At 37.1% G+C, this 480,258-nt stretch overlaps 27 protein-coding genes and 2 long non-coding RNA genes across 59 annotated transcripts; 15 read left to right on the top strand and 14 right to left on the bottom strand.

The window, feature by feature from the left end:
* Positions 1-850: 850 nt before the first annotated feature.
* On the top strand, positions 851-1,198 carry LOC119628824 (uncharacterized). Its single transcript, XM_038012577.1, has one exon. The coding sequence runs from the start codon at positions 851-853 to the stop codon at positions 1,196-1,198; it is 348 nt and encodes a 115-aa protein (XP_037868505.1).
* Positions 1,199-5,319: 4,121 nt separating this feature from the next.
* LOC101744049 (fibrosin-1-like protein) lies at positions 5,320-57,685 on the top strand. 7 transcript variants are annotated; one of them, XM_012695486.4, is made up of 17 exons: positions 5,320-5,987; positions 18,548-18,670; positions 25,741-25,860; positions 26,428-26,463; positions 27,416-27,442; positions 44,796-44,999; positions 49,229-49,288; positions 49,365-50,993; positions 51,072-51,220; positions 51,301-51,454; positions 52,451-52,665; positions 52,958-53,070; positions 53,777-53,967; positions 54,729-54,860; positions 55,181-55,240; positions 55,359-55,545; positions 55,928-57,685. In XM_012695486.4, the coding sequence occupies exons 1-17, from the start codon at positions 5,748-5,750 to the stop codon at positions 56,641-56,643; spliced, it is 4,356 nt and encodes a 1,451-aa protein (XP_012550940.1). In that variant the 5' UTR covers positions 5,320-5,747; the 3' UTR covers positions 56,644-57,685. The 7 variants fall into 7 exon arrangements, with proteins under 7 accessions (XP_012550940.1, XP_012550939.1, XP_012550941.1 ...); XM_012695485.4 differs by having other exon boundaries at positions 5,321-5,987; positions 52,955-53,070; XM_012695487.4 differs by lacking the exon at positions 26,428-26,463 and having other exon boundaries at positions 5,321-5,987; positions 52,955-53,070.
* A 4,569-nt stretch (positions 57,686-62,254) lies between these two features.
* Positions 62,255-64,549, bottom strand: LOC732995 (NADH-ubiquinone oxidoreductase Fe-S protein 7). Of its 2 annotated transcripts, none has more exon segments than NM_001046991.2 (4): positions 62,255-62,557; positions 63,035-63,223; positions 63,798-64,106; positions 64,275-64,355. In NM_001046991.2, coding segments are annotated over 3 exon segments (633 nt in total). In that variant the 5' UTR covers positions 64,103-64,106; positions 64,275-64,355; the 3' UTR covers positions 62,255-62,418.
* A 1,280-nt stretch (positions 64,550-65,829) lies between these two features.
* On the top strand, positions 65,830-75,415 carry LOC101746448 (cell cycle checkpoint protein RAD17). 3 transcript variants are annotated; one of them, XM_012695563.4, is made up of 10 exons: positions 65,830-66,213; positions 66,305-66,409; positions 67,100-67,391; positions 67,511-67,676; positions 67,869-67,997; positions 69,652-69,833; positions 73,915-74,067; positions 74,336-74,526; positions 74,677-74,798; positions 75,266-75,415. In XM_012695563.4, exons 1-10 carry the CDS (start codon positions 66,202-66,204, stop codon positions 75,372-75,374), a joined length of 1,461 nt encoding a protein of 486 aa, XP_012551017.1. In that variant the 5' UTR covers positions 65,830-66,201; the 3' UTR covers positions 75,375-75,415. The 3 variants fall into 3 exon arrangements, with proteins under 3 accessions (XP_012551017.1, XP_004932109.1, XP_021207569.1); XM_004932052.5 differs by having other exon boundaries at positions 74,333-74,526; XM_021351894.3 differs by lacking the exon at positions 65,830-66,213 and having other exon boundaries at positions 66,303-66,389; positions 74,333-74,526.
* On the top strand, positions 68,979-249,040 carry LOC101745690 (LDLR chaperone boca). 2 transcript variants are annotated; one of them, XM_062669716.1, is made up of 4 exons: positions 68,979-68,989; positions 246,787-246,986; positions 247,152-247,406; positions 248,528-249,040. In XM_062669716.1, exons 2-4 carry the CDS (start codon positions 246,862-246,864, stop codon positions 248,700-248,702), a joined length of 555 nt encoding a protein of 184 aa, XP_062525700.1. In that variant the 5' UTR covers positions 68,979-68,989; positions 246,787-246,861; the 3' UTR covers positions 248,703-249,040. The 2 variants fall into 2 exon arrangements, with proteins under 2 accessions (XP_062525700.1, XP_004932103.1); XM_004932046.5 differs by lacking the exon at positions 68,979-68,989 and adding an exon at positions 246,177-246,443 and having other exon boundaries at positions 246,718-246,986.
* LOC692840 (ribonucleic acid binding protein S1) lies at positions 75,403-80,046 on the bottom strand. Of its 2 annotated transcripts, XM_062669553.1 has the most exons (8): positions 79,875-80,046; positions 79,679-79,789; positions 79,278-79,412; positions 77,887-78,033; positions 77,551-77,792; positions 76,926-77,043; positions 76,146-76,247; positions 75,403-75,552 (listed from the first exon to the last, which is right to left on the bottom strand). In XM_062669553.1, coding segments are annotated over exons 1-8 (903 nt in total). In that variant the 5' UTR covers positions 79,877-80,046; the 3' UTR covers positions 75,403-75,506.
* On the top strand, positions 99,507-107,474 carry LOC101746311 (uncharacterized). Of its 2 annotated transcripts, none has more exons than XM_004932051.5 (4): positions 99,507-99,751; positions 104,034-104,139; positions 105,648-105,809; positions 106,649-107,474. In XM_004932051.5, the coding sequence occupies exons 2-4, from the start codon at positions 104,062-104,064 to the stop codon at positions 106,730-106,732; spliced, it is 324 nt and encodes a 107-aa protein (XP_004932108.1). In that variant the 5' UTR covers positions 99,507-99,751; positions 104,034-104,061; the 3' UTR covers positions 106,733-107,474. The 2 variants fall into 2 exon arrangements, with proteins under 2 accessions (XP_004932108.1, XP_012550909.1); XM_012695455.4 differs by having other exon boundaries at positions 99,595-99,751; positions 104,020-104,139.
* AST-C (allatostatin C) lies at positions 128,359-159,196 on the top strand. The gene is made up of 4 exons (NM_001130884.2): positions 128,359-128,448; positions 145,730-145,827; positions 146,935-147,068; positions 158,647-159,196. The coding sequence occupies exons 2-4, from the start codon at positions 145,744-145,746 to the stop codon at positions 158,804-158,806; spliced, it is 378 nt and encodes a 125-aa protein (NP_001124356.1). The 5' UTR covers positions 128,359-128,448; positions 145,730-145,743; the 3' UTR covers positions 158,807-159,196.
* On the bottom strand, positions 170,506-171,948 carry LOC134199252 (uncharacterized). Its single transcript, XR_009973668.1, has 2 exons — positions 171,784-171,948; positions 170,506-171,125 (listed from the first exon to the last, which is right to left on the bottom strand). It is a non-coding gene; the product is annotated as an uncharacterized LOC134199252 (long non-coding RNA).
* Chk2 (cell cycle checkpoint kinase 2) lies at positions 172,635-178,661 on the top strand (the record flags this gene model as incomplete). Its single annotated transcript, NM_001043471.1, is given in 10 exon segments — positions 172,635-172,955; positions 173,082-173,211; positions 173,330-173,466; positions 173,596-173,723; positions 174,424-174,549; positions 175,348-175,551; positions 175,848-176,059; positions 177,258-177,459; positions 178,323-178,420; positions 178,422-178,661. Coding segments are annotated over 10 exon segments (1,449 nt in total). The 3' UTR covers positions 178,450-178,661.
* LOC101746070 (protein spinster) lies at positions 179,070-216,828 on the bottom strand. Of its 4 annotated transcripts, XM_021351969.3 has the most exons (10): positions 216,317-216,809; positions 188,770-188,966; positions 188,432-188,583; positions 185,661-185,861; positions 185,054-185,185; positions 183,534-183,795; positions 181,747-181,845; positions 181,405-181,594; positions 181,041-181,068; positions 179,934-180,067 (listed from the first exon to the last, which is right to left on the bottom strand). In XM_021351969.3, the coding sequence occupies exons 1-9, from the start codon at positions 216,519-216,521 to the stop codon at positions 181,049-181,051; spliced, it is 1,458 nt and encodes a 485-aa protein (XP_021207644.1). In that variant the 5' UTR covers positions 216,522-216,809; the 3' UTR covers positions 179,934-180,067; positions 181,041-181,048. The 4 variants fall into 4 exon arrangements, with proteins under 4 accessions (XP_004932106.1, XP_004932107.1, XP_021207645.1 ...); XM_004932049.3 differs by lacking the exon at positions 181,041-181,068 and having other exon boundaries at positions 179,070-180,067; positions 216,317-216,828; XM_004932050.2 differs by lacking the exons at positions 181,041-181,068; positions 183,534-183,795 and adding an exon at positions 184,260-184,521 and having other exon boundaries at positions 179,070-180,067.
* On the bottom strand, positions 222,058-243,015 carry LOC101745923 (spindle assembly abnormal protein 6 homolog). Of its 2 annotated transcripts, none has more exons than XM_004932048.5 (12): positions 239,953-243,015; positions 239,507-239,670; positions 238,809-238,965; positions 238,533-238,718; positions 229,151-229,308; positions 228,703-228,862; positions 226,239-226,307; positions 225,403-225,546; positions 224,677-224,884; positions 223,667-223,850; positions 223,203-223,306; positions 222,058-222,488 (listed from the first exon to the last, which is right to left on the bottom strand). In XM_004932048.5, exons 1-12 carry the CDS (start codon positions 240,055-240,057, stop codon positions 222,349-222,351), a joined length of 1,779 nt encoding a protein of 592 aa, XP_004932105.1. In that variant the 5' UTR covers positions 240,058-243,015; the 3' UTR covers positions 222,058-222,348. The 2 variants fall into 2 exon arrangements, with proteins under 2 accessions (XP_004932105.1, XP_021207617.1); XM_021351942.3 differs by lacking the exon at positions 239,953-243,015 and adding an exon at positions 239,785-239,920.
* A 1,604-nt stretch (positions 249,041-250,644) lies between the features above and the next one.
* Rpa2 (replication protein A2) lies at positions 250,645-253,948 on the bottom strand (the record flags this gene model as incomplete). The annotated part of the gene is given in 7 exon segments (NM_001043474.1): positions 250,645-250,761; positions 251,335-251,540; positions 252,125-252,310; positions 252,564-252,785; positions 252,857-252,927; positions 253,000-253,177; positions 253,813-253,948. Coding segments are annotated over 6 exon segments (780 nt in total). The 3' UTR covers positions 250,645-250,676.
* Positions 253,949-256,136: 2,188 nt separating this feature from the next.
* Positions 256,137-262,227, top strand: LOC101745542 (protein lap1). The gene has a single exon (XM_038012508.2). It carries the CDS (start codon positions 256,394-256,396, stop codon positions 259,130-259,132), a length of 2,739 nt encoding a protein of 912 aa, XP_037868436.1. The 5' UTR covers positions 256,137-256,393; the 3' UTR covers positions 259,133-262,227.
* Positions 262,228-265,284: 3,057 nt separating this feature from the next.
* On the top strand, positions 265,285-274,637 carry LOC101745401 (cationic amino acid transporter 4). 2 transcript variants are annotated; one of them, XM_004932044.5, is made up of 7 exons: positions 265,285-265,593; positions 266,907-267,053; positions 267,615-267,863; positions 267,938-268,917; positions 268,991-269,207; positions 269,541-269,702; positions 270,186-274,637. In XM_004932044.5, exons 2-7 carry the CDS (start codon positions 266,912-266,914, stop codon positions 270,392-270,394), a joined length of 1,959 nt encoding a protein of 652 aa, XP_004932101.1. In that variant the 5' UTR covers positions 265,285-265,593; positions 266,907-266,911; the 3' UTR covers positions 270,395-274,637. The 2 variants fall into 2 exon arrangements, with proteins under 2 accessions (XP_004932101.1, XP_037868428.1); XM_038012500.2 differs by having other exon boundaries at positions 265,286-265,593; positions 266,904-267,053.
* A 2,344-nt stretch (positions 274,638-276,981) lies between these two features.
* LOC101745155 (acetyl-coenzyme A transporter 1) lies at positions 276,982-284,419 on the bottom strand. Of its 5 annotated transcripts, none has more exons than XM_062669713.1 (9): positions 283,956-284,419; positions 283,774-283,805; positions 283,473-283,700; positions 283,104-283,393; positions 282,640-282,991; positions 282,322-282,441; positions 281,590-281,772; positions 279,052-279,273; positions 276,982-277,919 (listed from the first exon to the last, which is right to left on the bottom strand). In XM_062669713.1, the coding sequence occupies exons 3-9, from the start codon at positions 283,680-283,682 to the stop codon at positions 277,749-277,751; spliced, it is 1,548 nt and encodes a 515-aa protein (XP_062525697.1). In that variant the 5' UTR covers positions 283,683-283,700; positions 283,774-283,805; positions 283,956-284,419; the 3' UTR covers positions 276,982-277,748. The 5 variants fall into 5 exon arrangements, with proteins under 5 accessions (XP_062525697.1, XP_062525696.1, XP_062525698.1 ...); XM_062669712.1 differs by having other exon boundaries at positions 283,938-283,963; XM_062669714.1 differs by having other exon boundaries at positions 283,931-283,958.
* Positions 284,420-285,219: 800 nt separating this feature from the next.
* On the top strand, positions 285,220-290,705 carry LOC101745006 (uncharacterized protein F21D5.5). Its single transcript, XM_004932041.5, has 6 exons — positions 285,220-285,630; positions 285,894-286,597; positions 286,814-287,083; positions 288,191-288,340; positions 289,570-289,775; positions 290,567-290,705. Exons 1-6 carry the CDS (start codon positions 285,498-285,500, stop codon positions 290,688-290,690), a joined length of 1,587 nt encoding a protein of 528 aa, XP_004932098.1. The 5' UTR covers positions 285,220-285,497; the 3' UTR covers positions 290,691-290,705.
* A 195-nt stretch (positions 290,706-290,900) lies between these two features.
* Positions 290,901-304,770, bottom strand: LOC105842449 (uncharacterized). Of its 4 annotated transcripts, none has more exons than XR_009973665.1 (15): positions 304,555-304,764; positions 304,102-304,310; positions 303,170-303,326; positions 302,858-303,011; positions 302,603-302,731; positions 302,363-302,514; positions 301,528-301,769; positions 301,304-301,453; positions 300,570-300,719; positions 300,286-300,497; positions 295,989-296,154; positions 295,478-295,642; positions 294,717-294,873; positions 292,355-294,087; positions 290,901-292,189 (listed from the first exon to the last, which is right to left on the bottom strand). XR_009973665.1 is itself a non-coding variant. In XM_012695595.4 (14 exons), the coding sequence occupies exons 2-14, from the start codon at positions 304,283-304,285 to the stop codon at positions 294,084-294,086; spliced, it is 2,022 nt and encodes a 673-aa protein (XP_012551049.1). In that variant the 5' UTR covers positions 304,286-304,310; positions 304,555-304,770; the 3' UTR covers positions 290,901-294,083. The 4 variants fall into 4 exon arrangements, 1 of the variants encoding a protein (XP_012551049.1); XR_009973666.1 differs by having other exon boundaries at positions 292,371-294,087; XR_009973667.1 differs by having other exon boundaries at positions 292,593-294,087.
* A 6,938-nt stretch (positions 304,771-311,708) lies between these two features.
* Positions 311,709-330,182, bottom strand: LOC101743753 (sodium channel protein Nach). Its single transcript, XM_038012534.2, has 11 exons — positions 329,278-330,182; positions 328,258-328,452; positions 327,484-327,771; positions 327,302-327,383; positions 327,131-327,216; positions 326,312-326,511; positions 325,375-325,540; positions 324,781-324,890; positions 322,155-324,705; positions 312,119-313,923; positions 311,709-311,848 (listed from the first exon to the last, which is right to left on the bottom strand). The coding sequence occupies exons 1-9, from the start codon at positions 329,379-329,381 to the stop codon at positions 324,494-324,496; spliced, it is 1,443 nt and encodes a 480-aa protein (XP_037868462.2). The 5' UTR covers positions 329,382-330,182; the 3' UTR covers positions 311,709-311,848; positions 312,119-313,923; positions 322,155-324,493.
* Positions 330,183-340,421: 10,239 nt separating this feature from the next.
* On the top strand, positions 340,422-357,821 carry LOC101743612 (sodium channel protein Nach). Its single transcript, XM_038012672.2, has 9 exons — positions 340,422-340,638; positions 340,892-341,057; positions 341,751-341,899; positions 343,024-343,165; positions 343,600-343,680; positions 344,643-344,895; positions 345,302-345,497; positions 346,386-346,492; positions 355,553-357,821. Exons 1-9 carry the CDS (start codon positions 340,535-340,537, stop codon positions 355,816-355,818), a joined length of 1,464 nt encoding a protein of 487 aa, XP_037868600.2. The 5' UTR covers positions 340,422-340,534; the 3' UTR covers positions 355,819-357,821.
* Positions 345,602-346,072, bottom strand: LOC101743474 (acylphosphatase-1). Its single transcript, XM_012695431.4, has one exon. The coding sequence runs from the start codon at positions 345,987-345,989 to the stop codon at positions 345,684-345,686; it is 306 nt and encodes a 101-aa protein (XP_012550885.3). The 5' UTR covers positions 345,990-346,072; the 3' UTR covers positions 345,602-345,683.
* A 7,828-nt stretch (positions 357,822-365,649) lies between the features above and the next one.
* Positions 365,650-370,535, top strand: LOC101743332 (sodium channel protein Nach). The gene is made up of 8 exons (XM_012695430.4): positions 365,650-365,777; positions 366,560-366,754; positions 367,018-367,177; positions 367,577-367,707; positions 368,290-368,463; positions 368,769-369,033; positions 369,595-369,793; positions 370,137-370,535. Exons 1-8 carry the CDS (start codon positions 365,650-365,652, stop codon positions 370,412-370,414), a joined length of 1,530 nt encoding a protein of 509 aa, XP_012550884.1. The 3' UTR covers positions 370,415-370,535.
* On the bottom strand, positions 370,524-388,367 carry LOC101744580 (uncharacterized). Of its 7 annotated transcripts, none has more exons than XM_004932039.5 (21): positions 387,914-388,367; positions 387,402-387,499; positions 387,190-387,323; positions 386,465-386,659; positions 385,737-385,826; positions 385,419-385,526; positions 384,482-384,669; positions 383,957-384,089; positions 380,078-380,157; positions 379,207-379,349; positions 378,568-378,717; positions 377,799-377,917; positions 377,003-377,059; positions 376,414-376,569; positions 375,872-376,006; positions 375,518-375,736; positions 374,951-375,040; positions 374,530-374,670; positions 373,543-373,665; positions 372,900-373,050; positions 370,524-372,560 (listed from the first exon to the last, which is right to left on the bottom strand). In XM_004932039.5, the coding sequence occupies exons 2-21, from the start codon at positions 387,487-387,489 to the stop codon at positions 372,451-372,453; spliced, it is 2,610 nt and encodes an 869-aa protein (XP_004932096.2). In that variant the 5' UTR covers positions 387,490-387,499; positions 387,914-388,367; the 3' UTR covers positions 370,524-372,450. The 7 variants fall into 7 exon arrangements, with proteins under 7 accessions (XP_004932096.2, XP_037868599.1, XP_037868598.1 ...); XM_038012671.2 differs by having other exon boundaries at positions 386,501-386,659; positions 387,914-388,167; XM_038012670.2 differs by having other exon boundaries at positions 380,078-380,127; positions 387,914-388,139.
* Positions 388,368-393,332: 4,965 nt separating this feature from the next.
* LOC732943 (ubiquitin-conjugating enzyme E2) lies at positions 393,333-394,909 on the bottom strand. The gene is given in 4 exon segments (NM_001046942.1): positions 393,333-393,910; positions 394,135-394,397; positions 394,522-394,605; positions 394,677-394,909. Coding segments are annotated over 4 exon segments (480 nt in total). The 5' UTR covers positions 394,743-394,909; the 3' UTR covers positions 393,333-393,843.
* Positions 394,910-397,175: 2,266 nt separating this feature from the next.
* LOC101744339 (general transcription factor IIH subunit 2) lies at positions 397,176-403,850 on the top strand. The gene is made up of 9 exons (XM_004932037.4): positions 397,176-397,721; positions 398,698-398,899; positions 399,540-399,679; positions 399,844-400,006; positions 400,378-400,476; positions 401,243-401,418; positions 402,695-402,826; positions 403,370-403,478; positions 403,681-403,850. The coding sequence occupies exons 1-9, from the start codon at positions 397,663-397,665 to the stop codon at positions 403,816-403,818; spliced, it is 1,218 nt and encodes a 405-aa protein (XP_004932094.1). The 5' UTR covers positions 397,176-397,662; the 3' UTR covers positions 403,819-403,850.
* A 2,063-nt stretch (positions 403,851-405,913) lies between these two features.
* On the bottom strand, positions 405,914-444,744 carry LOC101744194 (facilitated trehalose transporter Tret1). The gene is made up of 7 exons (XM_004932036.5): positions 444,199-444,744; positions 435,946-436,138; positions 421,993-422,128; positions 415,422-415,630; positions 414,765-415,031; positions 411,613-411,834; positions 405,914-407,866 (listed from the first exon to the last, which is right to left on the bottom strand). Exons 1-7 carry the CDS (start codon positions 444,204-444,206, stop codon positions 407,333-407,335), a joined length of 1,569 nt encoding a protein of 522 aa, XP_004932093.1. The 5' UTR covers positions 444,207-444,744; the 3' UTR covers positions 405,914-407,332.
* LOC134199249 (uncharacterized) lies at positions 423,083-424,804 on the top strand. Its single transcript, XR_009973664.1, has 2 exons — positions 423,083-423,949; positions 424,232-424,804. It is a non-coding gene; the product is annotated as an uncharacterized LOC134199249 (long non-coding RNA).
* A 4,537-nt stretch (positions 444,745-449,281) lies between the features above and the next one.
* On the top strand, positions 449,282-452,086 carry LOC101744048 (uncharacterized). Its single transcript, XM_021351982.3, has 2 exons — positions 449,282-450,836; positions 451,188-452,086. Exons 1-2 carry the CDS (start codon positions 450,766-450,768, stop codon positions 451,753-451,755), a joined length of 639 nt encoding a protein of 212 aa, XP_021207657.1. The 5' UTR covers positions 449,282-450,765; the 3' UTR covers positions 451,756-452,086.
* On the bottom strand, positions 451,874-469,664 carry LOC101743196 (mediator of RNA polymerase II transcription subunit 1). The gene is made up of 13 exons (XM_004932207.5): positions 469,236-469,664; positions 468,885-469,018; positions 467,520-467,643; positions 467,334-467,450; positions 466,524-466,662; positions 465,657-465,903; positions 462,417-462,546; positions 461,836-461,958; positions 460,886-461,066; positions 459,354-459,588; positions 458,358-458,533; positions 455,060-455,459; positions 451,874-454,972 (listed from the first exon to the last, which is right to left on the bottom strand). Exons 1-13 carry the CDS (start codon positions 469,386-469,388, stop codon positions 452,410-452,412), a joined length of 4,722 nt encoding a protein of 1,573 aa, XP_004932264.1. The 5' UTR covers positions 469,389-469,664; the 3' UTR covers positions 451,874-452,409.
* Between the last annotated feature and the right edge of the window lie 10,594 nt (positions 469,665-480,258).

The following is a 480,258-nucleotide window of genomic DNA, read 5'->3' as shown; positions in this document are numbered from 1 at the left end:
CTAAGTAACAAAATACCTGAGCTGAAATACAAGCATGTTCATAATAATAAAATTAACTTACAAATTAAACAGAACGTAATTCGTATAAAACTGCCAACTTCTCTAGTACAACAGCTTTATCAAGTACTATTTATAAAAATCAATTCACACGGTCCTTTGTATTTTTATTTTTTTTAATAACTTGTATACGAGGGGAGCTGGTTCGGCGAACGCAAAAAAATAAAAATAAAAAGCGTAGTCGTTTAGTCCCACTTCGTTTCGCCACCCCTCGACACACATGAGGCATTACGGCGGCACGTAAAATGGAACGAAAACAAACAACTCCGAGCATCATGGTGGTCCCGCGTAAAATATTCATTCACTAAACTGTAATCTCATTAAACATTGTTTGATCTTTATTTATTTATTAATACTTTAAAGTTAATGTTGAGAACCAAATTTACAGGCATGAACGCACACAGTATATTCAATTATTTCTTTATTTTATAACCACAATGAAAATAAGTGGTTTGGATCTCGAACAACGCAATTAAAAGGTAGTGAACAAAAAAATACATTTTCAGTACAAATAGCAGATCATTGTTTTATTTATGGTTCTCTCGCCTGAAACTAAAGGAGGATGATTAGGAGTACCTATTCCAACCTTCAGACGCTTTAATACTAGAATTAATTCCGAGTTAATAATGGGCATTTACCTTTTTTTTATTTCTTTGAAAGAAAAACCATTTCCAGGAATACATAGTCTAGCTGAATAGAGATTATCATTTTTTTGTGAAATAATTAATTATCAATATTTTTAATCAAATATGATTAACCTGATACCACATTAGTGGCGTCATTAGAAGAGGAAATGGTGGAGCTGCTGCGACGTCTGGTTATAGTTAGCGAGGAAATGGGACTAAAGATCAACCAGTCCAAAACAAACATCATGATCGTGGATAAATACGGCACCCTTAACGAGAATAATATTCTTGGCCAATACGACATCGTCAAGACTTTCGTGTACCTCGGCTCGATTATTTCCAATAGAGGTGGATCGGAAACCGAAATAAGGCGACGCATCGGAATGGCCAAATCCGCTATGAGCCAGCTAAACAAAATATGGAGAGATCGAAAAATACTCAAGAAGACGAAAGTGCAAATTGTTGAGACGCTCGTTTTCTTAACCTTTTTGTATGGGGCGAGACCTGGATCTTGAAAGAGTCTGACAGGCGACGCATAGACGCGTTTGAGATGTGGTGCTGGCGGCGCATTTTGCGCATCCCTTGGACGGCTTTCCGGACCAACGCTTCCATCCTCAACGAGTTAAAAGTTGACCAGAGGCTATCCACCAAATTTCTATATAGAGTACTCCAATACTTTGGTCATATAGCAAGAAAACCCTCTGACAACCTGGAGAGACTCATAGTGACGGGTAAAGTGGATGGAAGACGATCCAGAGGTCGTAGCCGAAAAAGATGGAGTGACCAAGTGTCTGAGTATCTGGACATGAGACTGAGCCACGCACTTCACTGTGCCACTGACCGACATAAGTGGCTAAAAATTACAAAAAAAGGTCACAGGCGGGCGCATCACGATGCTCAGCAATGAGCGATCGACTGAAGGAGGAGGAGGAGGATGATTAACCTTTGTTTATCCTCCAATGTCGTCATGATTGGCGTTATTTACATTATAAAGCGAATATTCGCATATTCGGAATATTCGCATTAAAGCTATATTGACTAACTTGTCATGCGACGGGAGCGACTAATTTTGTATGTAATTTTTTATTTTATTTCTTTCGTTTATTCACATTTTGCATCCATATTGCATTCATTAACACTTCATATAGTATATAAAAACAATTAAATAATACTAAATTAATCGCATTACATGCATAAATATAGAATGCATTAAATGTTTTTTTTATTCTATAAATGGGCCCTGAATTTAATATGTTTTATACGTTATATAATAAGTTTTTGTCTCTAAGCAGTAAAAATATTCTGTGAAAAATATTCGTCAAGCACTGAAATTGATAAAATTTATCTTTATTTACTTTATTATCGCAATTATTTAGCAATCGAATTATTGCAAACACTGCATATCATTTAAAAATATGTGTTATGTCAAGTGTGTATACGTGCTGATTCAGAATACAAAGATACATTATACAAAATTATGTTATTCTATAAATAAAGAAATTGATATTCCAAATTCAGACTGTGAAATTTATGTTTTTAAAATACTTCATTAACTGCAACCGACATTAAAAATAAGGACAAAAACTATTTTTCTTCTGCAACGTTTTATTAACAAAGACATTTTTTTATTAGTCTCATAGTCCCTCTACGATAGTGACTTATGTCTTTAATGAATCTGCCCACTGAGTTTTTCGCCGGATCTTCTCAGTGGGTCGCGTTTCCGATCCGGTGGTAGATTCTGCGAGGCACTGTTCTTGCTAGGGCCAGTGTTTTACCAACACACTCGGTTTGAGCCCGTGAGCTCACCTACACGTTAAGGAGAAGCTGAAATAGCCGCTCAAGACTATCAGCATAGGTAAGAAAAATAAATGAATCTCTTGAATAATGCAGAGCTTGCTTTGCAAAAGTTATAAAAGGTGTTAAAATACGAGGGGCATCGATTTTAGAATTGATAAAGAATATTGCCTAAAGAAAACGTCATACCTGTTAAGTTGTTCAATCAATATTGATATGACTAGCGATAACGTAAATCAACGGTAGCTGTTAAATAATTTGTTGCCTCACATGAATGGAGAACGCTCGATAAATCTTCAATGATTCGATTGCAGGGCACTTGTTGACTACATAGCGATTTCCGGACGACTGTATCATTCTTATTTTTTCACCCATCTTCTTGGATTGATTGTCTCCTCGAACTAACTTAAATTAATAGTCATCACTATATATTGGAATTAATCCGATTACTAGAGGTAAGTTTTTTGATATATCGGAATACATTGCTTATATACATATATTGTATATCTATATCTGTTAAAATCGTCAGCTACTATAACCCAAAAGGCTTCAAGGTCTCTTAAGGTAATATGAATTTAGCACGTGTTCACGAAATACTTCTGCAGGCGAGAAGGAAAAAGGTCGTGTAATAAAAATTAAGGCCGCTACATATATTTATAAATTTTGCGTCATTATTGGTTTTAGTATACTTCACTTTTTCTCGAATAAAGAGATCGGTCACAGTACATAGGCCTTCCAGTCTTGACCAAGACGGGTAAGCAAGCTCCAATTCGGCCACGTTGGTATATTCTAATAACTGCCTCAGTACCTCACGAAGGATATCTAACAATTTAAGGGCAACTACTTGGCGAGGGCATCTACCACTGGATCATAATCACAACCCACTGTAAACATCCGCGATAAACTTAGCAGAAGATACATTTCATAAAGCTGAAGTAAGTATTCAGCTACAACTTGCTTCGATGACCTATCTATAGCGGATGAAATGTGTGATATGATGGTGACTCTTATGGCTTGAAAAGTGCCGACCATTTTGTTCGCATTTCTAAGGTGAGTTATGATGTGATTCTTATGGGCTCTCGTAAAATATACAAAGTAACAAATCTTATGTGTGTGTATGTATGTATGTGTACGTAAATACATATATCTTATGTTAAACAGAAGTTTCAGAACGCTTGAGAGAGATAAAGAGAGAGTGCTTTATTGTATACAAAATAAATAAAAATGTAAAACATTAAATACCAAAAAGTACAACGGGCGGTCTTATCGCAAAGAGATATAATATATCACTTTCAGAAAACCATCAGGTGGACAAGAATCACTTTAGGAAACAAATTAAGCGCGGCGTACCTATCGATTGAAAAAATTTTTTATAGCTAAATGTATGGACGTGCTCACAGCCCACCTGGTGCTAAGTGGTTACTGGAGCCCATAGACATCTACAACGTAAATGTGCCACCCACCTTGAGATATGTTCTAAGATCTCAGTATAGTTACAACAGCTGCTCCACCCTTCAGACCGAAACGCATTACTGCCTCACGGCAGAAATAGGCAGGGCGGTGGTACCTACCCGCGCGGACTCACAAGAGGTCCTACCACCAGTAATTACGCAAATTATAATTTTGCGGGTTTGATTTTCATTTCCTACCTAGCTGAGAGCCTTGAGAGGCTATTTCAGCGTAACTTTAACTAGTAGGTGAGCTCACGGGGCTCAAACCTGACGACGTCGCTAACACGAACCCTAGCAAGAGCCGTGCTTCGCAGAATCTACCACCGGATCGGAAAAGCGACCCACTGAGAAGATCCGGCGAGAAACGCAATGGGCTGTGTCTGAGCGTTAATTTACTCGTCGAGCCCTTCGTCGCAAGCGACGGGTTCGACGAGAACGATGACCGGTGCTTAAGGTACCTAAAAGCACCGTTAGTGGATCGGGAGGATCTGAAATGACGTGTTTGGTCGCCCCAAACCTTTGATTCTCGTTAGTTTGTAATGTGCACTTTGGCTAATCCGTAAATGTTTAATAGGTACGTACGATCAGTATCATGTAATTATTACGTAGCGAATCCTTGAACAATAGGCTGTAAAAATACTATATTCGGTGATTTTATTACATACTTATTTAATATTTATATTAAAAGACCTCCAACCGGGCAAAAATTATACAACTTAAATAGGTACGGAAACGTGGTAATAATAAAATTATGTTATCCTATTTTCAATTTAAAATACACTAGTGATACGGTTTAGTTTTGACGATAGATGTAATAAGACTATTAAGTACCTAAATATTTAGTCAATACTCTATTTAATTTATTGTTACACAATATCATTTGTGTTTTAAAAGTATAATGTTTTTAGGAATCTTTCTGAACGAAAACGTCAAATGCGTACGAACTTCACTCACATTTTCGTTTTCAATTCAATTTAACCTCATTTCATAGCACTAGATAACTGTGCCCTATCAGTAGAAGAATTTGTACCTAACGCACTCATGTTTCCTTGTAAATTCTTACACAGTGTGTGCAGCTGGAAACATCTGTGTGTTAAACGACACTGCTTACGACAAAGATTACCAACATAACAACTTTGCAAAAACATTTTATCAAGTTTTACAATTATTTAAACCTTTTAAATATTTAGTGCTATTATGCACATGACCGACAAAATAAGATAATTTCATGTAATTCACATATTAAACTACAAACCTTACAAGAATAGAACAGTTCTGAATTCACGAAATTCACTTTTAGAAAGAGATAACTATATTTGAAAGAACAGTATTCCCGACTGAACGCCACATTACCAATGACGCTCAGTATCACGCAACATCTAAATGTTGGTAGCACTGCTTTAGTTCACCATCGCGACCGCAACGCAGCGTTAGCGTCGTGAAACACCTTTCATTGTATTGACTATTGACTGATTCTGAACACAGAGAATAATGTATAAAGTTAATTTACCATAATATTGTCTTAGTTGTTATTGAAATATGTTGTAAGATACCTTAGTTAAGTGAAATTATGTCTCCGTTTACGTGAATGTGAAAGGAATCAGCCTGTGGAGTGCTACGCGGCCATTTTACTTGCAATGCGGCAACGGTGTACGGTCCGCCATTGGAAACGTCCTGTGTCTTTTTCATGAGTGTAAGATTCGTATTTTGTATAAAATCTTGGTATATAATCAAGGAATAACCATGTGTGATAAAAGTGTAGTGCGGACTTTAGTGTAGTGAAACATGGTGGTCGGGTGATACGAATAATGTGCGAACGATGGAAAACGAAGTGAAGCAGCGCAATCAAAGAAATAGACGAAGGGAGCGGGCACAGCGCATGCAAGCACAGCGAGAGAGTAAAGTTAAGGATGGAGACAGCGGCGAGGATGAGTCTCCGGCACGAGAAAAGCCGCCTCGTCCTCCCGCCAGGAGAAAAAAGTCGAGGGAGCCGCTGGGAGAAGAAGATATCATTGACGGCTTCGCCATAATGGCATTTCGTACCTATGAAGATCTGGAGGTAAGCACTTGACAATCTCAGTAGCCTTGCGACTAATTGTTATGGGTGATTGTCTAAAGTGGGTGAATAATATCCTACCTGGCTTAAATCAGAAAAAATACCAATTTCGATTTGGCAGTGCCCTAGACGTCTGTACTGCACGATTCACACTTTGTTTACATTTCTATACTTAATGACAAATAGTGATAAAATACTAATGTTTGGTCAAATGTAAACTTTAATATACATTGGAGTAATGTAAATGTAAACATACTACTACAGGTATGCATAGCTAATCAGTTAGTAAATAACCTCTTAGTTATTTCGTACAAATCAAGTTTTATATATGTAAATTATCTATCGATAAGGTTAGATTTGATGTAGATTACTTTTTTATTAATATCTCTTTTACAAAAACGTTGGCTCGTAAACGTATAATCGCTTTAAAACGTAGTCTCGGAAGTGCATTGACCCAGTGGATGAACCCTATGAGAAAAAGATACTTGTAAGTGCACGGCTCCTTTATTCCCAATTAAAATTAAAAATACTTTGTATAACGGACAATGTCTTAGCAGTTGATTGCACGATCGTTATGTATAAAGCTTATATGTATATGTATTTATTTTAGTATGTATTGAGCAGCTGACTAGCGACATGAAACGGCGCGCTCTCGGCGAGCGAGACGAAGTCGCGGTCTCCCACAAAGTGTAAATTTGGTCTAAGTGGCTTTCGCTCGTTTGTACTCATTTATCGCGCTGTACTCAAGTGACAATATGTGTAAAGTATGTATCCACGCTGAATCGTGTAATAAAACTACATTCGTAGCTATCAGTGGAGTTATGGCGACAACTTTCCGTTTGTCGCTCGTTAAAGCGGCTCGCGTGTATTAGCCCCAAACAGGTTCCTTGCTCCTATTTAATTTACCACATGCGGTGTGCAACAACACTCATATAATTCCGCCGACAATGGTATATCCAGAATGAATAATTTTGAAAATTACACGTTACCACAAAGATTGCGAAACATATGGCGAATAAGACGAAACATTTTACCTTCAAAATGAACATACGACTACCGGCGGTATTTTGTATGAGAGCATAACAAACAGTAAAACAATAAAAAGTAAATTTAAAAATTACGATCGTGATGCGTCATCAATATGCTATTCCTTAGCTCTTACTAATCGTAACCCAATTTCGTTAGTATTATTATCTAAACTAATTCCGAAAATACACGACGATATTTTCGTTAAGAATAAAAGCAAACAAATTGCTCTGTTGAAATATTAGTTCCACGGTTTATTTGTCTTAGCTGTATTTCAATGTGCCTGCCTAGTTTGTTCAAATAAATTTTTACTGTTGTGCCCAATTCCCACAATCTAAAGTAATAATTTATAACCATAAGAGCTTACATGAAAGTAAATATATTATTCTGGACAAATGTTTAAAAAAGACGAAAGTTTCTCATGTTTGCAGAAGCGAGAATATTGGGAAATACACCTGACTCCTATGAAGATAATCCTATGAACAATAGAAATAACATAATCATGAATCAGTCAATCTCTCTTGCAATTTAACAAAAATGTTCTTATACAAATTAGTCTACTCAAACATTAATATTGAGAGGGTAGTTTCAAAGTACTTAAATATAAATTGTAGTACTTAAATACATGTATTTAAATACAAAATGATCTGGCGCATGCATAAGGTAATGTGTTAAATAGTAATTTTAAAACTAGTTATCTCTTTAATAATTTTAAATTCTACTAAGAAAATATTCAAGTATACATATTTATACCACTCGAGCGTGACGATTTGTCATTTGACGCCTGTGGATTACCGATTACCTCACAGATTACAGCTAAGCTATAACTTTCCCACGGTAAATCGAGTAAAACTACGCGTACAGACGAATTCCAATGCACTGACACATTTCAATACATTGAAGATGTATACTTAAACACTTTATGATTAAAAAATAAAGTTTTGTTTTCTTTAACGCCAATTTAAACTTTAATTCTAATAACCCAACTTTTCTTTCTTTGAGAACTCCTATGACGAAGAAAAACGAGTTCCTAACTTTGTTTATTAAAATAAATAAAAATGAAGCATGCTCAAAACTAATTTGAAAAGTTTGGCAAGGACGTCTACCTACCTGATAGGCGGTCGAGAAAAATTGGTAGTGGCATAAAGAACTTTGAGAAGTTAAAAATATTCTTGAACATTTACGTAGTGAATTCTCGCTATAAATTTTCTTAACGTGATCGCATTGAAACAGCTACTTACTGAAGTATTGAAAGGTTTATAGGTAGTTGAAAAGAGTACTTTACGTATCCGCATTGGTAAAAGTAAGAAATTTAATGGATATTGTATGTTTATCTTCCTGTTTTATACTAACATTGTAAAACAGTAGAACACACGGGTTTGATAAATTATTATGTTTTCGTTACTTTAAAAAATATGTAAAATGTAAAAAGCAAACTTCGCACACAGTAAATATATTTCGCAAATTAAATGCGTCGAAATAATTGAAAAAGCGATTCTATAGCTAAGACAAAAGCATATAAAATTATGTTAAAAATTACTTTTGCACAAATATATCTTCAAATTTCCAAAAATAACACGAAATTCGAAATCACTCGGTTTCGTTGTAAGTGTATTTATCGTTTATACAAAAATCAATATGTCTAGTTTACAACAGGCCGCAAGATAGCCGCCGAGAGCACCGACCTAAAGTCTCGACTATCCCTTATATCCCGACCCCTCGTACCGATCCCTGGAGCTCGATGTTAGCACGTTGTGACATAAATACTTACCAGGGTAAAGTTTAAACCTTGTTTCTCTTTTATTAACACTTGCAGTCCACGCTCCTCGACTTCTAAGCTACTTAAGTTTTCAACACCTGTATTCGAATCTCTACGCTCTCAGCGCTGTACAACGATTGCACCTAACCAATGTTTATCTTGGAATTTGTCGAGAAATTCCTTATTGATTGTTAATGTATGGCTTGGTTTTGAAAGTAATCTTGTGTTTATTGTGTAAAAATAAATTTGTTTAATCGCGGCCAAGAAGTTGTTTTAATAGAACTCGTACTTTTCAACATAAAGTTAATTTCAATAAATTATTAATCTTAAAAACGTAAACTTAAATTAAATACTAAACATGTTTAAATTTATCAATTATGTTCGTTGCTTTATCGTAAAACCAGGGTTGGAAAAATCACGATTTTTATCAAATTAGTTATGATTGTTTCATATGTCTGTGTTGTTTTATATGAATTTTGCATGTTTTGCAATAATATTTCCTTGGTCACGGTCACAAAATGGGAATTTCCGTTTGATTTTCGTACAATTCTAATATTTAACTAGTTGAAAAAAAAACGGATAACCCTGCTTATCACATAATATAAGATTATTATACAAATATTGACACGAAATTATCATTCCGACTTATTAACAGTAATTATTTAATAAACACAACCACAGAAAAAAACTGATATTAAAATCTCAGTCTTAAGTTTTGTTGACCTTACGTTTATTGCGGTAACTGGCTTGATCTTTGATTGTGGCTTGTAACAAATTATTGCGGATCGTAGGTGTTCCGTAAATTGCTGAAATTACCACTGACCGGGAGGACAACCAACAGATACCGTGTACAATAATTGGTCGAATGACGACGACAGAAAATGTTACGTTACTCCAACAATTCGTATATTTTTTTCAATATCATATAGCCGAAAGACGTATGGTTTTTGTTTAAAAAATCCTATAGTTTTAACGAATTTGAAAATTCGTTATAATAACAAAGTTAAATTAACTGGAAAAGTTTACGACCGAGTTCCCGGACGTGATACGACGTAAAGTGGACGAAATATGGAAATATGGCTCTTTTCAGCACCACATAATAGTTTTTATTCATAAAAGTGAACCTAAACAATAACTACTTACACGTTTTTGAAATAACAGTAGGTACTGTATAAGAATTTTGCCTGCCGTTTCTTCTACTTGCCGCCCGGTTTATAATTAATACATAATACAATATCTAAGCTAACATTATATTAATTGTTATTGCCCTTATATTAAAACTTGTTAAAAATAAATACAATAACATCAGAGACTAGCTACTTTGTTTAAATACTAAAATGAACTTTCGATCCAACAAACCCGTGCATTTTATTCTAGTCAATATAAATACTGATTTATATTTAGTATAAAGTAGGTAGTTCGGTATATACTCGGGCATGCGTTCCCTGCCCACTTTCTACCCCACCGTGTACTCAAGTCTAGCCTCTGCATCTGGCATCAATATTTACTTGCCATGTACCTACACTTTACTAACGCAATTCAACCATTGATAAGTCCACAGTAAATGTAGTTATTTAACTTGTAAGTGCGTACTTAACTTAATTGAAAACAATCTTGGTATGCCAAAATTTTTTCCGATTATTGCGACGCATTTCATTTAGTATTTGTAAAATTTTAAAATATAATGATAAGCTATTAGACTAAAGATTTGTTAAAGAACATTTTTTTAGTTTTGAATATTATAAGTAATACAAGAATCACCATACAAACCGTCGTTTCTATAACATGAAGTGTAAAACATAAAACAGATAAAAGAAATAAAATTTGATTCGCATTTTAATGTAAACGTATTATCCGCTCGAGGGGCTCGTTTAAGCGATGTGCCAAGTGTCCCCAAGTGGCAAGAATCGCGACAATCGTCTACGTAAGGGAATATTCGGGCGTCTGTCCGGGTGGCTGTAGGTCGCGGCATATCTCGGCGATCTGCCCACGATCGAACGAGAACTCTCCAACATCGCCATCTAATACTCTAGAGAGGCAAAAGACCTCGCGACTCTCATTCGTAACAGCCGCGCCTACTTTGTCCGCTCTTCAACTCGGTCGAGTGCCACTCTCATCCCTCTTATCAGATTTGTCGTTTTATATCGAAAACTAATACGTATATGTTTAACATACAAGATGCTGACACAATATTTATTGTTTTTTTTTTAATTGAAATTTTCAACGTGAATTACAAATTAATTTAAATTTAAAAGACTTAGAAACAAATAACCAACCTGTAATTAATTATCACTTAACCGACCTCAAGTTTAACTATATACAAAAATTGTAACCATATATGTATTACTGGAATTATTATTTGTTTCTACAAGTCCTTCTCTATATGAAACATATTTGTCTTGATCGTTTATAGATTATCGTCATGAACAAACCGGCTATTAACGTTCACTTCACGATATAATATAAACATTTGTAACGTATTACTCTATTATCGCTAAACACAACACGTCAAGTCAGAACAAATATTTGCTCAGAAGTTGTTTGTACTGCGACGCTGTCGGTTAAACTGAGCCATCATTTATCATAATGGTAGATTTTCGCAGATTTAATTCAGAACTGTTATTACTTTATTAAAGAGGTTGAATTTGCAGTATAACTAATAGTTTTAAACGTGTTTTTTACTTTAAGTTATTAAATAATGATTTCGTCTAGCAAAATAACTGATTAATAATAAATGATTGTGATGTCTGAAATAGATCGGATATATTATTAGAGAGACAGATAATATTATTTAACTAAAATTTTCATCAAATCCCCATACTATATTTTAACAAAAAGTCATGAGCAAAATTTATATTACGGTAGTCTCTCATATTGTTAAATTCAATGAAAGTTTCCGTCGCGCTCCTGCTTCGACGAAATTAAGTACTGTTTGCAAATAATGACCTCGTTACGAGCGCTGCAAGCAAATTAGAAATTATTTCGATTACGCGTTTATTGGTCACGATTTATTCATTACTTCATTCATTTCATTTTATCGCGTAAATCATTCTTGCTGTGTTTGTTTGAGTTACAACAGCCTGCTTTAATGTCTACATATTATTGTTAATCTAAATATAACTTATTGCCGTCTGTTCTGTCTTTATTAAATTTACAAAGGATGAAATTAATCTACACGACTTGTTAGTTAATTCTTACCATTAATACTAAATAGAAGCAAACCATCTATTAATACCAAATATAAATTTTAACTAATATTATAAAATAGATATAAGTGGCGCTTACTTACACCGTGTTTTCATTTGAAATCATGCTTAAGGCTTTCTCTCTCAATGTAAAAAACAACGCAATCCTGCATCCGTTCCTACATTACATGACGTCTAATAAAAAGACTGTAAAGACATAAATTGACGAATAACAAGAAGCCGTATAATCCAAGAGGTAAATTTTTACAAGGAAATCCATCGTTCCAGCGGTGTAGGGGGCGGTACAGGGCGGCTAGGTAATCGTTTTGTGACACGCGACACCCGTTTACAAACATTTCGATTACGTCCCTCATATTTATTTCCATGCACCGCTTTTTTCCACTCAATTACGGTCCGACTCGATGAGAAAAATTGAGTTTTTAGTTTTTTTTTATATATTGCCTAGATGGGTGGACGAGCTCACAGCCCACCTGGTGTTAAGTGGTTACTGGAGCCCATAGACATCTGCGACGTAAATGCGCCGCCCACCTTGAGATATAAGTTCTAAGGTCTCAGTATAGTTACAACGGCTACCCCACCCTTCGAACCGAAACGCATTACTGCTTCACGGCGGAAATAGGCGGGGTGGTGGTACCTACCCGTGCGGACTCCCAAGAGGTCCTACCACCAGTGATTTGCTTAAAACTGATTTACCGCGACTTAACAGAAAGTAATTATATTAAATTGAACAGCTATCCACTTTTATTAAGGTGTTTTATTATTATCACTCCTACGTGGCTCTGCTTTACCTTTTTGCTTTTCTATGAGACCATTGACAACAAAGTATCAGTAGCAAAAAATGAGTACAATAGTCTGTATGATTATTTGTTGTAGGTTTTCTGGCTTACCTGTGTAACAATTAACTACCTATTGGTTACGGGTCTTTGTTAGAGTTTTTGCCATATTTTTTCTACGTGTTTTTTTGTCATACTGTGTATTTTTTTACAAATTTGTGAAGGAACGAAAAAAAAAATTAATATTAAAAAAAAAACCGAACAAAGGTAAAACTCATACTCACTCATTGTGCATTGGAATATCTAAATACTTTGAATAATATTTTTAAGTACCAGCAACATCATACTGTTGTCGATTATTCACTAATTATCCGCCAGTTTATCAACGCTACTAAATTACCCAATATCACTGACCACTTATTACAAAAAAAAGTTTACTGCAGAGATAACGTCCGTCGGTCATATTTGAAGTTAATGTATTGTTCTTATAAATAAACTCGGACTGTTTGATAATATAGTTGCGATGAATAAATAAATTAACTAATATAGCGTTCGTTTGTGTTCGGGTGATTGTATCGTCGTTCTTGCTTTGATACCAGTTTTTTGCTTAATTATTAGTGCCATGAAACACCGTACGAAGGAAAAATATCTAGTATAATAATACTAACAAATAATATTTATTCTGTGAAATTACTGACATTATAATATTCCTATTTCAGTTGAGACGTTATCTGTAGCGAAACACTTATCCTTTCATTTGAAGAGTAGAATAGTTGTTACTCTATTGAAATTGAAACTATTGCCTCATGTATCATGGTAGGTAGGGACAATCATGTTTTTAATTCTATGAGGTACGAGCTTCTCGGATCTACGCTACAAGAAAAGGGAAACCCTTTGATTTTAAGCTATTACATAGCTTTTATCGCGGGCCTTGAGCGCGGCGACCAAATCATGAAATTCCGTAACGAAAAAAACCGTACACCCCTCATTCCGCCTACTATGTAGCTCGCGTTCAACACATTCACACGTTGCGCTTGTGTAGTGTTTGTGAATAAGCGCGTGGCGTGACGTCACACTGCATGCGCATCATGAAAAGTCTGCCCATCTCTCTCTCGCGCGGTCTAGCTTATGAGTGTGAAGGGGACAGTTAAGGTTTTGCTTTTATTAATGTTTAATATAGCGTGGTCTTGATTTATTATTGTTTTAATATTAAATTATCATTGTCTAATTATAATTGCATAAGTTGATAAAAAATGCTATGCAATAGCTTTACCGCGGCAGTTCCCGAGAAATGCTATGCAATAGCTTTACCACGGCAGTTCCCGAGTGCCACACGTTTTTTTTAAATTTGGTTAAGGAATGAATTATCCGAAAACACTGACATTTTCGTTTATTATAATCTAGTTCACTATGCAATCCCGAGAGCGGTAACCCGCTTTAGCTTGTCTGATGACTTAATTAATGACCTACCGTGTCTCCGATAATTAAACAGCTCAGGCAAATTGGAAGTTCACGCTGAAGCCGCTTCTGTCAGATTGAAAACAAAATGCAATTTCGTGAAATCCATCCGTAAGGTTGATTTAAAGTATTTAATTACATTTAAATTGTTTAATGTGTAGCTAACCGTTTGGGTTAAATTCATTTCAATAGAATTAAATTTAAGACTTAATACACGCTTGACAAGAACTCCATTTGGCTTAAAATGAGAGTACTTAAACGAATGAACAACAATCGAAAAAGAATAAAATTTTAGTATCTCTTTTTAGATATTAATAAATAAATAAACCCTTAATCCGAATACTCAGTCGGGTGAGAAGGATAGAGTGAAGAGATTTCGCTACACTTTAGTTACAATGCTGACAAATCGATAGAAATTTGAGCTAAGTTCGATGAGACAACGCACGATCGTATTGTCGAATATTATTATATATTTGCGTATCAATGATTAGGTCAAATCTTTTTATACTCGTATTATGTTAGATTATAAATTAAATGCCTAAAATTTAAAGTTTAATAATTTACTACCGTAATTAAAGTTAAAGTAGTAAAGTAGGTAGCATCGACCAAAGCATCAGCATAATAGAAGTCGTGGCGATGAAGAAATATTTTAACAACTAACTGCAACGTCGAGGGCCTTCTGTTTAACGAGGTAATTGAGCGTGCAGAGAACACGGCTCTTTAGCTTCCATTCTCATTTGCGTACAGCGAATTCGAATTTACTCACCAAAAACATTTTCTTAAATTAGATAACATTTGTGATTGCGCGTGACACGCTGTTTGCAGGTTAACGAGCTCTTGTAAATTTAAAATAAACAAAGCTCAATGATAAATTTATAGTGCTCTACAGTTAATAACATAATTTTAATAACGAACAATATTTTAAGATAATCAGTATTTTTATATAGCTTCAAACAACGGGAACAGAAATTCTGGTTAAATACACATAGCACTAAATCATATTGCATCGAAAAATAATGATAACACGAAAATACGAAATAGATTAAATATTTTGATCTTAAAGTAATTTATTATTCAATTAAGTGCTCAGACAACAGTTCCCTGAGAGAAAACCCGAGACATTAAATAGCTGACAGATTTAGAAGTGACGTCCAAGATAAGCAGTAACCTAGAGGTATAATTAAATAATAAGTTAATCCAACTATACGTTGATGTAAATCCTGAAAAATAAATGACCAGCTTTAAAATAATATTAATGTTAAAAACTAGCCTTTGTAAAAAAAACTGATCCGTTGTTTATATTAAATAATTATCAATCGATCGATGAAAGCAAAGCTCAATAATAAATTCATCATTAAACCAAGTGCACGTTCTCATAACGATAGGTATATAGTAATAAATCATGAGTCTAGTTTAATTGGATACAGTAAAGTAAACAGTTTGTGTTGATTTTGCTTCGATTGCCTATTAATGATGCTTCCAATTAAACTTAAACGGTATCAATGTTGTACTGTTATAAATTAGTACGTTCAACGTAACGCGATTACATTAAATGATCGAGGTTGATCGGTAGCGCTGACTGGCCATCGTTTTGCGCCCTGCCGAGTTGTTGTCCGGTCCTAATTGTTTAATGATGTTTTTGTGTATAAAATTTGAATTTACTGAACGGTTTATTCATCAATGTGATAATTAATTCACCGTCTAAAGCGAGGCCAACATACATTTTAGATAATATCTTAATTTATGCACCAGAATATTTTAACAGATTTGCTTAACTTTTAACTATGACATCGCAATAAAATATTATAAAGAAACAAACGATAATAATGTTGCTATGTTTAGAAAAATATATATTAAAGACTTAAAAAAAAAAAAAAAAGACAAGAATGTGGTAAAATTAAGCCGATTTTACCCTCAGGGACGAATGCTCTTAGAAATATATCTCGCACAATTTCTGTGAATCCACGATAACTTTTTTATGAGACTGAAATGAATTGTATAAAATCTTTTGTGGCAGTCACATAAAGTTCTCGAGAGAATTTTGCTTTCGTCGCAGTTCAGAAGTGATTTGTTCCGTAGAAAATGGAGTTGGCTTTTCGTTTTGACTTTTATTAACCGCTCATAACGAAGAGAAAAAGTAAGTGCTTGTAAGTTTGCGTTACTAAATAAGTTTTATAGCATGCGTTGCATTCTCAAAGAAAATGGACGACACACATTTAAAATTAATTGTAATAAGTAAATAAATGCTTAATAGAATTCCCTAATTTATCGCCTAAATATAAACGTTTTTATTTTGCGTGGTAATCGTGTTTGTATGTAAATTAACTAAGCAGAATTTGAGACTTGATGCATAGTGTTCAAAGAAACAAAAAATACCTTACGATTTTCTGAAGACTGATTTGAAAAAAGTTTTCTTTTTTATTGCCCGTGTAGGCAGACGAGCATACGAACCACCTGATGGTGAGTGGTTACCGTCGCTCGTCGATATCAAAAATGCCAGGGGCAGAGCCAAGCCGCTGCCATTTAACTTGTCAACCCTAAAACGTACAGTTTGTTAACTTGTCAAACCTATAACTTGAAGGGTCCTATGTTCTTCTGCCTAAAATATCAATAATATTTAAGTGAACTTGAAATTTGATTAAATATGTACCAAGATTATACAAAAATATTAGTACCCAATTTTTGTTATCGTTAAAGTCAGAGCTTAGCTTTTTGTCTGGCCCTATCGTAAATGGTTAACATCACACAAGGTACCTACGTGTCTTATTTAAAATTTAATTTATTATAAAGGAACGCTTATGTAACACAGAAAATGAATTAGTTCTAGTGCCCAAATATTAGTTGGTCGCATTGGTTTTTGAAAATGCTCTGTAGATAAACACAGCTGTTCTAGATTGTAGCTATTAAATCGGTTTCGCTGCTGGTTAGTGAGAGGAACGCGGAATGATTCCGTATAATAAATTCCGCAAAGCAGTTCCGGTCCCAAAGGTAAAATAACGCTACGCTCTGTTGAGAGCTCCCAAAATTATAAAGCGAACCAGATTTTACTTTCCAAGTGATTCCATTATACGCTCAAACATTGCTCGAAATACCATCCTCGAGTTTAAAAAAAAACTCGGTAGCTTGCAGAGAAACTCAATGCCAAGATTATAAAAGTCTTTTTACAATAAAAGCTTCAATGTGAAGCAAAATTGGGTTGTGCATTACAGTTGAATTTCTAAAATTGTTGACGGAATGGTGTGATATATCAGCTGTGTACTAAACGTTGTATTTTATTGTAATTCACATTGGGCTTCGGTCACAGTGGCACGTGTACAAGGCACAAGCCGTTATATATTTGATAATGCTAATATTTATCATTTGTTGTTAACTCTGAATGGGCAGCAGTCAAAATAACGGAATGAAATAGGTTTATGTCCACAATCTTTAAAAATTTACAATTCAATATATTGTTCGCGGAAAAGCACTTTATAAAACAAGATATGACCTTATATTACACGTGGCTTTAATGGTCGTACGATTTGTAAAATGGTAAGAAATCACTTGTCGGTTCTAGCGTATGTAAACACTGGATAATTACGTAAGTAGTCCAAATAGAAAGAAATTTAAATTAACATTTAACACATGAAGTCGTGTTTATATTTATGAACAAAAGGTCTTTATGATCGTTGTTAAATCCAACAATTTATTACTTATTGTGTATCCGTGCAGTTGTCAGTGGCAGAGATCGCATAACAGTTATGGTAATTTCCCCACACCCGTCCCGTAGTGCGACAACCCCACAACCATTGTACGCCCCTTCGCACCGGACTGATGAGCTTATTTATGAGTTCATACAAAAATTGTGTCACTAGAATATGCCATTCACGCAATCAAATACAATATAACGCGAAATGACAACGTTTATCGTTTATTTTTTATTTTTAATATGATTCGGTTTTCATTTAATGACGACACTAATTCATTATATATTGTACATGCGCAAAATTACATCCTGAAGGCACGTTAGTAGTAAGTATCAAAGAAAACTCAAAGCTCGTCAGTCGTAAAGCGAAGTAGATTACTTAGGGACTTGTTCAACACATTCTCGACTCTGACGAGTTTCCGAGCACTGTCGGCTAAACGAAGCGCGAAAGTCGGGACTAAGCATGATTAAGTGCCGCCACCGTATCACTAACTTGAACGTGGAAATTTGTGCGCTGTTAATTTCCTTTTGACATTCTATTTAATTATCTAAAACTTAATTCAATCTAACGTTTAATAATTGTCCTCGGGATCTCTTATCGTAATGTTTTAGTATATGAGAAAATAAACTTTTTAAATTATTATTTCTTATCGCAGGCTGCTGTAAAATGTGCTTCCTCGCCTCGTACCAATGCATTGTCGGCGAAGTCTCGATTACCATTGGCAGCCCTGGCGGCAGACACGACTCGTAATCATCCACCAAACAACGTCAACTCTCATGTAAGTAACTTTAAGATTATGTATCTATATGAAGTAGAAATACATAGAAATGTTAATACATTTGCATGTTACTTTGTAATATTAATGGTATAATATATCTCCGAACTTATATCACTCACGCGTATTAAAGGAGTGATATATTAAGGAGAAATAATTTGGATTCTGTTTAATCTAAACGATACACGTTCTGTAAAGTACTAATACAAAGGTAATAATTAACCATAAATATAAATCAATGAAAGTTGCTGTAAATAAATCTTTGTACATATTTAATTCCAATGCTGCAATGTTCAATTCGAGATCTGTTTAAAATTTGTAGCACGGTCTCGCAAATCGAAATTTAATTTATTCAAGCAGTCAAGCCGCGGACGTTTCTGTCCAATGTTTAAACTGTTTAATTGACCGCCATGAAAGCTTTATTTGCTTAAATGCCATTGACTGCTGCCATTTCAGTCTGGAATGTCTAATGGTGATTTTAACGTTCCAGAAATAGTTTCCTGGTTATTTTCAGCTTAATTGTAAAACGATATTTAACTTATACAAGAACACTAGAATGTTTTAGTAACTAATAGTATCTTCTATCCGTCTACTATAAAATATTTTCAAGTATTTTCTATCTGTTCACTATAAATAAGTTTACTATTCCGGTTAAAAAGGAATGTGAGCAGTTTACCCTCTGCGGTCCCCCGAGCATTTCGACAGTTCACCGCCAGCCAAGATATGTCGCAATCCCATCCAATTTGCCTCCTGTTCTCTGTGCTTTTGCTCGGATAAAGCGAAAAATCTTATTCCACTTGCTCCGGACAAAAAGTAAATACTGCCGACTTCAACGTAAATAAAACATTCGGACCGGAAGACAGCAGTTTATATGAACCAGCCGAAATCTAGGATTTCTCTTTGGTCGATATATTATTTAATTCGCGTACATGGAATGTCTAAACTATATCTGTCTTTAATTGAAATTGTCAAATAAAACTTTTAGAACATCGCGCTAAGTGTAGTCTAATAATTGAATAAAAATAAGTTTGTTTGCGAATAGAAGAAATAGTATCTCGAAGTCTATTACGAAGTCATTTGTTTGACTTAGGGTTTTATACTTGCAATCAATCATCTTCTTTATTGAAATTTGAATATTTAATATCCTTCGATTTATGGAAATTTAATTTCATGAATCTCTTCTCGTGGGTATCGTAAAAGACGAAAGGTAGAGCGTATTGAAAGTCAGCACATATTCACCAGTCAGTACCACCATCCTACCCTATTATGCCCCGAAGCAGTCATACATTCCGTATTGAAGGGTGAGTCAGCCGTTGTACAATACAATTGAGACTTCGACTTCATGTCTCAAGGTGATATTTCACGGCTCCTGTGACCGCTTTACACCGACTAGATTGAGCTCATTCACCCATCTACGCAATAATAATAAAACATTTCATTGTAGTAGTTCTTTATATAAACTATCTTTGAAAATCTAGTTTATGAAAGACTTCATAAAAATCGTAAACTTTATTAATGTTGTTTTTGTATCCTTGTTCACAACTATATACGAACTTTATCAACTATAAAGTTAAAACGCTAACTGGATAGTTGAGAGAGTAGTAAGCACGACCGTTGGCACACACTAGCTATGTTCTGAACGATGAAGCACGTCTGTGGTGTAGGCTAATAGCTCCTCGCAGATTCAATTTAGCGTCGAATAGAATATAGTCTCCCGGTGCGACGTGCACGATCATTAAGTTACGCCCTCGTCTCCCACTAGGAACCAGTAAAATTTACTTCAAACTCCTGTCGCCTTTAAGCTTCTAACATGAATTAATTTAATTACTTTTCAATTATAATAGTAATGGAGAAATGCCAAGCTTACCTTTAGTGACGTAATATCTCTCCGAAATGGTTTTTACGATTGCTTGGGTAAATAAGAGTATATTGGTAACCGATGAAAAAATATCATTTCTGTTGTCATTCAAAACCTGCACTAAAGTTCATGCTAGGAACTATGAAATTATAGTTGGTGAATGTAATTCCTTTCGATAATAATAGTATGTATTCTTATTGTGTTGCCTTTGGCAAACCTGGCGTATCGCCACCGAAATGACAAGCCGCATTGTCACTGCCAAATATTTTTTACCTGTCCGTTTCACCCGATATTGCACTTTGCTTACGTTCGAACGGCTGTCCCGCCCTACTTCATGTTGATTCGGAAAAACAGATTGTTTTATTTACGTTTATATGACAGCTACTATTTACTGGTGGTAGGACCTCTTGTGAGTCCGCGCGAGTAGGTACCACCGCCCTGCCTATTTCCGCGTGAAGCAGTAATGCGTTTCGGTCTGAAGGGTAGGGCAGCCGTTGTAACTATACTGAGATCTTAGAACTTATATCTCCAGGTGGGTGGCGCATTTATGTTGTAGGTGTCTATGGGCTCCAGTGACCACTTAATACCAGGTGGGCTGTGAGCTCGTCCACCCATTTAAGCAATAAAAAAACAGCTAATTTCACAACTCCAAATTATACATTATATATACAAGGGGATGTGACATAATTCAGTGTTTAGAAAGTTTGAGAGGGAAATGGATTTAAAAAAAATTAAAACATAATTGAGTTATTTTACGAACTAGAGGGCGTTCTGGAACAACGGAGTCTTTTGTTCATAAAATAAAATTTTCAATAAATTTTCTTCATATAAAAATAAATAAGAAGCCGGTTAGGTTTAATTTCATATTTTAATTTTAACATGTTTTAGATCCTTGATTGAGGGTTACTATTTAAAGCTATTAGTTATATTGAAAACATTTTATTTTGATGTTAAATTAATCGTAAATAATTTATATTTAAAAATAAAGATTTTCACCCAAAAAACTGGCATATTTGGTACAAATAATTTCGAATTGAAGATATCGTTTTACCAATATTTGGATATTTATTTTTAAAATGAATTGGCAACCTGTCACTAAATTATTAAATTATTATCGTTATTATAAAAACCCACATAATATCAGAATCATGTGACAGACACATGTTTTGCAAAATGTGATACAAACTTTTCTGTTTATATGAAATCTCAACTCAAACGTTCACAAAGTTTATCTTAGTTGAATAAAATATCAAATAGTTTCATAGACATTATGAGATATGTTAATTTTAAACTCGCCATTAAAATATTGCCTAACTTATAATTTAACGAAAAAGCTTATAGCTAAGATAATTAATTAAAGTATTACACGATTCAATTTTAATATAAAAAAAGAGTAAGTAAATCGAAACGTATAAAAAACGAAATGAAATGAACATTTTATTTCGGTTGGATACACACAGCTCGTTCGGCGGGATTTCTTTTCCCATTATCCGTTGTTTATTGAGAAGTCTGTATACTTTACGCCGACACGTTCGTACCGAAAGTAAATATAATATCAAACAAGTTTATTATAAGAATATTGTTTTCCTGATAAATATGCGAGAATAATAAGTGTTCCGACAATAATCATAATTTTGTAAACTTCAGTGGACCGCGTTTGTTGTAACTACAAGCAGGGTTTCGGGATAATGAAATATAAATATGCTTATTACGTGTATAAACAGTTACACATAATATTTTGACTATTATAAATAGATGTATTCAATGGGATTGCATTACTAAACCACTTTAATGAAAAAACTGATAATACCGGTAGTAGATTCTGTTGCGATTCCGCCCATTCCCGTTTCTGCCGCGAAGCTACCGTGAGTTCCAGTTTGATGTGCTAATACACTATTACATTGCAACTGAAGCTTTGATCCATTATTAAGGTACCTACCTACCTGAGCGGGCTCGCAAGCCACCTTATGACTAGTAGTTACGTAAATTATAATTTATTACATTTTTGAAGCGTTTCATAAAAAATATTAGTACCTGTCCGCGGCATTCGAACACCAGCGCAATTACTTCGCTGGGTACGAATGCACCAAGTGCCTTATCTTTTAGACCACGTCGACTTCAAACAACCATAAAAAAACATATTAAGGGTAAAAACCATTCTCCATTTTACTGCCATGGGAAACCCCATAAAATCGGGTGAAAATCGTGCAAACACCGACGGAAAAACATTTTCGCTGTAAACGTTATCTCTAAGTAAATCGTATTGTTTTTCAATAACGTGTTGTACTAACAGCTGCCTTTCATGAAAAACCGTGACCGTGTTATTAAAATGACAATTAACAACGTTGCAAAAGTTAAGTGTTATTGGAATCCAAACAATGTAGTACAAAAATGAATAATTTTATATTCAACTTACCGTTTTTAAAATATCTTTAAGTCGATATATTAGTTTGGTAGTTTACATAATATAGGTACATATAATACTTTATTATGATAAGTAACGATTGACTAATAAGTGGATTCGGTGAAAATTATGATTTAATTTTTCTGTAATCTGTATATATAACCTGTTATTCAAACGAGTATAATAGCGAGGATAAAAATAAAACAATTTTAACCGTAGTAGTGAAAATATATTTAAAGCAATCGGCTATTTTAAATCAATATTAATATGTTAATGCGAATAGATTGATATCTTAATAATCGAATCAAATAGATATTAATACGTCGATTTGACAGAATTAATTGGACTCGAGAATGGTTGTTGCGAAATAAAATTTATAAATACTGTCGAGGAACTTAAGAACGCAACTCGATCGTCAATAAAATACGTGTTTGACGTGTCAAGTATCATTACAAATTATTATCGCACAGCATTCAAAGACAATTTGTTGGACAGCAGAATATACTAATAATATAACCGTCGAATAAATTGTAAATGAGAGCAAATAATTAATTTTAATTATGATAAAACTTGCGTGCTGTAATTGGAACGTTGACGCCATATGCTGTCGGCGACTAACAAGTGCTGCGGCGTGCTGCCACATAAATTATGTAACACGTCACTTAACGACATCGCATCGGTCTATGTTGCTGTTTGCGATACACATCAGACGTTACATTTTCATAATCATGAATCCAAATTAAATTACCCTTATTTCTATAGTAATAGTCAAGTTGCAATATAAATTATAAAACGAATTATTTTTAGTATCCATTACAAAAAAAAAAGAACAATCCGTGCACAATACAGAGCGACTGGTCATGAAAAATGTAATTGAATAATTTAGGTGGTCGGTCACGTTTCGCCGCCATATGGACTTCTCATGAATAAGTGATGTTCGGCTCGCGGTCGTTGTATCAATTAGCGGTTGTGTCGCTGGTCGAGAATGGCCGCCTCCCACCCACCAATGTATAGCGACGGTCGACCGGAACAATTCAATACGTTAACCATAAAGAAGCCACTCAGCTCCGTAGTACATATTTGTAAACGAAAAATATAACGATAGATGACATAATTATTTAAAAATAGAATAAGTACAAAACAAGAATTGGTATATAGACACCTGATGCTTTGAAGAAATGGTCTGCTGATTTAACGAACTGAGGGACTAAACATAGCGCAGGTAGACTAAGAAATAATTGAATTTCGCAACGGACCCTAACTGGAGGTGATTGACTCATGGCCGAGTGTGATGAAAGGATATAAGAGGGACCATTGCCGAGAATTACCCTGAATTCAAGAATATACTCGTAACAGCAGACTAATTTAGAATTAAAGGACCGAATTAATCTTATTTGTAAAGCAATCTCAAAATTTAATCATACAATCATAGTTTAATTTATAATTAACCACAACTCAAAGTCTTATACCCTTGTTCACGTGTCAACAATGTAAACATCATTAAAGTAAATGAAACTAGTTGAGCGTAAATAGACGTGAACTAATTATGTGGCAACATAACTTAGTACAACCCGTAAAGACAATATATCCAGGGATTACAAGGATCTCGTTCGCCTACGCGCCGCGGATTAAATTGATATGTGCGACTCCGCTTGACTCGTTTATTCACGTAAAGGGTCGGAAAGCAATCCCCTTTATTAGAATGGGGACATAATCGCGTGCGTATGTTTTATTGTCTATTGCGGGGAACGAAACCATTCAAACTTTCATTGTTTTCCTCAAGACGACTACTTAAGATGCTGTTAAAGAGGGGTTGGCGTAATATTTGAATAATATTATTGTAATGATCCCTTTACGGAGTTCCCAAATAAAATAAAATGTGATCGTTTGGTAGCAAAAATACGAATGACCATTATTTCCAAGATTTTACAGAAGCTAACGACTATTTAAAGATCTGAGAATCAAATAGAACTGAAACTCTGATTTACTTTGTGATTTAAAGAAGTATATTATTTTCTGTTTGATTAACTAAATGCAATCTAAATTATTTAATCAAGGCATGTTAGTAAAATCGTGTTTTTTTAATGATTAAAGACAGTTATGTAAAAACTGTGGCGCCGAGAGCCTACATATACTATGTATCTGTAATGTCATTTTTCTGGCTCGAAAAACCGAGGAATAGGGTAAACCATATTCCAACGTAATCAAGATTTCGACCTCATGAGAGACTTCGATTACAATCGTTTAAACATATTGTGGGCTGCCAGTTAGTCCACTCAGCTACATCAAAAAAGGAACGTATAATCTGTTCCATAAAAAGCAATAACAATATGGAAGTTCATTGGACAAGGGCGGCCGGGAGTTATCCATTTATACAAAGTTTAGGTACTCGTTTTATATTCTTTTAGCCTCTCGAAAAATCGTTTCTCTCCGAATATCACGGTTGCTTCAGCGCGCCTCTTTCGAACCTTGCCGTAAAATAGACGCGAAATGTGATAAATGGAAAACTCTTTTTATTGTTAGGGCCCCGGGTACGTTGTGTTACGGGTCGGGTCTTCTCGTCAATCGCGCCCTCGCTTTTGGCCCGTCTTATCAAGTTTTCTTACATTCTAGTTACCGCTCAATTTTGTGATCCTCACGTAAAAGCTTTCCATTTACTCTTACTCTTTAACAATAGATTTATGTTTAGCCTTTAAAATCGTTAAAAACTTATTTCCACATTCTGGTTCTTGGAAGTTTTTTTTTTTACTGCCATCGTAATTAAAAGACGTAAGTATCCATTGTTATTTGACTTTTAAAATAATCACGCAGGGCATTACGCTGCTTCAAGACGCTGGAACGTCTGACGACAGTGGACGAGCATCAGAGAGACTCACTGGTAGTTCAGTGGCACCACGAGACCCCGATTCGTCTCGTGATCGTCTGAGTGACGTAAGTAATTGTGTTAAGAAACTCAAAAATATTCGTTTAATATAATCCAATATTTGTACTAACGTAAAGTATTCTATATAATTATTATTTTTCTGTAGAAGTGAACGCTGAACTGTTAAACTAAATTATTTTGATTATTGTACAACGATTCGAAAGTATCTTACCATGTTATTACGTGAAAGTCTCGCGCAGAGTACTTGACAAGCTTGTTCCATAGCATTGAACGTACTTTGTTTGCAAACGACATCGCAGTTCAGACCTCAAACGATGCATGTACGAAACGATTTCACTCAATGTTGTGGTTGTACTGAATGTTAGATTGTGAAACCAATACTATATGTGGTCTTCTGTTGCGTTGCAAAATCCGTTTCCCATTTTTCTTATTCATAAGTTTCCCGTTATTTATACTCAGTAATAAATAATATAATGCATTATAATCGTTTTAAATTCATGATTGTCTTCTGAATACTTCAAAAAGATTGATTGATAGAGAAAAATGGGAGACACCTCACCTGCCCTTATCACTGTCGTCCACTCATATGTTCGCTTTCTTTCTCCTGCCTACAGGCCAGTAGCCGCTGTAGTTCCGGAAAAGGCTATATCGTGAGTATTATTGCTTTACCTACCTTACATACCTTAGGTTCTTTGCCAACACGCTTATCTTTGTTGTTTTATAGTCTTTCCGTACACTTAAAACAAAGTAAACCAAATAAAATCATAGAATACATATTATTAATATTGAACTGACTGAAAATTTCGTGTAAATACATAAATGTAAATACTGTAAAAAATATTTTCTGATTAGATTAGAATGCAATCATAGATATGAATCTTAAACTGTACCAAATGATAATTTGTATCATGAACGGTTATATTTCTGTAATGCGGTGTGCAAATTTACCCAGATCACGCAGCACACATACAGGCTGCTCGATATTCGGGTCGTATCGCGGCTAAATCACGAGATTTGTCGAAGCGGTGCCGCTCTGTACTACATAACATTACCTGAGCCCGCCCTGAATACTTCATGCTCTGTATTTATTTGAAATTGTAATATCTCAACCTGATCCCCTGTTGTTTCCCCAGGCGCGAACTTACCTCGTAAATAACCTGTAACGTATTCGTCGATTTATGTTACGATAATAGTCTCCTTCTCCCGTATGAATTGAACTTTCACGAGGCTGACGCACATATCACTGTCGAATGTTATTTTATCATGGGATTTCTTCTGTTTTCAATTTCATTTATATTAAAATATGTCGATTGCTGTCATAAATTCTAAAATTAGCTGTCATCATTTAATAAGGACTAATTATAGTTTACGTTGATAATAATTATCATCACATGAAGCTGCCACATGATAAAAGGAATATTTTGGGATGGCATGTATTTTAAACGGAAATGAAAAGTAAACTCATATTTTTTGTCATTAAATTATACATAAATAATAAACTAATAAACTCATTATATTAAATGTAGTGGATGATACCTTGTGCATGTGATTTAAATGGTATTTGCGAAAAGTTACTAATATCTGTATTTTCTTCTTTCACAGTGTGATAGTGAAGGCGAGGATGACAAGGCAAGTACATTAGTTATTTATTTATCTTTTAATTCTTCAAACTCCCAAAGATGCGGATTATTATGATTATAAATTAATAACTGCCTAAATGAATTTCACCAATAGTCTCATAAATTTAGTGACCTCCAGAAGTTTCGGATTCAGGAAAACATTTGACTCTTTATTAATGTATTTCATCTGTTTAAATAAATAACATCGAAAAGACTTCGGTCCTTAATTAACTTAGTATTATGAATTTCTTACTGCTTCGTAGCTCAATCGTAGCGACATATAACACTACCGTATATATACTGTGATCCAGTGGGGGTTTGCCTTTGTATTCATATTGTACACGCTCTAGGGGCTCAACTAACCCGTCAACAGGTTGTGAAATGTGAGTTAAAAGGGGCCTGAATTTGAGCGTACAACTCTCTGACGCGTGACGAGGTGGCAAAGGGCGCTGATTACGAGGCCTCGCTCTGTTACCGTAATTACTAGATTGGCGCAGTCGGGAAGTGCCCATAATTAAACGCATTACGCCGTCTTTAACCTAACTACGGTGTGCTTAAAACGACCAAAGGTCGCTGTAAATTATTATAATAAACAACAAACACGTTTATTTGCTTACTTAAAAATATTGTTTTTCGATTTAAAATATAGAAAACCAGTGCTATGTTGAAGCAAAATGAAAAATAAACAAAATTGATTATCAAAAAATATCTAAATGTTTATATAATGACAATTAATGCGAACCTTTACAACATAGATGGAAAGGATGTATAAAATGAACTCGAAAACATTTAATGGTAAAAATCGTACAAATCCTACAGATAAAACACTGATAGTATTGTTCGTAGCCCGTAGCCTCACTCTTCCACGTTCCCCCTAATCTAATTATATGACCGTTTCGCTGCCGACTTGGTCTGAAACAGCCCGCCCTCAATTCTACTCAATTTTCTTCACTGAGAGCGAACTAACGTAAAACAATTTTACTAAACGATCCGTGCTTTGAAAAGAATTTGAGAATAAGTGTGATATACATTATAAAAGTAGTACTTCATGGTCGAATATTTTAGGATTATAGTTCCATTTATCCTATAGAGCAGAAGGAATGGTGACGTTATATTTTGTGATTTTATTGATTGATAATTTGATGATCTTTTGTAATAATTAAGTAGTAACTTTACTTGATAATGACAAAAAGCATAAACTGGTTTAGTCACAATGATTCAAACAGATTATGTTAACTAAGATTACACGATAAAAACTTTTACCCCGTTGAGTTAAAGATGATAAACGAATTATACTATGCGTTCATGTTAAACGTAATCAAATAGGAAGTTAAGCGGCACAATAATGTCGGTTAATGGATATCTGAAAAGGAAATCAGTCTGAGCTTGATGTTGTGCCGTTGTCGATTAATTAAATTATCCCGAGAGAAGTTAGCTCCCGCTCGAGTCGTATCGCTCTATATGAAGCTCTGGCGGGAGTGTGAGCGGTAGTAGTGTCTGCCAAAGCTCGCTACACTTAGCAAGAGAACGCCACTAACTCGATCTGATTCCACTTAAGCTATTTGCACTCCGAGTTCAATTATACCTCCACTTTGATATGCAAATCCTATCGCTTCGGGATAATTACATAGACGCTTCCGTAGAATCATTTCGAATGTCAACTAACTCTGCTTTATGTTAATTATTGTAACGTTTAACAAAATCTTGTTTTGCTTCATGTTTTGAAGTAGAACTTTGAATAACATATAACCTTTAAATATTAGATGAGAACAATTTTAGCTAGGTTTTTTGTTTATTGCTTAGATGGGTGGACGAGCTCACAGCCCACCTGGTTTTAAGTGGTTACTGGAGCCCATAAACATCCACAATGTAAATGCGCCACCCACCTTGAGATATAAGTTCTAAGGTCTCAGTATAGTTACAACGGCTGCCCCACCCTTCAAACCGAAACGCATTACTGCTTCACGGCAGAAATAGGCAGGGCGGTGGTACCTACCCGTGTGGACTCACAAGAGGTCCTACCACCAGTAATTACGCAAATTATAATTTTGCGGGTTTCATTTTTATTACACGATGTCATTCCTTCACCGTGGAAGTCAATCGTGAACATTTGTTGAGTACGTATTTCATTAGAAAAATTGGTACCCGCCTGAGATTCGAACATCGCTCAACACGAATGCACCGGACGTCTTATCCGTTAGGCCACGACGACTTCAATTGATGTAAATATTCAAAGATACCATTCTAATAATGTTTGCGTGCAACTTTAATAAAGTACCTAATTAATTCCGTTCCATTTTTATCGATGGACGATAGAAACTAAACAATGGAAAAAAGCTAATTCAATACAGATATTAAGGTTTTCACGCGTTTTATTTTATGACATTGACCTGCAGTTGTGTCATATGATTGTTTGATTAACTTTCAGGCTCATTTTCAAACCGTTCTCGAATCTTGTTAGCTTATAATGATTATTGTATAATTATTATTTCTCGAATCATGTAAGCGAAACTACGAATAGACAGGAGAACAGGTTCGGCACGCCTCCAATCACTCCATAAAGCCTATTGAGATCTACAGACGTTGTTACTTAAATTTACGACCAATGCTTTCTGAATACTATAAAACTTTAAAATTATTATGAATCAACGTTTCCATAGCAATGCTCATAATGTGATACAAATTTGATTATTCAAAGCAGATAAAACAATAAAACTTGTCAGTCGTAATTTGTCTGCACGGACAGCGACGAATAGAAACGTAACATTAGTATTCTCGTATTTAATGATTCAATAAATATCATTCATGACCGTTTCAATGTAAATGCAATTAATTAAAATTACGGTCACAAATTAAACGTGACCTGACTCGAAACTCTCGTCTGAATAACCAACCGCATAATATTTATGAAAAAATCGTATACGAATCACGATTTAATTATGTGAATGAAAATAGATATTAAAAGTACGTTAACGTTCTCACAGTATAACGGTGATTAACGAAGATATTTTATTACTGTACATTTGTAAACGATTGAATAATTTTTCAAACAAATATATGTGTAATTTCATTGTTGATTACGTCAGAACATGAAACACGAATGTACTTTTCCCGAATAGTTTCATCGATTTAGACACTTCATAAATTACACGAATTACGCAACACGATCAGCAGGGTCGTATTATACAAATTGCTCGTGTATACTCATCATCATTCATCAGGTGGGCATATCACTTCTGGTCGATTTGAGCGGGCGCGGGTGGTGCCTCCAAACCGGAGGTGGCTCGCAATCTGTGCCCAGAAGGGAGATCTGCCACATTAATAAGTTCATGAATACAAATCACATTTTTATTTCCATTAATACGTTCAAAAGTGATTATAATACTGCCTTGGTATCGTAAAACCGGTAATCTTTATCATTTTATCAATCAAATCTGGTCTTTTGATTTTATCTTTAGATTAAATATGAATTAATATGCATCCCGTAGTGTCACGATATTTATTAAAGAAACATGGTCCTTAAAAGGCATTTAAATTGTTAGTCTTTATGTAGGCTAAGGTAGAATGAAATGAATAAAATATTTTCCGTAGCTGCATTGGCGAGCGCCGCTTTGCGGAATTTACCTTACGCAAACCTGACTCGCTTAATTGAAAGAGCTTCTTTCGTTTACTGTAATATTTTATGGCAGAGAGTCAAGCCGCAACAGTTTTAAGAAAAATCGAATCCTTGCTTGCATCTTTTCAAATTGAGTTTAATCTATTTTGTTCGTATACAATTTCAACATTATTTTTTAAATTGAAGTAGAATAACAGTAACTATAAATATCAAAGTATTATTTGTTGACATATTTGTCTATTTTACTTTTTAATGTACCAATTAGCTTGTAATAAAGACCAACATCATCTTTGTTGCGAATTTTAATGGAACTATCCTCATTGATACATTACAGCTATAAATAGATGACAAAAATATCTATTTCCATTTAAACTTTAAACCATGCTGACTAATTTCGAAATACGAAAGCTAAGCGTTTCTCTTTATTTTCATTTGAATTTTTTTTGGAAAAGATAATTAAGTGAACACACCGGAAATTGAATAAAAATCTCCTTAGGTGAAATGAGTTGAATAATATTTTTGTTCAATAAATCTCTACGTGCTGATATAGTATCATGAACTACCGAAGCCATCATAAACACTTGGCTAAATATATTTTCATGTTGTATTTACTTAATACTTGTACATTTTTGTGTTACTATTAAAATTCAAATATACAACATAACTTCGTGATTAACATAATGTTTCTGAAATGCTCTACTTTTGTCTTGTAAACGAGCATAAAGTGAAAGAACAAATTGCGAGTTTCCCCAGTATTTTCCTCGCTCGGAAAAATATATGTTTTATTAAAGCTCGGCATTTCCGAGAGCAGAGCAACCCTCGGGCCGGGGGTGGTTCGTGGAGGAGTGGGATGAGTTCGGCGGCGCGCCAGTGTATAACAGACAGTAGAGGGATATAAAACATATTTACGCGCCTATAAAGTACTCTCGTACGCTCGCTCTCCACCATTTTCTTTTGTTCCTCGCTAGCAGCCAATGATAATGCTTTCTCCCGTTTGGTTAAACTTATTTCGGTGTCGTCTTATCTGGCTTTTCTTCGGCACTTTTATTTATAACCGAAGCGAAGTGGTGAGACGTTACGACCTTAACTAAATGATTTTGGTATTACTTTTTATACTGTGTCATTTTCTTGTTTTGAACAATTTCGTAGACTATGTAGGATTTTATGTGATTTATAATAAAACAGATTCGCAAGATAAGCTTTTTTGTATAGATAGAATTTCGTATTTTATTTCACTCGAGATTCAGATTTGTTGTATCCGTACATTTTAAAAGTACACATATTAGCAATTTCAAGATACAATTTATGAAGAATATACCCCTCTTCGAACTCATTTTCTATTCAACTCACAAGTGCTTTAGAAAGGCGGCGTGACAGTCGTTTGTTAATGTATCTTTACAGCTTTATACCTTAAACGGCCACAAACAAGGATTATCTTCTGTTTTATAAGCGCCGGAGAAATACGTATACGAAACAGAAACACGTACGCCCAACTACAAATGCTCAATATGAAACAAAGATACTGATTCAGACCAGGAATCAAACCCGGACCCCAGACAGTAGCAACTAGACCAACGGGGCGATCTGACTCACAACCACCAAGAAACAATTTTAAATGTATGTTTCGCTTAGATATCACCTCTAGATTTATGGTTTTGAAATTGCAATCGAAATGCAGAAAACTGGTTATTGGAAGAACGTGAAATAGAGATAACTGTAAACATTCAACATTCTTGAGCAAATTCTGTTACAGTTAGCCGACAAAAGGTAAAGGACACACTCAAAGCTTTTCAGAACGAGTACCAAGAAGCTAAAGCGTTAACAGTAAAGCGTCTTAATCTTACGGACTGTAAGGCTCTAAGCACAACCCGTGCGTAGGTGAGAGGGTGTAATAACAAGAGCTCCCTCACTCCGGTACCTCGCCCGCAGGCTTACCCGCTTGCAAACTTCCACGGAGATTCCTATTACGCTGACGCGCTGTGTTCTAACCGGCTTGACTCTGATAAGATCTGAACTATACCGTTGTAAACTGAACCTTAAACACGCCGCTTAAAACTTCGCTGCTTTTTTGTACCAGTTACACATTACCTACTGTTTTGTTTGAAATATTTTCGAATTGTTCATTGGCTTCAACGTTGTTTTTTTTTTCATATCTTTTGTCAAGTTTATCTTCGAAAAGGTAACTTTTGTAAAAATTTGTTACTCAAAAGTCAAGTCTACAAGCTTGCCAGTTTCAGAGCGCTCATGAACAAGAAGACGTCTCGTCAAAGGGCTGTAATTATCCGTAGGTAGACGAGTGTTAGCACTCAACACGAGGTCGAGATATCTCTCGACAGATCAGCAGCTCACTCGGCACTGCACTCTGCGATTCCGTTTGTCGCTGCACCCGACTGCGGTTTAAGCTCTCGCTCTGATAAACGCGTGTCAACGTGCTTTGAATGGATAGCACATTTAACCACTGTAGAGCACTAGTGAGTCGGGATCACTGCGACTTAGTGCCAACATTCATTCCTAAAAGAGCCTGTTTTCAATGATTCATTAACATTTCTATTGTCCAAAAGTAAATAATATGCACCGAATTAAATAAATTCATATCCAATTACTTAAAATATTTTTCTTCAAATGTAAATCTATATTCTGGTTTTAAATGCCAATTAATAAATATCATGTTAAATATTGTGGTTTTTATAAGTTACAAAAAAATGTCGATAAAAATAATATCTATTTGGCATGATTTAGTCATTATCACGACGGCGGCGTCTTTGATATCATCATCACCTTTCGCATTAGTGAGATACGCAGTTATTTACACACATTAAGCGTTTTATATCAGGCATCATACGAAAAACCTGCATCCGTTTACTCAACAAAGATAAGTATTAAAAGTTCAAGTCTTGGAGTCGTTTTTCTTGTAAAATGTTACCGGCACCATAGAACAAGGAAAACAAACAAGCGCCCGACAATTTGATAAAGTCCGTTGAAATCAACGTGATTTCAAACATTAATAATTTGCTAACTTTACGACAACAGCCAATTTATGTATTATATTCCGTCTTGAGTGGAATTTCAGGGAATTATTATAAAGTAATCTAAGTTAGTCGACCCGTGCCGAGATGAGGGGGTTGACAGGTGTTTAAATATACCACAGCCGCTTCACCCGCTCGCCTTGGAAATTCATTGTAATACAAGACGCCAGCTTCGGGTACCGGCCGTGTGAGCTTTCTAAACTTGTCATTCACTACGCGGAAACCGTATACACACGTTCATGTTACGTAATCCAAACAGTAATAGTACAAGTCGTATTGATCTATAGTTTGAACGTCGGGCCAGGTCAGGGCTTAATAATAAGATTCTCTTGGTGTTTTTGTCTATAAAAGGTCCAATGAACTCACGATTTAGGTACCTTGTTACGTATTTTTTTGTTTGTATGGTTACCGGAGCCGATGGGGATCACATGAGGTCTAAGCTTCAATTGTATTGTATGACAACGATTTTTCAAATTAGATTTCATTAGTGCTTCGCGACAAGAAGGCAGACTGATGTCATCCAACTATACAAACTACTACCACCAGTATCACAGTTTTACAAATTGCTTACATGAATAAAACAGACATCAAATATTGCACATTAATAATTATCGTACTGCTAAACGTAAGAAAAATACGTTATCCAGTTCAGAAATAACAATCCAATATCATGTTACTGTGATTAAAGTATAATTCAAAACGTTTAACAGACAATAAAACGAATTTTTAATGGATACCGGAACAGAACCGGTCGTACAGAATCGAGCTCTCGTGTAATATCGCAACTGAACATTCTCTAGAGCTCATTTAAGGTTTTTATCCTCACCTTATGTTTATTTTTTCACTTCCCTTCCTTTATATCGCAATCCCTATCAGTTACATCATCGGTAAAGGGCTCGAATAATCATTGTCATGTATAATATTTGTGTAATCTTTGTTAATCGATGCGGTCAGTGGTATACGGATATTTTGCACACGACTTTCTTTATTGCCCTTGTAGGCAGACGATCATACGGCCCACCTGATGGTGAGTGGTTACCGTCGCCCATGGACTTCAACAATGCCAGGAGCAGAGCTAAACCGCTGTCTACCAACGCTGCCTACAGTTTATACCATGTAATAAGTTAACTTTATTAATAGATTCAATTCTAAGTTTGCGTTTATAAACAAGAAAGGACAGAACCTCGTAAGTAAACACAAAAAAGTTTTAACAAATAAAAGTGTTCCCTTAGTTTGTTAAGGTGTTAAATTACACGGAACATTTTTCGTCGACATAAGAACATAAATAACTTTCGTTATCGACGCCGACACGCCGCTATCGCCCCATCTCCCTGCCCCCGCGCCCGCAGCTACCATTTAAAGTAATTTGTCCTCAGGAAAACATTAATAAACCAATTATTTTTTATTCGTGATTAATGTCGGTTTTTCTAATAAATTAAATAACCATAATCGTACTTGTACGGTTTTCGTTCATAATACGATTTTATGAGGCGCCATAAAAGTCGGCACTGTAAGATAACGTCTAAGAAGACAGATCGTTATTATAATATGGACCCTAAAGCTGTATTCTGAGGCACTTTAGTCTCAAGTCGCGACTCACGTGCTATTATTATTTGTATATTATGTCGTTGGGATGCGTCGACTACTTTGTTGTTTTACGCTTCGTCTCGAAGCAACTTTATGCATCGCGTCATTACTCCTCGCCGTTTTACTTAGTTTCTCCTTTATATTTTCAACTCACGTTACCATGTAAATTTATTTTAAAACTAGCATTTGACCGTTGATTTTTGCAAGCTAGCGCTCAATATGTTTTCGTGGTTCTTTTTTTCTTACTGGTCTGTGTAACTAATTATGTTGATGTAAACAAGGATTAAATGCAAAGAAAAATAATACAAACCTTAAAAAAAAGTACAATTCACTAATATTTGAAATAATAATTTCACATAGACATACACAATTTAACAACACAATTCAAACTACATTTAAATATTGTGCTAAATGTCGATAAATAAAACCATAGTTGTCCGTGACCTATTATAAAAAAAAACTGTAAAGTAAACGAAACGTGGGGAATTATATATTATTTATTTACATGTATATATTATTTGTCTAAATTCGTTGTTCCCTTATTATGTTTATACCTTCATAAAACAAATTCTTAACAGCTCTCTCATCATAAAGTAATATAACTTTGAATTGGCCGTAAAAAGGAAACCATTTGTCAATTAAGCTCTTCATTTGATAGCTTTACAAACGAGTGAGTATTGCTGAAAAGTTTAAACAAAACAATTCGCCCCAACTGGAATTGTCAGCGTGTTGACGACAAACGTTTCAAAATAAACTACAATTTTATACGGAGAGCAAACAAAATAAGTTAGTGGTTCCGTTGCCTCGTATTTTCCTGTACTAGCGCTGAACGTCGGGCGAGGTTGGAAATTCGTTTTAATACTTTGTTTCTGCACAGCTTTACAGTTCCGTGTTCTGAACAAATATTTGCCCGGTTTCAAGTTTATATAATATTTTTATATTTTATTTTTTATAAAAGGAGATTCATATTCTGTGAGGTTACAGATTAAGTGAGAACAGTAACAATATAATAAACGAACTTATAACACTAAGCCTCATTACTAAAGTGTAATATTTTTCTTTTAATCTTGTTATTAGAATGTTTTCATTAATTCAACTTAACTTAAATAAGTCGAGATCATCAAAGTTTCTGTTGTAACGTAAACATGTCATTTTTATGGGAGAACTTGGGCCAGCATTAGTTTGCCAAACGGAAGGAATAAAAGAGTATGTGGCCAATTTGCGATTATATTATAAGAATTTCATTAACAAATATACAACACTAGTTTATAACGAAAAGTAGCTCCATTTTGTAACCGACGTTACCCTCAGTCTATACAATTAAACTTTTACGTAAATCCTTTAAGTTAAATTGGTTCTTGTCATAATCTAAAGCTTAGTGTTCAAAAAGTTTTTTTTTTATACTTTTTCTTTTTATAATTATTGTACAGAAAATCCAAATAATAATAGCGACTCCTGTTACAAAACCAAATAATATTAAAACTTAACGTATTACGTTTGAGATGAGACGTTTCTCCACCAAGACTTTTTCAGTCGGGGATTTTTTTGTGGTACTATTTTGCGGTCTTTTTCGCTTGATTTGTTATTCATTGGGTAATTAAATTTTAATTAAATCGTTTTTAGATACATATAACAGTAAACATAAAAGTTTTACCGATGAAACCGTCTACATTGATTAAATTGATTGATGATACTATTCAGTTCAAAATAGTTTATATCCTAAAATAAAACATATCAGCAATCAATGTCAGACATCAGAATTAACCTAAATTAAAATATCTAAACGAGAATGATAATATAAATAATAATTAAATATGAATTGAGGAAATACATAAATTAAATAACATCAAAAGATTTTAATAATAAATCACTTCTAAGAATCAGCTAAGTGTTGAGAGCACGACGTAGTATTGCGGTATTAAATAAAATGACAAAACCACCACGGTCGAGTTTATTCATTACATGCCGCCGCGAGCGCGGGGTGGTCGACCCACCCTCGTCCTACTTCCCTTATGGTATAACCTCGACAAAATACCGCTAAAATTGGACTGTTTTTATTAAGTTCTTTCTTTATCTCTTTTGGTCTGTTGCATGTTTTTGTTCATTCTTTATTACAACTTCAAAAAGGAAAAGTCGGTGCAAAACACAAAAACGTTACATTATTATAGTATTATATGTACATACGTTAAGTGACTTGTGCATACAAAGATATTTAAGTGATTATTTTCGGATACATAAATTAATATTAATTAAATAAATTAAAAAATATATATCAATCTGGAGTATAAACACAGGCACAAACTGTAATTTGTATTCCGAACGCTTACAGAACATAATTTAACACGATTGTTATATTTTAATATGATAAAACCAGATTCCTGCTAATATATTAAAAATGAAATTTAGGCTATAAACTGAACTCAACATACTAAAACATTACTTTCGAAAATATAAGCTGTACCTTTTTTTAAGCAATTTCGAGTACATAATGACATTACCATCCATACCATAGAGTAGGTCGTCGAATGTTCAAAATTACTATCTACAAAAACTATTAATTTAACAGATGTGAGAAACGACTTGCGATGACACTTTGATAAATCTGGTATGATTTTTCTGTATCATTAAATAAAAAAGTTGTTAAGATGCCAAATAGTTGGCGAGAGTGATAAAACAAAACGGCTGGCAAACGACCAAGTCGCGCACAACGACACGAGTGGATGAGCGTACGATTTGTGTCGCTGAACTGAGCACTCTATACTCAGCAGTACCGTGACGCCTCCTGTCTCATACGGATACTGTGCATAGCGCAGATTCGCTTGGATACATTTTAAATAGAGCTGCCTGTTCGCAATTACACTCCCTTTGAACGTACGGTATGCGCCGTATATGACATTCAATTCAATTTAGCGCACAAAGGCCGAGCTGAAATTCTCTTTCCCTTTGACGGTCCTCCAGTATTATGTTCCTTTGTTGACAAAATAGGCTTAGGTTTAATGGTGACGTATTAACGCATTAACATAAACAAAGACGATCTATAATTATTGTCCATTTATATAACGTAATTGTCTAAAAAAATTTTTTTTTAACTGTAAAAATATGCAAAGATAAATAATCACTAGTGGACTTTACATTGTGGGTGTGGGGTATTCACGTTGTGATGTCTATGGACTCCAGTCACCTATTTACACCAGGCGCTCTGAGCTCGTTGACCCATCTACGTCATACTTTATTTATGCATTGCTAAAATAGGCAGACAAAGGCAATGGTTCATTTTCTGTTAAATGTTTACCGAAAACCATAGGATAATCCACAATATTACCTATACAGTCATGACTAACCTTGAAACATGCGTCTTGATGACTGATGATCTAGACAAGCAAAAAAAGGCAGGATGGGTCCGAGCGAGTTGTAACATGGCCTACCACAATTACAAAACATATGACATATAATTAAGATATTATAATTTTAGCAAAATATCTCTAAATACATAAGAGATGTAAGGTACGCCTTCTTAAAAGAAGTTTATTTTCGGGTACGCTAGCGAAATGACTGACGACCTTGTCTATGTGCTTTAACATCCAACGCGTAATAAAAACGACAGAATTGAATTATCGTTCTAATTAATTTGGTTCATAAGCGTTTGACATATTTTTACATAGTATCTCAATATAGCTCAAATTGTCAATTGAACTTGATCATAAACACAAAATAATTCCTTAGTAGATTTGCTAAAATGGCTACGGTTCGTTTGTATGCAAAATTTTATATGTGGTAGAGTTAAGTCGTTGTTAATTAATTTAAGTCGAGCGAGGTGAGCCTCGATTAGCGGAATAAATTGGGCTTGCGGCGGGCGCAATCCCCGGCGCGCAGTAAACACCGTCGACAACAAAGGCAACTCAGTACTCGCCCCTGCACGACCTTAATGCTTACTCATTATTTATTCACATCTATAACGAGATTGCCAGTGCTCCCGGTTCCCTTCTGTTGTACACCACTCTCGTCCGGGCTTATTTGTTGTATCTTACGCGTCTTTTTTGTCGCAACGTGTGTGCAAGCAACGGTTTGCTCTTTTCACTTCGATAATTCTCTTTATTCTCACTTATAAACCAATAAAGAATTCGTTTCTTTGTAGAATGATACAGACGAGCATGCAGTCGAACCATATACATACGTATAGTAAAGTTTTAAAGGAATTCAAATGTTTATTTTTATTTTATTCATTAGCGGGAAACTGCTCGTTATTGCGAACTTTGTGACGGAGGTCTATTTACAGCAGTTGACGTCTTCCGGCGAATTATAACAACCACGATGATTTCTTATACAAAGTAGAATAAATTATGGAACATACATACTATATGTAAGTCTTTATGGATCACGTAACATACTTTAAAGATAATAAATAAATAAACTTATTCCGTATTTTGATATCATTTCTAAAGTTACAGCAGTCGTTAATTTAGATTTAGAACAGTGAGTTTATTTTGTTTTATTGACACTTGTTAGGCGTATAAGTACCTGCTTAATGTAATGAACAAGATTCAGAAGTTCATATAATTTACGCAACGTCCATGCAAATTCTATAAAACACATAATAAAATTGCTAACAGAGAAAGCAACGTAAATTATCAGTTTCCATTCAAAAGAATCACACAAAGTACACTGAAGAAATTTTATTCAAAAGATATGAAAAGCGGTAGAGCACTTGCAAACGGCTAGATAATGCCGGCAGATACTCGGCGTGCTCGTTGAAAATTTTATGTCGCTTCGCGCTGCATTCTCGACTGCACCTCTCCCCGTCTACACTGTGTAATTCGAGTTCCTCTCTAATGTTCTCACTATCACAATTACTTTGTGGTTTTAAGGCCTTGTAAGTTTTCAAAATGCTTATAAAAGGCATGGAAAAATCTAGTTTCAAATGTTCACTCAAACTTTGATTTGCTTTAGGAATTCAAAGCAATTTATAATACAACTTAAAGTAAAAGTAGAAACAGACTACATTACATTTAAAGTCTAGTCGTATCCTTACGGCTCTTGTATTGTAAATGTACAGCACATGCCGTGTGAGATTACTACGTCTGTAGAGAAATCCGGAGCGCGAGAGCATTCCTTTGTGTTGTTGACGCTGCCTCGTTTTTCCTGTCTCTAAGCTGCAAATAAAAGCTGTGAATTCAGCACGGGTGCTTCATTCTTTCACTGAAACTGACGCACTGAAACAAGAATTTTCATTTATCAATTATATCACGTGGCCAACTAATATCATTCAACTTATTAAGCTTTGAAGGCAGCAAAAAGTATACATAATGGAACAAATAAATTACACTAAATCAAATGCGTTACTATTGTCATCCAATTGATTAGAAGTATGTATTACTAAATATATTAACTGTGAAATTTCAAATAATCCAGTCAATTTCAAATTACAGAATTCAAACTGAAGAATTTGAAATTCCTGTGTTTATTTTCAAAATATACAACTAAATAAATGTAAAAAAACTATTTGACCATAAAAACACACACAATAGAAATAACAAATTATGTAAATGACCATTAAGCTGATAATTCGAACCGAACTGATTTTTCGTTTCTCCTAGTTTTACCGTAGGTATACATATCCTGTAAAGCTCAAAAACTGAAACAATACCGTTCCGCCCTAGGGTGGGTATGTTACTCATAAATGAATACTGTCAGAAACAACAGACTTAATAGCCACAAAATTTAAACGTCAGAATATAAAAGAAACAAAAATTCGATCCTACAACGCGGTTACCGCAAATTGAATGAAGCTCGAAATAAATTCTGCGGTCGTTGTCTGACTTCCAATATTTCCCATTCGTATATCACACCCCTCTTTGTCATTGCTCACGTTTTATTTGACCAGAAATATTTGAGTGTTCACGTTATTTTACGTCTTTTCTGATACAAGAAGTCGAACAAAATGTGTCTATGAAAAATACACGTTAAGACGTTGAGTGATAAAAGTAAATCTCACCTCGATTGCCATCCACAAGGGTCCGGTTTACTTCTCTCATTAGACTAAAGCCAAATCGTCGAACCCGAGGGGCGAGCGTCGTAAACCACGCACTCTTGTGTATCGTAAGTGTTAATTACTTTTGTCAGTCTGCTGCCGACTGGTTTACAAATCTCGCCGCAACATTACTACACTACTGAGTACTGTAATTTACATTGACTGACGCAATGCTGTTTGGATAATAAATTGTTATGCCTTAGAGCTTTCTTAACGGGCGGCTGAATCGATAAGTGTCGTTTTTATTGCACCATTAACGAGTGACGCCGAGGGGAGATGCGATTTCAATCTATATGACACAATTCAAAAGGATTGATTTTAATTGCGTTTTTAAATAACTCAGATTATATGCATAGTACTGTTTTAACAAACAGAGTGATTGAACGATCACATATTGCAATTGCTTTATTCAACACATTTGAATATTGCAGGCTTTTGCTCCATATAAGAAGAACTTCGTGTTATTTAAATGCAATTCATTCGACAGATAGTTTCGATAAACTTTATACTTAAAAAACTCTGTCGTTTTACCGCTGCCGAAAGAGGGGAAACGTGGAGGAAAATAAACAGCACAGTGATGTTACTCTCGAACGAATTTCCGGCTCACTGCCGCTCGGGACGTTTCAATTTTACAAAATATAAAGTTTGCCCTCTGGCACGTAACCATCGCTTGACTTCAATTTATGGAATTTATATTAATTTACCGTAAAATGGGTTCAACTGAAAATTACGATGGTTTGAATCAATGAATAAATGAATGGAATATTCAGTGTACAATCGAATCTTTCTATATGAGCATGGTTTATTTTTTATAGCGATATATTAAGAAATATTAAAAGGGATATAATAGAAAATTTGGCAAGTATCTATCTACGCAACTATAGCATTAGAAGAGAGTTCAAACTGTAATTAAAGCCTTTCTTGTTTTTATTTTAATTTTAATATAAATCTACGCATATAACTTACATCTAAAACACACGACTGAAATATAAACAATAACCGTTTGAACTTAACGAAGGAATCGGATAATAGAAGTAAAAACACGAGAACGGCAATAAATTAAACAATAAAGAACCAAAAGAAAATGTTTACAATAACGAAATTCATGAACAATCTCGTAAAAATTTGACTCGCTTTGATCCTGATTTTCCTCAGTTTACACAAAGAGATTCATATCGTTTTAATTTCCCTTCGGCATCATACCTTAATATTTTACGTGAGAGATCACAATTTCGAATGAGAATAACTTGGTCCTCGTTTCCCAAGCCTCTCGAAATCGCTTCAGTATTATCTATACGTGTATACATTTTTTTTATTTAGATAGACGCGCACCGAAGACAAGTCGAGATTTATCTCCGTTATCCGAGCCGCTTCACTGTTTCCCTCCGTACTAAGGGATGTTTTATAAGATTTTTTGTGCTTGCGAATAAATGACTTCGAATTAATATTTAGGTAAGGGATCGTTTTATTGCTTTTTTTTGTTATTCAACGTTTCTATAGATACAGTTAAAGTAAAGACAAGGATACGTACCACCGTCCTGCTTATTTCTGTCGTGAAGCAATTAAGCCTTGTGATTTAAAGAGAAGGATAGCTATTATACAATACCATTGATAATTGGACCTCATGTCTCAAGATGAGAGGCAGAAAATGTGTTGTTAAGTCTACGGGCTCCGGCAGATCCATGAGCTAGTTCACGTATCTAGGCAATAAAAAATACCCTTTCATGTAAATAGATTTATCATTAAACTGGTTTAAAAGAAAACAGTATTTAAAATAAATAAAAACTGAAAAAACACACCTCAATAGCCAGCCAAATTATAAATTAAAATACCTTTTTTATCTCGGCGACCCGGGTCAAGATATTACGCTGAACTAATAAAATTATTATATTGTCTTCGACCGTTGATACGTTTCAAATTAATCGAAAATATTGAAACTGGTGTAATTTACGTTGAAAGATTTCTTAACAGAGATAAAACTAAGTAATAAAAACATATTAAAAACATCTCATTTTTAAAGCTTAAATGACATCAGTATTGAAATAATAAGTTCAATGTAATATCGTAAAAGTTTGTAATTAATGTAATTTTTTCCCAATAGTTAACGCAGAGAGTCTTTATTAATAACAGTCGTAAACGAATGACTTACTGCCAATAAGTTATAAAAGGAACATAAATATAGACATCTAATATCCGTTTTACAGCATTACGCGAGTAGTAACGTTATTGCTTCGAATGAATATGCTGTTCAAATTCCTAGTATAAGTATAATTATGGGAAATAAACGTAATTTGCTTTAACCCGCGTATGATTAAAAACTAAACAATACGTTCGTCGAGTCTTATGAGTGAGTATTTTGTAATTTATAACTCAATTATTGGCTCGAATTCAGTTTATCTCGTTACACAATTAATTCCAACGTCGTAACAACAGTAAAATCGAAAGGCAATTACAAAATTAGCACAGAATAGTCTTTTAGCCTTTAAGAAGCTTCCATTCCTCTTTAAAATGCCTAGGAAAAATATCAGTATTTCATTTCAGTGAGCTTAACACGATAAGCGATGACGGATTGTTTGTTTTCTCTTGAATATTTTTTGTCCGCGATATTAGCTTCGGCTGGCATTTTACATGTGTGACAAGAAATGTTGAACGAGACGGTGTGATGGGCGGCGCGTGCGCGGAGCGAGGGGCGCGGGCCGCAGCGGGCGACGACCGCGGGCCGCGCCACTCTCGCCCCGGCCACTGGGCCAACCGTGTGTTTGTTGTCACTTTGCCTCCGTTACATATATTTTACGCGATTGTAATAAACGTATCTGTGTGAACACGTAAACAATTTTTTTTTTTAAACGTGTCGGATAATTACAACACGGATTACAGTGTCCAAGGATTGCAGTGTCAGTTTCTCTGGATTTTCACACAATTACTAGATTTGCGCAACAATAACAAACTTTTGTGTCGTCACCGCGAAGTGAAACTCAAAATGTTTCTCTGTCGTTAAAAAGTACTGATTATGTTTTGTTAATAAGTTGAAAGTGATTGAATGCGCATAAGATTTTTTTTGGTGGATTCAAGTAATTATAAAGTGACGAATTATTTAACTTTCTAGTTCAAAAAAGTTACCATAGTGAGGATTAAAGATTCTCCTAAGAGCAATGCGGAGGGTGGCACCAAAAAGGAAGGCAAGAAAAAAGTTAGCAAACAGAAAACTGAAAACATCGGTTCGGTGACAAAGAAAAACGAGAAGCCGGCCATCAAAATTGAGAAAGAGGAACCAAAACAATCTCCGCCTAAAGATGAACCACCAGCAAAGGTAGTACCCGAGTGCACCCTTGGCATAAAGGAAAATCTATTATTAATTCATAAAAACCAAAAGTTAAAAATGGTTGTACTACGATTAATCGTAATGTAAAACCATTATAACTATATTAAAACTTCTTTCACAATGAATACTCCAAACGTAAACTTAAAAAAAAAAACAAAGCTATCGTGTTAAATCTTATAGGGGGGAAAGATACATGTTCTTTTTTATTGTCATTGTTCGTATAATTCCAACAGACCAGCGGCGCGGCATCATGATCATAATTACACGTTACTACACAGTGCGGCTCAGCTGTTTGTTTGTTTTTTTGTTTGTTAATATTACCCGTCTATCGGTATGTAGGTTAACAAGTCTGCCTTATAGATTACGTAAAGAGAGGTTTATGATAATGCTGCCTTTGCCAATTTTCACAAGACATTAAAGAATTTAAGCATGCGTATTTCCAAAATCATATTTGTGCATTACGTAATAAAATACATATTTAAAGTGATTTATTATGATTGTATAATAACATAATTGCATACAAAATGAAATCAGCGAGAGCATAATATAATGATGTTATCAAGTCAGAGTACCAAGTATGCAAAACATTGACACAGTGTCAATAGGTTATACGTATTCCAATACAGCTCCAATTAAACAAATACGCAAGATCATTATCCATTAATCATTAAGAATGGTGCGTATTTGATTTATAATACATAATTTAAAATTAATAAATTCATATAAAACTAGATGTAATAAAACTATTCCATTAAAAAGTAATATATCTAGATATAAAGATGTAAATTTCAATTATATAAATACACATTGTACATTAATTTACTTAATTATGATGAATCTTAAGTTGTTCATTAATTTATTACAAAAGCGGGAAGCCCACTGGGTGAGGTCAAATACATAATTCGATATCCGATTTTAATTTATTACGATAGAACCAGTTTTTGTCTCTTAATTATAAATTTAATGGTATTAAATTGACCGCTTCGTTAATCCGCATAATCATTAGTTAGCCCAATTAAGTTATTAAATGCCATGTCGAACAAATTGTCAGTCACAATATACATAATTAGGCTTAAGTACTATCTATGCTATTCTAGATACAATATTAACGTTGAAAAAGCTGTCTGCGTTCAGTTGGTGCTCCATTTTTCCATATAGGTATATTAGTGTAATACAATAACCAAATAACCAGACAAATTAAGATGTACTTAAACTTTGATATTCAAGGCATTTTTTTTGCAAAAATAGTTAGAAAACTGGTTTTGTTTAATAAGTGGTTTTTTTTTTCTCGAAATGTATTTCTGAATTGAACTCAAGTATAATATACACATTAGTAATCTTAGCACATCGTTCTGCGTGATGACTCTTGCGCCACGCACGAAACGCCTGCGACCGAATTTAGTATGCAGTATTAAATTGAGGTCATGAACAGACGTCTCTCAGATAAATACTCATAGATAAATCAACACATATCCTCGTCGTATAATCGTAACTGCAAATCAATAATGAAATAAATTGAAACGTATTAAAATTCAGTTAAGTTTGAAACCATTCTTTGAAATCCTTTCATTTGCACGCTAAACGAAACTTAATTTTGTGACAAGAACACAGTGGTCTTACATCAATATATGTTTTCTAAAAAAAAATGTCTCTTGCTATAATATGTCTCCTAACCCCATTGTAAACATATGTATGTTATAGAGAAATACATGGCATTAAAGAAGTTACAGCAAAACACAAGTAACTAAACCACTCACACATTTATCTTCAATAAAATTCCGCAGTCCACATCGCCGAACCCCTGTATGAACTTTAGCCTAACTTGAAATTCTCTTTGAATTTTAAGTCCCATCCTATTAAAAGTTTGCGAAAGTATTAGAATTTCGAATGAGGGGCGAAAAGCTATCACGCCATTTTTTCCGGCTCCCCCTTCCGCAATATGGGTGTTGAGGAGGGAAGGCGGCCCCGGCGAATCACGAGATTATGCTTCGCTATCTGTTTTGAATTCGAAATTGGTACATAATTAATTCGGAGAATTTAAGATTATTCCCATTAAAAGTTAGCCCCAAGATATAACAATTATTATTATTATTATATTGAACATATTGTATTACATAAATTACATAATTAAATGTTTACGTAATATTTATTTGAAATAAATAATTTCCGGATTAAAAGCATCTCATTAAAAATACATTAAAAACAATTATCTTTTCATATTATGTATTCGTAGGAAGGTCTTGTAGTTTTATTTTGACAACGTTGAATAATGCGCTCATTTATTTTTATAGCAGACTTAAAAATAGAGCCGCGTGTGTTTCGCCTCCGAGGTGGGTTCAGCTAGTCTATTATTATTTGCCGATACCACATCATTCATCGCGTTAATCACTCAAAAATATAGTCTTTTCGTGTTAAATTATTGAACGTATGCCAACTCTTACTAGATTCGTAGTTAACAGAATAATTTAACACAATTCTCGACACGGAGTACAGTAATTTGTAAATATGTTATGATCGCTATTCACTCTAGAGCCAGCTTTAATAAACGTGTAAATTCGAAAGTAAAACAATACTATGAGGATTTGCGGCATCTTTGGATCTTATTGCGGAGACCAGACGCGGTGCCATCGTGAGCTGGCTGCCGGTTGGCACGCGCGACCTATACCTACTTGATTTATCACTCCATTGTTGCGGAGCGACGACCCACCCCCACCGGATAAGGCTAAACATTCAATTGCCGGAACGCTCCCAAAGCGATTTGTTCCCTTATACTCGATCGATTGACTATTTCTTCCTGACACTTCGCCTTTTAAGTGGATACTAATTCGAATTATTTTATTATAAAATGATGTGCGCAACACAGCTCTAGGAACATCTTTTCACAAATAATTGTAATGAAGAAAAAAGGTTATCTGCAAATAAATTAATTTTATTGATAAACAGCACAGTTCTTTTAATTTACTTGGCATTTGACATTCAGATATTTTACCTCTAATATGCTGATAAACCCGTGTTTATTTTTATTAAATGATATACTCGTAATTGTCATCGAATTTAATAAAAGTAATTGATAAACTGTATCGCATTTTAAAGTTCATATTTGAAACGGAAGTTTTTAAAAGTCTATCGCCATAAAAGTTGTGGGCTGTTTCACTACTTATTATAATGCAGCTTTATCGTAGTTTACTCTCGGGAGCTCATAAATATCTTTCAATAACTCGATGATAAATAACTTCCTATTCATTTTTTAAATACTCCACAGTTTACTTAGACTTACGCCATGAACTTATGTGAAAATAGGTGATGAAAAACATAAACCCAACTCCGAATGGAACCACGTCATAATTACAGGATTAGACCAAGCGGTAACTTTTAAATCACTAACATTAAATAATCGCCTACCATATACTTTTAATAATAGCTGTGAAATATAATATCATTAAAGATAACATGAAGTATTTATATGTTCGACTATACGTTTTAGGCCTCTTATCATTCATGAACTTAGTTTTCATTCATAGACAAACGAACATAAAAACCCTCCTAATTATAAGTGATCTCACCCTCGCTCATAGGCAGTAGCAATGCCAGACAGACATACAGCATCAACCTGCGACGTACCAATATTAACCAACGTTTTAATAACTCTAAGTAAATGTAATAAAGATATTGAATGCATCACTCGAAGATCCGGTCTCCAGTTTTAAACATACGTTTTACTTCTAGATCACGTAGTACCTACTCAAAGAAATGTAAAAAAGAATCGCGTCCTGTTAATTTTGAAACAACATTACCGTGTAACTCTCATATTGTTCTGGTTTTGCCTCATTATCATTTGCCTATTATTTGTGAGATGTGATTGCATCTTGAATACAAAAAAACTCGTAGGCGGTCTTTGTGTTCGAAATTGAACAATAGATAGAGACATGCATACTCTGAATACTAACGAAGTGCATAATACAAACGTGCTGACGTGAATATTTAGAAATTTGAGACATACGATCATGTTTGAAGCGAAGTTGATTCGGTGTTTTTTACTAAAATGGACTATGATACTGCTGCTCCCAACTTTTATAAAGAAGGCCAAAGGTGCAAGCCTGGCTCGCCGGTAGCCAAACTCTTTATTATTATTAATATCTTCTAATATTTTTACTTTACAATTGTTGAACCTTAAAAAATACATCATTTTTTCACAATGTTTTTTCAAATTGTTACAGGCCAGTCCAGAAAATAGTCGAAACGCTTCACCGAGATATCATGACGTTTCCATGGATGATGTTAGTAGTTTTTTATATTGTTTTAACTTTTTAATTCTCGAAGTCTTTGATGTATAAAATATTTTATATTTTACAGGCATCCGATGCGGGCTCTCTATTACGTGTGGCTGGTACAAATCCTGTAAGTGCAGGTGCAGGCGGCGGTTGTGGCGCTGGGAAAAATGAGCTAGTTGCAAGAGGTGGAAGCGGTGGTGCGCTGGCTCTGTCCCGAGCACCTGTCGGGGGCAGTGCTAGCCCGGCGCCGGCACCGCTGCCGCAACCTGCCCCATCTCCCGCACCTGCCGCGCTGCCTCCACCGGCCTTACCGCCGCCGCCTTTCAGGGCAGATACACCTCATAGGCCTAACGGGGCGCATATTCCGACACTCGATGGACATGCCGCAACTCAAATCCCTGCGAGACCAGTAGGAGCCGCCGGTCCCGATACACCAGAGCGTCCAGCCAGCAATAATAACAAACTACAACCATGTGCTCGCACATCCACGGACAGCCCGACGCCTGCACCGCCCGCGCCACCAGCGCCGTCGCCGCTCTTCCCGTCGCATACAGCCTACCAGTCGCAGTCACATGCGGCTGCAGCACTGCCAGACTATCGACACACAAACCACGAGACGCGGACAGATTCTCAAGACTCGCAAGCTCAAGCACCTCTTGATCTTCAAGCGCATCACGCGCCACGTCCTCCTCATATTGCATCGATTGCAACACAACCTTCTCATCCTAATTTGTCGAGCCGTATTCCACATTCACAGCCTTATCCAGTTATACCAGGTCACGAAGTTCGCAACCCTCCCACTGGAGCACAGACCAATACCCCTGTTCCTACCTCTTATCCGAATCGCATCAGCGGCGTATCGCAGAGCGTAACGCCACTTTCGATGACAACAACTAATACAAACAATTGTCTTCCGAGTCAAACTCTACCCACGCGACCTGCGTCTCCGGCAACCCCCCATTCTCGTCCTTATCACGTCCCGTCTATTGGGTCTAGTCATGTAAGCTCCAGTTTGAGTTCCAGTATTCATTCAATGCCGTATCAGAATCAACCGAGCTTACAGAAACATTCCGTTCAACCAGTATTTGCGAGTCGGCCGTCTCATCTCGCTCCTTTCAGTGTTGCAAATCACATATCGTCTAGTAATGTTCAACAACCAGTGTCGAACCTAACGACTGCCACACACATGAGCCATCCCATTAATAGTCATTCCATCACAAATCATATTCCTGTAAGCAACACTGGCTTACTTCCTACGTCTACCCCGAGCCATAGCATGGCCCAACCGATGTCTATAACGCCGACGTCTAGTTCGATTCCAAACTACTCTAGTCTTAGGCATCATGGATTAAGTCTCCCTCAACATATTTCTCCTATCATACCTACGTCTGCTCCAATAGCAATGAACCACATCGATTCTTTATCAACGACCAGTACATCACACCCTGTTGTAACACCCGTCACCACCACTAGTGGTCATTTACCTCTTCCGGTCATAGATTCTAGGCAGGCTCCTATACCCTCTACTGAATTACCGTCGCGCTCTGAGAGTGCTTCAATTAGTTCCTCTATTCCAATGAATGGGTACCCACCACCAGCGATTTATTCGGGTGGTACATATCCACCCCTGTATGCGCCTTACGCTACATCCTTACAACACAGTCCATATCTACCACCGACGGCGGCGTCTCCCAGGAATTCTGCAGATACAGTGAGTCCCATTTCATTACAATGAAATGTTTTACCACATAATTTAGTAGGCAAACTAACTCCCACTTGTCGGTTACAGAGAACAAATTTGTCGGCGTCACCATTGGTAGCACCTAAAACACCAAAAGGCGTAAGACCGCACACGCCGGGCTCTACGGGGGCAGCAGGCGCATCACATTCATATTCACCGCGCGGAATCAGTCCAACGCGGGAACGTGAGAGTTATAGGTGTGTAAAGGAATTATATTACTTTAGTATAAGTTGTAATTACGGAACAATAATAAACAATACTTTTTTTAATCGGACAGCAACATCAGTAGTTTATCACGCAGCACACCAGCGTCAGTCGCCTGTTCAGTGTCTGCGCCTTCCCTGGTTCCACCGCTGGTCGCGCCGCTCGCCGCTCCGCTCGCCGCCCCGCTCGCCGCTCCGCTTGCGGCACCACTCGCCGCCCCGCTCCCGGTAAAATAGTTTTATTAACCAGTAATATTTGTCCTTATTTTTATTGCCCGGGCAGGCAGACGAGCATACGGCCCACCTGATGGCAAGTGGTTACCGTTGCTCATGGACGTCAGCAATGCCAGGGGCAGAGCCAAGCCGCTACCTACCGCTGCCTTTTCTGACTAATAAATATTTACTAAAGGGCAGGCAAACCTTATGTTATTAGCTATCTCAAGAAATTTTCCTTAACAATTAAGGAGTTTTCATATTTGCTCTATGAGTCCAGATAAATTAACGGCTTACCTGTTTGTTAAGGATTTACTAGAGTCTATAAATATCACACCATGAATATGAAACATGAGGCCGTAGTCTCAATTTTATTAAATAATAGCTGTTGCATCCTTCAAACCAGAATATATGGTACTTTGTGTTAAAAACTGGCAAGATGATGGACCTGTGCAGGGACACAATACGTCGCAATCTTATATATTATAAATTTATATTATAAATCTTGCATGTGTGTGCGAACACGGGCTAGGTGATCGTAGTTCTACCAGGGATGGTATTGCTCTTATAACTAACTCGATATGAATACGCACGTGAAAATTGACGTCACTATTCAACATAGTTCAATCTGGCTAGTGTTAACTAAGTGTTTTATAATTTCCTTATTTATATCTTTAGGGTTAGCTTTTTCTGAGAATAAAAATATTGACTAAACACTGGGATTTCCGAACGGATATGATAGGACGGCAAACACTTCAGTTTGTGTCTATATTTGTTACTACAAAATTGTTGGATAGCGATTCTGTTTATTTGTCTATCCATTTATTCACTTCAAAATACTTTTTCTTATGGATTCACGTTATTGGATATATTTTACTATATTATTTCTAATTACTTCACAAAATAAACCACAACATTTTTTGTTTTATTTTATTTAGGCATTATAATGTTGACCTATAGACAATTTTGCTGATCACTAGTCTAACCTATGCTCAATCGTATACGTTCCAGGGTCCCTTACCGTCTGCCTTGGGAGCATCTTTGGTCGGTCCGATGGGAGGTCCGCTGTCGAACCCACTAGCGGGCGGTCTGGGCGCCCCGCTGGCGACGCCCACCCCCACGCCTGCTGCGCCCGCCGCTCCGCACCTCACGCACTCGTTGGCGCCCGTGCCCACTGTGCCTAGCATCAGCTCTAGCGCCAAACCACCGGCCCACTGGGGTGTCACGTAAGTACCAATCGAAGTCCATGTACATTTAACACTATTATTATTAATCAGTGTCATTTTCTGTTGATTCGAACACATAAATTAACAATTTTTTTTTAAGAATTTCAACCTAAAGTATACTTAATAATAGACCTTTCTAGATATTGTTTTCACATATAAATTTTCCACTAGTCGTATCATTAATAAAGGGGAAAATAGGCCTTATAGAAAAAGAGCTAATTTACTATGACATAGTTTTGAATGAACTTGTTTTGTTGAATGCTTATTTACCAATAATTGTACATTCCAGCAGGGCAACCGGCGCCGATCGTGGTCCAGGCTTCGCGAGCGCTCCTGCTTTATTCGGCGCACCACTTCCGACGCCCAATCCTAACCCTTTCTCAGCAGAGTCACTATTTCAATCGAGTTCGTATATTTTTGTCAAAATCTATTCTCTAAAATGCGTAACGAGCTTGTCGCCTTTTTGGTTCCCAGTGTTTACCAGACTCCACGCTGCTCACGGCGCGCTATGGTCGCTATCTATGTTGACACACGAGGTTGAAGTCTGAAATTGTATTATAGTACCTAACAGCTAATTTTACACGGTAGAATTATTCAGGACAGTGGTACTGATAGTGATCTGCCACCAATTGTCTGTCTATAACTGACGGCTGATTTATACAAGGACTTCTTTGTCGAACAAGCTGACAATATGGCATGCGAGAACATGATGCTTAGTGTTATTAAGGTTTTATAAATTACTAGCCGTACTCGCCCGCTTCGCTGGGTATTTAAAATTAACATTATTATTTATTGTCATTATTATTAGGAAGTCCAACACTCATATAAATGTTAGCCTATCCATTAAGTGCATGTATTTTCTACATGGAAGTTTCAAATAATCGGATGCATGGTTCAGTAGTTATAACGGAACATCCGTAAAAACCACTGTAGACTTATATATTAGTATAGAAGATACATTTTACATCATTTGAGCTGTGTGTTATTTATTCATGTTGATTTGTATCAAGAAGACCGAAATATTTTAGATTCTTGAAGAAATACTTTCGTATTCGACCGCCCTTAAGTTAGCCGTACGAGACATAAAAGTTAGTGTGTCGGACATTGTTAGGTCCCGGTGCAGACCTGCTGCGTCGCGAGCTCGACAGTCGGTTCCTGGCGGTGGCGGGCGCGGTGGGCGCGCGCACTGAGCTGCACCACCACCAGCACCAGCACCAGCACACGCACGTGCACCAGCACGCCGCGCACCACGCGCCGCACCCGCCGCACCACCCGCAGCTCCTCGTGCCGCACGCGCCTCTCGTTAGTACAACCATACATACTATACTACAGATTACCAGTGGGCCAATATTGCCTGAAAGGTTTCTCTAGGCAAAATTACTGTCTATATAGCATTAGATTAGAAATCGTGAAAATATATCACAGTATAGTTGTTAAGCCAATTGTCATTTGTACATAATAATATCATAAAATGTCTAATAATTATGACTTTAGGGTCCTAATCTTTAGCTTGTTTCTTCAAATGCTACTCTGGAATAGCTAATTAAAATTTTTAGTATCAAACCATTAGCCGAAACGATCAAGGCACGCTTACTAAAGTCTTTCAATTAAAACGACTACATAATATACAAAGCTACGTTGTAGTTTATAAATCAAATATCGATATTTATGACTTCATAAGATTATAAGTTAAGGACATTCGTAATACATCTAGTTGAAGTTATACTTCTTTAGACGCGCTATGAAAAATTGATGAGAGTGAAATTTTATGATGCGCACCGTGACACAAAATTATCAGAAATGAAGTTAGTTGCCCACTAAATCGCTCATTACGATACGATCGACGTAACTTGGCGAGTCTGAATATAGCCGCAGGTGAACTTTCGCGCATGTACACTCGTAAAAAAATGTGTTATTAGCATTCATTTTTTAACGTTAAATATTAATTATTTGATATTTAAAAAAAAAAAATTTTTTAATAAGAATAAAGTATAACTTCTTACGCGCGTACATAATAACTACACGCACCCTTTTTTTTACGATGAATTTGTTTTAAATTACAGTTCAAAGACGTCGGAAAAATGTCTTCACTATACCGCACCGGTCTTGGACTTGGCTATCCATATTCATCGAGTTTGTTACATCCTGCACCGCCTTACGTGCCGCCGGCCCCTCTCACTTCCTACACACCTAAGGTAAGAAAAATAAAAAACTTCATCACATTTCAAAATTAAATCATCAAATTACAACTTTTACTTCAATTGTAATTCTGTGTTTAACCTTCATGAATCATGAACGTTTTTCATAGTACATAAGTAGTTCGACTTTTAAAATTAAAAACTAGTTTATTATTTTGCTTATCCTAATTTCACAATCTTGTATTATATTGAATATACATATACATTCTTCTTTCCATAATCGGACTCCACTAGTTTTAGGTAGCTTTTATATGTAACGCTTGTTTCAAATTTTATGTTGCTGTCACCATTAACCCTGCATCACATCATGTTAACAGCCCGTAGTGTCCGCCGCAACAGACTCCGCCTCTAAACCGACACCGCGCCCCGTCCTCGCGGTACGTCACTTTCCTCGCACAAACACTTCTTGCATGCTCTTTTCTATGTATTATATATGATATTGTATTTTTTTGTTCTATGAATAATAAGGCTAATAACTGATATTATGACCCGCAGAAAACTGGAAAATGGAACGCGATGCATGTAAGAATCGCATGGGAGATATACAACCATCAGCAGAAGGAGAAGGCTGGTGCAGGCGGAGATAATAAAGATAAGCTCAGATCGCTACCGCCGCCTCCCGCCCCGTATCGGTCACCGTATGAGCTGCCCTCTCCGTATTTGCCACATCATCCGCACCTTGGTAACTAACTATTGATTATTAAACAGTTTTGAAATTGCTATCCTGTTTAGTTTGGTTTTTACTGGTGGTAGGACCTCTTGTGAGTCCACACGGGTAGGTACCACCACCCCGCCTATTTCTGCCGTGAAGTAGTAATGCGTTTCGGTTTGAAGGGTGGGGCAGCCGTTGTAACTATACTAAGACTTTAGAACTTATATCACAAGGTGGGTGGCGCATTTACGTTGTAGATGTCTATGGACTCCAGTAACCACTTAACAATCAGGTGGGCTGTGGGCCCGTACACCCATCTAAGCAATAAAAAAAAGAAAATTTTCGGTTTTTCAATTCATTTAGTTACATTTTAAATAAAGGTTTATTAAAGTTTTTTTCTTGAATATTGCAGGAATGTCTCCGTTCAGTCGTTACGGTCCGGGGCCATATCCACCGACGGCACCTGGTTTCGGTCTATCTGCCTATGGCCGAGAGCTGGCACTGTCGTCATCCTTACATGGCGTACATCACGCGCCGCCTCTGGGAGCGCTGCACGATGCGTGGCGAGCCCGACCGCCGCCGGTGTCCGCCACCGCCGCCGCTGAAGCACGACGAGATCACGAGGAACGAGAACGAGCCCGACGCGAGCGGGAAGAACGAGAGCGACGCGACCGAGACGAACGAGAGCGACGGAAAGCTCGAGAACAACGAGAGCAACGTGACAGAGAACTGGAGAGAGTGAGGACGCGATCTCCACTTCGCAACGGTACACTCGAGACTCTTAAAGAAGAACGCAAGGAGCCTCCTCGGCATTCAAGCGGCCCCCTACCCGGATACCCACCGCCTCACTGGGACCCGTATCGCGGATTTGACCCGCTCCAACATATGCGGTTCGCGCCACTCGTCGAAGCTGCTATTCGAGCGGAAGAAGATCGCGCTAAGATGTTGAGTGCGTATGCTCACCACCAGCAAATGAAAGCGAGTCCGCTTTTACATCGAGCGCTGCCTCCGGGCGCGCAACTGGGTCCCCTGGGCGGGCACGGGTCGCTGGCACCGTTGGCCCCCCTCGCGCCGCCCCTAGCCCCTCTGGCGCCACTCGACCTGCTCAAGAAGGAGGAGCCGCGATGATAGTGTCTCCGCTCTGTACATAGGATAGCGTAATCGACGTTTCGAAGGACGACTTGTTCGTTATCGATACACGTGCTCGTCCGGAGTAGAGAATGATTGAGAGCGAGGACTGTGGTCGACAGAGGGCGACGCAGGCGAGGCTGCTCTCGACTTGTGCAATATAGGAGGCGAACACTGGCCGCGCGCCTGCATGTACACAGCTGCTTGTTTATTTACGTGAAAATATCTATCGAGTTGTTATCGTGACCATTATTAGTTAATTATACATAAAATCGCTGATTACGTGAATGAGAATAGGATTATCGAAACACCTATCGATATAATTATACATATTTATATATACCTATAAATAAAATGTAAATATTAGGCTGTAAATTAGTGTTAAAATATAGAATTGGTTTATTTAATGTCATACAAAGGAAAATCCCATAAATTATTATTGTACCGGGAGTTCAGTTTCACTTCCGTTAAAAATCTCAATGGTTTTTCGATTGTACCAGTGTATTTTTATTTATTTATTCTATTAACAATCCTAGAGATTGATGAAGTAGAACAATTTCAGTTATTTAGCGAATGATATAATTGTTTTATTGCATTTAAACATATGTGATATTATTACATAATACTGTGAAATACATTTTGTCTGACATCAATGTAGTGTCATTACCAGGTATTTAGATCCAGTGGTAATTGAGGTAACGTTCAAATTTAATACATTTCAAATATATATAGTAAAAACTCATTTGTCAACCACATTAACTAAACAGTGAACTAATTAATTAATTGTATTTGATTTTTGTCTTTGTACCAACAATGTTTGTGAATGTAACGTGCCACATAACAATATCAGATCGCAGGGCACTTGTCAGACAAAATTAAACTCAGCAAGTTTTAAGGCACATAAAACGGATTGCGTTCCAGTTTCAGAAAAAAATCGCAAATTGAATGTAGTTTATACAAAACTATACCGTATACTAAAAGTAATTGAAAGCTTGGTGCGATTCGGAAAATACCATTAAAACTTTTGATTTTTATACCAAAAGCTTATTTCTATACCCATTCCTTTTATCCTGTTACTTCATCAAAAAAATACAACACAATCTTCTGTGACCACCAAAAAATTGTGTACGAAATGGAATTCCAAATTAGAATACTTACGAAGTTATTTTATTCCAAAACTACTCCACATACGCCAAATTCCAAGTAATCTTTATTGGAAAAAAAATTCCTAAGAATTTTTTGACTAAAGTTTTTTTTATAAATGAGGTATATAATGGTGGCCCAGAGACCTTTCCAGTTTCATATGGGGAGGCTTAAGACAGTTTTATTACTTTACAAGCGTCAATCTTGCCAAATATGAACTGTTGATAGTTAAATAAATTAAAAAAACTTAAGAGCATTCCATATTGTAAAATTAATGAATAATACACACATTCGATTACTCAAAAAATATTTCTTCCTTGACGTACGTATGTGAGAGCCAACATTGTGTAACGTTTCATACAATACATATTACTTTAAAACATTTACATTACGCCACTTATTCACCGCCAATCTTCTCCTGGTAAATTGTTTAGAATCGAAATTATAAAAAATAAAAACCGGTATACATTAGAAGGAATGGCAAAGGGAATTTGGAAGTATACGACATAGGGAAGATCTTCCACCGAGCGGGTGATATTATTGCTCGGTAGATCGACGGTCCGATTTTTTTTTTATTGCCCTTGTAGGCAGACGAGTACACGGCCCACCTGATGGTGAGTGGTTACCGTCGCCCATGGACTTCAGCAATGCCAGGAGCAGAGTCAATCCGCTGTCTACCAATTTGTTGTTCGGAACTTGTTTCTTTATGCAAACGTATCTTGAAAATGCTGAAAGCAAGATTCGGGCATCTGTCAAATGTCTTAGGAATGTTGTTTTTTTTTTTTATGATTGAAGGATTACTGTTGGCCCGGAGGCCTTTCCAGTTTCACCAGGACAGGTGGGCGAGCAAAGGCTCAGCCAGGACGGGTGGGATTTGCTAACAGCTACCCGAGCGCCTCCGAAGGAGACCTAACAGCTCAAGAGTAGCTGCTTCGCGAATGAATCTACTACCGGATCGGAACCGCGACCCGCTGAGAAGATCCGGCGAGAAACTCAGCGAGCTGATTCATGGGTTAGGTTGCGCGGCGAACTCTTTGTCGAGTTCGACGAGTACGGTTACAGGGGTCCCTAAGCCTACTCCTAGTGTTAGAGCTGAAGGCGTCTAATGCAAAGGTTATTGGATCTGATGGATCCGTAAGGACGTGTCTAGGGCGTCGACGGTGACTGGCTCCTGCGTGATCAGGATTCGGGGAGGTATGTTGTATGATGGCTACCCGCCAAAGGAATATCCTCCATCGAACAGATGTCGTTTTCGCGTAGGCCGACGAACGGAATGCATTTTTTGATATGGAAAGGATTGCGGTTGCTCCGGATGCTTTGCCGCTTAGCTAGAACGGATGTGTGAACTCTAGAGCATAGTCGGGCAGGGTTTGTTAACAGCTGTCCGAAGACTAACAAGCTCAAAGCCAGCAGTTTGGGATCTACCATCGGATCCAATTCGCACCAACAGGGAAATTCTAGCAAAAAAACTGCGAGCCGATACTAGAGACTAGTGTTACGTCGAACTCTTCAGCGAGCTCGATGACCTGAGATTTTCAAGCTGCTATTGTTAGTACTATTAGCGTCCAACAAACAGCACAGAGTGTAGCGAAAAGATTCACAAAGATTATCCGAATGCTACGGTTCAGTACTTGTACATATATGCAAACTTATAAATTTCGTTAGTGAATCAGGTTTTTACAAAATTTATTCTATTCTATGATAAATAAAACTACATTAACAAGCCAACTAAAATAAAGTTAATATTTTAGTTTACGGTACATAATTACCCAAGTCATAATATTAGGCCAAGGTAATAAAAATATGGAATGGTCAGGAGCCACCTGGCGTTAAGTGGTTACCGAAGGGCGGATGCCATAGATGACAACAACGTCAATGCCGCCACCCACATTGAAAAATGAATTCTAAATCTCAGTTTTTACAGTATATTATTTATTATAAATTCTTAATTTTAATTTTTTTAAAAACCACCCTTCCAACCGAACCGCTTTACTGATTCACGGCAGAATTAGCGGGATGAAGGTACCTACCCGTGCAGACTCAGAAGACGTCCTACCACCAATAAAATAAAAACTTCAAACACTTCTCAAAGAGGATAGTGACATTTAAAAGTTATGAAATGTGCTATCAGTTAGATTCTGTTAGATCCTTGTAAATATTTAACACTGGTAACCATTAAAAAACTATCCTTTTACGGATAATTACAACATCGAAATTTTTAAAGGCCTTCGGGCATCGACCTTTATCGGTCGTTGAAGTAGTAAATGTGCTAGGGTTGTCACCAAAAATGGTACAAGTATTTTAATTTCGCCGATAACAGCTATCGTTCTTTAAAACTAAATCAATAGAGTTGCACATACAAATAAAACAAAAGATAGGTTGTCTACGTTTTATCAGGTTGACAGGTGTTTAGTAAACAAGTAAGTTAAAACAACAAAATTACCATGGTGGATTTTCCATAACACATTTGCCGACTACCTGTATCGATTGATCACAATTACGACTATGCTGGTATTCAAACCAACCTATTTTCTTAGGTGATTACAGACGACATTACAGGTGGTAGGACCTCTTGTGAGTCCACGCGGGTAGGTACCACCACTCTGCCTGTTTCTGCCGTGAAGCAGTAATGCGTTTCGATTTAAGGGTGGGGAGGCCGTTGTAATTATACTTGAAACCTTAGAACTTATATCTCAAGGTGGGTGGCGCGTGCGAGAGGCCGCCGCTCAGCCCTCGTAGGGACTATCGAGTGCCGGGTGCGGGGGCTCCCGGCACTCGACTGTTGGTCCGGTGGTGAAGCGGTGCAAGGTGGCTCCTGTGCGCCGCTCACGGTGTGTCGCCCGAGACGAGGTTCTACGGGATTTTCCCGGGGATGAAATCCCGTCTTAACATTGGTACGGGTACCGCCTAAGGCGAGACTTTCGGCGCGCATCGCGGTACCGTAAGTTTCGTGTAGTCGGTGTGGTGGAGCTCGATGGGGTTTAGTCGGTAGTCGTTCTGCGGGGCAAGTGCTTCGCGCGCCTTTTTCAAGGCGTAGTCTCCTGTGAGAAATTGGGGGAGGTGAAGGACCTCGGCCCTTCTCTTCTCCCCTTCTTCCTCTCAGGAGGCGCCGGAGTCCGACATAACCCGGTTCGTTACCCCCCTCGACCGGGTATCCGTAAATGGATTCCCCAGCGTTAAAAAAAAAAAAAAAAAAAAAAAAAAAAAAAAAAAAAAAAAAAAAAAAAAAAAAAAAAAAAAAAAAAAAAAAAAAAAAAAAAAAAAGGTGGGTGGCGTGGCGATCTCGTCGTTTTTTTTTTTATTGCTTAGATGTGTGGACGAGCTCACAGCCCACCTGGTGTTAAGTGGTTACAAGAGCCCATAGATATCTACAACGTAAATGCGCCACCCACATTGAGATATAAGTTCTACGGTCTCAGTATAGTCACAACGGCTGCCCCACCCTTCAAACCGAAACGCATTACTGCTTCACGCCAGAAATAGGCAAGGTGGTAGTACCCACCAACGCAGATTCACAAGAGGTCCTACCACCAGTAATTACGCAAATTATAATTTTGCGGGTTTGATTTTTATTACACGATGTTATTCCTTCACCGTGGAAGTCAATCGTGAACATTTGTTAAGTACGTATTTCATTAGAAAAATTGGTATCCGCCTGCGGGATTCGAGCACCGGTGCATCGCTAGATACGAATGCACCGGACGTCTTATCCTTTAGGCCACGACGACTTCAAAAAAGGCGTTTCGTTCAAAGGCGAAATAATAACATTGTTACGAAAATAAAAAAATTTAAATTTGCGTAATTTATGGTGAGATGTAACGATCGAACGATAAGGCTTGGAACGATCCTTACTGATGCTGTCACAAAACAGTCACCTTGCACTGCCCTTGGAAAGATTAGACAGCCGTTAACAAAACAACGGAACATTCGATCTGATGCTCAAGGTGAGTTGGCGGGGGCATACTGTATTGTCCAAGTTCGGGGAACCACTTAACACCAGATGGATTGTTCGCTATTATAAGCTTGAGTAATAATTCAGTGTGTCAGAAAAGATGTAGAGTGAACGTTTTTCAAAAATAAGTATCACTTAATTCCTCCAAATTCATAAATTCATTAAAAAGGTTTTTATGGAATTTAGGGATTGCTGCAGACTAGATGTATCCAGCTTACCAGGACACAGGGCATTACAACTATAATCCTGTTTATACTATATTAATTAGTTAATTTAAGGGAATTTTCTATCTAGTCTTAAATTTTATACAATTGCCAACCTACCATTAGGCAAAAATTTACTTGGATTACCAAGTAAAATTGTTACTTAATGGTAGATTGGCAATTTTACTTGGTAATCCAAGTAAATTGTTATCTAATGCTAAATTATCTGTAACTGTAATTATGGTAAAAAATTATTACATTTTTACTTCAATAATCTTAACACTTATTATAATAAAATTATAGAAAAGACTGTCAGTACCATATTGTATTCGGTAAAAACAACTAACACCACTACAATAAAAAAGATTTAATGCTTGTACTATGAGTATACCTAATAATTTATTATTAAACTGAAATTAACTAACAACATATATGTAATTAACATGATTTTATTCACATAAACTATAATCGGATCAATTAGTTCCTATACCACACTTGAATAGTTTTCATTCTCTTGATTTTTTTTTGTAGTTGCAGTACACCATATAGTAAAGCTTCAGCTGTAGGTGGACATCCGGGTACATATATGTCAACTGGTACAATACGATCGCATCCTCTGAAAATAAGATTTTGAATCATATTTCATATTTCAAATTACAAACTGCAAAAAAAAACACTAAGCACAGCAAAAACACTTTTTAAGATTTAAAAGCAGCTATTCTTCTTTTTGCTTTTTCTGAAAGTCATTATTTCATTATTTTCTTCTATCAGCAAAGTCAAAATCATTATTTTCTTCTGTCAGTAAGAAATTTCATAAATATCAAGCCATAATCAAAAGCTTTTAAATAAAAATTTAAATGCACTTTACAGGTAACATTTTATTTAGATAAGGAGATTGACAAGACACTGATACTACTCAAACTGACAAACAATTTTCTAACAACGAATGAAAGACACTCGATAAAGGTATCTTCCACAGACTGATCCATCACACATGTATAATGTATAATATTGATACAAACCTGGTTATTTGAAATTATATTCAAATATTGGTTGTAAATTTAAAAATAGGTTTTTTTTATAATGCACATACCTTACGACAGAGTATGAATAGTGGTAATAGCCACCTCCATTAGCACAACTACCCATTGAAATAACCCATCTAGGATCAGGCATTTGGTCGTACACTTTCCTCAAAGCTGGAGCCATTTTGTTTGTTAAAGTTCCTGCTACAATCATTACATCAGACTGACGGGGAGATGCTCGGAATACTACGCCATATCTGTGAAGCAGAAGCATTTTCAAATGTAAAAAAAATGAATTTCACATAGTTGGTTACTTTAAGAGACATGTCAATGTCTAAAATTCATTGCAGAGAATTATGAGCAATATTAGTTGTATCATAAATTGCTTAAAAACTACTTGCAGGGTAGAACCATTAACTATATTGGATATGTAAAGAAATCATCAATTAACTTGACTAGAAAGAGGCTTTTCACCTTCTTACAAATAAATCCATACCATATAACATTGCATTCACTTGATTACTTTTAAACTACACAATTGTGCAAAAAGTTTTTACTTTTGTCGCCACAGGTAAATTAAAACCATATGATTTATATATATAAAATTTGAAAAACAAATATGTAGGTAGGTGATGTTTTTTATCTTTTTTTAAATAAGTGGCCACAATAATTGTGAGTAGTGACAGTAGTATGTAGAGAAAATTTTAAACATGTAACTATCTAAAATCCTTGGAATTTTACGAACATATTTTAGTGATATGTTCAATTTTCTTGATGAATATAAGTTTTTGAAGAATATTTAGAGAATAATTCATAAATTTAAATAATTACCGGTCCATATCATAGCGAGGTGCAGCAATATGCATCATCTCTACAGCGCAGCAAGCTAGACCAAAGGTCATGGGCCAAAGGGAACCTTTCCTCCCCCAATTCAATAAGTCATCAAGTCGAGCCACAGCCATCTCTGCCATATTACTAGCATCTTGGAAGGGTGAGTATGGTCGTTTCTCAGTAGGATTCGGTGCAGGTAAATGAGTATCACGTATTTGACTAACAACAGGTGTAAAGACACCCTTTTTCATAAATGAAAGCACTGTATTAGGAGAAGTGGCCCCCAAAGCCTTGATAGCTTGCATTATGCTGAAAATTAAAACAAATTTTGTCACAACAATAATATTCGCGATTACAGATTGAACAGCTGATGGTTAGGTTTTTTGTAGTTTTACGAAGATTTATGCAACACAAGAAACACAGTTACTTATTTAAATACTAATTATAATAAAGGACATAAGTACGCAGTTTATTCACCTCAACAATATAAATATTATTTAATTTTAATTATTTTACGTAACTTAAAAATGAACTAGGCATAGATTATTCTTACTTGATTCTTGGTGAACCGGCAAAGGGAACATAGTTCATACCACCAAGTTTTTATAAAATTTCAAAGCTATGAAACAATTACATGATACAAACATAATTAGATGTAATTGAATCAGAAAAGATGAAAACAAAATTACATCTTAAATAAAAAAATAAAAATAAAATACATCTTAGTAATATTGAAGGAATAGCTGATGTATTAAAAATCTTAGTAGCCTTTTCGACAAAATATAAAAAAATATTTAAGATGTCTATGATTGTCTGAAACGAGCCGTGTCCATCCGTTCAGTTCTATTTCATCAAACTTGTACTTTCAGGACGTTTTGGCGGGAACGCGAGGAGTGAACTTGTGTGATTTGTTTTATTTTGTCTAATTAGAGTTTCTTCAGGTTTAAATGTGTAGTAAACCACCGTTACTAACAAGAACAGCAATAGAAGCCTATGGAATTGGGAATAAGTGTTTAGTTGAAATAGCGAAACAATTTAATATAGTCGGTTTTGCACAGACATGTAACAAGAACAATGAAATCTCAAGGTGGACAAAAATGGCTAAGTAATACATAATAAAATATATTAATATTTATTCAGAGTGGGGGTATCCACTTCATTAATCCATGGAATAACCGACACACCTAATCTCTTAACCCAGATAAAAAATATCAGCCCCTAAGTACTTACCAAGAACGAAGAAATATAAATCGTTTATAAGAAAGCCCGCTCGTTCGATTAGGTGCTTACTCTCCTTTAAACAGAATCTTTTGAGACTACAATAATGTCCACGATATACGCGGTAGTGCGGTCTCCGTCAATGTTCATTAGGAGTTGTCCAATTGCGCTGAACTAATTTTAATTAATGAAATAGATGTTTTCTAATTGTCTCACAACTTACAGGAAAAATCTGTCACGGGTCATTTCCCAAGTAAATATAAATTAATCATAAGTGATTAAATGTAATCCAGTTATATATATATATATATATATATAACTATATATATATATATATAATAATATATATTAATTATTATTATTGTCAATGCACTGTCGATTGCAATTTGCACCTATAATTGAGGTAACATCTGCCATATACTTTTGTCAGTTTTTCAATGTTTTTTACTGACGATCACTTTGTTGGTGCAACTAAATAAATTAATTAATTAATTAAAGCCAAGTAGTGCCATCCAGTAGTCTCTATTATCACAAATTTCGTCCCCATTAACCGCAATTTTTGGGTAAATAGGGAGAACACCTATTTTTGCTTTTTTTGCTTAAACTGGAATACTAGTTGCATAGTTTTAAAATTGGATAACAAAGATACCCTCAAGACTCAATTATTTTTATCCTTTATAGTATTTTATACATCAACAACTACCTTAAAATTGTTCATCAATTTGTAATTTGTCCCTAATCACCCCCTTATTTCCTACCTAAGCTGGTAGCCTTGAGAGGCTATTCCGGCGTAACCTTAACTAGTAGGTGAGCTCACGGGGCTCAAACCTGATGACGTTGCTAACACGAACCCTAGCAAGAGCCGTGCTTCGCAGAATCTACCACCGGATCGGAAACGCGATCCACTCAGAAGATCCGGCGAGAAACTCAGTGGGCTGTGTCCGAGGGTAATCACCCCGTTTTACCGGGACCTATAAAGTCTAAAGTCTCAAATATTAAGTGTATAGTCTATGATAGCTGTACGGGCCGAGATCCCTTTTCTTTTCCTAAAAAGGATAAATTGTACCAAAAAAAGTCTATGATAAAGTGTGCTATCTATGGCTGTACCGACCTACTGACAGAAAGGAAGGAACACGCATTAAATTCAAATTGATTCAAAATATTATCATTGAGTAGGAGAATTAAAATGCTAAAAAAGGTACATAACCTTTTTTTAAATCATAAATGTTATAGTATTAATTAAATTTTATGGCAAGGGATAATTTACAATTCTTAAAATTATATTGCAGCATAAGACCTGGTTTAAACCAATGTTTGATTTTGATGAAACTGAGCCTCCACCGCAGAAGCTTAAAAGTGATGTAAACAAACAAGGTACGAGTTCACCAGCCAAGGTAAATTTTGAATATTGTTTTTAATTTAATTATCATTTAGTATTTAAAAAAAAAAAAATTATATTTACAGATTATAAGTCTATTTTTAATCTACTAATTTTATAGGCAGATAGTACCTATGTACCTGATAAATACAGGATAATATATAATTACAGGATAATATATAATTAGGAATCCTAACGTTATTGGAATGTGCTCATCATTCTATCAGATTTAAAAAACTGCAAGGACAAAAGAGAATAATATTGTAAGGCATTAATTTTCGTCTTGGTATAAAATTTGTACAACTGGATATTCTCAAACCAACAACAAAGCTTATTTTCATAACATTATCACATATGGTGCTCTAGGACTAGAAAAATGGATTTTGCATTGTTCTCCTGTAATTACCATTGACACAGGTACGCACGACTGTCTATTTCTGTGGTGAAGAGATGCGTTTCAGTTTTAGGTATTAGACGTTGCAATTGAGACTTAGACCTCATTTCTCAAGGTTGCTGGCATAGACACACAATGATGCCTATTGGTTCAGGTAACCACTTAACACCACTGAGGCCACGAGATCAAACACCTGTCTCTACAAAAAAATCTAGACACTTTATGGACTGGTAAAATACTTAAAACTATACAGTATAATAATGAAAATGAATTGTGTTAGAATGTTGATTAAAAAAATATCAAATATTTCAGTTTTCAAAATCGAACACTATTAAACCAATGATTTTTAATATCATTGATCAAAACCACATTCGGAATTTTGATCCGGTCAATATCAATGACTTGGCCATACACAATAAAAAGGTTCAAGAAGTTGAAGATTGGATATTAGGTAACATAAAGAAGAATACAAGTGAAATGTTGCTCCTTACTGGACCAGTCGGCTGCGGCAAGAGTGTTACAGTGCTGATTATAGCTAAAAAACATAATGTAAAAATTACAGAGTGGATTACACCTATTGATATTGAATTCCCTAATGATAATGGTATGCAAATATCAATATTTTATAAAGCTTTCTCTTACTGCTTTGACCAATAAATGCATAACAGAAACTTTGAAGTTACCTGTTACTATCTGCTTTATCACAAAGTAATTAAATTCCAGGAGAGTTTGAATTTAAAGTTAAACAATCTACTCAATTTTTGGATTTTATTTTAAATGCAGCCAACTTTACTTCACTGCTTGATAATAATGACAGAAAACTGGTGTTAGTAGAAGATTTCCCAAACACCTTTATGAGAACCCCTTCAGAATTAGTTTATGTATTACAGTAAGTGAAATTTACTATTTGCAGATTGCCCTTAACAATGAAATATTTTTATAGATGTTCTTATTTATGGATATTGTTCATGAAAGATGTTATGTCAAGATTTTTGCAAAGTATTATAGCAATACTCAATTTACATTAGTCTGAAATAATATTACTATACTTACTTAATTGTTTAATTAAAACAACTTTCAGACAATACAAACAGAGGGCAAAATCGCCAATTGTTTTCATTTGTTCTGAATCAAGTACAGACAAAAAGACCACCAGTGGAAACTTATTTAGTGATCAACTGAAGAGCCAACTGAATATTCATCATATTAGGTAATTACCAAACATGCAACTTATTAGGAAATTCAAATTAAAAAAAAAGTTATACAGAACTAAAAAAAAAGGAAGGTATATTATTTTAAAGATCGGTGTTTCATCCAATTTATGAAGCTGTTTTTAAAAAAGATATGTTAGAGGTGGCCTTTGCCAGTTAGCAATTTGAGCATACTATATTGTAGGAATATAATAATTGACGTATTGTTTGAAATTTTAACAATCACAATCATAGGTCATAATTAAAAGAGTTTATTTGTATTGAATCTACTGAGTGTTTCGACGGATCCTCTCAGTGAGTCGCAGTTCTGATATGGGTGGTCGATTCTGCGAAACAGTGCTCTTGGTACGGCAAGTGTTAGCAAATATAGTCAGGCGGAACCCGTAAATTTTTATTATTGCGTTATTTGGTCATTTAATTTGTATACTTACTATAATTAAATAATTGTTTGATTTATACCTTGACAATATATTCTTTGAAAAGATACTTCAACGATTTTTGGACAATTCTTGATATATTGGTGCGGCCCAAGGGGAAATGTATGCTGTGGACACATGATGTCCGTCATGGCGTTCAACGAGTTATTAACAAATGGGAGTTATAATATAAAGTTGCCTGTTTTAATGGAGTGACATCTATAATGAAATCTAGATCAGACCATAATTATTAAATTGTTTTCTGAGAAATATTATAAATAAAAATAATGTATTTCGACGTGAATCTAACGAGGTAATAGTGCGTTCGGACGGACTAAATAACGCACTGCCCTTAATCGATTTTACGAAAAAGACCAACCACTAATTTACAACAAATTGAGGAAAGAGATATGGCCCAAATGATTTCACTGATGTGCACAGACAAACTTTCGGCAGCGACTTGGTAGTGTCTCTGGTATTACCGACGTCCACGAGTAACACAGTAACCACTTAACGTCAGTTGGGGCCTATGTTTCTCTGTCTACAAAGACAATAAACAAAATGGAAGCGTTTAAATTTGTTTGCCTTTGTAATTCGAAGTAAGTACAGAAACAAGGATTTGGAACCCAAAAGAGAGAAATAGTAGCTTGTCTATACACTGACAAGATAGCGCACTGGTTCCCAGAACAATCACTGGAACAATACTATGTGGCGAAACTGACGAAAAGTTATGGTTATTATATACCTATTTATTTTGTGTTGTAATCCATCTATTTGACATCAATAACACAATATTTTTGTCAAGAACTTTGCATAATTAAATTGCGTTTAGGACATAAAATACAAATACAAACTTATTGTTAACTAGCGACCCGCGCCCGCTTCGCTTCGGAAACATTAAATTTTATTATTGATAGCCGAGTCCCGCGATGTTACCTGCGGTTATTGTCGTACCGCGGGTGAAGCCGCGGGGCGAAGCTAGTCTAAAAAAGTAGCCTAAGTTACTCCTTATATCATCAGCTACCTATCAGTGAAAGTCCTGTCAAAATCGGTCCAGCCATTCCAGAAATTAGCCGGAACAAACAGACAGACAGACAAAAATTGTAAAGAATGTTATTTTGGTGTATGTACCGTATATATATTCATATGCATCTATTAAATAGAGGCTATTTCAATATTACAAACAGACTCCAATTTTATTTACATGTATAGATAATATATTTTTATTTTTTATTAGTTTTAATGGTGTTTCGACAACCGGCTTACGGTCTGCATTAAAACGAATGGCAGAGATAATAAGTAAAAAGTACAAATCAATGTACAATGCTCCTACAAGTGACCTGATTGAATGTGTTGTCAACTCTTCAGCAGGCGACGTCAGGTCAGCCGTAACAAATTTGCATTTTGCATGTTTAAAAGGTATGATTATAAATCAAATTTATTTTAGCATCAAGTAATTTATATGATCTGACATAACATACAGGACTGTCTGACAGGACATACGTCCTGGCTCGACTGTACATGGCACAGATTAACCTCACATACTTACCAGGTATACCTTTCTCATTCAATGCCCACCACAAAACTGCTCTAGGTACTCGGTCGTACGCTTTCTCTAGATCAACGAACACCATATGCAGATTCCTGTGCACGTCGCGATGTTTTTCGCACACTTGGCGGAGTGCAAATATGGCGTCCGTTGTCCCGCGACCAGGCATGAACCCGAACTGGTTTTGGGTGATCTCACTTTCATCTCGCAATCGCTTTTCTATCACTTTCTCCCAAACTTTCATACTATGAGACATAAGCTTTATTCCCCGATAGCTGCCACAATCTTGCACATCCCCTTTATTTTTGTATATGGGCACCAGCGTACTGATGCTCCATTCCGTAGGGATCACTTCTTCTTGCAGCAGCTTATTGAAGAATAAAGTCAGCCACTTATATCCGTCTTCTCCCAGTATCTTCCATACTTCCACTGGTATACCGTCTGGTCCTTCCGATTTTCCGCTTTTCATACTTCTCACTGCTTCTCTAACTTCATACATACTAATCTCATTCACAAGTCCGACGTTCTCTGGCTTCCTATTAATCACTCTATTCCAGTCGTTCTCCTCATTCATTAATTTTTCAAAATATATCTTCCAGCGCTCTTTTATTTCGTCATCTCTCATTAAAACTTTACCTGTCTCATTTTTCATACATCTGACATGCTTAATATCTTTCGCTCTTTCTTCTCTAGCTCTTGTAATACGGTAAAGTTCCTTTTGTCCACGAGGTCCATCTAAAGCGGCATACAACCGTTTCTGAGCGTCAGACCTGGCTATAGCAACTGCTTTAGTGGCCTTTTTCTTACATTCTCTATACTCATTCTTCCTAGCTTGCCTCTCACTTTCATTACCTCTTTCTAGTTGCCACTTTTTGAATGCATTCTTCTTTTCTTTCAATTCTCTCTGTACATTCTCATTCCACCACCATGTATCCTTATCAATTATACCTTTCCCTTTTGATTCGCCGAGCACAGCCTTAGCTGTCTTCCTGACACTATTTGCCATTTCATCCCAACAATCATTCGCAGATTTCTCTTTCATATCCTTCATTTCCAAGATGTTTTCTATCATTATTTCCCTAAATCGACCAGCATACTCATCTGTCTCTAGCATACGCCATCTAATTTTTGGCGAGAGACGGTTTTTCCTCCTTAGGTACTTATAACTGATTGTAATATCCATTAGTAACAGTCTATGCTGCGTCACCAATGCTTCACCCGGCAGTACTTTGCAGTTTTTGACACATACCAACTTACTTCTCTTAATCAGAAAGTAGTCGATCTGTGTCGCGTGTTTACCACTCTTATAGGTGATAAGGTGTTCAGGCCGTTTCTGGAACCACGTATTCGCCACTGCCAGGTTAAAGGTGGTCGTAGCTTGGAGCAACTGGTCTCCATCATCATTACGATTGCCATACCCCCACCCTCCATGCACCCTTTCATAGCCCTCATTTGTAGCTCCTACATGTCCATTAAAATCACCTCCTATACAAATCTCTTCACTCTCTGGAATGCGAATCATAACACTATCAAAATCCTGCCAAAATTTCTCTTTCACGTCCTCCTTGCACCCGGACTGAGGCGCGTACACACTTATAACATTCAAAATAACACTTTCACAAACTATTTTTAGGGTTATTATCCTATCACTCGTTCTTATGACATGCGCCACACAATCTTTCAAATCCTTATCTAACACTACTCCCACGCCATTCCTTCTTCCATCACTTCCACTATAATACAGCTTATATCCTTCACCAATTTCTCTAGCTTTCGCTCCTTTCCACCTGGGTCTGTTATCCAAAGCGACGGTGAACTGGATCGTACTGTCAGGCACAGAATTGACGCAGGATGGATGAAATGGCGGCAGGTCACGGGCACCATATGTGACTCGCACATCCCTCTTCCCCTAAAAGGGAAGATATATAAGACCTTAATAAGGCCTGCCGTCTTGTATGGATCAGCGTGTTGGACAACGAAAGTGGCGGATGAAAGGCGATTGCACGCAGCAGAGATGCGAATGTTGCGATGGATGTGTGGAGTAACGAGAATGGATAGAATACGGAATGAATATGTTAGAGGAAGTCTGAAAGTGGCACCTGTGACTGAGAAGCTGAGGAGTGCACGTTTGGGATGGTATGGACATGTGATGAGACGGAATGAAAATGAGGTTGTTAAGAGAGTGTTAACTATGAATGTGGAAGGATTTAGAGGAAGAGGTAGACCTAAGAAGAAATGGATGGATTGTGTGAAAGACGATATGGGTAGGAGGGGAGTGAGCGAAGAAATGGTATATGATAGAAGAGTATGGAAGGAGAAAACATGTTGCGCCGACCCCAGGTGACTGGGAGAAGGGCAGGATAATGATGATAATTTATATGATCTAATTTCATCATAAATCTAACTTTATATTATATTGATAGTTATTATAAGCATACAATAATATGTATAATAACCGGCAAACTTCTTGAGCATTTGTTGACGTAGTGGGGGTAAGTTTGCGCATGGTACACTCACGTGCAAAAACATTACTTACTCTGCGTCATAATGCTATTAAATTATTAAAATCAACATATGTATTTATTTATATATTTATTAGAACATCAACAAAACCTATAGGTTAATAATTGTAATAATTTAATCTTGGGGTAAAATAGATATTCCTTCTATTAAGTCAAAACTAGAGCTGTTGCCAGGTCTTGGTTCAGTTAAAGCGAAGCTGGTATTTGTAATTTTTTTTTCGTTATCATAATCTTGACCATCATCATCATCACTGTTTTCATCACCCGAGTCGCTATCATCGTGATGAGTCGACATAGGGCTCATCGGCGTAGTTTACAACTCGGTCGATTCGGTCTTCTTTTTTGTCTATAATTAATTATTTTTTGAAGATATTCGATTCGTAGTAATCGAATGTTACTTTTTTCATTTACCAGCTTCCGATTATTTTCTGTTCTTTTTTTCCATCTGAAGCCTAGCTCTTTCATAATTCGTCGTAAGCTTCGTTCCGAGCCATTAAAATTTATATCTTCTTTAAATTCTTCGAAGCCTTTCTACGGTACGGAGTTTCGCTGCTTGTTATGTAGTTATTATGATTACATCTTTTTATTACAGATTGAACGAAACTATCCATTCCGGTAACTTTCTTCTTCCCTGATCTTTTCTTACCCGGAGTCCGAAACACGGCGAGCAAGCCAGAGCCTTTAGCTTCGTTAATAATGCACCTAACAGTACTCACTGATGTTTTTGTTGCTTCCGAAGTCTGTTTTAATTTTTCCATATCATTCTTCCCCTCTTTTATAATGAAGCAATATACGTCGTACACAAATTTTCTACCCTTTCTTTTAAGTACTACACCAGTTTGTCACGGCATAGTGTATGTTTTATAAAAAATCAACAAACACTCAACAAATAGCAATGGCAACAAAGTCCACAAGCAATTATAACAAATAACTTAACGATTAATAACGATAGACTTTCCACTGTACGCAAGCGTACTTTTGGGAGCAAGCGGAATGAGGGCGCGGTGCGGGACGCAAGGTTCGACTGATCTACCAATAACGCGCTCGATACGATTTCCCCTGCCGTCGCGCCTCACCCTCACCACCAAAGTGACCTAAAATTCGGTTCTGCGCAGTCAAGGTCATTTGCTCAAGAAGTTTGCCGATTACTATACAACTTACTCATTACGGATCCTCCCGATCCATTCACGAAGGGCTCGACGAGTGAATTAACACATAGACATAGCCCATTGAGATTCTCGCCGGATCTTCTCAGTGGGTCGCGTTTCCGATCTGGTGGTAGATTCTGCGAAGCACTGCTCTTGCTAGGGCCAGTGTTAGCAACACTCCCGATTAGAGCCCCGTAAGCTCACCTACACGTCAAGGAAAGCTGAAATAGCCTCTCAAGGCTATCAGCATAGGTAACAACTTAGCTTTAATATTCTTTTAGGTACTGATCAAAGTTTAGAAACCAGTATAATAACGGAAAAATACCAGAAAACTAAAACTAAGAAGAAAAAACCAAGTAGCAAATTTACTTCAATAGGAAAAGATCAAAGTATCAATATTCTTCATGGAGTTGGAAGAGTTTTAAATCCTAGAGGTAACAGATTTATTAATATTTAAAAGTTTAATGTAAGTGACACTAAAAGTTACCTGAAGCTCCTGTGTTGTAAAATATATACTGTGATGTTATTTAGTTATTTTAAAATTATAAATGTATATTTATTAAACACCTATAACATTTCAATTAAGGTTATGACACCTGTTGCAGAAACTGGGTTTTTGTATAATACATTTTATTCAAGCCCAACAAATATAAGACTAATGAGATAAAAATGAATGCTTTAAATACAAAACTTTTACAGTAGTTGTTGATGTTAACGGAAGAAGTCAATTTACACACTCTCCAAGAGAAATAGTAGAACAATTTATTTCTCAACCAAGCTCTTTTGTGAATTTTATTGAAGAAAACTACATGCCACATTTCTCAAATTCAGCTCAAATAGATAGAGCTGCTTCTACTCTTAGCGACGCTGTCTTCATGCTTGCGGAATGGAGGGTAGGTATCAATTTCATCATCATAATTCACGATGTGTTCGAAAATATTTTACTACCAACAATGATTTATTACATAATATTTACTTCTAAAACAAAGTATAAGAATTCTAAATGCAAAATTTTTATTTCAATTTTAAAATTATATTTATAGGAAAAAGTGTGTCAAGAATATGGGTTATATTGCGCAGTAGCTGGTCTAATGCTGGCTAACAAAGACCCTGTCTCAGCTTGGAATCCTGTACGTGGGCCTAAAAATATGAAAATCACTTACCCGTAAGTATTATAATACATTTCTTAGACGACTTACAAGCTTAATCAGTGGTGCAAAACCCGAAAATAATAATTTATTAAACATATTTATAGCTTATATTTTTTAAAAACTACTAAAAGTATTAAAATAAATTTACATAATAATAATAAATTATGTATATATTTTTTTATATTTTTCCCTAAACCTATCCCTAACCTTATTTAAGCTTTAGTACATGGATGGAGTTAGCATATGGATTCTTTCTATACGACGAACTTCATTAAACTTTCAACCTAATGCACCTTACGGGTAAAATTTTGAAAAACGTCATTAAAGATTGATTTATTATATTTTTAGATAGTACCAGGCATATCAAATTTTGTTCTAAATCTATTTCTGTAATGTGCTTACAATGGCAGTTAGGTTAGGTTACTCTTATATTCTATGTATTGTATTGTTTTTGTTAGTTTTTCATTAAATATTATTACAGGGTCCCTTCAGAATTGCAACTTTTAGAAGAAAATTATTTGTACAAAGGAAAAACTCTTGTTTCTGATTACCAAACCTTTTGTAAAATTATTAACAGTAATTATGATTAATGGTAAGAAAGGTATAATAAAGAAATGATTTAACATTAAAATACTGCTTTTCTTTATTAAAATAGACAACATAATGGCTTCTGTAATTTTTTTCTTAAATTGTATGATTTGTCTTCATTATAATTATGAATTTTAAAGATTTTGGGAATCCTTGGATTTAGGAGCAGGATCATTGGATCTGGTGATTAATGAAAGCAAATAATTAGAATATTGTTACAATTTATTAACAGAGGCAAATATGTCCTTTACAAATTCATCACACCACTTAGTCTACAGTTTATCTGCACCAAATCTCGCACTCAGTTCCATTTTTAAACTTTCATAACAAATTGTTTATCAGACTTTAAATAAATGTACATGCAACTTTAATACTTACCCGTTATCAACACATCTCTAAAATGTATTATTAGTTTTCTCATGAATTAGTACTTACCTGATACTTGAGAGACGTTACTTTTGTGTGTTTGCCTTTAATTTTTAGACAAAATGATAACATTTTGTGGTACTCCTGATACTTTACGATAGGGAAATGTGTAAACAACTATGTTTATACATTTTATGTTTTAGGATAGAGTTAGGTCATTACGAAAACTTGTTAGGGTATTCAAAGTAGGGGGAATTATAAACTGAACAAAATAAAAGCGAAATTAATACGTTAAGGTGTTTTAAAATTCAGTAATATGTCAGAGTGTGTGTGTATGTGCAATGATCGAGTGTTAAGATTGTGTGTCTATGAAAGTTGTGTCCTATCGTGAAGAGGATGAAGAAGACCTGGAGCGGCGTCGGCGGGTGGCAGGGCGCGGTGACCGGGACCGAGAGCGGCGCCGGCGCGGCGGTGAACGACGACGGACCGGAGGACTGCGTCGGCGATACCTACAGCCAACATACTTTATTGTTACACAACACATAACTTTATTGTTTCGTAGATGTGCCCTTCCTAGTTTTAATTTAACAACTCTCCGTTTTGAAAAGAACATATCGAGGATTGAAAGGCTATTTGGTTTAAGCAACATTTATCTTTATCTGGTATTAGTATTAACAGATCGATATTTTTAATTCATCTTCTATTATGTTTACTGAAATGGCTATCCTGTAAAGTTGCAGAAAACCAAAGTCTTGCATCCTTCGATGTTTCGTACTAGTAAAAAAAAGCAGCCGTACTCTTGCTATTTACAGGCTATTGCAGAATAGGTATATAAAAATTCAGTAAAAAAGCTTGTGCGCCGCGTCACATTTACTTTGATGGTGCTGTCTAGTTTTATTAAGGTTCTCACAATTGCACAAATACTTAATCATCAAACACATAACAAATATGACTGAGGATTAAAATGATTTAAGGCAACCTTTCGGAAAAACAAGTTGTGGTATTATATACATTGAAACGCAATCACGAATTTTCGTTTTGAAGGATAGAATAGCCAATCGACGAATGTAATTGACACTTCGATCTCGTATGTCAAACTGAAAAAAGGCATTCGTGTCGTGATATTTCGATGTGCTTCAATAGCCGCATAATATCGCCATGAGCTGGTTAACTAGTATAAATTGTACCTCGGTGGGGAATGACGGCGAGGTCCATGTCGAGGTGGTAGCGGTCGAGGCGACGATCTGCGCGGTCGTGACGGAACCAGCACAGGCGCCGCCGTTATCTCTTGTCCGTCGATCTGACCTAATATAGAAAAATTGCCTAATGTAGAAACAAGTCCTTCGCGAAAAACCTCTAAGCCGCAACAGGTACCTAGTTCAGTGATTCCGTAAGTGGCGCATGAAACTAAACTCTGCGCAGAGCCTTGTCTATAAAAAGAGAGTTCGACGAGAATCTTCTGCGTTTAGTGAAAATACTTTATCAGCCCCTATCGCCCCCTATCACCCTCTTGGGCCAAGGTCTAGAATCTGGGAGACATTTGTTATCTCCTGCCGCCATGTAGTCCGTTTGCGACCATGCCATGCTAATTTTCGTCACATCTTTACCGGTTTGTGCAAGTCAGACTGAATTTTTTTGGTGACCAATAAAGAATTAAAATCAACAAAAGCTCCATGGTAAAGATTTGAATTTGCAGACATAAAATAGAGAATTTGTTCCAGTGCATCCCCAACACATACTTAATATTAAACTTCCCTACAGGGAGAAAAATATTAAGGGTTAAAGTTAAAAGATAAGTGTTAAGTTGGTTACCCCCGTCCATGTGCTTCATAGCATTTTCTGCTTCATCAGCATTATTAAACTCAACATATGCGTATCCTCTTCCATTATGTGGGTGAAGTCGGTCCATAGGAAACTCAATTGATTTCACAGTACCATATGTCGAAAATATTTCATGGATGTGATCACGCGTTACATTTAAAGTCAGTCGTCCAATGTGGATACGAGTTGGTCGTGGTGGTGGTGAGCGTTCTCGCTTCTTACGTCCTGGAGATCTGAAGAGAAAAAAAGAAATTCTTATTATTATTTTACCAGGGGCCATAATATGGCGTATTAAGGCTATAATTTAAAATAATAACTGTTTTGTACCGTTCCTGTTTTTCCTTAATTTTAGCTTTGTCATTTGATAAAGGTAACACAGATTTTTTTTTTTCTCCTGTTGGTGATCTATCTCTAATCTTCTCCCGATCAGCATCACGACGATCTTTAAGTGGACTCTTGTTTGGTGAAATTGTTCTAAAAATAAAGAAAATGTATGGTCAGGTTAGCAATCTTAACATGCATGATGCCCAAACATAAAAAAAAAACATTTTAAAAGCTTTGATCAATTTCATTGACTTCAAATTATTATTTTATCAAATAGTGTTTCAATTCTGATTGTATTTTTTTCTCTTTTAATTAGTACTGTAATGATCATGAAATAAATTAATAATTTACTTGTGGCTTTCCGTCCCTGCATTATAAAGAAAACTATATATGAGTCAACTATTATCAAAGCCGGCAATGTGACTTTTGGATAATTATTGGTAAATCAGAAAACAAATTATTGACTTTGTATTCCATTGGCAGTCACAAAACTCTTCCGATCGACATCTTAGATAAATAACAGGTTAAGTATTAACCTTTATTTAATGCAGGTTTTGAACCGTATTCTTTGAAGAAGACGATTATATTCAAATCAATCTGTATTGACATATCAATAATTTTTTTTTGTCCAAATGCACAGATTGCCGCCTTTGATAATAGACGACTCATATATCAGGTTATTACATGAATATTATATTTCCTGAATCAGATATCATATTGTAGAAAAAAGAAGACCTATTATGGGCTTAGGAGTAATCACTTTCAGATTTCTACTAAATTATAGAAAATTAAATATTGTTTTAGTTAAATTAAGTACTGTTTAAATACCTACTGTTCAATATTGTTATTGATTGTTTCAATAACAACCTACCAGTGCAATATTTTTCCATTAGATGTGGATAGGATTGTGGCCATCTAGTGTTAATGGAGCCCTTACATATCACAATATTGATGCAGTCATTCACCTCGAAACATGAGATTGAAGAACTATAACTACGCCCTATTCCTTCAGTACAGAATGTATCATAACATATTTAGCTAACATATAAAGCAGATGGCTTTTTCTAAAAACCTGATTTGCTCTACATTTTGATGGTCTACTCAGCATATACTGTAACTTATTAAAGATCTATCTGACCTTCAACCTTATTGCAGGATTGTATGGAGTGCCCCCCATAATATTATCAAAATTTAACAAAATATGAACATCTATAATGAATTGGTGTTCGTTAGTCTCGCTAAAACTCGAGAACAGTTGGACTGATTTGGCTAATTTTGGTTTACGATGTCTGCCGGTTCAGCTAGTACTGAATAAAAACTTCGCTTTGGCTTAAGAAATTGCAGATTGTTTAATAATAATTATATTAATCCTTATCTTATAATTTTAAGCTTACTTTTTCTTAGGCCTTGAACGGCCATTGTTACTGCTGCTACTGCTAGATGAGCTGGATGATGAAGATGAACGTGATGAACTTCCTGAGCTACTGGATGATGACCGAGAGGATGACCTTGAAGAACTACTTGATGAACTGAAAATAGATTTAAATTATATTGGTTGAGAAAGTAACTCCCAGGATAAGGCTTATGTACTTTCATTATTTAGTTTGTACCAATAATCACTTCAGCAAGATATTAACAATTTGCGTGGGTTTTTTGTATCTATTTGGTTTTTCTAGTAGTGTATAGTAAGTTGACTATTTCTTATTATAACTTCCGTTGAAGAAAGAAAGCCCGCTTTTAACATAACCTCCAAAGAATTGTGTTACAAATCTTAATAATACATTAGTTGGGATACCTTCCACTACTATCACTGCTGCTGGAGCCTGAGTCACCTTTCTTTTTCTTGCTTTCTTTGGGTTTCTTCTTCTCTTTCTCAGCTGCAGGCAAAGGCGATTTATTTCTAGCCCTGGTATTGAAATGAAACATGTTAACGGGCCTCTCTAAATGTACAATAGTAGAATTTTTATAGAATAAGTTGAGGAAACACTTACATTTTCAACCTACTATGTTTTTATTTACGTTTCATGAATGTAAAACCTTAGTAAAACAATGTCGTCTTCGAAATCCGATAGCGTCATTTGCCGACCACGATCAGTTCATAGATAATATTAAGTGTATAATCTATGCATAGATATTATCTATGTTAATACAGATCAGTTGTCAATTACAGATTGTGTAGAAATTATTTAGTTTTTAAGGGATTTTATGACCTGGTAACTGAGACCTTTAAGGCATGTCTTATTTTAATTTATATTCATATTTTTATGAAAAATGATATTATGAAGTGAAATGAAATGAAGATGATTAATTTGACATTGACATCAATCAACTGGGATGAAATTAAATGAAATGAAATGAGATGATATGGGATGAAATATAATCTCAGTAAAATGGTGGTCATTTACTAAGACTTTTTCCGTGGACTTTTTGGAGGATCCTGAGAAGTTACGTCCAGCGGCTTTCTTTTATTTTCCCTCATTTATATTATGAGGGAAAATGAAAGATATTAAACAGTTAATAAACCACCATTATTACACATTTAAACCCGAAAAAACATTAAATAGACAAAATAAAATAAATCACACAACTTCACTCCTCGCGTTCCCGCCAAAAAGTCCTGTAGAAATTATATTTTTAGAGATTTTATGACCTGGTAACTGAGACCTTTAAGTCATATCTTATTTTAATGTATATTCTTAATTTTATGAAAAATGATATTATGGAGTGAAATGAAATGAAAATGATTAATTTGAGACATTAATCAACTGGGATGAAATTAAATGAGATGATATGAGATGAAATCTAATCTCAGTAAAATGGTGGTCATTTACTAAGATTTTTTCAATGGACTTTTTGGAGGATCCCGAGAAGTTACGTCCAGCGGCTTTGTTTCATTTTCCCACATTTGTGCACTTTCACAGATATTAAACGGTTAATAAACCACCATTATTACACATTTAAACCCGAAGAAACACTAAATAGACAAAATAAAACAAATCACACAACTTCACTCCTCGCATTCCCGCCAAAAAGTCCGTAGAAATTATAGAAAAATCCATAGAACAGTATGTACTGGTAAAACGGGGTGGTTAGGGACAAATTCCAACTTGATGAACAATTTTAAGGTAGTTGTTGATGTTTAAAATGCTATATCAGGATCAAAATGATTGAGTCTTGGGGGTATCTTTGTTATCCAATTTAAAGCTATGCAATTAGCATTCGAGTTTAAGCTAAGAAAGCAAAAATAGGTGCTATCCCTATTTACCCAGAAATTAGCTAGAGCTTGCACTCCTTGATTTTAATCAATTATTTTATTTAGTTGCAATAACAAAGTGATCATCAATAAAAACATTGAAAAACTGACAAAAGTACACGGCAGATGGCATGAATTTAGGTGCAATCGATAATGCATTGACAAAAAAAAAAAAAAAAAATAACTAAAACTTGATTACATTTAATTACTTATGATTAATTTATATTTGCTTGGGAAATTATCTGTGACAGATTTTTGAAGTTGTAAGACAATTAGAAAAAAAACATCTATTTCATCACTTAAAATTAGTTCAGCACAATCGGACAACTCCGAATGAACATTGACGGAGACCGCGCTGCCCGTGGACATTATTGTAGTCCCAAAGGAATCTGTTTAAGGGAGAGTAAGCACCTAAATTTGAACAAGCGGGCTTTCTTATAAGCGGTTTATATTTCTTCGTTCTTAGGAAGTACTTAGGGGCTGATATTTTTATCTGGGTTAAGAGATTAGGTGTGTCCGTTATTCCATGAATTAATCAGGTGGATACCCCAACTCTGAACAAATATTAATATATTTTATTATGTATTACTTACACATTTTTGTCCACCTTGAGATTTCATCGTTCTTGTTTACATGTCTATGCAAAACCGACTTACTTTTGCTTAAATTGCTTTGCTTAATTAGCTATTTCAACTAAAGACTTATATCCAATTTCATAGGTTTTCTATTGCTGTTTTTAATATTAAGGGACCATATCTCTTATAAGGATTTGCACTCTTTGATACGTACACGCGAGGCATATCTAAAAATAGAAAACAATACATAACTGATAATATATGTAAATATTTGCCAAATAATAAAATAACACATTGATAATTTTGAATAAAAGTTCTAAACAAAAACATCATGAATAAACCAGACTCTTACCAACAAATTAAAAAAATATTGTTATAACTACATAGACAACCCTACAAACCTGTACCTATTTATACTTAGGTCGTTTCCAGTTCACTTCTTCTCATCCCAATGGACTCCTTTTTCGTTATTTGTTCCTGAGACGTCCCCAATATCCCCCAAAACCACAGATTTTTACATGTATTTTTATTTTATCAAAAACATTAAAACCAATAACAACTGAGACTTACCTTTAATATATATGATGGTTCAGACACTATCAAATAAATTAAAGATAACAAAATTTCTAGCACTAAAATAATTACCACCACAGGAAGTTAATTTGAAACGCGATTTTTTATAAGTTAGCAGCTATTATCATGCATATTCAGAGTTGTGAACTTTCAACATTCTACTATTAAACTACAAAAAATGGAAGATTTTGCAACGAATATAAAACTAATATTGAGCGTCGAAAGATTTTCTTGGTTTTTTCCCCAATCACCTCTCAATTCCTTAATCACCCCATTTTACACATTTTACATTTTACAGAGGTACCTGTATTCGTCCATCTCATTATCTCATGTTCTATGTAAGTAAATATTAACTCCATTTATAAATGTAGCCTGTGACTTGTTTGTCACAGAGTCACAAATCCCAAATTAATGAACATTTTCCAAATAATATAAGACCTAAAGGTCTATGTTATCAGGTCATAAAAAAAAGAGTCACAAAATATAGACTTTATAACGGAAACGCAAGGAGTGAGGTTGTGTTCATTCCGATAGAGGCACCCGTCACGTGCGGACGTGCTCATCGTCTACTCGATCGCCCGGTCTTTGTTCGCCCGGCTTTTGTTAGCCCGGCCATTGTTCGCGCGGCCTGTGTTTGTGGTATATCTGCCGACTAAGTGCTCTTTCTGGAAGTTTTTATTTGTTTTGTTTCCTTTTGTTGTTTCTGTGTTCGTGGTACATCTGCCGACAAAGTGGTTTCCTGCAAGTATTTATTTGTTTTGTTTCTTTTCGTAATTTCTGTTTTGTTGTGCTTTTTCTTTGTCCTGTAGTAATCGCGCCGCATTGCCACCTGTGTTCAATAGAACCGCTCAGGTCCGAGAAGTTGGGGCCTCGCCGCAAGGCGAGTGTTTTCAAGACCCGGGGCCGCCCCACCTGGGTACTCAGCGATCATGGACGCTGTATTCGCGGAATTCCTCCGACTTCGCCACCCACAGCTCGCCTCGGAGTTTTTGGCCTTCAAGGCCAATCACACTGCGAGCCCTCTCGAGGACTCCGCCGCGCTCGCTGCTCCTGCGTCGCCTGTACCTGCGTGCAGAGCTTCTGCATTGAGCACCGCAGCCTCTGTCGTGCCTGCCGCTCCCGTGTCGCCTATACTGGCGAGAAAAGCTGCTGCGTCGTCCGCCGTGACCATCGTTTCAGCTGAGCGATCATCCGCGGCCTCCGTCGCGCCCTCTAAAACACCTACACTTGCTCGTAGGTCGCCTGCACCGGCCTCCTCGTGCTCCGACTCTGACTCGGACATGGAGGTCGACCTCGCCCCCGCCTCATCGACGTATGGATTCACCCTGGTACAGAAGGGTAAGAAGCGTGCCGCGGAGTCTCGAGCTCCCGCGGCCGCTAAAATTAGCAAAGCCGTGAACGCGTCGCGCCCCCGCCCTCAGACTCCCGTTGCGCCCCCAGCCCGTGCCACTCCGTCGCCGCGTCCGGTGGCACAAAATAAAACCCAGACCCCTCCCCCGGTTATCCTTCAGGAGAAGGCAGCTTGGGATCGAGTTTGCCTGGCCCTTAAGGCCAAAAATATAAATTTCACGAATGCCCGTAACCTCGCGAACGGCATTCAAATTAAGGTTCAAACACCCGACGACCATAGGGCCCTCTCTTCTTACCTCCGTAAGGAGCGTATAAGTTTCCATACGTATACGCTCCAGGAGGAGCGCGAACTCCGCGTTGTAATACGCGGAATCCCTAAAGAGTTAGATGTAGAGCTCGTAAAAGCCGACCTGTTAGAACAAGGCCTACCAGTGAATTCTGTGCACCGTATGCACACCGGTCGCGGTAGGGAGCCATATAATATGGTTCTAGTCGCTCTCCAGCCTACCCCCGAGGGTAAGAAAATCTTTAACACACAGACCGTCTGTAGGCTCTCTGGTATCGCTGTCGAAGCCCCCCATAAAAAAGGCACTCCTAGCCAGTGCCATAACTGTCAATTGTACGGGCACTCTTCCCGTAACTGTCACGCGCGCCCCCGATGTGTTAAGTGTTTGGGCGATCACGCCACGGCCCTCTGCGCTCGCGACCAAAAAACCGCGACGGAACCGCCTAGCTGCGTCCTGTGTCGAACACAGGGTCACCCCGCGAATTACCGTGGTTGCCCCCGAGCCCCTAAAATAAATCGCCGCGTCGCCCGCCAAAACCGCCTCCGAGCTTCCGGCCCAGACATCAAAGCCTCGGCACCCTCTGCGTCGCAGGCTAAGCCAGCGTTCGTTCCGGCGGCGGTGCCCAGTGTCTCGGCCTGGGCAAAACCGCTGCCGTACACGAACACGGCTACAACTCCCTCCTCCGCGATTCGTCCCGCCCCCGCGACTCGTCCCTCTCCCGCGACTTGCCCTCCGACCGCGTCCGACAATCTCGCTTTAGCGATCGACTTCTTTCAGTCGATCAACTTTGAGCGCGTTAACGCTTTGGGCGACGCCATTCGCGCTGCCTCCACTGCACAACACTTTATCGCCGTTGTGCAGGAATACGCCGACGTATACGCGTCATTAAATACGTACGTCCTCCCCTCACTCCGCCGGTAATCAATGGCGTATATAAGTAGAATAAAGCCCCTATCCGTAACGATAGGACTTTTTAACGCTTACGGTCTCGCAAATCAACGTGATCAGGTTTCTGACTTTTTGCGTGACCACCAAATTGATATCTTTTTAGTGCAGGAGACCCTACTTAAGCCCGCGCGCCGTGACCCTAAAATCGCGAACTATAACATGGTCAGGAACGACAGGCTCTCTGCCCGTGGTGGTGGTACCGTCATTTACTATAGAAGAGCCCTGCATTGCGTCCCGCTCGATCCTCCCGCGCTCGCTAATATCGAAGCATCAGTGTGCCGAATCTCACTGACGGGACACGCGCCGATCGTTATCGCGTCCGTTTATCTTCCACCGGATAAGATCGTTCTAAGCAGTGATATCGAGGCGCTGCTCGGTATGGGGAGCTCTGTCATTCTGGCGGGCGACCTAAATTGTAAACACATCAGGTGGAACTCACACACCACAACCCCGAATGGCAGGCGGCTTGACGCGTTAGTCGATGATCTCGCCTTCGATATCGTCGCTCCGCTAACCCCGACTCACTACCCGCTAAATATCGCGCATCGCCCGGATATACTCGACATAGCGTTATTAAAAAACGTAACTCTGCGCTTACACTCGATCGAAGTAGTTTCAGAGTTAGATTCAGACCACCGTCCCGTCGTTATGAAGCTCGGTCGCGCTCCCGATTCCGTTCCCGTCACGAGGACTGTGGTGGATTGGCACACGCTGGGCATCAGCCTGGCTGAATCTGATCCACCATCGCTTCCGTTTAGTCCGGACTCTATCCCGTCTCCTCAGGATACCGCTGAAGCCATAGACATCGTAACGTCACACATCACCTCGACATTAGATAGGTCATCGAAGCAAGTTGTAGCGGAGGACTTCCTTCACCGCTTCAAATTGCCTGACGATATTAGGGAACTCCTTAGAGCTAAGAACGCCTCGATCCGTGCGTACGATAGGTATCCTACCGCGGAAAATCGTATTCGAATGCGTGCCCTACAACGCGACGTAAAGTCTCGCATCACCGAAGTCCGAGATGCCAGATGGTCTGATTTCTTAGAAGGACTCGCGCCCTCTCAAAGGTCTTACTACCGCTTAGCTCGTACTCTCAAATCGGATACGGTAGTAACTATGCCCCCCCTCGTAGGCCCCTCAGGCCGACTCGCGGCGTTCGATGATGACGAAAAAGCAGAGCTGCTGGCCGATACATTGCAAACCCAGTGCACGCCCAGCACTCAATCCGTGGACCCTGTTCATGTAGAATTAGTAGACAGTGAGGTAGAACGCAGAGCCTCCTTGCCACCCTCTGATGCGTTACCACCCGTCACCCCGATGGAAGTTAAAGACTTGATCAAAGACCTACGTCCTCGCAAGGCTCCCGGTTCCGACGGTATATCCAACCGCGTTATTAAACTTCTACCCGTCCAACTCATCGTGATGTTGGCATCTATTTTCAATGCCGCTATGGCGAACTGTATCTTTCCCGCGGTGTGGAAAGAAGCGGACGTTATCGGCATACATAAACCCGGTAAACCAAAAAATCATCCGACGAGCTACCGCCCGATTAGCCTCCTCATGTCTCTAGGCAAACTGTATGAGCGTCTGCTCTACAAACGCCTCAGAGACTTCGTCTCATCCAAGGGCATTCTTATCGATGAACAATTCGGATTCCGTACAAATCACTCATGCGTTCAACAGGTGCACCGCCTCACGGAGCACATTCTTGTGGGGCTTAATCGACCAAAACCGTTATACACGGGAGCTCTCTTCTTCGACGTCGCAAAAGCGTTCGACAAAGTCTGGCACAATGGTTTGATTTTCAAACTATTCAACATGGGCGTGCCGGATAGTCTCGTGCTCATCATACGGGACTTCTTGTCGAACCGCTCTTTTCGATATCGAGTCGAGGGAACCCGCTCCTCCCCACGACCTCTCACAGCTGGAGTCCCGCAAGGCTCTGTCCTCTCACCCCTCCTATTTAGCTTATTCGTAAACGATATTCCCCGGTCGCCGCCGACCCATTTAGCTTTATTCGCCGACGACACGACTGTTTACTATTCTAGTAGAAATAAGTCCCTAATCGCGAAGAAGCTTCAGAGCGCAGCCCTAGCCCTAGGACAGTGGTTCCGAAAATGGCGCATAGACATCAACCCAGCGAAAAGTACTGCGGTGCTATTTCAGAGGGGAAGCTCCACACGGATTTCCTCCCGGATTAGGAGGAGGAATCTCACACCCCCGATTACTCTCTTTAGACAACCCATACCCTGGGCCAGGAAGGTCAAGTACCTGGGCGTTACCCTGGATGCATCGATGACATTCCGCCCGCATATAAAATCAGTCCGTGACCGTGCCGCGTTTATTCTCGGTAGACTCTACCCCATGATCTGTAAGCGGAGTAAAATGTCCCTTCGGAACAAGGTGACACTTTACAAAACTTGCATAAGGCCCGTCATGACTTACGCGAGTGTGGTGTTCGCTCACGCGGCCCGCACACACATAGACACCCTCCAATCCCTACAATCCCGCTTTTGCAGGTTAGCTGTCGGGGCTCCGTGGTTCGTGAGGAACGTTGACCTACACGACGACCTGGGCCTCGAATCAATTCGGAAATACATGAAGTCAGCGTCGGAACGATACTTCGATAAGGCTATGCGTCATGATAATCGCCTTATCGTTGCCGCCGCTGACTACTCCCCGAATCCTGATCATGCAGGAGCCAGTCACCGTCGACGCCCTAGACACGTCCTTACGGATCCATCAGATCCAATAACCTTTGCATTAGATGCCTTCAGCTCTAATACTAGGGGCAGGCTTAGGGATCCCGGTAACCGTACTCGTCGAACTCGACAAAGAGGTCGACGTGCAACCTAACCCATGCATCAGCCCGCTGAGTTTCTCGCCGGATCTTCTCAGCGGGTCGCGATTCCGATCCGGTAGTAGATTCATTCGCGAAACAATTGCTCTTGAGTTGTTAGGTCTCCTTCGGAGGCGCTCGGGCAGTTGTTAGCAAATCCCACCCCTCTTGGCTGAGCCTTTGCTCGCCCACCTGTCCTGGTGAAACTGGAAAGGCCTTCGGGCCACCAGTAAACTTTCAATCATAAAAAAAAAAAAAAAAAAAAAAAAAAAAGGTTGTGTTAATTATTGTATTTAGGTAGTCGATTTATTGTATCCTCAGGTTTAAGCAGTGAAAGTTCACTTTATGATAAAATATATATACTTTATTGCCTATATAGCCTATATACATATCGAAGCTTGAAAAGCAAACGTGACTAAGCGACAATAACTGCTTTATACATATTCAATAACCATATTCGATACGCAAAAAAATATATTTCTAGGTCTATTAAAATCATTTCAATCCTACAGCTAGATTCGTTAAAATATATTTTTTTTCAGGTATTTCTACTTTAAATTAGTCTACTGTAAAGTTAACGCATTGTCGCTTAGTCACGTTTGCCTTTCAAGCGTCGATATATATTATTGACCTTTTTTTTTTCCGCGGGGCATGTGGTGATCCGCGACTGCGAACCGCTTGCCCAAGGATGTTTTCAGGATTTTATCCACTAAACGACTCCCCTGCATTTTACGCCCAAGCGTCCGATCCCCTCCGAGGTCAGAACCCGGATGAGGTAAGGGCGTTACCGCGGTCAGCACTTCAACCAGACAGTGCAGCTCACCCCAAGGTCGTCTTGCCGACGGAGCCTTCACGGAGAATCGAAGGTTCTGAAACGTCGGCCGTCTCGGTACAGCAGCCCGTCGGGCCGCCCTGACGGTATCGCTGATGTCTCGGAATACCCCGGTGGACTAGAACCAGCCTGTCGAGTTGAAACGCGATGCATCGCCAACCGGTTGCTCTTTTATTATTTCTCCTTGGCAGCGCGCTAGAGTGCTGATAGCGCGCCAGGCAGCGGGAACCCCCTCAGGTCGCCCTTTGACCTTCACCTTCATCAGGGGGATATACATATTCTTGTCCTAGACGTTATTTTTTTATCATCATCATCAGCCTGTATCTCTCCACTGCTGGATGTAGGCCTCTCCCATAGTCCGCCACAATGAACGATCCTCCGCCTTCCGCATCCAATCATTCCCAGCATATCGCCGCAAGTCATCGGTCCACCGGGCAGGGGGACGTCCTTTTTTATGAATGAGGGATTCCTGGTGGTTCGGAGGCCTTTCCAGTTTCACCAGGACAGGTGGGCAAGCAAAGGCTCAGCCAGGAGGGGTGGGATTTGCTAACAGCTGCCTGAGCGCCTCCAAAGGAGACCTAACAATTCAAGAGCAGCTGCTTCACGAATGAATCTACCGAATTGGAATCGCGACGCGCTGAGAAGACCCGACGAGAAACTCAGCGGACTTTTTTTTATATCCTACCTAAGCTGATAGCATTGAGAGGCTATGTCAGCGTAACCAGGCGAGGAGGTGAGCTCACGGGGCTTAAGTTGGGACTGTTGCTAACACTGGCTCTAGCAAGAGCAGTGCTTCGCCACCGGAACGGAAACGCGACCCACTGAGAAGATCCGGTGAGAAACTCAGTGGGCTGTGTCTATGGGTTAAATTACTCGTCGAGCTCTTCGTCGTAAGTGACGGGCTCGGCGAGGACGGTGACTGGTGCTTGGGGTACCTAAAAGCACCGTTAGTGGATTGGGAGGACCCGTAATGACGTGCTTACAGCGACGTCGAATGTTTACCATTCGGTCCACAGGATCGGGTATGCCAGTGGGCTGATGCATGGGTTAGATTGCACTTTTGGGTTACCGAGGTCCCTAAGCCTGAGCCTAGCTTTAGAGCTGAAGGCGTCTAATGCAAATGTTATTAGATCTGATGGATCCATAAAGACGTGTGGTTTGAAGGATGGGACAGCTGTGATACTGTATTACTATTATTTAGAAATTATTTATTTAGAACTCGTGTCTCGAGATAGAATTGTCGCATTGTTAACTGATGGGTGGGTTCCGGTAAATACAACACCAGATGAGCCATGACCCCGTTCATCGGCATAGAGTATTTTTTAAGCGTTGTTTCAATTTAATTTATGCAAGATATAAAGTAAGTTAAGGAAGGTGAACATTCATGTTGATGTTTATGCGCTTTAGTAACTTACAACTTTGAACCCTTCTGAAGTATTCAGGTTCACAAAATATTCACGCATGACGGTCGTCGACGGTGACTAGCTCCTGCGTGATTAGGATTCGGGGAGTAGTCAATGGCGGCAACAATAAGGCGATTTTCATGACGTAAACGTTCAGTGAAACTAATGTAACCCCCCTCAGGATTACTAGAAATAGGAAGGTAAATTTTTTTTATCTTCGTGTAAAGTAGTTATTGGAGCTAACAGAGCACACAACACCAATGCCACAAAAACTCCATGGAAGTCCCTGAATTATAGATATAATTAGATATAGAATAGAACAATCTTTCAACAATCGTGAAATTTTATTGAACGGTTTGTTTATTTAATTTTAGCTCAAATTATTGGATTCCACTTCAAAGTTAACAGTAATTAGTAGTAGATGTTCATAAATTTAATACAGGGCTAATATTATTTAGCAAGAGAGATATTATTTAGGGAAAAAGAGGAGTTATTTTAAATATACAAGATCAAAAAAAATAGTTTGAAATTTTACGTGTAAAATTTCATAGCATTTTGTTAGTAGGTACGATTCTTCTTTTATCGGTATGGAAAATGGCTTCTTGGGATGCCATTGCTGCCATTGTCGAGCTTATAAAAATATTACATTATTGTAAAAATATTTCGATCAACAATAGTGATCGAATATCTTAATATTTAGCTATAATTTCTTATCGGTTTTGTAACAAAAGGTTTTTTTACATGAAGGGGTTGTCAGCCCCATAACCACCACAATGCAGGAGGACCATACCCTACTTTGGTCAGCGAGTGCATCGGACTTAGCCGGCAACTAATTAGGCAGTAGGTACTAGCGACCACTCCCCCATCCGCCATCCGGGGGACGCTCCCTATACGCCGTGAGGGCTAGCGAAATTTACGTGAGCTCCAAGTGTCGGACTAAGAAGGTGTTGCACAGCGCCGGGATCAATGGCGAAGTTTATTGTCCGGGGCCAAGACCCACTTCGAGGTCATAGCGCCAGCGCAATAGTAGTAGTAGTCTATTCAGTTATATGAAAAATGATGTGGATGAAAATTGAATGAGGCGATACGATGAGATGAAATGAAAAGGTATCATTGTCAGTTAAGCAGTGAGAGTTTGTTTAGAATTCAGTGTACTTTTTAATGAAACCCGAGAAGTCATGTCCAGCGACTTTGTTTCTTTTTTCAATACTTTTGCATTTTCATAGATGCTAATCGGTTAATAAATCACCATTGTTACACGTTTAAGCCTGAAAACACACTAAACTAATTTAATAAATCAATTCACACTACTTTGCTCCTCGTGTTCTCGCCATAGAGTCCGTTACCAGTATAGTTCAGATTGGATTTTTTTTCCAATATGAACCTTATGAATGACATGCCAAGATTAAAAAGATATAACCACGAAGGTCTACTGTTTATCCTACCTTTACTGGTGGTAGGACCTCTTGTGAGTCCGCGCGGGTAGGTACCACCACCCTGCCTATTTCTGCCGTGAAGCAATAATGCGTTTCGGTTTGAAGGGTGGGACAGCCGTTTTAACTATACTGAGATCTTAGAATTTATATCTCAAGGTGGGTGGCGCATTTACGTTGTAGATGTCTATGGGCTGCAGTTACCACTTAACGCCAGGTGGGCTGTGAGCTCGTCCACCCATTTAAGCAATAAAAAAATAAAAAATAAACTTCCCAAAAATACATGAAAACTGTTTTTACTGAACAGTTTTCGTGATCACGTACGACTAAGATCCTCGGTATTTGTGATTATTATAGTGTTGACTGCCATCAAAGTTCACGTTATGTTTTGTCACAAAAACTGTAAAACATTCGAAGGGTCGAAAACAATAACATTAAAAATACTAATGCGATCTTAAGCCGTGAACACAGTTTTAATTATGTTTACGACTCGCGATACCGAATAAAATATCTAATTAAACCTATTTTGTTTTTAAACAATTCTTTAAATAAAGTCGTTGACTGCAATAAGATAAAAAAAAATACAAATATAGTTTTTATAGTATTTTGAAAATGAATCTGAATAATATTTTATTGTAATAGCACTCTTAATGTACCTACGTGAATGTATTTTATCTTGTAGGTATATAGGTTATAGGTAGGTAAATAGGTTCAACAAAAGAAATCTTTATCCAATTATACTATTTTAAATCATTTTTTTTTCTTTTCTAAACACGTCATACTGTCGTAGCATCAATGGTCTTTATCGACAGTAAATAGGTCTAAATGAGGTACGAAGATTATTTCGCAAGATTAAAGCGTAAAGGTAATTATATAACCACTACTGATACACTTAACGGTTCTTGTAACGTCTGATTGATGGTTTATTTCTTATATAACGAAAACAAACTTCGTGATTGTTGTACCCTGTAGTAATCCTTCAGTGTTATTGGCAGTTAAGTGACCGAAATGATCAACTATAGACGGCACGCTGAGCAACATGGCAGACACATTAGCGCAATGGGAAGCTAGTGTTGCATTTATGTGACTCGCCCACCACTTTATCCTTTGTTTTATACCCTATACAATAGTTCTCAACTAGAGTGCGCTTAAAAATATTGAACTTTTTGTTTGTTTTGTATGCACTTATTATATGGGAGCTCCTTTAATTTTTTTCATTTTAAATTTTATTCTCAGTTTGTGCCACATTCAAATTTGAAAATATTTATTTATTTACTCAATTTCTGTTTTTATATTGATTAGTTAAAAAACAAAGTCAAACAAAAAAAAATTTATTTCTTTCTTTTCCTTATTTCTTATTTCTCCTTTCCTTATTTCTCATATCCTATACATATTTCTTATAATTTTTATTATTACTTTTAGACGGATGAACGACTTCATGACCTTCCTGATACTAGGCATTCGCCGTTAACCACTTAAGGCCATCAAGGAAGTCAACAATGTAAATGTCGCACACCCACGTTGAGTCATGACTTCTAAGTCTTAATTCTTTAGTGCAACGGCTGCACCACCCTTAAAACCGAAACGCATTACTGCTTCACGGCAGAAATAGGCAGGGTGGTGGTACCTAGCCGGACGGACTCACGAGAGGTCCTACGTCCTACCACCAGTAATTACGCAAATTATTAATTTGCGGGTTTGATTTTTATTACACGATGTTATTCCTTCACCGTGGAAGTCAATCGTGAACATTTGTTGAGGACATAGGTATTTCATTAAAAAAATTTGTACCCGCCTCCGCCGTAAACCGCCGTAAACCGGCGCATCGCTCAACACGAATGCACCGGACATCTTATTCTTTAGGCCACGATGACTTTTATATTACTGACTTCTATATACATTAATTCCTATTAATATAGCGCAACGGTTTTTATGTAAACTGTGGTTTTTAAACTGTAGTACATTTTTTGCTGTTTCATAAAACTTTCTGATTGCGTCACGTTATAGCTAATATAACATTGTAAGAATATAACATCAAGGAGATTTCAAACACAAAGTTTCTGTGACGACAGGGAAAAAACCATTTATGAAGCAAGTTTTGTTTATTAATTTGTTTAATGGGAAATCTCTAGACTAGTTAAAGAAAATAAATGAAAATGTTTAACCATATTAGAATATTATTTCACAAGTTTCTTTTTGTAACTGTTGAATTCCTGTTGCTATTTTTAAAAAGGTTGGTTTAATACACCGACAATATTTTAAATTTAAAATGAGTATTATTCAATTAAATTATATATATTTTATTAACTGTTGTGGTTCACCACTTCGTGTGGTTGGTTGGATTGCCGTGTGTAATATAGAAAAAATATCTATTATTATCTTGGCTTATTTAGATAGCGGTCCTTTGTCGGACTCAAAGTATTTGATACTTTTATCCGTAGGCTATAAAGTATAATGGTATTCACAACAACATTCCGTTATAATATTGAAACTATTATTACGGAATATTTACATAAGTACGATCATTATTAATCTGACAAAAAAGAGTTCCGAACATTTGACAAAACACTTTTCTTTTTTGTTCTGGAGCAAACGATGGACTTTCACCCCATTGGAGCGAAAACCGAGACAAGGCCGCAACAACATGTGTCCAATCCTCGGATGAGAGAAAATTCAATCGTGTCGATATTAGGTAATAATTTAGAAAGTACCAACAGATTAAATCAAATAGCAAAAAAACAGCAAATTTGCCCTGTTTTAGTTACTGACTTGACCTTTTTCACTATATAGTTAACACTTGAAACAGATTAATCCCGCGAAGAGGATATCATAATGTATTTTCTTGTATCATAAATTTGACTTGACCTTTTAACTACCGCTGCTAAGCCTTGAGCCATAAACAAAGATATACTACAATTCATATTTTGCTCCTGACTCTAACAGTTTCCAATATTTTATTTATAATTGATTATGAGTAGGTACAGACTTATCGAGTATTTAAGCAAAACAATTCCTTTTTTCGATGGACGTGGTCTTAAAATTTCTTCGGAAAACGTCAAAGTTCTTCCACGGAACCGAATCTTTGCTCGGTAGATCGACGATCCGAATATCTAATTATCGTTAAGAACCTGAATGTATGTATGTAAGGTTATATTGAAGATGTCGTTTACGGGATTCAATTTTTTATCGTATTTCTTCTATTCGATGATATGTACTGATGCCAGTAATAGTGCATTATATTATAAGTAATTAGGTTATATAAAGAAGACTCTCTTTTTTCCGGCTGATGGCCAAACTTCGTACGAGGTTAGCGCGTCCGCAAGGGCGTGCGGAGTATTGGGACTCGGTGGTCGGAGATCTTAAAGGCCGGGTTGAAGATGATAGGCCCACCTACTAAACCACTCCCGAGGCAGACCTTGGGCAAGGGGGAATATGTATAAGACCCTTATATATAATCCCCCGACCCCTTATGTGTGTAGACAGACCCTTTGTCGAACCACTACTCCCCTATCATCCGTCCCTGCTAGTAGAATCCTCATCTATTTTTTACTTAACTGCCAAATTATTTTTCTTTAGTACTGCAAGGAGTGATGCTAGTGCACCTGAGTGGATAATCTGTTTCTTTCTTCGAAGTAATCCATTCCATATCTTTTGCCTAGACAGCAGTTTGGTTGTAACTGTATCACAGGATTGTTTGATAGTGAGTTTTGACCAATGCTCACGGACCTCAGCAGTGGCAGGATCCGCTGCCAACTGATAAAACATTAGTTTTTATTTTATTTTAGTACGTACTAATATTTGTGTTAAAAATTCAAACAAATTTAATTGTTGTTTATAATGTTTTCTGTATATTCTATTATTCCGCGAAGTTTAAAGTTGTGTTGCATTTGATGAATAAAGTGAAACTAGATGTTATTTGTCTTTCTGAATTAAGATAATATTTAATTGTATTGCCTGGGGTTTTTATACGAAAAATTCTGGAGTCAGAGCTATTATTTCAGTAACATTTATTTTTATTTTGGATCAAACATCCGTTTTATCAATAACTAACAGCCCGCTCCGGCTCCGCTCGGGTCTTTATCAAAAAACGATATTTGACGTTGTTTTATTTTTTTAAACAAAAGCACACTTATTGCGGCATAATATATGCTGTCGCGACACTTTTTGTAAATAATAATGTGTTCTACAAAGTCGTAGTACATTATTTTATTCTATCATCAATAGTTTTCGCAGGGCACGCGATGTAAAGAATATTTTAGGTAACTTTTTTACACCTTCGGTTACATTATTGAAGTTTTAGTAAGAATCCCTAATTTTTTTCAAAAAAGATTATAGCCTATGTCCCTCGGGAATAGTGTAGCTTCCAAATAGTGAAAGAATTTTTCAAATCGGTTCAGTAGTTTCGGAGCCTATTCAATACAAACAAACAAACAAATCTTTCCTCTTTATAATATTAAGTATAGATAACTGTACATATTAGTGTCAAGTAAAGCTTTAGACAGAAGTCTAACGTTCTGTTGCATTTGATGAATAAAGTTAGACTAGATGTTATTTGTCTTTCTGAATTATGATAAGATTTAATTGTATCGCCTGGGGTTTTTTGTACGAAACATACTGGAGTCCGAGTTTTTATTTTAGTAACATTTATTTTTATTTTTGTAGTGGATCAAACATTTTATCAATAAAAACTGTACATATTAGTGTCAAGTAAAGCTTTAGACTTAAAATATCTTGACACATAAAATCGAAAGATATTCCATTACGTAGAATTCTATGTTTAAATATGTCTAAATATAAGGTAATTGTAGAAGATTTCATAACCTTTACGGTTTAAAATTGAGACTTTGACCTCATGTCTCAAGGTGGGCAGCAGCATTCACGTTGAGGTGTTTATGTGCTCCGGTAACCACTTTAGGCTAGATGGTCGGGCGACGTTCACCAACGCAAACAATTTTTAAATAAATTAAAATTTTCACTATTTCGAATAAGCCGTTCGGGAAAATATCACGGACTTAGGAGATATTTTATAAGGAATATCCTTTCAAAAATAATTAAGGTAAAGCGGTATTTAAAGTTCAGATTCTGTATGAACATCCCACATGGTGTAGGTGTGAATTTCAGAATAACGATATTACTTATATTGTGTGACACTTCTATTGTATGCATAAAAAATGATATTATAATCGCCACTAACATTAGTAACACATTTGTGTGGGTTCGATTTTTATCTCATACCTGTAGCACACAGATTAATAATGGCATTTTTGAAATTTTAAAACCATTTCAATCTATATATAGGTATATTGAATTTGAATTAAGCAAACAAATAGTGTTCCAAAGAGAATTCGTATCGATTTAGTTAATTCATTTGAAAATTACTCGTATCGTTCTTGTACTTCGAGTAGAATATTGATCATTTATTAATTAAGGTATTTTTACTTGGTTTTAATTTTAATTAAGAAACCAAATAAACAGTTTATATAATAATATTCTAGTTTATCAAATTCATGAGTAAAAATCGAATGAGTTTTTTAGTGCAAAGAACTAAAACAGAAAAAAAAGAAACTCATAGCGAGGTGCCGTGAAATAAGCGACATCAAATCCTTTTTTTTAACGCTCGGTCGAGGCGGGTAAGAGACCGGGCTTTGTCAGACTCCGGTGACCCAGAGAAGAGAAAGACCGAGGTTCTTCTTTTCTTCCAATTTTTTTACGTGACTTCGCTTTGAGAGAGCCGCGCAAAACTCGCCCCACAGAACCGACTATCGACTAAGCCCCATTGAGCTCCATCACACCGGCTAGATGAAACCTATGGTACCGTATAGTGAGCATTGAAAGTCCGCCTTTGCCCGGTACCCGTCCTAATGATAGGATCGGATTTCTACCGATCCCGAGAAGATCCGTGAAGATCGTCGTCTCGAGAGACACACTGTGGGCGGCGCACAGGGGCTAACTTACACTGCCTCACCACCGAACTGACAGCCGAGCACCGGGCGCTCCCGCACTCTGTACCTGGATACCGTAGGACCCTACGGAAGCCGTGCGGGGTCTTCGCGCCTGCGCTGCGTATTCTACCTTCTGCGCTGAGGAGCCGAAGAAGTATATCACTCACTATCGCGCTTCTCAGCCTCATGACGCCCCATGACCAGGTCGCAAAACCCGGCCATGGCCTCCCACAAACTCTGATCCCCTACCATGCGGGCGACCATAGCCCGCAAGGAGAGGTCCTGCCCCAGCAGCGCCATGGGATCTCGCCCGCGGGCACGCTTCGAGTGCGTACTGGACGAAATCAACCCCTACAAATACTTAATGAGGACAACGAACATTCCCAAAGATATGATGATATGATGAATATATGATGTGAAGTGACAAAAAAATTGAGAGAAAACATGCGAGAGCAATGAATACGGGTCATCTAAAGAAACCTATAAATCTTCGAAACTAAGATTGCAAGCTTAATAAAATAAACGCTGTTTAATAGACAATGTAATACACCTTAAATGAAACTAATAAAATTTATAAGTCACTACATTATAATTCTTAAAAATTACATAAAGAAAAAAAAATGCTGAATTCCCATTAAACCAAAAATAGGAAACATGAAATTTTTGTACAACAATATGATTTTCTTGAATTTTAATACTTTGCATACATTACTGCGTTTACGCGGTTTGGAATGCTGTACACCAAGTTTCTTATGCGATTTTGGTAAATATTCTCCTATTCCTCTGTAAGAGAAATTTTAAGCTCATGAAGCGTGATTGGGGGAGGTTTTCCTTGTTTTACGCATCTCCCTAGCTCATCCCTTGCATGCTCAGCCGGGCTGATATCCGGGCTGCGTGCTGGCTACTTCATACAAGTAAAGTTCATCTCTTGTAGGTACTCACTCACAATGAAACCTGTATGAGGTCGGGCATTATCATGTATAAAAATAGCATTCTCACCCACATTGACTATAAATGGCCCAAAGTGTTCAGTATCGTGGATTTCTTCAACATATCTTACGCTAGTTAAAGAGCCGTTTTCTATGAACACCAGTTCTGTATGACTCTCAGATGAAATTCCGACCCAACAAGTACAGACCCCCCACCGTAGGCTACTTTTTACTACTACATATGTAGAAGACGCATGTTTGCTTGAATCTTTCCCCTGGTCTTCTATACACTCTGTGTCTTCCATCGTGCTTCTAGAGTATACATTTTGATTCGTTGGAGAACATAACCTTCGACCAATCTTCAATAGTCCAATTTAAATGGTTTTGGGCATATCTTAGTCTCGAAATACGATCACCACGCTCTAGTTTAGGATCATTTGCAGGTTTAGGTAGTTTCAAGTTAGCTTCAGCGAGTCGTCATCTTCCATGCGCTTGAGTTACTTCCTCCGAGGCGTTGAAACTGATTTTTAAGTTCAGTTACTGTAAGAAAGCGATTACAAAGCATGGTGTTCAACCATTATCGATCTCGTGTGGTGGTTTACTTAGTTCTGCCTGTTCCTGGTCTAGGTAGGTTAGAGTCTGTTTCCTCGTAACGTCGGAGAGCTCTTTGTATTGTTGACAGTGACACACCGACAGTCCTGGCAGTATCGCGCTGACTCCGGCCGGTTTCCAGCATTGTGAGGATTCTGGTGCATTCTTCAGTTGCAGGTGACATGATTACAGGTTGAATAATAAATATTGAATACTATCAATATGGTTTCCATACCCACTTAAATGACAGATTAGAAACAAAAGCAAAATCAAATGCAGTAATTCGTAGTTCCATCTTCGAAAGTCTCCCTCTTTCAAATATGTTTTTTTTATGACATAGCCTAGAAGTAACTAAGAAGTTTTAATAAATTTATTTAAGGAGCACTTAATTGTCTACTTAACACAATTTATTTCATTAAGCTAGCATTATTATTTAGTTTCCGAGATTTATAGGTTTTTTAAGTGACCCGGATTCATCGCTATCGAGTGTATTTTAAAACCCTCTAAACTATAATTAAGTTTTCTAAAATTAATTTATTTTAGTAATCATTGAACTGAAAGCATCATTATTAGATTCTAGATTTAAATTTTATACGAATAATGTTTTGTACAAGTATTTTCCTCACGACAATATAAAAATGTGTCGTAAAGGTATGAATGTAATCCAAATATTGTGTCACAAAATAATGAACTGTTTGGTACACACACAGCAGAACGGGGCGTTGTTATAAAGGCTCACGCGGGCGGCTATCGCCCTATATAATCTTTGCAGTTCACACGGGACGCAACGCCTCATACTAACGGACTAACTGAATTACGATACAATTACTGTTTGAAATCCTTTCATAATTAGGAAGTGTTTTGTAAAGGTTCCACAACAAGCTGCAATTTATATTTTTTGGATTTATTGGTAAGTTAGTAATTATCATTTTAAATAGCTTTTCGACAAAAGTCTAGTTTCATTTGAATTATACATTGTAATAAATTAATAATTTAATGAAATAACATTTATTTATATTTGTCGTTATTTGTCCGCTTTGTTTTTTTTTTTAATTATTTATCTTGAAAAGTACGGATGAATAACTTGCGAACAAGTCCTTTTCGTAAAAGGACTAGTCAAAATACGTGCAGACGAAATATGGACCTGGGAAAAAAACATCTCCAACCAGTTTCGAGATCTACTTGATCCACTTAAATACCAACGAAAATTATCACTAAAATCGTTTCAAGCACTTAGAAAGAGTTCTGTGGTAATCATACGATGAATTCTAAACTTATGTTTATTATGTATTGCTATTATAGAAATATATAGGTACATACACTACGACTTTTACTTAGAGCTACCATTTTATTGACGTAGTCAACGACAATCAGGTGTAATGTTGTTACCGTAACATATAAACACAGCAACGTGAATGTTGTCGGCAATCTAGAGTCACGATGTTGAAGTTTCAATAACTTTGGAATAAGGGCTAGTGCTTAATAGGCGAGATGATGATACTAATATATGAGGGTTCTTAATACCCACTGCAATAAGATCATCACGATGATAAGCAAGTGGATGTGTAAAACGTATCGTGAGAAATGAATTAAAGTTTCACATTGATTTTTCACTGCTTATTTAGATTGACTACTGTAAAGAACTTTTCATTTAACTTATTATTGAATAAGAATAACGAAACTAAAGCAGTGAAAAGATGGAGAGGTATTCACCAGACTATAAACGTATAACTGGTCCCTTTTTAATAAATTTTTTTTAACCAGAACAAAAACTGTCATTCTCTTTTTCAACCCAATGCTGAGTATAGGTTTCTTCGAATGCACCCCATTCTCTTCGGTCTCTTGCCTTTCCCATTCAGTCTCTACCAACTACTTTGACCAAGTCATCGGTCACCTCGTTGGCTGTTTGCCCACGTTACGACTTCCAGTACGAGGTCTCCACTCCAGTACTGTTGTGCCCCACCGATTGTCAGTGTGACGGCATATGGTGGCTAGCCCACTTCCACTTTTTCCGAGCAATCACTTTGGCTATGTCAGTCAAACCAGTTCTTCTGCGGATTTCGGTATTGTGCATAATATCCCGTAGAGAAAACCTAACATAGCCCGTTCCATGGCTCTTTGCGTGACTTGCATTTTGGTCATAATTTGCTTTGTGAGTGTCCATGTCTCAGTCCCATACACCATGACAGGGAGTACACATTGCTCGTATGTCCGATGCTTCAATTTCATAGTCCTCTTTAGTATGTCAACCAGCTTACTGAAAGCAGCCCATCCTAGCTGTGTGCGGCGCTTTATCTCTCGTTCCTGACTGGTTCTATCGAGACTGATATTCTGTCCTAGGTAAACATACTTCTCCACTCTCTCTATTTTTTAGTCTCTAACTTGATGTGATCCACTCCATCACCACAGCATATCATTTTGGTTTTGGAGATGTTCATTTTAAGGCCTATACGTAGAGAAACGTCGTAAAGCTTTTCCACCATCACTCTCAAGTGTTCTACACTTCTGCGAAGAGGATGATATCATCTGCAAAACGAAGGTGAGTTAGATGGTCCCGGCTATGTTAATACCACTATCAGACCATGCAATAAGCTTGAAGATGTCTTCCAAACGAGACGTAAACAATTTCAGTGATATAGTATCTCCCTGCCGCATTCCTCTCTACACTTTCACCGGATTAGTCAATTTATGCATCTTTACTTGTAAAGTAGCATCCTTGTGGGCAGATTTTATGCCTCCACATATCTTGTGTCGATGAATGATCTCTGTAGAGAATTTATTACCGCCCAGTGCTCAACTGTGTCAAAAGCCTTTTCATAATCTACAAAGGCCACTGCCAGAGGACGATTGTATTCGGTGCATTTTTCTACAACTTGTCATACAGTGTGGATATGATCGATTGTGGAAAATCCGCCGCGAAATCCAGCCTGTTCTACTGATTGTGCCAAGTTTAATTTGTTAGAAAGGCGCAAAGGTGGTAAATAATTTGTAAACATGACTCAGCAAGGATATCGGTCGGTAGTTAGTGAGTTTGGTGGTATCGTCTTTCTTATGCAGTAGCATAACTATGGCATTTTTCCAAGCCTCTGGAATCACACCTTCACACCTTCAAATCACACCTTCGAACTGTCTAGTAAAAACTATCATTAAACAGTATCAAAAACTAAGTAATAAGTCTTAATTGACGTGTGTCTTAGTTTTAGCAAGCGGTTACAAAAGTGTTTAATGCTGATAGTTTGGTTCATAGTGAAACTTTTGGAACCCACTTTCCGACACCAGCGAAATCAGTACAACTTATCGAGTTCATAAGGCATCGTTTACATCTTCGACTATTACGGAAATAATTTCACGTGCAACGTGTGCCGACAGAATCAACACACGTGATGCTTTGCCGTATAAAGGAAACACACTGAAACTGCACTGTTTCAAATTTCTAAGAAATATTATTCAAGTATCTTTAGTTTCTCTTTTATTAACAACCCGACTGTCGAGGTAGTAAAGAGTGAATAATTTCATATGTAAAATGATCACTGAGTAATTAATTTCATTTACGACTAGGTAACTGAGTAAATTAGCTGGTGCCTCAATAATTGCAGACTGGCTTTATTTTAAGTTTAATACCGTATAGATATGGCGAATAGAATATAAAAGAACTCAATTGTGGGATAATTTAGTTCCTGGGTCCATGAACCTTAACTTTAAAAACTCATATAAGTACAGAAATTTGATAAGAAAAAGATTGCTATCCGTGAGCAATCCTAAACACACTTCGCAATGTATACTAATGACTTATCTTCATATCTGCTGTTAAGAGATTCCTAGAAGCCGAATCACAACGTGAATCTCTAATTGTCCAATAATCTCAGTATTACAGCTGCAAACGAAACCGCTGACCTTCGAGTGCTACAACAATAAGATATTCAGAATGTGAACATAAAATATAAACTTACCCATTAAAAATAATAAAGATGTAAAATAAACATTCTACAATACAAAGTACATATTATTATTATCGAAAGAAATCGACATAGATCATAGAAAAATAGGTTGTCAGTTGTTTGTCAAGTGAGATATAACAGAATGACAAGGGTCATATTTTGATGGTTCTCTGCGCTTATTGATACAATTTTATATTATCGACATTCATTAATAGATAATAGATATGTTAATGCTTGGAAATAAATTGGCCTGGCACACGAAATGAATTTATTAATTTAAACTTTTATATATATATGTATTTAAGAACACGCTTTAACAGCGAATCGAACTAAAAGTAATTTTTATATTTATGTCGGTGAACCTATAGGTTATAATGCAAAGTAATAGTAATAGTAAGTATAATGCCAATGCAAGTAAAAATACTGTAATATTATCGGTTTATGTGTGTGTATGTGTCAAATTTTTCAAGGCCATCGGACATCTAGAATTTGGGAAGAATTACTTTGTTATTTGTAATATTCCTTTAGTTAGATAGGTAAAATGAATAATAATAATTGAATAAATAATAATAATAGTAAAATGAAGTCGTCGTGGCTTAAAGGATAAGACGTCCGGTGCATTCGTGTTGAGCGATGCACCGGTGTTCGAATCCCAGGCGGGGTTCAATTTCTCTAATGAAATACGTACTCAACAAATGTTCACGATTGACTTCCACGATGAAGGAATAACATCGTGTAATAAAAATTAAATCTGCAAAACTATAATTTGCGCAATTACTGGTGGTAGGACCTCTTGTGAGTCCGCGTAGTACCTACCCGCATCACCTATATCTAGTGAAGCAGTAATGCGTTTCGGTCTGAAAAGTAGGGCAGCCGTTGTAACTATACTGAGATCTTAGAACTTATATCTCAAGGTGGGTGGTGCATTTACGTTGTAGATGTCTATGGGCTCCAGTAACCACTTAACATCAGGTGGGGTGTGAGTTCGTCCACCCGTTTTTTATTATCAAATTTAAATAAACGGTTACAAAATTGTTTTGTTATTTTTGTTATTAATTTTTATTTATTAATTAACTTAAAATGGAACTTCTACTAAATCTTATTATAATTCCCCAATAATCCTTAAATTCCCAATGCACAGTACACTTTTCCTTTTTTGAATTAAAAACTAAAGTTTACATTTCATTGACGAAAACGTTCCTTAACTATTTTTTTATTTAGTTCAGTATTCAATTTGCAGATTGATTTTTACAGAGTTTAGTTGTGTGATGCCTGAAGCTCGATGATGTATACCTCAGTCCTACTGGTTTTGTTCGCCTTCGCGACGGTATTCGCCGCTCCTGCTCTATATAACGATTATGTAAGTAAATAAGGCGCTTAGATTGTTTAGAATACTTAAAAACATAATACGACAGCCTCGCAAAAAACGCAAAGAAAGATCCAATTTTATGGAAACTAAAGTATGCGAATATGTGTGTATACTTTTTTTTAAATCGTAAGTTTATCCTCACGGTCCTGCATTCATTTAAGAATAAGGTATACTAATGTGTTTCACACCATTGTTGGATTACTTATTAAAGTTTTGAAAGTAATGATATACTGCACAGATCAATAAGTAATAATAGCTTACAATAACCCTACAATTGGTCGCGGACTTACTATAACAAAAAGATATCAACTGCAAATAGGTTAATGCTATACTTAGAATAATGGAAAGAAGCAATACAGTGTAACATGGCTAATGTCATGGAAAAGTAACTAATATTGCTCATTTATACGATGTTCACTCGTTGGGGACTTGGTAAAGTTCCCGTTAAGATAAAACTGTTGGTATGAGTGTGATCGATCGCAGGATTACATACTTACTTCAATATTGAACACATTGACAGGTAGTGTTTCGGAAAATTTATTGAATGTTGTAATATTATTATTTAAGATGCTATCACTTTCTTAACTAATCTTGTAAAAATCAAACCTGGTCTCATCGAGTCGAGAGGTAATCTGGAAAATTTACTCGAACCATTTTTATAAAGTCTGTTTTAAAAAAACATCTGTCTAAGTCTTTACCTTATTGAGAATTTTTGCTTATTGTTGGTGACAAGGTGTAACATGATTATATGGACAGGATAGCAACATTCGGAAATATTTAATAAAAAAAAAAAAAAAAACGTGACTCACTGGTAGCTCTGTAAATGGGAATATAAGAAACCTTGAAAAACAGAGAAATGTGGATATCCACTTGCCGATATAACACTCAATATAAATGCACATTTATAGTTACTTATTACAGGTTTAGTAGTTTTCTTGAGAAATGGTTCGATGAAAAAATTTGATACATTTGGAGAAAACGATAAAGTAGTTCTATATTTTCACTCCGCACTAGAAATCAATATAAAAATGAATTGCCGTCGTTAGTCTCGCTAAAACTCGAGAACGGCTGGATCGATTTGGCTAATTTTGGTCTTGAATTATTTGTGGAAGTCCAGGGAAGGTTTAAAAGGTAGATAAATATGAAAATTCTCGGAATTAAATAAAGTTTAGGTCTGTTATTTATATATTTAGGCACTTCAGCGGCTTGGCTCTGCCCCTGACATTGCTGAAGTCCATGAGCGACGGTAACCACTCACCATCAGGTGGGCCGTATGCTCGTCTGCCTACAAGGGCAATAAAAAAACTACGAAGTCTGCCGGGTCACCTAGTATTTAATAAATAATAATATACGAATATTTACACTATTAAGACTATATCGAAAGCACGCCTATTAAAAATATAGCGTGATAAGTAAAATTTGTAACAAATTTTAAGTTACATTGTCACTAAAACAGTTTGAAGGGAAATTTCGTATCTTGATATTTTTGTTTTATACAGGAACGATTACCGCAAAAGCGAGCTGCTCTAGTTCTAGACCGGCTGCTAGTGGCACTTCAAAAGGCTTTGCACGAAGAAAATGTAGCACCTCGGTACGATAGAACTGAATACGAAGGTCCGAGAACTGCGCCTTTACGAATACCCATGGATGATTCTGATATGGTAAAATATATTTTTTCTAATAATTCTTAAATAAATTTAAATTTCTTAGTTTTTTTTTTTTCATAGTTTCGTGCACTATATTTAGTACAAAAATTTAAAATTAACGAACATTTCGAGGAAGACGTCCGTCAGTAAATCTCATTTTTTATTGTGTAATAAGAATTCTCTGAGACAAACATGCTTCATACTTGCAAATTTGGCAAAAATAGTCTTATCAACGATATTCTGTACGATGTAAGCAAAACCTTCATGAAGGAACGATAAACACGCTGAAAGCTTTACTAGAAATTTAAGTTCACAAGCACTCAAGTAATTAAATTTTATTGGGACAGCAATAAAATTAAACGAATATGTAATCCTAATGATTAAATATACCTACATATTATTAAAAAACAAACACAAAAACACAGTATAAAACAATGTTATAATGGGTTTAATAGTCCTACGCTACGCCGTAGCAGTACGTAGCTTGTGATATTACAATGTATTTGAGTAGTGAATATATAGTTACATATGGATATAGTAACTGCATAAAGCTAAGATAAAATTTAAAGTTTTGAAATGGTTCCAGATACGATACGTTATAGTTCGTAATTATTTTTTTTGTGAATCGTTGGTTTTTTTTTCAACATAATGTGGAAACATTCGTTTCCAATTTTACTATACTTGAAACATGTAACTATACTTGAGACCTTAGAACTTATATATGTGGCGCATTTACGTTGTAGATGTCTATGGGCTCCAGTAACCACTTAACACCAGGTGGGCTGTGAGTTCGTCCACCCATATAAGCAATAAAAAAAACCACAAGAATTCACTTTTATAATATTTGTCTGCAGAGTGCTTTGGAGCGTCGGGGCCAGTCTAATAACAACAGGGGGCGAGTTCTCCGATGTTTCTTCAACGCAGTCACGTGCTTCTAACAAATATGTCATTTGCGCACTAAGTAGTATATTAAAATTAAATAATCATAGATAATTACAGCGAACATATATTCTATTCTATGTATCGCTAATATATGTATGTTTCGGTAAATTGCTGCGTTCGATCACAGATTCTACCCTTGTTTTAGGTTTTCAATTATATTAAGATACTTCGTGTATGAATGAAGAAAATTAAACAAAGAAATTACTATTATAATAGAAATTAAGATTCTTTGAATATAGAATAATTACGAACCTTATCTCCATTTGGAAGCTAACTGTTATAATACGAGTATTGCTAGGTTACAATTTTAATTTTTAAAAAAGAAACTACTTTTTATTATTATTGTGAATTAATAAATTTATTATTTAGTAATAATGAGTAATAAATATATCACAACATATTTTATTGAGTTATTTTAACTGAACGTAAAAAATGAGAATAGTTTCTTTGAAACTCATTTATTTCATATATTTAATTAGCATCTTTATAATACGGTGGTAATATTTACTATGTTATAGACTTTTCTTGAAGTGCCAACAAATACTGTACCAATTATTTAAATAATCGCATAAGTGACGCTCGATGCTTAAAATAATCATACAAATATTAATTTTTATCAATATTTTAGAAGATACTGTAGTCTTTAAATTTATCTATACGTACCTTACTTTTCTAGTTATCTTGTTTAGGTATCCTTTGCACCCTTTTATATACGAAATAAAAATTTGTAGCAACGTATTCTTTTTATTAATGATAAAACCCCAAGAAGCAGGAAAAGGTGAAGAAACATTGTAAAATGAGCAAGGTCTGATACAAAGACCACAATTGCCTTATCAAGAGTGAATCGACTGACATGATAACAAGTAATATAATTAAAAAATATCATGCACTTAATATATTTGTTCAATGATTTCATCTATACTAATATTATAAAGAGGAAAGATTTGTTTTTTTGTTTGTATTGAATAGGCTCCGAAACTACTGAACCGATTTTAAAAATTCTTTCACTGTTTGGAAGCTGCTCTATCCCTCAGTGACATAGGCTATAATTATTTTTTATAATTAGAGATCCTTACTAAAACTCCAATAATGTAACGCAAGGTGTAAAAAAATTAACTTAAAATATTTCTTACATCGCGTGCGCTGCGAAAACTATTGACGATAGAATAAAGTAATCAATACTAATATTATAAAGAGGAAAGATTTGTTTGTTTATTTGTATTGAATAGGCTCCAAAGCTACCGAACCGATTTAAAAATTCTTTCACTGTTTGGAAGCTGCACTATCCCTCAGTGACATAGGCTTTAATCTTTTTTTTTTTTATTAGGGATCTTTACTAAAACTCCAATAACGTGACGCAAGGTGTAAAAAAATACCTAAAATATTCTTTATATCGCGTGCGCTACGAAAACTATTGACGATAGAATTAAGTAATCTATCTATACTATCTATACTAATATTATAAAGAGGAAAGATTTCTTTGTTTGTTTGTTTGTATTGAATAGGCTCCGAAACTACTGAACCTATTTAAAAAATTCTTTCACTGTTTGGAAGCTACACTATTCCCGAGTCACTAGTTATGAAATAACTATAACGGTAATTATTTCACTCTATAGTACTCGATCATTATCACTTCACTAAACGAAAGTATTCCTGTGATTAATGATTTTACTAATTTACGTACCACGGACGCTAGGGCTAATTTCGTAATTTTTTTAGTATCCATAACTTACTTTAGAGTTTTGTATGTAAGATTATTATGTTAATTACTATAATGATATGTGATTTCATTAACGTTTAAAATAAAGGTGGCCATTAAACTCTGTCGGGTATATAACGTACTTAGAATACTGTTTCTGTTGATAAACAAACAGTATTGTTGTGTTAGGATAACCTAATTACAATATTATTATTTTACAATAATTTACGCCTCGATTATTTTTGTTTTGTTTATCTTTATACAATCAAAAAAGTTTTAGGACGCAGCACCTGTCTATATGGGTAAACATGTATACGAAATTTACAAGTTAATAGTTAATTTAATTTATTTTCAAAAACTGTGCTAATTGAATTAGAAAGAACTCAATGTTCAGTGTTAAAGGTGATACTAAATAAACCTATAAGGTACTCCACAGAGCGCGTTTACAGGGAAAGTTAAGTTCGTAAACGTGCGTCAGTTATTCATTTTAAAAATATTTTTATTGATACACGAAGCGGTTCTCTCTTCTGAAATATACGATTAATTGATTAAACGCAGGGTTTACAAATTACCTGTAACTTTGACCGCTACAAAATTTCCATCTATCCAAAAACATTTATTTCAAGATGTTGCTAAGATCTATATTTATGACGCGGTTATTAGATATTGTAATGAAAAGCTAAAACACAAAACGGTCAGGCAAGCTAAACCACTAGTAAAAAATGGTTGTTAACATTGAACTAGGACACAGAGAACTTAATTAAAAGCAAGAAGTAGCAGTAGATTTATTAGTTTTGTGTCATCGTGTTAGTAGTGTGTCATCAGCATCGTGTTATGCTGTTTTTTTTTTTTTTTATTGCTTAGATCGGTGGACGAGCTCACAGACCACCCGGTGTTAAGTGGTTACTGGAGCCCATAGACATCCACAACGTAAATGTGCCACCCACCTTGAATTTGTGAGCTTCGTTCCACCAACAGAAACGCCACCATTAAATCGTCGCACACTCGTCGCATGATATAGTCGCCAGATGTTGAACAAAATAAGAGATAATGAACGGCCCTATCTTACACGCTTTTTAAATCTCAATTTTTATTTTAAGTTTTATGTGAAGCTTCACTCTATTTTGAAAGGAGCTACGATACTCCGAGAAACGAAGGCCGGCAGAGCGGGTTTGACATTCATCTTTTTTTTAGTTTTACTTTATATAGATGTACGAAACTTTATATAGATAAACGAAAGGAATCTGTTCCAACTCAATAAAAAATTGAGTTAATTTTTAGGCGATCGAGAAGTGAAAAAACTAACGCTAAGCACACAGGTGAGCCCAATAACTTGGTATAAATTAGTCCACAAATAAATAAGTGGATATCATCACCCACTTCAAACATGGGATTGAAGACTTAACTGTATTGTATAGCGGCTGTCCCCGCTATATACCAAAACGCTTAATCACGTACGGAAATGTTAGCTAGTGATATTTATGTGTATTATCTATGCTAATGATCGCAGTATGTTTACTTAATACTGATAAAAAGGCATCTACCGGTGTTCAACAGCCGCCGGACGGCTTTTACTATCAGGAGGAGGTGTTTTTGGGCAGATACCATGTGTCAGTTGTAGTGGCTTTATCAAAGATATTCTGTGAGGTTTTTAATTTGTTGTAGTTGTTAGACATTTACCTTGTAATAATACAACACTGGAAAATACATTTAAGCTTTGTACTTGTTTGACAAACAATTTTACAAATTTTAATTACCCAAACCTGTATTGTGAACATATAAATTATGCTTAAAGTTTACGAAAAAACACTTTCCCCATATTTTTTCCTTTTGTACACATTTAGTAGCTCCATCTAGTGGATTTTTCGCGAATTTTCACGAATTTAACCTAAATCTGTTTTCTTACGTTTGACAACATGTAAAGTGTTGTCGGTGAAAAGGAGATGGCGGTAACCACTCTGAAGTTCGAATTTCGTAAAGTTTGTATCTTTGTTTTGGTCGCATAAATAATATTTAGTTAATTTTAGATAAATCTAGAAATTTAAAGCCTTTTTGTCTATAATCACCGACAACATCGTTTTTAAAGGAACTATGATTTTTTTTAATAAAATCTGGTTGCTTCTACCTACGTGATCTGAGTATCACGTTATCTGCCTGAGTATTACGTAGGGGCACCGCGTTACCAACTCAAACCCTGCAATATTTCACTGGGTCAGAACCAGCATGGCTCGGAGAGTGTGAACACTTGTCATTCGGTTTCTCTTTTGCAAGCCGCGTGTTGCTCTACGCAGCTTCTATTTTCTTAATCATCTGCCAGCACACGAAGAGTGCCCAAAACACTAAGAAGGCCAGGATTCGCAGGTTCCCAGCTCGATTGCGACGATTTGAGGCAGAGAGAAAGGAGCTCATTCTCACGCGCCGCCATTACCTTCTCCATGATGGCCCATGTGCAGAAAATCATTACACTTGACAAATGCACATAATAGTTTTGTTTATTTGATTATTTTTACTACGTTTGCAATAACAGAAATTTATATATTACTCGTATATATTATACTTTAAAAAAACAACATAACGTCATATAAATAAAAAGTATATCTTATGACCCTCTTAATACTAGCATTGGGATTGGCGAAGGAGCCAGTGAATACAACGCTTTCTTGTAATCTACGTTGTCTCATGCAACCAACCGAACAATTTACTGACAACAACATGTGCTCTAACGATGATTAGGCTACGTACTATCCCGCCTCCTTCCTACACTTCACAAGCTTTGTCGCAGCGAGAATCCCACGCTTATGTTGAAAAGCGACAGAATTGTCTAGTAGCTTCGTTTTCTGCATAACAAGCCCCACCTCACACCTACAATAACTAGGGCAATGATCCAGTGATTCCTGACCTGATTTATTTCCTTTTTTTTTTTCTCTAACAATATTTGGTATGTGTATGTTGCATTACTATAATTCTCATGTTTTATTTGTTATTTTAGCTGTTCTACACACACTCATCACTTTTAATTATTATCCTCGTAATCCTCTCGCAGGTCTGCTGGAAGAGATTTCATAAAGAAATAAGCAGGGCCTTTGTACATAATTTTCCTATTACTCTGTACTATGTCTTCTTTTTTGTGTGTACATAAATAAATAAATAATAAATAAAATAAATAAATACCTTGTGCTGTCTGAAATATTTACCATAATATGTCTATTAAATATTCTGAAATATATTATAATATAAATATAAAAATGTGTTTTTTAAATAATAAACATTAACTTTATAAATTTATTTTAATTGTAAACATATTATAATAAGTATGTGACGTATTTCTCATCCCATTAGTTAAAAGTTGAATTCGAAACATTGTTTCCTTGCATTCAATCTAAATCAGACGTACCATTCACTTAGATTCTAATCTCGATTCAAAATCTTTTTCATCACACTCAACACGTAATATACGTTGTATTGTATGTTTCTGAAATGCAAAGTAAACATGCCACATGTACAATTTTGTTTTTTTTTTTTTTTTTTTATGATTGAGAGATTACTGGTGGCCCGAAGGCCTTTCCAGTTTCACCAGGACAGGTGGGCGAGCAAAGGCTCAGCCAGGAGGGGTGGGATTTGCTAACAGCTGCCCGAGCGCCTCCGAAGGAGACCTAACAACTCAAGAGCAATTGCTTCGCGAATGAATCTACTACCGGATCGGAATCGCGACCCGCTGAGAAGATCCGGCGAGAAACTCAGCGGGCTGATGCATGGGCTAGGTTGCACGTCGACCTCTTTGTCGAGTTCGACGAGTACGGTTACTGGGGTCCCTAAGCCTGCTCCTAGTATTAGAGCTGAAGGCATCTAATGCAAAGGTTATTGGATCTGATGGATCCGTAAGGACGTGTCTAGGGCGTCGACGGTGACTGGCTCCTGCATGATCAGGATTCGGTGAGTAGTCAGCGGCGGCAACGATAAGGCGATTATCATGACGCATAGCCTTATCGAAGTACCGTTCCGACGCTGACTTCATGTATTTCTGGATTGATTCAAGGCCCAGGTCGTCGTGTAGGTCAACGTTCCTCACGAACCACGGAGCCCCGACGGCTAACCTGCAAAAGCGGGATTGTAGGGATTGGAGGGTGTCTATGTGTGTGCGGGCCGCGTGAGCGAACACCACACTCGCGTAAGTCATGATGGGCCTTATGCAAGTTTTGTAAAGTGTCACCTTGTTCCGAAGGGACATTTTACTCCGCTTACAGATCATGGGATAGAGTCTGCCGAGAATGAATGCGGCACGGTCGCGGACTGTTTTTATGTGTGGGCGGAATGTCATGGATGCATCCAGGGTGACTCCCAGGTACTTAACCTTCCTGACCCAGGGTATAGGTTGGCCGAAGAGGGTGATCGGGGGAGTGATATTTCTCCTCCTAATGCGGGAGGAAATAAGCGGTGAGTTTCCCCTTTGAAATAACACTGCTGTGCTTTTCGCCGGGTTGATGTCTATGCGCCATTTTCGGAACCACTGTCCGAGGGCTAACGCTGCGCTCTGGAGTTTACTCGCGATTAGGGACTTGTTTCTACTTGAGTAGTAAACGGTTGTGTCGTCAGCGAATAAGGCTAGCTGGGTCGGCGGCGACCGGGGAATATCATTAATAAATAAACTAAATAGGAGCGGTGAGAGAACGGAGCCTTGCGGCACTCCAGCCGTGAGTGGTCGCGGGGAGGAGCGGGTTCCCTCTACTCGATATCGAAAAGAGCGGTTCGACAAGAAGTCCCGTATGATGAGCACGAGACTATCCGGCACGCCCATGTTGAATAGTTTGAAAATCAAACCGTTGTGCCAGACTTTGTCGAACGCTTTTGCGACGTCGAAGAAGAGAGCTCCCGTGTATAACGGTTTTGGTCGATTAAGTCCCACAAGAATGTGCTCCGTGAGGCGGTGCACCTGTTGTACGCATGAGTGATTTGCACGGAATCCGAATTGTTCATCGATGAGAATGCCCTTGGATGAGACGAAGTCTCTGAGGCGTTTGTAGAGCAGACGCTCATACAGTTTGCCTAGAGACATGAGGAGGCTAATCGGGCGGTAACTGGTCGGATTGTTTTTTGGTTTACCGGGTTTGTGTATGCCGATAACGTCCGCTTCTTTCCATACCGTGGGAAAGATACAGTTAGCCATAGCGGCATTGAAAATAGATGCCAACATCACGATGAGTTGGACGGGTAAAAGTTTAATAACGCGGTTAGATATACCGTCGGAACCGGGAGCCTTGCGAGGACGTAGGTCTTTGATCAGGTCTTTAACTTCCATTGAGGTGACGGGCGGTAACGCGTCCAAGGGTGGCAAGGAGGCTCTGCGTTCTACCTCACTGTCTACTAATTCTACATGAACAGGGTCCGCGGATTGAATGCTGGGCATGCACTGGGCTTGCAATGTATCGGCCAGCAGCTCTGCTTTTTCGTCATCATCGAACGCCGCGAGTCGGCCTGAGGGGCCTACGAGGGGGGGCATAGTTACTACCGTATCCGATTTGAGAGTACGAGCTAAGCGGTAGTAAGACCTTTGAGAGGGCGCGAGTCCTTCTAAGAAATCAGACCATCTAGCATCTCGGACTTCGGTGATGCGAGACTTTACGTCGCGTTGTAGGGCACGCATTCGAATACGATTTTCCGCGGTAGGATACCTATCGTACGCACGGATCGAGGCGTTCTTAGCTCTAAGGAGTTCCCTAATATCGTCGGACAATTTGAAGCGGTGAAGGAAGTCCTCCGCTACAACTTGCTTCGATGACCTATCTAATGTCGAGGTGATGTGTGACGTTACGATGTCTATGGCTTCAGCGGTATCCTGAGGAGACGGGATAGAGTCCAGACTAAACGGAAGCGATGGTGGATCAGATTCAGCCAGGCTGATGCCCAGCGTGTGCCAATCCACCACAGTCCTCGTGACGGGAACGGAATCGGGAACGCGACCGAGCTTCATAATGACGGGACGATGGTCTGAATCTAACTCTGAAACTACTTCAATCGAATGTAAGCGCAGAGTTACGTTTTTTAATAACGCTATGTCGAGTATATCCGGGCGATGCGCGATATTTAGCGGGTAGTGAGTCGGGGTCAGCGGAGCGACGATATCGAAGGCGAGATCATCGACTAACGCGTCGAGGCGCCTGCCATTAGGGGTTGAGGTGTGAGAGTTCCACCTGACGTGTTTACAATTTAGGTCACCCGCCAGAATGACAGAGCTTCCCATGCCGAGCAGCGCCTCAATATCACTACTTAGAACAATTTTATCCGGTGGAAGATAAACGGACGCGATAACGATCGGCGCGTGTCCAGTCAGTGAGATTCGGCATACTGATGCTTCGATGTTAGAAAGCGCGGGGGGGTCGAGTGGGACGCAATGCAGGGCTCTTCTATAGTAAATGACGGTACCACCACCACGAGCAGTGAGCCTGTCGTTCCTAACCATGTTGTAGTTCGCGATTTTAGGGTCGCGGCGCGCGGGCTTAAGCAGGGTCTCCTGCACCAAAAAGATGTCAATTTGATGGTCACGCAAAAAATCACAAACCTGATCACGTTGATTTGCGAGACCGTAAGCGTTAAAAAATCCTATCGTTACGGATAGGGGCTTGATTCTACTTATGTACGCCATTGATTACCGGCGGAGTGAGGGGAGGACGTACGTATTTAAAGACGCGTATACGTCGGCGTATTCTTGCACAACGGCGATAAAGTGTTGTGCAGTGGAGGCGGCGCGAATGGCGTCGCCCAAAGCATTAACGCGATCAAAGTTGATCGACTGAAAAAAGTCGATCGCTAGAGCGAGATTGTCGGACGCGGTCGGAGGGCAGGTCGCGGGGGAGGGACGAGTCGCGGGGGAGGGACGTATCGCGGGGGTGGGACGAGTCGCGGGGGAGAGAGTTGTAGCCGTGTTCGTGTACGGCAACGGTTTAGCCCAGGCCGAGACGCTGGGCACCGACGCCGGCACAAAAGCAGGCTTAGCCTTCGGCACAGAGGGTGCCGTGGCTTTGATGTCTGGGCCGAAAGCTCGGAGGCGGTTTTGGCGGGCGACGCGGCGATTTATTTTAGGGGCTCGGGGGCAACCACGGTAGTTCGCGGGGTGACCCTGTGTTCGGCACAGGACGCAGCTAGGCGGTTCCGTAGCGGTTTTTTGATCGCGAGTGCAAAGGCTCGTGGCGTGATCGCCCAAACACTTGACGCATCGGGAGCGCGCGTGACAATTACGGGAAGAGTGCCCGTACAACTGACAGTTATGGCACTGGCTCGGAGTGCCTTTTTTATGGGGGGTTTCGACGGTTATTCCGGAAAGCCTACAGACTGTTCGTACGTTGAAAATTTGCTTGCCCTCGGGGGTAGGCTGGAGAGCGACGAGAACCATATTGTATGGCTCCCTCCCGCGTCCTGTGTGCATGCGGTGCACGGAATTGACCGGCAGACCTTGTTCTAGAAGGTCGGCCTTGACGAGATCGGCATCTAATTCCTTTGGGATGCCGCGTATGACCGCGCGAAGTTCACGCTCCTCCTGAAGCGTATAAGTGTGGAAACTTATACGCTCCTTTCGGAGGTAGCTTGAGAGGGCCCTATGGTCGTCGGGTGTCGTTACCTTAATTTGAATCCCGTTCGCGAGGTTACGGGCGCTGATAAAATTAATTTTTTTGGCCTGAAGGGCCAGGGAAACTCGGTCCCAAGCTGCCTTCTCTTGAAGGATTACCGGGGGAGGGGTCTGAGTTTTATTTTGTGCCACTGGACGCGGCGACGGTGTGGCACGGGCAGGGGGAGCGACGGGAGTCGGAGGGCGAGGGCGCGACGCGTTCGCGGCTTTACTAATTTTAGCGGCCGCGGGAGCTCGGGACTCCGCAGCGCGCTTCTTACCCTTTTGTACCAGGGTGAATCCATCCGTCGATGAGGCGGCGGCGAGGTCGACCTCCATGTCCGAGTCAGAGTCGGAGGACGAGGAGGCAGCAGGCTCGGGAGCAGGCGACCTACGGGCAGATGCAGGACGTCCGTCGGACCCTACTGAACCCGCGGATGATCGCGCCAGGGGAGCGGCGATCACGGCGGACGACGCAGCAGTTTTACCCACTAGTATAGGCGACGCGGGAGCGGCAGGCATGGCGGACGCTGCGGTGTACGACGCGGGAGCGACGAGCACGGCGGAATCCGCGAGAGGGCTCACGGCGTGATCGGCCTTGAAAGCCAGAAACTCAGAAGTGAGCTTTGGGTGGCGAAGTCGGAGGAATTCTGTAAATAAAGCTTCCATGATGTCTGACCCAGGTGGGGCTGTCCCGGGTCTTAAACACACTCGCCTAGCGGCGAGGCCCCAACTTCTCGGTACTTAGCGGTTCGATTGAACACAGGTGGCGATGCGGCACAATTACTGCAGGAAAAAGAAAGAACAACAAAAAAAGGAAACAACAAAAATAAACCAAAACAAAACAAACACTTCCAGGAACACACTTTGTCGGCAGATGTGCCACGAACAAAAGCCGGGTGAACAAAGGCCGGGCTAACAATAAAACCAGGCGAACAATGGCCGGGCGATCGAGTGGTCGATGAGCACGTCCGCAGGCGGCGGGTGCTTCTGTCGGACTGTACAAGTTTGTATTGACAGATCAGATACTTTCTTTATGTTTCTAACAAAAGTGTTAGACAACAATGTAGTGATGCGTCGATGCGCGCTATGTCTGATGCACTTCAAATAGTTTTTTTTTTTTAGAATACAAACCTTTTGCAATTCTTAATCATACAAATCAATGTTTTAAACGATTCAGTAATAATCATCTTTACGTAGATTCTTATCAATCTTCGTGTTTTATTATTATTGTGTGAAACGATTAAATACAGTCTATAATACTTACATTTAACAAAAATGGGGTTTACTCATACGACTGTAAATTCATTTTCATCACCTGGCAGATTGTAACCTAGTTTGATGCCATCTGAAAACAGAGAAGTCAGTAAGGGTAATATTTTTTATTTATTTTTTATATTGCTTACATTTTATATTTTGGGTGGACGAGCTCACAGCCCACCTGGTTGTTAAATGGTTACTGGAGCTCATAGACATCTACAACGTAAATGCGTCACCTACCTTGAGATATGAGCTGTAAGGTCTCAGTATAGTTACAACTGCTGCCCCACCCTACAAACCGAAATGCATTATTGCAGAAATATCAGAAATAGGCAGGGTGGTGGTACCTCATGACTCAAGATGGTTGATAGCATTTAAGTTGTAATGTCTATGTCCTCAGAAATCACTAAATTCTAAATGGGTCGTGAAATCGGTCAACCATATATTTAAGTGGAATAGATTTAAACAAAAATAGCTAAAACGAACAAGAAGAAACATTTTTCCGCTTATTTTACTATTAATTAACGCCCACACTATTAATTTCATAAACGATCATTGGCCTGTATAAGTTTCGCGAGCCGTCAGAACTCCCAGTCACGATCCCAGTACTGAAAGCTAAATACTTTTAAACTATTGCGATTATGTCTTTTAGCGACGTGTTTTAACTTGTTTTAATTCATAATAATTGTTTTAGTTAAGGTTAAAAATACGTGGCTGTATGTAAAGAAAGGAGGTTATTTATTATTATATTCTTTGCATTAACCGTTTTTGTTAGTCATATTTTACCTTCAGTAATTCCCGTTAACAAAAAGAAAGTTAATACGACTTTTACAGTTTAATCTCACGTATTGCTCTGTGACTCGTGACAACAGGTTCAGGATAGAAATAAAATCCTAAGACTGGTTCTTTTTCTTAGAATTCCATATTCAAATGGCAAAGACGTCATGTCCTTCCGAAAAAAAGAATAAGGCATGTCATTCCACATATTAAACTACTAACGAAATAACATATGCAGTACACATTTAGCGTTTAAGGTTCTTATGACTAACATTCTATTTCTGCCGTGAAGCAGTAATGCGTTTCGGTTTGAAGGATGAGGCAGCCGTTGTAACTATACTGAGACCTTAGAACTTATGTCTCAAGGTGTGTGGCGCATTTACGATGTATTTAGATATCTATGGGCTCCAGTAACCACTTAACACACACAGGTGGGCTGTGAGAACGTTCACACATGTAAGCAATAAAAAAAAAACATAATCCTTAGAAATTATTTAAGTCCCACATAACTTTTAATGAAGTCTAATTTTATTCTTTCGATGTCAAAGGGGGATACGTTACTCATAGTTTTGCAAAAAAAATTGTAAAACATACAAAGAAGTAATCAAAAATCGGTTTGAACCAGATATTATATTGGTCAGTATCATTTAGAGTCTTGCTGGAGCAAACGAAGAGTAGGATAAAAATTAAACAGTGATGATTAAATTATGCCAACTGAAAATCATTACTATTTTTTTCACAGAGGAACACCAACACCAGAAAGTGTTTATCCGAGATTTACGATACTTTTCTGATGCGAAATAAGTATTTTCACGTAAAACAGTAAATTCTGACCCGGTGACGGGCAGAGCGATGATCAATTGAGCTAATAAGGCAAGAAAAATGGACATGTAAGGTTAAGTAACGTTCCGTGCAGTAAATAAGAGTATTTATTTCCTCATGGCTCCGCAGACGAATGGCCACAGAGTCGTAATTTTCTAAATGCCTTATTTATTTCAGTGTATGGAAATAATATTTATGTTCATCTGTTTTATTACGCGAAAAAAAAAACGGGTGTTGCTCTTTGCTGTTCTATGTGTTCAATAAGATATGTACATGTTTTCATAATTTGTAAAACATTTAACATGGTTTTCTGAGAACAGAAGTTTTGCTACCGAAAATTCTATATTAAAGAATTGAGATTTTCTACTTAAACAGGTTCAGACTCTAAATTTAGGAGGTTCAACTTAGGAGATGTCTACAGCCTACTCCAGGCCAGCAGACACACCGACACTAAGCCGTTACCGCGCTATTAAAAAAATCGTCGTCTTCGTAGCCTAAAGGATAAGACATCCGGTGCATTGGTATCTTGCGATGCAAAGGTGTTCGAATCCCACAGGCAGGTACCAATTTTTGTAATGAAATGCGTACTTAACAATTGTTCGCGATTGACTTCCACGGTGAAGGAATAACATCGTGTAATAAAAATCAAACTTGCATAATTATAATTTGCGTAATTACTAGTGGTAGGACGTCTTGTGTGTCCGCACGGGTAGGTTTGACCACACTGCGTATTTCTGCCGTAAAGCAGTAATGTGTTTTGGTTTGAAGAGAGAGGCAGCCGTTGTACTGTAAAAACTGAGACCTTAGAACCCATGTCTCAGAGTAGGTGGCGGCATTTACGTTGCAGATGTCTATGGGCTCCGGTAACTTAACACCAGGGGACCGTGAGCTTGTCCACCCATCAAAACTGCAATAAAAAACAAAAGAATATCTAAAAGTGAGTTTTTCCAATTATCCAGGTGTAAGAAGAGGCGTCATTCGATAGCAGCGAACTGATTGATCAGATTATACACCCTGCAACCTTGTCCCTGCAACGTGGGACGGACTGCTGTGACCACATTCAACCGTAAAATAAAAAAAAATATTATAAAATATCTATGTGTAACTGTAAATCTTCATTGGAACATTCATGCCTTGTGATGTCTGCGATGTGGGACTGCTAATGAACGCACCGTGCGATTTTGGTTTAAACCCTTTCGTGATGGAAATTTTAATTTGAAGAACGAACCACGTGGAAGACATGTGAATAACAATGAATTGAAAGAAATGGTGGAAGCCGAGCCGAGCCAAACTACCTAAGAATTAGCGGCATGGTTTAATGTTACCTTACCAACAATATTCACGTATTCGCCAGATCTTGCTTCAACGGCCTACCATTTTTTTCGTGATTCGGACAATTTTCTACGTGACAAAAAGTTTTCTTCCCAGGAGGCAGTACAACATGCTTTCACACAGTTTGTAGAATCTAGATCACCAGAGTTCTATCGCAAAGGCATAAATTACCTTTCTATTAGATGGCAGCAGTAGTATATTTTCAGACGAGCCGTAAGCTTGTCCACACAATTATGTAGTATAAGTTTGCATAAGTTGTAATGTAGTTCTAAACAAGTTCTGAAAACTAGTTCCATTATCAAACAGGGCTGACTGATTGTATTACCCAGATTAACTGCATTTTACACTGCAACTACATTTTAAATAGTTTACTGGTTACAATTAAGCCATAAATTTAGGACATGGTCACCCTGTATTGTTAGTTCGCTTGACGTCGACTCTTTGAAGATCTGCCAACTATTTCCGTCAATAATTCTAATATTATTTTTGCTGCGATCAGGACATGACGTATTTTTTTTTTTACATTTGCGTTTTGATTATGTCAATATACATTATGTACGTGCGTAGTCCAAATAAATTATTGATGAATGATTAAATGTTGTTAATGTTGAAATGCAATAAAGCTATTTTAAGGTACAGTAACGAGTCCTTACTTTAAATACAACTGAGTATTTGATTGACTTTTTTGGTTACATCAACTATGAATATAAATATCGAATATTTGTTTGAGCATAGTGCTTATGTTATGAAAATTAATAGCGTGTATTAGAACTTATAAATACCCAGTAGCATCTCGAAGTTCAAATATTTATACAGCAGTGTGTACCGAAGTCTTACTCATGTCATATGTGTAAACAAAATTGTTTCGATATTGCATTAATTCAAAAAGATACGGCTTCTCGCTAGCATTCCGTGTGCTGCAATAAATAATGTTCTTGCATTGCTTTCTTCCAAAGATCAAAATACATTTCGATTACAGATAAACATAGTATTTATGTGTAGGCACAGTTTATTACTATGGTTAATTGAGTTGAAATGAACACTTTGCAAATTAATCCATATAGGTGATTTTTAGAATACCACAGGGAGTTTAATTTGTCAAAGTTAAATTGCTCAGTTAATTTAGATTATGATGATCAGTCAAATTGTTGACCTTCGTCGTTTAATTATGACATATAATCTCTTAGGAATATCTAAAAGCTCTTGATTTGTTTTGTGATGAGCCCACTAGTTTTGTTTAATATCGAAATAAGTTGACATTACGCATTAAGCCTCTGTAAAATCCCTAACGTAGTGGATGTTTATTATTACCTGGTTTACACATGTAATCTAAAAAGTCGCACATTGTAAATTACTTCGTACGCATTACTTTATAATCTGTATTAACTTATAGGATGTTTTTAAAATGGTAATCGTAAAGTATTTCGCAATATTTTATAATCTGTATTAACTTATAAGATATTTTTAAAATGGTAATCGTAAAGTACTTCGCAATATTTTATAATCTGTATTAACTTATAGGATATTTTTAAAATGGTAATCGTAAAGTACTTCGTAATATTTTATAATCTGTATTAACTTATAGGATATTTTTAAAATGGTAATCGTAAAGTACTTCGTAATATTTTATAATCTGTATTAACTTATAGGATATTTTTAAAATGGTAATCGTAAAGTACTTCGCAATATTTTCTAATCTGTGTTAACTTATAGGATATTTTTAAAATGGTAATCGTAAAGTACTACGCAATACTTTATAATCTGTATTAACTTATAGGATATTTTTAAAATGGTAATCGTAAAGTACTTTGCAATATTTTATAATCTGTATTAACTTATAGGATATTTTTAAAATGGTAATCGTAAAGTACTTCGCAATATTTTATAATCTGTATTAACTTATAGAATATTTTTAAAATGGTAATCGTAAAGTACTTCGCAATACTTTATAATCTGTATTAACTTATAGGATGTTTTTAAAATGGTAATCGTAAAGTATTTCGCAATATTTTATAATCTGTATTAACTTATAAGATATTTTTAAAATGGTAATCGTAAAGTACTTCGCAATATTTTATAATCTGTATTAACTTATAGGATGTTTTTAAAATGGTAATCGTAAAGTATTTCGCAATATTTTATAATCTGTATTAACTTATAAGATATATTTTTTAAAATGGTAATCGTAAAGTACTTCGCAATATTTTATAATCTGTATTAACTTATAGGATATTTTTAAAATGGTAATCGTAAAGTACTTCGTAATATTTTATAATCTGTATTAACTTATAGGATATTTTTAAAATGGTAATCGTAAAGTACTTCGTAATATTTTATAATCTGTATTAACTTATAGGATATTTTTAAAATGGTAATCGTAAAGTACTTCGCAATATTTTCTAATCTGTGTTAACTTATAGGATATTTTTAAAATGGTAATCGTAAAGTACTACGCAATACTTTATAATCTGTATTAACTTATAGGATATTTTTAAAATGGTAATCGTAAAGTACTTTGCAATATTTTATAATCTGTATTAACTTATAGGATATTTTTAAAATGGTAATCGTAAAGTACTTCGCAATACTTTATAATCTGTATTAACTTATATGATATTTTAAAAATGGTAAATTATATGTCCCGGGCAACACCAGGTATATGTATATATTTTAATGAATACGAAACTGCGTTCGCTGGCTCGTTGTTTTACCACGACGAAACAGTGCCATAGCAACTCTTTATCTCCAGAAAATTCAACTTCTACCATTCTTAAAGTTTAAGACAGATAAAATCGCTTCTAATATCTTCTTTATATCTCGATAAAATTTTCACAAAGACAAGTTAACTATAAACAGAAGGTTGATTGATATTATTTTCTTCAAAAACTCTCTTACGATCCTTAAGTGTGTCACTACTACCAATTGCTCGCGATCTCTACCCAAGATCATACGGCTTCCTTCAATCTTTATCACCTTCGCTATCGCTCAATCCATCCAATTTTATTATATAACGTATCGATCAGTCTGAACGCTTTCACAAGACGAAACAAAGCTTTAAAATATCTACTCAAAAGTATACCATTTAAATTTATAGTGTTTAGTTTTATAGCTCGTAAATCTCCCGTACCATCTACAAGTGGCTCCCAAGGGTTGTTCTTTGAATAGTTCAATTCCACTTTTGCCTATAAATAGTGAAATAAAAAAATTAGAAATAATTATCAGAGGTACTGTTGGAAGACGTAATATGTGCCTACACATTCAGGTGCCTTCATGGTAAGTGTTTTCAGTTGCGAATCAGTGATCTGTTTCGGTTTGAAGACTTGGACAACCATTATACAAAGAATTGAGACTCTATCGTCTGTGAACTACGACAACTGTTGAAGTCTTCGAAACGTCGGAGATAATATAATATCAGTAAAAAACACGAGTTTAATCCGTAAAAGTAGTTTTAATTATGTCTACGTAATACAATGAAAACTTTTGAATATACATAAACTAATCTTGACTTGGGACAAAATATTATAATTTATTTAGATCTTAATACACAATTAAGAAATCACGTGATTATTTCCTAATTATAAGCTAGTTACATAAAGGCAAAGACGTAAACAATATAATGAACATAATTTATCAACCGGTTACAAAAGGAGTATATCGAAGACACCCCGTAGTTCCCCTAAGGAGCTATAAGAGAATCGTTTTTACAAGCCATAAATAGTAAGTGGATTGTAATGGAGCCAATACCCAGTACGTGATAGCTGCAATAAAGCAGTAACTATTCCACATAATGTTAATACACATGACAATCTGATAAGTGTAATAAAATGATCTGCGAGACGATGCATTAAAACTGTTTTTAAGTACTAAAATTATAAACAGTTATGATTATTTTATTGTTAGATTTATAACTTTTGGGGCTATAATTAACGATCAATAATCTACGTTGAAGATGGTCGTCGTCACATGAAGGCAACTATCGCTTTAGGCAGTAACTTGCGTAGTCATCTATGTATAAGATACCTTAATTTCTCCCGATACTGCGGGCGGAATGGTAAACAGTCGACGTCGCCCAAAATTCATTTCGGATCCTCCCGATTCACTAACGGTGCTTTTAGGTACCCCAAGCACCGGTCATCGTTCCCGTCGAACCCGTCGCTTGCGGCGCTCGGCGAGTAAATCAACCCACAGACACAGCCCACTGAGTTTCTCGCCGTATCTTCTCAGTGGGTCGCGTTACCGACCCGGTGGTAGATTCTGCGAAGCACGGCTCTTGGTAGAGTCCGTGTTAGCAACAACGTCAGGTTTGAGCTCCGTGAGCTCACCTACTCGCCCGGTGACGCTGATATGGTCTCTCATGATCTCAGGTCGGAGCTTAGGCAGGAACAAAAAAAAAACCTTAATTTTCGTTTGACTCATGTGAAGCACAAATCATTTGTGTTAAGGGTCTCTCAGTTCATATTTTAATTTCGACTGGCCTTCATTTAGTGTTTGCCGACACGCATTCTACGGTTACAATCTAAGTACAACATAAATGAAGTTAATTATTGTTCGTGCAATTTTCATAGGAGGTATTTCTTTTTTATGAACACTAAATCATATTTATTCTATTTTAATAAACAAATAATTTGTTTAATATTTTAAAAGTTTTCAAGTTTTTTTATTTTTTTTTATTGCTTGGATGGATGGACGAGCTCACAGCCCACATGGTGTTAAGTGGTTACTGGAGCCCATAGACACCAACAACGTAAATGCGCCACCCACCTAGAGATATAAGTTGCGCCACCCACCCTTCAAACCGAAAAGCATTACTGCTTCACGGCAGAAATATGTAGGGCGGTGGTACCTACCCGCGCGGACTCAGAAGAGGTCCTACCAAAAGTAATTTAAAAAAATTGTGCATTTATTTTTACGTTTTAAATATTTATTAGAACTATTTGGAGCTAACTTTGTTGGAGGAAGTTTGCTAACCATCTTTTTTTTTGCCAAACTTAACCTAACAATCCTAGGAATCTCGCCTAGAACTACATGAAATTTTTATTTCAGTTTTGTAAAATACTCTAAACCAACAAGCCGGAGCGCATTATTATTTAAGACCAAAATTAGCGGGCTGCCATCAACAGCGGTTTAAATCGCGTTAACAGCGTGAAAAATGTTGACTGTGAAATCCATCTAAGAAAACTTTTAATTGGCAACTCCAGGACGATCGGAACAAGACCTGCAAAAATGCAAGAAAAGTTTTATCAATAACTTACAAGTTCTATCGTTACAGTACTTATTAATTATTATGTAGTTGACTTTTTTCTTATTGGAAAAAAAAATATTAATTTTCCGGGCACTGTCATAACGCCTACGCACTAAAAGCGATTACAGATTAAACGAGGTAATGATAGGCGAACATTTGTCATTCTTATCAGAATAATGTTTGCAAGCATAATCGGTGCTGTCCATTCACACCTCAAGTTGTTATTATACAGTAACATGTTGATATAATAAACTAGAGAGATAAGCTGGGATTGATGGCTTTCATTACTCCATTAAATATCGTATGTACTTAGATTGCTAACGACGAAATAAAAAATATGTACCGATATTAAAAAGAATATAAATACCATATCACAATTTTACTTTTAACGTATTTTATTTTATACTAAATGAAGAAAATATGCCCTTCCACTACATTGAAATTTAAGTTAATGAATTAAAAATGTGGCTTAAATGTTATAGTGTCTGTGATAAGGCATATAATATACTGAAATGGAAAATAGGATATTGTAGGCACGCATGCGCATCGTCTTTCCATTACAGTTAATGTATTTTTAATTCCGAGACTATATGACGACATGTGACAAACCAGCATACACCTACGTTCCCGACAACACACGTTGAAGGTTCGTTGCTTGAATGAAATGAATAATTTTCACTATTTTAGCAACTAGCGACTCAAATAGGTTTCGCTTATGAACCACCAATAACCATTTCATTTCTAAGCTAACATTTTTTTTTTATTGCTTAGATGGATGGACGAGCTCACAGCCCACCTGGTGTTAAGTGGTTACTGGAGTCCATAGACATTTACAACGTAAATGCGCCACCCACCTTGAGATATAAGTTCTAAGGTCTCAGTATAGTTACAACGGCTGCCCCACACTTCAAACCGAAACGCATTACTGCTTCACGATAGAAATAGGCAGGGCGGTGGTACCTACCCGTGCGGACTTACAAGAGGTCCTACCACCAGTAGTTACGCAAATTATAATTATGAAAGTTTGATTTTTATTACACGATGTTATTCCTTCACCGTGGAAGTCAATCGCGTACAATTGTTAAGTACGTATTTCATTACAAAAATTGGTATCTGCCTGTGGTATCTAAAGTATATCTAAAGATACATACGCTTTTTTTTTAGCTACATTTACAAGCATGTTTGTGACTCGCATTGTTTTAAATGGGTATATCATTCCAGATATCACAGCGCGTAGCGCACCCATGATGAAACATTAACTTGAAGTCTCAATTGTATTCTATGTATGTATTATATTATATATAGTACCACTCTTTAAACTGGAATGTATCTTTGCTCAGCGACAAAAATAGGTAAGTAGAACGTCTTTTGCTGGTCCTACGACCCTACTCTACTCTCTACTGCTCCAACCACTATTTTCTATAAATATTATACTTTCAAACCACTGAAATGCAATGGCACTGTCTACCTTGTTATGGACAAGTGATTTTGTCATCATATAAAAATAATACTACGCTTTGAAAGTGTGCAGATTTTTTGGACTGACATTATAATACTCGTACAAAGCTACAATTTTTCGGAGCTACGAATTTTTCGCAATATGAAAACCTTAACCTTAATCTCCAAAGAGTGGCCACGACAACCGGTTAAATAGGCGTTCAATTATTAGACGTTATAATAATATGCTATTTGATCAAAAACATTTCCGAAAGTTTCAATTCAAAACACCGATAATTCTTTTTATGGATATTCAAAGTGATCATAAAATATATCTAGGAATGTGAAATGATTTGAGAAGTATAATCGTAGCATTTTTATTGCATGCGTTCGAGCTCACACCAACATAGAGTCCGTTATAGAAATTGAGATAAAACTGGAAATCTTCACTATTTGAATGCTTCCAACAAAACCCGTAGTATAACGGCTATCGCAATCCTTCAAACCCCTAAATTTACTGCTTGGTCGCATAAATGAGAAAAATAGTGTTACCTACCTTTGAGGCCTTATAAAATGCCATATTAACAATATATGGCGGAAGCTATCATACATTAAGAGATATATGACAAAAACAATACTCGCGCTAGCGACATTTTTAACAAAATTTTACATATTAAACAATTCCGAACAACAATATTGACAAACCACTGTTGTTTGTTTCTCTATACAGCAAGGAAGTAATGCATGAACATAATGTGGTAAGTACGTATTTCATGAAATTACCAATATATATTTCAACGCATATATTAATATCGACTAGGGATCGAACCCGGACACTAGTAGCCAGGATCACTTAGCCCACGAGTTCATTAATCATTCATCATTATAATCATCATTGTAATGCTTTTTTTAAATAATTTTAAATTAGCCCCGTAGACTATCAACGATTAGGTAAAAAATACATTGCGAAATGAATGTAAAATAAATTTCTTGATTAACAAATGTTTCATTTTTATTATATGTATGTACTAGTGGTAGGGCGTATTATGTGTTTGTTACGGGTAAATATGACTTCGACCTTAATTCACATTGCGATGTGTTTGGGGCTCCGGTAACCACTTTAATCCAGATGGGCTGCGAGCTCGTCTGCTGACCTATAATTAACAGCACACAGCAATTGAATTGAATACATTTTATTTATTTATTTGTAGCCCTGTATACGTCTAAAACACCCAAACATCGAATATGAACTAAGAATAATAGTTTAAAAAGTATCAACTGCAATATTTATATTATAATGTAATTGAACTTATTTATTAAAGTATGTTTTTACCGCTCGTAGCATTTCGTAGCATAGTTACATCGTAGAGGCGTAGAGTTCTACGAGGCACCTACGCACGCTCAACAACGCTATGGCACTACTATATAAGGCTACGACGGGAGCCAGCTCTTCTCATTTGAATTGAAGCACCATCGGCGACTGCAAGCTCACCACAGTCACGTGCTCACAAAGTTTGCGAAGTCTCCTCTGAAGCTCTTGTTGGTAAGTGTGCTTAAGACTACTTTTGGACCGATTCGAAGAATTTTCATTAAAAAAAAATTTTTTTTTTATACTTTCATTTTTACAAACTCTTTATTATCAGATATAAAACAATATCACAGTGATAAATTTCATTTACGAGTGCTCTTTTTATTGATAATGTATTTATTTATGACTGATTTAATATTATAATAATGGCGTTCATGGATTGACAAGCTCACGGCCCCGTAGTGTTAAGCGATTCCCGGAACCCATAAATAAAGTAACATAGATTTTACTGCATAACTCTATGTTACTTTATTTATGGGTTAGTTAAGTTGAAATCGAATTCTCAATTACATTGGAGTAACAGGTAATCTACTCTTCTATCCGGAACGCATGATTGCTTCACAGCAGAAAGAGACTCTAACTTGTACGGAGCATAACACGCCCTAATGATACATGCTTATTTGCTTAATACCTCTTAAGTCATTCTCATATTTTACGACTAAATCGTTATTACATTATTATTATTATACCAATTATGGTTTTATTTTAGTTGAGATTTGGTTTATCTTTAAATTAAACTGAAATGCGGTCTTATGAGACATGTTCTTATTAAAAATACGTAAAACCATTGTTTCTTTAAAATAAATAAATAAATTTAATATTTAACAAAACATTTTAACAGATTGGTTTGTGCTTTGCAATGCAAACAATATGCAATAGATTGTTTTTTCTTTGTGGTCATATTCAAGTTGTATCTTTTAATACTATTAACTGTTGTTCTTTCTTGCTTTTTTCGTTAAATTAAGTAGGACATCACATCTTATTCACAATTCAACATTTCAACAATTCATTCGTTCAACGTTCAATGCCTATAGGTTCCGTTTTATATATTATTCCATTTATATTTATTCCATTTAACCATAAATAACTAGCTGTTAACTTTTCTACCTATTATACTAAAAATCCATCCACAAGATTAACATCAACACCTATGTACTACAGTATTCTCCAATTAATCAAATAAGCATTTGTTATTGTGGACATTTTACTGTTTAATTCATATTTATATTAATTATTATTATTCGAAGTCGTCGTGGCCTATAGGATAAGACGTGCGGTGCAACGGAATTCGAATTCGAATCGAGGCAGGTACCAATTTTTGTAATGAAATACGTACTTAAGAATTGTTCGCGATAAACTTCCACGGTGAAGGAATAACATTGTGTAATAAAAATCAAACTTGCAAAATTATTATTTGCGTAATTACTGGTGGTGGGACGTCTTGTGAGTCCGCATAGCCACTCTGTATATATCTGCCGTAAAGCAGTAATGCGTTTCGGTTTGAAGGATGGGGCAGCCGTTGTACTGTAAAAACTGAGACCTTAGAACCCATATCTCAAGGTAGGTGGCGGCATTTACGTTGTAGATGTCTATGGGCTCTGGTAACTTAACACCAGGTGGACCGTAGCTCATCCACCCATCTAAGCAATGAAAATGAAAATTATGTAAAGAGAAATTATTCTTAATGACATTCATAGCCTCTTGTATGTCCATAAAATAAAAGCAGAAAAATAATATTGTTTAAAAAAAAAAAATTATTATTAAATGATATGAAATAATTTTCATGATTATTATTAAATGATACAGGATAGATAAGGCTTTATGTTTGTGGATTTGAAGGCAGACGTGGATAGGATGTATCTGATGGGCGTGATGTAATAATGTAATGCAAGCTTGAAGTATGAAATTGAAATCTCAAATAGATGTATTTGATGTTCATAGATGGTGAATGATCATTATTGCTCATATATAACAACAATGTCAGAGGAACAGCCAAGCAACACCATACGTGGTAAGCGGCAGATAGTAGTCGCTGTAGCATACCACAGTTACTACTACAAACTGCTACTAGTTCCTCATCATCCGAACTGGCACTCTTACGTGCTTACTCAACTCTGATTCCTATTTCCCTAATGCCTACCTTAAGTTCTGCTGGTAGGGAATTACAAACCCACAACGTGTAGTAAAGTAAGATACCTACTGTTTCTACCATGAAGTAATTTAAAATCACATTCCACAGGGTATCACAACCGATTTTATTTCAAATACAGAAAACAACAAAGAACTGGGCATTACATAAATTTTATTTCATGAATATAACTCAACGAAGCTAAAAACAACACAAAAACACTCAAACAAAATCCGGACACTGGTTTAGAATGAATTTAATTTTTATAATTCATTAATTATATGTAATTGTCCTTTCTATAACTTTGTTATGTTACAAGAAGGAAAACACTTGCAAATACGTAGGTATATAGGTCGCGTAATTAATTAGATATGTAAATTGCAGTCCTACGCGTGATTCAATCTAGAGAGGATTCTTCCAACTTTATAAATTTGATATTTATATTTTTGTCACTCAGTAATAGCCGACAAATTAATAGATTCTTAGAGGGGAATTTAGATCTGGAACATCAGATACGAATTATTTTATCACAGTAGAGATTTTGAATATACATTTCGACATTATTCGACAATGCTATACGTGTTTAGTCGAATGCTTAAAAGTTGAATTGAAACAAACTGGTAATCGTTTTTTTTGCCTTCGCAATTCGTATACATAATTATAAATACTTTCACGGTTTATTTTATTTTCGTGTATTTTATTGTGAATATAATACATTCATTACAATAGTCGTCTATGACAAAATTATATTGCATATTTTTTTTTAAATTACTCTAAAAGACGTCACATTGCAGATTGTATGATCCTTCTAATATTTTACTTCAGCTAAACGTACATAAGATATTCAAATTTTAAAGGTATATCAAACAAGCTGTCCGTGGTACGAAACCATTCGTGATGTGTTAATGTTCGAAACGCGAGATTAAGCCGTACAAATAATTTTAATTATACCCTTCTTAAAGTTGTATAGTTTTTGAGTGTATGGTTCTGTTCTAGTCATATTCAATAGAAAGAAACCTGGTTGGTGCCGTTGAATTTAGAATATTTATTTTACAGCGAAACAAAGGGTTGGAACCCCGATAAAATTTAATATACTTCAACGGACTTGTCTATTTTCTACGAGATCCCTTTTTATGTTTACTTTTATATGACCTGAATGTGAATGTATATTTTAATGAGAATCTGCAAAGTGATGCAGACCAATCGAAGGGACCTTTAATTAAAATCCGGTTTAGTACTTTTCAAAGAGAGCGACCACCGCATAAGTTACTTTAGCAATTTCCGTACCCTGTTTGTTAAATTTAGAAAACTGTCTTATGCTAAGTGACGTTAAGTTGATGACACAATTTTGACTTACAGTTACGGATATTTTTCCTAATTTAGGGAATGTTATTGATAGTAATTTGTCTCCCATAGGTATGTTATATAAGGTAAGTACTAATATTCTGTCCATTTCTGCCTCAAAAAAAATCACTCAGTCCGGTTTGTGCAATTTTACAGCAGCATATAATACAATTGATTTTTTTTTCTTTATTCCCGTGAATACTGAATAAAATCTACTCACACATTCCGCCTAAACAATAAGCCTAAATAAAAAAACGAAAATAATATTGAAATAAGCCTTCTGAGTGTAAACACAACTTGATGGTTGGTTATGCTAAAAGTCGTCGGAGAACAGCATACTTTTTTTTAAATAATAAATTAAACTTGTTTTTATTAAACTTTGAACATCTTAAGATCATACTTAATATTCTTGGTCCTCACTTCGACTGTATCTTTTAAATTATATGATAAATTAAAGTTAAAATTGTTCTTTTTATTTCTTCGTTACCTAAACGGACCCATTTTAACTGAATTAATTCTTATTATTTCTTTCAACATTGTTTTAATTTGACATGTCCTAAAACAACCTCAAAATCTCTTTTCTACTAAGAAAACAATTGATGTTGAATCTGAACCAGTTTCAAAGATTCATTCGCAGAGAGTGTACTGTATGATATAAAAAACCGATGAAGTACGAGCCGAACCTGTCTTAAGAGATCTTTACTATTCGGTTTAACGAATTTTTCAAATCTAGGCCTACGACTTTAAGTGTGACATTTGAAAATTTATTTTCATGTTTCCCGCTACATTCGAATTTTTTTATGAATTACTTGTTATTAGATCAATTATATTTACTTATATGTATTTAAAAAATCCATGATGTACTATTTGTCAATAAATTGGGCTAGCTTCAAATATAGAAGAATAATTCAGAAAATAAGACAGAAAAGAGACATTATGAAAAAATGGACAAAAAAATCATAGAGCTTTTTTCGGTTTTCGCGAGTCATACACAAAAAACATCTGAGTCGTCCGTGACGACGAAAAAAAAACAGTAACAGTATTTATGGCCAGACTAAGTATAGATATGGTACATACAACCTTAGAAAAAAGCATTAATCTTAAAGTATCCTTATTATTATATATACGAGCATGTCATTAAAATAAAACGAAAGACGTGCAGCACTTCCATTCTGAAAAAGTATATATGTATAAAGGTGCTCATGCAAAGTCTGATTCCTTAGATGCAACAAATTTATTCAGCTTGATCGCTTTGGCATACTAATAATCAACGTTATTTACACGCTCATGGAAAGAAAATAGTTTTAATAACATTCAAAGGTATGGTAACTATATAGGTCAGGCTTTATAACTTTAGAATTTTCGACAAATCCATTCATTATAGCGGGGTCGTTTTTTTATTTTTATTTACGACAAAGGGAAAATCTTTCACCGAGCGGGTGATATTGAACTCTAACGAACTCTGGATTTGCTGTGTAGAGTTACAATCACCATGCGATGTTGTTAAGTTAAAAGGTAGTTTTTTTGTTATTGTCTTTGTAGGCAGACGAGCATACCTGATGGTAAGTGGTCACAGTTGCTCATGGACGTCAGCAATGCCTGGGGTAGAGCCAAGCCGCTGCCTACAAAGTTCATCACATTTAAAATTATATTATCACATTATTTAAAAAAAAAGAGTAATTCTAAATAAAATATTTAAAGTTTCGACAATATACTCAAAAACTTTTACAAGAGAGATTTGTATCTTAACGTTTATCCCGAAACCTTTCAAAGTATCACAATTACGAAAATTCCTGAAACTTATTCTGGATTAGCCAAAGGGTATACTTAAGTATGTGCATTATTTGTCTTTTGAATACTTTTTCAATTTTCATAAGACCTTCACTTGGAAATGAATTAACAGCGTCAATTTCGAAGAAACTATTCAAATTGTTATGAACGTAAAAAAGTACGTAATTATTAAATATTATTTTTACCAGAACGTCCAGAATAAAAGCTACTTAATAATGCCAAATAGTAGTGTAGTCGAAAATGCCAATAAAACCCGGTGCTTATGCAATAAATTGTATTCGTTTGAGAATAGTGTACACGTACGTACATACCTTCGTTAGGGAAATTGGATATTGCAGCCATACAAGGATGCACATAGCTACAAAAACATTATTAGCAGCTGGTAGTATTTTAAATGAAAATGAGAACTAGTCACAGTACTTTACAGAATGTGCTTATTCGATTTTAGCGCACACTTAAAATGAAAGTTTTTTTTTTTATTTTGCTGTAGACGTGTGGACGCATTCTTCTTCTTTTTCTTAGTCGAATTCTTCATTGCTGAAGGTCGTGTCCCTGAAAGCCATTCGTGGCTCTTTGTACCATCAGCTTCCATTTGCTTCGGCATTCGGCTTCTCTTCTCCCTTGGACGCATTCACGTTTCCACTAATGTAAAATAGTCCCTGGAGCCCTCTTTTCGATATCGAGTCGAGGGAACCCGCTCCTCCCCACGACCTCTCACAGCTGGAGTCCCGCAAGGCTCTGTTCTCTCACCCCTCCTATTTAGCTTATTCGTCAACGATATTCCCCGGTCGCCGCCGACCCATTTAGCTTTATTCGCCGACGACACGACTGTTTACTATTCTAGTAGAAATAAGTCCCTAATCGCGAAGAAGCTTCAGAGCGCAGCCCTAGCCCTAGGACAGTGGTTCCGAAAATGGAGCATAGACATCAATCAACCCAGCGAAAAGTACTGCGGTGCTATTTCAGAGGGGAAGCTCCACACGGATTTCCTCCCGGATTAGGAGGAGGAATCTCACACCCCCGATTACTCTCTTTAGACAACCCATACCCTGGGCCAGGAAGGTCAAGTACCTGGGCGTTACCCTGGATGCATCGATGACATTCCGCCCGCATATAAAATCAGTCCGTGACCGTGCCGCGTTTATTCTCGGTAGACTCTACCCCATGATCTGTAAGCGGAGTAAAATGTCCCTTCGGAACAAGGTGACACTTTACAAAACTTGCATAAGGCCCGTCATGACTTACGCGAGTGTGGTGTTCGCTCACGCGGCCCGCACACACATAGACACCCTCCAATCTCTACAATCCCGCTTTTGCAGGTTAGCAGTCGGGGCTCCGTGGTTCGTGAGGAACGTAGACCTACACGACGACCTGGGCCTCGAATCAATTCGGAAATACATGAAGTCAGCGTCGGAACGATACTTCGATAAGGCTATACGTCATGATAATCGCCTTATCGTTGCCGCCGCTGACTACTCCCCGAATCCTGATCATGCAGGAGCCAGTCACCGTCGACGCCCTAGACACGTCCTTACGGATCCATCAGATCCAATAACCTTTGCATTAGATGCCTTCAGCTCTAATACTAGGGGCATTTTCCGATAGAGGCACCCGTCACGTGCGGACGTGCTCATCGTCCACTCGATCGCCCGGTCTTTGTTCGCCCGGCTTTTGTTAGCCCGGCCATTGTTCGCGCGGCCTGTGTTTGTGGTACATCTGCCGACTAAGTGCTCTTTCTGGACGTTTTTTATTTGTTTTGTTTCCTTTTGTTGTTTCTGTGTTCGTGGTACATCTGCCGACAAAGTGGTTTCCTGCAAGTATTTATTTGTTTTGTTTCTTTTCGTAATTTCTGTTTTGTTGTGCTTTTTCTTTGTCCTGTAGTAATCGCGCCGCATTGCCACCTGTGTTCAATAGAACCGCTCAGGTCCGAGAAGTTGGGGCCTCGCCGCAAGGCGAGTGTTTTCAAGACCCGGGGCCGCCCCACCTGGGTACTCAGCGATCATGGACGCTGTATTCGCGGAATTCCTCCGACTTCGCCACCCACAGCTCGCCTCGGAGTTTTTGGCCTTCAAGGCCAATCACACTGCGAGCCCTCTCGAGGACTCCGCCGCGCTCGCTGCTCCTGCGTCGCCTGTACCTGCGTGCAGAGCTTCTGCATTGAGCACCGCAGCCTCTGTCGTGCCTGCCGCTCCCGTGTCGCCTATACTGGCGAGAAAAGCTGCTGCGTCGTCCGCCGTGACCATCGTTTCAGCTGAGCGATCATCCGCGGCCTCCGTCGCGCCCTCTAAAACACCTACACTTGCTCGTAGGTCGCCTGCACCGGCCTCCTCGTGCTCCGACTCTGACTCGGACATGGAGGTCGACCTCGCCCCCGCCTCATCGACGGATGGATTCACCCTGGTACAGAAGGGTAAGAAGCGTGCCGCGGAGTCTCGAGCTCCCGCGGCCGCTAAAATTAGCAAAGCCGTGAACGCGTCGCGCCCCCGCCCTCAGACTCCCGTTGCGCCCCCAGCCCGTGCCACTCCGTCGCCGCGTCCGGTGGCACAAAATAAAACCCAGACCCCTCCCCCGGTTATCCTTCAGGAGAAGGCAGCTTGGGATCGAGTTTGCCTGGCCCTTAAGGCCAAAAATATAAATTTCACGAATGCCCGTAACCTCGCGAACGGCATTCAAATTAAGGTTCAAACACCCGACGACCATAGGGCCCTCTCTTCTTACCTCCGTAAGGAGCGTATAAGTTTCCATACGTATACGCTCCAGGAGGAGCGCGAACTCCGCGTTGTAATACGCGGAATCCCTAAAGAGTTAGATGTAGAGCTCGTAAAAGCCGACCTGTTAGAACAAGGCCTACCAGTGAATTCTGTGCACCGTATGCACACCGGTCGCGGTAGGGAGCCATATAATATGGTTCTAGTCGCTCTCCAGCCTACCCCCGAGGGTAAGAAAATCTTTAACACACAGACCGTCTGTAGGCTCTCTGGTATCGCTGTCGAAGCCCCCCATAAAAAAGGCACTCCTAGCCAGTGCCATAACTGTCAATTGTACGGGCACTCTTCCCGTAACTGTCACGCGCGCCCCCGATGTGTTAAGTGTTTGGGCGATCACGCCACGGCCCTCTGCGCTCGCGACCAAAAAACCGCGACGGAACCGCCTAGCTGCGTCCTGTGTCGAACACAGGGTCACCCCGCGAATTACCGTGGTTGCCCCCGAGCCCCTAAAATAAATCGCCGCGTCGCCCGCCAAAACCGCCTCCGAGCTTCCGGCCCAGACATCAAAGCCTCGGCACCCTCTGCGTCGCAGGCTAAGCCAGCGTTCGTTCCGGCGGCGGTGCCCAGTGTCTCGGCCTGGGCAAAACCGCTGCCGTACACGAACACGGCTACAACTCCCTCCTCCGCGATTCGTCCCGCCCCCGCGACTCGTCCCTCTCCCGCGACTTGCCCTCCGACCGCGTCCGACAATCTCGCTTTAGCGATCGACTTCTTTCAGTCGATCAACTTTGAGCGCGTTAACGCTTTGGGCGACGCCATTCGCGCTGCCTCCACTGCACAACACTTTATCGCCGTTGTGCAGGAATACGCCGACGTATACGCGTCATTAAATACGTACGTCCTCCCCTCACTCCGCCGGTAATCAATGGCGTATATAAGTAGAATAAAGCCCCTATCCGTAACGATAGGATTTTTTAACGCTTACGGTCTCGCAAATCAACGTGATCAGGTTTCTGACTTTTTGCGTGACCACCAAATTGATATCTTTTTAGTGCAGGAGACCCTACTTAAGCCCGCGCGCTGTGACCCTAAAATCGCGAACTATAACATGGTCAGGAACGACAGGCTCTCTGCCCGTGGTGGTGGTACCGTCATTTACTATAGAAGAGCCCTGCATTGCGTCCCGCTCGATCCTCCCGCGCTCGCTAATATCGAAGCATCAGTGTGCCGAATCTCACTGACGGGACACGCGCCGATCGTTATCGCGTCCGTTTATCTTCCACCGGATAAGATCGTTCTAAGCAGTGATATCGAGGCGCTGCTCGGTATGGGGAGCTCTGTCATTCTGGCGGGCGACCTAAATTGTAAACACATCAGGTGGAACTCACACACCACAACCCCGAATGGCAGGCGGCTTGACGCGTTAGTCGATGATCTCGCCTTCGATATCGTCGCTCCGCTAACCCCGACTCACTACCCGCTAAATATCGCGCATCGCCCGGATATACTCGACATAGCGTTATTAAAAAACGTAACTCTGCGCTTACACTCGATCGAAGTAGTTTCAGAGTTAGATTCAGACCACCGTCCCGTCGTTATGAAGCTCGGTCGCGCTCCCGATTCCGTTCCCGTCACGAGGACTGTGGTGGATTGGCACACGCTGGGCATCAGCCTGGCTGAATCTGATCCACCATCGCTTCCGTTTAGTCCGGACTCTATCCCGTCTCCTCAGGATACCGCTGAAGCCATAGACATCGTAACGTCACACATCACCTCGACATTAGATAGGTCATCGAAGCAAGTTGTAGCGGAGGACTTCCTTCACCGCTTCAAATTGCCCGACGATATTAGGGAACTCCTTAGAGCTAAGAACGCCTCGATCCGTGCGTACGATAGGTATCCTACCGCGGAAAATCGTATTCGAATGCGTGCCCTACAACGCGACGTAAAGTCTCGCATCACCGAAGTCCGAGATGCCAGATGGTCTGAATTCTTAGAAGGACTCGCGCCCTCTCAAAGGTCTTACTACCGCTTAGCTCGTACTCTCAAATCGGATACGGTAGTAACTATGCCCCCCCTCGTAGGCCCCTCAGGCCGACTCGCGGCGTTCGATGATGACGAAAAAGCAGAGCTGCTGGCCGATACATTGCAAACCCAGTGCACGCCCAGCACTCAATCCGTGGACCCTGTTCATGTAGAATTAGTAGACAGTGAGGTAGAACGCAGAGCCTCCTTGCCACCCTCTGATGCGTTACCACCCGTCACCCCGATGGAAGTTAAAGACTTGATCAAAGACCTACGTCCTCGCAAGGCTCCCGGTTCCGACGGTATATCCAACCGCGTTATTAAACTTCTACCCGTCCAACTCATCGTGATGTTGGCATCTATTTTCAATGCCGCTATGGCGAACTGTATCTTTCCCGCGGTGTGGAAAGAAGCGGACGTTATCGGCATACATAAACCCGGTAAACCAAAAAATCATCCGACGAGCTACCGCCCGATTAGCCTCCTCATGTCTCTAGGCAAACTGTATGAGCGTCTGCTCTACAAACGCCTCAGAGACTTCGTCTCATCCAAGGGCATTCTTATCGATGAACAATTCGGATTCCGTACAAATCACTCATGCGTTCAACAGGTGCACCGCCTCACGGAGCACATTCTTGTGGGGCTTAATCGACCAAAACCGTTATACACGGGAGCTCTCTTCTTCGACGTCGCAAAAGCGTTCGACAAAGTCTGGCACAATGGTTTGATTTTCAAACTATTCAACATGGGCGTGCCGGATAGTCTCGTGCTCATCATACGGGATTTCTTGTCGAACCGCTCTTTTCGATATCGAGTCGAGGGAACCCGCTCCTCCCCACGACCTCTCACAGCTGGAGTCCCGCAAGGCTCTGTCCTCTCACCCCTCCTATTTAGCTTATTCGTCAACGATATTCCCCGGTCGCCGCCGACCCATTTAGCTTTATTCGCCGACGACACGACTGTTTACTATTCTAGTAGAAATAAGTCCCTAATCGCGAAGAAGCTTCAGAGCGCAGCCCTAGCCCTAGGACAGTGGTTCCGAAAATGGCGCATAGACATCAACCCAGCGAAAAGTACTGCGGTGCTATTTCAGAGGGGAAGCTTCACACGGATTTCCTCCCGGATTAGGAGGAGGAATCTCACACCCCCGATTACTCTCTTTAGACAACCCATACCCTGGGCCAGGAAGGTCAAGTACCTGGGCGTTACCCTGGATGCATCGATGACATTCCGCCCGCATATAAAATCAGTCCGTGACCGTGCCGCGTTTATTCTCGGTAGACTCTACCCCATGATCTGTAAGCGGAGTAAAATGTCCCTTCGGAACAAGGTGACACTTTACAAAACTTGCATAAGGCCCGTCATGACTTACGCGAGTGTGGTGTTCGCTCACGCGGCCCGCACACACATAGACACCCTCCAATCCCTACAATCCCGCTTTTGCAGGTTAGCTGTCGGGGCTCCGTGGTTCGTGAGGAACGTTGACCTACACGACGACCTGGGCCTCGAATCAATTCGGAAATACATGAAGTCAGCGTCGGAACGATACTTCGATAAGGCTATGCGTCATGATAATCGCCTTATCGCTGCCGCCGCTGACTACTCCCCGAATCCTGATCATGCAGGAGCCAGTCACCGTCGACGCCCTAGACACGTCCTTACGGATCCATCAGATCCAATAACCTTTGCATTAGATGCCTTCAGCTCTAATACTAGGGGCAGGCTTAGGGACCCCGGTAACCGTACTCGTCGAACTCGACAAAGAGGTCGACGTGCAACCTAACCCATGCATCAGCCCGCTGAGTTTCTCACCGGATCTTCTCAGCGGGTCGCGATTCCGATCCGGTAGTAGATTCATTCGCGAAACAATTGCTCTTGAGTTGTTAGGTCTCCTTCGGAGGCGCTCGGGCAGTTGTTAGCAAATCCCACCCCTCTTGGCTGAGCCTTTGCTCGCCCACCTGTCCTGGTGAAACTGGAAAGGCCTTCGGGCCACCAGTAAACTTTCAATCATAAAAAAAAAAAAAAAAAAACTAGGGGCAGGCTTAGGGACCCCGGTAACCGTACTCGTCGAACTCGACAAAGAGGTCGACGTGCAACCTAACCCATGCATCAGCCCGCTGAGTTTCTCGCCGGATCTTCTCAGCGGGTCGCGATTCCGATCCGGTAGTAGATTCATTCGCGAAACAATTGCTCTTGAGTTGTTAGGTCTCCTTCGGAGGCGCTCGGGCAGTTGTTAGCAAATCCCACCCCTCTTGGCTGAGCCTTTGCTCGCCCACCTGTCCTGGTGAAACTGGAAAGGCCTTCGGGCCACCAGTAAACTTTCAATCATAAAAAAAAAAAAGTCCCTGGAGCCAATGAGCAACGCACCTTAAATGCCGATACCTAGCTTAAAACTTACTGAACTTACTGATGGCAAGGCGTATTGTGAACTGGCACGGGTATGTACCACCACCCAGTCCATTTCTACCGTGAAGTAGTAATGCGTTTCGTTTTACTATAAAATTGAGACTTAGAACTCTTAAGGTGGCATTTATTTATTTATTTCCTTCCATCGATACAGACGCGTTTGCGAAAATTATTATTATTAATACCATTCTATATTTATAATTTGTCCGTGGTGCACTTAAAGCGTTGTAATAGAGCTTCTCCTCTCCTAGGTATAGCACCTATCTTCCATTCTACCTTCTGATTATGTTCATTGCAGCATCCAAACAAATTAGCTTTTCCTTGGGGTTACATAACCTCATCGTTGAGTATTTTCATGTGGTCGCCGCTGTGAGTATAGGCTACAAAGGAGTTAAGGTGATGAGAGATAAGTGACAGGCAAATACCCGAAACATTCAACTGCTGTAGCTATTTCTCAATGTTATAAACTCATGAGCTCCAACATTTTCAATCTGTGTTCAAAACATACCGAAGTTTGCAGACAAAAGCGTCTGCAGGACATTTTCCAATTTGAAACTAGTCGGCAATGTAAAACTAAAAAGTTTTACTAAAAATACGAGTCGCACAATCAGTACTGTACAACATCCACAGTATAAATGAAATGTTTCGTATGAATGCTCTTTTGATAAAATCTATTATGTGTTTTCTACAATAGACATTCGATATCTCTCTATAATAATTTTATCCTCATTTTTCCGAACTTACGATATGGGTTTGGTTTTTTTTTTAAAATATGAATGAGTTCACGTTTCATATAGTCTGGAGTGGCAGCCATCATAAAGCCTGGGAAATCACAAAGTGAATATGCCATCCGCTTTAACAAACTGGGTTGAAATCTCAAGTGTATTGTGAAATGAATGTCGCACATTTCAAACTGGAAAGCATGGCTGCTTCGTGACAACGGTTGGATGGTAGATCCCTCAAAAGAACTCAACGTTGTCTCAAGGAGCTGCGGCATTCATGTTATGATGCCCATGGGCTCCTGAAAAGAATTAAAAACAGGTCAGCAGTGCACCGATCTAAGCAAAAGAGTTTCATAAAAGAATAATCTTTTCTATGTACATTATAGTACCATGTATTTTTTATTATCCTTCAGAAACGGTCGTCTTAAATCACCACTAATGTAATATTCTACGTATGGACGAATACTAATAGCAGCTTATCCGGGTATCGTTTATTTTTAATTTCATATACACGGCTGGGTCGTTGTATTGATAAATAGCAGCTCGTGTATCCAATTACATATCAAGGCTCCTACAGATCCTCAGGGCTGCCTCTGAATACTTTGTGATATTATTCCCAGGGGTTTTACGAACCTACATGATATATTGGATAAGAAGAATGCAGAATATCGCTTGCTATAAATAAGATCAGATTTACTTATTGACCTAAAGAACAAATAATGTACCTGTGGAATTATTCTCGTTTTTTGTACCTTTTTAGATTTTTTGTTTTTTTTCTAGATTTTTTTTAGATTTTTTGATTTTTTATTTTTTTTTTATATTTTAGAAGAAAGCTTCATATGCAGATTTTATCATTATTATGCAGTTACAACGGCTCACCATATAAAGTGGTGTTTGATTCGAATACGCAGTTTTTTTAAAGAAGTACCTAGCTGTAAGATTTGAAATTAGCGTGTTTTGTTCTTTCCTTATTGCGTTTTGTTGTGCTCTACAATAACGCTTTTGTGGGTAGAGCAGAAAAATCTGTTGTTGTTTCATTTTATGAATACGAAACGTATATACGCGCTTTTAAAAGTCTGTTAAAAATCAAACAAAATATAATCAAATATACCTACTCCACCACAGGCTGTACTAACATAAAACACGCTCACACTTTAATTGAGATAAGATTTATTATAATTTTTTCTCAATCCTCTAATAACCGTAGTTCAGCTTGATGGTGTTTTTCATTGTTATATACATATAAGCGAGTGCACGGTTTTCCTAGTTTTAAGTAGCTACCCCAGTCCATTGACATTACAACGTGGATTTATGACAATGTAGATTAAGGCAGTATTCGAAAAATCACAGAATAAATTTTTTAATTTATCCACTGTCTAATACTAAAGCCTCGAATAGGAAGATAATTAATTGTACACACATCGCAAGAAATTTTCAATTTAATTGACAAATTGACACCTATAGGAAATTTTAGATTTACATAAAATTCTGCGGAGGCAGAAGCTCGCGCTGTCAAGCCCAGCACGCGCACTCAGCAGGTGTCTGAATTAATGTGTTTAAATTTACTCGTATTTTAACCAATTTCACTGTTTTAAACTTAAGTAATTTTTACTGGTAAGTAATAACAATTTCATGTTGTGATGGTTCTGTTTAAAATAGACAAAAATAGATGATTCTATTATAGGATATTGTTGTATGCCTGTATATATTTCCGACATTCATGAGTGTCGATGGCTATGTTCTATCCTTGGCCGTATGCCTGCTGAGCAAGTAGGAATAAAAACAAAGGAAAGATACAAGCATACATTTGTATATACAAGTGAATGAGACCACGACCTACCTGGTAAAAATGCTAACCCACCTTGTTAAATGAGGTCTAGCTCTCAATTGTATAGGATAATTATTGTTACTTCAACTCTGAAACTGGAACGCACCCGCTTCAAGACAGAAATAAACATATGATAGAGGTTCATAATATGGCCTACCTAAAATAATAACATTTAACTGGTTTTAATTGAACCTAGAGATAGAATCTTCGGATTGTCGATAATCCCATTCTCACGGATCGTTTGGAGCCCCTGGGTCTGCAGAGGGACTTCGCTTCTCTCTGCATTATGTACCGCATGTTCCATGGGGAGTGCTCTGAGGAATTATTTTCACCCCGATGGAAGTTAAAGACTTGATCAAAGACCTACGTCCCCGCAAGGCTCCCGGTTCCGACGGTATATCCAACCGCGTTATTAAACTTCTACCCGTCCAACTCATCGTGATGTTGGCATCTATTTTCAATGCCGCTATGGCGAACTGTATCTTTCCCGCGGTGTGGAAAGAAGCGGACGTTATCGGCATACATAAACCCGGTAAACCAAAAAATCATCCGACGAGCTATCGCCCGATTAGCCTCCTCATGTCTCTAGGCAAACTGTATGAGCGTCTGCTCTACAAACGCCTCAGAGACTTCGTCTCATCAAAGGGCATTCTCATCGATGAACAATTCGGATTCCGTACAAATCACTCATGCGTTCAACAGGTGCACCGCCTCACGTAGCATATTCTTGTGGGGCTTAATCGACCAAAACCGTTATACACGGGAGCTCTCTTCTTCGACGTCGCAAAAGCGTTCGACAAAGTCTGGCACAACGGTTTGATTTTCAAACTATTCAACATGGGCGTGCCGGATAGTCTCGTGCTCATCATACAGGACTTCTTGTCGAACCGCTCTATTCGATATCGAGTCGAGGGAACCCGCTCCTCCCCACGACCTCTCACAGCTGGAGTCCCGCAAGGCTCTGTCCTCTCACCCCTCCTATTTAGCTTATTCGTTAACGATATTCCCCGGTCGCCGCCGACCCATTTAGCTTTATTCGCCGACGACACGACTGTTTACTATTCCAGTAGAAACAAGTCTCTAATCGCGAAGAAGCTTCAGAGCGCAGCCCTAGCCCTAGGACAGTGGTTCCGAAAATGGCGCATAGACATCAACCCAGCGAAAAGTACTGCGGTGCTATTTCAGAGGGGAAGCTCCACACGGATTTCCTCCCGAATTAGGAAGAGGAATCTCACACCCCCGATTACTCTCTTTAGACAACCCATACCCTGGGCCAGGAAGGTCAAGTACCTGGGCGTTACCCTGGATGCATCGATGACATTCCGCCCGCATATAAAATCAGTCCGTGACCGTGCCGCATTTATTCTCGGTAGACTCTACCCCATGATCTGTAAGCGGAGTAAAATGTCCCTTCGGAACAAGGTGACACTTTACAAAACTTGCATAAGGCCCGTCATGACTTACGCGAGTGTGGTGTTCGCTCACGCGGCCTGCACACACATAGACACCCTCCAATCTCTACAATCCCGCTTTTGCAGGTTAGCCGTCGGAGCTCCGTGGTTCGTGAGGAACGTTGACCTACACGACGACCTGGGCCTCGAATCTATCCAGAAATACATGAAGTCAGCGTCGGAACGGTACTTCGATAAGGCTATGCGTCATGATAATCGCCTTATCGTTGCCGCCGCTGACTACTCCCTGAATCCTGATCACGCAGGAGCCAGTCACCGTCGACGCCCTAGACACGTTCTTACGGATCCATCAGATCCAATAACCTTTGCATTAGACGCCTTCAGCTCTAACACTAGGAGCAGGCTTAGGGACCTCGGTAACCGTACTCGTCGAACTCGACAAAGAGTTCGCCGTGCAACCTAACCCATGAATCAGCTCGCTGAGTTTCTCGCCGGATCTTCTCAGCGGGTCGCGATTCCGATCCGGTAGTAGATTCATTCGCGAAGCAATTGCTCTTGAGTTGTTAGGTCTCCTTCGGAGGCGCTCGGGCAGTTGTTGGCTAATCCCGCCCCTCTTGGCTGAGCCTTTGCTCGCCCACCTATCCTAGTGAAACTGGAAAGGCCTTTGGGCCACCAGTAAAGTATCAATCATAAAAAAAAAAAGGAATTATTTGAGATGATTCCATCATCTCGTTTTTACTATCGCACCGCCCGCCACCGGAGTAGAGTTCATCCATACTACCTGGAGCCACTGCGTCCATCCACAGTGCGTTTCCAGAGATCTTTTTTGCCACGTACCATCCGGCTTTGGAATGAGCTCCCCTCCACGGTGTTTCCCGAGCACTATGACTTGTCCTTCTTCAAGCGAGGCTTGTGGAGAGTACTCAACGGTAGGCAGTGGCTTGGCTCTGCCCCTGGCATTGCTGAAGTCCATGGGCGACGGTAACCACTTACCATCAGGTGGGCCGTATGCTCGTCTGCCTACAAGGGCCATAAAAAAAATAAAGATAGTTGAAACAACATTTTAGATCTGCATTTTTTGTTTCATTTAGGCGTTTAGGCGAAGATGAAATTCATAAGGAACAATCTGGGCTTGGCCGTTTTGTTTGGGGTTTTTGCCCTCCTGGTCGTCACGAATTCGGCTCCAATGGTGAGTTTTTTTATGATGTTATATACGGTTCAAAAATCTTTGCGCGAGCCGCAATATGAAACCTAATTATGTATGTCGCTAGAAAAATCTTGCGATCGTATTTTCATTACAATCATGTACACTTATTACAACTTCTAACGAAAAACATATTAGACTGTATTATGGTATATGTTTTGAATTGAAATAAGGGAAGGTAATACAGGGAGACCCCGAGAAAAAGGACTGAAACCAAATAAGGAAACCTTTTGGGACTACAGCGTAAGTATATATTATAACACCAAAATGTTTCTCTGTTTTTATTTTCCATTAAAGTAATGTTTGAATACAAAAATATTTAATCATCTATTTATTAATTATTAATTAAATGATGTTGATTGCATAAATCGTTTAGAATGTCTACTTTTAATTTACGTTTCCTAAAACATGATTTGGTGGCAAACAAGTAAGTCATTTTGAAGTAAAATACATATTAACAATAATATATTCTGCACAGATATATTCAGCTAAGTGACTCGACTTCAGGAAAAATGTGTTTCCTTCATTCCTTTGCATTCATTATGTCATTAAAAGCAAAAGGAAATTCTTTGAACAGACATATCGTAAAAGGCAACATCTCAGATCGCGTCTGTTTCCTTGTGTTTTCAATAAATAACAATAATTATCGTTTCGCAAAAGAAAATTCGTGATAAGTCATTCTTTGGGTTTGATTATCCTCACAATAAATGATACTCGATTTTTATTATATTTGATTCAAGAAATCTATAAAAAAATATTTGTCTATGTACCATGTTAAAACTGTATTTTTTCAAACTATGATTTTTGTTTATTTTGGTCATCCATATGTATATTAAATTAACTAATAGAACTAAACATTATTTGATTATACTTCTATAATTTTGTCATTGTAGATTTTGTTAAATGTTTCACTAATGGTAGTATCTTTTTTGATTAACCATTTCCTGCTTTCGTTATCTTTGTAACTTAACTAGACGTATTCTAACAAAATCAATTCTGATTATTTGTTTCGACCTTTGGCGCTTTCTTCAACCTCAAAATCATAAAAATAGGCAATTGAAACCTTTTTTTAAATTAAATAAACTTGAACAGGATCCTGACGAAGATCAGTCGGAAAGCTCTGTGGTCGGTCACACGGATAATGAAGTTGACCTATCTGGATCCTGGGATGCTGTTGATGCTGCTGCACTGAGGAAACTCTTGACGGATCTTGGCGTTGAAGATAGGTGAGATCACAAATAAATAATGGTTCGACTTGTTTTTTTTTTGCTTTATTCCGCCCTTTCATCTGCGGATTTAGCTATTCCTACCATAACCATTATCCATGTTTAGAAACTATATTCTTACAAAAGATGAATACTGTAGGTATAATTACTGTGTAATACTGTATAATTTATAAGTATCACTTTTATAATATTAAATGACTCATACTACTTAAGGCTATCTGCTAAGCTCGTCGAGGCGATTGGCCAACCCCACGTGGGGGCTACGGACCGTCGAGGCGGTTTACCCAGTCTGATGACTGGGTGAATCGTGGTAGGTGATGACGTCTCACCTTTCGTCTGGTGCAGGTGCTGACCGGGCACGGATTCTTCGGGAAGTACCTGCGCCGGATAGGGGCTGAGCCGACGACGAGGTGTCACCATTGTGGACACGACCTGGACACGGCGGAGCATACGCTCGCTGTCTGCCCCGCTTGGGAGGTGCAGCGCCGTGTCCTGGTCGCAAAGATAGGACCTGACTTGTCACTGCCTGGCGTCGTGGCATCGATGCTTGGCGGCGATGAGTCCTGGAAGGCTATGCTCGACTTCTGCGAGTGCACCATCTCGCAGAAGGAGGCGGCGGGGCGAGTGAGGCAAAGCTCTCCTCACTACGCAGAAACCCGCCGCCGCCGAGCAGGGGGTCGGGACCGGGGTCGTATCCGTGACCTGGCCCCCTAAGAGCTAGGGGTCCCACCCGTTTTGTGCGGGGAGAGACCCAGACGTGGGGTGGCGTGCTTTGCACGCTCACCCGCATTAGGAAGCCGGGTGATGGTAAACCGCGTTCCCCGACCGCTCTGGGGGAAGGTGTAACGCGGCGCCATCAAGGCGGGCTCTCGGCCCGCTGAACGAGGGAACCGTTGGTCGTGTCGCTGGCGGCCGCCGGTCCGGCGTCCGTGGGACGGTGGGATGGATGTAATGTGCTCTGCGTCAACCCTGTCCCGCCGTCTCAATAGCCCCGACTGGGCTCCGGCCCAGTCCGAGGTAGGGCGCCGGTTGTGAGCGGCAGGAGTTTTTAGTGAGTTTCAACTCCCACATACCCCACCTGCCGCGCGGGTGGGGATCCGTGCGATTTTCTGCTGTGGAAAAAAAATATATCTGCTAAGCTCAATATAAGAGTAAAGATGTATATTAAGCTGTTAAACCTATCTGTCATTAAATAACACCGGTTCAATGCTGTCTGAAAAAACTTATGTTATATATTTGCCTTCTTATTTTAAATATTTCATAAATGTTGTAACAAAATAATGCTAGAAAGACAAAAAATGCCGATAAATTTCTCCCGTCCAAAAATAGCATGCAAAACAAGGCCCGTCTTGACAGTCATTTGAAATATTGACACGTTCTCGCCTAAGAAATAACAGTGAAATGTCTTTGGAATATAAACTGGTTCATAAATTAAATAACAATAGGGACAGAAATATTTAGTTAAATAAATTATTTTATGGATGTAACATTAGGTGTGTTTATGGCCTCTTACGATTGACAGCTTATTGAAAAACAATATAATAAGCCGTTTTCGTAACCTATAACTTTCAATAAAGATGTTAGGATACAAACTACATAACAAAGGGACCTAAAAACTTACGTTATTAACATGTGATAATTTTTAGAACGTAAATTTTTAAATATTTATTCCAAAATTAGAAAAAATATAAGACAGTGAAACTCAAGATGAATCCAAATAAAGCCGATTAAAATGAAGTGTAAGACAATTTGTTTTAATTCATAATGAAGTTCTTAAACTATACCGCTATACTTATAGATCGTAGCAGCGCAGCACGTAATTGAAATGTGTAAGAATTTCGGTATATTATCTTTAAGAGCCTGGTGCAGAGCTTTTTTTTTCTAATATATGTATCTAAAAAGCGGTTAACGGTTTAATTATAGTTCAGTCCCCAGGAGTAAAGCAATTAGCCTTCTTAATTGAATTATTTTGTGATAACAGATTTCGACCGTTTTAGCATAGTTCAGTTTATCGACGCAGAAAACTTTCGTACGAGTAAACGAAGTCGTTTGAAGCAAATATCGCAAGTACACATGAAACTTCAATACACAAATTTAAATGGAGCTAAAGTGACAACATTTGCACTTTCAATTACTTTACAAGTTTTGTCTGTTGACATTTTGTATATACGTATATAGTTACAATAGGACTTAAGGGCAAAACTGGGCACCAAGACAGAAAAAAGATAAATATTTTGTAGTTAGTCAAGTTGCGGGCCACGCGGAGTACGTTTTAAAAAATAGAAATTATATTTTATGAACGTTTATTCCGTACCAAATCTGACTTAAGACTAACTTATTACTAATCTTAATCTAACGGGAAGGGCATCGGACCACCGGTCCAGCGGATGCCGTCGTCTGCGAATTCCACAATTCAGCAGTTGAGTTCGCCGAAGATCTGCCTTTGCAGACATGCGTCAGCAGAGGTGCCCGACGTAACTCCTCCCTCCTTAAGAACGGAGTTCTCTGTTTCAGGAGATCTACGTACTGAAATCTTACAAAATTTCATACGGTACTTATATACTAAGGCACATAACATGAAAGTTATTAAAATTACATAAATGCAAAGAGTCCAAACGCTAACACTTTTCACATGGATAATTGCCTTTTCACTGTTTTCACAACCACTAACACTTTTCTTCAGGGCGAATGAGAGCATCTTCAGGTCTGTAAGATCGACGTCTTCCAGGTGCACTGGTTCTGCAGTTTTTATTTTACTCGTTGAATCAAGTAGGGGTAAATTGAGCATCGGTGATTTTGTGTATTCTATATTTTCCACATTGGTTTGGCGTATTTTCAGAGTTATATTTCGGACCTTAATTTCACAGGGGTCATCAAGGGTGAGTATATAGGTGCCTTGGATTTTCTGTCGGGATATTTCCTCAGGACAGGTTTTGGTGAGTAATGTCTCATCTCTAGCGTATAAAATCCATTGGTTTTGTTGTAGAATCTGAATTTTGATGTCTTCTATAATTACTGGAATTTGAATGCATGATTTCACGTTTTCTACGTACATCATTAGATCAGTTATGCAGGGGTCTTGTATGAATTGCAGCATCTCATCGTTGATGCAGATGAAGCTGGCCTCGTCGATTTCCTGGCATGGCCGGGCAAGCAGTCTGATCTTCAACCCTTTTGCTAAGAGGTAGGGATATTTTGGAAGGATAATTACTGTAGGATTTTGAGATACGGGCAATGGTATTAGTTTATAATAGATATAGGTTTCCTTCTCGATCAAAGGTATTTCCAAAAGGTAGGTAATTTGGCTCTTCTTAAAATAAGCCTTAAGTGTTATCGTTTGTTCTATCTTAACTAAGTTTTCTAAACTAGGGGTATAAACTAATTTATCTTTCTTATGAATATTTGTAAGTAAACTTAATAATTTGTTTGAATCAATAATGGATTGATGTAATATTCCTAATCTACTAAGTGCAAAACTAGTTTCTATTTCACTTAGCTTAACATGAATCGTCTGAAGGTTATGGTATATTTTATTGTATGCGGATATGATTTGAACTTCAAAGTGTTCAATTCGTAAATTTTCAGTATAATTTTGCCACAATGTTGCAATTTCCTTATTCAATCGAATGAGGTTTCTGTTTAAGGTAATGGTTGAATTAGATATAATTTGCACCATTTCAGAGATTAACGTTAATTTTTTATCATTAGCGTCTTGATCTGATTTTATTTCACTAATTAATTTATCGTATTTTATGGCATCATCGTGATCCAGATTTCCTGTAATGATTTTAATTAATGATCCAATTGGGTTAATCAGTCCGCGTTTGATTTTAAAGGTAGGAGTGATTTGTTCGAATTTGCTTACTGTTAGATTTTGCATATAGTCTACTTGTTCTCTTACATCTATAAAATTATAAGTAAAGTTCTTAATAAACTTAACACTAACTAAACTATTTAGTTCCCTGAAACATTGAATGTTAAGATCTAAGTCTTCTCTAATAGGTTTAAAGTCCAATACTCTTGCTATTATCCACTTGTCTTTGCACAAAACAGCAGTGCCTTCCCTGACGGGTAAAACTCCGGGATTGTTATTTAATACCTGAAGTTGAAGGGCGTGGACTTGCATCGTCATGATCGTCATCAGGAGGACGCGGAGGTGCCTGTGAAGGGCGTTTAATGTTTTTTAATGGAACTTTTGTACTACGTTCTTTTATTTGAACGGGAACTGTGTTTCTGTTATCTGTAACTATAGCTTTTTGGTAACGCGGCTTATCTTTGCTAATTCTTTTATTTGTGTTTTTGGAAAATATGGTGTCTCCTGGTTTAATATTAAATTCTGTTTCTCCTGCTCTTTTTTCGTTTCGTTTTTCCTTCATTTTTATTGTTTGTTCCGAAATATGTTTGTATAAAAATTTTGTTCTTTTTGCGTGTTCTTTTATTAATTGTTGTATATATTGCTTATTAAAGTCGGCATCAAAAGTATTTCTAGAGTCTGTGTGACCTAAGAATATCTCGAATGGGGTGTAGCCAGTACTGGAGTGAATAGACTGATTATAGGCCATAATAGCATAGGTCATTATGGATGCTGCATCCGTGTATTTTTGTTCGTATTTAGCCAATCTATATATTTCTAGTATTGTGGAATGGAACCTTTCTATGAGTCCCATGGAGTTCGGGTTGTTAGATGTACTGATGTGTAAATCTATTTTGTAAAATGATAAGAGTTCTTTTAGAAGTGCATTATTAAATTCCGTACCGGGATCCGAGCTAATTTTTTGGGGTATCCCATAAAATGAAAAGTATTTTATTAGGGCTCGTACTACTTCCGGAGTAGATCGGTTTGTAATTTCTAGTGCTTGTCCCAGTTTGCTGAAGGCGTCAATAATAGTAAGATAGTAATGTCCCTCGATAGTAAATAGGTCGATAAAAAGTTCTTCTAAAGGTTTAGTCTGTGTCTGTGTTAATTGTAGTGTAGGTCTGAGGGGTTTCCTGTCATATTTCATACGTTTACATACTTCGCAAGAGTTTATGACACTTGAAACGGTTTGTTCCATTTTATGCCAAAAGTATGTGCGTTTAATGTGTGTAAGTGTTTCTCTTATACCTCGGTGACATGTTTTACCGGTATGATATTTTTCAACGATTTCTTTTTGTTCTAATTCATTTTCAATAAAAACTACTCTTTTAGTGCATTCGAAAAATTGTACCATTTCCTTTTTGAATAAAAAGATTACTGCTTCTGTAAATTGTCTCCTATGTTGGTCATCTTCGAAATAAATGAAGTATTTAGTATTGTTCTTTATGTATTCCTTAAGAAACTGTTTAACGAGGTCAGGTCGATTAACTGGTAGGTGGACTTCTAAAATTCTTTGTTTTTCTCTAGACAAATTTTTAACTGAGAGTTTGTCGATAAGCCATGTATACACTAGAATTTGATTTGGTTTTGTGTCTATGGCTTCTTGTAAGATAGGAATACCTTTCAATTCTGTATCTTGTGCGGAATGAGCAGTTTCTGTGTTACTAGGTGAACCTTCGGATGCGGTCAGGGTGGAACTAGAGTATGGTATTGAGTAAGGTGAGCGACAATGGGCTGTTAAAGTTCTCTCAGAATCTGTGTCGGAAATAGACATAGTTTCTAAATTTTCCTCGGGTTCTCTACGCAAATTTTCTATTTCTTTAATAATTTCTTTTACATGTTTATTTCTATTTCTATCTTTGTCAACGTTTACTTTCAATGAGCTATTATCTTTGTCTAAGGCATTTATTTTAATACGCGATAAGGCGTCTGCGTTATTATTCAGTTTTCCACTTTTATGAATGATGTTAAAGTCGTATTCCGATAGTCTAAGTCTCCAACGGGTCAGTCTACTGTTTGTCTCTTTAAGGGTATTAAGCCAAGTGAGGGGTTTATGATCAGTCACAATTGTAAATTTTCTACCATAAAGATAGGGTCGAAAATGTTTGACTGCCCAAACGATTGCAAGCAATTCTTTTTCAGTTACACTATACCGTGTTTCAGCATCATTTAAAGTTCGGCTGGCATACGCTACAGGTTTGTCATTTCCTACTGTTCCTTGTGATAATATTGCACCGAGAGCGAATTCTGAAGCGTCTGTTGTTAATATATATGGTTTTTCAGGGTCTGGATATTGTAAGATAGGGGCATTTACTAATAACTCTTTACATTTTTGGAAGGCGGCTATATATTTTTCGTTGTCTATTGGCATTGAACGTTTCTTTTTTAATCTAGCGGTCATAGGTTGTGTAATCTTTGCAAAGTCTTTTATGAAACGTCGATAATAACCAATTAGTCCTAAGAAACTTTTTATTTCGGTAGTAGTACGGGGTAGGGGGTAGTTTAAAACTGCTTTAATCTTATCATTATTAGGCTTAAGGCCATTGCTCGTGATTGTATGTCCTAAGTATAGAACTTCTTTCCTCAAAAATTCTGACTTGTCTAATTGTACCTTAAGGTTGGTTTTTCGAAGTCTGTCAAAAATGGTCCTTAATTTGTCTAAATGTTCTTGAAGGCTAGACGAATAGACGATAATATCATCTAAATATACTAGGCAGTGTATTCCTTGTAGTCCTCGCAGCACATTATCGATGGTTCTTTGAAAAGTAGCCGGAGCTGTCTTAAGTCCGAAGGGCATACGAGTAAACTCATAATGTCCTGCATTTGTGCTAAATGCGGTTTTTTGTCTGTCCTTTTCAGCGACTTCAATTTGATGGTAACCACTAGCTAAATCTAGGGTAGAGAAGTAACAGCTGCGTCCTAATTTGTCAAATAAGTCTGTAATATTTGGTAATGGGTATTTGTCATCGATGGTAATTTCATTAAGTTTACGGTAATCTATTACAAGTCTATATTTCTTTTCATTACTAGCATCCATTTTTTTTGGTACTAGGTGCACGGGTGCACTCCAGGGTGAGTGAGAGTGAGTTACTATATTATTTTCTAACATTTTCTCAACTTGTCTATTTATTTCGTCGTTAATCACTTGGGGCTGTCTATATGGTCGTATAAAAATAGGGTCTTCGTTACGAGTGCGAATGTGGTGTTTAACATCGTTGGTAAAAGTCAAGGGTAGTTTTTCAGAATAAAATATATCTTTATATTCTGAGCAGAGTTTACGAATGTATGTTTTCTCCTCTTCATTCATGTGGTCTAATCGTAATTTATTATTTAAATTTTCGGTTAATATACTATCTACGTCTATGTTTGTCATGTCAATGTCAGTTATATTGTTAATTTCACATGTGTCACTATTGTATTCAGTTACGGTTACTGGTGTAAGGAAATTTAAAGTTACTTCGCGGTCTTTAATGTTTTGTATGACTGTCGTCGCGAAACCGTTTTCGCATCTTACTATTGCACTAGGCATTCTAACTCCATCACAAAATATTTTATAATTCATTATTGCTTGTCCGTTCCGTAGGTTTGTAGGTAACCTAACTCTTTGTTCACAACGCGGGGCTATTTTAATTGAACAACCGGGATTATATATTATAGGTATTTTAGTAGTATTTGTATGTAGTAGTAAATTTTTCATATCAATTTTTGTATCTAGCTGTTTTAGTAGATCACTTCCGATTAGTCCGTCGTAACGTCCGTCTACGTCATATATATAAAATTTATGCATCTCGTCACTATTAAAGGTTGGAAATAATGGTATATATATTACTTCGTCGTGCTTACTAGTTGCGTGTGTGCTAATTACTTCAAAGGGTTCATAGTACTTAAAATTTTCGAAATATTGAGTAACCAGCTTAGGGCTAATAAATGAGCGTGAACTTCCGGTATCTATCATAAATTTACCATTGATTCCGGGGATGTTAATATATGGTAATTTTAATGCGTTACAATTTAAGTTTATTATCTCGGGGGTTGGTTGTTGGTAATTATGTGAAAATTTTCTACTACGGGGTCGTATTCTTCGGTTTGATTAGTTTTTATTGTTTCAAACTCTTCCATTACTTCTGTATTACTATAATCATCGTATGAAGGGTTCTGAATTTCAGAATTGTTATAATTATTATCGTCATCGTTTAAGTTGTATAATTCGTTCATGCGTATTCCTAGTGGCTTAGCGGTACGCATACTAACATCAGTCGGTCCGTTCCTAGGTTGTAACACCTGTGGGGGACGATATCCGAATTGTTGGGGTTTATAACCGAATTGGGGGTTATTTTGATTTAACTGGGGTCGGTAACCGAATTGAGGTTGATTTAAGTTTGGCTTGTAACCAAATTGATTTTGGTTCAAAGGTGGTCGATATCCAAAATGAGTTTGATTTTGAGGTCGATATCCAAATTGTTGCGTTTGTGGTAATTTTATTTGTTTGCTAGCGGGAATTCCAAATTTAAATTTATTTTGCTGTTGAGGTTGATTTGACATGGTTGCGACATTTTGTGGAATACCGAATTTATACTGAGGCTGTGTGTTACTACTGAAATGCGGCTTTATTACATTTTTATCTGAAAACTGAAAATTGTTGAACGGTTGAGGTCTAGGAGCCGTACACTGGGTATTTTGTTGTTTTAACATTTTATTGCGTGAACTATATTGGAACATAAAGTTAACTTCTTCTAATACTATACTTAGTGCTTTTTCTAACGAATCACATCCTTTTAATCTAACTATACGAAGAAGGTCCTCCGGTAGATTATATAAGAACACATTCATAGACATGTTGTCATATATTATCACTTTACTTTTACGAAGGCTATCATCCTGTATTAAATTTACTTTTGCAATCAAAGTACTTTTAATATGCTGTATTCTATTACAGAAATCTAGATACGATTCTCCGTTATTAATTTTTAAAGTTTCTAATTCTATTGCAATACATTCTTCCGAACGTGGATCTCCAAAATGTTGTTCTAGGGCTGTTTTTACTGAGTCCCAAGTATCTAAATCTTGTCTTTCACTAATAAGAGCTGCGGCTTTCCCACATAATCGGGATGTCACAACATGAAATATATATAAGTCCTGTTCTCTACTATCATCTACACGACACAATCGAATTACATATTCGCATTTTCTAATAAATAAATTTAATAACTTTTCGTCACCGTCGAATTTGGGGATGACGTTAGCAATTTCTCGTGGTATCTGAGATATGTTGAACATGTTAATTTATTTTATTAATTAATTTGTTTAAATAAAATTGAAATAATTTTAATAAGTATGTCGTATAAAATTTTGTAATTCTTATAACTTAAAGTAAATTTCAAAATTCTTTAATTTTATGTATTATATGTACTTTTATTAATTTTACACTTAATTCCTAGCTAAAAGAAAACTAAAAACACCTTTCGAATTTTGGAAATAGCGCTCTGTCTTCTAGAAAAACGTATAACTATTATACTAAGGAATGGAATGGAATGAAAATAGCGATTAGGGTCTACTCACAGACTGTCCATATCCTCGGGGTGAATCTCAAGCAGATGGTGGTGACTTCCGGAGCTGTTGTGGTCGTGATGTCTTGACGAATTTATTTTGTTCGAATTTCCGTTAAACGCGTAAAAACGTACGTCGCGATTACTTCCAGATTGAGTTCGCGATCGCGGAAATCCTACCGGCTGCGCCAGTCAAGTTGCGGGCCACGCGGAGTACGTTTTAAAAAATAGAAATTATATTTTATGAACGTTTATTCCGTACCAAATCTGACTTAAGACTAACTTATTACTAATCTTAATCTAACGGGAAGGGCATCGGACCACCGGTCCAGCGGATGCCGTCGTCTGCGAATTCCACAATTCAGCAGTTGAGTTCGCCGAAGATCTGCCTTTGCAGACATGCGTCAGCAGAGGTGCCCGACGTAACTAGTTTGAATTTATTTATTTGTTTCTGTATTCAACAAAGTTTACAATAAACAAAAATACATTCATGATAGTGTGCCTTGAAGCACGTAATACTGTATTTATCATGGACTTTAACCAAACATTTATAATATTTACAAAACATTTTCAATAATAGCTGCTTTAAAATCGCATAAATAATGCAAGATTATCCTAAATAAATATTTTCGATATCTTTTACGGTATTTTCATAAATACATTAGTGAGGCTGTATACTTAAAGTTTTGACCGTAAGCTCGGAAGGTTTCTACGAAGGTTTTTACGAAGGTTCTATGTATCGATTTTGTTAATGCGAATCTTCTGAAAGATCCTTTTAATCACATTAACTTAATGTCATCGGATAAATATTAAAATCTATTTCATAATACAGATTTTAGTTTTTGTATACGTTTTTACTTGTAATTGCGATGTTGAGTTAATGAGAAACATGCCAGGAGTATTTAAATGTATTATTGAATTTGTTGATTTTTTAAACGCTATTCTATCATCTATCTATCAATTGGATCGAAGAACTTGTACGTCTTCAAAGAAGCTATGCTAAAAACGTATCTTAAATAAGTATTTTTCAAATATTTTTATAGAATCATAAAATATTCACAGCAGTGCATTGATTTCAAGCATGTTACACGAATGCTATCTTTTAATAAGACCATTTCATTTAAGAATAATGATATGTCATATTGTGTATCCACCCCTATAGAAAGTACTTTCCTACATATTTCTGCCGCGAGCCAGTTAGTCATGTGTGCCAGTTTCAAAGGTGACAGACGTTCTACTAAAATGCGAACTCATGTCTCAAGGTACGTGGCGGCATTTTCGCTGTCTCTGTAAGGAGCTTAATCAATGGAACAATAAAAAACGGAAATAATTTATTGCCTATGAGGAAATACTATTTATTTTTAATTATCAGTAACGACGTAAGTTATTTTCTATCAAAATTCATTGTTCCTTTCACTTGATATCTATCTCTAGTACAGTAGTATACCAAGTGTGTGAGAGTTCGCAGCGGTTGGAATTATCGTGATGTATATATTTCTGGAGTCATCTGTCCAACCAAGCTAATAAAACCTGATCCAGTCATGCCCTCATACTTTTGTTTTTTATTTGTTACAAAAATACGCGAAGGAAATTGTTTACTTCCAAAATACTCGATAGAATCTCTCTTGAATCTTATAGAATTGATTCCATAGAACGAAGAGAAAGTATATATATATTGGTGGGTATTGGTAATTTTATGTATAGAAATACTATATGGAATTTCTGCAACAAAAAATAACTTCAGCAAATATTATACTTCTCCTTAAAAAAAAGGGTTATTTTTTTGATTCAGATCAATAGTGATAATACCGTTTATGCAGCATGATATTTCTAAAAGAATAATGAATATACCTTTTAAATCAAAATGGAAGCGTTGTCCTGCTGATTTATGGGAACATTTTGCTTTACGACTATTGTAAAACCTTGTAGCCGCGATACTTGCCATCACGTACCTCACTCAAATAACCGACGCTTTTAAAGCGCCTTGTGTGTGTTTGTAATTGAATTCCCAAAAAAATGTTGAACACACTGGAACAGTCTGTGGGAATAATTTAAAAAGCCTGAGCCAAATTTTTCAATCATCAACATTTTTTTGGTAATTTTTCATCAAATATATTGGGAATTGTTCTATAAATTAATCCTTAGTCTAATTTCTGACAAAAAACTTCTTTCACAGAATGAACCGCGTGGCCCGATCATGGCCTCAGGCTACAGAGCCCCGCGGCTGGGCTATGAGGAACGTGGATGGCAGATTGGTGCGACCGTGGAGGGCTGATAAAAGACAAGTCCGTTTCCGGCAGTGCTATTTCAATCCCATCTCCTGCTTCCGCAAGTGAATAACACGACTTTTACCCCGGCTTTCGCCCTATGACCTAGAAATATAAATGCTTCTAAATCAGATCTGCTTTGTTTTTTACCACATTAACTATTCGAAAGATTACATTTAAAAAAAAACGTTATAGTCTAGAAAAATTAGTAACTATCTAGGCCATAGGTAAACTAGATATAAGGATCATAATAATATTTTAGTGAAGACTTTTATTTGATCAGTGTGTTCGCGATGCGACTCCAATGTAAACTATGATACGCTATCACTTTATTATATACTTCAGTAAGTCTTACTAAAAAATAAATAACATATTTCTTAGCCAATTGTCAGCAGTATCAATTAGTAATTTACTAAACTTAACATACTAGTCAATGAAATAAATATGTTGTCTAGAAAATTTGTGTTTTATTTCTGAATATCGTAGAATTTTATTTTTGTACAGACTAGCTCACGGCCAAGCTCGCCAGGGGTTAGGTTGATATTGAAGATCGTTGATATCACAATGTGAATAATACCGCCCACCCTCAGACGAAACCGGAGACTCTTAGTTTTGTATAAAAGGTTCTCAAGGAAATCATGCCGAATAAAGTATTTTAAAATCAATGTTGTTAACATTTTGATATCGTCGTAGCCTTAAGGGTAAGGCACACATGTACGTTTAGTGATATCAAGCGTTACAATTGTACCGAAGTTAGTATTTGATCAAGACTGGTGGAAAGGTACAAAACTTTCTCAGGAAACACGTTTCTAACGCCAAAACGTTCATGATCGACTTCAATGTTTAAAATAAAGGTAACAAAATCTAGTATATGCTTATACCTATATACATATGTATATCGGATGTCTAGTCAGAAAACCGAGATGAATAACACCATACATTTGTTCATGTTATTTAGGCGCGAGACTTTCTAGTGTAGACAAACTTTCTCCGTACATACCTTAAGTTAATTCATTATGAACCGGATATCAGAGATTGGGATTAACAATTTAACAGTTTTGTACAAGAAACTATAGTTGCAAGCTGTATAAAATAAAAACAATGCATTTTTAAGAGAGTTCAAATTCTAACTACATAATTCCATCTGAATCTTAATTCGCGTTGATGGTTTCGTTTACGTTGATTTCTAATAATGAAATTCAGTCACAATCAAATGACATACCAACATGTAGATTTCCATTTAATATTTTAATGATATTTCAATATTTCGTGTTTGTCTTCTTCTATTTAGTCATATACTTCATTGCTGAAGGTCGTTGTCTCTTTGAAAGGCCTTCGTAGCTCTTTATTCAATCATCTTCCATTTGGTTCGGTTTTCGGCTTCCCTCAGGGCGATTGTAACAGAGAGTCCAGTGAGCGCGATAAGCCGATCAACGGCTTGGCTTGGCCAATCTGCCGGGGGACTTTTCCCTTCTACCTTGCCCACCACAACCAGTTCTTCATTAAAAGTTACTTTGGTTACGTAGCTCGATGGCAATCAGACAACTTGCATAATTGGTTGTCTGATAGCCATCGAGCTACGTGAACAAAGTAACTTTTGGTAACAGATGGTAAACATTCTCGTTTTTACGCGAAATTACTTGAGGATAGATTGTTCTTTTTTTTTTTATTGCCTTTGTAGGTAGATGAGCATACGGCCCACCTGATGGTAAGTGGTCAACGTCGCTCATGGACGTCAGCAATGCCAGGGGCAGAGCCAAGCCGCTGCCTAAAACCTATTTCTCGAATGCTTCTATTTTTTCCCGCTCTGTTGGTCGTTTCGTCCACAACTCTGCACTATTGAGAAAAATCGAGAAAACCAAGCATTGGAGACTTTTCTGTTCTGCCAAATACGTGTCAGCTTGCTCATCGCAACTTTGGCCAATTGAATCCTTCTCTTGATCTCCCGTTGGCTTCTCCTTTAGTCAGTCAGAAAATACCCGTGGTAGATAAACTCGCCAACAAATTTTACGTCCGAGAGTTCGTCTTAATGAGTTGACAGGCCCTGTCGATAAGCATGACTTTTGTTTTGGACTTATTGATAGTGAGTCCTACCAGTTCACTCTCATGCTCTACTCTGCTAAACAGAGTCTATTTATATTTATATATTAATTAGTAGTATATTATGTTTTGTAATTGTACAATACTATTTATTTATTCATTTATGGATTAATTAAACATGAAGTGACATACGTTGTGACAGATATAAACATTACATGGAATTATGTAATTGGTTATCAACTTGATTGTAATTTTTATTTAAGACTAGCTGACCCGGCAGACTTCGTAGTGCATCAATCGATAAATAAAAGACCTAAGCTTTTGTATAAAATAAGCTTAAAACAAACAAAAGGAATCCGTCCGATGGAGGACACATCAAAGGAAAAACAAAATTATTGTTTTTATTTAATTCCGAGCATTTTCATATTTATCTACCTTTTGAACCTTCTCTGGACTTCCACAAATAATTCAAGACCAAAATTAGGAGAATCGGTCCTGCCGTTCTCGAGTTTTAGCGAGACTAACGAACAGCAATTCATTTTTATAACAAGTCAGGTCATAAATTCTGTCACATGTTTAATGTAAAATAATTGAAACAAGTTTATTCATTATGTAACCATTCATTTACCAAAATGAACTTAACATAGATTCTTATGACACTAAAGTTTATTCAAAATGACCTCCGTGATTTTGAATACAGGCCTTCAATCTGCGCGGCCAGTCGTCTATCGCAGCACGAACGAGGTCCATGTCAATATCGGCGGCTGCCTTAATCAAGGATGTCTTGAGTGACTCCAAATTGGGATGAGGTTTTGAGCACGCCTTTTCCTCCAAGTGTTGCCATATCTTGTAATCTAACGGATTCAAATCTGGACTGGAGGAGGGCCAGGCTTCGTGCCGGATGAAGTCGATTTCACGCGCCGCAAGCCAGTCTTGTGTGCTCTTCGCTCTGTGAGCTGGCGCCGAATCTTGTTGGAATACCCAGTGCCTGTTATTGAACATAGTATGAGAAACAGGTTCCACAAGTTTCGTCAGGACTGTATTATGATACACAACTGCATTCGTTTTTACACCTTTCTCACAAAAATGTACCTCTGTTAAGCCCCAATAAGAAACTCCCAACCATACCATGAGCGAGGATGGAAAATGACCTCGTTGGACACGCGGAATACGGTTGCTCGCTTCTTCACTACTGTGTGCGTACACCTTATCATTTAGTTTGTTGTAGCTCTCTTCTACGGTAAAATTTTTTTCATCCGAAAAAAGAATTTCCCGATATTTTTTTCCCGCGTACCGCTTCAACAAAGCGCGGCATCTCTTCAGTCTCAGGTCCATTAGACGAGCATTCAAACCTGTTTTTCTTCGATATGCCCGAAGCCCTAAGTCTTCATTTAACACCCTTTTCACCGTGGTTCTACTTAACCCCATCTGAAGGGCCAACAGTTTCTGCTTACGTTTGGGATTTCTTTGAATTCGCGCCTTCACAGCTTTTATCACTGCTGGAGTCCTAACAGACCGAGGGCGACCACTTCTTGACCTGTCATCTACACTAAAGTCACGATAAACGAATGTTTTGGTTATATTCAAATTTTTCAGTATGTTAAAAATTTGAATTGGCGCGTAACCGCAACGATGCAACGCAATAACTGCAACACGGTCTTCTTTAAGCGTCCACTCCATATTTAAAAATGAGTAAAATTCTAAAAGTATACATTTTTATTTTCATGAACAATTCGAAATTCGAATTCAATAAACTTTTTTGTGGCCAGCATTCTAAAAGAAAAGTTTTTACTGTGTGACAATACTTATGACCTGACTAGGTATATAGAGATAGATAACTGTTACTAAGACACTACACGGGTAGGTAGCTTACCTATGTTTGCCGCGAAGCAGTAATGCGTTCGGATTTAAAGTGTGGAATATAACATATTAGATAATTAGATTCAACATATATATATATATAATAGTATATAAATTTATAATAAAAAATTGAGACTGAATCCTCAAGTAACCAGGAGGAGGGTGGCAGTTATCACATAATAATTGAAATCAACGGGCTCTAGTAGTCACTTAACACCAAGTGCGAGCTCGAAGATCAGTCTATGAAAAAAAGTAATGTGGTTTACCGCCGGGAACTTTTTTGCACTAATTTTGTAAACATAGCATCTAAGTACAACAAGAATTAAGATTTAATATTAGGTGAATCTGTAATATTTTATGTATATACGCACACTCATATCTCGTTGTAGTTTAGAGGAGAAATTAACAAAAAGAAAACCTTATAAAATACCTCAAGCCTTTTAAAAGTAATTACTTCTTAAAACATCACTGAATTGACTCATATATGTACAACTGAACAATAATCCTGAGTTAAAGCTAAACGTAACCTTACTTCAGAGAGGTAAAAATCCATCATACCCAAAATTACTTTGAAGAATTGAAGAGCGTATTCCCAAAGGCGCTGATGCGTTTGCGTAGATAGATTTTTCCTTTTCAGTTGCTACCTAAAAAAGTATCCTTTGACTGTAAATTTCAAATGGAATTCATATTTTACATTTCATCTTAAATACCTACCTACATTCATTTTCAAACGATAAATCATTGATATTTCTTGCTTTCTATTAAATAAATTTCCAGAAGCCGATTTCGGTCTCTGATTATTGCATTAGATGCATAAATGAGTTCAAGGCTTACCTGGTCACCGGAGTTCCATTGAGCGTGAGTACCGTCACAAGACTCCAGATCAAAATCTCATTGTCTAACTGTTGTTCCAGTCCGTAAGCGGAACACATGATTATCTAGCGGCAGAAATACGCAGGACTTATCCATGCCGGCGCAAAGTGGCTTCTGTGCGCCGCCCACGGTATCTCGAGACGTCGGGATTTTCCTGGGGATGAAATCCCATCCTATCATTGGGACGGGTACCGGCGAAGACGAACTTTCGACGCGCACTATGCTGTACCGTAGGTTTCGTCTAGCCGGTGCGTGGAGCTCGATGGTGTTTAGTCGGTAGTCGATTCTGGATGTGGGTGCCTCGCGCGTCTTTCTCAAGGCTTAGTTTGAGGAACTTTCTGAGATGATCCCTTTGTGGTGGTGGCCTCCAAAAAAATAAGATATTTGACATAACGACATTTTTAACATAACTTTGCGTATATAAAAGTTCCAGACAATTTTACATTTAGACCGTTGATCTAACGAACAATTTCACGCGTTCGGTAGAAGATCTTCCATTTGTCTTTACCCCCAAATCGTTATCTCGTTTTTACCATCGCATCGCTTGCCACCGTAACAGAATTCATTCGTATTAACTAGAATCACAGCGTTCATTTCCACTGCTTTTCCAGAGATCTTTATTGCTACGTAATATGTTGCTCTTAAATGAACTCTCCTCCTCAGTATTCCCTGAGCGCTATGGTATGTCTTTCTTTAAACGATTTGCACAGTGTACTCAGTGGTAAGAAGAGGCTTGGCTGTGCCCCTAGCATCACAGACATCCGTGAATGGTAACCACTCACCATCAGGTGGACTCGTATTTCTGAAATGGCAATGAAAAAAAACATAATGACATTTCATATATTAACAATACGTCAAAATGTTTAAGCTTCAAAGCGTGCCAAAGACACATTACCTCCTTCAGCAGTTGGGTAAAACTCAAACCCTGAAATCACTACGGAATGAAAAGGAAATAATTACAACCCTAATATTCAACAAGCGATCATAACATAACAATCTTCACTAAACGTAATATTTTAATAATTGATTTGGCTCAGCGGAAATTTGTGTTTTAATATAATAATACATAACGAAATAAGAATGAGATCATACGACGACACGTCACGAACATCCGCAGCTCCATTTGCATTCAGAAGCAGTGCTAAAAGCTGTCAATAATTAACGCTTTTTACTTTTTATGTTTCAAGCTATGTTTGCTACAAAAGGCACACATTCTTTATTAGTACGGATAAATTAACAAAAACTGGAATATGTATGTATAAAAAAAATTTGAAACTTCCGGCACGGAAACATAAAAATGACGGAATACTGTAACAATAAATTGAATTTGAATGAATTCATTCTAATCGTACAAGATAAATTCTTATGGTTCGTATCGATAACGATTTGGTATCCGACTAGAATCCGTTTGTGAAAGTTCTGGATAATTAAGAAATTGTTATAAATTTACAAAATTTACTCGTAAAAATCATAAAATTTAATGTTTAATAATGACAACAGTTCCTAGAGGAAATGTAGGAGTAAAATATTGTTAATAACTACACGTGTTTTTTATTGTATTAGAGTTAGCCGTTGTTAAACAATTTGGGCGTCTTCCTTAAGATCACCAACTAGTAACAAGTCCTTTATTGCACCGACACAATTTAAATTAAAGGACAGACCTTGTCTCTTATTTGAGGTGTTTATTCGGTGGTCTCCAGAGCTTTTACGCAATTTTTAATTATTATTAAATCTATTTCATATAACCGAGCATAGAGCTAATTTAAAGATTTTAATTGAAATCAAATACGTTAACAGTGTGAAATATAATAACACAACAGGGTACAAGCTAATCGTTCAATTGGTGCTGTTTAAATGGAAAGTTTATTACACATATTTTTTTCCTTTACTGGAGAGCATACAATACATTTACTAACACGGGGAGTTTTTCACTTTATAGTTGATACTTAACTACTTTAGTTTAGTAAGGTTTTTTTTTTGTTTTTTGTTTTACCAATCTAATCTTATTTATACAATAATTGTTGTTCTATCTTTAAATTAAGTTTTAAAGCTGATTTTAATAGCTCACACCAAAACTTCATAAAGTAATTACTGTTCCGGAGTACAAAATGTCAAGTCACACAATTTAATGATTTTGTGATTACAGCTCACAAAATAATTTTCTCATTTACGAATTTATAAGTTTCATCCTTCTGTTTGAACGCTCGCAAAATATTTGGCGGCTACAAACCAAACTCGGTCTTAATTATTTTTAAAATACTATTAAATTATAATTTCCAGTTACTGTTCGGAGAAGCATTAGCTAAGATTGATGCTCCATCCACTACATTATTATTTAATCACAAATTGACGATATTTTCAGCTAGCATACCATAAATAGCTTCACATTATCGTCGTTATTAAATTGTATGTGTTTTGCGATGGAAAACTTTGCCATCTTTCATCATTTCAGTACAAAACATTAGGCTAAAGTAATTCATTTTGGACTAACCTAGGTTTAGTTCGGTTCCGAGTCGTCGTTTCATGAAGTATACATGGTTTCAGTTTCCGGCCCCAAGTTGAAAAGGGAATAATACAGTAAGTTAAGCGGAAAGCAACATCTATGTGCTTACCGAAATACGTGCCGTTTTAGTGAGCTTTTACTTTATGAATCTGCAATGAACAAGGTTATACTCAAGCTGCGAACACAACCCCAGATACTCGCTAACAGATTCACACAAATTTAACATATTATTGCATTGATTGCAAGATATATTTTGAAATTGTCTTGGCCTAAAGGATAAGACATCTGGTGCAATCGTATCTAGCGATGCAACGGTGTTCGACTCCCAGGCGGGTACCAATTTTTCTAATTATATATAATACGTATATAACAAATGTTCACGAAGGACTTCCACGGTGAAGGAATAACATCGTGTAATAAAAATCAAACCCGCAAAAATTTTAATTTGCGTAATTACTGGTGGTAGAAGACCTCTTGTGAGTCCGCACGGGGAGGTACCACCATCCTGCCTATTTATGCCGTGAAGCAGTAATGCGTTTCGGTTTGAAGATAATATTATCATTTGAGCAATCACATGAGTAATATTAGTTTTATGTTAATGTGTTTGTTACCAGTCGTGAAACAACTGTATGTACAACAAAAGTCTGTATCGGCTCCCGATGTAAATGGAACATAAAACTTTACCAATCTAGAACACTAAGAAAATACTCGTATTATTCCACAAAAGGGATAACAAAATTTTCTCTCATTCCTTTTCTCAAAACAAAATAATTATCCTTGTTTATTAGCTTTAAATTTGGCAAAATTATCGAGATTCGATAAGGTGTATTAATAATAATTTGTTTTTCAATAAATATACCACCTGTGGCGAAAATTGTTCTGTTATGATTTTTCATTTCATTTTCAAACGACGTATTTTGCAATTCAGTCTGCTTTTATGAGAACGAAATACTTTACACGTGTAAGTTTACGCTCGATTAAGCAGATTAAGACTATTATTTCAATGCTTTTTTTTTCTCAAGTCCCACCTGGTATTAAGAGGTCACCGGAGCCCATAGACATCTAGTACATTAATGCTGCCACTCACCTTCTTGACATATGAGTTCTAAGTCTCAGTTTTTACAATACAACAACAGCGCTAATCTTGAAACCGCAACGCATTACTGATTCACAGCAGTAATAGGCAGGATGGTCGTATCTACCGGACTTATCGCGGCCGACCGTCGTGGCTGCGATAGCTCTGGTAATTAACAAATTAAAGAGCGGACGGTTAGCGTGGTATGGACATGTGATGCGTAGAGAGAAGATGCATATGACTAGGAGATGTATGGAAATAGTAGTGCAAGGTAGAGGGGGAAGAGGTCGACCGAAGAAGACATGGATCGAGTGTGTGAATGACGATGAGAGAGAGAGAGAGGAGTGAGTGTTGAGCTGATAGCTGATAAAAGAGAATAGAAGAGAAAAATTACCGGACCGTAAACTGATTCTCCCATCAACCATTATGTATAATATAAAATATGTATTTTTTTGTGATGTACGCATATAATCAAGAATGTTTAATAAGCATTATATTCTTTCTCATAGTTAGGTATGCGTAATGATGGTAATAATCCGTAGAATATATTTTTACTTAACGATATCACACCCCTTAGGGCAATCATTGAAGTCGAAGTCGTATTATACGTAGTCGTGTCCTAAAGAGTGTGACGTGCAGTGTATTCGTATCAGGGCCGGTGTTGAAATGTTGAAATCCTGCTGGCAGGTACCAATTTGTCTCACTGGAGCCCCACCCTGGGACTTGGAGGCGGTGTTCACTGCTGAGTGCGGGTGATGTCGCGACCTTCGCTCTCATTTTTTTTTTTTTTTTTTTTCCTACCTAAGCCTTGAGAGGCTATGTCAGCGTAACCCTAACTTTAGTAGGTGAGCTCACGGGGCTCAAACCTGACGATGTTGCTAACACGAACCCTAGCAAGAGCCGTGCTTCGCAGAATCTACCACCGGATCGGAAACGCGACCCACTGAGAAGATCCGGCGAGAAACTCAGTGGGCTGTGTCTGAGAGTTAATTTACTCGTCGAGCCCTTCGTCGCAAGCGACGGGTTCGACGAGAACGGTGACCGGTACTTGAAGTACCTAAAAGCACCGTTAGTGGATCGGGAGGATCCGAGATGACGTGTTTTGGGCGACGTCGACTGCTTTCCATTCTGTCCGCAGGATCGGGAATGTAGTTACCGGCGGCCACGATGAGAGGGTTCTCGTGTCGTGCCGCTTTATCGAAGTGGCGCATGGGCGCCGACTGCAGATACTTACTGATGGACTCTAAGTCCAGGTCGTCATGGAGGTCGACGTTCCTGACGAACCACGGGGCTCCGACGGCTATCCTGCAAAAACGGGATTGAATGATTTGGAAGGATTTTAAGTGTATGCGGGCCGCGTGAGCGAACACTACACTTGCATAGGTCATGACGGGGCGTATGCAAGTTTTGTAGAGTGTCACCTTATTTCTAAGGGACATTTTACTTCGCCTACATATCATCGGGTAGAGACGTCCTAGAATGAAGGCGGCACGATCGCGTACCGTCTTGATGTGGGAGCGGAATGTCATCCTACTGTCGAGGGTGACGCCTAAATATTTGACCTTCGGGGCCCACGGTATGGGCTGGTCGAACATCGTGATTGGGCGAACGGCGGGGGCGGAGGTGTTGACGCGCCTAGTCGGGAGGGGGATGCTCAGCGTGGTGTTCGGAGGGCGACCCCTTTTGAAGAGCACCGCTGTGCTTTTCGTGGGGTTGATGTCGATGCGCCACTTCCGGAACCACTGTCCCATGGTGGTAGCTGCGGTCTGAAGTCGTCGATGAAGCAACGCCTTCTTCCTACACGAGTAGTAGATGGCGGTGTCATCGGCGAAGACCGCCAGATGGGTCTCCGGAGACCGGGGTATATCATTGATATACAAACTGAATAGTAACGGGGAGAGGGCGGAGCCTTGCGGGACTCCGGCTGTGACGTGACGGGGCCGGGAACGCGTTCCCTCGACTCGATATCGGAACGAACGGTTCGACAAGTAGTCTCGTATGATGAGACCTTCGCTCTCAGTTGACCGTGCTGGAGTCGTAATCTCGTTGCTTGGCGGACCCGTCAGTTGGGCTCCGTACCATCGAGGCGGTCGGTCCGGTTCTCGCGGACTGGGTGGGCCGCGACCGCGGACTGGGTGGGCCGCGACCGCGGACGCCTCACCTTGCGGCTTACACAAATGTTAACCGGTCACGGGTGTTTTGGCCGGTACTTACACAAAATAGCCGGAAGGGAAAAAAAAATTGCAGCTCACACAAAGGTTAACACGCCACGGGTGTTTTGGCCAGTACTTACACAAAATGGCCGGAAGGGAAAAAAAATACAAATTTGTCTAAATTAACACGTACATTATACTGTTTATGCCTAATGTTTTATTTTTATTATAAAAAATTGTTAAATACTCGTAGTAAAGCATACTATATTCTACTTGAAATGTGTTTGAAGAATGACTTCCGCAATGAAGGAGTAGTATTTTGTAAAACCCGGAAACTTTATAAATTTGCTAATGGTACTAACGGTATTTTTGATCAAATGTATAAACGAGTGCCCCATCACCTGGTATTTAATGGTAAGGGAGTCAGTAGGCGTGAATGCCATGACCCACTTTGAGACATGAGGTCAAACTTCATTGCTTCATCAACATTATTGCTATTCATATCCGATGGCAAATCACGTTATAGTTAGATAATACTCAGACCTAAGTACCTGATGCAAAAATAGCTAAAAATATATAAAAGATGTCAATTTGTTTTTTATGATTGAGGGATTACTGGTGGCCCTGAGGCCTTTCCAGTTTCAAAAGAACTATATCCAAAAATAATCCACTACACTTAATATTATTAATCAATCATAAACATAAAAATAAAATCCCTAACAATCAGGGGATAAACTGGTGCCCAACTGTTTTGCTCGTATGCATGTATTCATTATTATAATGTAAATATCTAATACTATAATCCCAAAACTTTCCTGAAATGGCAAACTTAACGTAAATATTGGAGCTTATGCACGAGGTACATACGTACATACATATATGAGGTTCCAAATTACTATGTTGTTAGAAGTGATTTTCGTTATTCCGAAATTACCTCTAAGGCGGCCAAGTTGTGATTACTTCCACCAGACTAGATATTCTTATCTCCAGTAAATGTGGGCAATTATGTATAGGTAATCAGTTTGGTTTGGGTTTAACGTTATCCAGGGATTTTTTCTGAAGATCACGTAGAATTTTTCTTTTAATAAAAAAGCAAAACCAAGCGATTCTTGTACATGTTCTTAAATTTTATCCTTGTTATGAATTTCAAAATTTACATTCAAAACAGTTATATTAAAGATGTCGTAGAAGATTCCGGTTTTAACATTACATACGCTTTAATAGTAATATATGGTATACACTGTAGTATATTGAAATGAAATAGTTTTAATAATACTATTTTATTCATATTAAACCACAGTAATGAAAAATATCACATTTTGAAAAAAAAAATGTTAATAATTACCTGTTAATAATTACCTACCTATACTAAGCGCTAACGCTACTAAGCGATCTATTAAAAAGCAGGTAAAAGTTATTCTAATGCATTTGATACCACAACCTTCGAAAATGGTAACGACGGCGACATTCTAGTTATGGTTATTAATGGTTCCGGTAATCGCCTAACAAATTGTAGCCATGAGGTCGTTTACTTACTTACGTCAGTAAAAAAGGGGTCCTAGGATCATACAAACAGAACATAATCACATACACACAAAACAAAACAAGATTTGAAATGGGTCCTGAAACGCTCTGATAGATCCACCTAATCCACTCTCCGTCCTGTTGGATACTGCTAGGTCTAAAGTTAGCAGCAACCAAACCCTAAGTAGCTGTACTCGTCAAAACGTGATACTTAGTTAATTTCAGCCTGTTGAGTTTTTTTCAGCGGGTCACGATTCCGATCCGATGGTAAGCTCACTGGCGAAGCAGCTGCTCTTACGCTATACGGCTGTCGGAGGCGCTCTGGGAACAGCTAGCGGACCCTCACCCACTCTGATGAAGCTAGAAAGGCCTCAGGGCAATCAGCAACGTTTTTAACAAAAAAAAATTTAACCGATGATTTAAAATGAATAGCATGGTAAATCATAACATTAAACAAGTTTGGCAGTAGCGTCTTGTCTCATAAGAAAGTGCGTGTTTCAATCGACAACTAACATTTAAATAAATAATATTTTTGTAACTAACGCACAGTGCTACAACAAATGTTTCAGGTAATAGAAAATAAAATGTTTTCTATGTTATAGTGTTTATAGCAAGACTTTTTTTGTTTTTCGGGCCGGGAGCCGAACCTCATACAAAATTCCCGCGCCTAGGGGGGCGTGCAGGGTTTGTGGGCCTGGTCCGCAAGAATCGAATCGCGGGCCCAAAGATAGCATTTAGGGCCCTATCTACTAAACTCTCGCCTCTCGCCCAAGCGTCCGATTAAGCAAGCGAAGGCTCTGAAACGTCAGACTGCCCAAACCGCCGGGTCAGGACGTGATACACCGCCAATCGGTTGCTCTTTTGATAATATTACTCCATGGCAGCGCGCTAGAGCGCTGATAGAGCGCCGCGCAGCGTCAACCCCTTCAGATCGCTCCATGACCTTCATCGGGGGACTTTATACCAAGACTAGTTTAAGATATTTTTTACATAGTTCATGATTATGATAGGTACGTACCATGTCAAAACCTGCGCTAATGAACACGTGTATAATTTGGAAAATGGTTCATTAAAACTGGATTAACTTAAACTTTCATATATTCCAAAGTTTTAATTAAGCTTAAAGCTAAATCATGCGCTTTATCTCTCAACGATGTAACCGTGAAACGTTTCACGTGTCAATCTGATGCAAATTAAAACAAAAGCTTCGTTACCTATTTAAAACAAAAAGGTTCCATGAACAACCACCCACACCTTTTAGAATACCTACGTAACGCGTACAGAGGTTAAAGTATGTATGTAGATTCTGTTTCATTATAGTCACTTTCAATTAAAATTAAAATTGCATGTTACAAAATTTCTGATCGGTATCATTATTATTTTGTACAAAAACTATAAGATTCTAGTTTTGGAAGTGAAAGCTTCTTCGAAGTTGACAGCTCGATGAAACAGACTATGTACCTACCTAGTGTGTTATGTCGTTATAATTTATAAGTTCTTTTTTACTACTTAATTGACTTATACATACCTGAAAAACAGAGAAATTTTAAATAAGTTACAACATAGTTCCAATGCGGATACAGCTCGCAATAATGTGTTTCATGAACCAAGCTTATCTATTGGAGTAAAACAATCGACTTAAATAATGAACCACGGGGATGAGGCTCTAAAATAAATAAATAACAATGAATTAAACTGATTAAGAAACTATACGACAAAACAGTTTTATTTCAATGGGAAACACAAAGATATTGTCTGTACTTCCACTATTATTTTGGAAAGGAGAACTCAGTGCCTGAATGACATTGACAACAATGTACTAGGTTCAACGTATTTGACATTGACTAAATGAACACGAGCGGAAGGAACGCAAATTAACGTTATTGCCGCGGAGCCAAAGTTTTGAAATTTAAAAATGTAGGTAATACATTACAATACATAAACAATTCGTTATTCTCAGGTTTTTATTTGAAATTGAAATAATACTGGATATTAATAATTAAAAAATGGGGGACGATCCAATACACGATAGCGAAAACACTCAAACACAAACCCAAAACTCACAAGTAGATTGGAGTCAGCAAAATACACCAGCCACAATTCCAAATATTTGGGGAAGATTGTATTCTACAAAGGTATCAATTAATGGTAAATATTGTTGGAAACAAGAATATCAACCTGAATATATCGGTAAGTTTCTATATGAAAAATAATGTGGAGGCGTGTAATTGCTTTTTTTCCTACCTGCTGATTTTTTGCAAGCAATGCTTACATTTCACATTTACCTATAATTCGTTATTTCCCATTTATTATTAGATCTTATACAACCCGAATTCAGCTTGGGAAGATCATTCAACTGCACTTTCATAATGAGAAAAGACAATATAAAAGAGAGTATTATAAGGAATGTGAGCAAGCTACACTTTGTTATTAAGAGAAATCTATCGTAAGTAAAACTTTGTAGTCAACAAGTAAATAAATAACAAATAAGATTTATGGATATAATTTTATTTTATTTTTAAATCAATAGTTCACTCAATTTATGTATTGTATCTTGATTTTAGTGAACTTCTAAGCCCTGCTATAATAACAGACCTGTCACACAATGGTACCTTTGTGAATGGCGAAGACATAGGTAAAGGAAACAGTAGAGTTCTAGATGACAATGATGTAATATCAGTTACTCATCGTATTGTTAAAAGTAAGTTTATGTAATAAGAGTAACAATTTACATATAATAAAATATTTATACTTCAATGGTTCGTTAAGACAGTTCCAAACTTGTTTTTTTTTGTTTTGTTTTAATTTATGTTTTTGATTTTGTTTTCAGTTTTTATATTTAAAGACTTATTGAAAAACGAACAAGACCAAGTACCTAAAGAAATTTCACAAAAGTATTATATCTCAAGGGTTTTAGGGCAGGGGGCTTGCGGCCTTGTTAAATTAGTTTATGACAAGGTAATAAAAAAATATAATCCAACTATAACTTATGGTGTGGGGTTGACAGAATTTATACTATTCACTGTTTAAATATTATTTTAAATATCTATTTATATCAGTTATAAAAGTTTTTATGTTATAAAAGTATTTACAATACTTGAAAATAGTTGAGGTAGTTGAGAATTTGCAATATTTTTGCAAAGCCGGCAATGTGACTTTTGGACAATTATTGGTAAATCAGAAAAACGAATTATTGACTTTGTATTCCATTGGCAGTCACAAAACTCTTCTGAACGACATCTTAGATAAATAACAGGTTAACTATTAACCTTTATTTAATGCAGGTTTTGAACCGTATTCTTTGAAGGAGATGATTATATTCAAATCAATCTGTATTGACATATTAATAATTTTTTTTTGTCCAAATGCACAGATTGCCACCTTTGATAATAGACGACTCAAGTCAAGTTTGAAGTCATCGAACTTTCCACATTGTTTGCATTGGTATTCGCTGATTATTAATTATAGTAATAACAATATAACACTAACACCATTGTGCTAAAATAACAATATAATAATGTTAAATCCATTTTGAATTTTAGAAAAAAATAAAATACGTAATTATCCATTTCATACTTTGATTTGTTGCGTTACCTATTTTTTACAATGTAAGAAACAATTACTTTTTTATGTTTAATATTTGTACATGCTATTTCAGATAAAATGCACCAAGCATGCCATGAAAATTATAAAAAAAAGTAGACTTACAAATGGTCAAATTAATCACATAAATAAGCCCGCTAAAATTATGAACGAGATCAATATAATGAAAGCACTCAGACATGTGAGTTTTCTTTCTTTGTTGCCAAATCTCAAACTTAGCAATGAAGTAACAAAGTTTCACTACCAATCAATTTTCTTAACAATTACTAATCATTATTTTGTTATATCATGAATTTAGTGCAATATATTTTAATCCAATTTACGTACTTGGATAAAAGACTGACTAACTAAAGAAAACTATTGGGCTGCTGCTGCAATGATGAATGAATTTCAGTTAATCTCAAACTATTGATTGGCATATTGACCGCCACAGCACTTAAATACCAATCCCAAAAGCTATTTTTTTTTATTCTTTTTATTGCTTAGATGGGTGGGCGAGCTCTCAGCCCACCTGGTGTTAAGTGGTTATTGGAGCCTATAGACATCCACAACGTAAATGCACCACCCACCCCGAGACAAGTTGTAAGGTCTCAAGGATAGTTACAACGGCTGCCCCACCCTTCAAACCGAAACGCATTACTGCTCCACGGCAGAAATAGGCAGGGCGGTGGTACCCACCCGCGCGGACTCACAAGAGGTCCTACCACCAGTAATTACGCAAACTATAATTTTGCGGGTTTGATTTTTACTACACGATGTTATTCCTTCACCATGGAAGTCAATCGCTAACATTTGTTGAGTACGTATTTCATTAGAAAAATTGGTACCCGCCTGAGATTCGAACACCGGTGCATCGATCAACACGAATGCACTGGATATCCTACCAGTTAGGCCACGACGACTTCTAAAAAATAATCAATTATTATTAAAAACTCACATCACAATATGTGTAATTAAATTCATAAAAAATCTTTTTCAGCCATGCATTATTTCAATAGAAGAAGTATTTGACTCTCGCGATGCTGTGTATATTATTTTAGAACTCATGGAAGGCGGTGAACTGTTTGATAGGATAACAAAATTTAGTCACTTGACAGAACCATTAACACGGTTTATTTTCCGACAAATGGTACTTGCAGTCAAGTACTTGCACTCTCAGGGTATAACTCATCGGGATTTGAAGGTAATTTTTTTTTGTCTGGTTCAACCATCATTATCTGTAGACAAGATTATATAATTTTTTTATGTATTCCTTTAGAAATACATTTACTTAACTTAAAAAATGCAACACTTAGAGTGCATTTGCAATTATTTTGGTTTCCTAATTTGTTGTTTATAAATATGCCAATACTCACTGATGTTTTTTCAAATAAACTACATAAAAATACATAAACTTTTTGCCAGTTCTCAGGCAGTTCAGATTAAATTCCATAAAATATAGTGTAAAAACGTTTAAACCAAATTAAATTTTGTTTGTAGCCTGAGAATGTCCTGTTGGAAGGTGACGAAGACGAAACATTAGTGAAAATTACTGACTTTGGACTGAGTAAGTTTGTAGGAGAGGACAGCTTTATGAAGACAATGTGTGGGACACCATTGTATCTGGCTCCAGAAGTGCTCAGAGCTAATGGACAAAATACTTATGGACCAGAGGTTGATGTTTGGAGTCTAGGAGTCATATTCTTTGTATGGTAATTATTTATTTAAAGAGTACATAGGTACTTTCAGTGCATGCCAAAATATACTATTTGTTTGCTTAAAATATACAATCATGCAAATATGCAATCTGCAATTTTTATGCTCAGCAACAATATAATATTTTGTCCCAAAATTTCATTGTAATAAAATTCTATTTGGACACATTAGGGGGCGTCCATAAATTACGTGAGGTGTTTTTTTTAAATTTTTTGCCCCTCCCTCCCCCCTTGGTGAGATGTCGTGAGATTTTATTCAACCCCCTCCCCCATCTCCCAATCTCACGTGAGATTTTTCAAAATGTGAGTTTCTTACGTAAACGCTTTGGATTGTTATTGTAAAAAGAAAAAAACAAATTTGCTTCGTACTTTGATTTACGAATAGTTATGACTAGTAATCAATGTTGCTGAGAGTTTAATTATAAGTGTAATAAAAATTTAACAATAGAATACTTAAATCGTACCTACTGTGATTAAAAAAAGAATATCTATTCTAATTCAGTCCATGGAGAATCATGCACGGTCTCAAGAGAGACTATTGGAATTGGTCTAATTTTTTTTTTGTTTCAATCAGAAAAAAAAATGCGTTATATTTGCCGAGACCCCCCCTCTCTCCAACGTAAGATTAGATGAGATTTGACTCGACCCCCTCCCCCCCTTAAACACCTCACGTAATTTATGGACGCCCCCTTATCCAAAACTATGAGTAAGATATGAATTTACAATCTTATTTACTATTTTTATATAATATATAAAAGACAAATACAAATACAAAGACAAGATAAATAAAAGACCTAAACTTTTGTTTAAGATAAACTTAAAAGAAACAAAAGGAATCCGTCCGACGGGGGACACATCAAAGGAAAAACAAAATTGTTATTTTTATTTAATTCCGAACATTTTTATATTTATCTAACCTTTTAAACCTTCTCTGGACTTTCACAAATAATTCAAGACCAAAATTAGCCAAATCGGTCCAGCCGTTCTCGAGTTTTAGCGAGACTAACGAACAGCAATTCCTTTTTATATAATATAATAATATAGATTATCTTGTGATTAATAACTTCTAAAAGTAGACTTTTTGGACAATTGAAATGAATCTTAATTTACTTAGTAATCGTAAAATAAACATGGTGTGAACTAAAATAATAAACAATCAAAATGAAATAATATAATATAAATTAACTTTTACTAGCCTTGTGGGTTATTTACCCTTCTCGCACGACTACAAAGAGATGTCACTCAAGAACCAGATATTAAATGGACAATACAAGTTCTCACAGGCTCACTGGAAGAATATAAGCTTGCAGGCCAAGCTGCTTATGAAAAGAATGCTCACAGTGCAAGTCAGCAGGAGGATAACCCTTGATCAGATACTGAATCATGCTTGGATGCAGGTAAATGCGTTCCCAATCTATTTGAAGTTAGTTTTTGACTAAAAAACGTTTGAAAAAAACGATGGTATGTTTGACCACATCTATACACAAATTCGAACGCAGACCGAAACATTCAACTGAAGCATGTAATATTTTTATACATTTGCCAACAAGCAAGTGATTCAAATACAATCATCTCAGTTTGCCATTAACAATAGTCTTAATTAACAAATTTCCAGTAGTGAGCACTTAGGAATACACTTCACTGTTAAGCACCTGTATATCATTATAAGTTATATTAAACTGGCAATATAGTGGTATTTACCCAGTTCCAAAATGATTAAGATTTCTTGCATGAGGGTCACGAGCATACTGTATCTGATAAATTTCAATAGCTTTTTTCCTTCACATTTTGGCAATTTTCTGTTGCAGCCATGACTAAAAAGTGGGTTTAAAGTTCAATCACATATTCATTTTATAATTTTATGTGTAGTCAGGATTAATCTGAAATTCGATTTTTTTTATTGCTTTGATGGGTGAACGAGCTCACAGCCCAGGGTTTAAAGTTCAATCATATATTCATTTTATAATTTTATGTGTAGTCAGGATTAATCTGAATTTCAATATTTTTTTTATTGCTTTGATGGGTGGACGAGCTCACAGCCCACCTAGTGTTAAGTGGTTACTGGAGCCCATAGACATCCACAACGTGTAAATGTGCCACCCACCTGGAGATATAAGTTGTAAGGTCTCAAGTATAGTTACAACGGCTGCCTTCAAACCGAAACGCATTACTGCTTGCATTATGAAATGAATAAAGATGAAAATCTACATGTAATGAAATTTCAAAATCTTCGTATAGAGAATAACAATATTTTTTACAGGACGTTGATACGATCATAAGGGTTGAGAAACTTCTATCACACATCCGCTCTAAGGGCATGAAACAGGCGACAAATAGCACCACCGGTGACGGCGACGACAATGTCCGTAACAGCACGGTGGCCATAATACAAGTGGTAGCCGCGGGTAAGCGAGCCCTCAGCGACACGTTCTGCGCCACCGAACCGAACGCAAAAAAAATTAAAATAGCCTTGACCAATGACGACGAAACTAGTTCCACAAACAGTTATTGCTCAAATGCTTAACTATTTCCGAATCAAAGATAAATTACTGTGTTAATGGCGGTAATGTTAGATTTAGTACGATCGAACTATTAAGAAATGTGTTTGATGATTATTATTTTCTTTCAGACAAAAATGTGATTTTTTTTTATCCCACCTAAACGTGTAGTGTATTGAGTTTTGTTAAGTTTTTAATTACTATGCTTTGGAATTTTATGATTCTATGTGATATTCTTTAAGTTTTTAGTATGTTGTCGTTTTTTTAAAATCCTAATATTTTTTTAATCTAATTATTGCTATAACGAGCCATGTGGTTTGATATTTTCATCGATCCTTATATGAATCTGATAGTTTTTAAAGAGTAGGCGCAGACTTAAATTGATTTTATTGTTCTTTAAAGTTCCTTGTAATGGTTAGGTGCGTGATTAGTAAATGTGCCATAAATTCAGTTAATTATTGTGGAAATAATTAATGTTGAATTAGTTTTACGAACAATAAAACGAATGATTCAAAAATAATTATTTTTATTTCAATTCCATAAATGAAGCTTTAACCGTATATGTATGTACATAAACATATTTGTTTAAGTAGATAATAAGTTAGGCATACATTAAATTAATTCAGTCTTATTGAATTCTGTACAGTTTAACCTAACAAGTTTCTAGTATTATTACAGACTACAACAAATACAATAATATTGCTTCTTTATTTAGTAAACAGCACTTCCCTTTTCACTAACACTAAAAGGCAGGTTGTTACATTTATACTAGGTAATTATTCTCATTGTCTTCGCACTTCTTTAAATAAAGGAACTAACAATCATCTTAAGTTAAACCGTACGAATATCCTCGTATGCATACACCTTTGAAAAAGTATTAACGTTTCACAATACTCTATCAATATCTGATCGACGAATTTAAGACATTCAATGTACACAAATTAATTCAATAACGAACTGGAGAAGTGGAATAGAATAAATTATAGGAATATTCGAGAACAGCCTAGTTTCTATGTTTCAAATGATTTTTTTAATGAATACAACTATAATTAATTTCATCTACGTGATTTTGTTTATTAGGCACAATTAGGTTTAAATTTAAATAAGGACATATAATTCATTGAGGTCTACATTAAATTTAAATAAAATTTTATACACACAACACATTTATTCCAACAATTATTGATCCGATCCCACCACTGTTCAGCATTATGCTTTACAAATCAGTCTTAACAATGTGACAGCGAAGTAACTACGCCTATGTAAAGAAGTACGTCGAATAATACGAGTATCAAAGCGGAACACGTTAAAACATTTCCCATTCAAGATTAATACAAGGCAAACCGCGGATACTTAACTGCAATATAAACTGCTCTTGGTTTGTGAAAGTTCAAATTCCTCTCACTATTTATTTATGACCAACTTTAAAAATGTGTGTTCTATTCGCCGGCTACAATGTCTTCGTGTGCTGAAGCGTGGGACGGCTCCGTGTGCTGTGCTTCTGCTTCTGTAAGGGGAATCAAAATTAGAAAAAAAAACTGTACCACTCGGGGACTGCCGCGGTAAAGCTATTGCATAGCATTTTTTATCAACTTATGCAATTATAATTAGACAATAATAATTTAAAATTAAAACAAAAGCAAAACATTCATTGTCCCCTTCACACTCATAAGCTAGACCGCGAGAGAGAGAGAGATGGGCAGACTTTTCATGATGCGCATGCAGTGCGATGTCACGCCGCGCGCTTATTCACAAACACTACACAACGTAACATCTGAATGTGTTGAACACGAGCTACGTGGTAAGCGGGGTGGGGGTGTTAGGTTTTATTGTTATTTTATTTTATGTGAACACTAGGAACAAACATAGGCTTGCGTTGCCGGCGGCTCGAATTAAGAAAATAAGCAACTCTTTTAGGGGGCTGGGTGTACAGCTTTTCAACAAGATCCCACTAAACGTTCAACTACTACCTGTTCATAGATTTAAGAAAACTGTTAGGAACGTTTGTGCAACAAGGCATATTATAAAGTTAAGGATTATTTACTAGATAGCACTACGTGGGAATGAGGCGCTCGCTCCTCGCCTTTTCATTTTTCATTATTATTATTATTATTTTAATTGTATTTTTTTGACTTGTTTTTTCTTTTATTGTGAATATTTCTATTTATTTAAAAAAAAAGAAAATATTTGAGAAAAAACAAAAAAAAAAAAAAGCCCGCTGAGTTTGTTTCGCCGGTTCTTCTCGGGACTGTGGCTTTTTTTGGAACCGGTTGTAGAGTTAAAATTGTTATTTGTATTTTGACATTCAACAAGTGTGTCATACTGACATCTAAGTTGAAATAAATGAATTTGAATTTGAATTTATTTTCGTTACGGAATTTCTTTATTCAGTCGCTCAAAGCCCGCGATAAAAGCTATGCAATAGCTTAAAAAAAATTTTTTTGGCGAAGCGTCCGGAAGCATACAAGCTAGACACTCACCTAAATATTTAAACTATTTTTGAAGTAGCTGAAACAATGTGAAGAGGAAGCGTAACACAGATCTACTGAGAAGCTAATATTGTTAAATATTGGATTGGATATTATAATTTACCAGGGCCCATATTTCGATATCTTCGTTTTACAATTTACGTAATTTATCAATAAATTTTATCTAGTTACGAAAACACAAAATACGCCGTGTACCCATTAAAACAATAAAAAGATATTCTGAAAAGCTGATTTTAGCTGTTCAAAGGTTTTTGAAGAACTTTTACACAAAGAAAGCGATGATAGTAAATTCAAAACTATCCTAGACGCACAAGCTATATTTAAAAATATACATATATATATATTTGAAACTGACCTGCAATAGCTCTGTCCACTTTTAGTTTGTCCCTGACAATGTACGCCGATGTTATAAGGAAGAATATTCCTCCGAGTACTTCCACGAAGCACGTTATGAACAGCGCATACTGAAGCGCTCTGAATTCTACAGTTTTACTTGGCAAATCATCCGGTGATGGCATCAAGTAGGACTTCAAACTTTCTGATATCTGAAATGTTTTATTTTAAATAAGTTTTTTTTTTCATAATTGAAGAAACGAATGATGATTTTAATTATCTGCAAGATAATGTGTGCTCACTAATCGTTTAAAATTAGGATAATTTACTAATTCAACTTTTTAATATGTCCTTGGTAACTTACAACTCCGACTAAGTACGGACTTCCAGCATCCCCAAACATGTGCGATATTAATATCTGGAAAGCTTCTGCTGTCGAACGCCTTGGTGGTATGACAACGTACTGAAAGGCAAATTGGCATAGTGAACACCCGAAAAATACATACATAATTGCGATAAGTAAATTTTAAATTAATTTCATTTAAAAAATTTACATAGGATAGTTATAAAATATAATACATGGGGCTTTTAGGGGGCTTTTTAGGCCTGTTTTAGGCTGTTTAGGCTATTTAGAAAGACGTCCGGTGCCCTCGTATATTATATCGACCATAATTAGGTTTTATTCTCGGGCAATCATCAATATCAAAGGCATTATTTTCAGGACGAACAGTAGATTAGACTACAGCGTTATGGTAGATTTTGTTGCATAGATAGGTGCTATGTACATATTTCCTTAGGAAAATTAGTGCCCTGCATGCGGGATTTGAAAAGTCGCATCACTCCATACAAGTACAACGGACGTCGTCCTTTAGACCACGGGCGCGTCAAAACTTTATTGACCGTTTTAATATAAAATAAAAGTTAAATCAGCAAAAATTTTAATTTCTATAAATAGAGATTACAAGAGATTTTATAAGGTTAGTTCACCAGTACCCCGCACATTTCTATTGCGAAGCAATGTATTCCGATTTGAACGTTAGGATTGCAGCTACAATTGAAACTTAAGCTTCATTTCTCAAGGTGGTTGCGGGATTAATTTTGTGATGTTTATGGACTGCGGTAACCACCTAACATCGAGTCTATGCAATGAAATAAGTATTTGGTATTCTACTCAGGTAAATTTATTCCCCACAAAGTTGATTTTAATAAACTACCCATTTCAGAACTAAACTCTACTACAGACATAATGTGTTCATTCAAAGTGCATAAAAAAGTACACATACACACACACACACACCATTTTCATATATTATAACATAAAATAAAACTCGCAATATTCGTTAGTTCTAGTTCTACTACAAATTTGGCATTGGTTAAGAGAGTTATTAAATTTTGGTAAGTGAAACTAAACTGACTATCTTCGAACAAATGTTTTAGTTCATTAATAAATACATTGTATAATGAGTAGGTAAATTTTTAATCATATTTTTGAGAAAAACTGATAACAGAAATATTGAAGGTCTAAAAAAATGTAAAGATGATAAATACTGCTTATCATTATTTTGTTTTGAATATAATTTAGGCTGTAATGTTATGTATAATGTACCCACGTAATGGGGCACTATAATAAAAAATTATAAATTGGAGTATTTTGTCTAATACTCTGTTTCAAAGAAGTTAATTCAAAATAAACATTGCAGTATTAAAATTTATTTTGTAAGAACTATAATTTAAAACAGTGCCATCTATTGAAACGAGATAAAATCACTAAAAGCAAAACTACCACAGAGTTGCTGTTTGTTTCACTACATTTTCAAGAGATGGCGCTGTGAAATAATATATTGAAACCAGCACCCCTCCGAACTTTTAAAAATTCCAATGAGATACAACATCAACCGAGAACAATTCTATCAACACCATTATAACAACCAGGCAATAGTGAACCGTCATGTGCGAGCAAGTGTCTGATTTCAATTCTACGCATAACATAAAACTGATATACCCAAAAGAGAAAATGAATCATGCTAGAACAAGTATACATCAATCATGCAGTCCCAAAACTTAGAGAACCCAAAACATAACAAACATCTACTAGAGCAAAACAATAAAATAAATAAAAAGCTTCCGTGCGTCTCCGGGAGCGCATCTTACCAGCGACATGTCGGCCACGATTGCCCAGTTGATATTGATCGCGAGCTCGCCGATAAATATGAGGGCGAAAGGGGCGTACATGTAGCCCTCGGTCAGAAGCAAGGCGAGCGCGACCGCCGGCGCCGACAGCAGCAGCCCCGCGCCGCACAGCAGCGGGTGCGCGCGGCCCCACCGCTTCTGCAGCCCCGCGCCCAGCCACGCGCCCAGCGGCACGCCCAACATGCCCGACACCATGGTGATCGCGCCGAACGTTAGCGAAACCCTTCGTGCAACATCGTGGGTCACTGGCGGCCACTCGCCCTCCGTCGGGCGTCGCTCCGAGCCAGCCCGAGCCGGCCCGACCCAACCCGAGCCAACCCGACCAGCTCGACGCGACGAACGACATGGGGTGCGAGTTACCGCCTAATATTACACATCATATTTAGAGTAGCTCTAGAGCCATAGGCGTAGCATGAACATGCTCCCGGAATGTATTATAGTTTAGCGATAATTAAATATTATAATGAAAGGGATCATGCGGATGAATGGACGTCAGTCGGGCGTTTGACATCTACGGCGAAACGATTAATACTTTCAAAATAAGGTATGCATTATCAATCACAGCGAAGCGGCATTCACAATGTCGAGACGACGCAGTCGACCTCGCAAAGCACCGGCGTAACGTCGTATCTCATTGGAATATTTGTATGCGGAAAAGTCGGTTTCGGGGGGCGGCCTTCCGCTCACCAGGATCATGTCGGCGACTACGGACCAGGTGAGGTTGAGAGTGAGCATGCCGAAGAAGATGAGCGCGAAGGTCCCCGCGGCGGAGGCACGCACGGCGATCAGCGCACAGAACACGAGCGGCGCGGAGAGCAGCAGCGCGGCGCCGCACAGCAGCGGGTCGGCGTCGGCCACGAGGGGCCGCGCGCGCGCCGCCGCCGCGCAGCCCAGCGGCACGCCCAGCGCGCCCGCCGCCATGCCCACCAACCCGAACTTGTACGACACGCTGACGACCGCAACCGACAACACGCTCGTCATACAACCTCGCTTCTCTCGACCGCTCTAGCGCCACCGCTACCCTTGCGATACTTAACGACGCTTCGATCCTAATCTATTCCTAGCGTTACCGTTTTAAATTGCTGTATATTGTGAAGTCGCTTGTTTTCTTCACAAAATTTAAACATTTATTTTAACACTAGTGTACTAAATTTGTATTACGTACACTCTTGATATTCCGTTATTCAAATCGACAAATATGTAGTTTTCTATTCTATATTCTCGATATTCATAAAAACTATAAAACTGTAAATCCCCTCATGAAACCGCGTAAATATTTGTTTAGCGTAACAGGAAAGGTCATTGCGTATTTCCCGTAGCATACCAAATATAAGTTCCGTATAACTTACAGGAAACATGCCTGTTTAAGTTCATTCAGAAATCTAACATTTTACAATTTGTACTTTTAATAACTTCCCGACTAACTCGTACAACAACAGCCTGTCATTTTATATTATATTCTCATTATTGTTATTTCATACCTTTCGAAGGAAAACTCGTTGCCAGGTTGCAAGCCGAGACCCAAGTAAATAACTTGCGGTCCCCACCACGTGAGCGCGCCGGTCACGAACGCTACGCATGTAAAAGCGATCGTCGACAGCATGAACGATGGACTGAAACACATAATGGAAACGCAATTAAGCCGATATTCATTTTTATGCATTACTAGCTGACCCGGCCGACATCGTAGTGTCTCAATCTATAAATAAAAGACCTAAACTTTTGTATAAAATAAACTTAAAACAAAGAAAAGGAATCCGTCCGACCGGAGACACATCAAAGGAAAAACACAATTGTTATTTTTATATAATTCCGAACATTTTCATATTTATCTACCTTTTAAACCTTCTCTGGACTTCCACAAATGATTCAAGACCAAAATTAGCCAAATCGTCCAGCCGTTCTCGAGTTTTAGCGAGACTAACGAACAGCAATTCATTTTTATATATATAGATATTCACGGTCCCCCCCTTCTAATCTAATATATAAACTAATGCTATGAGGCAGATATAAGGCGATGATTTACCTAAAACATTTCCCAATATTATTATACTATGAGAATAGGGGTCATGTATACTGGTGACTTACTTTTTTATGAGAGCACGCAGATCGTCCTTATACGAAGTGGGTTTTATGTGACTCTCTTCGGAGGCGCCTCGTTCCGGGTCTTCCATGACCCATATGATGAGCGCGACGGCAATCGCGCCAAAGAAAGGCGTCACCCGTAGACCGTATCGCCAATTGCCTAGCGCTGCACCCACAACTGACCCTACTATATATCCGAGACCACTGAAATAACACACAGTAATATAAGATAAAAAAAATACATATAGGCAGCAGCCTGACTCTGCCCCTGGCATTGCTGAAGTCCATGGGCGACGGTAACCACTCACCATCAGGTGGGCCGTATGCTCGGCTGCCTACAAGGGCAATAAAAAAATATATTGAATTTTTATTATATTGAATTTTTTGAGAAAATATACTTAAATGTTTTCGTATGGAGATGCGAACGTTGCGATGGATGTGTTGGGTACCGAGAATAGATAGAATACGACATGAATATGTTAGAGGACGTCTGAAAGTGGCACCTGTGACAGAGAAGTTGGGAAGTGCGCGTTTGGGATTGTATGGACATGTGATTAGACGAAATGAAAATGAGGTTGGTAAGAGAGTGTTAATGAATGTGGAAGGATATAGAAGAGGAAGAGGAAGAAGAGGTAGAGGTGCCTAAGAAGAAATGGATGGATTGTGTGAAAGACGATATGGGAGTGAGTGAAGAAATGGTATACGATTGAGGAGTATGGAAGGAGAAAACATATTGCGCCGACCCCAGCTGACTGAGAGAAGAGCAGGAGAATGATGATGATGATAAATGTGTTCGTATATATAGATGAGACATAGCATAACACATTACAGTGTGCTTAGTGTGAGTTTTTTAACGCTCTCGATAACGTAAAATTTAACTCAAATTTGCATGGAGTTGAAACGTTTGCCTACGTTTGCCGCTAGGGGCGCTATTCCAACTGCATACAAATGTGAGTTAAATTTTACGTTATCGAGCGCGTAAAAAAACTCACACTAAGCACACAGATAACAAATTTGTTTACAAGATCAGCGAACGGCCATTGCACTGCGTTGAAGACACTCACAACAAGATACGCAACCTGACCTTTTACACATTAAGTTGAAGATTTGCACTTAACAGATACTAACAATGTCTATTATTACGTCTATATCTCACCGAGGTACAAACAAATATTCCAACAACAATTAACTCCAAAGATGCAAATACTAATCCAAATCTACTTTATTTTGTTTTATTAAACAGATGCATTAAATGTGACGCATTTAAGCTTTCCTGTCCTTCAACGCAGAACATATATTTAAAGCGCGGCAGAAAAGCACACATCTACCCTATACCTTACTGGTAACCAACATATGAATAAGATGAGAAATATATTATGATAATATTGAGTTGTATGGGATTACTATAATATGATAAATGATTTTAGTTGGACATAGGTAGAATATTAGGAGTGGGTAATATCGGTTTTGCCGCGTATCGAATCGTATCTATATATCGAGGATCAATATCGGATATTGAATCTATATATTTTCTGAATCTATATATTGATGGATGCTAGTAGATTTTCTCGATTCATGATATTTGAGATTTGAAACGATACGCTGATATAATATCGTAGTAGATATAGATTTAAGTCAACGTTATACGGTTGGTTTTCTGATATCAATTTATAATATGATCTTAAAGTAATAAAAAGAACATGAAAATAAAAATATCAAAAAAACTTTCCTTCATGCTTTTACCAGGCTTAGGACTGGCTACATTATTTTCAGTTTTTAGTATTTTGTGTCTTAATTTAAAATTACAAAATATACCAAAAGAGTGTAGATTTCAAAAGTTTAATACAAACACAAGAAATAAACTCAATTATTTGGATTCAACTAAAAATAGAAAAATGTGTACTTTAAAAATCAAACACAAAAAACTTTTAAGTATTTATAAACACGTGTCCAAAAATTCTAGTTCAAGGTCAAAGCGCGTGAAATTAAATTCAACGATGCAAATAGGCTATACTGCATTCAAGTTAGGGTCGAAAGTTGAAACTTCTTTCCTTAATTGTATCCTGCTGATACGCTAAGAATAATCTACAGACATATGGGCTTAAATATAAGGTTTACAATTGTATGGATAATGCCTGTTTCTGTTTCATTCATCACATGATATCCCTATCGTGCGCTCACTCACTCTGGCCGATTCGATATGAACCAAACGAATATAGCTGATATTAACGAATCGGTACGATATGCCGATGCGCATCACATCGAGCAATATCGTGTATCGGCTGATATCGAAATATAGATTTCGATTCACGAATCGGTCCGATATGGCGATGCGCATCACATCGAGCAATATCGTGTATCGGCTGATATCGATATATAGATTTCGTGCGGGGCGATATCGGATTCAACGATATTGCTGCGATATATAGATATTGAATCTATATACGATTTATATCACCCACTCCTATAGAATATTAGGTAAAGTTATAAAACAATTATTTTGATATCGGTGCGTGGTACATGTGCAAAATTTCAAATTAATCAGAAATCTTATAGTTCCTGAAAATTATAATATATAGACAGATACAAATCAATCTAATAAAAGCATTAATTAGTAGAATCCTTAGTTACTACTACTACCAATACAATCGACCCATAAGAGTCCACTGCAGTATACAAGCTTTAGTTGGTGAACATTGGTGCCTAACTAAAAAATATAAAATTCCTAATTTGACTACCATAACCTAGAATAGAATGAGAAATAACAAATTTACCTTCCGACTGGGATGGCAAAATAGAAGAATGCTAACATCTTCGATCTTACATCCCCCACGAAGAGATCGCTGATGATGGTAGGGGCTATCGTGGAGTACGAGGCTTCTCCAATTCCAACGAGACCACGGAAGAATGCAAACGACTCGTAATCCTTAAAAACCACAAAAAAATATTGATAACATCCTTATTCTATTAACTTTTTGACGAAACCTGCTCGAAACTTTCTGGGGATTATCAACATTAGAAATTTCAAATCGTGAATCATTTATTACCTTACAGCAAGATAAATTACGTCTAGGCATGTCTTGAGTTTCGGAAGAATTAACAAAGTACTTACGTGTAAAAACGAGCCAAAGAAAGTTGTTAGACTCCAGAGCGCAACGCCACTGGCCATAATGACGCGCCTTGAGTATCTATCTCCTAAGTAGCCAAATATTGGCGCGAACAACATGTACGCGACGACGAACACTGTCTGTAGAAATCCAGCCTTGCCATCACCAATTTCGAATTCAGTTTTGACATTATTTAAAACACCTGCGGACGAAGAAAACTGTGTGTTAATTATAAACAATCGCAATTAATATAACGTAACTACCTCGAATAACAATCAACACAATTTGAAATAGTTAGCGATATATGTACATATGTATAAAAATTTATATTTTTATTTCTACAACTGACTGATTGTTGCTTGATATTGTATTGACATTTCTTCTTTTCTTTTTGATATGACATGACATTTATTAGACATTCATAATTAATATTTACTGTTATATATACAATTATTACTGTTTTACTTGTTGAGTTTGATGTTTTCATTGGGTATTCTTTTTTTTTTATTATTGTATTCCACCTTCAAGCCGATGAATTGCCAATGTTATATTGTACGCCATTATTGTCACATGCATCAGGCCATAAATTAAATAGTTTAAGTTATTTTCAATGTTAAATGTATGTGATGTGGCAGTACTTTTTTAAATAAATACAAGTACATGCGTCATTTGCACGATTGAGTTAAAATTTATAATAGGTTAGCGTTTTCAAGACAGGTTTGTCATAGCACCAACATGAAATTTAAAATTGGCGGCGTGCGTTTCGTTTTAACAATTGAAGGTATTTCGTGAAAGTCACAGAACAGAGTTTGGCTTGTTTCAAATGAGAAATTTTAAAATTAATAACAATAGTATAGAACGTCGTGGAGAAGGTTAATTATTTTTTTATTAATTGGCGCACCGTTCCTGTTTATAAAGAATGATGCGTACCAATTCGAATAGTAACGCGATTATCTATTCTATGAATTCTTCATTGATATCTTCATGAATTCAAAGTCGTCGTGGCCTAAAGGATAAGACGTCCGGTGCATTCGTATCTAGCGATGCAACGGTGTTCGAATCCCGCAGGCGGGTACCAATTTTTCTAATGAAATACGTACCTAACAAATGTTCACGATTGACTTCCACGGTGAAGGAATAACATCGTGTGATAAAAATCAAACCCGCAAAATTATAATTTGCTTACTTACTGATGGTAGGACCTATTGTGAGTCCGCGCGGGTAGGTACCACCGCCTTACCTTTTTCTACCGTGAAGCAGTAATGCGTTTGAAGGGTAGGGCAGCCGTTGTAACTATTAGAACTTATATCTCAAGGTGGGTGGCGCATTTACATTGTAGTTGTTTATGGGCTCCGGTAACCACTTAACACCAGGTGGGCTGTGAGCTCGTCCACCCGAGATGGGCAATAAAAAAATAAAAAGTAAGTTGACGACCCGTAAATTCGAGAGGTTGGTTCATAAGCCATATCATTATGAACCTCTCTAGTTTTTTCCTTCTTTCACGTCTGTATTATATATTTTTCATTGAAATAAAAATAAATCGAACGATTCACTTCGACCTGTATCATATAACAAATTGAACTAAATATATAAAACTCAGTTTCACCTCTGCTCAAGAAAGTCTCGTCAAATAAGAACTTGACAACGAATATATATCACTGTAATGATAAATTCTTTAAGTCCAGTTCTTCAACAGTAAAACTCAAACATGACTAGGCGTATATCCGCGGTGACTGGTGATTAATTCAACATGGCCTTGTCAAGGTGAGTGGCCCCTTGTGATATTTTAATAAAGCATTTATTTAAAAATGAATGTACCCGAAAAGGCAAGCAATCCTTTTTATATATATGAAATATTTTAAAGGCAAACGCATCTATTACTGCACAACTCAACGTCATTCATGTTTCAAACATGAAAATTAGATTGGTGAATATTATCGTCACTCGTACTTATAAAACGGAAGCAAAGATCATAAATATATAAATTTCACAATCCCTCATACCTACATGTGTATTGATCAAATATACACATTAATGCCCAACTGATAACTCCTAGAAGCAAAAAATAAATACTTAACTAGCGATTGTTGACTAAAGGTGTGTCCGGAGAAGGGTGCGATTTGCAAACAACTGCATACGGGACTGGGCAATGCCCGATAAAGAGGACATCATCGAAATTACGAATGACAAATAAACCAGATAATTTAATCTGTATGAAGTTTATTAATAAATAATTAAAATCGGAAATATATTTAAAATATTATTGGTTACGAAGTTTAGATAAATTTATAACGCCCACCCAACCATGTTCAGGACAACTTTATTCTTTCAAAGTATTTTCATAATTTTTTATCACTTTTACGGAACATAGCTTTAAGTTTTTTTTAATAATTATGTACAGGAAATAGGAAAATTTTACTGAAATACTATACATGCTAATGTTATAACAAATCGCAAGTAAACTTTACCCGGAAAATATTACGTAGCCGTCACACGCCTTTACCTATTACATTTTCAAACGTAAATCTGGTAGGTACTTTAGTCATTTTGGTAAGTATATCAATCACTATGACAGTTCGATAAAATATTCTTTTATAAATGTACCATATTCAAGCTCCACTGTTTATTCGCCGAGCCCCCGACCGTTAGTCGAACTATTGTTACTTTAGTGCCTTTATTTATTTTCTTTCGGGGCTCGTAATCGTTAAATAAGTACAATACTAACGAAGTACCTACTTTATATTTGTAATTTTATATCATAAATAATTGACAGATGCCTTTTTTTATTAATAATTTAGTAACTACTGTGTTATGGCTAACTCTGTAAATCTCGATACTAAAATTAGCCCTTTTGAAACTTCAGATTATAATCATGGTAATAGTCATATGGCGGAAAGCCTTTAGGAAGTATCTTTGATATTTTACGATTTACGAGTATTTAAATAATTATTATTTTTTTATTGCTTAGATGGTTGGACGAGCTCACAGCCCACCTGGTGTTAAGTTACTGGAGCCCATAGACATCCACAATGTAAATGCGCCACCCACCTTGAGATATAAGTTCTAAGGTCTCAAGTATAGTTACAACGGCTGCCTCACCCTTCAAACCGAAACGCATTACTGCAACACGGCAGAAATAGGCAGGGTGGTGATACCCACCCGCGCGGACTCACAACAAGAGGTCCTACCACCAGTAATTAGTTCATACACCGCCATCCTAAAACCATACACCATAGAATATCATAGGCAAACGGACACGTTAAATAAATTAGCTTTTAATGACGCCAAAAAGTATAATATGATTCATTTTTCATTTATGATTCGTTAGATATACGTGGCTATTGTTTTACTTGACACGGAAATAAAATTCAAACCAGAAAGGTTTCATACATACTAATGTATACCTAAAGCTTAACGAATATAAATTAATTATCTTAGGTATTTTGATTATACGGCAATTGTTGGCAAAGCATTATCTGTGCTTTCATCATACCGTTGACCTTCAGCGTCGGTGTGTGTTCGATAACGTAGCGTGGCACGATCGACGACGACGCGTCGCGTCGGTCGAATATACGTCACCACCAGCTTAGCACGTAGCGTGGGGGCAGCACCGCCGCAAGAGGTTGATTAAATGAAAAAAACCTGCGCGTACGATGGCTTTGCGCATCACGCCATTCGCGTGGTCCAATCAGAGTCTGAGAATGTGTGGCGCGAAGGCTGGTGCACACTGTGTACAGCGCTCGGCACCACTGACTCGTGACGGTGCCGCTGATTATCACGAAACCGTTTTTTAGTAAATATTTAATAAATATTAGAAATAATAAGGTTGTTTTTTGCGATTTTTTTTAGTACCCACAGGTTGCATCAGTTCATCAGCAAAAGAGAGATTCATTTCCGACGTAATAGGGATTTATGAAAAAATCTTTAAGATTTAATATAGATTCAAATACATCGACCACTAATATTGGTATTTGTTATAATAATGTAACAATGTTTTGATTATCATTTTCGTGATTGTCATTAGTCACTGCGTTAAAAGAAATGGACAATATTTTGGTCATAATCCTATGAGATTTCAAACTAAGTATTACCTAAACAAAATTGACAGCAAAAATTGTTAAACTAAAATAATAGATTTTACATTTTAATTATTATTATATTTTTCTGTCTATTGTACGTACGTCAATTTTCAACTATTTCACTGTTTTAATTATAATAGTAATTAAGTAGCAATTGTTTCTTAATATTACGTAATCAAGACAAACCGACTGAATATATTTCAACTTTTTTTGTTTGGGCTTTTCAATACGGTTTACGAAGTCTATATTATATTTATCGTTGATACATATTTAAATAGACTAAGACAAAACAGTTAAGTTCTGTTTTCACCTATTTGTCGATCGATTTTGTTTTCTTACTCAGAACAACTCATTATTTTTCTCAGTAGTTTAAATGAAGTTTTTGTTAATGATCATATATTCTGCCAACGCGTTCACATGTATAAACGGATCCTCAGGGTGGCAGCGATAATTGAGACAATTTACATCCACACGAAATATTATATTCTCTTTAGTACACGTTACGGTGGGTAGAATACGAAAAGCACTAGAGATATGCTAAACGCCGGTATTTATACAATCGTCTTGACCTATTTTAATACAAACTGAGTAGGTAATATTAAACATTGTTCATCTTAATTATTCTGCTGATTATTTACGTACAATTATTATTTAATAATATCGAATTATGTAACATAAATAACATTAAGGCTTATTGCGCCGGAAGCTGTCAAGCGGAAGGCGCCCATAAAATATTATAAGTATAAAGAAATATGAATGAACTATTTACTTGATTATGAAATTACTAATTATATTATAAGAATAATAAGTTCTATATATTTCCTAATTTCGTAAATAATTTATAATGTGAGGCTGGAAGTGTTGCTCGATAACATTCGGCCATCCTGTGTATGCCGTGTCCCACGGCGATCAGCGCTGCTATTGGCGCCTGGTTTGTCGCTGGTGTATGGCACCTTTTATTTAATGCACATAGATTGTGCATCACACACCTTTTATTTAATGCACATAGATTGTACATCACACCTTTTATTTAATGCACATAGATTGTACATCACACACCTTTTATTTAATGCACATAGATTGTGCATCACACACCTTTTATTTAATGCACATAGATTGTACATCACACACCTTTTATTTAATGCACATAGATTGTACATCACACACCTTTTATTTAATGCACATAGATTGTGCATCACACACCTTTTATTTAATGCACATAGATTGTGCATCACACAGATTTTATTCGTTGTACATCACACAGATTTTATTCGTTGTACATCACACAGATTTTATTCGTTGTACATCACACAGATTTTATTCGTTGTACATCACACAGATTTTATTCGTTGTACATCACACAGATTTTATTCGTTGTACATCACACAGATTTTATTCGTTGTACATCACACAGATTTTATTCGTTGTACATCACACAGATTTTATTCGTTGTACATCACACAGATTTTATTCGTTGTACATCACACAGATTTTATTCGTTGTACATCACACAGATTTTATTCGTTGTACATCACACAGATTTTATTCGTTGTACATCACACAGATTTTATTCGTTGTACATCACACAGATTTTATTCATTGTACATCACACAAATTTTATTCGTTGTACATCACACAGATTTTATTCGTTGTACATCACACAGATTTTATTTGTTGTACATCACACAGCTTTTATTTGTTGTACATCACACAGCTTTTATTGTAACTTATGCAGCCTCTATCTTTTGGGTGTGAAGAGCTGGCCGCATATCATCAGCTGGCCGACGTGTGTCCCGGGCCATGGCACACCTCGCAGCGCGGCTCTTTGCAGTTATTTGTTTCATGACCTTCTCTTCGGCAGGTGTAACATTTCTTTGGTTGAAAGTCGGTCCCTCTTGCGACTGGAGCAACAGCACCTTCTCTTCTCAATGTGGTAGCCAGTCGCGGATGTGTAGTATAGCTGCGGTGGTGTATCGCACAATCTCTAGCCGACCCACGAAGACATATATGCATGATGAACTGGCGGTCTTTGTTGTCCCATCCATTTACGTGTTCCAACTGGTCGATCTTGTGCAGCCATCCCTTGACGTTGCTAGATTTTTCATCCGGCCGGAACGTTGGAATAACCTCCGCATCGGTTTGGGTGACACGTCACATTTTGTATCGCCTGTGTTTCTCAGCGGTCTCAAATCCGTCAATGTATGGGCCTGGCATAATCCCGCTTCTGAAGTATAAACGGATCCTCAGGGTGGCGGCGACAATTGAGACAATTTACATCCACACGAAATATTATATTCTCTTTAGTACACGTTACGGTGGGTAGAATACGAAAAGCACTAGAGATATGCTAAACGCCGGTATTTATACAATCGTCTTGACCTATTTTAATACAAACTGAGTAGGTAATATTAAACATTGTTCATCTTAATTATTCTGCTGATTATTTACGTACAATTATTATTTAATAATATCGAATTATGTAACATAAATAACATTAAGGCTTATTGCGCCGGAAGCTGTCAAGCGGAAGGCGCCCATAAAATATTATAAGTATAAAGAAATATGAATGAACTATTTACTTGATTATGAAATTACTAATTATATTATAAGAATAATAAGTTCTATATATTTCCTAATTTCGTAAATAATTTATAATGTGAGGCTGGAAGTGTTGCTCGATAACACATGCTTTTTTTCGACACATAATACGTCAAAGTTTGATTGCTCCGAGTAGACTTCGAATAGAGCACGCAGACTCCCACTCAAAAGACACATCATAGATAGGATGTTCATAAACGTAAATAGGTACATTAATGGCCCGTTCTATTTTAGATTGGTCATTAATTTGTAGAAATGACTAATTCATTTCATTTTGGTAGACTTGGATCCCTTTTAAATTCCATAGAAATTACATTACAACAACTATTTGTTAATTAACTACACATTAAGCTAACATAGTAAAGTAATAGTTTAACGTAAATTAATTACTTTGTGAAATACTTGTTATGTAAATGGTTTTATGTTGTTAACCTGCAAAGATAATTACAAAAATAAACAAGAGTGTATTTCTAGCACCTCGTGATGTCACTGCCAGGGCGTCTGCCAAGCGTCGACATTTTAACATTCCTATTGGTGTTTTTTTTCAAATCACCAAGACCTCTACGACTATGTGCGTTATAACTGTAATTGATGTTTTTTTTTATTGCTTAGGTGGATGGACGAGCTCACAGCCCACCTGATGTTAAGTGGTTACTGGAGCCCATAGACATCTAAATCGTAAACGCGCCACTCACCTTGAGATATAAGTTCTGAGGTCTCAGTATAGTTACAACGGCTACCCCACCCTTCGAACCGAAACGCATTACTGCTCCACGGCGGAAATGGGCGGAGTGGTACCTACCCGTGCGGACTCCCAAGAGGTCCTACCACCAGTGATTACGCAAATTATAATATCATGTTATGTTTTCTTTCTGGTTTTCATTTCAGGAATTCCGAGACAGTACGTAGTACCTACACTTGCAAAAGATGATGTAATCGTATTCTTTGCATTCACCGTAACCGGAGGAACTCGATCCAAAAGGTAAAGTGCCAGTCAAATTGTAGTTTAAATGTATTTGTATATGATTTTATTAATATATGTAATAAAAAATGTCCTTAAGTGCACGTTAAGCGCATCCAATGGAAATCAATATGTTGGAAGCTCCATCATACATTTTTTGCCTTTGTCATGTGCTTTATAACATGCTAATCTCCATAACAGCTGAATGAATTCCGCATTTTGTTTTCACTCGTGCACTGCGATAAGCCGTGGTTAACTTCGCTCTCACATGTCTGTATTTTCCAAGTAACCCAATATTTGTTTAACCTACATGACCTACGAGCGCGTGCTTTCAACTTATCATTAAAGTAGATACATATTGTGTTTTTGAAAAATAGGAATATGTATCAAGTTTTAGTACTGAATTGTTTCAGCAAAACGTTAATGTTGAAAATACAAATCAGGTAGAGGCGATGCTATTGTTTCCCGATTAGTTGCACTTTACCCAATATTTACATGAGTCGGGTTGATTATAATCTGATTCTACATATTAACAATGTAAAACGCACAGTTCTTGTTGAATGGAACAAAATTATACAATACAATGTAGGATTCAATTGAATTGTCGATACTAAGAAATCCAGGTAACATAAGTTCCAGTAATTCGCTTTGACTGCAAGCAGCATTCTTTCGGGAAATGGTTTCAATAAAAATAAAAAATAAAAACAATTGGTACCATAGACGTATTGGTATATAGAACGTATGGGCCCACCTGATTACCGTGTTGTTGGTATTGTTATCGGTGGTTGGTCATGTTATTTCTGTTCAGAGTAGAATAACCGCTACACCAATGCAATTCAGACTTTAAGTTTACATTTCAAGTTGGGTGCATGTACTAACAGCTTAAAATCTCATGAACGGTAAACTAGACGCCTATTTCTCTTTACGTCATTTAAAAAAAAAAAACTCAGGTTTTCATATCAAAAATTGCGTTTAAAAACATGAAGAGTAATAGGTAGTATTAGTAAGTACCAAGAAAAGATATTCTATTAATAAATTTTACGTCCAAATTAATCCCAAATAGAACAATGTTCGATGAACTATTAAAGCAGACTTAACAAACTATATCCGGATACATAATAACATCTTCATATGTTTGATGTTTAATAATATTTTATGGAAGCAGGTGTCGGTCACCATATTTGTTTTAGGTTCAACTCAGTCCGGCGGTTTAGTTTAGATTAAAAACTCTAACCATAATATCAAAATTCCTCTCCGGGTAGTATATTTTTCGTTTTTCAATAAAATTGTTGGTACTCGAATACTACTGTGTGTAGAATGGTGATTTTTTTATCGTTACCTTCTGTGGCACCCTGTATATAAGCGACCTTTGAATTCCCAAAATACGTACACGCGAAACAAAAATTTTAAACTGTACTAATAACTTCACATCTTATGTCTGAGAAATCTGCTATAGTCATTATAATGGGCTTTTTTTTAACCAAACCATTGAGAAGGTAGTGTAATCTTTTAAAAACGACTGTAATCAAATCGAAGGTTAGAATGATTAAGCGAAGGAATATTCGATGAACAATCACTATAACAATACATACGCATAAGTTGTCAAAATAAATATTGATAAACTACTACGTAGTATTAATTGGTAGATAAATTGACCTATGGAACCATTTGCACTACACGATTGTTACCAGCCAGGGTTTGGGATAAGAAAATGAACATATTTTATCCGAAGGCCAAATAAGAATTTATTAACAGTCATAATTTAGAGTTCACGAAATACCGTTCACACTCCACAGTAACTATTGCACATAGAAAATCTCACTTCTTTACTTTACTTCACTATTATTTCGCCTCTGATTGTTATTGGCTTATCGCTTAGAGCTCTAGAGTTGACATTGCATTGGCTCAACGTAAATGCGGTAACTAGGTTTAATACTTAGGTTAAATCTTAGGTTTAATAACAAAAGATGAGCCGAAAGCTTGGTCGCCCATCTAGATCAATAAAAAATTAAAATAGTATTGCTCTAAAATCTAAATGGTACTTACTATCTTCATTTATTTACAATTACTTTAAAAAACCTTTAAAATGTTCTTTAAAAAGTCGTTTCTTCCTTTGGATTTGAAAGAAAGACAAATAAACAAACAAGCAAACAAACACTTTCACATTTACAATATTAGTATGGACTTGGTTTAATCATGGACTATCGCTATTTTTTATTATAGTTTCTGCAGTCACCTCTTCTTCCAATGAGACCAAATTTTAACAATTTGTATTGTTTACGTTTATAATCTTCGATGAAATAATAAAATTATAGTTTAAAAACAGATGTTCGTACTTGAACAGTCATAAAACGTAACATATTCTTGAACCAGATCCATGCTTAAAATTTGAAGAGAAAAGAAGACTAATAACACAGTCCCGTAATTAGTACGTTGACCTTTATTTAAATGAAGTAAAGCTACAGTAGTCGCTACGGTACCAGAACGAATCGATACAAGTGCTTATTATCACCATTAACCGTAGGTACAATATAAAAATATATACATTTGCCCACTTGACGAACAACGCTAGCCGTTGTGTTGTGCAACCAACAACAGTGTAAACACACTGTTATCTGTGATTTTTGCACGTTATAGGTATATATGTAGGTACAGGTAATATATATATTTGATAAATCGTATCGTTTTATATAGATAACGAACTCCTCGTACTTGGTACTAAATCATCACTAATCTAGACATCGGTGGACAAGCTTATAGTAAATTAGAAAAATCGTATGCGACACGAGATCCAAAACCACGGCATATTCAAATGACTCGATACAAAAGTTATGCAAACGAACCTGTTTGTAAATAAATATGTATAATAATTATGAAAATGGTATAGTAATGTTAAGGAAAATTATTTAAGGCACGGTGCCGTAAATAGAATGCACCATTAACTTATATATGGAGGTTAAATAGGTAGATTTTCTAATCGCAATATATAATCGATTTATAGATTGTAGAATGTATTTGAGGTTCAAATTCAGGTTCAGGTATCTAATGTGTATTGACGTCACTAAAAATTTCGATGTCTATAATAATATTAAAACCAACTCATTGTATAAACCAATTAATGTTTTATGTTAAGCGATATTTTCAATTTTACAAAAAACAAACTGAAGGAAATGAAGTCACTGGTGGTAGGACCTCTTGTGAGTCCGCACGGGTAGGTACCACCACCTCACCTATTTCTGCCGTGAAGCAGTAATGCGTTTCGGTTTGAAGGGTGGGGCAGCCGTCGTAACTATACTGAGACCTTAGAACTTATATCGCAAGCTGTGTGGCCCATTTACGTTGTAGATGTCTATGGGTTCCAGTAACCACTTAACAACAGGTGGGCTGTCAGCTCGTCCACATGCCTAGGCAATAAAGAAATAAACAATAAATAAAAAGTTAGAGTTAATAATTATCTTCACCACCGTAGCCTTAAATCGTATGTCGGTGAGTTTATCTGATAAGCATCGGAAAATAATTTCCAGGCACAATCTGTTACAGAGTCGGTTCGACGTTTCGGGCTTAATTAATAACAAGTGGGTGGGCACTCAATACAGCCGGTGAGATAACAACGTAACGTTAGTAGCTTGCATCTGCACTGAATCACTTCAAAGCCGCACTGTAATTGTGCATTTTGTTTAATTCCATAAAGCTTTAAAGGGAAATCGATTTTCCAAGTATAATATCAGATTAAGTGCCCAGTCTCAATGATTTTAATTTTTTTTACTAACAATATTTCCGTTACACGGTACTCAAATGTTTCCTCGTATAATATTTCCGAGACATTTTAATTTCAATATTATCATCACCTTCTTGACCTTATCTTCAGTATTTCGTATTTTAAAGTGTTATTTTGTACTATTTTATTCATTTTAAATAGTGGTTAAGAAAGTTACAAAAAAAAACAAAGTTACAAGCTTATTTATTCTTCAATCGATACCATTAATAATTGACGATTGTCTAATAACTTGATTATGATCTGATAGAATTTAGTATAGTGTTGCCAAGATAGAATTGAGTGTGCTACACGTTTAACTGAATCTGTTTGAATCTGATCATCTGTCATAAGACAGACTTTATACAGAAAAAACTTACGTCTTCAAATGACTCCATAAAAGTATTCTGGTTTAAAAAAAATGCAAAAGAAAAACGGCTGGCAAGAATGCTTGTAATTACTATAGCTATAATAATATACTTATTTATTTATATTGATATTAAATAATTCACTCAGGAAATCACACCGTTTAATATTTCATTAATAATTTGTTTCCCATACAATAATTTTATTTCACAGTAATAATTCGATATCATTTATTATAATTATTTATCACTACATAGTATAAAGCAAAGTCGCTTTCTCTGTCCCTACATCCCTATGTATGCTTAAATCTTTAAAACTACGCGACGGATTTTGATGCGGTTTTTAACAGATAGAGTGATTGAAGATGAGTTTATATGTATAATAAGATCCATTAAATAGTGGAGAAATCAATAATAAATTACGGTTTCCGAAGCGAAGCAAGGGCGTGTCGCTAGTAATTACTAATGTACAAAATGTGATTTCCTACATTATGTGTTTTGGGAACTTCCTTTACAACAACTTTCACGTGTTATTGTGGTTCGATTTCATTATCTGTCTACAAAACTTCACTCCCGCTTTCGATTAAAAACTAACATTTTTCACCTGGTGAATGATAAAAGGTTCAAACTCTGAATTGGAAAAAAAATATGGAAAAACCGAGTCCTCCCTAATGGACCGCCACGACAAATAAACGCTTATGTGGTGTTACATTTTTTGACCTTTTCGAACAGACCACCCGCATGAGAACATTTATCGTTGCTTGTCTAGTTGCAGGCGTTCGACAAATAGAAAACTGTGCCAGTCATCGTGTTTTATCCCATACGATAACATCATGGGAATCGAACGCTCGAGTGCTCTCCAAAATAAATCTGAATACCGTGGTTATGAGCAACATCAGTGAAATATATTTAGGGTATTCCCACTCAATCCTTTTATAATCCCGGCTCACAAGTGAGCCCGTTCAAACCAGTGACAATTTAATCTTTTGAATAATGACGTAGATTAGTTCAACTATTTACTTCTGACCGAAGGGTTTAAATTATTTTATATCAGTTTAAAGCGTAGTCGTTATAATTGTTACCCAAAATAAAGTTGAAATATATAATAATTATTATATAACGCTCGGGAAAATCTTAACTCCAGTTGAGTCCTTCAATATGGAACGTTAAATACCTTTTAATATCCCCAACGAATGAATATTTAGAACGAATTAATCTACGTTATAGATTTAGAAAAACTATATCAGGTTCATAGAAAGCGCTTATCTTAGAGACACAGATAACAAATATCACGTTCTAATATAATTTAATTCTATATTTAGTACAAAGCAATAGCTCTTTTAGACGGTGCCTTAAAATGTTACTAGGTGTTAAATTTTACGATTCAAGCTAAAACGATTTGACGAGACTGTCGTCTTTGTAATATGACAAGACTCATTCGCCCTTAAGCTTTACGACTCACGTAAATTAGCTTTTAAGTTTTAAATATATATAGATAGATACAACTATATACCTACTACTTATTTATAACGCAATTCATTTTATTGATACACGCATGGTCACTAAGTTATTTCGATTTTACTGATAATCGTGATCTTACATTATAAGCTAGCTTACACGTGTAATAAAAATGAAACCCGCAAAATTATAATTTGCGTAATTACTGGTGGTAGGACCTCTTAAGAGTTCGCGCGGGTAGGTACCACCGCCCTGCCTATTTCTGCCGTGAAGCAGTAATGCGTTTCGGTTTGAAGGGTGGGGCGGCCGTTGTAACTATACTGATACCTTAGAACTTATATCTCAAGGTGGGTGGCACATTTACGTTGTAGATGTCTATGGGCTCTAGTGACCACTTAACACCAGGTGGGCTGTGAGCTCGTCCACCCATGTAAGCAATAAATAAAAAATAAACCAGCTTAATAAGATTTTTAAGGGCACCTTTTTTCATTTTCGAACTCTAAATTAAACACAATTTTCTATTTCACCCCTCGACGAACGAATCGAAACCGCTGTATAACCGAACACATATTACATTCATGAAACGATAGACACAGCTGTGACCCATAATAATTTATTTAAAAAAAACATACACACGGGACACGACCCCTTTTTTAATCCTCCCTCTCTGAGTTTAATGTTGTTTTTTATGGTGAATACTTAGGTATGAATGGCACAAATTCATACGTGAAATATGCTAAGTAGAAGTATGGGAACATATCGACGCTTGAAAGGCAAACGTGACTAAGCGACAATGCGTGAACTTTACAGTAGACTAATTTAAAGTTGAAATACCTGAAAAAAATTCTATTTTAACGAATCTAGCTGTAGGATTGCAATGATTTTAATAGACTTAGAAATATATTTTTTTGCGCATCGAATATGGTTATTGCCTATCATTTATGTACAAAGCAGTTATTGTCGCTTAGTCAACTTTGCCTTTCAGACGTCGATATGTACTCGTAAATATGTAAATACATATGTCATTATTGAGTTTTATTATCAATATTATATTTTATGAAGAGTTAAGCTCACTCCCTGCATAGTGCTAAACAGATACCGGAGGCCTTAGATGCCGCAACGTGAATGCCCCTGCCCACTGGTGATATGGTAGATTGTTAGCCCGCATGAGTAGATAACACAATCCTGAATAATTACGCAACGAACCAGTTATTCGAATGGTGGGACAGTTGTTATACGTATAACACATTTTAGACCTCGACCTAATTGCTCTTAGTTTACCATGCATCATGATGTCTACGGACTACCCTAAGCATTAAGCATCAGATGAGCCGTGAGGTCTTTCAAAGAACTATGTAATAAAAACAGTCATAAGACATAACATTACACTGTTCATACCGGAAAGCACGATTTTACCGAAAAAAAAAAAAAAAACTTGCAGTATCCTCCCAAGTGGGCTTGGAACATGCCTTAAAACTAATACTAAAAAGCGAGAACTTTATGATTTAGAAAAGAAAATAAGAAATGATAATTCTATTACGGTTGGATGGGAACAGTAGTAGTAACTGTAGCACGTGATCATCATCATCATTATCTTGCCCTTCTTCCAGTCACCTGGGGTCGGCGCAACATGTTTTCTCCTTCCATACTCTTCTATCATATACCATTTCTTGGCTCATTCCCCTCTTACCCATATCGTCTTTCACACAATCCATCCATTTCTTCTTAGGTCTAACTCTTCCTCTATATCCTTCCACATTCATAGTTAACACTCTCTTTCATTATTTCATCATTCATAGTTAACTGTAGCACGTGATATTTGTACGAATAGTGAATTCGATGATAATTTCAAATTTAGATTATAATGAAACAAGTAAGTTATAAAAACACGTTTCCGCAATGCAGTGACGTTGAAGCCAACAAAAGAAACACATGACTATATCATATTATTATCATATCTCTAATATTATGACAATCTCATGGGTTCGATTCAAGAACTGGTTTTTGGTAATATTTTCGTCAAAGCTGTGACGTTTTGCTGTCTTATGAAAGTGAATCATCCGTTACTTCCAAACAATGACTAACGATCATACCTCAAAATAGAATCTCGTTAATGAATGAGATAAACTGTTTTTTTCCTTCTAATATACTATAAAAAATATATTTATTTTTATCAAAACAACACGGTATTATAAACAAGGAATATCGTTGCTTCTATTTAAATTAACTAACTAGCGTGATGAAGGTAAGCAATGCCGGTAAAAAGATTTAAAAAAAAAAATTTGAATGAGCAAATTTTTAATCTTGAAAAACATCTGATTTACAACCTCCGCATTGAATGCTTATTTTATCTAAGGACGACATTCAGTGAACTGAATCTTGATTGTTTGTAGATTCCAATCAAGATTAGACTGTGGTAAGTTCGTTAATTTAGTGCAAACGCGACGAGACGGTATTTCCCAGGGGAAGTCGACCCTTTATCCATTACCAAACAAAATGTTTTGTTGCCGTTCACGCGTCTATGATGTACCAACCGTCAATAGTATTTTTTTGTACTTTCTCCACAACTCTCTAATTATGAAAGTTTTAATATAAAATAATAAAGCCAGATCGATCGGTACGTAGCACCATTGATGTATTCACGTTAAAATAAAACATTGTAAGATTTCTTTATGATCAGGTTTTAATCAGGACCTAACCTGGCCTATTATTCAAGAACTACTGAAATATATCTATCTACCCACAACACAAAAAAGTTAAACCCTGTAACTTTCGGTTGTCCCCGGGGAGGACGTCGTTCATCCGAATTTATTTTAAAGAGTTGGCTGTATCCCCTACCCTAGCGAGTCTCAATCATGTTGTGTTGAGTCTGCATTCATGTTGGTTATAGACTGATCTATTCATGTATCCTAAGTAATGATGACTGCTTATTAGCGGATCTTTATAATGAGGTCGGATTTTTCAGATACGGATTCGCAACCTTGGCCATTTCGAGCTTCTGCTGATACCGCGTATTCCTTTCCCATTTCTAGTATTAATATCCTTGCCGTATTTTCTTATCTAACTCTGCATCTAATTACTATGTCGAGTACTAGTTGTGAGGAAAGTGGTAATTCTGCAAAGATACCCACGGCTTGCTTTTTGCTACTGCAAAGCTTAAAGAGCACATTTCTTTCTAAGGAGGGCGTTAACAAATTCCACCGTTCTGAATACGATTTTGAACTTATAGGATATTATCCCTGCGCATTCTAATATGGACGCCACCATCGAACGTGAGCGGACACTGGATATTAGTTCTTTGGTTACGTGACATCGACCTTTTCTAAGAGTTTATTCACATTAAGGATTTGTCAATTCTGTGTATGGTATATACATTTAAAAGTGTATAGATTAAATTAACGTACTCTACCAGTTTCGTTTTTACTGATCTCTTGTTTAATTTTATTAGTCACCAAAACGTGTTCATTGTAATAACAGTCATTTGTCCGCCGCCTTTTTTAGTCCCATTAACACTCCGTGGAGTCTACACGTCATTGCGTTTACAAAGGGTAAAAGCTTCTATCTGTCTACTGACATTCTTTTCTTTATGTATATTAAGTGAGTCCGGGCGACGTCTTCCCATAAAAGTCAACGACACTATTCGAGGCTTAAATAGTAATGTAAATATTTGAAAGGATTCAACGGGAGTTTCGTTTTTAAACTGGTCCATTTTTACGTAACTTGTGAACACTAAACTGATAAAAGGATTATGAGATGATCTAATATAATTCCATAAAATTACCGAGCAACGAAAGCATCTTGATTACGCCACGGAGATTAAAAGTAACGCGGTGGCGCAACGAAGATACGCAACGGACAGATTTATCGTTACGGAAACCAAAACTAATAAAACGTATTTTCAAAGTAAACTAATTACAACAAATAAAACCCATGCGGTTTTCTCGTAAATAATAAATAAATACATTATTGCAGCGTTATTGATTTTTATAGGTCAATTTTAGATGGTCCAATGCAAGATCTTTCTTGCTGTATGTTGGCAGACATGCGACCGTGACCTGCAAGTTATTAAGAGGTTACCGGTACCTATAGAATGTGTAATTGAAGCGTCCATTTTTTTTTTTTTTTTTTTTTTTCTCGGGGGGAAATCCTCATGGACTACCTTCGCCTAGGGAAAAGCGAAGGGGCGTGCCGGACTCCTACCGGCTAAAACCACCCCGGTGTCCACCCACACGTGCGCGCAGGGCCGCGGGAATCCAAAATTCTTCCGCAGCCCCACACCAGTGCTGGCCCGGTCTATCCAGGCCTCGTCTCCTGCACGGAGTAGTGAGGCGTTCAGCTACTCCGTGCATCGCCTCAGAGGCACGCGCCGACACCCGCATGCGCCTCCGTCTCAGGTCCATCGAATAGGGGGCGAGGGCTTTCCCAAGTCCCTCGCCCCTGGACCCATTCATGGGGGGCGGAAAAGGGCATTGTCCGCCCTTGTCCTGCGCCCGGTGCGTCTTCTGCGGCCGGGAAAGGGAGTCGAGATCTCCCTCTCCCGTTCCGCAGTTTCCTTCTGCGACATCACGTCCTCGCAGAAGGACACCACCGCGTCCCACGACTCTGCGCTGCCGACCATCCTCCGCACTACGGCCGGCAGCGACAGATCGCTTCCTACTTCATTTGTGAGGACACGGCGCTGCTCCTCCCAAGCTACACACTCGGCGAGCGTGTGTTGCGCCGTGTCCTCCCCGCAGTGGACGCAGTGGTGGCACCGAGCGTCCGGCTCCCTGTCTATGCGGCACAGGTACTTGCCGAAGCAACCGTGCCCCGACAGCACCTGTGTCACCCTAAACGACAGGGATCCGTGCCTTCTCCCGAGCCAGTCGTCGAGTACTGGCCGGATCGCCTCGACGGTTGCGAGGCCGGCGGTAGGGCGCAGAAGCCTTTGCCGCCATTCCGCCACCAAGGCCAGACGGAGCTCCTCTCGGCGCAGCGCGATCTGCCGCTGCACCAGCCTCGAGCCCCGTGCCCGCTCTTCCTCGCGCCATCGATATAATGACGCGAGTACTTTCGCCTCTAGGTCCCAGGGCGGGGATCCGGCCAGTACGCAAGCCGCCTCGTAGGAAATCGTGCGGTACCCGCGGATGACTCTGACGGTCATCACCCTCTGCGGCTTACGCAGAATGGCGAGTGTGCTGGCCGTCATGTCCATCGCCCACACAGGGGCCCCATACAGGGCCATGGACCGCACGATTCCCACGTACAACCGCCTACAGGCGGCGCTCGGGCCCCCCAAATTGGGAAGCAACGTTGAAAGCGCGCCCGCTGCACCCATCAGCTTGGGCACCAGCCGCCGGAAGTGGGGCCCGAATTCCCATCGGCTGTCGAGCACCAATCCCAGATACTTCATGGTGGACTCGACAGCTATCCGGGTCCCACTTACCACGATGTGTGATCCCGGCGCCGGCGCACGTCGGGGGCCATGAAACACCATAGCCTCCGACTTGTTTAGGGCCACCTCCAGGCCCAGGCGCCGGATGCGGTTCACCACCAGTGACACCGCAGCCGCGGCTATCAACGTCGCTTCCCTGTGCGAGCTCCCCCGGGCAGTGACAAGCGTGTCGTCCGCATAACACGTCAAGTTGGCGCCCGACGGGAGCTCGCCTCTCAGCACCCAGTCGTAGCCGATGTTCCACAGGAGTGGTCCCAAGACCGATCCCTGTGGAACACCGCACGACATGAGGTGCCGACCGGCACCGTCACGTCCCCGATAAGTGACGCATCTACCCTCCAGATAAGCCCCTACCGTGCGGCGGAGGTAGGGAGGCACGCGATGGTATTTCAGAGCCTCCCGAATACAACTCCAGGGTAGGGTGTTGAAAGCGTTGGAGATGTCTAAAGACACCGCCAGTACCACCCCACCCCGGGACACCGTCTCCTCCGCCAGGGCCCTCACGCGCATGATGGCGTCTATGGTGGAGCGCCCCCGACGAAAACCAAATTGGTTGTCATCCAGGTCCGGCCCCTCCCTGCACAAGTGGCTGACGAGGCGATCTGCGATAATGCGCTCAAAAAGTTTGCCCGCCTCATCGAGCAGCACTATGGGCCGATACGCGGACGGCGAGTCCGCGGGGCGCCCCTCCTTCCTGAGCAGGACCAGCTTCCCCTCCTTCCATACACTAGGAAACTGACCCTGCTCGAGACATGCCGTGAAGAGCTCCCTCAGCTGGGGCTCTAGCTCCTTCAGAGCCAGGACGAGTGCTCGACCAGGAACTCCGTCGGGTCCCGGGGCCGTGTTCTTAGACCGGAGTCGCGACACGGCCGCTCTCATCTCTGCTTGCGTCACCTCGGGGACATCGGTGCTTTCCTCTTCTCGAGAGTCTGTGGCTGAGGGTGAAGCCATCGCCGGGGAAACGTATTCCGCTCGCTCAGGGAAGAGGGCCGATACAACCGCTTCTAGCAACTGGGGTTGCATGCTTTGCGCCAGTGGAGGCGCCCAGGCACGCAACTTGCCCCGTACCCAACGGTAGGGGCGCCCCCACGGATCCCGATCTAGGGACCCCAGCAGCTCCTCCCTGGCACGCGACTTAGAGTCGCCGATGGCCAGCCACAGAGTCTCCTTAGACGCGCGGTACGCCTCATACAGCGCGTCTTCCTCGACGGAATCCCGTCGACGTCGTCTCCGGTATCGCGTGTACCGGCGGCGAGCCGCGACGCACTCAACGCGCAGCCGGGCGATCTCGTCGGTCCACCAGTACACCTGGCGCCTTGCGGACTGTTGGTGGACACGGGGCATGGACGCGTCGCAGATCTGCGTCATCGCCCCTCGAAACCACAGCGCCACCGCTTCGACGTCGACGGGACCGTTCATTGTCGACTCCCAAATCCAGGACTGGACTAAGGCAGCTTCCTCGAGTAGCTCCTTGTCGATGCGCTTAAGTGCCCAGCGTGGGCCGTCGTTAATCGGGGCTGTTGGCTGGCGGCCGCTCGCGGTCTGGGCAGAGACGTCGAACCGGATATACCGATGGTCCGACAGCGTCTCCACCTCCACGGCGACACGCCAGTCGCGGACTCGGCTGGCGACAGAGGGGCTAGCAAACGAGACGTCCACTATCGAGCCGCCCCGCTGCCGCACGCACGTGTATTCCGAACCCCGATTCAGGACGACCAGACCAGTTGTCACCGCCCACTCTTCTAGCACCTCGCCCCGATGGTCAGTGACCGGAGATCCCCACGCCGACGACTTGGCGTTGAGATCCCCGAGCACCAGAACGGGACGAGGGTGATAGCGGCCTACGACGGCGCCCAACTCGACGAGGAACCCCTCAAAGTCGGCGAGACTCTTGTTGGGAGAAAAATACGCCCCTACAATGCCGATACCGTCCGAGACCGCAGCAACCCAGCCGCGGCCCCGAGACGGGTTGATCAGAGTCTGGCCGATAATGGCCACCAAGCCGTCAATGCTCCCCAGCCAGTTGTCACGGGCGGGGACAAAGTACGGTTCGGCGACCACAGCCACGTGGATCGACCACTCTGCCATGCTCTGGAGTAAAATATCCTGAGCTCTGGCACAGTGATTGATATTGCCCTGGAGGAAATGGAATTGTGCCATTACTGACATTCCATTCCCTCGGCAACGGTCCTGGGCCGGGAGTCGGCTACGGAGCTACTAGCCTGCGGGGGTGGCGAGGTTTCCCCGGCAGGTTTTGAGTTCCTCTTCTTCTTCTTGGCCTTGCTGGCTGGTGCGCCACAGGCTCCTCCACCCAGCCTGTGTCCCGCTGGCTTCCCTGCAGCTGAACACAAGCTGCAGTTGAGCGCCGCGGAACACTGAGCCGCCTTGTGGCCGGGCTGACCGCAGCGATAACAAAGGTCACTGCGGTCAACTTCAGCGGTGCACTTTGCCCGGACGTGCCCCTTATCCAGGCACCGGAAACACCGCAGAGCCCGGGGCTGCAGAAGTTTCACCCTCGCTGCAACCCAGCCAACCAGCAATCTGCCGCTTAAGGCGATCTTTTTCGCCGACGCTACAGGGCACCGAACCCAGGCCACGCCGAGTCCGGTGGCGTCGGTGCGTATATCGCCGGCCCGCACCTTGTCCAATGGACACTCTCCACTTCGGGCAACGGCCGCTACCACCTCCTCAGAGGTCACGGAGTCATCCAGGCCAGTAATCCGCACCTCTGCGGTTTTCATTGGCCTGGAGACCCGGACGTCCTCGGGGCTGAGGACCTCCCTCATCTTGGCGGCCAGAGCGTCCGCCTTTTCGGCACTGCCACTCGTAGTACCAGCCACCTCGAACAACCGTGCACCCGTGGCAGCCTGCCTGTGGGTGACGGCCTGAAGACCAAGATCTGATAATTTGATCTTGGCCTTTGCTTCGGCGATGACCGACTGGTACGTTACGCCGCGCTCCGCAGCTCCAGGCTGTAGCGTGAGCGTCACAGCTTCGGAACGCGGAGCACGTATCGCCGGTCCTTTGCGACCGCCTTTGGCAGCCCGCCGCGCAGGCTGCGCAACCGCCTTTGCGGTTTGGCCGGGGGCATGCGTTGCTGCTGAGGCCGCCTTGGCGACCCTGCGTGCCTTCTTGCGGCCCACGACTGTAACCCAGGTCTCACCCTTAGACCCAGCAGTCGTGGGCTGATCGCTCGATGGGGCTCCCTCGACGGGCTTTTTAACACCCTCCGCGGGCTTCCCCTCCCTAGGCTTAGGTCTCGGCGGCTCCTCAGCCCTCCGCCGTGTATCGGCCGCTAGTGGCGGACGGAGGATTTCCGCAGGGAGGCGCCGAGAAATTGCCTCCATACGAGCATTGACCATGCTCCCGCACTGGAGCATACAGAGCCGGACAATGCGCTCGACCTCGTCGTCGGTATGAGTGCTTGTCGGTCTCGGTGCGGGAGCCGGGGCCACTACCGATGCGGCATCAGTGGACGTACGCCGCTGCTGCTGCTCGCTCAACGCAGTGACTCGTCGCCGGAGGTCCTCCATATCATTTCGGAGACGGCTGTTTTCCTCCTGCAACTTCGCAACCTCGTCAGAGGCCGTCCTGTTGAGGAGGATGCCAATCGCCTCCTTAATGTCCGCGGCAGCTTCTTTCAGACCGCGGGTAAACGTGCCCTTAAGGCTGCCGGATTTGGTGGCAACCTTCAGGACTAAGTCCACCCCGTCCAAGGCAAGCTTACTTAGGGCCACCGCAGATGGTTCCCCCCCTTCCGCCGCTAGAGTAGCGCGTCGCTCGCGAGCGCGTCGGGCCATTTCCGACACTTCGTCAGCCGCGACAGCTTTGCGCTGCTCTCTTCGGGCGGCGTTGATCTCCGCCTTTGAGCTCCCTAGCGAGGCACAGCTCTCGCCACCAGGGTCCTCGGTAGTGACCCCCATGTCACTATCTGCTTTGCTGGCAGCCGGAGTATTGGAGCACACGAACCTACCCTGTGCGTTCCTCCGCGGCCGTGAAGCACTCACTCCTCTCGAAGCCTGCCGACCTCTCCTCGTGGTCGGTAATTTCTTGGGGGGCAGCAAGCCTTCCTCATCTGAGGACAGATCCACCGACCCATCTCCCACTGGAGCATTGTCGCGTGAGCGTTTTCTAACGGAAGACGACCCACGCGGTCCTCCGTCAATATTTTCAAAATAACTGCTTCCAGTAATATTATCAGCAACAGGGGCCTGGTCGCCTACTCCTGCGCGTCCATCGGTAACCAATTTATCACTCGCAGGCCCGGGTACCTGCGAGCGCCGGGCGTCAGCCGGGTCGCATGACAAATCTCTCTCATAATTAGCCATTTTCATATTAAAGAATTGGGTGGTACGCACATAACTTCCCCAAGGCGATGTGGCCGCTCTTTTTGGGAGGGTGTTTGATCCTCCCGAGGCCCGCAGATGCCTCCGGTGCAGGATATACCGCCCGCTGGTCGGTATCTACAAGCAATTTTTTTTTTTTTTTTTTTTTTTTTTTTTTTTTTTTTTTTTTTTTTTTTTTTTTTTTTTTTTTTTTTTTTTTTTTTTTTTTTTTTTTTTTTTTTTTTTTTTCTTTTTTTATGTATATGAAGTAGCTAAACTAAACGAAACTAAAGTAACTTAAACTAGCCACCACCCGGCACCGTGGTTTAATCACCTCGCCACGGATGCCCCTAGGCCGCAGGTTGAGGAGCAACCCACGGTCTTCTCCACCTCGATCACCGCGACGTACACGTAGCGGAGACCCCTAGGCCACGAACTGTAAAACAGCCCGTGGTCTACCCTTCCTTGCTCCCTAGTCGTGTACTCTGCAGCTGCAGAGCGCAGATAGAGAGCCCTCGGGAGCGACTCCTCCGCCCCGGCAGAAATTCGCCGTGGGCAACAATCTCCTCCTTCTTACCCCTCACGAGGAGATTGTTGCCCACGCCCAGGGTGCACCGGCCCAGCGCCTGCTCGTCCTCTCAAGAAAACAAAAGGACCAGCAGCCACTGAACACTCGGGGAGGTTTTCTGCCAGGCACCCCAATTGAAGCGTCCATAGTCTAACTTATGAACACGTGTTTACGATCGACTTCCACGACGAAAGAATAATGTGCTATGGAATGAAACCCATAATTTTTAACATTTACGTAATTAATTACTAGTATGAGTCCGTATTGAGCTCGCGTCACTATTTAGCACAAGCAATCGTACGTTTAAATTTATAGGGTAGCAAAAATGTTAATAAAAAATAAAAATAAAAACATGTTTTGTAGGTTTAATTGCTTATTGTTTTCTATGTGCTCGTGTCGCCATTACATTTTCAATGCCAATGTACTATATAGACAAAAAACTAAAAGCGGCCAACTAATCTTTGATTTAGTAATACCTACAATAAGCAATTGGTTTTGGCACTTTATCTTTAAAATAGAAAGACCTAATTGTTAAAAAATGTACGAAAAAAACCGACAGAAGATAATATGTTATGAAAAATTTTATGGCTCGCTCCCTTTTTTACAAATATTTGTGACTTCAGATAATAAACTCAGATAAAGTAAACCAAAGATCTTGACAGCAATGTAGACAAGGTTATGGAATGGAAGTTTTTTCAAGAATGTTGATAAGATATAATCTACAGTTACACACCATAGTAAAGACGGAATGAATGTCTTTGTATAATTATTTTGTCTTTTGCAGACAATTTAACAGATCCTAAGCGGAACGACACCATTTACTTTTAACTTTTGATCACAAAATACAGCACACCTGATGATGAAAGGTGAAATAAGTAATCTATAATTCAAAACGCGAGGAACAGTCAAGGGGTGCCTGGCACACAAAAATCTTTTCAAACGTTGTTTGAAGAAAAACGCTCTAAAAAGACCATAGAGGAGGGGAGAGGTTTATAAACAACAATCAAAACCCTGTCACGCTCCGGTGACTTTATTTATTTACTAGCTGCTACCCGCGGCTTCACCTGCATAGTCAAGGAAAGGTGTTAATTAATTTTTCTAAAGTGTCGGGTCATGTTTCTAAAGATAATATAACAGTTTTCCGTTGGAATGAGATGATATTCAGGATAAAAAATAACCTATATTTAATAATATTATAATTTTCTCTATTGACCTAAAACTTTAAGAAACACAGCGTAGCCCGCACCCACTTGAAATTCCTTCAGGTTATTCAATCCCGATTCTGCAGGATAGCTGTCGGAGCGCCATGGTTCCTGAGGAACGTGGATCTCCACGATGACCTGGAGCTCGATTCGCTCGATTCAGTTAGTAAGTATCTACAGTCGGCATCGCTGCGCCATTTTGAGAAGGCGGCACGACATGAGAACCCTCTCATCGTGGCCGCTGGAAACTACATACCCGACCCTGTAGACCGAATGGTAAACCGTCGATGTCGCCCAAAGCACGTCATTACGGATCCTCCTGATCCATTAACGATAAGACGGATTCCTTTTGTTTGTTTTAAGTTTATTTTATACAAAAGCTTAAGTATTTGATTTATGGATTGAGGCACTACGAAGTCTGCCGGGTCAGCTAGTAATATTATATAATAGTACGAAAGTATGGATTGCATGGGTAGGTATACAAAACAAAAGCCTATCCGGTGTCACTGGTTGTCGTGTCTATAGACATCAGAACGTACACCAACAGCTTTTTTCCACTACCCATTGGCTGGTAGCCTAAAAGACCTTTCCAGCTACGCGCGGCGCGTGGGTAGATGAGCTCACAGGGTCAACCTGAAGGAATTTGCTAACACTAGCCCTAGCACGCATTGAGGTATGGTTGAGGGTACCCCAAACAGGCATGATTGAATGGTACAAGACAGCTGATACAGCAGACATGATTGATACAAGACAGCGCGGTATACGTGCGGCCTCACAATGTAGGGTATATTATATTATTATATTAGCACCGATGCAAATGGAAGAATTTCGAGCCCTACACCCCAGCAAAAGATTATAGGAAAGAAAAAAGAAGAAGACCACCAATAAACGCCAGTTGGCGATTACAATAAGTTCGTGTGATATTGAAAGAGCGCTGCTGCCCATTCTATAGTTATTCCCTTAGTGGTATTTTACGATAACTACGAACACGAATGGGATAGTGCTATTTTAGGCTAATACCACACAACCGAGTCATGAAAAACATCGATGTCTCGTCTCGCGCGCCACTTTACGTAATTCTGAAAAAAACCTTCCCTGGGGCACCAATAACTATATCAACTTTCATTACAATCAGATGAATGGTTTAAGAATGTATACAGGACAAACATAGAAAGATTCATTTTTATTTATATGGAAAGAATTTATAATTATAGATCTTGAGAAAACATTTAAGTCGTCGTGGCCTAAAGGATAAAAGGCGCATTCGTATCTAGCGATGCAACGGTATTCGAATCCCGCAGGCGGGTACCAATTTTTCTAATGAAATACGTACTTAAGAAATCTTCACGATTTACTTCCACGGTGAAGGAATAACACCGTGTAATAAAAATCAAACCCGCAAAAATTTTAATTTGCGTAATTACTGGTAGGACCTCTTATGAGTCCGCACGGGTAGGTACCACCACCCTCCCTATTTCTGCAGTGAAGCAGTAATGTGTTTCGGTTTGACGGGTGGGGCAGCCGTTGCAGTTACTATACTGAGACCATAGAGCTCATATCTCAAGGTGGGTGGCGGCGTTTACGTTGTAGATGTCTATGGGCTCCAGGAATCACTTAACACCGGCTGGGCTGTGAGCTTGTCCACCCATCTAAGCAATAAAAAAAGAAAAAAATGTTTATTGTGTCCATTATGTATTGCTGTAACTACACAACAAATTTGTACTTCAAGGTTACAAAAGTGAATTGAAATTTGTCTTTGGAGTAATGATAATTTTAATTTTGTATTTTTTAATCTTATCATTGATATCATTGCATGTTCACTTTGAAAAATATTCTAAATGTATTTGTTTTTTACTGTCTTTTGGTTTTTAAAATAATGTAGTATTATATTTAGTATATGTGTCTCCGTCACTCAAAATATGAATGTTCAAAAAACTACCTGTAAATAATGAATTATAGCTTATTTTTCTTTTTTATATGCAAATATATATAATACTACTGATGTGGTAGCCCACAGCTACAAAAGTGAGAATTTCATTGCAATAGGGATTTCAACAGTTCTTACTTTTCCAAATTGCAATGCACTGTGAATGTATAGAAATAGAATAATGTATAGAAATAATTTGTTTTACAATTTTTTCTCCTTATTGTGGAAGAATATTACCCATAATACCTGACTTTGACAACCCAATCCATCTGTAATATGTATATCTATTATTAATATGATGGTACCGTGCCAGATACTAAATCTGCCAACAACTAATACAATGTTTCAGCTTTGATTGTAAACAACCTTTAATCACAAAGTACACGAGTTTTGTTTTTAATATACTAGATGACAAAAAAAAAGTTATATCAATATACAAACTTTTTTTTTCTAATAAAAAGTGAGTAAAAATTACATAAAACATTAAGTATAATCTAATAACTTTTTAAAAACTTGTAGAAATTCTAACAAAATCCTTCTAGATATTATGTTATGACCTTCACTAATCACCTATCACCAAAATAAAGTCAATGAATTTAGTAATTTCTTGTTATTTTAATACTGATCTATTATCATATTGGATCTGATATGGCGTATCCTAACTTTAGAAGGTTATTTTCTTGAAGTTTCGAATGAAAGTACATGATAAGACAAATTATAAATTTCCAACGACATCAATTCCAGATGTTTAAATTTTAACTGAAATTTATTCTTCAACAACAGCATCCAATTTCCCAAGTCCATAAATAAGTAAAGCAATTATTATGGACTGGTACCGTAGAGGTCAAGGTAAACGATGAGGTATATTTTTGTTAACTTACCGGCGATAGTCAATCTGTCCATGTAGTTGATGAGGTTAACGAAGCATAATATAGAGACAGTCATATATTGTGAGAAGGTCACTTCACGTAGACTGTTATGTCTTCTCGCCTGTTTCTCCTGTAGAAGTGCCGTCGCCGAATCATTATCACCGTTTATAACTAACTGTTGGTTCGAAGTGTTCGGTGTTATACCACGAGGGTCCATGATTACAAGAGTTTCAAGCACTTTCAAATTCCACGAGAAAGCGACCGCTTTCAGGAATATTTATTAACGAAATGTCTTCAAACTTGTGGTTAAAAAGTATACTTTATATTAAATCGATACTCAAAACAAATAATCACAGAAACGTTAATCATCAGCTTTAGGTCTTAGATTCATTTCTATTTTTATAATATTTTTTTTTAAATTAATTTAATATTTTTGACGTAATGTACGTTTTTCTCATGTACACATCGACAAGAACTGACGTCTATTCTCTTTGGACGTCTGCGACCGAAAGTCTATACGTAACTTAAAATAGGGAAGGCGATGTAAGATCGTCTCTAATGAAGAAATCGATTTTAACCAGATTTTATAAATCGAATTAGCGTAAGCTCTCACAGAATAGAAGAATACGGAAAAAACGGAAATTATTAGCGATTAGTGATATTTGGAACATAGATTTACATTTATATAATAATATGGTAAGTCTTATGTAAGTGTCCTATAAACTTGGGACCTGTGACGCTAAAATTACAACCATCAGCATGACAAGCCAGTATTGCAGACTCAACAAGCCCATCGCAGCGAAATAAGCGCGCTTCCTGGTCCTAAAGCCGCACCTTCACTACTACAAGACGTAATAACCCTCCATTGATATTGTTATTGTTAGTAAAGGGTGTTGGGACTATCAACCAACCAGTGCCAGTGCAACCCATTTAGATATTTTGTGAATTCCTCGACTTTAAGCCTCTTTTTACAGGCTTTCCTTTCCTTAGACATATTTTTATAATCTGTTCTCCGAAGACTAAGTATTCTTTGCTGTCCAAGATCTCAGTCAGACAAGATGTAAAGAGGGGTTTCCTCCTCTTCACCACAATACTGAAACTCACATTTTATTGCGACCCATGCGCACAGAAATCGGGGTGTACCGGTTTTAATCCTTCTATAGGCTACGACTAGATTTTCTGCGTTCGTGACCCTAATTATAGCCACGCGCACCATTTTAGTTCAGTCTCGACTAGCCGCAGACTTCAAGCAGCTTGCTGAGATTAGCTTGCCAGTTCTAGTGCAGGTATATATATTCCAGAATTTACAATACGAACTGCTATTGTAAAGATCGATTTTTGAAGTATCGATCTTTTTTTAATGAGTTTTCAGACATCGATTCGGATCAATTAAACGATGGATCTTTTTGGGGAGAATCACTATTTCTATCTGAAAACTTGACCAATGAAAATTTGGGATTTGAATGAATCTGGTTTATGTAGTAGCTTTTTGGAATGAATGAAAAATTGTTTAATCTAATTTTAGAAACTACTAATTCACTATCCTTTATTTATTTTTTGGTGTCAAGAGGAAATCGCCAAATTCCCGCTTAAGCGGTGGATGCGGTAAAAGGGGTATGTCGGAGTTGAAACGACTAAAACAACAAACCAACATACGTCGGAGCCTCGAACGAGGCAGAACTTGTTAGGCAGGCAAGAGGTAATCGAAAATGTTTCGCGAGGTGCGCCAATTTTCCTATCACCCTAGACGTCGAATTGGCGGTTATCAATGCCATCATCACTAGGCTTTTCAGTCCACGGGCTGTCCACATCCCGTTTATTTTGCGCCGCCAACTCATATCCCCGGCCCCCGGTATACCCCACTGAGTCAGAATCAGCATAGGTCAAGGGGTGCGATCATCCGTCACTTAGTAAGTCACTATATCTACATCGTTTTACTATGTCGTATTTAACAGCTAACCAAACAACGGCTGTGGCGATGTGATAATTGGTAGCAAAATCCAAATGCGACATATCGATTTATAAAACTCAGAGATTATAATAATTTAGTTTCTTAAATAATGTAACATTTAAAATGTAAATTTAAAATGCATTGCCACCTCACGCAATGCCAAGAATACAATAATGTTTTTGTCTACCTTTTTTTTTATTGCCCGTATAGGCAAACGAGCACACCGTTACCATAATGGCTCATGGACGTCAGCAATGCTAGGGGTAGAGCCAAGCCGCTGCCTATCGTTACCTACCTAGGGACTACATTACTCTTCTGTTTTTTGTCGAAAAGGGGATACACAACACCCAAAGGATTCATTATACCGTAGCTTTATGGCTTAAAGGGAAAACTTTCTGTAGAAACTCACTGTACAAGAGGGAAGTGGTTCAAGGTTAAAAAGAGAACAACTCTGTTTCGGTGTCGGGTGGTACGGTGATTGAATAGAGACCGTGGTATTATTTCCATTCGTTTTTCGGAGCAGTTCCCGTGAAACAGATGTTTGAATACGCATAGTGGTCTAAAGTCTCCACGTGTGGGTACCTGCTTAGCATTGTCTACCACCCGAGTGTGGGAATATTACTCGATGTGGGATCTGACTTGTGCCATCTAGAGCGCAAGCCGCTGAGCAATTGAGAAGTTTTTGGGATTGGCTAATTATTTCCAATTTTCTAGATTTCAATTTAGCCTTGAAACCAAATTGCTCCAAACCTAAATACCTATAATATTTACAATAATACCAGACGGCGCTCGAAATCTCTAAAAAAATATTCTATCGAGATTAGAGTCGTTGAGTTGTGTAAAGCCACAAAGTTACTAGGGAAGAGATCTCCTTTATTACTTATTATTCTTTTATATTTTCAGAATACAATGATGGCCATGACAATTTTCTTTTTTGATAACTGCTCCAATTCAACATGCGGTCAATCGACGTGCCAGGATATCTGATATCTGTTAACATATTCGGTTATCTGCCTATTAAAGTCGGTAGCTCATAATCACTAAGAGTACATTTTTAGATTACTAGGACGACTACTTCATCTACGTAACCTAGTCTTTTTTTTTACAGGAGATAATCACCGGATCTTCAGGTGGTATGTGGGAGTTGAACTTCACTAAAAACTCCTGCCGCTGACAGCCAGCGCCCCACCCCGGAACCGCCCGGAATGGCCCGGGCCATTGAGACGACGGACAGGGTCGACGCAGAGTATATTACATCTATCCCGCCGTCCCCCAGATGCCGGATCGGCGGCCGCCGGCGACACGACCACCGGTTCCCTCGGTCGACGGGCCGGGAGTCTGCCTTGATGACGCCGCGTTGCACTTTCCCCCTGAGCGGTCGGACGAACGCAGCCTGCCATCGCCCGGCTTCCTATTAAGGGGCGAGCGTGCCGAGCCACCCCACGCATAGGTCCCTCCCCGCACAAAGCGAATGGATCTCAAAGCTCTTAGGGGGCCGGGTCACGGATGGGACCTCGGTCCCGAGCCCTACTCAGCGGCGGCGGATTTATGTGTAGTGAGGAGAGCTCTGCCTCACTCGCCCTGCCACCTCCTTCCGCGATATGGTACACTCGCAGAAGTTGAGCATAGCCTTCCAGTCGAGAATATCCTTCCCTTGTCCGGTCAACACCTGCACTAGATGAAAGGTGAGGCGTCCTCCGCCACGATTCACCCAATCATCAAAGACTGGGTAAACCACCTCGACGGTCCGTAGACCCCACGAAGGGTTGGCAAACCGCCTCGACCACGACTCGAGAACCTAGTCTGGTGGTGTTTTCCAATGAGTGTGTAGTGATAAAATCATTTACAACATGTTTGATAAGGGACATGCCAGCACTCCACCACGAGGGCGCGCTTTTACTGCCAGTAACCCCTTTGTCTCGTTGTCCTCAAATTAAATCATCCTCACCCTTCGCATATTTTTAATCCATCCAGTCATAACGATATCGATGCCTATCCAATACCGCACTAATGCTCGTGAAGTTAGTTATATCGGCGGCATATTCCACTTCGATAAATGCACCAAAACTGGTTGTTTACATAGCGTTTAGTGGCGGCCTCTGCCCCTAGCGTTAGTGATGTCTATGAAAATCGGTAGTCACTCAGCATCCGGTGGGCCGTATTCTCGTCTATTGAAGTAATGAAATAATAGCGGGTAGGACTAGTACTAAAATACTATAAAACATTTTAGGTACACATATTTAGATTGCAGTAAATTATTTTAATTTATTTTTTATTGCTTAGATGAGTGAACGAGCTCACAGCCCACCTGGTGTTAAGTGGTTACTGGAGCTCATAGACATCTACAACGGCTACCCCACCCTTCAAACCGAAACGCATTACTGCTTTACGACAGAAATAAGCAGGATGGTGGTACCTACCCGCGCGGACTCACAAGAGGTCCTACCACCAGTAATTACGCAAATCATAATTTTACGGGTACCTATGATTTTTATTACACGATGTTATTCCTTCACCGTGAAAGTCAATCGTGAACATTTGTTGAGTACGTATTTCATTAGAAAAATTGGTACCCACCTGAGATTCGAACACCGGTGCATCGACTGCTGGTGCAACACGAATGCACCGGACGTCTTATCATTTAGGCCACGACGACTTCAAAATATAGGTTTGATTAATTTGAATATAGGTTGGTGTAATTAATTGATACTTGCTCGGTGCATCTCTACGTATTTATTATACATTAAATTAGCAAGATTTGTTTGCCCGCATATACAATTCGGTTTCATTTTTACTTAAAACGTTTGATACCAAAATAACTTAAACAATAATGAAAAGCTAAAATCGAAATGAAAGAAAAAAGATCAAAGACGCGCCTTACTCGCACTGAATAAACTGCTGCGATTTGCCGCGTCACAAAAATAGCTCGAATGTGCCAAGATGTTTTTGTGAGCTCCTAAATTATCTAATTTATAACTTAAAAAAAATGCTGTTGATTTCGCAATACCTATTCTTACAAATACCTAAGTTTAAGACAAATGTATCACTTTTTTTTACGTGTTTCCCTATGTAAAATTAGATCTGTGCTTTATATGACAAATTACAGATTTATTTATTTCTCTACTTGAAAACTTTTATGATATTTCAAACAAAAATCTAATTAGAATTCCTAAGGCAAAATAATTCATTACAACAAATATCATACCATGTTACAACAGCCCCACATAATCAATTTGCGTAAAGCGACGATCGAATGAAACCAAAGCATCTAGTATTTAAATTATTTTTTCTGAAAGGAAAATAAACATGTAAGCTATTTAATAAGCTGTCCTATTAAGTTTTTGTTATTATTGAAAATTAGGTTTTAAACAAAAAAAAACACATGGTCTCAATTTTAGTGGACCATTCCACGTATTGGGCAGCAGCATTCACGTTGTGATATCTAGGATAGGGTCGTCTGTGTATCCTACTCATATAATTTATTCTTCTAATTTGGAAATAAAAACACTAACAATTTACAATACTCACCCAAAAAGTTTTATTTGTATGAAGATTTATAGTGATCTAAATTTTAACAAATTAAGGAGTACTTTGTCCTGAAAATGTTCATTTCCATTTTTTCCAGACTACCAAAATATTTTGCCAAAACTAAAGTACACGTCTTGAAAATTTTACTATATAGTTATTTATTTCAGAGCTTACGTGATTTCATTGAAACAGATAAGATTAAGCGATGCTGTGTAATAGCTAGAAAGTACAATGTTTAAGCTTCACTACCATAAGTGTATAGAAATAAAAAAAATAAGATTTAAATAATTTATTGCACATCTTATACCAGAATAACATAACATTATATAATTATGCAAATTCATTTAATTAATGTTAATACAATTTTTATTAATTTAGTGTTGCTTAGTTACAAAAATTTTGCAAAACATTCCTACATTCTGATTGTAGATTAATAATTATTACAACAACAAGATTTTCGACCTTACGTCTCAAGATAGGCTACATTGTGTCTATAGGCTGCGGTAACCATTTGAAATTAGACGGGTCGAAACCTCGTTTCATTAACGTTTATAAAATAATAATATCATGGAAAATAAGCCGATACTGGTGTTGACCGATACGTATTGCTTCTCGATGACTTTTTTTCTCTGTAATCAACCTTCGGCAAATTGATGTTGGTATTTTCTTTACCTCTTTGTGTTTCAGCAAAAGTAGCTTTCGAACCTGTTCAAAAGTTTAAAAACTTCGTTTAAAAATAATGAATGTAAGTATTTAAATTATTAGAGGTTAAAGCATTGATATATGAAAATACATAAATGGGTTAAAGTATGAAATTGCCGTTTTATTGTAATAGGTACTTCAAATTGACATAGAACCTTCATGGTTTGAGATTTTTGAGTGTTTTTTTTAAATGGTACCTATGAGGTTCTTCTTTTAAAAGACTTGCAACATTGGCTTACCTATCGACTTTCAGTTGTTTTTTTATTCAGCTTAGACAAGAAAGATGCTCTACAGGAACTGCAATTAGAAACCATTCGTCACCCTCCGTATTCGCCAGACCTTGCTCCAACGGACTACCCTTTTTTTCGTGATTTGGCCAATTTTCTACGTGATAAAAAGTTTTCTTCCCAGGAGGCAGTACAAAATGCTTTCACACAGTTTGTAGAATCTAGATCACCAGAGTTCTATCGCAAAGGCATAATTTACCTTCCTATTAGATGGCAACAATGTATAGATAATAATGGAAGATATTTTGATTAAATAATTACGTTAAATGAAAAAAAAAACGAATTTCAATTTTTCAGTACAAATCGGCAATTTCATTCTTTTACCCCTAATATTTATAAATGTATCCAAAATGATTGCCTGTTCTTTGCTCGAATTGATTAAAGAAATCTCCATCAATGCTACTAGCCAAAAAAAAGAAAAAGTAGGTACCTTTCGTAGCATGGTTGATGTTACTTGCAGGCTTTAAGTATTTTGGATCCAATCCTGTTTTCGAAGTTGTACTTTGAATTTCAGGACTCTTTTCTACATCAGACCTGTTCCAAAAAAAAAATTACTATAATAGACACCATTGTAACCATGTTGATTTGTAACTATTAAAGAGACAGTTTGACTGATGTTGTTTTTATTAAAAGCACAAATTTATTTTGTACAACTGGAGGTTTTTGGTAGGATTTGGTGGGAATTCACCTATCATTTTCCCACTTTCTACCGAGCGCTACAAAATGGGCGTGAAAACAAAAAAATTGTGATTTTTGATGTCGATGATCGGCTATAGTTATAGTATAGTATAGTTTAAAAATATAAATCGGCCAATTTTTGCAAATATATAACAAATTAGAGAGAAATATAAAACCAGCAATCGTTTTGACATTCCATAGATCACGTTTACTTACAATTTGGATGTAGCGTAAAAATTAATAGAATCATCAGAAACATAGGGCAGCGAATCGTTCCGGTTGTTTTTAGCTTTGAAATAGGGACTGGAGCTGCTTGAGGGCTTTGTTCCGTGCTTATCATAGCTTTGAGGCAGGTCTACTGGCGTGCAACCCTCCAACTTTTTGTGTAGCCACTGTATCACTGAAACAGGCGAAAAAATGTTAATTTTAAAACACTGGAACGGTTAGGTTTCATATATCTGGAGGACTCAAAAATCCTTTCTTAACGATATGTCAATAGGAGTTTCTTACATTTAACAGAATGCATTTAAATATTTATTTGTTCTGTGGCCTCTTCATCGCGAATATCACTAGTCACCGAAATGGTTTATTGACGACATAGCGTGCAAAAATAACAAAGTTAATTATTGAATTTGAACCCCAAGCCATAATTTAACACATAATAAAAGCATACTTTATTTTCAGGTATGAGAATGCAATGTACCTAAGCAATTTATTGTGTTAGTATGCAAAGTAAACAAATGCATGTCAGAAGATCAGCAAACGGTTTGAGGAATTATTTTATATTTATAATAATTTATAATAATAATAATAATAATATAACTCTTTATTTGACACCACAAGTACAGAGTAAGCATATAACACAAATAATAGACAGTGACATAAATTGGCGGCCTTATCGCTGAAAGCAATCTCTTCCAGGCAATCTTGCAGGGAGAGGAATAAGCAAACTAGCATGGACGGTGCTATATCTTAATAAACTTACATAAATATATATACTTATATACATATGTAAAAAATAAATACAATACATATAAGATAGACTTACATATAATTAAATACAAATAAATACTAAACATATGCAAGTAAATACAAAATAAGTAGCAACTTATTAGTAGTTATATCGTTGGAGCCATATTATTGTGCAAGGTAGTGCAATTTTAATATAAACGTGAAAATTTAAATTTGAAAATTATTATAATATATTTAAAAAGTAAATATTTCACCCATATTGTTATTTTTTATAGTTTCCTCCTTGTCTTTTAAAGTCTTCTCACTGGACTCGTACTTTTGATTGAGATCATTCAGTTCTCTGCGCAACTGCTCTAGGTTGTTTTTACTATCGTTTAACTCAGATTTGAGTTCGTCAATCTCTTTTGAGTTACGCTCGATTACCTTCTCCTGCTCCAGTGCAATAGCCGTTCGACACATTAGCTGGAAGTGGTCACCAATAATATCATGATTTAGTTATAATTAATATCGTATTTGTCGGCTGAAGAAGCTAAAAGATGACTGGGACAAAATATTGGTTATTCGGGTCTACCAATAAACAAATATGGTTATTTGAACGAATGCTGTCTCGTGCGCTTCTCTCTAGACGTAGTCCTTTCGGAGACGCCGGAGTCCGACATAACCAGATCTGAAGCACCATTGACCGGGTATCCGTAAATAATAATGAACAAGGAATTATTATATGGAATGTGAATTATAGTGGAATAAAGAACATCGCGCCTTTTATTGAGACAGCACATACTGTAGGTTGGGGGTGTTGTAAGCCCGCACAGATAGCATTCTGTATATTTCTGTCACAAACTAGCCATACAGTATTATTTATACTTCAACATAAACTCAAGAGACAAACATGTACGTTGTAATGTATATGAGCTCCGGTAACTAATGACAACTAGTTGGGCCATGCACCCATGTATGTAGTAAAAAAATATACTTCTTACCTTTTCTTTTAATTCTATTAAATCAGCATTTTGTTTAGAAATGATTTGATTTGCTTTCATGAGTTGCTCCGTCGTTGATTGTACTATTTCATTGTTTTTGTTAATATGAGATTCACTGACTGCTACTCTTTCTTCTAAGCATGCCTAAAAGAAATAGGTATATAACTCATAAATAGGGCTTCTTATATGCTATAGCCCAAGAGCCCGCGACAGCCAGACCTTCGTTATTTTATAAAAGCTGAAAGTTTCTCTGTGTATGTCTCCAACACAGGTAAGAACGACCCGCGATTATAGAGTTTCGATTGTGGTTACTTGGGCAGGTAACAGGCAGTAAAGGTATATAAAATAGTACCTTAAATTCGTTAAAGTATAAAGGTTTTTTTTTTTACTATTTACTCCAGAATATCTTTAGAAATCACGATATCCGTTGCCGGACACTTTTTCCAGTTGTTACCCCCTGCCAGACACCCCTAAACTTTAATAAATTTTAATTATACTTTCGTTATACTATAAAAGCTAAATTTTATATATGTTACTTAGGGACTTATAAAAATATGTTACCCCAATAGCCGGACAGTTTTAATGCTTCTTACATCTTGCCAGACACATTGAGAGACACATCGAAGGCGAGATCATCGACTAACGCGTCGAGCCTGTTACCTGCCCAAGTAACCACAATCGAAACTCTATAATCGCGGGTCGTTCTTACCTGTGTTGGAGACATACACAGAGAAACTTTCAGCTTTTATAAAATAACGAAGGTCTGGCTGTCGCGGGCTCTTGCTCTACTAGGCTAGTTCAATGATTTTTGTTCACTCAGTCAGTACTATACTTACTTTTTCCCTTTTAAGGTTCTGAATTGTGTTTTTCAAGTCTTTTATACTATCAGCATTTTCCTTAGCTGTCTGAAATACAAAACATCCTGTAAATTTTAAAATATTTTTTACTTATAATTATACACAATACAAAAATGATTTTCATTACAATAAAACAATTCAGAAATTACTTCAAAATTATCGAAACATTTTTTTAATTGCCCTTGTAGGCAGACGAGCATACGGCCCATTTGATGGTGTGTTATTACCGTCGCCCATGGACTTCAGCAATGCCTGGGGCAGAGCCAAGCCGCTGGTGTACCGCTTAACATTCTCCACAAGCCTCGTTTGAAGAAAGACATTCAAGATTTCCAAGGTGGGTGGCGCATTTACGTTGTAGATGTCCATGGGCTATGGGTATGTAACCACTTAACTCCAGATGGGCTGTGAGTTCGTCCATCCATCTAAGCAATAAAAAAAATATATATATATCTTAGCGCTCGGACCGTGGAGGGGAGCTCATTCCAAAGCCGGATGGTACGTGGCAAAAAAGATCTCTGGAAACGCACTGTGGATGAACGCAGTGGCTCCAGGTAGTATGGATGAACTCTACTCCGGTGTCGGGCGGTGCGATGGTAAAAACGAGATGAAGGTATCATCTCAAACAATACCTCGGAGCACTCCCCATGGAACATACGGTACAAAATACAAATGGAACCGAAGTCCCTTCATATACCCAGAGGTTCCAAACTAAACGTGAGAATGGGATTATCGGCAATCCGAACGGATCTCTTCTGTATGGAGTCAAATGGAAGTAGCTGGTATTTAGGAGCCCCGGCCCAGAGGTGGGAGCAGTACTCCACGCGAGGCCAGACCTGTGCTTTGTATAGCAAAAGTCTTTGTCCAGGCGTGAAGTACCGCTTCGCTCTGTTGAGGACTCCCAGCATTTTTAAGCCAACTTGGTTTTGCCCTCCAAATGACTCAGAAATTGGACATCGCCCGAAATATCGACCCCAATATTCTTGGAAGGTTGCAGGGATACTCCTTGGAACTGCGGTACCATGACAAATGGGTTCTTCGCAGTGAATGCGCAGTGTCTTCAACGGTTTGAATTGAGCTAAGTTCAATTCACCCCACTTTCGAGACGCCCCAGAAAGACACAAGTTTTGATCGTGTCTCTTGCACCACGCTCCAACAGAGACTCTGATGGCCGATATATTGCGCAGCCCCCGTGCTGTCATTCGCATAGCAATGCATGCCATCAATAGAAAGCATGTCATTGATATACAGGATGAAAGGTGTGGGGGAGAGCACCGAACCTTGTGGAATTCTCTAAATACTTCAGGAGTTCCGTATTTATCATTCGTTCCATCACCTTGGAAAGCAAAGAAGTTATCGCAATAGGCCTAGAACTCGACGGGTCCGACCGGTCACCCTTCTTGAGGATAGGGTGGACGTGGACGGTCTTCCATGAAGATCGAACCCTGTTAGTACTATATGAGAGGCGATACAAGCGCGTTAGCGAAGGTGTCAGCTCAGGGGCACATATTTCCAGAACCACTGCGGGGATGAGGTCTGGCCCACTCGTCTTATGGACGTCCAGGAGTCGGAGCTCCCACCTGACTGTACATTGTGTAAAGCATATTTCCGGCAGAGAGCTATCACACCGGGGGATGTTCGGTGGTGTGGCACCCCCGTCATCCACTGTCGAGTTTGAGGCGAAAAGTTTGACCAGAAGGTCAGCCTTCTCTTTCGCGCTATGGGCCAGAATATCATCAGACTTGCACTTTTTTTTTTCTACCTGGCTGAGAGCCTTGAGAGGGCATTTCAGCGTAACCTCAACTAGTAAGTGAGCTCACGGAGCTCAAACCTGACGACGTTGCTAACACGGACCCTAGCAAGAGCCGTGCTTCACAGAATCTACCACCGGATCGGAAACGCGACCCACTGAGAAGATCCGGCGAGAAACTCAGTGGGCTGCGTCTGAGGGTTAATTTACTCGTCGAGCCCTTCGTCGCAAGCGACAGGTTCGACGAGAACGATGACCGGTGCTTGAGGTACCTAAAAGCACCGTTAGTGGATCGGGAGGATCCGAAATGACGTGTGACTTGCGCAGTGGTGGGAGACTAGACCTGCAAAACTTTCCTTCTGCAGCTTTGGGGAGCAACCAAAAAGCATGGCTCCGAGAAGGATAGCTCTTTAGTTGTTCGCCAACTCTAGCGACGTGCTCCAATTTCGCCTTGGAAATAGCCCTCTTGTAGGACCTGGAAGCGGCGTTATATTTCCGGCTTTCCTCTGAGACGTTAGGATCCTAACGTCTCTTGGCATCATGGACCACTTGAGATGTGCAGCATCCCTACTGGCATTGTTATACCATGGTCAGCCGCGACACTGGATGTGAAAAAAAAAGCGAAGTGGATCATAATGTTCCTTGTAGTCATCAGAATTATCAAATTATATGGCTTGATTTAGATGAAGTCATTACCTTTTCCAAAAATGTACATCTAGAACTTTGATGGGTATACTGCCTCTCTTTCTCTTTAATATCTCTCTCTAAGCCTGTATTATTAGCTCTTAGTGTGGCCACTTCAATATGTGACTTTTGGACTTCTTTCTCCAAAACATTCAATCTTTGATTTCTTTCACTAGAAATATTAATATTGAAATTAATTACTCAGATACTAGAAAAATTGTTTCTAAAAAACCTAAAATGAGTTCCTAAAATAGTTTAGTTATGGGGCTCAAATAGAAATAAGCACCTTGCATTAATTCTATTCTGTTAGAACACAGAAAGGACGAAAGAAGCAGTGTCCAACTTACTGGACTGGAAGTTGTTAAGGAGTCTACATGCAAAAAGATACTGCTTGGTGACCCTAATGGTTACACTCACGTGAGATTATCCAGTGACAAAATAATAATATTAAATTAAATACCTTAACTGCTTTTCTAAATCAAAAATAGTATCTTTCAACTGTTTGCATCTAATATTTAATTCATCAAGTTCTTTCTCTTTTCTGTTCATAGTTTCTTGGTATGAAGTCAGATGTGCTTTCATTGTCATTTCATTATTTTTCTGTAGATTTGTTCTCTCCTGTAAAATTCGAATTTAATATCTCATAACTAAGGTTAAAAATATAATGAAATATACCCAAATACCCAGGATAACATTCACTGTACACAAAATTTTAGACACCATCAAATCAAATGCATACACAGATTCTGCAGACATTCAAGTTTATAGACATACAACTCAAAAACAGACATCTGTGTATTCTAGAACAGAGGTAGGAGAAGACAATATATTAGGAGTACAAATAAGTTTCCGCCGTTTTTTGTCGAAAAAATAATATTTATTATGAAAGAACGGTAATTTATATTTAATCGAAGTATTGTCCATCACTAGCAGCTAATTTTTTCCAGCTCTCAGCCAGAGTTCGGATTCCACGTTTGAAGAACTCCTCGTCTTTTGAGGCTATCCACGAATCAATCCAATTTTTGGTATCTTCATATAATGTAAACCGCTGCTCCGACAGAGCATGTGCCATTGACCGGAACAGATGATAGTCAGACGGGGCAATGTCTGGTGAATACGGCGGATGAGGTAGTACTTCCCAATTAAGTGTTTTTAAATAATTTTTCACCAGTACATGCGGACGAGCATTATCATGGAGCAGAATAATTTTGTCATGTCTGGAGTAGTATTGAGGGCGTTTTTCCTTCAGAGCTCGACTCAATCTCTTCTTCTTCTTCTTCTTCTTTTAGATAATTTGGCTCCAACGCCTTTGGCATTGATTTTGCCAATGTCAAAGTATTTACAAAAATGACAGGTGCTTAGAGAGGGAAAAAATTACTAAATCTAAATACAAATAAATTTGGTCGGTTTTTCCATACGCGAATCTGTGGTTTTAAGAACAGCACAAACAAATATATGTTAGACTAACTACTTTAGAGATAAATATTATTAGCAGATAAAAATTTACACAGAATATTTACATGTTTAGAATAGACTAAAGTTAATAAACAATTAATATTAATAGGCCGGGGAATGTCATTGGGAAGGATATCATAAAGAGGGGATACGATATTGGGGCAGTCGAAGAAAATGTGATCCAGGGTACCCTTATCTAATCCACACTCACAAAGAGAATGGTCACGGACTCTAATTTTGGCAAGAAAAACAGGGGAGCAAACATGGCCAAGTCTAAGACGGATTATAGCGGAGACAATTTTTTTAGGAAGATGGCAGTGGCAGGAAAACCAAGGCTTAGAGGGCAGGGTCGGTTGCAAGTTACCATAATGCTTACCTACTGACTGACGAGAAATCTGCCAGCTTTCATTCCAAGATTGAAGCATATCAGATTTTGCCAGAGAATGTAAATCTCGAGGAAAAATTTTGTTATACTTGTTACAGCCCATAACAACAGCCTCCTTGGCACAGGAGTCAGCAAGCTCATTCCCACAAATTCCGCTATGACTTGGGATCCAGACGAGAGTGACATCAAGTCCGGAGCAGTGACATTGAAACAGAGTTTCTTTAATTTTTAATATAATTTCAAAATTGACTTTTGAATGCGATGGAAATTTAGTTATGTCTTGAAGACAGCTTAAGGAGTCCGAAAAAATTACCGATTTACTTAGATCGCGGGTTTTAATAAAAAGAGCTGCTTCTAAAAGAGCAACAGCTTCACCAGAGTACACAGAGGAAGTCTGAGGGAGTTTGTATTTTAAGGAGATTTTAAACTTGGGAATCCATACCGCAGCACCTACAGGACCATTTTGGGATAGTTTAGATGCATCAGTGAATAGGTGATAATGATTAGGCCATTGTAGTTGTACTATGTTCTGAAATTGTAAATTTGCTCATGGGGAGTCTTTATGGATCCCAATATTCAAGAAGGTAATGGGACGAAATAAAAGACAGTCAAAAGAGAAAAGAAAGAGGGGGAATTTATCATATTGAGAAATTGGAGAAGCTAAATTTTGCAGTTTCTTATACGAGTTGACAAGAGGAGGTACAGATTTATGACGCCAGTATCTAGAGGTTTCGGTCAGTTGAGCTAGTTGAGAAAGTAGAGCTAAAAGGGGGTGGTTTGAGAGAGAAATTACTTTGTAGAAAAATCTATCAGCTAGAAACTGTCTACGCAAGGCTAAAGGAGGTTCAAAACATTCAACTTGTAGGGCATTTATAGGGGAAGATTTCATGGCGCCAGAGATGATTCTGAGGCATTTTGATTGAATACGATTTAGTTTTGTAAGTGCCATTTTATTACAAGGCTCCAAAACAAAGCAACCATAGTCAAAATGACTCCTAATTAAAGCATTATAAAGAAGCTTCTGGCCGTAAGGATGTGAACCCCACCTAACACCGGAGAGTGCGCGTAGAACATTGATGCTCTTCTCAAATTTATTGCAAATATAGTTTAAATGGTGAACACCGGAGAGTTTAGAATCCAAGAGAATGCCCAAAAACTTAACTTTACTCAAGACTGGAATAGATTGGTTACAAATTTCAATATTTATTTCAGGGATAACTCTCTTACGGGAGAAAGCGACCGCAGAACATTTAGGGATGGACAGGGATAAGCAGTGATCATTCAACCAAGAATTCAGATTAAACAATGCAGAATTTAGACAATTACAAGCTTGTGAGAAAGAATTAGATATGGTATAGAGGGCAATATCGTCAGCATATTGAAGGATACGGCAAAAACGGTTCACAGTAGTATCTAAAATAGCAGTGTAAATATTATAAAGCAGAGGACTGAGAACAGAACCCTGAGGCAGACCTTTCCAGGTCCGATGAGAAGAATTTTCACCTAAGATGCGAACTATAATAGATCTGTCATAAAACAAATTGAAGATAAAATTCACAATTCTAGGAGGCATATTCAGGTTAATAAGTTTTTGTCTAAGTAAATGAAGGTCGACATTGTCGTATGCAGAGGAAATATCTAGAAAAACTGCTATAACATGACGATTTTGAGAGAATGCAACACGAATATCTGAAGTGAGGAGGCTCAGGCTGTCCAATGTTCCGTAACCTCGTCTAAAGCCAAACTGACTATTAGGGAGAATAGACCTGTTTTCAACTATCCATTCTAGACGATTTTTTATCAAATGTTCCATAATTTTAGCTAGCACACTCGAGAGAGCAATAGGTCTATATGAACAAGATTGAGCTGGATCCTTGCCTGGTTTTAGAATTGGGATTATCAATTGAGTTTTCCATGAGGCTGGAATAGAACTGGAGAGAAATATATGATTTAAAAGATTTAGAAAGATTTTTTTAGAAGTCAGATATTTTTTTTATAAAAAAGTACGGGAAGCCATCTATACCTGGGGCTGAATCTCGGAGGTTGTCAAGAACACAGCATAGTTCTGCAAATGAGAAGCTGGAATTCATGGGGTCATTAGAGGCGGAGGAGGGAATTAAGGGACAAGGTTTAAAAGGCACAAAGGGTGGGCAGAGTTTGGAGATAAAATCAGGAAGCCAAGACAAGGAATTAGAATTAATATTATTATCAGATTGGGATTTACGAAATGCTTTTATTTTTTTCCAAATCAAGGAGGCAGGAGTTCTTGGGGAGAGATACCTCTGAGGAAAGGCGGAAATTTAACGCCGCTTCTAGGTCCTATAAGAGGGCTATTGCCAGGGCGAAGTCGGAGCACGTTGCCAGAATTGGCGAGCGACTGAAGAGCTATCCCGCCGGGAGCCGTGCTTTCTGGTCGCTCGCTAAGGCTGCAGAAGGTAACTTCTGCAGGTCTAGTCTCCCACCACTACGCAAGTCCGATGACAGTCTGGCCCATAGTGCGAAAGAGAAGGCTGACCTTCTGGTCAAACTCTTCGCCTCGAACTCGACTGTGGACGACGGGGGTGCCACACCACCGAACATCTCCCGGTGTGATAGTTCCCTGCCGGAGATCTGCTTTACACAGTGTGCAGTCAGGCGGGAACTCCGACTCCTGGACGTCCATAAGTCGAGTGGGCCGGACGGCATTCCTGCTGTGGTTCTGAAAAGGTGCGCCCCTGAGCTGACGCCTGCGCTAACGCGTTTGTATCGCCTCTCTTATTGCACTAACAGGGTTCCGTCTTCATGGAAGAACGCCCACGTCCACCCTATCCCCAAGAAGGGTGACCGGTCGGACCCATCGAGCTATAGGCCTATCGCGATAACTTCCTTGCTTTCCAAGGTGATGGAGCGAATTATAAATATACAACTCCTGAAGTATCTTGAGGATCGCCAGCTGATCAGTGACCGACAGTACGGTTTCCGTCACGGTCGCTCAGCTGGCGATCTTCTTGTATACCTTACTCACAGGTGGGCTGAAGCCTTGGAGAGCAAGGGCGAGGCTCTTGCTGTGAGCCTTGATATCGCGAAGGCCTTCGACAGGGTCTGGCATAGGGCACTTCTGTCGAAGCTACCATCTTACGGAATCCCCGAGGGTCTCTGCAAGTGGATCGCTAGCTTTTTGGATGGGCGGAGCATCACGGTCGTTGTAGACGGTGACTGTTCTGATACCATGACCATTAACGCTGGCGTTCCACAAGGTTCGGTGCTCTCCCCCACGCTTTTCATCCTGTATATCAATGACATGCTGTCTATTGATGGCATGCATTGCTATGCGGATGACAGCACGGGGGATGCGCGATATATCGGCCATCAGAGTCTCTCTCGAAGCGTGGTGCAAGAGAGACGATCAAAACTTGTGTCTGAAGTGGAGAGCTCTCTGGGGCGAGTCTCCAAATGGGGTGAATTGAACTTGGTTCAATTCAACCCGTTAAAGACACAAGTTTGCGCGTTCACTGCGAAGAAGGAACCCTTTGTCATGGCGCCGCAATTCCAAGGAGTATCCCTGCAACCTTCCGAGAGTATTGGGATACTTGGGGTCGACATTTCGAGCGATGTCCAGTTTCGGAGTCATTTGGAAGGCAAAGCCAAGTTGGCGTCCAAAATGCTGGGAGTCCTCAACAGAGCGAAGCGGTACTTCACGCCTGGACAAAGGCTTCTGCTTTATAAAGCACAAGTCCGGCCTCGCGTGGAGTACTGCTCCCATCTCTGGGCCGGGGCTCCCAAATACCAGCTTCTTCCATTTGACTCCATACAGAGGAGGGCCGTTCGGATTGTCGATAATCCCAATCTCACGGATCGTTTGGAACCTCTGGGTCTGCGGAGGGACTTCGGTTCCCTCTGTATTTTGTACCGTATGTTCCATGGGGAGTGCTCTGAGGAATTGTTCGAGATGATACCGGCATCTCGTTTTTACCATCGCACCGCCCGCCACCGGAGTAGAGTTCATCCGTACTACCTGGAGCCACTGCGGTCATCCACAGTGCGTTTCCAGAGATCTTTTTTGCCACGTACCATCCGGCTATGGAATGAGCTCCCCTCCACGGTGTTTCCCGAGCGCTATGACATGTCCTTCTTCAAACGAGGCTTGTGGAGAGTATTAAGCGGTAGGCAGCGGCTTGGTTCTGCCCCTGGCATTGCTGAAGTCCATGGGCAACGGTAACCACTCACCATCAGGTGGGCCGTATGCTCGTCTGCCTACAAGGGCAATAAAAAAAAAAAAAAAAAAAAAAAAAAAAGAAAAAAAAAAAAAAAAATAAAAAAAAAAAAAAAAAAAAAAAAAAAAAGAGAGACTCGCAAAAATTACACCAAGCAAGAGATTTCTTTTGTCGCAAAAATCTTTTAGAGATGGCCGAAACTTTCTGAAATTCTAGGAAATTCTCTAAAGAGAGAATTTTAGAAAATTCAGACTCAGCCTCCTTGCGTTTTTGGACTATTTGGGAGCATTCAGCATCCCACCATTTCTGGGGGTCTGAATTTCAAAAGGGGTTCATATGGAATTGAAGATGGGATGGAAGAATCGGCTAGAGTTAGTAATATTGGAAGATGATCACTGCCATGGGAGTTAGACAGAACAGACCAAGAAATCGAGTTAACTAAAGAGGGAGAGGACAAGGACAGGTCTGGGGCACTTGGACTTTGGGATGGGGATACTCTACGGGTGGGAGTTCCATCATTAAGTAGACACAAATTTAATTCATCAAGTTTATCAAGAAATAATGAGGAATTTGAGTCACATAACTCAGAACCCCACATTGTATGGCGTATATTAAAATCTCCTAAGACTAAGAGAGGACATGGAAGAGAGGTTAAGAGTGTCGAAAATTCTTGAATAAGGTTACTATTAGGGTGAGGGATGTACACTGAGACCACTGTGATGTTAAAGCAGCGAACTGCCACAATGTTAATTGCTGAGGAATGAGGAGGAAGGGTAATGCGAGAAAAAGATATATTTCTTCTGACCAAGATAGCAGTTCCTGCCCAGCCGTCGTCTCTGTCATCGCGGAGACACGAGAACCAGGGCACCCTAAGCAGAGTATCCGGTCTCAACCATGACTCCGCAACAGCAAAGAGGACAGGGTTATATTGATTAGATAGATAAATTATTTCTTGTTTTTTATTTCTGATACTACGACAGTTCCATTGTAGGACCTTCGTCATTATGCTTTGGTTGAGAGTTGACGAGACTAGAGATCTGAATCAAGACGTTGTTCGGTAGTATATCATTGAATTTTGATAAAATATTTAGAAGTAGCATTGACATTAATTCCGCGAGATTATCATTTGTAGCAGGGGCACATGGGGTGGGAGTGCTAAGAGCACAACCATTGGATAAACAAGAGTTAGGAGGGCTAATAATATCGTTGTGAGCATGACGATCATAAGACTTGGAAAGTATTGGTTTAGACGATTTTTCAATAAAAACAGTTTTTTTGTATGAAGTTGACGGAGTATGACGAGAAGATGAGGGGGAGGAAGACGGGAGGGTATTCGAAGATGGAGCTGATCGGCTCAGGAAGATAGGTTTTTGGGGAAGAGAAGAATTGGCAACATCGGCATAGGAGGTGCGGACTGAAGGAAATCTGCGAGCTGCCTCAATATAACTAATATTTTCTTCAGACATAACCATCTTAATTGATCTTTGACGGGCATTTTCGGGGCATTTCGGGTCAGAGGCGGGATGACAACCAGAGCAGAACAAGCAGGTTATGTTATTTTCTGGAACACTACAAGAATTACCTTCATGGGGGCCTGCGCATCGAAAGCAGCGGGCTTGCGATCGACATTGATCACGAATGTGCCCAAAACGACAACACTTTAAACACTGAATAGTGGGAAGAGTATATATGTTTACAGGGAGGGAAACGCTGCAACAATATACATGTTTAGGAAGAACTTGCCCAAGAAAAGAGAGGACAACTGTACCCGTCGGTTTCCATACTGTTTTTCCATCTATTTTCTTTTTCTTATTCATTCTTCTGGCTTTAATGACGGTGGTTGAAACAGACCGACACTCAATCCATGAGACTAGGTCCTCAAGAGACCACTCTGCAGGAATTTGTCTCACGACACCCATCCTGGTAACTTGAAAGCGTGGAATAATTGCTGACAAATTGTTAGATGAAAGTAATGGGTTTGTTAAAAATGAATTCGCTTCGTTATATGTTTTAAAAATAATAGCAGCCCTATTTCTATCCATGTTTTTAATTTCATCTATCTCTGAGATCTTACCATTGTAGATAATTTGAGCAATTTTAAGGGTACGGGTGTGGTTCGAAACTGGGGCAAATTCACCATCTGAACGAGATACATGTACAACAAAAGGGCCAGAGTCAGTTTCAGAGTAATTAAGAACTGAATTGTTATCAAAACCTGGTCGGGTGTAGGTATGTTGATTAGAGGCAGCTGCCGGTAAATGTGGAGCTGATCTTTTTTCTGGGACGCTTAATACGTCTTCCGCAGGGCGTTTTTGTGAAGCTTTTACAGGAGAATTAAGCATTAGAGAAAGATCGTCCATCTCTGAATCTAAAGAAGACCTCCCTCTGTCCGGCGGGACATTTTCGCCCACCGAGGACGACATTGACATAAAAAATACACTTACCAGTTAAATGAAACTTAAACTAATCCACCACCAACAAAAATAGGGCAACACAATTCTTAAAAACACAGAAAAAACGGGAAAAACACTAAAAATAATCGAAACGCGAGTGATCTGACAGATGTCCAACTACCCTCTCCCGACTCAATCTCATCAATTGCGTTCGGTAGAGCTCCAGTGATTGTTTCGCCTGAATTAAGCAACTCGTAATACACCACACCCAGCTGATCCCACCAAATAGACAGCATGAGTTTTTTTCCATGAATATTCGGTTTTGCTGTGGATGTTGACGCGTGGCCAGGTAGTCCCCATGATTTTCTTCTTTTTGGATTATCATAATGTATCCACTTTTCATCACCAGTGACGATTCAATGTAAAAAACTTTTTTTTTTGTTCCTAGCTAGCAGCATTTCACTCATGCATAATCGCCGTTCAACATCTCTCGACTTTAATTCGTATGGAACCCAATTACCTTGTTTACGAATCATTCCCAACGATTTTAAGCGATGTGAGACTGCTTGCTGAGTGACTTCTAAAGTAAGTGCAAGTTCTTTTTGTGTTTGAGACGAATCTTCCTCCAATAATTCAGTCAATTCTGCATCCTTATAAATTTTTGGCCTTCCACTGTGATCTTTGTCTTCTACGTCAAAATCACTGTTTTTAAACTTTTTAAACCACTCACGACATGTTCTCTCACTCAAGGCAGCCTCATTATATGCTTTTACGAGCAATCGATGCGCCTCGGCTGCAGATTTTTTTAAATTAAAAAAGTAAATTAAAAGTTCCCACAAATGATGCTTATTTGGTTCAAATTTTAACATTTTTGGATAAAAAAAAATATGGAGTTAATAATATGATAGGGTTAAGTTGTTCTTAAATGATCAACTTAATTTTCAAGCCGATTATCATCTGTGAATTCGAATGTAAACCTCGTGCCACACCATCTTTCTCAAAAAGGCGGAAACTTATTTATACACCTTTATAAATTTTGGTGCTAAAGGGTAAAAATTTACTCTCTCTAGAGAGATCTAGGTTTCTGACATGTTTAGAGCATTGATTAAGATAGGTATTGCTGAGCCAGTCTATGAGATTACATGTATGTCTACCACCAACCTCCACTAACAATGTCTTGCCATTTGGCCAGCTTGTTCAGAAGTTCAAAGGATTTGGGTCAATTTTAAATTTTTTAGTAAGATCATGTTGATGGCAGTAATAAGCTCCCCAGGGTCAATAAGTTTGTTGTTTGAGCACAATATTTGTAGTATCATATTTCACCAAAAGCTCATTTTCCATATGGTACATATATTCATAGACACATTTAATTTTCATCTCCCTTTCGATGCATTTATCTAACAATTTCCTACAAACCTGAGTAATTTTATCGCGTTCTTGTTCTAGTGTTTTTTGAATTTCTATTTCTTGTCTCATTTTATCATCTTGCATTTTTGCTAATGTTAGATTCAATTCTTTGATTCTATTTTCTAAACTAACACATTTCGTGTTTAGTGATGACTCATTACTTGCAGCAGCAAGTTTCAAAGAAGATAACAAATCCTGAAAAATAATATCAGTCAATATAATAATAGTAATAAAAGTCTGTGTACCACACTGTCGTATACCCAATACCTGCAAGTTTCAACTTACTTTCAAATTTTTGATAGTACTAGCCATGTGTTGTTTAATATCTGTATCAGTCGCTGGACAAGTCTTCAAGGACAGATGGATAAGACGTTTGAACTCATTGTGCTCTACTACTTCTAAATAATACTGTAGAGGATTTGTCTGCTGCATTATAAGGAACCTAGAACCAGTATCGTTTAGAAATGAAAATATTTAAAAAACTTAATTTATTCAACTCTGCTATTAATCTGCACCTTGCCTTTTCGATGTCAGTTTTAGTGGTGGTAGGGTATCTTGTGAGTCCGCATTGGTAGATACCACAACCCTACATGTTTCTGCCATGAAGCAGTAATGCATTTTGGTTTACCTTCAAGGATGGGGCAGCCGTTATATTGTAAACCTGTGACTTTATAACTCATATCTCAAAGTGGGTGGCAGCATTTAGCTTTTAGATGTATATGGGTTCTGGTAACCATTTCAGACCAGGTGGGCCATGAGGTTGTCCACCTATCCAAGCAATAAATAATAAAAAAGACGGTTTCATAATGGAAAACTTAGTTGCGCAACTGGCTTTGGTAATGCTACTGATTTTACTAGCTACTCATTAAAAAAACTATCAACTATCTATTAAGGGCAACAATATCACTGTTTGCAACCGTAAGATTATTAAAAAATGAAACTCCCTAAATTAATCTCAAACTATTAAGAAAATGAATACATACATATTATTTATAGCACACTGCTGCAACAGTTTAACAAGTTGTGCTGGAAAATTATCAAAATCCACAAGTAAGCCTTGTTGTTTCTTCAAGTCATCATAGTCAATCCGTGTTAATATAAGAACACATAAAAACATAGGATCGTCATCGTCTGATAAAGTTATTCTCTGTAAATATTGATTAGGATCAATTAGAAACATAAAATATTTAAGTAAATGAACCTAATTCTAAACTCTAGTATCCCAACTCTAAATAAAGAAACATTTCTAAAAATCACCTACAATATAAATCATTGCTCTTTATATACTGCTTGTTTTATTGATTTAGGTAGAAATCATTTTTTTTATCTTCAAAAACAGTGTACTGTATTGATGAGTCGTGTGGTAACCAAGGATACCCCCAATCGGTTAAAAGGTGATAAACCTCGATTAAAATAAAACATAACTAACCAAACTGTCACTTTCAAAAACTTTATTCACAATTAATGTTATATCTTTCTTAAGTTCTTCACATCCACGTTTAAAGGTCACATAATATTTTCCTTTGTGATACATTTTAAAAGGCAAATCTTGAGATCATTTCAACAATGATGACCGGGGCTTACACTAAAATAATCAATTAAGTTCTAGATTAAAGGTGAATTTAAAGAATTTCCTTAGACTATTGAAACTCGTTTCATAGCCGGCTTTTCAAAATAAATTAGATTGTTATGATTCGTCGTCGGTTTCATACAATTCAAAAGGCTCAAACATAGATTATACACTTAATATATTAGAGAGGCTCAAATTAACTGACTAACAAACATGGAGTTAATAAGTACCTACAACTGGAGTGCTGTCTAATGCCGAGAAATCGGTCTCGAAAGAGAATACTTTTTGGTCGCGGTGTCCTTGTCTAATGTGGTGACCATATATAATTTAATTATAGGACAAAATTATACACATGCATAAGTTTTGAATTTACCTTAAGTAATTCTGTGTAACCCTATGTAAATACAAAACACGTGCTTGCAACCTTTTATTTATGTAAATTCAATTCTAAACATTGCTTCGTCGTCATGGTGACTTTTTTTCGACGGTTTTTTTTGGAAATTGCTGCGTTGTCGAAAATCTAGCACTGAGTTTTATTACAAACATCATTACCTCAGTTCTATTACTTAAACTTCCTCAAACTCGTGTTTAACGTCCGAATACTCAACCGCGACTTAAATAATATATTATGTTGAACTTAATTACGCAATTCCTACTTTAATGTACTGGCTAAGTGGGCCGTGCAAATTAATATTTGACACACTGAGTGAGACACTGCAACACACATGGTCTGCGCGTATCGGGTGCTCTTTTCCTACATTCACATCTTCAATTGATTTAAAATTGTTTGTATTTTTACTTCTGTGCTATTTTAATGACACGTGTATATTAAGTCTACTAGTTACATTTTAGGAAATAAAACACAATGGGTAATAAAATGAAATGAACTGAAATTCATTTATTTGTTATATGTAGACAATTAAATAACTCTTAAATGACAAGTCAATACACATAACACGATACACATAGTACTTGATCTCTATTTACAAAATATTGGTTATACATATTATTATTATTAAGTTCAGTTAATTTTCTGTAGTCTTATAATATAACATTTCCTCTATTTTAAGTAAATTCTTTTTTTTCAACGAAATACATAATTTATTTTAATCAATATCTAAGTGGACCATGAGTATCATTAAAATTTCGCAATTTAAATTTCAATTCAATTAAAAATCGCCATTTTTCTTTAATAAATCTAAAATCGACTTTATATTTACAATCACTATTTCGCGACTTTTAAGTTTTTGTTTCAATACCTTAACATCTTGTCGTAATTTTGCTTTTCTCGGGGTATTTTTTATTTCTTGCGTTTGAGTACTTGATTCTTCTTGTTTGACCTTTATATAGGACATTTTCCAGAAATTCCAACGTCATATTTACTAGAAGATCCTACTCGTTCGCTTAACGTCAGGCAAATGATATACATGCTTCCGTGCGACGCTATTCAATACAATAAAAAAAGTTCAAAAAATACCACGTGATGGCTCTTATAATATGAAAAATACATTGCAAAATTATAGTTTTCACGATTGTTTTTTCAAATTTAGTATATGACATAGATTAAGTACAATTTACAAGACAAATGGTATTAAATATTATAATGAGAAAAAATATCTCACATTTTAAAAATATATGCTCACACTAGTAAAAATTTATCAATGAATCTGACATATGGAAGGATATTCCACAAACTGGAGACGATTCTCGCTTAAAACCACTTACATTAAAAGTGTTCACCATGATTACACGGAAACTTTCACGATTTTCGAAAAAAAAACAAGCCACAAGCTGTATCAGTGCCATTTTAACTTCGCACTACAAACGTAAATAGACGCCATTTTTCTTTTAATCCATTCATAGCTCTTTTTCGGTGATGCCAACAATTAATCTGGCTTCCCACCAAATTCAACATGAAAACCATCAGAAATCTACGTACCTACCATTAAATTTTCCATTAAACAGAGTTCTTATTAACATAGAACAATAATTTTTTTGTTAATAAGCTTTATTAATATATGATGTTCTATTAAAAATCAATATATATCATATAATCAATACTTCTTATATAATTGGAGTTTACTCCTTTAGAATCGATTTACATATATAGGCCCGGGGTATGAAAATTATGGGGACCAAAATCGTACTAGCATGTCACACGAAATGCGTTATGCGCCTGATTGCGCATGTCACACGAAATGCGTTATCGCAGGTGACGCCGGGCTGCTGCGCCGGCAGTCCGCCACAAAGCCTCGTACTGATCGCGCGTTTCTCTCATTATTGTATTTTCATATATTTGTTAGTCGTTTGTTTTGTGTCTCGTTAATTTGTTAATAATCTGTAGTGTATCGTGTTGTCGTAATATAGAACTATTTCTCGTATTGTTTCGTTTAATTTTTTATATCCAGTAAACTCCAGTCGTGCGTCGGAGCGGACACACACACTTTTTTTTTATTTTAATAAATTGTCATCATCAGAAACTAATTTCACCATAACTTTGTACGTTTATTTTGAACCAATTTAATTTTTGACGTTGATGGAAATTCTAAATTCTCGCAACATTTTCTAGTTAAGTTTAAGTCACTTCGTTTAAATAATATGTATTTAGATATATTATTGTCATAAAATGTTTAAAATCCTGTAAAGTGGATTGATTTTAAACTTTTCGATAATTTTCAACAACACCCAAGCTACTAAAAAATCCACTAACCACTAAAAGCCATTTTTGATAACGAAGACGGGGTCCAAATTCCGAGATTTTATGGAAAATCCTCTAAGCTAGCAACACTGCTTTTTGTTTGTAAAATGTGCGAGAGGGACACCACCACTTAATAATCATTCTCTTTTCAGACCGTTTTTCCTTACATCTTTTGCTATTTAAAAATAAACTTTAAGCCATAGAGATAAAACATATTTTTAGTTTTTATGTCAAACGAAGTAAGCACTCCAGTTAGAATAGTAACTCTATGCTAACAAATGACTTTTGACTGATGTGAAATCATAGATAAGTTTCATACTACAGTGTGTGAAATCCATTCAAATTGTTAATCAAAAAGGTACCGTAAAATGGGGCGATTAGGGACAAATTCCAACATTATGAGCAATTTTAAGGTAGTTGTTGATGTATATAATACTATATCAGGATCAAAATGATTGAGTCTTGGGGGCATCTTTGTTGTCTAATTTAAAATTATGCAACTAGCATTCCGGTTTAAGCAAAAAAAGCAAAAATAGGTGTAATCCCTATTTACCCGAAAATTGCGGTTAATTGGGATGAAATGAGAAATTTGCTAGGGTTGGCATTACTTTTATTTTTTATATAGTTTTAATTTATTTATTTATTTAGTTGCACCACAAAGTGACCATTAATAAAAAAAAAATTGAAAAACTGACAAAAGTACATGGCAGACATCACCTCAATTATAGGTGCAATCGACAGTGCATTAAGTAATATAGTGGGCTTTCTTAGAAACGGTTTATATTTCTCCGTTATTGGTAAGTACTTAGGGGCTGATATTTCTATCTGGGTTAAGAGATTAGGTGTGTCGGTTATTCCATGGATTAATCAGATGAATACCCCCACTCTGAACAAATATTAAATATTTTATTATGTATTACTTAGACATTTTTGTCCACCTTGAGATTTCATTGATCTTGTTACATGTCTCTGCAAAATCGACTTACTTATATTAAATTGCTTATCTATTTCAACTAAAGAGTTATCCCCAATTTCGCTTCGAATAAACCAGATTTTTACCAAAAAATTAAAAAAATATTGTTATAACTACATAGATAACCCTACAAACCTGTACCTATTTATACTTAGGTCGTTTCCATTTCACGTATTCTCATCCCAATTGACCCCTCTTTCGTTGTTATTTGTACCTAAGACGTCCCCAATATCCCCAAAAACAACAGATTTTTACATGTATTTTTATTTAATCAAATACATTAAAACCAATAACAACTGAGACTTACCTATAATATATATGCTGGTTCAAACACTAAATAATGTTTATAAATCATAGTCGTCTTCTATTATTATCAAATAAATAAAAAAGAGCAAAGTTTCTAGCACTAAAATAATTACCACCACAGGAAGTTAATTTGAAGCGCGATTTTTTATAAGTTAGCAGCTATTATCATGCATATTCAGAGTTGTTTTGTGAACTTTCAACATTCTACTATTAAACTACAAAAAATGGAAGATTTTGCAACGAATATAAAACTTATATTGAGCGTCGAAAGATTTTCCCGGTTTTTTCCCGATTCGCCTCTCAATCCCTAATCGCCCCATTTTACCGGTACCTACCTATAACTACATAGATACCATAAAGGGGGGATTGAGAGATGATTGGGGAAAAATCCAGGAAAATCTTTCGACGCTTATTATTAGTTTTATATTCGTCGTCGTCGTGGCCTAACGGATAAGGCGTCCGGTGCATTCGTGTTGAGCGATGCACCGGTGTTCGAATCTCAGGCGGGTACCAATTTTTCTAATGAAATACGTACTCAACAAACGTTCGCGATTGATTTCCATGGTGAAGGAATAACATCGTGTAATAAAAATGAAACCTAGACGGTGCTGCTGGTGTCCCGGAATACCCCGCTGGACCAGAACCAGCCTGCCGAGTCGGGACGCGATACACCGTCGACCGGTCGCTCTATTACTCCTCCGCAGCGCGCTAGAGTGCTGGTAGCGCGCCGCGTGGCCTCTACCCCTTCAGGTCGCCCCTTGACCTTCACCAGGGGGAGGCCGCTACCTACAGGGGCTGGGACGTTCCTGGTTGTTTGGGTTGCCTGGGTTTTTTCGAGCGCCACCTCGAGACGACACTTAGCCCGGGGAGGGAACCCCGTAGGGCGCCCCGCAGGATCCAGTCTTAGCTGAATGTTCCACAGTAGGGGGCCCAGGACAGACCCCTGTGGAACACCACGCTCGACGGGGAAGCGGTAAACCACCCCACCGTGTCCGATGCATACGATCGACCTGTCCTCGAGATAGGAGCCGATCAGCCGGCGGAGGTACGCGGGGACACCGTGATACTCCAGCGCCCCCGCGATCACCGACCAGGGCAGGGTGTTGAATGCGTTCCAAGTGGTTATGTCCAAGGACACTGCCATTGCCACCCCGCCCCGGGTTACGGCCTCATCAGAGAGGGCACGCACGCGCAAAATCGCGTCGATCGTTGAGCGGCCCTCTCTGAAGCCGTACTGCTCCGCCGAAAGATCGGGACCCGACCCGGTCAGGTTTTTTTTTTTTTATTGCCTTTGTAGACAGACGAGCGTACGGCCCACCTGATGGTAAGTGGTTACCGTCGCCCATGGACTTCAGCAATGCCAGGAGCAGAGCCAAGCCGCTGCCTACTGCCAGATGATGCAGGCAGCCACGATCCTCTCCAACATTTTGCCCGCCTAGTCCAGCAACACGATGGGGCGATAGCCCGCGGATGAGTCCGCGGGGCGCCCGTCCTTCCTCGACAGGACCAGTCTGCCCGTCTTCCATTTCGACGGGAATCGTCCCGACTCGAGGCACGCTTCAAAAAGCCCCCCGAACCGGTCCCCTAGGGCCTCGAAGGCCAAGCTCCAGACCCGGCCGTGAACGCCGTCAGGGCCGGGGGCCGCGTCCTTCGCTCTCATTTTGGACACGGCCAAAATGAGAGCAAAAATGACTGAATTCAGTCGCTACTGAATTCAGTCAAGTGTAATAGCATTAAATAAGTTAGTCTACTGAATTCAGTCGCTGCTGAATTCAGTCAAGCGTAATAGCATTATGTAAGTTAGTCTACTGAATTCAGTAGCAAGGATGATTTCTGACTGACTGAATCATTTAGAAGTCTAATTAGAAACCCATTTAGGAAGGTGTAATCGCACTCCTCACGATCCCGCCAAAAAGTGTCCTTTTTTTAAACATCAACAACTAAGTACCACATTCATAAAGTTGGAATTTGTCCCTAATCACCCCATTTTACCCGTACCTATTAAAAAAGAACTGGTCATCTTAATCATAGATTATACACTTAATATATTCGAGACACCGGAGCACAGAACACTATTACTTCTAGCGAAGTAAGTTCTACACTTCCTTTCCCTACCATGTTTTAGAAAAGTACAACAGCCTAAATGTCGCGGAAAGAATCAATCAATCGCGGTAGTTTGTAAATCTTCTTCTTCTTCTGTTTAATTTTGGCTCGCGCGGCTTGCGCATTTGCCACAAAGCAAAATAAAAGCTTGGGAACTACGTAATAAAAAATAAAAAATACGGATTCGCAAGGGAGAGATTAATCTTAAGTTTAAAAAAAATCCAAAATGTCGCGACAGTCGCTTTTTTTTTAAAGTGATTTTATGACCAGGTAACTAAGACTTTTAAGTTATGTCTTATAATGTATATTCTTTTTTTGTGAAAAATGATAATATGGACTGAAATAAAATTCATCCCAGTTGATTAATGTCTCAAATTAATCATCTTCATTTCATTTCACTCCATAATATCATTTTTCATAAAAATATGAATATAAATTAAAATATAAGACATGATTTAAAGGTCTTAGTTACCTGGACATAAAATCCCTTAAAAAAATTTATCGCTGATTGCTTCTTTTGTAGAGCGCTTACTCATTTTCGCAGATATTGCCAGTGTTGGCATTGGCCGCTAAGAAAGCTGACGGACTGTGCACCGGAGAAACAGAACCTTACTAATAACTACAACTGAAAACAGAATAATTTAAAATAATTAAGAACACATAATTAACCTAATAGATTTAAGACAAAATGGTTAAAACTGTGCTAATCGCATTGATTTTATGGATTTCTTTATGTTCTGCGAAAAAGGCTGCACAAAAACCGGATTGGGCTAAAAAAGATATTCGAGACTTTTCTGATGCTGATATGGAAAGGTGCAACTTAATTTAATCTACTAAATAATAATAAAAAGATCGAGTTTTTCCTTAAAAATATGCAGTCTGTTATAATTCGTGGCTTGATTTTATTTTAACAAAAGTTGTTGGTTATTAAAAACTTTAATTTACTGTACGAACTTATTATGTTTTCTTTTCTTGTAGGCTTTTAGATCAATGGGAAGAAGATGAAGAGCCTCTTCCTGAAGACGAACTCCCTGAGCACTTAAGAAAACCTCCAGCTTTAGATCTTACAAAGATGGATATGTCGAACCCTGAGGCAGTTTTACAAGCAACTAAAAAAGGCCAGACTCTGATGATGTTTGTGTCTGTAGCCAACAAACCTTCTAGAGCAAGAACAGAAGAAATTACTAAGATATGGCAAACATCACTTTGGAGCAATCATATTCAAGCAGAAAGGTATTGTGATTTGAGGCTAACGGGCGATTTATATGAGACGAATTTTCCAAATATGAGCACATAAGACTAAATAACAATATCATATGTCATCGCCTTCAACTCTTTATCAGAGAACATAAATAGCATTTATCAATTTCTTACTGGTGGGAGGGAGTCTTGTGATTCTGCACTGGTAGGTACCATTTCCCTGTCTATTTCTGCCATGAAGCAGTGAAGTTTTTTGATTTGGAGGGTGGGATAGTTGTTGTATTTAGCAGACTTAGATCTCACGTCTCGAGGTGAGTCATAGCAATTTACATCATTGTTGTCTATGGACTCCAGTAACCACTTGACGCTGACTGGAGCTCATTGACCATCATATAAGCAGTAATAAATATACATATCAGGGTATGATCAAGGTAATGTGAAATAGTGAATTTTTCAATGAAGCAATAATTCCTGTTTTTTTTTTTATTGCTTATATGGGTGGATGAGCTCACAGCCCACCTGGTGTTAAGTGGTTACTAGAGCCCATAAACATCTAAAACGTAGACGCCCCACCCACCTTAAGATACAAGTTCTAAGGTCTCAGTATAGTTAATCAACTCCTGTAATTCAACATCATCAAGTTTGTTACTTTTTTATAAAAAATGAGACAAACACCAATGTTGCTTGACAAGGAAACTTGTTAAGACACCTTGGGTTGTAGCCTCTGGTAACAGTTTCTGTTATTCAAAATTGAAATTAGTCAAAGTTATTATTACCAGTAAACAGTCTTAGTACTATCCTTATTAAATTTAACATCTGGGTAATGAAGATGCAGCCCTATTGCCTCTTTATCTGAAGTTTTAGCAGGAAAGAGTAACTAATTGAATGGATATCTATTTACCTGCGGAGTCCCTTAATTCAGTTTATTTTATTGTCATTGAAACTAAAAACCTTGCTTTATAATAAAACAGAATGTCAATAATATTACACAAACATGCATGTGTGCATAATCAGGGTGAATTCAGAGGTTCCTATCAAATTGATATGATTTTTTTAAACAGCATAGATAGTCAAACAAACTGCTCATTTGTCAAATGTTACCAGATCCCATACCCCAGTATGAGTGGCTTTAGTTAAAGGAAGTTTTGTTTTAGGTACTTAATAGATGATGACAGAGCCATTTTCATGTTCAAAGATGGATCTCAAGCATGGACTGCTAAAGAATTTCTATTAGAACAGGAGGAGCTTAAAGAAGTTCAATTGGAAAGTCAAACATACCCAGGAAAGAAACCTGATATTAAAAACAAAGCTCTAAGGGATGAGTTATAAAATAACTATAATAAAATAAATTGTATGATTTATATGTATATTTGTACTAAAGTTTTCCGTAAACATTCCTGAAGCTGAGAGTAATCTACCAACATAAATGAAAAAAATCAGAATATTCATTTACAATACAAACACTTTTAGAAAGATTTTATCTTATAATAAAAAACCACAATTATGTACTAGCTAATTTAGTACAATTTGAGATCTTATTAGTTTCATTAAGGTATGTTGAAAAAGCGGTATTTTATTGATCAAGTTATTAGGATGGGCTAACGTCAGCTTATCCTGTAAAAATGAGCAAAATTTTCTATTTTTTTAAATAAAAGTAAATGAAAAGAGGAATCAGTTTTATTTTGTGTTAATGTTCATGAATAATAAGCATATGGCCCACATGATTGGTAATTAGAGAGGCATTTGCCTACATATAAAAATCCAGCTTGCTACCAGTTCAAAAGAATGTTATATTAACAATCAAGTAACATCAAAGAAAGTCTTTTGATGCTGCTACCACTAATTTGTTATAACGGCAATGTTACGCTAAACGTAAAACTCAAAATGTCAATACGAAAAACGTTTTGAACTTCGAAGTTGTAAAGACTCACTGTATGGATCTGTTGTAAAGTTTTAAAGACTCACTGGATGGATGGTGTCAGTGACTTGTTCCTTGGGATACAAAAAACAATGTACGTTATCTTAATTGTAATCAGTCATAATTATTTTAAAAAAAACCAGACAAATGTATTTATATCATTTGTTTGTTGACTCTTGTTTGATTCAGCATCCAATCCTCAAGATCCTTGTGATATGTCGATGTTCTTCAATGAATCGCATAAAAATCGCTACGTTTTCTTCAGTGATCGCAGTCGAGAGTTGGAGCTTTACGAATTTTGTCATGGAGAAAAAAAGGTTTACGGTGTTCAAATCAATGGACAATCAAATGGACGGTAACCAGCGCCTTGCCTCTGCCCCTAGCATTGCTAAAGTCCATGGGCTACGGTTACCACTCACCACCAGGTGGGCCGTGTGCTCGTCTGCCTACAAGAGTAATAATTAAAAATCTCAAAATCGACATTCGTGAAAACAACCACTGATCCAATCCAATCCTGGACAAATTTTAATGGTAGGCAGCAGGTTGGCTCTGCTCCTGGCATTGCTGCAATCCATAGGCGACGGTTACCACTGACCATCTGGTGAGCCGTATGCTCGTCTGCCTACAAGGGCAATAAATAAAAATATCAAAATCTGCATCCGTGAAGACAACCACTGGTCCAATTCAATCCTGGAGAAATTTTAACGATAGGCAGCAGGTTGGCTCTGCCCCTGGTAATGCTTAACCCATAGACATTGCTCCTGTGAGGAGGCAATCTTCTCCCGGTGGTGGCCAAGGTGCAACCTGAGGGGGTCGAGGCTGCACCGCACGCTGCCGTTACTCTAGGGCGCTGGTACCAGGAGGATGGGACAAAGCGTTGTCGGCAGCGATCCCCATTGCCGTCGTCGCCGAACATACTGTGGTAGAGCAACCCGGTCGGTGATGTATCGCGTTCCGACTCGGCTGGCTGGTTCTGGCCCAGCGGGGTATACCGAAACGCCACGGCATGCCCGGGCGACCTTTTAGGGCCGACGTACCGCGGAAACCGGCATCATTGGTGGTCGATCATCGCCTCAATGAATCGTCGGTCGGGCGTCCTCGAGGTGGAGCCGCGGGTCTGGTTACACAAAGTGAAAATCTCGCTTTGTATAATTGGTGATCTTGTTTCAGGATGTGTTGTCTACAGGGTCAGATGGAAGTCCTGCTGATTCAAGTATCTATTAATACTTACTTGAATAAAATAATTCTGATTTTGGTGTACCCCTGGAACACTCTTGGTACCTATTCACTAACCAGGTTTAAAATTAGCTCAACTAGAGCAATAACAAAAAATTGGTACAAAATATTTATTACATAAAAGTTTTAAAAAATGAAATATATAACTTTTAAAATGCATCAGTTGCTCTAAAATGCTCTTCATCAATTGTTGAGTAGATATGACCTTCTCCACACATCCATTCCAAAATGTTTCTGCAAGTAATCATAAAAAAATTAAAACCCTTTAATTTTTCTATACTTAATTTTAAATTTTTATATTATACTAGCTGACCCAGCAGACTTTGTAGTGCCTCAATCGATAAATAAAAGACCTAAACTTTTGTATAAAAGAAACTTAAAACAAAAAAAAGGAATTCGTCCGACAAGGGACACATCAAAGTAAAAACAAAATTGTTATTTTTATTTAATTTTGAGGATTTTCATATTTATCTACCTTTTAAGCCTTCTCTGGACTTCCACAAATAATTCAAGACCAAAATTAGACAAATCGGACCAGCCGTTCTTGAGTTTTAGCGAGACTAACGAACAGCAAATAATTTATATATAGATAGATAGAAGATAGATTTAATCTTTTTGTATGTGTGTTTGTCACTAAACTCCTAAGAAAAGGGGCTGATTGTGATGATTTATTTAAAATCTAACTGCTTTATTTTTTTCCTTTCAACTCTATTTTTAAGTTATCATTTACTATCAGTTATCAGTTATAATTTATTGGGGTAAAAATGTTTGAATTAAAATTTAGTATGTTGATTAAAAAATACATACTCAAATTCAACTTTTGTCATTCGATCTTTCAGTGAGGCATACATATCTTGTTTACTAATTCCTTGTTCAACAGTAGAGCCACGGATAAGGTTGAAGACCATCATCTGACGAGAATTTAAGCCATTCACTGAAGAGGTTTCAGTAATTCCAACCATTGAATTTGCAGGCAGCATGTTGTTAATTGGGACATCTTGAATATTTTTTTCCTGCAAAATAAAATCCAATTTATGAAGTAATGTATAGCAAAAAACATGTAGGCGGAAGCACCATTCATGATGGGACATAATAATCCACAGCAATGATGCAACTCAAATGCACTAGCAAGAGCTGAATGATAACTAAATTTGTAGTTCTGTCTTTATCAGAATAAAGGGTTCAAGTTTGAAAATAGTAGATTATTATTTTAAAATAAAACTGAAAAAAAGGAGAAGCATGTTGGATGTGCTGAAATTCATTTTATATGAAAATTGAAATGGTAAGTCATTGCTGATGAAGAAGACATCATTTACATTGCTGAAGAATCAATAACAAATAATACTATACTATGACATATTTTTATGTACTGTACTGTAATAAAAATATCTGACAATTATTATCAACTCTTTTTGTTACATACAAGAACTAAATATTTCAAATACAAAATTCATGTGTATTAAGCTAAATGTTGCTTAAACCAAATAGTCTTTAACCCCTCAAAATATTGTGTTATAAGTAGTTACTTCTGCCTTTAGCTATGGTGAATGGAAATGCGAATAATAAATTTTAAGATTACCAGGTATATTAGAATTACCTTCTTTGAGCCAGCTTCCATTTGTATTTTATTATGAATGCACTGAAAGTAGTGAAATGTAATAATGTTGACATCAGTAACTGGCATTATCTTAAATGCCATGAGCACTTTTGTCCCTTTATTCGTTTTCACATTGCCGTAAATTTGTATGTAATCATTTACTTGAACTTTAGGTGATGAGGTATCCTGAAATTGAAGCTCAGAAAGATTTAATATCTGTTTTTTTTTATGTAAAATACTCAATATCTAAAGAATCAAAATGGCATATACTTAAATATTCAAAAAGCACAGAATAAGTTTAATAACTTAATCTGACTTTGAGATTTTTTTATTTTTTTTATTACCATGATTGTGGACATGATTAATGGATTAACTCATTTTAATTAATGATTTCGTTTACATTGACATTACTCTGAAACTGGAAGTAACTTTCACTTACTTCAACTTCCATAGCCTCTTGGTCGAGCCAGAGTACAGCCCTCATCCTCCCTGTTATATCTTGGATTGTATATGTTATTTTAGTGCTTTGCATTCTAATGCTCCTGATTCTTGCAACTATTGACACTATTTGAATTTCTGTACCCCATATTTTCACACCTTCTTCTCCAGAATGCAAAGCTTGCCTGATGACTATAGGTGCTGTCCGTGCCGCTCTACGACCCTGTGAATAAATGTATTATTAATATATTAAATTTTCGTAATCAATTGAATTTTATTTTTTTGTAAACTTACAGTTTTTTTGGGTGTTGCCGTATTTCCAAATTGATTTGTGGTGTTAAGGAAGCCACCTCCAGAAGGATCATCTGAATGTAACAAATTCTAATTAATACAGAAAAAACTATAAAGATAACCATGTAAATGATAAAACAACAAACCATTCCACATTGTTTTAAAGTAGAGGTCAAAATTGTTAGTTGAAGACTATTCTAGTAACAGCAGTAGTACAATGCACTAAACAATTCCGAACCGATCTTAATAGAAAAGGTAGTATGGTTTAATTTTTTTAGTTTTGATTCTTATTCCTGTAAACTTTTTTCAAGCGAGTAAGCCACTATAGTCGGATTTTTAATTAGACGAAGCTAGCTGACAGTAGCTAATGTCACTTTGTGAAATAATGTTGCTATATTTAAAGTAATAGTGATGCGTTCAGTTCTCGTTCAATCACGAATGAACAATGAGTGTGAAGAGTTAATCATTAATTTCAAACTATAAAAGAGTACTATTTATATTTTACAATAAAATTGTATTAAAGTGCTCCAATATATGTTGCTAGTAGTATGTAACTACAATCAGCTTTTTTATTTTCATTACTTACCTATAATTGTTATATTTTATACATCTATAATTTCAACTATATGATGTATTGGAAATAGGACAGTCTTACAAGTACTTCCTCGCAATGTTTTTCTTAATGTTTAAAACACTCGGTATTCAGTACAGGTAGATATTATAGGAACATAATATTTCGTCGAAAACTCGTTGGTATGTACAAAGCACGCCTAAAATTCGAACCCCGTACCCGATATCGGCAATTCGGCACACCAACTGTTCACTAGACAATCGAGGCAATTTCATTAATTCAGGAGTTTTTTCAATCGTTCACTTTGTCACAACACTATTTTTATTTCATCAAAAACTGACAACACAGTAAACGTCAGTTGACTTCGTCTAATAAAAAATCCGACTATAGGTTCACATATTTTATCTTCCAAAAGATGATGATTTATTTTGTTTCAGTAACTTTTAACAGTTTTAACCAAAATGTCCCTTTGGAGTTTGGCCAGACAGAAGTCTCAATTAATTCCCGCCATTTTATAGATTTTTTTGAATTTGTTTAGTGGATAGGCGAAGGGAATCTAGCCGAGAATATAATAAATATTAAATATTCTTTAATTCACTATCTAACATATTCAATTACAAGTAACATTACAAGTACAAGTGATATTGTCTGAGAGTGTAAAGGCGCCATATGTGCCGCTCCCTGTATCTGGCCTCCAGTCACCTCCTTGAGTTGGTCCACCCATCTAGCTGGCGCTCTTCCTCTAGCGCGCTTTCCCTCTATTTGTCCGAGAATTATGAGTTTCTCCAGGCTGTGCAATGAGGATCGCATTATGTGCCCAAAAAAACTCCGGATCCATTCCTGGCACATAGTCAGCAGGCGCTTGGTGACCTTCAGCTCTTCGAGGATGGAGACATTGGTTCTCATAGCTGTCCAAGGAATGCGTAGCAGCTTTCTCCAGCAATACATTTCAAAGGCCTCGATCTTTTTGCGTTCCTTTTTCCTGAGACACCAAGTCTCCACCCCATACAGGAAGATAGAGAAGACCAACGTACGAACCAAACGCATCTTAGTTACTCGGCGAATATTACGGTCTTTCCAGATTTTATTGAGGCTAGTCATGGCACTTTTAGCCATCCCGATACGGCGTCCGATTTCTTTCTCGCAGTTACCACTGTTAGAGATCAGCGACCCCAAGTATATAAATTCCTCCACTTTCTCATAATCCTTGAGCGCATTTGATGGACTTAAAACTTGAGCTCTGTCCACCGTCATCGCTTTGGTCTTAGAGCGGTTTATGTGCAGGCCAAATTCAAGGCTAACTCTCTCTATTCGCTCCAAGATCGCAGCCATCTCGGACTCGCTGGCTGCAAGGATTGTTGTATCATCGGCATATCTTAGATAAGATACACCACTATTTTAACTAATGTCCCTAAGAATAATATCCACTGACCTTACTTACTTTCTATTAAGGCCAAAGGCTTTGTTTGGCTTTGTTAATGAGTTCTGCAGATGATAAAATGAGAATCATAAAAATATGGATTAAAACAAGATATTTAGACATTACCCAGCCATTACCATTATTATTATAATTTAAATAGGTGGCACTATAATTCATTTAAGACTCTCTAAGATGAACATTGAAAAATACCAAATTATGATTAAGATTTATTGAGTGGCAAATAAACTTAGGGCTCACCTGCCGGTCATCGTTCTCCGTCGAATCCGCTGCTTGCGCACTGCTCTTGCCAGGGTTAGTGTTAGCAACGTCATTATGTTTGAGCCCCGTGAGCTCACCTACTTGTTAGGGTTATGCTGAAATAGCCTCTCAAGACTATCAGCTTAGGTAGGAAAAAAAGCCTCACCTGAAAGTTTTTTTTAACATTTTTTTTATTGCGTATTTGGGTGGACGAGCTCATAGCCCACCTAGTGTTTAGTGGTTACCGGAGCCTATAGACTTTTATAACGTAAATGCCGCCACCCAACTTTAGTTAAGAGTTCTAAGGTCTCAGTATGGTTATAACGGCTGCCCCACGCTTCAAACCGAAACGCATTACTGCTTCAGGGTTGAAATAGGCAGGGTGGTGGTACCTACCCGTGCGGACTCACAAGAGGTCCTACCACCAGTAAAGGTCTGTACTTTTTTGGTTTCTGTAACGGTCAGATAAAACTTTCTTTATATTTTACTGCATTTTCAGGCCTATTCCTGTCACGAAGCAATCATGCGAAGCTGTCATTTAACAACTATTTGAGACTTAGACCTCGAGTGCTAAAGTGGCGATATTCACATTATTGTGATATCTACAGGTTCCAACTGGGCCTTGAGTTCGGTCCCCATCTAAACAGGATCTTTTGCAAAAATATATCAAGTTACTTTTATCCGTTAATTTAGTGTTTACTCAGATTTACAAGTATAATCATAGCAGCTTATTAATCACATAATATCATAAAAGGGCGAAACAAAACAAAATCGCTATACGTGCGTTTCGGGTTTTTCCAAAAGTGTCACTAAGATTTCACTATTCTCAGTAAATTACCACCGTTTTTTCATTTCATTCACCTATGGTTTTGTTTTGTATCACCTCATTTAATTCCATTTCATCACTTACTGACTTTTTTGCAACAGATATTTTATTTATGAAATATTTTCGCCTTTTGTTTTAAAACTTTGGTTCGTATGGGTTATATTTCTTTTGCTTGTTTAATGGACGAATCAAACAAAAAATCTATGACAGTCACTCGTAGTGGGATTGGGTGGGGAAGGTTATCATTATTTTGTTTTAGTGATTCATAACTGAGTGTTATATTTGTGTTTAATGAAGAATTTTATTGAGTTTGTTACTAAAAGAAAAATGTACAAAAAATTTCAGTCATAACAATGGTAAAAGTTTAATTCAGCAATGTTGACAGAGCAAGATTGACGCGTTTCTACAGCAAAAAATTTAGATCTTTGCGCCTACATTCAAAGGCAAAATATTATTGTTTCTAAAATGCCTTTCGATTTCTTATGTTGTGTGAGACCAGGAGCCGAAGATGTAATAGACTTAGATTACTCACATCAATCATTGGTAGATTTTCCTACAGAAGTGTTCGTATACGAAAGAACTCTGGAGACTCTGTATTGTCAAAGCAATCGTATAACAGAACTACCTCGCCAGTTGTTCATGTGCCATGGATTAAAGTTTCTCGATGTGAGCGACAATGAAGTGTCTGCGATACCAGCAGCAATTTCATCTTTAGTAAATCTACAACACCTCAATATTAGCAGAAACACTTTAACCTCAATACCAGAAACTATGAAAGCACTTAAATACTTATTATTTTTGGACCTCAGTGTGAATCCACTTGAAAAACTTCCAGATGCTATTACAAACTTGATTGCATTGCAGGAACTATATTTGAATGACACATACCTTGAGTATTTACCTGGAAATTTTGGAAGACTTGCAAATTTACGTATATTAGAATTAAGAGACAACTATTTAATGATATTACCGAAATCACTGTCTCGATCAACAGAACTGCTGAGACTTGATATTGGCCAAAATGATTTTCAACAATTCCCTGAAGTAATTGGCAGATTCTTGAAGTTGAAAGAATTATGGATTGATAGTAACAGCTTAACATGTATCCCAGCAGTAATAAAGCCTTTAGAAAATCTGATACACTTGGAAGCTACTAATAATATGATTGAAGAACTTGCTCCGGAAATTGGTTGTTGCAAACAATTGCAAGATCTGACATTAACACTTAATCATCTGACACAGCTACCAGACAGTATTGGTCAGTTAAGTAGTTTGACTACGTTGAAGCTAGATAATAATAGATTATATTCCATCCCAGAGAGTATAGGACAATTGTCAAATCTTGAAGAATTAATGCTAATGTGTAATTATTTGGACAAAATACCATCATCTATTGGTCTTCTTCGTAAACTTCAATACCTCAATCTTGATGATAATATGCTGAGATTAATACCCCCAGAAATTGGTAGTTGTAATAAGTTATCTGTTTTATCACTCAGAGGCAATAAATTGAACAAGATACCTCCAGAAATTGGTCATTTGACTTCTTTAAGAGTTTTGAATTTAGTGAGGAACTCCCTCACATGTCTTCCTCAGTCATTATTAAATTGTGATAATTTGGTGGCTCTTTGGCTCTCTGAAAATCAAAATAAACCCTTAGTGCCTATGCATTCTGAAGTAGATCCTCGCACATATGAACAAGTGCTGACTTGTTTTCTTTTCCCTCAAGTGCCTTTAGCTCCTATTGAAATCAAATCAGATAATGGGAAATCAGAAAATGTTGATAATAATACTTCAGTTCGCCACATTAGCTTTGAAGACATGAAAGCAGCACCAAAAGTGCCTGAAAAACCGGGGCAGCTAAGAAGAGCACCAACACCATATCCAAAAGAATTGAGAGCTTTGGCAAAACATGCTAGAAACATACATAAAGATGGCTCCCAAGATGTATCCCCTTCAATGCAAGATGCAGTATATATTAAAGCAGCCAAAATTACACCTACTCTACAACAAAGATTTGCATCTGATAATAAAATAGAACAAGAGTCAAGCAAAGATCACACTGATGGAATAAACAATGAAGCTATGAAAACATCAGTTTATGATAACCTTTCCTCTGAAAACACATATGATAAGCCACTAGATCTTGCACATGAACAAGGCACCACATACAAAAGTGTAGATCATGCTTTATATCCTGAAAATAATGAAACCAGTCAAAGCAAATATAAAAATGAAAGTTCAGAGACTTATGATTTAACACAGACGCAGTATTGTAAACAGCATGGTGATAAATATTCTGCAAGGCAAGAAATTGATAGATCACACGCACCAACACCGCAGAATGTTTATAGTGGTTATGTGGGATACAGTAACTATCAAAATTCGAAGGAGAACAGTTATGGAAATAATTTAGAAGAAAGCCAGACACATTTGCAAAGACTCAGTGTGAGTTCTCATGGCAGAAGTAGTCAAAATGAAACTATACTTTTACCTTCACATTTCAGTGAACATTCATATAATCCCAGACCGCCCATCAATAATGTTCCTAATTTTAATCCTATTTACTCCAGGAAAGATCATATATGTCACCCTGTTCATGATCATGGTTTTCATGAAAATGTTTATCAAACAGAAGGTCATACGCACACCAAAGATAAATCATATAATACAAGAAATTATGATACTTACAGCTATCATTCACACAGTAGCCGAGATCTACCAAGTCCTAGAGTACATACTGTGAGTCAAGTAGTGAGCTCTACTACAATGCCAAATTTAAATAACTACAGCAATAATTATCCAAATGCAGTAGATAGACATGCATACCAGCCACCTATGCATCAGACACCAACTCCAAATGCAAATATTTATATACCAGTTGGTAGTCCAACTTATGTAGCATCACAATCACCTGAACTTTATTCACCCACAGGCCATACAAACGAAACAAATCCGTACCGCATGACTAACACTCCACTTGTATCTGATGATGGTAGCTACAGCCAAATCCATGCTACTTCTAGTCAAAATATGTATGAAATATATGATGCCATGCCAGCTCCTAATCCACCTAACGTGATAGGACACAGACAGAGTCCCAGTAATATATCGGAGACGATGTATAGCAGGCAGCCACCTCCATATCATATTGCAGCACCATTCACAAAACATGCCCAGTACTTTAATGGTACAGGTGGATAGTGTTTAAAATTAAAAGCATGTGTTTTCTGCAGAAAATGCATTAACACAGAAAAATATTAGTATATTAAAATATGTTTTATGCAATTCAGTAACTGTTTGTTTCTTGAATGTGCAATATATAATATGTGATATCATTAATTGGGAAATTTTTAATGTTAAGGTGCTAGGAATGAGAAAATAATAATAAAAAAACACATTAGGGAATGTGAAGTTGTACATATATAAAGTAAATATACTAATATTAATTTAATACTTAGTATAATTCGAAAACATTTAAATTATTAAAATGTACATTTCTACAGTTTGGCATGTATTTATGTACTAACTATGACTTGTAACACTTATGTTGTTTCAAAACGTTACTGTATTATGTGTATTTGTGGTCTTGATAAGATACTTAGTCTGTCCAGAAGTGTGAATTTTATTGTGTGATTTTAAAGGAGGAAATATTTACATTACCCGTCGAATATACGTAATTTAAAAGCTTCAAAGAAGTTTGACTATTTTTAAACCTTAAATTTAAGTTCTGGGCAGGCTCAGACTATATCTATTATAATATTTGAAATTATACTGTCTATTTTACTACTATAAATATTATTGAGATTTCTTTTTAACTTAATATGTTAAGTATTATGTACTCTCACAGTTGTTAATTCTATTGAAAATTCTTGTTTTATCTGTGTAATGATAAGAAAAAAGGTAAAAATGATTCTACACTACTTAATTGTGTATTTGAATTTGACGAAAATTACAAACTTAAAACAAATATCATAACTATACTACATTTGAAAAAACCACAAGGACAAACTTGGATTTTTTTAATGGTGATCTATAAAATGCATTTCTTAATAGTGCTACAATATTAATAAAGCACAATCAGCATAAAATATTTTTTTCAGTAATGATTATGATCCATTTTCAAAAACCCAATCATTGATATGTTGCAGTTGTATGAAGATATGGATATGATGTGTTAAAAAATCTAGCAAAAAAGCGAAAAAAAAAATTTAATACTTTAAAAACGTCCTAACAATTTTAATCTGTTCTCTCATTTTGAAAATTTTTATACATATACCTATACTTTTATAAATAAGTATATAATTTTACTACTACTACTACTACTTATTTAATTATAATATTGATATTTTAAATTTTATCAGAAGGGATAAATGGGTAAAACGCCCAGATCTAATAATCTGGCCTCAGAGGTAGAATGCTAATTACTGTACCTTATACTAACGAATAAGACTACTAATACAGAAGTCTGGTTATAATGCCAAATGTTTTTTTTTACGCATCGTGCTGAATGTTTAAGTATTAAATAAATTTTATATTGTATGTACCTATTCTTAATCTTCTTAAGGTATTATTTTGTTGGTCCTAAAATGCAATGAGAATTTTTAGTTTTAATTTAAGTACTTATCGAAATAACAAAAAAATATATAAACACAAAAGAAGTGATAATATGGTTCAAATTATTGTCAAAAATCATTAGGTAACAAACACGCTGATAATATTTAGTCTATAATAATTTTGCTCTCTAATAATCTACTGTGAAACATTTTGATGTGTTTTTGAGGGAACATATTGTATGTATAATATTATGTAAACAATAATGCAAACCAAAACATCCTAATTGCTATAAGTCCTTACATCACAAAAAATATGTGTTTTTATTTTTAATATATCTTAACAGGATATCGCATTTTGTAAAATACTGGATGACTATATTTTAACGATCGGTTTTAAACGCGGGTACTAATTGTATGTGAATTTATTGATTCGTAAAATTAAGCTTTTTCTCACTGGTAGGTAACTACTGAAATTAATTTCAATTGACAAAGCTTAACGTTACGAAGTATTTATGCAATAATACGAATTTAATATTTATTTGTAATTAATTAAGGATTCTTGACTGTAATATAATAATTTGGTATGTAATGTACCTTAATGTACAATAAACTGCGGGAGTTGGGGAGCGAGTGACTGGTTTATCATACTAGACATTTTTGAGCTTGACTATTAACTGTGTTTACAAAGCAACGGATGGAATTGATTAAACCGTCCTACTTGGTTAGCCGTGATTCGCTGTAACGATTTTTCCGTATATTGACGAGATATGATGCCTGAACTGGTTTTGGCGCTTAGGAGTCAATAATTTTTATATTATGACATCAAAAGAACAGACAAAACAATAATAGAAGTTATGTAACTGGTTAAAATCATTGATATAACTCATTAACTTGTAATAAATAATAAATAATTGAAGGGTTGAATATTCGTAATACAACACGAATCAGATTTCGGACCTTTGGTCAAAGTGATGGGCGATATTTACGTATTGGTTTTGGGTTCCAGTAACTTTAACTTAACACAAGGAGTGTCATGAGTATGTCTGTTCGTTTACTTTACGTAGGTATTCAAAAATCACATCAATGAATTCGAAATTAGGATCAGTCAAAGTTGAAAAGTCTAGTATGAGTAAAAGCGGCTGAATTTTAATTATGTACCTATCTTAAATTTTACATTTTTATAATCTTTGTACTTTTTGATTGTTAACATCATTTCTCTCACACTCATAATAATTGTTAGAATAGGAATATATTTTCTTTATGGTGACACTTGGCATGGGCTATTTGTACAAACATTTGTGTTAAATTGTCGAATAAAAATCTACCCGATTCTCAATATTGATTAAGCTTAGTAACTCATCATACAGTACAATTATGCGGAGCGAAAATCAACGTTAAACTAGTGAGATTAGATTTTTTTATTGTTTAAAACACAAGTTCCATTGTTCTGCAGTCTAAAAAACCTGTAATATTCAAAACGGTTGTATCATATTAATATAGATTATTAGCGAATATAGACCAGTGATGTTTTGTAGGATTTGTAAAAAAAAATGCCATACACAACTTCGAAGCATAGAGCTATTATAATTTATATAGAAAATATTGTAATAAACGTATTGAGCACTATTAAAATGCAGTTATTAGTAGCGTCACTGTTTATAAGTGAAGAAGCACAACTCCATTATTGTAATTTAAATTGACGACGTTAGTAACACGAATAAATGTATTTTTATAAAAAAAAAACTTATTATTTATTTGAAAATATAAATGAGTAATGCGGGTGCAACGAAGTACAAGGTACGAGGTAGAGAGAGAGAGAGAGAGAGAGAGAGAGAGAGAGAGAGAGAGAATTATTGCACACCAAAACACAATTTACATTCAAAAAACAATCCGACAAATTTGTACAATAGGCGGTCTTATCGCTAAAAGCGATCTCTTCCAGACAACCGTTTAATTTACAGAAGTTCTAGAAAATATAAAAATATAGCAGGTATGTTGCGGTGTACTATAGATAATACATTTTTATAGAAAATATATACATACAATTAAATAAAATATATACCGTTTACATATAATATGAAATATATACCAATATACATACTTACATACAATACATACTAATATACTTACATACACATAATACATCAACAGTATGGAAATAATAAATGATGTTTTTTATTTTTTATTGCCCCTGTAGGCAGACGAGCATACGGCCCACCTTATGGTGAGTGGTTACCGTCGCCCATGAACTTCAGCAATGCCAGGTGCAGAGCCAAGCCGCTGCCTACCGTTTAATACTCTCCACAAGCTTCGTTTGAAGAAGGACGTCATGCAAACAAACAGCACTAAGCACAAGGTACAAGCGATCTAAGGCGAAAAAATTTCAATGGGGAAGATATGCTTGGTATTAGTGCTTTGACACGTCCTTACGGATCTATCAGATCCAATAACCTTGCATTAGACATCTTTAGCTCTAACACTAGTGGCAGGGACCCCGGTAACCGTACCCGTCAAACTCTGCAAAGAGTTCGACGTGCAACCTAACCTAAATATCAGTCCACTGAGTTTCTCGCTGGATCTTTTCAGCGGGTCGAGATTCCGATCCGGTAGTAGATTGATTCGCGAACCAGCTACTCTTGAATGGTAAGGTCTCCTTTGGAGGCGCTGAGGTAGCTGTTAGTAAATCCAACCCCTCCTGGCTGAGTCCTTGCTCCCCACCTGCCTGGTAAAACTGGAAAGGCCTCCGGGCGGTGGCGGTGAACATCTGTTAAGTACCTATGTATTTCATTAGAAAAATTGGTACCTGCCAGCGGGATTCGACCACTGGCACAGTCGCATCGCTAGATACAAATGCACTATACGTATTATTCTTTAGGGCACGACGACTTCAACTTGGCACATATTTTTTGTATGTCATATGTAGTTATAATGAAATATTATTGTACTATTACTTTAATTACTTAAGGAATTTTTCCAGAGCTAAAAAGTTTTATAACAAGAAAATTGGGATCAAACGATTTAGTTACCTACCTATGTATAATATGTGCAAGATAAAAGACGAGCAGTTTCCGGGTCGATAGCTTTCCTAGCACTACAACCTTGATCCAAAATCGGAATTAAGTACCTACATATTATGAAACTAATGAACCATACAGTAGTAATAAATACATAGTATTTGTATATAGTATTGTGGACTTGCTGCCCGGTCGATAACTAAGACAATACCACCATTTTCAGCCTATAATTGTTATTTGCTAAGCACTGGTGGATTTCAGTTTGAAGGGTGGGACAGCCGAAATAAATAAAAAATATAGGTAGATGTATACATCATGTCTCGCGGCCGGTGATTGTATTCATGTAATGATGTTTATGGACTCCGGTAACCAGTTAATACCAAGGTCTAAGCTTCTCTGCATATCTAGAGCCCATAAAAAGAATGTATTTAATTTTTTTGTAAATATGTGCGAAGTTGATTCTTAGAAAAAAGCATATCGTAGACGTGTTATAATTATCATTGATGACGATATTCTGTATCTTTAAAACAGAAGAATACTTCAGAATTGTACCTATATAATATATTACGTCATTATTAAGTTGATCGCGGGCTATAATTGGATAAGCTAGCTCAAAACACGGACGAGTAATGTCCTTAAAGAGAGGTCTATGCACAGAACACTATTACTTCTAGGGTCTATGTTGCATAGTAGGTATGTGATTCCGGCATGGAAATGATGATATGACGAATACATTCGTTAAATAAAAACGATTTTGTTTAGAGTAATACAAAATAAATTTGAAGAATTTTTTGTATTCCATTAGATTTCACCTTGTCCCCCATATCCCTAGGTTGGATTTTGTCTCAAACGAGGCTCGGACGCAGCAGCCTAAGATGGTAGATGAAAATAAGTTTTAAAATGTAACCGATACTCATACCATCTACATTGACACCTTTAGTTACTTACTGTGAGCACCCACAAATACAAACTAACATATAAACTTTGGCCATAATAGCGCGTTATAGCAAGTGGTCACCATCCTACACTTATCTTCAATGCCAGGAGCAAAGCCTGCTTACTACTGGGTATTTTTTTCAAACGTCACTTGAAAAAGGAACTATCATAGCGTTCAGAAAACATCCTTAAGGGTCGTTCAATCCAGAGCCGGTTGGTAAGTGACAAACATAACAATCTCTGATTACACACTGAGCGCTTTGGTTTCAGGAAGTATTTAACGGCCGTCTGGTGTAGTGGTAAGTGACATGGTCACTACACAAGGGGGCCGCGGGTTCGAAACCCGCCAAGGGAAGATATTTGTATGATAAACATAAATGTATTTTCCAGGGTTATGGATGTATATTAAATATTTAATATATGTATGTGTATAATAAAAATCTTACATTTATTTCCGTTATCTGGTGCCTGTAACACAAGTTCTTTACGAACTTATCACGGGACCAATTAACGTGGCGTGACTGAAAATATTTATTTATTTATTTATTACTGTTCCTGTGGCTGGAGGTGTGTATAAGCCACACAATTAAAATATTAACTAACTAATTGGGAAGGCGAGTAGACTGACTAATGAATAGTTGTTAACGGAGCCCAGAAATCAACACGTAAACACCCATCTTGAAGACGAAGTCTCACTTGAATAGGTACAGCAGCTATTTTACCTGTTAAAAAGGGACGCATTATTTCTTTGCGGCAGGAATAGACGGAATTATGGTATGATCTTATGCGGACATACAACATGATCTATCATCATGTTACGACTATGGCTACTCATGCGACCTTCATTGTGTTGTCCAGCCAAATTTCATATAGCTATAGTATAGATCTAGATAGGTACAACAGGTGGATTAAAGAAGGTGGTGGAAGTATAAATTATGAATATGAGTTTAAATCACGTGAGGATTAGGCAAGCAAAAGACTAATAGTAACTTTTGAAATGCCCAATATTAGGATTGTCGTTGTCATCGAAAAAAAACAAGTATGACCGACCTATCTTGAAATCGATTGGATGCGCGCGCCGATGTTATTTTCGTCCCATAAAAGAAGTTAGTAGACAGAAAACGTAGGTAATATCAAGCGGACCTAATATAAAAGGCAGGTAAGTTTTCCTTAACTTATTTCCTTTGTCACTAATTTCAAGATTCCATTGATGTTTTGAAGAAAACACGGTATCGTGATAGAGGAAGTAGCACGTACAAAAACAACGAATTTAACCTGATGTGCTATTTAGTATTTAGGTTAAAGATTAAGATAATTAGTTTCCACTTTGCAAAAATGGGCAGAATAAAGTATACATCTTTGCATTCTTATACAATTGTTGCTTATATGTTGAACAATGCTGCGAATAGTTTATTATTTGGATTTAGAAAAGCTTGAAATTATAGTTAAGAAATCTATAACGAACTTAGTAATTATTTAGAATATAAGTGGTGATCTGAAGTTACTAAATATGTACTTAAAATGATCATTGTCTAAACAATATGCATCTGTTGTTAATGCGCCTGGATAATTGTTAATGTGGCTGAAAAGTAAGAAAAAAAAATTTTATTCATATATATAATATGGGGTATGACATGAGTAGATAGACTATAATATATAATACATATGAAAACAATGAAGGTCAGAATCGTAGATGCAGTTTGTAAAATAGAAATCGTCGATGTTTTGCGGGAATTAAAACGGGTCGTTATTATCATTAGTGTGGAGATGGGCTCACGAGCCATGTCTCACGTCCCACATCATGTTGAGGCTATTTGGGGTATAAAGGTTGTAACATGTAACAAGGTATCATGAATATAGTCGCCTATGAGTAGTCTCCATTTATTTATCACAGCCGTAATGCATAATATGATTACACATGTCATACACAAGTATAATGTTGGCACTAACTTTCATAACTTTCAATACGCCCTACTGCCAGTATAAAAGACAGGATTAAAGGGAATAGGCTAAAAAAATTAGAAAAAAAACTTACAGGACATCTACGAAGGGTAAGTTATAGAAAAGGGGCAGTAGGGTGTAGAGTATTAGAGGTAAGTGACCAATATCAATCCTGTAAAGGTTTGTGGGTTTTAATATTTACCTTTTTTTTTTTTTTTGCTTAGATGGATGGACGAGCTCACAGGCCACCTGGTGTTAAGTGGTTACTGGAGCCCACAGACATCTACAACGTAGATGCGCCAACCACCTCGAGATATAAGTTCTAAGATCTCAGTATAGTTACAATGGCTACCCCACCCTTCGAACCGAAACGCATTACTGCTTCACGGCGGAAATAGGCGGGGTGGTGGTACCTACCCGTGCGGACTCCCAAGAGGTCCTACCACCAGTAAGGTGGTTACCTAGAAGTCAGTTTTCCCTTTTGATTTTGTAGATGCATAAATTAACATATTTACTGTTCTTTTTCAGCAGTAATCATGCCGGGCGCAAGGCACAAGATCCTTGGCCATGTGCTATCCGGCTTCTGTCATAAAATGAATCGATGCAAGCCACTACACGGGGATTCCATGGATACTCCCCTAAATAGATGTCTAACCACTTTTGATATAACATTACTCGGTAAGCTGGTATATTATGTACATTAGTACTAATTTGTAATTAAATAGCTCTTGAAATTAAATCTATTAAGTGCCTTTAATTCCCGGCGACTGGCTTTGATAGAATCGCTACCCCTACCGAAGCCAGTCGAATGACAACAAATTCACGTTGTATCTTAAGCTTATTTTAATATTATATACTTTGTTAATGCTCTACAAACCATGTACACACGCGAACACGCTTAATGTTACGTAACAAAAAGGAAAAATAGACTTCTACTTTAGGTAGTCCAAAATAAATTAAGCATTATTATTAAAGATAACTCGAAAACTATTAGCCTACCTTGATAAAATTAAATAGTACCACACGAGAAGTACCAACTTTCATAATATAAAAAAATAATCATCAAAATAGGTTAACCTAAAAAAATATGAGGTTAAAAAGTAACATACATTCGAATTGAGAACCTCCTCATTCTTAAAATTGGTATAATATTTGCGGCTCTGAGTAGTACACATGCACATATATACTGAAATAAACACATTTTAAAGTAGCATTCTGATTATTTCAAATTAATTTCAGGCGTGGGTCACATGGTGGGTGCAGGGATATATGTACTTACCGGAACTGTTGCAAAATCAATGGCTGGTCCTTCGACTGCACTAAGTTTCCTTCTGGCGGGGATAACTTCGACTCTCGCTGCCCTTTGTTATGCTGAATTCGGGACTCGAATACCACGAGCGGGTAGCGCGTACGCTTATACCTATGTCAGTATTGGTGAATTTTGGGCCTTTATTATCGGATGGAATATTGTTTTGGAATATATGATTGGTGAGTATTTTTCTTTAAATTAAAATCTGTGAAATGTTTATCGTATATTAATATCTCGTATATTATTCTTTTAGGTGCTGCTTCAGTGGCGAGAGCTTGGTCAGGATATTTGGATTCTATATTACATGGGGCTATCAGTAATGCCACAGTAGCGTTAACTGGTGAACTTCATGAAACACTTTTAAGCAGATATCCTGATATTCTAGCGTTTCTCATATGTCTAGCAGCGTCCTTGATACTCGCTGCGGGTGTTAAAACATCAGCCTATATCAATAACGGCCTGACTATTTTAAATCTTTTGGTCATCTCTTTAGTAATCTTTTTGGGTTTTTATTATGCTGATATCAGCAACTGGTCAGAGAAAAATGGTGGTTTTATGCCGTTTGGTTTTAGTGGTGTGTTAGCAGGAGCTGCTACTTGTTTTTACGCTTTTGTAGGGTTTGATAGTATATCTGCTTCCAGTGAAGAAGCCAAAGATCCTTCTCGCTCTATTCCTGTTGCAACAGTATTATCAATGGCTGTAGTGGCTTTTGGTTATATTTTGGTCGCGATGGCATTAACTTTAATGGTTCCATATAATACAATTAATCCAGATGCTGCGCTTCCAGCTGCTCTTGGTGCAGTCCACGCAGACTGGGCAAAATATGCAGTTGCTGTGGGTGCAGTATGTGGAATGACAACAACTTTACTTGGATCCATGTTTTCACTACCACGATGTCTATATGCTATGTCTGCCGACGGTTTGCTTTTTGGGTTCTTCAGCGACATTAGTAACAAGGCCCAAATTCCTGTTGCTAATTTAGCTATTTCTGGTTTATCGTCTGCTTTCATAGCTCTTCTTTTTGATTTGGAAAAACTTGTAGAATTTATGTCTATAGGCACATTGTTAGCCTACACGATTGTTAGTGCCGCCGTAATAATATTGAGATATCGTCCAACTCCAACAACAGAAGATAAAGGTTTTGTTGTCCCACAGTTAGATTCACCTTGTGATCGAGAGGATAGTTCAGCAACTGGAACGCCGGCAACGGATGGCGGATCTTCTTCTTCTGAGGTAACTTTGATCGTGTGTGAATTTCATGACCATCATGATTCAATTGAGACTATTGTTTTTTATTTTATTTTAGATGTTTGAAACATTAACGGTCGGTCGTCTACGGCCTCAATTCGCATGGCTAGAACCTCTTGTTGGTGGTAGAGCCCCTGGTGCTGCTGTGACATGTTCTGTGTATACATTTACGATTGCTACTGCGGCTCTGTGTGCTCACAACCATTTTCTCGTCGAACCTGCTGGATTATGGGTGTTATTGCCGGACTTCGTTCTTATTTTCATCATCATCTCGTGTAAGTTTTTGTTTCTTATTTACAATGTATGCACGGAAGTGATAACTGTATTTTGTGAAAATAGTAGATTCGAGACGAAAATAGTGACATCTTCACAATTTTTCAAATAGGTACATAATTTAAATCTTCTGGGTCTTTGATAACTGCTCTAGAAAACAAAGACTCGACGATTTTAGTACTGATGTGATTTAAATTTATACTAAGTTTGTGCTTTTTTCGGTTTCGTTTACATATATGTGTGTGTGTGTGTGTGTCTGAATTTATAATAGGTAGTTAGAGGATATTTTAGAGGTGTTGAGTTAAAAATATTAATCGTTATTAAATAAAATATAGGTTTGGTGATAATCTGGGCTCACCAACAAAGTCCGACTCGTTTACCGTTCCGTGTACCTTGGGTACCACTGTTACCTGCTGCAAGTGTGATGCTCAACGTAGAACTTATGATTAATCTGAATGCTCTAACTTGGGCACGCTTTGCTATGTGGATGACTTTCGGTGAGTTTATGAAATAATAAAACCTTATTCTGCTTAGAGCTCTGAGCTGTGACCTTAGAACTCTGTTAACTTAAGCTGAACTCGAAATCTTAAATAATCTTAATGTCAATTTGCATATACATAGATTACGAATTAAAAACGTATTTAATAAATATTAATATTGGGACAATTGCATAAATATAGCGAAGCCTAGAAGGCTAATGTAAAACAATTTTTTTCGGGCCAGTACCTTCAAAGGTTTTGCCTAAATTTTTGCTCTATGTATTTTACGTAGAAGCAGCCATTTGGCTTTACCCCTGGTAGTGCTGATTATCAGGTGGGCTGTATGCATATTCTGCATTCGGCGTCAACAAACAACTATATGATACTAACATTTAAAGACACTTTACCTAATATTGGTTTGAAGCAAAGCATACATATCGTTTAGATTTATTTTTAAATGCGTGGGTTTGTTTCGATTCGTCAACATTATTATCCTTTCAGGTCTTCTTGTATATTTCCTATACGGTATCCATCACAGCAAGCTGGGAGAGGGTGTCGCCGGTTTGCTATCCAGCGGTGGAAATAACAGCGATTGGGGTGCAGTAGAAAAGACGAGTTCACGACGTATTGGCCGCTTTGGTCGGAGCAGTAAAGGAGATGACCGCAAACCCATCATTTGTGAAGACGAACTCTCTAGAAGAGAACCTTGATTCCGATCGTGATATCTGTTTAAAGACCCAAAATATTTAGGATTTTTTTTTAAATTTACGCGATCTTTGACCATTGAATATATCTGTATTCTGAGCGGATTATATTTAACGCGCAGGTAACAATTATTTCTCTTACTTGAAATTTTTTTTGAAATTTTCAGCCTAGAGTATATTTAATTGTAGGGGTGTTTATTGTACACACAAAAAAGTAACGAAAAATCAATTTAAATTAACTCGATAATGTTATTTAAAAAGAAATTATCGCCATAAAAAAGTTTATGTTATATCATGCTACACAATTCTTGTGTATAATTATGTACGAATATTACTTTGAAAATATATTTCCATATTTTTTTTTGACAATCTAGTTATAGGATAATACTGTTTAATGGATTACAGATGAATTACAGCGTTTAATGCTGCAATCACATATAAACGTGACCCTTAAATTAAAAATAAGTTTATTTGAAAAGGCAAACTATTTGATTAACCAGGAAGTAGTACCTAACTATATTAAGTTCTATATGACTACAGTTCAACAACCAAGGTGCTTAGTCTTTATTAGTTCTTCTCGTTTAGTCTCAGGTGTTAGACTAATAAATAATTATGTTTAATATGTACAATTAAATTCATTCGTTAGAGTTTTTAGAACAATTCAATGTTAAGCATAAATGCTTTATGTGTTATATTGAAACATGTTTCCTTGTTTTGATAAGCTTATAGTAAAGGTGTTAAGTCTTAAATCTGTACTTTGCCGGACTGGTGCTGGAGAGTCAAACAAAAAAAAAATGTCCAATTTTTTTTCTTGCGGCTCCACGCGCTTATTTCTGTCTAGTATTTTGCGAGAGAAAAGGAGGGTAGTGGGTGAAAAAAGCATGCAAATATTTTGAATAGGGATGCCAGAGATGTAGATAAAATGCACAGGGGGATACTCATGCTGATATTGGCCACGAGGAATATCTTATCGCCACTGTGAAGATGAGTGTTGACAATATATCTTAAAAGATTAACTTTTTTAACTGTGTTTTGGAGAAAATCAGATTAAAAAATAGTATGTCTAATTAATTCAGTTATTATGAAGCTTTACATTCACAAACTTGTTAAATACTGAAAAAATACACAAAAATATCAAACGTAGTTTTCATTTTATTTTTATATTGAGTTCCTATACTAGTGGTTAATTAACAACAGAGGGCTTCGATTTGAAAACTACGTTAAAACTTTTTCAACGTGTCTAATTTATTTAGGTGCGCTTTGTTCAGTGTCAAATGTCTAGCTGTAACTAATTGAGAACATCATTGAATGTTGTTCACCATCACATAACTCCGTTTATTTATCAGTCTCGGTCATCACTATTTAGATGCTGCCAAAACAGTATCCATTAAACTATTTTAAACGTTATTAACGTACAGTGTTAGGACGGCGGAAAACAACTATGTATTGTGCTTGCAACTAAACAACAACTTGTGTTAATAAAACCAACTGCTGATGCGTAATTATTGTTAATAATCTGGTGTTGTATGACCTGACACCATGTGAGTTTCCAATACCATGTGAGTTTCGTGCTAATTGTTCAATGTTTAATTTTTATTGACGCAACTGGTGATCGGACTCTCTCGGGCTGGGTTTCTGTGTGCTTAGTGCGAGTCATTTCGATAAAGCGGCACGACACGAGAACCCTCTCATCGTGGCCGCCGGTAACTACATTCCCGATCCTGCGGACAGAATGGAAAGCAGTCGACGTCGCCCAAAACACGTCATCTCGGATCCTCCCGATCCACTAACGGTGCTTTTAGGTACTTCAAGCACCGGTCACCGTTCTCGTCGAACCCGTCGCTTGCGACGAAGGGCTCGACGAGTAAATTAACTCTCAGATACAGCCCACTGAGTTTCTCGCCGGATCTTCTCAGTGGGTCGCGTTTCCGATCCGGTGGTAGATTCTGCGAAGCACGGCTCTTGCTAGGGTTCGTGTTAGCAACGTCATCAGGTTTGAGCCCCGTGAGCTCACCTACAAACGTTAGGGTTACGCTGAAATAGCCTCTCAAGGCTCACAGCTAAGGTAGGAAAAAGAAAAAGTGCGAGTTTTTTAACGTTCTCGATAACGTAAAAGTTAGCCCAATTTTGTATGCAGTTGGAACAGCGCCCCTAGCGGCAAACGTAATGAAACGATTCCATTCCATACAAATATGAGCTACCTTTTACGCTATCGAGAACGTTAAAAAACTCGCACTAAGCACACTGAGCCCGCACGGACAGGTACCATCACCTTGCCTATTTCTGCTTTGAAACGGTAATGCGTTTCGGTTTGAAGGGTGGGGGAGCCGTCGTACATACTGTAAAACTAAGACTTGGAACTCATGTCTTAAGGTGGGCGACGGCATTTAAGTAGTCGGTAAGCTCATCCGCCCAGTTTGGTTTAGAATCGGGTACGTAATAAAGTTTAAATTGGTTTTCTGGCTTTATTTAGAATAAAAAAAATCTGCAATTATAAAACTGACAACCGAAAATCGTGAAGTAAAAACCGAACATATTATAAAAACAATGGATGGAATACAAGCGTGCCCTAAAAAAAATATGTTCTAAGCAAAACAAGGATCTGTCTATCAATCAATTTGGTTGTTAAATACAAAGCGCATTGATTGATCCGGTTGTTAAATACAAACCTAGGTACGCGATTGAAGAATGTTTTATAAACTGAACCCAAGTCTGAAAACAGTGTAAAAATATAGGACTAGTTTATACTATAAAATAATTCACGCAGCTTTAGTGTACAAATGGACAGTACTTTGGTAGCATTGCAAATTCCACTAAACCCTACTCGTTTTATAGCACAATGTCGCATACTAAAAACGAAAAAAAAACGGAAATACCTACTCTTGCTCGCTTGTAAATTAAGTTAACTACATACTGCATTTTGTATTCATCTCTAGGCTTCAGGCTATCATTGTGCCAAGTTTTCAGAAATTTAAAAATTCCTATTAAAATCTTAGCTAGTATTTTCTTCGGTATTTAAGAGTCATTCACATATTACTACGTTTATTAGCGTCAATCGTTTTTTAAACATTTAACAAAATCGAAATATAAGCAAAAAGAAATCAAATTAATTCTGTGTGAATTCTTTCTGTGTGAAAAGAAACATAAATGACATTTTTTTTTTTATTTTGGATAATAATGCGTCTTAAGAAGAGGTCTTCGGTGATGAATGTTAAGCTGCAGTAGTGTAGTAATTGTGTAATATTGTATTCAGAATACAAAAAAAAAACATTTTGTTCTATAAGATCCATTTAAATGTTTTCCACAAAATATATTTTAAATAAGTTTCTCGATACTGTCTCTAAATTAATAATTTATATTAAGATTTTTATGAAAAAATAAATACCGAGCTTTTTTCTTAAATATGGACTTATAATAGTGCTAACAACTTTTACTTTCGCAAATTATATATAATTATGTTAAGTCATAAAATATGGCCCAATAATCCTTTAATGCCAGATCTACGTTAGTGTTATGGCTGTTTTTTTTCAACCAATTGTTTAATGGTAGAATGTAATAAATAAACTAGGTGCATATGTGAGGTATAATCTTATTATCTCTTTCGCACATACATAATATGATTTTGGTAGTGTTCCGATTTACCTACACTGCGATCACTGACACGATAAATACATATTGGACAGGCCTTTTCAGTGCATTGTTTACTATTTGAACTTTCTTATAAGTTTAGTCTATAGAAAATTATAGATACCGATATTAATGAAAAATTTATAATAATTTTCGAGATTTGTTTAACAGTTAGAAATTAACGACAATCTCATAGATTGTAGTTTACCATAATTATTTGTTGAAATGTAAAGGAAGGAACGATTGAACAAGCTTTTATAATACAATAATTTATATCTTTGGCCTAATATCCTGACCATGATCAAGCGGATAAAAAAAAATTTAATTTTTAGTCCAGCTTGCTTATAGCGTGTTCTTTTTTATTTTACATTATTAACTTTTTTTACTATATTTATTTCCTAGCAGAATCGTAAGCAACACGTGTGTCCTAAGTAGATATTAATAATGGTGTTAGTGCAGGTTTGACGTTCACTTGCTGTTGTATTACTATAATCAAAACGCCTATAGTCATAAATTGAATTGCTATTTTAAAATTAATATATGATTGTGTATAGTTGTTATAGTTGTACCTGTATTATTATTAAGTGTTGATGTGTAAATAATGAAACTACGAGTACGTAAACCGCACATGTTTTATTCATTCCCTGTACTCACACATTTCAATTACAAGCAGTTGTCATGACTCAACATTGATTACTATTATAGTGCGATCAACGGCGGATCCAGGGGGGGGGTCATGACCCCCCCCTGAGCTAGTTCCAGGACTTGAACCAACTTGGACTAATTGAAGAACATCATGATTTATTTACTATCTATTGTTATCAAAATTAAATTATAAGTTCTTAACTTGCCCACGACTATGTGACCCCCTCCTGGCGCCAAAGCTGGATCCGCCCTTGGAGTGCGATAAGGATTTAAATGAATGTAATTGACATTTCAATGAATGGCCAATTTGGCCAATTTCTGAGACATCAGTTTTAAGAGTAGGTAAACAAAAAAAATACAAGCATAGCACCTAATTTTTCTAATGAAATATTCCCTCAATAAATGTTCACGATTGACTTCCACGGTGAAGGAATAACATCGTGTAATAAAATGAAACCCGCAAAATTATATGGTAGGCAGCGGCTTAGCTCTGCCCCTGGCATTGCTGACGTCCATGAGCGACGGTGACCACTTACCATCAGGTGGGCCGTATGCTCGTCTGCCTACAAAGGCAATAAAAAAAAAAAAAAAAAAAAAAAAATTATAATATGCGTAATTACTGGCGGTAGGACATCTTGTGAGTCCGCACGGGTAGGTACCACCACCCCGCCTATTTCAGCCGTGAAGCAGTAATACGTTTCGGTTTGAATTGGAGCAGCCGTTGTAACTATACTGAGACCTTAGAACTTATATCTCAAGGTGGGTAGCGCATTTACGTTGTAGATGTCTATGCGCTCCAGTAACCACTTAGCACCATGTGGGCGGTGAGCTCGTCCACCCAACATATATATATATTATATAAATCGCCAAAGCTTTTTCTAATTACCATGTTATGTATAGTTGCAAAGAACAGAATCACCTATGGAACTACGTAATACATTGTACACAATAAATAATTAATATGTATTATTATAACACATTAAATTATTATGTGTATTTACAATATTTAAAATCAAACAAGTCATCATCATAGCCCTACAACGGATGAAAATATTTCATGGAGCTTAATGTTGAAGCATTTTATTATATGAATGAAAGTGAGTAGAGAATTTTTATTTTCATATCGTAAATTGAGATACCTTTCATTATATATTGTGAAAGAGAGGAATTATATAATTGGAAAAATACTGTTACATGGATATTAAGAAAGACAAATCATTAAACGTACGCATTCTTTTTCATATTAATTGGTTAATGCCACCTTGGGCGGTAATCTAAAAAAATCCTTAATACTACATCTTTAAATAATATATTTATCTATTAAAACAACATGAAAACGAATCCACTAACCAAAAAACGTTATACAACAACAAAAGAACCAAAACTACAACATATACTATTACACTGCATTCGTAACTAAATTCAATCTTATGTGTACACAATGTACGCATTTTTATTACTTTAAAGATTTCTTTACGTGCATAAATTTTGTATTAAACTAATCAAATCCCTGTCACACTGTGGCTAACGCTAAACTATATCAAATACACTTACTTCCATAAATTAGTTGCGTATCACCTATTGTACCTATGTATATGAGTTTAAGGTACTTGAATAATGTTCCGAGAATTATCAAAAACCGTACAGGGTTTCTCCATTGAATTATACGTGAATGTACAATGTGCTTAGTGCGAGTTTTTTAACGCTCTCGATAGCGCAAAAGTTTAAAGCTCATATTTGTATGGAATGGGATCGTTTGCCTACGTTTGCCGCTAGGGGCGCTGTTTCAACTGCATACAAAATTGGGTTAACTTTTACGCTATCGAGAACGTTAGAAGACTCGCACTAAGCACACAAAAAACGAACGGAAACACGTACTTAAATTAAGTATACAGGAGGGGCCTCAAGTGGCCTATTCAATCACTCTTCGGCCCAATTACGGCCTACTATTACGTGTACTATTAAATACTCCTTAGTGTTGAACGTAGCCACTCAGTGAAACGACTTTGTTAAACAATGTTAATGTATTTTATAATTTACTGTTATTAATAATCATTTATTGTGAAAATAATAAGTGTGCGTATGAATAGCAGAGGATGTTTTATACAATACAACGTTATTCTTCGCATTATTCTATACTTGATAATGATAAATTGACTTGTTACTTGTATGAGAATTTGACGTGTAAAGCAAACTTTTATCACAGATCGGATTGCCGAGCTGAGCTCGGGTTTCGATGCTGCTATTATTCGATTTGAAATAAATTTTATGATTTAGCAAAGTTGTTGGATAGCATAAACGGAAATTGTTAGAAAAAATACTTTTGTCTTTTACTATATCACCTTTATAACAAAAAGCTGTTGCTCCAAATTCAGAAGTTTTATCTGAAATCAGTTAATAATTGCAATTACAAACCGAATTGAAATGAAATAATACATAATAACACTATAATTAAAAAAAATCGTGTCAAGAATATTAAATATTAACCGTTGAAACCGTCTTTACAAATTATACAATGGATTTCAAAAGTATTCACAATGAATATCACTATATTATGATAGCACAATAGTCTGGACATTGTAAACAAAAAATAACATCCCCAAAATGTTTGTAAGTCCACAAATAATTTCATGTGTACAGTTTTTAACGGAGAGATAAGAAAGTAGTGGATTTATAAATGTGCAGCGCAATAATTGCGTAAAATAATTTACATAAATATGTATGTATATAAATAATTTACTAAAAACTTTTCATTAAATGAAAATAGCTTAATTTTAATAAAATCAATCACGGTTGGAGTTTAATGTACTCAAGCACGTTGGCAAACGAGCATTCCATGTACATTATTAATAAATTACACAAATTTGCTAACCACGAGGACTCGTGACCTTTTGTAAATATTTTTATACTCACAAAAACTGAAAACAAAGTTTTTGTTTAATCTGTTTATTGAGAGGAACAAGGGGAACTATTTAATATTTGTATTGATTCCTCTCATAATTTTTAATCTATAAAATCACTAGTGTAGCCCATAGATTTCAGAGATACTACACTCATTAATACGTTATGGGAATGAAGAGATTCAGTCTTATCTGTGGTAACGGCTTATCTGCCACGCCGACGGAGGCAGTCGCTGTAACCTGTTGATGGTGGGTCGACCCCACTGCAACCATAAGAAGCCGAGGATAACACATATAACAGTTTCTATGTAGTACCCATCGATTTCAGTGACGCAGGTGCCGCCTTCTGATTTACATAACTGTAAAGGAAGAAAATATTTTTATGAGTCTTTATAAAACTTATCCTGGCCATTTTGTAATGAAACGTATGAAATAATATTTTTTGCATCAACAAGAAGATAAACCTGCAGCCTGCCTAGTATCAAGCGTGTAGCGGAGTCTATGGTCATCGTGACGTGATTGTCATCACCAGAGGTCGGAGTAGGTAGATTGATTTAAGGTCGTTGACGTCAAACGTTGAGGATAATATGGATATGCCTCCAAAATACCGGAACTTCATATTTATTGTATTTGTTCCGGAATTTCAAAGTTAGCATTAATCTGTGTTTAAGGTAAAAACGTATTAATAATATCAATATACGCTGCCAGTGCTAGGCTAATGGTGAAAGAAATCAGTATTTTATTTTATACAAAAACACTTTGGAATAGTTTTTGTCCCTTTCTGTTGAATTAGAAATGACGCTTGTCAGTATGAGACAAAACTTAGACAGGGCTTTTTGTTACTTTATCTCCTGTTCATCTATGTTCACAACGCATCGACCGCACGCAACGACCAATCAGAAGCAAGTATCCTGTATGACTCATTGGGTGTTTGTTAGAAAAAACGCTGCGCGCACGCTGTGTTCCAGGTATCTCACTCGCTTACCTCGGTTCGTAGAGTGCGCTGCTATCGTAGTTCGAATCCGGGAACTTTTTCCGCTACTTCCCGCACATTATGGGTAAAATGGCATGTCCGTATTATAATATCTTGACGCAAGTATATAAAATCAATCTACCTACTCCGACCACTAGTCATCACTCACATTGACACATGGGGTCATAGTTTCAGTAATATCGGAATAATACCCAATAAGTTTGGTGATACTAAGCTAACCAATACGACCACAACTAACACTCCTATACGGAATTACGATAGGTATTTGAAAAATAATTAAAAGGGTTTAGTCGTTTTTTTTTGTCGCCACTGCTCGCCTCACTCTCGATCACGCACCTATCATTGGGCCACACTGAAGCCATAGCCACAATTTTGTAACAGTTGTTATGCTCTCCAGAATATATAAATGTTGTTTGGAATTAATGAATCGATATTGTACATACTTTTTGTCTAATAATATTCCGTGACTATGTACAAATATTTTGAAATGCACTTACTTCAGCTTCAACTGTTGAGGAGCATTTGTTGTCGGTCAACTTAGATAGTGAGCAGCTTTTGTACGTCAAGTGATCAATAGCCCAGAGCGCTAAAGTGCTGGGCCAGTTGGTTCCAAGGTTAGAAACGGTGTTTAACAATGTCATATATGTACCACCAACCGTTGGATCAGATACTTTTGCAAAGAATGCCATCACCGCCACAAACATACAGTAGAGGCATGTCTGAAAAAAGAAGTAATATTTCTTCATTTTAAAATATATATCAACAACTAGCTTTTCTTACTATCTAGTACTGTCAAGGAAATTCTGAATATCATTTGGACATTGATGTTTTTTTTTTATGATGGGACTAATTATGGTTTATAATATGCATTCCTCATATACAAGGTCGAGTAGAGTATTGGATAATCATTTATACTATAAATAAACAGATTTAGTCATATATAACACTTTGACAATCATTACATTGTAAACACCTAAAATTTATATTATACCTAGTCAGGTCATAAGTATTGTCACACAGTAAAAACTTTTCTTTTAGAATGCTGGCCACAAAAAAGTTTATTGAATTCGAGTTTCGAATTGTTCATGAAAATAAAAATGTATACTTTTAGAATTTTACTCATTTTTAAATATAGAGTGGACGCTTAAAGAAGACCGTGTTGCAGTTATTGCGTTGCATCGTTACGGTTACACGCCAATTCAAATTTTGAACATACTGAAAAATTTGAATATAACCAAAAGATTCGTTTATCGTACCATCAAACGATACAATGAAGACTCTAGTGTAGATGACAGCTCAAGAAGTGGTCGCCCTCGGTCTGTTAGGACTCCAGCAGTGATAAAAGCTGTGAAGGCGCGAATTCAAAGAAATCCCAAACGTATGCAGAAACTGTTGGCCCTTCAGATGGGGTTAAGCAGAACCACGGTGAAAAGGGTGTTAAATGAAGACTTAGGGCTTCGTGCATATCGAAGAAAAACAGGACATCGTTTAAATGCTCGTCTAATGGACCTGAGACTGAAGAGATGCCGCGCTTTGTTGAAGCGGTACGCGGGAAAAAAATATCGAAAAATTCTTTTTTCGGATGAAAAAATTTTTACCGTAGAAGAGAGCTACAACAAACAAAATGATAAGGTGTACGCACACAGTAGTGAAGAAGCGAGCAACCGTATTCCGCGTGTTCAACGAGGTCATTTTCCATCCTCGCTCATGGTATGGTTGGGAGTTTCTTATTGGGGCTTAACAGAGGTACATTTTTGTGAGAAAGGTGCAAAAACGAATGCAGTTCTGTATCAAAATACAGTCCTGACGAACCTTGTGGAACCTGTTTCTCATACCATGTTCAATAACAGGCACTGGGTATTCCAACGAGATTCGGCGCCAGCTCATAGAGCGAAGAGCACACAAGACTGGCTGGCGGCGCGTGAAATCGACTTCATCCGGCACGAAGACTGGCCTTCCTCCAGTCCAGATTTGAATCCGTTAGATTACAAGATATGGCAAAACTTGGAGGAAAAGGCGTGCTCAAAACCTCATCCCAATTTGGAGTCACTCAAGACATCCTTGATTAAGGCAGCCGCCGATATTGACATGGACCTCGTTCGTGCTGCGATAGACGACTGGCCGCGCAGATTGAAGGCCTGTATTCAAAATCACGGAGGTCATTTTGAATAAACTTTAGTGTCATAAGAATCTATGTTTTTTTAAGTTCATTTTGGTATATGAATGGTTACATAATGAATAAACTTGTTTCAATTATTTTATATTAAACATGTGACAGAATTTATGACCTGACTAGGTATATAGTATAGTATATTTTCATACAAACTTTTCGAATTTCCTGTATTGGGTTGAATGATTTGATGGGTCATGGTTGCCATTAATTATTATTATTATACTGACACACGACGCAATTTACAGTGGACAGGTGTAATGTATACAATTTGGATATTTTCAGAGTTCCAGATGGTATAATATTATTTAAAAATTGTTACAATTGATTAGCTTTGTAATTTTTAACAAATTCAATTTATGTATTAATTTATTTAAATTACTGACTATATATTATTTGGTCAATACTATGCATATTCTTGCCAGTTACTGTATTGAATAAAGAGCTCTGGACTACATATGACCAAGCCCCCATCGCGCAAGACATTACATTGGAAATGGCGTAGGATAGGACAGACCCTACAGCGCAGCAGTCAATGCAGTATCAATCGTGTTTGAGTAGCAACCGTGTGGCAGGAGAAGACCTGGTCGCCCTGTACACACTTGGCGACGCATCATGGAGAACGAGACGAGGTCTGTCGACGTGACCTAGAGTGATGTCCAGAAGCAAGCACAGGACAGGGGTCAAGTGGAGACAACTTGTGAAGGCTTTATGTACCAGCGGGGTACCCTATGACTACAACAACAAAATATTATTTGGTATCATCTATCTACATATGAGCAGTAAATAACATAATAATATGATGTGAACTTGATGTAGTAATCTCATTATACAGGTAGAGCTAAAGAAATATTTTTAAACAAACCTGATGAAAGACATACAGTAACATGAGTATGCTTAGATAGGAGTATGAAGGTCCAGAGTCACCAAGCAGTGTTGGTGTGAAGGCTACAAGGGCTGCCGCTAGAGGACCAACCAGTAGCCTCAATGGGAAAGCCTTTAACCAAAGAGACAGTGGGGCTGGTCCTGTTGTGTGTTTAGCCAAAATCTGTAATTTTACAAAACTTTTACTGCAAAACAATCAAAATTTATAGTATATTGAAGATCATTTACATATTTTGGTTAAAAATCAAATTTAGTTAAATCAGGGATATTAGATAATTCATTTATTAATCAATGTATTAAATAAATAAAAAATTATGTGTCAGGAAATCCTCCGAAATGAAAAATGGTTTCAATAAATTATTACATTACATAAAATACTTATTATATCATATGGCAATTTTTTATTTATTGCATAGATGGTGGACGAGCTCACAGCCCCCCTGGTGTTAAGTGGTTACTGGAGCCCATAGACATCTACAACGTAAATGCGCCACCCACCTTTACATATAAGTTCTAAGGTCTTAGTATAATTACAACGGCTGCCCCACCCTTCAAACTGAAACGCATTTCTGTTTCACGGCAGAAATAGGCGGATGGTGGTACCTACCCGTGCAGACTCACAAGAGGTCCTACCACCAGCAATTGATCATTTATTGAGAAGACAAAAACTAAAAAGTAACGATATTCATTCAAAGAACTTGAGACTACTTACAACTGGCATTATGATCTGTACTGGTACCAAAGGTACAGCCAGTAAAGCTAAATCTTCACGTGGGACACCGGCTTCAACAAGCTTCAAGCCTGATACTGCATCTGCCGCACAAAAACCAAGCTGAAACAAGAATATGCTAAAATACACAAATAAGTAAAATCATATCTATTGATTTAGTGAATCTATCCATTTGAAGTTATTCAATAATAAAATGTTTCTTATAAAACAATTAAGTTATATTACATATTTTACATGAATTAAATGGATAGTGTCTTAAATCACTTTGGATTTCATTTAATTAATTAAAATATTTCTCACCTTAGCAGTGAACAGAACCAAAGCTAATTTACGCACTGCTGGTAATTTCACAATTGTATACAACTGTTTGTAAGCACTAACAATATCATTTCCTCCCTTCACCTGACCACTTGCACTGGTATCATTAGCTTCATGTTTAAATATAGCTATGAATGTAGTCGTTATAATGAAAATCCAACCCCAAAATAGTAGAAAACTTGACAGAGTCACTAGTCCAGTCTCCTGTGGTTCTGTTCGTAAATATTTGTTGCAGAAATATGGAGACTCGAGAGCCAGAAACATTACATATCCCAAAAAAAACCCAGCTGTTTGGCCTACTGTATTACATGTCGAGGCATGTCCAACATTACACCTGAAAATTAATTCATAAAAAGAATTACAATTCTTAATCAAATCTTACATTCAAATTCCAAATCTGTCAATTTCATCTTTTTATAATATTTATAATTAAGCGATTGTCATACCTTTTCAACATAGTCAAAGCCCAGCCATCAACAGCAATATCTTGTGTGGCCGCTAAAAAATTTAATAACAGAAAAGATACTGTAAGTATTGTCATTGAAGGTGGTTCCCCATCAATTCCCAGCCAATCTGTGACACAATATGATACTATAATCATTACTATTCCAATCAAGTACTGGACGGGTACAAGCCAAGTTTTTCTTCTTCCAAATTCAGGCCAAAACATTGCATCCACTATAGGAGCCCATAATAGTTTTACACTAAAGGGCCAATTTACTAAACTAAATTCAGCCTGAAATTTTAAAACGGATATAGTTGAAATGCAAAATATTACCTTTTTATTATAAAAAAAAATTCTTTAGAATACTGACTTGTTGCGTGTACGTTATGCCTTTATTTTGTAAAAGCATTGGGACAGCTCCAGCTAATCCCAGTGGTATACCCTGTAATGTGTATAGGAACAACAAAACAGCTATGTTTAGTTCATCCCCTTTAATGTTACTTCTTCCTTCGTTCGGCGCGTCTCCGTTTTCAATCAATTCCTCATTTTCCGGTGAATTTTTGCGCTTTGTTAAAGTCATAATTGCTGCTCTTATAGCCTAAAATACATCACAAATGTTCTAAAGTGCCAATGTTGAAAAAACACGTCAGTAGAATTTACTCATTCCAAACCTTAATGTTTGCTGTTTTGAATCAAGACCACACTGAAAATAATTTTTTTTTCTTAAAAACTGACTAAATCAATTATTTCATTCACCATTTAAAATTTTTAGTACAGTTTTAATAAAAAAATAACTATTTATTTAATATTAATAATCTGCACGATTACCACGTACATAGTAGCACATACGTACCTAATATGAAAATTGAAATTGATTTGATGAATGAAACATAGTATTACAGGTAGGTTTCGCGTATTAACTAGTGTATTATCTATGACCATGTTTCTTTTTTGGAAACTGACATCTCTTAGTGATCTGTGGCATTGTAATTTTTTGTTTGTGTGATTCGTCCATTAAACATGCAAAGAGAACGTAGCCAATACAGAAATTCTACCCGAAGTTGTTTCCACTTTATTAAGCCTTATTATTATCATCTAATCTGGTGGTACGACCTCTTGTGAGCCCACACGGTACCACCACCCCGCCTATTTCTGCCGTGCAGCAGTAATGTGTTTCGGCTTGAATGGTGGGGCAGCCGTTGTAATTAAACTGAGACTTTAGAATTTATACCTCAAGGTGGGTGGCGCATTTACGTTGTAGATGTCTATGGGCTCCAGTAACCACTAAAGACCAGGTGGGCTGTAAGCTCGTCCATCCATCTAAGCAATAAATAATAAAAAATAAAAAAATCCGGAAATGAAAAAACGTGGGGCCAAATTCAGCGAGCCTCCGTCGTCTTATCCTAAGCAGCTAGAGATGAGTTATACTAGGTGAATCAGATACTAGTATTTGATTTACCACAAGCTCCTAATTTTAAGAAATACCTAATCCATAAAATCTTCCTAATATCATTCACAACCAATACTTTACTAAGCAAGCAATCTCAATCTGCCTGTTCCTAATCTCAAGTTCTCAGTACGTTATTAGGATTTTAAGAATACGAAGGTTAGGTGGAAAAGGTAGATTATACATATTGGCAAAATGGGATTAGGTGCAGCCTAATCTCGTAAAATACCTAATACTTGGGTCTGTTCTTGTAAATCTGACCCATCTCTATAAACAAGAGTCACTTACTGTCACTTAATTTTTTTTAAGGGATTTTGTGACCTGGTAACTAAGACCTTTAGGTCAAATCTTATTTTAATTTTAATAAAAACTTTTTTACATGAAAAATGATATTATGAAATGAAATGAAGTTGATTAATATGAAACATGGCATGAAATGAAATGAGATGAGATGATATGGGATGAAATATAATCTCAGTAAAATGGTGGTCATTTACTGAGACTGTTTCAGTGGACTTTTTGGAGGATCCCGAGAAGCTACGTTCAGCGGCTTTGTTTCATTTTCTCATATTTGTGCACTTTCACAGATACTAAACAGTTAAAAAAACCACCTCTATTACATATTAAACCTGAAGAAACACTAAATAGACAAAATAAAACAAATCACACAACTTCACTCCTCGCGTTCCCGCCAACAAGTCCTGTCACTTTATGTCATTTGTCATAGATAATACACCTAATTTAATTTCTAATTTTTCAAAAAATCTATACCTAAATGTACTTAAATAAATCTGCGAGCCTTTGAACCTATCTTGTTATATATTATAATATTAAACCGTGTTAAGTACCAATTAAAAAAAATAACCATGTTTGTTAAATATGCCATACAAAAGTTAAATTCATAAAAACTATGTTAAACGCATTATTCATGCTGTACGTACTATTATCATGTCTCGTTTATGCTTTTTGAGATGTTTGTTAGATACACATGCGCCTATTAAACTTCCTCACAACGTACAAATAATTGTAGGGCGCAATAAAGAAACAAAAATTAAGGATCAGTCATGTTCTAGACAGCAGCGTAAGTGATAACTTCAATTGAGAAACCCTATTTATTGTGCCAATGCATACTTTGCTGAACAAGCTTTATTGCAATATCTTGAATAATTTTCTTTTACGTCAAATCATTGCATATTTTTTAAAATTATTTGCTTAGATTAATTTACATACTTTAAATTTTTATTTATCCTACATAATTTCGCGTTGATAAATCAAAATCTTAAGTTGATACCTACCATAATTGTGTTCTACTTCTTCTAAATGCTTGTTATTCTTCATTTACAGTAAGCTTAAAAGCAGATTGTGAAAAATGTCATGTAGAGATAAAACAACTAGGGGTAAACGCTTCTGGGTTAGATGGTTTTGCTCTTAAAAAAGATGAAGTGTATGAAATTGGACATGGATCAACAATTGAGATTTTATTAAACAATCATGTGCATATACTTGAATTTGATCCACCTCCTGAAAGCCTAACTACCTCACAGAATCAGACATTCAAAAGGAAATTGGAAGATGACAGTACATCTCAGAGAAAGAAATCATTAAAAGTGGAACAAGTGTCATCAAGTGTAAAAGAAAAAGTTGAAAAAGTTATTAGAGATATGTGGGATGAAATAGACAAAGGTGAATTGTATGTGTTTACAGCTAAGGGAGTGAAATCTAGTGACAAAATAGCATCTTTTGATATGGATGGAACCCTAATCAAGACAAAGTCTGGTAAAGTTCATCCGGTGGACATAAATGACTGGCAAATAGCATTTCCTTCAGTGCCCCAAAAACTGAAAGAATTTTTAGAAAAAGATTACAAAATTGTGTTATTTAGCAATCAAGCCCCTATTGGTAATGGTAGAGTTAAAATAGAAGACTTTAAAAAGAAGATTGAAAGTATTGTCCAAAAATTAAATGTGCCAGTACAAGCATATATAGCAACTGGTAAAGGGATTTACAGGAAACCTAGAATTGGAATGTGGATGACTTTGACTGAAAAGGTATAGTTTGAGTCTGTTTAATCTCATATTTATGATTAAATTAAAGCATTAAAGCTGTCTTGCTATAAGAAATACAAATCTCTAATATTTTTAAGCCTTCACTTAATTTGGGCTTAGCCATTTTGACAGAATTGGTAACTACATAAACCTATAGTATACTGACCTAAAAGAACTAGGCATATTATGAATTTTATGTTAATTTATTTTCTTTTACAGAAAAATGATGGTGTCAAAGTTGATATGAACCAAAGTTTTTATTGTGGAGATGCTGCAGGAAGGGTGGCAAACTGGGCCCCTGGTAAAAAGAAAGATCACTCCTTGGCAGACAAACTCTTTGCTGAAAATTTGGAATTAAAATTTTATACTCCCGAACAATTCTTCTTGGGACATTCTATTGCTAATGTGCTAATGAGTAAACCTGAGTTTCATCCTAAAGAAGTAACTGTAGAACCTTTTAATAATAAACTAATTAGCAAAGATAAAGAGGTTAGTCAAACTTCATTCAAATATATTTTAAAATTGTTTTTTTAATTGGATTTTAAACAAAAGACATTCTAAAATAATATACAATACTGGTGTTATTAATTGCTCTAAAAAGATATTAAGGGTTATTGGAACTCACAGACATCCTATTGTGAATGCTGCCACCTACTGTGAGACGCTAGGTTAATGTCTTTGTTTGAGCTGCTTTGGTTAAAGAAATCTAAAGTAGTCAATATATATATAATTATGCTTAACTAAGCAAATAAATGTTGTTTTTTGTTCAAGTTGGAATCACATTATTAGCAGTTTTGGCTAGAAGTTCCAACAATAATGGTTCACTCTCTTTCAACATTTTGAAACTTTATTTTTACTTGAGGTTGAGTTTTAAGTTGAGTTTTACTGCAGATTTTAAATTGATGAAATATTTCAAAGTTAATCAAAATATTGGTTTTGCAAGTGTTCCAGAAACCGAAAATGCATACCTTAATTTAAGCAGATATATATATTTAGTTGCGAATCAAGTATCATTTAATAGTGTCTCATGCAAATGAAATTTACGTTAAATTAATAAACGTTACACAGTGAGAGCACTTATGAAACTGATGAAGTCCTGCTGCGACAGCAATACAGCAATTCCTACAGTTGAGCATTTGGAATTAGCGTTCTTGTGTTCTTTGCTTGTAGACTGTACAGCCGTGATTGGCCCACGTTTATTTCCCAAATTTTATTTCAGACCCACAGCACAACCCCTGTCCTCCTATTTTTCTGAAAAGGTGATTAGTCACCGAGTAATGGGTAGCAGCATTCTCGGACCTATTATACCAGTACAGTGCGATCTGTATTTCGACATTTATTATTTATAGAGCATTTTGTGAGCCACCACGCATGAGTATATTATACTGTCTATTTCTGCCATATAACAGTAATGCGATCCGGTTTGAAGAGTGGGGAGACCCATTACCCAACACAATTGAGACTTATACCTCACGTCCTACGGCAGATAGCGCCATTCAATACTTAACACCTGATGGCCAGTGAGGTTGACAACAACAAAAGAACGATAAAAATAAATTTCGTTATAACGTCGTTATAAAAAAACTTTCGTTATAGATACTAATTTTAGTTGGATTTCCTGGTAGTGGAAAATCTTATTTGGCAAAGCAGATTGAAACTAAATCAAATCACAAATATGCGACTGTGTGCAGAGATATTCTAGGCTCATGGCAAAAATGTGCTGCTGAAGCCACAAAATTGTTGCAGGTAAGTCAAAGTTCGAAGGCAAATAAATATAATAAGCTTACTTACTGGTAGTAGGGTATTTTATGAGCTCGCCCAGCGTAATTCTGCGGTGAAGCAGTAATGCGCTTCGATTTGAAGAGCGAGGAGTGCTATATTTACGACTCGTATCTCAAGATGGGTATTAGGCGACATTAACTTGATTGATATCTATGGGCTTTAAGAGAAATTTAATGAACCATATTTTCAGGCAGTCTTTATGTTCATTATCACCAGCTGTCCACTTTATCATTATCAGTAATAATGCAATTAACAAATAGCATTGTAATATTACAATATTGATTGAAATTTTAATTGAAAGTCTTATGGACACAATCAGATAACATTTTAATCTAATTGAACGGGTAATAGGTTGTGATTCGTATTGACTACATTAAATTTCATAATTATGATATAGTCATTTTAATATTTTATGTTCATTATTATCAAGGTTTCTTAATTAAGAATTTAGTATATTCTTAAATGAGGGTAGTTTTTTTTTCGAAAGTATATGTGTGATATGATTAAAGTTCTTTATAATATGTTTTGTTATTTAGCACGCACCCTGTATCCATAAAGAGCTTTATGGATTTTTATAGATTTTGGAATATCTTTAGCTTTGTCTTAATTGGGTGTTTTTTTAATATGTTTTAGTCAGCCGTACACCTGTCATTAATTAATATGTGTAATGGTATTAAAAAAAGCTAGGAAATCATTTCCAGATGACGTATTGGTAGTCTAGTAGTAATTCTATTTTCCAACAGGAAATACGAAGGTATCGCACCATATATTATAGCTTATTATTTTATATATTCTGTTATATAAAAAATAATGTAGTAAAAAATTATTTGGATGAAATGAGGTCAAATTTACTTATTTGAGATTGTAATCAATTGGGATGAAATTATATGAAACGGTATGAGATGAAATGAAATAAAGTCTGTAAAATGGTGGTTATTTACAGAGATTTTGGTGAACATTTTGGAAGAACTCGAGAAGCCAGATTTTACGACTGTTTCAAATTTCCACATTTATACACTTTCACAGATGTTAAACCGTGAATAAAGCAACATACGTTTAAGCCTGAATAAACACACCAAATTAACAAAATAAAACAATTAACATAACTTCGCTTCTCGCGTTCCCGCCAAAAAGTCTCCCTGGCAGTATAGTATATAACCTCTTTATAATAAGAAAATGTCTTTTTTTTGCAGCAAGGAAAAAGTGTCATAGTAGACAGTACGAATCCGGATGTTGAGTCTCGTTCCCGTTGGACATCACTCGCAAAACAAAATAAAGTAGATTGTCGTTGTGCTAAAATGGCTACTTCTAAGGCCCATGCGCAACATAATAACAAATTTAGGGAACTGATGAAGATCAATCATGTTCCTGTTAACGATATTGTATTCCATACCTACAAGTGAGTGCATTACTGTTTAGCTAACTCAAAAAAACACAACGCCCACTGAGTTTCTCGCCGGATCTTCTCAGTGGGTCGCGTTTCCGATCCGGTGGTAGATTTTGCGAAGCACTGCTCTTGCTAAGGCCAGTGTTCAGTGTTGCCAGATGACTGTGTGAATTTCCCCCCAACTTTTTTCGAAAACCCCCCGAAAATAGGCTTTTTGAAGAAAAAGACCCCCAAAACAGTCTTTACTTATTTTAAAGAAGAAATAAAAAACCAAAAGGATTCTTTTATTTTTTTATCAAGCTGTCCCTTTAACTTCAACCATCTCTAAACAATTATTACAATCAGATTCACTTTCGTTATTATTATTTAAAGCATACACGTTTTCGAAGTTAAAGATATTTAACATGTCCGATGTGGGAACAAAATTTATGGCTCTATTTGGCAGTGAAAATCGAATCCTGAGAACCGCTTCGGCAGTTTCTATTGCCATTTGGTCGCATAATTTGTCCTTTATAATATTGACTTGTGAATAGTATAGTAGACTATAATTATTCTAATAGTAATTGTGAACTGTGTTTGTGGATGAATTATTGATACCTACAAAACCTCCGAAATTTCTAACTAACTTTTTCCCCCCAAATATCCCCCCAAAGAATCTTTCCCCTGTGCCTACTAGCTCGATGAATCTAAGTTACTAGAATTTGTAGAAAAAAAAAACAGAACTCAAATGTTCATTTTCCATAGACAATCGAAAACACAATTTGGTAAAGAAAACTTTTTTAATAACCATTTTTTCACAACAGAAACAAGTTCACTGAACCGTCACCAAACGAAGGTTTTAAAGAAGTAATTGAAGTGAAATTCAACCCGTGCTTTGAGAGCGAAGAAGCTGAAAATTTATATAGAATGCATTTGTTAGAGAAATAAAGTACTTACCCAAAATATTAGATATTTTTTTTTTCCACCCGGTGTTCGACTTAGTATCAGTTGAGTTATTCAAATATAGTTTGATTTCTTTACAGTTTTTGCATATACATATTTCGTTGCAACTTATACTTACCACTGTCATGTATGGGATGAAATTAATCGTATGAAATAGGTTAAAATAATCATAAACTTGATTTAAAAATAAAACCATTTATTCGAAGACAGCGAGTTTTTATTGCGATTAAGTTTTAACAAATAACTTAAAACTACTATCATTTGATTTATTGTATTATAATATGTAGGCCTATTGAGTTTGAAGCACGATAAATACTGACAAAAGCTTTTTTCTTAAATTTTAGAACGATTATTTTTCTTCTCTATATAAAATGCCACCACATCATAAAACGTGTACAAAAATATGTATTTATATAATAGTTTTTTACATACATATATAAAATAATAAATGAATACAAATAAACTTTTAATGATTTTGGGTGTTGAAGTGAAAGCCGGTAAAACGAAAAATCGCCGTATTTTTTTTAAATCATAAATCCTTTTATGATCAAATTAAGCGATTACATTTCAAAATTTATAAAATTTTCATTACTAATAGTTTGTGTGTTCAGAGAACCTTTTTAAACTCAGAGTTTCTAGAATTAAAAACGAATACTTTAAATACCTATAAAAATATTTTTAATATTTGATCTTCTGCCCAGCTATCATAAGTATACTCGAGGAAAATCAAACTCTCTCCAAACTAAGTCGGTATATAAATTCTTGAATCCCACTATTTCGTATTTTGGGGAACATAATTTCTGTATAGTTAGTTTAGTTTTTGTATGGAAATTAATATCTCTGGGAATATTCGTTGCCTTAGAAAACTCTGTGTAAAGTAATAAGCAAATTGTAATTACTGGCATACTGGATACCCTAAATATTAGGGGAAGGTCGGGAACAAACTGTTCATGTCAAGGTAGTTGGTGGTTTCTGCCGACTAGTAGTGTTAATTCTGCGAGGACATTATGGAGATTGATAATTTTGTGTCAATAACAGATCACTCGTAACTCTTCTAACTAGACCCGGGAAGAGGTCATTGGCGTTGTTACACAAGGAGACACTGTAGGGTACTGACATGCCTCAAGATACTTAAAAGTCAGGGACTTCGTTGCCAAATACTAGAACGATATGTTGTCTGTATTTGTTTTAATTTAACGATTAAGAATATCTACAAATTTCGGGACAGTATACAATAAACGATGGGTCGAGGGCGGTCTTTGCTGATCATATTTGTTTCTGAGATTTGGTCGCGCCATATAATATGGTAAATAGCAATATATGATGAAATATGAAACATTAGAATCGTGTGCTGAATGAACTAATATACATTACGTTGGTATTGCCGGTTTTGGACGTCGCAGTATCATCACAACACAAGGTTTAGCCTTAAAAGGATTTTTTCTAACTTAAAAGATGCTTCTTAGCTTGAAGATATCAATAACCTATAAATAATTTAAATATTAGAGAAATATATATATTTTTAAGTAATTAATTGAAAACCTACATTCCGCAAAACTTTTATGGTTATGTTATTCAATAAAATGTAAAAAAAAACATTAGGCTTTTTTGTTAGCCAAGATTAGGGAACAGACTAACTCATAGCTAACCTGTTTAAGTAATTACCAAGTCTATAGACACCACAACGTAATTGCCCCTCCGAATTGAATTGAAGCAAAGTTGAAAGTCGACATTACATTTTTACAACATCTATCCTATACTCTTCAAAACGAAACCAAATCAATGTTGCATGGCGCAGAAACAGGGGCAGGGATATCTAAATATATATAAATTACGCGTCACGTTGTTTGTCCGCGATGTACATCTAAACTACTGAACCGATTTTACCTTTTTTTTTAAATATGTGTTTTGTTCCAACTTAGGCCACAGGATGGTTTTTATTTCGATTAATGTCGTCGCAATATTTATTAATTAACAATAAAATGATTTATGTTGATTATTGTTATTAATTGTAAGTTTTATAAGTCTAAAACAGATAGCGCCTTAAATAAGTTTTACAGACAATTGTAATACTGTCTGACATTAATATCTCATAGATAGCGCTGTGTTAAAATAGCAAAGTTTCACATAAGCTACAATTTAATGGGAAAAACAATTAAACACAATGTGTTGCTGAGGCTAAACTATAAGTGAAATTTATTTCGTAGTAAACGCAATACAGTGAAATCCAATTGTTCTTACTTTGTTAATTTTTGGTGTTAGCATAGCCGGCCACGTGTTATTTAGAAATAAAAACCTTAGCCACAGCAACGTGTGGCCGGGTCTGCTAGTTTAAGTATATTTTTTTGGCCTGTAATTCATTCTCTCATCAATCTTTTTGACGTTTATCGTAATTATTACTCAAAATCTTACGAAATTGGTTCCTCAAGAAATAAAAACATTGGTGAATTAAATAAGGTTATATCAATATTGACGTACTTCAGTCATTATAGTCGTGCACATATTTTTCTGAACTTAGAAAAAAAATATCGTTTCTTTAAGCAATTTCTGAAACGATCTAACAGTTATTAAGCTTCTCCTTACCAAAAATATACCGCGGCAATTAGACAAACTAAATTTGACAGCTACTTCTCCAAGGTACATGGAATAATTCATTTCAATTTTTGAAAATGGAAGGTGAGTTTTTTTATTTATTTAAAAGAATATATTTATTGTGAATGGTATGTAAGAAAAGGTTACGTTATTGTAGCACACGTCAAGTAGTAATAATAAAACTGAAACACGTAGGTATTTGAGGATTTTCTTGTCACGCAAATACTACTTAGTCCTACCCAGTTTTATTACGAATCTTACGAATACGATCTCAACTACTCAAATTGTAATTGGTTACTAAAACAATACACTTATTTAAACGACCATGTTTCAGATAAGATTACAGCTACTAAAGTTTAAGAGGTCAAGATCCTAAGAAAAGAGAAAAACTATAAGGAAATCCAAAAAAAATTGTGATTTTAAGAAAAAGTAGATTCGACGCTATAATTTTATGAGATGTTCTATTTCTAAATCATCTCTTTTCACATTAAGGATTCATAAGTCACAATGCGTTGCATGAGTACGTGGTACTATAGTATCACTAAATTTAATTGCACATTTTATTGACTGTACGTATATTGATGTGAGTAAATGTCATTTTATCACATTAATATGCTTTCGCTTGTCACCCATCACACACACTCTTGAAAAGACGTACACATTATGAGAAATTTATGTGGTGATGATGATGACAGCCTCGGCTGACTGTCATTCGACGTCAGGATCCGGTTCCTCGTCATCATTTTCCAATAAATTGTCAAGACTCGTATCCGAGTCATCCTCATGTCATCTGAAATAACGCACACTAGGTATAAGTACTTACACCGACAGTATTACCGTTGTGGAAGTTATTAATTGACTATAATAAATTTATAAGTATTTCTGTTGGTTTGTTCTTCTTTCACACCGCAACGAGTTACTGTTTGGTTTTATTTCATGACGATACACGTCTAGTATAGTAAAAAAAAACTGTATTTCATTTTGATTTCTTTCAAAAGATGCATAGTGTGTTGGCCGCAACTCCAAAAATGTTTAAAATTTTATTTTGTTACCTGTAAAGATGGACTAGTTCACAGCCCACCTGGTATTAAGTGGTTACCGGAGCCCATAGACATCTACAACGTAAATGCCGCCACCCAGCCTGAGATATGAGTTCTAAGGTCTCAGTATAGTTACAACGACTGCCTCACCCTTCAAACTGAAACGCATCACTGCTTCACGGCAGAAGTAACGTTTTAAAATTGAATTTTAAGGTTTCATTTTTGCCGTTATTTAAGTTATTTCTAGAAATTAATAAGTGTTCCCGTCATCTAGCTTATCATACGATTGAACGCATGATAAGATGGACGCACGATTGCATTGTGGCAGCGTCTTTTGTTATTTAAATTTAATTTCACGTATGAATTCTTCAATACTAACCTGGTTATAAATACAGTATCTATATGCGCAAGCCGAGCACCGGTGAGAGGCACTGTGGAGGCGACGTGTCGCAGCTTGCGTCGCTCTATGGCACTACGGGCTTGTTGCACTGCAAGGTCCCCGCACCAGCGTTCACAGCGAGCGTATATTACCACACCTGAAAATAGAGGAATTCACATTAAGAAATGGCGGAAAGAACGTAATTTACCATCTAATAAAGAACGTAATTGACTGAACGAAAGTACGTAATTTACTGGTGGTAGGACCTCTTGTGAGTCGGCACGGGTAGGTACTACTACCCTGCCTATTTCAGCCGTAAAGCAGTAATGCGTTTCGGTTCGAAGGGTTGGGCAGCCGTTGTAACTATACTGAGACCTTAGAACTCTTAACTCAAAGTGGTTGGCAGCATTTACGTTATAGATGTCTATGGGCTCCGGTAACCACTTAACACTAGGTGAGCTGTGAGCTCGTCCACTCAAAAGTTCAATAAAAAAAACGAATACTGCAATTTTATCGAAAATAAAATATAAACTAACACGCAAAACACGCAAAGTTTACTTATTGATGTAAACAAAAAACTTTGCGTGTTATTTTTGCGGTTTACCGAATGCGGTGCCGTTTATGAATATTCTGTTGAACAGTAGAGCCATAGCAAAACATTTTGTAACTCGTTTTGCCACTCACCAGAAACAAAGTAATTGGAAATTATTTTTATACTTTATTCTACTTAGAACAGAAGACAACATAACTACTAAATTTACCTGCTCCCGCGAAAAGAGTAATAGCTGGCCAGGAATCTAAAAGGAGCGGTGTCAGAAAGAGTAAAGCTGTCGTCATCGTTAATGGCCCTTGAATGTACTGAATTTTACTCATCCCTAACTTATGAGATGGTTGATACATGCATATAAAGGTGCCACATATCCAAACTGAAATCGATAAATAGTTAAAATAATTATTTTGAATATTATTTAATTATATATAGTTAATTCTAGACTAATATGAAGCTGAACAGAACAAAAAGGTTACGATAGTAATATGATGTTTATTAAATGTGTTCCCGATTCAAAATCTAAACTTTTTTGTGTTTTGTAAGGATTGTTAAACATAGGTACATAAATGCTGATTTATATAGATAACAATTTGTTCCTTAAAACTGTTACTGTTACTGTTTTATCTGTTAATAATACAAAAGCAAATTTGCGCAACCAAGACCAATCAATTCGAATTTAAATCACAGGTACATTCAGTATTAATTGATTAAATAAAACTCACGTGGTAGTCCAGTGGCGAACATTGGTAGTCTAATATCTTGACTGCAAAAACCAGCGGCCAGGAATGCGTCGGCTACAATTTGAATCAGTGCACCTGCTGCAGACCATCGTGCACCTCGCGCACATGGAGGAGAAGGCGCACTCGCTTCCGGTATTGATGTTACAACCTATGTCATTAATTTATTTCTTACTAGCTGACCTGGTAGACTTCGTAGTGCCTCAATCGATAAATAAAAGACCTAAACTTTTGTATAAAATAAACTTAAAGCAAACAAAAGCAATCCGACCGACGGGGGACACATCAAAGGAAAAACAAAATTGTTATTTTTATTTATTTCAGAGCATTTTCATATTTTTCTACCTTTTAAACCTTCTCTGGACTTCAAATAATTCAAGACCAAAATTAGCCAAATCGGTCCTACCGTTCTCGAGTTTTAGCGAGACTAACAACCAGCAATTCATTTATATATAATATATAGATTACTGATACCCGACCAATCCTCTGCTGTTATCGCTAAATGTATGAAAAGACCCATTTACCTACTAAAATTACTCCCGCTTCGCCTATTCATAGTTGATTTCGGTCTGGTTAACCTGAACAAATCGTTACCAACAATCAAGCATACTCGTACAAGTATTAACTTATAAGTAAAATGCAAACACATAACAACTTACACATCAAATAGCTGCATCATTAAATGCAATGACCAGGTGACAAAAAGTGCTATCTTACAATCAGTGAAAAAACTGAATCAACGTAGTATCTTGTGTAAACAAAGGCAAAACTGTAGAGGGCGGAAAAAGCAAATTTCCAAATTTACAAATGAAATATGGTGCATTATACTACGAGAAATGGATGATATTAACGTAAACGCACCTATTACGGCCAGTTTAAGCCAGGTTCAGATTGAGAATTAAAAAATTAATAGTTGTTCAATCACTGGCTTTGTCTTTTTTTTTTGACGAAGCTCCGAAGATAACTCTTTTTTAATGCAATAAAGGAACAACTAGGTAGTAAAAGTAAATTAAAAAAAGAAAAATTTATGGGAAGGGCCATGTCGTTATTACCGATCCAATGCATGGGGTGTGTTCCTATTACCGTTTTTTTGGCACCTATTACCGACCGCTAAAGCAACAGAATTAGTGTTGTTAAATAAAAGTTATACATAGTTTCAGTTTAATTATTGATATGAGGCAACAGTACTTTAATTATTAAGTCACAATTCTCTTAATAATGTCTTAAAAATATTCTAAACGTAATCAACACTGATGGCACAGTTGGGATAAGGTTTTTAGGCATGCGCTTGTAGGGATAAAAAATCACAGGAGGTGCGATTTCATACTCAGCAGAAATGAGTCGACTACTATCAAAGCCGGCAATGTGACTTTTGGACAATTATTGGTAAATCAGAAAAACGAATTATTGACTTTGTATTCCATTGGCAGTCACAAAACTCTTCTGAACGACATCTTAGATAAATAACAGGTTAAGTATTAACCTTTATTTAATGCAGGTTTTGAATCGTATTCTTTGAAGGAGACGATTATATTCAAATCAATCTGTATCGCCATATCGATAACATTTTTTTGTCCAAATACACAGATTGCCACCTTTGATAATAGACGACTCAAATATTAATCAATACAGTTAAACATTCTCTTTCATTGAAGACTCGAGTCTCGATACCTCATATGGTGTTTCATTCTACGATGACTCGTTCTGTCTTGGTACATAAAAATAATCCAGTTTCATCGCAATTAAAACTTCTAGTAGAATTGTTGAGTACTTGATTTTATTCAAAATATTAATACACATCAGTAAACCATGACCATATAGTTTCTTCTTTCACTTCATTTGTATACGTTGGCTAATTTTGGACGACTCTTTTTTTGAAATTTTGGTATGGCCTTGGATCAAATTTTGAAGCCAGTGTCTTCCACCAGGATAATCAGAAAATCTCCCACACCAATATAAAGACGGAGTACCAACTCCGTCTTTAAATTGGTGTGGGAGATTTAATGTTTCACTAATTTTGACACCGTTTCTAATAGCTGGCTTTTTTACAGGAAAATCTAATCTTCCCAAATAGTGAATCCAATCTATTAATTGGCGTTCTTCATCCTTAGTGAAAACGGTTTGAACTCCACAATTTTCTTCAGTATACTTGTGATCTTTCTTGTTCCTAAGAGTTGTTCTAGGAATCCGAAATCTCTACGAGGTTTCATATAGGTTCATTTATTTGTTTCATTATTAATGGCCTTCAATGCAGAGTCAAGTTGACTAGATACAGGTATATTGTTTACGTCTTGGTGGAACCATGTTTCTGAAACAAAATCTATCGAGTCGAATACATGTAGGTACTAGGTAAATAATATTTTTCAATACATTCAAGTTTAAGTCAATAGGTGATTTTTAATATAGTTTAGTTTTTTATTCAATAATGAATTGCTGTTTTATTTTATTTTTCTATATATTTTAAATTTTTAGTGATAATGTAATCATAATTACATTTTATTTACGTAGTACTACAAATTAATAAAATATACTAACACACTATAAACTGTAACAAACTGTATAAACAGTTAGGCATACAGTCAGACGAAAGGACTATAACTATAAAGAAAAAACTATATTATGTGTTCTTTTTTGACTACAGAACATTTAAAACTATAAAAGTACAGGTAGATCGGTGTTAGGTTATATTAAAAGAAATCGTATAACATATTACCGACCCATAAAAATGTGTATGTAATGTGTCGAAGTCGTCGTGGCCTAAGGGATAAGACGTCCGGTGCATTCGTGTGGAGCGATGCACCGATGTTCGAATCTCAGGCGGGTATTGAAATACGTACTCAACAAATGTTCACGATTGACTTCCATGGTCAAGGAATAACATCGTGTAATAAAAATGAAACCCGCAAAATTATAATTTGCGTAATTACTGGCGGTAGGACCTCTTGTGAGTCCGCGCGGGTGGGTACCACCACCCTGCCTATTTCTGCCGTGAAGCAGTAATGCGTTTCGGTTTGAAGGGTGGGGCAGCCGTTACTTGAGACCTTAGAACTTATATCTCAAGGTGGGTGGCGCATTTACGGGCTCCAGTAACCACTTAACACCAGGTGGGCTGTGAGCTCGTCCACACATCTAGCAAAAAAAGTGTAAGCATATTGCGTTTTAGTGTATTTGTGAGATTATTTAGCTGCATTGGTTATGAATATTTAACGATAATGATATTTTAATATAATGATTTTACGATAATGATTTTTAACTAAAAAAATACAATGTTTGAGAATTAAGCTTCGTACATTTACAAAAAATACTTAAGAAAGCTGTTGATTTTCACCTATCTGTACTTCTAATTACGTATATGGCGTTAATAGCTCATATACAACTTGACATACTAATCAACCAAATTAGTATAGCCCGTTACTTATTAATTCATATATCATAATGGAAAACATAGTAACAAAAATATTCATCTAAAACCAAATAACGACGTGGGTCGGTTATAGAAATAAAATTGTGATAATTGTTCCTATTACCGCCACTTTTAAATATTGAATTTTAGAGAAATTTAACCTATCTCATGGAAATTACTTGTTATTTGTGATTATCAAAGTATTAAAAAGACATCAAAAAATGTTTAAACTGCATTAGAATGCTTTACGATTATATTTTTTACTAAAAACTAAATGAGTATACTTACGTAATCCGGATCGATTTAGTATGAAATTTGCGCTGTCTCCGTACTCCAACGACGAACTAGGCTATTCTTTAATTTATTGGCTTAGGCACAAAAGGAAGTGATGTATATTTGCAATAAAAATACATCCATATTTTCTTTAAAGCAACCACTGGTCTAAGTTTAATACAATAGCTCAAAATTATAATTTTATGAAACGGACGGTAATGGGTGCCGAATTCGAGGGGTCGTTATTAGGTGCGTTTACGTTAGACAATTATTTAACATCTGTTTTTCTGGTATATGGAGCTTTTAATTAAAAAGGCCAAGAAAGATAATCGTAAATGAGCAATTGGACGTTGCCATTGAAGTGAAGATTAAGTAGTCGCAGCTCCATCAGGTAGATAGATCAAAGACATTCATCATTACATATTTTCCAACTTCTTAGCTGATACCTACTAAGAATGGTCATAGGTGGCGTGATATCATAAATCAGAAAACGGTTCCGCCAGGGATCATGACCTAATTAAGTATAAGTACGAAGAAAAGAGGAGGAAATTCTTCAAGCTGAGTGTTTCTTTCGATATAGTTATTGCAAATACTTCTGAGAAGTACCTGTATTCTATCTCTATACTCTTTAACAACTGCATCAATGTCGGTAGAATCATCTCCTGAGGTAATTTCTCCTTCGCTCGCTTCGGCGTCTGAAGGTACGACATCCAAGTCCTCTGTTGCAATTTTTCTAGTACCACTGCTACAAGAGATTGGATCTTCTGAAGGACAGCCCGCATATTCATCTAACAGAAGGCATTCTCGATCTTCTGTTTCTAAATTTTAACGTCAATTTTACATTATTGCAATTCAAATTACGTAATAAACAAGTAAAAATATTCTGGTACCTTTTGAAATTACTTTTGACTTAATGCTTTCAAGAGTCTTAGTGTGTCGTATAGCGGAAGGGATGAACCATAAACTACCTCTGCCTCTACTAGATGTTGATTTAGATCCACGAGGAGCAGCATCTCTTCCCAGGCGTTTGTACTCTACGTCTACAAAATGAAATGTCACATTATACATAATATATCAAAACATTTTATGTATAAATACATATTTACCTTTTCAGGATATTATCAAAATAACCCTTCTACTCATATCTGTTCATAAAATATTTAACTAAACTACTTATACTACTAACTACTTATACCATGCACCCCACGCTTTTTTACAATAAAATCATTTTTTCTTACACTATTTTTAATTCAAATTTATTTTCAATTTTTTAGTTGGATTTTCTATAAAAGCGTATTTAGTTAGTTTTTTTAAACTATTATTTATTTTTAATTTTTTAGTTAAATTTCAATTTTTTTATTTTTTATTTTTTTAAATATTTAATTGTTACCGGTTCTTAATAATTATACCAAATATCGAGTTAATCCGACGTTTTGAAGGAGGTCAAAATCATGTTCAAAGACAAACATACATACATACGTCTGAAGCTAATAAAAGCATATTAAATACCTATTTTTTTGATAAGTTCTTACCGCCTGCCTCCTTTTGTTCAAGTGTCGGTACACAACGCATAACCATAAGATGGAACGCTTAGATAGAGATACTAAGTAAGTGAAGTTCTTACCGCCAGCCTCCTTTTGTTCAAGTGTCGGTACACAACGCATAACCATAAGATGGAACGCTTGGATAGAGATACTAAGTAAGTGACTTGCGTTCATAAGAGTAATCATGTGAGACAACGGACAAGCGAATGCCAGTATAGCTGCCAGACTTCCTAAAAACAATTGTAATTTTAAAACAAAAATACACAATTTCGGAAACTAAAAAATGACAATTAAAAAATCATACCGGCCGTGAAAACCGCTAGGACCGGACTCCCAGTCGAAGTACTTTCGTACGTCATTGATCTAGTCAGAACCTTCCACTCTGGTGATGCTAAAGCTACCAATACTGTGAAAAGTAAAGGACATAGTTCTGTCAAAGAAAGACATACTCCTGCTACAGTGACGGCAGCTAGTACGGGACACACCCAACCCGCACTTCTTGCCTCGACCAGTGTCGTAATAGGTAGAGCGGCGTCAACACTGCTCCTAGAAAATCAGTAATGGTTTATGTAATAGAGCAGTGATAGTAAGTCGCCGTGGCCTAAAGGATAAAACGTCCGATGCATTCGTATCTAGCGATGCACCGGTGTTCGAATCCCACAGGCGGGTACCAATTTTTCTAATGAAATACGTACTTAACGTTCTTACTTAATGAAATACGTTCACGATTGACTTCCACGGTGAAGGAATAACATCGTGTAATAAAAATCAAACCCGCAAAATTATAATTTGCGTAATTACTGGTGGTTGGACCTCTTGTGAGTCCGCACGGGTAGGTACCACCGCCCTACCTGTTTCTGCCGTGAAGCAGTAATGCGTTTCGGTTTAAAGGGTAGGGCAGCCGTTGTAACTATACTGAGACCTCAGAACTTATATCTCAAGGTGAGTGGCAGCGTTTACGTTGTAAATGTCTATGGGCTCTAGTAACCACTTAACACCAGGTGTTCCGTGAGCTCGTCCATACATCTAAGCAATAAAAAAAAATCATAATAGTATTTAGAGCAGTATAGAATACTTTATATAATTGATAATTTTAAGTGGATATCTGATTTGTAAGTTTAAAAGTTTGAAAGACAAACCCTTTTAACATGTTGGTGTATAGAAAACATAACCCCGTTAAAACTATTGCAGGCAATCCTGTTGTCAAGAACATTTTTTTCTTAAGAGTTCCACTTTCTTTTGGTAAAACAACACTAAAAGCGTAGCAAACCGGCGAACCTGCTGCAAAAAGCTGAAATACAGTAGTAAAAATGAAAAAAAATTAATTTAATATAAAAACAAATAAGTAGTATTGAGGTTTTTATGCTGCCCACACTTACCTCATAAATGGATATAGGAATAGGCATATTTATATTGGCGATATCTAGATTTATAAGTCCAAATATGGCGAAAAATTGACTGAATATATACAGGAGTATCAATAACATGAACGTGAACATCATACTTTCCTGAAAACATCAGAAACGTCAATGAAAATGTTTACTCATATTTCAGGAGTGTTTTTTTTTCAAGAATTTAAATTATAAGTGTATTTATTAAAGAAATGTTAGTTTTTAAACAATAACTGAACTCACTTCCAGTCCACACATGAACATAGCACAGACGACGATCACCACGGTCACTCCCAGTACATCAGGCCATGGTTCTCCCAGGGCTCTCGTTTCATACCCGAATAACCATCGTCGGGTGCGACCTCCGGTAACATGATCGGCAGTTGCACTTAATATCCTAAATGTTAAAAAGCCCGCATTTTATATCTAAATTCGAATCGACATACGTATGAAGAGAATGCAATTTCGCCGCCATGATTTGTTTTTATGTTTTATGTCATGTTGTGTGCTCTCGCATTTTAGTACGCATAAGAAAGTAATAATTTTAAATTGTACCTCGCACATATAGCTACTGCTACCAAATGTGATAGAAATGTCATCCACATTGCCATAAAATCGGCAAAGGAACGCAGATTCCTTTCGCGTCTCCCTCTCACAGTTTTCGGTGGCGGAAGAATTTCTGCTAGCTTTTTAAGGTCTTTACATGTTAAAGCTGAAAAAGTGTTAAAATAGTGGGTTAACGGTTGTTATATCATGATGTAACAGCACCTTGTGGCGAATACAAAGCTAAAAAAGGCGCATTCTCTAGAAGACATACGCTTTGTCAATTCCTATAGTAGGTATAAATTTGAATAATATTATCGCCATTTGTATTAAGGAACTTAGAGTTATTAACCATTTCTTTGTTCTTAAGATTTATAAGGAATATACGGCCCTGGAATTGCAGATGTCAAGTTCGTTGGGAAGTTATTCTATTAAAAAGAACCGTCAACAAGCCATCATGTGTCTTACTTTCTAAAATTTTTAGAATCAAAATAACCCCGTTTATATTTTTACAATATTTGAATAGCACTTAAGTTTTACACTTGACGACTGTCTATCTATAAGTTTTTTCGTAATGTTATAATACTTACGTAATACTCTAGAGTTGTAGAATAATTTTAATTGACTTTACAATTACCTCTATAAAAAACAGTTATTTTACATTTACTTATGTCGAAAAATTGGTATCATGTTCAATATAAAAAAAATGTTATTAATACTAGATTTGTCTCCATAATTTACTTACTAATGAAATTAAATCAATTTCGCGATTAAAAAAAACTATTTTTCTTCGAAATATTTCGTCATACCCTAATGGAAATATTTTATTGAATAGTATATCTAACTATATTTTATTATACCCACTTAAATTCTTTTCGTGTATTTCAGAATTATCCTTAAAAGTATAAATATATCTGCTTATTAATATATTTGGTTATACTTACTGGCAATGACTGCGAAAGCAGATAACAGAATAATAGCGGGTACAGCGCAATAACTGGAGTTTGCTGCTGCAAGAGGAGCAAGGAGCAGAGCACCCAGGGTCCATCGCGCACCACACGCCTCGCCACCGCCAAGGGCACTCAGGGTGCTACTCATTCTACTCTCTTTATGTTGTTCAGAAGACATATCTTTACGCGATTTCTTTGATCATCTATGAAAAAACGAAAAAATAATAATATTTATACCGATTTAAATGCTCTAGTCAATTAATTACGTACGCATCTCGTATTGTCTTCTAAAAATAAATTCGGTATTTTGTCGTACGTCGTGATCGTGGAAAACATAGTTTTCTTAACATTCTATTAAATGAAATTAATGATAATAATAACGTAAAGAGGTCAAAAAATTGATCCGAATTTAAAAATTATAATACAATTTTAAATTTAGAGACTTACCCTGTTCATAGTTAATGAGTTGTTACTAGAGATACTATCAAAACTTCTAAATACGTACTACATAATAATATCACGACTTTACATCATGTACAGAGAACACCACTTAATGTGCAGCAAAAGTCTTTAGTTCTTAATATTTTTGAATTAAATTCCATGAGCAAAGTAAAATCAGTTGTTCTGGCGATCTTTTTGTGTTTATGCGACAAACCAGACTAGTTCGATGTTATATTTGCCTCTCTGTCGCACGATCGATATTTGGCGATACCTTAGTTAGGGTGACCATTTTTGAATAGAAGGAGGTTGTGGCCAAGCTTATAGACTAATAGTCTGCCTGACTGTTATTGAGATGATAATCATATACGATCTCGGTTTCTTCGAGATACTACTCCATTTAACATCCATAGGAGCCTCTGTTCTCTAATTTCCTACTAGCTGGTCCTAGAAATCCTGGCCTGAAGCAGTTCAATCTATAAACACTTTAACTAAAAAAATGGACGTGTATGCGGACGGACAAGTGAGGGCTCCGTATTTAATATGTAAAGTTAAAATTTAAAATACAAAATTTTATAAAATTTTCATTTGGCTAAGGCTGCCTATTTACGCTATGCTTTGCTCAAATCGTTTTATTTGTCTTTGAATACAAAGTTTTATATTACAATCGAGTGTTATTTTACAATATTTTTTTTATAAATACCTATTCGATATTAAATTAACAAAAATAACCCCTCCTTATTTTTTTAAATTGTAGAAGTCATTCGTTCGCGTCGTGTTGGAATGTGTTCTTAAAAATGGTTAAAATTGAAGTTCGCAAGGTACTGAAATTTCTCTGCAAATTTTTTTTTACTACAGAGCTGGTAAAATTAACGCTTGAGAGTAACATTAGGGTATTATGCTCTTTCATATTTTACGGTTGCGGGTTGGTGTGTGCAGCTTAAGTGAAGGAAAACTTCCCTTAACGACGACCCCGCACGGAACGCTTAACATCGGTAGTGACTGAAAAAATTATTGAAGTTGAAAAATTGTTTTGGCGGACCGTCGTGTTACTGTTTGTTTTGTAACAGAAGAAATGACGATATCTATAGGAAATGGCCATAACATTATACACAACCACTGACACACAGACTGAGAATTTCACAAAGCTGTTTGAGTTTTTAACGACAAGATCTTGATCGATTTTTGGCTCTATTCATAACTATGGACGAAACAGCATTATGACCCGTAAACGAATAACAGTATTTTGAAGAGACCGACATTTAAAACTCCGATGAAATTTAAGGCGATTCCATCCGCCGACAAGATCATGGGCTGATTTTTCTGGGACAGCCAAGGTATGGTAATTATCGAATATCTTAATCATAGAGCCACTATTACGGGGAGTTGGTAAGCAGGACAAATAACAAAGTTACGTGATGAAATACATAAGCAATGGCGTGGCAAACTCGCTAAAGTTGTCTTGTTTGACCAAGACAACTCTTCAGCATATAAGTCCTGGCTGGCTGCCATTCAACAAGCTAGCTGCGAATTGATGGAACGTCTCCATATTCACCGGACATAGCTCCTAGTGATTCTGCTTATTTTCGCGGGTAAAGGAACATCTCAGGGGTCATAGATTTGAAGATAAAGACGCAGTAGTCGCCTCGATATAGGATTAAAAGAAAAATAAATAAAAACATATATTTTGTCTAAGTTCAGTTACTTAGTTCGTTTTCGTGATATATAACATGGCTACAATACACTCTGCAAATTTGTAAGGCTTCACATTAAACGGTTAGCTTTGGTACCTATCTTGTATTACGGAATTAAATATACAGCTATTGTGTATCTTTATATACTCGTTTTTTAAGACACCTTAGATATTTTGTTTATGAGTGACTCTTTTATAGCATATATTATTATTACCATACTCAGTCTATTGATAAGGCTTTATCAACCGAGCCCATATACAGTAGTACATTGTGAATGTCGCTGCCAACCTTGAGACTGTAGGTAGTAGATTCAGATGCATTATAATAACGGGTTCAAACAGGAATGCCTACTAATCGCAATATAATGAAATGGTCTCTCAAGACTTAGGTGGAAAAATAAATAAAAAATAAGGCATGACTACACTAGATAGCGATGAATTAAAAGTAACTGACAAAGTCGATTAATATAAGAAATATAAGGCTTAGCGAAATCATTAAACATTCGTTTGTATCACTTAAGTATGGCAATGATAGTGACTGCCTACATAATTAATATGCAGAAATTCGAATAAAAATTATAAAAATTTCGATTTTTTAATCGATTTTCACCATTATTTCACAATACGCGGCAAACTGTTTTAACATTATGAGCGCCACAGTTATATTGAATTAAGCCTACGTGTTCGGTATAAATTATTTTTTCTTAAAAAGTTGTTTTGTATCATTTTAAACGAGAATTTTATGTCTTAATCAGTAACATAATCTAGTAAACCCGTCTCCATTTGATTAATCATCGTGAACTAAGGGTCACTGCATAATTTGCAAGATTTTTCCTTGGAATTCGAGATTATTCTGGAAAACGATGACCAATTTAATTCCTTAGAACCGGGAAGACAATTTGTGTCAAGATGGGGCATTTAAGCTAATTACAATCTGACTCAATCATCTTTAGGACTGTTTGCAGTAGAACACACACAGTATAGAGTTACATGAGCTTCATTATTATGACACCGAACAACAATGCGGATATATTAAGGTTTCCTTTCCATAACATGGGTTTGCCGGATCCCGAAATTTTTTAAAAATATATACCTATATATTTTTTTAATTCAAACTCGATACTAATAGTTCGACTTATTCATACATTTACGATTTCCGATGTTTAATTTCAATTTCCAAAGATAATAACATAATCGTAAAGTAGGATTATTAGTTGAAAGTTGGTTATTAAAATTATAGAAAAAAGAGAGCTTAAATGTTTATTTAGTAGTTAAAGGGACATCGAAATGACTTCAGTGGCAGTGGTTGTTAAATTAAGAATAATATGATTTTTTTTTCTAAATTCCTCTAATTTCCACACTTTAATTGAAATATCGCCTGTGCGGCTAGTGACTGCGACTACGAGGGCTCGGTTTGATTCCAATTAGTACATTAGTCTATACTATATCTATATCTATACTAATATTATAAAGAGGAAAGATTTGTTTGTTTGTTTGTTTCGAATAGGCTCCGAAACTACTGGACCGATTTGAAAAATTCTTTTTCCATTAGAAGCCGACATTGTCCCTGATGAACATAGGCTACTTTTTTTTGTTTTTTTTTTATTTATTTTTTTTGTTTCATGTGTGTTTTAATGTTTCCGAAGCGAAGCGAGGGCGGGTCGCTAGTAATATTATAAAGAGGAAAAATTTGTTTGTTTTTTGTATTGAATAGGCTCCGGAACTACTGAACCAATTTGAAAATTTCTTTCACTGTTTGGAAGCTACACTATTTCCTAGTGACATAGGCTATATCTTTTTTGAAAAAAAAAACTAGGGGTCTTTACTAAAACTTCAATAATGTAACTCAAGGTGTAAAAAATTACCTAAGATTTTAATATTTACATCGCGTGCCCTGCGAAAACGATTGATAGTAAGGGATATTTTGATTTTTTTTCTTAGCCCTTGTACGCAGCCAAGCATGCGGCCCACCTGATAGTGAGTGATTACTGTCGCTCATGGTCGTCGACAATGGCAGGGGCAAAGCCAAGCTACTGCCTATAATTGCAAGGCGCTGCCTACCGTTCCAAACCGCTGCCTACCCATTCATTTCATTATTTGACTTACGAGTTCTGGATAAAATTGTTCCTGTCTCGTATGTGCTTCCGACATTCAATACACAGAATATAAAACACTAGCCGGATTTGTTGAAAACAACATTTATTTTCTATTTACTGGCGAAACCGGTTATTGAATCAGGTGGACGAGCTCACAGCCCACTTGGTGTCAAGTGGTTACTGGAGCCCATTGACATCTACAACGTAAATGCGCCACCCATCTTGAGATATAAGTTCTAAGGTCTCAGTATAGTTACAACGGCTGCCCCACCCTTCAAACCGAAACGCATTACTGCTTCACAGTAGAAATAGGCAGGGTGGTGGTACCTACCCGTGCGGAGTCACAAGAGATCCTACCACCGTCTTTCATATTATTATGTTTGTAAGTATAGTAATATTTTTTTTAAATAAATTTAGCTTGAACCTAGATCAACTCAAAAATTTGTTGCTGGAGCCCCGTCGACTTTTACAAGACACTACAATGAGTTTGAAATTCAGTAAATTTAAAATAATGATTATCGAACGATGTGGAGCAGATATTGAGATTTTCTCGTAAATTTCAATGTAAAATTATCTAGACCTCAGCGATAAAAGACTTTACATTTTCAAATTACAATGCATTCCATCAAACAAAAGACTATTGCTTATCTCGTTCTGAATAGACTATTGTTTTCAAGCGCAATGCTCAACAAAGATGTCAAAGATAGTTTATTCAGTGATGAGTCTATTGTAGTTGTATAACCTAAAAAGCCTTATAACAAAAAAACATGTTCTTGATGTTTCTGTAACGGTTCTGTAAGAAACGAAATGTTACCTTGGAGTTCTTTCTGTAAACGCCTCAAAATCAGAACACAGTTTATAGAACATTAAGTCTATTCAAATAAAATTTTAAACCAGACTCCATGTTACTCGAACTCTTTCTGCCGCAAAGAGGTCGTGCAATCCGATTTGGTATATGACACCAGAGAAGCCGTGATCTTTTTCCTTCCACTTAACCAGTAATCACCAGTTTTTTCTAGATTGTCTCCGTGGTTCCTGCCAGTGTGACCGAAGAACTCTAGGATTTGCTTGAGGCAAATGTTAGAAAGCTTTGTTTTGATTTCGAGCTTGACGAGTATTGATGCGTTGGTCTTATATACACTCCATGGGATTTTGGACATGGGTAATATTTTCTTCCAGCATCGCACTCCGAAGGCATTAACCCGTTTGCTATCTGAAAATGTAAGGTTCAAGTCTCAGGCCCATAGTGAAAAATGGAGGAGACGAGGGTGCGCCCAAGCTTGGTCTTCGTCCAGAGCGATATTTTCCTGTCTTTCCAAGTCTTAAGAGTTGAGACCTTGCATTCTTGGCTATTCCAATTCTTCTATACACGTCTGGTTCACAGGAACCGTCGTTATCCGTGATATTTGATCTAACGCAGACGAATTCTTTGACCTTCTGTAGGTTGTGTGCTCCAATGAAGTTCTAAGTTGTTCGTTTTGTCTATGACCATAATTTTTGTTTTGTTTGTTTACAGACAGGCCCAAATCGTTGCTGAATCGTTCCATTCTCCTCAGTAACGTGCACATTTCATTTTCCTCTGCGACCAGAGTCGTTATATCATTAGTATAGCAGAAGTTATTTAGATTCAGTCCGCCGGTGGATACGCCACCCTCCCTTATATGATATTATTCCTTTATCGTGGAAAATTTAGAACCTTCAGAATAATAGTACCAGCCTGTCATCTGGACTATTTCGACCGTCAGTGCAAGATTTCATTTTGCGGTAGGCATGCGACTGCTTCTAAAAAAAACATTAGTGGCTCTTTTAATGACATTGTACGTGAGTTTGAAACAGTAAAATTAACATTTTTGTATTATCTCGCGAAATAATAAATGCTCTAAATGGTGTTTACATGCTACAGGGTGAACTGTTGTTAAAATTCGTGTAAATTAACCCACTTCGATAAAGCGGCACAACACGAGAACCCTCTCATCGTGGCCGCCGGTAACTACATTCCCGATCCTGAGGACAGAATGGAAAGCAGTCGACGTCGCCCAAAACACGTCATCTCGGATCCTCCCGACCCACTAACGGTGCTTCTAGGTACTTCAAGCACCGGTCACCGTTCTCGTCGAACACGTCGCTTGCGACGAAGGGCTCGACGAGTAAATTAACTCCCAGACACAGCCCACTGAGTTTCTCGCCGGATCTTCTCAGTGGGTCGCGTTTCCGATCCGGTAGTAGATTCTGCGAAGCACGACTCTTGCTAGGGTTCGTGTTAGCATCGTCGTCAGGTTTGAGCCCCGTGAGCTCACCTACAAACGTTAGGGTTACGCTGAAATAGCCTCTCAAGGCTCTCAGCTTAGGTAGGAAAAAAAAAAGTAAATTAACAAATATGTAATAATGTATACACAGTTCTTCTTTTTTAAACTCAATTTATTATTGTAATACAATTTGCTAGTTTACGTGCTTGATATCGATAACCTTTGCACTTAGGAAAATATTGCGGTCAAATCACGCAGTCCGTGTAGGATGACCATGTATGACGATAAATTACGATAAGAGTTACGGACAATTAATAGCTCACGGAGTTTTTCGACGGATCTTTTCAGTGGCTCACGATTCCGATCCGGTCGTAGATTCTGCAAAGCACTCTCCTCCCACTAGAACTAGCGTTAGCTTGACCCATGAGCTCACCGACCCATCCGGATATAGCTGGAATAGCCCATTAGACTACCAGCGAATAGGTAAGGGAACATAGGCAATTAATTAATGATTTTTTTTATTGCTTAGCTGGGTGGACGAGTTCACAGCCCACCTAAATTATTATGATTATTATTAACTATTCTCCGCGTTCATATAATATATTCAAAGAAAGTCTATTTCGATGAACAAGCCGACAGACCTAATGTGACGCAATTAATGGAGGAATTAGACCTTACAACGTGAGTGCCAGAAACCACCAAAACTTATTAGAATAATGACTATCCTGTTTTTAGATCGTACCGCCTGATTGCCCCACGTGTTAACAGGCAGAAAGAAGCACACCGTTGATCCGATTTGTTTTTAAATATCTTTTTATAGACATGCAGTCTAGTGAAAAATCACAATTATATGTGCTGTTTTAGTTTTCTTTTCTCGATGGCAATGCTACTTTGGGTCTATAGATTTTTATCTATTATAGTTAAAATTCACGAACCATGGAAATTAATGGATATTTATAATTGGACATATTCCAATAACGCAAAATGTTAGCTTTGGATTAATATCAAGTTTTAAATTGTTTATCTCGTGTTAAAACTGAAAACAATATCGTAGGTATGTATGCATATATGTACCTATATAGATAGGTATATAGTAGGTATATTTTTGTTAACAACAAATAAAGAATATAAATTAACACAGCTTATTATTTATTTTGAACGCAATTCGAAGATAGCATCACATTTATTTGCTATCAATTAAAGTTATGCCAAGTTAAGTCAAAGCCACGTACGTATAAATTTGCTTCATTACTGCTCTGGACGCGCGCCTGAAACAGTGTGTGGGTGTGGTAGTTCGTTTAAAAAGCACGAGTATTCCTACTCCCTGCAATCTTAGAGGAATCACAGACTAGTTCACGTCACGAGAGCAGCTCCACTTCTATTTTAGAGAAACATCGAAAAGTATCAAGATGAAAATCAGTTTGATTTTTTTAATTTTCGGAATTATTTTGTGTGCTTCCACCGTTTGTGACGCGTTTCCATTCAGGACTGGAAATATTGACTATGTGAGTAGCGTACTGATTATTTTAAAACAATACCTGTAAATTAGTTGCATATTAGTTCCTTTTTTATAATTAATATTAAGATGGAAATGTGTCAAAAAAATATTGTAAATGCAACTTTTTATTGAAACTTTATACGTTATTACGGTGTTCTAATGCATTCATGCACATTTATATCATCACATGTTTTTAACATTAAACTAATTAAATCCTACTATTTCTGCGCTATTTTTAATCATTTATATTTTATTGTAGCTTCTTATCTATATGAATTTTGTCATAAGTCAGTATATTTCACTCATATATGAAAACTTGCATACTTATCTATAACCTCATTAGTATTTCACATGTATTTCATAATGAAGAGAAAACTGACATGGTAGATTTTTTCTTCAAATTATGAGATACGGAAAAAATTAAATTAAATGCATAGTTAATAATTATGATACAAATTATATTAACAATATTAAGATAAAAATATATCGGCTTTTGAGACTGGTGAAATAAGGTTACCAGTATATATATTTTTAGACGTTAGACATGTGGCTGAAAGAGTTCTTTACCCTTTTTTTCATCTTATATTGAGTGATTACTTGAGCTCATATATATCAGTTAGTAAATGTCGCCGTGTAGAGCAATTACAAAAACTATAGTTAGACGGGTTTGATTTATATTACATCGCGTTATTCCTTCATCGTGGAAGACATTCGTGAACAGGAGTCTAGTACGGATTTCATCAGAAAAGTTGGTACCTACCTGCGGGATTTGAATACCGGCATAGTAGCATCGCTCGACACGAATACACCGGGATTGTTATTTTTTAGGCCCCGATGATTTGTAAAACTGAGATAAGGAACAAAGATTGTCATTATCATTTCACTCTCAATTTTTTCACAGTAACCAATTAAAAGCGTCTAGTGAAGTCATTGAAACTCAAATGATAATGTGCTGTCGTAATACTAAAATTGTAATTTAGCCTTTATTTTAAAATTATAACAAGGGAAACCTTCATCAACATTTGTTCAACTAAAGGTTAAATAAACATGCAATATTTAATAACATGCAATATTTTTATCGGCTTTCTCGAGTTGTAAGTATAATGGAAACTACTTTCAAAAATAGTTTACGACTAGGGTCGTGCGTGTCTATGAAAATGTTTAAGTTGAATACTTAAAAGACTACGGAAAATGTATTCGTCGATATTAAACTGTAAAAGTACTTTTAAATGTATGGAGAAAAAAAACTATAAACGAACTAACGAAACAAATTAAATTCAAATCTAAAGGCAACTCTAAAACATGATTAATGCTAGGTATTTACAAAAAATCTCATTCTCTTCGAGGCTAAATGCTATATAATTAATTTTTTTTGCTTTGTCTCTTGATGATCAAATTTCAAATTACAACGGTGTTAAAGAAGTTTTGACAGACGAGGCAACAACAGATAGATCCAAATCCGAGTGCCAATATGTTTAGCAAAGACCGGAAATCAAAACAGGAACAAAGTACATCTGTTTTATAATCATTAGGGTAACCAACTAATCACTAAATCAACAATATCTAAATAAACAAACGCGCATTGTTGATTGAAGCGAGTACATTACTGGTAGTTTATTACTGGTGGTAAGACCTCTTGTGAGTCCGCACGGGTAGGTACCATCATCCTGCCTATTTCTACCGTGAAGCAGTAATGTATTTCGGTTTGAAGGGCGGGGCAGCCGTTGTAACTATACTGAAACCTTAGAACTTATATCTCAAGGTGGGTGGCGCATTTACGTAGTAGATGTCTATGGGTTCCAGTAACCAGTTAACTCCTGGTGGGCTGTGAGCTCGTCCATCCATCTAAGCCAGTGATTATCAAACTTATTTCTTTTACCGCCCCCTTTGAAAATCAATTATTTTTCAGCGCCCCCCATTTCTTATACACCCCTAAAACTTTAAAACCACAATTTCATTAATTTAATTATTAAATGTTCTATTAATTTTAGTAAATGTAGTACCACCTAGTACATAATAATATGTATTTGTAGATGCTATTATTGTTTCTTCATATTATTATATGTCCGTACATTGCTACAGAGCGTGTATTTACAAATTTGCAAAGTGAAAATGAATTCTTCTCATCAATATGTTTGTTTAAATTCAGAATTACCAAAATAAATTGCTAGTTCACTGTACTATTACTATGCTAATTTATTAGAACGAAACTATTTTTGTTGAATATCTTTCTCATTAATATAAGATTCTCATCATAAGATAATTAAAAATTTATATTTCGACTAGTAAATAATACTACTAACAATAATAACTTATTAAACTACGAATAAGCTAAACCTGGAAGTCGTAGAGGGGTTCATTTATCTGGGCTCCGTCATAGCTAGTAATGGATCCTCCGAAAAGGACCTCAGAAGGCAAATCAGTATGGCAAAGAGAGCTATGTCCCAAATGGACCGTGTTTGGGCGGACAGAAACATCTCGAGGAATACCAAAAAGCAGCTCATCACCTCCCTCGTCTTTTCCATTTTTCTCTACGGCGCAGAGACTTGGATCCTCAAGAAAGCCGACCGCCAACGCATCGACGCGTTTGAGATGTGGTGCTGGAGGAAAATGCTCGGGTTTCGTAGGACAGAACACAGAACCAACGAATCCATTCTTACCGAGCTCAAGATTCCAATGCGCCTCAGCACTACATGCGCGCGGAGGAGTTTCGAGATCTTTGGACATATCGCCAGAAAGAGAGGTGGTAATCTGGAAAAGCTGCTGGTAACAGGCAAGGTATGTGAGAGAAGGCACAGAGGCAGAAATCCAATGCGCTGGTCGGACCAAATACGCTCCACTCTGAATACCTCAGTCCACGTTGCTATCCATTCAGCCGAGGACAGGCAGGAATGGCGCAAGATGATGCAGGAGAAAGTTATTAGAGGAGGCCACGACCCTCAGCACTGAGGATTATCGACGCAAGATGGAAGGAAACTACGAAAAATAAATTAATATCATTTCGTATTATAGATAAATATGGGTAATTTTTCATAGAATTTTGGTTTATAATTTAGAACTGGTTCAAATAAAAACCGCGTCTAAGTCAGCGTTTTTATTATTTGTAATAATAATAATTAATATCTATACTAATATTATAAAGAGGAAACATTTGTTTGTTTGTTTGTATTCAATAGGCTCCGAAACTACTAAACCGATTTGAAAAATTCTTTCACTCTTTGGAAGCTTCACTATTCCCGAGTGACATAGGTTATAATCTTTTTTGAAAAAAATTAGGTATCCTTACTAAAACTCCAATAATTTAACCTAAGGTGAAAAGAAATTACCTAAATATTCTTTACGTCGCGTGCCCTACGAAAACTATTGATGATAGAATAAAATAATGTACTACGACTTTGTAAAAAACATTATTATTTATAAAAAGTGTCGCGACAGCATATGTCTAACTATTATAGTTATACCGCAATAAGTGTTCTTTTATTTAAAAAATGCCCCTGGTAAGACACGGTGTGCCCTCCTACCTTCACCGACTGGTGGCTTCCTACTTGGAGGACAGATCGGTCACATGTACTGGACACGGTGGGATCGTGCACAGTTTCCCGGTCGTGCGCGGTGTTCCACAGGGGTCGGTGCTCGGCCCTCTTTTGTGGAATATCGGGTATGACTGGGTACTGAGAGGTGCCCTCCTCCCGGGCCTAAGCGTAATCTGTTACGCAGACGACACGCTGGTCGTGTCCCGGAGGGGGAGTTTTGCTGAGTTTGCTCGTCTTGCCACCGCTGAGGTGGCGCATGTCGTCGGCAAAATCAGGAGATTGGGCCTCGAGTGACACTCCGTAAATCCGAGGCCATGTGGATCCCCAGGCCCCGGAGAGTGCCACCTGTCGATGCCCATATCGTGGTTGGAGGCGTCCGTATCGGGTCGGGGTGCAGTTGAAGTACCTCGGCCTCATTCTGGACCATCGTTGGACCTTCCATGTTCACTTCAGAACGTGGTCCCTCGTTTGTTAGGGGTGGCCGGCGCGTTAAGCCGGCTTCTTCCCAACATCGGGGGGCCTGACCAGGTGACGCGCCGTCTCTATACGGGGGTGGTGCGGTCAATGGCCTTATACGAGATGCCCGTGTGGGGCCAGTCACTGGCCGTGAAGGTAGCGTAGTAACTGCAACGGCCGCAGCGCACCATCGCGGTCAGGATCATCCGTGGTTATCGCACCATCTCTTTCGAGGCGGCGTGTGTACTGGCTGGGACGCCGCCTTGGGTCCTGGAGGCGGAGGCGCTTGCCGCTGACTATCAGTGGCGGGCTAACCTTCGTGCCCGGGGCGTGGCGCGTTCAGCCCCATTGTGATCAGAGTGCGGAGGGCCCAATCTCGGCGGTCCGTGCTGGAGTCATGGTCCATGCGGCTGGCCGTAGGACCATCGAGGCGATTCACCCGGTTCTTGTGAATTGGGTGAATCGTGACAAAGGACGCCTCACTTTCCGGCTCACGCAGGTACTCACTGGGCATGGTTGCTTCGGTGAGTTCCTGCACCGGATTGGAGCCGAGCCGACGGCAGAGTGCCACCATTGTGGTTGCGACTTGGACACGGCAGAGCATACGCTCGTCGCCTGCCCCGCATGGGAGGGGTGGCGCCGTGTCCTCGTCGCAAAAATAGGAAACGACTTATCGTTGCCGAGCGTGCTGGCATCGATGCTCGGTGACGAAGAGTCGTGGAAGGCGATGCTCGCCTTCTGCGAGTGCACCATCTCGCAAAAGGAGGCGGCGGAGCGCGTGAGAGATGCACAGGCCCGCCGCCGTCGAGCGGGGTCCAGGGAGGCGGATCTCGCCCAAGCCCTGGCCCTCTAAGTGTTTCGGGTCTCCTTCACATGTCGGCCTGGGGACCGGCGTAGGGGGCCTAAGAAGACGACGTGCAAGCTGCTCTGCACACGCTTTACGCATGAGCATCCGGGTGATGGAAGGCCGGCTATCCTCAACTCACGCTGGTTCTGACCCAGCGGGGTGTTCCGTAGGATAGCCCATTCTAACCGGCGCCATCTAGGCGGGCTTCGAACAGCCTGCCGACCGAGAGGGCTGGTGGTCGTGGCGCCGACGACTGCCAGTTTGGTGTCCCGAGGGGGAGGGCGATGGGAGAGATGTGCTCCGCACTAAACGTTTCACTTTCCCCCCTTTGCCTTTTCATTAGCTCTGTCTCATGCGAGGTTTGGATGCTGGTTGTTGAGCGACAGGAGGTTTTAGTCGGTTCGACTCCGACATGCCCCGCCCTCCACCCCCAGTGAAGGGCGGAAGTCCGGCGATTTCCTCTTGACAAAAAAAAAGTGTGGCACTCGGGAACTGCGGCGGTAAAGCTATTGCATGGCATTTTTATCAACTTATGACATTATAATTAGACAATGATAATTTAATATTAAATCAATAATAAAACAAAACCACGGTATATTAAATAAAAATTCACACTCATAAGCTAGATCGCGCGAGAAAGTGATGGGCAGAGTTTTCATGATGCGCATGCAGTGTGACGTCACGCCACGCGCTTATTCACAAACACTACACAAGCGCAACGTGTGAATGTGTTGAACGCGAGCTACATGGTAGGTGGAGTGAGGGATGTTAGGTTTTTTCCGTTACGGAATTTCATGATTCGGTCGCCGCGCTCATGGCCCGCGATAAAAGCTATGCAATAGCTTAAAAATGTATGAACTTGTAATAAAATCTCTTTGGCTATACTATTTGTATCTGGCTGGTTTTGGTATAATTAAAAGTTTAAATTCGAAAGAAGTTAATTCCAAATTAAAATTAGGAAGATATGTGATTTTTATTTATTTTTCGTACTTTCAAGATGAGTGAATCTTATGAAGATATTCGATACATTTTAAAATTTTACCACAAAAAAGGTAAAAAAGCAACGCAAGTCGTGAAAAAAAATTGCGATGTTTATGGACCTAGTGCAGTGTCTGTGAGAGTAGCACATATTTGGTTTAAGCGTTTTCAATTCGGAAATTTTGATGTCAAAAACATAGATTATACACTTAATATATTTGTCAAAAATGCACGTCGCTCTGGTCGCCCTATTACGGATAAAATCGATGCCATTTTTGAAAAAGTGGGGCAAGATCGGCCTATCAGTAGTTACGACGTAACTGAAGAACTGGGAATCGACCACAAAATAGTTATGGCGCATTTGAAAAAAACTGGGTACACAAAAAAGCTCACTGAAAGAAACCTAAGGAACCGTGTACTCATTTGTGATTCTTTATTACGACCTAATGAAACCGAACCATTTGTGAAGAAGCTGATAACTGGTGATGAAAAGTGGATCACGTACGACAAAAACGTACGAGAAAGGTTGTGGTCAAAGGCCGGTCAGGCTTCACAGACTCTGGTGAAACCCGGGTTAACTCGCAACAAGGTGATGCTGTGTGTGTGGTGGGATTGGAAGGGCATTATACATTATGAGTTGTTACCACCAGGCAGGACCATCGATTCTGAACTCTACTGCGAACAACTGATGAGATTAAAGCAAGAAGTTGAGAGAAAGCGGCCGGAGTTAATCAACATAAGGTGTGTGGTTTTTCATCACGATAACGCTAGACCTCACACATCTTTAGCCACTCAGCAAAAATTAAGGCAGCTTGGCTGGGAGGTGTTAATGCATCCGCCGTATAGTCCTGACCTTGCACCTTCAGATTTCTACCTGTTTCGGTCTCTTCAGAATTCTTTAGGCAGTGTCAGGTTAACATCACAAGAGGACTGCCAAAACCAATTGTCGCGGTATTTTGATCAGAAGCCCTAAAATTTCTATAGCAATGGGATCGTGTCCCTACCTACAAGATGGCAAAAAGTTATGGAACAAAATGGTACCGACATACTTTAGTTAAATGTAAATAAACTATATTAAAAAATGTTGTGAATTTTCTTAAAAAATGCGAAGAAACTTTTTCCCCAACCTATTATTGATGTGCCTTTGGAAAACATACAGCATTGTATTATGAAGAAGCAGTGTGTACTTAGCTTAAATTCCTTGTCTATGTCCAACCATAGACAGTCAATTTAGTTCCATCTTTAGCCGCTAGGTGCTGCCAGCAAGTATAAAGGAAGCGCAGCCATCTTTGATCTTCTCGGAGCCACATGTCAGACATTGCCGATACACAAAACCAACCATTTCCTGGCAACGGAAGCTTCGGACATGTGTACGGGTTACAAATGCAGTGCTGACGCGGAGCCACATGTCAAACATTGCCGAGACACAAAACCAACCATTTCCTGGCAACGGAAGCTTCGGATATGGGTAGGGGTTACAATTAGACAAAATATTAACGTCCTGTCTATGGTCAGTTCAACAACTGAAACGGCTCAACCACAAAAGAGCTATTTGCAATGGTAGTGACAATCAAAATGAATCTGAAAGTATTTCACTAGCGGTTGACCTTTCGATTTTTAAACTAAGCGATAAGTTCAAGATAACTGTCAGCTTATAATCTCTCGGGGAGATACAACATCGTAGCCGATAGGCTATCACGAGGAAATCAACCTGTGAAATGGCACTTTTTACCACAAGTGACCACAAAAGTTTTTCGAAAGTGGGGTCATCCGGATATAAACCCATTCGCCGACCAAGATTGGATACCTTCAGCAGACCGTAGAGGATGCAACTAGCATGGAGAATTCCTCCTCTCAACCTTTTCCCCAGAGTACTGACTCACTTCAACAGTGTCTACGGAACCTACCTGGTAGTGTTTCCAGACTGAGCGAAAGCATTTGGGTTTCCAAGCCCTCAGATCCCGAACGCTAGATAACTCGCACGAAATCCAAAACCTGCCTCCTCCACAGGGTAAACATTAACCCTGAAAGCTTAGAAACGGGGCGGGTTGTACAAATAATAGACTGGTCTACACAGGAGAAGATTTATTGAAAATAAGCTGGTGTCAATCCACTTTGCCAGCATACTTACCAGCAACTAGAAGATGGTGCATATGGTGCTACAGTTTTAAAATTGATTCTAAGTCTGCAGATGTTGCCAAATTCTGTTTTCTTTTTTTTCTCTTTTTTCTCTTCTTTTTCATAAAGAAAATTTTGCCTGTAAAACAATCCTTCTGCATAAAGCAGCGCTGTCGACTTTCTGTGGACAACATACATGTAGGACAGCAAACATTCTCAAGCTCTCTAATAAAAATTGCTATTCTAAAAAAGCCATCGGAATAACTAAACATAATTGAACTACTTATTACAACTTTACTAAGTATAGTCCCATTCACATGAGATCCGAGAATAGTTCTAAATTGGTTTTCTTCAAACTCAGCCACCAGATCACGCCTCAAGGTAGCTTGAAGGACACCAACAACCATGTTGCTGGCTACTGGACGCAGAGTTAATAACCTTACTTTGCTCAACATTTCTAAAGACAGTTTCTTTGATAACAGAGAAAAACATCTTTCTGATACCAGTCTTTGGGTCTAAAATTGAAATCCATTTTCGTCAATAATCTGCATAAGTGCTTTCTAAACATGAAACTAAAGACATGCCCAGTAAGATTCGTAAGGACTTTTTTCTAACTATGTGTGTTGTCACAAAAGCGGCATACCGTACTGTCAGTGGAAACTGGTCTTCGTTCAACCTTACGAGGTAGTGGCATCAACCCATCTCTTAAGAAGTTGTAGATCAGCAGTAGCCTCTGAGATGGATTGATAATGAACCAATGGACGAAATACTTTCTAGAGGCAATTGCAAATCATCCAAACGTTTACAATAATTATTGCCGAATAATAGAGCTTCCTAAAGATCCTCACGATTCTTTTTTTCAAAACATTTACTCATTATTTACTCATGTTGTATATACATCATTTATACAATTTATACATTTTCTTGTATATACAAGATAAAATGTTTATTACAAACTTATAAATATTTTTTAATTATTGAATTAACATGAAAGTTAACAGCTGTGTTTTTTCTATTTAATAATTATATAAATTATGAACATTATCATTGCGCTTCATAATTTTATTATAGCTTACCTATTTCATCATAGCGTTGTGCTTAATAATTTCACCAGCAGATAACAAACACGTCTTCATAATACAATGCTGTATGTTTTCCAAAGGCACATCAATATTACGGTTTTACATAATAAAACCGATATTATGTGCCGAGAAGGAAAACATACAGCATTGCAGGAAGTTCTTCCTGGTGAAGACTATGAAGATCAAAGATGGCTGCGCTTCCTTTATACTTGCTGGCAGCACCTAGCGGCTAAAGATGGAACTAAATTGACTGTCTATGGTTGGACATAGACAAGGAATTTAAGCTAAGTACACACTGCTTCTTCATAATACAATGCTGTATGTTTTCCTTCTCGGCACATAATATCGGTTTTATTGTTATGTAAAACCGTAATATTATATAGAAATAAAATAGTAAACCATGTTTACAATAAGTGAGCTGTTTAGGCTTAATATACTATTTGACATTGGACGGTAATGGGTAAATTGTAAAAAATAATAATCTAAGACAAGTTTTTTAACAATAATTATATACGCATTTCCATTTTATATAAAAATTATGATTCTTAGATCAGTAATTTCTTATAAAATGCTAGAAAAAGGCTGTAAAATGCCCTTATGTTAAAAACAAGAAAGAAAGTAAAGAAAACCCCAATTTGTGTTAGTTTACGTAATATTTTAAAACTCTGTATGGTAGTTTTTTTTCCAATGTTTAAAATAATTTCTAGTGCAATGTAATTAAGGTACAATTACTCTAATTTTTTAACTATCATCGATCATGTTCCGCATGTTACAACTTGATTGCGTACGGTGTCTGGGCTATCCTACGAATTCTATGTTAATTATTTTAAGTTTTTATAACATCATACAGGGTAGAAATATAAACGAATTATTCGTTATTGTGTAGTAGATGAGTTTTAATTTTAGTGAAATTTAAAATACTATAAAGTAAATGAAATTACAAATTATACAGCGCCCCCCTAACCCACATCAACGCCCCCCATTTTTTCCTGGGCCCCTTAACGCCCCCCTCTAGGTTTCAAACGCCCCCAGGGGGGCGCTATCGCCCACTTTGAGAAAGACTGATCTAAGCAATAAAAAAAATGGAATGTTTTACTTAATAAGGTTCTCATAAGCAATATACTTAAATTGCAGATGGAAGCTCTACGTCGTATGCAACAGATACCTCAATGGCATTGTATGCGGTACCGCAGATTCCATCCCCATGGACACTGCAGTCGCTGGCACTTGATGAGGAGAGCCTAAATATACCCGTCACAAAATTAATATGAATTCAAAACGCTAACCAACATGTTAATTACAACCCGAGAGATTAAAAATGTTAGGCAAAATCAACCAAGTTTAAGAATTTAAGTCCTCTTGTACTTAGTATAATAATCACATCACGTATGTATACTTAGTATCGTACATATCTGTATTTATTTTATTTATTAATCGTATCATTAAATATTATTTTTGTACTACTGTCAAGGATTCATGTCCTTGTGTCTTAATTAAATTTGGTGCTCTCTCTCTCTCTCATCTCTCATATTATTTGCCAAACATTTTTTTTAAATATCATTATCAACCACTAAAAAATTAGAAAAAAAATGCCGTAGACAAATTCACTGTAAGTATAGTGGACTCCCGGTAATCGATCTCTGTTTAATCTGGCCAGCCCTGTAATCCAACAAGCTTCTAGCATCCAAAAGGATTTCAGTAAATCTTCTTGATTTGAACAGACTGTACCTATAGATGTAGCCGTATCTAATTTGTCAGATTAAAACGTATTCTTTTCAAAAATTTCTACTGGGGCTCTATAGCAGTACTTGATAAATTCGATTATTTGTCGCCTTGCCTTATGTTTGGCGGATAGTCGCGAGTCAACTATATGTTAAATGTAAATGTAGAAATCGATCTTATCTCATAAGCGCTTTCAGTGCTCAGCTTTTTACTTAGCGCTAAATGAGCTGACAGCTCACCTACCTATCTTTACAAATTAATATAACCTCTTAGTAACTGACATTATGATAAACTTAAGATTCCTATTTATTCGAATTTAGTAGACATATAATAAATTACGTAGCATTAACTAACACATTCATCATTTCACGAATAAAAAGAAAATCATACCATATTTTAAAAATCATTAAAATTGTAATTAAAATATCAAATCTATTTCATTATTAAGGGAATGTAGAAGTTATGTTTTTTGTTCTAAGAAATACTTAATAGTGTCATGATTATCAATATAATAAACATTGCCTACGAACATACTACATTTATTTTATACATCTGTGTGCTTTGGAAGCACAGTCTAACCAAGAATCAAAGATCTGTAAAATTTATTATGCCTTTCTCACAATCATTAACCTTCCTTTGTTACAGAAATGATAGTTGTAATCCAAATTTTAAGAGCATTGTTCAACTAAATATATACAAAACTAGTAGTGCAATTAACAAATATTCAATTGTGATTCTTTACTTAAAATGTACAAATAAAACACGTTTTTACTTGTTATAAGTAGGTAGTGATGTCAATAAACCAAAGAACATACCTAATGTATTTTATTTCATCAAATTAATCATCATTACTGTAAATTTTATTGTATGGAAATCACTCGTTCTCGCATTATATGACTACGAATGTATCATAATCAGGTAAACCACGGAAGTAGTCCTGTTTAGGGGACAAAGCGTGTATGAAATAAAAAATATATATATTCCCTTCTCTTTGAATTTTGGAATTTTTAAACTGTGAGCCGAACTTAACAAAGAATCGAATAGTCTTTCTGACAGAATAGTGACACGCCGGATCTTTTTTTTTTTCGGCAGACGAGCATACGGCCCACCTGATGGTGAGTGGTTACCGTCGCCCATGGACTTCAGCAGTGCCAGGGGCAGAGCCAAGCCGCTGCCTACCGCTTAATACTCTCCACAAGCCTCGTTTGAAGAAGGACATGTCATATGATCTGATAGAGCCTAAGATCCCCGAAGATAAACTTCGGCTTTGCTATCGTGATGTGGCATTCACTTAAGATCAGTAGGGCTGTGAGTTCGTCCTACCTAAATCCCTAATATTTTATACTGCGTTCCAGTCGTCATCAATTCTAATTAATGTTTCCTGTAGCCGACATACCTAATTCGAGAAAGTTCAAAGTCTCGCACTCGTCCGTCAAGTGTGGACATTTCGTAAGAGTGATTCATCTTTGCTGGCTCAAATGGTTATGTCATAAACATCACAAGATCAGTACAAGATTACAGAGCACACTTGTTACATACGCTTTAAGGAAATTGTATATAATTTGAAAAGGCGAAATGAAACATATTTCTTTCACTTTATTTGGGGAAAGACTTTTATTATTCGTAAGCGCATTAAAGTACTTTACTGTGAAAAATAAATTACGCTATATGTTTTAGACTTAAAATAAGTGTTGTGAGTAAATCGATGCATTTGTAGATATTTCTTGATGATTATTTATAGTGTCGTATTTACTTGTGATGGTATTGTTCTTTCTTTGATCTATTTTCATCAGAATGTTATTCGCAAAACGAACACTAAAATAAAAAATAAGTTCCACGAAACTGAGTATACTTGCACCCAAGAATAGTCCTGTAGTCCCACCGATAGAAACTGAAAACAGATATCAAGGCTTAGTTAAATAAAAATTAACAACAATTGTCTATTAACAGATTCTTGTTGACTTACCAACTAAATCTAGACGGCTCCTAACAACATTGCGTTTGAAACGTTCCGTTGGTAAATATGCTAGTACTAATTCGACGAAAGCCCTCTTTCTATTCGTCTTACCTTTATTGCTAAAAGAAGAAATGTGTAAGCTTGTTACTTAATTATTGTGATGTCATACCGTGGACTTGACCAATCGATATTTATGTTTTCAAATAATGGTAGTTAGACGACAACAAAAAAAGTGTGTGTGTGTGTGTGTGTGCAAGTCACACACGGTAGAAATGAAACTTATAAATAAGATATACCTAAATATAGATATATTGACTATCCCACTGCAAAGCGGCATGCATATGGACAATGTTTAGTAGACGATAGTGGGGATGCTACGAAGAGTCGCACAGAGAGGAGACCGAGAACGTCTAATGTATTCTATCTCATTCTCTCGCCGGCTGAATCCTATACATGTATGTGTTTATGTCTCTATGGGCTTATTTTTTCGTTTCATCGAGTTCGAAATCACAACGATTCTAAAGAAGTTTTACTTCAACAATCACTAAATGTTTCAATTGATTGGTTTAATTCGATTAACTGTGACGAAGCGGTTTGGCTTACGAAACAACGACATCCTTAATAACAGTAATTTCTGTCTCGTCACATGAAGCTACGCAGCTGCACGCGAGTCCTGGTCGATTCGCCCAGTGCGGCTTCAGGGTCGTTAGCTGACTTGCGAACGAGTGGAGACACGCGATGCCTGACAAATTGCAACGTTCTGACTCTTCTGTAAAAAAGAATACAAGGTGACTCAAAAATAGATGTAACATAAAACCAGGCCATATAGTAACCGCCTATGAAAACGAAACTTTAGAAATAGTTAAAAGTTTAACCAAAACGAATATAAATGTGACTTTTTGCGCCAGAAACAATTATTATTGTGTGTAACTTTAAAATAACAAAAGTTACAGGTGTAACGAAATCATACTCGATGCCGTTAGGAAATAAAGTAGTTACTCCACTAACATTAATTGAAATTAATGTTCATTTCCTAAAGTTCATAAAGATAAATACATATGTATGACTTCAGCAAGGTCATGTTTCGATAGCCCCTAATGTAATGCAAAAGCATGTTTTTTTACTATATAAATGGGTGAACTAGCTAACGTTCGGCTGAAATTTAGTGTTAACCATTACCTACTGATATTATTTCAGGTATTGCTAGCTCTACCATCTATTATTGTTTTCGGAAACGTTTCTAATACACAACGTTTAATTTATACAATGAACTAGTACAATGCACCATACAATAGACACAGTAAGATACAATTCGATAAATTTTCATGCAGGTCTTAAAAAACTTAAAAAACTTAACTTAAAAAACTCGGCGGAAGTCCGGCGATATCCTACTGGCCAAAAAAATAAAGGTCTTAAAATTTAAAAAAAATATAGTCTTTGCTCGCCCACATGTCCTGGTGAAACCGGAAAGACCTCTGGGCCACCGGTAATCCCTCAAACAAAAAAAAACTTCTCGTATTTGCTTTCGTTTAATACTTACTAGTGCCCAACATAAAATGGTCGTTGCATCCACATGTGTCTAGCTGGCCTTTCTTACGACACAAAACCGTGCAGGCGCTATAAGAATATTTAGGGTACAATCCGTCCTTGTTCTCGTGGTGGAAGCGACAGGCTCTCTGTTCCGGTGTTGTGTCCACAATCAGAGGATCGTTTTCAATGTTTCGTATTGTTAATTGTCGGCTAATAAAAAAGAATGTTTGGAGATTGGCTAATTTATTTGCATAATCATTTGTCCTTCAAATATAAGTTTGTTTTTCTGTTGACTATCTCGGTCGTACATCAGTTAGCACTCCCGACTGATGAGCCAAGAATTCTGGGTTTGATTCCGACATCGGGCAAACATTAATGCTATGAACATGTTTGTTTCTTGGTCGGGGTGCATAATATATGTATTTATTTATTTATTTAAACGTTCATAACTATGTATAATATTCTCCGCCACCGTTTTCATGGTGCAGGGAAATTTAATTTCGGTCCAGATAATCCTATCTGATTGGTCTTTGAATATTTATTTAAAATGTGATTACGTAAAATTTTATACCTATTATTTTAATAAATTATATTTATACCTATGTAAACTTTAAATGCTAAAAGTTACTATACATAATTCCACAGTAAGGTCAGTCTAATCCCTATAATTAATATACAATATGTATGGACATGAGAATACCTTACTCTTACAATATGGCGTCTTATTTTATCACCATTCTTCAATTCATATCTGATGTACATGGATTTGTTGTTATCTTTAGTAAGACCATTCCTATTAACATATCTAAAATGACGTAGTTGATATTACCTATAGTTAGCTCCGAGTTGGATCTTCAAAGTGGACGACTGCAAAGTGGTCACAGTCGGAACTTCATCTTCGCCTAAAGTATACATCTACAACATAGGCGAATAGGATATTTTTATATATAACAATATATTTTTAAATATAATAGCTGTAAAAATTTTTTTCACCTATTACCATAGAGGGTATCGTTATCACGAAGCTGAGTTTTCCATATTTTTCTTGCATATTACTGATCATAGGATATGGTTTTGGTTTCCTGTTAATTTTATATAAAAGTACTGTTATTGTATTTTTGTTATTATTGTTATTGGCTTTTCGTAACGTTTACAAATAGTAGTTACAATAAAGGTACTTACTTTGTTTGAATAGAATTTATAATAAAACATGTTCCTATGTCAGTATCAATAGGTTGAAAGAAGTTGCAGCAATCAAAAGGCTTGCTATTATATGAACAATTTGTTATGATTTTCGGGCAATCGCTTCGTACCAGCCTTACGTAGTTCGTGTAATTAGATACGGGACAATTTGGATCGGGATTTTTAGTTAAATGACAGACTTCAACAAGACTGTAGCTCACTCCACGAAAATATGCAATTTCCTTCAGAGTATCCTCTAGGTCTAATAAATGGGATGGCGTCCATATGCTGTTAATAGATTTGATTAAATTAAAAAACTTATGAACTATTTGAGAAATCACTCGATCAATTTCTGAGATCGTATTCGCCGATTGAGCATTATCAGACGATTACTACGATGGTGCCACGGACCTTCAACTTACTGTGGTGCCTTGTATTATAATTTAAAATAATACTCAACATTTTATAAAACATCTCTTTCAATCTTACTTAAGTGTTACCTTCTAACAATTATGCTTGAGTGCCCTTTTATGAAAGGCAATGGAGATGGTCTGTACTTTCTCAATTCCGATTGCGTTCGTCCACATTGCGTTTCTAGATATAACCGCCCAGTGAGCTTAGACCTTTAAAAGGACCAATATCATAACCTAGTCATGCAGCGGTGCGATTATGGAAAATTATGATAGCACCGCATCAAGATTTTGCATGTATAATTTTTATAATCGTAAAACACCATTTATTTTTGAGTAGATCGAATTTTAGAAGAATACTCACGTGTCAGATACATTATATATTTTATCATCGTTGGCTGATTCACAAATAGCTACAGCTGGTAATTTTGTATCCCAATCAGTGTATGTAGTTTCAACACCGAAACTTATAGGGCTCTGAACAAAGGACTCCCATGCTGATACTATCAATAGCGCAGAGCCGTACCACGACAGAGCCACAAAGACGAACCACAAGATTCTGTCGAAATCCACACATGTCTGTGACCTTATTGTATAAAGCATAAAGACAAGAAAAATCACTGAGAAGATGGGTATCTCATTGTGTCAAGACTGTTAGTCGCGAGTATCTGAACTACTAAAAATTGCGCAACCTATGACCAAACGACAGAGTATTCAACAACTAACCTAATTGTTCTTAACAAAAGGATCATGTGTCAAATAATCTTGGTATATGAAAAGGCAAATTTTAATTTATAATACGTTGCCTGCTTAATTTTTCTAGTTGTCTTAGCTGGCTCACGGCCCATCGCCCACTGAGTTTCTCGCCGGATCTTCTCAGTGGGTCGCGTTTCCGATCCTGCTCTTGCTAGAGCTAGTGTTAGCAACATCCTCAGGTTAGAGCCCCATGAACTTACCTACTCGTTCTGCGAGAATCTAGTACATATAACCCCTCGAGATTACTAAAATAGGTAGGAAAAAAAAACGGCCCACTTAAGCATTATTGGAACCCACCCATCATGGCGCACACATCAAAACATTACGTTCTAGGTTTCTTTTAAAATTGCTATTTTACGGTTTCCCCGAAACGCGTACACATACGTTCGGCAGTTGCAGGTTGGTGCAGACTTGTAGCGGATCACTAAATAATTACGTTGTTATGTGACCTTTAATGGCAAAAATACTTTGAATCTGATGTAGGTAGGTATATAAAGCCAAAAACCCAGATTACATATCAACATTATAGTTAGATGAATTTATAAATTATATCTATAAGCGGAATATGATCAAAACTTTGAATTGTACCCACACTTCTGGTAGGTACACGAGTAGGTATATTTCTTACCTTTCTGTCCAGTGTTTCGTGTCATCTGCAATGAAATGTACACCAGCAAAAGTGCAATTTGCACAATAGTCCTTAACTAAGGCTTTGCATGTCGTTTTAGACATATTTTTTTACATTCCGTATATTACTTGTTATTCTGAAGCTAAAAAGTGCAGAAATGCGACATTCGTTTGTGAAATATAATCGTTTTGATATTGTGTAAACGTTTTGAATAATTAATGCAAAAATTGTAAGTTATTATGAAATCACGTGATTATGTGCAACAACGAATGCTGAATGTTCAAGGCTTTTGAGAACGTTTAGATTAATAACATGCTTCTGTGTTTATTCGTAAGTTTATTTAGCGTAATGGGTCAAAGTTTACAACATGCATAATAAGGGATTCGTTGAAATACGTAAATTGTATTTTATGTATTAAAGTAAATAGTACAGAGTAATGCTTAAAATTGAACTAAAACAATTCGATTCTGAATGTGGTTTTCAGCGATTGATTCATTTAAGGGCTTTAAAAAAAAAGATTTTATTTACATATTCAGCAAGTTAATGACATCGTTTTTCACCAACTACCAATCAAAGATCAACGATTATAACATTATTTACAAAAATACATACAAATATTACATTACGAAATTACATTATTTACAAAAATACACCACTACTCAGAAAAAAACAGCAGAAGGCAATCACTCTACACATTACATAGATACTAAAATCATGACCCTCCTTTGGATATGAATTATGCTTTATTACATTTTTAAGCAGTGGTTTGGCTGTTTTTTCAGTAATTTACCATCTGAAGATCGTAGGCTTCGTCTACTTTCGTTGGAATTAAAAAAATAGTTGAATAGATTGTATGTAGGTCAAAAATAAAAGTATGCATTGACTCTTACGAAACATATTTCGCTAGGTTATGTACATTTTTAAAGTAAAAATTGAGATAGGTATGTATTTATATAATATTTTAATCCTATTTTGTACAAATTATTTTTTCACTTAAGACTTAATACTTAAAATACTATAAAATACATGGAAAACTTGTAAATGAGTATAATGGGACATTTAATTTTACTTTGGTTCTAAATTAATTTTCATTTTATCACTCAAATCTTTCATAAATACTGCAGGTAATCTTGTATTGGAAATTCAGCCGTTAAAGGTTCATCTATATTTTTCTGATTATTTCCCGCCGACCAGTATTGGTAAGGTTTTCTCTGTGACAAATGTGCATATTTTTGGCGCGAAATAAAACCAGCGTGAGTCAATATATTGTAAATCTCATTCCGTGATACTTTGTTCGCTTCTCGTTCATAAACCTGAAATAAAATATCAAAATTTGTAAGTAAGTAAATAATTTTAGGAGTTATCTATCAATAGAGTCGATCTAAATAGATGAGGCAATATGTCGCAATAGGTAAAATCGATATACATTAATTGCATAATTAGAACACACTGTCATAAAACTATCGATTATGTGAGAATGTTTCAAAAAACATTAACATGAGGAAATTAAAACGGCGCTGAACTAGATTTCATTTATCTCATAAAATTCGGACAGACTTCAAGTGTCAAGGTAAAGTTTATGCAAACAAATTTAGTTGGGAAATTCTCTATGTACTTAGTCTGTTACTTCTTGTCGCTCGGATTCATCCAGGATATTTAATTATCTATACTAATATTATAAAGAGGAAAGATTTGTTTGTTTGTTTGTATTGAATAGGCTCCGAAACTACTGAACCGATTTGAAAAATTCTTTCACTTTTGGAAGCTACACTATTGTGGAGTGACATAGGCATATTTTTTGAAAAAATTAGGCATCCTTACTAAACCTCCAATAATGTAACCTAAGATGTAAAAAAATTACCTAAAATATTCTTTATATCGCGTGCTCTGCGAAAACTATTGATGATAGAATAAAATAATGATACGACTGTGTAGAACACATATTAATTGCAAAAAGTGTCGCGACAGTATATGTCTAACTATTATAGTTATGCCACAATAAGTGTTCTTTTATTTAAAAAAATTAAAGAACGTCAAATATCGTTGAAATTTTTACTAAAGACCCGAGCGGAGCCGGAGCGGGCCGCTAGTGATAATATAAACCATGAAAATTAAACGGATAGGTAACTCACAAGTTTTTCGCCGTTATGCAGGAGACTGGTTAAAGGTAAAACTTCTTGAAGATTCGGGTTATGAAGAACTGGACTACGTAGATGTGGCGGTAAATGTTCCTCTTGCTGACGCACTGCTACAACATCGGGATGAGGAGGCTGACAGTTCACCAGGAACGCACACGACAGTACTATTAGAATGTATTTCATTTTATCTGTAAATATGTATTTAATGCGTCAACATTATTTCATAATTCATTTAAATAACGCTGCATTACAAAAATAAGCTTAGTTTTCCAAATATATGGAGCAAAATATTGGCTTTCATTAAACATGGATTGAACTTTTTTTTTATTGCTTAGATGGGTGGACGAGCTCACAGCCCACCTGGTGTTAAGTGGTTATTGAAGCCAATAGACATCTACAACGTAAATGCGCCACCCACCTTGAGATATAAGTTCTAAGATCTCAGTATAGTTACAACGGCTGCCCTACCCTTTAGACCGAAACGCATTACTGCTTCACGGCAGGAAGGCAGGCACGGCAGGGCACGGAAATAGGCAGGGCGATGGTACCTACCCGCGCAGACTCACAAGAGGTTCTACCACCAGTAAAGAGAACTGCTCCAAGCAGCTGCTTTAAGAGTTGAGTACACGTACATTCACCTATTGATAAATGTTTTTATTAAATAATTAATTCATTGCCAGTTTAATAACACAAACATGATTCGCACGTACTTACGATTCGCACGCCACTTTTTTACGTTGATCATATTATCGCTAGATATATAAATCAGAAAATATCCAAGTATTAAAACACAACAACATCCCAGGTGCATTTTTAAAAACTATGTGTTTATTAATTCTTAAAACGACTTCGAATCAATAAGAATAAAGAGAACAGAACATTAATAATTCGAGATGTTAATTATTGGCGGCCACAACCTGGTTTATTATGAAATCTTTAAAGAATGTGAAGAGAATTTTGTTAGCGTTTCACTATTATTGACCCAAGGCCTCTTCAGGTAAAATATAGCACAAAAAAAGTCATGACCAACACATCGAATTGAAACTACTGTTACTCGTGTTCATTTTTATTATTATCTTTTAATAATTATAATTTTTAAATATAATTTTTTCACTTTAATTTTCTGTGCATAAGAAATAATGCCGCAGCTCATCTTTAGATATCAGTTCACAGTCGTATTTTTTCAACATAATGGCTATCTTGCCTATCATTCTTATCATACGTATATGATACGTTCGCGGTGGTCTATTCTGAGCTCTTACTATTAAGAGGGTAGTAAAAACCCATTTAGACTGACGCATGCGCTATCTCTAATACTTATGCATGTGCTCTTGTGCATGTGAATATTTAAAAATGTATTCACTTAAACGCAATGATTATCAGGTTTTTTTAGCTTTACAATTCCATTCTTGAAAAAATCATTTAAAAAAAAAGTATTTAGTATTTTTGCTTAGATGACTGAATGAGTTTAGGGACTGACCGCTACCGGAGCCCATAGACATCAAAACGTGAATGCCGCCAACCATATAATGTCTATTAACTTCTATATTTTAGTTTCAGGTATTATATTTTCGGCTAATTAGAGAATAACATCGTGTATGTTTCAAGACAGAGTACAGTGCTGTTTTCTTAATAATAACCTTCATATACCCGAGAAACTAAAATAGCTTTTGCTTGAGATATTTTAATAGCAAACAATTATCTTTCACATGATAGCTGTTGCTCAATATTGTCAAATTAAAGTCAATTTCTACATTGATTTCAGTATCTTTTTTGTCTATAATTATGATTGTGTTGTTATTTTAATTAGGAAAATAAGTCAATTCAGTAAAGCATATATAATATAGAACCCATATGAATAACGTCGTAACATTACTGTCAAGGTCGAGATGTAACAAATTACATACTTTCAACCTTAGAATTTTTTATCGCGATATTACCTTTCAACGTTCACGTTTATTCAGGGTTGTCAGATATACGTTTTAATGAAAATCTCTCCCAGGATTTTAGTAATTCAAAGTAAAAAAATAAATAAACATTGTATCGCTGAATGAAACTATAATAAGCAAAAGCAAATAATAATAAAAAACATATGGATGGATTCTCAAAACAAATTGTTGTTGACAGTTGAAAATTTATCTAAATTTTTATATTTCAAATAAATGTAGATTGATCATATAATACGCGTAATATATCTATAAAACACGAACTTCATCCATCAAGTGTCATGTTGTTAAGTTTTATTTGTAACTTATTCGTAACAGGCTCTAGTTTTTTTCTCGAACAGTCTGATGGAATAAGCTACTGGTATAAATAACAAAAATAACTTGGATGCCTTTTTTTTTGACATCCCTAATCCAAGAACTAATAAATCTCTTAGTCGACTGTGCTTCGTCGTTTGTTTTAGTTATGTATGGTCTCGATCATAATAATATTAATGTTATATAAAAATTGAGATTGTTTGTTCATTCGGAATGGAAAAAAGAGGCAGATAACAATCTGAAGCATAGTTTATATACTGCCAGTTTTAACATTAACAGACATTCTATTGAGCAGACAGAATATGTTTTTCAAGCGATGAATAACATAGAAAAAAACGGTATTGTATTTGAATTCAGATCGTAATAATTAATATATTTTTTAAACATATTATGAAAAAAATTTCAGTCTTTAAAAAATATATATTTACAAAACATTTACTTATTTTCCAATAAGAAGTGTATGTGTGTAAATAAAAATGTTTAAATGTATGTTTGCCGTGCAGCAGCTCCTATAATAATATAATACATCAGATTGTGGTTAAACCTCGCACTGTTGTTATTAGCAATCCAGAAAATGTTTATATCATAGTACCATTAACGTAGGATAGGTGGCGCGTGAGTAGTTTCAAGAAATCGATATATTTATACATTTAGCGATGGTCACAGCGGAACGTGTCCGGACTTATAAAATGTATAAGAAAAGGTATCATATATGTATATGGATTATTATTAAAGGATGATAAGTATAAATCCAAATAAAAAAGTATATATTTGAGTATAAAATATTTAACAACGAATACAAACCTCAAGTGTCTACAACACTAACAATAATAGAATTCACACGAGCACTCACTTGATATAGCACGAAACTTTAGAAAAACCTAAAGTTGTTAGTAAACAAGGAGACTGTTACATCGAGTATGTCTGATCACAAATAGCAGCATGACGGTGAAGAGAGTGGCGGACCAACCACCTCCACAACACAATCTGGTATTGCAGTAATCATATAAGGTTATAATCTTACCTTTTCTTTCTATATTTTTATTACGATAAATATTCTATTATAAATAAAAATATGATAATAGTTTACTACTAGCCCCTTTATTGTTATAATTTAGAAAAAAAATATTGGCGCAATTCTCCGTTAAAGAAAACGTATAAACTATCAAGAACCTTCATTGGTAATTAATACTAATTCACTATTACATAAACTTCCAACCCTTGAGGAGAGGATCTTGCCATATAATCGAATATTAGAGTCGCAACGGAAAAAAGAGACTCGATGATTATCATTCAAAATATCCAATATAATTTTAATTACATAACGTAAAACCATAGCTTATACAGTTCATATTGAATTGCACTTCTGTATTTATAATTTTATACAAATTCAATAAGTAAATTTATCATTTAAAACTTCGGTAAAAAACCTGATCCCCAGTAGGTAAAATTACTGTAAGAATAGACAAATAGGCACGTAATTTGCATTGTGATTAGGAAGTTAGGTAGCCTAATGTTTTTAAGCCGTTTTGTTCAATGCTTTATCAGCATTCATCGATTTCGGAGAAAAATAAAATTTTATTCGTAATTTTAAGGGTTCCGTGGAACTCTTTACAACTGTTGAGTCACGTTGTAATGTCTATGCACTCCGGCTATCACTACGAGGTCGGTCATGAGCTGGTCAGCATATTAAATTAAATAAAATAAAACTCTGGTATGTCACAGTCGTTTAATACTAAGAATATTGGAACTAGAGAGATAAAGAAAGTTGCTATCTATCGTGAACCGGTGTTCAGTGGTGCGGTGAAATTACGTCTGTGCTTCTTTGGTACACGTAATTGGGATAATAGAACAATTATAGTGAACATAAGTAAATAATAGTGACATAAGTGGACATTTTAAATAGATCTGACTTGAATTGGTGCTTGTAAAGTCATCAACTTTTCAATAGTACAGGAAAAATCTGAAAATACAATAATAAAATGGGTTTTAAGTAAATGTAAGTAATGTTAAATGTGAAGTTTTGACATCTCAGGAAGCACGAGTTGTTGAAGTTGAAGGAATAACGTCGTGTAGTATAAATCAAACCCGCCCAAAACATAAATTTGCGTAATTACTGATGGTATGTATTATGATTGTGAGCACCCCACGTCTATTTCTACCACGAAGCAGCAATGCGTTTCGGTAGAAAGTATGGAGCAGCAGTTATACAATATTAAAGTTTGATCACACGTCTCAAGGTGGGTGGCGGCACTTGCATTGTCATGACGAGTTCCAGCAGCCACTTAACCCAAGATGAGCCGCGAGTTAACTCACCCCCCTATACAGAAAAAAAGTATATTATTGCTTATATGTAACAACAATCTTTGGAAATATTCCAATCCATAACAATATCAAAATATAATACGACATTAACACGTACACTACTCCCATTAGTTCGCACCGGTTTCCTAACTAGGTATAACCCACTCAAACTGTGACGATCGTTACAAATCGAGTCGGAAACAAGTTTGTGTCAGATGTAAAATTTTATTGTCTTTAGATGCAGATTACGTTTCGTAAAAGCTCGTGACCACGTCCAGTTAACGTTGGGAAATGACAGCTCCAACGAACCATCTTGGTGACCGTTTGACCGAATTCTTGTTGCCTTAGGATGCAAAATAATATTTATTTGCAAATGCATTTTTTTTTAATAAATGAGAACTATTTACGTAATCTAAAAACGCGTGGCGGTGAACGAATAACGATACCAAGGCTTTGAATGGTTTCATTCATGCAGATTAAATACACCGAGAGAGTAGTTACCTAAAAATAACAGATCAACGACATTTTCAGCATTGAAAGGATATTTTTATCTCGAAATGTTGTTAACCTAATCAAAACATTTTGCTTTCCAAACAATCAATTAAAACATCAACTATTTTTAAAACATTTAAAACAAATTTCGGTTGAGTTTACAGCTAAATAAAAACGGTTTATTCTGTATGGCGATACCATTCCAATGTTGAACTCACAAAACAAATTTCACTTCTTAAATACGTATCCTTTTATTAAGCACATATTATTTGGAAAAATGAGGATATTTTTTAAATTACGCAGCGTAGAATACAACAAAGGTTAGGTTATTCCAATTTTTACGTTCGCTAAAATTATAATAAAATAATGTACTACTATTTTATTATCAATCTAGCAAAGGTATACGCAAGCAAAGCAACTGCGATCTACGCCTTTATCTACCTACTCTAATGCGTGCAAATCGGTACGTTTCCTAAGGTTGATTTTTTTTATCTATAAACAAATTGATTGATTTTCAACTACACTTTTGAGTTTTACAAGTAATAAAGAACCATTGATGAATTTCCTCACTAATTTACGATATTCAGGAACTTTAAATTTAGTACGTTTTTAACTACAGTACTTAGCACTAAATCAAAGTAAAGTCGTCTAATTAAATAAATAGCCCTGGTATGATTACAACAATATGATACGGTGGTGAAGTGAATGTCGGCGGCACCGGTGCGTGAGATGTTCAAATCATTTAGCAATTGGTTTTGCAACGGTGATAATTAAAAGTCCCAAGAGCACTCAATATACACACGCACTTATTTATACGTTCTTCTAAAAAAACTAAAAAATTTCACATACATAATATATATACTTATCACTTTATTTATAATAATTGACATTCCCTTTAAACCCCCATTTACTCCCTTGTTTAAATAGTTTTAATTTTTATATACCATTAAAAAAACTATGGAAGTAAATGTTTTCGCTTCATAATTTCAAATTGCAAATAATCATGTAGGGTGTTCGCTTACGGTATCAAAATAAACTTTAAAACGTAATAAGAGAAGTAAAAAAATAACAGCATACGTCGATTTCATTTAAAAACGTCCAGGCAAACGTATTGCAAAATCCACTGAAAATCGGTATTTTGCAAAATATTTAATAAACGTTTGATAGTAACGCTGGCACCCAATCGTTGTTTTGTACATTACACATTTACAACCTGATAGGCGGCAACCGAGAAATATAATTCCAGTTTCTGGTGTAATGTCACTCGTTTTCTCGATGACTCGATGTTATGTCATTGATATTCGCATACGTAATAGATATTAAGAAAGATGATCTAAAACTAACATATTATTTTACATCTGCATGACACATAATTTAACTATTGATACTATCTACCGAATTGGATAATTATAAAATTTTTATTGGAACGAAGTTCCTTAGGGGACGATGCGGAGGTGTACCCTAACCGGGAAAAAACATCCGTAACGTAAGATTTTTATGAGTAATGCACACAGTGTACGACTTAATTTTTTAAAACCGACAAATTAGTAATGTACACAGTGTACGACTTAAATTTGTAATAACGTACAAAAAATAACATATTTTTATTATATACTTTTAATAAATCATTGAGAAGAAAATAAAGTTGATAACTTTGTAAAGTAGTTTTTTTTTTTTACTTTTATCAATAAAATAATCATAATAAAAAATGTATATCCGAATAATTATTATCTCTATACCTCGAAGAGAACTTAAAATTAATATTTTTATAATAAGGAACTTCGTTCCTATCCGGTGTCCCACGACACCACACCTTTTTTTAATAAGTTTTGAATTGCTTTTTATTATACCTATTCGCTGGTAACTATTCCAGCTACTCCCGATTGGATAGGTGAGTTCACGGGCTCAATCTGAGAGAATTTACTAACACTAGCCCTAGGAAGAGCAGTGCTTCGCAGAATATACCACCGGATCGGAATCGCGACCCACTGAGGAGATCCGGCGAGAAGCTCGGCTGCCGGCTGCCTATGGATTAGTTAACTCTTCGTCATAATCGACGAGTTCGACGAGGACGATGACCGTTGAATTGCATTACTGAACTCTACTTTAAAGAAACACCGAGCTAAAGCCAGTATCTGTGCTTATGCATAATAATACGGAGTTTTGCCTCACTTGTTAAATGTTTGTGAAAATGGAACCTTGTATTTAAATGATTATTTATTCCTTAGATGGGTGGACGAGCCCTCCCGGTGTTATGTGGTTACCGGAGCCCATAGACATCAACAACGTTAAAGCCGCCAGCCACCTTGAGACACGAGTTATAAGGTATCAATTTATAGAGTACAACGGCTGCCCCACCCTTCAAACCGAAACGGTTTACTGCTTCACGGTACAAATAGGCGGGATGATGGACACTAGTTTAAATAGATAAGACAGTCAAATTCTAAAGAACTTATATAAATTTCTTATTTATTTATCTACATCTAAAAGCAAAATATATCTAAACATTAGGAACCGATCAATCACAGTAATTAATTTAACATTAAGGTCTGATCTTATCAGAATCAAATAGAATATTAAAATGCTGTTTATCTATCTACATGTGCCTAGAGTTTAACGAGTAAATAATATTATTTTTAATAAAACAACGATCAAGGACTCTTCGAGTTGTTCGTGTAGTTAATTTTCAGTCAACCGACGATATGGATTGATCAAAAGGGTTGTATTTTGTTAAATTGCTTAAAAATTATTACTACCTTAAATTGTCAATTAAATTTATGTTTACTCGAGCCGAAGAAATAATAAAATCCAAAATACGTTTTTGTTTTATGTGACTGTTAATATTTTTGGAAAATTCGATATTTCATTCCATTCATTTTATATGGTTAGAGTGAAACAATTTATTTACTTCCCAGCTGAAGGACATGGTATTTACTTCCTAACTAGGGCTAATCATTTTAATCTTCTTATTTGTTAGAAAAATATCTATAATTTATTTAGTAACTTAAAATTACTTATTAAATATTTAATATCGCTTCGAATTCTCGAATATAATTTAACATCGACATTGACAAATCATAAAAATTCGTCACGAACAATTTCTAAGACAATATTCACCTATACCTAACTGCACGAATTATTCGCTAGATTATGGATGCTTTACGTAAAACAAAACCCAGACTAGCACAAAAAAATCGCAATAACGTAAAGAAACGACGCAAGTTGCAAATATTAAGGGCCAGTGTTATGACGGTCGGCAAAGAATACTGCATGGAATCGTCCATTTGTGGACTCAAGCATCTGGTTGATGATAACACACCCATTATCGAAAGGTAAGTGGAATACGTAACATGAATCGGTGTGTAAGATTACTTATTGCAGATAAACTTGATGTGAACTTGTTTAGTTACATATTGGGCGCAGGCTTGTCGTAATTCAACTAAACGTATACTTGGATAGACTTGTGGTAAAATATGTTAGAGAGCGCTTATGCTTTAAGTAGGCACTGGTTATGTAATGTTGGTATTGGGTATTCTTTATGATGCAACTGATTAATTTATTATTCAGACACTTTAATAATTACTAGCTGACCCGGCAGACTTCGTAGTGCCTCAATCGATAAATAAAAGACCGACAGGGGACACATCAAAGAAAAGCAAAATTGTTATTTTTATTTAATTCCGCACATTTTCATATTTATCTACACTTTTAAACCTTCTCTGGACCTTCACAAATAATTCAAGACCAAAATTAGCCAAATCGGTCCAGCCGTTCTCGAGTTTTAGCGAGACTAACGAACAGCAATTCATTTTTATATACATATATAGATATAGAATATAGATAGATATGGATTATGGTTTGAATAAAAAAAGTAAAATGAAACAAACACAGTTGACATTATTTTCATGTTTTGTAATGTTACTTTTGAATTTTATATCCAAAACAATTGTCCTTTCCAGATTTATTTGGGTTGTAATTCTGATTCTGGGTCTAGGGTGCTCAGTGTCTTTGGTGTGGATAACATTTTTAAAATACTACAGAGCGCCTTTAGTTACTACGCAGATGCCAGAAGGTATATCTGTCAGCAACATCATATTTCCAGCTGTTGGGATTTGTTCTAACAACAGAATTTCAAAGAGAGCAGTGACGGAATTGTCTAAACATTTGTACGTACTAATAACCTATTTTCAATCCATCCATCTATTCATCAGTTTTCAATCACATTCGACACCCAGGGCCGGATTTAAAGGCTCCGGAGTAACTAGAAGTGCTGGTCCTTTATCATTTAAAATAAAATAAAAAAGATATTGTTTTTTTTTTCAAAGTGCACAGTCCAAACTTTTTTTATTAGATAATTTTACTTATCTTGGTTGATTGATTGAAGTAGAATTAAAAGCTATGCAACTTTGAAATTGACAGATTAAAAGCAGAACGCAATAAAAAATATGATGAGGAGGAAATGATGCGATTATTGTTCGGGCTGGGTGAGCTTTATGACTACCAGACCTCGAACGACGGCAACATGTCACACATGACGCTTCACGAAGTGTTAGGAGATTACGATGTGCACGAGTTAATGCAGAGTGTACGTATTAGTTGTTTTGTCAAATAATGAGATTTTATTTATTTTATTTTATTTATTTCTACCGTGAAGCAGTAATGCGTTTCGGCTTGAAGGGCGGGGCAGCCGTTGTAACTATACTGAGACCTTAGAACTTATATCTCAAGGTGGGTGGCGCATTTACGTTGTAGATGTCTATGGGCTCCAGTAACCACTTAACACCAGGTGGGCTGTGAGGTTGTCCACTGATCTAAGCAATAAAAAAAAATTACAATATCTCTTTATAAATTAGATTTAGCTTTTGTAGGAAAAAAATATCTGTTAATACTATGTATCTGTGATCACGAATTATTTTTTATTGGTTAGACGAGTGGACAAGCTCACGGCCCACCTGGTGTTAAGTGGTTTCCAAATCCCACCTCGAGATACGAATTATAAGTTTCAGTTTTACAGTACAACCGCTATTCCACCCTTCAACCCAGAACAGCTTCCTGCTTTACGGCAGAAATAGGTAGGTAGGATGTGTTGTATCTTGTAAACTCATAAACACCTTTTACAACTGAAATATTAATATATTTTGTAACAATATCTTGTCGAAAGGTCAATATTAAGCGGAGTACAGCTATATGAAAAAACAATTTTCTAAACCCCCATCGCTGGAATGAATAAATATCATGTCAATGTCAATGTCGAAAATTAATAACTCACTGGTTTTAGTTAACACCTAGATGTGAAGATTTATTGCTTAGATGCGTTTGGAACACAGAACCAAAGAGCTGCCTCGATTTATTTGACTTTCGTCTTACAATAAACGGTTACTGCTGCACGTTCAACTACCTTCGGGTCTATGACAGCAAGTTTACTGAGTAAGATATTTATATTTAAATGAGATATATATTTTTGCTTGTATTTTTCAATTGAGTTCAAAGGATCTTAATCGTGATCTTAAAGCGTGTAATCAGTTTCCAAACGATTCTTTTCCACCTGATGGTTGTCTGGAAGAGATCGCTCTTAGCGATAAGACCTCCAATAGTACTTTTTTTTTTGTATTTAATGTTTCCCAATGTCTCTTTTGTTGGTGTACAATAAAGCTCGCCCTCCTGTCCTGGTGAAACTGGAAAGACCTCCAGGCCACCAGTAATCCTTCAACTATAAAAAAAAACATAAATCTTACCAGTTACTAATCAGATAAAGTGGCGCCTACTACAAGTTATTACTAACGCCGGGTGTAGGAGGATCCCAGCATCTAATATAATAATATGCTAATCAACTTGTAGTGGCTTGTTAATTCCTTATATTTACACATTATAATTTTATTTGCACTAACCAAAGATATTAAATCTTCACAGGTAATTATTAATATTCGTCTTATTAGTCTGAATATTGGTGCACATTTCAAATACTAATTAATAAATATGCTATAATAATTTCGAGTTGCTAAAAATGTTTTCGGCGTATACTTATAAAACAACTTTGGTATAGTCTGGTTATACTTCAAAACCATTGAAACAGTCTGGGATTTTTACATTTAATAAATAAATTTATTAGTTCAAAGATAAAAAAAAATCAAATTGCTATAAAAAATCAATAAATTTTTTAACGAATACCAGCATATATGCTTAGAATAATTATATTCTAATTACTATTGTAGGTTAATTATTCTAAGCATATAATAATATGTATATCAGCAGTATGTATATTAATTATCATTATTATCTGATAAATAAATTAATTATTATTATTCGAATAGGTCAGGAACTTCAAATTAAAGTAAATCACGAATTCGTATATCATAAATGGGTAAAAAACAACCGTAATCTCTTTTCTCAACTCGCGGTTTCAAATTTAATAACACAATGCACATATAATTAATATAATTATAATTGCACAGTTCGTTGCCTTACTCGAACCGTTGCCTAAATGGTGCCGATGGTGTCAATTTCAATGTCAATTTCAGTTTCTTAAATTTAGAATACATTTTTTTTTCTAGTAAAGACAGCTCGTCCCGCAGCATAGATATGTACAAATACGGTAATAAATCAACGTTTGATTTTGATACTGGATTAAAGATACTATTGAGACTCAACGAAAGTGATGATTTTTACTACAACGTGCCGATGCAAGGGGCACAGGTCAGAAGCGTAATTAAACATAATACATTCCCATCCAGTAATCAGTTGCACAAGTACTTATTTAGTATATTTCTGACTTCATGAATTGGTAACATCAACACTAGTGTGTATACAGTACATACCTAGACTAGATGTCTCAATGTCATCATTACTTCTGTGTTTTCGAAAAATATTACGCCATTCAAGGTACATTAATAAGTTCATACCTAATGGACAATCAAACCCAGATAGTTGTAGAAAATAATCAACAAAAGCACCGATTACGTAGATAGTAGATGTAAAAAGCTTAATTAGTACCGCACGGAAGCAATACCTTTAGAAAAAATACTTAACTGCTTTCTAGTAAATACTCAACAAAAGATTAAAACTATACATAGATAGATAGAAGTAATAGGCAGTTCTTGAGTCTTCAATTTCTCAAATATTTTTTTCAGTTACAATTTTCAGACGCGTACGATTTTCCTGATGGTCCAAGCGGAAGTTTTGCTATGCAGATAATTAGCTCCAGCGTACAGGTAACTCTCATAAAATGTTTAAATTCAAACATTGCAAAGCACGAGTGCTTCAATTCTCACTTGATAAGGCTTGAATACCGATAAAACGATAGGATGAAACTTCTACACTTTAGGACATTTTATACAAAATATAGAAGAGACATTTTTTTTTAATTGAATTTAAAAATTAGTATTTTAATATTGGTATTAGTTTTTAATAAACATTAATAGTATTTAATAAAGTTACACATTGAACGGCCATCTTTTAATGTGTCCAGCTAATTGATTCTCGGCGCTGTTGGACGCTACCATTTATAACGCTAGCAGCAGCCAAAGCCAACGTACTTGTCGGACTCTTCGAAAAGCTCGACGCAGTAAATTCATCAGCCCGCTGAGTTTCATATCACTCACACATCATATCACAAGGATGCTATTCCAATCCTACGATTGATTCGCGAAGCAGCCGCTGAACCCCTTGCTCTCCCCCACAGTGAGTCTGCAAAAGCCTTTGGCTCAACAACAAACTTTGAGAGAATCCAAAAAAATACTTTTCTTACTGTTCAAGTTCAAATTCTCTATGTTATGGGTATCGGAAACTTGCAAGTACGGGATAAGTACACCAAAATCCCAAATAGTTTAAGGTATCTTTTCACCATTATTTTGACAGCCTGACGAAAACCCTTGTCATGAGACTAAGAGTCATGGTAACCATTATAATTAAATTGTTCGACCAACAAGGCGAATTATAAATTAACTAGCGACCCGCCCATTGATTGATTGATTGATTTCTCCACTATTTAATGGATGTTACTATAGATATAAACCTTCCTCTTCACTCTATCTATTTAAAAAAAAAAAACGCATCAAAATCCGTTGCGTACTTTTAAAGATTTAAGCATACATAGGGACAGAGAAAGCGACTTTGTTTTATACTATGTAGTGATTAACGCACAATACTTTTGTAAAACATCATCTATCTGCAGATGACCGTTATGGTTTCGGCGAGTTTCACAGAAGCCTCTCGAGACATCCAACACGTTTCGTTGAATTTGAGAAGGTGTAGATTCTATGACGAATCGGACTATCTGCCTTTATACACATACAGCGACTGCATGTTGAAATGCAGGATGTCCTTCTTACTGGACAAATGTAATTGTACACCGTTTAATATGCCAAAAATGGAAAACGCGAGGACTTGTGACCTGCGGGATATTCCTTGTCTTCAGATTTACTATGGTATGTACCTACTGTTAAAATGTATATTTTCTATTTCTTTATATTTAAAACGAATTAAATTAAAACGATTTGTATTATATTGGACGATTCGTATTTGAAAATGCCTAGTATCAGATTTTGATGTACGAATTGTTAGAATCCTCACATCATCCCATATCCTTATATACATGTTTCTTTGGCAACGTATTCGCATTTTTTTAATGATTTTAGCATCTCCTGTGTCATAAATGAACTATGTTGGGGATGCCCCAGGCATTGCTGAAGTCCATGGGCGTCGGTAACCACTCACCATCAGGTGGGCCGTATGCTCGTCTGCCTACAAGGGCAATAAACAAAAAAAAAAAAAACGTATTTAAGCTAACAATTTTTCTTATCAAATTCACTAAATATATTCGGAAATTTTCAGCACAGTCTATCGCAGTTAGACCAGACGTAGAACCGATCTCGGAAGCTTTAGAATTGGATTTGGTTGGTGGAGGCATACCCTGCCCTATGTGCCTACCAACTTGCTCGAAGACCGCTTATAGTTACGATTTTAACAACATTATCATTTATCCTGAATATCTCAACACAGTTCCAGACAACGATAGAGAAAATTGGTTGTAAGTAACTACTGATTTGAAAAACATTCTTTTTTTTAATTATTCCTACTTCATTTGTGTGATAACTTTCTAAAATAAGACAATGTACCTACGAGGCACAGTAATTATTACATATATATTTATTTATCGTCAGTAAAAGGTGTACCAATGAAGTCCGAGTTTTAGCTATTTAATTTGAATATACAATCATTTACGTATTTCAAATGTCCTAAAAGCGCAGCATTTAATATTTCCCTCATTCCTGAACGCCGCTTTCTCGATCTTAGATTTTGGGCTTCCGACCTTTTGTAACCAAAGCTTCATGTCATCAACAGCAGTCGAGGGTCCTTGAAGTTGACCTATAACAGTTCCTTGCGCCGTATTCATTACCCATCCCTTAAGTCCAAGTTCTAATGCTTTCTTTTGCGTAAACTTCCTGAAGAATACTCCTTGCACTTTTCCAAAAACTTCGAAATCCGCCGTTACACTATTTACTTTGTTCACTGCCATCATAACTCAAACTTCTTGTGATTTTTTTTCAAACCTGTCAAAAATAACTAATTTGTTAATTTTGTCGTTGTTTGGGAAACAAAGCTGTTTGTTTATTAAACAATCACCATGGAGTTTCTAAGCATTGTAAGGTTGTAAAGATCAGTTTACACATACATCGAAAATTATTAAGGTCATTTAAAGACACAATTTTATTTATTTCTACCTGTAGATTGGGAACAGCGTTTATATAATGTTCGTATTAAATAATACGGTACCATATCACATCGCTCGAGCTTTTGAAGTTTAGAGACCGAACGGAAAGTTATAACATTAAACATTTCGAGCAGTATTGTGACACACGCTGCTTCTAAACTTCTAACGTCACAAGTTTCATAGCACCTGCGAATGTTGTTTCAGGCAAGGCGTGAATTTCACTGGAACTTCGATTGTTCACTTGAAATACGCAAGTGAAGTTGCCAACTGTTACGGACAGAATGTCATCATGAAATGGTTCGATCTAATCAGTAAGGTTTTGTTTGTGAAATATATTGTGTATACTACATATGTATAATGTAGCATACGTATGACTATTTTTCGGCAAAAACAATAGTAGTAGGTAATTAGTAGCTTAGGAATACGGAGTAATAGTGAAAAATTTTCACAAAACTACATTTGCATACTGCATTACCGCATCTTTATTGATCTATTTATTTTATTTATAAATTTACAAAACGTGTAGATTCATTATCTTTGTAAGATTTTTTAACACACTAATATAGCAGAAGCGTCAGAGATCTAAAACGGCTTATGTACATATTCGTGTCGTAGTGATGCGAATATCCCGTATTTTAAGTCTGGAATGTTTTACGATAACCTACCAATTATAATAAGTAAATATGTGTTCACGAACGACTTCCACAATGCAGGTATAATATCTTCTGATAAAAATCAGATCCGCAAAATTTTAAGCTTGCTTGTTTGCTGGTGGTGGGTATATTTTGAGCCATCATGCGTGGTTTCTCCCAACCTTACGTGCGCCGCGCAGTGATGAGTTGCAGTTTGAAGGGTGAGACATTCATTATACATTACAATTGAAATTCCGACCTCGGGGCTCAAGGTGGTTGGCAACATTCACATCTACGAGAGCTTCACATAATACATAAGGCCATCGCCGCGTCGCCCGCCTAAACCGCCTCCGAGCTTCCGGCCCAGACACCAAAGCCTCGGCACCCTCTGTGTCGCAGGCTAAGCCAGCGTTCGTTCCGGCGCCGGTGCCCAGTGTCTCGGCTTGGGCGAAACCGCTGCCGTACACGAACACGGTTACAACTCCCTCCTCCGCGATTCGTCCCGCCCCCGCAACTCGTCCCTCTCCCGCGACTTGCCCTCCGACCGCGTCCGACAATCTCGCTTTAGCGATCGACTTCTTTCAGTCGATCAACTTTGAGCGCGTTAACGCTTTGGGCGACGCCATTCGCGCTGCCTCCACTGCACAACACTTTATCGCCGTTGTGCAAGAATACGCCGACGTATACGCGTCATTAAATACGTACGTCCTCCCCTCACTCCGCCGGTAATCAATGGCGTATATAAGTAGAATAAAGCCCCTATCCGTAACGATAGGATTTTTTAACGCTTACGGTCTCGCAAATCAACGTGATCAGGTTTCTGACTTTTTGCGTGACCATCAAATTGACATCTTTTTGGTGCAGGAGACCCTGCTTAAGCCCGCGCGCCGCGACCCTAAAATCGCGAACTATAACATGGTTAGGAACGACAGGCTCACTGCTCGTGGTGGTGGTACCGTCATTTACTATAGACGAGCCCTGCACTGCGTCCCACTCGACCCCCCCGCGCTTTCTAACATCGAAGCATCAGTATGCCGAATCTCACTGACTGGACACGCGCCGATCGTTATCGCGTCCGTTTATCTTCCACCGGATAAGATCGTTCTAAGCAGTGATATCGAGGCGCTGCTCGGCATGGGAAGCTCTGTCATTCTGGCGGGCGACCTAAATTGTAAACACATCAGGTGGAACTCACACACCACAACCCCGAATGGCAGGCGGCTTGACGCGTTAGTCGATGATCTCGCCTTCGATATCGTCGCTCCGCTAACACCGACTCACTACCCGCTAAATATCGCGCATCGCCCGGATATACTCGACATAGCGTTATTAAAAAACGTAACTCTGAGCTTACACTCGATCGAAGTAGTTTCAGAGTTAGATTCAGACCACCGTCCAGTCGTTATGAAGCTCGGTCGCGCTCCCGACTCCGTTCCCGTCACGAGGACTGTGGTGGATTGGCACACGCTGGGCATCAGCCTGGCTGAATCTGATCCACCATCGCTCCCGTTTAACCCGGACTCTACCCCGTCTCCTCAGGATACCGCTGAAGCCATAGACATCTTAACGTCACACATCACCTCAACATTAGATAGATCATCGAAACAAGTTGTAGCGGAGGATTTCCTTCACCGCTTCAAATTGTCCGATGATATTAGGGAACTCCTTAGAGCTAAGAACGCCTCGATACGCGCCTACGACAGGTATCCTACCGCGGAAAATCGTATTCGAATGCGTGCCCTACAACGCGACGTAAAGTCTCGCATCGCCGAAGTCCGAGATGCCAGATGGTCTGATTTCTTAGAAGGACTCGCGCCCTCCCAAAGGTCTTACTACCGCTTAGCTCGTACTCTGAAATCGGATACGGTAGCAACTATGCCCCCCCTCGTAGGCCCCTCAGGCCGACTCGCGGCGTTTGATGATGACGAAAAAGCAGAGTTGCTGGCCGATACATTGCAAACCCAGTGCACGCCCAGCACTCAATCCGTGGACCCTGTTCTTCTTTATTCTTTATTTTTTGTACACACTGTTAATATAATACAGTAATTGCGATAAGATATAAAAAATGGCGAGCTTAACTCAACAATTGAGTTATCTACCAGCTAACCGTTCTCAAAGAAGGAAAGCTTTACATGAGTGGGTAGATGAGTACAATCTAATTAATTTAATTATTTATACTATAGACATTAACAATAAAAATAATAAAAATAAACACTAATACATAATATATCAAACTATATACATACACAATTACACACATAAATATATACATACACGTACATATATAATGAAATACATAAAATAAATACATATAAATAATACTAAATTGATAGATAGTGCTCCTTTAATGCCTTCCTGAAAACTTCAAGTGAGGGACTTGCACGGATTGAGTGTGGAACTGAGTTCCACAGACGCACAGAGTGCACAGTGAACGAACCACCGTAGCGGCTGGAGGAGTGAGGGGGAAAATTAAGGAGAAGGGATCTACTTGTACGACAGGGTACACCACGGGGCATCTGGTACTCGAAGCGCTCACGGAGGTACTGGGGAACAGCTGGGTTATTGAGGATGTTGAACAGCATACATAAAACATGTGCATCACGGCGAAGTCGGATAGGCAACCAATTAAGTTGTGATCTGTACTGCGAGACATGATCATACTTGCGTAAACCAAAAATAAAGCGTATGCATAAATTTTGTAACCTTTCCAGTTTGTTCCATAGCCCCTCCGCGGCGTCGAGGAAACAGACATCCGCATAGTCAAGGAGAGGAAGCATAAGGGATTGGGCCATTGGGACTTTAGCTTCAAAGGGCAAGAAACGCTGAAGACGCTTGAGAGACTGAAACGTGCAATGCACTTTCCTGCTAACTAAATTTATCTGACTGGACCAAGAGAGATGACAATCAAGAACGATACCTAGGTTTTTTGCTGTTTTAGAATAAGCGATTGGAATTCCATCTAGCGTCACAGGGGGCAAATTAATGTGGTCAATCGTGTTGTACCTATAGGAACTACCAACTACTATGACCTGTGATTTTGATGGATTCACAAGAAGTCCAAAAGATTTAGCCCAAGCACTAATTCTATCAAGATCTCCATTGATTTCAGCAATAGCTAGAGCAACATCATCAGCTTTAAAATGTCTATAAATCTGCAAATCGTCAGCGTAGAGATGGTAGTGAGAAGTCAGCACCTGGGTGATTTCGTTAATAAAAATAGAGAAAAGCAGAGGAGATAGTACGCCACCTTGAGGTACACCCACAGTTAAATCACACCATTTCGATGTAGCATCATCAGAGCGGACACATTGCGAGCGTCCCCGAAGATAAGATTCAAACCAGGTTAGAGCAAGTGGAGATACATTAAGAGATCCAAGGATACTTAGAAGGATGTCAAAGTCTACTGAGTTAAAAGCACTGCTGAAGTCCAATAAGGTCAACACGATTGATGTGGGGCAGCTAGCCCCACATCAATCGCGTGGCGAATGTCGTCGGTGACCTTAAGCAATGCAGTGACCGTGCTGTGGCCTTGGCGGAAACCAGACTGAAAAGAGTTGAGGAGATTGTTTTTATTAAGAAAGACAGTGAGCTGTCTTTGGACTAAACCCTCCAAGACTTTAGAGAGAATGGGAAGTATTGAGATTGGACGAAACTGAGAAAAAGAGGAAGGATTAGGGACCTTAGGAAGTGGGAGAACATGAGCCTTTCTCCAGCTACTTGGGAATGAGCCTTTTAGGAGAGAGAAATTAAGAATATATGTAATGATAGGGATAAGCTCATCCACAAGCAGGAGGATCATCTGAAGGTGAATCCCATCCTCACCCACAGCCCTAGTGGAAATAGAAAGGATGGATCTCTTAACGTCACACTCTGTAACCGGAGTGAAAGTAAAAGGAGTGCACATGGGTAAAGGCCTTTTGGATAGTTGTAAAAGTGTAGATGACTTAGTACTGTCATTAAGAATAATGGGAGCTTGAGAGAAATGCTTATTTAAAGCGTCGAGGTTAATAGTAAAGGAAGTTTCGTTTAAGTGTTTGCCAATGCCTAGTGAATTAAGGAATTTCCAGATTTGGCATGTGTTCAGACCTTCTAGGGAGCTATGAATATGGCGTCTTTTGGCATCTCTACACATCCGATTGCAACGATTACGAAGTTTCTTGTAAGTTATAAGATTGTCTTCCGTTGGGAGCTTTCTGTATCTGCGTTTAGCCTTATCTCTCCTGGCCATCATCCGCTTAATTGAGTCGGATAACCAAGGCGAGGGTAACTGTTTAACTCTGACACGTCTGATGGGAGCATGGTTATCATAAAGAAGCGAGATATTTTTATTGAAAGAAAGAACCATGTCATCAACCGTGTCAGAGCCGAAGACAGTCGACCAGTCAACATTCCTCGCGTCAGCCCGCAATCGCTCCACGCCTATACCCTTGAAGCTACGAAGGAAAAGGTATTTGGGTTTGGGCTTAGGAGGACGAATCTTGTAGGAGAGATAAATTAAATCATGATAGGAAAAAGGAGCCGATATTTGTCCGTGCGTAGCAACCATGTTGGATTCAGAAACAATAATTAAATCCAGAAGGGAGTGGTCTTGATATTGAGGTGCACGGTGTGTAGCTGCAAGAGGGAGGATATTTAAATTGAGAGAAGTAACTACCGCACGAAGTTTCTCAGCACGGCTGTCAGATTTCAGAAGGCAGGTGTTAAAATCACCAAGAATTATTGTATGATCATAAAGGGGAGAAAGAGATTCAAGTTTGAATTCGAAAGAAGAGAAATAGTCAACATGAGAAGAGGGGCTATAAAGAACGCCTAGAAGAAGCTTAGTATGGTGAAAGGAGATCTCAATAAATAGGTTTTCTGCGGACTGCGTATATTCACCTGGGGACGCATCAATAACTTTAGAAGGAATATCAGAACGAAGATAAATCGCTACGCCACCTCCTCCTTTCCCTATTCTGTCGTTGCGTAATAAGCGATACCCAGGTAGAGAGTACTGAGTAGAGGGAAGAGCAGGTTTCAGAAAGGATTCAGAGATGAGGACTGCATGGACGACACTGGAATCGAAAGAGGATAAGAGATCGGGATAGTGGGAAGGGACACTCTGTGCGTTTATGTGGACGATGTTGAGGAACTTAGGAAACGGCGAAAATTTTGCTTGAATCAAGTCTCGCAGATGAGTTGAGTCATCATCCTCACTAAACGCACTACCATAGCTTATGTCAGACGAGCTTGAGGAAGAGCATGAGAAGAAGGCATCATCAATATCTAAATTTGTCATACTAAGATAATATAATATAAATATACAATAAACGAAAATATAGTAAAATAATACAAAACACTAAATAAAATAAAGCTAACGTAAAACTAAAATCTAAAGATTTACAACTGTAACTTACTTCACAAACGCTCCTTTCGTGATTGGCAAAGCACTACACTCTAAGTCAGAAACTGTACATATTAAAAACAAAACGCAAATCCTACTCTCATTGTCACAAATATATTAAGTAAGTGTATAATCTATATTGAAAATATAAAACTTAAGAGTTGGCTGTATGGCTTAGTTCCATTGCCTTTCTCTTCTAGAAAAACCCTACTACTACTATTAAGTGTATAATCTGTGATTGACACTTATCTATCTGTCAGTTCTAATACAATCAAAATTTTATGTTGGTAATTTTGAAAGTTGATCGAAATAATGTTCAAAAACGCATTACAACTACCTCAAATAGATAACTAAGTTTTTCATCTATAAATTACTTCAAGATACCGCCATACTACTTTCGACGAGTCGTCCTCTTGCCGGTTTCTCGCTCTGCCGCTGATTTTGGTGCCGTCTTGGGTTCGTCATGAGATTTCCCAGACGACTGAGGAACGCCTTGCTCTTTTTGAGCCGAGGGAAACTTTGTTTTCAAATGCTGAAGTTCAAACATTTGCTCAATCTTACTGCGTTTATTATCCGGGAGAAGGACGATTATTTTCCCATCTGTTGTCCAGCAGCGCTTAACGCCAAAATGAGAGCGGGCCTCCAGAAAGACATCATGACGTGATTTGGTCAAAAATTCTGAAATGATGACCTTAGATCCCTTCAGGAGTGTCTTGTTCTTCCATACTTCATTGCATCGCCTCAGACTCAGGAACCTGACTAATATAGGCCTAGGCTTACTGGTGTTGGAGCCTAATCGATAGCAAGCAGTTAAATCCTCTTCTGTGCAACCAGTCAACTTCATTTGGTTGGTTAATATACCCACAATTGCTGTTTCTGGGTCTGTGGCATCTGACTCCGGGATTCCATGAAACAGAAGGACCTTACGACGTGATGCCATCTCATGCCTGTCCAACCCCAAGAGAACAAGCTCCATCTGTGACCTCAGCATATTGAGTGTTTGTAGTGTGAGATTCCGGAATGCAATGAAATCTTGTGATAACTTGCCTAGGTCCGTGTGTGGTGACTGGTGACTACTCAGCATTGCTTCAAACTCGGTCATCCGCTGCACAACGCTTGATTCCACGTCTTGTAACTTAGTATACAGATCCATGATGTGGCGCTATTGATGATATGGCAGTAGTGATGATGTGAAGTGATATTGATAGAGAGAACTTGTTATGAGCTGTTGTGAAGCAAGTTTTGGAACTCAAATTATAGCATTTAGATATGAATAGGTACAAATATATATTTTTAACAATTAAAAACACTGAGAGCTCAACAAACTAGTGTGTACACTTCAACTACCCACAGTAGAAAAAAAATCATGTTCATGTAGAATTAGTAGACAGTGAGGTAGAACGCAGAGTCTCCTTGCCACCCTCGGATGCGTTACCACCCGTCACCCCGATGGAAGTTAAAGACTTGATCAAAGACCTACGTCCTCGCAAGGCTCCCGGTTCCGACGGTATATCCAACCGCGTTATTAAACTTCTACCTGTCCAACTCATCGTGATGTTGGCATCTATTTTCAATGCCGCTATGGCGAACTGTATCTTTCCCGCGGTGTGGAAAGAAGCGGACGTTATCGGCATACATAAACCCGGTAAACCAAAAAATCATCCGACGAGCTACCGCCCGATTAGCCTCCTCATGTCTCTAGGCAAACTGTATGAGCGTCTGCTCTACAAACGCCTCAGAGACTTCGTCTCATCCAAGGGCATTCTCATCGATGAACAATTCGGATTCCGTACAAATCACTCATGCGTTCAACAGGTGCACCGCCTCACGGAGCACATTCTTGTGGGGCTTAATCGACCAAAACCGTTATACACGGGAGCTCTCTTCTTCGACGTCGCAAAAACGTTCGACAAAGTCTGGCACAACGGTTTGATTTTCAAACTATTCAACATGGGCGTGCCGGATAGTCTCGTGCTCATCATACGGGACTTCTTGTCGAACCGCTCTTTTCGATATCGAGTCGAGGGAACCCGCTCCTCCCCACGACCTCTCACAGCTGGAGTCCCGCAAAGCTCTGTCCTTTCACCCCTCCTATTTAGCTTATTCGTTAACGATATTCCCCGGTCGCCGCCGACCCATTTAGCTTTATTCGCCGACGACACGACTGTTTACTATTCCAGTAGAAACAAGTCCCTAATCGCGAAGAAGCTTCAGAGCGCAGCCTTAGCCCTAGGACAGTGGTTCCGAAAATGGCGCATAGACATCAACCCAGCGAAAAGTACTGCGGTGCTATTTCAGAGGGGAAGCTCCACACGGATTTCCTCCCGTATTAGGAGGAGGAATCTCACACCCCCGATTACTCTCTTTAGTCAATCCATACCCTGGGTCAGGAAGGTCAAGTACCTGGGCGTTACCCTGGATGCCTCGATGACATTCCGCCCGCATATAAAATCAGTCCGTGACCGTGCCGCGTTTATTCTCGGTAGACTCTACCCCATGATCTGTAAGCGGAGTAAAATGTCCCTTCGGAACAAGGTGACACTTTACAAAACTTGCATAAGGCCCGTCATGACTTACGCGAGTGTGGTGTTCGCTCACGCGGCCCGCACACACATAGACACCCTTCAATCTCTACAATCCCGCTTTTGCAGGTTAGCCGTCGGAGCTCCGTGGTTCGTGAGGAACGTTGACCTACACGACGACCTGGGCCTCGAATCTATACAGAAATACATGAAGTCAGCGTCGGAACGGTACTTCGATAAGGCTATGCGTCATGATAATCGCCTTATCGTAGCCGCCGCTGACTACTCCCCGAATCCTGATCATGCAGGAGCCAGTCACCGTCGACGCCCTAGACACGTCCTTACGGATCCATCAGATCCAATAACCTTTGCACTAGACGCCTTCAGCTCTAGGAGCAGGCTTAGGGACCTCGGTAACCGTACTCGCTGAACTCGACAAAGAGTTCGCCGTGCAATCTAACCCATGAATCAGCTCGCTGAGTTTCTCGCCGGATCTTCTCAGCGGGTCGCGATTCCGATCCGGTAGTAGATTCATTCGCGAAGCAGCTACTCTTGAGTTGTTAGGTCTCCTTCGGAGGCGCTCGGGCAGCTGTTAGCAAATCCCACCCCTCCTGGCTGAGCCTTTGCTCGCCCACCTGTCCTGGTGAAACTGGAAAGGCCTCCGGGCCACCAGTAATCCTTCAATCATAAAAAAAAAAAAAAAAAAAAAAAAACATAAGGCCAGATGACGTGTGACCTCATCTGTTCATCTAAATTAATATAAAAACAAAACAACCATTGTTAAAATAAAATTTTTCGTTTTCGTGTTTATTTATACTCATTTTTTTTTATCAGGTAACATCGGCTCCACGTGCGGCTTTGTGACCGGCTTCAGTTTTGTTTCCGTGCTCGAGTTCATTTACTTTTTTACTGTGAAATTATTTCGTGAAATTGAAGCACGAAAACGACAAAACATTCGTATCGATACCTTTAATCATTCTAAAAATGAAAAGATTAATAAATATCCAAAGATATATTGGAATGAACTAACAGGAGCCACGCCTCGATTACAACCCCAATTTCTGATGAACCCACGAGTAAAACGTTTGATGGAAAATTAGAGTCAATTATAGTAGAAATAAGATAACATTTTAGTTGTAGATTTTATCTATTTATTTATAGAACTTCTACTTATTATAATAATTTAAGTCATAATGAGGTCCCCGTGAAGGCAGAAAAGAATTAATTGATATTTACGGCTATATATTATCCCACGGGAGTACTGTTACGGGGTGGGTCCAGGAGCTCTTTTTAAAAAAGGACACGGCGACTGGCACGGAGTTTATTTTATTAAAGAAGTAGTACAAATGATGTGTGTTTCCGCTACTCAAGCCAAATCTGTTCTGCCGCGCTTAAGCAATATATCGTCTTTATATAGAGACAATGCATTCAAGAATGCCTTAGTCGGCATTATTATTTATATTACGTTATTACTGAGGGGCATATGTAACATCCCCCTCCTTAAGATTCATCGTCACCGATGAATGGTCACGGACGTTGACGTTGAAATAGAGCGGTAAGTATAGAATTTGGCTTTTGTTTTGGATAACAAAATAGGAAAACTAAAACATACGATACAGGATAAAACAAGTAAGTACTCAAAATAAAATAGTAACTATATCTTAAAGAAATAAACGTTAAGTACAATATCAAAAACACTTAAGTAATTATTAAGTAAAATACGAAAACAGGATATAGTAAGTAAATCTATAATTATTAAAGGTCTTAATTATAATTATTAATTAAACTTATACAATTTATTTATTTAAAATAATATAATTTATTATAACATTACTCGACGACGACATTATTAGACGAATTTGACAACATAAGATTTCTCCTAAAAGGCCTAGGACATGAATAATCTTTTTCACTATTTATTTGCACAGTTTGTGTAACATTATTATGATCGTTTTTACGATCTTTGTTGCATTGATTAAAGATTTGTATACAACAATGAGAATTATGTTTACTTGAACAAAACCATCTACGAAATCTAAATATAAGGTACAAGAAAAACAGAACAGTAAGAGAATAACTTATAGACATATAATGAACAGCATATTTTTGAAAGTGCGAAGGACTTTCCAAATGATTTAATTCTTTTTCTAGAGTATCTAGATGAATACTGGCATGTAACAATGAGTCTAAATTATTAAGATTATTTAATTTTAACAAGGGAAGTCTAGCTAAAGTTTTATTTAGTTTTGTACGTTCGCAACAATCATCTTCCAAAATGTTGAAGTTAGCTACTTGAGTTGTTACATTAGAAATAAATGTTTCACTAGACGAAAATTGTAATGTTTTGAAGAAAGCTTTACAGTCTTTAAACAGGGACATTATTCCTGTTCCTAACAAAACATAATCATAGTTGAGACTATTACTAGAACAAGTTACATGTAATTTTCCAGGCTCAGATTGAACAAATATCCATCTATTTTTATTAAGTTTAAAGAAGGAATCTACGTGACCCCTTAAGAGTTTTACCGAACATGAACTTGGAACTTTATTGACAACTTCGGTTAAGATAACTGTCTCACACGTTGGGTTCGCAAGCGTCGAATACACATTACCCAATTCACAAATATAACACTTTTCACTCACGAATTTGCACTTGTCTAAGTCTTCTAACAGTGAGTAAAGCATACGATCTGTTGTTAATGCCATGTATGGCTTGTTTGGTGCTATAAGTGCATAAGTGTCTGGTTTTGTTAAGTCATAAGGAACTGGCATAGGAACAATATGGTAAAGGTTATAGACTTGAGGTAACACGAGGGGTATCTTAATTATAGTGATAATACGATTATTATGATAGTAGCATACTAGTTTAGAAATATCGATAACTTCGTGAATGTTCTGTAAAGATATTGATATAGGAAGTTCGCAATGCTTAGGTAAGTCATTTATATGTTTCTCCAACTCGACATATAATTGATATGGGCTGAGTACAGTCGGGTGCAAAATATTCATTTTACTAAATAAAATAGCGTTGTTTATGTCTTCGATATCGAAAGACAATGCAATGATTATACTTTCTAAGGACTGGAATAAAGAATTAAATTTTGTTTTTATTTGTAATTTATCGTTAGAATTTATAATATATTCGAATGCCGAATTTATGATTTCTAGATTTTTATTTAGACGTTTCTCGTTTTCACTGAATTTTAACATTGAATTATTAAATGTGGAAATTGTAGATTTTATCACATGTATATTATCACGCATAAGATGCGCTAAAGCTTTTTCGTCTGACTGTACTTGGTCGATAGCATCAGAGAACTTGACACCGTCGTTGGAATCTAGAGTGCCAAAGAATGTTTTAAGAACAGAGCCACCAAAGTCGAGTAGCCCACGTTTTGATCTACTTTGTCGACTACTAGTAAGATAGGATACAGATGCAAACTTTTTGATGTTATTATCGTGTTGACTTTGTAATGACGAAATGGCGTTCATGCAATCGAACTGTATTTTGGAGGACTCGAAGTCCTTACAGAAAGAGTTTACTTTTTCAAATAATTGATCTACTTTATCAAGATGAGACTGTATGTTATTAGTATTTAAATAAGTTACAACATTCCAGTTATCATTAGTAAATTTGACGTCAGATAGTCTATCGTAGTATAGACCGGGACTATCTGTTATCTGGGTTATGATTTGATGACTTGTACATAGCACTAAGATGGGCCTGAAAGGGAACAGAAATAGTAATAAGTAAGCATTCGTTTATTATCACCACTAAATCAAATATTGTAAAATAGTAAACATATAAAATAGTAAAAGTTTCAAATAGTTATTCAGTGTAAGATTATTATTATAATTATAATATAATTTTTTTTTCTTTTTGAGTAAAAGAATTAAGTATGTTCGAAAATAAAGGGATTATTTAAACGAGTTAGCTTTAATAAGACTATAGTGCGTCGTCATTTGCTAATTTTATTTCATCATAATGGTGACGCACGTGTTTACGGTTCATTAATAAGGTGACCGTGTGGTTGCCGTTTATTTTTATGATTTTGTATGGACCCTTCCATACAGGAGATAAGGCTTTGTTTTGCTTATGATGGCAACGGACGTAGACCATGTCACCAATATTATAGGTAATCGGTTTCGAGTGAGAGTCGTAGTATTTTTTTGATCTTTCTTTTGACGACTCTATATTTTGTAAAGCTTTTTGACGGCTGTAATATAACCGGTGATTAAGTGCTCTTATATAATCGCTGTATGTATTAAGGTCGAGAGAGTCTATACTTTTAGGGATGTAGGGTTTAAACCCGAATAACAGTTCTAATGGTGAAAAGCCTGTGGTAGAGTGGATATTGGAATTGTACGCTAGCATTGCTGTTCTAAGATATAAGTCCCATGTATGTTGGTTTTCAACTATATACGACCTAAGATATTCTTTCAGAGTCGAATGACTTCTTTCTAGGGCGCCACAAGTCTGCGGGTGATATGGAGAAGCAAAAATGTGTTTTATTCCGAATAAACGCTCTAACTGCTTCATTACTTCGGAAGAGAAGTTAGCACCTTGATCTGTAATAATGATCTTAGGGATACCGATATGGGAGATATACTTTACTAATGAACGAGCTGTTTCTTCGGCGGAGCATGTGACCATGGGATATGCTTGAGAATATTTAGTGAGATCGTCTTGTAACGTAAGAATGAATTTGAATTTGTTATGGTGTGTTTCGGGTAATGGCCCCACTAAATCTAGGAATAACTTTTCATTAGCTCTAGTGGCGGTAGACGTGATTATCATTGGGGAGCGATTAACTTGGCGCAGCGGTTTGTTTATTTGGCACGATTTGCAATTTTTGACATAGTTTTCTATGTCTTGTCGCATATTTTTCCACCAATATAGTTCTTTTATTCGTCCTAACATACGAGCGACTCCGGGGTGACCTGCAGTCGTGGAATCATGGTGATCTCTTAATATTTTTTTGATTTCGGAAGGCGTAGGATATTGGATATTGTTATGGTAAATATTTACTTTGATTTGAGTGTCATGAAATAGAAACGCAACGATATTGTAAATTTTTGTAAATGACAATTTCGTGTAAGGGTCTGAGAAATCTGATATAGCACATTCTTTTTCCTCGCTATACCATGTAGTTATCATGTCACGGTAACAACGTAAAACATTAAAAATATCTTTATACGTAAACTCATCGTAAAAATGAACACGGACAAACAAATGTGTAAATAAATGACTGGCGTTACCGGTAGAATAAAATGAGTACAGTTCTCTCTCCACTTCACGTATGTCAGGCATAGTTGTGGACATTTCTATGATTTCTGAACAATATGGTACAGACTCATCAAGGTCAATTGAGGTAGGGTAGGCTATCAGCTTACATTTAGCTTTAAGTAGAGAGTCGTTAAATTCCTGAATATTTGTGTTAAACGGATCTTTCGATTGTCGGGACACTTTTAGATATTGTTCATAGGTTTCAGGAGTTGACGGTGACGGTTGCGAGGGCAGTGATGGAGAAGGGACTTTTGTAGGAGGTTGAGTAGGGTGGCTAGGCATTTCTTGTCCAAGAGGGGTTTCTGAAGGGACGGAACCTGGGGCGTTGAAGTCTATGGGGGGTGGTAACGGAGACAAGTCATCGAACGTAAGGGGCTCATCTACTCGAGACTGTTCATCAAGGTATGGGGGTGGTTGTAAAACGGTTGGTTCATCGAGAGTATGAACGAGGTTGCGAGATAAGGAATCTGCGTTACAATTTAACTTCCCCTTTTTGTATTCAATCTCGTAGTCGAATTCTTCTAATTTTAACCTCCATCTAACTAACTTAGAACCGGGGTCTTTGCAGTTAAATAGCCACTGCAAAGGTTTATGATCGGTCACGATTTTAAACTTGTGTCCATACAGATAAGGTCTGAAAACTTTTGTGCCGAAAATGATAGCTAAACATTCTTTTTCGGTTGTAGAATAATTTCCTTCTGATTTGTTCAGGGTTCGAGATGCGAAGGCTATTGGGAGATCTTGACCTACTTCGCCTTGAGAAAGAATAGCAGAAACAGCGTAATTGGATGCGTCTGTTGTTAGTACGAAGGGTTTAGTAAAATCAGGGTACTGAAGGATAGGAGCCGAGGTTATTTTGTTTTTCAGTTCGTCGAAGGCTTTTTGTTGTTCACAACCCCATTGAAACGTAGCGTCCTTTTTTAGAAGGCTAGTTAAAGCTTTAGTAATATGGGAGAAATTTTCAATGAAGCGACGATAATAACCAACTAAACCTAGAAATGATTTTATATCACGTGGAGACTTCGGAACTGGGAAGTTAGTAACACAGAGAACCTTCTTGGGGTCAGGCATTACTCCTTTATCTGAAATAATATGTCCAAGATACTGTGCTTCTCGACGAAAGAACTCACATTTGTCCGGTTGTAATTTTAGGTTGTGTTCACGGAGCTTATGAAATATGTTTCTGAGGTTTTGACAATGAGACAAGAGATCGTGGTTGAAAGCGACTATATCATCTAAATATGTATAGCAATGAGTGCCTTGAAGGCCGCTTAGTACTATATTCATGAGTCTTTGAAATGTGGAAGGAGCATTTCGAAGACCAAAAGGCATACGCGTGAACTCGTAATGGCCCGAGGGCACACTAAATGCTGTTTTTTCGGTATCTTTCACCTTGACTTGATGAAACGAAGACGCGAGGTCAAGAGTGGTAAAGTATTTACTGTGGCCTAGCTGGTCCAGGATATCCGTGATGTTCGGAATAGGATAGGCATCACCAATTGTTACTTGATTTAACTTCCTATAGTCGATAACAATACGCCACTTAGGTTTACCGGAGGAGTCTTGTTTTTTTGGTACTACCCATATAGGTGCTGACCATGGTGAGATAGAGGGTTGAATGATTTTTTGACGTAGCATATCATTTATTTGTCTATGTACTTCCTCTTTATGACACTCAGGGAAACGGTAACTTTTAACAGCGATCGGTGTGTCAGATGTAGTGCGTATTTCGTGTTCAAGAGTTTTTGTACACGTGAGGCTGTCGCCTTCAAGAAAAAACACGTCTGAGAATTCGGAACAGATACTGCGTAAACATGTTTCTTCCTCCTTATTTAAGTGTTCGCAACGAATGGCATCTTGAACTCGTTTTTCCCGGACTGAGTTAAAACTAATTTGGTAACAGCATGACTCGTGAGTACTGTCGGAAGTATTAGACGGAGGGTCATTTTCTAGAATCAGAGACACGGGTTCGAGGGTGAAAGATAGGTCATGTAACCTTACTTCCGACTCAGAGGTATTCAGGACAGACAAATTAATTTTGTTATTTGGTTTAACACTAACTAGACATTTAGAAAAATACACACTAGGATAGTCTACATGCGTGTTTTTTAAAATTAAACCTTCCTTTAACTCCGGGTTAGTAACAGCGCATTCAATAAACATTTCGCTTCTTGGCGGAACGATATAGTAGGGTTGTGACATATGTAACTTGAAACGCTGCGTAGAGGGGCTAAGTATGCCCAGGTATTTCTCTGAATAATTAATAAATGCACTATTTTTGTCTAAAAAATCTGATCCTATAATACCATCGTAATCCAGGTTAACATCTTTAACTACGTGAAAATAAAAAGGTGATAGATTCGATTGGTTAGTTTTTATTGACAAAAGGAATTTGCCCAGTGATTCACAGTGTGAATTTACGTCATTGATGCCTTTGAATTTTATTTTGTGATTTTCAAGAACTGGTAAACAAGGAATACTGGTACTTTTTATAAGAGATATTGAACTTCCCGTATCAACTAATAACGAAATAGGATTCGTGGTATGGGATGTATGAACAAGTATGTAAGGTAACGGTGTGTTTTTATGCTGAGAAATATCGTACACTGTCGGCAAATATTCTTGAGATATCGCCGATGGCATCGTTTGAGGGGTAAGTTGACTGATTGATTTACGAGTAGTATCCGGCTTAGCGGATACCGGGGTTGACTTATCATGTGACTTTGTAAACGATTTAGTAGAAGGCTTGGTAACCGGATTAGTAGACGAATTAGGAGACGAATTAGTAGACGAATTAGTAAACGAATTAGTAAACGAATTAGTAAACGAATTAGTAAACGAATTAGTGAACGAATTAGGAGACGAATTAGTAGACGAATTAGGAGACGAATTAGTAGACGAATTAGTAGACGAATTAGTAAACGAATTAGAAGACGAATTAATTGGCGAATTAGTGAACGAACTAGAAGTAGTTTTGCACGCTTGTGCATACGACCTAATAATTTCTTTGCATTGTTGCGATTTAGTAGAGTTACGTAATTTTGTGCCTGTTTGGTTTGCAGGCAATCGCCGGCACATTTGCGATACCTGACACGTTAGTTTAAATTACTGTCGGTTTTCTCGATTTCGCAACATTTAAAAGGCGAAGATTCCGAGTCAGGTGGAATATGATTAAGCGGGCGATATTTATTATACGAATTATTACGTAAGTTGTTATTGTATTCGCGTTTCTTACATTTCGCAATGTGATGACCTGGGTTTTTACAGTAACTGCAAACGATTTGAGGTGGAATTTTTTGTTTTGTGTCTATTTTTGTTGAATTAAATGAACTAGCTTGTGATGATAATTTTGGCTGTTGATGATGAGTTGAATGAGACTTAGCAACGAAGTTCTGGATTTTTTCCTCTTCAATGGCGATATTAATTGCTTCGTTAAGATTTTTGGGGTTATGACATCGCACCATGTTACCAATACGAGGAGTCAGTCCGAACATAAAAGAGTGTATCGCCAGGTCCTCTGTCATGGCAATACGACCTGATAGGTCTTTTTTTGATGTATTAGAATTATGGATTTCGGTCTGCATCTCGGTTAGGCACGTATCGATTCGTAATGAAAATTCAGACACAGATTCGCCAGCACGTTGTTTACATGATTGCAAATCGAAAAATAGATGACTGTAGTGTTTAGTTTCTCCAAAATTTTGACGAAGAAATTCTCTCAACGATTCGAAGTTATCGAATATTTTATTTGAGCATGCTATTCTGGCTTTTCCTTCTAGCTTTGAAATTATAAATTTCAGTAATAGTCTTTTTTGACTGTCTGATGCAAGATCTAACGCATCCTGGCAGTTAGTCAAGAAGGCCGTAAGGGTCTCCCGACTTCCATTATATGGGTTGATAAAATTACATAGTACTTGAATAGGATATTGTTCGCTCAAGACTATTTCACTTTTAGTAGACATTATTACGAGTATTCGCTTTTGACAGTAACAAAACAGACACTAGCAGAAAGAAGGTCAACTAAAAAAATGTAGTAGTTATACGAGACGAATGATTCACTCACCGCAAGAATATCAGAGCTGTTAACTTCATCGGAGAACGCACGGATGATGGGATGGCAGCAAGGCGTTTGGCAGGCTTATACTGGAAGTCTTAATGTCGCAAACGGCAGGAACCGGCTTAGCAGGAACGAGTCAGCAGGAACGTTGCAAACGGCTTAGCAGGAACGAGTCAGCAGGAACGTTGCAAACGGCTTAGCAGGAACGAGTCAGCAGGAACTGGTGCAGTAGGGACGAATCAGCGGCTTGAATTTTCACGGGTACTGGAGCTTCGGGCGAATCTTCGGGCTTGTTTCACAGGAACCAGCAGGACGTCGATATCAGGCTTATTGGTTTTTGCGTGTTTTGTCAGGTTGACACCAGCCGATCAATACTGACCGGCACGAGCGGGTATGATGTGGCAGATTTTTGTAAGTTTTTCTTTCTCACGATGTTGAATATGGCGTTGAAGATATTTTGCAGGTTTTCTTCCTTTACGATATTGATGATGAGAGCAGCGGCAATGAGCGCAACGTAGAATCAAGAGCTCAAGACAATCCGGATAGCCAGTGTAACGTACTGACTATCCCACTTCTGACACCACTGTTACGGGGTGGGTCCAGGAGCTCTTTTTAAAAAAGGACACGGCGACTGGCACGGAGTTTATTTTATTAAAGAAGTAGTACAAATGATGTGTGTTTCCGCTACTCAAGCCAAATCTGTTCTGCCGCGCTTAAGCAATATATCGTCTTTATATAGAGACAATGCATTCAAGAATGCCTTAGTCGGCATTATTATTTATATTACGTTATTACTGAGGGGCATATGTAACAGTACCACTATATGGCATGTTGATATAAAAAGCCCCACTTAGCAAGTGCGTGCGCCAAGCCTCAAAACATCTGTTCAGGCTTTAATAAACAAGAATTGCACTTGACCACGACTGCTCTGCCAAGAGTAACCGAGTATGATGATGATATAAAAGCATCTTTGTTCTAATTGTTGTATCAGTACACTGTTTGATGGCGAAAATATTGGAACAACACTTTAAGAAGATTACCATACAATTTAACGGATTATAATTAAATATGGTATAGTTGTTGTTGGCGCTCCAGAGAAGATTTATTTGTCGGAGTAGAATGAAAAGAAGATAGTAGCACAAGTAGTTATAAGTTTGTTCTGTATTAGCTTATAGTCATGGCAGAGCGTGACCTGGTTTCGCTATTATTAACAAACAAGAAAAAAACAAATCTGCTTGTAATAGGCTATCGACTAATAATATATCAAGTTCCACTATGGTTGTCACAAAATCCTACCTAATATCTGTTGATTTAATCTAAAGGATAATGTTGAACAAATGGAACACCTGTTCCGATCCCAGATAGATTATAATCTTGTAATTCAAAAATAATTGTTGTTTTTTGTGCACGAAATAAAGAATTGATGCTTGTAATTTTCGTTTCAATACCAGCAAGCTACCTCAGTTATATACATTCTTCACAGCACATTCAGATTATTACAGTGTGAGAATTCTATGGTATCAAATTAAGCCACTACTTTGTACTTATCCAAATACTTATTTGGAAGAAACAAAATAAACTTCCAACATGAATACAAATGAATATCGCAAGAGATATTTTGATATTTGGTGGAATGGTATAAAAAGTCTGCCTCATACGACTTCAATACACGGGTTTAAGTTTATAGCTGATACTAAACGACACTGGGTAGAAAGGTAAAAACGCACGTGTATAATAAAAATAAATATTTATTACCCACCACGTTTTTTCGGTAGATCGTTAAGATACGCGGACCTTAACGATCTACCGAAAAAACGCACCTATTAATTATTGTAATATTCACAAAATAAAATTATAATTCGTTTATTGTTTCAAGTCCGGTAATTAAATTTAAATTCGCCAAAATTTTATTTGACTTTATAATATATTCCCTACTAAAAATATATTTTCGTAACAAAGTGGTGGTACATTACTGGTGGTAGGACCTCTTGTGAGTCCGCGCGGGTGGGTACCACCACCCTGCCTATTTCTGCCGTGAAGCAATAATGCGTTTCGGTTTGAAGGGTGGGGCAGCCGTTGTAACTTACTTGAGACCTTAGAACTTATATCTCAAGGTGGGTGGCGCATTTACGTTGTGGATGTCTATGGGCTCCAGTAACCACTTAACACCAGGTGGGCTGTGAGCTCGTGCACCCATCTAAGCAATAAAAAATAAAAAAAGGTTGTAATATAAATTACCTTAGAATATCCATCACAAGGCTTACAACTTTTTCATTTATTCCTCAATAACACCTAAATATTATCACTAAATCCTAACATTTTAAAATGCCTAATAACATTAAGAAATGACTAAGTAATTTAACGGTGCCCGACGGTCAATAAAAATGAATGACATTGCATTTTCAACTGAAGGAGCTGAAAGTTTCAGTATTATATCGCATAATTGTCACGAGATAGAAGAGATAGAGTAAATTTAATGAAACAAATTGCCTTACAGGATCTTTTGGTTGGTATTCGTAGCACTCTCATGGTATGCTTCGTCATTACTGATAGCGGCTCAGTATGACGCGTATCTAAACAATCCTATTTCATTTGTGGTGGAAACAACTTACAAAGATTGGAATACATATTTTCCTGCCGTCGCTGTATGCGAAAACGACAATTCAAAACGTGCTGAAGAAATATCTGACAGGTGAATAAAGAAGAACAATTGGCATAAATTAGAGAATATGTGCGTGGGATTTTTTTTCAAGGCCCAGCGATCCTCCCATTTGCTAAGTAATTACGATCAACACACCGGTAATGCCCAGAGTACAGACAAGCCGTTGAGGACTCTTTTTAAGCCTTGTTTAATTATGAATACAGCAAAAGCCTTATGTTAAAGAAAGAAAAAAATGTAAAAAAAATGTAAAAATGTGTGCCAGTTATGCCTTTCTATGCTTCTTAAATTTTCAGTTTGTGGGGTCAAGAACATGATTTTAACATAGAGGAAGTTCTAAAGGAATGGGCATTTTTCAAAGGCGTCACATACTACACCTCGGAATTTTGTAATGTAGAAAATGGAGAAGTTTTACCGGAGTGCGTCGAATCTAATCTAACTTATTATGCCAATTTGGTAGGTTAACATATTATCATAAAATGTTTTTTTTGTAATCATCATCTCATTTCCTATGTTATTAGATTTAATTGTGATGTTTAAGTCTTTCACTTCGAATCTTCGCTGAAAATTATTTATTTCTCACATGAATGACACAAATCCATTCCTAAGTTCTTGACGAAGAAAATCTTTTGATAATATGCATGTCTCCGTGTAAATACGGTAATCGCCAATGGGACCATAATTTTGATATCTGAATTGCTCCTTCATTTTAATGGAAAGAGAAACGCAGAAAATTGGTTTAATAATGTTTTGGTAAAGAAAGTTTGGGGATTTTATTCAAGGATGTGTACCTAATAGTACCTACCTACCAATATACTGCCTATGTTTTTGTTATAATAATTATTTATCTTCTAGGTAAGAAGTACCTGTAAAGAAAGTTTATCAGATTGTTCTTGGAACGGCGAAGCTTTTGAGTGTTGTGATTATTTCCGACCTTTGGATACTGAACTAGGCACGTGTTACGCCATCAACTCTATTCAAGGAAGGTAATTGTAGGATATACTACCTATTTTTTCATGTTTCTTTTGTCTAATTACTTTGTATTTCTATAAATTAAATACTTGTATAAATAAATGGGTTATTAGTAAATTAATTATTGTAGTAAACAATATATTTTATCTTCACATTTCGTAAACAAACCTTCCACATTCGATGGCCCGAAGACTATGAGTTTCTCCTGTATTACAAAGATGCCGAACACGCGGTAAACCAACTGGATTTATTCAAACTCCGAATGTAAAATATGAAAATATGTATTAAAAAGATATGTGGTACAATAAATTAAAAATGGAACCCCGATAACGTAATAGAAGTCACTAATAAAATTTAGCAACATGTCAAGCATCTCTAATCGAATATGTTACAAAAATTTACAAAAAACTGTCAGAATTATCCTTTGTTACTTATACTTTGTTACATAAAGTGCAATAGGCTGTAACTATTAAGTTAAGCCAGTGAGCCTAGACTTTTAGAAACTAAAATTAGAGTCTCTAAGGCATCAATTTCAATTTCGATAACTAACATAAAACTAAACCCCGATTGAATTCATTGAACAATTGGAATTTCAGAGAATCGAATCCGCCATTTCTACGAATGGTAAGCAACAGGACTACGGGTCCTGGAGTGCTGAGGTTCAATGTCCTAATACCCGCTAATGTTTACGTTCTAAACGAAGAAGACGTACCAGCTCTAACAACAATTGGATCAGATGTATTGACTGTGGGTCCAGAAATGTTTCACAGGTTCTAATTTCATTTTATGGTACTGAAAGTAGCACCAACATTTATAAGAGAGTATGTAAATTCCATTTGAACTAACGTCATGAATAAAATCATCAATATCTGTGTGCTTAGTGCGAGTTTTTTAACGTTCTCGATAGCGTAAAAGTTAGCTCATATTTGTATGGAATGGGATCGTTTGCGTACGTTTGCCGCTAGGGGCGCTGTTCCAACTGCATACTAAATTGGCTTAACTTTTACGCTATCGAGAACGTTAAGAAACTCACACTAAGCACACTGTAATAGGGATATTTTTTTAATATTTTCAGACGGTACATAGCTCTTAGAAACATTGAAAATGATTCCGGGACCCGTTCTATCGCTCCGGAGAAGCGCAAATGTCGATACAACGATGAAAATTTTTTGGACGTGTATCGCCACTATTCTTATACAGCGTGCACCGTGCAATGCCGAAAAGACGCCCAAATGCGTTTCTGTAATTGTTCTAATTATTTCATGCCGAATGTACCGGAACATCTCAAATGCAATGTTAGCGGAATTATATGCCTAAATAATTATGTCAACATATTAACCGTGAGTATTTATTATTGTGGTTGGTCATTAAAGTTATTTATAAATACAATTAATGTGTAAATACAGGTCAAGACTCTGTTAAATCTTAGATTAAGAAAATAATCAATGGGATATTTTCCAAACTTCCATTAAGAGCACCTAATACGAATGTATTAAGCAGACACAGATTAAAGATAAACGGCGTTAAAAGGAACTAACTAAAAGTCTAATTTTAGTAAAAAAATCTCTGTAAAACTGTGAGTCTACTAGGTGGAGACCGACTCTGCACTATTTTATTTCCATCGAAGGCAAAAGCATAAGCATAGCATGACGCCACCCTCCATTTAAATGAAAGTAAATAAAACTGTGCATTGAAACACTCTGTGTTCCTGGCTTTGCTTGTTTTGTGTCCAGTAGTGACGAGGACCACTCATCATCAGGTGGGTCAGCCTACAACTCGCGGTTAGGCATTAAAAAAATCGTCAGGATACATTTGCAATACGAAATAAAATAGAGTACGAATGTTCTTCCGTAGGCCATACTACCTAACACAAACCTAACATTCGTAAATTTTGTGTGCAGGTACTGAAAGCACCATGGTCATCGAGGCCTGGTCTGTATTGCAACTGTTTACCGTCTTGTACAGAATCAGAGATTTCCGTCATTAATGATTTAAAAGACGCCACTGCCGAAGACTATGCCACTGTAGAAATAGAACTAGCGATGTTGCCATCCGAGCGGTACAGGAGGAATGTCGTAAGAGGAATACTTGACCTAGTCGGTTAGTTTTACAAATGTATTCAAAAAATTACCAAAAATTTTTTGCGCCTTAACTTAAACTATAGTAATATGACATTTTGCTTGACTACTGGTGGTATGAAGTCTTGCGAGTCCGCCTAGATTAAGTACCAATTTCTATCGTGAAGCAGTAATGCGTTTCGGTCTGAAGGGTGAGGCAGCCGTTATAACAATTGAGATTTCGACCTCATTCATGTCCCAAAGTTGGTGACTGCATTAATGTTGTCTATGGGCTAGTGTAAACATTTTACACGAAGTAGACCATGAGATCGTTCTTCTAACTGTAAATATATGTACATATGTATAATTTTTTTATTATGTATCAGTGTCCACAGGTGGAACAGGAGGTCTATTCCTTGGCGCAAGTATCCTTAGCTTCGTAGAGCTATTATACATATTGCTGATCAGACCTTTCTGCGACATATACAGCCAGAGAGAAGACGATCCGTGGTACAGGAAATACGGAACACGTCGGCTCGAAGACAATAAATATACTCCGAATTGGAAATGGAATTATTTTAGATCGAAATCTTACTACACAACGAGACCTTTGAGAAGCACTAGTAAATTGACATCACGCGATTTTTATTCCAAAAAAATATAGAAAGCTAATTTACCTATTCAAAGTTTTGAAATTTCCACCTAAAGCTAGAAATGCACGAAATTTTTATGGTTTGCTGAAGTCATATAAAAACAGTTGTATTAAAATAAAGTTTTGTTTCATATATATTTTATTTTAATTATCATACAAAATAATATTATGATATATGTAATTACAAAAATAAACTAATAATAAAAGCTTATGCAAGTCATTTTATTTTTGTGATAGTGCAAAAGGTTCCCCTGTAATTACATTTTGGTTAATGCTTAAATAATTTATATTTGTAAATCTTTAGGAAGCCTGCAGCTTCCATATATTATTAATATTTATTTGAATAGATTTTACTGGATTTTTTTACAAAGTATGCATTTTTCTTAACTTGCACAAGCTCCTTAAAACTAACTTACAATTGAGTCGTCTATTATCAAAGGTGGCAATCTGTGCATTTGGACAAAAATTTTTTATTGATATGTCAATACAGATTTATTTGAATATAATCGTCTCCTTCAAAGAATACGGTTCAAAACCTGCATTAAATAAAGGTTAATAGTTAACGTGTTATTTATCTAAGATGTCGTTCCGAAGAGTTTTGTGACTGCCAATGGAATACAAAGTCAATAATTCGTTTTTCTGATTTACCAATCATTGTCCAAAAGTCAGATTGCCGGCTTTGATAATAGACGACTCAATTACACTAGCCTAATCTCTAATGATGAATATGATTATTTACAATGTATTTTTTGTTGATATGAATGGATAGTTTGCAAGTTTACAGCCCCATCAATATTAACGTCATCATAGAAACCCTAATGAATTCGATGATTTACCAAAGATTTTTTTTTCCAAAGATTTGATACCAAGAAAACTTTATGCGAACTGGTAGTATGGATACTATTAAGCCTTTTTTTAAATTAAATTCAAAATAGATAAACATTTTTTGTTTATATTTAACGAAGGCAAACAACATATTATATAAAACCATGTTTTTCATTTTGTTCCTCTTTTCAATTTAAAAATACCAGCTAGACACAGTCTTCCTCAGTTTCATTAATCTACATTAAGCAACATAATTATTATGCTACAGACATTCACTGCAGCTTAACAATATCGAATGAGTTATTAATATTAATATTGACTTCATTCTCTATTTCAAACCATCACATCATCGTGTCAAATTGTTGTTGCTTATGGACAAATAGTACTGAAATTATGTTTTAAGTTATGCTCATTATTGCGAAATAACGGAATCTAGAATCACTACTCGAGGCAGTTTAGAACTTGTTATGGCGTAGAGCTCCTTTTGATAGACAGACTCCTTTTGATAGATAGGATTGATCAATGGACAAACTATTGACACATCTGGTGTTAAAAGGGCATGTAGATATCTTTTGAATGCCACCAGCTTGTGCCATGAGGTCGGAATTTTAATCACATTCACACAAATGTCTTCTTAATAAGCCAGATAGTTTTTTACCGACTGATAGGCAAGACGCATATTTTCTTTGAGGCAAATGTAATTTTTGGAGGCTTCATCATTTAATCAAATGATATCTAATTTATTTTCATAAACTTTTACTAGAATCTTCAAAAATCTTATACAACTTGTTACTAGATTTAGATGTCATTTTCCTGAAAACACTTCATTTGCAATTTAATGTACCTGCACTGTCAACAAATTCTAATGATAACCATCCCAGTATGCAACTCACAAATAAAATTTTGAGTTACAAACTGCAATGCAAACAACCAAATATCATCCTACAATACCACTCTTATTTATGTTTAAGCTAATTGCTATCAATTAAATACTCAACTTCTATATTGAATATGACAAGATGTGCCTAGATTGAGTAAAATCAAACATTTACTATGAACCATTTCAAGGCAATTAAAAAAAATAGTATCATCCTTTTCCACTTACTCTAAATCAGAGATGTATCAGTCACTTTTGTTTAATTGAAACAATTCAATAATGTTCGGTCCACAGTGAAGACATCACTTTTGATATATGGAATATCATTGTCAAAGGCTACATAATGTTATTCTTGTGCTTTGCCTGCTTCTGTAATAGATTCGTACTGTTCCTTGTCGAGCTCTGTAACTGTGAGCGTACCGTCGGGCAACAATAAGACGACTCGCCGCGTTCCACCTATGCAAAAAACATCTCATATAATCGTTACAATTTTGAAGAATTACGACCGTAAAGCATTTCACGAGCGGACATCTTGAATGCTCGGGACGGAATCATGTCGCTGCTTAACTTAAAAACTTAAAACCTCGTTTCAAGGAACATAATTATGTCTTGGTGGTATTGTAATCATAATAGCATTGAATAGGAAGTTCTATTTGATTATAAGATCGTATTTAACTTTGACAATCAAGCTTAATTTTCAATGCTAATCAATGAATTACAACCGTATATCAAAATGCAATTAGCATTACAGTATCACCATCGACATGTACTAGAGTGGTGGAGTAGTGTTTATACCGGGACTGGGTAGGTCAGTCTGCAGCAGCTGCGCGACGACTTGCGTGGCGTCCTCGCCGGGCTCGCCCTCGACCTGCACCGCGACCTGCTGCAGCGGACCGTCGCTCGGCACCAGCTGCGCCAGGCCGGACCCGTCGATCGCCAGTACATCCTGCATAAAGGGCAACCGAACCATCATTCAGTATGCTGCAGGGAAGTCCTCCGAATTACGTGGAAATGGAGACTGCTTGAGTTTATTTTGGATAGTACGAAACATTAGTATACAAATTAATACAATTTTGAATTAATGCACAAAATCATGCAATTGTTTTTATTCCCATGTAATGCATGTGCAGCACATGTCCACTATATCTAAACTGTATCTTATTTTTATAGTCAAACTAGCGACCCGCCCTCGCTTCGCTTCGGAAACTGTAATTTATTATTGATTTCTGCACTATTTAATGGATGTTATTATACATATTATGAACCTTCCTCTTCAATCACTCTATCTATTAAAAAAAACCGCATCAAAATCCGTTGCTTAGTTTTACAGATTTAAGCATACATAGGGATATAGGGACAGAGAAATCGACTTTGTGCTATACTATGTAGTGATACTCATGTTGGATATGTGTCATACGATTGTACAAATATTACATACCTGTCCATCTTCTCTAGTAACGTACATGACGTCACCTTCACCCTCGACGGCTCCCTCCACTGCACCCTCGACGCCTTCCGCAGCCACCAATAACGTTTGCCCAGCCTCGTTTTCACCAGCCACCTGTCATTTGACAAAACGTGAGCATTTTAAATATTTTAAGAGTTGCCAGTCATGTTTATTTTCAAAATCTTGATTCCATTATTTCACTAGTGGCATAGCAATACTCATTGGCAAAAATATGCTACACTTTGGGCATTTACAGACAGACCAGCACGGTGGTGTAGGTTTCTCTCAGAATTGTCCTCATTTCATACGATGACACCGGCTAATTTCAATTATAGTGTAAATGTCACGACAGCATGTCTAATCACATTACACCTGATTTGATCAGTGACACGTGTAAGCAATGAGGATACGAAATAATGTAGTAAAAACTTTAAAGAATTCTTTAATTTCCTTTTAAATATCAAACCTATAAAAATATTTTAAAGTTGTCGTAGCTTAAAGTATAAGACGCGTGGTGCATTCGTACCGAGGAATATGACTGTGCCGGTGTTTGAATTTCGCAGGCATGTTTTTCTAACGAAATTTGTACTTAAGAAATGTTCACGAATGTCTTCCGTGCTGAAGGAATTCGTGTAATAAAAATGAGACCCGCAAAAATCACAACTTTTCGCAATTACTTGTAGCAGGGTGAGTCCACACGGGTAGATGTCACCACTGTATCTGTACCACCACTGTATGTGAAGTACTAATTCGTTTCAGTTTGATGGCTGAGGCAGCCGTTATACTCAAAAACTGAGGAGACTCAGAATTCATGCTTCAAGGTGGGTGGCGGCATCTACGTTGTTGATGTCTATGGGCTGTGGTACCCACTTAAAACCAAATAGTCGTGTGCTCGTTCAGCCGTCTAAGCAAAAAAACCCTCTAGCATTATATTGCTCAGGTACGGAAACTTTATTTTTTTGTTATTTGTATAATTACCTGGTACAGCACACCATCCTCTCCCCGAATCATGATAGGCGCGTGTCCCGCGTCTAATAACCCAACTTCTTCACTTTCATCGACACCAACACCTTCTTCTAAAAGTTGTTTCACTGCACTAGCTTCTACTTTCACTTCAGTCTGGTAAAATGAGAACATGTTTGTCAGCATTATTAGTTAGTTAATATAAAAAAAAATATAACAAATTATCATAAAATAATTTTTGCATAAAATATGTTATTATTTTTATTTACAAAACTCATTAGCACCTTCTTATGGTATGCATGATAAAAAACTCAAGACCCAGTTCTTGCACGAGTCCGTGAGCTTAGGACCATAGTTGATTCGAATGATTTTGAATGGAGTGTTTAATTTTATTACCCTTCAAACTTTTATTGCATAATATAGTTGTTGTACTTACGCCGTCGTCGTCTGTGAGTACTGGCAGAGACGGTTGAGCGCCCTCACCTTGTACGAGCATCCCCGTAGTTCCTCCAGGGGACATTTCAACCTGTCAAATATTTTTGGTTATCTCTTACCAAGGCAGTATTATCGTCTTTAACAAATTTAAAAAAAAATATCTTGTAATGCATTAAACTCAATATGTCTTTGTGCGTTGCGTTGTGAACAATGTTCTTTTTAAGTTCATGCTCAATGAAGGAATTATTAAAATGCGCTTAAATTTATTTTTTACTGTTTTTCCCCTCTTTTATAATGTAATTCGGGATGAGTTTTACATATTTTTGCTATATTGTAGACATGAGTGACGACGTGAACTCTGAACCATATTTTTATGCATAAAATTTTCCTTTTGAGTGAGCTATCGATTTCTCTCAAATGATGAAACTTCATAACGAATCGTTTGCTTAAGTTAAGACTATATGTGTCTGTAAAAATGTAATCACAAAAAAAAACAATAAAAAATGGCAATAGTAATCGTTCTGAGATGTAAGTAATATTTTGGTAGAAGTGGTGTCAGTAGCGGTACCTTCATGAGTAGCGTGGCGGGCGCGGATGTGGGCGGCGGAGTGAGGGGCGCAGGGGGCGGAGTGGGCGGCGGCGTGGGCTCGCCCTCGGCGCGCGCGAGGCGGCGCCCGGTCAGCGGACACAGCGTCAGCTCCCGCGGCGGACTGTCCGGGGGCAGCGGCCCGAGGTCGCGCGGGAACGGGTCCTCGATGCCGTCCGATGTGTCCGACGACGCATCTGACTACAACGTCAAAATAATCTCATTCAGAAACATACTACATGCATGCCGAAAATTTGTTATTTGATAAAAATAACTAAAGCTCCTGATATTCCAAAAGGATCACAGCAATTTTTAACATTTTATATTAAAATGTACCTGTTCAAAATCAAATGATACTGGTACAGGTGCTTTGTCTCTGATACGAACGATATTTCCACCTGCTGTGGATATAGAGTAACCACCGCGGCCCCGCCCCCGACTGCTTCCACCACGACGTAGCAAGCTATCCCCCTGAAACGCGACTATTTTTTATTTTCAATTTCAGGAATTATTCAAGACAGTAAAATAAAAGAAAGACATAATATTTATGTAATAAAATAAATGACTTCTTATATTGCTCTCAAAGCAATCATACAGCCTTTGCATTGAAGAATGCTTAACGTCGCTGATTCACGTCAACAATGCCGTGGGCAGAACCAAACATTTTGTGTATTGGTTGCCGTAATGATACTAATTTTTCTTCCACTCTTATATTTTGTTTGCAATACCAAATAATTTCACAGGACGTCAAAATCATTAACTTTGATTCTACTTATCATTATTTAAACCAGTATTAATTAGTAAATATTGGACTTTAAATTCAGTCTCAACAAAATGATAGAAGTTTTCTGTGCCCCCTTTACCAATTTCAGACTTACTTGAGCAAGTTTCTTATTGAGGATAGTTACAGGTGACTTATCAGAACTAATTCCAGCTGGTCGCTGTATTGTGCGCTGAATGATCTTTTGTCCTGATGGTGTTATTATTGTTTTTTCTGTAACTTGCTGACCTCCCGAGGTAAATGTTTTCTTTATCTAGAAAATAAATTTTACATATTATATAATCTATAATAAAGAAATTACCAGAAATATAAGTTCGATTATAATAGTTGTCAAAAGTGTGTATAAGTGAGAAGTTACTTTTACTTTTTAACTATATAAATGAATAATGTTTTCTGTTTATTTCGGGTTTGAAGATTTATTCCGAGTTTTTTCTACAGCAACTATTCAGTATACTATGAAAATTTCGCACTTAACAATATCCTATGTATATATATTATATGCTTTTTATTTTTTATTGTATCATTTTCCATTCCACAATGTCTATAATATATGCATTATTCTAATTTTTGTTTTATTGTGTCTGTACGTACGAATTTAATGAAATAGCAGAAAATAAAATGTATGATGTTCCCCAAAGTTTGAATATTAAAATAAAAGCTATTCTATATATTCCAAATAATATTACCTGTGACGGTATTGGTGGACGGGGTGATGATGAAATTTTTTTGGTTTCCTCCACTTTCTGTAAGTTATAAAAAGTATTGGGTTTCAAAAAAACTGTTTAGCCTACTGAGTTTCTCGCCAGATTTTCTCAGAGGGTCGCGATTCCGATCCGGTGATAGATTCTCCGAAGCACTGCTCTTGCTAGGGCTAGTGTTAGCAAATTCTCTCAGGTTGAGGAAAAAAACCGTTAAAAAAAAAGTATTACTAACATTAGGTATTTAAATCCTTCGGGTTTCGCGAGTCATAGACATAATTAAAGCTACTACTACTACAGTTTAATCTCGCATTTTTTATTATCCTTATATTATTTCCGACGTTTCGAATACTTTACAAACTGCGAGAAAACCGCGGTTGTCCGTTGACATTTAAAAAAGACAGAACATACTCATTTGCAGAAATAGGTAGGGTGGTGGTACCTACCCGTGCGGACTCACAAGAGGTCCTACCTACCACCAGTAAAAAATATATGTATACCAGTATAAATATAGTATAATATGTATTTGTTGTACCAGTGAATACAACCTTAATCATGGTTTGACGAAATGATTATTCACTTTAACGGTTTCATTAATCATCATCATTCAAATTAAATAAAAATGATAAAGATGTGTCATCAGTATAATACCAAAGTTTCAACAAAATTTGGTATCAATGACTTCCATTTATGGAATATTTTATTTGTGAGTTGCTAAAATCCGTGCTTTCTGGTAGTTTCAAAAACGTTTAAAATTTGTCTTTAATAATAAGTCAATAACCACCTGTTTTGCAGCCATTATCTGTTTTCTAATAGCATCCTGGTCAATATTAAGACCCGGTCCTAATTTCCCTGGAGAATCAATCTTCATTATCCCTGAGCTTTTGGACATTATGTACACTCCTAAAATGAAATAAGTTATTTTATTATAGTACAAAGATGGCCAACACGCGGCCCGCCAAACATTTCTAAAATTGAATTTATTTTATTGACTTTCTCCCATCGCGGTAGGCAGCAGCTTGGCTCTGCCCCTGGCATTGCTGAGGTCCATGGGCGACGGTAACCACTCACCTTCAGGTGGGCCGTATGCTCGTCTGCCTACAAAGGCAATAAAAAAAAACAATTCGCTTTTGTTCTTTCCTTGTTTGTTTTTATCTTGCATTAAGTACATAATATATGAAATCTTTACTTGTTTTTTAGTTTTATAATTTTTATTCTAATATTTATTATAAGTAAAGTGACGTAAATTATGTGCGACCCGTCAAAAAAATTAAAATTTAAATAGGCCCATTGATTAAACAGGTTGCTCACCCCTGTTAGTGTATATACTGTTTTATATAAAACTGTAACATGAATGTCTACACACGCAGTTGTTACGGTATATACACAGTGTGTGTATATATGAAGGTATTTTGTTCGTGATGTGTTTGAGCTCCGATAACCGCGCACGCATACTATAAGCGGCTCTGATCGTTCTCGGGGGAAGAAGAGCATATCAACATGGCAACACCGCGCTTGCAACTCGATACGCAGTTTTGTATTTTATTACTAACCTGTAGAAAGATTAGGCATATGTTTAGGGTCAACTTTAATAACCCCCTTTATGTTCGGCATACCCTTCCCGCCCAGACCGAGCGATTTTACCAGCTCAGGGTCTAACGTTGACTTTGGTGAAGATTGTCCATTCACTATCTTCTTCTCATCTACAATTAATTACATGTTTAAATTTTACAAAACAAAAAAAAAAATACAATCAAAGCTCCACCTTGGCAAGGATAAACAGAGTACTTTTCAAAATTTTAATAGGGGCTATTATTATCTTTCACCGAGCGCTCTCACTTTCTCCAATAATATCGCAGTCGGATATTTTTGCTGTTACTGTATATTATTATAGCATCTTGTAGATTTATATTCGCTTATATTTGTTATAGAGAGTCCGAGAATAACGCTGTCTGATGTATTTTTTTTGTAAGAATCAGAATTCAATTTTGTTTCATAAGATCTTGATAAATAAGTTCTATTCTAAGTGTCAGCTTTTACAGTACAACGACTGCTCCATCTTTCAAACTGGAACGCATTACGGCTTCGCAGCAGAAATAAGCAGGATGGTGGCAACTACCCAAGCGGGCTTACAATACGCTCTATAACCAGTAAACCACCAGGATTCAGAGCGAAGCCTCAATGCTACATACGTTTTGATTCAAGATCCGAGAAGTCTTCGTCTTCACTGGACATCTCCCTCTTGACTTTCTTGGACATCGGTTCGCCATCCTCTACACCGCACCACGCCTTCACTTGATCTAGTGCACGAACTTTGCTCGTACGTTGTAAGCGCCTTTATGGTAAATTACATTTCTATAGTTTTACAATAATTAATGCTTTTATATACTTTTTAACTATCGACGCTTGAAAGGCAAATGTGACTAAGCGACAATAACTGCTTTATACATAAATGATAGGCAATAACCATATTCGATGAGCAAAGAAAATATATTTCTAGGTCTATAAAATCATTTCAATCCTACAGCTAGATTCGTTAAAATAGAATTTTTTTCAGGTATTTCAAATTTAATTAGTCTACTGTAAAGTTCACGCATTCTCGCTTAGTCACGTTTGCCTTTCAAGCGTCGTTATGTATCAATTATGATATAAACTAGTCAACTATGACTAGAACTATGTTAGGCCATTACTGAAACTTATTGATGCCATTAATTGGAAGAAAGAAGAGGAAAATTCATTATCTACCTCAAGGCATGAGGTAGATAATGAATTCAATTGTTGTTTGAAATGGAATTGTTTTTTTGCAAAAATAGCCACAGAAAAGGGCAGCTCATGCCAGCTTACAACATGGCTTGTTTTAATAAGCTTGATTTTATATTATATTAAGTTGAAAATTTGAACTGTATAAATTATCAAATATCAAGGTATTGAACATGATAACATTTGATACACTTTAATTAATATTCACAAACTAGGGATGTCACAAAGCATGAGTTTTCAAAAATTCTCAATTTATTTCGATATGAAAGTTGAAATTCTGACTCTTTACAACAATAAACTTACCCTGAAGGTGTGACTGGACTCTCTGTTTTCTTTATAACCTGCTTCACAACCTGTGGCAAAGGTGTGTTTGTCTGTTTCACCTAGTTTGTCACCGAAAACCATATTTTTATATAAAGATTTTTTTATAAATTTGCAATTTATAAAAGAATTAGCAGTACTCATGTAGTTGCAGCAGTACATGTGTGCTACAATTTGACATTTGAAAGCAAACATTTTCGATTTTAGCCTATTCATTTATCATAGATTAGAATGTTATGTTTCACTGTTTGAACCACATAACGTCTATCGGGGTAACTTTGTCTCGCCATGCGAACAATTTTCCGTGTATTGTCTGAATTTTACTGGATATTAATAAAAAATATGGATTTTCCGTGGGTTTTAAACGTTTTTACAATTGAAATTTAAATGATTTTGCATGAGCATAGAGTGCAAATCTCACAAAATTTACAAAAAATTTGTGGGCCAATATTATATTAAGAACGGGGTAATTTTGCCAGTATAAGAACTGGCAATACAATTTTGATGTATTTTTACATTTAAAGCCTTTTTTTTTCCACAGGAGAAAATCGGCGGATCCCCACCCGCGCGGCAGGTGGGGTATGTGGGAGTTGAACCTCACTAAAAACTCCTGCCGCTCACAACCGGCGCCCTACCTCGGACCGGGCCGGAGCCCAGTCGGGGCTATTGAAACGGCGGGACAGGGTTGACGCAGAGCACATTACATCCATCCATCCCACCGTCCCACGGACGCCGGACCGGTGGCCGCCAGCGACACGACCACCGGTTCCCTCGTTCAGCGGGCCGAGAGCCCGCTTTGATGGCGCCGCGTTACAACATTTAAAGCCTTAAGATAGCATTGGATCTTCTGTTATAAATAAATAAATTAGGGCGCCATCTTATGACAGCTGTTTACCAAAAAAATTATCTTTAAATTTAGGGCTGTCAGTAAAATTCCATATATGTGTGTTTGAAAAGGACCTTTATTTATAGGAACTTATTTATCTTCTATTCATTACTACATATCAGTCAATCAACAAAGTTATAATCCTTTGGTAGAATTAAAATAATAACAGTGGTTAATCACCCCATTCCATATAGAGAAATTGGTCTTTGATTTGGTAAGAATCACCTGTTTTAGTAATTTTATCATTGTTTACGTAGCTAGCTATGCATCTTTGATGGCATGTCAAGATTTCGGGCTTAGCAGGCCAATTTCATCCTGTGTAGTTCTTCTGCATCACAGATATGCTTTGGCCAGATGGGGCATCTTTAATCCAGTCTGACCATTTTTGCTTTGCTTTGTATATAACATACAATGGTACAAATTCACCTTCAGCATTTGCGCAAAACATTACAGTAAAACAGGATTTAGTAGAATTCCGAATTATTTCTGGGTTCCTGCACTCTCGTTTGAAAAGAAACTTCTCCGTCTTTGGAATGTCGTGAAAACCTGTTTCATCAAAATTATAGATGTTCCCAGGTGGAACATCTTGAAACTCAGCACTTAAATTATCAAAATATTGCTCACTTATTTCTTTACTAACTTTGGCACGCTTTTGGCTAATGGAATGAGCAGCCTTTTGCTTAATATACTTATGGCGCTCTAGGAACAGTTTACCCCATTCCCAACCAGGCAAATTGTTTTTAAAAATTTTGACATGTTTGTTGTTGTCATCAAGATAATTTTTAACAACAACCCTCACATCTTGCATACTTATTGGTACGCCATTGTCAGATAAGGCAATTATGTGATTGGATATCATAGACCTATATAGTAGGGACACGACATATTGTTCTATACGTACAATTGCTTATATAAATAGCACCCATTTTGAAGGCACACACATAAACATATATCTATCTCGTTCTTACTCAGCACTTTAACTCGCAGGAAAACAATATAACAGTATTTCAGTGCGTACATAAAATGAAACATGAATATACGTAAATGTCTCCGTCTCCGTCTAATGAGGCCGAAAATCCGCCATGTTTAGCGCGCCAAATGTCATTGTCACGTCAGTTCGGCCGTCTGTTTTGGGTTGTACATTATTTATTGACTTTGATATCGATTTAATATGATTGCTTATATAAAATTTCTTATTTTATCATGTTTAAAACATACAAAAATAATAAATAAAACATATTTTATAGGATCTCAAGAAAGTCGATGCCCCAAAACTATTATCTATATATATTTAAATTCATTATGGAGCCCTCATCCGAAAAATCGGAAACCATTTTTCGGTCGGAATCTATTGATCATGACACTAATCATAAATACCTCTTTCAAATATGTCATCAAAACATATTTAGACATTCTGTTTAGATATTTCAGGAAAAAGGCTACCGACAAAATCTCTTCGGAACTATTTAAATAAAATAGTTTTATTCCGCAGTGAGTAAAACACTATTGTCAACTCGTTAAATATTTAATAATTGAGTTAATTTAGAGAGGAAGTCACAAGGAATGACGTTTGTAATTTTATTAACGAATAAATGTTCTGTAGGTGTTTTTTTTTTCACGCGGTCCCTTGATAAGTTTAAAATTTGAATCACTCTCAAGCGAAAGTGATTCAAATGGTGCGGTGCACCTTCCTTGGGGCACGCTGCGGTAATATGTTACGGACTTTAGAGTCAGCAAAACAATTAAAATAGATTGTAATAGTCTAAGAAAAACATGTACTTAAAATACGATAACATTTAGCATGCTAGAAATGGGCTGATGGCTTTGAACTACGCCATATCTTTATGTTTTGCGACAAACGACAACTTTATAAAATCAGTGTAGCAACTTTTAAAAATCGTCATATCGTTTACTTGGCAAATTCGAAGGACGAACTTGTCTTAGATTTCACCCATCTAAATCATATCATATTTGCACATAACAATATACCTACTTACTTCCCATTAAAGTATAAATTCTACAAATAAATAATACTCAACAATACTTAAAATAAAATGAGCCAAGAACGTTTATCGATAAAACCTGATAACATTGAAATCTTTTGTACAGCACTAAAGCCGCCATGTTTTGTGGCCAGATGACGTCACACTGGCACGAAATTTTGGTTGATGTTTCATTTCCATAGGTTTCCTACTTCATTGTTGGATATACTTTCCTCCTCTTCTGCTAACAGTGCGAGGGGCTTACCAACAGGTTTGCTGTGTTGATTTTTTAATTTATATTTTAATGTGCTTCTCGGAATATTGTAAGTCTCAGAAGTGACTGTTTTTGACATTTTACAGCATTTTATGTCATCTAGGGCCTTTTTCAGTGTCGCTTCTGTATAACGAGTCTTCTTACCGTATTTTCGGGTACCAGGCGCTGAACAATATCTTTTTCTGGCCATTATCACCGACTGAAACAAAAAAGGTCAACCCTAATTAAAAATTAGTTTAATTTGGGTATCTCTGGCCCGGGTTAAATTAACCCATATTAGCACAAATTTTCACCAAACGAATTAAAATCAAGACAAACACGTAAACAACAATATAGATCATATTGATTTTTTATGAAAGTACATCTGTAACCTTTAGTTATTATAAAAAGTACAAACTTACCTTTCTATGAAACTTTTTGGTGTGAATATAAACAACTTTGCAGCGATGTTTCATTTATCACCTCCCTACCACTTCACAATCAACCTCGAGAAAGAAAAGTTTTGCTGACAAGTATCAAATTTTGGCGCGCTTTCTTCGTTCAATAATAAACCTCTTAATCAAAAATTTCAGTCTATGGTAAAATGTATCCCGTTTGGAAATAAAAAAATTAATATGTAAAAAGTGAGTAAGTGGGCTAATGTTAAACGGAAAGCTTAAGTTACCCTGGTAAGCCATACATATTAATATGTATATCCTTTTTCAAATTCAAGAGCTTACTTGTACGGGATGCTGTTGTTGTTGTGCACGTAATGCCTTGAGCTCTTTTTGACGAGCTAACTGCTTCTCAAATGCTTCTAGCAAATGTTTACAGGTCTCCATATTCTCTACCGGCTCCCATGTATTTTGGTCACTAAGAATATAAATATTTTTATAAATAATGATCAATTTCAATAAGGACATGACAGGATTTCATATAACATTGTAGTTTGTCTAGGTATTACTATCTTTCATTTATCAACTTTTCAATCTTCTGCCTTTTGTAATAATTTCCTTTTAATGCTTTTAATCTTATACTTTCTCATAATTTTTATTCTGAATTACATGCCAAGTACAAATAACATACACATACACATGAGGCGAATAATTGATTGAAGATTACAACAAAGGCATCCATAACACGGGTACTGACCCATGATATTTGTGGGGATGAAGGCAAGAAGAATAACGTGGACTCTGGTCACATGTAGACCTCATGCAGGACGAGAATTAAATTGATCAAATGAAGTGCCATATAATTCTTACTGAGGATATCCCTCCCACTTGAGCAGGTATTCATATTGCTTGCGACGAGGGTTGAACCGTTTGGCGAGTATTTTCTCGACAACGTACTCTCCCGCCTCGGCTGGGTCGCCCTGCCGCTCCGTGCGCCGCGCGATGCGCTCCTCGGGAGGCACACGCTCTTGGGCGTTACGCACGGAGTCGTTTAGATCCTACAAACCAAAATTCATGCATCTTACACTTCGTTACAAATAATAGAGTTAATGATCATCAATCAAACTATAGGAAACATAATGCGTGTCCGATAAGGATACGCGATGTATCGTTATTAGTTCATTGGTGTTTATTCCTAATGAATTGAAGTTTCTTAAAATTCTTAATATGCTAATAGTAAAATCGACGTTAGCAAAAAGCTTTGCGTTTCATTAAAATAGAATATGTATATACTAATATAGTTTTCTATAAAACATCCACCTAAGCATCACAGTGTACTGTTACTGACGTTACGTCAGTTTTATAAGATTTTTACTGACATATAACTGTTTGACTGTATTACTTAAATTATGTCTATGTGTATGAGTCCCCATAAGCAGACCAATTTTGATGAACTTGTCAGAAAATTTTTAGATTGGCCTAGCAGGCGATCCAACGAAGTATGGTAGCAATCAGACCAAACTCCAGCCTGGTTTAACCAGTAAAAAATCAATACCAAAATTTGGCATAGACAGCAATGATCTAATAAAATACATATAAATAAATAAATGTGATAAATAAATAAAATACATATAAATAAAGAAATGCGACCCCTCAATGCACAATCTATTGATATAAAATAATAAAAATATATTATCAGTATTTTAAATTTCTATTATAAGAACAATTGTTGTAACTGTGAAAAAAATAATTAATAATAATATAAGGAATGCCAACAATCAAAATTTTTTGTGGATATCAATTATACCTTTGACTTTATATTTGTTGCCAGAGGCGTTTTGTGAGTAATCTTCGGTGTTAAATGACTTTTGGTTTCTTCACTTTCTTCTCCGGATGGTACAGCTTCCAGGTCATCCTGAAAATTTGAGTCATTTTAAGTTAATTGTTGCACACAATCAGGGCATTTGGTTTTTTCAAAGAATTATGTATTACATCAATGTATAGTTAATGATATAAACTGAAAAAGTCAAATCACTTCGAAGTATATATTTCTTATCAAGAGTTTACATTATATACTAGTGTGTGTTTATAGTAATCTTTATATCAGATTGAAGTGTGTACTTACCTGCTTGAGTATTTTTTTTGGTCTACCTCGTTTCTTTATTTCATGGCCAGGTGTTACAGGTACCTGTTGGTCCTCTACTTTCAACTCCATCTGTGAAAAATATATGCAGATTATTGAAATTTATTTTTATCTTTAAGATATTAATGTATTTCCAAGCAACTTCATTTATTTTTATTGTTTTATCTGAATTTTGTGTTCAGACATTGTTGTGATATTATGTTGTGTTCAATAATTGCATTTAAAACGAAATGATGTGGAAAGTTACTTAATTATTGAACATTTTCCTACTATATTTAAAAAAATAATAATTTTATTTAGTATCAAGAAACATTTAATCCCAAATAATATTTATTATTGGCTGACAAGGTGACATGAATGTGTTTAAACTTATTGAAAGTAGAACAGTGAATGTTGATGTCATAATTTGTTAATTTCTTTCCAACAAAATTCAATGTTTATGTGAATTATGTCTTTGATTTAATAATTCACTTTTATGTTGCTGATTACTTATTCAGTAAGTTTTTATTAGACAAATTTAGAAGTTAACAACATAGTGTGTCAAACAAGATGAAAACTTTGAAATGTAAATAATATAACAAAGGCAATATTAAATTAATGTTAAAGTAAACTAACTAAAAATCTTATCACAGTGACAGTAAACACTTTCCATTCGTTCGGTTGTCTGCCTTAACCAACAAAAAAACCAGAACATTAAAAAGCAGACTTACGACTTTAGCATGTGCATATTTAGATAGTGACTGTACATTCTGTCCAGCTGTGATCCAGGCATTACGTTGTGCTTCTGGCATCCGGCACCACTGCTGATACAGCTTCCAGCTGTTGTCTGTGCTAACAGCGGAGCCTTCTCGAGCAGAAGAACATTTCCATAACAGGAATGCCCACACCTGTGCCTTACTTTCATTCTGTGGAAGTTTAGTTTATTGACTAATGATATAATTTAAACAATTAGGTTTAGCAAGGAATATTGTTTTCAATTACTTATCATACATATTTTGTAGAAAATGTTTTGTACATACATATTTTATAGAAAATATTTATGATAATGATAAATAGGCCATTGTCTGCAACTTAACTCCTCTTCAACTCACCTCTATTTAGGTTGGATTTTTTTTACAAGAAAGATACTCTAATAAACCATCCAATCTGAGACAGATGTCTCTCAATAACAGACCTAAGTAGTAAGGTAGATAAACACTTTACCATGTGCACTAGGTAAATGGATTTCTCATCAGACTTCATAGAGGTGTAATAGCTAATACAGTTTTAAGATATGTGTTTATTTTTACTTTTTAGTGGGGATTAAGTAAGATGATCTTTTGTATCTGTAGTTATGTCAATAATACTTACAACATTTTAGTTACAATATTAAGCAGTGTATTGTAGTAGTGTTAGGTTTTCAATTGAAAAATTTAAAATACAGTTGTATACTCACACTATCCCTTACTGGGGACTTTCCTGAACAATTGGTACCTTCTTTATGTTCTTTAAACTCTTCTACAAAATGGAATGCAGAGTGACACTGCCCACAGACCAGAATATCTAGTGCTGCCATTTGTTCATGAGCATCTACAAAAGTTTTAGCATTATTTAAATTAGTTTTGTGTTTGAAATGAACATAAACTTCATAATCTGTATTTATCTCACCTTTAAGTGCAGTAGGATTTTTGGCAAGTTCATCTGGATTTCCAGGTATCACCTCTTCAGGAGTTTCACTCTCTTCCATAGATGTCATTTTTTAAAATCTGCAAATCAAAACTTATTTCATCTTATCTTTTAGTAGCTTTTCCTTACATCATAACCTTGCTTGCCGGTAAATAGTAATTCCCGCCAACTCATTCATAATAGATTAAAAGCCACGCTTTCAAGTTTTAACAGAACATTGAATGTCTAGTTTAATATTGTCACATAGTTCATTTTTACTATTCTTCACTAGTTCTAAAAACACAGACAGACACTTTTGTATTGGACAAATTATTGTATTTGATTTATCTAGTTTTCATTTCTTCACCACTTATCGTTTTGGGTAGATGATTATGTTTCGATTTACACAAAATTTAACCAATGAAAAAATAAATATTTTAATCGCGTACACACTTATTACAATATTTTTGTAACCTTTTACTTTTTATTTAATGAAATGTCACAACATTACCTACCTACCAAAACAATTTCACAAAAATAATCTTCACATGCAACGCGAAATGCTACAAATCACACCAAGAATTGAAAATTCAATGACCAAAAAAACCCTTTCACCGACACATACGCTACGCCATCTAGTGATTAGCCGACAACGCACGTTTTCTTTGCAAATGGTATCTCTTAAACACCAATAGCAAGATAAAACCGTATATTTCAACCAATGAAATAGATCAGAAAAAATTGTCACGACAGAACGCACTTCAAGTTCACACAAAGGCGACCAGCAACACCGACATGATAATTTAGCCGTCAATATTGACCGACTTTTCTAGATTCATTTGACCCTAGATCTATTTTCAATTAAGTTTGATGTATCATTTCTCAAAATAATTTCTTAAACATTTCTCAAGCATTTCTCAAACTAATTGCATCATCAATAGGATAATGTACTAAAATAAAAATGTTAAACTATTTTTTTTGTTTTCATTTGTAGATTGGAGTCTAAAGATTTTGAATATGAGGTTTATTGTGAGGTTTAATTTGTAATAAAGTTGAGGAATGTGTAGAAATATACCAAAGGCGCAGAAATATTCTTATTTTGTTACCGTCTATCAATTACGTCAATTAAAACACCAAATCAATTTCGTCAACTTTTATGCATTTCAATAGGGTGACATAATCATCATTTTACGTGTCTATAAAAATAATGTTAACATTTACAGCAAAATGTTACGTTACCTACCATTTGCCCACAACTTTGTTTTAAAATCACAGTAAAGAAGTTTTGTAGTTATTTTTTTTTTTAAATTTTGGGGGCACTGTGTAGAAGCTTGGGAGGCGATTTGTAATTTTATCTAGGAGGACTCTTAGATACCGACTGAGCTCTCGCTATAGTGGTCTATAAGTAGGTGATAAAATGGGGGCGCTAAAAAATAATTTATTCTCAAAGTGGGCAATAGACGAAATAAGTTTGGGAGCCCGTGGTATAAAGCATAATCACATCTTTGGCAGAAAAATGGACAACGTAATAATATTTTTATTTCTTCAGCGTTCATACTTGTTACAAAATGCAGCGGATTATTAGACGAATCTGGAATAAACCTGCAGCCATAACATGTCGGTACCTTGATAAAATGTGTCGAAGACCAAGGCCATGATAGGCCAAGGTGTAAACAAATAATGTAATCATCTTTACAAAAAAAATTGTTCACAACTTTGTGTTTTGTTCAACACTCATCCAGCAAACATCACGTAGTAGGGATGAGGACGAAGCCGGTCTCCTGTCTTACTCACTATACATTTTTCAGCCATGTTTTGTTGGTTTTATTTGTGTATCAATCGTAGCTTGCCAGCCATGTTTTTTGGTTTTATTTGTGTATCAATAGTATGCTCAGTAGGTCTGAGAATCATCTACTATCTATTTTTCATACACCTAAGTGATAAGGGTTGTCCACCCCAAACATTTATTTTTTATTTTTTGGATATTTTTTTTTTGGATAAAATGAGGTATTATGTTGTTGAATTATGGAGGGTAGAGGCAAGGAGAACCATCTCAGTATATTAAAAAGTGTCCACTGAAGGGCAGCAAATTAAGATGGCGCCATAGTAACAAGTGGAAAGATTTTAAAAACAGCGCCATAAGCTGTTACACTTCTGGTATGTTCCGATTTGCACTGCGAGCACTGTAAAGTGTGACGTCAAATTAGTATACTGCCAAGCCGTTCCTTTACAGTCAATGAAGTAGGAAACCTATGGAAATGAAACGTCAACCAAAAATTCGCGCCAGTGTGACGTCATCTGGCCACAAAACATGGCGGCTTTAGTGCTGTACAAAAGATTTCAATGTTATCAGGTTTTATCGATAAACGATCTTGGCTCATTTTATTTTAAATATTGTTGAGTATTACTTATTTGTAGAATTTATACTTTAATGGGAAGTAAGTAGGTGTATTGTTATGTGCAAATATGATATGATTTAGATGGGTCAAATCAAAGACAAGTTCGTCCTTCGAATTTGCCAAGTAAACGATATAATGATTTTTAAAAGTTGCTACACTGATTTTATAAAATTGTCGTTTGTCGCAAAACATAAAGATATGGCGTAGTTCAAAGCCATCAGCCCATTTCTAGCATGCTAAATGTTATCGTATTTTAAGTACGTGTTTTTCTTAGACTATTACAATCTATTTTAATTGTTTTGCTGACTCTAAAGTCTGTAACATACTACCGCAGCGCACCCCAAGGAAGGTGCGCCGCACCATTTGAATCACTTTCGCTTAAGAGTGATTCAAATTTTAAACTTATCAAGGGACCGCGTGAAAAAAAAAACACCTACAGAACATTTATTCATTAATTAAAAACGTCATTCCTTGTGACTTCCTCTCTAAAATCATTTAATTATTAAATATTTAACAAATTTACAATAGTGTTTTACTCACTGCGGAATAAAACTATTTTATTTAAATAGTTCCGAAGAGATTTTGTCGGTAGCCTTTTTCCCGAAATATCTAAACAGAATGTCTAAATATGTTTTGATGACATATTTTAAAGTGGTATTTATGATTAGTGTCATGATCAATAGATTCCGACCGAAAAATGGATTTTTCGGATGAGGGCTCCATAATGAATTTAAATACATATAGATAATAGTTTTAGGGCATCGACTTTCTTGAGATCCTATAAAATACGTTTTAATTATTATTTTTGTATGTTTTAAGCATAATAAATTATGAAATTTTATATAATCAATCATATTAAATCGATATCAAAGTCAATAAATAATGTACAACCCAAAACAGACGGCCGAACTGACGTGACAATGACATTTGGCGCGCTAAACATGGCGGATTTTCGGCCTCATTAGACGGTGACGGAGATATTTACGTATATTCATGTTTCATTTTATGTACGCACTGAAATACTGTTATATTGTTTTCCTGCGAGTTAAAGTGCTGAGTAAAAACGAGATAGATATATGTTTATATATGTGCCTTCAAAATGGGTGCTATTTATATAAGCAATTGTACGTATAGAACAATATGTCGTGTCCCTACTATATAGGTCTATGTTTACAGTACAGTATACTGTCATCGACGTTGTCATGGCGGTGTTTTCACTTCAGCAAAAAATCTTGTTTAAATTTACTTATATTTGAAAATAGGCTTAAACTTTCCTTTTGGGTCCGTCGATTTTTGGGTCGGGGTGGGGGTGGGGCGAGGGAGGGGGGTAAGAGTTTACCCCCTGCACCATTATCCCTCCGCGTCTCCGGTTTTTTATATACACTCTAGGGGTAGGGCAGACAAGACCAGGTGGAATGTGGGTGCTCTGATTCGGTTTTCGATATTTTTCGAATATGTTTGCAGTTTTATTTCCAAAACACGAGCAATTTTACTGTTTTATATTTAAAATTTATATAAAAAGTTAGTTTATTACAGAGACAGATAAAAAGACGCCATAAATAAATGCGTCATTTCACGTTCCGTTCCACAGTATAAACAAAATTTTGTTACTTTTTGTGTAAAAAAGTCAATATAATTGCTTATTACAGAAACAATTACAATGCACATTAATTACAACAAATTTACTATGTAAATATATTAAAATAATAAAATATATTTCGGTAAAAACATGACATAAAATTTAACAAAATACAGTCCGCGCGCGAGCTCCGAGGATTTTTAAGGAATGTTGACGTAATGAGCTAGTGTTGTAATTAGTCGATATTGCGCTATCGATACTAACACATCTTAAGCCTCCGTGCGAGTGTAAATTATAAAATAGTTTTATGAGGGTATTATGTACTTGAAATAAAATAAAAAAAAACAACTGATCACGTATGAATTTAATTTAATGAACTGATACTTATTGAACAAAATGAACGTGAAATCTTATTAATTACTCTCGCAATCAGATTAATCAGTAGTTGAAGAATTTGATGTACTCTCCTCTTGATGTCACTCTCCTCACGTACTTCAATAATAAATGATTCGACAACATCCTCCATTAAGCCATCCTTTTGCTAGTAATATTCCTCTAATACTAAGACATGGTTATTATGCTAGTGCTCGCCATTCCTTTCTCATCAAATTATATAGCTTGCAAACAACAATACTTATAAGTGTAAGACTATACTAAAAACACACGTAATTAACATTGCTATCGCAAAATTAAAAACAACGAGTCAGTAAGCGCACTCTCATGTTAAGGTCGACACTAGTAGTGGGAGAGTGCGGGGTATGAAGCGACGGTCGGGCGCGGTGCACGCCCGCCCGCTTCCTCAGCCCACGAATCCTCGGAGCTCGCGCGCGGACTGTAGGTATTTGACTGGTGGGCACTAGGCGAGCGTCAACCATAATTTTTTATGTATTTATTATAATTTGTCAGGCTCTATGTCGTCAGCTACGTATAGCTGGTCATTTTTTATAATTTTAAAGTCGTCATGGCCTGCGGGATAATACGACCGTATGCGGTACCAATTTTTCTGATGAAAAACTTATTTCAAAAATGTTCACGATTGGCTTCCTCGATGAAGAGGATTAACATCGTATAATAATATCAAACTCGCAAAAAATATAATTTGCGTAATTACTTGTGGATTGTGGGTAGGGCGTCTTGTGAGCCCTCACAGGTAGATACCACCACCCCGCCTAATTCTGCCGAGAAGCAATAATGCATTACGATTCAAAGGGTACTTTTTACGACAGTACTCATGTCTGAAAGTGGGTAGTAGCATTTACGATGTTCATGTCTATGGGCTCCGATGACCAATTAACACCAGGTAGGCTGCGAGTTCGTTGACCCACACTGTCTAGAAAACTGCATTTTAGTGCGCGGCGATATGTTGAGGGACCGTCGCATATTCGAAATTGCGGAAAAGGACTAATTGGTTGTTGATTTGAAAATGGGTTATTAAGTGTATAATCTATGGGGTGGGCGTCCCTTAAACTCGTATAACAAAATCAAGTCTTCGAACTCATATCTCTAAGTTAGTCCTGGCATTATTTGGCAAGTTCAATGGGTTCTAATAATAGAAAATACCATATTAAATAGTTTCAGTTATTACTTAAAACTAGTTGGGTCGTGATCGTATAGTTCGCCTGTCTCTCACCTTTTGTATTTTGAGGTGCCTATTCACTACTAGATGGAGGTTTTTGTAGCTAATTTTTAATTATATCTGTCATCAAACTAAATAATGATTGCGTTTAAGCTGGAATAAAACAAATATTTGTTTAACTCCCAACTTTAATGAATATCAGCATGTGAAATGAAATATCTGATGTCAACTAACCATTTTGATAAATAAATAAAGTTATGAATTATTTGTTTTCCAAATAGTTACTCTGAACGGCTGATTAGAAAGCGCTGACTTTGAATAGTGAATGATTGTGAAAATAATCTGAAAAAATTTTAACTTAAAAATACACAGTAAATTGTAGAATTTAAATATTTATTGTTCATTAAGTCTAACATAAGATACAAAAATATTTTAAAATAACATAGATTCGAAATGTAACCGTATATTTTGAGAATTACAGCAACATGTTTGTATATTCGGTTGTAATTAAAATCTTTGATGCTTTTTGCTTGTTAACATTTCTGTTATTAACTTAACAAATAAATAAATACAAGTTAGCCATAAAATGATGAATTCATAATGGCTTCAAAATTTTCCAGAATTAAAATAACTAACATTAGCATAGTGTTGATTTGGTCTGTTATTAAAAACTTGCATTTACTTCAAAATTACTTAAATCTATAGTTTAAACCATCACTGCGTACTGTGTGGATTAAATACTTTTGGAACTGGAAAATACCATGAAGATAATGTTATAGCACAATCTCCAAAATAGCGTAGTGTTGCTGTTTTAATCTCCTGTCTTCACATTTATACTGCTTTTTAGGCAATGGCTTAGCTCATTAACGCTCCATTGTCCCATTCTGATATTTACTCAGCAGCAGCCATTGCACGTGCCTGCGCTCTTACTCGCTTGTCATACTCTAGCCGATTTTGACTGTAACAATAAAATTTTATTTAATATTGAGGCATACAAGTTTTGTAGGTCACAGTAATTAAATATTAGTATCACAATATGTGGATAGTTTCGTGATATATTTTCAGTAATATAACAAATACATATATTACAAAAAAATTCAATTTTTACAAAATTAAACATTATAAAACATAACAGTTCTTTAAATGCAATACGGGTATTGAAAATGTTTATGTTTAACTTACCAATAAATTGTGTAGGCTTCAGCTTGCGCTGGATCTTTTACGTTAGGCTCATTGAGAAGATCTTGAATACCCAACAAAATTTGCTTTATTGTGATTGCTGGACGCCAATCTTTTTCTTCATCAAGCAGTGACAAGCACACCGTACCTGATGGATACACATTGGGGTGGAACAGTGGTGGTTCAAATTTGCATTTTGGAGGACTTGATGGATAATCATCTTTGAAGATCATACGTAGTTTATACAGCCCACCTTCCCATGGAGTCTAAAAAGAAAAACCGGTTATAGTTTTAGAACTTCTACTACCGTAATTTACTATGCTTAAACTCAATAACTTTAAAACTGCATCAATAAGAAACAAGAAGTTTTCACGATATAGAAATACTAACCCCCTTTTTACCAGGTATCGCACATTCCCAAGTCATTAAATTCAATGAACCATCTGGATTCTTCATAGGCCTCGCGACAAAACCCTGAAATAGATGAATAGCTTATTTATTTACGAAAACATAAATCAATGTGTTTTCAACAAACAAAAACTTACAAAGGGATGGTCCTTACGCCAAGCTTTCCGTTCTTCAGCTAAACGTGCACTTGCTATCCCTGACATTTTCTACAAAAATAACTCGATTTATGAGCCGAGCTTCAATCAAGGGCTATTCTTAATGTTGGGCGATAGATTTTACTTATAATCGAGCTAAAACTAGAACGAAATTACAATAAAAATAAATGAAAAAGCGCGAAATAGCGTCCCTTAATTTCAGAGCGGTCGACAAAATTGTAGTATAGACTACAGATAAAAAATGAAAATAATCGATTCACTTTTTTTTCTTTTCTGCTGTAGGAAGTTAATAGTGTTGCTGTTGACATTTAATATTAATTTAATTTTAGCAGTAAAAACGGGTCTTAATTACGACGATAGCCGAAATTCAGTCTAATTAAATGTTTCAAAAAAATTACACAAATATTTATGAGCTGTTTTTAAAATGCAATTAATCTCTCTTTTATCTTTTTTTGCAAATGAAGATACCACAATTAAAATTACTTTTGCGACTTAGGAATGACTCCGTGTTAACGAAAATTGTAAGACCAAAATAGGTATTGGACGAAATGGCTAAGGAAGCCGGACACAATGTAATGCGCCTTCCACCCTACTATTGTCAATGCAATGCCATAGAATCTATTTGGGCGCAAATTAAAGGTAAGGATTTAAATAAATGTATTTAATAATTTATTTTTACCTATTTTAATATTTTATCTGTTGCTATATTAACACGTAAACCTTTATTTTAGATTGCGGCTCGTAAAAATATCGACCCACTTAGGGCCGGATTTAGACTCCGCTCCTGGGCAAAAAATCCGCCCCAATACTGGAATTTTACCAAAAATTATAGTTTATAACTATTTTTTTCAAAATTAAATAAGTAATTTCTTGCAGAAACTTTATCATATGTTATATATTCCAAAAACATAAATAAATATTTGTTTTTTTTCTAACAATTATAAATTTTGCACTAAGGGTGACTCATAAATATTAAATGAAAAAAAAAATTAAATTTCTTTAAGTCCAGAAAATGGAAAAATCGATTATTATTTTAAATGTTCAAGGAAATAAATTGACTAAATAATTTTGATTATGAATTTTTACCTAAAGTGCCAAAATTATAATTCACAAATAATGGATGAATTCAATTTTTTGTATTATCAATTAAACAGAAAATGATTAATTAATAGAATTAATTTCAAAAATTTTACTTCCAAAATTTTGCCGCCCTAAAAAATTGCCGCACTGGGCACTTGCCCCGACTACGCGACTGCCCCTAGTGTAAATCCACCACTGAGCCCACCATTTACTGCAAACAAAATGCTGTCATTGTTGCAAAAAGCTTGTGATAGTGCTACTGCCGCGAATTAGGAAGGTTAGGTTTTACGAACAAAAAATTAGTTTTTCGCTGATTGGAACAGAGACACACATATCGATACCATCATAGATAACCAAATTATAATAAATACCTTGTGTTTTTATCGCCTGAATCCCACTCCCGACTAGGTATCCTTCTGTCGAGGGTGACATTCCGCCCCCGCCTTCACACTAGGACGCCTCTACTCGATGATATGCAGGCGAAGTAAAATGTCCCTTAGAAATAAGGTGACGCTCTACAAAACTTGCATACGCCCCGTCATGCAAGTGTAGTGTTCGCTCACGCGGCCCGCACTCGCTTAAAATCATTCCAAGTTATTCAATCCCGTTTTTGCGGGATACCCGTCGGAGCCCCGTGGTTCGTCAGGAACGTCGACCTCCATGACGACCTGGCCTTAGAGTCCATCAATAAGTATTTGCAGTCGGCGTCGATGCGCCACTTCGATAAAGCGGCACGACACGAGAACCCTCTCATCGTGGCCGCCGGTAACTACATTCCCGATCCTGCGGAAAGAATGGAAAGCAGTCGACGTCGCCCCAAACACGTCATTTCGGATTTTCCCGATCCACTAACGGTGCTTTTACTCAAGCACCGGTCACCGTTCTCGTCGAACCCGTCGCTTGCGACGAAGGGCTCGACGAGTAAATTAAACCTTAGATCAGCCCACTGAGTTTCTCGCCGGATCTTCTCAGTGGGTCGCGTTTCCGATCCGGCGGTAGATTCTGCGAAGCACGGCTCTTGCTAGGGTTCGTATTAGCAACGTCATCAGGCTTGAGCCCCATGAGCTCACCTACTAGCTAAGGCGACGCTGAAATAGCATCTCAAGGCTATCAGCTTAGGTAGGATAAAAAAAAACGCCTGTATAGAAATATCGATTTCGGCTATTGATGATGAATAAGTTCCATCTTGATAAAAATATCATGTAATATTATCTAACTAAATTTAAAAAACAAAGTTTTATTATTGGATGCTAATCCTTTTTCTGTCAATACGATTTTAATTTGTTCGTTAAAGTAATCGAAGATCAATATCGTCGAGTATCGAATAAAGCGGTATTTACTAGTATTTGATATCTGTTAAATGGGACTTCGTAATTGGAACTCCATGGACATACATACCTAGACTTTTTAGCTGGAACGCGAGGACTGAAGTTGTGTGATTTGTTTTATTTGGTCTATTTAGTGTTTCTTCGGGTTGAAATGTGTAATAATGGTGGTTTATTAACTGTTTAATATCTGTGAAAGTGCACAAATGTGGGAAAATAGAACAAAGTCGCTGGATGTAACTTCTCGGGATCCTCCAAAAAGTCCACTGAAAAAATCTCAATAAATGACCACCATTTTACTGAGATTACATTTCATTTAATTTCATCCCAGTTGATTAATGTCTCAAATTAATTATCTTCATTTCATTTCATTCACTCCATATTAACATTTTTCATAAAAATAAGAATTTCAATTAAAATAAGACATGACTTAAAGGTCTTAGTTACCAGGTCATAAAACCCCTTAAAAAACATACATACCTAGCACCTAGCACTTGATTGATAAACCTTGAAATGCAAATAAAAGTTGATTTTAAACTTTAAATTTTAGTAAATAATTAATAATGGCTGATGAAGATGACCCTAAAGAGTATCGATGGGAAACTGGTTATGAAAAAACTTGGTTAGAAAATTTATAGTTGTATTGTTATTATGTTTATTTATTTACGTTTATTTGTTTGTAAATACACAAGGCTAACCTTTCAAAGCGAACTTCCATTTTATTAAAAATCAAATATAGAAACAGTTAACGTTAATGAATCAATTTAAATTATTTTTTTACCTTTTCCTGAAAGACTCGTTAATGTCTTTCATGCATACTATTGAATAGAACATACTATTGTCTGTATTGTTGAATGTGGCTGGAATCTGCAAAATCTTAGCAGTGCAGGACTGGTCGTTTTGGCGGGTCTTAGCTTATATCTAGCAGTCGCCGTCTGCGGGCTGATGATAGATAGATACTGTAATGTGGTAACAGGCAAATGCGATTGCAAAGTAGTCTATTATTATTAAGTTTTTTTTATTGCTTAGATGGGTGGACGAGCTCACAGCCCATCTGATGTTAAGTGGTTACTGGAGCCCATAGATATCGACGTAAATGCGCCAACCACCTTGAGACATAACTTCTAAGATTTCAGGTATAGTTAGGCTGCCCCACCCTTCAAGCCGAAACGCATTACTGCTTCACGGCAGAAATAAGCAGGTTGGTGGTACCTACCCGCGCGGACTCTCAAGAGGTCCTACCACCAGTAATGACAGTTATACAGAGAGCCTATTTTTTATTTTGCTAAACTACAGATAAACTAAATAAAACCTGTTCAGATATTAACAAACACGACGAGCGATCATCTTGGGCCACCATTACAAATTCAATGAGGCCTACACACAGCAAATTACTGGAAATCTTTAACTTTAACCTTATGATTTCACCATATTCTAAAAAATAATGAATATATGTTATAAAAATAAAGTGTAATTACAAGTTTGTTTTTGAAAATTCTTCATAATACTTTAATTTACTCTGATTACTCTTTAGTTTTACAGTTTTTAACATATATGTTATGTGTCTATTGAATCATAAATTAAATATTTATGTGTAGGGAGGCTATTAAAGAAGATGAAGATGGGTTGGTTGAAAGCCTGGTGGCTGAATTTGCCCAGAAAGCAGCACGTAAAGCAGCTGCTCCTCGTAAAGGTCCAGTCAGACTTGGCATGATGAGGCATTTACTTTTAGCCATAGATTGTTCTGAGGCTATGAGCTCCCAAGATTTGAAACCTTCACGGTTTCTGTGCACATTGAAGGTAAAGAAATATCTTTTACCTTCATAAACTGCTAGAGGCTGAGCTGTATGCTATTAAGTAGTTTAAAGTTTATTAGATATACCTGGTGTCTTTGTATTGTAACTACCATTTGAGTAGAAGCATAAAGGTTGGAAGTTGACATCCAGATATCATGGCTAACACTTCATATGCAGTGGCCATTGGCTAACTCTGTAGCTTGATTAATTGTATTCAGTTCATTTCAATAGAGATGAATGTCTCCATTCTTTTTTGCAATACGGACAACTGGAGTAGTTTACTCAGAAAAGTTACAAAGCAGTCCTTCAGTGTTTAACCAATTGATTTTGTTTCTCTGTCATATTTCTATATCTATATAACTATAATTACTTGTATACCATCTATGCCTTTGTTTTGTCAGCTGGCTGATTTTTTTTGCATGCAATTTGTAAATACTATAATAATATTTAACAGTGTTTGAACTTCATCATGGGCATAGTTAATATTCTTCACAGATAGACAGCATAGGCCATGATATAACAGCTCCATGGTCACAAATGTTTGCGAGACGTAGGGTGTACCCCCATTAGTGAGAAGAAATCATGTTCTAATGAAGCTATAAATACAATTTTATTTAATAAGTTTAATCTGTGTATATTTCTAGTTGCTCGAGAAATTTGTTGAAGAGTTTTTTGACCAGAATCCTCTCAGTCAGCTTGGTTTAATAGCAATGAAGAATAAGAGAGCTGAGAAAATAACTGACCTATCTGGAAATGTCCGGAAACACATTAAAGCCATACAAGGGCAAGTATTAAATTATTGTTGTATTTATTAATTTCAATATATTACTTTTATTAACTTGACATTAATAGTTTTATCGAAAAATGATAGAAAAATCAATTAAATATGTCATATAAACAAAAGCTTTTAGTTATTTGAAAAAATAAAACAAAAAGTTCTCTAAACAGTTTATCCAACACTCCGCTGACTGGAGAGCCATCATTACAAAATACGCTAGAGCTGGCTGGGCGAATCCTAAGGCCTCTGCCTGGACACGCGTCAAGAGAATTACTAGTGCTTTTCGCATCCCTTACAACTTGCGATCCAAGTGATATAAACACTACCATAGAAGTAAGACAGTTTTGATTATTGAAATGCCTTATTTTACTTTTGTTGATCACCACAGATTTGTTAAAATAGAAATCCGTAAAGATATTTAACATGGTTCCACGACACTCCATAAAGCTCAGTTTTTGTTTAGCTTTAACAAGTTCTTTGCATTGCTGATGTCCACTGGTGACCTGCGCCATTGACGATCAATTGAGACAGACTTCTCCACTTTATATGGCAAGTAATACTAATAATGTTGTGTTAGCATTTTAAATCCAAAACTTGGTATTTCAATGAAAGTTTTGTTTGTTTCAATAACCTAAAATAAACTATACTGTGAGATAATATTTATTTATTAGATTAGATATTTAATTATTTTTATCTTTTTGTAGACACTAAAAACAGATGGAATTAGATGTTCTGTTATTGGTCTAGCTGCTGAAGTGCGGATTTGCAAAAAAATGTGTCAAGACACTAATGGAGATTATGGTGTAAGCTATTCTCTATTGATAATTTCGCAGTTTCGCTTTTGTATGTAAGCATTGTTATTAAAAAGAGCTTATTTAAGACTGCTTTTATTTTTGAACTAGCCGCTAAGGACTCTTTTTCTGTCCCACTATTTGATATAAAATGTTATAGTTACGGAATTTGTTATTGATGTTGTGATAGAATATGCCTTGTAGAAATTATCACGCAAGAAAAAAAGTCCTCCATGCTACTTTACTCTTTCTCTTTATTTCTTTCTGTGAGACTGCGGTTGTTGTTCTGTGTACGTGCATGTGGAGGTGCGTTTATCGAGATTCCAGTAGAAGAGTATTATGCGAGACCAATTGAATAACCTCAATATTTTATTTACCATTTTTCTAAAATAATTATGTATGTACATAATATAAAAAAAAAATATTTTTTCTTAAAATAATAAATGTATATTTTTGTTAATAAGTATTTATTTATTTTATTTATACTTATTGTACACAAAAGAGAAAATACAATAAAAACAGATTAAAAAGAATGTCTAAATACTATGTACCTACAAAGGCGAGCTTAACTCATTCATGAGTTTTCTTCCAGCAAACCATTAGCAGAGAGAAATACGATGCATAAGAGGGGAAAAGTGTACAATATAAAAGGTATTAAAGCATGACTGTTAAACTCAGGTTTAAAAACAAAAGTACATACATAGTTCTTTTATTTACTTCTTAATTTTTTTTTTGTTAGTAAGCCAATTTGCTAACGATGTACATAATATGTTTTTAGGTGGTATTAGACGATTGTCACTACCAGTCACTGCTACTAGAGTACACGTCGCCGCCGCCCCGCGCCCGCTCGTTGGACGCGGGCCTGGTGAAGATGGGCTTCCCGCATTCAACGCCGCTCGAGGAACAAGCCGACCCAGGGGCTAATGTCGATCCACCTATTACTGTTTGTATGTGGTGAGTTCCGTGTCTTGCTTAAATTTTAAAACTTGAGAAAGAACGAAAGAAACGCTTAGCGTAAATCTAAACTTTCATGAAATGCGTTTGTCTGTAGTGTTATTATTTTTATCGACCACTTTTCTCGGCGGAGCCGGTAATTTCATGGTAGCACGGGCGTAAGCCAAGTGCTAATTGCTTGATGTTAATGTTGGTGTGTTATCGTCAACCTGCATAAACTTCCTCACGATTCGGCAGGTGTTTAAAATAGCGGCTTTTTGGAGGGTTAATTAGAGATTTTGTTTGAGAGTGATTAATTTAAGGCTATGGTGAAGATGGTAAGGAATGAGTGTTATTGTTATTATTATTATGTGTATTAAACACTGCCTCGCCTGGGAAGACGGCAAGACACACCGGCGAGGTGGGCAACAATTGGCCGGAGCGTTAGGGACTATTGGGAGAGAAACCGGCAAACTATCCGGGCATTGTCGAGCAAGACTGCTTTTTGCATTTGGGCCACCACCGACTTTTCGTTGAGACCAAGCCTCTCGAGATGTTTTGAGAGGCTTTTAGGGACTTATTATTACTATTATTATTATTTTTTTTATAGATGTGTGGCTCACAGCCCACCTGGTGTTAAGTGGTTACCGGAGTCCATAGTCATTTACAACGTAAATGCCGCTACCCACCTTGAGATATGAGCTTTAAGGTCTCAGTGTAGTTACAACGGCTGCCCCACCCTTGAAACCGAAACGCATTACTGCTTCACGGCAGAAATAGGCAGCGTGGTGGGACCTACCCGTGCGAACCCACAAGAGGTCCTACCATCAGTAATTACGCAAATTATAATTTTGCGGGTTTGATTTTTATTACACGGTGTTATTCCTTTACGTTTTGAAGTGAAACTTCTAATGCGACTTCCAACAAGTTTGCGTTAAACTTTTAACGCTACCATGGAATAGAAAGAGACAGAGCGAGAGTGAATCCGTGGCACTCGAACGCTTGCGCGTTGTATACCTGCTACAGCCAGGGCGTTACCAACGAGTAGCGTCCAATATTTTAATGAAGTATTTAAAAAAAATACCTATATACGTATATCCTTACCTATATATGTAATGATGAAGATGTCGCATCTCTTATACACAGCATTCCTTATTACAAGAGCAATCTGATTTAAGGATGAGAAATGAAAAAAAAACACAATATTACTCATGGAATAAGAAGCTTCACTTCATTCACGTGCACCAAGTTGCACGCGCATCGTTTTTATTTTTTTTAAACTCTTATTTTTGTTCAGTCATTTGGAGGAAGGCGAAGGTATAGGCGGCGAGGGTCACCTGTGTCCGCAGTGCCGCTCCAAGTATTGTTCGTTGCCAGCTCAGTGTCGCACCTGCGGCCTGACACTCGCATCAGCACCACATCTTGCAAGGTACATCTGTCAAACGACCCCTTTCTTCAAACGATATTTGTTTTACGAGATAAAGTCTTATATTGCTGTAGATGAGCACAGAAGATCATGGGCCTGCCCGGTCACCGGTAAATTAACCTTCAGACACAGCCCACTGAGTTTCTCGCCGGATCTTCTCAGTGGGTCGCGTTTCCGATCCGGTGGTAGATTATGCGAATCACTGTTATTGCTAAGGCCAGTGTTAGCAATACTTCCGGTTTGAGCTCCGTGATCTCACCTACACGTCAGGGTGAAGCTGAAATAGTCTCTCAAGGCCTTCAGCATACGTAGAAAAAAAAGGCCCTAAAATAAATGGTTGACCTATAGTTTCTCCCCCTATATTTCCCTTACCGGGTGGTTTGAACACCGATATACTGACCGGAGGACATCCAAGTATATTCTAGTTTTGAATTTGAAAATGCTCTGCAGCAGATTTACATAGTAAACTTATAATTTTTTGCAGGTTTAATTTTATTCGTGTTTGTAATTGTAAATCGATTTTCATAATTTCTAATCTTATTGTAGATCATACCATCACCTGTTTCCAGTGGAACCTTATGAAGAATTAGATAATGATGGCCAGGCGCAGTATTGTTTTGGATGCTTAAGAACCTTCACCGATATAGACAAGAAGGTATGTTACATGTCTCACATTTTTTATCTGCCTTTCCTGTAAATAGTCTACATGTTTCGTTTTAACGTAATTGTATTAATATTTCTAAAATAAAATTTTCATACCGAGCATTCATTAACGACGAAAACTTGCGTGTGTGTGTGTAGAAGTTATTCTAAGAGCAATAGAGTCGATTTTTGAATATATAAATTTTTGTTTGTAGATACATCGTTGTCCCCGATGTAAAGAGTACTACTGCTGGGAGTGCGAGGGCGCGGTGACGGCCACGCTGCACGTGTGTCCTGGCTGCGCCACCAGACCTCATTTGTACCAGCGGCTACCAAGCACGACCTCATCGTAATAAATGAATTAATAAATGAATAAATGAATGAACACTTGTTGTATTATTTTTCGTGCAATTATATAATAACCATCGCAAAGGGACTTTTTTGAAGTGAAACTTCTTTAGGCGCGTTGAGAGTAAAATTTAACTCGCGACAGATTCGTTACGCTTAGAGAGAAAAGATACAATTTAGGACGAGTGAGACTGAGAAAATAGAGAAACCGTCTCGCGAACCACTCGACCCTGGAGAGGGAAATGACAAAGCGAGCTAGGTCGTTTCTCTTATACACAGCATTCTCTTATACAAGAGAAATTTGATTTAAGGATGAAAAATGAAGAACAATAGTACGCAGAAGTTTCACTTCTTTCACATCGCACCTTTTTTTTTTGCGATTGATTACGTGTATTGTGCGGAAATATGTAATCGCATATCGGGAGGAGATCGCGTTGGTCAAATTAATATCAACTCATTCACCGGTGCGTCGTTCAGTCGGCGTTTGTTTCGCATGAAACGAGCTCAATAAACGCTAACAATTGAATATTATTTGGTAAGAAAAATAGAGGAAAGTGGTGGAAGACTAAGGAGACAAGTGTCAACGTTCGTTCCCTTCGCCTTAGAATAATTCATATTAAACTAATATTACATGGATATATTACCACATATTATTACCATGTGGTAATATATCGATGTAATATTATGAACGTCAAAGTGTCGTTTCACGTCCAAACGAAGCAACGGATTGTCATAAAAGGATAGTTTTAGATCAGCAGTGCCAATTTTTATCCTGAAAATATATGTCATTCCCACGGGAAACTGTTTTATTATCTTTAGAAAAATGACGTGAGACTAGAAAAAAAAAACGCTTTTCCTTGACATCGCGAAGCTGCGAGTAAAACTTGTGATCTTTATTTATTTAGGTACTACTGGAGCCTATAGACATCTACAACGTAAATGCGCCACCCACTTTGAAATATAAGTTCTAAGATCTCAGTATAGTTACAACGGCTGCCCCACCCTTCAAACCGAAACGCATTACTGCTTTACGGCAGAAATAGGCAGGGTGGTGGTACCTACCCGCGCGGACACACAAGAGGTCCTACCACCAGTAAATTGTTGCGATATTTGTTTGTATTAGCAATGGTCTTTACATTTCGCCATGTTGTCCAAAATTTGAACTATGTTCAGTAGAAGTCCGAGCTGATCTATTTTTGTAGCGCTCGATGTATATGGCACAACTGATAGCGTGTAGCTTATTTCCGCTCGTGGACATCGGCAGTATAAGAGGCTCAGTCATTCCGCTATCTACCTCTGCATATGTCTTAATCTACGTTACACCTCTTGTGCCGGCGCATCCATAATTCCCGGAAAACTAACTAATCTCTCACTACTATACTTGCCATAGAATACATGTGCCAAGACAATATGGGAGCTTCTTGTCTCCTAGTATTTCCGCGCTGAGCAGGCCTAACAGACTAAATGAGAGATTTCAAATTTTTATAATAATTTAACGCCAACATCAGTCAGAGCTGGCCGCGACAAAGAGCCAACAGTAAGGGGCACTGACGCAAAATAATAGTACCATTTTACGATAAGTTTTACGTCGCTAGATTTAAGTGGGTTGATATCATACTTGAGTCCTTAACCTTTGATTGATAAGATAACTAAACATTAGTTCATATTGAATGTTATCGTAGACATAAACACGGATAGTAATTTTATTGTGATATGTATTTAAATTTGACATCATGTATCTGTTGTTGAGAATTTCTATAAATAGTACTATAAATAGTATTTTTACTGGTGGTAGGACCTCTTGTGAGTCCGCACGGGTAGGTACCACCTCCCTGTCTATTTCAGCCGTGAAGCAGTAATGCGTTTCGGTTTGAAGGGTGGGGCAGCCGTTGTAACTACATTGAGACCTTAGAACTTATCTCAAGGTGCGTGGCGCATTTACGTTGTAGATGTCTATGGGTTCCAGTAACCACTTATCACCAGGTGGGCTGTGAGCTCGACCATTCACCTAAGCAACAAAAAAAATATTGAAAATTATATAAATCAAAATTTGATGGAGGTAAATTTCTCGTAAGTTGTGAAAATAAAAAATATGCATGGTAAATTTAATACTTTTATTCAAATCTTTGTAACATTCGAATAACTTGTGTCATAGAAGATTCATTGTCAATAATACTACTTACAGTATAAAGTTGTGCTTCGGTACATAATACAGTAGGACAACGTTACTGATTTAATCACAGATACACGTCTTTAAATGCCTTTACATACAAAATTATATATTTTACTATATTTTTGGTGTTACACACGTACCTATAAGTTTAGCAACATATTTTTTTCCATTCATATGTAAAATCGTAGAGATATCACAAAATATATAGTTAATATATCATGGACATAATATATAATGATGTAAGATCATAATCTTATTTCTATGAATTTAAACGTTTTATGTTCCATCATTTATGTGCGTTATGCAATATAAGTTTCGCTGATAAGTTATCTCAAGCTTTAGATGCAAATGTATATATCAACACACAAATATCTAAAAATGTATACTTTGCTATTCCCAAATAATGTTGTAGGTATTTCTTTGCCACAGATTTGCTGATAAGCTCTCTTATCTAGTGTAAGTTTTTACTGGAACTTCAAATGTTGTTTGTCAACTTATTTTTAGGTCAAATAGGGTGATAAGGTCACGCCTTTTATAAAGCGCATAGAGATCATAATCTGAATTCCGTTGTTCACCTTCAGACTAGAGACACAAGGTCGAAGTCGTTATTGCATAGGATTAATTTAACAATTCCTTTGCAGAAATAGGACTGTGGTTCTGGCCCTTGTGGCCTTTCAACATGCCCTACAATTGAAAATTACGCAAATCAGCTTGCGGTTTTAATTTCCCTAAACCATGTATTTCGTAATACACTCGATATATATTTACGTCAAAATATTAATTAATTTAATTAACAAGGCACATTATAGGATTTAACATCGTCTTTTCGCATTAAAAGTGCACTACACATTTCCAAAAATATTCGAAATTGAATTAATATGCGGAATCATTTGGTATCACCAGTATTTTTCTCATAAAAACTGTCAATAGAACGTAGTTTAGTTTTAGTTTTTTTTAGTTTACCTATGTTTTGACTACTATTCAAAAAATTAATGTATAATTTTATCTTACTTTAAAAGACAGATAATGTAACTGGTAAAAAATAAAAAATAAATGTTACAAAGATGATTAATATTAAAAATATCACATTTTAAACCTTTTAAACACTCTCCTCTAAAATTAGTAAGTTTTGAGATTATTATACAGTTTTAATGCGAGAAGACCATATAATATTCTTTAAGGTCACGGCGGCAAATAAACATATGCCACGATTTATATATTTATGTAAGTTAATGACATATCACTGCGGTTATGTTTATCACAACAAATATATATTTTTAAGTACCTACAATAATATGTCAAGTAACATATGTCAATCACAGTTTATTTAACTAATAAACAATGGCTCAAACGTTTTGACTACCGGTTGTTTTTTTACGAGACAGCCACAATATATTCGGCTTTTGATAATACTGTTCTATTTGTAAAAGAGATTTCCCTTTCGTCTCTGGTAATAAAAGGAAAAGTAGAATTGTGGCAAGAGCAGCGGAAATACCGAAGAAACTAAAGACAGCCGCTATTCCTATATTCTTCATCATCGCAGGGTAAAGTTTGGTAAAACCAAAAAGGAATGAATTAAAGAAACAGAAAATATAGCCTCCGCAGAGCCCACGGACTTTGGTGGGCAGTAATTCGCCTATCATAAGCCCCGGCAGTACAAAGAATCCTAAGGTATTGAAGCCAACGTATGCGAGGATCAGGACTGGCGGCGCGATGCCTGTACCGGGGCCTTGCGCGAGTAGGGCGGCCAACGCCAGAGTACAGACAGAAGTTCCAATGCCAGAAATCATGACGAGTGTCCGACGAGTGAGCCGCAGTAACAAGATGCAAGCGAGGATCGTCACTGCTAACCTTACTAAAGCGCTTGCGTTGGCTGCCATCTAAAACAGAAATATTTTTAATACGCTTTAATTTGTTTCAGACGTATGTACGTTAGTATGTAACGGAATCTTTGAACATGATTTTGACCCCCTTCAAAACGTCGGATTAACTCGAAATTTGGTGTACTTATTAAGGACCGATGACAATTCAATATTAAAAGAATTGAACGCTTTTTTACAATAAAATAATTTTTTCTTACACTATTTTTAATCCAAATTTATTTTCTATTTTTTAGTTGGATTTTCTATAAAAGCGTATTTTGTTAGTTTTTTAAACTATTATTTATTCAAAGTTTAGTTTGAAGATTTTAGCAACCAGAAGATTGTTTGAATTATCGCTAATCCTATTCTCATGGATTTTTGAACCTCAGAGGGACTTCAATTCTCCTTGTATTATTGGCTTCGTCTTCTTTCCTTACTCTTTGCTGAACGATATGAGAGCTATATTCTTCTTCCAATGATGTTTGAGAAGTTTTCGCCGGATGGTAGCGGCTCATCCAGATCCTCGTGTTGATTATGATGACGAGGTAGGTATGCTCATTTGCTTATCAATTAAACACAAAAAGAGGCGGAATATAAGGCTATAACGGAAGTAAACAAAATATAACTATTATCTACCTATTCAATTGGACTAAACCTGGTTTTAGTTGTATTGCAATGGTAATGAAGCATCGCCAATATTTAGTTAACCACATAATAACTTTATTAACATTTACCATTTATTTGAACATTATAGGTAGTTGTTGTATTTCCTTATAAATAATATTATTCATCCATAAAGCAATAATTGTTTCTAATTAGCATACAAAATTGATTGACTAATTGATAGACTAATATTGATATTAGTATGGTGTCAGATGAGGAGGCTGCGTTTACATCTACAATACTGTAAATTGTGAGCACCGATAAAAATCTTCATGTGATGTACCTACCTGAACTACACAGTATTTAGAAAACTTAAAAAAAGTCATGATTTCAGGTTTCAAGCCTGTGAGTTTTTTAATGTTTTTTTTTATATGAGATGAATTTATTTTATAGAATGTGTGACAAACAATTATTTTTTAAGTTAATATTTTATAATTAAGAAGTGCATCTCAATTGAGGAAAAATAACTACACTAGAATTTAAAACTGCCTCTCAAGATGATTATACTACGGAAAAACGTATCCGTTTCTTATTAACCACAAACAAGTTATTAAACAAACTGGAATTGAAAATGTTAATTATTTCGTGAAAATCAGGTGATTGTCATAAAATTTACTTATAACTTGTCTAGAGCCAGTTACTCTGCTGACATTTTATTGCATACATAATATTACAGAGTAGAATAATTGGGACTAATACCTACTTCTCTGCTTCAATTATTATTTAAAAGGTCAATTACTATATTTTTTCAAACCGAAACGCTTTACTGCTTCACGGCAGAAACAGGCAGGGCGGTGCTGCCTACCCGTGCCGATTCACAATAGATCCTACCACCAGTAAAACTATTACAATACTACTACTTACTACTACAATACCTAATATTTTTCTGTGATTATTTCGGAATTTTTTTGTTTATTACTATACTATACTAATATTATAAAGAGGAAAGATTTGTTTGTTTGTTTGTTTCGAATAGGCTCCGAAACTACTGGACCGATTTGAAAAATTCTTTTTCCATTAGAAGCCGACATTGTCCCTGATGAACATAGGCTACTTTTATTTTTTTATTTTTTTTGGTTTCATGTGTGTTTTAATGTTTCCGAAGCGAAGCGAGGGCGGGTCGCTAGTCCAAAATAAGCGGATGACTTAACGGCCCACCTTAAGACATTAGTTGTTCGTTGATGACTTCGTTGAAATAGGCAATAATTGTGTATTGAAGTACCTATAAAGTTGCTGTTTAGTACTCTGAAACTTGGCCATTTTAGAATCCATGCACCCATGCCGACCCATGATATCGACGCATCTCTGCCAGCGTAAGTAGTGGTCAGTTTTCAATGCCCTTTTTGAAGAAGTCAGTTATAACGGAGTGAACCTATCTTCAAAGGCATTTTCCACTACCTGCCTCTCGGGTATAGAATTTTTTCCTGTCAAGAAGTTGCCCAAACTTTGGCAAAGATAGGGCAAGCTCTGATGCGTGCAACACTTCCACCCTAGCTCTTGTAGCTACCGTGAAGCAGTAATGCGTTTCGGTTTGAAGTATAGGGCAGCCGTTGTAACTATACTGAGACCTTAGCACTTATATCTCAAGGCGGGTGGCGCATTTACGTTGTAGATGTCTATGGGCTTCAGTAACCACTTAACACCAGGTGGGCTGTGAGCTCGTTCACCTATCTAAGCAATAAAAAAAAGGAGACCATCTATTACGCCGTATGAGTCGTGCGTTCGTATGTAGTGTTCACTCCGTACACATTATTAAAGTTTTGAGCAATTTGTGGAGCATTGCTACCACGAACTTGAATACCATGATTGCTCGTATTTTTATCGTGTCCATATTAATGTATAAATGACAAATGTAGTGAAAACAAAACAATAATAAATGACTGAATTTGAAGCTATTATTCTATATTTTTAAAATAAAATTAATTTGAATTTAGAATTTATTGGCAGCCATTCATAAATTACGTATTGTAAAACGGCAACTTCATAGGTAAAGAGCTATTAATTACATGTGTTATCGAGAATTAGATTGTTGGGAATTGTAAGGAAGACAAAGTCGAAGATTAATACATGGTCGTTCCGACTATTATCTTTTGGCGTAGAATATACCTTTTTTTTTTTTTGGTCAGGAGGAAATCGCCGGACTTCCGCCCTCCCCTGGGGATGAAGGGCGGGGCATGTCGGAGTCGAACTGACCAAAACCTCCTGTCGCTCAACAACCCGCGTCCGAACCTCGCATGAGACAGAACCCATGAAAAGGCAAAGGGGGGAAAGTGAAGCGTTTAGTGCGGAGCACATCTCACGCCGGACTGGCGGTCGTCGGCGCCACGACCACCAGCCCTCTCGGTCGGCAGGCTATCCGGAGCCCGCCTAGATGGCGCCGGTTAGAATGGGTTATCCTACGGAATACCCCGCTGGGTCAGAACCAGCGTGGGTCGAGGATAGTCGGCCTTCCATCACCCGGATGCTCTTGCGTAAAACGCGTGCAGAGCAGCTTGCACGTCGTCTTCTTAGGCCCCCTTCGCCGGTCCCCAGACCGACATTTGAAGGGGACCCGAAACCCTTAGAGGGCCAGGGCTTGGGCGAGATCCGCCTCCCTGGCCCCCGCCCGACGGCGGCGGGCTTGCGCGTAGAATATACCTAGTTGATAATTTAACGTTGTAAAATAATAAGCAACTTAGATATAGCTTCCTATGTTATTTTAGATCGAGGAACAGATTACTTGAAGATGAGTGTGGTTGTTAGTGGATGAGAGTGATTATTAAAGTTCAATTCATGGAAGTTAAGTAGAAATGCCGCAGGTAACGACTTAATAGGATTCACGGTACGTTGGAGACAATGATTAGAATCGCCAATTATTTACTGTTTTGCAATATTTTTTCAAAGTCACAAACATGTCGCTGCCGTCTTGTATTATTTTCACTGACAAATTATTAAGTATTATTTATCGACGGTCTATTGCTCAGTAATTTCAGCAATTATATTAAATGTCCATAAATTTGAGCAAATTATTATAAAGTCGTAAAATATCAAGGTAGCTATTAGCTGAGTTTTTGATAATTCGCTTGCTTATAGTACACTTATTTATTGAAGTTCAGACTCACCTCAGGCGGCAGAGAACCGCCGGCTTCTTCAACAATTTTGATGGCATAAAATATAACGACATAACTTCCTGACAGAATCTGCAGTAAGTTGAACGTGTTGATCAGAATCAGTGGTTTCAACACAGGGGATCGAATGACAGTTGCGAAGAATTTGATATTCTCTTCCCCTCGCGCTTTCTCCTTCTCCCGACATGATATTAATTCATGGAGTTCTCGTTGTGCCTGTTTGAATCAATTAATTGTATCAGTTCTTCTAAATTGATGAAGATGGGTGGATTAGATAAGATAAGGTACTATACTATAAGTAAGGTAACTAACTATACCTGAGACCTTAGAACTTTTGTCTCAAGGTGGGTGGCGCATTTACGTCGTAGATGTCTATGGGATCCAGTAACCACTTAAGAACAGGTGGACCGTGAGCTCGTCCACCTATCTAAGCAAAAAAAGAAAGATAAGATAGATAAGATATTAACGAATCTGATCTAAAATATTTCAACAGCCTGCTACGGGAATATAGACTTTTTGACCGGTTACTTATTACTTTTAAATAAAGACAGAGCAACATTGCCTGTCTAATTTACGTAAATGAGGAGAAAGGATGTATATTAAGAATATTACAACAACGAGCTTGTCATGTGATGCATGTATCCAGTTGAAGAGCGTAAATTAAATGTCAACTTCACTTATTGTCCTCTATAAGTATCTCAGTACTTGAATAAAGTACAGTAGGGACGTACGTATAATTTAAAATCGTGACCAAAAAAAAAAAAACTACGAATCATTTTAACTTACCACAGGTTTTGGTATTTTTGGAGAAGTAATTTTGGCAATTCTGTTTTTACGGATACTGTACTTAATTTTTGTAATTTTATTTGTCTTTAAAGCGATAATAAGTTTCTGAACCAGCTAAATTAATAAATTATTGCATAGGAATAACGATAAGTTTCCCAATATAATTTTTTTTTATTTTTTATTTATTTATTTATTGCTTTGATGTGCTGACGAGCTCACAGCCACTTGTCTAGGTTAGGTTTTGAGGTTCCTTGATTGAGAGACATGATCTTTCTTTCTAAAATATTTCAAGGATGTTTTTTTGCTAAAAGGATTTTTATTCAGTATTGCTTAGGTTTGTGGATGAGCTCACGGCCCACCTGGTGTTAAGTGGTTACTGGAGCCCATAGACATCTACAACGTAAATGCGCCACACACCTTGAGATATAGTTCTAAGGTCTCAGTATAGTCACAACGGCTGTCCCACCCTTCAAACCGAAACGCATTACTGCTTGACGGCAGAAATAGGCGGGGCGGTGGTACCTACCCGTGCGGACTCACAAGAGGTCCTACCACCAGTAAACTTTGTTATTGATTCTACTGTAATGTGCGAGTGAAATGTATTTTATATTATAAGTGCAGTCAAAAATATATAATGATTGTGTAGATGTACCTACATTTACTGTTTGCTCATAAAAAACTACACGGATGGTAATTGTTTGTATTTGTTTTGACAAGGCTTGGACAATAAAATGTCACATCAATTGTCTTGCTCCTCCTCCTTAGTTGAGCTCATTTAGAGTTCAATTATATAAATAATATCGCACGAAGTTCTCGAACCATCGATTTTATGACGATATATGGCGAGTCTGATGTTTATTGTTTTTTTAAACGAGGTTCACGCTATCTCTTGAGTGCTTACTGTTGCTTTTCCGTAGTGAACTAGTGAACTCTGAGGTCGAAATTGTGACAAGACACTCGTAACGTGATCAAATATTTTAAACATCTTAATGTGATTTAACAATGAAAGAACAGAATGGATATAATTTTAAAGTGGTACGTTAATCTATTAAAAACGTACGTACGTAAAAGTTGATGATACTTCATGTAACTGGTGACATGATCCAATATTTTAAACAACAAAATGTGATTTTAACAATGAAAGAACAGAATGGATATCATTTTAAAAGTTTTACGTTAATATATTAAAAACGTACGTACGTAAAAGTTGATCTACTTCATGTAGCTCGTGACGTGATCAAATATTTTAAACATCAAAATGTGATTTTAACAATGAAAGAATAGAATGGATATGATTTTAAAAGTTGTACGTTAATATATTAATAACGTACGTACGTAAAAGTTGATCTACTTCAAGTAACTGGCTCACGACCCAGTTACTAGAGCCCATAGACGAGAAGGTCAATGATGCTATCCACCTTGAGGCATGAGACTTTTAATTGTATTGTATAACTGCTGTCCCACCCTTAAAAACCGTAATACATAATCGGTTCGCGGCAAACATGATGTTGTGTTCATACGTGCTTATAATACTCAGAACTAATTACGCAAATTCATAAAATTTACAGATAAGATTTTTAAACTATGTTCTGCTTGATGACCATTGTAATCGTTCGGCCCATATTAGCCTTGTTGACACACGGTTTTTTATTTGCTTGACCTATATCTATCTATGCAGCGGAATCTTGCGACGTAATTTTCAGTTACAAGTCGTTCGATTAACTTAAAAAATGCACACATAATTATGATGGACCGCGTGGTAGAACAACAGAATGATTTCATTACTATGTCCAAATATCCTAACCGGGAAAAAATATTACTTTTATTTTTAGTTTCGTTTGCTATTGAAGACTGTTTTTTAGTTTTTAATTACACAATTTAGACCGAGTTTCATTGTACTGCATAATGACTGCATTATTTTATAGATTTAGGTCTATCTTTAAGCATGTACCAGTTACTTTTGAATGTTTTAATGAAAACGCTTCGCTTAAGTTGACCTACAAAGTTATAATATTTTATACCACGCATCACTGAATCACTAAAATGTTATTGACACTTCTTAGTGGAATCGGAATAATTACGTCATCTTTTGTTTCACGGAGATATTTCTGAAATCGATTGCCGATATCAAAGAATAAACCCACACATTGTAACTATTCCTATGTTACTCCATATTATGTAATAAGAATATAACAAACACAGTGACACTTCTTAGTAGAATATCTTTTGTTTCACGGAACCATCTTTGAAATCGATTGCCGATATCAAAAAACAAACAAACACATTGAAACTATTCTTATGTTACTCCATATTAGGTATTCAGAATATAACACACACAGACAAATAATATAATAGGTTACCGTTTCAGTAGTGCCTCGGAGTCGTGACATCGCTGCCATGGCCTCGTGGAATCTTCCTCTTCTAGCCAACCATGTCGGGCTTTCCGGAGAGAAGCATAGAGCAATAAATGCTAATATTGGGAGTACAGTGGAGAGATATGCAACGGACCTCCAACTAAGGGGACCGCCCAGGGTGTAAACGTACAACACTCCAAGAGAATATGCAACAAACGGAGTTCCAATTAGTAGACCTCGTAATCTGGGCTCAGATATTTCACCCAAATAGACCTGAAAAAAGAAAGTTACATTCTTATAAAAACTCTGATATGTTAAATGAGTTTATTATTAATTGCGTTTCTTTCAATAAAATTTATTTCTCCTTCCTTCTCTTAATGGTGGTAGGACCTCTTGTGAGTCCGGGTAGGTACCACCATCCCGCCTATTTCTGCCGTGACGCAGTAATGCGTGTCGGTTTGAAGGGTGGTGCAGCCGTTGTAACTATATTTGAGACCTTAGAACTTATATCTCAAGGTGGGTGGCGCATTTATGTCGTAGATGTCTATGGGCATTAGTAACCACTTAACACTAAGTGGGCTGTGAGTTCGTCCACCCCTATATGCAATAAAAAACCCATAAAATTAAAATATATAGTTAATTGATTATTTTATGTTTAATAACCTGTGACGGAGCGGCCATGAGGCCTACAGCGAAGCCACAGACAATTCTACCAAGGAGCAATAAAGCGTGATGCGACGCAGTTCCTATTATGATCCACCCAACGACCAGCGGGACGGTGCAGGACTGTAGCGTCCGCCGCCGCCCGATGGCTTCCATCACCGGACCTGACACCATCGAGCCGAGAGGGGTAGCTGCCGAGTGGATACTGGCTACAATAACAAATAAATGTTTCGTAATTATTATAATTTTTATTGTTTAAACAGGTGAACTGAACGAGCTTATGGTTCACTTGGTTAAGTGGTTACGAGGTTCCAAAACTGAATGTCTAGATTAGAACGTATAATTGTCTCATATGACGGCTGTCCCACCTTTCAAACTGGAATGAATTATTGCTTCTAGGCAGAAATAGGCAGGACGAGGGATGCGGGCTTACAATACCCCATATCACCAATAAAAGTATCTACAGTAGTCAGCCCTATCTTAATTTATCTATAACGAAATAGCTATTGGCAGAGACTTGGCATTTTTGGGGCCTCTTGTCCAGTCCGTCCACATTACTTCAGTGTGTTTGGTGTATACGATTATTTGAATGATTTGCTATAACAGCAAATGGGGGCGAGGCCTAGGATAGAAAGAAACGTGTAAGCAGCCAGTCCTCCACATCGCCTCATACTCATACTCATTCGGAGCTCATTTGGTATGTAAATATTTAACTTTATTCAATTAAGCTACAATTTGAATCTTGCTAGTCTAATCATGATGTCGCAATCATAATATCAGTAATATTAAAATTTAAAACGTTTCACAAATAAAAAACAGCGAACTTGACTATAAATTCGAGGATAATCATTGTGGTTGTCGTTACTGTAAAAATTATTTATACTCTTTATTTTAAGAATGTTTTTAAATACAAGAAAAAAATTCGTGGTGGCCGAAAGCATAAAATCACCAGCGTACTCGTATCGCTTACATGCATCGCGTTCTCATCCGTAGGCAGGTACCAGTTATTATAATGAAATACGTACCTAACATACTCGTATGTTCATGAATGAATTACACGGTGAAAGAATAACATGGTGTAATAAAATCATACCCGCAGAACATTATTTCTGCCATTAGACCTATTGTGCCTGTCGTGCCTATCGTGATAGGCCGTTTTGTCCATCCGCACGGTTATGTACCACTCTGTCTATTTCTGCCGCGAAGTAGTAATGCGTTCCGGTTTGATAGGTGTGCGGGGCCTTGTCTTCGTAAGAGCTCTTCACGCACAGAAAATGTTCTGCCTCACCTTATTTGGGTTAACCGTTGATCAATAATAGTCACCGAACACCTTGTAATGGTGTTTCAGAAAAAATGTACTTTATAAATTTAGCGTGGCAACTCTGAAATGGCGTGGCAGCTGTTTATTCCGATTATTAAAAACGGAGAGAGCTTTACGAAAGAACAACGCGTTATAATTGTGAAAACTTATTACGAAAATTTGGTAAGTTATGCTGAGACCACTCGCAAACTTTGAAGAACTTTCAGTCGAGAAAGTGCACCTAATGTGTCAACCATTCGAAGAGTGGTAAAAGAAATGAAGAAACTGGGTCAGCTATGGATAGTAAGACTCCTGTGCGTCAACATACCGGTCGGTCTCTTGAAAATATTGCTGCGGTAAACGAGAGTGTTGCCAAAAATCCGAAAACATCAATTTGGTATCGTTCTCAACAAATTCAAATTTAGCGCAGCACATTTTGACAAAAGGCCTCTCACCTTCATGCGTACAAAATTCAGCTTACTCAAGAGTTCAAGCCGGCAGACCATGGAAAGTGCCGGTAATTCATTCAATGGGTAATGGAGCAAAATTAAGTCAAAGCCAATTTTTCGAAAAAAGTTATCTCTTATTTCTCTGATCTCCATTCCATTTCCATCTGAATGGATCCGTGAATACACAAAATTGTCGAATTTTGGGCTCACAAAATCCTCATGCAATCCATGCGAAAAAATGCACCTACAACGAACAACTATCTGGTGCGGGTTTGGTTCAGGCGGCGTGATTGGGCCTTACTTTTTTGAAGATGAGGCCGAAATTGCAGTGACTGTGAACGGCATTCGTTACAGGAGCACGATAACGAAGTTCTTGTGGCCTCAACTGAATGACATGGATATGGACAACATGTGGTTTCAGCAATATGGTGCCACCTGCCACACCGCGCATGAAACAATAACGCTTGATTGCAGCAACGATTTCCAGAACAAATTATCTCAAGAAATTCTGATACCAATTGGCCACCAAGATCATGCGATTTGATGAGTTTCTTTTATTCGTCGTGGCCTAACGGATAAGACGTCCGGTGCATTCGTGTTGAGCGATGCACCGGTGTTCGAATCTCAGGCGGGTACCAATTTTTCTAATGAAATACGTACTCAACAAATGTTCACGATTGACTTCCACGGTGAATGAATAACATCGTGTAATAAAAATGAAACCCGCAAAAATATAATTTGCGTAATTACTGGTGGTAGGACCTCTTGTGAGTCCGCGCGGGTGGGTACCACCACCTTGCTTATTTCTGCCGTGAAGCAGTGATGCGTTTCGGTTTGAAGGGTGGAGCAGCCGTTGTAACTATACTGAGACCTCAGAACTTATATCTCAAGGTGAGTGGCGGTATTTACGCTGTAGATATCTATGGGCTCCAGTAACCACTTAACACCAGGTGGGCTGTGAGCTCGTCCACCCATCTAAGCAATAAAAAAAAAGGGGTTTTGTAAAATCTGAGGCTTATCCGAATAAACCTGGAACAATTCTTGACCTCAAATTTGAGATCCAACACATCATGTGTGAGATACAGCCACATCTCTGTGAACAAGTCATGGAAAATTTCACGAAAAGAATAATGGCCTGTTATCAGAACCGTGGGGGTCATTTGACGGATATTATATTCCATACTTAATTGGAACATGTATTATTTACAATGCAAGAAAACACTTCCTGAGACACCCCTTAGTATCGCATAGTTTTTATGATAATTCTACTAAAGCTAGTTATCTTGATATAAAAAAAAATTAACCCATATAATGCAAATAGATAACTCAAGCTTACGGAATAAACTAAGTAAGTATTATTTAGCTCTACAATAATTGACATTTTTCTTAGTCTTTTAATATAGAATTATATTGCATGCTATTCATTAGATGTCGAAATAAATCTAAGCGACGGAACTATTGTTACGCATGAATTCGTTTTTACGCATTATGTAGCCTCGAGTTGTTTGTAGAGCAAGAGCTAAGCTACATATCAGTCGACTATTATCAAAGCCGGCAATCTGACTTTTGGACAATGATTGGTAAATCAGAAAAACGAATTATTGACTTTGTATTCCATTGGCAGTCACAAAACTCTTCGGAACGACATCTTAGATAAATAACAGGTTAACTATTAACCTTTATTTAATGCAGGTTTTGAACCGTATTCTTTGAAGGAGACGATTATATTCAAATCAATCTGTATTGACATATCAATAATTTTTTTTTGTCCAAATGCACAGATTGCCACCTTTGATAATAGACGACTCATATATTAAAACGAAGCTAAACTAAGAAAAACTAAGAAAGCTATTATACTAAGCCAGTTATCGATAAGTTTGAATTGCATGCACAATAACAGCTAAGCGAAAGTCAAATTAGTGCTGTGCAAGTAGTTCAGTTTGACACTGATAGGCGCCGAAGGGGTGGGACAGGTGAGGCGGGAAAATCATTAACTCACATAGCAACTGATCGGCATACACTACTAAAATACTAAACAAGCTTAGCTCTTGATTTCACTATGCTCAGAGTTGTTCAATTTAATGTTAGCAAAGATTGAAAGTGAAAGGAATCTCGTTAATTTTTCCACATTGTTTTATCAAGGATAGAATATTAGATTGCTTCATTATGAAATATACTAGAAAGTCTGGTGAATACTTTAATAAATCTACTTAAACTTAAATATGAAATTTTTAGATATACATATATTTTTTTTATTGCTAGATGGGTTGACGAGCTCACAGCCCAACAGGAGTTAAGTGATTACTGGAGCCCATAGACATCTACGACGTAAATGCGCCAACCATCTTGAGATATAAGTTCTAAGGTCTCAAGTATAGTTACAACGGCTGCCCCACCCTTCAAACCGAAACGGCAGAAATAGGCAGGGCGGTGGTACCTACCCGCGTGGACTCACAAGAGGTCCTACCACCAGTAATTACGCAAATTATAATTTTGCGGGTTTCACTTTTATTACACGATGTTATTCCTTCACCGTGGAAGACAATCGTGAACATTATCACATCATATATAGAATAGCCTTTCAAATCGGATCCTATGTTTATTTTGATATTGAATTAGACAGAGCATTGATGTCAAACTGCAAATCCAGGCCTTTTCGCAATTATTAAAGAAAGTTCTGAAGACTAAACGACAATGTTCTTGCAATGCAAACAAACAACAAACAAGCACATTTTTGTATACATTTACATCGTTGTTTAATGACGACTGTGCATTCACATCCAGAAAAATAAAACAATGACAGAATTCCATTATTGATTGTTATTAGGTGTTAGGAACCCACGTGATCTTAATACTCGTTAATACAGAATATTTTCATAGGTATTCATAAGACGCAAGATTTTTTAAATGGGCGGTTTTATTCTTGTTTTGTCTTCCGTCTGCGGTCGCAAAGACTATAAAGTATTCGAGATGTTTGAAATAAAAATATATCGGGCTCTAATTAAATGATTAATATGAAGTTTCTAGAATGCTCCTAACAATATATTTATTTATTAAATAAATAGTAGTTAAAAGATTACAAAAAATGTGCTAAAAAAGGATATAAAGCGAATTTAACAATCTTAAGCGGTTACATTACGAGTATACTCCTTACATACTGAAACTAAATATGTGAGTATGCAACTAATGACAGTGACAATAATAAGGAACACATTTACGGCAGTCAGATATGTTTTTATTATTATTTGAACATAGTATTATGAAATTTTAGCGGGAATTATTTATTAATTGATCCTTATTAACGCGTATTCTATTCGCTAAAACATTATCGTGAGCACAGATAGAAAATAATCTCTAATTTTTTATAAAAATCTGTATGTATTTACTTGAATTTAGGTTTACTGACACGACACGATTGCTTATGAATAAAGGAACTGTATTGAAGGCTATGTTTAAACCTGTTATTCTGTGCACAATGTGGACTATATTTATACGTTAATCTTATAAATTCTTAGGCCTAACATGAAAATCGTTATCAGTTATTTTGAATGCGCCGAAATTAAAACAATTCCAAGTTGTCTGTCTGTGATAAATAAAATACATAAATGTAGTTTAAGAATAACATTTTGTACTTTAATTTTAATACCTTCTAAGTCTGATAACTGAAAAATTATTTGACAATGAGTGAGGTAACGAGGCCGTCGACAGTTTTTTTGCGGATGGCTAGTAATTGTTATTATTAATTTTATAATGAAATTCCGCATAATTTTTACAGATATAGAATTTCTGACAGTAATTGAGAAGAAAAAAAATGAAGGGATATGCTCTCGACGAGTGTTAAAATAAATGAGTATGCAGTGGGTGTCGTTCATTATGAGAAATTCCTATTAAAAAAACTATAATATTAAGGTGTAATTTAAAAATATGTAGTTCCAAAGATATATTGTTATTGACATGTCTACTACTTGCGGAAACCAAAGAAAAACATTTCTACTGAGTAACTTTCAATTTAGAAGCTTGTATTTAATTTTCATTTTTAATTTTTAGTCTCTATCAGTCTTCATATCATTTAACATCAATATGTTTTAAATAAACCTTTATAAATCGGCTATAAACCATAGTACAAGCTTATTTTAAATATTATTATTTAAAAACATACATAGTATTTAACCAAAATGCGTCGGTACAGCAAAGATCACATATTTTTTGTCTGTTTGATGATTGGAACTTTACTAAAAATCTATTGCTTGGATACAACGGCCCAGACACTCACAGAAATAATTAACGGCTCGACATACATTTAAGATTCTGTTTAATAACATCAATACTATTTATGCAGTAAAATCAACCACTTCGGGGATTAACCCGGACAAACAAAGTGTGTGTGTACATTACAGACAAGTAAAAGCATGTATTTTAGTAAAGTGCAATTACTATAGTCGACTATATAGTAAATTTAATATATTTGTAGTTATTTATATGATTGTTTAAGACAATGAGTTATATATTATATAAAAATGAATTGCTGTTCGTTAGTCTCGCTAAAACTCGAGAGCGGCTGGACCGATTTTGCCCAGCCAAATTAGCCAATTTTGGTCTTGAATTATTCGTGGAAGTCCAGAGAAGGTTTAAAAGGTGAATATATGAAAATGCTCGGAATTATATAAAAACAAACAATTTTGCTTTTCCTTTGATGTGTCCCCCGTCGGACGGATTCCTTTTGTTTGTTTTAAGTTTATTTTATACAAATACATTGATTGAGGCAGTGCGAAGTCTGCCGGGTCAGTTAGTGAGTTAATAAAATAATGCAATTGAAACTTACCGATCCAAGAGCCCATCTCGTCGTCTGTTCTCATAGAGCTATTCTCACGCTGCAGTTGTGGTAGAGCAATCGCTGAGAAACCGATAGGATGACCCGCACCGGCGGCAAGGATCAACACTGCACATGTTATGAGGCACTGAAATCAATAGTCCGAGTTTTTATTTTATTCCTTTTTTTTATTGCTCAGATCGGTGGACGATTTCACAACGCACCTGGTGGTTACTGGAGCCCATAGACATCTACAACGTAAATACGCCACCCACCTTGAGACATAAGTTCTAAGGTCTCAGTATAGTTACAACGGCTGCCCCACCCTTCAAACCGAAAGTATTACTGCTTCACGGTAGAAATAGGCAGGGTGGTGGGACTTCAGAATACAGGATTCTGTATTCTGAGGGTGGGACCTACCCGTGCGGACTTACAAGAGGTCCTGCCACCAGTATTCTTCGTTAAAATGGTCAATTTTACTGATCTTGTTTTCTTGTTGGAAGAGTATATATCTCGTGTATTCGTTTGATGTGCAAATAATATAAAAAATATAATTTTAGTCAAAAAAAAACTCAAAGTAGGTTATCTGTGTCTAACAGTTATTTATTCATTTTTACAACCAGTGAAACAAAGATACACTTCGCATAAAACAGAATCAAATGACAAAACACACAATGTCATCACACATAACTCATGTATGCCAGAACCCTTTTTTAAAGTGGCTAATAATAATAATTAGTCCTGTATTTTGATTCAATCAGATTGTCATTCAGTCAGTCATTGCCACAGTGTCAATAGCACGCATAAAACACGAAACAAAAAAAACAGTAACAAAATAAGACTCAATGCTCACTACGTATACAAATTGCGTACAATTTGTACAATAGTCATCTCATGATATACCTATATAGTTAAAGAATTTAGTTACCCAATATCGTTAATGTTATATTTCTCGGTCCTGCCTGAATTTTAGATTACCTGTTTTGGTGCTAGTGTTGGGGGCCAAACGGAATTTTTACCTGTTACCTGACCCTACGGCACACAAAGCGTCTCAGAAAAGGAACAGTGGGGTAATCTTTACAAATTTGGATGCTGTGTTGTAATCATAGAGTTACTATTCTAACTGGAGTGCTTACTTCGTTTGACATAAAAACTAAAAATATACTTTATCTCTATGGCTTAAAGTTTATTTTTAAATAGCAAAAGATGTAAGGAAAAACGGTCTGAAAAGAGAATGATTATTAAGTGGTGGTGTCCCTCTCGCACATTTTACAAACAAAAAGCAGTGTTGCTAGCTTAGGGGATTTTCCATAAAATCTCGGAATTTGGACCCCCGTCTTAGTTATCAAAAATGGCTTTTAGTGGTTAGTGGATTTTTTAGTAGCTTGGGCGTTGTTGAAAATTATCGAAAAGGTTAAAATCAATCCACTTTACAGGATTTTAAACATTTTATGACAATAATATATCTAAATACATATTTTTTAAACGATGTGACTTAAACTTAACTAGAAAATGTTGCGACAATTTAGAATTTCCATCAATGTCAAAAATTAAATTGGTTCAAAATAAACGTACAAAGTTATGGTGAAATTAGTTTCTGATGATGACAATTTTTTAAAATAAATTATATAAGAAGTATTGATTATATGATATATATTGATTTTTAATAGAACATCATATATTAATAAAGCTCGTTAACAAAAAAAATATTGTTCTATATTAATAAGAACTCTGTTTAATGGAAAATGTAATGGTAGGTACGTAGATTTCTGATGGTTTTCATGTTGAATTTGGTTGAAGCCAGATTAATTGTTGGCATCACCGAAAAAGAGCTATGAATGGATTAAAAGAAAAATGGCGTCTATTTACGTTTGTAGTGCGAAGTTAAAATGGCACTGATACAGCTTGTGGCTTGTTTTTTTTCGAAAATCGTGAAAGTTTCCGTGTAATCATGGTGAACACTTTTAATGTAAGTGGTTTTAAGCGAGAATCCTCTCCAGTTTGTGGAATATCCTTCTATATGTCAGATTCATTGATAAATTTTTACTAGTGTGAGCATATATTTTTAAAATGTGAGATATTTTTTCTCATTATAATATTTAATACCATTTGTCTTGTAAATTGTACTTAATCTATGTCATATACTAAATTTGAAAAAACAATCGTGAAAACTATAATTTTGCAATGTATTTTTTATATTATAAGAGCCATCACGTAGTATTTTTTGAACTTTTTTTATTGTATTGAATAGCGTCGCACGCAAGCATGTATATCATTTGCCTGACGTTAAGCGAACGAGGAGGATCTTCTTTCTAGTAAATATGACGTTGGAATTTCTGGAAAATGTTCTATATAAAGGTCAAACAAGAAGAATCAAGTACTCAAACGCAAGAAATAAAAAATACCCCGAGAAAAGCAAAATTACGACAAGATGTTAAGGTATTGAAACAAAAACTTAAAAGTCGCGAAATAGTGATTGTAAATATAAAGTCGATTTTAGATTTATTAAAGAAAAATGGCGATTTTTAATTGAATTGAAATTTAAATTGCGAAATTTTAATGATACTCATGGTCCACTTTGATATTGATTAAAATAAATTATGTATTTCGTTGAAAAAAAAGAATTTACTTAAAATAGAGGAAATGTTATATTATAAGACTACAAAAAATTAACTGAACTTAATAATAATAATATAACCAATATTTTGTAAATAGAGATCAAGTACTATGTGTATTGTGTTATGTGTATTGACTTGTCATTTAAGAGTTATTTAATTGTCTACATATAACAAATAAATGAATTTCAGTTCATTTCATTTTATTACCCATTGCGTTTTATTTCCTAAAATGTAACTAGTAGACTTAATATGCACGTGTCATGAAAATAGCACAGAAGTAAAAATACAAGCAATTTTAAATCAATTGAAGATGTGAATGTAGAAAAAGAGCACCCGATACGCGCAGACCATGTGTGTTGCAATGTCTCACTCAGTGTGTCAAATATTAATTTGCACGGCCCACTTAGCCAGTACATTAAAGTAGGAATTGCGTAATTAAATTCAACATAATATTTAAGTCGCGGTTGAGTATTCGGACGTTAAACATGAGTTTGAGGAAGTTTAAGTAATAGAATTGAGGTAATGATGTTTGTAATAAAATTCAGTGCTAGATTTTCGACATGGCAGCAACTTCCAAAAAAAAACCGTCGAAAAAAGTCACCATGACGACGAAGCAATGTTTAGAATTGAATTTACATAAATAAAACGTTGCAAGCACGTGTTTTGTATTTACATAGGGTTACACAGAATTCTTCAAGTGAATAGGACTCATAGATAATAATAAATATTTACTAACAATCACACCACGTTAACTAGTCCCGTGATAAGTTCGTAAAGAACTTGTGTTACAGGTACCAGATAACGGAAATAAATGTAAGATTTTTATTATACTAATACATATATTTAAGATACATCCATAACCCTGGAAAAGACATTTATATTTATCATACAAATACCTTCCCTTGGCGGGATTCGAACCCGCGACCCCCTTGTGTAGTGACCATGTCACTTACCACTACACCAGACGGCCGTTGAATTACTTAAGGTAAATTCAAAACTGATGCATGTGTATAATTTTGTCCTATAAATAAATTTCATATGGTCACCACATTAGACAAGGACACCGCGACCAAAAAGTATTCTCTTTCGAGACCGATTTCTCGGCATTAGACAGCACTCCAGTTGTAGGTACTTATTAACTCCATGGTTGTAATATCATACTATTTTGAATGCTTGTTTACGTCAATAAAACTATTAAATTAGTGTAGGTCCGTCTTTCATTTTTAACGGTATTCCCATAGAATTATGTCTATAGTTAAATATTGTACTACGTTGTGGGAGCTAATTTTTAGACCAAACGTTAATAATGTTGGATTTTACAAAAAAATACTATGGTCTTTATTAGATGTTCGAAAAAAAAATCCAACTCAATATTTTACTGGTCTTAATACTAAGTTAACAAACATAATAATACCACTAGACGAATATTCGTGCAATTAAAGACCGCTATTGTACAGCTATTATCATTGCCAAGTTCTATTGTAACAGATTCGCATCAACATCAACGTAACCTGAACAGTTTTGAGGTACATACATATGTTCGTTGTTCAAGGCTCTATGACGTCGAACTCCATTGGCGAAGTATTCACCAACTTCCAACTATCGCATTTCTACAATGGCGGGTGCTACTGAATCTAGAAATATTCCGGACTGGTTGGTGTAAGTTAAAGGCAGTGTTACACGTAAATGAATATAGATAGCAGTAACAATAAATAAGTAGGTAGTATAATAAGAATTCAAAAAAGGTTAATATGAATTTGTGAAAAGAGGTACATTACTTTTTATTTTCAGATCGCTGTGATCTACTGTAATTGGAAATGCAAAAAGTTTTAACGTTTTAAACAACTTAAATAATGTTTTAATGTTTTAAACGAACTTTAATAAATTAATGAACATTATATTTCTATTGAGAATCCTAAATAATTATATCACCGCCACCCTGCCTATTTCTGCCGTGAAGCAGTAATGCGTTTCGGTTTGAAGGGTGGGGTAGCCTTTGTAACTATACCTGAGACCTTAGAACTTATATCTCAAGGTGGGTGGCGCATTTACGTTGTAGATGTCTATGGGCTCCAGTAACCACTTAACACCAGGTGGCCTGTGAGCTCGTCCACCCATCTAAGCAATAAAAACTGAAATATAAGGTAATTCCAAATATAAGATACCAAATTACTGTTGTTTGAGCGATAAATTATTCACTATGGAGCTATTCAGTTTATCGATTTTGTATTACTAGTTGACGTAAGACGCGATTTATATTTCAACATGTGATTCCAGGCAATGAACAGTTTATTTTTATAGAAAAAAATATATGGCAGCCCGTTTAGGTATGTGTTTTGTGTTGCTATTGTATTAATTACAATTAAAACAGTAATTTGACCCATACCTTGAGTCATTTTCACTGTCAACAATGTAACTTGAGAGTAATTAATCTTCATAACATCTTGCAATTTTTTTTAATTTGTCTGCGAGATACTTCATTAATTACAATCAACAACTGCTCAAGTTCCGACTGAATTTTAATACAGATAGTAGTTTTACAATTGAGTTTTATTTACCTACTCTACACTACCTGATAGAAAATACCTTAGACATTAATTCTGTACTTCGATAAGGCTATGCGTCATGATAATCGCCTTATCGTAGCCGCCGCTGACTACTCCCCGAATCCTGATCATGCAGGAGCCAGTCACCGTCGACGCCCTAGACACGTCCTTACGGATCCATCAGATCCAATAACCTTCGCACTAGACGCCTTCAGCTCTAGGAGCAGGCTTAGGGACCTCGGTAACCGTACTCGTCGAACTCGACAAAGAGTTCGCCGTGCAACCTAACCCATGAATCAGCTTGCTGAGTTTCTCGCCGGATCTTCTCAGCGGGTCGCGATTCCGATCCGGTAGTAGATTCATTCGCGAAGCAGCTGCTCTTGAGCTGTTAGGTCTCCTTCGGAGGCGCTCGGGTAGCTGTTAGCAAATCCCACCCCTCCTGGCTGAGCCTTTGCTCGCCCACCTGTCCTGGTGAAACTGGAAAGGCCTCCGGGCCACCAGTAATCCTTCAATCATAAAAAAAAAAAAAAAAAACATTAATTCTGCCAAACTAAATAAATACATGAAGTGTAATAAATAAATAAATAAATTGATCCGCATCCATAAAAAATAAGGTTTGATTACTAGGGAACTATAATTCATATTAGAATCGATTATTAGGGATACTTTTTTGGATATAATAATGTTATCAGCGAAAAATGTAATAGTAATATATATTTGTCGTGGATAACGACTTTTAGTTGTCGTGGATAACGACTTTTAGTAATATTAAGACGGTGGTTTTGATTATTATTTTAAATGATGAAATGTTGTTTTGATAAATATCACAAAATGAAGGGTAGACTCCGTAACGCCACAGTATAAAATGGCGGTACGTGGACAGAGTCGTGGCATTCCGTGTCAGACAGTAATTCCGTCCGTCTCAGTCAGTGAGTCTCTGTCAGTCAGTCAGTCGGTCAGTGGGTCTGTCGGTATGTGCAACGAAACTGTCGGTTTACCCTGTCATTGTGAAAGTTGTGTGTGTTGAGTTTCAATAATTATTATTCAAAAGGTTTTATTGACTTTTTATAAACTGTGTTCAATCAAATACGAGTGATGACGGAACCTACCGCTCAGCCATCCCTGACGTGTGCCGACATCAGAAGTGAGATCAGGACTCTACTCTCACTGGCGTGACGTGTTTGAACATGTTCGAAGTACAGCAAAAAAAAACATGATGCAGATCAGAATACTAGTAGTGGTACGCCACAAGAGCGTGAATACAGCATACGTAAGTCGTGTAATAACGTTTCTGTTACCTCTATGGAAGATCTGACCACGAAGAAATCGTCACATCTTACGTTCTGGCTCATGTTGCCCAGTTTGACTGTCGACTTCATCACATGGCATTTACTAGCGGAAATACAACACGTAACAAGCTATTGCAAGAAATTAAGGCAAGTGCAAATCTCAAGTGAAACTTCGATCGCAATAATGGATCTGTCATGACGAGTGGGTAGTTCCGACAAGAATTATTTTAAGCGGCTGACTTCTGCTAGAGTTACATGGCACTAGTGTAGTAAACCAGGACATGAGACTGTGAATTGTCGCTGAAATTTTAGAATCTACTAGATTCAATACCAATAACACTACACGTTCGATGACTTCGGGCTCCAGCAAGCAAGCAAACAAGAAAGCAAGCAAGTTTCCGTGGGGAAGAAAAATTGACACATCTGAAGTCGTCGTGACCTGTAAGATAAGACGTCCGGTGCGTTCGTGTCTGGCGATGCGGCGGTGTTCGGGTTCCGCTGGCGGATGCAGGTTTTTCCGGTGAAGTGCGTGCTTGTGCGTGCTTGACAAGTGTTCGCGGTCGGCTTCCTCAGTGTGGGAGTAACATCGTGTAGGAGAGGTGGAACCCGTAAAATTGTAGTTTGCGTGGTGGCTGGTAAGATTTGTTGCGGTAAGAAGTTTGCATGGTGGTAAAATGTCTTGTGAGTCTGCACAGGTAGCCGGAGGTGAGACTTCCGCGGTCGCGGCCCACCCAGTCCGCGAGAACCGGGCAGATCGCCTCGACGGTACGGAGGCCGGCCGACGGGTCCGCCAAACGACGAGACCACGCCTCCAGCACGGACTGCCGAGATTGGAGCCCCCGCGCTCCGGCTGCACTTGCGCTAGGGCGCGCCGCCTCGTAGGAGACTGTGAGGTATCCTTGAATGACTCTGACTGCGATCGCGCGCTGCCGGCGTCGCAGTGCGGCGACGTTCTCGTGGGTAAGGACGTGGCACCAGACGGGTGCTCCGTATAGTGCCATCGACCGCACGGGTACCATCACCCTGCCTATTTCTGCCGTGAAGCAGTAGTGTATTTCGGTTTGAAGGGTAGGGCAGTGGTTGTAACTATACTGAGACCTTAGAACTTCTATCTCAAGGTGTGTGGTGCGTTTACGCTGTGGATGTCTCTGGGTTCCAGTAACCACTTAACACAAGGGGGCTGTGAGCTCGTCCACACATTAAATCGAAGAGCGTAATCAAACGAAATTAGATACGAAGTTTAAAGGGCCGTTTAAAGTAGTTGAAATATTGGATGGTGACCGTTACACATTGAAAGCTTTAAATTCAAAACGTACTTACAAATACCCACATGATAGGCTAAGAAAAATGCCAGCATGACACATACCAGTCGAGGTTGATGTTAATGATGATGATGAAGAGCAAGCTTAAATTGTGGTGAAAACTCGAGTAAGGATAGTCTATCGGCCGTATTGTGTTCGACCGTACCAGTAGCTATTACGTAGTCGTAGCCCGGTAGAAATCGGTGTCTCTTGAGGCAACTCAAGTAGTCCGTGGGTGCGCGGTGCGCGTTTGGCTCTGGCGGAGGTCGGGGTCTGTAAAGACCATCGTGTGTAGTCAGCGGGTGATACACACGGGCGATCCACGCGGTGGATGCGCATCATGAGGGCAATTGCGATTGCTGGTCGGCTGGAGAGCCGTGGCGTTAGATATTTTTACTCGGAAGTTTTCTTTGATCTGAGTTCCTGTAAGCTATGTACAGTGTAAATTTGAAGTTTGATGAACGACTGTGGTACGTGCTCTGGCTGCTGAATAGTGAACTTTGTATACCCTATTGTTTGATTTGGTTAAAATGGTATTAAAACAGTTTAAAGCTTTGATGACTTTAAATTTTCCGATAAGTCGTAAAGTGTAGTCAGGAGTGATCGAGCGGAACAAGTGTTCTCGTGGATGTTTTTGATTGTAGGTTAACCATCGCACGAGGACGTGTACAATCAGGAAGGCCGTGTCGCATTCGACACGTGATTGCTGCAGCCAATACGAGATATGGGACGCAAACGCCGTCTGTCGGCGCTCGATGGGTCAACTATTCACCGGCCGAGCGGAGCAACGTGCCGGTAGCTGCGTAATATCGGTATTTTTGGTAAATAAGAACAATCTGGTGAGTCGTATTATTTTTATTTGGATTCTGGTGCCGAATGCTCTCTTGTCAAGAAATCTATTAGTAGTAGCTTCATAATTCAGCAATTTTATACGATGGTTCTCATAAAAGGTTTCTGTTGTTTTGACTCAAAACTGTACAGAACAAATCCTATGCGATGGTTTATTGCTTACCTATTGTATGTAATGTACTACCTGATAGTTGTTTTAATCGGTTCAGTGAGATTGAGCATTCACCGAAATAGAACTCTTAAATCTAGTGTCCTTATTCGAAGCCCAGACTTGCGTTATTGATGACCAAGCTCGCGATGAGCTCATGGAATTGTTCTTGACAAGAAGTGCTAGAAGCCGTACATCTTTTGAAGTGAAAACTTCTTTAGAATCGTTGTGATTTCAAACCGGATGCAACGAAAAAAAAAAAAAAAAAAACGACAGGTAAGAGACACAAATACAAAAATGTGTAGGATGAAGCCAGCAAAGAATGAGACAGAAATATACAACATACTATTTAATACAGCGCCATCTGTGAGATTTTTAATACTAACGTGTGTATGAAGGCTCTTGTAGTGAATTTTAATTTAAGATTATACGTAAAATTAAAATATCAATTCACAGAGGGCGCTACCTTACAATTATTTACTAATGACAAAATTTTACATTTACTTAAGACGTTTTTAATTTTGGAAGGTTTCACTTCTACCACGTGTGAATTGCACACATTTTGTTTTTTTTTAAATTGTTCTACCATAAGAATAACAGAGGCGAGCCCCTTCGAATTCTTAATAGTTCGCGTGCCATATCCCAAAAGGTTTTTTACTTAAAATGATACTGAAAGTAAGAGATTAACTTTGACGAGACCAGAACATTGGAAATTTAGTAAAATTCGATGTTGAATTTTGTTGAAATGAAGACAGATTGCTTTAACTGGTAATAGAACCTATGATTACATAAGGTTGCCTCTAAGTAGTGCTACTGACAAGACTGATCAGTGAGGTGAGAGTATCTCCATCGATTGGTACAGCGGAGACCTGGGTCTCAATGGAGACTATTGTTGTGTTGGTCTACTAATGACCTTGACTCAATATTGTGAAGTGATGTGTATTGGTTTTATCATTTGTTTTAATGATAATGTGGGTGGCAATGTCACTAGCTGCACCGGCAGCCAGGCCAGGAGCGTTCTATATGATTTTGTTGACACTAGTGATGTAGAAGATGTAGGATCAAATGACCACGATACAACTGACTGATTAAAGTAAGGATTTTGTTGTCCTATTTTGTGTGATTAGTAAAGAACAGTATTCAGTGTTATTTATGACTGGTAATTGAACACCTCGCTCGATTTAGGTGATATGTTCGTTTTATTGCCGGATGGAGGCATTGCGATGTGTTTTATGGTTAAAGTGGGTACTGGATGAAAGTTCCACTTGCGTGCCGGATGGAGGCATTAGTGTTTTGTGTTGAAGTTGGGTAACGGATGGAGGTCCCACTTATTTGCCGGATGGAGGCAATAAATAGTCAAGAGCTACTCGATGGAGGTGGCATTTGAATTGGGTTATCGTCACTCGATATAGGTGGCATGAGTTACTCTCACTAGATGGAAGTAATTGTAACGATAGTTTGTGGTTGATACATAATACTGATGAAATACTGCTCAGATTGAGTTGTTTTGTAATAACTCTGGTTTCTAATGCTCAGTGAGCATTAATAAAAATTTTCAGTTGTATAGTGTATCACTAATAGTTGGGTAATTAAATCTACTCACACAGGTTAACATAGTCTGTTAAAGATCTTGTTGAAAGCTAACGTTATGGTTTGTAATGAAACGAATCCCAATCCTCAATCGTGAATGAATCAGGAGTGGCCGAGACGAAACCTGTTAGATATTGCAGAAGGCTGTTTTCCTTGCAGGAGCGTCACACAGGGACGTGTGACGTGTCAGAATGGCCGTGTCGTGGATAACGACTTTTAGTTGTCGTGGATAACGACTTTTAGTAATATTAAGACGGTGGTTTTGATTATTATTTTAAATGATGAAATGTTGTTTTGATAAATATCACAAAATGAAGGGTAGACTCCGTAACGCCACAGTATAAAATGGCGGTACGTGGACAGAGTCGTGGCATTCCGTGTCAGACAGTAATTCCGTCCGTCTCAGTCAGTGAGTCTCTGTCAGTCAGTCAGTCGGTCAGTGGGTCTGTCGGTATGTGCAACGAAACTGTCGGTTTACCCTGTCATTGTGAAAGTTGTGTGTGTTGAGTTTCAATAATTATTATTCAAAAGGTTTTATTGACTTTTTATAAACTGTGTTCAATCAAATACAAGTGATGACGGAACCTACCGCTCAGCCATCCCTGACGTGTGCCGACATATTCATAAATTTTAAGAAGCGGTCGGATGTTTCCGAAAATATTTTTGCATCAGCAGTTAAATATGATATTTATGTTTTCCTTAATCGTTAATATTTCGTTGAATTAATGCATCTACTTGAAATTTAAAATTAATACACAGCGGACGCGGACGCTTCTATTACAAAGACTTAATTAAACTCACGTAGTTTGAAAATAAAATTGTTTCAAAATCTGCAAGTGTTTAAGTAAGTTTTCTGTAGTTTTAGCATTAGGTACATATTCATTTTCGTTTTAATTTAACCTCGTATGAACATTGATTTTCGAGCAGCTGTAAAAATCTGATAAGCTTAAAAACAAACGAGATTTCAAATTACGTTTGTTCGGTTAAATTTGAAAATAAAAAATGCGGAGAACAACACTGTTCTGTAGAAACGTAGCGTTGAATACTTGCATATTGCAACTAAAGTTCCAACTTAGTAGAGAGAGATGTGCTCCGCACTAAACGCTTCACTCTCCCCCTTTGCCTTTTCATGAGTTCTGTCTCATGAGAGGCTCGGACGTGGGTTGTTGAGCGACAGGAGGCTTTAGTCGGTTTGACTCCGACATACCCCGCCCGCCAGTCTAGCGATTTTCTACAGACCAAAAAAAAAAATTTGGACGCTTGAAGCATAATCTTACACATTTACCTATTGGAATTTTTGTAGATAGGCCTTTTTACAATGCAGATGAGATTTTTCGACCTCATGTCTCAAAGTTGGGTGGGGGCATTCATATATGTATGTAATGCGCTATCATCATTATCAGTGCACAATAGTTCATTGCTGGAAATAGACCTCTCCCAATAATGGACTATAGTAACTACTCAATACCCAGGCAACGGGGCAAAGCAAAGCTATCGTAACCGATGTGTTTCGGCTCCTCAAGCAAGCAACCGTTCTCGTCGAACTCGTCGATCGAAGAGTTCGATGTGCGAATTTAAAGTGCAAACAAGGCGAGAGTTTGGATGGTATATACTTTATTTTATTTGTTTGTTTAAATGTTAGTATTATTTAATTAAACGAAATTAACCGAACGCACAAATATGCATAAAATACCTCAAAAATTACGCTAATTTTCGACTACGAGTTTTAACGTGGTTCAATTACAATCCTGTTGTAAATTACATAGTACAGTAACCACCACCGCAGAAATATGTATAATAAAAATCGTCCGATAATAATAATATACGGAAAATTTACATACATACATATTTCCATACTTAGACGTCGTAGGACGTCTAATTTGCCATGTGCCATCCAAGTCGACACCGATAGGCGTCACAGTTCTGTCTATTTTTGCCGTTAAAAACTAGGGCATTCCGATTTGAAGGATGGGACAGCGTTATTCAAAACAATTAAAAATTTGATCTCATATCTTAAAGTATGTAAGGTGGCAGCATTCACGTTGTATAATGTCTATGGGTTTCGATAACCATTTAACACCTGGTAAAACAAAGAACTCAAACTCAAGTGTGTGCCTTAATGTTGAAAATGTTTAAATACCACTCTGCGATTTAAAAAATTATACTTGATTTTTAATAAAATTATTCCAGATATTAGTTATTTTGAGCTATATCATGAAATATGTACAAAAAACTGTAACAATGGAGAGAATTGAAACATTTGTTTTTATTAACATTGCCATGACATTTAAATGTAATCTAGATTTAAAACGGGCCCATTTTATCCAATGTCAAAGACGAATTGTGCAAGAATTGCAACGTTGTCGCGCGTGTTTTGTTACAATCTAGTTTGGCAACGAACTTACTCCTACTATAAACTCCTAGTATAAATTGCTGTTTGAGATCAATAACATTTATCTTTAATTTACTATGGTTTTTATGTTCGTTTCTATACTTGAATCACATATGGTGATTATAACAAAAAAATATTTTTTACAATGACTTCCACAACATGTTTGCGAATAGCAACAAGTAGCAAATATTGAACTTTATATTTAATTATGCCACACCTGTACTTTACAAGACGAATTCGTTTCATGAATATATATATTTTTGATTAAAGTTGAGTAAATTTAATAAAGAGTTAGTTATCTATTTCTTATTTTTTGCTTTGCTTGAAGACCGAGTTCTTTCACTTTTTTACTTTGTCAAGGTGAGTGAGTCAGTTCTAAATTAGTTAAAGAAAATCAAGCTATCTAATATGTAATTTTACTAATAGCGTTGTTTAGTAAATTAATTTCTTTTAATTTGCGTAAGTCGAAAGCGTAGAAAGCGTAGAAGGCTTGCCAAAGAACGCATGCCGCCATGAAACCCTGGGCGTTATCTGATTTATAATTGTTTCATGATATTCTTTTATTTCCTTTTTTTCCTACCTATGCTGATAGCCTTGAGAGGCTATATCAGCTTCGCCCTAGCGTGTAAGTGAGCTCATGAGGCCCAAGCCGGAGTGTTGCTAACACTGGCCCTAGCAAGAGTAGTGCTTCGCAGAAACTACCACCGGATCGGAAACGCGACCCACTGAGAAGATCCGGCGAGAAACTCAGTGGGCTGTGTCTGTGGGTCAATTCGCTTGTTGAGCTCTTCGTCGCAAGCGACGGGTTCGGGAGTATGGTAACCGGTGCTTGAGGTACCTAAAAGCAGCGTTAATGGATCGGGACTTTATTTCCATTAAGGACAGGCGAGTATATAGTATATTGATGAACGCAGTGGTTCTAGATGACTACCTTTAAAAATTTCTCAAAATACAATGCTAGATTTAGAACCAAATTCCCTTCGTAAATCCAGAGCATCAGAATGGGACAATCAACAATCCGAATAGTCCTCTTCTGTATGGGGTCAAATGGAAGTAGCTGTGCATCAGATATGAAAATATTTTTTTTCGATGTTGATTTTCAATGTTATGGTGCCAGGAATTCTCGGCACTACCTGTCATTGTTTTAGGAGCTTCGTATCAAATTCGTAATTCGACAATAAGTTGAATAAGTTGAATATTAATGGCTGTATTAAATAATATTGTGAGCAGACCTGATTGAATACACCCCGAACGGAAGAGTATGTTTCTCCTTTGACGTATGGTGGTAATGTGGCCGTTGAGCTGATACTGCGCAGGAAACTCTGTAGGGCTTCGTATTCGTCCTGTTTATTTGATTCTTTCTGCTTTTGTTTAGCGATTTTCGCCAATTTGTCATTGCCGAGCATCGCTTCGTGGGCTCCATCGCTGTAGACAAAATAATATTATATGTTTATATTGTACTTAAGGTCAGAGCTAGTAAGTTTACTTTTGTTTTTCGAATCACATAGTAAAATGTTAATGTTTGTTATTACTGTATATGTCTGCTTATAAATACCACTAAAGTTGTGTAGTTTTATTTATTTATCATCAAAAATTTCTGGCTCGTATCAATTTATTTATGAAGTTATGTCCTGAGTATTACAATTACAATTTCGCTGCCAATTGATTGTTTCAGATTGTTGGAACATTGGACTGTTTTTTTCTTTTTTGTTCAGAAAAGTTACGCGTAAGATGACGTAAGCCTCTTACTGTGTTCAAAATTTCACAAATTACAAACACAAATTAATTATTAACAATGAACAAAACTTTTTACGCATGCTTAAAAAAAGTTATTTGATAAAAACCTTTCCTTACCACATACTACTTATTTAATTTCTATATTAAAATATTTAGACATTTTTAAGCATTTCGGGAGTTTACTTTCTAGTAAGTTTTACTTTCCGACTCATTTCACCTATCTGTGAAACTTCTGCGTTAGTTATATTAAACGGAAAGCTTTATTTGAAGATAAGTATTCTCCTTTTTTGTCTTTGTTGTAATTAATAAAAAAGGGAAGAAAGATTTTTTAAAACGTATTACGATACATGTTATTGGTTGCAGCTTATTTGAAAAAGTAAACTATTAGGTTACTAAAGGGACAAAACATCGAATGAAAAACATCTGTAAGGAAATATCACGATCAGAATTCTGAATCTTCAAATCACGTGTGAAGAAATACATATAAAAATATCTGTACAATCTCAAGTTCATGTTTACAATTTATCGCATATATTTCCGTATGAAATCATTTGTCAGATAATGATTTGCTGTTTCCGTGTGATTCGTGGATATCTTGAACATGCATAAGAATTATATAATCAGAAAATGTACGATGTAAACTCAGCAATAACATGAGTGGAATATGTATATGTATATTGTAATTTAAATCTAAAGAAATCTGAATGGAACAGTTAATGGTATTGTAACGTTGTTTAATTTACATTTATCTAAAATTGGAAATGCAATTAAACTTTGCTAAATTATGGTTGCATGCAATAAATAACCTTCTCGAGGCATTAATGTCGGGTATTACTACTTCACATTTCGTAAAGATGAGCTGAGAACATTGTCACCTTGACCATGAAAGTTGGACATTGTCCAAAAACGAAAACTAAAAATATAACCGATAGAACAAATACATACCTATGTATCATACAAGTAGGCAAGCACGCCTATAATGCTCCGCAAGATCGCAACCAGGTTAAGTAGATTTCCCGAAAACAATTACGACTAAGTAAACTTTATTGATAAATAAAATAGCTGGTCATTGACAATGCGTGTTCTGTATACGAGAATAATTCTGTGATAAGAAAAGGAAGATGTATGTATTTAAATCTTTGATTTTATTAGCGTGAGCTGAGTTCGTACGCTGATACGAGCTCTTAGAACCCCATTTCAGGCTCGGCAAGGCAATGTCTTTAATTAAATAATGTAATTAGAAATATGACCAACGGTTTCAATCAATAGCTTTATTTGTTCGCGAGGTCGCTCTAGTAATCTGATGTAACGTAAACATGTCAGTAAATGTACATATAATATTTTCTTGTAATTGGTTGTTGTAATTAATAAATATGACAAACGATGCATTACAAGTGAACAAAATACCTAAGGCTGATCATTTAACGATACAACGAATTTATCAGGTCCAGGAGGAGATGTCAAAATAATCGATCACTTAAAGTTTTGGCTGTAAACTATAATAAATTATAGTTTACAGCCAAAACTTTAAGTGATGAAATAGGTGTTGCATAGTAATTATCTAACAAATATTTAATTAATTTGGTTAATTTTCGACAATGCCAATTTTATTCGCATGGTTCTCCATTTGCATACATATCTAAACTGACATTTAATTATGTATTTATTGAAATGTTTAATGTGTAATGTAATGTTTGTTCTTTGTTGGTTTCTATAGTATAGAAAATTTGAGATCAGATGATCATTTCGTCGTTGTATAAATAGTGATTCTATAAAACTTATTTTATTTCATTAAATAACTATTATTGGTTTCAACATTTTACCTTTGGATTTGCACAATTTTCCAACGTCTCCCGTAATGTATGGAATATCCGACAAATTTGAACTCCATGAATTTTGTTGATTTATTTAACATGAAATTAAATTTATAAATGAAGGGCAGTGCGTAAACGCGCGCGTGTGCCTGTTGTCCCTACGACTGACGAATGCTAGCTATATACGAACAATTATCGTTCGTCCTTTAACCTCTGATTATAATATAATTTTCGCATTTAAAAATTCAAATCAATGCAAACTTTCGTCAACAAAAACATCTTCTTTATTGTTGATGCTTTAAAACTTTATTTTTAGATTAAATTTAAATTTAGGCAAACTTCTGATTTTTTATGGCATTTTACAGTCGTCCATCAAAATTTTAGTCCGATTACATATAAATAAAATCATTATTCACACGTTGCATCTCTGGTTTATTCCATTTGTCGCAATAGTGCAGGTACTCTTTTTGAAATTAGTAGTTTTTATAATTCATATTTAGAAGAATAAATCTGCTGTGTTATGACTGTTTTTATCTACAATAATATGTCAGAGGTGTGGTGTAAAGAAAGAACGCCATATCTTGCTAAAACGTGTTAATTCTGCACGTGTACATTATCTACAAATAAACTCAACATATCTTTAAGTCGAGCAAAATCTGTTTATTTTGTATTGAATTGAAGGTACGTACATACGTATCGGTTGGTATAGTAGAAACGCCTGTGATAGTCCTATATAAAAATAAGCTTATTCAAGCGGCTCGGACATCAATATTTATTACATTAATTTTTCCCGTGAATTATTTACGTAGTGTAGATATAAACTTCAAAGGTTAAGGTAAAGTAATAAGGTTCATAATAACTTACTATCGTGTACCGGTGTACATATTTACAAGTTTTAAATTAAAGTTTTATGAGGCACACGTGGTAATACACGTAACCTTAGTAATGCCAGTAAAATTTCATAGAAGCAGTTAATAAAAAAATTCGCATTCATCAAGAATGTAATATGTACTTGTTGAGTCGAGTCATGCAGTGTCAACGATAAATTTACAGATACAAATTTTAGATTCTTTCGATGTTCTAACCGTTCAATATTTTGCTAAATGAATGTTCAGTTCGTACTTTTTTGTGTATACGCCAAGTTCGATGTCCGCAGGACGGCTTTCTGCTCGCTGGTGAATGTTCGAGAGAGATTTGAAAAACCAGGCAGGTAATAACATACGGAGAAAGGATTTTTAATTTAGATATTATAGCGACTTTGGATAGCACGAGTAGAGTAAGATTTTTAAAGAATCGTATAGTTTAGTTTAGAATATTGTAGAATAAAAAGTGGAATTTCGCAATAATATGTTTGATTATTGCATTTGCATTGCATATTGTAATTTGATTATTGCATTAATGAATGATTGGCATTAAAATAAAACATTTTTGTTGCATTTTAATGTAGATAAGTTACATTAAATCTATTTCATTAAATTAAATACCGTCACGTAGCTTGATTACCTCGTTAAGAGTTGATCAATGGCTGCCTACCTTGAAGCCTGGAGTGTTGAGTATTTTGCGGTATAAATAGGCATATTTACGAATGTGGATTTACAATATGTCCTAAGGGCATGTTGGAAAATAGACAAGTAGTAGCAAGAACTCGAGGGATCTTAACAATATTTTTTCTGAGTGCTAGCCGGACTTCCAACCTAAGTTCGTCCCAAGATCTTCTGATCGAAGTTTTTAGTTGTTAAGTGTTTTTTGCAGTAAAATTTGGCCCGCAAGGCAGTTAAACATTTCATTCAATCCACGTCCAAATCCCGGATGCTAAAAATCTTCCAGATCTGTGTTACAGTACTCAGGGTAACTTTCCAATGAACTTTCTTGAAATAAGTTGTTAAATAAGCGATATTTGAAATAGTAATATTTTACGGATTTGTTTTTTTTTACTAAAAATAAAAAAATGTGTAAGCGTACAGATAAAGGATAGGTAAGCGTAGAGGTTTTTGAGTGAAACTTTTTCCAAATGGTATCTATGAGGTTCTTCTTTTAAAAAAACTGGTAAAGCGTTTTTACTGGTAATAGGGCGTCTTTACTAGTGGTAGAGAATCTTTACTAGTGGTAGAGCATCTTTACTGGTAATAGAGCGTCTTTACTGGTGATAGAGCATCTTTACTGGTAGTAGAGGATCTTTACTAGTAGTAGAATGCCTTTACTGGTGATAGAGCGTCTTCACTGATGATAGGGCATCTTTATTACTGGTGGTCGAGAATATTTACTTGGTGGAGCGTCTTTACTGGTGAAAAGCGTCTTTATTACTGGTATTATTACTAGGGCGTCTAGGGTAGGTACATCTACCCTGTCTATTTCTGCCGTAAGACAGTAATGCGTTTCGACTTGAAGGGTGGGGCAGTTGTATTAATGAACTGACTTAGAACTCAAGTCTCAATGTGGGTAGCGGCTTTAATGTTGTAATGTTTATTATGACTATATATTCTAACTATAACTTCAGTCACTTGCTTATTTTTTGTTTGATTAATGTTTTGTTTTCATTACCTTTATATCCTTTTCATAATAATGGATATGATTAAAAGTAAATGTGAAATGTAAGCTCTGTCGCGGTAGCAATGCTGTACAAGCGGTTCACAATATTATTGACGTGTACGGAGTGAACACTACAAACAAACTCATGAACGAACGCTTCTGAAATAACCATTTTGATCTAAACAATGAACCCCATGCTCACCCGAAAAATAAAGTCAACAACAATAAATTAAAGTAGAAGCTGACGATACTTAATCTACCGCTGAGTTAACAGCTGCTGCTGAGCAGATTTCAACGTTAGCATCAAAATAATATTGATAAGTAGGTGCCACAAGAACTGAACAATCGCCAGCGTGACTAACACCTGAAGGTATGCCTTGCGTAGCTTCAAAACATAGAAACGAAGGGATTTTCAACGGCATTGTCACTTGCATTGAAACTGAATTATTTTTGATAATTTTTAGCGATCCTCATGTTGGTTAGACCCTGGTTTAGCACCTAGGTAATCTCCCAAACGAAAATGTACACCTAAAAGTATCACAATTCATCACAGTTTCTTATCAAATGGCACCAACATTTCTGAAGCTCGCAAATCTCCGGCCAGCCTTTGTTAATCGCTCGTCCCCAATGCTCTTACATGATAACACTCGATCTCATACGGCATAACAGATGGTCTCTAAGCTACAAGACCTAGGGTTGGAAATTTGGTGTCATCCGAAGTACTCATCGGACCTTGCGCCAAAAGACTCTTAATTTTTCTACAGCTTGGACAACTTCTTGGGAGAGAAAAAAATCAATACTCGAAAAGCAGTACAAAATGACTTTGAAGTGTTTGTTGGTTCTCGTACACATGATTTCTTCAAGAAGGAAAAATTACCACAGCACGCATGAGTGCGTATTTTGATTGATAGAAATAATTTTTTTTTATAAAAAAATTCTTTAACTTTATATGAACTAAGCGGCCATTGCGTAGTTAAATACTTGCTATTTATGGATATTTTTTTCTATTATGCACTTTTTTAAATTTAGAATATAATGTAGGTATTGTCTTAACTTAAAAATGCAGAGCATGTTGTTTGAAGTTTGACTACGTTTATTGAGTCCGAACATTGTCCCGGTTTTTGTTTAATTCAAATAGTTGTACAAAAAAAACACACATTGACTACTTAATTATTTACAAAAGAGAAAATTTAATACCGTCGCGGATAATATAAGGCGTTTCGAAGAGTATTGATTTTTCTTGAAACGTAAAGTAGGTTATTCCGAGCATGCATTACAAACAACTTTTTATTTCAAGCGTTTGAGTCATCGTTGAATGGCTATTTGTTTTTATTAAGTAATCAAATTATTCATAATTAATTATCTTTAAAGAAAAAAAAGAAGCGAAAACAACTGAGCGTCTTCCCAAGTATAGGCACTCTAGTGAGGTTTGATTTCCAGCAATAGCTTATTAATTATTAATTAATTATTATTATTATTATTATTATTAGAATATGCGGTCGAATATGAACCATGAATGGAATATGTACCTAATCTGATTTGACTGATCTTACTACTGCAGATTATCCAACCAACGGGGATAACATTAGCTGTGCCGTAAATGCGTCTGTCTAATTACATATTATTATGCACAATAATAGAAAACTGAATTCCTTTTTTCCAACTTGTACAGGTGCCCCTTAAGTATTGTTTCAAATATATATATACAAAAATAATAAGCTACATATTAGAGTTATCAAGACTTTGAGATAAATTTATGTTTCGCAAATTACGACAATTACGATACCATTGTGGTTGCTTGAATTAAATTTACGTAAATATCCAATCGAAAAATAAGAATTTTAGCTTACAGTACAAGAGAATTTTAGCGTCTGAAAAAAGAATTAGGTCACGCATATCCGCAAGCCTCTTTAGCTTTCGATTGCATGTGTACTAACTATAAACTTTCAAAAATGAAAGGTAATGTTCAGCTCAACAGTTTGATTTGTATTTCAGGTTCACGTGGAGATGGTATATTCGCGTTATAATATAATTAGTCAGCTCCGATAAACCCTGTAAACGATGCTAAAATCAACGATGTAAAAATGATACTAATCACTATTCGACAAACCGTGAGCAATGGTGATATTACTTCCCACGACCAAATTGGTTCCTACCCAGTTCTAAATTTGAAACTATTCTTCCAGTGATTTTACCTTATAAGTTAAATTGATATAAATTGATGGATACGGAGATCTTGTGTAATAAGAAAATGTGTTTGAGTCAAGCATTATTTATTAGATTCCGTATTTCCGTATAATTTTATCGTGTAGTATTTATGGATGGAATTACATTTTCTGCCTTGCGAATGCGGTAAAATAAGCATTTGTCCATAGGTAGGAAATACCTACATATATCTTAATGTAATTAAAGAAATCAACAGAGTATCCATTTTACTATATTTTGACGTAAGTAGGGTCTCGTAGAGGCGCCTTTTTCAATATACGATTTATTTAAAATGTAATTTTTGTTAATTTTAGTTTTATTAATTATACACTGTGATTTTTACAGGCTGTATCGGTAGCAATAGTAAGCATTAGTAGGGTATCTCATTTAACTTTAATTTCATTAGCATGCGAAATTTAATCAGTTAGTGTACAAGGTTAATACACTAGTATAGAAATTTAGAATATGTTTATGTAATCATATGAGTGTGTACTGGCCGCGGGCAACGCAGTATCGTTAATTTTGGTGAACCTTGGCTGATCATGATTATTCTATACATGTCGTGTTCATTTATAAAGTAAGAATAAAATAATAAAGTAATCGCATGTTTGGAACTTTTTTGTTGTGTTTATATCGTAATTAATTATTTCTTATATAAATTTTTAGAATTAGGTAACTAAATACATTAAAGATGGAATTTATAATTTACAGCGATTGGGTAGTGGTCATTTTTCGTTCGTTTTTCTGATAAACGTCATTATTTATGAATTATAATAAAGGACAAAGCTTTGACTTATTTTAACCTGCAGTACCATTTTCATTTCCTTTGGTCAACCTTATAACCTGTTTCTTTTCTTGGTTTCGTAGTTGTTGGAGTTTAGTGTTAACAACGTTTTTTTTTTTGGAAATAAGTTATTTTTTTGAAATGTCATCATAGATAAAGTGCCAATATAGATAAAATGTCGTTACAGTGCATAAAATGAATCAAAATCTTAAAATTTTAGTAATTGACTGATTAACGTTGAATTTCGATCATTGGTCCAACGGACACTAAGTACTTATAATAAGCAAACGAATATTGAAGTACCTACTTTTATAAAAATGTGCTTAGTTACTTATCTAAAATAAAATACATTTATATCATGTTACATGCCGTGTTTAAACTACAAAACTGAAATATTTTGTATAAAAGTAACTCACCATTTCATGTTATCTTTTATTAATTTGGAAAGTCTGTGAGTCGTTTTAATGATTTGGGATTGTCCTGAAATACTTGCACTGTTTCACGGTTTTACGAGAGGTATTATTTTGCAAATATCATATAAAAATAATTCAATGTTGCCTTAAATCCGATTTTGTTCAAAACATTGTTAACGATCGATCGATGGGGTTAGCCGACGAGCCTGTTTTTACACCGTGGCGTCCGACCGCTGCTGTCGAGTCAGCGAACAAAACGCGACTAGCCGATCGTTGGCTAAAATATAGCAGTCGACGGAGCATTCTTGCTTTACAACTAGTCGTCTCTGACGTCACGACGTCAACATTAATAAAACGTTTTCATTGAATGATATTAAGATCGGATATCACAATGACATCTTTTGATTTGATTGAAAATATACCCTAGAATCAATAGCTGTGGAATAAAAGGGCATTGAAAGTCAGCAATGTCAGTCACAAAATACAAAGCAGTTTCTGTTTAAAGATTTTTTGAAACGCAACGTTAACGTATTGCTATCTTATTTATCCCATTGATTTTAAGACTAACTCCAAACGAGTAAGTTGAGGCCTATATCTTCACCTACCCTGGCCTTTGGTGAAACTGGAAACCAGTAATCCTTCAATCACAAAAAAAAATTTTTGACCCTGAGCGTCTATAAGTCTAGAATACCAAATATAAAAAAGAACATACCTATACATTTACAAAACAATGATCCCAAGCTATCAGTTTTCTCCTTCGTTCCTTCGTTGTGAGTACCGAAAACCTAAACGAGACAACAACAAATACACCCAACCCCTATGACAAACATATTTATGTATCTGTTACCAACACCAAGATCAACGAGGCAATCATTACTATTAAAAATTTGTAGACAGCGCGATAAATAATAATAATATGTCGGAGAGACGGACATGCGTAACATTAAGGAAACAGTTAACTTTAACTATTTTTAGTTAATTAAATAGTGACGTTGCGCCGACAAATATAATTTTCAGTAATTTTAGACTGCACAAATATAGTTAATATACTGCACAAATAGAGTTAGGTGTTAAGGTTTATCGTTGATTGATCGTTTCGATCGATTTTTGTTAGATCACGAATGGTTAGAAATTACAGTTAGCAGCATTTTCAGCTAAATAAAAGCGATGTGGTATTTCTGAAACCACCAGGAAACACTTAGGATAGTAGCGGCCACGTCTCTTGCTATAAAATGACAAAACTTCTCGTCACGGCCGGCCCTTCAAAACAAGTCACCCTTTTTTTTCCTTACCTAATCTGGTAACCTTAGGTTATGCCGGCATCACCAAGCGAGTAGGTGAGCTCACGGAGCTCCAACCTGAGAACGTTGCTAACACTAACCCCCTAAGCTCTAGCTTTTCAAAATCTGCCACCAGATCTAAAAGCACCGTTAGTGGATCGGGAGGATCTGAAATGACGTATTTAGGGTGACGTCGGTTGTTTACCATTCGGTCCGCAGGATCGGGTATGGCTTATCTCCTATCCCTGCCCGTATAAAGCGCGGTAAAGCCATCCCCGCGATTACTCTCTTTGGCCAACTTATACCCTGGGTCGGGAAGATTCAGGAGTCACCTTCGATAGAAGGATGACATTCTCTTCCCTCATTAAGACAGTTTGCGTCTGAGCTGCGTTTATACTGGGTCGTGTTCATCATAAGATTTGCTAGCAAAATAAATTCTCCCTTTGTGATAAGGTTTCTACAAAACGTCTACGTACGTGTGATCATGACTCATAGGTATTAGTGTAGTGTCTGTTCGCGCGGCCCGCATGTATACAGAAACTCTTGAAGTCATTCTATCCCGTTTCTGCAGGATAGCCGTAGAAGCACCATGGTATGTGAGGAATATTGTTCTTTACGATGCCCTCGACATAGAATCACTAAGCAAATATCTTCTTAAGACAGCGGCAGAACACTTCTTCAAAAAAGTGGAGCGACACGATATCCCTCTTATCGTGACCGCTTCTAAATACACACCATCACATCAGTCAGCCGAGTTTCACACCGGATCTTCTCAGCCCGTCGCGATTCCGATCCGTCTTCTTCAGAGGCACTCGAGTAGCTGTTAACAAATCTCACCCGTCTCAGGTGAGCCTGTGTTCACCAACCTGTCCTAGTAATACTAGAAAGGCTTTTGGACGTTCAGTAATCCTCCAATCACAAAGAAAATCTCAAAGCCGGAAGCCGGAATAGCCTTTCAGATCCAACGGCGATTAGGTAGAGAAAAAATCACGGTCTGTGTAGCCTTCAGAAAAACCTACAATGTGCCACTTGTCTAGGTTAGGTTTTGAGGTTCCTTGATTGAGAGACATGATCTTTCTTTCTGAAATATTTCAAGGATTTTTTGCTAAAAGGATTTTTATTTTTTATTGCTTAGGTTTGTGGACGAGCTCACGGCTCACCTGGTATTAAGTGGCTACAAGATCCCACCCACCCACCTTGAAATATGAGTTCTAAGGTCTCAGTATAGTTACAACAGCTGCCCCATATTTCCAGCCGAAACGTACTACTGCTTCACGGCTGAGGTATTACTTATATTTAATAAAGTTGAGTAGCGGTTTATTTTTAAACACAAATTGATAGCGTTTTCTATAAGTCACTACATATGTTATCAGTGTTTTATCAGTATTCAAGAACAAAAAACAATAAAGTAGTTCTACTTTTAACCGATTATGTGTTGAAATGATATTTGTAAGTTAAGATTTTTATTCAATAGTCCAAAAAAGTTGTCAAATGTATATTTTTTTACAAACAATTTACGTGTAAAACGAAATGTAAGTTGATAAGTTTAAACTTACATCTAAAATAAACAACTTTTTGTTTTTGTCGCGATTCCGACCCGGTAGTAGATTCATTCGCGAAGCAGTTGCTCTTGAGTTGTTAGGTCTCCTTCGGAGGCGCTCGGGCAGCTATTAGCAAATCCCATCCCTCCTGGCTGAGCCTTTGCTCGCCCACCTGTCCTTGTGAAGCTGGCCCATATGGCTATTTTATACCGCAATATTTTTAGTGCAATATTATTAATCGATTTTTTCAGTAATCAATCCATTGTTGTTGACAAATATGATGTAAATGTTTTGGATGCTATATTTGCAAATCTTGAAGATCTCAAAAGAACTATGACTCAACGAACTAGGAACAAGTTATAATATATTTTTTATAGTAAAGTTAATGAGCGAAACGTGTTTTTTTTTGGTTTGTTTTTGCTTCTCTATACTTCTTATTGTTTATACCGCAGTTACAAGCAAAAACTTCAAATGCTTGGTACTAATAATAGTCGTAGGAGGCAAAGATATTTAAAATGGATTTTCACAAAACACTAACAGTGAGATCTCCAGTTTATTATTATACAAGACAGCATCAAGTATGACACATAAACAATTAATTATAATAAATATTAATTTAAGTACCTAATTAAATTAAATTTTTAAATAAAAAATTATTAAATATAGCTAAGGTAGACTAAATAGCTGGAACGGCAGCCGCACTTCATGATTTTTCCCCCCTACCTATTCGCTGGTAGCCTAGTGGGCTATTGCAGTAGCTGGACGGGCGACTTCATGCTCGCAATATTGCTGTACCAGCTACTTCCATTTGACTCCATACAGAAGAGAGCCGTTCGAATTGTCGATAATCCCATTTTCAAGGATCGTTTGGAACCTCTGGGTCTGCGGAGGGACTTCGGTTTCCTCTGTATTTTGTACCGTATGTTTCACGGAAAGTGCTCTGAGGAATTGTTTGAGATGATATCATCACCTCGTTTTTATAATCGCACCGCCCGCCACCGGAGTAGAGTTCATCCATACTACCTGGAGCCACTGCGGTCATACACAGTGCGTTTCCAGATATATTTTTTGCCACGTACCATTCGGCTTTAGAATGAGGTCCCCTCCACGGTGTTTCCCAAGCGCTATGATATGTCCTTCTTAAACGAACCTTGTAGATAGGAGAGTATTAAGCGGTTTACAGCGGCCTGGCTTTGCCCCTGGCATTGCTGAAGTCTATGGGCGACGGTAACCACTCACCATCAGGCGGGCTGTATGCTCGTCTGCCTATAAGGGCCATAAAAAAATCGTAGTAGCTCTTTATAGGAACAAATTCAAAATATCGTGTTCAGTAATAGACTTTAAACATTTTTTTATGTATTTATTCATATTGAATACCTACGTTAAAAGCAACTGTTTTTAATTAAATTCTCTTTCCTGCAAAAATAGCTTTTAATTTTGTATAAAATCGAAAAAAAAAGAAAACTTGCGCAATAAAATTCTAGAAAATTGTTGTTCCAAAAATGAATAAAATTAAATAGTCTAGTCAACAAGTTCAAAAACGTGAAAAATAGAGATAAAGGTCCTAAAAATATGAGCGATAGCTCATTGGATTCGGAATCACTTCTAGAAAAATGTTTTTGAAGGATTTTGGTGCAGGTAAAAATTGCAATTGTTATTAACAAAATAAGATGAAAAAAAAATGATATTTAGTTTTTCATTAATAACTCGAAAAATATTAATATCTAAGGAACTTCGAAAAAAGCTCGTTAAAGAGGAGGAAATTTCCAATAAAAAAGTCCGTACTCCCGGAACTTTATCTTTATTATTTATAATTTTAATTTGACGTGAAAATAGGGCTCCGCGTGGCTTTTACGACATGCGCGCGCCACCGCTAAAAAGACTTCGTCAGATAAAATATTTTTTTTATAACGTAAACTATCATTTTAAAAATTTGTAAAAATTCTAGTATCTTCTTAATACTTAAAAGATTCGAGATCCGTTGGAAAATAAGGTTTATCCCCATTTTTCAAAAAGTTATTGAATTGTTAACTAACAATTTTTTTTCTAATCTCCGTTGGCATAAATAATGGCATGAAAGGTATAAATAATTGGCCTATAAATTTGAAACTTCGTGGAGCCCTTTTCATATATATACTTCATAAGATACTGCGATAAATGTTCATTTAAGTTTGTTAATTATTATTTTTTAGAACTATCACAAAAAAATCTAAATTCATTATTTAATTGTTTATTAGTTTAAAAAATTGTTATGTTGTGTTTGTGTAATATATTTAATATTGTAAATATTGCTAATTGCGAGGAGACCGTCATGTAAGGTGATAATTTGACTTCGATCAAGAATATAGATTTATAGCATGATTTTTCGGCAATTATTTGTACTTACATTATATGAAAACATCTGTGTTACTAAATCACAGACGTCACAAAAGTAAATCGGGCATGTTGCATACACACGTATTTTTTCAAAGAATTATCCGTGTTGAACGCTGTTCATAACTATCACTACAAACAGTACGCATGTATGTAACTTAAACTAAAAACACGGATTAACGCTGTTGTTCGTAGAATTTAATCTGTTTAGGTTCTGTTGAGTTTATTAGCTTTTTATAGTCATTCATTAGCGTGAATTATGAATCACAGACATAAGACGAGCCATGACAATGAATATTTAAAGTACCGATAAGAGCCGAATCCATAGTCGAGTTCCGTTACTGTTTTTATACATGAAACTGTATCAAGTAAAATAAATACGCGCCTTGAGAACACATTGCGTTATTTGCATGTTCCTGCCTTCACCGCCGTGAAAGTGCGGGCGAAAATAGTGGAGATTGCCCTACTGTTTCGGAAATAAATAATTGTTGCATTAATTGAATTTGAAACTATTTTTATTCTGTATTCCCAAACATTCGGTTTAATTTTATTTGCTTTTAATAATAAATAACAAACTGGAAACTTATCCCTAATAATCAATTATGAAAGACTCCTTCGTTATATACCTATATCAATTTATAGCTCGCCTAAACTGTGAAATAAGGAAGCGGCTCACATGCTATTATAGTTCGAAGTCTAACTGATTCAGAATAAAATATGAAAAAAAAAACCCGGTTGCACCCGAACCCGCGATGTTTATGAGAGGCACACATAATCCTCTTTGGCCATAAATTACCTAGTGAGAAATGTTATTCAGTGTGGTTATGCCGTTCTGTATCATATATTGTAAACTTTTTCTGAAGAGGCATGCTTAAATTTTCACGATCTGCCGTTCATGAAATGTGTGTCACACGGTTTGTGTATTTCCCGTTCTTGACCTATGAATGCGAGTCGAGGATGTGATAATTGGTAGGGGCCGTATTGCCCGTTATGTTTCCTAAAATAACAATTTATGGTAAACAAATGCACCCGAGGTGTGTCATCCTTCGATAATTGCCTTCGTATATAACATGAGAATTCAGACGCTTTCCGGATAAAGAGGAATTAACTGTCGTAGTCTTTGGATCATACAATTAAACCTCTTCTATTATTGTTTTATTGTAAAATGGCTTTTGTTATTAATGTACTTGCCCTGTTTTTTCTGCTGGCAGTTTTTATAATTGTTCATGGAAAGCCGTTGGAAGAGTCAACGGATGTGGCAAAAACCGAAAGTAGAGAATTGTTGGAAGTTGCGGAATCTCAGAATCCTTTTTTACCGAGATTTGCCATGAGGAAGCTGAAAGAGAAACGCGAGAAAGCTAGAGCTCAAAGAAGGAATGGCCAGGTACAAAGCAGAACACAACATCACACACCGAACTGCCCTCATTACAGATATTGGGGATACTATGTGAGTATTAATTTGTTTGAAGTTTTAGTACTGTGATATGTTAAAATTCAATCAATTAAATTTTAAAAACCAAACACTATTAAGCACTAAGCTTAATTGTTAAGATCGAGTCCTGAGTTTTTGGATATTTTTTTAATACTTTTAATTGCTTATGTCATGATGTTTTGTCTATGATTTAGAAAACGAGAAAAAATGTTTATTTGACAAAGTAGTTAGATTCTTGTAACGGCGCAACCTTTCTTCGACCCCGATCTTTTCAAATATAAGGCAGAGCACATAAGGTTTCACGCAGTTCTGAAAAGTCGCGTTTAGTTGAGTGATCGTTGATTTGTTTTATTTTTTATTTTGCAGTAAAATGTATCCTCGAGCGTTATTTATTCTTTGGTTGGGGCTCGTCACCGTTTCCGCTAGCCCCGCGATAAGACAAGAAATCGATAACAATTTGTCTTCACCAAATATTAAGTTAGAAGTTAACACAGAAGATCACAAAGAAGAGTCCGGTCAATACAGTTTAGTGAGCGACAACTTAGAGACATCGACAGAGAATAATGAAGACTTCCCAAAATTTGATGAAGTCGCCGACGTTGACGTCATCATAGAAGAGTCTGTCGGAGAACCAAATGACATCACACAGATTCAGGATGACTCAAGTTTGGACTATTTTCCTGAAATTGACGACTCTTATAGATTCACATCTGTCGATAAAGTTGAAGATGAAATAATGGATACTGCTGCAGGCGTTATACCGTTCACAATTTTTAGAAGAAGGCAAAAGCCAAGAAGACGTTACATGGCACGCAGAAGATTCACGCCAAGATGGAATCCTTACAGAAACTTCCAATACGCTTACCCATACGCTTACCCATACGCTTACCCATATTACGGATTTTATCGCCCCAGCTCTTTTAGATATTACTAATGTATTTAGTTAGTTTTAAGCATGCACTTGCCAGTAGTTTATAATATATTATTTTTGTAAACGTGATGTTTGCTAACTTCAAACGCATTTAATTTATTTATTAATTTAAACAAAGAACGAGTTTCCCACGTTTAATAAAAAAAAGAAGTCATTCAACATTTTTGTAAATGCTATCTCAATTTTATTGGAGCTGCAGTACTCTTTCTATATTAATATATTTTATAGCCTATTTACAAAACATTTTCCAACTCAAGAATCTGTATTTATTTATTTCGATAGTGTTATTTCATGATCTTTAAAAATATATATTATATTAAACTTACAAAATCTACATCGTCTTTTATTATAACAAAGTTTGTCTTTAAAACTAAAATACATCACATTATAATAATACTATTTACATAGATAATACTTTGGATAAATTAAATATTTTCAAAGCATAATTTAAATTATTTGAAGTAAAATAAATATTTTTACAATACGTATGTATTTACTTCATAAGATTTTATACAACAAATTCGTATGAAAATAATTGTTATTCTAACAATTTTAATTACATTATTTATAAGTTAGTGTGCCTCGCAGTTATCAGTTATCAAGGCATTTTGGCTTTATTTTTGCGGAACATATCTCGGCGCGATGTTTATACCGTTTTCACTTACCGGGACCAACTAATCCTTCATCTATGAGTTCATCGTCTGTAATACAAGGTGAATTAGAATGAGGCGACGGAGCTACTAGGGGCGAAGGCGCAGGGCTCTTGGCTAATTGCAGGGCGAGGGCCGGAGAGGCAGGGTACACGGGACGGACCGCTACTAAGCCAGAAACTTTACTACCGGACGATGAGGAGAAATCTAATAGCATTTCTGCTGCTTCTTGAGGCGTAGTCGCCCCACTGCGGGCCACTGATGCGCTCGCGGGCGGTTTCATACAAGAGTCGGCCCCTTTTCTGTCTTCGGGGGCGCCTTTTGGAGTAGCGAATCCCTTTGCCATATCCGTTTTAAAATCGAGTGGCATCAGAGGATAAGAACTGGAATAAGCATCTTTGGCCTCGTCCTTGTTACGCTGAGGACTCCCGCCTTTGGTAAGGCTGTCTGCGGTGGCTTTGGAATATTCCATGGGTCTGTCCGATTGATCACTTTTACCTGTAGTTTTAGGACTCATTGCTCCTAAGTTCATTAATGGTTTTGGTACATTTAAAGGGTAGGCCGACTTTTGCATTGATTCGGAACCTTTGTTAGAATTATCGTAATGCGAAAAAGGATATTTATTTTGGTCAAGCGAACGTGAAAAATCATTTACCATGGATCTGTTTTCATACTGCGCCGCGGGACTATTTTTGTCTTTTAGTTTTGGAATTTGAAAGTTTCGAGTGTCCAGAGGTTTCATTAGGCCTTCAACACGAAAGTTTACATCTTTCGAAGATTTTATTCTGTCGCCATCGACGTCGTCTCTAGAGCCACTCGGACTAGAATGCCGTTCAGACTTCGAAGAAAATATAGACTTTTCTGAATTACTCATGAGTTTCGTTCGCGCTTTCTCTCTTTCACGATCTCGTATTATTTTCGCTAAATCTGAACTACTGCCTTTAGGCGAGCCCGAATTAGATTTGGAGGCAGATTTTGAAAGATTTATACCAGCGCTACTGCTACTGCTGGATGACTTAGAGTAAGGCACTTTAGACATGTTCGGATTACTCGAATCCGAAGGACTCATATTCGCTTTGGGTGGTGTCGAGCTTGTGTTCAGACTGCTGGATTTAGAAGACTGCATGGCTTGGGTCTTTTTAGAGGCCGGTCCACTAATAACTCCAGGTTTCAAGCCGGTGTGCGTTTTTGGAGAGCCTTGACTGGGAGGCGTGAGCTGGGGAGATGATTGTTTGCTAGAGCTATAGTTTAATTTCGAACTGCTACTGGATTCCTTTGAGCGAGTCTTGTTGATGGTGATCTTCATTCCGTCCGAACTTGGTTTCACCATGTATTCTTGGTTTTTACTTTCGCTCGTTTTGCCGCCGCTAGCGGGTAAACTGTTTTTCTGTTCCGAGAATTTACCGACGCTACTTGACGAGCCGCTGGACTTCGAACTCGAGTCGGAATCCCCTCCACAATGTTGAGCCGACTTAAGTTTGTCTATGACAGCGCTCAGCGAGCCCTTTCTGTTACGCGCTTGGCTAGCATTGGGTTTGTTTACTTCTATATTTGGCGGAGAAATCAATGGCTCCGTCACAGCACTATCACAGGTAACTGGAGTTATTTCTAGCTGTTTGATTTTCATGGGGTTTTTTAATTTCGGACTGCTCCGATCGGAACTAGAAAAAGAGAGGCTGGAATGTTTTTTTTCTTTATCCCTAGAGGTTGAGGAGCTAGAGCTGTAGTTGTCTTTCGAAATTTTTTTTGTCAGATCGTAACCAGTTGTTCCGGATTTAGCAGACGGAGAGCCGCTTGTCGCCGATTTTAAAGCCGACATACTAGGCTTGCCTGAACCGGACGAGCTTTGTTTAGGGGAAGAGATGCTGTGGTTTTTTGGACTCGAATAGCCTGTTAGATGTTTCGGACTATTTTGGACCGGTGAATGTCGCGGGCTGCTGTGGTGGCTGGACGTGCCGGACGGTTTCCCTATGCCCTTGACCGTACTAGGGCTCGGTGATTTGGTGATGGACACGGAACGGCCGTGCGTTGGACTCGGACTGAATTTCCTGATCAGGGAGTTCGGCGACGACGCACGCAAGGGCGAGCCGTCAGTAGGTTTGATACTGACTGATACGGGCTTAGTCAACGGGTCCTGCTTAGGAGGCACTTTCTCCGGGGGTCCCATCGAATCGTCTCGTCTGCGTTTTTTCTTCTTCTCTTTGCTTCGTTCCTCGCCGGATTTGCTGGACTTCCTGTCTGACCTAATACGATCGTCCATAGATTTGATTTGCGAGGACGTGATAGGCGTGATGGTTATGGAACTGGGCAGGGCGGCCGGAGCAGCCGCCGAGATCGGTATGATCTCGATACCGGGGCGTCGGTCGAGACACAGCATGGAAGAGATGCCGGCACCCGACGGAGGCTGCGGGTTAGCGGAGCTACTGCCGATGGGCGTGATGCTGACCGACGAGGGCATGTACGATTTACCTTCGGTCAAATCGAGCAACAAAGAAGAAGAGCTTCTTCTCATTTCCGAATCTTTACTTTTAAGTTTTTGCCTTTTGTGATCAGACTTCTGAAAAGAATTCCTGAAATGGGGAAAACGGTTTGATTTTTCAATGTTATCTCCATTCTAGTGCTAGAATAATGTTAGCAAATAATTAATTAATTTTTACCTCATAATTTCTTCGACGTCTCCATCGTTCGAGTTGTCTATATCGGACGAGGTCCGGTTATCCTGGTTCCTCAAGGCGTCCGCGGCGTCCATCGTGGAAAGTTCTAGATCTGACGTGAATTCGTTTTGCGAGGCGGACGACTCTCGGCCTTCCAAATCTTCGGTACTAGAATTACTGTTTACGGTATTGTCGTCTTCGTTCGCGTAATTATCGGAATTGTCGCTCTCGCTGTCCGAATCCATCATGTCGCTCAAACCGGGCTTGCCTTTCTTCTGCGCCGTGCTCCATACATCAGAATCAGACTTTCGCTTTTTCGATTTCCGTTCCTCCTGGTGCTTAGACTCGTTCGAATCCTGACACATCATCGTTAGTTGGTGCTGTTGCTCGGAGAGATATGCGCCTGCAATGGAACTATAATTACGAACGGGTTATCAAATACAAAATCAAAGTTCGAGTCCAGTGTACGTTTTAGGAATTGAAACGAAATTAAATACGGTGTGGCCACCCTCTTGCCTATTTTAGCTGCAAAGCAACTATTTGTTGAAGTGAAACTTCTTTAGAATCGTTGTGATTTCAAACTAGATGAAACGAAAAAATAAGTCCATAGAGACATAAACACATAAATGTATAGGATTCAGCCGGCGAAAGAATGAGATAGGACACATTAGTGTGTTCTCGGTCTCCTCTTTGTGCGACTCTGCGTAGCATCCCCACTATCGTCTACTAAACATTGTCCATATGTATGCTCCTGTGTAGTGGGATAGGCAGTATATCTATAACTATATCTTATTTATAAGTTTCATTTCTACCGTATGTGACTTGCACATACACACCCTTTTTTATTGCATATAGGGTACGGTAAACAAATTAACAGCCCACATGTTGTTGGGCGGTTACCAGTGTCGAAAAACATAACGATGTGAATTCCGCCATGCACCATGAGACATGAGGTCGATGTCTCAATTGTACAATATAACTGCAGTCGGTTTAACCTTTCAAATCGGAACGTGTCACTGGTTCTTGGCGAAAATATAATATCCTACAATTGAGGTTTTGCTGACAAGTAAAACGAGCAAAAAAAATAGAGAGAACATTTAGTTTCAAAGAAGTATTAAGTTAAATTGTGGTGCAATTAAATATAGAAAATGTTAGAAAGAGAAAGAGAGAGTGTGTGTGTGTGTGTGTGTGAGAGAGAGAGAGTGAGTGTGTGTGTGAGAGAGAGAGTGAGTGAGTGTGTGAGAGAGAGAGAGAGAGAGAGAGTGAGTGAGTGTGTGAGAGAGAGAGAGAGAGTGAGTGTGTGTGAGAGAGAGAGCAACAGGCAGCGGCTTGGCTCTGCCCCTGGCATTGCTGAAGTCCATGGGCGACGGTAACCACTCACCATTAGGTGGGCCGTATGGTCGTCTGCCTACATGGGCAATAAAAAAAAAGAGACAGAGGAGAAAGAAAGAGAGAGAATTCTTTATAGTAACATCAGGTGGACAAGTATCTTGGGAAACGAATTTCAGGCGGTGTACCTATCGATTGAAATATACTTGGTCTGGCCATAAATACTGTTACAATTAAAAATAAACAAAATATTACATTTGAATTTGGAATCTGTCATTTTTATATGATTGCTCATTGAGTTTTCTCATTTTGGCGCCAATACATAGTACAATATTTTGCGATATTAAAATGGAGTGGGGTGATAAAGAGAACCGAATCGCTGTGATTGCATTACACAAAGTAGGTATGGAGCCAAATGCAATGTTTAAAACTCTCCATACGCTTGGTATTAGTAAAATGTTTGTGTGCCGGGCTATTAATAGGTGCAATGAGACCTCCTCTGTTTGTGACAGAAAAAGATCTGGCCGTCCACGTAGTGTTCGTACGAAAAAGGTGGTCAAAGCAGTAAGGGAAAGAATTCGAAGAAATCCTGTCCGAAAGCAAAAGATTTTATCTCGGAAGATGAAGATAGCACCTAGAACCATGTCGAGTATTTTAAAAGATGACTTAGTACTTGCATGCAGCCTATAACAGACGTACTGGTCATTTCTTAACTGATAATTTAAAAGAGAATAGGGTGGTAAAATCGAAACAACAACTGAAGCGGTAAGCAAAGGGCGGTCATAGAAATTTTTTACAATTGAGCAACATTTTAACAAACAAAATTACTGTATTTCTGCTCAAATCTCTAAGGAAGCTTCCCAATTAGTCGACAGAGTGCAACGTGGGCACTATCCGACTTCAGTGATGGTTTGGTGGGGTATTAGCTATGAAGGAGTGACTGAGCCATACTTTTGTGAAAAAGGTATCAAAACATCGGTACAAGTGTATCAAGATACCATTCTTGAGAAGGTAGTGAAGCCCCTTAACAACACCATGTTCAATAATCAAGAATGGTCCTTCCAGCAAGACTCGGCGCCAGGTCATAAAGCTCGGTCAACGCAGTTTTGGTTGGAAACGAACGTTTCGGACTTCATCAGAGCTGAAGACTGGTCGTCGTCTAGTCCTGATCTTAATCCGCTGGATTATGATTTATGGTCAGTTTTAGAGAGTACGGCTTGCTCTAAACGCCATGATAATTTGGAGTCCCTAAAACAATCCGTACGATTGGCAGTGAAAATGTTTCCCGCGGAAAGAGTGCGTGCTTCTATTGATAACTGGCCTCAACGTTTAAAGAACTGTATTGCAGCCAATGGAGACCACTTCGAATAAGCTTTTTATACTTTAAATTGTTTTATATTTATGTATTAAACTAACACACTGTAAAAGTAATAAATGTTATTACTTGGAGCCTCTGGGTCTGCGGAGGGACTTCGGTTCCCTCTGTATTCTGTACCGTATGTTCCATGGGGAGTGCTCTGAGGAATTGTTCGAGATGATACCGGCATCTCGTTTTTACCATCGCACCGCCCGCCACCGGAGTAGAGTTCATCCATACTACCTGGAGCCACTGCGGTCATCCACAGTGCGTTTCCAGAGATCTTTTTTGCCACGTACCATCCGGCTATGGAATGAGCTCCCCTCCACGGTGTTTCCCGAGCGCTATGACATGTCCTTCTTCAAACGAGGCTTGTGGAGAGTATTAAGCGGTAGGCAGCGGCTTGGCTCTGCCCCTGGCATTGCTGAAGTCCATGGGCGACGGTAACCACTCACCATCAGGTGGGCCGTATGCTCGTCTGCCTACAAGAGCAAAAAAAAAAAATTGCAATAGAATTTTTTTTATTTTTAAAATAATAGTATTTATGGCAAGACTAGGTATATACGAGAGAGAGATCTGTAATGTTATGTATAAGAGTAGGGGAGGCATGGTTACCGGCGTGGTGCGGGTGCGGGTAGAGCGCGCGGTGCGGGTGCGCGGGCTCGTGCTTGAGCTGCTCGCCGCCGGGGTCGAGTCCGCCGACGCCGCAACTAAAATTCGAGTCCAGGGCAGAGTAGCCGCCGTTCATCTGCTTCGCTGCGGCCTCGCGCTCCCATATCTTGACGAGAGACCTGAAACGAGCGAGATAGTATTTAAAAAAAAAAAGCCATGTGACATTTTTTCCTTTTTTTTTTATTGCTTAGATGGGTGGACGAACTCACAGCCCACCTGGTGTTAAGTGGTTACTGGAGCCCATAGACATCCACAACGTAAATGCGCCACTCACCTTGAGATATAAGTTCTAAGGTCTCAACTATAGTTACAGCGGCTGCCCCACCCTTCAAACAGAAACGCATTACTGCTTCACGGCAGAAATAGGCAGGGTGGTGGTACCCACCCGCGCGGACTCACAAGAGGTCCTACCACCAGTAATTACGCAAATTATAATTTTGCGGGTTTCATTTTTATTACACGATGTTATTCCTTCACCGTGGAAATCAATCGTGAACATTTGTTGAGTACGTATTAGAAAAATTGGTACCCACCTGAGATTCGAACACCGGTGCATCGCTCAACACGAATGCACCGGACGTCTTATCTGTTAGGCCACGACGAATTCAGAATTCCTTTGTCCGTCAAGCGATTTCCTGTATATTTTTCTTTAACAGTTATCGAGGAGTTTCAGTGTTAAAAAAAAAAAAAAACATTAGCCAATACGTTTTCATACAAATTATTGGACATTTGATAAAAAAAAATTACGATACATCACGTTGCGCCCGTCAAGCAACTTTAACTATGTCGAAGCTGACTTTTGATCTTTAGCATCGTGTTCTATGAAGAATACAATATTCTAGAATTTCTTATTTTATGTGTGTAGAGTTAGAATCTAACCAATGAAAAAAGCAAAATATAATTGTTTTTTTTTTAATTTGCTTTATAATGATATCTCACCTTAACGTTATTGGTATAGAATGACTCTTTTGCAGCACCCTGGTGATGTAGTCGTCGATGTGGTCTCGAGCCGGACTGTTCAGCGTGTACACAGACGCGCGGGGCGAGGCCGGATCCGACAGTTCAAGTTCGACGGTGGCCATACATTCTTCTAGCGGATGTTCCAACGATATAGAAATGTGCTGCCACGAGAGGGCGCTCACTTCGAACATCAACACCTTTTCGAGTTCGACAGCTGACAAATAAAACATAAACAATATTATTTTTGGTATACAGAGAGAAAAAGAGGTGATTGCCACCACCCTCATAACATCAGGTGCGGCGTTAGGTCACCCATCGGCAATACTCAGCGATAAATATTCCACTTCGTCCATTGGAAAGGGACAACCAATCGATTTCAGTTTCACAGAGCGTTGTCTCTCTCGCACGAAACGCTATCAGTTGAATACTTTGTATGCCGTTGCAACAGCGCCCCTAGCGGCAAACGTGGGTAAACGTTACAACTCTATACAAATTTGAGTTAACTTTTACGCTATCGAGAACGTTAAAAACTCGCACTATGCACACAAGACGGTACACTATTGCAGTTAGACAAACGTCACATATGTTGCGACCGGTCGAGTAATCAAAACGTATATACCGTAGATTGGGGGGAATAGGGACTAGGTGTAGAATAGGGAGAAATCTGGGTTGTCACAATGCTTTTGTGAGATTTAAATTTGTTGAATTGAAAATAAATTTTATTTAGTGTTTAAGAATATTAAATAGTCTTATTTAGTTATCAGAGTCTTGTAACTGATTAAAGATATTGAAAAGTTAATTATCTAAAGGTAAGCACCTACCTAACAATTAACCAGTGCCACTCCTACCGAAAAACTATGTCCCCATACGTGACCCGATTCACCCCAAAAGCCAAGGTGAATCAGGTCAAGCTAGTTTTTTTTGTTTTGTGTATATTTTTCAATGAACTATGTATAAAAATGCATCGTATATGAAAATTTAAACCTCCGGAACCATTTGAATCTCAATTTTATTTACCCTAAGAAAAATGGCTAAAAATTTATGTTGGGATTGAAAAGCGTTTTTTTTTTCTTATTGCTTAGATTTGTGGACCAGTTCACAGCCCACCTGATGTTAAGTGGTTACTGGAGCCCATAGACATCTACAACGAAAATGCGTCACCCACCTTGAGTATTTTTATTTATTTATTTCGTTTACTTCAGATTTTGCATCCATATTACATTCATTAACATTTCATTTATACCAGAATTTAATAAAAATAATAACTACAATCTTGGAATAAAACAAAAGCAATAGCAATAATAAAAAATAATAAAATTATAATAATAATAATAACAAAACAAAAACTCAAAATTAACATAAAAACTACTTTAACCTAAAGGCCGGTTTGGATCCAGACTGCTCAACAAGCAAACGTGTCCAGTGTTGCATTATTGGGCAGTCCAGATATAAGTTCTAAGGTCTCAGTATAGTTACAAGCGTCCAGATTCCCTCCAATTTACTGTACCTACCTAGTTTGGTCTGCAGCCGTACGCAGCTCGCGAGCAACGTGTTGAAGAGCGCCTGCTGCCGCAGACACGCCAGCAGGGCTGCCACGTGCGACGGGTGCGTGAACGGGACGCTGTTTACAATGCAACCCTCCAGCCCGCGCCGCTCACATACAAAGTAGCACTGAGTCTGCTTCGGTAGGTTCTGGGGATACAGGTTACATAATAACTCTCCTAAACTACGCCATTCGACTACATTAATTCGAGAAAAAAATATATTGTTAAGTCGGGTGTAGAGAAACTTACAGCCCGTCTGGTGTTAAGTGGTTACCGTAGTCCTTAAGACATGAGTTCGAAGTCTCAGTTTTACAGTTTAACGGCTGCCCCACCCTTTAAATCGAAACGAACTGTTCACGATACTGTTTCACGGCAGCTATAGGCAGAGTGGTGGTACCTACCCGTGCCGACCTCAAAGACACCCTACCTGCAGTAATAACACAAATTATATTTTTTTATATTATATTCCTTCACCGTGGAAGTGGTTCGTGAACATTTGTTAGTATTTATTTCATAAAAATAATGGTACCCGCCAGCGGGATTCGAACACCGGCACAGTCGCATCGCTCGATACGAATGCACCAAGCGTCTTATCCTTTACGCCACGCTGATATCTACAATTTTTTAACTGAATCGCATGATTTCTTCAGAAATGGATAGTCAACGTTTTACCAGGCATTTTAAAGGCAATTTGAAAAGTTTTTGTGACTACAATAAAAAAAAAAACTCCTATGCCACAAATTACTCAAACGTTTAATTGAGTGATGAAATGTCTTTACCTACATTTTCTTGTGTAGTCGGAAGGCCAAGACGAGAAATTATCGGTTAAATACATTAATTATAGCGGTGACCTACCTCCAGCTACGATCTATAAAAACTTTTGAACTAATATTTGGATACGGTATTAATACACTTACAACAAACAGTCCTTTACTGAGATTCAACTCAATATTCTTGCCGGGCACGAGTTTATCGTACGCTTGTTGTACGACCAGCCCTAACAACGGTTTGGCGTTTGCCCAGTCGCCAGACACTTCCACCTGTGAGACATTTGATATTTTAAAATTTATTAATCAAATAATTATTATTAATTTATTAATTATATAATATTAAAATTTAAAATTTATTATTCGTTTCTTCAGGTTTAAATGTGTAATGACGCTGGTTTATTAACTGTTAAATATCTTGAAAGTGCACAAATGTGGGAAATCTGACCACCATTTTACTGATATTATATTTCATCCCATATCATCTCATCTCATTTCATTTCATTTCATCCAAGTTGATTATTGACTCAAATTAATCATCTTCATTTCAATTCATTTCACTCCATATTATCATTTATTATGAAAATAAGAATTAAAATAAAAAAAATACGACATAACTTAAAGGTCTTAGTTACCAGGTCATAAAATCACTTAAATAAAAAAAAAAGTGGATTATGATTAATTGTTACTGCTATATACGAAGGGGGTCAAACGTCAAGTTATACACATACCTCTGTCGTGGCTTGTATTAATTTCGCTAGGCCCGAGCACAGCGGCGTCGGCTGCGACAGTTTGAGGGTGAAGCAAGCCGGCAGCATCGCACTGTTCTGGGGTACCAGTGGCGCGTATACGGGACCGTTGCTTTAAAGGGCAACAATAAAATTTAAAGGTTATAAGCGTTTCCACAAATGACATGTAGTTGCAAGGGCGGATCCAGCTTTGGTGCCAGGAGGGGGTCACATAGTCATGGTCAAGTCAAGAACTTATAATTTAATTTTGATAACAATAGATGCAAGTAAAAAGTAGGTATTTTATTAATGTACGTAAGTACTGTACTTAGAAATATTTATTCTTTATTGTACACTTGAAAAACTTAACACATAATAACTTGTACCTACATATACACGTACATATTGTCATCTTCTCTTGAAGACATCCAGAGAAGCACTATCACGCCCGGAATGAGGCAGCTTATTTATATTCCATAACCGTGGTGAATGGTTTGTCATAACAGCTAAAGGTATGTCGAGGGGTATGACGCAAAAGTCCGCAAAAGTGGTACGACAAGGGTTTCCAACAAACAAAATAGAAACAGACAAAATACATATTTAAATAACAAAATCAATTTTTCTTTTACGTCTTCTCCCGAAAGGCGTTATTACGTCATTTACGTCAATGGGTACGTTTTTATGACAAAACCGATCTACACGGGAGCCCTCTTCTTCGACAGTCTGGCACAACGGTTTGATTTTCAAACTTTTCAACATGGGTGTACCGGACAGTCTCGTGCTCATCATACGGGACTTCTTGTCTAACTGCTCTTTTCGATATCGAGTAGAGGGAACCCGCTCCTCCCCGCGACCACTCACGGCTGGAGTCCCGCAAAGCTCCGTTCTTTCTCCGCTCCTATTTAGTTTATTTGTCAATGATATTCCCCGATCGCCGCCGACCCAGTTACCTTTTCTTTTTTTTTTTTTTTTTTTCCTACCTAAGCTGAGAGCCTTGAGAGGCTATGTCAGCGTAACCCTAACTTTTGTAGGTGAGCTCACGGGGCTCAAACCTGATGACGTTGCTAACACGAACCCTAGCAAGAGCCGTGCTTCGCAGAATCTACCACCGGATCGGAAACGCGACCCACTGAGAAGATCCGGCGAGAAACTCAGTGGGCCCCAGCTAGCCTTATTCGCTGACGACACAACCTACTCAAGTAGAAACAAGTCCCTAGTCGCGAGTAAGCTCCAGAGTGCAGCGTTAACCCTCGGACAGTGGTTCCGAAAATGGCGCATAGACATCAACCCAGCGAAAAGCACAGCAGTGTTATTTCAAAGGGGAAACTCACCGCTTATTTCCTCCCGCATTAGGAGGAGAAATATCACACCCCCGATCACCCTCTTCGGCCAACCTATACCCTGGGCCAGGAAGGTCAAGTACCTGGGAGTCACCCTGGATGCATCCATGACATTCCGCCCGCATGTAAAAACAGTCCGTGACCGTGCCGCATTTATTCTCGGCAGACTCTATCCCATGATCTGTAAGCGGAGTAAAATGTCCCTTCGGAACAAGGTGACACTTTACAAAACTTGCATAAGGCCCGTCATGACTTACGCGAGTGTGGTGTTCGCTCACGCGGCCCGCACACACATAGACACCCTCCAATCCCTACAATCCCGCTTTTGCAGGTTAGCCATCGGGGCTCCGTAGTTCGTGAGGAACGTCGACCTACACGACGACCTGGGCCTCGAATCGATCCGCAAACACATGAAGTCAGTGTCGGAACGTTACTTCGATAGGGCTATGCGTCATGATAATCGCCTTATCGTTGCCGCCGCTGATTACTCCCCGAATCCTGATCACGCAGGAGCAAGTCACCGTCGTCGCCCTAGACACGTCCTTACGGATCCATCAGATCCAATAACTCTTGCATTAGATACCTTCAGCTCTAACACTAGGAGCAGGCTGAGGAACCCCGGAAACCGTACTCGTCCAACTCGACAAAGAGGTCGACGTGCAACCTAACCCATGCATCAGCCCGCTGAGTTTCTCGCCGGATCTTCTCAGTGGGTCGCGATTCCGATCCGGTAGTAGATTCATTCGCGAAGCAATTGCTCTTGAGTTGTTAGGTCTCCTTCGGAGGCGCTTGGACAGTTGTTAGCAAATCCCAGCCCTCCTCACTGAGCCTTTGCTCGCCCACCTGTCCTGGTGAAGCGGAAAGGCCTCCGGGCCACCAGTAATCCTTCAAGCATAAAAAAAAAAAAACGTTTTTATTAACGTGGAGAAGTGCCAGTCCGGTTAGGCGATCTTCAACCATTGAAGATCTTAGCCACGATTTAAGTCTGCGCAACGTAGAGAAAGACCTAGACGTTACGTAGTCGACAAGGGCGCGCGAGTGTGGCGCGGTAAAACTCAAATTTTCGATGCGTTCGTTCCCTAAAATTTGCCATCATACAAAGTTATTATATTACATTAAATTAATTAAGGAGCAATATAAGGAGCAACAACATATTGTGTCCTAAAATCATTATGTTCAATATGTGGTCCACCTAGGGACCAGCTCAGGGGGGGTCATGACCCCCATGACCCCCCCCTGGATCCGCCCTTGTGTAGTTGGTAGAGCTGGTGATTTCTGTCTTGATCCGATTAATAATAATAAGAATTTTACTAACTTTATATTCTTTGGTTTTCGCGAGTCATACGTACATATTATAGTTTAAAATATTTTTACGGTTTGAAACTCGCGTTTTTATTGTCATTATATTATTATTATTTCCGACGTTTCGACTTTACAGTTTATGTGGATCACGGATGGTCAGTCGTAATGTGTAAACAATAAAAATGAGAGTTTTAAATCGTAAAAATAGTTTTAATAAGGTTTTTTTTAATACTTTGCATCCAATTCTATTTTTAAATATACAAATATATGTAGGTCTGCCTATGATTTGCACAACTATTAATGCATTATCTGCGATGAGCGAAACATAACTCTATACTGAGACCTCATGTCAAAATGTCGAGAATGAAACGATGAAAAAAACGAGGGCACAAATAAGCCAGTCAATTGTTGGAAATTATTTTCAAATCTCGTTTAATGCAAGACATACCATAGTGCTCAGCCTATTGTGGGGATGATTTCACTTCAAAGCCGGAAAAATGATGAATGAATGTGATGAGTGCAATGTTTCTAGACCGGATTCTAGGGATGAAGTCTGCTTCGGCAAGTGTTACAGTAAAGTTTTAATAAAATATAATCTCACCTTTTTCCAGATCGTTGGGCATTTGATATAATAGTCGATAACTGCAGTTTATTGGCAGTGGAGCCTTCTAATAAGACAGTGGCGGAATGACCTATAGGAGTGTAGGCGGGTGTGCCGTGTGAAGCGAAGCCGTTGGATGCCGTAGGTTTCCCGGTCGTCAAGAGTTCAGTCGTGAGAGGCTGTAGGCCCGCGTCTTTGTCTAATAGCTCGTATGGTGAAACGAAGTACGTTAGACGCATCGCGTGACCTGCGAAAAGAATTTTGGTAGTATTGCATAGAATATTTTATATTCACCGTATTAATCATTTTATGAGAATACCCGTTTAACTCAAAACAACTTAAATCTATACTAATCTATACTAATATTATAAAGAGGAAAGATTTGTTTGTTTGTTTGTATTGAATAGGCTCTGAAACTACTGAGCCGATTAGAAAAATTCTTTCATTATTTGGAAGCTACACTATTCCCCAGTGACATAGGCTATAATCTTTTTTGAAAAAAATTAGGGATCCTTACTGAAACTCCGATAATGTAACCCAAGGCGTAAAAAAATTACCTAAAAAATTCTTTACATCGCGTGTCCTGCAAAAACGATTGATGATAGAATAAAATAATATACTACGACTTTGTAGAACACATTATTATTTACAAAAAGTGTCGCGACAGCATATTTCTAACTATTATAGTTATGCCGCAATAAGTGTTCTATTATTTAAAAAAATAAAACGTCAAATATCTCTGATATTTTTGTTAAAGACCCGAGCGGAGCCGGAGCGGGTTACTAGTCATTCAAAATAATTTTAAAAATAGTTTGATAAATGTTTCTTAATTATCACATACTTTCTTACGAATTATGTATGTCTTACCTCCTCTACGTTTCTGAAGAAAACCTATGGGACTCTTGTGTACTTGTGCCCAAGGATCTTTTATAAAACTCTGTAATTGTCGTAACGTACACAGGTCATCTTCCAAGCTCTGAAGGGCAGTGAATGCTTTACATTTCACCTAAAACAAACGAGTTTGTCTTAAATGTGGGATCTGTATACTAAAGAATAGGAATTTTTTTTTTTTTTTTTTTTTTTTATTGCCCTTGTAGGCAGACGAGCATACGGCCCACCTGATGGTGAGTGGTTACCGTCGCCCATGAACTTCAGCAATGCCAGGGGCAGAGCCAAGCCGCTGCCTAATAGAGTATAATACTAAGAATTTGTAATCAAGTACCTTTGTTTTTGTAATGAGAAATTAACTATGTTTTATTAATTTGTTCAACAGTGTTAAGGAATTTAAATGGGAAATTAAAAACATCCCAGGCTAAGTATTTTTTTGTGTAATGGATTCTGAAAATCCAGACCACCATCAGTAATTTTATTTTTTGAAATATAGATAATCTGACTAGAAATATACTCAGGCTTTGATGTACTATAATAGTCAAGATTAGTAGATCAATAAGATGAGATCATAGTTTGTTAGAATGGGAAAAAAGTTTAATTTTAATTAAACAATATAGGTAAATTAATTGCTTGAAATGATCATTGCTATAATATATTATGGTGTAAGTCTGAAAACAGAACAAAACCTTAATCTGCAAAGAATGAATTTATCATGAAATCAATCTAGGTTTTTTTTTTCTTTACTAAAATACTTTTCGCTACCCATATAAATAAGTAAGTACTTGCCTTTTTCTCAGCATTAAGTTGATAAACAGCAGTCAAACCTTCTAATTGTGCTGTAAAATCTGTGAAATCTCCAGCTGATATACAGTGTACCAATTCTTCACAACTTTGTTGTTCGATCTATAAACAGAAATTTTTTAGATGACTGTGTGAAATTTTAAATCCACCCATACAGTAAAAATATATTACCTTTCCTTCATGATGTATTTTGACATCTTTTACGGAACCCGATGATTCTACAAGTATCTCTAAATAAAACATATCTGATGATATGAACAAGTTTACTCCTGAAGTGCCAACTACTAATTTTAATCTGAAAATATACAAAACATACTTTATTTACACAATATTATTTTTAGTATCCTAAGGCAAAACTACGTTATCGAGGGTTCTTATTTAAAAAAAAAATCATACAAATTGTATTACATAAACACATCATAGGATGTGAATAGAAAGTGCATAATTTTGTATGTTAGACAACACTGCGGCTGATTGAAAACTATTAGCATAGATATACTATGTATCCAGAAAGCAGCTTATCAAACATAAAATTTGTGCTTTAATTTTACGTTTATCTTTTACATTTCAATAAAAAATCTCTTGAATAACCTAACTTTTGGATTACATAAAAGGCAACTTATAAAAGTAATTTACAGATAGTAGTCTCTCAACTATTATTTAATTAGAAGATACCATTGTTGAGTAATTACTACTACTTCCTTGTCATCCCTACATACAGGCAGTGTCTTTACTTCTTTTTGATCCAATGCCCTAAGATTTAGCATCCCCAGTTCCTATCAGTATGTACTAAACAAACTTCATTCAATTATTTAAAAAATAAAGACAAAACAGTAAGACACCATTTTTTCTTTTGTTCATAATCAGATTTTATTCACAGCCCTTAAGTGTTGTCAACGAAAATGTTAAAACTATTAAGTTTATTCTTCAATATGTCATCAATAAACAAAAAATAGATATTGATAAATTATAAATTCAATTAAGATTGGTTTTAGTAATTATGGCCTAATTTCAATCATTGGGTGAACACTACTTTTAATAATTGAGTATTATAGCAAAATCTTATTTATTGTTAAGATTATTGATAGGTGGAAGTTTTTCAGTCTTAGGTGCATATGTTATTTTATCAATTTAAGCTGGAATGAAGAATATATTTTTTTAGGCAAAAGGTTGATTGGAAGATCTGATCCATGATTAATATTAGAATTAAAAGCAAGCAATTAGAAGCAATGATACTGTTCACTTCTATCAAAGAATGTGTGTGCTAAATCTTGTTGATTTTACTATTTTAAAGTTGGTGGTTTAATATTATCTGAATAGTTTCTGAAGATGATTTTTAAACTAATGAAAAGGCTTGCTCTTTTACCTATAAAAAAAATTTAGACATGTTCAAGCAGCTTCTTGAAGGCAGCAATAATCCAGTAAATTCACATAGTTTGACATAAATAAAATGAGTTATGCTAAACTTAGTACTCTGAAAGTTAGGGAATTCAAGGGTATGTGATACCTAAGGCAATGAATCTGTTCTGAACTTACCCTAACTGTCTTGAAAGACATTGAAGCCTTTCTATTAGGTTTTGTAGAGATGTAATTTTTATACTGTGCTGCAAACTATCTAAGCACTTCTGTAAAATCATCCTGTCTGCATTATCAACACCCCACCTCTTGTCCTAATTGAAAGAGAATCGTTTGTTAATTATGTTTCTTCTTTTTTATCAATTCAGTATAGAATACTTCACAAATATCTGCACATACTACTTTTAATAAAACCAAGGCGAATTGTGATACAATATAAATTTATAAATCAAGAACTCCTGAGTTTTGAATTTATGCAAAAATACATAGTTTATCATAAATTCTTGGTATTAGAGTGAACAAAATACATACCAACATAGATGTTCTTACAGCCTTAGAAGTTTCGGTCAAATTTTTATATTGTGGTGTTTTAGACCTTAACTTCTCCATCAAGATTTCCTTTTGAAGTTCTTTAGATTTATCTATAAGACCGTTCGCAGTCATAATTAAGTTTCCGTCCGTCATTTTTGCATACAAATTAATAAATAATTAAAATAAGTTTATGAAATTAAGCATTGATCACTGTGGCCCACTACTGAACATCTGATGATCTGTTAAATGTTATTTCTTATTTTGGAAAAAATACTTTTCTTGCTTTAGTTTTATGTTTTGAATAATTATTTAATTGCAAACAATTTTTTTACATTAATACTTAATTTATCTCGTAATAAAACCTTTTTAATGAGAAAAAAAACTGGGCTGTCAACTTCAAGCGTTACCATTTGCTACATGGCTACTTTGTGAAACAAATAATCTACACCATGATTTTATCAACCATCGTAAATGCGATGGCGATATACAAAAACTTTGTGTGTGAGAGGAAAAATATATTTGTCTTGCGTGCCTGTCTTTGGACGATATTTAGTCGGTTAATATGTACGTCAAGTTAGGGTTGCTAGCTATATAGCTAGTGATGTGTAGTAGATGAAACAAAAATCTCAATTACATAAATAATTCTTAAAAGAAGCGAAATTATTTCTTACAATATCTCTCTAATATATTTTATGGTGAATATAACTTTAATTTCAGTAAACGTGTTGTTATTTCTTTGCTCGTCGCTGTCATAATACTGACGTGTATGCTCTATGTCACTCCGACACCAGAAACGAATATAATGCTATCTCATAAATTGAAACTAAAGATTGTGTTAACGGTTGAATTTATTTATCTGTTAATTGGTTATTGATATTTTTATATATCACCATATAATTTTTTCGTTGCATAATTAATTTTGCGAATGTTAAATTGGAATGGTTGAGCCTCAGAATAGGTTGAGCATAGCATGCATAGCATTTATTCGACCTAGGTTACAGGGCAACGCTAATCCGCCGTCGCCGTAGAGCAAGGCCTAATACTATGATAAAGAATACTTACTGTATGAAAATCGTGTTCTTTCGAATTAAAACGAATGATTTTTTAATAGATGGATTAATAGATGGATTTTTGAATTAGTTAATGGTCCATTTGGTTTCGAGTACTTTTCGGAACCCATACAGACGTCATACGAATGCGGAATGCACATCACATGATTGCAGAAACCTTGAGATACGATGTCTAAAAAAAGTACGCCTACATCTACGTGTAATTATTTATTACGTTTAATCCCATTCTTCAAACTGGAACTTGCTCACACTACATTCTAACACTAGTAGGTAATTACGCATTTTGCGGGTTTTATTCAAAATCACGACTATTCCACTTGATATTTCTTCAAAATTTAATATGTTTGTAAATTCGTGTGATATACGCATCTGCTTAGAAAATTTAGAATTTGTAGTAAGATGAGTGCTAAGATATTGATTATAAGATATTGAGACGTACTGGCTCCTTTCCCGACAAATCCAACCTACAGCAATTAAAAAATCCCTATCACAATGGGTTTTATTCACAACAATGCGTAACTTGGTTTGGATGAACCATCGGTTGGCTCGTTGTCAGGTATCCCATTTTCAGGTCAGGACTATTGGGCTGTAGCGCAACATTCCCATAGATAATACACATAAAAGATTCCTCATAATGGTGCTCTGCCTGAGCCAAACAGCGACGTTAATTTATTGCAATTATTGCCGTGGATTAGTCCCTCTCAATTAACATTTTCCTGCATCAACAAAAAACAACGGACGTTTTGTGATCACCGATGGGATAACACCAAATAACATATAAATTTTTAATTTTACTAGTTATTTTCGCATTGGACGCACATGACTTAATTAAAACCAGCTCACGGGGAGCGGGTGGTCTCATATAGCAGAGGGCGTCCTCTAGTTGCCTTCACTGTTGATTGCGGGTTCACGTAAAATGAACGCATAAAAGCAATAAATATCTATTTATGTCTAGCTTATTAAATGCGAGTATTTATTGTTGAATAAATATTATTTTTCGTTTAAATTAGGTAAATAGCTTGTTATTATTTTGTAATAGGTCTCAGTTACGCCCTGTATAGTAATTACGAGAAAAACATTTTTTTTAGCAAGCTCATTCGTGCGTATTTCGAACGTAGCATTGTATTATTTGCTACCCTATAGGATAAAATGCCTTAATGTGCGTAAATCCTCCAAGATCGGTTTTTATTCCGTACAAGGTTTTCGTTTATCCTCGTCACGTCTTCTAAACTGAAGGGATCGCTCGACTTAAGCAACTGACAAAAGTATTTATAAGTAAATAAATTAGGTATATTGTATTATAAAGTTCTATCGAGACGAATAACAAGTATTGCCGTTCGGATACCGTTGCATTATGTCATGGTTCTAATAAGAAAAATATAGATCTATTTATTAAAACAGATGAATAAATAAGGTCTATTTATAGATAAAACAGAGTTATTTCAAGCTTACAGCTGGAGTTTATGTACGATTTGATTGAATCCTAATAAATAAATAAAAACTGGCTTGTAGGCAGTACATTACAATTTCATGAAATAGTACGTATATCAATCAGGTGGGGTAAGTGGAGCAGAATTGTGGTGGAGAATTATTGTGCTCATAACTATGTAGTAGAAGACATAAGCGGGACTATTAAATTCAAGTTTGATAGCCCCGGCCTTAAATGTGGGGTTTCAAAGAGTAACTAACCAACCTATGAACTTAAGGGGACTATTTTGGATGCAAGTTCTTGAAGAATCAATAATTTGGAAATAGTTTCAAATTGCTACGATGAAGTTAAGCAAGATAAAACAACTTAGATGGTGGACGGCCCTACTGGTTTTAAGTTTTATTTATTTACTGCTGATGTGGGTGGACGAGCTCACAGCGCACCTGGTGTTAAGGGGTTACTGGAGCCCATAGATATCTACAACGTAAATGCGCCACCCATCTTGAGATTTATGTTCTAAGGTCTCAAGTATAGTTACAACGGCTGCCCCGCCCTTCAAACCGAAACGGATTACTGCTTCACGGCAGAAATAGGCAGGGTGGTGGTACCTACCCGCGCGGACTCACAAGAGGTCCTATCACCAGTAATTATGCAAATTAGAATTTTCCGGGTTTTATTACACGATGTTATTCCTTAACCTATACATATACCTTCTTGCGCGATTCGAACACCGACACAGTCGCATCGCTCATACCCGATCCTGTAGACCGAACAGTCGACGTCGCCCAAAACACGTCATTACGTATCCTCCCGATCCATTAACAGTGCTTTTAGGTCCCACAAGCACCGGTCACCGTCCTCGTCGACGAGTCGAGCCCTTCGTCGCAAGCGACCCACAGACACAGCCCACTGAGTTTCTCGCCGGATCTTCTCAGTGAGCTCACCTACACGTTAGGGCGAAGTTTGAAATAGCCTCTCAAGGCTATCAGCATAGGTAGAAAAAAAAATCGTATCGCTTGAAACGAATGCACCGGGCGCCTTATTTTTTAACTCGCCGGTTTTCTTCCTTGGGATCTCAAGGCCGAGGTATTGGCTGTGGTATGCCGGCGCAGGACACAGTCCTTGTGTCGGAGACGGACACCCAGCCCGTCGGCTGTCGGTCCGGTGGTGTGGCGGCGCAAGGTGGCTCCTGTGCGCCACCCACGGTGTGTCTCCCGAGACACCGAGGGTTTCGTGGAATCGGAGTGGTGGAGCTCGATGGGGTTTAGTCGGCAGTCGGTTTTGCGGGGCGAATCTTGCGTGGCTGATGTTAGTCTCCCTCTTCTTCTCTTAATCTGGTCTGCTACCCCCCCCCTTGACCGGGTATCCCTAAACGGATTCCCCAGCGAAGTAAAAAAAATGTATGTACTCGTAATTTTACATTACTCGGTAGAAGAGTGTTGACACCAAAAAATTCACTCGAAAGGGGCAGAGTCTTTTTTGTTATAACTTACTTTTTTATGTCGATTTAAGGGTTGCAATAAAAAGTTTTTTAAATGCAGTTTTAATGTAGTACCAAAATTAGATACTTTGCGAAAATAAGTATATATAAATAATCACACACCTTGTGAAATATCTACTTAGGCTATTTATTACAATTACGAATTTGATCCTTGACCAAGTGACAGAAGGGGACATCCCGCCGTAATTAATGCGAAGTTGCTATAACTTCCTTATATTCATCTTGCATAATAACAGGTAATCGTGTAATGAAAATTTGTAATTTTCCTAATGTCTCCACATAAATGTTTTCGGGGACCTTTACATGAAAAGTTTCGGCAAAGCCTGAGGCATTTTAGAATTGCTATTTTCGCTCTCGTTCCCCTGTACCTTTAGGTAGCAAGAGTGTATGAACATATAATAATATATCCTAGATATGAACAATAAAAAATAGAAGGTTACTAAGATTTTATATCAATTTTTAAATTGAAACCAGACAAAATTCTTAGAAAAATGTACGCGGACTATAAATATGTATACATGTGCACGTGTAGCGGTAGCTATCATAGAACAAAAGATAAGTGACAAATGCCTGGATCGCGATAAAAACATTTTCAAGACAAGTTTGCAAATATGTATACATGTTCCAAACACTAACAATTTACCGAGCAATTTTCGCTCAGTGGCAGATCTTGCGTTTGTCACGAGCTTCAGACACGCTTAAAATTTAAATATGATAATTGTCATGATATTATTTATTGCTGTAGACGACCTGACGGTTCACACGAGAACTTTTAACGACCACAAAGTTAATGTCGTCAACGATACCGCGACATGAGCTCGTATTATTAATGGTGGCTAGCCTTTAAGCCGGAACACCAGATTGCCTCCGGGTAGAAATAGGTGACCTGTTTGAGCTCATAATACTCAACGGCACTAGGCAGCGGCTTGGCTCTGCCGGCATTGCTGAAGTCCATGGGCAACGGTAATCACTCACCATCAGGTGGGCCGTATGCTCGTCTGCCTACAAGAGCAATAAAAAAAAAAGTTTATAGTATTAATAAGGGATTTATTGAATTCTAAGAATTTTATATTTATCTTTCAATACGTGTTATCATACTGGTTATATATAATAAGTCAAAATATCTGCGCACAATAGAAATTTCTAAATTTCTTAAATTAATTTCTATCTGTCCCTTGAATTTGAATTACAGCATAGTGGCATCACTAGATTACGGTTACATGGACAAAATTAACACACATTTTTTTTACATGTAAGATTCGCGTTCAAGCCTTATAATTTTAAATTGTTACGGGATTCCGTAAACATATACGAGGCAAGACAGTATAGGTAACACCAGACCTTGAATATAATTCACAAATATACTGGAATTCGATCGAGCATCAAGATTGAGTAAGTACTGTAGTCAGAATTAATAGCCCCGCCACCAATGAGGTGGTCAATTAATTAATCAGTTAGAAAATAAAAGTATTAGAATAGGTATACAGTATTAAAAACATTTAGGTATGGCAAATAATTTGAAACCTTCGTTTGGCTAGATAAAAAGTAGATCAATGTGACAAGAAGGCTCTTTTAGCTGATTTTTTTAGATCCATGTTCATTACAGGGATTGCCTGCATCTGACGTTTTTAAAATTGCATATTTTTTCTTTATTTCATTGTTCGAGATGAACGATGAATGTTATTTGTGTATGCCCTTGTCATGTACATAACTGAAAAAAAACATACCTGCTTTTAACCGTGGTATTATGTACTTCTAGCATTGGCGTATTTTGACCGAATTATCCCAGATAATTATTAGAAGAATTTTACTGAAGAATCAGTGATTATCTAATTATTTACCCTGGTGGAAAATCATGCTTGCTACACTGCAGAAACAGACAAGAAAGTGTTACTAACTTACTTGGACTCATCGCGCGTCCCATCACCATCTATCCTTGGACGAACTTAACAATCGGAGAGTTATATAGAACAAGAATCAAAATATATGTACTTAATATTATTGTTCCGGGCCTATGGTGGGGATACATTAACAGCTTAGTGTCGCATACCCTTGTCTTAACTTACAAAATAATGAACTAAGTAGTGAAATTATTCTGCTATGTAATTAGGTGATGTACTACTTAGCTCAAATTTACCGAGATCCTCATTCAACATTGAACTTGTCGGCAGTGCTGAAAGCTTCTTATGTTACGGTTTACCTGCCTTATATTATAAATGAACGAGGATAATATATACGTGTAGCGTATAAAATAGTAAACTGAGCAAGTTTTACACAATTCACCTTCTTACGTTATAATTTAGTTCTTCGTAATATTACAACTGAAAGATAAGTTTTGTTTGTAGGGATACAAGTTATTCTTTTATTTTTTATTAAACATGAATAACATAAAATTAAAATATGAGTTGAATAAATTAATTGCGAATAGCACCACCACCCGAAATGATGACCACGACTACTCTGCCAAGAGTGCAAACGACTGAGAACAAGAAGATTACAAAGAAAGAATAGACATTATTATTTAAACGGAAAAAGCTGCATTTTATCGTTAATTTTACATATATCTTGAAGGTTTGTTTCTTAGTCCACTGATTAACCGGTGTATTCGTACCTAGTATGTAATGCGATTTTAAACGGATTCAAATTATATACGTTTCACTTTCAAAATACCATACTATCATCGTTTAATGAAATCAAAACAGAACTCTCAGTCCACTGCGTGATTACTGGTAGCGGTCATGTAGTCTGGTAGCAGATGTGGCTTGAACCGACTGATACTACAACCGACGTTGTGGATTCTACATGCTGTATTATTACATTACATTACATTACGGTATTTTGTTATTACCAGCAATTGAAATACCTCAGTGTGCTTAGTGCGAGTTTCTTAACGTTCTCGATAGCGTAAAAGTTAACCCAATTTTTATGCAGTTTGAACAGCGCCCCTAGCGGCAAACGTAGGCAAACGATCACTTTTCATACAAATATGGACTAATTTTTACGCTATCGAGAACGTTAAAAAACTCGCACTAAGCCCACAGGGTTCTAAATAGTGACAGCTTTCGTATTTATTATAACTAGAGGTCCCGCAGTAATCGAAATTCGACTATAATTAATTGGAATTGTAAGTTTGTACACTATGGTAGGCAGCGGCTTGGCTCTGCCCCTGGCATTGCTGACGTCCATGAGCGACGGTGACCACTTACCATCAAGTGGGCCGTATGCTCGTCAGCCTACAAAGGCAATAACAAAAAAAAAAATTATGATTGTATTTTAAACTTCTATAATCACAAATTTCGCCAAGACTACACTATAAAAAATATTAACAAAGACAAACAATATTTAATCTATTCTCAATTTGACAACGATGTCAAGAACAAAAGTTTGACAATAAATACCTATAGTGCATGCGTGTGTGCGTCAAATACATGGTATGCAGTGTGTGTAATGTTTTCTTTATTGATTTAATGTATCTTTTATGCATTATTTTTAAAAAATATTAGCATTGTGTACTTCTTCTCTATAAGTATAGGAAATTTCATACTCCTCCGTTCGCGCAATTTTCGTAAAAAGCGATACAAAGTTTTTGCTTCACGTATTAATATATAGATTGTGCGCTCCGGTGACCATATATAACTAAGCAAGGCCTGAGATAAGGCACCTACTTATGGCAATATGTTAAAATTATGAATAAACTAGAACATCGAAATAAGTATGATTCCTAACTCATACGACAACGCGGCCACCACTAGTGAGCTGATTTATAATAATATCACTTTGGGTACAGTGCAAAAAGTAACAATCAAATACATATATGTAAAATATGATTTATCGAATGACTTTTTGTGTTATCGTGGCCGTATAAGTAAGTAATCCTGCAAAAGGTGTGCAAATGGTTTTTAGGAAAAGTTTCCTTCCATCCTGGATGTATCTACCAACGTAATATAATTCATATTATGTGGGTGCCCTCGGCGACATTGGCATTTCAATGAAGCAATTTCGAGATATATTGGAACCGATATCTGTTTTACGCTTCCTTAATTTAGTTTTTACGCGTTCCATGCTGCCCGAAACGAAGTACAAATGGTATTTTCTAAATACGAATTCTGGCAATTTTTAGCATTTACAGATTTTATTTCATGCAAGGTTATTTATTACTTAATTCTTCATCTTCTATCTATCTATCTATACCTATATATATAAAAATGAATTACTGTTCGTTAGTCTCGCTAAAACTCGAGAACGGCTGGACCGATTTGGCTAATTTTGATCTTGAATTATTTGTGGAAGTCCAAAGAAGGTTTAAATGGTAGATAAATATGAAAATGCTCAGAATTAAATAAAAATAACAATTTTGTTTTTCCTTTGACGTGCCCCCCGTCGGACGGATTTCTTTTGTTAGTTTTAAGTTTATTTTATACAAAAGTTTAGATCTTTTATTTATCGACTGAGGCACTACGAAGTCTGCCGGCTCAGCTAGTTCTTCATATAAAATCAAAGAGCGTGTTAGATCGAGAAAGTTCACTGTTTACCTATCTTCTAATATCTAATAAGCGTTCGAGAGGGAACCAAAAAAGATAAACCCGCTGAGTTGTTTAAACGGTTTTCATAAGGCTCGTTGTTTTTGGAAACTGTAATATCTCTAACGTAATAATATACTTTAATGTTCGAGAAGCGTGTTATGATTGCGTCTAAGTTACAATACGTTTAATTTATTCTCCCAAATATTAGAGCGAAGGCACTTTTTTTTTTTTTTTTTGGTCAGGAGGAAATCGCCGGACTTCCGCCCTCCACTGGGGACGGCGGGCGGAGCATGTCGGAGTCGAACCGACTAAAACCTCCTGTCGCTCAACAACCAACGTCCAAACCTCACATGAGACAGAACTCATGAAAAGGCAAAGGGGGGAAAGTGAAGTGTTTAGTGCGGAGCACATCTCTCCCATCACCCTCCCCCTCGGGACGCCGGACTGGCGGTCGTCGGCGCCACGACCACCAGCCCTCTCGGTAGAGCGAAGGCACTTAGCTGAATTTTTCATCGCAGAACAAAATACACACTACGTTAATCTATTTTCATAATATTCCGTTTCAAATTACGTACATATAAAATACTAGCGACCCGCCCTCGCTTCGCTTCGGAAACATTAAAACACACATGAAATAAATAAAAAAAAAAATAAAAAAAAGTAGCCTATGTTCATCAGGGATAATGTCGGCTTCTAATGGAAAAAGAATTTTTCAAATCGGTCCAGTAGTTTCGGAGCCTATTCGAAACAAACAAACAAACAAATCTTTCCTCTTTATAATATTAGTATAGATTCTTATCCTTTTCTAATTTTGAAGTTTATATTCCATATCTGGTTTTTGCTGGAGGAAGGCTGTTCACGTATTGTTAAGTAAAGTTTGGCAAAGTCGCGGACTCTGGGACGTAAATTGTGAAGCGGGCTTATGCGGGCAGAAATCCAATCTAAGCTTGAATTGATGATTGATAGCAGGGTCATAGGGTATTATGATGTTAATTTAAAAAAATGTTGTAAAATGTAAACAACTGCTCATTTACTATAACATACATGATTATATGGACTTAGTGTGTAGACAGCAGTAGACTGGAGTAGATTCCTTATTTTAGAAAATAACTCTTGTTACCACTCGTTACTGGTGGTAGGACCACTTGTGAGTCCGCACGGGTAGGTACCACCACCCCGCCTATTTCTACCGTGAAGCAGTAATGCGTTTCGGTTTGAAGGGTGGGGCAGCCGTTGTAACTATACTTGAGATCTTACAACTTATATCTCATGGTGGGTGGCGGCATTTACGTTGTAGATGTTTATGGGCTCCAGTAACCACTTAACACCGGGTGGGCTGTGAGATCGTCCACCGATCTACGCAAAAAGAAAAAAATCGGCGGTTTTTCCTAGGGTAACTACCAATAAAATTGAGATTAAAATGGTTCCGGAGGTTTAAATTTTCATACACGATGCATTCATTATACATACGATATTTGCATCATGCATTATACATACGATGCATTATACATAGTTCATTGAAAAATATACACAAAACTTAATAGTTAAGATGCCTAAAGTAAACAAATCATATGTTCAAGAATAAACTTCATTATGAACGAATAACATTGTGCAAGAATATTCACACAGTATATTTCCGACGTCAAGTTTGCTTTGTTTATTATGATGGCACCTTTTCTTCATTTAATTTTTTTTTAAATTGAGACTTCTACCTAGTGCTAAGTGAGAGGCGGTGTTTTTTTTTTTTTTTTCCTACCTAACCTTAGAGCCTTGAGAGGCTATATCAGCGTAGCCTTAACTAGTAGGTGAGCTCACGGGGCTCAAACCTGATGACGTTGCTAATACGAACCCTAGCAAGAGCCGTGCTTCGCAGAATCTACCACCGGATCGAAAACGCGATCCACTGAGAAGATCCGGTGAGAAACTTAGTGGGCTGTGGATGAGGGTTAGGTTCTTTTGTAGTGACATTTCTTGGCTAAGGTAAAGTCATAACATCAGTTTGGCTGTAAACCTGTCTACTCTGGTCTACTCACCGCGACTGTCACCTTTCTATGGATCAATATAAATCATCCATTAAATACATTATATTTAAGATTTGTCTTTATTTGAGAATAAAATGTGTGCATGCAATTTAATAAATTGCATGTTCCCATAAATCGTTCAATTATTTGTGTCACAAATAAATGTCGCAAATGAACAATTTTAATGCTTTCAATTTTAAAAGCTTTCGTCATTGTCAATTAATTTCCGAAGTATAGATATAAGGATATTTTTAAACCTTTTAAGGGGTAGTAGTTGATGAACGCTAAAATTTTATCTTTGTATTAAAAGCCTAATGATAATTGTCAGTTGTTGATAGTCGTAGTGCTTATTTTATAGCATAAATATAAACGGTACGATTCATTTGTGATCTACAATCCGCTAGTCGTATAGGCTGCCTTTTGAGCCTACACGAGTAGGTACCACCATCCTGCCTATATCTGCCGCAAAATAGTATTGC

The sequence above is a fragment of the Bombyx mori genome, chromosome 8, assembly GCF_030269925.1.
Source record: "Bombyx mori chromosome 8, ASM3026992v2".
NCBI classification, from domain to species: Eukaryota; Metazoa; Arthropoda; class Insecta; order Lepidoptera; family Bombycidae; genus Bombyx; species Bombyx mori.
This window is presented reverse-complemented; position numbering and strand designations above follow the sequence as displayed.

Coding starts and splice junctions, on each gene's coding strand:
- LOC119628824 (XM_038012577.1), top strand. CDS start 851: ATGGTGGAGCTGCTGCGACGTCTGGTTATAGTTAGCGAGGAAATGGGA.
- LOC101744049 (XM_012695485.4), top strand. CDS start 5,748: ATGGAAAACGAAGTGAAGCAGCGCAATCAAAGAAATAGACGAAGGGAG. Junction 45,000..49,228: donor AAGATGAACCACCAGCAAAG/GTAGTACCCGAG, acceptor AAATTGTTACAG/GCCAGTCCAGAAAATAGTCG. Junction 53,071..53,776: donor AGAGTCACTATTTCAATCGA/GTTCGTATATTT, acceptor GGACATTGTTAG/GTCCCGGTGCAGACCTGCTG.
- LOC732995 (XM_012695413.3), bottom strand. CDS start 64,388: ATGAACTATGTTCCCTTTGCCGGTTCACCAAGAATCAA. Junction 64,107..64,350: donor GCCGGTTCACCAAGAATCAA/GTAAGAATAATC, acceptor TTTAATTTTCAG/CATAATGCAAGCTATCAAGG. Junction 63,224..63,797: donor CCTCGCTATGATATGGACCG/GTAATTATTTAA, acceptor TCTGCTTCACAG/ATATGGCGTAGTATTCCGAG.
- LOC101746448 (XM_004932052.5), top strand. Junction 69,834..73,914: donor GCATTTTGCATGTTTAAAAG/GTATGATTATAA, acceptor ATATTCTTTTAG/GTACTGATCAAAGTTTAGAA. Junction 74,068..74,332: donor AAGAGTTTTAAATCCTAGAG/GTAACAGATTTA, acceptor AAACTTTTACAG/TAGTTGTTGATGTTAACGGA.
- LOC692840 (XM_062669553.1), bottom strand. Junction 78,034..79,277: donor CGTTCAAGGCCTAAGAAAAA/GTAAGCTTAAAA, acceptor CTTTATTTTTAG/AACAATTTCACCAAACAAGA. Junction 77,793..77,886: donor ATTAAGGAAAAACAGGAACG/GTACAAAACAGT, acceptor TTTTCTCTTCAG/ATCTCCAGGACGTAAGAAGC.
- LOC101746311 (XM_004932051.5), top strand. CDS start 104,062: ATGATGTATACCTCAGTCCTACTGGTTTTGTTCGCCTTCGCGACGGTA. Junction 104,140..105,647: donor CTGCTCTATATAACGATTAT/GTAAGTAAATAA, acceptor TGTTTTATACAG/GAACGATTACCGCAAAAGCG. Junction 105,810..106,648: donor CCATGGATGATTCTGATATG/GTAAAATATATT, acceptor ATTTGTCTGCAG/AGTGCTTTGGAGCGTCGGGG.
- AST-C (NM_001130884.2), top strand. CDS start 145,744: ATGAAATTCATAAGGAACAATCTGGGCTTGGCCGTTTTGTTTGGGGTT. Junction 145,828..146,934: donor TCACGAATTCGGCTCCAATG/GTGAGTTTTTTT, acceptor AAACTTGAACAG/GATCCTGACGAAGATCAGTC. Junction 147,069..158,646: donor GATCTTGGCGTTGAAGATAG/GTGAGATCACAA, acceptor CTTCTTTCACAG/AATGAACCGCGTGGCCCGAT.
- LOC101746070 (XM_004932049.3), bottom strand. CDS start 216,521: ATGGACCCTCGTGGTATAACACCGAACACTTCGAACCAACAGTTAGTT. Junction 188,967..216,316: donor GGACAGATTGACTATCGCCG/GTAAGTTAACAA, acceptor CTTCGTCCGCAG/GTGTTTTAAATAATGTCAAA. Junction 185,186..185,660: donor CTGCGTGCTCTCATAAAAAA/GTAAGTCACCAG, acceptor TATGTGTTTCAG/TCCATCGTTCATGCTGTCGA.
- LOC101745923 (XM_004932048.5), bottom strand. CDS start 240,057: ATGTATCACAAAGGAAAATATTATGTGACCTTTAAACGTGGATGTGAA. Junction 238,966..239,506: donor CAGTGTGCTATAAATAATAT/GTATGTATTCAT, acceptor TACTGGTTCTAG/GTTCCTTATAATGCAGCAGA. Junction 223,851..224,676: donor TATAAAAAATAACAATATGG/GTGAAATATTTA, acceptor CGCCTGTTTCAG/TGATACAGTGGCTACACAAA.
- LOC101745690 (XM_062669716.1), top strand. CDS start 246,862: ATGGTTAAAACTGTGCTAATCGCATTGATTTTATGGATTTCTTTATGT. Junction 246,987..247,151: donor TCTGATGCTGATATGGAAAG/GTGCAACTTAAT, acceptor CTTTTCTTGTAG/GCTTTTAGATCAATGGGAAG. Junction 247,407..248,527: donor AATCATATTCAAGCAGAAAG/GTATTGTGATTT, acceptor GTTTTGTTTTAG/GTACTTAATAGATGATGACA.
- LOC101745542 (XM_038012508.2), top strand. CDS start 256,394: ATGCCTTTCGATTTCTTATGTTGTGTGAGACCAGGAGCCGAAGATGTA.
- LOC101745401 (XM_004932044.5), top strand. CDS start 266,912: ATGCCGGGCGCAAGGCACAAGATCCTTGGCCATGTGCTATCCGGCTTC. Junction 267,054..267,614: donor TTTTGATATAACATTACTCG/GTAAGCTGGTAT, acceptor AATTAATTTCAG/GCGTGGGTCACATGGTGGGT. Junction 267,864..267,937: donor TGTTTTGGAATATATGATTG/GTGAGTATTTTT, acceptor TTATTCTTTTAG/GTGCTGCTTCAGTGGCGAGA.
- LOC101745155 (XM_062669713.1), bottom strand. CDS start 283,682: ATGACTTTAACAAAGCGCAAAAATTCACCGGAAAATGAGGAATTGATT. Junction 283,394..283,472: donor GCATAACGTACACGCAACAA/GTCAGTATTCTA, acceptor TTAAAATTTCAG/GCTGAATTTAGTTTAGTAAA. Junction 282,992..283,103: donor GCTTTGACTATGTTGAAAAG/GTATGACAATCG, acceptor ATTAATTTTCAG/GTGTAATGTTGGACATGCCT.
- LOC101745006 (XM_004932041.5), top strand. CDS start 285,498: ATGTCTCGTTTATGCTTTTTGAGATGTTTGTTAGATACACATGCGCCT. Junction 287,084..288,190: donor TAATTAGCAAAGATAAAGAG/GTTAGTCAAACT, acceptor CTTTCGTTATAG/ATACTAATTTTAGTTGGATT. Junction 289,776..290,566: donor ATTGTATTCCATACCTACAA/GTGAGTGCATTA, acceptor TTTTCACAACAG/AAACAAGTTCACTGAACCGT.
- LOC105842449 (XM_012695595.4), bottom strand. CDS start 304,285: ATGTCTTCTGAACAACATAAAGAGAGTAGAATGAGTAGCACCCTGAGT. Junction 302,732..302,857: donor TGTTCATGTGTGGACTGGAA/GTGAGTTCAGTT, acceptor TGATGTTTTCAG/GAAAGTATGATGTTCACGTT. Junction 301,454..301,527: donor CCTAGCGGTTTTCACGGCCG/GTATGATTTTTT, acceptor AATTGTTTTTAG/GAAGTCTGGCAGCTATACTG.
- LOC101743753 (XM_038012534.2), bottom strand. CDS start 329,381: ATGTCTAAAACGACATGCAAAGCCTTAGTTAAGGACTATTGTGCAAAT. Junction 325,541..326,311: donor CCATTTTATGTTGGGCACTA/GTAAGTATTAAA, acceptor TCTTTTTTACAG/AAGAGTCAGAACGTTGCAAT. Junction 324,706..324,780: donor GAGCCGTCTAGATTTAGTTG/GTAAGTCAACAA, acceptor ATCTGTTTTCAG/TTTCTATCGGTGGGACTACA.
- LOC101743612 (XM_038012672.2), top strand. CDS start 340,535: ATGCCAGAAGGTATATCTGTCAGCAACATCATATTTCCAGCTGTTGGG. Junction 340,639..340,891: donor ACGGAATTGTCTAAACATTT/GTACGTACTAAT, acceptor TGAAATTGACAG/ATTAAAAGCAGAACGCAATA. Junction 345,498..346,385: donor AACGATAGAGAAAATTGGTT/GTAAGTAACTAC, acceptor ATGTTGTTTCAG/GCAAGGCGTGAATTTCACTG.
- LOC101743474 (XM_012695431.4), bottom strand. CDS start 345,989: ATGATGGCAGTGAACAAAGTAAATAGTGTAACGGCGGATTTCGAAGTT.
- LOC101743332 (XM_012695430.4), top strand. CDS start 365,650: ATGAATACAAATGAATATCGCAAGAGATATTTTGATATTTGGTGGAAT. Junction 367,178..367,576: donor TAACTTATTATGCCAATTTG/GTAGGTTAACAT, acceptor TTTATCTTCTAG/GTAAGAAGTACCTGTAAAGA. Junction 369,794..370,136: donor AGGAATACTTGACCTAGTCG/GTTAGTTTTACA, acceptor ATTATGTATCAG/TGTCCACAGGTGGAACAGGA.
- LOC101744580 (XM_004932039.5), bottom strand. CDS start 387,489: ATGACATCTATGGAAGAGAGTGAAACTCCTGAAGAGGTGATACCTGGA. Junction 386,660..387,189: donor AGTCCCCAGTAAGGGATAGT/GTGAGTATACAA, acceptor AAACTTCCACAG/AATGAAAGTAAGGCACAGGT. Junction 377,060..377,798: donor AGATAATGGCTGCAAAACAG/GTGGTTATTGAC, acceptor TATAACTTACAG/AAAGTGGAGGAAACCAAAAA.
- LOC101744339 (XM_004932037.4), top strand. CDS start 397,663: ATGGCTGATGAAGATGACCCTAAAGAGTATCGATGGGAAACTGGTTAT. Junction 397,722..398,697: donor ACTGGTTATGAAAAAACTTG/GTTAGAAAATTT, acceptor ATTTATGTGTAG/GGAGGCTATTAAAGAAGATG. Junction 398,900..399,539: donor GGTTTCTGTGCACATTGAAG/GTAAAGAAATAT, acceptor GTATATTTCTAG/TTGCTCGAGAAATTTGTTGA.
- LOC101744194 (XM_004932036.5), bottom strand. Junction 422,129..435,945: donor TTCGGGGTGTATTCAATCAG/GTCTGCTCACAA, acceptor TATTGATTTCAG/TGCCTCATAACATGTGCAGT. Junction 411,835..414,764: donor TCCGAGGCACTACTGAAACG/GTAACCTATTAT, acceptor TGATTCAAACAG/GCACAACGAGAACTCCATGA.
- LOC101744048 (XM_021351982.3), top strand. CDS start 450,766: ATGGCCAGGTACAAAGCAGAACACAACATCACACACCGAACTGCCCTC. Junction 450,837..451,187: donor ACAGATATTGGGGATACTAT/GTGAGTATTAAT, acceptor TTTATTTTGCAG/TAAAATGTATCCTCGAGCGT.
- LOC101743196 (XM_004932207.5), bottom strand. CDS start 469,388: ATGACGGACGGAAACTTAATTATGACTGCGAACGGTCTTATAGATAAA. Junction 467,644..468,884: donor TGTCTTTCAAGACAGTTAGG/GTAAGTTCAGAA, acceptor GTATATTTTCAG/ATTAAAATTAGTAGTTGGCA. Junction 466,663..467,333: donor AACTTAATGCTGAGAAAAAG/GCAAGTACTTAC, acceptor CGTTTGTTTTAG/GTGAAATGTAAAGCATTCAC.